The sequence below is a fragment of the Ascidiella aspersa genome, chromosome 7 (genome assembly GCF_963924565.1).
Source record: "Ascidiella aspersa chromosome 7, kaAscAspe10.2, whole genome shotgun sequence".
Taxonomy (NCBI): Eukaryota; Metazoa; Chordata; class Ascidiacea; order Phlebobranchia; family Ascidiidae; genus Ascidiella; species Ascidiella aspersa.
The window spans coordinates 29,970,982-30,547,697 of NC_139453.1; the positions used below are offsets into that span (position 1 = coordinate 29,970,982).

The window sequence follows — 576,716 nt, forward strand, 5'->3', positions numbered from 1 at the left end:
TTAAGTTTTTTAAGACCTGGCCCTTTAAAATAAGGACAAATCTTAAAAATAAGGACGGTATGGCAAACCCTGCTTATATATCTAATCATCACTGAACATGTTACATAGGGATTTGTCGGTGAGGAAAGTGTTTTGAATAAAGCTTACCTTTGTTCGAATTTTTATTAGTATTTCGCGATTAAGCAAAAAACAATTTTGAAAGTTAAACAAGTGATGATTAAAGCATAGATTACTTCTATTATGTTTAGTAATGGCAATTTTTACAATAAATTATGATGATTTTTCCGTGAATTCGTTAAGGAACGCGTTTAAATTTTGTTTTAACTTTCAAACCAATTACCAGGTATGCGAGATTTATGGTAAATGGCTATAAAAATAATAATTTAGCCGGATTGTATTTTATGATGCAAGCAATTTAACCTGGAGGTTATTTCCCGGAGAGAATCCCTTAGGGGAATTTTGAAGTGTCATGTGGGGAATTTATAAGAGAAACCTTGTTTTTGTGTTTTTTAGCGTCAGTGAACGTAGTGTTTCATTAATTTCTATTTTTTGTTTATTAAGACAAGCAACATCCTCACCGTTTCATGTACATAGAGTTTCGCTTGACCTATGAATTTTTGATATTGCGTACATATGTGGGCCAGTGAGGTTAACGCGCTTACAACCAATCAACTGATTTTTTGCCTAAATTATTAATTATATCGCAAAGTGTGATAATAATTTTTGCTCAATGCATCATGTAACCTCGTAAATTAAACCATAAATTTAACGATACCATCCGATGTAAGCTGAAAATATTTTTCAAGTGCCTTCGGAAGGTAGTGAAAAACAACAACAAGATTTAGGATATACATATTTGAGCAGGTTATAAGCAAAGCCCACTTCGAAATATAAACGGTACAGTAATTTTCCTTACAATTTTCTCGACGTGCTTATTATTAGGTCACAATGCGCAGCGTATGCTCTCTATTATATAATAGGCCTATTGTTTTCATTTAAATGTCGTTGAGCTAATTTGATGGACTCCAGCCATGAGACCAAAATAAAAGCGACATCAATGTCGTAATAAAACACAATTCGAAATAAGACAAAATAGGACTAATACCAACTCATCTAATAATATTAACCCTAACCCATTTCCTAATCCCACCAATTACCCACAAAAAAATCCAAAAGTTACCAAAAAATCCGGTGCAGACTAGGTGGCCCAAACGTCGATACTAAAACGGCCGATGCCAGACGCATGTCACCCGATTGCCACATACCCTCTCTTCGCAGTTTCAGGCGGTATTTTGTCCTTTTAGGCCCTAATTCGATGAATTTAGAACTTATTCTCACAGGTATAGGTCTTTATTCAGACGATTTGGATCTTATTCTGTCCTGGATATTACTGCGTGGCTTTATTAATATTTTGTCGTTGGGCTTATTACTTAGGTATAATAGATTTTTCTGCTTTAGGTTTTTATTGTTGCTTTTCAGGTCTTATTAGTGTGTTCCCAATTTAATTACGACTTTAGAGGTAAAAAAGCGACCTTAAAGCTTGCAACTTTTTACGTGGTTTCTGTGCAACCTTACAGATGTAAAGTCAATGACTAACGTTTCTTTCTAAAGTGAAAGATTTTCCTCGTTAAACCCAATGTCAGCCCATGCATTTTTTCGCGCTTCAGGTTATTTTTTTTAATGCAGTTGTTTATTTGCGCGTAAGTTGCCCAAAACAGCCAGTTTTTTCGAGAAACGCTTGTTTTATGACTTTGTAGTGTTCACCTTAAGGTCCCTGAGACTCCTTATTTCTGATTCCTGTCAGAGATTGCTAGCATCGACCAAAGAGATTATATTATTATAATCTCTTTGCATCGACCCAGCACTACCGGTTTATTAGCAAAAATAAAGCCGACAAGAGCCCCACCTTCGACTCTTCTGCGAGACAAAACGAAAAGTTCAAATTTTATGGCCCTCCCACAAATTTTCGGCTGGCTACGCAACTGAAGGCACAGAACGAAGAAAGAAGGAGGCACAACGGCAAACCACGAAAATCGAGGCGTTTATATTTAATTAAATTACGTCAATACAACGTCACGTTATGACGTTACAAATTAAACCACCTTTCTCTACCGTGCGAAGTTTGTGGAATTGTGTAAAACTCAAGTTCCTTTGGGAAACCTAAATACCACTGGGATATAAGTAAAAATCACGGAGTGAACTTAGTTTTGTATGCCAGGCTGACAAGCATCATACAAGCGTTCAATTTTTATTTTCACATACCCTCTTTTCTTCCCATGTTTTTAGGTGTTATTAGGCCAATAAGATATCATTTCGAAATAAAACGTAGGCAACGAGTCTGTAGGGCAGATCATATTTGTGAAGTTGCCGACTACTAAGTGCTGTTAGTTTATCTTGCTTATTACATTACAGAAGGTAGAGTAGAGGGAAAGCAAGAGAGACCAAAGAAAGTTAGCTGTGGTCTCCAAGAAGAGTCTGTCTCTGACGAAGAGAGTAGATACAGTGCATTTAAGACAGTGGTTCTCAACTTTTTGAGCGCGACCCAAATCGGAGTTTTATGAGCATTTCGCGATCCAAGCCTCAAACATTAAAAAATGTACTTTTTCTGATATGCATGAAATAGATAAGACATAGCCAACCAGATATAGTAGCCTACACAGTTCTATGAAACAATGATTGATGTATTTTAGTGTGATGGGTGAAACTGAATTTTTTTCCCTTATCATATCAGTGTGGCTTGTTTGGTGACTAAAAGCTTACACCAGTCTTAGCAGCTACTGTAGTTGGCTATGGCTAAACTGTAGTTGGCTGCCATCAAAACGTTCATAAAACCACTTATATTGCAATAATCCAGGTCACAGATTTGAAGCCACGTGAAAAGCTTATGATGCAATAACTCAGTTATGATTGATTAGAAAACATTTGAAAAATGAAATAAAAATTGTTAAGTTTGCCCAGGATTGAATCACCATAGAGCGACCCATATTTTGAGAACCACTGATTTAAGCAGACACAATAAGAAGGTGATTGATGCAACACAGCAGGTATGAGTCAGTCGTTATAAACAAACCTACAGAGCCGCTACAAGCCTATTACCTGGGCTCAAAACACACTTTTGCCGTGTGCTTTTCAAAAGGACTTACAAACTACTAAACCTGTGCTGAAACGGTTTGCAAGGAGCATTGCTTTATGCTAACTTCTTTGCCGATCTATAATTTAAATTTGGCGCCGTAATTGGAGCCAAAGCTACTGGATATGTTTTGATGAAGCTGGAGCCAGGGCCATTGAATATGTTTCAAATGACTCAGAAGCAGGAGCCGAACCCAACGCTGTATTACTATGGCTTCGCAGTCCTAAACACAACAGTGGAATTTTGCAGAATTTTATTAAAACGCCACACAAGCCAAAAATATATTACAATGCGATAAAAGAAATAGGTTAAAATTATGTTTTCCACACCAACAATAACAGAAGAAAACCCAAATTAGTCAAAAAATGGAAGCAAAGTATGTATAAAAAAGAAAATTCATGTAATTAAACAGAAGTATATAGGCGACAATGCTCAGCAATCATGACAGTTTCTAATCGTATTACTGCCTAAACAGTCTGTAGTAATATGTACTATTACAATGCATAGGAGGCTGATAAAAAAAGGTTCATTGCAATTAGTTTAAACACCTTTCAACAAGTAACAATTCCAGCATTTTAACCGGTTTTAAAAATCACTTCAATATATAAGGCATTACAACATAAGAGTGGGTAGGAAGAATAAGGAAAATGTTTTTAATTTACTTTAGTAGTCAAAATGTTGGAACATGTACACAGAATTGATTAAAATTTCAATATTACAATAAATGTCATTTTAATGGTGCTGATCATGTTATTTACCTGGCCATAAAAACAGCTGCAAACGTGTTAAATACTTGTACGAGGTTTTATTATTAGAGCTGTTAAGACCTGTGAAAAGCTCACTTAAATTCTTAATTTTGTCCAATAAGCTGTTTAAAAAAGATATTATTACTTGTAAGGGTCACTACAGTGGGCTGTTTAATGTGCAAAGTGTTGACACCACTGCAGCAAAACAAAGAGAAGTTGCATTTCACAAATGACAAATTCTGCTCTTTTTCCGTAACAGAACAAATTAAAAAAAAAACCTAACAAAATCTGTTTAAAAAATTAATAAAATTGTGCATTAACAAAAAAAAAATATTAAGTTAAACGAAGTCGTTTAAAAAATAATTACTGCAAACAAAACATTGCTTAAAGGCAGTTGCAATTAAAACCAATATAGAAACAAATTGAATCCACTTTTGAACATTTGAAAATTCTAGTTTGAGTTTCACCTAAAAAAATATATACATAAAAATAAAATTAACACTCCCCAATAAGGTAAGGCAGGTCATAGCTGCTTTAAAGAATAATCTGATAAAATCATAAAACTGCCTGTGTTATTATCACACTCCTGACTAAGCCTAAACTTTGTGGCTGCTTAATGTCTGTCAACCTTGCAAATGCAACCAGGTTGAATGTACCAGTTGGCTGTTTTATCAAAATGAACACGTATGCATGAACATAACTGTCCAGTTGATACGCTCAAGGCCATTGGTCAGTGTTCTTCGGCACATAGCAAAATTGTTCTAGTAAAGCATGATAGATGTATTCAGTTATTTGAGAAGATGCAAATAGACACAGTTTTTTTTGTTTTGCCCACAAACTTAACAATGAATATAAAAAAATGGCAGGAATATTTTGTTTGTCATTGACACATGTGAATTCGAGGCAACCCAATGCAAACGGCACTTGTACATTAAAACAACATTTAAAAAATAAAATCTAAATTTATTTAACTGATACACATCAGATAAAGACTTGTTTAGTAGAGAAGATTACGCTAAGGTAAATGCCTTATTATAACAGTACAACCTGTATACTTTTCTTAATTTCATGTACTTGAAAAACTCCTCTCGGAAATGTGATGAAACTTACCCTTACGTTGTAGTTCTGCAAGTAGACTTACTTTTTGAGACTACTGTGCATAAAGTCAGTATTTTTTGCATAAAAATTATGCACAACTAGCAAGACCTTAAAATATACTGGCCTTTTATTGCTAAATGCTAGTAAAGAAAACATTATATGCCTACACTGTCTTTTCCAATATTTTATACTCTTAGGCATAAGGGGAAACATGCATAGCATTCATTTTCTAACAAAAGTGTGAAATTACCTAATTGTTTTGCATAATTATACTGCATAGCTGGGAAAGGCCATAAAATATACCTGCCTTTTATTGCTAAATGCTAGGAAAAAAATTGCCTACACTGCCATTATGAATAAAAAGAAACCACACAGTAATAACTTCATTTTCTAACAACACGTAGTTGTATTAAATTACATAGATTTTTTTACATAATAATCAAAGGCTATAAAGTATACCAGCCTTGATTGCTATGCTAGTAAGGAGAAAATGTATTTTATAATTTTGGGCACAAAATAAAACATAAAGAGCACTTTATTCTTACAAGAGGTAGCTATGCCATTTCACAGAAAACTTTCTTGGCTAAAGTTACATAATCAGCTTTACTGCTATATGATTGAAATATGTACAGAGCCACAGCTTTGCATTTCACAATAAGTGTGCTGGTGACTGATGTTAACACAAGAATGTTAATTGTTAACTCACTCGTTTAATACAACGTTTGCTTTTCAAACTACTGGGCTTTGCGACTTTAACACTGTAGTAATACATACAATATAACTGGTACTAATAAATACAACCAACTGAATTACATTCTTCTGGAAAGAATCTTGCTATTTTATTGAAATTTATAGCAGCGTGGAAATTAAAAGCAAACTGAAGGTGCATAGAAAATAAAGAGGTTTTAATTAAATAAAAAAATAAAGAATATTCAAGTAGTGGCAGTGTGTTGATTTAGTAGTACGTTCAACTAGAAATTAACAAAAAAAGGTAAAACTCAACTTAGAACAATCCAAGCAGACGATTGCTTATACCAGTTAAACACAATAAACCGACAAACGTAAAAAAAGAACAGAACTCGACAAAAAATGAAGCAAAAAGCTCCACCAATGAAACCTGCAATGATCCACCACTTTGCACATTTTTTAAACAGCCCACTTTCACAGTTGGTATCGTGGTTTGTTTTTTATTGCAAGTAAGATTCATAGTTAAAGTGTGATGTTACAAAACATTTCAGCACAAACATCTCCTTTAAGGCCAAATTTTAATTGAAAAAGTTAATAATTTGATAATACATTGCAAAGCCAAAAAGGTCGAGTAGATCGACATCATCTTGATTAAGACGTTTCGATACGAGCTTGTATCATCTTCAGTTAATGCCTTAATCAAGATGATGTCGATCTACTCGACTCTTTTGGCTTTGCAATTTATTATCAAGCTACATTACAGGTCCGTGCATAGTGTACCAAAGTTGACATTGTTATATTGTTTTACTTGAAAACTACCAGACTTTTTATTACCTAATTTAGGAAATAAAAAACTTTGTATATTTATTATGGACTTTTTGTTAAATTCACAAGTTATTGCTTATATTTACTGTAATTCAGCTGTGCTAGGATTGTGATAAAGTAGGTAAAATAAGGTTTAATACATAGTGTCCAACAAATCAGATGGCAACACACTTGTTTTTGTGATTTTAGTTACCAAACCTGTTTTATAAACGGTATTTTATTTTTACTCTTAAACAATTTAATTCACTTTTCTTGGTCGGAAAATTAAGAACTTATTCCACCAACCTATCTAATGTATTTAAAAAATGCTTTTTCCGAGAACACTTCTATAAGAACCGCTCACTTTGTTTAGATTTCCTATAGTATGTTTTCCATGTTGTGTTTTAAGGCTGTGAACTATTGTCAGCGTGCAAAAAAAAACAAGCAAAGCATAACTAAATAAAATGTTCACCCCCAAAGATCATTCCAGCAGGGAAAGCCAAACCACGGAAATATTTCCGTTAGTTTTGTGTCATCCACATGTCTTTAAAACACCGTATTTACATTTGGCAACTGTGGAACCTACTTCTCTTTTCACGACATGTAAGTCCTGATGGCTTTGTCGATCTTTTTGCGGCACATCGGGCATTTCTTGACAGAGGTGGCGCAGTTATCGCAGCAGCAGAGATGTCCGCACGGAACGAACACGATGTCGGCCAAACGATCCAAGCAGATCTTGCACTTACGTTCTTCTTGTAGCTCGCGAATGCGATCTTGCATCGACTCCGTGTCTAAACAACATCAAGATGTAACAACCCATATAACTGAAGAAGTAAACTTTAGTGCCTGGAAATAACAAAAAAATAGGAAAAATATATAATTTGTTGACCAGTGTAATTACTAGGGCCATTTTTATTTTAACCTAATTTTTTTAACTTTATTTTTATCAAATTTTAACTTTATTTTAACCTAACGAAATTGCTTGTTTGTAGAGGCTACAGTTCTTCCTTGAATTGATGCCAGTTACCCAAACATAATATTTTGTCGATTTCAGACCATAATGTAATATTTTGTCGCAAAGTCCAGGTGTTTTCTGGATTTCAAAAGTGCGTCGTGTTTTCTGGCGTTAGATTTAGCTTGCTTAGGTATTTTTGTCTTGTCAGTAGACTATTCCTAAGATACAAACAGTTGCGATAAAAGTTACTGCTGATCAAAGTGGGCATTGTTACATATTTCCCGCTTTTATGGGTTGATATGGTTTAATTGTGTTGCAGTTCCTGATTTACAATGCTTCCACGACGATTTTTACAAAAACTACTCTCAAAAATTTTGTCAAAAGCGATAATTTGACAAATTTTTATTTTATTGAAAATTTTGACTTTATTGAAATTTTTAACTTTATTTTAACCTATAAACTTCTTACAAACAGTCCCCTGGGTGCTGAAAACAACTTTATTCTTTGATTTTTTCTAGTATTTGACAGTTATGAAAATTATTGTTGTGACACAGTAAAAAGTCCAATACGGGTTCGAAAATAGTTAAATTTCTCCAAAGTCCCCCGGTGTATAAATGACCCACCTCCACTTTGCTCTGCATCCATTGGTTCATTGGAAGTTGAAGGGCCTGCTGTAATATAAAAAAACATTACACTATATAGTAAATTTTTAGTATTTGAAGTGCAAATAAATATGTCCACGTTGCCATAAAAGCTCTATAACCGTTTCTATGTACCTGGTGAAGCTGGGTTGGAAGCCTCACTGTCCGAATCGTTAACCTCACTTTCAGCTGTCAGGTCACTCACAAGATCTTCAGTTGTCCGGTACATCTCTGTTCGGTGGATTCGCCTGGCAAGTTATTAAGTATTCTAAAGCTGTTTTTAACTTTACAATTAAACGTTTAGTTTATGTCGATTATTATCATATTTTCAGCTAAAAACCTAGTTTACTTCGAATATTAACATTAATTTTAGTTCGTTGACAGATATAGGTTTATGAGAAATAAAGAAAAATACGTAAACACTGCACAGTACACATACATCACAGGTGTACAACTGTGGTCAACGGTAACAGCTTACGTATAATAGTACCGTAACAAAAACGACTTCAAAAGTGCTGTATCATAATTGGTTGCTTATAAATTTTTCATTTATTCAGTTAAAAATAACTATAAAGGAGACTAAGTTTGTTAATGAAACGCTAAAATATATTTTAAGTCAAATACAATCAGCAAGCCAAACTATTAGCTAAAAATAATTTTAGTGGAATTTAAATAAATATAAAAAAGTAAGCAAACGTTCCAGTCATAAAAAAACTACGATTTTTGTAATTACAAAAATTCTATATTCACAAATCCAAATCATTTTTTTTGCTTATATAGATAAACACCTCTTGACAACTTTCCTGACGAGTCTATCTGCAAAGCCTAGTTCCAGTGCAGCTTTAACGATGTCAAGTTGCATGGCAGCGTTCACTCGTTCTTGCTCTCGACGTATTTCCTCCTGAACATAACACATCATAAGTAATAGCAAGAGCAACTGAAACTAAAGTTTAATTAGAAAAAAGTAAGAACGTTGAACAAAACTAAAATGTAATTCTAAGGTCTATTTGTTGTGCGCCCCACTCATTTCCCGGCAAAATATTTAATTAAAAAATAATAGTAGAATTCTAGTAAATTTCTTATTAAAGGATTTACAAACCGTGCATGTAATAAATCGGTCAAATATACGATGTATTTAGGCTACGGTTTCCCTGACCTGTCGGTCTCATTGGGCTGTTAACCTAGGCTTGGTCCTAATTTTGTTTCAAAATAAAACTGTTTCCAGTAGTTTTCCTACCTCCTTAAATACTTTTCAATATAGAGTTTTAAAAATTTAAAATACGATAAGTATCGTTTTGGGAATAGTTGACTTAAGTTGCACATGTAACTGAAAACGTTCATATACCCTTCTGAAGTCGTACTGGCAAACGATAACGCCACCCATATGTTACTTCGGTAAGCCTCTCTGTATCTTGTGTAATAGCGAGTGCATTACATTTATAGTCCGTAGATGATTTAATGTTAACTTTTGTAAAAAAAAACAACTTTATTTGCTTGTGAAATTGCTTGGAAAGTGAACCAAAACCTATAAGTTACTTGTGTGTTGTTTCAGCAAACACTGCTAGAATTTGAGCCTCAACAAAACGTTTTATGGTCAATGGCATATTATATGGATAAATGAAGTATATTCAAGTGTTTTTTTTTGGCTATTTTTATGCCAGCCATATGGCAATTGAATTTCAATCCTATAAAAATCAAGAAACACGGTTTGTTGTATGTTGTTGTACATTTGTGAAATTGCGAAAAGAAATGTACCTAAGCCTATAATTTAATTGATCTGTGTGCTCTTTCAATGAAGTTAGATTTTGAGTCTCAAAAGAGTTTTTTCTAAGTTTGTTAACATGTTTTATGGACAATATGTAGCAATGGATCTTTTTTGCAATATTTTGGGAAAGAGCTAGTCCATTGTTATGTCAGCCACATTGCAATTGAATTTCCATTCTTATTAAAACCTAAAAACAAGATTTTGTATGTTGTTTTGAACCTGTGGGTCGATGATTTGTGGGGGCGGTGTCGGGGCCCGGTTCGATTGGCTTCCAAACTGGATCCTGGTGCCCCCCTGGGTCGGGGGTACATCGAAGGGACCCCTGAGCAGTGGCCGGGGTAAGTTGGGGAACATGGAAACCATTCGGTGGACAAAGTCGGGGCCTTTGCGTTGGAGAAGGAATTCACAACTGGGAAAGGGGAGGTAATTAAAATTAATGAAATATCAAGAGAGCAGGTGGATTTCTGGTAGTAAAAAAACACAAAAAAGTACTAAAAAATACCAAGAAAATGTAAGAATTTCAAAAAAATTAAAAAATGCAGCTACTGTATTTTTAAAACGCTAACAAAGCAAAATATATAATAAAATTGCAAGAGGGAGTGTATTCAAAATCAGAGAAAATCTCACAAAAAATACAAAAAATTACAAGAGCCAGTGTATTTAGAAAAATGCAAAAAGTTAAATTTATAATATAGGAAAATCTGTAAATGAAAATCGCGACAAATTGATTGAGGAATAAATGATTGTTAAAGACAAGTTGAGTAGGATTGGAACTACAGACCATCTAACTTACGTTAGGAACCACTTTGCATGTTTAGTTTGAAATTTGACTTTCATGGCAAAGTTAACATTATTTTTACATGCCTAGACGAGGGGTTTAATGAGGGGTTTGGGTGAGATTCGAACCGGCGACCCTCTAACTTACGTTGGGAACCACTTTGCGTGTTCGGTCCAGGGTTCGTCTTGTGGATCCCAGTTCTGCAAACCTCCGTTGCAATACCAGCACTTCACTCGGTCGCGTTCACCTTCGAAATATAATAAAAAAATAATACAAGCAAAATATCAACGTAACACCTATTTACAGCTTATTAAAAGTTGGCAAAGGCACATCAAAAAAGGTACTGTAAAAATTAAAAAGAAATACTTTTAGGAATGGTAAATTTATTTTTATACCCAGTGAGGTACCGTAAGTTAGAGAAAAAAGTATGTTATAGGTTTAATACTATACTTTAATTACCAATTATTTTTATGTTATGTATATTTATTTTTCTATTTTTTTTTTAATATAGTTTGATGTTATATTTAAAATGTAGAAAAAAAAGAGGATAAGTTAAAAAAAAACAAAAAAAACACATGGTTACAATTTTTTTATTTTGCATATTTTTTAAATATAGTTTTGTATTTATTTTTTTTTTAATTCAAATGTACATGAAAATCAACAAAACTTTATTAAAAAACTTTCAAGCACAAATGACAATACCAAAACAAAACAGCATCGTAGGAAGTTTTTATATTCTAATGAAAAAAAAAATGTACATTGTACATTAGAGTTGTTCAAAAAAACACTTTTTTGTCAAATTTCAGTGGGGACCCCCTGGAATTGTTAAGCTGCCTCTAAAAACCCCACAAACCAAATGTGAGCACGTTTAGTTCAGTATTGACCGTGCTACGTCAATTTGAAAATTCAGATTTGGGCTAAAATTAAAAAAAAAAATTGTCCTTCCCCTAAAAAAATTTTTTTTATTTTTTTTTTTTGATTAGCCATAAATAAACCTGTTTTGCAGTAAAAAAGTGAGTAGTCATGGTACAAATGTCACATTTCAACAACATTTGTTAGGCTGTTATGTATGAAAAATGGCTTTTAAGCACAGAATTTTCAAATTGACGTAGCACAGTCAATACTGAACCAAACGTGCTCAGATTAGTATTGTGGGGTTTTTAGACGCAACCTAATAATTCCAGGGTTAAAATTTGACAAAAAAGTGTTTTTTTGAACAACCCTATAATGTACATATATGAAATAGGCCTGGTTTATGGGAGCCAAAAATTTATGGGAGCCAAAAAAGTACCGTCGTTAAAAGTTTAAGTACCCATAAAAGTAAAGCAGGTAGCCAACTATAAAGCCTATTTACCGAGATAGAAGAATCCAGCTTTTGATATTTGCTGTGGTGTGGCTTGCACGTTGTTGGCCGACCAACGCTCGTCAAATGTTTGAAACCTTGAGTCTTCGTTTCTCATGTGAGGACTCACCGGGTATTCGCATGGGAACATCGCGCGAAGATCTTGCTGGAAAAAATATATAAAAGTTTCGGATTATACAAATACTCTATTGATTTTGAAGCAAAAAAAAAACAAGTAAATAAAATTTCCAAACTTGAGATTAATAATTTAATTACAGTCTTGTTATTTCTCTTCTGTCTAACATACCATTAGTCCTTGAAAAATCAATCTTTTGTATGTTTACCACTTAAAAAATGAATTGTAGTTTTGACACTTCGTTTTTTTTTTACAAATTTAGTCTTTAAAAAAAAACAATTACTCCTAATATCCCTGTTATTCGAACTTTTCAGGTTGTTGAAAATTACTTTGTAGTCTTGATATTTTTGTTATGTCTTAAATGATGTAAAAGTGGGACGATACAATGTTTGGTATGTCTACCAGTTAGACCTTGTTGAAAAACTTTGTGATTTTCTTGTTATTTTTACCTTTTTGATCTTAAAAAAATAAATTTTCTGTTATTCTGCCTGCTAAGTTTGTAATTAATTTTTAACCTAGCTTTTTAGTATTTCACTTGTTTATCTTGTAATTAAATTTTAAGCTTGCTTTTAGGTTAAGTTATCTGCTAAGTTTGTAATTAATTTTTAACCTAGCTTTTTAGTATTTCACTTGTTTATCTTGTAATTAAATTTTAAGCTTGCTTTTAGGTTAAGTTATCTGCTAAGCTTGTAATTAATTATTAACCTAGCTTTTCCAGTTTTTCGCTTGGTTATCTTGTAATTGAATTTTACCTTTTCTGTCAGCTTACGGCGGAGCTGGTCAACTTGGCAAGCAAAGTGTAACATTATTTTTGATCTTTTTACCTGTTCAGCTTTGTAAAAAATAAACTTGCTTTTCTGTTATTTCGCCTGTTCACCTTGTTATTACATTTTACCCATTTTTTGCTGTTATTTTATTTTTTGTTTACCCGTTCAGCTTGTGGTGGATCTGGAGGTTCGGTGAAAATCGGCGTTTGCTGAGGAATAGCGGCCCTCTCATCCGATGTAAGCGGCACATTGCGAGGCTCGTTGTTTTGAACCAACCTACAAAAAATTATGTTTTAAACGACAAATAAATTATTGTTAAACTAATCACACAAATAAAGATGTTAAACATTAACAAAGCTAAAATACTTTAAATTGCCAAAACAAAATCATAAAAATAAGATAGTTTATTTGTTTTTTTATATATTAATTAATTTTTGGTAACCTTAATTGTGACGCTAAAATACATTTAGCCGCTAAGTAAATGAAATGTGCTTCTTACTTGTGAACTTAATAGCTGGAGGTTTAAGTTACACGCAGTATCAAAGCCCATGTAAAGTAGGTAAGTGGTTTATAGATATTTCGAATAAACCTTAAGATAATGGTTTGAAGTTGTAGTTAGACGTAGAATGAATATCAAAACCCATATAGAAGTAGATATCATTTTATAAACTTGTTGAATATTCTTTAGACAATGGCTTGAAAAAAGGTTAATTAAACGAACACAGAATGTCAAACGCCATACAGAAGTGGCTATCATTTTGTGAAAGTTTCGAATAATTGTTAAATAAATGGCCGGAGGTTGCAGGTAGTACCAATATCAAAGCCTTCACAGAAATGTGCCAAAAGGGATTTATTTTGTTTTTCCAGTCAGCCTAAATGTAAGAGCCAGAGCTAAAAAAATTAATTGTTTTGTGGCTCCCCAGTCCTGATAATAAATTCACCTATCATCGCATCCTGATAATGTAAGTACATGTTGTAACAACTCAATTTAACTCTAACGAAATGCAAATCCAGCTTACGACACATTTTAAACGAATATCTCTTTATAAATGTTATTCCAAACTTTCCAACTAATCGCTACTACCGTAAGGGCTTTTATATTTTTGTAGTACTCACTTGCAAGTGGGGAAGTGTCTCCTGTGTTCGGACTGTACGCTGTCGCCGTAATTCCAGTTCCTGAGCACTCCTCCGCACGAAAAGCACTGGACGCGATCCAAGTTTCCCAGGTAGAAGAATCCAGATCTGGCCAAGTCGTGTGTCGTCACTGTTGGAGCGTCAGTTGGGAAATGCTCAAATGTGCGACTAGTACAAAACAAAAAAGTTAGGTTTTAATCAAATTGAAGTGCACACAAAACAATTTTGAATACTACAATTTTTTACATTGTAGTAGCATTAACAGGGCTGCCACACACAAATGAAAATTACATTAAAATACAGCATCACTTGCTGTGTTTTGGTATAATTCATACAAAACATTATTACCACTAGTTTCAACAAAATAACAAAAAGTTAAAAAATTGTTTTACTGCAACACTCTCTAAACACATAACTTAGATGCATGTATAATAAATGGACTACGGATAAAGGTTTTTCAAAGACTGTTAATATGCCAAATGCCAAATAATTTAGAGGCAATAAAAGGCATTAGATTCTAAGACTTGTGGTAACCCTAAATTGACTGATAAATTGTAAATTCCTACTTAGTTTAAACTTTTCATCATTATTAGGTGTCTTGTTTTTTCTAAAGACCTACATGAACTAAAGCAGTGGTTCTCAACCGGGGGTCCACGGACCCCTGGGGGCCCGCAAAACATTTTCAGAGGGTCCGCGAAAACTTTTAAATATACCTTTATTAAATTAATTAACGCTTGAAAACATGCTTAATCACAATCGTGGTAAGTCATAAAATCACATTATACCATGTTGCAAATCGCATTTAGTATGACGTAACACTTCCATTGTGATGTAACACAGACATATTGTGAAATGGAAGGCAGCATTATTACAGCACACATGTACTGGATTTTAGTTTATGATATCTTTCGCAAAGATGACATGCGTCTAGCATTTTCAAAAACACAATCACGCGTTTCAAACTTTCAAGACTTACTTCGGAATAGCAGCAGCAGAAGTCACATTAAAATAAACGTGTCCTAAGTAATTTGGTGATGTCTGTTACTTTAGTCAACATAAGGTGCCCTACGCAGATATACTGAATTATTAAAACGAACTAAACCCAGTTATTACACCAGAAAATGTAAGGGGTCCGCGATTATTTAAAAGCATCAAAAAGGGACACGGTACAAAAAGGTTGAGAAGCACTGAACTAAAGGGTAGTTAAGGAAATGCTGGGTCAGGTTATACACAGCTACTGCAACTGGAAGTGTTCAATTAACCCACGCATATTTGGTGTTGTTCAACGAATCAGCACTCTCTTAGGTTAGTTGCTTTACAGAGGGGACACAATTTTCTGTTTTCAGTTTTTAAATATCTTTTTTATTGATAAATGGATAATATACAGTAATTTCCTATTGTCATTTCCATTAATCTGCTATTGCCTCAAATATTCTTTACAATGAAATGAGTATAAATTTTTCCTATTTAAATGTGAATTTACAATTTTTCTTGTATATATCGTGTAAATTTAAATTCTTAATAAATTACCGCAAAAAATCAAAAGGAAAATGTTTAACATAAGACTGAGTAACAGTGTCACATCAGGTTACACATTAAACGCAACCCCAATTGACAAGAATTTTTGAAATTTAAAAAAAATTCTGACATCAAAAATAAATTTACAGAAATTTCATATACTTCAGTTGCATGACATTTTAAAAAAATTTTTAAAGTGAGTACAACATAAACATAAAATCTTAATAAAATGAAATTAACTCACATTCTTTCAGATTCTTTTCTTAGATCGATACTTTTCAAGAAATGTTCATGATATGCAGATGCAATTGTTGCAAATTCAACAATCTAAAAATATAGAAAAAAGTGAAATATTGTTGTCAGGGGCATTCAATTAGAACCAAACAGGATTGAAAATACTAGAAGCCTAACCTTTACCTAAGCAAAATACATTACAAATATCAATACTAATATTATATTACTTATTTGTACAACATACAAAACATACCTAATTGCACAATTGTCTATCATTACACGGACATGTATATCACCATATAAATATTTTGCAGCAGAATATTTTGACAAACTAGCTATTCAGGTCAGATACTATTGGATGATCTTAAAAGATTATGCCAGCAAAGGTATCGTCAGTATATCTAACAAATTGCTAGAATTGCTAGCTTTTCTAGAGTGTTCTGCAGTTACAGATCAGGAATTAAGTCCATATAAATCTTGCAAGGGTCAAGGTGATTTCATTATAACATATTCAGTGCTACATAAATATTTACGATCAATAATTCAGAAACTAAGCCTCAAAAAAGAATTGGCTATTATTTTATTAAAAAATTACAATTTTTTTTTATATAAATCTTAATGTTATTTTAGTTACACAAATAGTGTTAACTTTCAATAATAATTAATTTATTACCATTTAACTTTAAACATAAATGTAAAAAGATGAAATACAATATAAAAAAGAACTGTAGTTTTTGTATTTTTTTAATTATTGTGTGTTTTTAAAATGACAGTTTGCTGAACCTGCTAGGCTATACACAGACAATTATTTTGTTGTAAAAAGGCTAAAAACAGGATCTGTCTGGAATTTTAAAGTATTTGCAAACAGGGAGGAGTAATATTTGTCTTTACAGTTCAATGGCATTGTCAAACAAAACGAAGCTAACAGAGCCAGGATTTTTTTTGTAATTTAATGGGCCATAACACACAGAAATATTCAGTCCAAAACTCTAGCTTGACGCCCCATAAAATTTAAAAACCTAAAACTCATATATGAAAGATGCATATATGAATTGATGTTAAATTGGAAAACCATCTCACGAAGAACATGCAATAAAATACATAAATGGCTTCCGAATTTGTTTTCAAATTTAAAAAGCAAAAATGCTTTTTGCAAAGAATTTTTTTTTTAAGTAATAAGTGCTTACATACCAAAACATTTGAGAACCGGCACAAGACTGTTAGAAAAGAGGGTGATAATAATTTTAATATCAAAAGCTTATGGAGTATTCTAATAGACAAAATACACTCAAATCTTACATCATACTTTTATCTCGGCAAAAAAAATGATTTAGAGTTTAGACATCCCAAACTAAAAATAGCAGTTCTATTTACCTGGTATATTGACGCTGATTGAGGAGGAGGTCTTGCAGTTTGGTGTCTTTGGTAGCTACCTAGAACCAATCAGTGTGAAAACCAGGTATTCTAACAGAACCAGTAAAATTCGGAGCCAAAAAGTAAACCACAAATCTAACACAGGAGATAATCGGAGCAGAAGTCGATAGCGTTTTGTGAACGTTTCAAATAATTCTTAGAATATTAGCTAAAAGTTGTAATTAAACGTAGTATGATTCAAAGCCCATACAAAAGTAGGCAGCATTTTTAACATTTCGAATAACTCTTAAGATAACGGTTGGAGGTTGTAGCCAGATGTAGAATGAATATCAAAGCACTTACAGAAGTAGGTAGCATTTTTGAAACGTTCAACTAAATCTTATTTATTTACAACAACCTGTGCTAGTGACAAATATTCTTATTCTTTTAACTACAGTCTCTAGCTGTTAAATTACCAAAAAAGACTATAATTGATGACAACCACAATGTTATTAAACTCTTCGCACTATCCAACAGCCTGCAAGTACAACTAACTAATGGTACGTGGCTTTGTATACCTAAATGAATTTAAACACAATAAAGCTGTCCTGAAATTTACAGTCTTCGAGTACAACTAGTTAAAATGTAACATAGCTTTGTAATCATGAAAGAATGTTAATACAATAATCTGTTCTAAAATTTATAGTAGTAAACTTCTGCTGATATTTAATAAACATAATTACTTTGTAGCAGAGGGTTTGATCTGGTGGTTGGTGTAGTCTGTGTTCTGCTTGGGTGACCGGCTGTTATTGGGGTGTTTGAGAAGCTAGGAGCAGTCTACAAAACAATGTACAATAGTAAGGTAAATGAAATGCAATTTTAGATAAGTCCATGAGGACACATCAAGCCATTTTGATTTATAAAAAGCAGTGTACATAGTTGATTTCGGTTAATAATTGGCTGCTTCATGACAGCATAGTAAGAACTCTGCTCATTTACATATTGCAAACCTATATTTAAATTATTCTGAAACCAATTCTAAACTAATTGTTAAATATTAAATTGTTTTCTTGTCATTAATTTCAAACAGTGTACATAGTGTCATTAATCATTAATTTCTAAATTTCATAAAAAAAAGCTTTTTTGCCAAATCAAGTATGCTCAAAAACATGAATACAGTAAAAATTATTTCGTTAAATTTATTTTCACAAATGAATAGTTGCAAATTTTAATAATAAAAAGTAAAACCATCCAGATTATGGGAATTGAATTTAGCAAAAGCATTATCAAAGGAACTGAATGCTCAATTACGGGTAAGTGTGTAATCATTTTAGTCATCAATACCATGGAAGGGAGATGCACTGTTTATAGACAAGAATAAAAAACTTTGCAGTTCAGGCCTTGTCATTAAAATTCTAACATAGGCTGTCGTTCTAATCGCAAAATCTTGTTGTAGATTAACCTATAAAATACCTTAAATATTATTTCAACAAATATTGTTTCAGTTAAGAAAAATGTCTAAGTTTAATAAATTCTTGCCAGATTCATTTTTAAAAATGTTTTTAGCACATTTTATTTGTTTTTTAGGCAGTTCAACATTTATATACTGTAGATTTCTTGTCATTTTTCAGACTCTGTAGCCTGCATTTTGATTCATTTTTGCGATTAGTAACAAAATATGATCTAATGAAATTTCTAAGTTTAATTTAATAAATAGTTAATGTTTCTTACCTGTGCTGTAGTTGGAATGAGAAACCTTGCAAGGCCACCACCACCTTAAAGCAATTGTAATTTTGTTTTTTAACACATAGTAGTAGTAGTAAATAAAAAAAAGTAAGTTTTATTTGCCAGCATAAGGATAAGCACAATATCTTTGATGTTTATATATTGTAAGAAATTTACCTTTCAAAATAGAAAACATTTTGTTGTAAAAAACATAGCTGTAATGCACAAATTAATTTGGTATCAGGCACTGATACCATCATGCAAGCTCCAATCTTACTTGGCATCAGGTATTGGATCCCATCCAATTTTATTAGACAATAGTACTGTACATATAAACTGTTTTTTACCAGTTAAAATAATAATTGAAAAATAGCTGCTTTGATAATCATGTATATTTTGTATTTAACCTTCCTGTATGGTAATGAGTTGCTGATTATTTTATCACAGTACCAAGAAAGTTGTGCAAAAGATGATTAACAACTCACCGATAGGAACATTGCCGCTGTCGCCTCCATGCGCATGCGCACAATCACTTCGGTGCCATCTCGGTGATTGGACGTCATCTCCCACAACCCAGTTCTCAACACACAAACCACAGCTGCAATAATATGGTGGGTTTTTAATAGAGATAGACCGATATATCGGTTTACCGATAATATCGGCCAATATTTGGCTTCTACCGATATATCGGTATCGGTAAACGTAGGCCGATACTTTGACCGATATTTTAGTACAAAAATATGATATATATTTTCCTGTAAAACAAACAACTTAAATAAAATTTTGGTTTTAGCATCACGCCAAGTTAATATACAAAATAATAGTTTAATAATTAATAAAGGTAAACAAACTAATACACTATTAGGAATTTATTTTAAATTACCGTAATTCAAGTTTTGAAAATTTCCCAGGTATATAAAAAAATCGGTATCGGTATCCGGTATCAGTTAAAAAATTGTAAAAAATCGGGTATCGGTCCAAAAAATGGATATCGGTCGATCTCTAGTTTTTAATAAAGGGATATTCAATACAAGGATGAAATGAGATATAGTGATATCTAGTTTAGTCTTTTCTTTGATAGAAGTTGAAACAAAATATGTTTTTACTTAAAAGTTAATTTGAACAAGCTCAAAAATTAAAATAGTTTTCTTTTGTATGTTTATTAGTAAAGTGACTATGCAGGCTTAGAGGTCAGCAAGTCGAGAAACGACGGAAATTGCCTGCTGCGTCCCGTTCGTAAAACTAGCCTGTGGTGAAGTTCAACGGTCACGTCGGGACCGTCGCTCTACCTACTAAACTACACAGGTTTAGAGGAAAAAAGTCAAGAAACAACCATAGCACCGTTGCCTGCTGTATTCTGTTCTTAAAAATAACCTGTGGTGAGGTTCAAACTCACGACCTCGGTCATACCGGGACATTCTCTATATATTAAGAGCTCATTGGGAGAAACTATAGCACAATCAGTTACCCTTGTGCGAAATTCTACTATTAACATACTGTTGTAACTTACCAAAAGCACTTTACTCTGTCTTTATAGCCAGTGTAAAAGAACCCGGAGTTTGCGAGATGTCTTGGATTCACTGGCACTTCAACTGGGAATTTAATGAATGTGCTTAGTCGGTATGACTCGTGGTATTGGTCGCCAGGTGCGATGTACACTGACCTTTGACCTGGGGGGTCACGCTCTCTGCAATACAAAAAAAAGGTTAACAATTCTACTATTCACATCATTTATTCTAACTAGCATAATCATTGTAGGTTTTATTAGACTTGGTAGAAGCTGTTAACTGTACTTTCCCTTAATTGTATTTTATGTGTCATTTACTTTTATTTCATGCTTGACTGATTCTTTTGCATGACTAATTTTATATGCATGAGTGATTTTGTACATGTGGCATTGTGCCAGCATGCTTGCCATTTATGTTAGTGCTGTCCTAATGTTATTTAGTTGGTGCTGTAGTTGTGTTATCAGGTGTTAGCCTTTGTTGTATGTTCCTACTTATATTTCTTTTAGCTCATCATTAACTATATGTATTCATTCGAATTAAGGATGCTTCATGTTAATAATAATAAGTTACCTAGTTGTTAAATTATAACTCTGTGCACTTGTGTGCAACAAGATTCTTCTCCCCATTGGTGGTTGCTTGAAGATAAGTTTACATGGTAGCAGAGGATGGTTAAAAAGCTGCCACCAAAATTTAACAATGACATTCCTTACTCCAATTGGAGAAACAAAATTGGCATGTGGCAGTTGGTCACACCTGTTCCTAAAAAGGAACAGGCAATTGTTGTTGTCTTGGAATCGTTGGAGGGGAATACTAAGGCAGAAATGGCTGCCTCAGAACTACAAACAGAGTTCTTGCACAATGATGATGGAATGGAGCGGTTGCTTGCTCATATGGATATTGCCTTCAAAACAGAAAAGGTAGATGAAGCATATGCTGCCTATACAAATTTTACAAAGTTTTCCAAGAAACAAGGTATGTCAATGACTGATTATATTTTGGAATTCGAACATTTTCACCACAAACTTACATTGCACGATATGAAACTACCCGATACTATATTAGCATTTAAATTACTTGATGGTGCTAATCTAGAACCAAGTGAAAGACAGTTGGCTCTCACAGTGGGTAGTGACTTGCAATTTGTAACAATGAAGTCTGCTTTAAAAAGAGTTTTTCATAATGCAGAATCTTTTCCATCTATTAAAGAAGAGTCCTATATTGGTGGCTCAAAGTTTTTTGTAAAGAAAAATACTTCAAGAAATAGCTGTAACAAAAATAAGCAAAATCCTCTTGATATATCTGGACGTCCAACCAGATGTAGAATTTGCGATTCTATTATGCATTGGGCACCGACATGTCCACATAAAGATAATGTTCAATGTACTGAGGAAATTGTTAAAAATTATACAGATGACGATAAATGTGAAGAGGTTGAGATAACACTGGCCACCAACTTGTCATCTAATGCTATATTTGTTGTTGAATCATCGCGGTCTGCCATATTGGACACCGCTTGTACTAAAACTGTGTGTGGAGAAATGTGGTTTAATTGTTACTGTAACTATTTGTCTGACGAACTCCGAAATAAAATTAAAATGTATAAACAGAGATGGATCTTAAAATTTGGAGATGGAAAAAAAGTCATTTCGTTAAAACAAGCTGTGATTCCTGCAGTTATTGCTGAAAAGAATATATTTATTAGGGTCTGCATTGTACCCTCAGAAATACCTCTTTTATTAAGTAAGGCATCATTAAAAAGGGCTTCGACTCAGCTTGATTTATCTAAAGATAAGGTTACTATGTTTGGTAAATCTGTTCAAGTTCACTTAACAAGTAGTGGTCACTATTGCATTGATATTTTACCTGATTTTAATACTACTTGTCAAAGCGATGATGTTTTATTGTTGGATAACTTACCTCCCGATAAAGTTCTAAAGTGTATGCGGAAATTACATGTGCAATTCGGACATGCATCGGAAGAAAACCTATCAAAGCTTCTTAGGAATGCAAAGGTTTGGAAAAGTGGTTTCACTAATGTAATTTCTGGCATGATTGATGATTGCGAAGTATGTGCTATTCACAAACGGCCGCTTGCGAGACCTGTTGTTGCACTTCCTTGGGCTAATGATGTAAATGAAACCGTGGCAATGGATTTACATGAAATTGAACCTAGTTTGTGGTATTATCACATGATAGATTTGTTCTCTCGGTTTAGTTGCGCTGTGATAATTAGAGGTAAGTCTGCTTCAGTAATTGTCAAGAATTTCCTAAAATACTGGGTAAGCATTTTTGGTGCACCAAAGAATGTTCTTAGTGATAATGGAAGAGAATTTGACAACCAGGAATTTAGAGATATGTGTTCCAAATTTGGAATAAAGGTGAAAACTACTCCGGCTTACTCCCCATGGAGTAATGGTGTCTGTGAGAGACACAATATGATACTTACAGACATCCTTAAAAAGTTAAAAAGTGACACATCGTGTGATTGGGACACATGTCTTGCTTGGGCGTTATCAGCTAAAAACTCACTTGTAAACAATAGTGGATTTAGTCCATGTCAAATAGTTTTTGGGAAAAACCCCAATTTACCGTCTATTTTAACCGATGGACTGTCGGCCTTAGAAGAAGGATATGGTACTGTTGGATCTCATTTGTCTGCATTGCATTCAGCAAGAAAATTATTTATAGTAGCACAGACTTCTGAAAAGATAAGACGGGCTTTGCGCAAACAGACACGTCAAACTGGACAGACTTATGATATTGGAGATCATGTATATTATAAACGAGATGAGCAGGCGAAATGGAGAGGTCCTGCTAAAGTTTTAGGACAAGATGGGGCAGTGGTTTTTCTTCGACATGGTGGGCAGTTTATTAAAGCTCATGTTTGCCGTGTACAGCCTTACCATAACACCCAAGACAAATCAATTGATCAATGGCCGTTGAACCACATTCACCTTCACCTACAGTTCCCAGTCCAACCACTACACATGATGACACTGAAGACTCAAGTGAGGATGAAGCTCCCTCAGATGACACTCCCACAACTCAAACACATCAGTCTGAATTATCTTTGAGCAAATCAGTATCAAAAAATAGAAACATTTTAATCCACAAAAATGTTAGAAAATAATACTTTATGATTTAAGCTTTGTTAAAAGATGAAATATAGTACTTTCATACATACTAAGGGATTGGTTTTCTCTTTTCTTATACTAGCAAATAAATTTGTTACCTAATGCCAAAAAAACCTAATTTATCATGTTTTAATTTTTGTGCTTATTTAGTACTTTTAAAGTTAATTTATAAAACTTAAATATAAAACAAGTTTTAACAAAAAATCAGAATAGGAATTATGTAAAAGGTATAACAAGCTTACCGATCGTAAACAGTTCCATCTACTACAGTTTCAAAATTTTTAACAAATTCAAATGGCTCAGATGTATTTATTTTCTTCAATGATATCGGAGAATATTCTTCTAATAATTCCTTTCTCCATTTTTGTAACAACTTTAATGACTTCTTGGAATTGGCAACTGATTAAAAAAAACAAAAAAAAACAACAAATTATAGGGTTATAATCCTCTAATAACCCATTTTTTAATTTTTAACAACTATAGTGACTCCCTTGAATTTGCAAAAAAAAAGTTAAAATTTAATAAAACTTTTTTGTACCGTTTGAAAGAAGAAATATTTTTTACAACCAAAATAATAGGAGTATCCCAATTAAATCCCTTAGATATAATTTATTTTAACTGCATTTTACCATAATCTAAGTTACTTCTTGGAATCAGTAAACTATCGAGTTAAAGTCAAAATAACAAAACTTTTTTAAAAAATATAACTTTAAAAAATATATGTTACTCCACACCTTTGCATCGTTCATTTAGGTACTCTTCAAATATTTCCAATTTTGTTTCATAGTAAGTAAAGTCTAGTGGGTCTTTCTTGAGCTTTTTAAGATGCCGCCAATTCCGTTGCTTCAGCATTATACAAAGATGCCCAAATACACGTCTGTATCTTTTCCAACTGATAACCTTTAGTTTTTCAAAATCACAAAGCGATAAATTATTTACAAGATGCAAAGAGGCAAAAAATGTTACACTACGATCGTCTAACAATAGCATTTCATGTGCAGTTTTAGTAATTGTCGCTAAAGTGTCAGTAAAAACTTCTAGAAAGTCAAACTTTATCATCTCCAAGCCCCATCCTTGCATTGAACACAACATGATATTTGTCGGCATTAAAACCAATGCTTTCAAAGATGCTTCAGTGAAAACTGGAGTCAAAAAGTTGATCGACTTCGCTGATTTCAATTCAACTTGTTTCTTCTGCAATTTGGTTTCTCTTTTCTTCCAAAATTTGTGATGGTCTTTAGCTAAATAAAAGCAATAACATCTTGCTTAATTTTGGCGTAACATCTATTGGTGCACAAATCTATAACACCAGACACATTTTTGTACTGTAATAACACTTTAGAATGATTTAAACATCTACAAACCAACTAACAAATAACAATACTTAAAAAACTTACACATCTTGATGATTACATTCGTTCTTGGGAAAATTAATGGGGGAATTTTAGTGTGCAAAAAAGCAATAGGGAAATTTTATTGTGGCAGGTAATGAAAATATTTTTTAACTTTGATCAGTCAATTAATTTAAAAATTTAAAAAGTTGAACATTTAAATAGAAATGCATCGCCTAAAACAGACCAAAAATGAATTATATTATTTGTTAAAATTTAGGTACATATACATTCAATATAAATACATGTATTTTTTAAATGTAAATATTGCAGACTGTAAAAATTATAACTGTACATACTTAATTACATCATAAGGAGTAGGTTTAAAAAGTGTCACGTTTTTCTCATTTCAAAAGTCCACTCACCTGTCTTCAAGTTAAACAATTTATCGTCATTGAAGTTAGTTTTAACATCCCAAAGATAGATGAATGGATGTGGCTTAAAATGGTAGTTTTCCAAATCATCAATAAAAATCACAGGTTTCTACAAGACAGCAGAAAAATTTGACTTTTAGTGATTAACTGTGATTTTAAAGTCTGTAGCACTTCAGTTTAATTGTTCTACACATATTTAACACCATTTTGCTTTTTACCCGAGAATAACATTAACTTATAATTACAATTGTGTTACAATTCCCTTTAAAGAGCAGACAAAAAAATTGCTAACCTTAATTTCACTGACTTCCAAATTTCCATTATTGCTGCTTGCAAAGACATTGTCCAACTTTTCAACTGTAAAAAGTACATTAAACTTTTCCATGTATTAAGCATTTTTTAGTAATATACACAGTGTATCATTCTTCTTAATGTAAATACTAGGTTAACATTAACAGAAATAAAAAAACAATAACCAAATAATTCAGACAAAATAACACATGACACCCAAAAAAGCCATATAATGCCTTTTTATATAAACTATGGGAAAAGAAAAACTAAACTATGTGCGTTAATAAGCGCTTGAAATCTTAAGGTCATGATGTATCCTTTCTCAGAGATTTGGCTAAAGTGTATAATGCTGACCACTGTATAACAGGTATATTTGTGTCTCTGCGTTAAGCAAATTCAGTCAAATGCGCTATAAATACTATGGCATATTAAGCTACATAGGTCATACCCGCTGCAAACAAGTTGATTGAATTAGACTATTAATGTCTTTATTTTGAGCAAAATGCAAATTTTTGTTATATGCCGAATCTGTTAATTCTTTTCAATTAATAATTTTTTGTGATGAACTTATATATGGAATAGCACCCAGGAGTGACATATTTTTTCAGGTTTTAACATGCAACTGCTTCTTACCTGTATCCAGTAGACTTGTCGGATAAAAATGCTTCCAGTCATCTAGTGATATAATTGGTTCTTCATAAACAATCAAAGTTCTTGGAATTTCTAGAATAAATAGTTTGAATTAAGATACTGATAATAATTGTAATTTGTGAAAACATATAAATTTTACATCCTAGCGGAACGTTAGACTTTTTTAACTAAACACCATTTGAATTATTAGAAGTTAAGGTTACAATTTATTGGCAGAGTGAAAGATTACTTTGTTCACTAAACAATAGTATAACAGTATGTAAAGTCCATTTAAGTACCTATTAAAGGATTTATTGACGCAAACTTGATTAAATATTGCTTTAATGACACTGGCTAATTTTATATTACTTCTTTGTAGATGAACACTTTATAAATTAATATCTTAAAATTATTTAATAAAATACAAACAGGAATGCCAAGTTCTTTAATATTTGTAAATTATGATTCAAGTGTGTAAATTCCAGGTTTCAATTTTGTTTAGTATGTTGTAATCAATAGTTTAATAAATTTTTTTGGTAAACCTTTTTGCCTACCTTAATCAAAAAAATAGAAAACAAAATGCCTGGTTTTAATAATCCTACAAGAAATTTGACAAGTGCATTATATTAATTTTTATTTAAAGTTTGCCGAATTGTATCTCCTGTTGAACTATTGTGAGGCCCACATTTAAATTTAGTAAATCGATCAGTTGTTCTCTTTCGTATCATGTTAGGGTATTCTTAAATATTGAAACCTTGTCCCGGTTGAATGATTTTAGCGGCAAAATTTATAATTTGAATTTTAAAAGTATGTGAGCCAATTTTTTTCCGTATATAAACACAAAGCTGTAGCGTGATTTGAAATTATTGCTTAGTTTAGTGTGACCTGTTTTATTGAACTTAAATCATGCAAAACCTTGCATAATTTTTAAAACACAATTTAAAAATGTCAAAATAAAATTAGCGCATCTGCCCTCTCATTGCAATCCTGAACTTCACAATGCATTTTGGCGCTTGATTGACGAATAATTTCCTGGGCACAAACTTTTGAAACTAGATCCTCCATTACTTCCTGTTTAAGCTACAAAGGATATAATTTGTGCTTTTGGTGTGAACAACGCACTGTTGCAAGAAACGGGAATTTTATTGATTCACAATTGCATTTTAACAGTACAAGGCTGAAATCGCACAGAAACAACAAAACATGACTAAATATGAAATAAGCTATTGCTGCCAGGCATAATATATAACGGAGTGTTGCTCTTCCAGCAGAATATATAATATATCGACATTTCGACGTGCTATACAGAACGTCTTCATCAGGATACTGACGTTACATGCAAAACAGATTCCTTATAAATCAAAAAGTAACAATTCGTGCGATTAAAAACTCGCACCAACGCTTATTGGTGTAAGAGCGCGCAATAGCTAATCGGCATTAGAACGTCAGTTTTTACGTTCGATCTATTATATATTCTGCTGGAAGAGCAACACTCCGTTGGGAACACACAAAAAGACCTAAAAAGCAAAAATACCGAAAGCAGAATAATCTATAAAACCATAGTATTAAGACCAACAACATAATACAGCCAAATACGCAGTAATATCCCGTACAGCATAAGATCAAAATCGTCTGAATAAGACCTAAATCTGTCAGAGTAAGGTCTAAATTCATCAGAATATGGCCTAAATTCATCGGAATAAAGCCTAAATTCGACGGAATTAGTCCTAAATTCATCGGAATAAGGCCTAAATTCATCGGAATAAAGCCTAAATTCGTCGGAATTAGTCCTAAATTCATCACAATAAGACCTAAATTCATCGGAATAAGTCCTAAATTCATCAGAAGACCTAAACGGCCATAATAACGCCAGAACCTGTGGGTAAAGGGTATGGGACGTTCGGGGGCCATCTGTCTGGCATCGGACGTTTTGGTGCCAAGATTTGGACGCCATAGTCTGACCGGCGCCGTCAGGGCGTCGCTGTTTTGGCAACGGATTTTCGGTCCTGTTTGGGGTTATTGGTGGGTAATGGGTGGGGTTAGAAAATGGGTTAGTGTTGAAATTATTAGGGGAGTTAGTGATGTACTTAGGGGTGGGGTTTGGGGTTAGTTAAAGTGTTGTTTAGGCCTGATTCTGACCATTTAGGTCTTATTCCGACGGATTTATGACTTATTCCGATTTAGACGGTAGCAATATCATTAGGTTTTAGTCCTATTTTGGCCTTATTCCGAATTGTGTTTTATTATGACGTTGGCATTGTTCTTATCTCGGTCTTATGGCTGGAGTCCACTCCGTTATATGACTAAATATATATGCAGTTATCAATTAAAAAAACTAATATTTGTCCAGCTCATTGGAGTTCTCAGGTTCAGCTTCCTAAACTTATTGGTCTGCCAGTATTTTTATTTTATTAAACTCTTGTAATTTATTAAAACATTTGACAGTAAAAAACAAACAAGACAATGGTCTAAAATACCACCACAGCGTTAAAATAATTATATTAAATCAACGCACAGTATTTGGGTTAGGGTGTTTGGGTGGGTCAAGTATTATTGTTTAATAATATTGCTTAACCTACCCAAACGCTAACCTGCACCCTAACCCAAATATTGTTTGTTGTGGTAGGATTCTAGACCAGCGCTTAAAGCATTTTCTTTTCTTAAAACAAGCCACTAAGGCAAGTCATTGGAAAGCTCTGTGATATAATCATGACCAGAAACCAAACTGAATAAAATTATTTCCCAAATAAAGAAGAATACCAAAAGTAATGTATACGGATTGGGTAAATCATGAATCTATGTAAAAAAGAAAACAGCCTGGCAAATTAAATGAAACAATTTTAAAATTTTTTAAGCCACATTCACACAACTTTTAGAATATAAAGCTCAAAACTGTGGATTGTTCTAAAACTCCTACAAAAAAGCTCAGATTTACCATTTACGTCTATATTTTTGTAATCGTTTTAAAAACAAAACATAACAATTCAATGTGTTTCCGAGTTGTTATTTTCGAAGACTGAATGGTTAAAAAAATGAATTATCCCCACCTTTCAAGTTACCTGTATCCTTTGGGCCGTTAAGTAATGTTAGAATCTCGAATTTATATTGATTAGAATTCTCGTCGAGCTCCATGATTCAAATTTAAACGTTTGATAAACCATGTGTGTCTTATTGGGAAAAACCCATTTGGCGCGAAATGTGATTAACTCATAGAATGCTTAAATAGTTTCACGTTTGTTAATTCCATGTGCAATCCACCCAATTGCTCATGCTGAAAATATTTATTTTTCTCGATGTAGCGTTTACAAGCATTAATACACCGCGTTGCTTAATTTAACGTCACTACACCCGTATCGCTGTCCACTGAGGTGTGACCAGCACCCGAACGAGTGTTTTTCGCGTTTCGCGTTTCGCGATATATTCTACTTTATACGGCTTATAAATGCTAGCGGCTTGAATCACCGTGGTACACTGTCGCGTGTACTGAAATTTTTAATAAAGACTCAACGAGCAATATCAACTGAGTAAAGTGACTCTGTATAGAGTTAAAGAAGTTATAAGGACAGGTTCTTTTTGCCGCCTGCTCCATGGAGTCAGGTGTGATAAGGAGCGTGTAAGACAGTTAGGCAACCGCCGGCTCTCGCCTTAAGAGACGTCTTACTTACCCGTAACTAAACATATTATCACTTATTTTCATAGGCCAAACTTTTTTTCCGATCTTTGTCAAGAAAAGGCCAGGTCTGTAAAGTGGCTTTGACATCACATCAAGTAAATATTTAGCAAGGCAATAGGTAAGTATAAATGGAATTCCTATTATGTGGGGCTGAGCCATAATTGGAGAAATACTTTCGATGTTGGGTAGCGATAACGGCCGTTTTGTTTAAGGAAACAATGCGTAACTGATATCACTAAACTAAAAGACTGCTTCGCAAGCGGGAGCAATTATGAACTATTAATACACCAAGTCCTATAAAGCAACAATATCTAAAGCAAGGGTGTCCAACTCAAACATGCAGGCGTGCCAATTTTATCATGTAACTTGTTCCATGGCCAAAGTTTCGTAATTAATTATTTTTAATCTTAAAAGCGCTTTTTTGCAAAAAAATAATGAATACGTTTATTTACACATGAAAAACAGTTGTTTATTTAATTAAGCAAACCATTTACAATAAAAAATGGTTTGCTTAATTAAATCTGTAATTGACTTCTTCACACCAAGCTAGGCCTATATTTGAATGCTAGTCTCCACTGCAGTAAGCCTATAATGTTATCAAAAGTAATTGTTAGTCGAATTTTTGTTTATTGACAGAATAACAAATTTAGCAATTTTGACTATTGGCTAGATAACAATTTTAGTATTTTGGGGGGCTTGCGTGAAATTTTTATGAAGTCGCGTGCCACATTTGGTGCTGTGTGTTGGACACCCCTGATCTAAAGTGTAATTAACCTTAACGCTAAATATATAACACCCAACATAACAGGGAGGTAGTATAGGCAAGCGCTACCTTTTTCTCAGCATTTCGGCACCGCTTAATTTTACCGGACTGTTGCTCTTATTGGTATTATGGGTGAGCTATGTTAGCCTATATGCGAGTTTGGTTCAGAACAATTTGGAGTTGGAAATTATTGGGGGAGTTAGTAATTGAGTGAGGGATTGAAGTTAGGTAGACGGTGCTTAAACCTTCATTCAGAACGTTTAGGTCCTATTCTGGCGGGTTTAGGTCTATTCCGAACATTAGTCCCATTTTAGTTTTATTTTGAACTGTGCTTTATTCCGACGGTGGTTCCATTTGGGGTCAAATTGCTAAGTTATTTGTAGCACCCATGTAATCTATTGCATATGGTTCAGCAAAAAGTGCAAATAATATTGTTGCCCCAAATGCTAACGATCTTGAATCAATCCGCCATACTTATTTACCGGGTAAAGCCGGATTTTGTTTGGGCGGCTCATTCGGGGTTGGAACAGATTGTTCAGCATTTCTTGCGAGTTCTTCAGTGGGAGGATCTGGGCTGGTGTCGTAACTCATTGGTAGCTGCTGCTTCGACTGTTTTCTCTACAAAAACAACAAAAGTGGAAGGTAAATTACCAGTGCTTCCCTTCCCCCCCCCTCCCCAATGTATTTTGTCGGATAATTATGTCATGTATTTTAATCGCTTAATTTAATTGTTTTTTGGGTGTTGTGCTGTCTGTAACGTTTATTTTCTTATCAATATAACATGTACAAACAGGCCTACAGACAAGCGTATGAGACTTAAATGCACACTAATCAACAAATATCTGATAATATTAACCTAATGCCTTTCCGCGTGGTTAGTGCTGTGTTTAGTTAATTGAATGATTTTATACCGCGACTTTTTCAATTCGTGTGCTACTAACCGAGAAAGTTGGAACCACTGCTTTAAACCTTATGGTTCTAGTTTTTTCTGTAAACAATCATATTAAGTTATATTATTCAATAAAAATCTTATACAATGTTGCGCTTATAAACTTACCTTTAATCGTAATCCACATTTTCCAACGTTTAGGCAACTTTTAATTCATTGCATTAGAAAATTAATAATTTAGCAAAGTAAGAGCAATCACCTCTAGCTTGGTCGCTAATTAGATTTAGCTTACAATCCTTATGTGTCGGTAAAATTCAATGCACATCTGCTCTTTTACCCTAATTGTTACTTTTTGTATTACTTAAAATGTTTTATAATGATAATTTCCGTTTAGTTGCGATTTTTCTTTGTTTTGTTGTTTACTTTTTTTTCGTTGTGCAATTCATAATCCTCTAGATTTCAGCTGACTATAGGCGGCCATATTTGGACGTTCGCTAGCTCCTACCATTTGATTTTGTATATTCTTGTTTGTGTATAAGATTGCTTTTTTAAACTCGAGGGAAATAAATAACATATTTGAACAACCATATTTTTATTGATTTTGTCTGTTGTGTGCATTTACATGAGTAGTGTAAGGAAAATATACGTCAAGCTACATTTTGCAAAGCTTAATTCATTCACACAAACAGCCACATTTTTACATTCACCGATAAGTGTCGCTAAAGAGCTACAACCGGCATGATACTCACAAGGTGGCTACAACCGAAACACCAAAAGCAAGCAGCAAATCAAACACATACACCGAGAGAATGTTTTGTGTCGATTACACATGTTAAGTGCCACTTTTGTTATTGACTTTGGCTAACGAAAACAGTTGATAATTTATGAAGGACATTATTCTACAGATATTTACGTCAGTTATTTTTTCGCTAAATAAATGCGAATAAATAATAAATTTATGTTACATCCTATTTTAGTATGACGCCTACTGTTTTAAATTTCGTTAGTAAATGTAGGCTAATCAAATAAAGCACCTCTTCCGTGGGCCTACCAACCTAAATGTTACATAGGGAGCTTTAGACTGTATTTCTTAGCAGCTAAAATTTAACATTTTTTATTTCATTTTTTCGTTAAGCAACTCCTAAACCTGTAGGCGTCAGCTTGACTAAGTGGCCACACTGAGGCCTTTCGCTGGCTCCGACCACCGGATTTATCATTTTGTATATTGTTATTTGTGCATAATTTGTCTTAATCTAAAAAAAAAAACAGTTGATAACTTGTTTAGGAAACCATGTCATTCTACAGAAATTTACGTCGGTTAGTCTTGCGTTAAATGTTTATTTATTAATTCCTAATGAATGTGAATAAAAATGTTATAGGCCTATTTATGTTGTTTCCTTTTAGGAGATCTTACTATAAGGTTCTAAAAATGCCAAAGTTTGTCAATATTGTGCATCTAATAAAGCAACTTTTCAGTGGGCCAATCATCCCAAATATTAACTATGGAGCTTCAAGCTGTTTTTAGCGGGATTAGTGAATACAAATTTAAAATCGTTTTAACGCAAATATTTTTTACTTTTTCTGTGCTGAATTGATTGTTCCAACTGCACAACGGGGAACAACTTATAAACAAGCATTGTCACGGTTCAAGCAAATGACTTTATGAAATGAGATTTTAGTTAAGCAATTTTTTGGAAGTGTCAGTAACAATGACCCATCCAGACTTTTATGGGATTGTCAGTTAAAATTACACGTTAGCAAAAGACCAAGTTGGCCATGCAACGGAATTAAACAATCTTTATGCAGCAAAGAATTTTGACGCAAACTAGAACATACCGGTTTGTGAGAGGAAGGCAATTGGGATACAGCACTGGTCCGGATTTTGAGCTGACGTAATGTGAGAAAAAGTTGTTGCAAGACGAAAATGACGATCGTCCGTAAAATGAGAAAGATAAACATCTATGCAATTAAATACCAATAACAACACTGGTTTGCAAATTTATGTTTAGGTAATAATAGATAGGATTTCTCTGCGGTAACATGTTTAACTTTTAGAGATACTGCCGAAGGTAGAACCGGTATTTTGTTATTTTTTTTGTATGCGAAAGTAACCTATGTAAAGTGAAGGTATAGATATGCCTATAACGTTGGTTTAGAATTACAGTCCTAATTTGAAAAATTAGCTATTTCAAAATAGCGCTCAACGAAATAGATTTTATAATTTTTATGTTTAGGGATAATTGAACTTTACATTTTTAAATCAAATTATTCTAAGCTATGTCTTAAATTTTAATTTCACTAATGGATATCATCTTTTATATTTAGCTTTTAATTTTGGCTAAAGGTTTTTTTTTCAAATTCCCAAAAATGTGTTTAAATGCGTGGTGACCGTTCAAATCTATAATAACGAAAATAGACGTCTTCAGGAATAATTTTTGGTCGATTAAGAAAAATACTATTTGGGTAGAAATAACTGCTATGTATTGATTTTGGTGAAACATCTAAAATAATTGGTATTGCGTCGGAAACTACCAATTATTGAAACTATACGGCATCGGCCCCGTTCAGGTATTGTATTTGGTAAAGGGGAAGTTAAGGTGAGAAATGGTGTTTAACTGTGGCCAACATGCATACTTGCAATCAAACAAACCATACGTAAGTTACCCAGCAAAAGCATACTGAAACAACCATTCAGTCACCATGAACAATGTATGGTACACCTCACTCGAGGACACATCAGACAGAAAGACTACAATGGAAACAATATCGAGCATCAGCGATTAACATTCACCAAACATCAAAACATCGTTGCTTTCCTGAGCTAATAATTCCACAAAAATGGGAATTGAAAAAAACCGGAGGGCTTGGTATTTGCAAAAATACATGTGAATGTGAAAGCAGATTAATGTTAATATACGTTGGACAAAAGAGAACAACAGAATCCCAAACCTGAGACCGAGTAGACCTACGCACAGAAAACATTTGAAAAAAAATATTGTTTTAAACCTCCAGCCCCTTTGTCCCATATTTTGTGATGAAACTACTGTAGCTTTCTCGTGTTACACCCGGGACGGTTTTTTAATGTTGTTTTCTATTTCTTGGCTTCTCATTTCGGTGCGACCTGTATCTTTATTAAAAGTAAATCAAAAACACGAAACAAGAAACGCGTAATTTTCGTACAAATTTATCAAGAAAGCATTCCTAAAAATGGATAAAGAACTATAACCTGGACATTTAGAATAACAGCATATTCTACAAAAAGGTCTAAACTTATTAAGAAAGCATTCCGATAAACGCAAAAAGATGTATAACCTGAACATTTAGAATGAATATCAGCAATATTGTAAAACAGCAGGTCTTAGCGGTATAGTTGGTAAACAAGATAAAATGGGTTAAAAACAGCAAACAAATTGGCATTAAATTGTCCGTGAACACTATCGTTAATTTATTGATTTTTTTTCTATTTTCGAAATTAAATCCCCTTGCATATTAGAATTTATCCTAAATCAAAACGTTACAAAACATCGGTTGTCTTGTTTTTTTCTCGCAACGATTCCAACCCTCCATCTGACAAAGAAAACACACAAGTTTTGTTACAATAGTTTTAAAATGCAAATAAAAAGTAAACGTAACTTGCGATCAAAGCTCAGCTTCATCGTCACTCTTTTGGGAAAAGTTGATCTGTAAATAAATTTCAACTTAAAATACAAAAGCACGAAATATTGATGATTAAATACTTCGTAGCGCATTTTGTACAACGCAGGCATTTAGCTTTTTTACCAGAGCTTTCAGAAAAAGCGACAATTCATTTAAAATAAAGGAAAGAATTTCTGTTAAGAAAATGAATTATTATTATTTTTTGGCAAAATGGTAATCTCAAACAATATTTTCATGAATGGCTATGTGTAAGTAAGTAATGTTTATTTTTCCGTTGGCGCTGAAATTAAAAATACACAAAGTAGGCTATGACAAGAAACAAATTGATGCGCGATACAACCGGAGCAGCGATGGGTCCGATGGACCTTCCAGTCAGCTGCACGGTAGAGGTAAAATTAAATTAACTTTGAAATAAGGCAAAACTTTTTAACAAATAAATATATTTGTTTTACTATACTACGTCGTTGGAAAATGTGAAATTAGTATGACATATAGACCTATTTAAAATGATTTAAAGTGTACATACACTTTACGTTGTGCTGTGAATGTTTTGGTCTTTTTCTTTTTGCGTTGTTTTGGAGTTTTGGAATGTTTCCAAACTGACTGATTTGCAAATTTCCAATTCACCCTAAAACAAAACTACACTGCAGTTTGAGTTGATTTGCGAGAATTACAAATTACAGTTTGACCTACATGCTTACGTAGCCAATGTTTGCTCTCCAAGCCTTCCACAGCACTGACTAGCTATGGCTGGATATGGAATGCAGAAAAGTCACACGTTAATAAAGTGCTTGGAACTGCTGAGATACGTTTTTTGACTAAACTGGTTGTAATGAGGTTGATGAAACACTTAAAATGTTTTTCTAACCATACAAAATTTGTTGAAATTTCTATTTCCATTTTTTCCCTAAATTTTCCAAAACTATATTACATTTTTTTGCTGATAAATTGAAATAGCGATTAAACTAGTTAAGATCGATTTTGATATATTTCTATCTTTTTATTTTAGCTTGTGGCGACGAACTAAATAAAATGCCTTAGAGATTAGCATTAGTTCATGTATATTTTGAATTTACGCAACAGCTAACGCAAATGGCAATTCAGACCAACCGAAAATAACTTTCATATATCATACGTTCATCCCTGTACATAACAATAGGCGATATTTTAGCAAAACCAATGTCAAAGTCTATGTATGACGCCATAACAATGAACAAAATACCAAAAATATGAACTGTGGCGACAGGCTTTAAATATAAACTGTAGCGCCCAAACCGTATACTTTATCAGCTGCGAAATTGTTCTTTGTTGGCGGATGGACAATTTGACAATGCCTGGCAGCAACAGCATATTTATTAAGGTTTATATTCGTTTTCTATTTGAATTTAGTTATTTGGATAAATTTGAGATTTATAATCCAGAGGCGGTTTGCAGTGCTATGTAGCCTATAGCTTTGTTTTATTATGTCTATGAACTTACAGAGTTTATTTTCTTTGCAAAGAGATTGCGAAGGCGTGGCGCCAAATCAACCAATCACAAACCGTTTAGATTGTGAACGCCATTTCTAAATTTAAACTCCATTTTATCTATGGGTGTGACAGCAATGACTCTAGGGGTATTTTTAAATGGAATAAAACCCCTGTTATATATACAGCCATGAGATGAAGCCAATTCTAACGATTGGTGTCTTTAGTTTAAACACCTAAAATGTGAAATTTAAATTTAACGAAGCCTGAGAATTTGATCAACTGTACATTTGGCGAGAAATTAATCCCATACAAAATTTGGCATTACTAAGTATTTAACGACAGAAAATCAGGTATTTGTCAACCATCGCACTTAAATCAAATTATTGGACTAAATAAGAAAAAGTTATCAATCGAAAATCGATTAAAAAAATTGTACAACTTCATTGCAACAACGTTGCATTTTTAAACAGTCTGACGAAATAAAACGCTGCTTTGTCATTCTAAAAATGCAAAACAGTAAGTGTCACAAAATTGCAATACGCCGAAGCATGACGATGCCTTAGTTGGCGAAATATATATATATCTTTTTAAGATCTGGTTAATGTGTCTGACCTGAATTGCTAGCTTTGCTAGATTATTTTGCTGTGACGCCGAAGCATTATGTTAATTTGTCGATTTTTAGTCTGACAATGACGTAATCCGGAATTAAATATCGTCACCATGTAATGATTTCACAATAAAAAACAGCTTTTCTGGCGTATATTGCAGAATTTGAGCGTAAATCTTTGGCGGCCATAAATTATGAAATACAGTCGGTTCCTGTTGTATGATGGATTTTCTCAATTTACCCTGGATAGCTCTAAAACGTCATGCCGGACAATAATTTTTTCAACGCGGGTCTGCAGACCCCTGGGGGTGTAAAAGGTTTGAGGGGGTTCACATAATATCCTTTACTTTGTAAGCTGTCAAACATATCACTCCCAAGATTCACTCAAGAGATTATTTTGCTTAATAATTTAAATGTTAATACATTTTTTGACAGCTTGTGTTTAGTAAGTATAGTTAGCACGTGTAATGAACTGAATTCTTTGTATATTGCCGTATTTGTCCTAATTCTAAATAGAGAAATCAGGTGGCACTGTATAAAGACAAATTGTATTTGATTCTCGACAAGCTTTCGCACAACCGTGCTTCATCAGGTCAAAGTATAAATGAAAACAATTAAAATGCACGTAAAAGCACAGGCGCAAGTAAAAGGCGATAAGAATGGTGACGTCTAACATATCCACAGGCACATGCTCGCAAAAGCGTGTTAGCGTGTTAATGAACTGAATGTTAGTGTAACTTATTGTACCTTAAAATGCCAATTTCCGCTGTTTTAAACATTGAGGAGTCCGCAAGGTAAGGAAAAACACTGGTTTAAATTTTGTTCACATTATAGGCTTGTTGTTACAGACGTAGGTCGTTGGGCTATTTGAGCATATAAGCGGTTTCACGTCACGAGCTGAACAAGCTGTAAAACAGTGTCCCTTTGGGGAATCCCCTGAATAAAAGCACCACAGCAATTTTGTATCTCGCCCACGCAAATGTGAAAAGCGTTGGAAGAAATGGAAATATATCCTAAAATGCTTTGCAAATGCTGCAAACGAAAAGTCTTTGGGCTTACGCATGGGTTAACACAATAGGCTACATGCTTGTTTAAACATCATTTAATTCAGTTAAAAAGCCGATGTTTAACTTTGCGTTAACTACTTCCCATTCAAATTTAACTGAAAAAGCAATAAAAAATAAATTTTTATTAATGTGGACAAAGTTGGCAAAGTTAGCAAATAGCCTAGCGCCAAATAAAAATAGATGTTGTGAAGAGCAAATTAAACAGCACAGTTTGGATTTGACTGTGCGGTAAAATGCACAAAGTTTAATATTGCAAATTCCGCGAAAAACTACTGCGTGTTTCCTACGTTTCTTCCTAGATGCTCTTTAATCCTATTAGCGATATATTGCTCCACAAACCGTTTATTGCATTTCGCACCGAAAATTGTCAAATTATTAAAATATTCTACAACATCGAAAACTTCGCCATTAAACTTAATCAACGCGCAGAAAAGTTTTCAGCGTAATTTTTTTGTCTTAAAATTATAACATGTAACGAAATAAAACGCTGCTTCGTCATTCTAAAATGCATAACAGTAAGTGTCACAAAATTGCAATACGCCGAAGCATTATGTTAATTTGTCGATTTTTAGTGACAATGACGTATTTTGGAATGAAATATCGCCACCATGTAATGATTTTCACAATAAAAAACATGTAAAAAATTACTAGAGTTTAGCAATAGTTAGCGCATAAACTATATGTGGATACAAGATATGTTACGTCCACCCGTTCCACCCCCGTCCGAAACCCCCAACATCGGACTTTGTCATAAATGAAGACAGTCGGTAAATAAAAAAAAAATGGGATCCTTTTTAGGATGAAAAAAGACAAAAGCAAGTTCGTTAATAAATAAAACCTTTGGGAATTTTTTTTTAAACATTTTTTGTTTATGGGATCTTTGGTGTTTCAAAATAGATTTTTCAAATTATTATTGTTAGTTGTGCTGTCGAAGTGTTATATCACGCATATCTTCAGCTTTTAAAGGCACATATGTGTGTCGATAAGCATAACAGGAACCCGGACTTCGTGTATATACGTATTTTGCGATGTTTCGGGTTTTGTAGCTAAACGTTACATGTTTAAAGTTTTACTTCAGTCTCGAACAAACTATGGGTAGCCAGCGAGCCAAAACAGGGGTCGGCAACTGCAATAGGTAACAATTAACATGTTGGTTTTAGTTGGCCGTGGGCATGATTGCTCCAACCTAGGATAAAATATAGAACACAATGAAAAAGACTGGCGAAATTCATTTAAAGTTTGGAGCATTATGGTTGGAGGTTGTAGTAAGACGTAATAAGAATATCAAAGCCCATACAGAAGTATAGGTAGGGTTTTGTGAACGTTTCGAATAACTCTTTATGCATTTTCAATAAATGAATTAAGAGTTATTCCAAACATTAACAAAACGATTACTACTTCTGTATGGGCTTATATTCTTATTACATAATTTAAAGTTCATTTTTTATGCTGTTGTCTTATTTGTGTTATTGTTTTCAGCTTAAATTAAAGTACGTAAAACAGACATTTGGGTCGCAGCCAAAACAGCTTTTGACATTGCGGCTTTTTGCAAAAAAGCTACTCAGTAAAAACCAATACACCACAGAGGTACCACGCCAAAATAACTTCACAATCAACCAATCAACATGTCACATACACCGACAGTCACAAACGTTCAACTTTCATTTACACAAAGTGTGTTCGATTGGTTCACAACAGTTCGCTTTTTCATTAACAGACGCACCAAATTTACATCAGCGTGCTCATCACGATACAGTCATATAAACAATGTCGCAGTCGTACAATTGTTTTTCGTGGAAAAAAAGTTGACGCAAGTAACATCGCAGTCATCCAAAGGCTACCGCTATAGGCAATCGTAAGTATGCATGTATAACCAGTGGGTACCACCAGGCTTACGAAAGCATGCCTACAATGAACGTGTCATTTTTTAGCAGGCTGGTTTTGTATGGGGGCATGGAATGCTGTAGAACTTGTGTGCAAATTGGGTTAAAGCCACGTGTAAAATCTTTATTTTTGCTTATACTTTTCATTTAAAACAAAGCTTGAATCTCTTGCCTTGAACGGGTTAAACCATTAGTTTGTTATATTTACACAGGTAAAGTGGACAAAAGTATAGTGCCCCCTGAACCGCCACTTTTTCTAGTTAGTAGCAACCTAATTAAATCACCTCGTTAAACAAACATCTATTTTAGGAAGTTTTTGCGACGCTGTAAAATGACAGCGGCTTAATCATTATAAAACAACAAAATAACCTATTTCTGTTTCTAGGCCTATCTACAAAACACAATAAAGCGATAAGATGATGTTACGTCAGCTTAACTTACCTTTGCAAGCAGATTGCAGATTTTTACTGGCAACAGCTTGGATGGGTTTGGGACGATTTCGAAGGCGACGAATAAAAAGCACTGATTATAAATTTATTAAAACCATGAAAAACAAAAACAAGGAAATTTGTGAGAGTGCTTACATGCATAAAAGATCTTTAATAAGGCAGGATTGGCAGCACGGCTTCATGGTATTGTAGGGCTATGATTATCTCGACTGCCTACATTTGTTGAGCGTGGTGCACATAAAGCCTCGTATACAAACGAACAGCGCTGTGGATGTAGCCAACCATATAGAAACGCAGCTCTTTTTCTCGCGCAAGAACTCACTGGCCTTCTTGTAGGCCAGGGGCTCTTACACTGGGGAACGCGAGAGCAATTCCAAGGCCACGCGGGCAAGTTCGTTTTACTGCGACTGTTACGAGTAATTAAAATACATTCTTACTGACGTTTATATGAAGAGCAAGGTAAAAGTTCAGACTTACGAAGTATATTGTTTAAGCTAAAACCACCAAGCTATACATGCTCATGCTTTAAAACATCCACAAATTAATGTTATTGAAATTCTAATAACCACCATGGCCAACCATTTTTTAGGGTTTAGACTATTTTCTCACCCTTAAAGGTCATCAATGTATGTTTTTAGGTTTTTCTTTGCTGTGTGCCAATACTGGTCGCAACTAGAGTTGTAGTGAATTTCATTTTATATATAGTAGCCCACTGATGTGACAAAAATGTTTTATTGCAGACGGACCAAAAAAAAAAAAATGTTTTATTGCAGATGGTTGTGGTTTTAAAGTTAAGTGTTTACTTTACAAACATTACCCGTTGTTGTAGGCCTAGTTTCCGATCAAATAGTTAACAGTTCAAGACCTTGTTGCCAATGACTTGACTTGCTAAATATTTCTAACGGCTTTACTAGAACTAAGTCATTAAAACTAACCTGATTACAACGTCATTTTGTAGGAACCGTATTTCAAGTGCATTATTTTTAAATCAGAAAGAAACGAATACAAAAGTTGCGTTGCGTCAAACATTTATAAACAGTTGGATTTTTCTTCCACATTTGCCTAGTTACTTGCGCAATTCTGCCTTATTACAACGCTTTTTGTGTCAGACCACCGCGTGTACGTGCAAAACTACGTAAATAAAGGTACGCCTAGTCATGCATGGTGACGTCATAAAAACACGACATCGTGATTCAACTTTGGTCTTATGAAGGGAAACATGTTTTTATTGTTCGGATGTAAAGGTGACTTGGCTTAACTATACTTTGTCTTGTTCTTCCATTGTCAGCGGAAATAAGAGTTAGATGAAACTTAAGGCCTACGATTTCTAAAGACCCATTGTGTATTATGAAATCTGATTGCAACCGAACAAAAGGATCTAACTGACGTGACAAAGGGCTCTGTTACGACAGACTGCTTGGAAAGCATATCGTTGGCGGCCATTTTCTTTTAAACATTAGAACGGATTTTTACATAACAAATAGTAGACTTTAATTGGATAAATACTGCAACAACTACTACTTAGCAGGCAGATCAATTTTGCCTGATTACTGGTTGCTATATGTTCGAAAAAACACATAAATTTTTTTTTTTTTTTTTTTTTATTGATTTAACGACAATCAGGTGGCAGTCTTACGACTGAAGAAAACCTTTTGTCGCGACACCAATTACAGCGAGTAACAAACAATTTTAAGGAACAACACGTAATAAATTAATACTGGACACTGGAAAGAATTTGCATCAAAATCTACGAGAAGCTAACAAAAAGACACGCACAGCGTTAAATAAAAGGAGAGATTCAGAGCAAATTAAATCAGCATGTCCGAACAGAATGTAATTCAACAAAGTAGCATGAAACAAAGAATACAACGCAGTCGGTGACATTACAGAATTATCGACTAACAGAGAACAAATTGCGCTCATTAAAACGGACCTTTCGGCGGTTAATAGTGGACAGTGTCCACTGGACACTCAAAAAACAAATGTATTGGAGTTTCAGAAGCCCCGCAAAAACAAGTACGAAACGTATATGTTATATTCAGTGGACTGTGGCCTAATCTCAACATGCAACGGACAGCAGTAATTTTAGGATTCTTTCCGTAAAGGTGGTGTGTATTGGTCGATTTATAGAAAAAAATGACGTTTAATATTTTTTTTAAATATTGAAACTGAAGATTCAGCCCGTAATTTCGCCGGGAGACTATTCCAGAGTCGAATTGACTTGCAAACAAACGAGTTATGCCTCATTTGGGTTTTCGAGCGGACTACGGGCATTGTTAATGGGTAGCGAAACTCGTAGCTAACAATATCTTTTATAAATTTAGGTATGTATGATTGTAAGTACGATGGTCCAATTCAAACTTTCTCAGCAATCGCCAAATCCAAACTAGAAAAAAACGCCTGGCTACTATTTACTTCTTATCTAATCGGCCAAGCTCGTTTTTCTTTTGCAAAAAATAGCTACGATTTAAAAGTTGCGCAATTTTGAATGCAGCAGCCTTTAGCTTTGCAGCATCAAGCCGAAAATCCCAGATGGGTATTCCCCTACTGGTACTAACGGATGGCGCAACCGGAGGCAAGCAACGCCCACAACACGCCAGTTCGACGTCACCAAGTTGTTTTTGCGCAGAGCTGTGTCGACAAAACAGCTATTTCAGGGCGTAATACCTTTGTGCGTCCTTTCTGCAAAATCCAATAGTGGTTTTTGTTTGTGATTGTTCTGCATTCGAATACTTAATGCTTATTCCAATTAATATTTATTAATACCTAAAAATAACACTTTTTTAAGTATTATTTTTCTTTTAGCAATCCCTTCAATTTCCAAATATTGCGCTGCGTTTTGTGTTTTGATTAGGTGGCAAGTGGCTTTGAAAGTAAAATAGAATCAATAAATTGGCACATTTAAAACGAAGTTATGATGTAGGGTTTTGCTATATTTGAATGTCAACTTGAGATTTTGTATCATAAGGCAAAGACGATTGTTTTTCTCCACCCATCTCAAGTTTAGGAATAGTAGTTATTTGTTTCCTATTATTTATAAAGTATAGTTTGGTTTTCGAGCTTATCAATACAAACAAATCAGAAATCATTCTATCTTTTGAACAACAAGATTGGCAATTTAGAACATTTTGCTTCAACACAGGCTTTAAGGCCATTTTAAGGCACAACAATCCTCAACGCCTCCAGTGGCAGAAATAAATCCACCAGTGAAAAGCAAAGACAAAATTGCAATGAAAGAAATTTATTCAGGATATGATGAGGCGTTTACCGTGTTCATGAAAAACATCGCTATTTCGTTGATCAACAAGCTCCAACCAAGCTTTCGAAATGCGTTGGTTCTAATATAAAAAAACAAAACATTAGATTTTTTTTATTTTAATTTTTACTCTGTTAAGTTTAGTCCGACTCGTTTTTTTTATTTAATTGAATTTAATGTTGCCTTTACGGGAAATCCAAATTTTTTTTCTGCGCACGATATATAGAGCAACGCCCCTGATAAGTTTCGAGGAACAACCCGTGCAAACGATATGGTTGAATTTAACGAAAAATTAAAAACAATTTTGGAAACTTGGAGTTGTCTAACATTGGTAAAATGTCAGGTGTTAGGCGAACTGTTTCAGCTTGCAAAACGATTTATAAATGTGGGTAAAATGTTACATTGTCAAACCTTTTTAGCAGATTAGTCCAGAAAAAATATAGCAACGTTAGACGTGGAATGGATACATATCAAAACTTATACGAAAGTTGGTAGATTTTATGAACGTTTGCTATAAGTTCTTATTCAAAAATGTTTTAAACGAACAACGATGTTGTTCGAAACGTCCACAAAATGCTACTAACTTGTTTGTAAGCTTTGATATTCATTCTACTTTAAACTTCAACCTCCAGCCATTATTTCCCAAAGCACCGTTTGTTTCTGTAAAGTTTTACAAAATAACAGACGGGTTATGTTACTTGTTTCTGAGTAAAACGGGGGCATCTGGAATCAACATAGCTAGGTATGATGATTAGAAATTAGGATTTTCAACGAAACCAAAAACCACTCCCACGCAAAACGAGTAGTTTGTCGTAGAATGTATTACGCAAGCCGGTCGCCCGGCGAGTAAAAAAGGCGTAACATACCGCCCTATAAAAACACGTGCTTATAGTTGTGTTAAGCTAGTTATTTGCAACTGATCGATAACTGTTGCGACTTAGAAGTTTGTCAGTGCTAATTTACACGCCAATTAAGTTTTGGTAACAAAAAGGTTTAATTAGGAATCGCTAGTTTTGTTTCTCGGCAAAATCGCCAGTTTAAATGTAGAGTAACCTTCTATGGCACGCTTTTAAACTTACGCTTAAACTAGCCAAAAAAAAATTAAGTATTTTTTGCGGATTTAAATATGTACAGATTGCCGTGTAATTTCACCGTGTGTTTCTGTTTGAAGAGATTCGGTCATTGTCTTAACCTCAATTTGCTTAAAGCCAAACAGGAAATCCACCTGCTCCAGAATGTGGAGATGTTTATGCAGGGTAAAATGTAAAAAAGATGATGCTAAAATTGTCGCGGTCGTTATACAGTTACTTCTATAACTTGAGCGGCTCCAAATAAATTACTACCGAAAACTATACGCGCTCCTAAAGTTTAGCGTGTTTAATTAATTTTTTAGCGGCCTAGACGCATTTTCACGAACAGCGCGGCTACGAGAGTTCAACCGCGGCCGAACTTTTCAAGCTGGTACCCGTCTAGATTAGATGTACCTACCAGAAATGACTTATTTACCGGGATCGCTCGGGTACATATACACCCATCATTGAAAATACATTGATTTGGGTTAGGGTTGGGGTTAGTGTATGGGTTTTAATGGTAGTACAATTTCATTAATCCTGCCACTACAAACACTATTTGGGTTCGCATTTGAGTTTGGCTAAGCAATATAAAAAGACGCACTCTCACCCAAACACTAACAGACACCTTAACCCAAATTGTAAGCGTTGCTTTAATAATTGTTTTAACGCTGTGGTAGGATTCTAGGCCAGCGTCAATTTTTTTCCCATTGGCCTATTTGCCTGGCTCACTGGGTGAGCATACAACACACTATTGAGTGGTTATTTATCGTTTTAAATTACATTGTTAGCAGAGTAAATAGCCAGAGGTTATACAAAATATTTGCAAATTAGTTATAGTAGCAATACAAGAAAATTTATAGAACTATGAATGAACTAAGGTATGTGTTTGGAATCGAAAATGTTATTGTTTTGGTACTGTACCTTTAGAAACAGATCATTTTTTGGCAAAGGCAATTAATTTCTGAACCAAATATTGCATCCTAACTCTCAGGGGAGTGCAAATTCACCCGTTAACATACTTATAAAATATTTTGCTTTATATAACATAAGGCTTTTGAATAGAATTAGGTATTTTTTAGTACTATGGACAAATATGTGTGTGAACAATATCAAAAAACAAGTTGAGAATTATCTTAATGAAGAATTCAGTAAAATGTTTGGCACTTTGTTGCCTGGGATGTGGAATAAAGAGTGGCCCATCGTTGCTGAGAAAGCACTGCAATTATTAAAAGATAATTTGCACCAAGACCCTTTGGACATTCCTGCCAACATTATCACCACTAAAGAGCAAATCCTTACTGCCTACAACTTAGCAAACACACTCACACTAGAAAACATCGATGCTGTCTACCATCAACTAATGAAATCAAGCAACCAAGATGTGGTAAAGTATCTGTCTTTCTTTCTGAATGAGTCCAATCGCGAGTACTTGGTTATTTGGAAGCAGACCCCCAAATCCAGTTACTCTAAGTTGCAAGTAGAGTTAAGCAATAGCCTGAAAAAAGGTGAGACAATTTGTGTAATAATAATTTTAGTTTTATTATTTATGATTGATTTAACATCAATAAAGTGATTTTTTTATTAAGTTGGTCCTAACTGTTAGAGCAGGGGCCACCAGACTTTTTTAAGGCCAGGAAACTGTAAGCATTGGTGATAGCAGGATATAACATGAAAGTTGCATACAACTGTGTACAACAACCTTGATGGGGCTTAACAACATTAAAAAAGCTTACACATATCATAGTACAAAGCCATAGCGGACTAACTGAATCTGTAAATCAATAATGCAAGCAAGACAGGCTAGAAAACTATTTAGCCTGCATGGAGGTTCGAACTCACAACATCCAGCCATAACGGGTCTGTCGCTCTATTAGCTGAGCTACACAGGCTCAGAGTGAAGCAAGTCGAGAAACAACCATAGCACCTTTCCTGCTGCATCCTATTCGTCAAACTATCCTGTAGTGAGGTTCAAACTCATGAACTCTGGTCATAACTTGACCGTCGCTCTACCAACTGACCTAAACAGTTTTTTTTTAAAGCTTTGTAATATCGAAAAGTACCAAATCGACATAAGGCAAATGCAATCACATCAACAGAACATAGGATGCAATTTTTGCATAATGAACAAGAGGTGTTGTTTTTAATAAAAAAATTGCGTTTGTTTCAAGAAACAAGAGATAAAGGTCAATTTGCAACACTATCTTAGTGTTTATAAATGTAGCCGATAAAATACTAATGCAACCCCAATTGGTTAATGCTGATAATTTTTTATTAAAATGTCAGTTGTCTTTTTCTTAACAGTTTTAGTTACATTTAGCAGCAAAATCATTTAATCTTTTTACGATAACATGTTTATATGCAGGCAAAATCACTGATCATGCCAGGAAGTGCTTGAGACTGCTTGGATATTGCTGTTTTTTCAACAGGGTGAGTAAAATATATAAAATGCAAAATAAATTAGATAGATATATATAGTTGTTTATTATTTTATGCTAAAATTTGTATAAGTAGGGGTGTGTAGAAATGTAAAATTTGTGATAAAAGTGGTTTCTCAAAGTGGGGTGCACCAATATGGCCTGGCAAAATTTTGCTAGGCATGTATGTTTTTGTAGTGACAGAGCAAAAACCCATTCCTGTAAAGTAGTTGTTGTGGGATAGGGAACAATTTGTGGTTTAAAATAATTTGAGTCAGTAAATCAGTTACAAGTTTTACTGAAAGTAAAATAATACCAAAAAAATAATATTTTCCGTAACGGAACACATAGTGTAGTACAGGGGTCGGCAACCTTTTGTACGCAGTGTGCCAGTTTATGAAAAATGTCAAAATATCAACAACTCGCGTGCCAAACATTTTTCTATGTTTGGTTTCGCACTGGCAATCAAGGCTGCAGAGTCAGTTAAAAACAATCCGAGTCCGACTCCGGCCAAACATGATTTTATCACGTCCCGAGTCCGCCTCAGCCTCTGTGTTTCACCAATTTATGTGTAACTAAATTAAGGTGGATATTCCGCTATTCACTCTAGGGTCATGGAAAATATGCCACGAGCATATGCTATTCCACCTTAACAATTTACAGTTTGCTGCCTTATTAGTTTCGAAATTTGGTTCTGCGTATGCGCACACGTCATACTCTGGTAGTTTTGCCTGGTCTTACTCGACTCCCGAGTCCGACTCAGCAGCCCTGCTGTGATCTGACGTCTAATTTACGTATCTTTTTTTAAATATACTTCGATGCTTTTAAACCGATACCTATATAGAAGTGTTAACTACCAGTTTCGCTTTTTGTTGGTTTCTCAGTCGCACAAAAACACACATGCTTACTTTTAATGTAGAACAGTGGTTCTCAACCTTAAAGTTTAGGATTCAAACGAGTTATAGCCTACTTTTAAATAGTTGGGCCGACACTTGCAGCATTGTGACGTAAGATGTCCAAAGTAGACCGTTAACTCTATGTTGCATCACAATGCTGCAAATTACGGAACTAGCTAAGTTCTAAATTTGATGGACAAGCCGCCTTCAACATCTTGCTTTTTGCAATTGAGATATAAATTTGTAATATATGTGGGAAAAGTTGATGCGGACCGGCAGTTGAGAACCACTGATTTATAATGCCCTGCTTTAATGTAGTAAACGTTACGCCAAATTTGGGGCATTGTGACGTAATACAAACTGTTGGTAAACAACAAGTACGCCACAAAAAAATATTAAATGCAACACATTACACAGTAAAGACACTTATTTGTGACACGAACTGGCAATGTGTGCAACCATTTCGTTAGCGCTAGTGTTAGTGATGTAATAGTAATGTTAATGATGTGATAGTGATGTAATGGTTGCACTTTCTTTAGGTGATATTACGTTACAAGCATTAAATCAATTGGCGTGCCATGCAAAATCATCTTGCGTGCCACAAGTGGCACGCGTGCCAGGGGTTACCGACCCCTGGTGTAGTACAAGGGCTACTTAAAACCAGTTGACCATTTATAAGTTTTTAATGCAAGCAAGACCAAGCTAAAAAATATACTAGCCAATTAAGTAAGTTTACCTTATCGCAAGCTACACTTTTTTAGCTTGGCCTTGCTTGCAATAAAAATGTCCAAAATGGTCAACTGGTTTTGGTTAGCCCTTGTACTACACTATGTGTTCCAGTACGGAAAATATTGTTTTTTATTAGTATTCTTTTAGCTGTAAGTAATTGTTTTATTTTTATGTGTAATCATGAGGAAAATACTATTGGGTAAACTTTCACTCTGCAGTTTTAAAGTAATTGTTATGTTCTGATTATTTTTTTTTCCTTTTAAACAGACCAGAGCCCCTGCACAGCAGGAAGAAGCCAACTTTTTCCCAAAGTATGTTAACATTTTTGAAAATAAACACTTTTACAGAGTTTCAACTTTAATAACTATTTATTGAAGCGTTTTGATCATTAAAAGGTTAAAATATGTTAAATTTGCAAAATAATTACCGAATGTCAAATATTTTTCAGAAAATGCTATATCCCAGAAGGAGACGTTAAAAACAGCAACCATCGCTTGTCGACATTTCTGAGCTGTTGTGAGATTTCTTCTCCACAATATTGGGCAAGATCCGGCTATTACTACACCGGCTACAGGAGAACTATAAAATGTGCTGGGTATGTGGGATATATGGGTATATAGTAGTATACAAATTTTGTTTATTTGTTTAATATTAACAAGTATTTTGATTTGGAATGTACCATATGGAGATTGATGACAAGATGCATATATATTTGCTCCAGAGTTTAAAGTTCGTTTTAAACTTTCATAATGAAAAAAAAAAACTAAATCTGCACGCATCTTATTTTACTTACCCTTACCAAAAGAAAAAAAAAATACTGGTCAACGAAAAACAGAAACCAAGAAAAAACAAAAGGATGATATTTATTATATTTTTATAGGTGTAAATTTAAAGACACTGATCCTCCTGTCACCGAGAGCAAAGCTGTTCATTTAGAAGACTGTGTTTACGGTAATCTTTAGCTTTTTATTTATTTTATACAGTTAAAAAATTTTAGGAAGTAGAAAACACTCGAGTTAAATAACTATGGCTAAATATTAGTGAATGGTTAAATTAAATACTGGCATTAATTTGAGTAAGGTTCACTTTTTTGTAGTATCTTTAAATGTATTCTGTGCTTATTTTACCGTTTTAGACATAACCCAAGCCTTTTGCATTTTAGGTGGGGAGAAAAATTGATGGAAGGACCACTACATGCATAAAATAAGTTTACAAGTGTATCATTTTGTGTTGCAAGTGTGTTATGTTTGTATATTAATAGTTTCACATTGAAATTAATAGCCTTGGGGTAACTTTTCATTTTTCACAGTATGTGAAACCCAATACTGCTGTATGTCATATTTGACAGATAATATTGCATTTACTAATATAGTGGGGTGTGAATCTTTAGTTTTGTTTATTTTGTAGTGACTGTATGTTATCAGATAATAAGATTGTTTATAGTTATTCTTCAATATGCTTTACATCTTTAGTAATCTTTATTCCTATTAAAGACAAATCAAGTAGTGTATATTCACACATAATGAGAAACAATAAATATATTTGAAATCAATTGTAAAGAGTTCTCTTTGCTTTAGACACTGACAACACACATAATGAAATGTGACCTAAAATAGAATGTCGGACAGCATTCCAAAACAGGACTTTCTTCCAACCTAACAGCCTAGTCGAGCAACTAGTTTGAATAAAATAATAAAAATGTTTTCTAACACAAATAATATAGTCTATTTACTTATAAATTTCATCTGTAGATATTTCTACACAGTCAAGTTAAATTAAATGGTGCAAGCTTAAAGTACAATAGTCTTTAATTAAATAAACAATCTACTAATTGCATGGCAAGTGGCTATTTGCTCGGATTGCTCTTTTAAGCTTGTACCCATCCATAATTATACATTGATTTGGATTAGGGTTGGGGTTTGGGTGGTGGTATTAAATTTAATTTCCCTAAGTTTGTAGAATTTCTATGATTTATCCGAAATAAATTTAATTACTTTGTTAGCGGTGTAAATAGCCTCAGGAAGTTCATATTGGGTATTTGCCCGGGTTGCCCATTTATGCTTGCACCCGTTAGTGATTATATGTCGATTTGAACTACTTTGGTTTCCGGGTGAATAGTTTCAAATGAAATATGTCCACAACAATATTTGGCTTTGACATTTACTTTGTTTGTCCAATGCAATTTTAACCTGTACCTACCTACAACATACTGAACATAGTGCTTTTAAACAAGAACATACTTTTCAGAGCTTGTTTCAAAACAGGTTTTATAAGCTTTCAAAGTTTTGTGCACAAAATTGTATAACGATTTAAAAAAATGTTTAGTTGCAAACCTATAAAAAATCCTTATAATCTTTGGGTTTATTAAGGAACTTGTAGCTTGCTTATACACTAAACCTACTGATCTAGCCTTGAATATCACTTAAAAAAGAGATAATCTTAAGCAAATCAATGTACAAAAAGACATATACTTACAGTTTGTATATTTAATATTCGGATGCAGTATTACCAGATCCACCATTGCATGATACTGTAACACAACATAACGCCTAAGGTGTAAGCGCAAAACGAATACTTTTACCACTTCTTATTTTCTTTAAGAACAGTTAAATTTTCTATCCTTTCTGATCGCGAAATACCTACAAATTGGTCTGCTCCGCAGTTTACCTAACTTTTGGAAATTGCCGCTCTTTCTATTATTTTGGATGAGTGTGGCATTTCAACTACGAAAATGGAACAACAAGCTGCATTAAAGTTGTCGTACACATTGCTTGCAGTTTAATTCAGTGGTTCTCAATATTCAATGTATTGTACTTTTGCAATAAATACATCATTATCGTTGCCTCCCCATTTGACGTTATAAAACAATTAATCTTTGAAGTACGTGCTGTTTCTAGCGAACTCGTGCGCAAATCGCACGCAGCCGAAAGCCAAATTAATGGCACCATAAAAAGATTTTCGTAATGCGTACAAAAAATAGTAGCAACGAAAGTTTCACGCGAACCGCAAAAAAAGTATTTAAATAGTAAAAGTTAAAAAAGAATGGTTTGGGAGGTATTGTCTGGTTCATTTTTTTAAACCATCTTTCTACTAATTGGGGTCATTTTAGCCAGGTATAATTGCAAATCATTTCCCAATGAAAAGTGTTTAATTACGGCCATCTGGAATGTGTTATAACAACAGTCTCCCCCAAACATGGTTCATATCCTCCCCTAGGTCCACTCTGAATCAAATTAAATGTGGTTACTTTAATAAGATAAACGAGTTTTGTGAATGTAACCAGCATTCTACGTTTTCGAGTCATTTTGACCAGGTATAATCGCAAATCACCCGGTTTCCAAATGGAAAGGAGATATTTTTGCTTAAATAACACAACGGCGTTACAGCTATAGGAAACCATCTGGGGCAACAATATTCTTTGCAGATTGCACACAGCAAACAGGGCGAATCCAGGTGTTTTGTGTGGCAATTTTTAAATATGAAGTCACAAAGTAATGTCATAGCGCAAGCTCATGAAGGCTCAATCGATCAAACTCTAAACATGAAGGACAGGTGGCACAATGACACAAAACAAACGAATAAATGTTCGCAGCTTGCTTGATGAAATGGCGTTTTAAAGATAATTTGACAGAAATAACATTTTGGAAAAAATCTAAGTCAATGAGCGGCCATAAATTAATTTCAATACACCCGTTATATTCTCGTTTTATGTTTGCTCATTTTTAAAAGACAGTAAACACATTAATTCAAAGCCTGGATAAGTTGATATGCATATATTTGCGCTAAATTCCTCCAAAACGGTTTCAAACACAACGGAAAGAGTTGCGCGAAACGCAAAAGAATCATATGCATAATTTAAGCACATTTGCTTTTTGTTATTTACTTAGAAAGCTATAAAAATGTTTAAAAAAACATAGCCTATACACAAAATTTGCCATCTTATAGTGTCTGCAAAGTGAATAATTTGCTTGCAAAGCTAGAGTCAAATAGAATCGATTTTTGAATTTTTCTTTTGTCTTACTAACCATAAGGCTTTGGGTGCCCCCTTTAACTGTCGTAAACTGTATAAAAATGGGGTTAAAGATTCATATCTATGAGGAGAATATATTGTGATTAGAATAGAATAATCTGTGTCACTTACAATAAAAATAGTACTTTTAAAATAGATATGCATGTTCTCAAAATTTAATACTAAATTTATATTAAAAATATTTTTTCTTCATGAGTCTATCATCATTGTAAAGCAGCATTTGTATTGAAAGTACCACTTATCCAACCTAAAACTTTAACGAAACTCTCGTTATTAGCGAAACAAGAAATTTTGGGAATCACTAACCGCAAACCACAGATAATGACGTCTCTTAAGTTTAAACCAGCCTGGTTTATAAAATGCACTATCCCCCCGTTGGCTCCCTAAGGTTTTCGCCCCCATTGGTTTTCTTTCACCGCAAAGGGGTCAATATCGCCCATTTAAAGAATCGTTGGCTTAATTGAATACAGATATCTATGATCACTGTATAAAGAGGTAAATCACGTCACGGATTTTAAAATTACGTTCAAAACATTAATGACGAATTCATGATCGCGATTTAAGTCGGTTTCCGAAACATTGGTTAACGATTACAATTACCAGAGGAGCTGCTTTGATTATTATTGTTAGGTATGGTAGCAACGTTTTATATATATTGAATTGGTTTGTATATTTAGCACAGTAGGCGTATCTACAGCAGGTTTAATACTTTTTTTGTAGATAAGTTGGATCCAGGTTAAAGGCTGACAATCTGGCTCTCTACTGACACCTTGGGATCGCTTAAGTATGTATCTCTTTTCGTTTCAGGCTTCATTAGTTTGAGCAGGGGTTTTAAACTGAAGTACGCAAGAAAAAATCAGGGGGAGGGGAGCAAATTTACAAAAAGCGTTGTGGTAAATAAATAAAGAGTTATTCGAAACGTTTAAAATGATATAATAAAATAAATAATATATAGGAATACGAGTTAGTTCATTTTACTGAACTTGTGACGATTTTCGGCAACAGTAATTTAAATAAATCGTTAACAACGTTGGGCAAAATGACTTGACTTGACTTAAGTCTGTTGAACAAATTACTTGACTTGGATTCAAGTCATTGGGTCAAATTACTTGGGTTTACATTGAGTGTTTTCAATGAAAATTTTGTTTTACAACATCGCGTTATTTATCTTAATTATTCACGTAAAACAACTTGCTGTTTCTTTCTCAGAATTGAATGATTTAACCAGTTTTAATAATTTAACGTTTAATTTTTATTGCAATAAATTGATTTGCGGTGAGCAAACTGATACCTTGGACTTGAGTTTTTTAACTATCAGTTGGTTTTGGACCATTTGGAATGAGTAAAGAGAAACAATCCATAGAGGAATCAGGGAATCAAACCTGGGAATTATGGAAACAAATATTTGGTGAGAATTGTACTCCTTGGGGGTACGTGAACTAGTTTTAGGGGTCAATGAAGATATAGTTGATATCTTGGCGTACCGTATACCTTTTAAATTGACAAGGGTTTTTTAAAGCAAATAATTTAATCATGGAAAAATCTTTTGTGCCTTTTTGTTTAGTTTTTTGTTAGACTTCTTTTAAACTCTAGTCAACATACACTTTTGGCCCTTGGACGTATTTGGACTACATTTCAGTTTTCAGTGTTGTAACGACCTGACCTAAATCATTGAATTGATTTACGTAAACTTAACTGGAACACTTTAGTTTATTCGAAAACACTTTACTTAGACGTAAATCATTTTACAATGACTTGTTTACAACACTGTCAGTTTTATATATGTTAAATGGAAAACAGGTTTCTTAAGTCCTCTTATTTAAGACGTGAACACTCAAACGTCATACCTACCCTGGTCAACGCAAAACAAAAGTATTTTAGGGGCGCGCTTTAAAGAAAGTTCAAAAACTTCAGGACTGTACAGTTTCTCAGTGGTTCAGTGCAGCTATCTACTTTCTCTCGGCCAAAGCTCGCGGTTTTATTGCACAAACCCTTTCATTGTTATTTCACAAATAGAGCTGTTATAAGCATGCCCTATAATTGTATATAGCGAACAACAAATTGTCACATTTTTAGAAAGGAACTTGCCTGTTAAACAAGCCCGTTGACTTTACATCAAAGTACTACTGGACATGCAATAATGAAAAATCCATGCTACGTTGGGTTGGTACACTTGGTCCGGTGTATGTTGCTCTCAAAATCCCGTCGGACTTCTACTATATCAAAAAAACCAACTGAGCTACACAGGCTCAGAGGGGCAAGTCAAGACACAACTATAGCACCGTTTCCTGCTGCATCCTGTTCGTACCTACAACCTCAATTAAATGGGATCAACAACCCGTTATCGGTAACTGAAACATACATATAAACAATGTGTATTCTGTGTTCAGGCCCTGAACGCTTTGACAAAGTTTACTTCTTCCTGGCTGTGTTCAGCACATTTAGCATTTACGTAATAACTTTACAGATGTATTCGAACCAAAAGATCCAGTGGATCGTCGGCATGCTGTGTTGGTTGTTCGATACGTAACCAATAAAACAACGTTGATTACTGGATCATCAAAAACAGGTGAGCATAAGCTTGTTGCGTCGAATCACATCCAAATGCTCAGATTAGAGTCAAAAATGGATATTTTATTACTCTTGATGATATGATGAATGGTAAAGCCAAAAAATTGAGTAGATCGACATCATCTTGATTTAAGCATCACTTATAAAAGGTGGGACGCAATGTGATCAGTCTGAGTTTCTATAGTTGGAGCATTATTTCAAGCTACATTACAGATCCTTGTACCCAAGTATATTGGATATTTCATAAATCTTCCTAATTGAGTAATTGCGCAAACTACAACCGAGTATTAACCAACTGTTGAACTAAGGCTGGGGATACAAACGCCAAACGGCTTTTTACTGTGATCTAGCCCTCATAAAGTCGTACAGAACAACGATTACGTTAAATTATATTATGATTGCCTCTCTGGACTAGACAAGGTGAGGTTTGAACTTAGAACCTTGGTCAAACCGCGAAATGTTGAAAATTACATTTTCCCATACGGATATGTGGAATCAAAATTTCATGTTTAAATCAAATTGCGGAAAAGTATTGTTTTATGGTTTGATTTGAATACAAACTTTTAATGTTTAAATAATCTGATAACAATACAATCGCAAACTTTTACTTTTCATTGCGAGACTATCATTTCGGTGAATATTTATCACAAAATTCATACTAACATCTAATAACGAAATTAACGCTAATATGAAACCTTGTCACAAAAGCTTTCTTATAATCATCTTCACAAGAAATATTTGTAAGTTCATTTATTCACGAAATTCTCATATGAACAGGTGTTTCCCGACGTGAACGGCCGCATCTTGAAATTACTTCGTGAGTCGGAATTGTACCGATCATTGCATAATGTATCTTAACAGCAACAAAAGAAATGGCCACTTACTTTTGGTGAAAAAATAGTCTATCAACAACTATACAGTTAACTAGACATATTTCCGCTAATACAAAATTTAGCATAAGCGTAGAACAAATTGCTTACAAACGTTCAAATTTCATTTATTTTTCTCACTTAATCATCATAATGACGTCATTTATCACAGTTGATCCTTTTTGTCCAAAATATCGGGTATCGCAATAAAATGTTAAGCATCGGACATCCCTAGGGTAGACCAACTGTTCATACAAGTTAATCTTTTTGCAGTTTATCCAAAGTCAAGTCGCTACATTTACCATTTTAAGACCGATACTGTATATAACAGGCCAACTATAGAGCATAATGGTTGGAGGTTGTTGTAAGACGTAATAAGAATATCAAAGCCCATACAGAAGTAGGTATCATTTTGGACGTTTCGAATTACTCTTCATTCCTTTTCAATATAAACTTATTCGAAACGTTCAAATTGCTACCTACTTCTGTATGGGCTTTGATATTCTTATTACGTCTTACTACAACCTCCAACCATTATGCTTCAAAGTTTATTGTCAGCCACTATGGAGAAAAGACGAGAAGAACTCTACGCAAGCTGGAGAGTACCATCCCCAAGCTTGCCAAGATGTTGAAAATGAATAAAGAGTTATTCGAAACGTCCAAAATGATACCTACTTCTGTAAGGCCAACTATAGTTATACTTGGTGTTGTAAACAAGTCAATTTGTAATGATTTAAATCCCAGTCAAGTCATTCGTAACATAACTTGAATCCAAATCATGTATTTTGAAAAAATACCATGTCAAGTACCAGTCCAAGTCATCAGTTGCCCAAGTTAAGTTAAAGTCATAATTACAACAAGTCAACTTTAAGTCAAGACATTGTCTTAAACTAAAACTTTAAGCTATTTTAACTCACTCAGTAAAGGTAAACTCAGTAAAAAAATATAAACGTAACATATAGCAAGCTAATTGTTTTATGTGCAAAATTTAGGAAAATAACCTACTTTTATTAACAAATTGCTTAATAAAAACATTCAATGTCAACCCAAGTCATTTGTTCAAAAAACTTAAGTCAAGTCAAGTTGAAACAGTGACTTAAGTGCAGTTAAGTCATATCTTTGACTTAAGTCATTACAAGACCGGTTATTCGTGTACTAAAAAGTTTGTTTATTTCAACACTGGGGGAACTGATTGGGGAGGCGGTGGCTACGCTCTGTTGAAAAGAGGAGTCAACCTTTATGAAATTGCTTCACGAGCGGCAATTGCCTTGATGGAACTATAAGAAATGGTTCACGGATGGTTTGGCTGAAATGTTTGGCTGGAATGTCAGATCAAATGAAACCTTTGCGTAAAATAAGCTGGAACTTATACGAACGTGAATAATCTCCCACAAATAATAAAATGGAAACTAAAGATTCTTGTTTTTGGAACAAATGCTATTTAGCCTGTTTACAAAAAAGTTTCTCAAAACTTTACATAATTAAAATTACCAGATTTTAAGAAAATATTTTATGGTTAATATCTGTTTTTATAACCAAGTGTAAATAATTAAATACCATCTGATTCGAAAGCATCTATTTTACATTCTGTCTACGGGAAATTGCTTACAAGTGTTTCAAACTGATGGTGCCTCTATGTTATGCGGCAAGTTAGTAATTTTAGCAAAAATTCAAGAATTTACGTTTTCTACCTGTTTTTGTAAACAGTCTAAAGTTATATTTGCTCTCTAAATGGCCGATGATGTCGGTTCGGTGGTGATACGCGATGGTGTTAAAGGCACTGGTTCAAAAAATCACAAAATATTAACTTTCATTAACACTAGCGACAGTTTAACAATTATTTAAATGTAAAATACTGAAAATAAGTGTTCTATTGTAGATTTTGCGAACAACGTGACAAAATGTGTTTCATTATACTAAAAATAAATAAAAATGATAAACAATTTATGTGTATTATACCTTTTTGAACAAATTTAACACGAGAGACACCTACTGGACAGTTTTCAATTTTTAAAAGTCACTTGGTGTCTCGTTGAAATTTTTTGCATTTAACGTTGAAATTTTTTGTATTTAACACATGACATGTTAATATAAAAATAGTCGCGTTTTGGTTCCTTTTGAAGTTTAATAAAAATGAATTTGTGGTCGGGTTGTTGCGGGCATGCAGCAGTACCGATCACGTTTAGCCATCTACGTAATACGATAGTTTGTACATAAAACAGTACATTAGTGTGTAGTAAATCAAAAAAACCTATAGTTCAAAGGTGTTAACCACGAATAATTCATCAAACAAAAATTAAGGGAAAATGCCACTGCCACTACTAGCGACCAGAAGACATAAAATAAAACAGAGTAACTTAAACGTAACTTGTTAAAAAAATATTTGATGCTTCAAACAGATAAATCACCAAGCGCCTTAGTCTGGAGGGTTCCTGTAAAAAGGTGGAAAAATTTAAGCATTTGAGGGAAATAATCACGGTGTTGAAAACAATTCATTTTGAAATGACCGGAGTCCAAGTCAAGTATTATCGAATAAATAACAAGTCAAGGACCAGTCCAAGCCATCGGATTCAAAGTCCCAGTAAAGTCATAATTAAGTCAACTTCAAGTCAAGTCTTTGTCATAACAATACAACGTTATTATCACAAAACGCAACTTATAGCAATGAATTGTGTTTACGTGCAAAAGTTATAAAATAACTTAATTTTATAAAAAAAATGCTTAATTAAAAACCTTCTTTTAACCCAAGTCATTCGTCCAAAAGAAGTCAAGAAAGTATTATATTGATTACTCGGATCAATGATTTCTATTTTTGCATCGGTTGACACATCTTGTTTTGGCGACGGCACCGCCAAGATTTGAAGCGCCCAGAAGTTCCACGTCCATAAAACCCGTACAAAAAACAGACGAAAAACGGCGTTTTGCGTTTGATTTTGCTTTCGCATTAGCGTAAGACGCGTCGCCCTAATTACATTAAAAACATTGCCGCGTCACACAATGAGGTAAGTCCTGACTAAACGATTAAAGAACGGTAATATCACTTAAGAAAGGGAGGGTTTGGGGGCTCGGACTGGATATGCCACTGGACGGAGCTGAATTGAAGGTATTTTGCCCTATCTTCTTATGATCGACATGTTTTACAATAGCGATCGCATAGACAGGACGCGAACATCAAATATCGACCGTTTCGCTCGGTTAGCAGTAGCTAAGCAAGTAAGTTGGTTAAGTTAAAAAAGTATGTTGCTTTTATAAATTAACAGGCAGTTATTAAACAATAAAAAGAGAAAGTAGCTATTCACCCAGCTCCCTCGAGCACACATACACCAATTAGACAGAATTCACACATTGTTTGGTTTTATGAATGCTGTCAGGAACACAGCGCCACCTGGCCTATGCGAGATTGCCATGTTTGTGTAAAAACATATTTTATTTGCTTTTATTTTGTTTTAGCCTGATTGTTGCGCTATGCATACTACTGCACGATGATTTTCAAAACAATATGCATTTCCTAAAACGATATTTTCGGATAAATAATTACGCGACGATTTAAAATGACTGGTTCAGGAACACAGTACCCCCAAGTTAGTGCTCCCCTTAAAAACATGCATTGTTACGTCACAGACATCCAGGTCCTCCCCAGCTGACAAATACGAAGACGAACTCATAAAAATTTAATTGGAACTTATTTATCCTAATGCCTTATGTTTAGACCATATGATGTAATTAAAGTTCAGTGAAGTGAATTGGGTTGCCAATTCTTCGCTGTTAAACTTTTGGTCGGTAAAATGTTAAGAAATACTGAAAATGATTCTATAGAAGCACGTCGTGCAATGAAACCATATGAAACATTATATCCCAGACTTTGTCATTTTAGTGTGAACTATATGTCACTACTTAAGACACTATATTATTTGTAACAAAAATGTCCCGCCTTATTTTACTATTTGGCCTTCTTTCAAGATTATGTTTGGCAGTGGTTTCTAAGTTTACTATTGTTACAAGACGTAAACACGAATGGCTATTTATTAAGGTAATTCAGAACTCCTGTTATGAACCATGCTATATGACAAAATAAAGTACATGTTGTGTTTTTGTTTGGTTCGATCCCAGGGTGAAACCAAAGTATCACCAACGCCGCTTGCTTATTGTGGATGCTTTTGACTTGTTATTGCGCTTTGGATCAAAACAAGCCGACCAGCAATATTATCCACAGTTGCTATGGGAATAACCCATATGTACTCTTGTGCCGGATACTTGTTGTCAAAACACCTTGATATCATGTTTACAAAGAAAACAGAAGTTCCATTAATCAGTTTGACAATATTTTGTCTTACGGCTGAATAAAACTTTTTGTCGTGACACAATATACAGCGAGTAGAACGAACTGTTTTGAGAAACAACACGTTAACAAATAACTCAATAGTGTAGTACAGTGGTGACAATCAATTCAAGGCCTTTCGAGCGTCTCTTTTCCTTCGTGACAATACTTAATGTCGAAATTTTTATTCAACCTGTCTGTGTTTAAAAGGAGCTTCATAAGCTCGCGGCAATACACTTTAGTTTGCTGTCTCGAACAGTTACATTTCAACTTAAGATTTATTGCAGGGAATTATCGGGTCGAAATGTTACTTGCATTAAACCAATTTTACTTCTAGGCCTTTGTAGGACAATGCTAGTTTAGTAGCAGTATATGAAACGCTAATGAGCTAACCGTTGTCTATTTTGCTTATTTAAGACGAAAAAACACCAAATTCGTTCGGTTTTGAAAAAAGTAATTTAACATTCAATGCAATTTTAACCTGTTTACAATTTGGTAGTTGTAACAAAGTCGCATATCTCAAATAAAATTTTTAAAAAGATAAACGAACTGTTTTTGTGTTTCACGCCAGGGAGTCGAACCGGAACCGAACAGAAACTTTATGAACCAGTTTTGAGTCAATTTTTTCCGAACCCGAACCGTTTTTTATAAGATTTTAAGGACCCGAACCGGAACTGAATCGAATATTTTGAAAAAACATGAACCTTAACCTAACCCGAACCTATAAACAAAAGCGGTTCACTTCAGCATGACATCACAAATTGTATTTCACAAAGTTAAGTTACGCCATGTTCGAAATTTTATGACAAAAATATGAATATTCATTAAATAAAACGACGATTTTTCTATTGTTCAGATATTTCAATAATGAGTTGCTGTATTTTCAATACGTCACGCAACTTAAATTAAAAGACAACATTATTTTCTATACATTTGTTGACCCACATTTTTAGATTTAACGCAACTTATATTGTATCCTAACCGGAACTGGATGAACCGGTTTTGAAATACCAATGGTCGAACCGGACTAAAACGGATTCCGAAAGAATCCTTAAACCCGAACCGAACCTGAACCGAAAAAGTCAAACACTTCGACTCCCTGAATAAAACCCACTTCATAGAATCTTTTGAAAGCCCAATACGAGTATTCTACCAATGGTTACACTGTAGTGATTACCTGGCTGACGAATAATCATAAAAAAACAAATTCTTATGAATTTCTCTGGCCTAGCGCGTTTTATCTGACTGGCCAGCAAAATCGGCATATAGGTTGTGTGTTGCTTCTTTTATAAGCTGCGCACTTTGTTTTTTGTGTTCAGTTTAAGTCAACGCTTTTATCTAAATTACAAAATAGTTACACAAAGTTTTATTTACATTTCATCAATATTGCGCGCATGTAAAAATAAATGAAAAAATTCGAAAGTAAGTTTAAGATAAATAACAATAAAATAGTAGGCCCATTACTAATTATAATGAAATCTATAAATTTGTAAAAAAATATGGAATAGCAGCCTACTTTAAGCAATTAATTTCTTTCTCCTCAAATAAATAGGTTCATATTTTAGACTATTTTATTAAAATGAAATGTCACTCATGTAAATGCGCCGAGTTTCAAATCGAATAATTGCAGCTCGATATTAAATTAAAACTGCACGGGCTAAGCTGATTTTTTCTTGGTGCATGAGAGAGAATAGACGACAATCAGCTGATCCGACCATCTAGTAAAGCTGTAGGAAATCTTATAATGTATAGCCGGCTACTCAGTGTACTGTTAGAATTTAATTTATTCTATAAGAGAATGCCGCAGAGTAGAAGAGAAAGCAAGGAGATCAGAGTGTGCGCGCATTTTTTGCACATTTTTGCAAAAAATTCTCGCATCCCCGTCTTCGCCAGGGCTGTTTTTCGCGAAGATAGTAAGTATAAATGATTTAAGCATACACAAGAAGACGCGCTTACAACATAACAAGAATATGATCGCTATAAACAGACCTACAGATTCACTACAAAGCCAACGGTAACGTTTTGTAGCATAATTAAACGTTCGTGGCTTTTAGCATACGAGCTGATTTTGACAAACATGTTGTAAAGACATTGACTCCACAGTTGTATGGCTACATGGAAAGCATTTAAATGTTTCGCCAGAAGAGCAAAACTTAACAGTTGCCCGGCGTTAACCAATTGTGATATATGAAGTTCGCGCCAAGCGCAAAAAAAAAATCTCGCAGTTTTATTGTTAAAGTTGGCAAAAACATTTTAGGGAAGGGTCGCATGGTACCCAACCCCTGTGCAGAACTTACATCTTAACCAACCATATCATACTGTTCTGACTAAACATATAGCCCAAATCGGCCATATTAAATAGCAAATTTCCGAAAAAATATTCAGTAGCGATTTAACATAATAAATAGCAAATTGTCCTAAAATCGAGAAATTATCAAAACAAAGTAGCCCCAAAGCTCGCAAATCGCAAAATCATGAACCATTTTTCTTCAATTATTCATCCACACATGTGTAAAAGTGATGTAGAGCATAGGACAGCATTAAAGCAGAATTATCAACAAACAAACGTTACATAAAACCAATGAAATCATTATAAAAAGTTAAATATTGGAGTAGAGCTCGCCCCCTCCCCCCTAGAAATTGGTTGGTGCCCCCTAGGGAGACGACCCCCGATGAAGAACCACATATAAACACACATAGTCACTACAAAGCCAACAGTTACTCTTTGTGCTATAATTAAACGTTTGTGGCTTTTAGCATTTGGCAGTATATTCATATTAGCAAACTAACGTAAAGGCGTGATCATGGCAAAAGTGAAATCCGACAGCGATACATTGGAGGCATGGAATTTATGGAAACGCCAATACGGTAGGTTTTACGCTTTACCAGGCAAAACATGAAGTAAAAAATACATTTTTATTTTTGCTATTTATTTCTAAGCGATTCTCCCAATTTTAACAATAATAGGCAAAAGGCTGAAAAGCATTAAATTCGGTTAAAGAGGCACAGCCTGTGAATTTAACACAACTTGTGCCTCTAAAATAAAAACAACTTTTCTCGTTTAGGAAAGAGTTACTCAACAGTAGAAGATGCAGAGAAGAAGCGAGTGTGGGAAGCAACTCTTGCTAAAGTGATAGCTCACAACCTAGAGTACGACCAGGGTCTGGTTTCCTATCAACTGGAGATGAACAAGTTTGCTGTAGAGGTGACTATTTCTTGAGCAATCATGTTTCAATGTTATTCTAACAAAATTTTAACTATTTAGAAATTTTGCACCAGTAGACTAACACTAAATAAGACACCAAGTTGTGCTTTAACTTTTAGGTGTGGCAATTGTTTAATTTTTTGTTTGTGTTACAGTTACACCTATCTTTCTACAATGGCAGAGTTTTTCTGAAAAACCAAAATCTACAACATTTATTTTAGGTCAAATTAATTAATATCATTTTACCAGGGCCCACCGTCTAACCCTTATCTTGATGAAGACGCTGAAGACCCCATCGAGGAAAAAAAAATAAAAAAGCAAAAAACAGCCCTGGTCACTAGCGGGCGAGCAAGAAGTCCGAAAAGACAAGGGTACAGTCCCAAAAAGTTGCCTGGGCCCCCCACCCCGAAAAAAAGCCGATTGCAGAGTCCAGAAAAAGATTCTAGTCCACGCAGGTCACCAAGGCTCATTGCATCAGCCCAGACAGCAATGCCTACCCCGGTGCCTTCTTATTAATGCTTTTAGTACTGTGAAATTAATAATTTTTATTACATTGTAGCGTTTTGGCTTTCTCGTGCACTAAAGTTTGCCTTCTACCCTGTTGCCTTCTTACTAACGTTTTTATCACTGTAAGTTCCTGATTGTATCGTAACTTTTTAAAGTAATTTTTCTACTGCGATATATATTGTATATTTTCGTCAACTGATTCTATTTTCTTCTTTAAATTCTTCAAGTACTTAAAAATACTTTATTTCTTGTGCTTGCTTGATGTTCTTTGTTTACAATATACGAACTGGGTTTTATAATGTACATACCGGTAACAATGTAATTTCTGTTGTTTTTTTGTTTCAGTTTTTTTAGGCAACGTTTTTTTTACAATTATACCAGAGAGTGGTTTTACTGAACGTGACATGGCTTACCCTACATCAAGCGATCAAGCATTGCCACCGTCAATGGACTATCGTGAGCAAGACATGGTTACATCTGTAAAGGACCAAGGAGATTGTAAAAGCTGCTACGCCATCGCTGCTGTAAGTTTAAGGCTTGGTAAATTGTGAAGATATCTCAAAAGTAGGGTGGCCTACAAGAAAGATCTTTAGTCAATTTGCAATTTGTAATAAGTTTTTTTGTTGCTCGAAGTTGTAACGTAAACAAATCAATGACTAGAAACAACAGTAAGGCGCAAAATGAATCGCTATTCGGTAACTAACAGTTTAGTAACCTGGGAAACAGGAACTAAGCTAGACAGTACAAGCGGGCAACTTTGCCTCGTGAGGTTAATTCTTCTGTAAGTACTGTATTTTTTAGTTTAATACCGGAAATGTGATTAGGTTTTAAGGGTAAATCATTAGGGAAGGCAGGATAACTCCAGTTAAGCTCAAGTGGTTATATTTACATAAACTTGTAACGCAACGAATTACATTACGTACCGTACTTAAGTAAATGCAGTTAATCAAAAATTTTACCAGTTTTGCACAGCTAAAAACATTGTCCTCGCATTCAAACTACATAGGTCTGACATATTTTCATGGCCTAAAAATAAATGACAATTTCGTCAAAAAAGCAGAAAAAAATTGCAATGCAAATGGAGTGTTACTTTACAATAACTTATTACCTCTTTTAATTATAAATTAAAGTCAGACTTCTCTGTGTGGCAGAGAAAAATCGCTTGACAACTATGTATAAACGGACTCCAGCCATAAGACCGAAACAAGAACAACACCAACGTCAGAATAACACACAGTTCGAAATAAGACATAAATAGGACTATTGCATAATAATCGTAGTACCATCTAAATCAGAACAAGTCCTAAATCCGTCGGAATATCAGGCCTATACAAGATTTTATCTAACCCTTACCCCAACCCCTAAATACATCACAAACTCCCTTAATTGCAGCCCTAACCCATTTTCTAACCCCGCCCTCTACCCACCACTAACCCCTAACAGGGTAAAAAATATGGTCCCAAAACAGTGGCGCCGTTTAAACTAGGGCGCCAAAACATCCCATGCCAGACCGACGGCCCCCGATCGTCCCATACCCTCTTCCTACAGTTTCAGGCGTTATTTTAGCTATTTGGGTCTTATTATAAAAAGTTAGGACGACAGGTTTATGTCTTATTTAGTGAAATAAGTTATTATTCTGTCGTGGTTATTACTGCGTATCTGGCTTTATAATGTCGTTGGTTTAATACTATGGCATAATAGATTTTTCTGCTTTAGGTATTGTTGCTTTTTAGGTCTTATTTTTGTGTTCTTTTATAAACACACAAGCAAAAAAGAGAAACAGTAGACACTCAAAACACGTATGACGTGTGTGCACGTTTTTCATGGCAACTTTAATACTTTGTGTCAATATTTACTAACTACGTAAAAAATATGACCACTCTTCACCTGATAGTGTTGTGTTTAGTTTCCCAACCATTTCCCTTCGTATCATTTCAGGTTGGTGTTCTTGAAGCACAAAACAAAAAGGTTAACAATAAGCTTGTGAGCCTGAGCGCCCAGCAACTTGTTGATTGTTCTGACAACAATGGATGTGTTGGTGGCCAGTTGAAAAAATGCTTTGAATATGCGAAAAAAAACGGTTTGGCCACAGATGAAGAATATCCTTACCAGGGAAAGGTAAACACAACAGTCTTATTGGCAATCATTATTTAGTTTTGACTTTCCGGTCTTAAAGTCGTTTATTCATAAGTTCTTAAAAGAAACATATTTCCACACCAAGTAGGGCGTCACTAGCCTTGTAATTTGAATAAATTACACGAAACAACAATAATTATTGTCGCAATGTAGGCCTGGGTTTAAATAGCGTGTTGTATCAGTATAAACATTACTTATTTCGGGCAAATAAATTCATTTACTCTCTCGGCCAAGTTCCAAGTAATGTTGGCGGTGTAGTGTAAAGCATGGCCGCGGAGTCGGTAAAAAATAAACCGAGTTTTCGAGTCTTGGCTCAGTCTGTATTTTACCGATTTACATAACTAAAACTGGGCACAACAGATGAAATAGTTTATGCTGCTACATGAGGCAACAATGGATAATGTTTAAATTTAAGCAAAACTTTATTGTTCAGTTTAAAGGCAAAAAAAAAACAATAAAAAATAAATTATTTCAGAAAGGAGAATGTCAAAAAAACAAACATATCGAGGCGACAGTAAGCTCCTATAGGAAGATTGAAAGTGAAGAAGAAATAATGAAGACGCTCGATAAGCACGGACCAGTGGCTGTTGGCCTCAAAGCACCTGAAGACCTACGCACTCATGGGAAAGACAGAGAAGGTATATTATTAGCATCGGGCATTAATTTAGTCCAGGGGTGGACAACCTACGGCCAGTGGGCCAGATCTGACCCGCTAACGCAAATCATCCGGCCCGCGGCCTATTTCACAAACTGTGCACGATGCCATTCATCATATTTTGTTTAAATATTTCCACTGGACTACAGCCATAAGACCGAGATATGAACAACATCAACGTCGGAATAAAACACAGTAAGGAATAAGACCAAATTACGACCAACACCTAATAGTCGTAATACACTTTAAATCGGAATAAGTAATACGGTTTAAATCGGAATAACACTTATCATAACACTAAACCCACCCCTAGGTACACTTCCCTAATTTCATCCCTAACCCATTTTCTAGCCCCACCCAAACAGGACCAAAAATCCGAGGCCAAACCAGCGGCGTCCGAAAGGCGCCGGTCAGACTAGGGCGTCCACGTAGTCATCAAAAGGCCGATGCCAGACCGATGGCCCCCGATCGTCCCATACCCTCTCCTTACAGGTTAGGGCGTTATTTTAGACATTAGGCCTTATTCCGATAAGTAGGACGTATTCCGGCAAATTTAGGTCTTATTCAGACGATTTTGATCTTATGCTGTACGGGATATTACTGCGTATCTGGCTTTATAATGTCGTTGGTCTTAATACTATGGTTTTATAGATTTTTCTGCTTTAGGTATTTTTGCTTTTTAGGTCTTATTGTGTTTGCTTAGTTAGACCCCTTTTCATATGCAAAATACCCTAGGTTTATCCCTGATTAACAGTCGTTGCTGTTACAGTAATAAGATGCGCAAGTCTACACAGTTAAAATAAGTTTGGATTTGTCCCGCGACTAAAAAAAGGTTGCCAACCCTGATTAAGTTTTATGCTTTCTGTGGCAGCTGACAGAACAACGCACACGCATCGCAGATTCGCTCAAATTTTAAATTTACATCTCATTTTAAAGTGTTTAAACACCTACATCTATCAAATTTTGACTGCAACTAATTGATGTATACGAATATAGTACCAGAGTAGGTGTTTTGATTAATGTTATGCCTAGTAACAACAGTTTATATACACGCAGATGTTTACGAATCACGAGCACCAGGGACAGACTGGCATGCTGTGCTGGTTGTTGGATACGGAACCAATGAAAACAAAGTTGATTACTGGATCATCAAAAACAGGTGACTCAATTTACGTTTAGTTAATAACGACGCTTGTACAAATAGCATTTTATTACACTCGTTTTTTTCAGGAATTTTTATGAATGGTTGGGTTAATTACAATACGAATATATTAACCCTTAATTATATTTGCTTATATTGTAAATTACTTTCAGTTTACTTAAATTTTGAGATCACTTTTAATTCACTTGCATTTTTAATTATATTATTCAATTTATTTATATTTTTAATTGTCGTTTAATTCACCTATATTTTTAATTATACTTTTAAATTTATTTATGCTTTAAATTATCAAAAAAACAAAAATTAATTCACTTATTTTTTGAATTATACCTTTCGACTTACTTATCTTTTAATTCAATTATATTTTGAGTTAATTAACTTTTAATTTACTAATATTTTAAATTATACGCTTTAATTCACTTTTACTTTGAATTAACTCTTTCATTTATTTTTATGTGTTTACAGTTGGGGAACTAATTGGATGGATGATGGTTACTTCAAGTTGAAGAGAGGAATCAACAATTGCGAAATTGAAAAATATGCGTATACTGCGTCAGTGAAAAGAAGCAAAAAAAAACAATAGGAGAGCGAAACGCAGAAAATAAATTAAAGTTACATGAGAACTGGCTTAGAAGCAATTGACCAATTTTTTTAATATTTTCGTTTTCTGAAATGTTTGACAAGTTACCGGCGTAGAAGCAAAAAACTCGAAAGCTAAAGCCAGTATATATCAAAATTACATGAGCTTAGAAGCAATTGACCGATTTTTTCAATATCGACGTTTTCCTGAAACGTTTGACAAATAAGGGATCGCGAAAAAAACGCCCGATGTAAAGTTTAAAATGTTTTTAGAATCACGTTTTCCCTCGATTTTGTTTGAAGAAATTACTTTGATAAACTTCCACCAAAACACCTGTAGTGCCGAAAATGAATAAACCACTGTGAATGTGAACCGAGGGCAAATTCATGCCGTACTTCAATACTTTTCCGAAGCGGTCCCAAAGTTTAAGAGACGAATAACAAGTATTGATAATTGCAGGCCGGTTATAACATTTTGCGTCGTGCTTGATTACTTTGATTGTCGTTAATAAATATGAACTACTATGCAACACAAACTGGTGTAAGCTTTAATAAATTGTCGCTTTGTTTGAATTTTTTCTTAAAGTTTAGTTTGGAATCGCAACCGACAACATTTCAAAAGTGCTTCAAATTCATTAAAACAACATGCCGCTGGATTGTCAGTAGAATTAAGTTGTCTCTAGGCAGGGGATGGGCAACAATTTATAGTCGCGGGCCAAAACTAAACTCAGCAGGTCTCTGCGGGTCGTTAAATTTTAACTTCGTAGACTCGTAGATTAACAACAGCAACGTCTTATAATCAGGGGTAAAACTAGAGTGTTTTGCCATTTACACTCAATGGAGGAACAAGATTTGCAAAAAGCGCAAAAAATATTTTACGTATAGTTAAAATAGTCACAAAAGTAGGAGGAATGGCCTCATTTCCAGTTCATAAAATGGATCGTGATTTACATTGGAGGCTGGATCTGGCCCACGGACCGTACACTTCCACCCCTGCTACTATTTGTCCTCAGTTCTTCGTTTATCGCTTTTGAAAAAACGCCATATTTGTGTAGTTTCGAAAAACAACCGACCGACAGAAGAGAGCCAGAAGCTTTCCGTTGCTTTGTAATGTAATACTGCCTGGCGTTATTTGAAAGAACGCAAGGCATTCCGGCTACTGTTTATGTATTGTTGGTTAAACCATCGGTGTTCATTGAATTGTTGTTCCTTGTTGCTACAATAATCACATAACTTCAACGTTTGTTGGTGATTTCTTATTAAACAGGGGTCCGGGGTCGCCAAACCACGGCCAGTGGGGTTAATTATTCCGGCAAGCGGCATGTTTTCTAAAAAGCGACTAATTAAATTATTTTTATTATTGAGATCAGGTTGCAGAGTCATCAGGTTGCAGAGTCTTACGACTGAAGAAAACCTTTTGTCGTGACACCAATAACAACAAGTAACAAACAGTTTTCAGGAACAACACGTCAACAATGAATCAATAGTGTACACTGAGAAGAATTTTACGTTAAAACCTACAAGGGCTTAGCAGAAAGTGGTGTCACAATGTTTCGGAGAAACTTAAATTATTCAGAGAAATTTGAATATAATAGTTTAGTCATGGAAATATTTGCCGGGTGCAAATCTAAACTAAATTTTCATGAAATTTTTAACTAGACCACAATATTATAAAGCTCAGTATAATGTTTTGCCCGATCACTAAACTATTGCTACCAGGCATAACTTAAGTAAACAAATAGTTCCTCCGGTGTAGAAAGATGATATCAAGCCTTTTCTAATGTGGGAATTTAATTACATGACGTATTTAGTATAGTATCTGAGTAGATTGGAATCACTACAGAGAAAATGCAGGTTTGGAAGTACATGAGAGGGAATGCAGGTTGATGTGACAAGTAATATAAAAGCACAGGACAGGATTCAACTAACAGAATCACTATTGGCAAATAAATGTTGGTGTGAAATTTAAAAATACAATTATCAAAGGCAGGACAGGTTATCTTGATTCTAAAAGTTAGTTGAGTTGTAAAAGTTTAGTTGTGGACAGTTACAGTTAGTAAATAGGAATATAACAGGGCTAGTAACTATACTTAAAACAACACACGCGTACAATAGTAGTTTAGGTGGTAGGGCATTTGCTGCCCAGTGAAAATAATAACTCTTAGTATGGTGACGTCATAGTTTAGTTGCGTAAAAATTTCGCGCCGGCGCTCCATCTATTCTAGAAATATTGTCAAGCGAAGCGTTCTAGTTTCAAAGCTTCTAAAACACCTGGTTGGGATAGCACCCCTACGACGGTTTTATAACAAGGGAGAATGCCACAAATATGTGCTGCCGACTTTCGGAGCAAAATTTTCGTGTTGGAAATTTATCAAATTCCTCTGAGCGCACTGCTTCCATTTGAAGAACATTCAAGCGAAACATTCCAGTTCTGCAAACGGTCTCTCGCCAAAAGACTGAAAATAGACGAGTTTGAAATTAAAGTTTGACTTATTCAAAGTTTAACCTTTAAAAGATGACAGTGTTTTGCGGCAGCATGTTGTGTTTTGTAAACCTATAGATCAAAATTTTGTCAATTTTTGTGTCTTATTTATACGTCACGCAGCCTTTAAACTGACTTATTGCTCTTTTGCTGCTGTAATTTCGGCCACTTTCAATAACGAAATTCCCAGTAAAGAACTTAATCACAACGGATGTATTGAAATACGCCTTAATGCAACCGTAAAGTAGAGTAAGTCAAGAAACATCGAGTGTCACATTTTGTTTGGTCTTGCGGAATAGCACTTAAGCCTATTACTAACTTTTCCATAATTTAAAGGTAATTATTCTTGGTCGGTTAAGATTTTGCATAATTTTGAAAAGATTCAAACTTTGTTGCTAAATAACGCAACAATAAATAAATATTCGCGGCAAAAATGTGATCATAGTGTGACAGAATAAGTATGCAGTGTTGTCCTATATTTACACAAAATAATTGCAGTTGTTTAAACACTATAACTTTTTGTGTCAGGGGACTTACAGGCTAAAATAGGAGAATTGCGACAATAATAATCCAAGACAAGACAAATTTGAACAAAAAGTAGAGTCTAACATACAACAACATTATGGATTGGGAATCCTGGAAACAAGAACACGGTAAGACTTGGTAATATAAAGTTATTTAAATTGCAAATGTTGAACATTTCGACTTTGTCGTTCTTATTCCAAATGCAATCAAAAGCCATATTGCTCAAAAACGTATTCCTTGTGTTTTATTAAAAGTTGCAATAAAATTAAAAGCCTTAGCAGGGTTAGCGAATGGCCTAATTTTAAGATGACGCCCCTTTAAGTTCATAACGACACTTGTATCAATAGCACACCGTTAATGTTCAGTATAAGCATGCGAAGTGCAGTAGGTAAACCAACATTTAAATCTCACAATAGACTAACATAATTAAGGTGATTTGCGCTTCAAGTTTTCTTTACAACTAAGTCTGTGTAACTCAGTTTGTAGAGTGGCTATCCCCTTGTGGCCGAGGTCCTGAGTTCGAACCTCATCACCGCATAGTTTTACGAAAGTTTTTTTCTCGACTCGCTCCTCTGTGAGCCTGTGTTACTCAGAGTGGCGGTTCCGGTATGACCGAGGTTGTGAGTTTCAAATTCTTTGTGTGCGAATGTTGTCTATCCTGGCTTTGCCGAGCATAAATCCTTATTTGATCGATTAATTTTGAAAGACTATACAAGCGCTCCCGGTGTAGTATTCTTCTAAAAGCATCTTCAATTCTTGAAATACCTATTTACCGGTGTAGACATAATAATATGAGATGTCAATTTTCAGTATTTTTCGTGATCAGGAAAGAGCTACTCGGAAGTAGAAGATGCAGAGAAGAAGCGAGTGTGGGAAGCAACTCATGCTAAAGTGACAGCTCACAACCTAAAGTACGACCAGGGTCTGGTTTCCTACCAACTGGCAATGAACAAGTTTGCTGTTGAGGTATTTGAATGCTATTGTTTTACTGTGAAATTTTCTTTATTACAGGTAAATCCACATATATACAAATTTACGAAGTAGTAGGAAACAACAGACTTATAAAAGTCTAATTTGTAAACATTTACAAGATCTGGCAATATTTTTTCATTTTGGATTATGTCATCTTAAAGACCAGAAAAATGGTAGGGATACAATTTTCTATTGAAAAAATACACGGTGCTGCACAGGTGAAATATAGTATTTATCGTTTAACTCGTGAAACACTGGTGTAGTTATAAAGGCGATGTAATCTATTACACCTGCAATAAGCACGATGATAATTCTACCTGTGTTTTTTCTCCTTAAATAAAATTAAACAATCTATTATGCTAAGGGATCTTCACCACTAGTGCACATTACTTTGTAACATGTTAAACTGCTCGCCTCGTGTTACTGCCCGTGATTATGCAAAAAAGAAAGTGGCAATCAACATATATCGAAAAGTAATGTTACGGATAGCGTAAGATCTTCGTCAGTAGCATAAATAATGCAATTTTGTTTTTAAATGGCTTAACATTTTACCCATGCCTAAACGTTTGCACTACGTGTCACGAAATATAAATTTCAAAACGTGTGATGTGTTTTTATGCTTCACGCGGTGATCGAAAGGCGTTAGGCCTACACAGTAAAAAGCAAAGGCGCCGTATTCCTATTCTGTTTGGCGCTAAGTGTGTCTGAAATCGGCTAACTTATGCTTCTCCACAATCAGAGTAACACCTTACAGCCTGTGTGGAAGCGGCATTAATGGAATGGCGTGTTTAATTATGTGACTTATCTGCGTGGCTCTAAATATTTTAATTCCTTTGTCTTAACTCCCATAAACTTTTGCATTTGTTTATAACAGTTTAAAATAAAAAATTAAAATATAAAAAATCAATTTTGTGTTTTGTGACCACACTGTATTGAAAACACTAATCATGAAAGTCTTAACTTCGCAAAATGTGATGAATTTAATTTGATTTTTGCGGTTACGCAAAAGTCTGTCAAAATTTTGCGTGGTTAAGCACACTGCAAGTGTTAATTGGACGTTACACACGTTTGTTAATAATAAATGTAATAACATGTGATGTGGTTTCTAGCGTTTAAGTGTAGCCTATTGTAAAACAGCAAAGGCGCTGGTCGTCCATGGTCTGTTTGCCGCTGATTGTGATATTTCATTTTACAGGAATAATGGCTTAGGGAGGAAATAAAAAGGATTGTAAATTTATTGTTCAGCCGCAAGTATCTCACTAATGCCCGGTTGATTAAATAATCTGTTTTGAAATATGTTCTGTTGTGTTTTGTTCTAAACCTATTTTAAAGTTTTCCTTTCATAAAAATTCTATTGGGCCACAGAATTTTTTTGCAAGGTAAATGGGCCACGAAAAAAAGGTTGAGAACCACTGACCTAAACAAATAACGAAAGAGAAAAACTATCCAGCGTTTACGGTCGACCAAACTAAAGACAAAAAGCGGCGTTTTGCGTTCGATTTTGGCTTCGCATTAGATTAAGACGCGTGACCCAATTACTTGAAAAGCACACCGCTTCGAACAGTTTGCTAAACCATGACAAAAACGAACCAAAAACGATAATATCACTTACAAAAAGGGGTAAGAACTCCCGCCCCCACTGGATACGCCACTGGGGGCAATGGATAGTGTATATTATTTTTAACCTTCATAAGTAATACATATTACAATTACAAATAATACTAATAATCACATTTTGAAATTCCAGAGAAAGGGGGGGGGGGGGGGGCAAAAATATATTTTCAAATGGCATAACGTTTGTAGTTTACGAAAACCGTTACATTTATCGACCAGGAATTATAACAAATGTTAAACCTTTAAGTTGTAACAGCAATTGTTTAGACTCGCGTAATACTTAAGCAAATGCGTAATACCGGCACCAAACTGTTTCATACGTAAGAAAAAAAAACTAAATAAAAAGTGCTTACCCGTGACCGGTTTACGACGGCGCTCGCTTAAGATGCGCGGTTCTCTCAAAGAAAGAGACTAATTTGTTTCTGTCTGGTAGCACATGACTTCGATTCCATTTTACCCTATCGCTTGCTGTCTGTCTCTATAAGACCACATGCCAGCGACTGGCCGGAGGACTTATGGCGTCGACACTAGACCAGCGATCGGCGGGTAAACCTTGCCATTTATTATAAGAGATAGAACAAAAGTTGAAAGGAAGGTGGTATTCTTAGTATAAATAAAAACTTGTAACACATATTGAAACATCTAAAACCTTTTTGTTTGATTAGATCTAGATTTACTGCCCTTTTTTTTCAGGGCCCGCCACTTATGAATAGCCCTACTCCTCGAGAAAAGCCAGCTGGCTCTAAATCGCGTCCAATGGCAAGATCTTCACAAAATATCTATCGCATGCCATCGTCAATCGACTACAGAGAAAAGGGTTGGGTTACTTCTGTGAAGGACCAGGGTCAGTGTGGAGGCTGCTACGCCTTCGCTGCTGTAAGTTTCCCTTACACTGATCTGAAAGCAGGAAAACTTTTTTGCGTGTGTTTTTTAATTTTGAACAATGTTGTCACACAATACATATTACACGTCTCCAGGAAATAACGTTGTTGCCTATTTTCATTATGTTTTGTTTATAGGGGCTGTATTTGCTATAATGGCCGGGTTCTACCATTGGTTTCCTTTACTTACGGGGTGGAACTTCAATCACTATCGGGGGTTGGCACATTTTTATGTAGTATTTCTAAGCGTGAATCTTACGTTTCTCCCTCAACATTACAGAAAAAAAAACTAAATCACTCCGTTCTCAACCCAGCTCACGAAGATTTTATGTGACCAACACACACAAAGTAAAAAGCTGCTGCGCTAACACTTAATCTAAGCTGACAGATCGTAACCGAACTTAGGTAAATGGACTACCAAAGTCCATGGCGCTAGGTTCATAATGATCCGGTTCGGGTTCGGTTGGAAAGAATTTATATTTTTAGAGGCTTATTGCGTAAAACTCTACTGTAGATTGGATGTAAAAGTACCGATTTATACGGATATTTTGGTCGCGTGTTTGTTTTACTCGCCAGTTTTGCGATAAGGCATGGAAGCCCTAGATCAGGGGTCGGCAACCTTTTTTACACTGCGGACCGGTTTAAAGCTAAAATTTTGTCGCGGACCGGCCTTAAAAAAACAACAACTACATAGTAAAGGAAATTTATTATAACTTTTTTCAATAAACGAATTAAAATGCATACGTTGTTTTTAAAAACTTTCTGCCTGAACATAAAAAAAATATTCAATTTTATTGTGGGACGTCGTTTGCATGATTTGATTCTATTGCACTTTAGGGTGAACGCGGTTAAGCATAAAAAATATATGATATTTTGGCCCTTTTTCGATATATTGTACATACGAGGAGTTAGATTTTACAAACAAAAATGCATTTTAGGATGTTGTGAAAGTGCTCGATATGGCCACAGCACACTGGTTTGTTTTGCACCTTCACAAGTGCTTAAAACTAATTGTGATTTTTCATATACCAATCAACCATGGAGTATATTTAAACGAAAGATAATGTGATTTGGATATAACAATACTTTCAATCGTTTTTGACTGTTCCTAGCCTTTTTCCGGCTTTTACGTACGGTTTGGGTTTAAATCAAAATTTTAATCTGGCAACCCTGCTACGGACCGGTAACGAACTCCTCGCGGACCGGCAGTTGCCGACCACTGCCCTAGATAAAACGCATATGCGCTCTCACGACCAGATGCCATGTGCTTGTAACACCAGTCGAAACTTCTCCTGTAGAAAATAGTGTTGTAATGACTGTTCCCACCGTTTTCAAATGACTTTACTGAAGTCTTTGACCAAAATGACTTGACTTGGCCATTTTGTCAAATATCTTAGGACTAAATTAAGTGTTTTTCATTAAAATTTATTAACTATTGCACCTTAAACAATTTTATTGCTGTATTTTGCGTTTGTGTTATATTTTAGTTAAATCGTTGCTCATAATAATCGGACGAGTTTGCCAATTTTTGAATAACAGTTTACTTTTATATCAATGACATGATTGGAATTGGCTTGGTCTAAACAATGACTTGACTAGGACTTGATTTGGGCAACCGATGACTTGGACAGGGACTTGACTTGTTATTTTTGCAAAAGACCAGACTTGGACTTAAGTTATTTTTCAAATGATTTGACTTGGACTTAAGTTACTTTTCTTGGAATTCAGTTGTTTTTTAAATGACTTGTTCACAACACTGGTATAATATACAAGGTGTGCACCACATTAATATGCAACTGAGCAAACTGACCTACTTCACTGTAAGCATGGGTCCACCAAAATTTTTCATGAAGGGCGGATAACTCTCAGGACTGACGATAGCGGTAACTGAAGGGAGTATTGATCAGCAACAATTTTGCATTCACCTAATTATTATAAAACGGAGAAACTGTTATTAATAGTTTATACCAAGATTTATAAAATTAAGTGAATGCCCCCGAACTCATAAAAAACACGTCAGCACATAAAAAAACATGCCAAAAAGGGCCAAACGGATTGCAAGTAAACATTAAGTGAAAGCAGGTAAATAAAACGTCTCTCCACAGTTTTTGCGCCGAGCATAAAATTTCATGTAAACAATCTAATGCAAACACAGATTTGTAACAAAATCTTAAATTTATTCGAGTTCTAAGCGTTGATGGTCGTAACGACAAAATTTAGTACAATTTGTTCAAAAAAATTGTATAACAATCGACGATTTTGACGTCACAGTGAAACAAGTATACAATTGGGGGAAAACACTTGGAACAGAACGTTTTTTGTCAATTGGAACAGAACGTTTTTTGTCAAAATTCTAGCTCAGTGTTGTATCCGACAAAGATTTCTGCTAAAAAAGTATCGCACGACCCCTGATCTAAGCCTCGTGGCGCACGAATTAGACATAATCAAGCATTTGCTTCATAATATTTCAGGTCGGTGTTATTGAGGCACAACACAAAAAGACCAACGATAAGCTTGTGAGTCTGAGCGTCCAGCAACTTCTTGATTGCTCTGACAACAAAGGATGTGTGGGTGGCAACGCCCAACTATGCTTCCAATGTGCTTCACACGGCCTGGCTGGTGAAATTGACTACCCTTTCGTGGGAGAGGTACTTTTGGCGTAAAAATCACATCCAATTTCGCAAACAAAGACGATACACGTAGCACTAATATCAAAACCCATAGAGAAGTAGGTATCATTTTGAACATTTCGAATAACCCTTTATTTATATTCAACAGGAGAGAAATTTAAAACGTTCAAAATGCTACCTACTTTTGTATGGGCTTTGATATTCTTACTACTTCTTACTAAAACCTCCAAAATTATTTTACGATTTATTCGAAACGTTAAGAACGCAACCCTACTTCTGTTTGGGGTATGATATTCATTCTACGTCTTACTACAACCTCGAACTATTATGCTCCAAAGACAATATAAGATAAACCTGGAAATCTGGTGGCACTGTTTAACGACAACTCTAATGACAACTTGCAAAACAAAATATCGCGCTCGCTCCGCTCGCCAGGTGCTCCCCGGACACAAAAAGTTTAATAAACACGGAACTAGTCTAACTAAAACGGTTATCGCGTAACTTTTATTACACTTTTTATATGTAGTATGGATGTCGACATGTGAACTAGAATTTTAAACTAACCAAACGCTATTTTTGCGCTTTGCATCAACAATGTACTGCCTTCTTAAATGTTTTGAAGTGCAAAAAAATATCCGAGGCACGCCTGAATAAAAGTTTTTCTAATATTTTAACAACACAATTCGGAGTTCGAATTTTGTGCGGCCCGCAGGGACCTTTCTTAGTTTTGTTTTGGCCCGCGACGAAAAAAATGTTGCCGACAATAACAAAGATTCCTACAATAAAAAACACTGACATTTCACACAATTAGGTTTCTTTGACCTAGGCAGCGAATGTCGCACTCCCGCACATGCTACGAAATTCTTTTAGTGCGTTATAATGTCCCTTTTAAGCGCTTTATATCTTGCTGCATAACGATTTTAGATTGCGAATTAGACCAGTGGTCTCAAACCGTGTCCAGAGATATTTGAGGATCTTTGGAAATCTGACGTTTACTTAATGGGTAGATTTCTAAAACCGCTCTTTGAATACTATTAGAGTATAACTAAGCAAGTTAAATTTCCTACATTATGTAGAGTTGATGTGTGTTGTTCAGGTGCCGTTTATTCTTACATCAAAGTAAATTACTGATACCGCAACCTATTCATTATTTCTGATGGCTGCCGCATTTAGGAACCACTCAATTAGACCAACACGGCTTTCCACAAAGATTTAAATAATGAAAAAGTCTTCGAAAAAACAATAACTCACGGTTTAAACCAGGGATGTCCAACCTGCCGCCCGCGGGCCACATTGCGGCCCGTCTGAAATTTTTGTGCGGCCCGCTAGTCATTTTCACTCCCAAGTAGTATTGTAAATGTTCAATATTAGCCTAATTAAAATGTGCCAGTCAGCCTTTAGGGGCGCACTAATAGTACAGTATGGGTAAAAAAATATGTATATAACTCTAAAGGCCCGTTATAACTCTAAAGAGCAATACTTAATCTTGAAACTTAATAGGTTCTGCGGCCCATTAAATTATTTCAAGTGTCAATGCGCCACTATAATAAAATGTTGGACATCCCTGATTTAAACTATTTAGAATGTAGCATTTAGACTAACTAAAATTTTTTTTAGCTAGGAGAATGCCAAAGCCAAATGATGGAAAAGGAGGTTAAAGTGAAATGTTGGTGGGACATAGAAAAGAGCGAAATCGCATTAAAGTACAGTCTTGTAAACTCTGGACCGGTAGCTGTGGGACTCCATATGCCAAAGGACTTTCTATTAATTAAGAACACCACAGGTGGGCTCTATTTCATTAAAATTTTTATTTTCCGAAATTTTATCAGTGTATAAACTGTTGCTACTAAGCATAATAATAATAACAAAAACAGGTACTTGGTAAGGTGTAATTCAATTCGAAAGAAGGCGACTTGAATAGGTTGTCAAAATGTTGGTTAAAAATTACAATAAACAGAGAAGTTGCCTTTTGATTACTATTTTCATCAGTGTGTTTCATCAGTGTGAAATATCCCACAATTTACATTCCAAAGCAACAAATTATTAATTAAGTTCATGTCGATCGACCCAAAACAAATAAAAAGCCTATTTTAATTACAAAAATACCTTTTCTTGAAACATAAAATTTTAATACTGATAATCTTTTAGATATTTACGACTCACAAGAACCACGTGAAGCCTGGCATGCTGTGCTGGTGGTTGGATACGGAACCAATTCGAAAGGTGTTGATTACTGGATCATCAAAAACAGGTGAGCAAACAAGATGCTCGTCAGATTTCTAAGCAGAAATTGTACACACATTTATTTTTAACCGGAACCCGCTAACGGGATGACGTTATTCTTGGACGGCTAACCTGACAACAACAATTTAAACTAGTCTGCAACAAACTAATAATTGAAAATCTATAACCAAGTAAAAACTGTTTTCATTATACATTTGGACCAAGTATTTGCACCAAAATTTTTGAAATTGAATTTTTTATTACTCTAAATGGGTATCATCCGTTAATTAACCTAAATTGCAATTATAAACGATAACAGCACATACATATATAACAGGATTTCACAAAATTGCTTTAATAAGGATTATTGCGCAAACAAGGCATGTTAAAAATAATCTATCCTCTGGTGAGGTTCGAACTTAAAACCTCGTCCATATCGGGACTGTCAATATACCGCCTAAGCTACGCAAACTCAGTGATAAAGCCAGTCACCAAACAACCATAGCAGCATTAACCTGCTTATAAAACTATTTCTATCTTTGAAAGTTCGAAATATATCCATAAAATAGCTGGAAGTATAAAATATAATTTTAGCAAGACCGTCTGTTTGTTTCAACAGTTGGGGAACTGGTTGGGGAAGCGGTGGCTACTGTCTGATGAAAAGAGGAGTCAATCTTTGTAATATTGCAGATGATTGCTGCCTTGCAAAAGTAGTTAAAGAAACATACTGTAATATATTGTGAAATACCAAGTTGCACATAAACCTGTATATATATTTTTATTGTCGTTGTTTTGTAACTTTTATTAATGTTACAATTCCAAAATATTGTAAATATCAAAATCTGCTTCATGGATATAACCTATATAGAGTTTTAGACTTTTCCTGAAAAACAATAAGCTTGTAAATTAATACAAATACTTGTGTTTTTTAACTCGAATCACAGCAATGTGACGATTTCACGCAACAACTGTATGAACAACTTAATAACAATTATAAGGATTTTAACCTGCATAATGATAAAATGGTTTCACGACATTACACAACAAATTTCTCTGAATTCGCTTCTTTCTTTTTAAGCTATTATTCTGTGAAATATTCCCAGTTGCGAAGTGATCGTTATAAGCCTGAAACAAGCTCTAACCCATTGAAACGTGCACTCGACCAAGTTTAACCTGCACAAGAGGGCAGGGTTTGACAGTAGCACGTAGTGTTGTTCATCCAGTCAATCGCAAGGCTAGTTAAGTGAGTCAAGAAGTCACCTTAAAACTGCGAAATAGTGTTTTATTAGGAGTTTGAATTATATCAGTATTTTAGGTTTATTATTTTGATGTTAAAGAGTGAATAGCTATTACTGTTTACATGCAGGGTCGGTTAAGAATGAACCAAGTCCAACTCCGTTAAAAATTAAAGGCGAGTCCGGCTCCGGCCCAATATGCGATTTCGTCGAGTCCCGAGTTCGACTCTACAGCCTGTATTCCGCAAAATTACGCAACTAAATACGGTGGATATTCAGCTATCCACTCATAGGGACCAAAGGGAAGTTGGCAGCTCGAAACTCTTTGCGTAATATCTCCGGAAGTAAACAAGATATCGATTAGAAATGTTTACACATTACTTAAAGCAACCTAAGCTAGCCAGCAATTAGACTTTTTTTTAAAAAAAACATAAAAATGTTAATATTCATATTTATGAATGTTAATATTCAGTAATATTTCGGCCCTTAAATTAAAATGTGCGCTAAGTGACTTTCATAGGGTGATAGCTACGAGTCTACTCTTCAAAATGAGATGGGGTCTCATATAATTTATTTACCCACAATACATGGTTGGAAAATATTCCACTATTTGCTATTCCGCCTTTACAATTTATGGTTGGCGGTCAAGTCCCTTTCAGCTACTGCGCATGCATAGTTTTACGTAGTACTACTTGACCCCCAAGTCCGCCTCTAGCAAAACAACCTGTCTCCGTCGAGTCCCGAACAAGGCCCCGACTCCACAACCCTGGTGCGAGCAGGGCCAGGGTAGGAAAATAACTGACCTGCGGTGAGGTTCGAACTCACGACCTCGGCCATACCGGGATTGTCGCCAAACATGGATCGTGTAGGGTCAAAAAATGGGCCGCTCTATGGTGATTCAATTCTGCGCAAACGAACTTTTTTCATTTCATTTTTCAAATATTTTCAATTCAATCATAGCTGAATTATTGGCTTTAAAAATCTGTAACCTGGATTATTGCATTATAAGTGGTTTGATAAACGTTTTGATGGCAGCCAGTTACAGTATAGCCATAGCCAACTACAGTAGCTGCTAAGACTAAGTGTAAGCTTTTAGTCACCAAACAAGCCACGCTGATATTATAAAGGAAAAAAGTCAGTTTCACCAATCACACTAAAATAAATCAATCATTTGTTTATAATTAATCATTGTTTCATAGAACTGTGTACTACATCCGGTTGTCTGTGTCTTTTTCTGTTTCATGCATGTCAGAAAAAGGAAATTTTTGTTATATTTGAGGCTTGGGTCGTGAGATGCTCATAAAACTCCGATTTGGGTGGCGCTCAAAAAGTTTAGAACCACTGCTCTACCAACCGAGTTACTTAGAGGGAAGCGATTCGAGAAACAACCATAGCACTGTTGCCTACTACGTATTGTAGTAAAACTAGCTTGCGGCGGGATTTAAACTCATGAATTCCAGCTAAATCGGGACTGCTCTATCAACTGAGTTACACTGACTTTCGAGCCCTGCTGCCTGCTGCACCATGTTTTTACTTACAGCCTTAATGCAGCGGAAGCAACAGCTCGTGTTTTCAGCAACTGAAACGTACATAAAAAAATGTGTATTCTAGCTATTACTGGGTAAGACATGTTTGTGTCTTTCCTCCATATGCAGTCCCAATTGGAGCACAAACACTCATACTTGTCACTGTAAAATAAAAAAGTGTTCCTGATTGTGTTTATTATCATTGCCTAAAGTATTCAAGCGCTCGCCAGCGCAATTCGTATTATCAGCTAAATGAAACGGTAACGACACAGCTTAAACAAGGGTTTCTAAAATGTTTCCGTTTGCCCACTGGAGGGCCCGGGTCTATTGTGGACCATGAGCATATATTGTAATTTTAATTTTGTGGTATTAATTGAGTAATCATACACATCTCTTGTGAAGTCACTTGGTCTTTTGTTTTCAATATAAAATTCCTATGATTTCTGTTGGCTGACATAATATTCCTTTATATATACTCCTCTATATTTTTTAATATTTAGTTCGTCTTTTAATCTCTTTATATTGGATGTGCTTCCATATAAACCTGGGGAAACCTATAAATTTCTCATGTCATACACTTTGCTGAAAACATAAATTTGTAAATATTTTTGCATTCAATAAATTCAGCCTTCAAAATCACATATCCTTTTTTTAAATTTGTAGTTATTTAACTTTTTTTATATATTTCTCAACTTTTACTTGTTTATTGAATGTTGGACATCTGACATAATAAAAGATTCACGAATAACTTCCTTTAGCAAGGCTACAAAACGTTACATTTGTTCACGAATTCGTCATATACTCCCGAAACGAGGGGTTATGTACTTGTATACCTAGTTAATGCATGAAACGAGGTTTCTTTCGAGTTTAAACGTCTAAAAAGTGTGATATTTTTATTCTTATATAATTAATCGGTGTGGCTACACAGCAATGTTCATAAATACGTGTTGCGGGGATCTTGTTATGTTCTAATAGGCTAAACGGAAAACCTAGTACAGCAGTCAATAAAATTCAGTCAAAATGGTTTCGATTCTTCGCTAGCGTGACGTCATAGTTTCGTTACGTCACAATGCCTCCGCACGCACGTCATCGACCACTTGAAAACATTTAAAGTGAAACGTTCTAGTTTCGAAGCATTTAAAACACCTGGTTGGGATAACCCCCCTACGAAGGTTTCATAATCAGGAGGATGCAACAAATATTTGCTGCAGAGTTTCGGGGCAAAATTTTCGTGCTAAAAACAGTTCACAAACATTACATCAACAAATTCCTCTAAAGACACTGGTTCTGGGCTAACAACGATTTATCAAAATGGGCAAAAACATTCTATGAACTTAATTAGGTTGGTGCAGAGCGTGAACAGTTTTTGGATTTATTAAGTTATAATAGGCAGGAAAAACTAAAGTCTTCCCCACACCCTCTTGGATCCGCCTGCTCTTTCCTGAATAAAAATGATACGTTTATTTCATAAACCCTATTAGTTCTAATGGTGTTAATTCGCATTGCTGTTCTACGACAAAAAAATAGTTAGGGATAGTTACAGCCTAATGGCATTTGGGAATATAAACAGGGCTACTAACTATACTTTGAACGACAAAGTCGTAGAATAACAGTTTAGGTGGTAAGGCATTTGCTGCCCAGTGAAAATGGTTTCAAACTCCGCTACTTTTTAAAGTCATAGTTTCGTTGTTTTAAAATTCCGCGGCGGCGCGCCATCTATTTTTAGAAACCTTGCCAAGCGAAGCCTTTTTGTTCGAAGCACTTAAAGCACCTGGTTGGGTTAGCCCCTCTTCTACGGTTGCATAATTCAGGAATACCAAAAATATGTGCTGCCGACTTTCGGAGGGGGGGAATTTTCGTCTACAAATAGCTCACAAACATTACATCAACAAATTCCTCTGAACACGCTACTTCTATTTGAACCACTAGTCAAGCGAAACATTCCAGTTTAGCAAACGGTCTCTCGCTATAAGACTGCAAGCAGGCAAGTTCGAAATTAGTCGAAAGTTTGTCGTGCAGCCTGCAAAGTTTAACCTGTAAAAAATGGCTGGGTTTTAAGACACAGTTTATAATATATAGTGTTCATCAATGCAGTTCCAGATAAGTAAAAAGCAACGCTTAGTGCAAAATCTTTGTTTTGTGTTACGGAGAAGGATTTAGGCTTATTAAAATCTAATCGTGGTTTGGGCAATAATGTTCTATATCAAAAGAGGGGTTCATATAATGCCTGGCATATCAAAAAAGGGTTTCATATAATGCCTGGTTGAAACGAGGGTTCATATAATGCCTGGCAAATATGTGCTGCCGAGTTTCGGGGCCAGATTTTCGTGTTGCAAAAAGTTCACAAACATTACAACAACAAATTCCTGCACAATGCTTCTATTTGAACCGCTAGTCAAGCGAAACATTCCAGTCCTGCAAACGGTCTCTCGCTAAAAAACTGAAAATAGAAAAACAAAGTTTGAAATTAAAGTTTAAAGCGCACTCAAAACATGGCTGGGTATTGCCGTAGCATGTTGTGTTTTGTAAACCTGTAGATCAAAATTTTGCCAATTTTTGTGTCTTATTTATACGTCACGCAGCCTTTAAACTAACTTATTGCCCTTTCGTTGCTGTAATTTCGGCCACTTTCATTAACAAAATCCCCAGTAAAGAACTTAAACCCAACGGATGTTTTTTATGGAACTTGCCTTTTACGATATTCGGGGACCAATTTTACGATCTCATATATCGTAAATAAAAATTTAGCGTGAGTTCTGATTATTTGTATCTTAGCGCTAATGTTCTGCCGCAGTAAGACTATCTGCCTGATTCTCAAAAATACCAAGAAACGTAAATACCATTATTAATTATTGACAACAAAAACGAGCTTAAGCATTACAGTAAATTACATACATTATGGACTAACAATCAACAACTATAATCAAAGACTTTTACATAACATTTTCCCTTATCATAGAATATATCTTCAAAACGGCAGCAATACATAGCGACAAATACGCTATACCAATTCCTATATCTGATTACTATCCTAATTACTATCCTAAATGATCCAACATTATCTACACAATAAAAAGTGATATCACATGCTATAGTCATACACAGATTCGCGAGGTAAATTGCGTGGTAACCGGCGCCTATGAAATGCACGAATGTTTAAAACCCACTGGGTTACTGAGTGTGTTAATTTAGTATTCCTTAAGTAATTACTAACGGCTAAAGATGTTGCAAGACCGCAACATTGCCTTAATGCAACCGTGAAGCAGAGCGATTCAAGAAGCATCGTTGAGTGTCACATTTTGTTTGGTCTTGCGGAATAGCATTTAAGCTTATTACTATATTTTCCATAATTTAAAGGTAATTATTCTTAGTCGGTTAAGATTTTGCGTAATTTTTGAAAGATTTAAACTTCTTTGCTGAATAACGCAACGTTAATAAAGATTTAAACTTCTTCGCTGAATAACGCAACGTTAATAAAAGATTTAAACTTCATCGCTAAATAACGCAACGTTAATAAATGATTTACGGCGAAAATGAGTTCAAGGTATAACAGAATAAGTTTGCAGTGTAATCCTATATTGGCATAAAATTAATGGAATTGTTCAACAAGTATAACCTTTTGTGTCAGGGGACTTACAAGGCTAAGATAGAAGAATTACGACAAATTTGAACAAATAGTGCCAGATATAATCCAACATACAACAACATTATGTATTGGGAATCATGGAAACAAGAACACGGTAAGACTTGGTAATGAAATGTTCGTTTACGAATAAACATTTTGCTTAGCAAAGTAGTTACCATATCTTTGACATTTCGGCTTTGGTATTCGTTCAAGTCCAAATAGCTAATATGCTCAAAAACGTATTCGTTCTATTTTATGAAACAGTTGCAATAAAATTAAAGGCCTTGACAGGCTTAGCGAATGACCTAATTTTAAGATGACGTCCCTTTAAGTTCATAACGACACTTGCATCAATAGTACACCGTGAAAGTTCAGTATAAGCATGCCAAGTGCAGTACTGTGAGACCAAAAGTCACGTAAAGGGTAGTTTATGCTTTACCACTAAGTCTGTGTAACTCAGTTAGAGCGGCGGTCCCGTTTTTACCGACTTTGTGAGTTCAAACCTTACCACCGACTAGTTTTATGAACTTGATGTAGCAGGCAACGGTCATATAGTTGATTTTTGACTTGCTCATCTCTGAGCTCAGTTGGTAGAGTGGCGGTCCCGTTCTGGCCGAGGTCCTCAGTTCCAATTTCTTTTTGTGCGTATTTTGTCTATCCTGGCTTTGCTGAACAAAATCTTTATTTGATCGATTAATTTCGAAAGACTATACAAGCGCTCCACAACTTCAATTCAATACCTATTTACCAGTGTAAACATAATAATATTTAAGATGTCAATTTTCGGTATTTTTCGTAATCAGGAAAGAGCTACTCGGAAGCAGAAGATGCAGAGAAGAAGCGAGTGTGGGAAGCAACTCTTGCTAAAGTGACAGCTCACAACCTAAAGTACGAACAAGGTCTGGTTTCCTATCAAATGGAGATGAACAAGTTTGCCGTAGAGGTGACTTGAAAACAAAATATATATATATTAGATCAGTGTTCTTGTATGACTTGATTTAAAAAAAGTAAATTTTGAACAAATAACTAGACTTGAAACTTGTCACTCGAACTTATATAATAGAAGATATGTAGTTACATACATGTTACCTAACTTACTGCGAAAGATACGCATACAGCAACTGGCCTAATCACCGGTAACGGCCTATGAATAATACACATATATATTAAAGGCTCCCGGCCACAATTCTTAGTAAAAGAAAATACTTGACTTGGTCTTAAGTCTTTATATAATGACCTGTTTACAGAACAACTAATTCAGTGGCTATTTAAGTTTTTAACGCGGCCCTTGAATATTGTTTGAGTAAACGAGGGTCGGCATGGAAATTTAAAAGATTGACGTCATAAAACAAGTAAACTAAAAAAACTTTGTTTTCGTGCAAAAAATATGTAACCGAAAAAAGGTCAAAACACATTCAAGGAGAAGTGGCTAAAGCGCTTTTTTTAATAATACCAAATTCCTCGAATTCGCCAAAACTGGTATGGTCTTTGATGCACATAACCATTACAAAGGGAATGCGAGACTCACTAATATTCTAGTTTTCTTATTGCACCATATATTTATTTATATCTTTTTTATGATAAACTCGTTAAATTTCCAAATATTACACTAATATTTTAATCAGAACTTCCTAAAACTAATTCACGTACACCAAGGATACATGAACCCCAGTTGAAGAGCGCGTAAAGCAATCAATCTGAGCCAGGTTAATTAGCATCATTTGGAAAAAAGTATTATTTTGGAATAAGAAACGAACTTTAAGCCAAGGCTGCGGAATCGGTGATTAACGAGTCCGAGTCCCGACGTTTGCGATCTTATCAGTTTCAAAAATTGGTAGTGCGCATGCGTACGTCGGACTCGGAATTCGGGTAGTTTTACGTGGTCTTACTGGAAAACAAAACAAACTGACTCCGTTCAGTCCTGAGTCCGACTCCGCAACCATTCTTCTTCTTCACATCTTCACTTTACTTCCTCCCCTTTCTACGCCTGTATTGCCCAGTTGGTAGAGTTCCGGTATGACCGAGGTCGTGAGTTCGAACCTCACCACAAGCTAGTTATACGAACAGGATGCAGCAAGCAACAGTGCTATGATTGTTTCTCGACTTGTTCCCCTCTGAGCCTGTGTAGCTCAGTTGGTAGAGTGACGGTCCCGGTATGACCGAGGTCGTGAGTTCGAACCTCACCACAAGCTAGTTATACGAACAGGATGCAGCAGACAACGTTGCTATGGTTGTTTGTCGACTTGTTCCTCTCTGAGCCTGTGTAGCTCAGTTGGTAGAGGGACAGTCTTGGTATGACGGAAGTCGTGAGTTCGAACCTCACCGCAGGCTAGTTATTTTTCTATTCCGCCTTTGCTTGCCTCATTGATGGACAGATTGGATGAAACGACTTTGTATGAACTACTGACGTGTTTATATTCCAGGGCCCGCCACTCATGGACAGCCCTGGCAAAATGTTGCCTGATCCCACAGCTCCTCCATTTGAAGAAGAATTCCCAGCAACTGATTTGACAAGTAAACCTTATATGAACTACAGAGAAAAGGGTTGGGTTACATCTGTGAAGGACCAAGGCAATTGTGGAAGCTGCTACGCCTTTGCAACTGTAAGTTTTGGCCTTTTTGCAAACGTTTATTTTTCGGGTATCAATCGCAAGATTTTTTAAGGATTAAAACCAGTTGCCTTTAATTTGAACTAAATTAGAAAGTTGGATGTTTTTGCGAAGCGCAAGTATTTACGAAAATAGCTTGAACAAACAGTCTGATTCGTCTTTAAACCTAATGTAAAGATGTTGCCTCAAAAAAGGCTTGCGAAATAAGTCGGCCTAATCAGGATTTTCATGCCAGTAAAGCCAGGTTTGAAAAAATAACTCGGGCAAGCCGTTCCAAAGGCATCATGTGTGCTATAATTGGTGCCGTTATCGTTGTTAAGTACGACTCTACAAAGTCTTGATCGCATATTACACACATTGTGTTCATATAGATTTCAGTAAACTAATGTATACGTAAAAATAGTTACACAATGTTGTTCCAGGCTGGTGTACTTGAGGCACAAAATAAATTTACCAACAGTAAGCTTGTGAGCCTGAGCGCCCAACAACTTGTTGATTGTTCTGGCAACGATGGTTGTGATGGAGGAGACATTATCAAATGCTTCAAGTTCGCCAAAAGCGGTTTGGTCTTTGATGCACACTACCGTTACAAAGGAAAGGTAGGACTTAATGCTATTCAAGTTTGCCCAATGCACCATTTTAGGAATCAGTGTTGTAAATAAGTCATTTTGAAATGACTCAAGTCCCAGCCAAGTCATTTGCAAAACAACTTAACTCTAAGTCAAGTCATTTACAAAACAACTTAAGTCTAAGTCAAGTCATTTGCAAAACAACTTAAGTCTAAGTCAAGTCATTTACAAAACAACTTAAGTCTAAGTCAAGTCATTTGCAAAACAACTTAAGTCTAAGTCAAGTCATTTACAAAACAACTTAAGTCTAAGTCAAGTCATTTGCAAAACAACTTAAGTCTAAGTCAAGTCATTTACAAAATAACTTAAGTCTAAGTCAAGTCATTATGAATAAATTACAAGTCAAGTCATAATTACAGCAAGTCAAGTGCAAGACAAGTCCTTGTCAAAACCATTGAACGTAAACTATTCAAATTGGTAAACAAGCACGATTATGAGCGATAACTCAACTAAAAAACTAAAAATAACACAAAACACGAACATATTCCAAACAAATTATTTTATGTGGAAAACTAAAGACAAATATCACAATTTATTAGTGAAACATGCTTAAAGAAAACACTTCATTTCAGCAAAAGTCATTTGTCTAAAAGACTTAAGCCAAGCCATTTTTCCAATAGACTTAAGTCAAGTTAAGTCATTTGTCCAATTTGAGGGTGAAACTTCTCTCCATTTACCGATATTACTCTATTATCGGACGAGTACCGATAACATCATTTGGCATCGGCTATCAGCTCTGATCCGATATTATCAGAAATCCTTAATTCCCATCAGTAAAAAAGACTAGGTACAAGCGTTTGTTTGTTGTCAAAAAATGGGAGCAAATTTCGTTAGGTCCAACCTTCAAAGGATTTGCAATGCTTACTTGTTTAAAGCTTTTAGTAATCAGTCAAATTAATTTCTACTGAAAAAGTGTAAGTGTTGTTTTCAGCAAGGACCGTGCATGAGGCCCCTGGGCTACGAAGTTGTAGTGAAGAAATATTGGTTACTCGTGAGAGAGGAGTCTTTAAAAACGGCATTGTCATTCGGGGGTCCGACAGCTGTAACAATCCATATTCCAAGCGCATTCCACCTCATAAAGAACGACACAGGTATTTTAATCAAGTTCCTAATACCACTTGTTAGAAAATACAAACAAAAATAAAAAGTTTACTCTTAACAATCTGTTTTTTAGCATTTATGAGCAGTACCACAATAGTCGATCACAGGCATGCCACACCTTTTATTGTCATGTACTGTTACGTCACAAATGCTGTAATGAATATTACCTTTGTTATACAATAATGTAGTTTTACTACTTTTAGACAGTTTTTGCTCTTTGAAAGGTTTTTGGGTATTGCGTTAACACTCCTTTAGTTGCTGCCCGAAATGGTTTGCTATCATTGTTATTTGTGTTCGTCACGGCAGTTAATAGAATGAGATAAGCTAAACAAAAAAAATCAAACTTTTTGGCCCCCTACCAAAATTGGCAGTTGGCTACGCCACTTTGATGCTTGGAAATTCAGATGAAAACCGTGTAAAAAATGTTTTAAAGTAAGTAGTCTCCTAATTTATTTAAAAAAAATCGAGTAAACACGAAAAAGAAAATCAAAACCGAAAAACAATGACAAAATAGGAAGATGGAATACTGAGTAGTAACAAGCAGAATGGCTCAGTCGGGTTTCAAACAATCCTAATCCGGCTAAAAACACATAAACCGACTCAGACATGTCCTGAGAATGGATACAATTCCATAGCCTTGTAACCCACCAACCTTTTAACCAAAAGTGTGGATATACAGCAAGGTGTCACATAACTCACCCACCTACAATACGTGGTTGGAAAACATGCCACCATACCTTTACAATTAATTGTTTGCGACATTATGAATATATTGTTTACAAAAATTTCGTCCACTTATTCAGGCAATCTTCTCAAGGCAATATTATAGCAACTATAGGCTAAACCTATATATATATATATATATATACCCGACAAACAGTAAAAATTTTGTTTTACCTTTGCTGTTTGTATGTTGTATATTTTCCCATCTATAGTTGCAAATATATTGTCCTGAAAAAGATTGCCGGAATAGGTGGTCGAAACGTTTGACACCTTTAAAATTTTGCTGGAAGTGCAATTTAACAATTGCAATCTTATGTTTCGAAATTGGTATTGCGCATGCGCACGTAGAACTCGGGAAACGATTGGCCTTAACCAATATTTATCACAATATCCAACGATTTAGACGCCAAGACACAGGTATCAACTTTAAATATATCACACAACACACTTTATCTGCAGATGTGTTTGACTCACAAGAGCCAGGGACAGGCTGGCATGCTGTGCTGGTTGTTGGGTGGGGAACCAATTCGAAAGGTGTTGATTACTGGATCATCAAAAATAGGTGTGCTTAATTTTTGGCCTAAGAGTGAAGAACAGAATCGTTTGGACATCACAACATCAAAAACAGACAAAAAAGAGAAAATATACATTGAAATTCTTAGACGCATAGTTACTACTCAAATATTTTCATTACAATAAGCTGTTCAATGATTTACTGCTATAAGAAAACATAAAACTCAGTGTTCCTTGGTGCGATATGTGAGCCTGTTTGGATAAGCACAGAAACTATATTCGGACTGTATTGTAACAGACACACGCAATTGCAATCCTCTACAACAAATTACCACGGAGCTTTCAAACTATTGTTAGTGGAAAATACTTTCATAAAACAAAAGCAACCCATTGTGTTAAACCAGTGGTTTTGACCAGTGTTTCATGGAACTCTTGTAAAATTAATAAATTCCTGAAGGAAAAAAAATTTATACGTCACATTTATCAAAAAAAGAGACAATCTCTTCTACGGAATCTAGTTGCTCGTTTGCATTTTTTACTCGTTTATTAAATTCTATTCCTTCATCGTTTTAATTTTGTTTCTTTTGAGATTATTTTTTAACACACTTTGGAGCACTAGTTCAGGATATTCGCAAAATAATATGGTATATACACTAATACCTGAATTGAAAATTACATGTTTTCTATTATTTCTTTAATTTTGTTTACTATTATCTTAAGATTTTTATACCAATGCAGTAAGTTTCATGCAAAAAGTAATCAGACTTTTTTCAACAGTTGGGGAACTGGTTGGGGAGGCGGTGGCTACTGTCTCATGAAAAGAGGGGTCAACTGTTGTAAGATTGGAGATTACTTCGGCTTTGCAAGAGTGGCTTTGAACGAAGAAATATCACAAGCAGAAAATATTGAAGTTGAAACGTCAAACGAAAATTGAAAACATGAATCTTTTGTTGCACCATTTACAATCTAGGTTAATCATTTCATACACTTTGGTGAAAACATGATGCAATTTTTTCACACAAGAAATTTACTCCTGTTAAAATTATTAGTTTTCAATGTAAAATTTGTTTGATTTGTTTTTGCTAACTTAATACTCCTACATGTTTGGCTTATATCTTGACCTCTTAATATTATATGTGCGTCTATATAAACCTGATGAAACGTATAGCTTTATCATGTCATACACTTTGCTGAAAACAGGTTTTGTAAATATTCTTAAAATTTCTCAACGATTAACTTTTATCGGTTTGTTGAACTTTGGACATCTCACATAATAGATTTTGATTTTGGTCAATCCGGCCTACGATTTTAAATTTGTTCACGAATTTGTTGGCTAGTCACTAGTTAGCGACTTAGCTTGTTTACCAAGATTGAGATAGTAATGCTTTATAAAGTCCTCCAAATATAGCCAGCTCTTTAACTTCAGCAACTGCCTAGATTTTATAATCTTTGATGAAACAGTTGCGGTCTCCAAGGATATAAAAATACCAAATGGTAAAAACCTAGTTTTAGCGCAGAGTCACCAAAGACATTTCGTGAATCCAGTGTCACAAAAACCTTTAAAATGGTTTGAAATCTATTGCATAGTGTCGTTGCATCACAATGCTTCTACCGCAATCTACTTTTAAGATTTTTTTAAGCAATTTCCCAGTTTTGAAAGCATTAAACACCTGGCTGTGATAGCACCCCTACGATGGTTTCATAATCCGGGAATATTACAAATATATACTGCCGACTTTTTGGGGGCCTTTTTAGGTGAAAGCAGGAAAATATCTGTTAGAGGAAAATACATTTAACTAACATTATATTTGTGAATATACAAAAAAGCACGGAACCTACTTTTATAACAACTTTTATATTTTGCTTCTGTTATACAGTTTTCGAACATACTACAACCTATACAAACGATACAAATGCAGAAAATATCTTGCAGAAGTAATCAGACTTTCTGGTATTAAGATGTCTATTTATTTTCACAGTTGGGGGACTACTTGGGGAGGCGGTGGCTACTGTCTGATGAAAAGAGGGGTCAACTGTTGTAAGATTGGAGATTACGGGGGCATTGCTTATTTAGCCCAGAAATGGCAGACATCACAAACCGGGGATAATGAAGCTGATAAGCCGGAAGAAAATTACTTATTTTGTTGTATTATTTGTAACATAGCTTTACCACGCTTTCCTTTTTGTCACTTACGAATCTTACACTATGCAAGTCGCACAATCGTTTGTGATTTGAACTTTGTATAACCTCTGTATCTCAACGTAAAATATTTGCTTAATCTGCTTTATTAAAAAAAAATTAGTATTTATCTAACCAAGACAAACATTCTGTCATGAAGTGTCAGGAAAACACAAACTAATTGTTTGCTGCATACATTTCCATATCATGTCTATCCTAAGGAACATCGTTGAAAGAGCTACGTTTATGTTAGCCATACCAACTAACACAGTATAAATACAGGGTTGGGCTTAAGCACTCGCCCGCTCGCCCATGCCAGTGCAAATCGCTCCGGGCGAGTGCTGATTGACACCCACTCGCCCGACTGGCGAGTGCCTTCAGCGGGAAATTTAATTAGTTGGTGTAGGACAACTAAGCACCACTACTAAGCGAAATATTACTTAGCGCCAGTTATTTCCTTAACACTAAGGTGCAAATATATGCAACACTACACAAATAATAAGGTTGATCGAAGTCACATTCGAAGCTCGTAATAAAGACTCTTTGTCCCGTTTAAAAAAGTCGTTTACCGGCAAACAACCAAAGACGTCATTGCTGCAGTGGTAAACAGTTATGAGGTTTATTGCTTAACTTGAACGTTGTTAAGGTTTAACCCGGTCATTGACGCCTTTGGAAAAGTTTATTGGACGTACCCAGCGATAAAAAATTTCTTTTTCTGTATTTATTAAAGAAAATTATAAGCAGTTGCTGCAGTTTTGGGTAACAATAAGTTCGAAGCAAATGTCTTACAATAATATTTGTAAGCATTGTTTTTAAAATGTTTTGTGGAACTGAAACGGACCACTGAACACTACGATATTTGAAATATCGCCTTTAATTGTGTAACTACAGCTGATAATTAGTAATTAGTCTATGTAAGTATGTTGTTGCGATCTTTTAAAGTTCATAGCGGTCAGTCAAGCCAAAGCTTAAAAAATAACTGTCTTTAAATATTTTATATCGTAATTAAGTTTAGATACGAATCGAAAGCATTACGGACGCCCTTGGAAAATAGAAACGACCCACTATAGGGTGTCGCGCCGCACAGAACCTCTAGTGCAGGGGTCGGCAACCTTTTTCTAGTCGCGGGCCAAAACGAAACTTAAAAAGGTCTCTGCGGGCCGCACAAATTGACAACTAAGAATGGTGTTATTAAAATGTTAGAATAAATGCGAATCACGCAGGCCTTTGCATTTAAAAACGTGTTTAATTACATTTACAGAGGCATTAAAGTTATAGCGCAAAGAGGTGCGAAGTGTAATAAAACTACTTTGAGGGAACGCGATAACATTTAAAGTTAATCTAGCTCAGTGTTTGCTGTTTTAAGTCAAGGCGCATCTGGCGAGCGAAGCGATCGCGATTTTTTTGGGGGTACCGATATATGAGTTTTTATTACATTGCCGAAAAAAGAAAAATGTTAATAAATATATATCCAATATTTTGTGCGACGCACTTGTCAGCCTTCCACAGCGCAACGGTAAAGAATCACTGATCTAGTTGAAAAGGCAGCATCAAACTTAAACAAACCGGACGTATAATGAACATTCGCGCGAAGCGCAAAAATTTTTCGCAATTACGTAGTTAAAATAGTCAAAAAGCATTTAAAATAGACTCGTGTCTAATTTGTCAAAGAGGCGGCGGGCCGGATGAATTACATTCGCAGGCCGTAGGTTGCCCACCCCTGCACTAGTGCATGTGGTTGTTAACTTTGCGAAAATTATTTTGTGATTTTTTGCTTTTGAACCAGTAACTATAGTGTTAGGCGAAATTTGGCGTTTTGTTCGTGGTGCGAAGCAACCTGCGATGAAACATCCTGCAAGCACATAAAAACAGAATACGAAAAAAATAGAGCGCGAGGAATTGTCAGTGTTATTTTTTTCTATAAAGTTTGTTAAAAAATTTCGGCTAAAAATCATTGTTTTAAGCGTAAACTGCTTTATGGGTCATTCATTTGTTCATACATGCATGAAACTAAACAACCAGACTTTTATAAAAACTAATGTTTACACCGGGTTGGAAAGTACCCGCTCGGCCACGCTGATAGTCGCGCATTTTATGTAAAATCAACGTAAAATGCGGTCAGTCGCGAAAAATCGCTCAAACGCGCAAAACTTTCGTCGCACTAACGGTTTTCAGTATAGTATTCCATTTTCAGTTAAGCAAATTTTACAGATAACTTTATTACAGCCAAGCTGCAAAATTGTCTCTCCCGCGCAAAATCTAAAGTTTCCAATCTCTGATGTTTACGTATAGAAAAGACAGGTTAACGATAACCCAAGAAATGACCGCGCTAGGACGGAAATTTGCCAATTTGGCAAGTGTTATTTCGTCCTGGCGAGTGCAAATTTTTGCTTAGGAACAACCCTGAAATACTATGTCAGTACCATAAAGTTCGTATATCAAAGCAAGCACGTTGAAGATTTTTAATATGACAAATCTATCAATCTTAATACAATTGCGACAAGAAAAACATTAAGTAATGTATTTATATTCCAAGAACAGTTATTCCGAAGACTCCGTTGTTGAAACATAAAAGTAGAAAAACAATCCCGACATATTCTAAATGGATCATTCGCACTCAATTGCTAAGCTTTAGTTGAGAAGCAGGAACGAATAACTAAAATTGGTTAAGCACCAGAATAATGCTTGTGAAGTTTTGCGGAACACGCATAGTAGGCTATAAACTTCCTTGCTGATATTAATTTAATGTTGTTAACCTTATACCTAGATTTTATGATTAATTTACGAGATTTTCTGGCAAAAATGGTAAAGAACACCGCACGAACCACGTAATGATTAGCGAATTAAAAAAGGTTTAGGGATCATTAAATTTCTCAAACAGTCACCTACATTTTTTTTTATTTATTTACCTGTTTACAATGATATTTTTACCAATCGCTTTGTGCAAAGCATTTTCCCGCCAAAATGCTCAGATGGTTTCGATAGATCGCTAGCGTGACGTCATAGTTTGGTTACGTCACAATGCTGATCCGATCGCCATCTTGGTTAAAAACTCTTGTCAAGCGAAAAGTTTAGTTTCGATAGCAAACGTTTTTGGACAAGCATCTAAATAATGGTTTCTTAACTGACATAATATGCATATTTTTCCTTGTACTTTTGCGTTCTAGAGACGAATCCAGTCATGGCCCCGAATAACTATTTTTTTTCCTGTTTCAAATAATATAATTTAATTGTTTTCGCGCTTCGTGCGATATCATTTATCTTTCTCGTATGTTTCACATATTTTCGCGCATCTTTGCAGACAAAAAGTGACACTCTGTACTTTGTCACTTTTTTAACCTTTTTAAGGTAATGTCATATTTCGTATTTCACCCGATTTATAGCGTTTTGCGATATGGTGATTGTATCACCATTAAAACTTTGGAAACTTAAAGATTAGTTACCTTGCAGCTGTTCGGTTAACGGCCACACAACTTGATAATGCCAATGTAGCGAGCAATGTGCATAAATTTTATCTGTGCTCAAAATAGGCACACTTGTGTATTACAAAACTCACCATATTCTAATATAAGTTGTTTGATGGCTTCGCAGTATGACGGAATTTTAAATGTATACAAGATTCTATTTTTAACCCGGCCTATCACAACATTCTATGTTTCTCATGCGGCCCGCGGTAAAAATTACTCTATATATATATATATATATATACTCCTCTTTATTTTTCAATATAAATTTTTAAATATTTTGGCATTCAACAAAATCTCCACAAAAGTCACATGCATGTTTTTAGATTGGAGTTATTTAACTTCTTTATATTTCTCAACGTTTAACTTTTACCTGTTTATTGAATTTTGGACATCTGACATAATAAAAAGACCCACCAGGCATAACTTACTTTAACAAGGCTACAAAAAGTTAAAATTTGTTCACGGATTCCTATATAAGCTTGTTTTAAGACGTTACGAGGATTGAGTGCAACGTAGTTGAGGTCTCTTATTTTTAGTAAACAACAAAAACAAAAAGGTTTAGTAAACAACAAAAACAAAATCTTAAAAAACCTGGTTTTAGCACAGATACAGGAAGAGGCGTTTCGGAAACCTAGTACAGCAGTCAATAAAATCCAGTCAAAATGGTTTCGATTCTTCGCTAGCGTGACGTTATAGTTTCGTTACGTCACAATGCCTCCGCACGCACGTCATCGACCACTTGAAAAATTGTAAAGCGAAGCGTTCTAGTTTCGAAGCATTTAAAGCACCTGGTTTGGTTAGCCCCACTACGAAGGTTTCATAATCAGGGGGGTGCCACAAATATTTGCTGCAGAGTTTCGGGGCAAAATTTTCGTGCTGCAAAAGTTCACAAACATTACATCAACAAATTCCTCTGAGAACACTGCTACTGGGTCAACAACGATTTATCAAAATGGGCAAAGACATTCTATGAACTTAATTAGGTTCGATCAGAGCGTGAACAGTTTTTGTAGTTATTAAGTTATAATAGGCAGGAAAAACTAGTCTTCCCCACACCCTCTTGGATCCGCCTGCTCTTTCCTGAATAAAAATGATACGTTTATTTCATAAACCCTATTAGTTCTAATGGTGTTAATTCGCATTGCTGTTCTACGACAAAAAAATAGTTAGGGATAGTTACAGCCTAATGGCATTGGGGAATATAACAGGGCTACTAACTATAGGCCTACTTTGAACGGAAAAGTCGCAGAATAACAGTGCAGGTGGTAAGGCATTTGCTGACCCAGTGAAAATGGTTTCAGACTCCGTTACTTTTTTGACGTCATAGTTTCGTTGTCCCGCGGCGGCGCGCCATCTATTTTCAGAAACCTTGCCAAGCGAAGCCATTTTGTTCGAAGCATTTAAAACACCTGGCAGGCGAACTTGGCGCGCTGGAATAGGTTTTGGGCAATATCTCCGAAAGTTGTGACGATACAGAGTTGAAATTTTTACACAGTCCTTGTATTGGTTACATCTTTCCAGCAATCACACTTTAGCAAAAAATATTGAAAAAAAATAATATTCAAAAATATGAATATTAATAGTGAGTATTAACCCGCAGGAGCAGGTTAGCCCCTCTACTACGGTTTCATAAACCATGAATACCACAAATATGTGCTGCCGACTTTCGGGGCCAAATTTTCGTGTTGCAAATAGCTCACAAACATTGCACTAACAAATTCCTCTGAGAACACTGCTTTCATTTGAACCACTGGTCAAGCGAAACATTCCAGTCTTGCAAACAGCCTCTCGCTATAAAAGCAGACAAGTTTGAAATAAGTCGAAAGTTTGACCTGTAGGAGAGGGTTGGGTTTTCAGATAGACTATATTTTACAAAAGCAGTTCCAGATAAGCAAAAAAGAAACGTTTTGCGCAAAAAATTACACCATTATTATGGATTACGGAGGGACATTAGGGATTATTACAATCTAATTATGAATTAAAGGTCAATATTTCTATATATCATGTTCTTTATTACAACAGGATTTTTTGCAACATTTGATTCTGAAGAAATTGTATTGAAAGTAAATTAAGATCGACTATTGACAAAATGGATTGGGAATCATGGAAACAAGAATATGGTAAACCTCTTAACACGTTAGAATTAAAAGGGTTTAAAACATAATCATTCTATAAGCATAGTGATTGTTTTACTTTAATAAAAAAAAATAATGTTTCATTAAAAACGTGTGGCAAAACATTTAATTGGTGCACTTTGCCAGAATGTTGTTTTGTCATTTAGGAGGCTTTTCAGCAGCAGAAGATGCAGAGAAGAAGCGAGTGTGGGAAGCAACTCTTGCTGAAGTGACAGCTCACAACCTAAAGTACGACCAGGGTCTGGTTTCCTATCGACTTGGAATGAACAAGTTTGCTGTACAGGTGGCTTCTTAACATCATAAGTGCAATAATTTAAAAAGATTTATTTGGGCAAATGACTTACGTTTTTCAAATGATTTTACTTAGAACTTAGTAATTGATTTAAAATCAAATGACCTGATTTAAAACTGCATTTTTGTATTGCACGTTTTTTCAAATCGGTATTTGTCGGAATTGTTGCACGTTAACAGTTTCAATCCCTATATTATATTGTTATTCATTGCTCAGACCAGACGAAAGTGAAAACAATTTGATTAGGGACCACCACTGATGGACAGCCCTGGTGAAATTCCAACTGACTCGACAGCGCCCCCTATTGAAGAAGAAACTTATACGACATCCAAACCATATTTGAACCTTAAAGACCAGGGCTATGTTACATCTGTGAAGGACCAGGGCCATTGTTCAAGCTGCTACGCCTTCGCAGCTGTAGGTTTTAGCCTAGAAAAATTCTAACCCTTCCTGAATGTTTGTTGGATTTTCTGAAAAGTTTCAAGTAGCTGATAGGCAGGACCACCTGTGTGGGCAATTTACGATTCTATAAAAATTTAATTAATGAAAAAGGCTATATGCTCTTTTGCATTAGGCCTTTAGGGTTTTTCGCTCAGCGACCGTGAAATTCCCTAAACATTCTTTAATTTTTTGTGTAAGGCAAGGGTAAGTATTATTAACCTAAATTATCCCAGATTACATTTTGTTTATGATTTATGTCCTTACCCATAAATGTGTGGCTTCTGTTTGACTTAAAAATAAGGCTCAAGGGTAAAAGTTTAACCTGACTATTGAAGCCATTAAAACTGACCGAAAAAAGCTGTTTGATATTTAAGACATAAAACGATTTGATTTCAACTTTTGATGATATAAGTGAGACGCATATTTCGCGAAACGTAGAATATTACAAGAAAGTAAGTTTAAATTTACCTGACATCGCCAACAAAATACCAGATATTAATATTCAAGAACGGATGTGTTCAATGGTTAACATAATGTTGTTTTAGGTCGGTGTATTGGAAGGACAAAACATAATACGGAATAAACGATTTATGAGCCTGAGCGCCCAGCAACTTGTTGATTGTTCTGACAACGGTGGATGCAAAGGAGGTTCTGTCTATAAATGCTTCGAATACGCCAAAAACGGTTTGGCTACAAATGAAAACTACCCTTATAAGGGAAAGGTAGACTGAAACTAACAAATATGTCTGAGTGCAAGTGCTAGTATTATTATTATCAACCAAAAAACTCCTGTCAATTATGGTCAGGTACTGGACTGTAGAGTTTAAGATGCCATAGAATGCATGAAAAATTTGTACTTTCGTTACAAAATTGGTTAAAACTATAGTTTGGGTGTAAAGCCTGGAGGCCCTGTGTTGCAAAATAAACCAAGACAACATAAAAAAACTCTTAGCCACACCAACTTTTCTTTACGGTACATGATGTACGGCTAACACGCGTGGCCCGCAACTCCATAATAAACTAAACAATTAAAAACTAGCTCGCAGTCCCCTAAAAATCCTTAAAATACCGACATTTAGGCCGCGGATCAGAGTTTGCCGACCACTACTATATTTATTAATACAAGCCATGTTTTCATCCGCTGTGATTTCTACCTTGAAACGTCAATTTATCAAGAGTGGTAAATTTACAACTAGGGGTAAGTGAAAAGAAAATTTAGTCCTAATGAACTGCAAAAATATCTTTGAACGTTTCAATGTCATTTATTGTGCTTGTTTTAGTAATGACGTCATTCGGTATCGGATCGGGATGCTCCAGAATATCGGGTCAGAACATCAAAACACAATAACTAGTACCGGACATCCCTGCTATGTCAGCACAATTATTTGTTTCTTAAATGATATAAAGAAATTAAATTGAATGTAGCTTGAAAAGGAATGTCAAAGTCGCAAAAGTTGAGTAAATTCACATTATCTTGATAAAAACTTTTCGATTGATACATGTATTAATATCAGTTAATGTGACAGAAATATGATCAAACCTCATTTCATAAGATAAAAAAATCTTTGCATTATAATGATGTCAATTTACTTGCCCTTTTGTCACTGTGACATTTATTTTCAAGCTACATTACATATCCGTGCATCTTGTACGCAAAATGTAATTTGTTTTCAGAAAGGGCCTTGCCAGTTAAACAAGGCTGTCGAGGTGAAAGTGGTGAAAACTTATGCGGTTACAAACGAAAACTTCCTGATCACGCAGCTTCTCGTAGTTGGTCCAATAGCGGTTAGCATTTGCATCCCAAGAACCTTTCATTTCATCACAAACGACACAGGTATTTCGATAAAGTTTTCTCACTCTTCTTATTAAATTATGAAAAACATACAGGGGCGGACTCAGGGGGCACCAGACCATCGTTCTGTCTCAGTGTTATAAACAAGTCAGTTTTGGAAATAACATAAATTCTAAGCAAGTCTTTCCAAAAATAACAATTCCCAGTCCAAGTCACCAACTACCCAAGTCAAGTCAATATTAGAGCAAGGCTATGTAGCAAATCTGATCGTTTTACATGTAACAATTGACATGAATAACTCAATTTTATAACAAACTGTAAAATAAAAACACTTCATTTCAACCAAAGTTATTTGACTTAATAACTTAAGTCAAGTCCTTGTCCATTTGAAAACAGTGATTTAAATGCACGTAAGTCAAGTCATTAACTTTAAGTCATTATAACACTCTTCTGTCTTCAATGAAAGACACCCACACTTATGTGTTAAATAACAACTGTGATCTAGCCCCTCGGAAGATGCTTCATGACCAACACTCTTCTGTCTTCAGTACAGTATTATTTCCGAAAATCTACTCAGCACAAAGGTGCCTTGCTTACTATAGCATGCTCTGCAGTGTGAACTCATAAAATCTACAACGTGCAGCTAATTACAAATAAGACAATAAATGGCAAAATTTTATGAAATGTGCAAAAAACTATCCTTTTAATTGAAGGTGTTACTCATTGAAACCTATTGAACGTTTTTTCGCGCTTGAGCGCGACTAGACTGGATTTCAGCTACAGATTTTCGCACGAGTTCGCTCGGGAACAGCAGATGTTTTTAGGATCAGTTGTTTTTATAATGTAGCGTTCTGACGTAGCTTTGTGACGTCTTAGTTTATTTATGCCCCCAACCCCTAACAAAAATCCTGGACCAACATAGTTATGAAATCCTGGACCCATACACTTATGACAGAAAAAGTATTTATTTCTAGATGTGTTTGACTCAACAGAGCCAGGTAAAAAATGGCATGCTGTGCTGGTTGTTGGATACGGGACCAATGATCAAAACGTTGATTACTGGATCATCAAAAACAGGTGAAGTCTAATTGTAAACCTCATTAAGAAACAAATTCACCACATAGATATGTTACAAAAAAAATGTGTACGTAGAATTTTGAGGTTGCGAATGAAGTATTTTACCCAGGTGGGGTATCAGTTCATTTGCATTAAAGAGAAAGAAAATGGCTTTTTCACAACAGCTATAAAATTAATGGAAAAGCTTTAGAAGTTTTAGTGAATAAACAAAAATCAGGGAACCTACTGGTATAAATTTTTTTTTGCTTCTGTTATACAGTTGGGGGACTGATTGGGGAGGTGATGGCTATGCACTGATAAAAAGAGGAGTCAATCTTATGCAGATTGCACATCACGGCTGCATTGCATATATAGCCCATAACAAGCAGATGTCACAAACCGGGGATTATGAAGCTGATAAGCCGGAAGAAAATTAAACTATTTTGTTGTATTATTTGTAGCATAGCTTTCTTATTCGAGACTTAAGAAATTCACCCTTCGCAAGTCGCATAATCGTTTTTGTTTTAAACGTTGTATAACCTCTGTATCTTAACGGAAAACATTTGCTTATCCTGTTTCATGAATTAAACAAACAAACTTTTACCCAATAAAGTCAAACATTTTGTCATGAAGTGTCAGCAAAGGTAAGAACATAAAATACTTTATTAGCTGCAAAAAATTTTCATATCATGCCTATCCTAAGGAACATCGTTGAAAGAGCTAGGTTTATTTAGCCACGCGAACCAACACAGTATAAATACAATGCCAGTACACCATAAAATTCGTACATCAAAGCAAGCACGTTAAAGCAGGGGTTCTTAAACTTTTTTTTACCGCGGACCCCTAATTTTTTTTTTGCTTTGCATGGACCCCCGTAGTTAGAAATGCTCCAAAATGACGTCATAAATTGACATCACAATACAAATTGACTTCATAACTCTGTTATTTCGGTCCAAAAAATGTGAAATTTAAATGTAGTCTACATATACATTCAGTGCAAAACCGTTTAGTATCTAATAAAGTGTTTTCTTTGAAAAATTAATTACTTATTAAGTATAGCCTTCACTAGTTCTTTAATTAGGCCTTCATGGACCCCCTAAAAGTAGTTCACGGACCCCCAAGGGGTCCAATGACCCAAGCCCATGTTTAAGTAGGTAGCTATTTGTAACGTATTTCAAGTAGGCTTTAAAAAACGGCCGGGATTCACAGCCAAAAAAGCGGCCGGAGCCTATTTTAGTGACATTTCCAGCCGTTGGCCAATTGACTTTTGTGCTGTAAAACAAGGCGGCAATTTTTATGCCCGATTTTTTACAAATTTCTTTACAAAAAAGTAGTTGGGCTTAACAATGGCATTAAGTTGGAGAAAAAAACAGGGCCGACCGGTAAAGTGGCCGTAGAAATTGACCAGTTTTCGAGCGGCCAAGAATACACACTCAAGGTAGGCGCTTGAGCAGAACTTTCGCCTCGCGTGAGTGTTTTTATCAGTTCGGAATGTCCGATAATATCGGAACGAAGCCGATACCCGATACCAAGTGATAGTATTGATACTCGTCCGATAGTAGGGTGGTATCGGTGCCGATCCGATACCAAATGATTTACGGTCAAACGCAGAGATTTAATTTCTGTAATTTGAATGCATCCAAAATAGTAGGTTACCTACTCGAGTTTACTGACTCAACGTTAAAGCAAAGGCCTAATAAATAATGTAGAAAGGGTTTTCTTCAAGCGTCCCAATCTCATCTCTGTGGCTTTCTGTTATACTCAACAGCTGGAATAAATCAAAAACTGGTCGTGAGTTCGAACCTCACCTCTGGGTGTGTTTCTATATTTTTCGAGCCTCATTGCACCCAGTGCAGTTTAAAAGGCCGAATTGCCAAACCCCTACTGGATTGCCGTTTCACGGCATTTTAAAGCATAGTTATGGCGTCATTTGGTGTAGCGGTTCTTTTTCTACAAGTTTTGGGTGTTTAGTACGGGAACAAAATGTTAAGTATTGGATCTCTAGTATCAGAAAACATCTCCGCTTTCTCAATTTTCTCAACCGTTTTTTTTAACCGGGACACTTTGTCCATTCGCATTGTGAAAAAAAAAATCGGGAAAATCTAATCCTCGTTTTCTGTATTCATTAAAGTAATGCACGGTTATTTAAGCAGGCAAAAAGTCACCAGAACAATCCAGTAAACATAAGAAAGAGTCAAATCTAATAAAATGTAAATTTAACTTAAAAAACATCGTTTTTTTCTTAACCGCAAGCGTAACTTACGTCAATATTAACGTTAAACAACGAATCAAGCTCGTTTTTACACTTGCTTCTGTTAAAGCTTCTGTTAAACAAATGTTTCTGCAAAACAGCAACTGGGTAAAGTCAAACAGGATGCTATTGGTTTACTTTGTAGATCTTTCTATTTAACTTACTACAAGGTTATTAAGAAGACAAAGTAACCTCAATACGTTAGAACCGACAGGTGAGAGTCTCTTACGCCCAGTCCCTCATAGGCTAGCGTTTAGTTCAAGCAAATGCTGAAAGTAAGGTGTACTTTCGTTGTTGCTAGCTTTTCACTTTTGATTAAACACAACTGCGTAAATAGGGCCGCTTTCGTTCAAACAAGGGCCTTGAGCAAATATAGTTATAACAGGCAAGAGACAACGTAATTCTGCCTGTAAGGTTCTTATTATTATACAGTATATGGTGTTCGTTGTTAAACTTTGTTCCTATGCTCTTGTTGTCCATAGGCTGAACGGAAAAATACAAATTCAACAGTTTTTGCCGAGAAATAGGGAAAATAATTCTGCTTACGAGTGTTTCTAAAGTTAGTCAAAACAGAAATTGGGGTAATGTTATTAGTCTAATCCTTTTTTGTAGATCTATTTATTTAACTTACTGCAAGCTAATAAGCAGACGAAGAACACCAGAAAGTAAACATTTGAAAGAGTCTGGTTCCTAAACTTTATCAGCAAGCTTCTGTTGACAAAATGTTCAAAAAAATATTTAGATGCTGTTGCTTAAACTAGATAGCAGCTCATTGAATCTTTATTTACTATGGGACATTAGGTCTTACCGAGCCTAGTTTTGGAATCAATGACTTGGAGAAACGATAGCCTAGCTAGAGACAATAGGCAGGTGTGCACCAAGACTTTTTCTTAAAGGGTTGCTATACTTTTGTTTAAAAACGACGATTAGCCTATTACATCTAACCCTCTGTATTGATCAACTTTTAGCAAGTTAATGCTGAACTAGATTATTTAGTGGCAGTAATGTCGGCAGAGCAGTTTGTTGAAACCACACAACAGTGGGAATCATGGAAACAAAAATTCGGTATGATCGGGGTATTGTTAGTTTGTTTAAGTTACCAACATGAATTTTACTAAGAGTGTTAAGCAATATTTTGAGACTGCCTAAAAAATAATAAAAAAAACATATGTGATTTAGTTCATAAAACAATCGTTGGCAAAACCAAGTATTGAAGACCGTTCATAAATGCAGTCAAGATACAATTACTAAGTTATGTTTTAGTTTTCACAGGTGTTTACCACAAGCATGAACAATTCTTTTTGCCAAATAAATTCAACCTCATAAGAAAGCATAAAATTTTCGCGCGACTTTAATTATTATTTCTACTGGTCAGGAAAGAGCTACTCGGAAGCAGAAGATGCAGAGAAGAAGCGAGTGTGGGAAGCAAGTCTTGCTAAAGTGACAGCTCACAACCTAAAGTACGACCAGGGTCTGGTTTCCTATCGGCTTGGAATGAACAAGTTTGCTGTAGAGGTAACCAGTCTACTTTAAGGTGTTTATAGGGACCTAAATAAGCTCTCTGAAAACACTTACTATTCCACTAAAAAGATATATCATTAAAAACATATACTAGTGTGGTAAACAAGTCATACAGGGTGAGTCAGAAAACCGTTACCACATTTCAAACTAGAAAAAAGAGACAAATTGTATAAGCAATCAAAACATTTATTGTCTCATCTCAAAGTAAAAAAAGTTACCATTTGATGTATTTATGTTTTAAAGATTACATCCTGCAGATGTCGCCCTCGAGATATAACACATTGTTGCAGGCGATTTCTACAGTTTTTGAATACTCGGTCATTTCTTGCGGTATTTCGATTTACTGTTTGACGAAGGGACGCTTTTACATTATAACATGGCGCGTCACTACCCAGATAAATCAATTTTAAAGGTATTTTTTTTTTGGGGGGGGGGGGAGTGAGGGGGACCTGGCGACAACATGAACCCTTCCATAGGAACAGGAAATAGAGATCGGTACAACAGCTTTGTACACAAAAGTGGATTATGGCTAAATGAATGTATATTTTAAAGGATCCGCCACTGCAGACCGGTTGCGGAAATGTTCAAGTGAAAGGACAACTCAAGAAAATTCGTAATAGCCGTATAACAAATATACCTTTGTCGCAGCCGAATATACCTTTGTCGCAGCGGTATTTCTATGAAGGACCTTCATATGCTGTAGTAAGTACATAAAAAATATTAATATAATTGACACGGAATTAATAAAAATTCCTTGCGTCACACAATTTTAAGTTTCTATGCGTTTTAAAGGAATCCATCAGAAGTTTTGCTGGTTATTCGATTAAACACCTGGATTCATCACATGACAATATTGCAGTGTGCCCGCACGTTGATCGAACATGTTCAAATTTTCAGCTATTTTAATATTTGTTGTTTACAGGCTGAAGGAGCACCGTGGCAAACTGAATACGACATCTCAATGGTAGGCAAATAAATTATTGTTAACACTATTGCTGATTTACGAAACAAGCTCTTAGAACTTTGCACATTGTGAATGTCAAGGCCAAATAGGTCGAGTAAATCAATAATCTTAAAAAAGACGTTTCGCTATGCACTTGTATTTAACTGATGATGATGCAAGTGCGAATCAAAACGTCTTTTTTAAGATGATGTCGATCAACCTTGTGGATTTGACATTTATTTTCAAATATATATCTGTAAATTAAAAAAATGGAAATATCCGCAAATTTCTAGATTGTATACCAACGCAGGTTTTTTAGAATTGTGCAACAAAACGATTTGGTTTAGGGTCAATCGGCCACGATGGCCATTCCTTTTCGATGTTAAACAGTTTTTGCTGAGAATATAATTGATTATCGCCAACATAGAATTTACGTGACATGCACCTCACGCACAAAACATATTCCGAAATTTTGTCCTAAACTGTTTGTAGCCGCAGCAGCCTTCACCAGGAATCGACTACCGCACTGAGGGCTTGGTTACATCTGTAAAGAACCAGAATCCTCACAAAACCTGCTACGCGTTTGCAGCCGTAAGTGGAAATAAAAATAGGTTACAATCCATTGACACTTTCACATTTTTCAAAACTAAAGTCGACCTAATAGAAAAAGATGAACATAAAATTTGGACAATCTACTTTGAATAAAAGCTTAATGTGGATGACCCTTAAAATCGTGAAGCTTTTCTTATTTGAAAAAAAAAAACATAAAATATGACACAACTCTTTTGCCTGTTAGCCCATAGCCCATCTTTCTATGGACTTTCGCTAGACAACTGAGAAATGTATCTGTCTTTCAAACATATTGATTGTTTTAAATATAATGGAAAGGTAACTGTTAGACACTCAAGAACTGAGGGGAAAATTGAACTCTGCTGGTATTGATTTGCAATAAAACAACCTTTAGACAGAACAATAGCTAAAATGGAGGTTTTGAAGAATTTAAAATGAGACTAACAGCAATCAATATTCAGATTAGATCAGTCGTTTACATTTATTTAAAAGATGTCTCTTAAGTTTCACAATAAATGATTTTGAACTACTATTCTTTCAGGCCGGTGCTCTTGAAGCTCAACACGCAAAAGTAAATGAGAAACTTGTGGATCTGAGCGTTCAGCAGCTTATTGATTGCTCTGATAATATTCCGGGGGAAGAAAATGTGAAAAATTGCTTCGAATATGCAAAGGAAGGGTTGGCTACTGAGCATAACTACCCGTACAATGGAGAAGTATGTATACCGGTTGCATGTCATATTGCAAAAGTATAAAACTTGCTGTACCATCAACATTTAAAGCGCCTACAGACAACGACAATAACAATGCTTATTTATCCAAAACGTAATGTTATTTGAGATTTGGAAATTCATACAGAAACATAGCTTACATAGATGTTTTGATCACATAATTTTTAAATGTTTAAGTTTCAGTTCAAAAACCGCTTTTTTTGAAACAACATTAAACATAAACCTAGGCTGTTTTTCAACTAATTCACAATTTAAAAACTCGTATAACCCTAAACATTTGTTCACTCTTGCAACCTAATAAATAAAAAAGGATCCTGAAAGCTAGAAAACCAATGAATTAATACATTTTAACACGACGTTCAAATCAAACGGTATAATGTTCAGAAAAAATCATGTCAAAAAGACAAACCCGTTGAGGTTAAAGTGGATGATCATTGGCAAATCTACAATGAAACTCAGTTGGGGACGATTGTTAAGGACTTTGGACCAGTTGCTGTGGGTATCAACATCCCCCAAGACTTTCAATTACTCGACAATGCTACAGGTAAGTACACATAACTTGGTATAATCTAGTCCAATTTTCGTGCCCGAAAAGCATGAAAATTTTCAGAGATAAAGTTACATCATCGCGAGACGTCTAAAACAGGTAACCCTAAGGAACATTAAGTGACGGACTTTGGTCCAGTTGCTGTGGGTATTAACATCCCTGAAGACTTTCACTGGCTGAAAAATCCTTCAGGTAGTCTCACATTAATTGGCAAAATCTAAATCATAATATTTTCAAGTTTTACAGCTTAGTGTGGTTCACAAAGGCATATTAAACGAAACCTTGAATGAGGCAACATCTAGTTGTAATGCAACATTATTTGTTACGAGCAGATGTGTACGACAATGCTTGCCCTAACACAAAAAACTGGCATTGTGTGCTGGTTGTTGGATACGGAACAACAGAAAGTGGCGTAAAATACTGGATCATCAAAAACAGGTGGGATATAAAACGATGCTAAACTAGTGTTTAGCCAAGCAACGAAATATTCTAAAACCTATTTTATCAGCAAAAACATGTTTACAGTAAACAACTAGTCTGTGGTGAGGTTCGAACTTACTACCTCCGGTAATACCAGTGTACCATGATACGTAAACTGTTATCGTTAAAGCAAAAGCGACTTCAAAAAGGGCTAGATCATAGTGTTTGTATACTTGTGTGTAGTTTAAAATTTTATATGTGGTTAAAAAAATAAACATAATAAACCATTAGGAAGTATACACTGATCATGTGTAGTTTAGTTGGTAGAGCGACGGTCCAGACATACCGGAGGTCGTGAGTTCGAACCTCACCACAGGCTTGTTGTTTTTCAGCCTGGCTTGCTTGTATCATTAATCGACTCCATAAATCTGCGATGGCTTGCGGTGTGATAAATAATAACACGATATTTTAGGGATTAATGCCAGTTGTACATATTTCCACAGTTGGGGAGTGGATTGGGGAGACGAAGGTTGCATAAAGATGAAAAGAGGAGTCAACCTTCGTGAAATTGGAAACCATGGGTTTTACGCAAGTGTAAATAGAAACAACTAACACTTGCAATTTCTGGGGGATATAAAGTTTTTCGAGGAAAAAGAGCAACCACCAACAATATCTCCCTTACTGACAAAGTAAATTTCCACTTTTTCTCTGATGACGCACACATAAACTCAAAATTTTTACTCATGCACGATCTTACTTGTATGTTATTAAAAAAGACATTCGAGCAGTTTGTTTGCCCAAAAAAAGTTAACATTCGAGAAGTTTGTTTGCCAAAAAAAGTCGACATAGTTTTAAAAAACAGAAAATTTAAGACATTCCCAAACTCAATAAATACCACAAAAAACAGTTTTCTATTTAACACTACTTGAACGTTTTAAGGTTCAAATGCATAAACAAATAAGTTTAAACGTCATAGTGATTATATAACTTTAAAATAGTTTTTAACGAACCATTTAATTCTATATAAACCCTGACTATTTAATTTGAATGAAGTGTTCCAGTTAGCAAATGTTAACGATCTAGCTGAACGCCTTTTAAACCTCAAATTAGCGAAAATAAAGCATTTTAAGAGTTTTTAACATCGACCAAAAGTTAAGTAATGATTAACCTTAGCAGAACTACTTGGTCATTGGGATGTCTAACCTTAATGTGTTTGCCAATATTTCGGTTCGGTTCGTCAATTCACAGATAGCAGTATTCGATTGAACAACAGCGAAGGTAACTGTGTCTGGGGTGTTGAGTATTTAGTTAAAAGTAGAGAAAACGAAAAGCGGAAGCAACGATTTTGTGTTGGTCGTTATAATCTGGAAATACGTTTTGACCAGGCGCCGCACACACCTTGAAACTACTAGCTTTACAAAGTTTAGTGACTTTATATAAGCTTTTGTTACCAGTCGTAATTTCAATCTAAAATAGCCAATTCATCCTGAAGGTCAATAGGTTGCCGAAACGTCGGGGAAAAATATAATTAAAAGAGGATCTGTTTTTTTTATTTAGTTACTATAGTTGACAATTACCATTTTTTCTGGTAACTCAATTTGTCTGATTTAAAATGCTACAGTTGATCACAGAACTTATGTCAAAACCACGGTAATTTTGTATCTGATCGGCAGCGATACCACCAAATATCGTACAACTACCGATACTATCACCTGGATCGGGCATCGCTTCGATAATATCGAACTTCTTAGTATTTAAGCAACACACTAGTCTGCAACTTACTTTTGGCTGCAAAGAGCGAAGATATCCTTCCACACTTGTTTTCTCAGCATTCAATCTTCACACACCGAAATAATCCGTTTGTTCAAAGAATCTGAAATTTTATCTGTGATTTAATAACTCCAGGTGCACTTTATCCATAATCTATTTACAACAATAAGCTTAAATATGTTTTTATTTAAACTAATAAACAAATATTATAGTGGTTAGGATTGGTTTTTAATGTTTTCGTTTTTAACACACGCAAAAGTCATACAAGCTTATTTCAAAAAATCAAATATAAAACATACATGGCATGCAAGCAAAAGTTGATTTTGGCTAAACTTACTAAAGATTGATTTTCACAGTTGTCTTTTAAGCATTGTTCAACATAACAAGCTGAAATCATCCGGGGTTTTAGACAAATTTGAGAATTAGTTATTAATTTAGTAAACCCAGGTGCATTCACAATATAAACTTTTTACGACAACTAAAAAGTGTTTATATTTGTAGACGCAAACAAATAATATAATGATTACGTGTCTTTGTACTGCTGCGTCTCTTTGGGATCCCAAAAAAGTTTTGAGCTAAATTTTAATTTTGTTGGGCTGATTTAACAACAAAGTATGTTTTTTAACTTTCTAGTAAAAGTATATTCGTTTTATTGTTATTTTCTTGAGCCTTAAGTTAATCTACAATTTAAATTTTTAGGATTAACTTTGGGTTAAGTATAAGGAAGAACTAAATCGAATTATCAACCGACTGCGCCTAACACCTGGCGGAAAACAATTTATATACAAATTTCCACGAAATGTCGCTATTGAGCAAAAAAGTTGCCAAATAATGCTTTACTTGTTCAATAAATCGAAAAGGTTAAAAAGTTATAAATAACAGGGATATGAACAAATATGCGGTAAATGCTGACACATAAAATGGTAATCATGTATATTGTGTTTAAAACACAACAACAGGTAACAAGTTTAAGTCTTACACAAAATAATCGCGTTATTCAAACACATGTGCTATGAGCAAATATATCCGATCTAGCAACTTACGGTGCAGTCTTGTAAATAATTAGGTTGTTCTTACACCTTCTTTTAAACTTGAAAACTTAACCAAAGAGCAAAAGAAAGGCTTTAAACATTAAACTGGCAGTTTAACTGTTGAGAAATTAAACTACCAACAGCAAGGTAAGAATGAACCAAGTTACTTTGACTGTGTGAATACAAGTAAGCTAAAACTAGTAATTTTAAAGAATGTAATCTCAATAATACTTCACTGAAACAACTTTTATACTAACAGCATATACCGGTTAGTTATGGATGATACCAATTGGTTTTAGTTAAGGCTATAGCAAGTCCACTTATCTTTACTTAAGTACAAAACTTGTGCTGTAGCTAGCATGTACACTTTTGTACAGTAATACAAGTAATTAAAAACCGAAATAACTTGCCACTTTGTAATCAGCAAAGCTAAGGATGCTTGGGGCATAATCAGGACAATTTGCACAACTTGCTTTCAAGCAATTACGGCTTGACAATTTAAGTTTACCTTTTTTTTCGAGTTGTTCAAGGCAGTTGCTTTGTCATCAATGTTTTGGTTCCGTTTTGTCCAACAACAAAATAAATTGACGCATGGTTGATTTAATTATTATTAGTCGTCCTTAAATCTATTGCCTCCATCGGCGGTTCTTGAGATTTGTAAACTTGTATTCGTAAAGGCATTATTTCTAGCGCCCTGAAAACACAGCAATTTACTGATCGGAACTGTAACTAAGATTGAACGTAATTCATTGAATTGATTAAGAGCATATTCAAATTTGGATCTTAATTAAAGTTACACACGTTATGTTTCCATAACGAAAGATCAAGAATAAGATTACCTAACTTTTTGACTTCCGCCAAATGATAACTATTTTTACTGGTTTGAGTGGTCAAGCAAAACCATATCATGGACACTAATTGTTGTACAAGCATACTTTCTGTCGCTGTGGTAAGAGGACATTTCTCACAGAGTTTTTCCGCATCAGGTTTCTGTGAACAAAGAAAGCAGCAAAACCCATCGATAACATAAAACGTAACACCGTCATTTCGTCATTACATCCATATCAACACCCACATTTCTTCTTTTAGAGCAACCGGGATTTTATTTAAATAAATGTACGGTAATGCTTTTAATGATTTTACTTTCTTAAATACCTATTAAGAGTTTATTTATACATGTTATTTTTATGAATATGCTACAAGCGACAAGCACCATTTGAACCAACTTACTTGAGAGCAGACGAACAAGCAAGTTACAGTTTATAAAAGTGGGAACGAGCCATATAGGTAAAATTTCTATTGAAAATCTTAACAAAGCTATAGTGTGTTTCTTCCAAATAAATTTGCGTTGTTTGAAGTTGTTCTGCAACAAAGCAGCACCTCTTATATACATAACACATATGTATAAAAAAAATTACACAATGAATTTAATTTAAATTGAAAAATATTCTAATAAGAAAGCGAATGCTAAGTTTTTGGGTAAAATTCGAATTAGATTAGAACTAGAATTGGTGCACATTCAATTCTCAAATTAGATTAGAATTAGAATTAGATGCCGTTCCAGTTTTCTGCGCCAAGTCGCCATCTTGTCCAGCTAATTACTGCAAACGTTCCAATACAAATACTCTACAACACAAAAGTGGACAAATGTGGCAAATAAAATTTGACATTAAAATCAACTTATGAACTTAGAGCGTAAATATTTCTGTGAAAGATTAAGCAATTAAATGTATTTTTTGCAATGCACGGTATGCCCGCTTGGTGACAGCAAAGAGACAACTTTATTTTCCCACAACTGACGTAATACTGTTGTTGTTCAGTATAAAGTAAAGGCATGGTTTGAGGCTAACTATAATAATCACGTCTTTGATATAAGACCATATGAATGTATAGTGGTTGGAGGTAGCAGTTAGATATGTACCATTGATATGCGTCATTGAAACTAAGTGGGAACAATTCAGACAGCTCCTTCTGAGATAACGCCTACGGTTTTAACAACAGTTGTAACACTTCCTGGCGCCAGCGTACAGCAGTGTTCCTGTTTTATGCAAGTTTTAAGCCAAGCAGTAATCATGGCAACACAGCAATCAAGCAGCATTACATGGGAGTCATGGAAACAGGAATATGGTATTTAGCTGACAAAACAAAAAATGAAGTATATTACGTTTACTTCATATTTTAAAAGGATTTGGAATGAAGTTAATAACAGCAGATTAAACGATGTTCTGCTCCCAAAAGTTGTATCGTCATGTTTGTAGTTCTTTCTTTGTTGTATACTCTAAATTCATAATTGAATGTATGTGCAGCGCTTATAAACCAATCTACTATGTGCCAAACTATGTAGTATAAAATCTACAATGTGCCAGGCTATGTAGTATAAAATCTACTATGTTCCAGGCGCTTTCAGGTGGTCAAAGTTTCGAGCAAAGTTATATCAAACCAGCAGAAATCATGACGTTTGTTTTGACAAAATACACGATCTGTTTAATCCTCTTTCACAACAGTTAAACTAAAGCAGCAGACTCGGTCTATATATGTTTTTTTAAAAGCCCTGCCTGTTTTGTTTACGTATGCAATTCTACCTTCAAGTGACACAAGATATTTTGCGCTATGTTGCTGGCATTGCGAATTCACAAGCTTTTACCTCGTCTTGAAAGAGGCGCACGTATTTTGCAATCTGTCCGTTGCATTGAACAAAAACCATAATTTACGCGCTGTGTGTGCTATTTATTCTTTTTGGGGGTAGAGGGCGGGTTAGACAAGAAACAGCCGATCAAAAAAACTCTTTAGCCCGCTACCCCACAGAATAGCCAATCTTGGCTCAAGTGACAGGCTATAATATTTACACAGCTTTTCGTAAAATAATTCATTCCTTTCGTCAGGAAAGAGCTACTCGAAAGAAGAAGATGCAGAGAAGAAGCGAGTGTGGGAAGCAACTCTTGCTAAAGTGACAGCTCACAACCTAAAGTACGACCAGGGTCTGGTTTCCTATCAACTTGGGATGAACAAGTTTGCTGTAGAGGTAAATGGAGCAATAAATCTGTGTTTTACGCTATAATTTCGACACATCGACTATCTATGTACTAAATTTAACAAATCAAGCCCTAAGTTAGGACCCAAACAAACTTGCTAAAGTTAGTTATGACTGAAGAGTCAAAGGCTGAAATATTGTATGGAATTCTTTAGGCAAAAATACAAGACATTTTATAAAAAAATAGTTAAAAAAGCAATTTTTCGTTTAAAGCAGAATGAACTTTGTTTATACAGCAGAATGAACATGTTTAAATTTGCATTATAACATGTTTTTATTTGTTGCAGTAATATATGTTCGTTTGGCATAAACCTAATTGTTGACGCATATGTACAGTGGCGTAGACAGCCGAAAAATGTTTTTTTAGGGGGGCAAAAAGTTTAAACTTTTTTGGTTTAGCTTTTGCATTGTATGAGCTGCATATCGAACACAAATAAATATGCTAGCAGACCGTTTCGAGCAGCAACTGATTGAGTTTTAACGCAATACTTAAAAACCATTCAAAGAGCAAAAACAAATATGTAAACAGTAGTAAAACTACATTAATAAGGATAGCAAACGTAGGTAATAATAACTACATCGTTTGTGACGTAACAGTGCATGACAATTCAGGTGTGGCATGCCTGTGATCGACTGTTGTGGTACTGCTCCTAAATGGTAGAAAACAAATTATTCAGAGTACAATATTTATAATTTTTTTTGAGGGGGCCTTGCCCCTGTGAAAAATATAGGTATATATTCTTTTGTTTCCGAAAACGGTAGTCTTCGTATGTAAGGAAAAAGATAAAAGTCCAAGATAAAGAATAAACCAAGGACAGAACTTAGTGAACCGAAAATAAGTTTGTTTGGATGTTATACCATAAATATATTTCGCTGCTAAAATCATCATCAGTATCTTAATTGGAATGAATCTGTACAAGATATGTACAATGCCGTTCATGTATCTGCTTATAGAAACATGAACTAGAACGGCAGCATGCTGTTGTGCACAAAAGTATCAAAATTATATTTAAACAAAAGTTTTTTATGTAAACTTTTATTAGGATCCGCCGCTGGAGACTCGTCCATCTCAAGAAAAACAATCTGCATTTAATCTAGGTCTAGGACGAACAACAAGTAAAGTTCTTCCACAAGCATTTCCAGCCCGAAGCATACCAATCAGAGTAAATTCATGAGCTGAAAATTTATTATTACGTCGGGGTCACCAATAATGCGTTGGCAAGCTTTATTCCAGGTGCGCCTATTCAAAAAGACCAAACTAGAACCGGCGAGAAAAGGCATACATAATGTTTCGATATATCCGGGTCGGTGTAGTGTCCTTACATTTTATCTAACTATTTTTGTCAAAGCGGGATTCAAAAAAACGATTGTAGCAATCACACCGTAAATATAGTAGAATTTTACTCTTTTTGAAGCGCAAAGTACTCTCAGGGCAAGCCCATTGTAGCACGCCAAACACCAGAAGACTTTGAGTGAACTGTTGGTTTAACTATTTTAAGCGAGATATTTTGGCGAGGTTGTGCGATGTGAAGTGATGCCGCTTTTCAAAAATGGCAAATCTCAATAAAAAAAATACCTTTAAAAGTAATCCTGCTCACTTTTTTGACACTTTTTTGTCTGTTTGGCTAAAAATAAATCTCTTTTTACTGTTAGGGTCATTCGTGCAACATGCTTAATTTCCCGTTTTCCACTATGTATCTTTTAACGAACAGAACGTCAGAGAGACCGATTTATCACAAATAGTTGTCGACATTGTCGTTTAAATAAACATTCTTATTAGACTCCCACCCACTTGGGCGAGAGAATAAAGTGTTTATAGTTTCCATTGACAAATGCTCTGTTCAGCGTGAAGCTCGTATTGACCTTCCTGGCGTGGTTGATTTGCGTCCACCACCACGAGTAATCGACTACCGCACTAAGGGCATGGTTACATCTGTAAAGAACCAGAATCCTCACAAAACCTGCTACGCGTTTGCAGCCGTAAGTGGAAATAAAACCTACAGGACTGCTTCGAAACAATAACATGAAGAATTAAGCATCGTATCAACATAAAATAGTTCAGGCCCATTGTAGCACGCCAAACACCAGAAGACTTTGAGTGAACTGTTGGTTTAACTATTTTAAGCAAGATGTTTTGGCGAGGTTGTGCGATGTGAAGTGATGCCGCTTTTCAAAAATGGCAAATCTCAATAAAAAAAATACCTTTTAAAAGTAATCCTGCTCGCTTTTTTGACACTTTTTTAGCTGTTTGGTTAAAAATAATTCTCTTTTTACTGTTAGGGTCATTCGTGCAACATGCTTAATTTTCCGTTTTCCACTATTTATCTTTTAACGAAAAGAGACCGATTTTGTCACAAATCGTTGTTGTAAAGAAATGGTGTCGACATTGTCGTTTAAATAAACATTCTTATTATACTCCCACCCACATGGGCGGGAGAATAACGAAGTGTATATAGTTTCCATTGACAACTGCTCTGTCCAGCCTGAAGCTCGTAATTGCCATGGTGCGCATGTTTTGCGTTCACCATCACCAGTAATCGACCACCGCACTAAAGGCATGGTTGGGGAAGTCTGGTAACCATATGCTTTACTAAACTCAACAACATAGTATATGTATTATTTTGTTTCCGTATGTAAGGAAAACTATAACAGCACAAAATAAAGAATAAGCCAAGAAAAGAACTTCGTCAACCGAAAATCAGTTTGTTTGAATGTTATACCATAAATATATTTCGCTGCTAAAATCATCATAAGTATCTTAATTGGAATGAATCTGTACAAGATATGTACAATGCCGTTCATGTATCTGCTTATAGAAACATGAACTAGAACGGCAGCATGCTGTTGTGCACAAAAGTATCAAAATTATATTTGAACAAAAGTTTTTTATGTAAACTTTTATTAGGATCCGCCGCTGGAGACTCGTCCACCTCAAGAAAAACAATCTGCATTTAATCTAGGTCTAGGACGAACAACAAGTAAAGTTCTTCCACAAGCATTTCCAGTCCGAAGCATACCAATCAGAGTAAGTTCATGAGCTGAAAATTTATAATCACGTCGGGGTCACCAATAATGCGTTGGCAAGCTTTATTCCAGGTGCGCCTATTCAAAAAGATCAAACTAGAACCGGCGAGAAAGGGCATACATAACGTTTCGATTTATCCGGGTCGGTGTAGTGTCGTTACATTTTATCTAACTATTTTTGTATAATTTTTACTCTATTTGGGAGGGCATGGGACTCTCAGGCAGACTTGGACAACTAGATAATTCTAGTTTTCTAATTCATTGAATTAGAGCAAAATACGGCTTATTCTAATCTAATCTAATTTATGAATTGCTTGTTTGCTCTAATTCTAGTTCTAATGTAGTTCGGATTTTTCCAAAACTGCTACTTTGTCAAACGGCATTTTTAGTCACTCAGTTGAAACACAGAATTTCAATTAAAACTCTTTGGTTGGAACGAGTTGTAGGTAATTTTTACATTCTAAAAAGCATAAAAAGGCTGAAAAATTATCACACACATATTTACCCTTCACATTTCTGAAAAATAAATTGCGATTAAATTAAATTGGTTGTAAATAATTAAATGTGATTCTAGATCAAATTCTAGTTGAAATTTGTTTTTTTAGGAATTCGGTAATTCAAATTTTAATCTAATTTAGAAAAACTAAAATGCTCTGTAATTCTAATCTAATTTTAAAAAGCTAAAATAAATCTAGTTGTCCAAGTCTGCTCTCAGGGCAAGCCCATTGCAGCACGCCAGACAACAGTAAGGCTTTGAGTGAACTGTTGTGTTAACTATTTTAAGCCGAGCTGTTTTGGCGAGGTTGTGCGATCAGAAGTGAAAAAGTGCTTTCTAAAACAAATCCTTCTCGTTTATGTCTTTTTTTTGCCTGTTTGGGTCAAAATATTTCTCTGTTGAACTTTTAACCATTGACCAAGTGCTTTACGCAGGCGAGGGCGTTTCCTGATGATTTGCGTCCACCACCACCAGGAATCGACTACCGCACTAAGGACATGGTTACATCTGTAAAGAACCAGAATCCTCACAAAACCTGCTACGCGTTTGCAGCCGTAAGTAAAAATGGAACAAATACGACTGTTTTGGACAATAACATGAAGAAGCAAGCATCGTTACAACATAAAATAGTTCTTCACGCAAGGCAACGATTAGCATGTGAAATCAATGTGATCCTAACAGAAGTTTTGAAAAACGACCGACGTACTTAAAGTCCCAACTAGTGACTGAAAATAACAGTCCCAGCAAATGCAATTCATATTCTTTCAGGCCGGTGTTCTTGAAGCTCAACACGCAAAAGTAAATGAGAAACTTGTGGATCTGAGCGTTCAGCAGCTTATTGATTGCTCTGATAATATTCCGGGGGAAGGGAATGTAGGAAATTGCTTCGAATATGCAAAGAGAGGATTAGCTACCCAGCACAACTATCCGTACAATGGAAAGGTATACGTTAATTGTGTGATACTTCACCGTTCGAGTAAACGTTCTACCAAAACGCTTAAAACACCAGTAAAACGAGATTTTATTGAACAAGCAAAAATAGGAAACAAAATGGTATTTTTTTTAGAAAGAATCGTGTCAAACAGACAAGCACGTTGAGGTTAAAGTGAAGGATCATTGGCAAATCTACAATGAAACTCAGATGGGGACGATCGTTGAGTACTTTTGTCCAGTTGCTGTTGGTGTTAACATACCCGAAGACTTTAAATTGCTGGACAATGCAACAAGTAAGTACACATAACTTGGTATAATCTAAAGCAGAGCTTCCCAACCATTTTCAGTCCGCGGCCCACTTTTCATGCAAGTTTTAATTGTACGACCCGCAATGAGATATGATTGTAACATAAAACGTACATCTTTACTACTGGCGTACTTACTTAAATAGGTCACAACACATCTAATTGTTACGTATTTGCGATATTGTTGCATATTTGTTGCACAAATATTGCTTAATGCAACATTTTCCCGATCTAATAAAAAACTGTAACATTCAGAAATGCTTGGCGACACACTGGTTGGGAAGCACCGATCTAAAAAATGATAACATTTTCAAGTTTTACAGCTTAGTGTGGTTCAGAGCTTATTTTAAACAATTCCTTGAATGAGGCAACATCTAGTTGTAATGCAAAATTATTTATTAGAGGCAGATGTGTACGACAATGCTTGTCCAAACACAGAAAACTGGCATTGTGTGCTGGTTGTTGGATACGGAACCACAGAAAGTGGGGTAAAATACTGGATCATCAAGAACAGGTGGAATAGAAATATTTTAAATCCTACCTTATAAGCAAAAAACATTTTACAGTAAAACAACTAACCTGCGGCGAGGTTCGAACTGACTACCTACGGTAATACCGGTCTACTAGAAAAGCAAAAAGCGACTTCAGAAAGGGCTAACGCTAAAGAACACAGAGTTTGTTTACCTATATGTGTATGTTTTCAATTATATACGCAGAAAACAAACAGCACACTTTCTTTGCAATTAATATTTGTTGTACAAATTTTCGGCGCCCCACAACGTGTAAACACACTTGTGTATATGGTCTATCTATTTATTTAATGAACATAATAAACAACAATGAAAGCTTCTCTGAGCCTGTGCAGCTCAGATGGTTGAGCGATGGTATGGCCGCTGGTAGTTAGTTCGAACCTCACCATAGGTTATAGTTTTACATACAGGATACAGCAGGCAACTGTGCTATGGTTGTTTCTCGACTTGCTTCCTTGTGAGCCTGTGTAAGTTCAGTTGGTAAAGCGACGTTACCGGCAGTATGACCGGGATCGTGAGTTCGAACCTCACCACAGGCTAGTTGTTGTTCTAGCCTGCTTTACTTGCATCATTGATCGGCATACTGTAAATCCACGATAGCTTACGGTGAAATAAATAATAATACGATATTTCAGGGAGTAATGCCAGTTGTATATCTTTCCACAGTTGGGGAGTGGATTGGGGAGACCAAGGTTACATAAAGATGAAAAGAGGAGTCAACCTTCGTGAAATTGGAAACCATGGCTGTTACGCAAGTGTGCAAAGAAACAACTAACAGTGTGCAATTTTTCAGGCAATGTTTAGATTTCCAAGAAAAAAAGAGCAACATACATTTATTATCGATTTCCCTAAATGTTACTAAATGTTTCCCCAAAATCTTTGTTACTAATCCAGAAATCTAATACCAACATACCAATACTATAATGCACATGTTTAAAGTACAATGCTATGTTTCTTAAAATACCAGTTATTAGCTGTAACATAGAAGGTATTGCTTGCACAGGCGCTCGTCCCCATTATTCAAAATTAGTAAATTGAGAACCGATAGATATGTTTTTCTTATTAACCCTATTTTGTCTTTTTAAATTTAATTAATAACTTTATACTTTTACTTTTTGGTTTGAACATCATGCTTACAGTTCCTAAAACAATTACATATTTATTTAGATCAGTTATTCCCCACCTTTTATGCTTTGTGGTCTCCTTTGAAAAGCTCTCGATGCTCGTGGCCCCCCTGCTTATAAAAATACCTATCATTGTCTTTTTCCTAAAATGTTACTAAATGTTACAGACTTTTCTTTCCACTAAAGCATTGTATACAACGTTTGGCGAATTTGTTTTTGTTATGAATGAATTTTAATTTTTCTCTGATGACGCAAAAAACACAAAAACTTTTTTTACAAACTTTTACTCTTGCACAATCTTACTGAACTATTTTGTCAATTCTATGTATTAGAAATTCGTGATTTCGCAATTTTAATCGTAGTTCACTTTCAGCTGTTTAGAGGTTTACTAATTGGCAACAATATGCGTGTGGAATATTCAACAGGTTGAATTTATTTTTAATTGTAATCTACATTTTTATTTTTTACGTGTCCCAACCGATTCACTGAATGTGGTGTATTACATTACTACACGGTTGCGGATTTTTTTTCTAAAACATTCGAAAAGGATGTTAAAGACTGTTTATAAAATCAGATATAACTTAAAATCATTTCCTAAAATGAAAGAAACTAATGAACTAATGATGGCTATTCATAAGGTGTAATATATATTTCTGTAAAATTTTAAGACATGATTTTATGTTTTATACCTGTTTTCATAAACAATCTTAACATTATTGATACGAAAGCAAGAATCTTTCTCTTACATTTTATTGTCTGCGGGAGATTGTTTACTTCCGAAAGTGTTTTAGCTTAAAATTCGAGAAGGTCGTTAGCACAAAGTCGACATGGTTTGAAAAACAGAAAATTCAAGACATTCGCAGAGTAAATAAATAACACAAAGGGCAACATTTTCCCGTTTAACATTAGTTGTATGTATTATTGTACAAAAGCATTAGGGTTTCCAAATACATTAACAAAATTAGTTTAAACGTCATAGTGATTATTTAACTTTAAAATTATAGTTTTTGACGAACCAGTCAACTCAACTCGATTTAAACCTCAAATCAGCGAAATGAAACATTTAAGAGTTTCTAACAGCGGTCAGCGACCAAACGTTAAGTAATGATTAACCTCAGCAGAACCACTTGGCCATTGGGTTAACTAGCTCACGGTTAATAAAAATATTAAAGCCAAAATATTCCATAAAATCACCTTTTCGCAGTTTACAGACCTTTCAGCAATACCTCATGTCATCATCAGTATGTCAATTCTAGTGAAGATAAAAGCGATAAAACTAAGCTCAATATTGCGGTTCAGTTCGTCAATTCACAGACAGCAGTATTCGCTTGAACAACAGCGAAGGTAACTGAGTCTGGAATGTTGAGTATTTAGTTAAAAGTAGAGAAAACAAAAGGTGGAAGCAAGGATTTTGTGTTGGCCGGTATAATTAGCTCTGGATCATGTATTGGTTCCGATAATCTAAAACTTTAGTTTTATTTTTAAGCAAAACAATATTGTACAACTTACTTTTGGCTAAAGACAGCGAAGATATCTTTCCACACTTGTTTTCTTCTTAGTCCATCTTCAAACATCGAAATAATCCATGTTCAGGGAATCTGAAATTTTATTAGTAATTTTGTAACTCCAGGTTCACTTTATTCATAATCTATTTACAACAAGAAACTTAAAATGTGTTTTTGTTCAAACCCATAAACAAATATCCTAGTGGTACGGACTCGTCTTTAATGCCGCATTTACATGGCATACCAGCAAAAGGCATACAAAGTTATTTTAAATAATCAAAGATAAACATGCACGGCATACCAGCAAAAGTTGATTTTGGCTAAATTTAGTGAAGATTTATTTTCACAGTTGTCTTTTTAAGCAGTGTTCAACACAAAAAGCTCAAATCATCCGGGGTTTCAAACGAATCCGGAATTTAATCAGTGATTTAGTAAATCCAGGTGCACTCACGGTATATACTTTTTACAAAGATACACTAAATAAATTTTAATACATTTAACCGGCAACAAATGATATAATGGCTAAGAATATTTTTTTGTGCTGCGTATATGTGTTCCCAGCAAAGTTTTGCGCTCAATTTTAATTTTGTCGATTTGGTTTTTACAATAAATGTTTTTACGACTTTCTAATAAAAAAAAGTTTATCTCAGTTGAATTTTTAGGAGTAACCTTGGGTTAAGTATTATGAAAAGTTAAATAGATTAATTACCGACTGCGCCTGACACCTGGCGACAAAAAATACACAAATTTCCACGTAATGTCGCTATTGAGCAACAAGTTGCCAAATAATGCTTTAATTGTTCAATAAATTTCGAAGGTTAAAAAGTTATAAATAGCAGGTATATGAACAAATATTCGGTAAATGCTAACACATAAAATGGTAATCATGTATTTAGTGTTTTAAAACACTAAGGCTTAAACAACATAGTCGCGTTGAAAGCCTTAAGAAAATACATCCGATCTGGCAACTTACGGTGCTTTCTTTTAACTGTTCATGTTGTTCTTACACATTCTTTCAAAATTAAAAACTTCACTGAAGTGCAAAAGAAAAGCTTTAAACGTTAACAGACAGTTCAACTGTTGAGAAGTGAAACTACCAAGTTCTTCAAGGTAACCATGAATCCCAGTTACACTAGATGTGTGAATACAAGCAATTTAAAACTGTGCGCCAAATTGACTTGCAACTTTGTAATCAGCAAAGCTAAGGATGCTTGGGGCATAATCAGGATAATTGGCACAACTTGCTTTTAAGCAATCACAGCTTGACAACTTAAAGTTGACTTTGGCGTCTTGTTGTTCAAGGCAGTTGTGCTTTGTCATCAATATTTTGATTCCGTTTTGCGCAACAACAAAATAAATTGTCGCATGGTTGATTTAATTATTGTTAGTAGTCCTTAAATGTATTGCGTCCATCGGCGGTTCTTGAGATTTTTCAAGTAAAAAATTAAACGTTTCTAAAGGCATTATTTCTAACGTACCGAAAACACAGCAATCTACTGAGCTGAACTGTATCTAAGATTAAACGTAATTCATTTAATTGATTAAGAGTGTAGTTTAACATAAGAGAATATTCAACTTTGGATCTTAATTAAAGTTACACACGTCAAGTTTCCATTACTAAAGATCAAGCATCATATTACATTACTTTTTGACGTCCTCAAGCTTATTAAGGAATATAGACTTCATGGGGGCTGATTTACAGCAAGGGCTTTTCCATTTTTGGTTTTTAGATATTTTCAGCTCTAGTGAAAGCTGAAAATATAAATTAGTGTTTACTTGAAGTGCGGCCCTCCTGTAAGCATTACATTTCCTAACTGGTCCTCGTATTAAAAAGGTTGCCCACCCCTCATTTACAGGTTAGCGGCATTCTTGGTATTTTTTTTATTGGCTAGGTTAAAGTATTACAAAAACTATTTGTTGTATAACGATTTCTACTTTCTGCCCAGTTTTTTCGTATCAGGTTTCTGTGAACAAAGAAATCAGCCGTAGATAACACAAAACGTGCCACCATCATTTTACGTCCATATCAACACCTTGAAGTCAAACCCTGCTATTCATTTACAGCGCAAAGGCAAGTCGGCTGCTATAGAGGTTATTATATGGGCCGAAAATTTATTTTCGGGACATATCTTGTTTTTGCCCGAAAATGTTTCAGACCGATTTTTGTCCGGAGCTTTATAGAAAAAGTATACATCGTAGAACTTTCAAATTTTCAGACATGGCGTAGAGTGGTATGAAGGTGCAATGTCGAGGTTTATGACGCTGCACCCCCAGGGGCCTTTGCTTGGGGGACAAAAACCTGAAATATTGCGTTTTAGCTCTCTTTAGCTAGCGACTGCCATCTAGCAGCAGAAAAACTTCCATACAGAATTCGTTCATATTCGCTTGCTTTGTCCAGCTCGTGAAGTGACGAAGCGACTTGACGCCTGCTGCGCTTTATTGTCCCGCGTAAGACTTTCATTGTGCCGCGTCCAAAACTGGGCGCGTGCGACTTTTTTTGCATTTTAAAAAGAGGCTTCTCTTTAGTAAATTTACTTAATGCTTTTAAAAAACAACATATTTTACCGCCGCGAATTTAAATGCGAAATCTGGTGGCAATATACACCTCTCTCTCTTTGCACCTGTTTCGCATGTTACCAATCCAACATATCAACACCAGGCCTACACAACTTAAAATTGTGTGTTGATATGTTGGAATGAAGCACATACGAAACAGGTGCAAATAGCAGATATTCTCCGAATACGTTTTTACATATTTTTAATACACAAAGAGGTAAGGCCGTGAATAAACTTTCACCCACCGTGCAATTAACGCAGGGAAGCATTGCGAGTAGGGATGTTCAAAGCAGAATATCGGCGACACATTTATAATGCTTGCTTCAAAAGCGGAGTCAGCGTTTTTTCGGACGACCATTTACTTCGCGATAAGCTTCGCCTGATAATCAAGTGGCAATAGGGTGTATTTACCTCCGCAAATTTAAATGCGAAATCTTGAGGCAGTGTACGCCTCTCTGTTAGCACCTGTTGTGCATGGTGCTCCAACCAACATACCAACATCAGGCCTAAACAACTAGCAAAACTTTCGATTTAATAGTTTGCGTATTAGGCATATAATAGTGTTTTTCATATTGTTTGAAACTACAGATTTTAAGCCTGTTTTAACACTGCAAATTTAAATGCGAATCCTGGAGGCAGTGTACACATCTCTGTTTGTAATTGTTGAACCATTCAAACATATCAACACCAGGCCTAAACAAATATAATTATACAAGGGCCGCAACAACAAAAACCTTAAGTTTAACGCATTCTTAACGACGACGTTACAAAGCTACGTCATAACATGGCGTCATAAATAAATAAATCTTGCGTTTATTGGATTTAAATTGACAAAACTTTCAATATAAAACGTGGCTTATTAGGCACATAAACGTGTTTGGATATTGCTCAAAACTACAGATTTAAACTCTGTTTCAACAGTGATTGCTCAGACCAAGGCATGGTAAAAATGTACCCAGTAAAAGTTGGAAAAAGTATAGCAAACCATAGACGTTAAATCATTTAGAGAGAATGAAAATATTGGCTTTTTAAACATGCTAGCTGACCAAAATGTAATAACATGGCCGTAAGCATTATCTACGTAAATTTTTATTGATCAAATATATGTTTCGATCATTTCCCAAAATCTACGCCATATTTGAACCCCTTTCGCTTCAAAGCCATAAGTTATTATATTATTATACACAACTTATAATTGTGTGTTGATATGTTGGATTGGAGTAACATACAGAACAGGTGCAAATAGCAAATATTCTCCAAATACGATTTTTCCAATATTCTCCAAATCGTATTTCATCGTATTGTCGCGGTAATACACAAAGAGGTAAGGCCGTGAATAAAGTTTCACCCACCGTACAATTAACGGAGGGAAGCATTGCGAGTAGAGATGTTCAAAGCAGAATATCGGCGACTCATTTATAATGCTTGCTTTCAATGCGGCGTTAGCTTTTTTTCGGGCGACCAATTACTTCGCGATAAGCTTCGCCTAATAATTAAGTGTCAATAGGGTGTATTTACCGCCGCAAGTTTAAATGCGAAATCTTGAGGCAGTCTACGCCTCTCTGTTAGCACCTGTCGTGCATCTTGCTCCAACTAGCATACCAACATCAGGCCTAAACATCTAGCAAAACTTTCGATTTAATAGTTTGCGTATTGAGAACATAATAGTGTTTTTCATATTGTTTGAAACTACAGATTTAAAGCCTGTTTGAACAGTGATTGCTCGGACCAAGCCATGGTAAAAAATTACCGAGTAAAAGTTTGCAAAAGTATAGCAAACCATAGGCGTTAAACCATTTTTAGTATTTAAGAGAATGATAATATTTGATTTTCAAACACGTAAGCTGGTCAAAAACTTATAAAATGGCCATACGCATTATCTGCGTAAATTCTATTTATCAAATATATGTTTCGATCATTCCCCAAATTCTACGCCACATTTGAACCCCTTTTGCATCAAAGGCATATTTTAAGTGGGGAAGTTTTCGGCCCATATCTGTTTTTGCTTGCAGAAACAAGTTAAGGAAAATGAAAAAAAAATAGATATAATATAAAGTACACAATACAAAATATTAAAAAAAATAAAAATAAAAAAAAATAAAAGTAAAACTAGACAGGGTGTGCGGTTTTTGTATATTTTGCTAGGGGGTTATAGCGCGGTTCTACTATATTATACCAGGGGGGGTATAGCGCAGTTCCACTATACTTTACCAGGGTGATTCCTTGGTTATTCTATATTCTTTCAACGGGTCTTATTTGTCAGTGTCCATATACTCCCAATGTTGTGCTTCCAGTTTCGGTGCTTTAGCAGGCAAAAGCGGATGTGGCCCGAAGTTGCGTGTTATAGGTTGGACATGGTGCACTTTTACAAGATTGATTGCCAGTGGTCTTAATATAAATTTGGCTGCGAAGCAAACCTATAACTTGTCTTCATAATTGAAAAATATTTGACAATTTTTTCTTGCACCCCTATACGCCTCTAATTGGGGACAAAAATCAATAGTGTGATGTGTTCGATTTAGTTCTTTACAGCTATCTACTCTAATCTAGCGGCATAAAACCTTCAATACAGAATTTGTTCATATCGCTTGCCTTATTCTGGCCGCGAAGCGGCTGGCTCCCTGCTGTGCTTTTTTTGTCCAGCGCGTACAACATCCATTGTGCAAAGTGTCTCGTCTTAGTAATTAACTTATTGCTCTTACAAAACAACATATTTTACCGCCGCAAATTTAAATAAAAAATCTGCCAGGCAGTGTACACCACTTTGTTTGCAATTTTTTTTCCATCAAAAAATCACTTTAATTTCTATATTTTTGGTTAATTATTTTCCCCCATGGGTTAATTATTTTGAGTTGAAGGTCACAATTTTGCTGTGAAGCAACCTATAATTTTTCTTTAGAATTGAAAACTATTTAACAATGTTTTCTTTAGTTTTTTAGACACCTCTAAACACAAAAATGGCCGAATTTTAATTTTGCCCCCCTAAAATACTCCCCTATTTTCAAGAGGTAAAATGTTTATTTTAACATCAGCTTTAAATGGTTCTCTAACATTTGTGAAATTTTCAGATTTTTATGTCATTTCCTTCTAGTGTAAATATATCATTGAAATTTCCTAAAGTGTTGTGCTGTTTGACCCCCCGGATAAACAGTTCATGGCTAATGTTTAAAATTTTGTTACTTAGCATTGTATATGTCATGTATCCATCATCCATAAATATATCAGATTTTTTTTACATTTTTTCATCTCTGAAAAGTGCTCAAAACCAAAATTAACAAAAAATGACAGTTTTACCCCCCTAAAAACCACCCCTTAGAACCTAGGCAATTTTTTTTTATATTAGAAACAACTTTGGGAGGGTATTTAACAGTTGTGAAAATTTCATGTTCCAACTATGTTTTTTTCCTTGTCAAAAGTGAGCCATAAAAATTGACTGAAAAAAAATTGTTTTTCATTAAAATTTATCTAATATTTTGCACATTAAACTATTTGATTGCTGTATGTGTTATTTTTTGGTTAATTATTGATTATAGAAACGGACGAGTTTACAGTTTACTTTCATGTCAATGACAAGACTTGAAATTGACTTGTTCTCATAATGAATTGACTGGGGCTTGACTTAAGCAACAGCTGACTTTGACTGGGACTTGACTTGTAATTTTTGCAACAGACTAGAGTTTGGAGTTATTTTTTATTTAATGGCTATATATTGCGTTTGTGTTATTTTGTTAATAAATTCTAGCTCATAAACGAACGAGTTTGCCAAGTTTTATAGTTTAACAGTTACTTTTATGTCAATGACATGACTTGAAATGTCTTGGAGTTAGTTATTTTTGTTGTATAAGCATTCCTACTTTCTGTCCGCTGGCGTGAGACAAACTTCATTCAGAGTTATTCACAGCGACGGCTTTGTGTGTTTTCGTATCAGGTTTCTGTGAACAAAGAAAGCAGCCATCGATAACATAAAACGTAGTGTTTCTGTTTTTAGTCAAGTTTCAAGCAAAGTAGTGATCATGGCAACACAGCAATCAAGCATCATTACATGGGAGTCGTGGAAACAGGAATATGGTATTTAGCTAACAAAACAAAAAATAAAGTATATTACGTTTTTCTACATATTTTAAAAAGATAAATTTGTTAATAGTAAGTTAAAATATGTTCCGCTCCCAAAAGTTGTATTGCCATTTTTGTAATTCTTTCTTTGTTGTATAGGCCTACTCTAAATTCATAATTGAATGTATGTGCCAAGCTATGTAGTATAAAATCTAGTATGTGCCAGGCTATGTAGTATAAAATCTAGTATGTGCCAGGCTATGTAGTATAAAATCTAGTATGTGCCAGGCTATGTAGTATAAAATCTACTATGTGTCAGGCTATGTAGTATAAAATCTACTATGTGCCAGACTATGAAGTACAAAATCTAGTATGTGCCAGGTTATGTAGTGTAAAATCTACTATGTGCCAGGCTATGTAGTATAAAATCTAGTATGTGCCAGGCTGTGTAGTATAAAATCTACAATGTGCCAGACTATGTAGTATAAAATCTACTATGTGCCAGACTATGTAGTATAAAATCTACTATGTGCCAGACTATGTAGTATAAAATCTACTATGTGCCAGGCTATGTAGTATAAAATCTACTATGTGCCAGGCTATGTAGTATAAAATCTAGTATGTGCCAGGCTATATAGTATAAAATCTACTATGTGCCAGGCTATGTAGCATAAAATCTAGTATGAGCCAGGCTATGTAGTATAAAATCTACTATGTGCCAGGCTATGTAGTATAAAATCTAGTATGTGCCAGGCTATATAGTATAAAATCTACTATGTGCCAGGCTATGTAGCATAAAATCTAGTATGTGCCAGGCTATGTAGTATAAAATCTACTATGTGTCAGGCTATGTAGTATAAAATCTACTATGTGCCAGGCTATGTAGTATAAAATCTAGTATGTGTCAGGCTATGTAGTATAAAATCTACTATGTGCCAGACTATGTAGTATAAAATCTAGTATGTGCCAGACTACTATGTGCCAGGCTATGTAGTATAAAATCTAGTATGTGCCAGGCTATGTAGTATAAAATCTACTATGTGTCAGGCTATGTAGTATAAAATCTACCATGTGCCAGACTATGTAGTATAAAATCTAGTATGTGCCAGACTATGTAGTATAAAATCTACTATGTGCCAGGCTATGTAGTATAAAATCTACTATGTGCCAGGCTATGTAGTATAAAATCTACTATGTGCCAGACTATGTAGTATAAAATCTACTATGTGTCAGGCTATGTAGTATAAAATCTACTATGTGCCAGGCTATGTAGTATAAAATCTACTATGTGCCAGGCTATGTAGTATAAAATCTACTATGTGCCAGACTATGTAGTATAAAATCTACTATGTGCCAGACTATGTAGTATAAATCTACTATGTGCCAGGCCATGTAGTATAAAATCTACTATGTGCCAGACTATGTAGTATAAAATCTACTATGTGCCAGACTATGTAGTATAAATCTACTATGTGCCAGCCATGTAGTATAAAATCTACTATGTGCCAGGCTATGTAGTATAAAATCTTGTATGTGCCAGGCTATGTAGTATAAAATCTACTATGTGTCAGGCTATGTAGTATAAAATCTACTATGTGCCAGACTATGTAGTATAAAATGTAGTATGTGCCAGGCTATGTAGTGTAAAATCTACTATGTGCCAGGCTATGTAGTATAAAATCTAGTATGTGCCAGGCTATGTAGTATAAAATCTACTATGTGCCAGACTATGTAGTATAAAATCTACTATGTGCCAGGCTATGTAGTATAAAATCTAGTATGTGCCATGCTATGTAGTATAAAATCTACTATGTTCCAGGCTATGTAGTATAAAATCTAGTATGTGCCAGGCTATGTAGTATAAAATCTACTATGTGTCAGGCTATGTAGTATAAAATCTACTATGTGACAGACTATGTAGTATAAAATCTAGTATGTGCCAGGCAATGTAGTATAAAATCTACCATGTGCCAGACTATGTAGTATAAAATCTACTATGTGCCAGGCTATGTAGTATAAAATCTGCTATGTGCCAGGCTATGTAGTATAAAATCTAGTATGTGCCAGGCTATGTAGTATAAAATCTACTATGTGCCAGACTATGTAGTATAAAATCTAGTATGTGCCAGGCTAAATCTACTATGTGCCAGGCCATGTAGTATAAAATGTACTATGTGCCAGGCTATGTAGTATAAAATCTACTATGTGCCAGACTATGTAGTATAAAATCTACTATGTGCCATGCTATGTAGTATAAAATCTACTATGTGCCAGGCTATGTAGTATAAAATCTACTATGTGCCAGACTATGTAGTATAAAATCTACTATGTGCCAGGCTATGTAGTATAAAATCTACTATGTGCCAGGCCATGTAGTATAAAATCTACTATGTGCCAGACTATGTAGTATAAAATCTACTATGTGCCAGGCTATGTAGTATAAAATCTACTATGTGCCAGACTATGTAGTATAAAATCTAGTATGTGCCAGACTATGTAGTATAAAATGTACTATGTGCCAGGCTATGTAGTATAAAATCTACTATGTGCCAGACTATGTAGTATAAAATCTACTATGTGCCAGGCTATGTAGTATAAAATCTAGTATGTGCCATGCTATGTAGTATAAAATCTACTATGTTCCAGGCTATGTAGTATAAAATCTACTATGTGCCAGGCTATGTAGTATAAAATCTAGTATGTGTCAGGCTATGTAGTATAAAATCTACTATGTGCCAGACTATGTAGTATAAAATCTAGTATGTGCCAGACTACTATGTGCCAGGCTATGTAGTATAAAATCTAGTATGTGCCAGGCTATGTAGTATAAAATCTACTATGTGTCAGGCTATGTAGTATAAAATCTACTATGTGCCAGACTATGTAGTATAAAATCTAGTATGTGCCAGACTATGTAGTATAAAATCTACTATGTGTCAGGCTATGTAGTATAAAATCTACTATGTGCCAGGCTATGTAGTATAAAATCTACTATGTGCCAGACTATGTAGTATAAAATCTACTATGTGTCAGGCTATGTAGTATAAAATCTACTATGTGCCAGGCTATGTAGTATAAAATCTACTATGTGCCAGGCTATGTAGTATAAAATCTACTATGTGCCAGACTATGTAGTATAAAATCTACTATGTGCCAGACTATGTAGTATAAATCTACTATGTGCCAGGCCATGTAGTATAAAATCTACTATGTGCCAGACTATGTAGTATAAAATCTACTATGTGCCAGACTATGTAGTATAAATCTACTATGTGCCAGCCATGTAGTATAAAATCTACTATGTGCCAGGCTATGTAGTATAAAATCTTGTATGTGCCAGGCTATGTAGTATAAAATCTACTATGTGTCAGGCTATGTAGTATAAAATCTACTATGTGCCAGACTATGTAGTATAAAATCTAGTATGTGCCAGGCTATGTAGTGTAAAATCTACTATGTGCCAGGCTATGTAGTATAAAATCTAGTATGTGCCAGGCTATGTAGTATAAAATCTACTATGTGCCAGACTATGTAGTATAAAATCTACTATGTGCCAGGCTATGTAGTATAAAATCTAGTATGTGCCATGCTATGTAGTATAAAATCTACTATGTTCCAGGCTATGTAGTATAAAATCTAGTATGTGCCAGGCTATGTAGTATAAAATCTACTATGTGTCAGGCTATGTAGTATAAAATCTACTATGTGACAGACTATGTAGTATAAAATCTAGTATGTGCCAGGCAATGTAGTATAAAATCTACCATGTGCCAGACTATGTAGTATAAAATCTACTATGTGCCAGGCTATGTAGTATAAAATCTGCTATGTGCCAGGCTATGTAGTATAAAATCTAGTATGTGCCAGGCTATGTAGTATAAAATCTAGTATGAGCCAGGCTATGTAGTATAAAATCTACTATGTGCCAGACTATGTAGTATAAAATCTAGTATGTGCCAGGCTAAATCTACTATGTGCCAGGCCATGTAGTATAAAATGTACTATGTGCCAGGCTATGTAGTATAAAATCTACTATGTGCCAGACTATGTAGTATAAAATCTACTATGTGCCATGCTATGTAGTATAAAATCTACTATGTGCCAGGCTATGTAGTATAAAATCTACTATGTGCCAGACTATGTAGTATAAAATCTACTATGTGCCAGGCTATGTAGTATAAAATCTACTATGTGCCAGGCTATGTAGTATAAAATCTACTATGTGCCAGACTATGTAGTATAAAATCTACTATGTGCCAGGCTATGTAGTATAAAATCTACTATGTGCCAGGCCATGTAGTATAAAATCTAGTATGTGCCAGACTATGTAGTATAAAATGTACTATGTGCCAGGCTATGTAGTATAAAATCTACTATGTGCCAGACTATGTAGTATAAAATCTACTATGTGCCAGGCTATGTAGTATAAAATCTAGTATGTGCCATGCTATGTAGTACAAAATCTACTATGTTCCAGGCTATGTAGTATAAAATCTAGTATGTGCCAGGCTATGTAGTATAAAATCTACTATGTGTCAGGCTATGTAGTATAAAATCTACTATGTGCCAGACTATGTAGTATAAAATCTAGTATGTGCCAGGCAATGTAGTATAAAATCTACTATGTGCCAGACTATGTAGTATAAAATCTACTATGTGCCAGGCTATGTAGTATAAAATCTGCTATGTGCCAGGCTATGTAGTATAAAATCTAGTATGTGCCAAGCTATGTAGTATAAAATCTAGTATGAGCCAGGCTATGTAGTATAAAATCTACTATGTACCAGACTATGTAGTATAAAATCTAGTATGTGCCAGGCCATGTAGTATAAAATCTAGTATGTGCCAGGCTATGTAGTATAAAATCTACTATGTGCCAGGCTATGTAGTATAAAATCTACTATGTGCCAGACTATGTAGTATAAAATCTACTATGTGCCAGGCTATGTAGTATAAAATCTACTATGTGCCAGACTATGTAGTATAAAATGTACTATGTGCCAGGCTATGTAGTATAAAATCTACTATGTGCCAGGTTATGTAGTATAAAATCTACTATGTGCCAGACTATGTAGTATAAAATGTACTATGTGCCAGGCTATGTAGTATAAAATCTACTATGTGCCAGGCTATGTAGTATAAAATCTACTATGTGCCAGACTATGTAGTATAAAATCTACTATGTGCCAGGCTATGTAGTATAAAATCTACTATGTGCCAGACTATGTAGTATAAAATGTACTATGTGCCAAGCCATGTAGTATAAAATCTACTATGTGCCAGGCTATGTAGTATAAAATCTACTATGTGCCAGGCCATGTAGTATAAAATCTACTATGTGCCAGGCTATGTAGTATAAAATCTACTATGTTCCAGGCTATGTAGTATAAAATGTACTATGTGCCAGGCTATGTAGTATAAAATCTAGTATGTGCCAGGCTGTGTAGTATAAAATCTACAATGTGCCAGGCTATGTAGTATAAAATCTACTATGTGCCAGGCTATGTAGTATAAAATCTACTATGTTCCAGGCTATGTAGTATAAAATCTAGTATGTGCCAGGCTATGTAGTATAAAATCTACTATGTGCCAGACTATGTAGTATAAAATCTAGTATGTGCCAGGCTATGTAGTATAAAATCTAGTATGTGCCAGGCTGTGTAGTATAAAATCTACAATGTGCCAGGCTATGTAGTATAAAATCTACTATGTGCCAGACTATGTAGTATAAAATCTACTATGTGCCAGACTATGTAGTATAAAATCTAGTATGTGCCAGGCTATGTAGTATAAAATCTACTATGTGCCAGACTATGTAGTATAAAATCTACTATGTGCCAGGCTATGTAGTATAAAATCTAGTATGTGCCAGGCTATATAGTATAAAATCTACTATGTGCCAGGCTATGTAGTATAAAATCTAGTATGTGCCAGGCTATGTAGTATAAAATCTACTATGTGTCAGGCTATGTAGTATAAAATCTAATATGTGCCAGACTATGTAGTATAAAATCTAGTATGTGCCAGACTATCTAGTATAAAATCTACTATGTGCCAGGCTATGTAGTATAAAATCAACTATGTGCCAGACTATGTAGTATAAAATGTACTATGTGCCAGGCTATGTAGTATAAAATCTACTATGTGCCAGGCTATGTAGTATAAAATCTACCATGTGCCAGGCTATGTAGTATAAAATCTACTATGTGCCAGACTATGTAGTATAAAATCTAGTATGTGCCAGGCTATGTAGTATAAAATTTACTATGTGCCAGGCTATGTAGTATAAAATCTAGTATGTGCCAGGCTATGTAGTATAAAATCTACTATGTGTCAGGCTATGTAGTATAAAATCTACTATGTGCCAGACTATGTAGTATAAAATCTAGTATGTGCCAGGCTATGTAGTATAAAATCTACTATGTGCCAGGCTATGTAGTATAAAATCTACTATGTGCCAGACTATGTAGTATAAAATCTACTATGTGCCAGGCTATGTAGTATAAAATCTAGTATGTGCCAGGCTATGTAGTATAAAATTTACTATGTGCCAGGCTATGTAGTGTAAAATCTAGTATGTGCCAGGCTATGTAGTATAAAATCTACTATGTGTCAGGCTATGTAGTATAAAATCTACTATGTGCCAGACTATGTAGTATAAAATCTAGTATGTGCCAGGCTATGTAGTATAAAATCTACTATGTGCCAGACTATGTAGTATAAAATCTACTATGTGTCAGGCTATGTAGTATAAAATCTACTATGTGCCAGGCTATGTAGTATAAAATCTACTATGTGCCAGGCTATGTAGTATAAAATCTACTATGTGCCAGGCTATGTAGTATAAAATCTACTATGTGCCAGACTATGTAGTATAAAATCTACTATGTGCCAGACTATGTAGTATAAAATCTACTATGTGCCAGACTATGTAGTATAAAATCTACTATGTGCCAGGCTATGTAGTATAAAATCTACTATGTGCCAGACTATGTAGTATAAAATCTATTATGTGCCAGGCTATGTAGTATAAAATCTACTATGTGCCAGACTATGTAGTATAAAATCTACTATGTGCCAGACTATGTAGTATAAAATCTACTATGTGCCAGGCTATGTAGTATAAAATCTACTATGTGTCAGGCTATGTAGTATAAAATCTACTATGTGCCAGGCTATGTAGTATAAAATCTACTATGTGCCAGACTATGTAGTATAAAATCTAGAATGTGCCAGGCTATGTAGTGTAAAATCTACTATGTGCCAGACTATGTAGTATAAAATCTACTATGTGCCAGACTATGTAGTATAAAATCTACAATGTGCCAGCCTATGTAGTACAAAATCTAGTATGTGCCAGGCTATGTAGTATAAAATCTACTATGTGCCAGACTATGTAGTATAAAATCTACTATGTGCCAGACTATGTAGTATAAAATCTACAATGTGCCAGCCTATGTAGTACAAAATCTAGTATGTGCCAGGCTATGTAGTATAAAATCTACTATGTGCCAGACTATGTAGTATAAAATCTACTATGTGACATTCTATGTAGTATAAAATCCAGTATGTGCCAGGCGCTTTCAGGTGGTCAAAGTTTCGAGCAAAGTAATATCAAACCAGCAGCTGGAAATCATTACGTTTGAATTAAAAAAAAACACGGAAAACAGAAGCAGCAGATTCGGTCTATTATGTTTTGTTGCTGGCATTGCGTATTCACAAGCTTTTACTTTGTCTTGAAAGAGGCGCACGTATTTTGCAATGTCCGTTGTCCGTTGCATTGAACAAAAACCAGAGACTTACGCGCTACTTGTTTTTTGGGGGTGGAGGGGTGAGCCAGACAAGAAAAAACACTTTATTAAAGAACACTTTAGCCCGCTACCCCATAATATAGGCAACTCTGGCTGAAGTGACATGCTATAATTTTACACAGCTTTTCTTTAATAAAATAATGCATTTCTTTCGTTAGGAAAGAGCTACTCGAAAGCAGAAGATGCAGAGAAGAAGCGAGTGTGGGAAGCAACTCTTGCTGAAGTGACAGCTCACAACCTAGAGTACGACCAGGGTCTGGTTTCCTATCGACTTGGGATGAACCAGTTTGCCGTAGAGGTAAATGTAATAAATCTGTGTTCTACGGTTATTTTCGACACATCGACTATCTATGTACTAAATTTACCCATTTAAGCCCGAAATTAGGACCCAAACAAACTTGGTAAAGTTAGCTATGACTTAAGAGTCAAACGCTGAAAATATTGTATTGAATTCTTTAGGCAAAAAACAGTCCGAGACAGTTTTATAAAAAAATAGTTAAAGCGGTAAATTTTGTTTAAAGCAGAATGAATTTGTTTAAACATCAAAAACTTGCATCATTATTTGTTGCAGTAATATAGGTTCATTTGGCATTAATTAAGTGAATGAACTTGAGGGCCATGTACCGACCCCTGCAAACAGGAACTAAATTTAAACAATTGATATTTGACCACACAGAAACTTCTTTACATTCGATTATACCGCATGATAGTGTATACCAGGGGTGGGCAAATGTATTGAATGGAAGAGCAATTTGAAGAAAATACAAGTGCCAGAGAGCCTGAAAATTAGCAAATGAAGTTGTGCTGACTTGCTTTTATTATTGCTCTTCGAAACCTATGTCTAGTGTTACGTCATAAACGAAATGCTGGCCTAAATAAAGAAAAGAAAAATAGAAAAACGTTCATAAACGGTACTCTTGGTAGCATTTACGATATTTTTCGAATTTTACGATTCGACTGAAAAAACATGCCGGCGAGCTGCAGTTTGCCCACCCCTGGTGTATACTATTCCCCATGCCGGCGAGCCGCAGTTTGCCCATCCCTGGTGTATACTATTCCCCATGCCGGCGAGCCGCAGTTTGCCCACCCCTGGTGTATACTATTCCCCATATTAGTTTTGCATTTTTCATACAATTGTTCTGGTAGCCATATGCCTTACTAAAACAAAATATAGGTGTATATATATAATTTGGTTGTTTTAAACGGTTGTATAAATAGTAAAAGATAAAGAAAAAAAAGCACAGAAGTTAGTAAACCGAAAATAAGTTTGTTTGTATGTTATACCATAAATATGTTTCGCTGCTAAAATCATTGTCAATATTTTAATTGGAATAAATCTGTACAAGATGTGCACGATGTCGTTGGTATATCTGCCTATAGAAACATGAACTAGAACGGCAACATGCTGTTGTACACAAATGTATCAAAATTATATTTAAACAAACGTATTTTATGTAAATTTTTATTAGGATCCGCCGCTGGAGACTCGTCCACCTCAAGGAAAACAATCTGCATTTCATCTAGGACGAACAACACATAAAGTACTGCCAGATGAATTTCAAGTCCCAAGAAAACCAGATCTTATCCACGGAGTAAGTTAATGAGCTGAAAATTTATGGTCACGTCGGGGTCATCAATAAGGCGTTGGCAAGCTTTATTCCAGGGGCGCCCAATCAAAAAGACCAAAGTAGAACCGGCGAGAAAAATTTTTGCCTGATTGGCTCAAAATCAGGCAAAAATTTTTTTTTTTGCCTGATTGGCTCAAAATATTTCTCTTTTGAACTCTTACCAATTGACCGCCTGCTTAACAGGGGGCGGTTTGTGGTGATTGGCGTCCACCACCACCAGGAATAGACTACCGTAAAGCGGGCATGGTAACATCTGTAAAGAACCAGAATCCTCACAAAACCTGCTACGCGTTTGCAGCGGTAAGTGAAAATAAAACAAACACGATTGCTTTGAAACAATAACATAAATTAGGGAAGTTTGAGTAATGTGTAATGTGAGTAATGTCCCTCAGGGTCTTAACAAGTGACTGAAAACAACAGCCCCAGCAAATGCAACTTATACTCTTTCAGGCCGGAGCTCTTGAAGCTCAACACGTAAAAGTAAATAAGAAACTTGTGGATCTGAGCGTTCAGCAGCTTATTGATTGCTCTGACAATATTCCGGGAGGAGGAAATATAGAAAATTGCTTCGAATATGCAAAGAGAGGATTGGCAACCCAGCACAACTACCCGTACAAAGGAGAGGTATTTGGATACTGTGTGTGTAATACTTCACCAGTCGAATTTTGAGTAAACGTTCTACCAAAACGTTTAAAACACCGGTAAAACTTTTGTGCCATTTACAAAAATAGGAAACAAAATGGTATTTTTTAGAAAGAATCGTGTCAAACAGACAAGCACGTTGAGGTTAAAGTGGAGGATAATTGGCCAATCTACGATGAAACTCAGTTGGAGACGATTATTAAGGACTTTGGTCCAGTTGCTGTGGGTATTAACATCCCCAAAGACTTTCAAAAGCTGAAAAATGCTAGAGGTATTGTCTCACAATATTTGGTAAAATCTAAATCATAAAAAAGTATTACAGCTTAGTGTGATTCGCAAAAAACAAATAGCCTATTAAACGATACCTTCAATGAGGCAACAACTAGTTGTAACGCAACATTATTTTTTAGTGGCAGATGTGTACAACAATTCTTGCCCAAACACAGAAAACTGGCATTGTGTGCTGGTTGTTGGATACGGAACCACAGAAAGTCGGGTAAAATACTGGATCATTAAAAACAGGTGGGCTATAAAGCGATGCTAAAAATGTGTTTAGACCAGCGGTAATGTGAATATCTTAAAACGTACTTTATCAGCAAAAACATGTTTACACTTAAACAACTAGTCTGCGGTGAGGTTCGAACTCACTACCTCCGGTAATACCAGTGTACCATGATACGTAAACTGTATCGTTAAGGCGAAAAGCGACTTCAGAAAGGGCTAGATCATAGTGTTTGTAATTATATATGTAGTTACCAAAAAAGCACTTCCTCAGTAATTATACATGTTTTACAACGTTTCGGCGTCCGATACAAGTCGCCTTCTTCAAGGTGAATGACACAAACTATATGTATAAAGTTGCTTTAGTTAACAAATATTTTGTGCAGCCCGCATAGGTTTTCATGTGCAGTTGCTTATCTAAACGAACTTAAGTTGGGTGGTCTTCCAGTTTATGGTCTATTTATTTAATAAACATGATAAACATAATGAAAAATACTGTGAGACTGTGTAAGCTCAGTGAAGAAAGCGACGTATCCGGTATGACCAACGTCACAAGTTCGAATCTTACTACAGGCTAGTTGTACGAACAGGATGCTGCAGTCAACGGTGCTATGGTTGTTTCTCGACTTGCTTTCCTTTGAGCCTGTGTAGCTCACCTGGTAGAGCGACGGTCCAGGTATGACCGAGGTCGTGAGTTCGAACCTCACTAAAGGCTAGTTGCTTTTTAGCCTGGCTTACTTGCATTATCGATCGACAGATTCCATATTTCTGCGATGGCTTGCGGTGGAATAAATAAAATTAATGCCAGGTGTGTATCTTTCCACAGTTGGGGAGTGGATTGGGGAGACCAAGGTTACATGAAGATGAAAAGAGGAGTCAACCTTCGTGAAATTGGAAACTATGGGTGTTACGCACGTGTGCAAAGAAACAACTAACACTTAGTTGTTTCGGGTGATGTTAAATTTTAAGGAAAAAGAGCAACAAACATTTATTCAATTCACCTTATCGACAAAGTCATGTTCAACGTGTTCAAATATTACTGACTTTTCTTTCCATAAAAGCATTATATAGCCACGCACATATTTATACGACAACTGACTGTTTGTGACGAATTTGTTTTTGTTGCGAATGAATTTATATTCTTCTCTGATGACGCAAAAAACACAAAAAACATTTTTTTTACAAACTTTTTACCCTTGCACGATCTTACTTGGCTCTGTTTAGTCATTTGTATGTATTACAATCTTCGCATTTTTTTATTCGCAGATCACTTACAGTTGTTTAGAGATTTTCGTAAAAAAAAAGTTTCGGATACCACTATATATTATATTCCTTCAGGATTGAGAATTTTCACTCACTCGCAATTTAGGTGTGCAGTGCGCTTAAGGCGAGTATTGATAGACAATTTGACATCCAAACTTTAACAAAATGGACTCAGTTTGTTGATCTGCGATAAATTATATTAAACGCCAAAAACGATACACCTTTTAAAAAAATAACTTTAAACAAGCGCATTGCATGCGGTAAAAAGTTGTACGCAAAGCAATTAGTTATGGACGGAAATTTGCATTTTTGGCGAAGTGTAATTTCGTCAAAACGAGTGCTGATTGATAGATGTTGCGCGAATTTTATATCAGCATTAATCATTGGAGCATAATGGTTAGAGGTTGTAGTAAGACGTAATAAGAATATCAAAGCCCATACAGAAGTAGGTAGCATTTTGAACGTTTCGAATAAAATGAATATAGATTTATTCGAAACGTTCAAAATGTTACCTACTTCTATATGGGCTTTGATACATTGTATTAATCATTGATTTGGATAAAACTTCCACAATTATCTTTTAATAACGGGAAAATACAAGTTCATAAAGTTTGCCGAGTAAAATTGTAATTTAATATAAATCCTGTCCTAATTATTTTATGTCACGTTATTTACTCCAGGGCAGTTAAAGCTACTTTATCAAAATCGCTAATCCGTCGCCTTGCATATGATTCAGCGTGGCATGCATACCAAGGTCACATATATGACGAAACAAATAACCTATTTCGGGTAAAGCATTTGGCTTGTGGTGTCAAGTATCTTCGCATTGAAGTCATTAGTTCTGGCTGAAATGTTGGTGAACAGTTAGCACTACTACAACAAGTACTTCCTCAATATCTAACTTGGAATTTCGCCGCACAGTGCACTCCTTCTCAGCAACACAAGCAGGGAGGCAATTGTGAAAATAGCCAGGCAATAAATCATGGCTTAGCAATACAAGACAAGATGCACGAGTTAATATTTTAATAAAAATATCCAATGCATACAATTCGATAAAATCTACAGAGTTTCAGTTTTACAAACACGTTTTTTCCAGGATTTTCCTTTTGCGAGTTACGAAGAGGAAGCTAAAAAGTGAAAGTGGGGGGAAATGTATTTTCTCGTGCAGAATCACAACATGGAGCATGGCTTGGGAAGGCAGACCTACCGTCTTGAGATGAACCAGAAACGGGATAGTTGAGATATTTTTAGGGTTGATTATATTCATTGGTAGCATTTTTTAATTTTACTTAACATAATTCAAACCTTTAACTGAAGATGAATGAAGATAATACAAGCTCATATTGAAACGTCTTAATAATCAAGATAATGTCAATCTAATTGACCTTTTTGGCTTATTTTTGGCAATTCATTATCAAGCTAAATCAAACCTGTCATGGTATTTGACCAAAATATTTCAAAACATAATAACTTTGTAAAAGAAAAATCTCAACATTTTGTTCTACTTTTATAGATATGTAAGCCTAAAACTACAACATAACTGAATAAAATTGATTAAATGTACTAAGGTTGGAGTGATAGAAGCACAGAACATAAAATTGCACTGACAGCTTGTTAGTTGAAGTGTACACTAAATTGTGGATTGCAGTGGGACTTGTGGAAATGAGGGAACAAAGTCTGGTTCTCCTAATGCTTCACTGGAATACGTATTTTTAAAAAGAAAGTGATTGCCCATATACAGGACAGGTACCAATTTTACAACTATGCTCGGGCATTTTGTTGCAGTGTATAGTTGAAATTATTGATGTAAATTACATTTTGTAAAAGTTATTAACTTGTTTCCAGATTTCTGGTGCACTGTATAGTTGTTTCTTTAAAAAAATGTTACTGTACTTCATTTGAAATTTGTGATCATGAAAAATAATTGTTATGAGTACTACACTTGTTAAGTTTCCTAGTTACAACCGAAATAATGTAATGTTCCAAATGGTTCATGTAACAGTGGGATTACCAAACCAGTAAAACTTACAAATTTTATAAGTTTTGAAGATGAAGGAGAATTACAAAGCACCATTGCATCAGAAGGACCAGTGGCTGTCGGAATTACTTTACCAGAACATGACACAAGATTTCGAGCATATTAAGATGGTACTTACTCAAGTTTTTCTCAAAAAAGTGTTGTTAAATAGTAATATGACATAGAAGTGTTGGTAAAGTTTTAAAGAAGTTTCACAGGTGTTTATAACTACAAGCCACAAACTTCAGAACCTATGGAATGGCATGCTGTTTTAGTTAGTATTGGAGGATAATAAAAAACAGGTATATATATATATATATATATATATATATACTATATATATGTTAGCTACTGTCAAGTTTATTATAAAATTCTGAATAAAACCCTATTATGTCATTTTGATTTTTATATATAAATAAATGAATAAATGATTTTACTGCTCATTACAATTACCTTCTAATTCTTCTTTTTCCAGTTGGGGAACAAACTGGGGAAAGAATGGATTTGGATTGATTGAACGCGGTTTGTGGGATTGGATATAGTTGTGCCTTTGCTTGGGTGAAGAAAAACTAAACAATTTTTCATGGCTATTAATATTTCAAACTATGAAAACATGACCAACCAAACTGTTTAAATATTACTATTAATCTTTTAATTAAACAAAAAATACTTAAAACAAATGTAAACCTTTTTGCTTGGTTTCATCAATTATGAATGATTTTTTTCATTAAAATCCCTAATAGTACACCAAGTAGTGGAGGTTCAGTTTGGGTTAACATTTTTTTTAACGTGGTTCAGCTATTATTGAAACCTCTTAACAACAAAATACAGTGTTTGTTTAGTGAACATTCAATGTTTTTTTAATCATTTTTATGCTGTTATAGATTATTTGACTTTTTTGTCGGTTACCAGAAATAGATTATATATACAACATCCCTAGTACACTTTTTTATGCACCTACAAAGAAAGTATTAGGACATTTGGTAAACAGCCCCAAAGTAGTACTTCTTTCACCTTAATTCGTTGAAGTTTCTTGAAGACTGACTCACTGAAGTGACAGATTCAGGTTCTTGTTTTTAGGTTTTTTGTTAAGTTTTTATTCTAACCTGAAAAAAAACGTCAAGGTTTTTGAAAAATAAATCTGTTCGATGCCAGATCCACTCCTTACGTAGAGTGACTTAAAATTGATAAATACGGAATAATGTTCATGCAAATTAAAATTAATATATAGTCTGAGCTGTCCTAGAAAAAACAAACTTTAAGTAGCATTAGTAAACCTAAGGAGTCAGGCCAATAGGTGGATTAAAATTTACTAGGCGAGGATGTATAAACTTTTTCTTGCCTTTTCTGCTTGCCAACACGATTTTAAACCTACGAAAACACGAAAATGTCAAATTAAAAGTTGCGCGTTTTTTTTCGATGCGGGCGACATAAATAATAGTCGCGCGACAAGTTTTTTTAATTTGAGTTTAAACAAATAAAACAAACTATTGTAAAAAATAATCTATTTACTTTATTCAGGTCAAAAAAGTAAAAGAATATAAAATTAAAGATAAATGTTCAGCTGGTCATTTCCGCAGTGGTCATTATTACTAAAACGGAACGAACCAAATAGGGAAAATTTATAGGGGATTTCCCTATTGGTGAATTTCACTTTCGCAAGAGTTGTGCAATGTTCTCTGAAGAAATATTAACGTGTTTTAGGTTGAAATATTTTCAAGCTACATTACAGGATCGTGCATGGCATACCTAAGTATGTTGTTATCCATTACCATAACGTTTTCAAGCTGCAATGAAGTTATTTCTAAAATTTAAATGAGAAAATCATAAGCGCCAATAAAGTTTTGCACCTTCGGTCACCTTCTTGGGATGAACACATTTCACTATGATTTTCCAAGAATATTCCACGCACATGCCAAACTTTTCAATCTATAGTTCATTAAATGCCTCACAAATGCCTTTATAAGCAATAAGTTTTAGGCAACCAACTATGAAAGTCACAGCAAAAGCTCCAAAACTAACAATTCCAAAAAATTTTTTTTTTGCGATACCATAAAACTAGCCAAATGCTTTAATTTAATTTGTTGAAATTCCAGAATAGTTAATACTATTTATGCAGAATTCCAGTAATCGAAAGAAAGTGTAGCTTTTATAATTGAAGTCGTTTCTTGTGTTTGTTTTTATGTACTCTATAAAATTAGCATTTAAAGTTGTAGGTATAACATTGCAAAGCTTTATATCAGCAGGGATTTGTCCTCCATGTTAGTTTAACTAAAATAATAATAAAAAAATTATTGTATATAACTGATTTTTTTACTAAGTCGTTTCCAGTAGACGTAGATTTATCTTTCATCTATATATCTTCACCATATACTTCACAATGACTGAGGTAAGTTAATAACAATAATTTATTTTTACAAACAACTGGTTTTTTTATTGGTAACAAGTTTATTGATTCAAATTCTAAATATTCAAAAATTGAAATAAATTTTATATAAACTGATTTGGAATAAAAGTTATTTTATTTTACTTGGTTAAACTACCATTAAATTATTAGTTTCATTCATCTCTTTTGTTTTAAAATTTTAGGAAAATGAAGAGGGTAGTTTCTTTCAAACAGCTACATTTGTGGAGGAAGGTAAAAAATACTTTTAATGTGTCAAATAATATATAAAAGTATTGTTGTTTTGTGTGAAACAACAATCTACTTGTTAATGTTTTACAGAGGAACACCTTTTACAACCCACAGGACTTTCAGTAAGTTTCTAATATTTAAAAAATCAATTGATAAAACATCTAATTTATTAAAAAATTGTTTAATTTTGTGCTTTGTAACACTATGTTAGGCAACCAGTTTAGCAGAATAATTGTCGTTATTGTCAATAATATACCTAGGTTTTAAAGCAATTATATTTTTATTGGTTATAATAATAGTTTGTTTATAAATAAAAGTGTATTAGCTTTAATTTTGAAAGGAAGTGTAGCTTATTTAAACACATTAGGCAAACAGTATAACAATTTACTACACTATAAAAGTTTACTATTACCACAACAAAGTAAATGATTGTAGGTGCAAAGGTCTCATGTTTAGCTATTGTATGGATAAAAGCATTTGTATTACTGCTATTTGGAATTAAAATATTGTTTGTATGTGTCCTGTTCGGTGTTGTTTAAAATAAAAGATTACCATACAAGGAGCTTAAGGCATCTCAATAAATGCTATAAGTCTTAATGTTGATAATAAATCCATTTAATTTACAGTATTTGCACAATGTTACGTCCCAACCTCCATCATCTGAAATTTCAACATCAATGTTTGATATGCGCGTGAGACGAAATACTTTCACAAGTGAGAGTATGTATGTAACTGCCCCATGTGCAGATGCAATGGCCGATAGTGGTCTTTATTTCATCGGAGTTAAGGACATAACTCAGTGCCACCGGTATGGGATTTTACCACTAATGCTATGTCACATGTATACGTTAAAAATTGTGTAAAAATATTATTTTAAAGGGTCATGATTGTTTTTTTTTCAAAAGATGCAGCTGCAAAAGTGTATTCAGCAATTCACTATTAAATTAGTAACGTAATCAGAAATGTTAAGTTATAAAATTGATCATTCAATCAAAATACTTACGGTATTGATTTCAGTTTTGGGTTTATCTGAATGATTTTATAATTTTAAATAGTAATGTAAAATATTTTAACCTAAAAGTTTTTTTGTTAAAGGTGTAACAAGGTGCAAAACAACTGGATTGATGGAAAAAACATTTGTGATCCATCGCATCATGAGTCATGGTGCATCTACAATGCTGAGTTTGAAAATATTAGAAACTGTAAGTGGCTATTGGTTTATCTATCTTTAACACTACTTAAAATTTTTTATCTATCTTTTAACACTGCCAAAAATATATAAAATGCTTTGCTTTGCAAAAGGTCCTATTGTTAGCTTTAAATTTAACATTTTTTCTGTGTTTTTTTAGACAAAGCTTTTGAAAGTGGATTTGGTCAGCAAACACAAAATCATGAACAAGATGGTAAGTATGACTTATTCAATTTATGTATTAAAAATATTATTAGCAAACTGTGTATTCCACCTCAACGAATAAACTTGAATTTCAATTAAATTAAAGTAAATTAAAAGTACATGTTAACCTTGTTTTCACATCCAAGCAGTTTGGTTGTTTATCAAATTAAAAAAAACTTAGATTATATCCTTTTTCTAAATTGCTTGTTTAGTGCCTCTATGTGGTGGACTTGGCCATATCAGCAATGGAATCCGTGCAGTTGGAGAATCATTTGTTTCAGTCATGGGTAGGTTTACTTTTTTACCATAAATTTTATAGATTTTTTGTTAAACAAATTTTTACATGACATATTTTTTTATGTTATTGGTAAATTATTTAAATTCATATGTACATTTCTTAATAAAACTATTGTTGTTAACAGCACAATAAATTCAATCGACCAAAGTAAGTAGTGAATGGTGTAAATTGTCATGTTATTGTGTTGTTTTAAAGACTGGCACAAATTCATTGCACTGAGATTTACATTCTTGATACACTTTTGTATTTAGCATGAAACATTTGCATTTTTTGCTCTTGAATATTTTTGTTAAATTGGTGGCTTCTAAAATGTGTGGAAATTATATTTAAAGGAATATACATTTCACACAAACAGAAAACGATTTTGTTGTTTTTGAAAAGAAAACTTACATTCCTTATTTTCTGTAAACGAAAGTTGGCATTAAATTTAAATTTAGAAATTAAATTATTTAAATGTATGTGTTTGTATGTTAATGTGTTTTTAAAAAATACCATAGGTATATTTTATTAAAACACATTTTTTTGTGGACAAAGTTTGCATTCAATTTTAAAGCTAAATATTTGTATGTGATTCTATGTTAGGTGTTTCGCCTGCTAATGGTGTAAAAATAAAAAATAAATTTAGGTATATTTTCACATTGGTTTTAAGTTTTATTTAGATCATCACTTTGTTTTATTTATGATAAGTGTCACAAATTTTGTACACATACGTTTCTCAATTTGAAATACCTAAAATGTTAAATCATGTGTTGTAAGATATTTGACTTCAAATTTGGATATGTATTGTAAAGCTATAACAATATGCTGAATAACATTGTGACTTTCACAATAAAAACTTAATTTAATGCCCCCATCCTCAGGTTTATTCATTCATTGGTTTCATTTAAATCATTACTTGCCTTTAATTACCAACCTAAACCTTACACCAACTTTTAGCCACTCTGTATGGTGGGATGATTCCAGCTCTCACTCCTGCACCCACTCCTGCTCATGGAGGAGCACCTAAAGAGCATAAGGAGGAGTTGGTAGCAGAGAGGAGGGAGAAAGTCGGAAAAGAGATGAGAAATCAAGAGGAGGAAGTTGTCGGCGACAAAGAGAAGCAGAAAGCTAGTGGAATCACACAAGCGAATCCACCCAATATAATGCCAGCCGATGTTAACTTTGCCAAGCGAAAAGCTTATTTTGGTAAAGTGTATATTCATTTGTCTTATGGACACTATGCATAGATCTGTAATGTAGCTTGATAATGAGTTGCAAAGCTAAAACAAAATCAAGTCGATTATTATCATCTTGATATTTCGATACAAACTTTTATCATCATCAGTTTATGTGAATGGAATCTATTGAAACCCAATTATAAAGAGTGGAATGCAATTGTGCTCCGAATACAGAAATTCAGAATGATAACAATTGTGTCCCACATTTTATAAGTGACACTTGAATTACTTCTCAGTCACATTAACTGAAGATGATACAAGTTCGAATCGAAGCGTCTTATTCACGAATGTTGATCTACACCAGGGATTACGAACCTATTTGCTGTCGCGGGCCACTTTGTCAGTTACCGCTGAGTAAGCGGGCCACACCGCTTTCAGGCTCATGGTGTTAACTTTAATTATTATTAGTATATTTTATTTCACAACAATGAATAAACAGTTGAATCCTGAATTGATGGTTACTGAGTGGATTTACACAACAGTTTCTACGATCCCTGCATGATATACGCCAGTGGTTCTTAACCTTTTTTTAGCCGCGCCCCCTTTGTAATTTATCTATGCCCCTACGAAAAGCAATTCGGCATATTTTAATGAATATCAGTGAGACAATATCACATCGCAAAGAGTAGAAGCGGGTCAAAGAAAGTTAAGACTGCCTTGTCCTCACCCGAATGCTTTGCGGGCCACACAAAATTCCTTTGCGGGCCACTTGTGGCCCGCGGGCCACGTGTTCGTCACCCCTGATCTACACGATCTTTGGGCTTTTCAATTTATTATCAAACTACATTTGTCTAATGTTTGTCAGAATTCATTAGACTCGCCGTTACAATCAAAATATTCTATTTACTTTGGTCATGCTGCAACATATTTTAATTTTAATCTTTTTTATTGTTTTCTTTAAATATCTTTTTTTTTATTAGGCACATTTACGAACATTGTAAAAAGCCATGTTTGCTATGTTGAACTGCCGATACCTTAAGACTGAGTTTTATATCCTAACAGGCTGTGGCAGACAATATTGCTGTAGTAGGTATTAAGCTCATGTGTTATAGCAGTCATCCCAGTTTGACCAAGATCGTGAGTTCAAACCTCATAACAGACTCTTTTATCCAGCCTTGTCATGCTTTTTAGGAAATTAATTTTGATTCTGGTAATCTATGTATAAGACACATAAAGTATAAAAAAATCTTGTTTCATTAGAAAAAAAACTACTTTTGTTGTTAACATTGTCATATAGGAAATCGTCAATATATAATTTAAAGCTATAAATTACAGGCCATATTGCAAAGTATTGCTATATTTTTTTCTGCTTATCTTACTCTTGTGGCCTAATGAATGTTTGTCCAAAATTGTTGATGTTTGATATTAAACATACATATTTAACATTGGCAAAGATCCAAAGTCCAGGTACACTTACCTTTATGTTTTTTCAAGTGGCTGTGGCCAACTTATTAATAGCAAAATGTTTTTTCTTTTCAGCACAAGCTTATTTGCATTCTGACACTGACTCTGACGAAGATATTTACAGCGCTCCTTTGGACGATGGTGAAACCAAGCCAAAGCAACTAAAGCAAAATTATTAATAAGTGTGCATTGCACTATGAATGTATAGTAGCAAACATTTTATGTATGTGTAAATAAAACCTATTCATATACTTGGTTGAATATATGAAAAAAGTAAACTTTAACATTTTAAGAAATAGTAAGTAGCTACTGACTTTATTGAATGTCAAAATAGTAGTTAATAACTAATTAACTAACTATATTTGTGTTACCTTCTTCAAAATAGTTAATTATATAGATCATTGTGATATATTTTCTAACTAATCTGCTGTATTTATTTGGCTTTGTATTCTGTAGAACTTTTTATATTTCTTATAAAAATTTAGTTTGTGAAGTATGATTGGTAGGCCAAATAATATAGTGTCCAACTGTCCATGTCAACTAAATTAACCCACGACCTAGTTCAAAACAAAAAAATTAGTGTCTTTGAGTTTCAATATTTATTTATCAAATGTTACTGCAACATTACAATCATTCTTTTAGTTGTAAATAATTTTCCCATATGTAAATATTTGTTATGCATTGGGAATGTTGCCTTGATTGACTTGACCCATAGTTTATTCACCAGTTTTTACTTTCCTCAAAGTATGTAGTATAAATCGTTTGGTACATACAATTTACCCCCTCACTATTTTGGCCCGTTTTATTGCAATTGAAAATTGAACCATGTTTTGAGACAAAATTATTAACAGCGAATCAGCAATTAATTGTTTAAAATTTTATATCAAAATTGAAGATAATATTGAGATTTTTTGTCATAAATACTTTTCTATTCTTACGTTGTTTGTCCTTTTTTGGTTCAATAACAGCTGTATGATAAACTTTGTTTTGAGGAGCTTTGAAAATAAATATTTTATTTAAATCTTGTGTTTTTCAATTAATCAGAATTTTGTTCGAATAACACAATCTGCCTGAATTCAAGTGGTGAAAACAAACGATTCTGGTTGCACATCAATCATAAAGATGAAACTAAGTACAGAACTTAGGAAACCGAAAATCAGTTTGTTTGGATGTTATATGATAAATGTATTTGCTACTAAAAGCATAATTAGTATCCAAAAACATAAAACAATATAAAACGATGTTCATTAAATGTTGAAAAAATAATTTGTGCAAAATAATATAGAAACAACTTTAGCCAAGCACTTAGGACTAAAAAGTACAATTAGGTACTTTCCCACTGGGTGTTTTTATGTTTTTGTAGAAAGTAGATCACCCTATTTCTTTGTTTGCAGCAGCAATGCTAAGTAAAAACGACATTAAATTAATTGCAAATACGTAATTAAATAACCATTCCACAAAAATTTGTTTGTGTCTAACATTTAAAACTATGCATAATTAATTTTTAGGGTTTGTTTTTTCCAGTAGGTTGTTGTAAATTGCTGGTTACTTCAAAAACAAGACCAAAATTTGTAGTTTAAAATTCAATAAATGTACAGTGCTTGATTGCGACTGACAATCCTAAGTAATATCCAAATGATGGTAAGAATGTAGATAATATGTTAGCCTTTAAATCAGCAGTTCTTAACCTTTCATAAGCTTATCTGGAAAGTATGGCAGATTTTAACGAGATCCTAAATGTGCACGGTCAAAAAATTGGGGTGACCGGGTGGAACTTGGGTCAAAATTGCAACCCTCTCTTATAACGTATAAGAAAATCGGATGCATATTCCTTTATTTGGGTGCAGGTCTAGTTTGTTGAAAAAAATCGCCGGTGCACTTGCCATACTTTCCAAACTGGTTCAATGCTACCGCATATTGCTGTTTTCACTTTATATAGGTGGTTCTTAACTTTTCATAAGTGGTGCTGTGGGGCACGAGTTTAGTTTGTTGAATTCCTGACTCCAATTTTAAGTTGCGCTCGTTAACTTGTTAGCCAACAAGACGTTCAGGTTATTAGAATTGTAATAGTTGATAAACGAACACCAGTTTCAAACTATAGTCAGTCGACAAGTTAGCATTTAGGAGATGCTACTTGCAAAAATCAAAGCTGTCGACGGCACAAATCGATAACAAAGAAGAGATCGTTTACAAGCGGAATGCGGTCTTAAGTACACAAATCCCTGTGCGCACAGAGAAAATGCAAGCCAGTAAGCACTTTACACTTTGGTGCGAGTAGACAATAAATCTGTGGCATAAGCCGATACAGCGTAAATTGCACCGTAAACACAAAAGCTCTTAGTCGGTAATTAATTGTGCGCTCTACAGTGCACCCTTCCATCAGCTCTAAACTCTTCATGTCCCCTCTCCACACCCTTAATTGTTCATGTTTTGGATGTCATGAAGCATCACAAGGGGGTTGTCTGAAGTCAAAACCTAAACCTCGAATTCTAGTTTAATGGGCTTATAATTAAATTACTGTATGCTAGTGGCCTCCTGAAGAATGCTGAGATTTAAAATGCTGTTTCATAAGTTTCAAAATGTAGGTTTCTCATTTTAAAAGTCCTGAAATACTAAATCATGTGTTGTATTATATTTGACTTTAATTTTGGATGTGTATTGTAAAGCTATAACATATGCTAAATAAAATAGTAATTTACACAAAATTTGAAACTATGACATACATGTATACTGAGGCTGTATAACACCAACAACAAAAACTAGATTACATACACCACAAAATATCCATATTTTTTGATGCTACATCAAATATTCTATGTAGCATAATAAAACACCTTTCTCTATGTAGTTGCAAAATGATGGCACCGGAACATTCTTTAGCACCATACTTTCCAACAATGGTTAGTCCACATTATTAAATGAGTTAAAGTTAGAACAACAATCAAAGACATACATTACAACAAAATTATTTTTAATAAAGTTTGTGTTTTGCCTAAATGCAAATAAAATAGTTAAATAAATACATAATTTGTTTGTTATCGTTTTCTGTATTATTTAGTGTCTACATTTGCTTGCAATTTGTAGGTGAACATCACATGGATAGATCTGATGACAGTTCAGCTGCTAATAATATTCAAAATAATACAACCTCATACTTCACTGTAAGTTTTAACTTCTACTATAAGTGAGTTATGCTATTCGGAATCTTAATACTGTAAAAAATCGACTGATGTTCGAACATACTTTATGTAAAATTTGTAATTTTTTTACATTATCTTATTTTATACATATAATGGCATCTGTTCAATTTTTGTAATTTAATTATTACTTATAAAATTAACTAATCTGCCTGAAAACAGATCTCTCTATATGCTCATTTAACAGGGAATTTATAACTCTTTGGTGGAATCAATGACACAAACAGGACACTTGTTGTCTGAGGTGAATTCAAAAGATGAAAACAGAATGGCTGATCAGCAAGCAAGACGATTAACTTTTAATCAGGAGACTTGGTTTGGTTCTTCTACTACTGCTGATGCAATGGCCTTTAGTGGACTGTACTACACCGGTGTCGCAGATATAACACAGTGTTTTTGGTATGTGTATATATTTTAAGTATAACTAAACAGCCAACTATCGTTAAAGTTGTGTCAATTAAGGATGAGCCTTACATGTTTTCTCATCCTAGAGCAGTGTATTTAAGACCAAAGTTGGTTATTCTTTTTGTTTATCAAACAAGTCGTGCACATTTATGCTCACCTTAATATACGACAGAACTTTTCTTATTTATTGTATATGTTGTAAATTAATTGATATTATATATGTCTGATCTCACTTTTGCCTTATAATGGCTTAAATTCCTTGGAAATGAAACCCAAACCAATCTTGCCGTAATACAAGTTGAATATCCTTTAGTTCCTTTTAATATAAACCTCCAGTTAAATTTCCCATACATATCTTGTGATTACCATTTACAGCTGCAAGAAAGCACAAAACAATTGGTCCCCAAATAAGAAGTTATACGACAGTTCAAACCATGAAGTTGACTGTGATTTTTTTGCGAATTTTAACAGGGAAACAAACGGTTAGAAAATGTTATATGTTTAAATATTTATCTTATCGTAAACTGCTGTTGCCAGATGTAATATTTATTAAACAACTAGTTCGACATCATTTACCCTAAAGAAGGCAACCTGAATCGGTTGCCAAAACGTTGGAGAGGAAATATAACTGCCAGAGGAGCTGTGTTTTGATTAATTTTCCTATTTGTTATACTGTGGATATGCAACTAATGTTTGCAGCAATCTACTAATACAATTTTTTTAAGGCGATGCACGCTTTGAGCTTCACATGGAGACAACCATTAATCCTGTTACCAATGAACATGTAAAAGGTAAAAATTTCATATAAAATCAAATATTTATTTGTATTATGATTAATCTGGATTTCTATTTCTTTAGGTGCTTTTATATCAGGCTTATCGGTGCTAGCGGTGCCAAAGATGTTAAAATCAGTGTTTGAAACCTGTTTTGGTAAGTTTGTTATATTTTATGTGTTCATCTAGTTCAGGGCTTCTAAACTATGTTGCCATGGACCATTAAGCTTCATAGTAAAGTATCAACAGGGTTCACATGATTCTCTTGTCAATAAATACTTCAATTACTGAGTTGTAAGTTGTTTACCAATTTTAAAAGGTGACTATTTAATACATTACCAGTCAAATATGCAAATTACGGTTTTGCTTTTCTTATTTTAGATGAAGGTCTGAAAATGTGCCTTTTACCCATATAAGCTATGGGCTTACATATTTGTTGCTACATTTTTTTTTGGACAAACCAGTTGATAAGCCCTGATCTAGTTAACATTCCCTGCTATATTTTCTAAACAAACATATATTTTTTGGCAACTAATATGCTGTGGTACTTTGCAATCAATGTTTGATATTTGTAACAGTCATACACACCTATAAAATAATAATTTGCAAAGATAAAGAATAAATTCAAAGTTTTAAAAAAAAACTTGTATTTTTAGGCAAAGGCAAGCCCATGCTGCCTTCCTCATCAAACCATGATGATGTTTTATGTCAAGTTCCTTTAAGACAGAGGGGCATTGTTCAAAATGAGCCACATGCAATAGGAGTGTTTGGGGAGGGAACAGAAGCTATAGAACGACAGGTTGGGGAGGATGGGCGGCATGTAGAAGAGCAAGCCAGGGTGGAGAGAGAAGACCGGGAACAGCTGAATGGGGAGGAGGAAGAGAACATGGAACAGCCGGATGAGGAAATAAGCAGCAATGGAGGTCAAGTCAGGGAGGGTTTGGAAGAAAGGGAAGAGCCGAACAGGCAGGAAAATGTTGTTGCAGAAGATCCAACTCATGACACTGACAACATTCAAGGCAATTTGTCCTATCAACCAAAGGCATTTCAGGATGGAACAATACGAGGTAAAATGCCCTGAAACAGACAAGTTTTTTTTTTGGATAAACTTTAATTTTGTATTAACAACCGTATCATATATTTATTTGGAGTCATTAGGAGTTAACATAAAATGAAAAGCTGTACAAAGCTGGGGTTCAAAACAGTTTTAAAACCATATAATTCTCTCTCAATACAGAGTATCAAGTGGGATTTTCTGATGATTCAGATGAAGACATCTACAGTGCTCCTGGGGAAAGTGGGCTTCTTTATGATGACACAATGCCAAAAAATGTAGGCCAGTAGAAAAGTATTTGCTGAATCCTGCCATATTGTATATACCTGGAGTCCGTTTCACTGTTTATTTTTTCGAATTACCTTATAGCCTGCATATATAGCAGTTTTACCTTTTCTAACCCAATTATATGTTGTTAACAAATATATTTGAACATATGTTTAGATTGTAAACAAGTCTTAAAACAGGCATTAATATAATCCTAAAAAACTAGTTGTCAATAGGTTGCATTTCATACTTTTTTTTACCTTTTTCTAAACTGTTTGTATATATACACAATGAAACATATGTACACACATATGAGTGTTAACAACTGAGATCTAGCCCTTCTGAAGCTGCTTTTTGACCAACGATTACGGCTTACATATCAATAGTACACTGAAAGCCATTGCAGATTCACCGAATCTGTCGATCATTGATTAGTGATGTACTACGATATGTAAGCCATAATCGTTGGTCAAAAAGCAGCTTCAGAAGGTATGTTTCATTGTATGAATAATATGGTACTGTGAATCCCCTTCAATATGAAGTTGCTTGTACTAACAGAGTGAGCAAGCATTGGCGTATGGTTGTTTCTCGACTTGTTCCTCTCTGAGCCTGTGTAGCTCAGTTGGTAGAGCGACGGTCCCGGCTTCACCGGAGGTCGTGAGTTCGAACCTCACTGCAGGCTAGTTGTTTTTCTAGTCTGCCCTGCTTGCATCAATGATCGACAGATTCGGTGAATCTGTGATGGCTTTCAGTGTACTGTTTGTATATATATATATATAACTTTTTCTTGTAGACCTCATTAAATTACCATCTATTGTGCTTCTTTCCTATTGTACAGTTTGTCTACTTTCTTAGTTTTTTATATGCCAGTGGCTCTCACACTTTGTAGCTTATGGTGGACTAAGGCAAACTTTCTAACACTACCCAACAATAAAATACAGCTATATATTGATAGCTACCTTTGCTATCTATTGAATATGCCAGTGTGCATACTTGCCTGCATACTATTTGTATTAAACAAAGTTTCCTGACCTGTCTCCTTCACAGTTTGAGAACCACTATTATATGCTTTTAAAATCTTTTGGCAATCACTTTTGTTTCATTTTGTGTTAATGAAATAAACATTCACTGCTCTTGTATATATACTGCCTTTGTAAGTAGTACCTCATGTTGCATCTAAATGTCCATTTATATGGTGTCTATTAAGAAAGCAGTATACATTCTTATGTACATATGTAAAAAGGGAACAAATCATGTTGGTTTAATTATTTTTTAGTACAAAGATATGCACATTTCAGTGCAGTGTGTTGAATGTGTTGTAAATAACTAATCATTTCCAAAAATAACCATATCATTTTTGACCTCACTGCTTTAAAGTATTGGGTTTGTATAGTTGTAGTACATTGTGTAGCAAAATATCTTATTGATTTGCCTTAAATGGTATATTGCAAGTTATAGTGTGCTCTAAACATTGTTTGTGTATTAAATATGCTGTAAGTAATTTGGCTGTAAGTTTTAATACAATTGTTTTGTAAATTAATGAAATAAATTATGTATAAATCAGAAATGTTTCCATAATGCTACACTTTATATATGCTAATAACAGGTTGGTAGTGTGGTTGTTAATCTAAAGACATTTAGGTAAAACTGCTAATTTAAAGACATTTAGGTAAAAAATATATACAGCCAGTCGCTTTTATAAATCAAGTGGCCAATAATTTTAGGCAAAACTGTTTTCTTTACGTTTAATAAAATGACTGATTTTTATTATAGCAGAACAGTTATATTACTTGCGTTCATTTAAGGTCATTGTCATCATTTTGCTAGAGCTTGTAAAACAAACAGCTGTCAAAATTAGGGATGACAAATATTCCTCAAAATATTGATGCCATTGTCACATTTTTTGCAAAAGTGTGGCGATGTTTATAATAATTACAAACTATATTAGCTATTGGGTAATTGCTTGCAAAAATAGGGATTGAAAATATTTGTTATCGATTTGCAAGGGACAGATATTTTTAGGTTGCAAGCGACAAACAGGAGTTGTATATTACCTATTGGGTAATTGCTTAATGTAAGTAAAAAAAACAACACGCAATATATCACAGTTTTATTTCACCCAACATACATAAGATACAGAACTGCACGGAAGCATTAAGTGCAACACGGACACACGGACACACATAAACCATATTCAGGGGGTTAATATGCATTGAGGAGGTTTTTTCCCCGGACCTCCCCTGGACCAGGCAGTCTCTGGGACCCGGTAGATTTCTTGCGAAGCTGCTCCGACATTCCCGGGAGTCGACTGAAGTAGATGCGAGCCAAGGTATGTTTGTTTCGGACTTTAAGGATGAATACCTGGCCATAAGCCTGGAAAGATTAAACATGTGTTGTTATAAAAAGTTATTTAAAATTGAGGTTGTTTCACCGAGACAGGTATATTGTTCGATTAGATGGCAAACTATAGAGTGCGTATTGAAGGAATAATCAATTTTTAAAGAGTTTTTAAAAATAAAACAGTTTTGTACTGAATGTAGACTCCATTACACTTTCACATTTTTTGAACCGAAATCAGCAGATTTCTGAAGTCTATTTGCAATATTACGGCAGGTTATGAATTCCTTGTGTTACTTTTAACATAATATAAAAAAACAGACTGAGGTATTTCAACCGATATTTTAAACAACTAAATCAAACAGTACTGTGCCATATTCTACTGCAGTCATTCCTAGAACACAGGTTCAAAAACAGAAAAATCTGTTGATTTTGTTGCTTTAAACCTTATTCATCTACAAACATCCTTACGTCGTTGAGATGCTCCAGTCTTGCGTGAGCTATCGCTTCATCTTTGGTGAGTAGGATGCAATTCCACGGCGACCATTCTTCGTCCCTGTCCCACCTGACCAGCACAAGGTCATAGAGGTCATCCCATGCGCTCAGGATGCTCTGGGCAGCCCAAATATTCTCGACGAGGTACTGCAAGTCTTTCTCCTGTAAACAAAATTATTTAAAACAATGTGTTCGTTTATCTGAATCTTTGCCTTGGACCACATTTCTAACAAGGGAGCTACGCCCCTGTTTTAACGCAAGTCGAGAAACAACCATAGCACCGTTGCCTGCTGCGCCCCGTTCGTAAAACTAGCCTGTAGTGAGATTCGAACTCACGACCTCCTGTCAAGCCGGGACCGTCGCTTTACCAACTGAGCTACACAGGCTCAGAGAGGAGCGAGTCGAGAAACAACCGTAACACAGTTGCCTGCTGCATTCTGTTCGCAAAACTAGCCTGTGGTGAGATTCGAACTCACTACTTCTGTACCTTCAGCTTTTGACCATTTTGTACCAAAATGCTTTTGTTCTTGATTATGCCTTTACAGTGTTGAAATAACTTAATTCAATTAAGCACTTAAGTCATTGTTTTTAAATGACTTCACTGGAATTAGGTCATTTGGACAAAATGACTTGAATTTATTTGCTATGGAAAAGACTTGGACGTAACTTGCGTGAGCGTAACTAATGACTTTTTTCAGCTTGTGATTAAAAATGACTTTACCTTGACTTAACTTATTTTGACGTGGACTGGCCATTATAAAACGAGATTACAGCACTGTTTTCTTATTCCCACTCACTTGGATAAGGTAGGCGATCTGGCTGTTGTCGTTGTACGATTCCTCAGTCTTACGAAGATTGCGCAACATGATGCGATAGTTCGAGAAATCGTGGCGAGTTCGAGCTTCGTTGTCGAGATCCTGGACCCTGAGCAGGAAATTAAAATTATGCTTGGACAACCATAAAAACTAGAATTTAATATGTTCTAATGAGTTGCCCAATTATGAAGTTGGTTATATAGCGGCACATGTATTAGCCTAACATACTAGTGAATGTTAAATAAAACTTTTAAAAACTTTTTTGGTAAAAAAAAAAACTTTTCAAAAGTTTTTGTAAAACTTTTTTTAATTTGTTTTTTCCATAACACAACCATCATTTAAGGGCTTAAAACTATTTGACAAATGTTTCTTAAATCCTTAGAAGTACCAATAAGCTTTTTATAACATAATGTACCCTTCGATTTTTAGGAGTTAATATGTTATGGCCTGAATTTTGTTTAATACATGTTAAATTTATTGTATACAAGATTTGTCTCCCCCCAAAAAAATCTTGAAAACAAATATATTTTTTGTTTCCTACTTCCTGCATTTTCCAACCGATCTTGAGTTTGCAGTGATTTTGAACTCAGTCGAAGGTAGGTATTGGTTGGCTGAAGGACAGAAGTAGATGTCCTTGCGTAAAGTGCTCGGGTCTTGGGGAACCTGAAGTTAATAACTTGATATTAACAACCCGCTGTAGCTGAAGATTTCTATGTGTGCGTATTATACAAACGACATACACTGTTTGAAGAATAATGGTTGGAGGTTGTAGAAAGACGTACTAAGAATATCAAAGACGTTTAAAAATGCTACCTACTGCTGCACGGGCTTTAATATTCTTATTATTATCACTGTTCAGTCGTTATATTTAGAGAAAAAAGTCTAATATATTTCATTGTGTATTTTTATCAACAATATTCATAGTAAAATTCTACAAAATATATACTATAAGACCTAACATTCATTTACTTGCAGTGGCGGGTATAAAGCTCTTATTGCTTGTAAACAGTGTTGGTATAAATTGACTGAAATATTATGTCACACCACATTCTATATAACTTTTTCCTCAATATTGGTAATTATGTTTAATTTTAAAATACAAAAACTAGAAATCAAATCATTTAAAAAATGTGATAAAACCTAAACAAAAATAGGCACTAGTTAAATAAAATAGCATTTACCTTAAGCAGCCTTGCGGCCTCAGGGTTGAAGAGTGGGTTTTTGCAATACTGTAGAAACAAGGTTGATATTCGCTTCCTCAAGCCTTCCAAGTTTGCCTCCGACACTCCACGCATGAGTAGGTCTGCTTCACGGTCGATTAACTCGGTAATCTCGCGAGTCAATTTGCAATCGTGTTCCTGTGACGAAGAATATGCATTTATAATTAAATAACGATCGGGCAACCATATACAATGACATGTATGACACAAAGAATTCTAATGAAATAGCAGGGTAAGTCGGCGTAAAAATTAGGGCGGATAAAACAACAAGTAACTGCTGTGTAGGGAGGTAGAGAGAAACAAGTAAGAGCTGTACAGGGGATAATAAAAGTGCGCTTGGATCACGTGAATTTTACATGGGTGTGCTCATAAGATGCGCACCCTGGACAGAATGTGTTGCGTTTACGAGTTACCGGTGTAATTATTCTTAAATTTTTTACTGAGCTAATACAGTTTTGACAGGGTCCGTGCTATTGCAGGGCATCTTAAAGTATATTGCCGGATATCATTGTACTGTTGGTTTGTTTAGTTTATTCAATCACACAAGGCCACATAGTGGAAGGAAAGCGAGGAGACAAGGGGTGGCTGTTATGACTTCATCGAGAGACTGAGTTATTCTTTGCCGAAAAGAGCAAGTAGAAAGTATATAGGCAGGCACAAGAAAAAGGGGGCATTTAATAGAAAATAACAGGAATATCGTTTGACAGAAATAGCTACGCTAGGTAGAAATGTAGAATCACTAATTGAGTAAAGTGTTCATAGCATTAATTGGGCAGGCTTAAACAAGCAAACTTAGAATTGCATAAACTAGTCAAGTTATAGTTTGTATTTGAATGCTTATAAATCTGAAATATTGTTTTCGAACTATTTTAGTATTTAAGATTTAAAAACGCTCAAACCTTAATTGTATGCTTGAGTGTGAGCAGAACGTCTAGTCTCTCGTCCTGTGTGAGATACTTCATGATGATGCTGTTGTAGATGTCCCGCATTTCCTTTGCTCTTATGGTGTACTGAGTGTCCATCTCTGTATAGCGACCATCGTAAGCCTTCCAACGCTTGGGCGCTGCAGCCTAAATGTTTGCAATAAGACACTATTTTAAGCGATATGGCGATAAAGGTAAACAATTTCTAGAATCCCAAGGGGTTATGATGTTCTCAAGTAATTTAACATTGGCGTAAGTCAGTGCTTTTCAACCTTTTTGCTGAAGTGGAACCCTTTGGAAACATTTCACTGGCTTGAGGAACCCCAGTGCAATAATTCCACTGACTCGAGAAACCCCAGTGGAATAAACACACCTCAATTAGCTAAACAATTTAGAAATTGCGGAACCCCTGGTCTGTACTAGCGGAACCCTTAGGTTCCGCGGAACCCTGGTTGAAAACCACTGGCGTAAGTAGTCAAATGCACCGTAATACCATTTTCTGAAAATAAGAAATAAAATAACAAAAACATTACAATAGGAAAAATAACAATATTCTTAACAACACTATGAAAAAAAATTAAGTATGTTTTTCAATTTTACTTAAACATGGTAAAAAATATAAAATGTTAAAATGCTGTCTTTGTGACTGATAAAACTTAATGGCCGATGGCACTTATCATTGATTTTTTTGTAAATACAGCTACAAAAGGGCACCTCTGAAATTTCGGACAATTTAATTTTACCATATTTTGGTAGTGGGTATTCCTAAATGTTTGGAAATAAAGACCTTACACTGGTAAACGCAGTTACAAAAATGTCGACTCTTTTCATTTCTAAAACATAGTAGCATAGTAATAAATGCTCTTTCGGTAATTTCTTATTTATGTTATATCCTAATTTTCTACTACCTATGCACGCCTTTATCACAAAATATATTGCACCATGCATGACACGTATTAGACCAGCTGTTTCAACTTGTTCCCACCTTATCGAGGAACTTTTGGATGCTCTTCTCCTTGTTTTCCTTCCCAGCTTCCATCTTGTGTCTTCCGATCGAGGCGATGAGTTGCGTCTCCTGCTCGAGAAGCGCACACAAGGCAGCTTTTCGATCCGGCCCGTCAAGCTCCTCATTGATCTGACCCAACTCCTCCATTCGCCATTCTGCAATGAAACGATCGATTTTAGATTTAGGGCTATATGTATAGCTTTAGGGTTATACAATTAGCGTAAACCTGCCATAAAACGAAGATTTTAGTTTGTTTTATGGCTTTATGGTTGTACAATTTGCTTAAACATTTTTCTTTCACGCTTCTTGGACCACTGAATCTGAGTAAACTCTTCAGAACCTAGTACAATTCGATTTTTTATAATGCTTATGGGTAGAGCTAGTTTTATTCAAAAAAAATTACTCAAACTGATTGTCAAGAACAGCGTGGAGCATATGTGCTTTTAAAGTCGCAGAAATACTTAAACATTTAAAAAAAACTTTTTGATGCTTAATTAGGAAACTTAGACTAAATCTCGAGAGCTCCTTATAACAAATCGAAACATTTTTTAGTGTTTCGCTTCATCCCATTATGGTTTAAAATCTTCAGATTCTAGTTATATTTATATTATATTAGTTCTATTTGATTTTCAGATTCTAGTTTTATTGGATTTTTTGTATTATGCTTATTGATGGAGCTATACTTGAAACAAACACTCACTTGAACTAAAAAAACACTCAAACTTAAAAAAACACTTTTACCAAAACACTTTAACTTAAAAAAACGCTTTAACTTAAAATCAATCAAACTTAAAAAACACTTGAAATTAAAAAAAACACTTACTCTCAAGAGCAGCGTAGAGCAGATCAAAGTCCTCTTTAGTTTTTGGTTTCATCCTTCTCTCAAACTCCTTCCTGATGCGCTCCTCTTTCTCCCTTCTCTTTCTAATCTCCTCCAGTCGCTCCCACTCCAACCTCCGCTCCTGGTCCAACTTCAACTCAGTGACGAGGTTGCGAGCTTGCCAGCGACGAAAGTACGACTGAAGAACGATCACCTGGCGGCAGCAAGGGGACAAAGTGTGTGTTTAATGTGATTATGGTAAAAGTCTATATTGTGGAGTAAATTGATGTTGCTATTTACGAACACTCGAACAGGATGCAGGAGGCAACGGCGCTATGGTTGTTTCTTGACTTGCTCCTCTCTGAGCTTGTTTGGAGAGCGAAGGTCCGGGACCTATGACCGGAGGTCGTGGGTTCGAACCCCACCACAGGCTAGTTGTTTTCTTGTCTTGCTGTTATTGATCGACTTAGTTGGTAAAGCAAAAATTCCGGTTTGGCTGAGGTCTTGAGTTCGAACCTCGCCGTAGGCTAGTTTATATTTTTTAGCCTGGCCTTGCTTGCATTATAATCCTGATCAAGCAGGTTTTTTTTTAAGGATTGGTTTGGGTGACCGCTAAGTAGTTTTAAGAGACCGCAAGTGTTTCATTTAAATACCAAAAAGTTGCAAGTCCAAAATTTGGGAAACCGCTGGAGAAATTTGGGGAACCGTTTCGGTCCCCCAAAACACCTTAAAAAAACACCGGTGCCTCTATTTTATTGTTTGGCCCAATAAGAAGGACTTGATCACAAAATACACATTGTGTACATGTGCGTTTCTATTGTGGTGGATAAATATGAAACCCTTTTGAAAATATTTATTTTTTTAACAAATTATAAAGCAAGAACTAATTGCGCGTTTCATTTTATATTTTGTTATGTTTTGAATATACTGATATGAGTGAATGTTGCACTGAATATGTGATTAAGGAAATCACCTTGACCCTTGCAAGATAAATGTCGACCTTAATTCCTGATCAGCAGCAGCAGCAGATCAGGTGAAATTTGTCTAGCAAAGCTCATGCTTCATGTCAGACCGTATTTATAGATGTTAAACGATATACTGGATATATATTTCGCAAAAGAGGGCATATTGGAATGAAATGGACAGCATTGTCTTCATTGGCGAAATATATATATTATATATATATATATATATATTTTAACATAAAAAGTGTCCAACCTGAATTACTAGCTGTGCCAATGCCATAGTGTTTTGCTCTCCTTCAAGGAAGGAGATTAATAAGACAATTATTTTATAAATAGCTAATAATACACGCTTCTCATTTACAGAATAAACAAGTGAATCGCAAAAAATCAAGTGAATCGTACTTGGAAAAGCCCCTCGCGTTTATTAGTCTGATGCACAATTGAGGCCGGCCGTACAAGGATGTATATTGTATATATATACCCACCGAAATAACAAGGCAGCTTAAATTATGCGGAAAACTATTTGGTAGGCTGGAAATTCGCAGATGGCTTGTCAGCATTTTTATCAGGTGAAATTTTGTCTGAGCGAGAGCTTATTGGTAGGTGCTCGCAGACTGGCGAGTGTAAATTTTAATTCAAGGCCAACCCTGATATGCAGATATACTAGTGTGTTTGTTTCAATGACGTGCCACCATAATTGTTCTATTTTCACCATTTGATTCAGAATTGACTTTTCACTTACAGCTTTGAGTCTCCTGTCGAAGTATTCCTGGAAGGTTTTGTACTTTCCAGCTGCCATCGTTTTGTCTTCCTTGGTGGAGACGTAACACCCGATCTTGGTCATCTGCGTCGAAGTTGTGTTTGTGGTCTGTGAAGTTCGGTTCCTCTCGAACACAGTCTGGAATGTTAAAATACTTAAAAATGCATTTATTTATTTTTCACATATAACCTAGCAATAAGACACAATTTGATGATTTTTGTTTTTATTGAGCGTGAATAAATCTGTTTAGCTGTTTAAAAAAGAAAAATTTATCTTTCCTTTTTTTAAACAATTTAAATAAATTAGTTGTTTTTTGGTGGATATGCTTTATTAACTAAAATGAAATCCTGCTTAAGTTGGATAAATTAGGACAAGAGTTTCAAAAAACAATTGTTTCCTTAAATAAATCCATATATACCAAAACAAATTGAAATGCGTTAAGAGTAAGTATAGTAATAGTTTATGTATAGTCATTAGTCAATGTGGCATACAGAACAGTGGTTGTCAAACTTATTCAGCTTGCGGTAAACTTTGTAGAAAATATCCCAATTTGACCATAGCCCTAAATAGGTAGATTCTTAATATTATCATTTTTCTGATAACTAGTGTGTATTCAAGCCTTGAATGCCGATTTCTTATGCAATAAAATTTTGTTATAAAATAACAAACTTTTTTTTTTTTAAATAACAAAACAGTTCAAACACTCACTGCTCTAGAATTATGTATTATTTATATAGTAAAAGCATGCTGCCGAAAACGCATGTGGTGCTTTTGTTTTCTAGAAAGTGTGCCGCAAGCTAGATAAATTCGACAACACTGATCTAAATTCTACTAGAGCGTGCTATTTTCACTCTGCATGAATTACCTGGCAATCCCTGTTAAACTTCTCCACTTCGCTGGGTGGAGGTCGCTTCTTGGTGGTTTGAGCGCTTGCGTTGTGGAACTCTATCCCGGTAAGCTTGTGACGAAATCCTCCAAGAAATGGTTTCTTCGCCGAGTTGCGCTGGATCTCCACAACTACATCCTCGTATTCGTTGTTCTCTGTATAGAATATTACACTGTTTGTTGTAAAAGCAGAGGTCGCTGGTCACATACCGTCCTGTGTGGTAAATTGTTTGCGTTACTCTACAACCTGCGGGGTTATGTGTACGGCTGGCGCGTTACTCTTGCCCTAATGAAGGTAAATTGTGATTGAAATGATGTGTCATGCAAATCTGAAATAAATTCTCATATTCTGATTAAATTTCAATCTAAGCGACAATAAAAATTACTTTCTTTCTCCTCACAATAATAAGTTAAAGAACTTTGACAGAATTTTTTTGGCAGGCCAACAAACACCAATCCTGACAGTTATCAAGCATTGTATATAAAACTTTGTGACTTCTGGTTTAAAAGAAAAAAATAGATCCAATCAAAAATTTTGAAGTCCAATTCAGTGTGCATTAATTCATAAGGTTTGGTGTAGCAGTTTTGGGAGTTAATAAAATTAATTCATTATGTTGTTTAACAGCGGCACGACTGCAACTATGAAGCTGGAAGCATAAGATTATTCATTTGTTTGTATCTAACTGGTGAGCTGCTTACAAGGTTCTACTTCAACTAAAATAATATGCAATATCAAGGCACCAACTTCTGAGTGCGTATTGACCAATAGCACGAGCAAATACTTACACAGTTAATGATTCATATATATAACATTGCAATTAAACTAAAATGCACAAATATGATGTTTTTATTTCTTCACAAATTTAGATAAGTTTAATTTTTATGGTTATCTTAAGCAGCTGACAAACAGTCCATAATTTTTGATAATTCCTAAATTTAGGAATTTTAATCTTTAACATAAAACCAACTCTTGGTTATTGTAAACATTTGGCACTTGTTTACAATAAAATTGTAGTTTTTAATTTTTATTTTAAACAATCAGTTTAAAAGTACAATTTGTCTGTCACAATGCCACCTGGGGGTACATGACATATAATAAAGTTTAAATAAAACTGTAAGGTATAATAAACAGGCACTGGTTTTATAAAATTGCAGTACATAGTGTAACATTGTTCACAATATCACATTCATAAAAAACATTTAAAACATGCATTTATTTAACTTTAAAACTTATTAGCTCGTAGTATGATATACCTTTGACTAATCGCACAGTAATGACATCAGAAGAAACAATTTCCTCCTTAGTTTTACTTGGTTTTAGCGGAAGGTTATCCGGGTCGGTTGAGACCACATCAAGCTGTACTGTCCCAGTTGGTAAAACACCAAGCTCCTTTAGTACTGTGGATGTGGGGAGAACTTTACCTAAAAAGAAAACAATGGTTTAGGAATTACTCTTGATTATACAATACTGTTTTCATTAGGACACCATAAATCAATATTTAGGGAAAAAGTATCGTATCTGATATGATTAATGTCATTACTATGGTGAAATAAGTAAAATTTTTTGAGAAACTGAGAAGACGATAGCAATGATTTTCAGACTATAAGGCCAATATTCGCTTTGGAAATTTTAATGTAATATTTTCTTGAAACTTTGCCTTTAAAGGTATAAAACTCTAGGTTGGGTTGAAAAACATGGCTGTTATGCACAAATTAATTTGTTATCGGATCAGCCCGATAGGTTCAGACGAGTACCAATACTACCACTAGGCATCCGCTCCAACACAATATTACAGACCATTTCTAATTATAGGTAAAGCCAACATGTTGATTTTTACAAACATAGTCCGAGTTTTTTTTCTTGATTTATGAACAAATTTTTTTTTTCTAATCTTGTTGCAGCAAAAAATTAGTGTTTTAAAACTCCTGCTTATAGAAAGCTAAGACCAAGCTAAGATGCCTAATATTTAGTAGAAATAGGCAAACAAATCTCTCCTAATAAACATTAATAACTCACCAGCATGTGAGACTTGCAGCACACCGACTGGAACTTTGAGATCCCTGGCAAGTTGTTCTTGAAGTTGCTTGATCGTTATTTTTAGCGAGGAAGCTGTCGTTACAAACTGCTTGCTTGGCAGGAGCTGGAACTTAACTACAAACAACAAGCAGTTAAAGTGTGGTCAACTTAATATTTTTTTCTAATATTTTTAATGGTTGGAGGTATGCCAACTTTTTTTACTCAAGACTGCAGTGAGTAACTAAGGCATTTATATTTAGGGTTGCAAATCTTACAAGGCAATGCTCATGTATCAGGTAAACCAAGTATATTTTTGAACTGGGTTTCTGCAGTGCAGTGGTTAGCAATGTCTAAAAATTTCGAATCAGAGCCAATACGAAGTGGTTGTATCCGTACATGTCCAATACTAGGATGGTTTTGGAGCTGATCTAATCATCTAATACTAAATTAACACAGGAATTTTAGCCATAAGTTAAAATACAATGCAGTGATTATAATGTGAAAGGCAACTTTTTTTTCAAAAAAAAGTAGGTTAGCAATGAAATAACTAAACTTCTTACTACCAAAGCAAACACAGTCCTAATAAAATGGAAAAATGACTTTTTAACGTCTTAATATTGCCTACGTTTGATTGAAGCAGATTAATGACGTCATTCAAAATGACCAAAATGAAATATCAAGGATAACACATCCCTAGCTGTGGTTCAAAACAGCAATACGATTTCTAAAGTTTGATAAATTTTCTATACTGGGAATTAGGGTATTAAGCTAAAACATTAGGAATCACTGCTATAGCAAAATAAAAAAGTTGATAGAATACTGGAAGCATATTTAAAAAATTAATAAATAATAATTCAACTAATCACATTTTGAAGCAAAAAAGCAAACATCAAATGTAATCACCAGTAGCGGTGTCTGATTCTTCTTCCAGCTCTGTAAGTGTTTCCTCTTTGGAAGCTTCAGTTGGAGCCACATCATCTTTTACAGCTTCCGGAAAATCTGTGACAAACACAACAAATATAGTTGATGTGAAAGTTGTATATGATGCATACAGGTTCCTTTAAAAAGCAAAAAAGTGTTGCCAAAGTTGCTTGCCAAGCAGACACATGTTACCTTCTGTTGTTCTGCCAGATAAATAGATTTTAACTTTTTAAAGCCTGAATAATGTTCTGTATAAGATATGCACTATCAGCATAAGATATGCACTACACAAAATGAAAACTCTTAACAATATTTTCGAATGAAAGTATGAATTGTACATCATCAATAGTTAATCTAATCTGATTTTTTTCCAGGGCCATACCATAGTTTAAGCCCCACCTGATCTTTCTGTAGTGGTGTCTTCAGTAACGCTCGGTTCCTGAAGTTTACTTTCATTTTCAACCGAAGCGACTTGTTCTTCTGTCGCTGGAGCCTCCTCTGTTGTTTCAACTGCACAAAAAGTTGTCTGCAGAACCTGTTGTTTATCATTAATCTATATTTTGGCGGCCCCAAGATATTTTTATAAATGGCTGGATGGCTTCAAGACCTGGCGATCGCGGGGCTTGATATCTTTGCAATAAAAACTGTGGTGAACCTTAAAATATCGTTGTATTATTTAAAATTCCATTGAAATCTAGTTTTTACATTTCAACTCTACTTCTTCAATAAGGATATTTGCCGCAGGCCGGATTAAATGACCCAGCTAGCCAGGCACTTTTGTACTTTACTGCAGATGAAATATTGTGTGGGGGAGATATATAAGCAGCTTAAAAATATTGCGACTGTTCCAAAGTTACTGCTAAAATTTCTGTTGCTTCTAAGTTTTAATGGCTTTAAATCAATTACCACCGAAAACACTCAAGCACGACTTTTTACAGTTGCTGACTCAAATTTGCATGGCTATATGAATTTCATCTAATTTTGCACAAAATGTGCAGCTGCCAGCGCAAGTCAGACTACAGGTTTGCAAACCAGCGCAAGATCTACCATAATTTACCAGGAATATTAACAACTGCAGCAGCAGCAGGAGTTTCTTCAGCAGAGGCCTCCCCAGTTTCTGGAGCTGTCTCCTCAGTCCCAACAGCAATCGCTTGTTCTAAAACAAAACTTGTCAGAAATATAATAAAATATAGGGCGCTAGTCTAAAATCACACCACATATTCGTCTGGAGGTTTTTATTGCTAATGTGATTTAGTTAGATGAGTTAGCATTTGGGTTTGGGTGAGTCAAGTATTATTATTATATTTATTTTCCCATTTTTCAGGTTAAGTATTAATATTATATTTATTTCCCATATTTATTTCTTCGTTGCAATAGTAATTTTGACAACTGGTTTTGTTACTTTAAAAAAAGTGGTAGGATTCTAAAACAGAAACAAATATAGTTTTCCAAAACGATGTGTATCTCATTAATCAATCTATGGAAAGTATTGTATTAAATATATAGCTAGTTACAGCACCAAACTATAATATTGTATAGTGGAGCAATTCGTGCAATTTAATGAAACAATTAAATATCTTTTAAAATGACCAGGGATGGTCTAGAATCCTACCACACTGAACTTTATTTGGGTTAGGGAGCGAGTTCGCGTTTAAGTTAGGTAGGTTAAGCAATATTATTAAATGATAATACTTGACCCACTGTCACACTAATCGACACCTTAACCCAAAAATATTGTCCATTTCTTTATTAATTGTTTTAACGCTGTTGCAGGATTCTAGAACAGCGCTGAAATCAGAAATGAAAGAAATAACATCGCTATAAAGATTAAAAAATACATATATTAAAGTTTAGAAAGAAAGGAATCAGTTCAAAATAAAGACAATACAAGGCTATTACAAAACAGAATCATTAAATAAGTAAATGTTTTCATAATTAACAACTTACCCTGGAGATTATCGCCAGGTTGAGTCTCGGCTGGTGTTTCTTCCGACATTTTTGCCCCAATGTCACTTTAAACGTCCATTTAAAGATTTAAGAAATACTTTCAAAAGTTTGTAAACTAGGAAAGCGAAAAATAAACACTTGGTGTTATGTTTTTGTTCTCCCTAAATCCGGAATTAAAGGGTTTTGATTGCAGATATTTTACAAGAGTGTAATTTAGTTTATATCAAACCACGAAAGCTCTTAATATTCAAAAGGAAATTATTTTCCCATTTATGAGATAAAACAAAATTATATTTCTACTTAAATTATTTCCTACCAAAGAATTATAGTAATATATACTGTACAGACCAGGATAGATTAACAGCGAGTTAGTATTAGTTGCTAGGATACGCTTATAGGGCGTTTCAAAAGTAAAAATCTTTTCATAGAATATTATATTAAAACAAATAAAGTAAAAAATAATAAACTTATATATAAAACTACATTTTTAGCTCTTATTAACAGCATAGAAAAAAAAGATAGCCTACTTTAGTTTCCTAAACGGTGACGAAAAAACAGCAAACACAAAAGCAAAAGCACAAATGTTGTATGATGCATATATATTTAGAAACAAAATCTGTTTATACGGTTTCGGAGCATATTGGCGAAAAATAAATTGCACAAAAATCACAGTAAGTCCCGAAAAAGTGTAACGTTACATTTTAAAGCACATTGTCAAGCGGGCTTACGAAGGCTTTAAAATAAAGCTGAACAAAAACAAGTTTACAGAATCAAATATTTTATTTTTAGCCAGTAATTATGGTTTGAATAGTTTTAGCACATTGGAATTTTTCATTATTTGATTATGAAGATATAATTTGCTCACGACACTCTTTGATTTCGCCTAACAGAAAAAGGCATAAATAAATCACTTGAAATAAACACATATTTATGAAGTGTTTACTGCAAATTTAACATTAGCGGAAAATCTCAAAATATTACAACGTTGTTGTGATAACACACTTTTGTATTATATAAATCTTGTACGAATCCTTCATAGATGTTTAAATAGGGTTATGAAAATCCATGTACGTCAGCGCCAGTATTGGAAGTAAGCCGAAACGGCGTTCGGGAAAAAAATTGCTGATCCGCCGTACAGGCAAAAAAAATTTTCTTGTTATCTTTATTTTTTACCAGGCCATCCCGCCATCTCCTTGATGTGCATTACATCGAGAGAAAAGCTCAGGTTTCCCAAGGTTACTTGTTTTAGACGTTGCCTTATGACGTAACTTTGTGACGTCATCTCTGACAATTTTGATGCACTTTTTTAAGTTTAAGCACAAAAAATTTTTTTTTTTTTAGAGACAGCAACGCATATCAACAACTAAAAAAACGCATAACAAATCTACGCAAGCCTAGGATGTTTAAGTATTATCTTGTTATTAGGTTATCTATTTCTATGGGCTCAAGTATCTTGTGATATTCATTATGTTATTAAACCATGCTATAGTATACAACCTTTTTAGTAACGAAAAACAAATTGTTGAAAGGTCAGAGCCAAATATATCGACTGTTTTTTTGATAATTTGCCTTTGAAATAAAGTTTTACGGAAAACGGCAATTCGTGGAACGTTGTTGCAGTTTCAGAGGCTTAAATGGCCACAAAAGTACGCTGTTGAAAAAACGCGCTATTCTCGCACCTTCAGCAATGTCATTATCAAGGTCAAACCAATTTCCCGCGCTTTTTCAACCCTCCAATAAATCCTCATCATCCTCGTCGTGATATGAAGCGACCTTAGCCTCTCTCCCAACCCCTGGTGCTCGGGATTGGCCGTTCTGCTTTGTTTTCTTTAGGAAGGGCAAAAGGTCATCACTGTCGCTATCCTCGAACGGGTTCGTCGAAGTTGGGGGGTTCCCCTTCTTCGTTTTGCTCGACTTGGATTTGTTTTTTCGATCTGAGGTCTTAATCCCGACCTCTGGGATATCGAAAATGTCGTCGTTTAATGGATCGCCAGCGCCACCCAGCGACGAAAAAGGAACTGTAGAAGCAATAATAAATCAATTTTTATTTAAATGAGTACAACTGTATGTTGCAGTCAGTATACAGGCCATATATGCTTATTTTATTGAAATAACGACGCAAAAGTCAATAAAAATAGATTTTACAACTGTTTTTTGCTGTAAATCTATTTAAATGAAAATAAACCAAAAATTAACGTTCCGTAGGACGACTAATTTAACTTTATATCACCTGACAGTTCAAACTCAACAAAATGCGCAAATTTTTGTACAAACCCTTGTTTAAACGCCGAATAATTTGACGTTTGATAACGATTAGGAAAATAAGTCACACATTAAGGATTACAGCTACACCTGAATCGCAATTAGCATCGATTTATGGTAATAAACTGTCCACTGACCTTCATTAGTTGCTCCATGTTGCCGCTTTGGAGTTCCCAGCAATGACGTTTCTTGGTGCATTTCAAGCGTGTCCATGTCGTCATCAAACAATGACGTACCTTCGTCGTCATCACCACTCTGAAACGCAAATACACGATTGTTGTCGATGTTATTTGACAAAACGAAAGGTTTGAAACTAATTTGGACGAATATTAAACGCAATATCATCTTTGCCTACATAACAATGGCAAGTTGTAAAAAACGTTTTTAAGAAAAAAATTCAAAAATATATGTTAAAAAACAAGTTTAAAGACTATTTCAAAAAAAACTAAAAAAAAATAGTTATTCAAAGTCATTTCAATACGCAAATCAATTCAAAAACATTTAAACATATAAAGATTTTATCGCAACCCTGTTTTTAGGTATAGTCATATAGGTTTATAACATTTAAACAAATTCAATTAAAAGCATAAAAAGTAGAAGAATACACAACAAACAAATTTCGAAACATTTTTCAAAAAACACCCGATCATTTCCAAACGCTTTACATACAATTAGATCGGCCCAGATACGACGATTAAAACCTCGCACCGATACATAGAAAATTTTATTACAACCTAGACACAAGCGTGATTTTCAGCAAAACGCGTGATCAAAACTCAAAGCTATTATAAAATACGCTTTTTAGGCACCTACCAGCTGGGTTTGTCTTAAAAAGAAATTTTAAGAGTTCAAAATAACAAGCTTACATTCCTGACCTAAAGGCCCGTTTACACTACAGCTGCACTCAGCTGCGGTGGGCGTAAACATCGCTCCAAACGTAACGTGTTTCTATAGCTGCACTGGGCTTGAGTTTAGCAAAGCGTGAAACGCTCGCCACAATAGAATTTAAAGGCAAATTACGCTTTGCTTAGCTCAGTGCAGCTGTAATGTAAACGGGCCTTTACAGTTGTCTGCTGTTTAGTTACACAGATTAGGGTTACCTTGGGAGACCCTCAAACACCATAAAAACACTGAATGGCACGATAAAACGTCGATACGATACTATCGGACAAGCACTCACCCTTATATATCGGTAGTTGGTGGCCCCTCCCCCAAAACCACACAATCGCTTCATAGAGTTCTTAAACGCGCTCCGACGCTCCCCCTTGTGGAAGATTAGCACGATGACACAAAGAACTGCGAGTGACGAAAAGACGGCTGCCACGATAGCTACAGATCGGTTGTGTTTGTCCGATACTTCGTGGATATCGCCCTGATCGACGTGACTTTGCGGTGAATTGCTGGCTGTTGGAAGGCTGGGTTGGGAAAAATGAAAAAATTAACTTTAGCATTTCATTTGTTTTTTGAAATATAATTTAACCAAGGACGGATTGCGCATTTTATATTTGAAGACCTTTGGTTCTCTGTGTGTCATTCAAACTATAAACAAAATAAACCACACAATATATTATCCATCGATAATGAAGTTGGGAGGCTGGGTTGAAAAAAAAATGATAAAAATTATTAGGTCGCCAAAGCTTTGCTGTTAAAATTTAAAAACAAAAAAGGATGAGAACACAGGTTTACTGTATATCAGAGTTTGGATCAATTGTAATTGTTATCGATGTATTTAGTTTTTAATGAAATTGTAATTGTAATGAAATCGACGCATTTTCATTCCGTGTATTTCTAATTGTAATTGTAATTTGCTAAAATTTTGGCTCAATACATTGATATTGAGAAAATTGAAGTTTCAATGCCGAAAATTGTATTTGATGTAATTAATTAGTTTTTAATGTATTGAAACATTTAAGGGAAAACTAATTGCAATTCTGCTGTATATACATGTTTCTATTCTTTAATACCTTTTTTAATCAAAACCTTTTCAACCTAAGCTTTATAGAGGGAAGGATTAATTCTTAGATAAGACAACTTGTGGCTTACCTTTGAACGTCCACGCACATCTTGTCGGTCCCCCATTCGAACACATAGCCACATTGGTTGGCCTCGTATATGAACACTGGTTTGCCCAAACCGCTGTGGAAAAATACAACGGTAACTCACTCAAGACGAAAATGTATGGAAAAAATTAACCAATTTTTAAATTACTAGGAAAAGTACAACTTTTTATAAACATAAATGGCTCAAAATCTTGGCCTTTTTGCTAAAACCGTGAATACAATTATACAAAATTCGACATTAAACATTTTGACACATATGTCCGTTTTGATGCTTTAATATCATTTGGACTGTTGGGTCAAAAAAACAAGTTGTAAGGAGATTTAAAGACATTTTTTAGAAAACAATGTTTTTTAAGCGTAAAGCTTCTTACCGCAAACAAGCTGAATTAGCTTCTATTTAATAACTTACTACTGGCTTGCAAACTAGCTTATATGTTAAAGAACTCAACGAGTATTTTGTATAGAGTTGGCACAGATATCAACCTAGTATCGGACGAATACCGATTCTACGAGTATCGAGTATCGGCTCCGATCTGATATTATCATGCACCCTTTTGACCAGAACATTTTACCGAAACTACACCAAACCATAGGGAAGTAGTTGTAAATTGCACATACTTGTATCTCGAGCAATAGAGGAAGACCAGGGAGTGACTGTTCTTGGTAGCGTCTCCACCACAAATATTGTTCGATTGAAAAGTAATTTCCAAAGATTCGTCTGGAACAAAACAATTAAAAATACGGAATAATGGTTTTATTATGCAAAAAATGAAATGGCAAACACAAAGTTCGGCGAGAATATGCGTGAAATCATACGAAAAGCTTACAAAGGGAGGCGTATTAAATATTTAGTGTAATGGTTCTCAAACGCCTGACACGTAAAACAAATAGCGACACGTTTTCAAGACAGCAAACTCAACCTCCCTTATTACATGACAAGGCACAGAACACTGCCATAGTTTTATTAGTTATGATTGATGTTGTGCAAATCAGTGTAAAAAATCGATAGATAAAAGCGTTCTAAATGATCCATAAAACAGCCTTATTTTTCTGTTATTTTTGTCCTTTTTTTGTTTTATTACTTTACACTAAAAATGGCAACGAGGTTTTGCCGAAACGTTTGTAAACAACGAAATGTCGTAGAAATATTAGAAGAAAACTTTAAAAAGCTATTTGAATAATAATTTTAATGATTGAGCCCTTTAGAAAAAAATACCTAATGTAAAATTCAGTGTGTCTGAAATAGAATTAATCATACCGTGTCGACTAGGCAATATTTTTATGACGTCACACACAAACCATTGTCACCTGTCATGACGTAGGAGGTGAGAGCGGTCACTTGACCGACTTTTCTAGAGTAGGTCGATTGTAGCTTCTTCTGGCACACTGTTGTCTCCCTACCGCAGCTATCATCCGACATTGTACCCCCCAGATTGAGCAGGTAGTGGTAGAAAGCTGGACCACTGGACTCTTGCCTCGTGTCACCAGTTGCATCCCAAGTCCTGAGGAAGCAAGTAGAGGTAGATAAAGCAGGGTTGCCATTTAATAGGTTGGACATGGGTCGCGACCCACTGGCTGGGAAGCACCGATTTAAACCAAGCAGTAGAATTTTACTGACTTAAGTCATTTGAAATGCCATTTTTAACAACACAACAATTGTAAATGCAAACTAGTTTATATCTTTGTTAAATTTCAAGGTATTGTTCGACCACTGGATTTTTATCTTGTATCACTATATTACATTTCAAGTCCTGGTCAAGCAAGTAGGGGTAGATAAAGCAGGATTACTGTTTCGTCCTTGTTTTTAAGTTTTGCTTATATTTTCAAGGCAACTTTACGTTGTTTTACACTGTTTTTATTTGCTTATACGGAAACACTGCACAGCCGGGAATCGAACCCGAGACCCCATCATTTCTGACCTGCTATGTTGCCCCATACCAGGTCTAATAGATCAGGGTGTCAAGTTTATCAGCGTGTTGCGCCATGAAGTTCCGATGTTAATCAAAAACGAAGTAAACAATAAAACTAACTTTTATAACCAAATATATTGGAAATAAGTTTAGATTAAGTTAAAAACACCCGAAAAATGACAGAATTGAAACCAGCGCTGATAAATTTTCTTATTTTTCTATTTTCTAAACATAAAGTTCCCAATGTTTATTAAAAACTGGTAATCAATAAAACAAACCGTACTAGCAAAAAAAAAAATAAATTAACAACACCCAAAAAAGTTCAGAATTGCAACCAGCGCAGATTAATTTGCTCACCTGTTCATCAATGCTGAAAGGTCGATGAAGGCCCCCGACTTGGGGTCGGTGAATCCCCCGTTTGACCCCAGGGTGACTGCCTGGGGCTGATTAGCGCAAGCGATGCGAGTCAACCATTCAACGTGGAACACACAGTCGGACTGCGATAATCTGAGGGTGAGATGATATTGGGGGTAAGCAAATTAAGTAAAGGGGTTCAGCATTAGGGTGTATCTTTATGGAATCCAAAGCCATCGGCGGCAGGTTTTAGCCAGTCGATCACTGTTCCGCTGACGCGTATATTAACAAGTAAAACTAATAGTTAAAAACATGAGCCATTGGGCAAAAAAAAATGATGGCATTTGGCGAAATATATTTTCCTTTTAAACAAAACGTCTGATCCTCTTTTTACTCATGTTTTTAACTATGAGTTTTACTTGTTACAATTTTCAAGGGGTTATTTCAATTGTGGTATAAGTTTAAGTCCATATTCTAATCTCAGAAGATGACAGACTTAAATCAAGCAAGCAAATTGCAAATTAAGAAGAAGGGAGAAGAATTATTACAAATATTCAAGGGGGGATTTCAATGAAAAGGTGAAAAAGTTTTTGCATCTAGGGTTTTCGGAAAATTAGGTTGAAAACTAATACCAATGGCTTTATATTTAATAAGGTTTTTTTCAAAGACCGTTGATGTCATTCGAAAAAAAATGGTATTTCTAAATAATACACCCCAAAAAAAGTAAAAATATTTATCTCAGATAAAATAACTGGACAAACTGTATAAATCAAACATACCACATTAATCTGCTAAATTGCCAACTACAACACTTGTTTTTTTAAATTCAGGCCAATATATCTAACTTAAGCATAACAAAGGCAATTTTCTACACTTTGGTTTTAAATCGACAAAATTCTAATAAATTATTTATTTACTCCATAAACTGTGCTAACTTAGGCAACTTATGTGTTTTTGCAAATGAATTGACTTGGACTAAGGTTTTTTTTTGCAAATGAATTGACTTGGACTGAGGTCACTGAGCAATATTAATATTAAAAATGTTGAATCGTCAACAAAACAGTAAAAATATCGAAATAATACCACAAAACCTCAGTGACACTAGTGAACTTTAAAAAACATCAAACAGAGGTAAAAAAATACTAGTATTAACGTGGGTTTAAAACCTAACAAAACAGCAAAAAAAATTCTGAATAAACTCATACAAATACTCACTTGATAAACTTGGGTTGTGTGTTCGCAGATTTTCCGCATTTCAGGGTGATCTCCACTGAAGCGTTAAGACTCTTGTCGTCACAGAAACCTGCGTCACCCTGTGTATAGCGGACCGTGACGACGTCTTGCGTGGCGTGAATCGTTTGCGTCTGAAGCATGGCTAGGGTTTCGAACTAAAGATTAAACAAATATTTAGATGCTTTAAATACAGAAAAAAAAAATTGTAAAAAAAAAACTAGGTTAAAAAGTGACTAATTACATGAACACAAATGCTAAGTAGGTTGAAATTACGAAATTATGAAAATAACAAGGAATCAATTCAAACTTAAAAGTCTCGTCAATAACTGTTTTTGTTATGAAGTAAAAACAAAACAAATTGTTTTACTAGACTAACATTGGACAATGGGAGCAATTTTTATATTCTCCAGAAGAGATAACAAAAGCTTAGGCCGATAAAATAATATATTTGTTGAGTGTTTTATCGTAACTTGCAAGATGTTCGCCTTACACTAAAGAAGTTTACTTATATTTGAATTAAATCTAACGACAACTATATAGGCAATCAGAATGAAGTCCTATCTCACTTTCTGTAGTTGCTTACATAATATTAAAGTAATGCTTTGCACAAAACAAATTTGAAAAACTTTCCAGCTTTCAAATAGTTTAGGGTGTTTCAAAAATATTTCGCATGTACATCTTCATTTAATGTTGAAAGATTATAGAAATACACAAACCTTGTTATCCGCTTTATGCGCTCTGCATATGGCAGCTCCGTCACTGCATTGCTTCTTGTGAACACTTCGGCATAAGTTCATGTAATATCTAAACACGCAAGGTTGTAGTTAAACGTAAGAGAAGTGTAGGTTGGAAAGAAAATATGCTTTTAGTCACTTTCTAATCCTATGCACGTTTACCATTGGTTGTCAAGTTTTTGTACAAACAAAGCATCGTTGTAGCTATTAAACAACTCAGTTGTTCGGAAAAAAGCGGGTAGATTCGAACACATAACCTTTGGATTACTAGACCACTGCTCAAATTAGCTTTCAAACAACATCGGTGGGATTCGAACTCACGCGTTTTGGAATACGCGACCGTTGTCCTACCAACTGAGTTATCAAGCAACTTAGGTGGGATTTGAACTACTAACCTTTGGAATAAGCAACAACACTTTTATTGACTAAGCTATCAAGCAAACTAGGAGTAGTTTATCTTACAACATTGGTAGTGTGATAAAGATTTTACAGTTCAGTTTCAACTTACACGTTGCCTTCGTCATCCTTGAATGACCACGAGTGCGTCACGGATGAGAGGAGAGAAAGGTCATAGGTCGAACCGCTGCTCGTGTCCGTTGCTAGGCAACTGCGCAAAACAAAAATAAAACTTTGCAACAAAACCAAGAAATAATATACATCTCTACTTTTTAGCAGGGTCCCCTACTTTGTTTAAATAAATATTGGAAAATAATTGTGACTAACAAACATTTGATTAAAAGTTTACTGCGATGCTAAGGGTTCAAACTGAAGCGTGTTGTAGCCATTACAACTAGCAAATATGTTGTAGTGCACATGTTACCTAACGGAACTTACTATACGATAAGTTTACAATACCAGGAATAAACAAAACTAGATATCTCGGTTCAATACTAAAAGGTTTAATAACCACATTACTAACAACAATGTCAAATGAGAACATTACCTTTTTTCTGGTGGAGCACATACGTATGGTGTCGGCCAGTAAACAATGTAATGACATCTATTTGAGTCGACAACCACAGTAGGTGGGCCAATGCTCGAACTTCGGTCGCATCTCAGCATTATCGAAGTCTTGCGCTTTTCTGAAGCTGTGGGAAGGTAATGTAGCAACATTTTTGTATAGTACATAGAATTTCTTAAGGTTAGCAATTATTACGTGTCCTTTATAGCCTACTTTTAAGACAATCATTTGGGTGGCCCTAGTAAATATGGTCATTTTCGTGGGAAGAACAACCATACCACTGTTGCCTGCTGCACCATGTTCATAAAACTAGCCTGTGGCGAGATTCGAACTCACGACCTCGGTCATACCGGGACCGTCGCTCTACCAACTGAGCTACACAGGCTAAGAGGGGAGTAATTCGAGAAACAACCACAGCACCGTTGCCTGCTGCGTCCTGTTCGTAATTTAAACTAAGGTATTGCACAAAGCTCAGAGAAATTTGTGATAAAACTCTGTATATTTAACTCACAATGCGGACACGTATCCCCTCCAGTGTATTGAACTTGGACTGGGATCTGCTTCGATGCGCTGCTCGAGATTTTACGCGTCGATGATTTTCCGAGCGACATTTTCACGCCATTGTTGTCAGTAAAGCAAGCCGAGCTGTCGCCGCATTTCACGCCGCCGGATTTCACGGCCGAGCACAGGGACAGCTGGTAGCTTCCACCGGCCGATGAAACCTGTCACAAGAAATAATGGAGATAAATAACAGGAACGGTTTTAAAACATTTTAAACCACCATAAGAAAAACAAAAACGTGAAAATGTTTGAAATGCATATTGCATAGCCAAAAATATGCCAGAGAGGTTGAACAAATCGCTGATTAAAAAACAGGCAAACTTTTATCCGGTAAGATTGTATGGCTATTTCGCCACGCACGGACTACAAAAAAGCTTCATATGAAAAGTTAATATGATATTTGTCAGTTTTAGTTATTTGATAACGATTTTACTGACGTACACAAAGCCATATACGCGTCAAAACCATTGTTTACCATTTGTTCTTTTCATAACACGTATGTTTAACAAATAAATTGCTTTAGTACATATTGTTGAGGCAAAGTGCATAACACCGAGTCTATAAATGGTCATCATTCTCCCAGCAATCCTATCTTTAAAAAAAGTTGGTAAACCTCTTCCTTAATATTGTAACCAGCAAAATCTTTTTTTCGCAAACTCACATTAACGTCCTGTATCATGCTGAGGTCGTACCCGATGTGGTTCATGATATCCTTGTACATACAAGCCTCTGTGGGTTGCGGTTTGGGGGAAAGCCCGTCCTCGCACACCAGGGACGTCCCCCAAGTGAATAGGTAAACGCAGTCGGAAGTGATTTCGACCAAGTGAGGTGATCCCTGTAAGGTAACAAAGTAGGAATTAAAAAAATTTAACAATATATGGAATGACAAAACTTTGTATCAGGGTAAAATAAACACAACAGTTTTTTTTTTATTATAGTTAAACATATAAATCATATCTAATTTATTTATTAGGCCACTAAACCCGAACAAGGCATTACCTTTCCTACAGCGTGTTCACATGTGAAGATAATCCTGGTTGAAACGTTCACGGTCCGGTTGGTCGCACACACTTCGTCACTGGGGTATTCGAGCGTGACGGAGTCGTTGTTGATACTGATGATGTGCTTGTTGGGGTCAATATAACCAAGAGACTGGAAAACATTGGGGGATTATGCGTCTTATCTAGAACTGGTGAATTTAAAAATGTAATTATATAAGTACGACCATTTAAAATACGTTTTTCTACAATAAAATTTGAGAGCTAATGCGTCTTGTCTAAATCCGATGGATTCAAAAACGTAATTATATAAGAACGACCATTTAAATTTTCTAAAATACGTTAAAATTGTTGAATCCATAATTGTTGTGAACTTAACAAAACCAACACCAAAAATGTAAGTTTTAAATTAAATAGGCTCCAGAAAATATTCCACAAATTTGCAAAAAGAAGGATAAAAGTCCAAAATCCTATAGTTTAAATGTTCGAAAAAAAAAAATTCAAATTATAGAATGAAACCATCTTGAAAAAACAAACCGTTTGGTTGGTACATTTTTTAACAATTTAGTGCCTAATTTTTTTAGATTAATTCCCAATACTGGGCCGTTTGTAGAAAAAAAAAACAGAAAGCAGATAAAGCAAAATTGGACCCCACAATCTTACACAAACACAAACTACTCAAAGCACAGATATTTGAGAAAAACAACCTACAAATCGATTTTTGACTTGAGTTCAAACAACACACTTAAAGAAAAGAAGAAAACTACCCACCTTGGGTGGTTTGCCCTTAATAACCTCGCATGCAGCGGATCCGGGCGGGCAGTTGATTCCATGCATCGGTTCGAGTGGACGACACACGTTTATGAAGAAGACCGAGGAATTGCTACCGGGAAGGTCGGACACAACTATGTAGTGACCACGGGGTGCTATCAGGTCAGACATGTCGAAGATGCGGGGAACTAGGATCGGGGAAAAAGGATTGAATAGTGGCAAAAGTTCAACATAATGATTTAAAAAAAAGTCGGGAGTAGTAAAAAGTCACAAAACAAGGGTTAAATAGTAGCAAACAGAAAATAGCGGGGAAATTGCTGCTATAAGTCAAGGGGTCGCCAAACATTTCTATAAAGGGCCGACCAACTCTAAGACCTGACCATCTCGGGCCGAAAAGTTTGTGGTAAACTTTAATAACTTGAATAATACTTATCGTTATACGCAGAAAGCGTAGACAAATAAACACAACACTTGCACGCCCCTAGACCACCCAACTTGACAACAGCGCCTCTTAACCACTGAAGCTTCAAAATTAACCATTAAAACTTGCCTTAAGTTGTTAAAGGGCTGTTAAAAAAGAGAATAAAAGTGTGGCTAAAAAACATGAACACAACACTTGCACATACCTAGGCCACTCATCTTGACAACAGCGAACGGTTGTCGTAAAATAACACCGTGTTAGGTAAAAAAGTAAACCAAAAAGTATCATAACATGAGGACACCTGACAAACAAAAGCATAGACAAATAAACACATATAGTTTTAACGCACCTAGACCACCCATCTTGACAGCAGCACATGGTTGTTTAAAATAACACTGTGTAGTAGGTGAATAACCAAAGTGTGACCAAATAACTTACTTAGACCACCCATCTTTACAACAGCACATGGCTGTTGTACCTCACATGCGAGGTGAGTATGCCAGGAGAAGTAGAAGCTACACGTATCCTCATCCTCACCCACAAGCACTGGGGCTTGGGAGGGGGCGTTGGGGCGCTGGAGGTGGGGCGCAGAAGTGCGGTGGCACACGAAGCTGATTGTGCTCGTTTGTCTGATAACAATAGGATTCGAATGAGGGTTGGAGTTATACGTCAAAGGGAAACAAGCAGCTTGAAAATGCACCAGGTAATAACTCCGGCAGTAAAAAAAAGATTTCGATCAAAATTTTTTACACGTCTCCTACAGCAACAACTCCGCCAGCAATCAGACATTTAAAAAAATAATGAATATATTATATTCACATTTATGAATGTTAATATTCAGTCAAATTAAGGCTTATGTGTGCAGAAAATTACTATGATTCGTTCAAAAATTTATAAAAGTATAAAATTTTAAATTAGTCTGAAAAGAAAATGCCTCCAACTGGAGCAATAACAAAGATTTTGTTATATAAATCAAGGTTTCGCGTTAAGTTACGATTCACAAAAGTGATATGTTTTTCAAAAAATAACATAGATGCTACATTACACTGCATAAATGCAAGAAAAACAAAAATTTACAGCAAGGAATAGAGTCTAGGGCATTTTTAGTTGTTGTACCAACCCAGATCAAAACACTCACTTGTATTTATTGTTGGCAGGACACACCGCCCCATCTGAATACTCCAGCGCAAGAGCGCCTCTAGTGTACATGAGCTTGTTTGATATTTTTCCAGCAGACGAGAACGGGCCGGTGCGATGCTGACCATAGCAGCTACCTGTTAAAAAATTAGGAAGAACTTTAATATAATGGTGAAAAATACTGTTTTCTTGTTTTGCTAACAGAGTTTTTACATGAGAAGTAAAACAAAACACTAAAATTAATAAACTGGTAACATTTTTTTTTCACTTTTACTTAAATGAGTTAGTTTCATTTATTTCTTGCAAAGTGGAACGAAAGAGCTTAACAAAACTTAACAAAAGGTTTATCCTTGTTTTTTTTCTTCTAAATCAGTAATTTCTCTTTTCTTGAATTGGCGAATTAAAAACTCTAGTTGGGATGCTTGTAAATACGGTTGGTAAGAATGTCCTATAATATCATCCCATCAAATACGATACTCGGACCGGTCCAACACAGCATTTCGTAAAACGTTTTTCTTGTAAAACAAGTTTGCTACATATTCAATTCTCCGTGTTTAAAGCAAATTATTACTCTGGAGGCAATCACTTAAAAACGAAGTCTCAAGTCTCAACCCTAGCTGGTTTACAAGCAAGACTAGATAACACGTTCTAATCAGTGGTTTGCTTTGAGAAATCTTCGAATAAAAATTTCATATACCTTAAAAAATGCACAGAATCTAGTAATAGACTTTAGGACACATTACATGGGGATTTGGTAGGAGTTTTAATAAAATAAAACCTAGAACATATATCGAAAATCTATTGTTGTTACTGAGCTTTTGTTTTATTTTTAAATTAAGGGTTAGTAGTAAACATATAATTTTATTTCTGCACTAGGCGTAAATCCCATACTCGTTTGCAAAAAAAAATCTTGCCAGATCTACAAAAACTCCTGTGCTTTGAGCAAAACTCTGCAGCCACCGCTATATTCACATCGCTTGGTACCTGTGCCATCAGGGCAGCTTGTGTCTATGTTCTTCTGGCACACGTTGATGTGAAAATAGCGACCGTCCTCTGCACTAACATCGTAGTAAGTTGCGCTCGTCATACTGGACAGGTTGAACATGTGACCTGCAAAATACATTGGGGAATAGGTAAGCTATAAAGGCATATTTGGATTAAGTTAAGAAAGCTCTAATTAAATAAATGTGCAGCAGATAAAAAATACTTGTATTTTGCCTCCAACGGAACGACTATACGTTTTACAGCTAACAAAAAATATTTCAAACAGCATAAAAAAATGACTGAATGACCAAAATAAAAGCACAGAAGAAAAAAACGAGTAAGGCATTTTAACGCAAAATGTCAAACTTTAAAGAGTGGAATACACCTATTTGTCATATTTTTTATTTCAGTGCTCCAAAATAAGCCGTTTTATCGCTGAGCGTGATATTATAACCGTGGCGCTGATTACAAACTTGTTCGCATTTATGGTATGTCTCTTGGTCAGTGGTTTATAACCTGTTATGAATCATGGCTCCCTATCGTTGGCTCTATAAACCCTGTTGCTCACGATTTAAAAAGTTTTACAAATAACGTCATAAGAGAAGCATTTAAAGTAAAACTGACAAATTTTGGGTTAACTGGGTAATAACACAAATAAGCTATGCTTGTGGCCCTAAAGAGGGGAAAACCTAATTTCTGAGGTAAACGCACTCGGCAAATCTTAGAGTACAATAATAGAAAAAGAAAAATTTTAACTGCAAATACGGCAACTTACCAGTAGAAGGACTGAGCACAGTGCAAGGTTCACCATCGCTCAAAGGAGTTGATTGAATTTTAATTTTAAAAATCCTTCTATTTAAAATTTTTACTAAGCAAACATAAAAATGGTTCAAAAAAATTGGAACGCCAAAATGTGAATTAGGTCGTGCGAAGCGCATAATAAATCGAGAAACGCGAGAAAAAAAACTTCCTAGCTAAATAATGCTCCAACTTTCAAAACTCAGACTGATATCAATTGCGTCCCATCTCTTATAAGTGATGCTTAATGTGCTTCTCAGTCACATCAACTGAAGATGATACAAGCTCATATCGAAACGTCTTTATCAATACGATGTCGATCTACTCGACCTTTTTGGCTTTGCAATTTATTAACAAGCTACATTACAGATCTGCACTTAGTGTACCCAAAAAAACTTTTTTTACCAACTTACCAGTAGAGGGACTAAGCACAGTGCAAGGTTTCTGGTCGCTCACAGGAACTGAAGGTTTCTGGCTTCCAAGTGTACAAGCTGCCTTGGTGACCCACAACATCTGGACGACACAAGTCTCCTCTGTACTGACCACTACTGGAGTTGTGTCCACTGCAGCGTCCTGCTTGCACTGGAAGGTCACTACTGTCGAGTAGTTCCTTGTGTGGTCAGTCGCGCACTGGTCACCTCCATCGTAGGTCAGTCGGAGTGTGTCACCGTTGAAATGAGGTCCATTGGTAACTGTGCCAAGACTAACGAACCTGGAAATTTAAGGATGGTAAAGTATTGGTGATTATTTATGTTTTTTTGGCACAATACACGTTTTTTTTAGTAATTTCAACAAAAATACTAAAGTCATTATAATCTATAAACAGAGAAATGACGATTTTATCCAATATAAAGGCTGTGGTATTTTTATTGAAATTTGTGTTTTTACTTTTATAGTTACCAGAATTAGGCTGTGCCAAGACTAACGAGCCTAGAAAGTTATGGATGGTTAAGTATTTGTGAATATTTACAAGTTAGCCTCACAAATCTACTTGCTGACTGCCATGTAATCGATATCCACTGATAAAAAGTGAAACGTCCTTCTTATCGCTGGAAATATCAATCTTATTTAAGATGGTCGATGGGTCTTGTTATACAAGCTAAGTTTCTTACTAATTTTTTTTAATCTCAGCAAATTGGTCGCGAAACATAAATTTAAGTGCTGAATTTAATCAATCCATTCAATGAAACATTCACACATATGTGTGTTAATATGTGAGATCTAGCCCTTCGAAGCTGCTTTTTGACCAACGACTACGTTTACGTATAATTAGTACACCGAAAGCCATCGCAGACTCACCAAATCTATTGATCTATGATGCAAGCAGAGCAGACTAGAAAAACAACTAGCCTGCAGTGAGGTTCGAACTCACGACCTCCGGTCAAGCCGGGACCGTCGCTCTACCAACTGAGCTATTTGCTTGACCGGAGGTCGTGAGTTCGAACCTCACTGCAGGCTAGTTGTTTTTCTAGTCTGCTCTGCTTGCATCATAGATCAATAGATTTGGTGAGTCTGCGATGGCTTTCGGTGTACTAATTATACGTAAGTCGTAGTCGTTGGTCAAAAAGAAGCTTCGAAGGGCTAGATCTCAGGTATTAACACACATATGTGCGAATGTTTCATTGAATAAATGATATGGTACTGTGAATCCCCTTCAATGAGGTTGTTGTACTAACAAATTGAGCAAGCATTGGCGTATGGTTGTTTCTCGACTCGTTCCCTTCTGAGCCTGCATAGCTCAGTTGGTAGAGCGACGGTCCCGGCTTGACCGGAGGTCGTGAGTTCGAACCTCACTGCAGGCTAGTTGTTTTTCTAGTCTGCTCTGCTTGCATCATAGATCAATAGATTCGATGAGTCTGCGATGGCTTTCGGTGTGTTTAATCAATCCACTTACTTTTTTCCCTTCTTCATGCAGGCTGCAGAGTTAGGTGGGCAAGTTACCCCCTGTTGGTGAAGCAGAGATCGACACACGTTGATGTAGTAAGATCGCCCTCCAGTGTCGCCACGTGTCGACGCCTCGTAGTTAGTGTGTGATAGTGACAGGGGTGAAAGGTCATACTGCTCGCCCAAGTTGTGTCTAGGGAAGAAAACAGTTTAAACAACATAATTTTTATTTATTAAAATTGTTTCTATTTGGTAAAAAATAAAGACTCTAGCTGCATGGTGAACTTGTTAAGTATATCGGCGTACAAATGTTTTTTATGCAAGAAAAAATGTTTAAAAACAGTCATGGAGAATGTTATGCATAAGGGGTGAAATGTTATAGAAAGGTCAGAATGATAATGGTCATAGTGCTCACCTTGTGTCTAGGGATTAACGCAGTTAAAACAACATTATTCTACAAGTAAAATGGTTTATTTTTAATGTAAAATGAAGCTCAATGGTTATATGGCGGCTTTGGAAATAATATGCAAAAATATGTTCAGGAAGATTTCGGTTAATTGTTGAAAATATTTTTAGTTACAATTTTTTAAATAATATTTCTCGCTAGTTTGCCTTTTTGGTAAATTTATTACCAAATGACCTAAATTAATCATGGCAAACTATTATTTATCAACGAATGAATTCACAATAAAGGTTGCATCGCTTTAATAGCTGAAAGAAAAACTTGAAAGTTACTAGTTTTAATTAGGATTGGCTAAAAATAAAAAAAGTTGCAGTTTTTCCAAACTATATAATTTAAGGAATGCTTAAATCAAAGAGCAAAAGGAAATATGCCTTATACAATAAAAGTCCAAATACTGCGATTAAATGCCAGTCTTACTGTGCTGTGCATCCGACGATTTTGATTGGTGGGCACGCCCGGGCTGTCGGCCAATCAAAGATGTACGTGCAGTCATCCGTTTCGTTGATGAAGGTCGGCTTTCCGTTAGAGGTCATCTGGTAATCCTCGTGGTCGCAAGTGAAGCGGAACGTTGTGGAACGTTCAAACTTACCGTGACATGTTTCACCTTTAAAATATTAATCAATAAAGTTGCCCATTTTAATACGTTTTCCAATAAATAGCTTCAGCATTCACCTAGTAAAAGTTTAAACTTAAATTGTATTTTAATCTCTCGATTTTTTTCATTTAAACTTTATTACACACAGATTTTATTACCGTGTGTTTAATATTTTTTTGTTTTCCTCTTTAAAATCCTGTAATAATTTAAAAAACCTTTTCACTTAAGTCATTTTAGCCGAAAAAGTTGCTTTATTGATATCTAAAATAAAAACTTACCGTTGCAAATTTCACATTCAAAGATGAACAAATAAAGTTGCCTAATTTCAATGTTATTTCCAAATAAATATAATTTTGCTGCCAGGCATTGTATAAATTGTAAAATTGATCTTTCGGCCACATTTTTTTATTAGATTTACGGAAGTTTCGATAACCCATAAAGAAAATCTTTATTATGGCCTAACTATTTTGCCGGCCGATAATTTTTACAATTGATATTTCTAAATAAATAGCCCCAGCATCAGCGCTTTTGAACCAAAAATTAAACCGAAAAAATGTAATCAAAATTGCTCCATATTCTAAAACAAGCTCCAACAATGATATAACACATTGGTAAATGTTGCGTTTTTACTCAACCTAAACAATTTATGGAAACAACAGGTTTCAACCAACAAAAAAAGTAATTGAAATTTCAAATTAAACTATGAAAAAAATTCGCCTAAAAGATATTGTTTGTTCAGCAAGTAGCCTCAACAATAAAATCGTTTAATAATGATGGAAGATATAGATATTGGTCTCTACGGGCTAGAACCAAATTAACATATTTACCATGCAGGTACTGTAGAGTGATGACACCGTCTTCGTAAGTTAAGTTAGAACTTGGACTCCCAGAATTGTGCATTAAACTGCCAGAAGTTGCAACCTGGGAGCAACATACAGACAGACTTGAAACAAACGTATTTAATGGATACGCGAACTACCAACGATTTTCCAAACGTCTTAATTTATCGATTATAAGTTGGTTAATTATATTTTCACAAACCAGGGTGTTATTGATTCTATGTCACGCCACTTGGACTTTATAATGTTACAAAATGTTGCTTTATTACCCACAAACGGTTAAAAAATATTTACCCATAAAAAAGTTTGAACTATAAAATAAAATAGAATAAAAAACAATTACAGCATTTTTTCGTATTCCTAATTTAATTGAATTAAATCGCCATACGACGCAATTATATATTTGACAAGTATGTTTTCTGGTGAACAAATGTATATATTTTCTATTTTCTAGTGCGTGAAGCAGTAGAGCGTTGTAAGCCACCTGACAAGATCCCGAATCCTCACAAGCGCCCGTGGCTTGCTTGAGAGGTGAGCAGATATTGACAGTAAAGTTCCACTCGTTATCTGAAACAAAACACTTGCGGTTGAGTGTTTGATGATAAAGTGAATGGGAATCGTACCTGTCTTAAGCGCTACTAAAGTATAACAAAACCTACTAAAAATTTTAAAGGATAACAAAACTCAGTTGGTTAACTTAATTTACGTCATTAAAGGCCCTTTTTATAGGTAAAAGAAGTGGATTAATTTCATTGTTAATTCAAGAATCGCGTATTTAATATTATTATCCAAATTAGCATAGCAATTAAAAAAATAAAGTGATTAACGACACGACTCAATAACTTAAATGGAAAATAGAAACATTACCAAAGCCCTTTAAGGCAATACTACGAAAAGTACAAAACATATGTATGTTTATAGCATGACAATCAGCAAATCTAAGTCATGATGATGATACAAGCTCGCATCGAATCGTCTTTGTCAAGATGATGTCGATTTACTCGACATTTTTGGCTCTGACATTCATTTTTAAGCTACATCACAGATCCGTGCGTAGTATACCAAACTATAAGTTGTTTTGACCAACACACAGCTTAAATTTCGTCCTTAAAATCGAACTCACTTGCTGGAATATTGTAATCCGTGCTCTGGGTCAGAGGTGAAAGGTCAAAGTTGATGTTGTAGAGTGGCTCGGTGACCTGACAATGACCTCCGGTGACCTTTGTGACAGGACAAGCGACAGGGGTGCTCCACACAAACAAATAATCACAGGGGTCAGATGTCGGTTGCAGGACCGGGGAAGTACCCTCGTCTTGAGAGCATTGGAACAAAATCCTGAGAAAATTAATGGAGTTAAAATCAGTTAAGTTAGAGACTTTTGTTGAGTTTATTTTGCGTTATGTAAACATAACAAATTGGTATGAGGTATAAGAATAATTATTTTCTCAATTTTTTCCTTGTATATACTTTTTCGTCTATAGTTGCAATTATATTGCCTTGAAAAAGATTGCCCGAATAGGTGGTCGAAACGTTGGTACTTTATTAAAACTTTGCCGGATGAACAATTTTACAATTGTAAGATAATATTGTTGCAATATTCTAAGTACAGGCACATATATTGATTAGGCTAAACCGTAGTATTGCGATTTACAGTTTTACGTGCAAAGCATTGTCTTAAAGAAAAACTGACTTTAAGCATTCAAAAATTTTAACGTCAAAACAAAGGCAAAAAGTTAATTTGGACAAGCATTTAATCAGGATTAATTTAAGATACAATTAGAAGCAAGGCCTTTGTACAGTAAGAACATACACAGAACGTTTAGTTGTGGCATTTCACTTTTATGCATTGTTATCTTATTTAACGCTGTGATTTTATAAAATGTTTTCTAAACTAAACAAAAGTTAATTATTTTTTTGTAAACTTAAGATTATCAAAAGGCTTGAAATCAAGTTTTTGGGTGTTAAGTTAACCGAGCACCCCACCTTGTTGAATATCTTCGTTTTGTGTCATTGACGCAAATATCACCTCCAGAATAAGTGATGCTAACTGCCGAGTCGAGCCCACTGTTGCTAACGGCAACGGGATTTGATTGGACGAGCCCGAGGTTATGACCTTTGCCCGATTGTTCAACCATACAAGCTCCCATGCCGGTGCCTGAATATAAGAGGTGTCTATAAGCCATTTTTGTATAAAACAGCCTAACAAATGTTGTTAAAATTAAACATTTATACAATGACTACTCACTTTTTACTGTAAAACAGGTTTATTCATAGATATTCAATTGCAAAGCAATGTAAAAAAGTTGAAACATTTTTTTTTCTAGGGGAGGTTAAATTATTTTTTTTCCAAAATTTTAGCCTAAATCTGAATTTTCAAATTGACGTAGCATAGTTAATACTGAATCGAAAGTGCTTAGATTTGGTTTGTGGGGTTTTCAGACGCAACCTAACAATTCCAGGGGATCCCCACTGAAATTTGACAAAAAAGTATTTTTTTTAACAACCCTAATGTGTATATAGCATGTGTCAATGGGTTTCAACTAAGATTTGATGAAATTAAGTGGCTATAAATCAGAGATTCGCTACAGGTGTCCATGGGGGTCCGTAAATGCGCTGGAAATAAGGAGGACTTTTTTCGTTGTGAAATGCAAACTAAAGCACTTTTTGTTTTATTATGACTACGATATCAAAGTTAGTTAGTATTTATTAATGTACTTTTTAAAAATTATCAATACTCTAAGTCTAAGCGTTAGCTTGATAATTTTTTTAAAAATTCGTGATCAAAAGAGGTTGTGAACCACTGCTGTATATAAAGATAAATAGAATCATATTTAATGAACCTTAAGGTATCTGTTGCAGATGCTGTAATTGTAGCGATGAGCCTGACAAGGATTAACAGGGTGGGACTTTTGAAGTGTTAATTTATACTAGGTTTATTCCACGAAAAAGAGTTTTAACCACTCCATTTTGCAAACAGTTCTACCCACCTCTTATTTAACGTAAATCGCTAGACTTATATCAAGTATTTAAGGTTATTGTATTTGATTGTAAAAAGTGTGTTTATTCACAAATCATAAATAAAATAGCTATATCATTTTGGTATCGCATCGGCTATTACTTGATATCCCATAAACGTACCCGAGCAATTATCGACGGGGGGTAGCGGTCGGCAAACACTGAGGTGGAAAGTTTGGTGTCTGACGTCATCAATAACTTGCCACGCTTGGGTGGCTCTTGAAAGGGGTGAAAGGTCATACTGGTTGCCTACGTCATCTGGAAAATTAAAAGTTTAGAGGTAAAACTTAATCTTGACATTGGAAAATAAACATTTTTTTAAAGCATTTAGATAATTTAGATCAACTAATGGAAACTTGTTAATAATTGATTAGTGTGAAGTTCATATTTTTGTTTATTGAGCATTCGCTTGATTAATTCGAATAAAGAAATAAGTTATGGTTAGTTTTAAAAACACTTTTAATCAAACCTGGAAAAATTACCTTGAAACGTTTCAATTTTATCGTATCCGCTTGTTTAAACGTAGTAATGACGTCATTTGCTATCCGATCAAATCAAAAATATTGTGTCAAAAATATTGGGAAGCGGTATCGAAATTAAACATCAAGTATCAGACGAATCCCAGTTTAACTTTCCATACACACATACAGCCTAACTGTACAGTGAACAACCCAAATATTATCGAGCTTACTGGTAACAAGGCTAGTTGTTGTTCAAGTAAACCGTTCGGAACCCACGGTATAATGCTATTTCACTAAGCTTACCGGTGACAAGGCAGTCCACAGGTTCAGGTGGGCAAGCAAGCGATGTTTGGAAATCGAACCTGACGATGTTTCCGTCGATTGCTGAGAAACTAGGAGTTCCTGCCACCACCTTGCGGTTGCAAACGAACGTGATTTGGTAAAAAACGAACTTGTCTTGCATTACCCTGGAAAACGAAGGGAAAAATTAATATCTAATGAATGTGAATACACATAACGCGATTGTATCGCTATTACGCGATTTTATCGCTATTATACTAAGAGTAATTTAAGTTTCACGAAAAGGCAAGTAAATTGGTTTTATACAAAAAATATTTATTAACCAAATGACTCTTTTTTAATTGTGTTGTATACACTGCCACTATTTAACACTCTTCCTAAAAATATACCTTGCAAAATATCAACGTTTGTTTTTTTTTTTAATAAATGTTTATTTTGGAGCATAATGGTTGGAGGTTGTAGCAAGACGTAATAAGAATAGCAAAGCCCATACACAAGTAGGTGGCATTTTGAACGTTTCGAATAACTCTTTATTCATTTTCAACATTGTTATGTATCATCTTTAGGTAATGTGATTTTATTTCACCTGTCAAAAGTCTGGTACTTGATTGCCAACACCCCATCGTCGGAATACGTGGGTGCAGAATGGCCCCCCACTTGTTGGGTGAACACCTGACCCCTCTTCCTACACCCTGCAACGTTGTTGTGACCCATTACGAAGCATGACGTCACTGCTCCGCAAACGTTCAGCTGATACAGAAGAATAAATAAAGTAAAACACGGCAACACAACTTCGGCACTTGAATGAATATTCAAACTAATTACATCACAAAAACTCTGACTACTAAACTACTTGTGATTATTATTACGAACGTTGGTTGATTTTTCATATTAAAACAATATTTAATGACACAAACTGCTGTATATGTGGTTGTGAAACGCGGAGACATTTTATTGTCAGACAGGCCTGCCTTAAACTAATAAAATTACTTTTTATTGTTTCCTGAACATAAATTCGTTAAAACGTAACAAGGTGGCCTTTACTTTTTTTTGTTTTGCAACATAAGGAATATATGACATATAAAAAACGACGTATGCTGTTACCACCCCTTTTCAAGAGTGCATCAGCTTTTCTGTTGATACAGATTGCATTGCATGACACTTGCAAAGGTGTATGAAAAAGTGGTAGAAACTTTACAGCTGACACAATTTATTTTAATAAAGATCTTAATATTTCTTGTAATAGCCGTATTTGTATAATTCTATATATGGTAATTAGGTTTCACTCTTTAAAAACAAATGGTTTTTCAATATTGATAAGCTTTTGCACAACCGTACTTCATCAGGTCAAAGTAGAAATGAAAGCAATTAAAATGCAAGAAGTAGAAGCACAAATATTGCTTTAATATTGCTTCGCAAGTTGGTTAACAGTGTTAAAAAAATACGAAATCACAAGGTCCACAAACCTCGTACAAATCGCCTAGATTTCCCTTTGCGACGTACGGTTGGTTTGCTGGTTTGATGAGGGGCTGCAAGTTAAAGGTGTAGCCAGAGTTGCGGCCTGTGACCTCACAATCGGTATTGTTGTGGACGCCCGAGCTTGACACGATTGCGCAAGCGGCCTCCGTGTTCCACATGAATGAAACTGTGCAAGCAGTCTTCGACAGAAACCTGAAAAACAGTGAATGGTAGTTTTATTGATAGGAGTATTCGTCGAATAATAAATCTAGAAGCCAGATGACATTATTAAACCACAAAATGTATTAAAATCATGACAAGATTTTGCAGAGCATTGCTTCATAAGAGAATATCCTGTTGCTGCCAAGCATCGTAAAATTGTTCTTTCGGCAAATTTTTTTTTTTGTTAAATGTACCGGCGTTTCGATAACCTATTCGGGCGATATTTATTAACATGTCAAAGTAAAAAAGAGACTTCTGCTATAGAGCCGAAACACAACAACATCAACGTCGAAATAAAACCAAAATAGCACTAATACCTCTAATAGTTGTAATAACGTATAAATCGGAATAAGCCCAAAGCTTCCTTGATACAAACAGAGCCAATATAAATTATTAAAATATATATAGGATATCATAACTTTAAACTCATGCAACTTATACCTTGGCGAGCTTGACAATGCTCCCTTGGTACAGACGAGGTGGATTTTGGTCGAAAAGTTCCCGGCGTGCCCGTCCTCGGTACAGGGACTTCCCCCGCTGTAGGTCAACGTAAGGTCACCTTTACCTGTGATCACTGGAGCGGAACCGGGTTGACCCAAGCTCGCGGCGCTGATTGTTTCCTAGAGGGGAAGTGAAGTGTACGATAAGATAATGTTAGGTCGTGGTACTAGCCCGATACTAGAGTGCTATTTATGCCAATTCGAAACACTTATGTAAAATACTTTTCACCAAGTAAATTACGAATAGCGATACATAACTGGGAATGTCCGATAATATCGGATCGGTACAGATACCCGATGAAAGTAGTTTTATCGGTACTCGTCCCATACCAAAAAAATCTGCTTTATACTCGTGGTTTACGAATGAACGCAGTGTTTTTTTACCCAGGTAATTTTATTGAAAAATGGTAATAAAATGAACGTTTAAAGTCAATTGAGCTTTTCCAAGCTTTTTAACATATTAGCATTACATCGGTTCGGTTTTATTTATTCTTCTAATTAAACAATAATCAGATGGAAATATGTCATACTTTCCAGCTACTGAATTGAAATAAAACAGAACAATAATAATAATTGGGTGGGTAAACTATACATTGGTCTGTAAAGTAGCTTGGATATGAACAACAAAGCTAAATATGTTAAATAAGTGCAATGACATTATCTATAGTAAGACGTTCCGACTACTATGCATTCAATGCTGACTCATAAAACGCGGAAGGCAATTCTTTAGAAATATTTGGCTTTATAATTCAAATTTAGGTAAAGTAATAAACACTTTGGTGCTATTTTCTCACCGTTCCATCTGCTGAGATCGAAGTTTCACAAGCACCAGCCAAAGCGTCGCAACCTCCTTGAGCGGGATTCGAACCCTCAACCTCGTTAACTGGACGGCATATGTTCAGGTAGTACTTGGTTTTCCCCTGAGAAGAAAGTTGTTAGTAGCAATGAAATGTGCACACCAGGGTGTTGAGGTATATATACTGTATAATAAGTTTTAAGCAACATGGAAGATAGGTGGGGCACAGTAAGATCTACAAAGGAACAATGTCTACAGCGGTGTTGCCTATAATACCATAGCATTAAGACCGACGGCATACTAAAACCAAATAGGAAGTAATTGTACATCGGATTGAAACCTAAACCCGTGGGATAATATAAAATTATGTGATATGGCATCGACGTTTGAGCGCCGCTTTTTGGCACACGACTGTTTGCTCTTAACCGGGATGTCTGAAACTTAGTATTTTATTCCTTAACCGAATCTTTTGGGCAAAAAATGACGCGATTCGACAAGATAGCAAAAAAATGACGAAGCCCATTTATTTTCGAATTTAATTTAATATTTTCTCAAAAATTTATATTCAACGTAATAAACAGGTTGAATCACAAAACAGGGGTGGAATGCTGTGAGTAATTTGTTGTCAGATCAGCACCGATGCCACCGTAGTATCGGAACATTTCACCACAAACACGAAGCTACAAATCATTAAATCGCGCAGCGCTTGGCTGGCCTTCAGCGCGTAATTACAAAGTGATTGAGCGGCCAACGTGTAATTCAGTCAGTTCGGGGGAGGTTAGGGATTAGTTGCTTTCAGCTTGTTTCAGCTTTCCAGTGGTCCGACTGGCTTCGTGGCTGGATTATTGGAGGGCGGACACCGACTACCGAGATATTGGACTGAAATGGCCGGAAAAGCCACTTGAGCAACGATTTTATGACGCAAATAATACTGTGAAAGACTTAAGTTTTCCAAAAATAAGCCCCACAGATAAACATTTATTCCAATTATTAGAATAATGTGTGGGCATACATTCACCTGGAAAGTCTTGTTTTGAGCGTGGTGTGGTACACTGTATTTGGTTTTATAAGAAAGCAAGCTATTGTACGCGCAAGCCGCTGTGCTACAAATAGAGCATAGTGTTGGCGTTCGCGACACACGGCCATACTGGATAATAAATAATAATCTAACTTCAGTGCGACACCCGGTCAGTGACAGGCCGTCAAGCAGTAAATAAGAATGGAGCAATACTTACATTAGTTCCATTTCGTTATAATTCAGTGAATTAGAAAACCACCGTAGTATCGGATAAGAACTGAAACTACCACATTGAGTATAAGCTGCTATACGATGTTTTAGAACGTCCCTACACCTAAGCCACGCAGAAAACATTCATTTTATTGGAATAAAATGTGAACTTACATTAGTTCCATCGCTCATCACCGACCAGTTGGCATCTTCATCGTCCTCAGATTTGGCCAGACTTGACAGGTCATACTGGTCACCTGTCGATTGGTCAGTAACCATGCACTGTACCGATGCAGCTGGGCAAACGTATGATGTGTACCTGGACAACATTAAGCATATTTTCTAAAGTACAAGTTGTTGTTGTTATAAAGTATATTTGTGGTTCAAATATTCAAACATGGTACTGGTAGTCAATATAATCAAACTGTTTTGTTTTCATATTTTTGGCACATTTTAAATACTGCCTTTTAAACCAGCTCTTTGATTTTATTGGCTACGATAACAGTAAGATAACTCCAGTGATTTTTATTTAATAACATTCCATTACCGCATCATCAGAACAACTATTTTAAAGCTAAGGACAACAACCTTTTACCAAAAGCTAGAACACCGACCCTTTTCATCGCCACTCACCAGCTAAACAAATACGTGTGGTTAGATTCACTAACGAACTGGGGGTTCCCCGCCCCAGCCTTGGTGTCGCACAGGAATGATATTTGTGTGGATCGGTTGAAAAGGTGGCTCCTGTAAGAATCGCCGTCCGTGTACAAAAGTTTGATGAAGCCGTTGTAGTAGGTAAGGGTTTCTGCAGGAAGGAAAAATAAATAGGAAGTGGCTATTTGACCGCATCTCTATTTTACGCTTATACCAATAGAAGATTATTTATTGATTTGGGTTAGGGCTGGGGTTTTTAGGTTTTATCGTGCTTTAAATCACTTCGTTAGCCGGGTAAATAGCCTCAGGAGGTGCATATAGGCTATTTGACCGGATCGTTCTTTAAAATCGCACTCGCTAGTGATTAGTTATTGACTTGGGTTATGTTTGGGGCTAGGGTTTAGGTGGTGGTAGTATTAAATTTAATTCCGGAGCTTTGCATAATTTCAATGCTTTTTACGGAAATGGATTTCAATTTCTTTCTTAGTCCGGTAAATAGACTCAGGAGGTTCATATATCCGTTAGTGATATGTCAATTTGAGCTAATTTTGTGTCCGGGTGAATAGCCACTTCTAAAAAATAAAAAAGTGTACAACATAAAAGTATTGGCTTAAATAATTTCAGATAAAACTGATACTTGTATGCCAACATAATTTTTTTTTATATAAAAGCATCTTTGAAAAGCAATCTTTTATGTAATAATGAAAAAAAAGTATAACTCTGCCTTTTTAAAAAAATTCTGTGTGAAGTCTTACCAATACAACTTGTTTTAAACAGCAAAAAATATTTTTTATGCCATATTTAGGTTTTTTGTCTGTTGTTTGTTTACACATCAAATCAGAAGCAAGCCATAATCAACTGAAAATACAAAGTCAAATAACTGGAATTAATTTAATATAAAATAAGTTGAAATAAATATATTTTTTTGTTACCGATCATATGTCCAATTATAAGCACTGAAAAAAATGAAAACTACGAATCTGAAATGTATAAACTTTAGAAAGCTGTTTAATTTACCTGACATTTGTCCAGTGATGAAGTGGTGTGACCCTGCCTTTTCTACCTGGCAAGTGGCAGGGTTGCCAGTGGCACCGTCACATGCCGTTCCGGTGTGTGACAACTTGCCACAAACGTTCAGGTAGTAGTCATACTGACCTGTGGTAACCTGAATAAAAATGAAAACTGGTTATGTTAAAAATAAAATGAACAGAATATTGTTTGAAAACAAAATTTTACAGTTTTACCATTTTTATTTTTGCAGATTTTTTATAAATCAAATTTACAATATATTCCTTAAATACATTTGACAGATTTAGTAAAAACTATATATTATCTAATATCTTACTAAAAGTGATGATTTTTTACAAAGTACTAACCACGAATAACACTGGCAAACTTTAGATAATAACATGATGAGAAAAGAGAAACATGAAATTTAACCAAACAAAATTTCCATACCTTGTACATGTTTTGAGTTGCTGTCCTAGTCAGCCTTCGAAGGTCAAAGGTCAGTCCAGAATCCTCGTCGGACACAACACACTTATCGCCAGTAACAGCTTTCAATGGGCAAGCGGCAGCAGTGTACCACGTCAGGTGTAGTTGGCACCCATCGGAAGAAAGGTACCTCATCACCGGACTGCCTTCCAAATCACCTGTACGGATGAAATGCAAACTGTATTGGAATGTGAAGGTTTGCTAAACAAAGATATTATTTTTATTTAATTAAGTGACTTGACTTGACTAATAAAATTAGTTGGATGATCTTCTCATACAAAATGTCTTGAATAAAATATATAAGCTTTAATTGAATTCAATAAACTCAATTATTAAAATTAATAAATAAAAACACGTTAATTGTCGTTTGTTTTGTTTTTTATATTGTCTCTGCAAAAATTGCTCAGAATGGAAGGCATTCAGCAATTTTATAATTATGTTACATTTATTTTTGATGCAACAAAATAGAATTGGCGTGATTATTATTAGGCCAAGTTATCTTAATATTTAAAAGTTAAAATATGTAATGTATCTCTTTAAGCAACATCATAGGGTTCAAAAAATAAAAATTGTAAAATTAAGTTTGTCTAAAAGTAGCGATAGATTTCTCAAAAATTTATAATATAAAAAGTAAGGCATTTATAGAACTCATAAATATAACATCTATAGTAAGTATAGATTCTATACGGTTTCAAAAATAACGTAACTGGAACAAGGAATATATGTTCTATGAGTCGCAATTTACACAATTGCAGAACAATAGCAGTGTAATACATCACCACCCTGTATATTGCATTGTATTGTTATTTGGGCATTGTATTATTATACCTGGTTTGCAGTAGAGCGTGATAACTGTACTTTTTGACGAAGTTCCACATTTATCGCCATCCGAGTAAAACAAAATCAACTTGTTGCTCTGAAATGGAAACCACCATATCACAACACATTATTATCATTGTTATGGTTTTCACATGAGAATTAATAACAAAAACTTTATTAAATGGTGTGACTTGTAGACAACAAATAATTAGGCAAATTCTTGCCCATGTTAAGTTGTTGAATAAATACAAAAGATTATTTTCATCAAGCAGCTTTTAATTCATTTTATTCTGCAACTTATTATAGTTTAATTAAACTTCTGTAACCTTTTGTTTTAACAGAGATAATTTTATTTTTTGCGTTCTACAGCCATTTCTTGTAATGTGCAACTTATTTAAGAATTGTGTTTTGTGTTAGTTGGGAAATTTGCACATCAAAGACAGAAAGCGTATATTGATTTCTCTTAAAATGTAACATTTTTAATAACTAAATGGTTGGGTAAAGTAATGTAGTTTGTAGTTAATTTATTTTGCCATCCATATTAATAAAAGCATATGTTTTTCCCTGTTAATTTCCATTTTAGCGTTGTTTTTAACATTTTCAACATCGTATAATCAGTTTTTTTCTGCTAAACCACAATTTACCCAATATTTAATTATGTTTTTTATATTACAAAAGTTGAAATAAGTTAAATATACTTGTTGGGCAACCCCTAGTTTTAATAGGCTTGATATATAACGTAAACGCACAAGTGGTTCGAGTAACTTAATACCTTACGCTACCTTTAAATGACAAAACATAATTAAAGAAAATATTGTGACTACAAAATAAACAGCAATAATATAATTGCACTGTAGTAGTTACCTGTCTTGTCAGATTGAAGTGTTTAAATGATCCGAAAGAAAAATGTCCGTCGGTCTCCAAACTGCACACTGCTGCCCCCGGTGGGCACGGTGAGGTCACTCTATCACGAAGCACCTCGCTAAAAAATATACGAAAATGCTTAAATATGTAAATTTTTGCGATTAATTATGCAGAGTGCATGAAGAGAACAGAGTTTAGTAGCAGGTTATCATCAAAAGGGAAAATTTTCACTTTGTTTCATGATAACTGAACTGTGTCATGCTAAATTCATATATGTTGTCTACCAAAAAATAATTTACGATAATCAGGAACGTATTTCAAGCAGAATACTGCAGTAAAATTAAATGCAGTGACATATTAATTGTCTTAAAGTGGCCTATTAGTTTTCTAATAAAAATAAAAAAATAAAAAAGTAAAACCAAATACAAACAACAATATAAAATTTTAATAAAATATATAAGAACGCTAACACCGGTAAAAGCTATTGAGTGGAAGAAATGAAGCACTAGTTTATCTTAACCATGTAAAGCATATGTGGTTGGCTTACCCACAGACGTTGATGAAATATCGGGTTTTATTGATTGAATGTTCACCGGCAGTCAATGCTTCCCAGTTTTCATAATCAGTTCCTGGAAATTCAAACAAACCATTTATTCCACAAGTTTATAAGACAAAGCCCATACAGAAGTAGGTATCATTTTGAACATTTACTATGTTGAAAATGAATAAAGATTTATACGAAACGTTCAAAAAATGCTGACTACTTCTGTATGGGCTTTGATATTCTTACTACGTTTAACTACAACTTCCAACATTATTCTTCAAACTTTATAAGATAAGATTACTGTTTATTAGTGTCCGTAAAACACAAGTAAAAAATTAACTGAAAAAAATGTATATTGGCTATATATTATAAGGAAGTTTAGGTTACAACAAAAACATGTAATTCTAACAATAACCAATTTGGACACAAATATAACTCCATCAAATGTCTCATTGAATGCGTAAACCATTTTTAAGCAGCTGGATTACCTGGTTATGTTTTAAATAATAAAAACTAATAAAACCTATGAAATGACTAAACTATGCCAAAGTTGAATAGATTTGACTTGTTACACAAATTCGCATAACTTTTGTTTAGGAAAAAAAAAAGAAAATTCAATTTAGTCAATTACCTAAAACTGAAAAACATAAAAAGGCTAACTATTACTATTCAAAAACATTATAGAGGCATAATGTAGATCTTGAGTATGAGACCAAAATTCACACCAACAGATTATTAGCAAAGAAATGTTAAGCAAACCCAAAATGTATTGCTAAGCAATATTAGTTGTCATTATGACAAAAACTTACAACATACCTTGCACTTTAGATAGGGATGAAAGGTCAAATATTTGACCTTTATCATCAGTGATGTGACAAACAGGTTGGTAGACACAAGCGTTGACGGTCTCCCAGTCAAAGTAGTAAGTGCAATGAAGTTCGTGGTTAAAAGTGGGTTTTCCCAAACCTACAGAAAAACAATAAAATACGGTTTAAATTTTGCAAAAAATCTAAAAAATACCTAAAAACAGTGTTTTCAACCTTGGGGAAGCAATTTTAAGAAAAACTGACCTAAAAAAAGGCTTTAAATATTTTTACCGCTGTTAAACTTATTTAAAAATAAAAAGTATATAGATGTGAAAAATAAATGTTGATTCAAAACGATTAAAAACACAGTAGTTTACCAGCAGTTCGATTGCAGTGAAACACGATAACAGTAGTTCTACGCAGGCCGTTGCTATGACACCTGTCTCCATTCTTGTAAGTTATTGAAAGCTGGTCGTCCAAATATTGAACTTGGTATCCAGTTGACAAACCACCCCTGTATCCCGTGGAGTATGACTCTGGATAATATAAAAGAAGAAATCTGTTATAAAATGTTTCACAATCTTAGACATATTAAAAAGAGCATTAAAAGCAACTAAACCAGTAACTAACATTTGTTTAGCAAAACATAAAATGCAATAAAGCAAAAAACTTGAGCAATTATCAAGCCCGTCTATCTGTGAAATAACAAAAAAAAAACTTTTTAACCTGGGCGATTTTTGTCATTTTAAATTTATAATTTATATTGTTGTTTGTTTTGTCTTTTTCCTTTATAAGTAACATATATTTCCTATTTTAACCGAGTCAGATGGACCAAGCTCCATCGTTTCATTTAATCCAAATTTCAGAAAATAGTTTTAACTTACTTGTGATCTGGCACATAGCTGTACTTTGACTTGAAGTTGTGCCACAAGTTGTGTGGATGTTTCCGCAAACATTAAGCAGATATTCTGTCCCATCGCTATCTCCTGTCTTTAAGTTATCTGCAAAAATATTAAGGTAATTTTATTGTGGTTAGAAAGCCATTAAAATCACATAAGGGCCAAAACCTATGACATAAATCTGGCTTTAAAATGTAAACAGCAAATTTTTGCCATAGTTATGGCTTTAAATAAATGAAACACTATTCAAAAAGGTTAAAAAGTGTGTTTTGTTATGTTGGATATATGTGATATTGGAAATCACCTTTACCCTTGCAAGATAAATGTCAACCTCGATCCCCGATCGGTAACAGCACAAACTACCTCATCACTGCTTGTCACAACAACAGAGCAGCCTAGGAAAGCTAGCAATTCAGGTCAGACAATATTTATATGCATATTAACACATATTCAGTGCAACACTGTAAAAATATTGTCTGATAGACTATTCTGCAGTTTGTGAACAAAAAGTGACAAGGTAGTTCTTGTGACAATGTTTTAAATGCTTATTTAAAATATTTTTCAGTCATTTTCTACATCTGATTTTGCCTACCATTGTATGGAAAACAGCTTAGTTCCTTAACTCTAAATTATTTATGAATTAACACATCGGTTGATTACCAAACACCATTTGCAAGACCCAATTTTATCTACTGAATTTTGCTTTATTAAAGAAATAGTTAGAATTAGATTAGAACAGACATGTTACTAAAAGATTAAATAAAATTTTTTTTTGTTTCTTCACCCTTATTATACTACATGACAAAGACAACTACTTATTAATGGATCCACACCAACCTAACACATCTCAAAAGTGTTACTTTCATATAGTATTAGGACAACACAATTTCCTTACCTGAAAAAAAAGTATGTGCACCACAGGCAAAGTCACAATTGCAGTATTTTTAGAAATCTTTTATATCTTTGACCGTTACATAATTTACACAATCAAAAATAAAATTTTTTGACACAAAATTGTTAAGCAAAATCCTTCAGAAACGCCCTGAAGAAGATTACCTGTATAGGTTATCGAAACGTCGGCGCTAAACACAATATTTGTCAGAAGAACCCCTTTATTATTATCTTAAGAAACATATTACAAAAAACACTTACATTTGGTTGCAGATTGAAGAGGACTTAAATCTATTTCGATTCCGTGTTGTTGATTGTCAAGGCCGCAAGTTTTACTCGTCACAAAACTTGCCGGACACGCCGCTTCCGTCCACCACTCGATGGTGTACTGGCAGTTCAATGCACTCGTTATGATCGGAGCCCTGTAAGGTAGAGATCAAAACCATCAGTATGGGGCAGTGTTTCTTAATCTATGAATCGCAACCCAAAATTGGGTCAAATTTAATTTGGCTGGGGTGATAACTGCAGTAGTTGACATTTGTAGATTAATTCTGTGCAAGACTTCTCTAAATTTAAGAAAACTGCAGAAATAATATGAAGGCGTGGCTCGTATTTATTACAAATTTATTGATGTATAATTTGTTCGCTTGCAAAAAGTTTAGTCAAGGCTCAAGAAAATTGGATTCTCAAAGCTTTGCTTTTATATTTAAGTTTAGGTTGAGAAACACTAGAATAGGGTAAGCAATTCTAACTATTTTCACTAGTATTCGTACATGAAAATCAGTTTATTTATTTGTTTGTTTAAGAAAATCATTGCAGTTTTTTTTGTAATATCAAACTTAAATGCAAATGTCAGCGGATTCTAATATATGCAAGTATTTCATTACCGCAATAGAGTATATATACAACAATTGAGAACCTTTGCCTTAATTTATAAACTTAAAGTGTTAATGTTTTTGTTATAATATCAGTCATGTAAAGTTCTCTACAAATAGAAATTGTTAAAAAATTACAATAACATAAATGATGATTAAGATTAATTGCCATAACTGCCCAACATTAAAAAAAATAAGTTGAAAAATAATCAAGTGCAATTTGACAAATGTTTAAGCTTTCAGGAGATTTTAAAGTTGTTAAGACACAAACTTTTGGTATGAAAAACACAACTTTTCTCAAACTTTAAGTCAACTTACTTGCTTCCACCCCTTGTGTTTCCAGGGCACACAAAAGTGATGATAACTTGTGGAGTGAACGACGAACATTCCGTTGGTTTTGTGTCGCCTGCTTTGGCCTCGTAATGAAGAACAAGTCTGGAAAATACACAGCAAGGAACTCTTAGTTTTACGAAACATATATGGCTTGTTTGCAAATCTTTGCTATGAAATACCCAGGGAGAAAATCCTAGAAATCATTTCAAAACTCCTGTATATACTGTGATGTAACCCTTCTGAAGTAGTACTGATAAAGATTAAGCCATATACCTATACATATTAATATATTACCTTCCTAAACGCACCCTGAAAACAGCTCACACAAATGAGATTTTTTTAGGTAAAAGAGTTTGTCTGTCTACTCTAAACTATATTTTAAAACCACACATTTAATAAACACTCTTAAACACAAAGAGGTTTGAGAATTACAAATTGGAAGTTAACTCTTTGACTCAAATGCAGGCAAAATATTTTCAGTTTAGTTATTTCAATTTAGAAAAAAAAATCAATTAATTCCCAGGTGTGTAAGAATGTTAGGGTTGCTTACTTTACCTTCTGCTGCTATGTTTTAAAGAAATACCTACTAAAAAATAACAATTCAGTATTTCAAAATAAAAGCTTTCAAAAGTGGCTTCAAAAAAAGGATAAATACAAAACTATTATTGTCCAAACTTTTACAACCACAAAGAATCAAATTATAAATCAGAATTTTTGCGTTCAACACCAAACAAATATCTCTCCTTAATGAATTTAGTCCAGTATGCTTTAGTTATAGATACTGTTAAATATTTATACATTTATTTATTAAGGAACCTTAAAATCAGGAATTTGTTGGGCAAAATTCAAACAACAGTTATATTTTGTTTTAAATAATTAACTTTAGAAAGCACCGTTGGCAGAAGTAAATAAGTCGAGGTGAGAATATATCTCTTCAGTCAAACTAGTGTGAACATAAGCACAACTAAAGGCTATAAATGGTTTAGCAGTTAGATGCTGAATGTTGGTGTGATTTATTACAAAGCTAACAAAGAACATAAGCAATTAAATCCTGGTATATTAGTGGCTGTGTTTTGCAACTAGCATATAATATTCAGGCACACATCAACACTATGTTAATGCCACAGAATTGGTTAATCAACACTGTCTACCAAGATATAAGCTTAAAACATTTAAAACACTAATATTGAAGACATTATAAAGCAAGCAAATCTGTGCATTGAGTTGCAAAACTATTTATAAAGTTTAAATTTTTAAATATCCTAATAGAATGACTTCCAAATAAACAAACACAAGCATTATATATATTTAACTAATTGTTTTATATTGATAATTTAATAAGTATTCATTATTTTTGAACAACAAAACTGTACCCTTAACCAAAGAATCAACAGTGTTTTCAAACTGATAACCATAAATAGATAATTGAGCAAATCAACCTAACCTGTTTCCACTTGTTAAGTTCACTGCGGTTGTTGGTTCTCCGAGCGAATACGAGTGATCTCCTACCACTAGGCATGCTGCTGCCCCCGGTGGACAATTGTGCAAGATGGAATTCATTGAATCTCCCGAAACTGTTTTAATATCACGACAAACGTTGATGTAAATCCCGTCGGTAGTTTGTGTCCAACTTGTTGTGGACGGATCAATGACATGGTATCCTCCAACCTAAATAATTAGTATGAAATACAACATAAACAAAGTTGCCAGACAATTGTATAAAAAAAAATTCAAAGACATTTAAAGATTTTCAAAAAAAATTATACGTTTTTCAAAGCCTAAAATTGAATGGCTTTATATTTCTTTGAATATCATTCACAAACATAACAGTATAAATGTCATGGTCAACCCAAAAATTTTATTTTAATTGATTTTAATTAAACTTTCTAAATGCATAGCTTAAGCTGGACATAAATTTAAAGACTTTTCAAAGACTTTTGGAATAACACAGCTTTCCAAACAACAATCTATTTAAAGACTTTTCAAGATTCAAAAAAATTGTGGCAACCATGATCAAGCTATAACGGATGCACTTTATAAAAACTTGTTGAAATAATTTTTTTAACAATTAAAATATTTGTTTCAAATTGCAGACCATCATACTGTTGTCAGCCATGCTGAATGAGTACTGATCAATTAATATGGCATATTCATAACAATGTTATGGAGCCTTACTAAAGACAATGACTAAAATCAGGAGACCTTATCAGGATTGTAGTACAAGCCAAGCTGAAAAATTTAGCCAGTAGAGGTTTTTTTAGCCTGGCCTTGCTCGAACCCAAATCCTAGTTAGGCCATCCTGGTATATATTTTAAACCAATTTTAAATACAATTTTTTAGCTAACCCGTTTCACAAGACTGCTGAGATCGCGCTTTTCGTGTTCGCTGTCGTAAGCGTAACATCGAACTTCCTTTGTCGCATCATACTCGGAAGGTCGACACGCCCGACTGGTTTCCCACAAAAAATCAACGCTGCAATTGTCTGAAGATATCACTTCAGGAGAACCCTAAAAAGAAAACGACAGTGTGAAGAGAAACCCTTAAATGGCAACTAAAACATTACGGAAAGAAAATGGGCGAATGGGCGTTACTAGTCTGTCATCCACTGGTATGTGCCACTGTTTATGCATTAACCGTTCTAAAATCAGCGTTTGGGGACTGCTGTTTTAGCACTGAACTGCCTGCCCTAGTTTGGGGTTAGGGTGGAAAATAGATGGTATTATAATTTGGGTAGGGCTTAAAAATATCACTGGGGAAGTTAATAGGAAAGTTAGGGGTGGGTTTGGGGTTAGGTTAAAGGTTGTAGATCTTGTTCCAACCTTTTAGGTCTTATTTTCTAAAATTTAGACCTGGTTATTTGCGACTGTAATAAGTACTATTTTGGTACAATTCTAAAAGAGTGTTATTCCAATTTCCGTCTTACTTCTGGTTTTAAAGGCTTTGAGAAAAAAGGCAGAAATAAACAATTTGTTCAACATATGTATATAATATAGAGAGAAACGATGTGTATATATTTTAAAATACCTTCATAAGTTAAATTGAATTATTTTTTCTTGGCTTACCAAAATATGGAGGATTAGATATAATATAAAAACAACAAATATATCTGTTTGTTAAACATCTTTAACTACTGGAATAAAATTGGAGAAAACAGGATTTTTACAGGGTTTAAGCCGGGGGTTCCCAACCTTCTCGTACCACTTGGACGGTCTGTAGTGTCACGCGTACCACTTCTTGCAGAAAAATAATTTAAAAGAACCATATTTTTATCTATTTTTAGCTTACAACTATCATTATTCAATGCTATTTGTAGCTTAAGCTATAAAACCGGAGATGCTATCTATCAAGGTCAATCATTTGACATAATTAACGCCCAACGTACCACAGCGTTGTAGGCCTACGCTTTACAAATCAACTGTGCTCCTTGTCAACAATTGACATGGCCTATATTTTGGAAAATGCATCGAAACATCAGAAATAGTTACGTAACAATAAGAATGGGCTTCGGGAAAAATTTTTTTTATTAAAATAAAACCAGAAAACAAAATATAATATAATATAAGTTTTGAATCCAGGGTTTTGTGAAAAAAAAACGGAAGCTACTTGCGTACCACCTGAAAAGCCTTCGTACCACAGGTTGGGAACCCCTGCTTTTAGAATATACTTTCATAGCACAAATAAAATGGAAAGTTGCAGGACAAACCAAAGTTTTTGCGCATTCAAAAGTGATGCTGCTTCTGTAGAAGAAAGTTCCCTGTTTGTTCTTGGCGCATTGACGTGTCGTGTTGTATTCAAGATAGAAACTCACAGAGTCTTCTGATGTCGACAATACATTCGGCGGGAGAGAAAAATTGCCATAAGAAACACCTGGGGCAAAAATAAAAAGAATTGTTTTATATATCACAATTTTATTCGCATTATAATATTTGTTATTTTTATGTCAGTATAAAAAATCAGCAATCTACTATTTGTTTCTGAAGAAAATAGCTTAGTTTCCTAAATTTGCTGTTAAGCAAAATTGCTTTTTTAATTTAAGTACAACCAAAAGTAGGACACATTATATAAAAGTATTTTATTTCATTTTGATATTTTTATTATATTTTAGGTGCAATGTTCCAATTTTGCCTAAAACTAGCCAAGTAGCAAAACTTTAAAAATGCATAATAAGAATATCAAAGCCCATACACAGAAGTAGGTATCATTTTGAACGTTTCGAATAACTATTTGTTCACTTTCAACATCTATAAAGAGTTATTCGAAACATTCAAAATGATATCTACTTCTGTATGGGCTTTGATATTCTTATTACGTCTTACTACAACCTCCAACCATTATGCTCCAAAGTTTAAAAATACAGTTATTCTAAAGGTGACCTGCTGCAGTTTGATCAACTGAACAAACAGAACTTCCATCGCATTTTGAACTTGTGAGAGGCGAACAAATACTGATCAAGTAGACTTCGTGGTTAGCTTGTGTGTTGTTGTAATCAACTTCCCATGAGCTAAAATACAAAGAATTACTAAAACCACATGAAGTGACGGTATAGAGTGTTCTTTTAATAGCTTAGATTAGTGGTTCCCAACCAGGGGTCCATTAAACCTTAGGGGCCACAGAAAATAATTTTAGGAGGTCAATCTGGTATTGTTGCAAAGTCATTTTAAAATGGCAAGTCCCATCTGAGTTCTTAGCATGTCAAGTCCCAGCCCAAATTATTATTTGAGCAACTTCAATCCAATACATTTACATAAAAATAACAGCAACTAATAAATTTGACAACTTTTTTGCAAAGGCATTTTAAGAAAAATGACGTTATATTGAACAATGTGCAAATATTTGCTGTGTGCCTAATACTTGACACCTCCTTAAAATCAAAAGTTTTGTAGATAAACTCAATTAAACAGACTTATTTTGTTAGGGAGTGCATAGCTTTCAGTCAAACATCAAATACTAAATAGGTTGAAAACCAATCACTCAGATCCTTTGAAATACAAAGACATACCCAGTAAGATATTTGTTTAACTCAGCAATCAAACTAGCAGAGCGTGTATGTGTGTCTGGCAATAACCAGTTGCAGACCTTTTGACTTTGCGACCAAATAACACAAAACATTTCCAACGAAGCACGACTTTGCGTAAAATGCATTTTAGTTCTCCTGCAAATACGCTACATAATAGGTGAAAACATTATTGCCATATCTTTAGAAAACTCAAATTTTGCAGTTTTAGCTTTGATTCAGTCTGAATTTCGTGGCATTTTTTGCCTTGGGTAAGCAGCGCCACGTCTGGAAAGCATGGCAGATTTCGACGAGATCTTGTGGGTGCACGGCCGAAAAAATATGGGTGAACGGGTGCAACAAAGGTCAAAAAGTGCATCTCGTGTGAACTAAAAAATTTTCGGCACTTTATGATTTCCGATGCACTTCGTATTGCATACAGCACTGTAAACAGATGCCGCACAAGTGTTTTACATATTTTGGGTGCAGTTTAATTTTTTTTCCCAATCTTGGTGAACATATGGGAAAATTGGAGGGGGAGCAGATTAAAAACAAACAAAAAATAAAGGTGCACTAGCCATATTTTTCACGCTAGTCTTTATTTAATTACAAATCCACACATACCCCGCCAGTTGGGTTAAATCTCTTCCATGAACGCTATTGCAATTCTCAAGTGTCACAGAAAGACAATTTGCAGTAAGTAGCAAAAACGTAATTAATCGAATTAATGCATATTCCATCCTTAAGACAATAATGTCTCCGACTGAATTACCTAAAAACGGTATATTAGTAATTCGTGAAATATAACCTGTAAAGCAATACTTATGATACACCTTATATATTACCACATGTGCCTTTAAGAAGGTAGTTAGTTAAATTCTATAAATAATGTAGACTTGATAAATTCGTCTTGTAATATTTGTTGATTCTGCATACCACGCATGAGTAATTTCACGTGATATCTATTGTTATATTCAAAACGTCACAATCACTTGACATCAACGTCATAAATTTAACAAATTTATCTGCGATATTTATGCTAAATCAACAATTTTTGTAGCTTATTTCAGTAATACATCCTAGAAATATACATTTTTTCTATAGTTTTGCATCGCATCTCTTTTTAAAGAAATTCCTAAGCGTTTAAAGAATCCCAAAGCATGTTAGCTTTCAATACCTATTCATCTGGTAAGGATAAAAATAATGAGAAATAGTAGGCCTATTGACAACAAACTTGGGGGTGGTTTAATTTACCTTAAATAAAATAACATTTAAACCTGTCCAAGCAACGTGTTTTTGATTTCTATGTCGCACAGTACGCAGAAATTTTTCGCGGATGAGTGAGCAAGGAAAGTGACGTATTAAATATTTATAAATTGTTTCAAGGGGAAGCTTTTGGATTTTAGGGAGTGTAAAAACGAAACTTGTTCTCAAAATAATATGGCCTAAGTTACCCTTAAATTCAAGGTCAAAATACTCTAGGTTTCGCAAAAAAAATGTGAAATATTTTGTCATTGTGGTGATTTAAATTATCTTTAATGTTTATTTTATGTTTATCTTGAGCTATTTATATCAAAGTGGAATTGAGAACATAAATATAAAGAGCTAAAAAACTTTCGTAAAAAAATTAGGGTCTGAAATGTGTTTTAAGTACTAACCAATCTAGCCTTGACTGTTAATGTTATTTAAAGAAAACAGTTATTAAACATACTGCAATGATTGTGTGTTTATTTAAATGTCTAAACATGTTCTGAAATACCTTTATGAATTATAGTAAACCAGTAATCATGACAGCTACAATTTATTTAAATATTGGGCGCTGATCTAGAATCCTACCACAATAAACATTATTTAAGTTAGGATGTGTGGGTTGCTGGTTTGGGTAGGTTAAGGATTATTATTAGTAAACGAAAATACTTGACTCACCCAACACCCAAACACTAACCTACACCTTATCCTAAATATTATGCAGTGAATATTAATTGTTTCAAGGCTTTTGTAGGAGACCAGCACCAAATATTGTAATAGTTTGTAAAACAAATCAAGTTAACAAACTGTACAAAACTGTATTTTGGTGAGACAGAATAAGCCATTCATTATCACAGTGTACTAGTTTGTAAAATGAACAGTCAGCACAAATAAGTATTAGCCCAAAATTTGAAACTTGATTTTATTTATTCAAGTTATTAAGAAATTTTGTAAAGTCATAGAATGTTTTAAACATATTTTAAAATGTTTTACAACATATTTTCGACTTTTTAACATGTCAGATTATCCCATATTTTTTACCAACTAGTGTCTTTATTCAATTACAGACTTTGTAAATAATTTTATTTGTTTTTGATGTAGTAATTTGTAATAGTTGACAATTTTTACAAAATACGGCCATATTAAATATACTAATTGCAATCCATCATAAAAAGTGAGGATACAGTATTTCAATACTCTATTTAGTGATAATAACAAGACAGTAAACAGCTTGTGTAAATATAACACTGTTGTGTTGTATCTCGGTTTTTATATTTGAAATTTCATATTATAAATAAAATTTGCCTTTTTTAAAGCAAATTTTGTTTAAAGCTCGTATAACTTTGTTTTCAAAAGAAAATCATCCGGCATTATGTTTAACTTTGACATTTATATTTTTAGCATTTTACATCCAATAATTTCATAGCTTGTTTCATTTTGAAAATATTTAAAGTGAATTTGCTTTCACCAAAATGGAAGGACAGGCTTTACCGCGGCTACAACCGCTATCAGTAAGTGCTTTAATGATAGATTTCTATGATTTGTGGCGTGCAACATTTCAGTTCTTGTGCGAAACTGTGTAAACATTGGATTTGGCAACATACGATCAATTCATGTTATCCATTTAATCTAGGTAAATACCAATGCCATGTTAGACACAAATTCTTCTGCGTTTGCTAATACTTATGTTTTGCCAAATACTGTATAATTTTTGTTACTTCAATGTAAGAGATTGAATGCTTGTATTATTTTATAGTTAAAATATTTCGATTTGTGTAAAGATTTTATAAATTGTAATATTACAAACACCAATCTTTTATAGTTTTTATCTGTTTATTTTCAGTTTTACTTTTAAAATCCATATTCAATTTTCAAAACACGAGTTTTATCTAATTGTTAGAGTGAAATTGTTTTTGTTTAAAAAATGATTTGTTAATATTTTAAATATAAGAATGCATTGGTAATAAAATATAAAATATGCATGACTTTATTCTAGTAACGTAGAAGCAATTTCTTCCTTTCCATTCAAACCTTATTTGTTTTAGATGCACCATTTAAATAAGGGGAGGAATCAAAACAGCAACATGGTTTCACCCCCATTGTCACCAACCTCGAACCCGCGCCCCCCTGCTGTTGCTACCCCCTCCACAAAACCACCCCCTAATTTACCCCAGAACCCCAAAGCAAACCCCAAACAACCGACAGAGTTGCAGAAGAGGGGCTGGACCTCGTTTGATGACAGCCCAGTTCATTTACAGTCTGGTAAATTTATTTATAGAAAACTATTTTTTTACTTATAACCTTAAATTGTTAAATTATTCAGAATATGATAAAAATGCAATATTTTGGTTTTTACTTGCTTTAAAATGTGTTTAATTAGGTTGCTTAAGAGTGTTTTAATTATATATATGACTTTAGTGAAATTATTTTGTTAAAAATTCTGAAAGGATCCTATTTTGGATTGATAAATATGTAACAAAATGATATATAATCTATTTTATTGTTCATATTATAAGTTTACTCTACCACTTTTATTATTGTGGTGCAACATAAAATAGTTCTAAACTTCTACCTTTGACAGCCCAGTTCATTTACAGTCTGGTAAATTTATTTATAGAAAACTATTTTTTTACTTATAACCTTAAATTGTTAAATTATTCAGAATATGATAAAAATGCAATATTTTGGTTTTTACTTGCTTTAAAATGTGTTTAATTAGGTTGCTTAAGAGTGTTTTAATTATATATATGACTTTAGTGAAATTATTTTGTTAAAAATTCTGAAAGGATCCTATTTTGGATTGATAAATATGTAACAAAATGGTATATAATCTATTTTATTGTTCATATTATAAGTTTACTCTACCACTTTTATTATTGTGGTGCAACATAAAATAGTTCTAAACTTCTACCTTTTAGTAAAAAACATCTTTGAATAGCTAAGTGAATCAACAAAGGCATGAACACATGATGGAGCTGTAATATTGAATTGAATCTTTATTTGCTTGTGCTTCCTATGTTTGTTGATATCATTTCCCAAAGGGGAAATACCTACCCTATTCGTCACTTGGTCACGCCCAAATGGTCGCCTATCCCGTCCAAATAACGGGGGTAAATTGACCCAGGGGAAGCGGGTTGCACAAGTCGTATCCCTAAACATTGGCTATTCATAGCTGCTCTAGGGGAACCATAAAAATGGGTCGTGCTTGTGAAAAGAGAGTGGCCTGGACTTGGAAACCAGATGAGATAAATGGAGTGTTGCAGTGAGCAGCTAAAAGTTCTAAGTCTACAAATAAGTAGCACAGTTTAATCTTTTTTATTTTTTTTGTAAAGTTTTGACATTGTAGTTTTGTAAGGTTTACTATTCAAGTGTTAGTAAACTTACCACTGTTCTCAGCATTATAAAGGGTTGCCACAAGGTGTAAAATGTAGTTGAATTAATTTGCATTTCAAAGAGTCTTTCTTTCAAAGAGGAAGGAAACGTCTGTTTTTTCTAAAGTTCTGAATTATTAAATGGTCAATTATGTGTTTAGGTGTAGTAAGAAAACAAATTTTTTTAAATATTTGTTATTGTCTTGACCTTGGCATTTTTTTGTTTTGCTTTGAATTATATTTAAAACATTGCAAATGATTCAATTTTATTTCTTTAAAAAATATAAATTTGCTCTAAAACGTATTTGATTTATTCTCTACAAATGATTGACAACCCTAGATATAAATACTTGCAATCAAAAGCAGTTCAATTTAGAACAGTGACTTTTTAGCCCAAGGTTATAGCTTCATGTTTCCAACAGTTTTCTAGTTGTATATTGGCCTGTCCTAAGTAATCTTATGATGACTGAATCAGTATTGGCAAACACTGATATGACGTTGCATGATTATTACTGTGTTGGAAAAGGCACTGCGTTGTTTAACTCTGTAAAAAGACCAGTGTTTAAATCAAACAGCTCTGAAGAGGTTGGATTTCGAATAGGAAAGTTTAATCCAGTTATCAACGACGGAAAACAACAAAATGCAAAACAGGTTTTCTCCAAAAGTACAGGATACTTTACACCACCTTTGAGACGTGCTAATGTATTGAACACCACAAGACACAGGAGGAATAAGACATCAACTTTTGACAGAAATGGTTGTAAAGTTGCATCAGGCTTTCATTCCAGCTTGAATATGAAGTGTGATAATACTGAGCCCAAAAACAACACCAGTTCAAATGGTTTAAGAAACAACGTACCTGATGCACTCAAGTACCATTATGCATCAAAACAAACTGCATCAGACTCTTCAAACTGCACGTTTGGAAACAGTTTTAACAGCGCCTCGCTAAACCATATTCTAAAGGATGTGAGCGTGTCAAAGGTAGGTGGTCTAAGGCTAGCTCCTTACTCTGTGTCAGACACAAGGATTGATTGTGTAGAGGCAAAACTGCTTGATAACATGGATAATTTAAAGTCTAGTAAATCAAAGTTAAAAGCGCAGTGGAGCGCGTCAAACCTGTTTGGAAGATCGGATAAAAAGAAACCAAAGACAATAAATTTAGCTGGAATTTTAACCGAAACGGACAAGTTTGAAAAGCAACAAGAAAGGATTCCAACCATAAAATATCCACCGCGGGAAGATTTTAAACTTTCGCCTCTTGAGCTTGATTACAAATTTGACGATTTGAACGATGATTCTTCGCCAGAGTGCAGCAAAGATGGTCTTAGTTTCTCGTGGCCGACAGCTATTTTCCGAACGAAGCCAGAAGACAATGCAGACAAAAAGAACAAAAGTTTGACGGTGGATTCAAGCGAAAGAGAAGTCTATAAAACATCACCACTGATTGGCAGATTAAAAAAAGTAATGCTATCTGCAATTCCAAACAAGAAAGACAAAAGTAGCTCAACTTTTCCTGATGATAGCATCCCTGGGCAACACAGTGAATCATTTGTACCAAAGGTTGCACTCGAACATGCAAGTAATGCCATAAATATCCCACTTCGTGTTGACAGAAGGGAAAGTTTGAGCAGAAGTTGGGATTCAAGTCGTACTTCGAGTTTCAGTTCGTACGCAGCACGGAGAGGAAGTAGTGTTGGTTTGATTCCAACAAGCTTTTCAAGTGGATGTAATGCAATATGTAGTTTCTCAAAACATGTTTTTATTTGTATAACAGCATAATCATGTTGTCGAAAAATATATAACACATACCTGGGTATAGGCTTCTAAAAATAGATTACCTGGATCTATTCTAAACCATTATAGTAAATTTACACAACCTTCCAATATTTATGGAAAAAGTCCAAAAACATAACTTCCTGTATAAATAGTAAAATGTTTGTTTTAAAAAGCTTCTTGTCATTATAATTTCCTTCACAACTGATTACGATTAAAATTTATCCAAATATTAAAAAAATAATTATGGATAAAGGCTGAACCTAAAACTGTTATTTTTTTCACAGCTGGCCAATCTCCATGGGCTGGTGGTCACCCAGAGAACAAGCAGTGGACCCCATTCAACGAGAAATCAGCAAAACCAGACGCCGAACCCCCCCATGCGATTGTGAAGCCCCAAGTCACCCAACCCCCCACACAACTTGTGAACCCACCGGCCAACGCAGCCCCTGCACAACATAACAGGGCCAGGGGTGCAGTCACTAGCACCCCTGTGAAACCCCCTCAGCCCCCAGTTACTTACCCAACCCCGGGGAAACAACCTCACCCTATGATACCAAAGCCGAACCTTAATGAATCTGGATTAGCGACGAACCAAGTGAACTCAGCCACATATCAAACACCAGAGGTCAGTGTTCGGCGAAGAGTTGCCTCTAAGGATAGCGACGGGATTATTCAATCTGAACCACAAGAGGGTGGCACAGATTTTCAGGACCCCTGGTGTATAACTGTGGAACAGCGGGAGTATTACACGAGGCAGTTTGCAACGATGCAGAGCGACCTGGAAGGGAGAATAAATGGCAAGTCAAGTTTTACACTATGAATTCATCGTTTCTATTTCAATTTATTCAACTTAATGTACAAGTAAAACTTATGACAATATAACAATTCCCATTCATGGGAATAAAAATACTCACAGTGAGTAAAATTGCAATCCTTTATATTTGGTATGTTTTTAAGGATGTAAAAGTTAATTTTGTGACAATGCCATAAAAACAATTTTTAAAGGTAAGTAAAATAACAATCTCTAAATATGTTTTGGATGTTCAAGTTTTTTTTTAATGATAATGTAAATTTGCTTCAATATATACAATAAAAACACTAATAGATAGGTAAAGTTTAATCTCCGATTGTGTTTTGGGTTCATGTTGTCACAGTCACATTTGTAAAAATAAAGTCAGATTTGTGAGGAAATTCTTTCTCATCATGAATCTGTGTGTGGCACACACCCCTAATTAACGTGGTCGGAGATTTGCACAAATTAGCGCCTAGTCCACTCTAAACACACCCCTTCAAGATCTGCTATGCACACCTTGTAATTCAATTTCAACTATTTTAAAGCGATAAGTGTGTGGTCAACAATTGTCTTCTTCACCTGATTTTGAACCAGTCCAATAAATATGTTTTTTTGGTATCTGTAAATACAATAAACATGTTTATCTTATATGTAGTTTAAGAAAATGCAAAATTAGCATTATTTTCTAAACAAATCAAGCTAGTTTTTGTAAATGATTAAATAGGTAACAATATTATTAAGTAACATATATTTGTGTTTGTGTTTTTCAGGTCATAGTGCTCGAAACTTTTTCACCAAGTCAAAACTTCCTATCCTGGAACTCTCTCACATTTGGTAAGATATTTTAACATGTGAAGAAAATCCTTGTTCAAGTAAGCACTTCAATCGATAAATCTTACTATTTTTTGATATATAAAAGCAAGTCCTAATTTTTTGGTTCATAAATCAAGTATGTTAAAACTTAAAATTATAGCAATACATGTATAAAATAAATTTGGCTAATTTTTTTATATAAATAAAAAATGTTAGATAGTATTTTTTGGGCATAAATTAAATATGTTAAAACTTAAAATTGTCACAAATAAATGTATAAAACAAACTTTCTTGTTTTGTCTTTGTATAAGAAAATCATTTTTGTCAATTCCAAATTTCCAGGGAGTTGTCGGACATGGACCAGGATGGACATCTTACGCTCGATGAATTCTGCACAGCATTCCACCTAGTGGTGGCTCGTAAGAATGGTTACGATCTTCCAACGCAGTTACCGCAAGCTCTCGTGCCAACACTTATTGACATTAGTGGAGACGCAGAGAAAAATTTACAGGGTTAGTTGATGAATGTTAAATTATATGATAAGTATTATTTCTTCCTAATTTGTAATGTAAATAAAACAATAAGCATTAAATCATACCTTGTGCCCAATTTCTGAAGTTAAAAACTTTTTGTTATCTTGCGGAAAACAATTGAATTCAATCCACAATTCTTTTATGAAAATTATATCAACATATGTGTTCAGAATTTGTCAATTTCACAAAAAATTGTTTTTGAAGTTTGTATTTAATTTTTTTTTTTCACCTTAATTAGTTCCTAATAATAAAAATCTAAATGGTTACAAATAAAGTATATAGAAACCATTTAAAATTTGTATACAGGTTGTAAAATGTACAATCCCAACTTATGTATACTCTGGAATATCCAGTTATTCCTGTTCATTCATTCCCACAGTATGTGTTGCACACAAAGAAATATTTATGTACATTCACCAGTCACCACACCACACACCATTTCTCTCATTAAGAGGAAAATCACTTGATTTAAGGAAATACTCTTGACCTGAATATGACTTTTCACTTATTTTATGTACATTCACCACACAGTCATAGAGCCAAATCAAAAACCCTAATATTCAAGTAACTACTTTTGAGTTTTGACCTAGTAAGAATATCAAAGCCGATGCAGAAGTAGATATCATTTTGTTATTCTAAAGTTCAAAGTGCTACCTACTTGTGTATGGCCTTTGATATTCCTACAGCGTCTTACTAAAACCTCCGACCATTATGCTTCATATTTTTAACCTATCAACTTTTTATCTTCAGATCCTTTTGCACCAGATGCACAAGTACAAGAAAATTCTGAAGCACCCCCAACACAAGGTAATAAAGAAAGAGTTATATCTGGACATTTGCAAGATTTATTTAAAGCAGCTTTATACATATATGTGTAAAATTTGGCATGAGTTTCTTTCTAGGGTTAACATTTTATTAAGGTTTAAAGGCAAATGAAATATACATCTTAGTTAGAAAAAATAATTGCTGTTAAAATCACCGTCAACATTTGGTATAAATTGACTGATGCTTTCGGAGCAATTTAACAACTCCTAATTTTTTATATAAAGCAACTGTTTGATATTTTTTGTATAATTATTGTGCAATGTAGACCTTTTGTGTTGATCCTGTCTAGCCAATGTTTGCCCAAACTCAGACATTGTTTGTTTTACCCTAAAATTTCAATGGTGAACATGACTACTTCCATCAGCATGGCTGAGTCTATACGATTACGCAACATGGAGTTATCCTAATCTTATTAATCCCTACATTATTTATGAAAGGAGCTGTTTTAATTTGTTGTGTGTCACTGGTTTTTATAGTTTTGACTGCTAGATACATTTCCTGAAATATTTTCTTCGGTACTCTGTTATGTCATTATATTAATTTCGGCAAATACCTTGAATATAGAGAATGTAGTACACCTATAGTGTGACAAACTAGTCAATGATGTGTCATATTTCCTAATATTTCACCTAACTGTTTTTCAAATTATATCATGGACTTAATTTTTCGACTTCAAAGTGCCGGATAACTTGTATATACATAGGGATATCCGATACTTGCATTCGATGCCCGATTTTTGAATGACAGTATCGCCATCCAATCAGTTAACAAATTGTGCCATTTATATGCTATAATAAGCAATAAAGATAAAACTTAAATTTATAGGTATTTAATTGCAGACCGTGTTTGCCAAAATTTCCTTAAGCTTTTGAGACGTTTAGTTGTTCAGGTATAATTTTTGATTAATTTACACTCAGAAAGGTAGAATCTCTGCGGTGGTTCAGAAATCATGGCTAAAATTTCCATATTCGTTTGATATCAGATCCGCACCGATTTCACCCTAGTTTTGAAAACTACAGATACAACCACTTAGCATCGGGCATTGTCTCTTATATTACAGAACATCTCTATTATACATGTAAATAAATGTTTAAAGCTTTATTACATAGTGCTTATTTTTCAGGCTCCGACCTGAAGAAGCAAGAACAATGGGAAACGTTTAGCGATCGAACTTCGAGTTCAACTACACTCGCAAACTTCGACCAAGGCCCAGACTCCACTACTGTGAGTTTTTTCATTAAATGCACACATATATTACTGTATTACAGTTTGCTGCATTACCATTATCTTAAAGATGGAATTTTATACAGTCTCTTTTTATTTGTTTTATCCAGGACCACCTGCACCACCCGGTCCCTGTCCGTGTGACCCCGTCACGTCACCATGACAACTGGAGCCAGCTTGAAAACCCGACCGACTCACCGAAGTCGAAGGACGAAACGCTGGACGAGGAGTCGACCACTTCGTCGCCGCAAACTCGCAGCAAAGTAGTCACGAACCCGTACGGATTCCTGCGAAACGAACCGGACAGTGGAGCTGATGATAGAGGTGGGTTTAAACTTGGTTTGTTGTGGTTGTTGGTTTTATGTAGAAGTGGATGTTGGATTCACTTTTATTTTCTGTGTATTACTTTTTTAAACTTGCGGTTTTAGAATGATTGTGAGTTAATTCAAGATCCCAATATTACAAAAAGTAATTTTGACAAAAGACTGGACTTTGTTAGTTGACCTTTTTATTAGTTCAGCATTTTTAATGCCAAAGACTTGGACTTAGGCTTAACTTGATGTTCGTTTAAAATGCACTTGAGTAATAATATGATCCATTTGCAAGTTCACTATTATGTACACTGTACTACAGTGTACAGGTATTCCAAATTGTGTGTTGCAACTAAAACATTTCTAGAACCAATGACCATTTTGATTTTCAAAATTGAACCAATGACCATTTTTGATTTCAAAAAAATGGCATGATTTGGAAGATATACATGTTTAATAAACCATGTTTATTTGAGATTTAAAAAGCACTAATGCTACGTTAGCAACAGTTTATAAAAGGATAAGATCTATTTGGGTATGTTTAGATCATCTTAACAGATAATCTGAAAGACCTGTGTGAAAATTGGAAGGAAACCACAAGATTTATTAGACCTTTTCCTTTTTTTTCTTGCAGAATGACTTTTTGTGACTCCTTTTAATACAATAAGGATATATTTTACCTTTTACATCGGTGAAAACTTTTAATCGGGTAGAATAAATGCATTATTATTTCTCAAGCCACCCAAATTGCAGTGTTTGAATAAGACTATAATGGACACTAACACGGTATTGAAATTTACCAATAAATTTTGTTTTGTGTCTTTAAACAACAAGATATTTTCTCCATCAATCAAAACCATCAATCAGGCAGCCATTGTAATTTCACTGCATTATGAAGGCATCCCAATAACGATGTCTGAATAAAAGTAGCACACTCTTAACAGAAGATTAAAAAAAAACAGCAATAAATCTTGTTTTGTTTAGAACTAAAAACGTCTTCATCGGATTCAACCGCACAAAATGCACAATCGGACGACAAACCATTCAGGAACCGGAGAATCAGGGGTGAGCATTGTTGGTCACAATTAGCATTGTTGTTTGGACAATGCAGAGGTTATGTATTCTTCCTTCCTAATATTGAACTGCAGGTCACCACATTTACGTACCTATCATTATTTAGGTTGAATCCAGGGTAAAGGATATGAGCAAGTGCAGTTTAGCCATTCATTGTTGCTATTATATTCTGAATAAGGAAGTACACTCACTCATCCAGGTTAACCAAAATATTTCAGGCAAGGGAAAAACCTATTCAAAATATTACGCAAGTAGTTTCTTTTTGGTGATTTTTTCTTTATGCCGGAACTGCCAAATTAAACTTCACTAAAACCTCTGCTTTACCTTTAAAAGTCAATGTTTACCACTTTTACTGGTGGATATTGTTGGTGAATGCAGGGCAGCAGTTTTATTACTTTGGTTGCCACCTTACAGAAACTATTAAAACCTATGGACCCTGCTCATTAAAGAAAATCTTGATATGATTAATAGTTTGATGTGAGTGAACAGCTAAACAAACTAAAAAAAAGAGAGTTTGAGATTTTTGATTTAGGCAGACTGTAGAAAACTTGCATTAAAAACCTTGAAATGTTTGCATTGAGGCTTTCAAAGTATTTAGATTTATTTGAACAGTTTGATGTCTTTAGAGCACAATGGCTGGAGGTTGTAGTAAGAATATCAAAGCCCATACAGAAGTAGAAAGCATTTTGTGAACGTTTCAAATAAATCTTAAGATAATAGTTGGAGGTTGTAGTTAGACGTAGAATGAATATCAAAGCCCATACAGAAGCGGGTAGCATTTTGGATCAAAAAATTTGTTTCAAATAAATCTTTATTCATTTTTAACATGGTATTTCATGTCTGTTAATTTATTTACCACTTTAGATAAATAAACAAAATCAAACTGGAAAAAATTGCGCTTGACACAGTCAACATAAAACTTAAATACAAAAAAACATAACCTTCTGCTCGGCACTAGATATTCCGACAATAAAAATTTTTATCATCTCAGCTCGGTCGCGCTCCAATTCCTCCGTCTCATCCACCACATCCTCGGTTGCCACGAGCGACCGAACATCCGATGAGGACAGTTTCAAACACAACCAGGAACGATCGGACGTCGAGCATAGCGACTGGTCGTCCAGGCCCCTCAGACCCAGGTGTCGAGATTTAACTTCGCTGTTTTTAATTCTAGCTTTTGCATAGAACTTGTTAGGTGCAACATCTAACTTGTTATAAGGTTATGGATAACTGCTGCCCTCGTAAAATATATGTTTTGTTTCAAAGAAGATTTTTGTGTTTCAACCTCTGTGCGAATACTTCTAAGTAATCTTGCATAAATCATACTACTACAGCAAGTTGTGCTGTACCATTGTACTTCTCATATAAAGTTTCCAACCAGTTCCTAATGTTCTTTTGTTAAATCATAACTAGACAGTAAATTGTGCAATAAAGCACAACTTTTCAAAAATCTATAAATTCGACTTTTATTAATTTGGTTTTTATGTTAAATTTTAAAACTTTTATTTTAATTTGTAGCATTTGTAAAAACATTAAACTTCATATTAAACCATTCATTTTCCACTGTTTAGCTATTACACAAATGTGTTTCGCATGATTAAAAAACTTTTTGTCGTTTAGATCTGGGTCGAGTTCATCTATGGAGAGTGGTTCGGTCCCCCCTGCGACTGCCCCCCCTAACCCCACCACAGCTGCCCCGACACCCCCTCCCCGACCCCAGGTGCACCCCCAACACACCGCCTCACCCATACCAAAACCAAGACCTACAGTAACAGCCTCCAAGTCTAATGAAATCAAGGATGCAAAGATCATTGTGAAAGGTTGGTTAAATAGCATAAAAACATAGGAATCTTTAACGACAAATTGTATTAAAATCTTAGTAAGCTCTCGCACAACCGTAATAGCTCAAAAGCTTGTCAACACTGTACAATTGGCCGTTTAGAGTGCCATCTGATTTCCAGATTTAGTATTAGCCAAACTGGTCTTCTAACAAAGATTAAAAAATATAAAAAGGCAGAACAATTTATCTTTTGTACTAGCGCAGCTTCACGCCAAAAAAACAAGCTATGTTTGTATATATTATGAAAGCTTTCTCTTGTGAAGTGAAGGTATAATGTAGACGAGTGGTTCCTTTTGGTTAACCCTTTGATTAAAAGAACCTCACAAGTTCTTTCAAATAGCCCTAAAACCCATAGTTTACAACCACTTATCATGTCCAAATAGTTTCCTGATACTATATATTTTTGATATATTAGTTTTGCAGTATTTTTAAGTTTTGTTGAGAATGTTTTTTCTAATTAAATTGGTTTATGCATAAACAACAGTCTTACTTAGTGAACATATTGCATGTTGCTTGTTGTATTCAAATTACAGCGCGCTAACATTCCAGTAATTACAGCGCCACTGATTGACGTTTGTTCTTAGATTCTGAGAGGAGGTTAGACGGGCCAACGCCCCCTCCACGCCCACATCCAACAACCAATGTAAGCACATCTTTATCATTCTTTGCATTTCACTTGTTTTTGTGCTAAATTTCACAAAATTGCAAGATTTAAAGTTTGCCAAAATGTTTGGATTAAAGTCTGCAGTTATTTAATCTTAAACCCATTGTTATGATGCACAATTTGTAACAGATTGACTGTTATTGTACCTTGTTATTTAGATTATTTTAACGCCGTTATATCCTCGAGCAAGTTAATTGACACTTTACCTACCATGACTTAATTACCTCGCCAATTAGCGCTAATATTAGCAACAAAGTAACTCGTATGCTATCCAAGTATGTAACACTAACAAATAGTAGAAAAAAGTTTGATTAAATTTGTTACTGCTATCTATATCTTCCTTTTTAAATTATTTTTTACTTAAAACAAGAAAAGGGTATCGCGACTTTATACAAACTGATACGTAACTTGCTAACTTAACATAATTTCTTAAAGCTAAAAACGCCAATATTGGCAGCATTTTCGGTAAAGCATTGTTGTGCAACCTTGTATTATGACGTCATACAGAGCAAGGGCGACAAGGACGCGAAACAGACGCAAGAGTCGTTCGCCGACTTCAGCAATTTCAACAAAGCACCGGAAGCTAAAGTCGCCCAGGTCGAAAAAACGAAGGAAGTCGAAGTGAAAGTTGAGAAAGTTAAGGCGAAAGCACCGAAGGAGCCACCAGAGAAACCTGTACCAGCACCAAGACCACAAAGTAAGGTTCTAGATCACTAAGCGATGATTTATAAGCTTTAATTAACAATTTTTAGTTTGAATTTTCATATGCATATCTTGTTTTGTAATTGAGATTGTAATAAAGTTCAATCAAATATGAGATCACAAAATCGCACCAAATTTTCCCAAATATTTCAATTACTTCAGAAAGCCCTTATCACTTTTCTTAAATGAACGCTATAATTTGCCCAAAAGTCAATAAACTTCCTTTTCACTCTATGTTAATACTCGATTTTTTCTACATTTGTAGAAGAAGCAGCAAAAGCGGCTGAAACACCAGAAAGCGATAGCAAAGACCTCGAAGCTGACAAAATGCACGGGAAGAAGGTATTTATGGTTGAAATCAAACTAAATAAGGCATAAGTGTAATATTGCTCAATGAAGATAATGCTGATTTCGCGGGATGTTTTAAATAAATCATAGCATAAATATTACATTTGTCGTAGTTGTGTTATACTGTTAATTGCTTTAAAAGATCTATTGTTATTTGGAGGAAATTAACTGCAAAATTCTTTTGTGTTAGATTTTTTTAAAGAGTCTTTAACAAGTTAACAATGGTTAATTCGGCAACCGAAAAACAAACGTGGAACCATAATTTCCGTATACCTAGAAAATTCATAAAGTGCTAGTTACTTTGTTTAACTCTTTCCCAACCTTTTTTACACCGTACCCCCTTTGGAAATTTTTAAGGAATTAATGGCCCCTATTTTTTTTTAAATTCGGAAAAAAAATTAAGAAACGTCATTCTAATTAAAAAACTGGTTTATACAGTACCCAATAGTTAGAAAAAAAACCTAGGGGGCCATGGCCCACAGGTTGGGCCCTGGTTTACCGAATTAAAATTGTTTTAATTGTAAATCCCCCTAAAATTAAAGAATTTTTTAATTCAAGCATTAAAATCGGTACTTATTTTATTTTTGCCGTGCCTTGATTTAAATATGTTACCCCAGGCGCCGGTTAAGCCACCCCGGTCGCGAGTTCTTAGCTCTGAGGTTTGCAAACCCGAACCGATGGTTAACACGTTGAGGATACGAGGGAGTGAAGAAACGACCATAGCACCAGCTCCTAAACAAGGGTGAGTTGTAGGGTTTGTGGTAAACTAGGCTGTTCATTAATATGTTCCGAAATTATGGGAGCGAAGTTACACGACTACAATGTATGTAAATATTCACCCCACTGTTTCACTTTTTTGCAGAGAAAAATGCTAGTTTTAAGATTAAATTAAGCTCTACATTCGAACTATTTTTAAAATGGACAAAATTAGTTGGCCAGTTTATGCAACGCCTTAAATTGGGAGTAATATGTAGTTTGTAGCCTAATAGTACGCAGTTGATTTTTTTTTAAACTCTAATTATATAGCTTAAGTTATTTAAATTAATTTAAATTATTAGGCTTGACTGGGATTTATTTTTTTATATTTTGTCAACGAAATATCTTGTCTTAACGACATTTTTCCGCGTTTTAAGACCCCCCTGGCAAAATTTGGCTAAAGTTTAAATGATTTAAGGTATTGTGATCGTCACCAATGCAACACTTTTAACGTACCATTACAAATACCTTGGTATGCACACACAGATCGAACCGAAACAAAAGCGAACTCCAATCCACGATTCGTGAGCTCAAGAACCGCAACACGCAACTCACGAGGTTAAACGGTGACCTTCAACAGCAGCTCAAGGACGTGATGCAGACCAGAATCACGGTCGAAATGACGATTCACCAGATGAGACCTTTCACGCAATGATAGCTCTTACGGCGTGATGGAAATCATCTATATCTAAGCACTCACGATCGCAACTTTTCATATGAAAACGGTCACGCGTCACGGCAACTCATGAAACACAAGAGTGATGCTCATTCATCACGATCACATGAAAAACAGTATTTTTTTTATAAAATCCAAAACTACCCGCAGCATAATGGCTGAAAAATTTATCATAAATGCTAAGAAAAAAATTAAAGTAAGGTTGCACAGGAGAATTTAACGTTTTAAATTAACTTTTTCCAACCATTATATTCACTTCTCACGAGCTTTTGTATTTATTCTATATTATTACCAGAAAAACTTATTTTTATTAAATCTTTTCTTTTAATAATAATCAGACCCTGCATCAAAATCCGTTGCACCTAATCGCAATATTTAACACGCACAGAACCTTTAATCCAACAGCACTTTAAACAATTTGCTTTATAAGCCAATAAATATAGTCTCTTACTTGTATTACTTTAATTGTACAGAAAGATTAAACCAACAGAAATCCCAATACTTAGACCACTGAAGAGGCTACCTCACACCACAGACCGCGTATAAAAATAAACTGCGATCTTATACACAAAATTTCCACTCATTCCTTTTCAAGCCGCTTTCTTTCGATTCGAAATTGAACGCAAAACGACTCTATGGTGCATTTTTGTAAAGTTATTTCATGTTGCAGAAATCGTAGTGTTCAATATAACGGTCCTCTTGTAATTTACTGGATCGAAAAAGTGGTTTAAACCGTTTTGCAAAAAGGTTTAATGCCAGCTGTTCTGAACGCATACCCGTTCGTTCTGTGCAAACCCCTTCCAACAAATCAAAACGGTCGATTTTTAGATGTAGTAAGAATATTATGGTCCGTATAGAATGAGGTAGCATTTTGAATATTTCATTTATGATGTTAGAATGTTGAATGAGTTATTCGAAACGCTCAAAATGCTTCCTACTTCTGTATGGGCTTTGATATTCTTACTACACCTCACTACAACCTCCAACCATTAGCTCCAAAATATGTTTCATGTTTCAACAGCAAATGCCAACCGTCTAGCACCAGTTTTATTAATTTCCTGTCTTGCCACAAATCAATCGCATGTCTTAAAAAGATCACTTCAGTTTAAAACGTCAAAAGTTCACTGATGCGCTAACTTGCCCTACATACTTGGTCCAACTTGGACGTAATCAAGCTAAACTGTTGCCCAAAGTCATTAAAATGTGCTTAAGTGTGGCGTTCTAGTGCGTTTCTATGTTGAAGTGCGAGAGAGATCTTTATTTGCGTTTTGTTGTATTTTTCCGAGAAATTCTATAGTTGTGTTTTCATCTTTTCAGCAGTGGCGTGAAGAAATGTCCGATATTTAAACCCTTTTTCCGATGCCCGATATTATGGAGAAAAAGTATCGCCGATACCAAATGACGTCATTACTACTGTGCTCAAACAATCAAAATAGATAAAATTGATTAAACGATCATTTGGCTAAAATTTTCTTTAGCATTAAGAAGTAAATACATTTTCAAATTTGAATCGCAATTTCTGGCTAAAATTCTTTATTGATTTGGTAATATATGTTGACACCGATATTTCCACTTGGCATCAAGTATCTGATACGACACAAAGATCATGCTGTTGCAGTTTTCAACCTTTTGAGTAAACGTATATTTTCACACACACATTTTCTTGCGACTTACTGCGCTCTAAAGGTCGCATAGGCCGTTACCACTTCACTCAACCTGTGTGTGATATTTATTATTGAAAGACCACAACGTCCATTAAAAAGCTGCTGATGATTTCCACCATTTATTAGACTTATTACGCAAATGTGACGCTAATTATGCATTTATCTTTCCCTAATAATTCGTCTTTAACATTTACCCTGTCTAACGTTCATATTTCGGAATAGAAAACGTTCAAAATACGTACAAACAAAAGTAGAATTATGTCCCACTTAATATCATGGTCAAATGGTGACAGCTGGTAATTCAACTAAAATGCGGCGAACACAATATGTGACGTTAAAAGCGCCTTAATATTTCGCAGCGACGAAATAATACACTTCGCAGCGACGAAATAATACATATTTCCGAAGGTTGTTTATGACTAATTGTTCGCATAATTCTGATGACAACCGATGTGTTAATTTGCCCGCATATCGTCGTCCTGTAGTCACGTAGTTTCCGTGTGTTTTGTGAATTGTGTTTTGCTGCCATGCGTTTGTACACAGCAACATTTTGTCGCCGCTACTGTTTCCATTTCTTGTTATTATTAACCTGTCGTCGTTCGGCTTTGCTTGGTGGAAAACGCGAATGCAGGCAAAATAAAAAAAATATTTTTATTACCAGCGCTTTTAATTCTTCTATTTAAAAAGATTCGGAACAATATTTTTTTAAGACCAATGGTCAAAATAGAATGAAAGCATTACAGAAGTAGGTTGAATTTTCAACGTTTCGAATAGGTTTTTATAAAATAATATTCACAAAATGCCACCTACTTCTGTGTGGGCTTTGGCAGTCATTTTCTACGTCCAACAATTATACCAAAATATTTATAATTATTTTCGCCTGTAAGTCTAGAACTATATGCAGGTAGCAATCCCAAGATATCGTTCTTGACGTTATACATGTATCTTCAGCAGTCTTTAAAAAGTACGAATTTTTACTTTAAAAAAAAAAAACAACGATCTTGCAAATCTGTGCATTATGCTAGTGACCTAAAAATAAATCAGCTTTTTTTGAAACACAAAACAACTTGCCCAGAATCATGTTAAATTTGGCGTATTTAGTGTGGTGATTTTTCTTGTTTTTTTCAATTGTCAAAATACAGGAAACCAGATTCGTCAGAAGCCATTTATTTGTAAAAAACACCACCAAGGAAACAGCGATTAAAACAAAACATTGACAACAATAGGGTTTCTTTTGCATAGGGAGATAACAACGCTAGGCATTTGGTTGCAGGCATCAGATAGGCAAAAATATTCAAAGCCCAATAAGGACAATAATGATGTCAATTTGAAATATTCAGCTTTAGTACTGCAGGATAAAATAGCCTAATCTCTTTTGGAGATGCCTTAAAAATGTTTTTACTAGATAATGCTATGGCGTATTATTCTGTTAGTTTTTCATGTTTATCAACCAGCAGTCTTAAATGATAAGATCAATAAGCCTAAAAATATTAATTTTCCATGCACATTAGAAGGACATATTAAGCATACGAAAAATTGATTTAAATAAATGACTGAAATTTTTAGGATTTTTTTAAAATGACTAAAAACACTGCAACATGGTAACTGAAATCATTATATAGCAATAACAGAGCTAGTATTTATTCAGTGAAATTAAACTCTGGTTGTAATTTAAAGGGTTGGGCATATTTTACCTTATAATATTGAACAAATATGGCATATATGTTTCAATGGATTGCTTCATATAGGTGGCAAAAATAAAGAAAATTTTAGATGCATAATTTTTCTCTACATTAACCATGAAGTAATGCAGCTTGTTGAATCCAATGAGGTTTAAAACTTTCAATCAAGTATGTTTATAAAAAGGTAAAAAGTAGCTACAATTAAACTCCCAAAAAATGAAAAGCCACCATATCGAACAGAACACATTTATACACAAAAAAACTTCCACAGATTGATGCAAATGTTAAAAGTTTAGACAACCACTGGTATAAACTGATGATGCATATTGCATTTTAAATTCCTATGTTTTCAAGACTTAATACTATTAGTCAAGGTCACCTTCATAATGCCTTTTTTTAATCCTTTAACTTTTATGCAGTGTCATTAATCCGTAAGCAGGCAGATTGGTAGATCATTGGAATATTGGAAGTAAAAATACAATAACTAGCCAGTAGAGCTGCTTCACCAATGCATTTTAAGGCGAGGGCCTAACCCTGTTTCCCATTAAACTTAACCACCATGGTGAGATGACACCAAAGCAAGCAAGTTCCACACCACCATACAAATGCCCCTTTTATCAAATGTTCAAAGTATAACTAAATTTCACCGAAATTGTGCATATTCGGTTGCATTTGTGGCCGAACATAGGTAAGATTGCACACGCTTTGAATAAGATGAACAAAATCTTCCGTTTTTGTCAAATTTGAAACATGTTGATTGAAATATAGACTAGAGGTATTTTTTTTATTCGTTTCATAAATCCCTTGCATCCGTAATATCCTCTGGTAGTCTCACTGTCATCCCATCCATTTCTTTGGTTATGTGAATTTGACAGCCAAGCCTAGACCTTTGATTTAAAGAGATGTTTAATTAGTAAAAGTATTCTTAAAAAAATAAATCATTTTTGAGTAATGCTTGAAGATCAGGGTATTCAATTAGACTGAGCAAATGTCCAGACACAGAATTTCAATCGAGCTAGTTACTGAGGTTACTTATTTTTAAACAAAGCCAATGATGCAATATTTCTTGTATACAGAATCAATTTTCAGTTCATATGAAATTGAATTTTCCATTTTCTTCGGGAAAGTCGTTGTTGGCCAACAAAATACCTTTGATATATTGAACAAACATTACGGTCCAAGGTACAAAAGATCAAAACACAGAACACTGAAAGCCATCGCAGAGTCGCTGAATCTGTCAAATGATCTAAGCAAGTTTTCTAGCCTGCAACTTGCTTGCATCATTATCGACAAATTCTGTGAGTCTGCGATGGCTTACGGTGTACTATGAAACGTAAGCCATAATCGTTGGTCAAAAAGCAGCTCCAGAAGAGCTAGATCACAGTTGAAGGCATATGGGTGTGTATCTTTCATTGAACGCAGAACACTTAGTCTCGGTATAGACCATATATAGGCAAACATGCAACAAATACTGCCAGTCCTTACTACAAATAAATTTGTTGAACATACGTTTCAGTCAATCCGCAGGCAAGGTCCAACATATCGACTTCATCCATCAGTGGTTCTTCAAGCTTATCATACATTTCTTCGTCGAAAATAATATGGCAGGTGGAACAAGCAACTGTTCCTTCACAAACACCTGTCACAAAATGCCAGTGTTGTAATGACTTGAGTCAATAACTTGACTTCACATATTTCCTTGCTAAAAGTTGTGTTTCAGGTTATTTTTTAGTGAAGTTATTGCTCATAATGAGGCGATTTACCTATTGTAATTTATTTAAACGCTTAATTTTGATACCAAGGACTTGACTTGGGAATTGACTTGCTCCAATTATGACTGGGACTCGACTTGTTATTTATTCATGCTTGACTTGGACTTCAGTCATTTCAAAAAGACTTGTTTACAACAAAGTTGCTAAATACTGCATTGGAGGTTTTTCTTGAGTTTGACTAACTTTGACGAAACATGCAAATTTTTTCTACAAATTGCTTCTACAACATACTTAACGCACATAGAGGCATGGTAATTGATTACAAGAGTGTTAAACATGACATCCATGGATAACGCAACAAATTAAATCAAAATTTGGGGTTTTGTTTATTTATAACAATTAAATAACGAAATTTGGGCCACGTATTTTGTTTTCCAGACATTTTAGGTTTTGTTTATTTACAACATTTTCTAGTTGTTCTATAGGAATACACAAGTTATCCTTTTATAATCTGTCTAAATACAAAAAATTTTGGTTACCACTACTTTTTATGGCATTGAAAGAAAAGTGCAAAAATATTTTAAGGACATTGATGCTTTACTTTATATGCATTGAAGTCAAAATAAAAACAAATTTCATGGCTTATTTTTTTTATTTTTTGACAACCCCATTTTTTATGTAACACATTTGTATGTAAGAAAAAAAATCGTTGTTACTTTTCTGACTAGCTTGTATTGTCTTGTACAGAAACCTGTTACAGCCTAAAAACTCTAGATTTCCTGCTAGCAACCATTCTAAAATAAACTAATTTCAGTTGTAATCAATGCATAACAACGTACCATATGATTCGAAGTCAAGCTGATTGTCGATAACCATGTCCAAAATTGAATCGTCAATTGAAGCTTTTACTGTGTGTGTCTTCCGATGCCTGTCCACAATGTTTATTGTCACTCTGCAAATAATGATCGTTTAATATTTTTTACCAAACTAGCTTATGAACATTTGTCAATTTAGGTAACGGCTTGGCAAATGATTCACTGTTTACAGAATTGCTGTAAATTGTGTTTAAGTTGGGTTTCAAAAATTTGCTTAGTTAGCTTATATCTCTGCATTCCATGACAATTTTTGACGATTCTTAATATGCAATAATAAGTGTTGAGGGATGCAACCACATGGTTATGTTAACATGTCATGAAAATTTAAACTTGTGTGCTATTACTAAATTACTCATATATACCTAAAGTTCCTTTAAAAACCATGTGTAGGTTATTTATTTTCCCATATTTATTTATTTATTGCAATTTCAATTTTTTTTATTAATTTTTTAGTTACTGTAAAAAAGTTGTAGGATTGTAGACCAACGTCCAGCTTTTATCACAATTTATGTGCGCAATATACAAATTCGGGTTTGCACACAAATGTATTTAAAAAAATTATTGCATGTGCAACTTCCACAAAAATGCAATTGTGCTAATTAAGTTTTGGCGCTGGTCTAGAATCCTTCCACATTTCTTTTAACATTTACAACGTGGTCAAAGTTGAAATTGTAAGGAAGGCATATAAATATGTAAGAATAAATATAATAATAATACTTGACCCACCCAAACCAAAAGGCTAACTTTCACTCTAACCCAAATATTGTTAGCAATATAAACCCCGGACGAAAATGTGGTAGGATTCTAGACCAGCGCCGAAGTTTATAAACATAGAATGCCTTTGCCACAACAATTCTACTTACTTGTCTACACATAGCACAGGTGCAGTATGTAACATTTTCAATGATAATTGCGACGTCAATGAAGTATTGCATTTGTACAGCAATGCTTTGCTTAAACTTGGATTAAAAGGATTCTTTTTCATCGCAAATGAGCTTGTGCCAATCCGTTTGGCATTTACCCACAGATGCTTCCAACGACACAACATTTTTGAATTGCAACTTTTACATTAGGTTAGAATTCAATAACATTAAATAATTACCTATATGTTCAAATTGTCCTAACTTTTAAAAAAAATTGGTTAAAATATAGCAAGATTTAACTTCACAACCGCAATTAGTTTAAAATTGCTCTTTTTTACAAAGGTTTTAGTAAGGTCGTTAACACTTATCACGTTGCAGCAAATCCTCATTAACTTATTGTTATGCGATCACATGCTTGCTAGTAAGCTATTAATAAACGATAATTAAGTCGAGAAACGGACTGAGCAACTAAGAATAAATCTCTTGACTGCCTAACATCACACTTGAGTCTTAGAAACCTTTATGACACTTAACTTTAAATTTGTAGAAAGAAAATCTACAAATCGCCAAATTACATAAATTTGTCCTTCAAAAGTTGCGTGTTAAACCAAACAATGTTTCATCATTATGGTTTCACATATTTCCAATATAAATTCATTAAATTATTAGCAAAAGAATTAAAAATAAAAATCATACTTAATTCAATATTAACGTTGGCCTTTATTTTATTTCTTTGCAAATTAACTTTTCTAAAAAACGCAATTTAAATAATAGAAACGTTAATTCCACGCCTGGGTGATTTCGTCTCCTAGGAGTCGGCGTCCCTCGCAGCTGAAAAACTTTCAACTTAAACGGATTAATTGTAATCATGGTTAATTAGGTCACGTTAATGAAGGATCTTGGATTAGATAATAGCAGGCGCTTTATCTTTTTATAGAATGCAGGTTCTTGTTTAATTTAATGTATATAATACACTATTTGCTCTTACAATGGCTTTATTAATAAAGTCAAGTGACAAGTTGTAATATGTTAACAATTTATTATTTGTTTGTTTTATCTGCTATTTTATCGGTAGATTAGAATTGCAGCTTGTATTTGAATTTTAAATCATTGTACTAGTGATACGATAAAATAAAAAGTACATATAGCAATCAGAAATTTAAATTTATTTTTAGCAAATATAAAGTAGGCTACCTATAATTATTTTTAATGGATTAAATTTTAGTAACTTTTTTGTAAAAGAAAATAAGTAGACATAAAGTTGTCGCATTTAATGCCTTAAATATATATTTAAAAAATGTGTGCTACCGATAAGTGGTGCTTATGCCATTTTTTTATTTGCCGATTCTCTGAATAATTTATGAAACAACACAATAGTTTATTGTTCATGATTACAAATGACTTGAAAGTAATAAATTGATGGAAGAACAAATGAAAAACCCAGATGCTGATTTTGTGCTCCAAGGAAGAAAAACACCTTTGAAGTACTGTTAACATTGTTTATGTGAAACAAATAATTGACAAAATAATGTTTTTATAGATGCACTTAAATTAATCTTAACATATAACTTTTGTTTAACATTTTTTATGACTTTAATGTTGCTTGATGATTATTATTTGGTAGATTTTAATAAACTAGACAATTATTAGATAGGCAACAATTGTGAAATAACTAATGTTTTATTCTCAATAATTAGGGAAAGAGATGAAGAATACCTGACCAATTCACAGAAAACTTTAACAAGCAAGAACTTAAGTGCAAGTTTAAACTTCTCTGGAGGTAAAATAACATATCTGCAGTATTATAAAGATTACACTAGGCATTGAAATACAAAAAATATTTACTATACTTTTATTAATTTCTAGGTATTCATGTTACATAAAATAATACTTTTATTATATTATATTACTACTTGTTATGTTTTTATTAGTTGTTTAACTTATTTGGTGCAAACTTAAAAAGTTGTTTTGCTGTTTAATTAATATGGTTTGTGATTAATTTTTAATTTTACTCTCGAAGGAAATTTTCAATCAGTTATGACAGAAAGTCGAAGTGTCCCAAACATTAGTGACCTCGAAAAATCCATAAATGAGTTAAAACTTGAACTGACTGACCTTAATCGAAGTCTTGCGTCAAATTTGGAACAAGGAGGTGTATTTGTAGATGATGACTTGCCTGTACAAAAGTTTTCTATTACAAGACACAGGTAACAAAACTAATATAACATCACCAAAAAAAAGTACTGTTTTTAATAAATAATACACTGGTATATTTCAGTTAGACAACCTGGTTACTGTAAATCTACCTAAATCACTCAATGTAATATTATTTGAAAATGACTGTTCCGGTTATTCTGTCAGTACAATTCTAGAAAATGCTAAATCTACGATATTATTAAATGTTTATTAGAAATGGTTTAGTTTAGTAGTTTTTAAAATGTCATAGGTTGTTGTAGTCCCACTCCCATGCCAAGCATTTGAGGTTAACTGTCTAATATGTGAAATAAGATTTGTCCCACAAGGGCTAATGACAATGGTTGAGAACAAAAAGCAAAACTTTGGAGAAGTCTTATCATAACTCATGTATTTATCCAAGAAAGTTAAGTCATATTTTTTGTGAAGTGAACAATAAATGTGGTCATGTTAGATATTAGGAAAACAGCTTTATTCTCTTGTATAAATTTTTCTGTAGTGGATTTTGCTAGGTTTTATTTTTTGTTGATAAACATACTAAATAGTAGCAGGAAGCTGTTTATAAATCTAAAGTGTTTTGTGATGATCTCGGCTGTGATAAATTCGCCCTTGTTTTATAACGTAGTTCCACTTTATTTGAAAGTCAATATCATAAGTGAATGACAAAATAAAAACACATATATTTATGATTTTGTTTTAGTGTCGCAAATGTTAGACAGATCAAAAGCATTTTCTGTATATTTCAGCGAAAATTATGAAGATCCTGAGTTAACCTATTTAACGCAACGTCATGATAACGAGGCAGTGAGTCACCTCCCTCCCGACGACTCACAATGGTTCCGCGACCCCAAACACAAGACCAGACCCCTAGGGGATTACCCCACAATGCAGGATCTGGGGGTGACGCGACGATCTGTTTCCCCAATCAACAGAAGCACTGGAAGGTTGGGATCGGAAATTGCAACCAAAGTAAGACATTGTTTTTTAATTTATAAATCTTTGGTAGTCACATTAACTGAAGATGATAGAAGCTCGTATAGAAAACACCCTAATATTCAAGATGATGTCAATCTACTCTACCTTTTTGGCTTTGACATTCTTTATCAAATCTTTGGTAATTATCCAATAAAAAAGATCAAAACAACTCTATTTATAAACAACAGACTACTTTAGTTACGCAAAATGCATCATCAGTTCTGCTTAAACACTTATATTTCTTTGGTAATGGTTGGAAGTTTTAGTAAGGCACCTCTAAGAAAGACCAAACCCTAAACAAACCGTGTAGCATTTTGTTAAACCTATTAACAAAATCTCTACCTTTTTTACCCAACTTAAACATCCATGAGCACAATGTGTATATTTTGTAGTCAAGCCGTTCTGGGCTTGTTTTTAGTCACAAAGATTTAGGTGAATCGTTTATCGTTTCTATAGTGTCACCTACGTATGCAATGGTTTTACACTCTTCTTTCTAACTGTGTTGTATTTGGAATTTGATGGCTTTTATTTAAAAAAACACTAACGAAAACGTATTTTTCTCTCATAAAAGTGTGTTACAATATTAATATTTTATGTAAATGAAAATACAGAAACAATAGTTCATACATATGGCAGTTTGTTGCCTATTACTCGTGAAAAAAGATTTCAAAACTTATACTTAATTTTGTTTTGTTGTTTCAATGAGGCTTATTTTGCTCTATACTGTTTTACCTTCCAGGACATAACCGGAAAACTAACGCCTCTCGACATTTCTCTGAGCGAATCCACTTTTCCTGTACGACTCACTGCCCCACATATTGTAGGGGTCAGGTCGCTTTTACCCCCTCAATACCCAGTGAGGGGGCAGGACAAGGAACGGGCAAAATCCCCTAAAGCAAGAACAAGGTATGCTGAATTAACCATTTGTGTCATTGAATCACCGATATTCGGTTAATTGATGCTACTTTTACAATTTGACTTGTTTCAACTAATGGGCTAAAAAGTTTAGGACGTTTTATCAAACATGATATTGGCAAATATAAGTTTTAGTCTTTTGGTTTGGCCTTGATACATCTTCAATGACATATTAATGCGTATAAGCGGTAGAATAACGTTTCCTTTGTTATAAAGCATTTATTGATTAGTAGTAATTGGTGATGCCACAAAGATTCCGTAGATTTTACAGAAACGTAATGTTTGAGCTTTGATATTATACTTAATGTTGCATCGTGGTATATCAAATCATTTTGGTTAGTTGACCTAGAAGAGGCTTATAATCGCGTAATTAAATATAAGATGGCTGCCTAAGTTTCCTAAATGTTCCTTGAGCTATATATATCTGGCCCAATGGGAGAAGGTTGCTAAAATAATTGTCCTTAGTCTACTTTTTAAAATCAAAATATTAACAACATTTTCTAGTCGCGGGCCAAAACCAAACTATAAAAGCTCTCCACCAGTTGTTGAATAAAATGGGTCTACCCGTTAAACTCTCGGTGTTACGTTCATATTGAAAAGGCACAATGAATCATGTGAAGCGCAATAAACTGCATTCAGATATAATAAGTTGGCGAAACTTGAATTGTCGATAATTTTAATCTAAAAAAAATGTCCACCTGATAACATTTCTAAAAACACACACAAAAAAAGACTGAATTTTGGGAACCGCTATTTCAGCGCGCCCAACCCACTCAAACCATCGTTTTCAGGTCTGTTGACATCGGACTCGCTAGAGGTCGCAGTTTGTCAGCCGGCCGGGTCAGAGGTCGTAGCAGGTCACGTGGTAGATCACGTGATCGATCGATGTCCCCCCACCCAGTGTGGATGCCTACCTCACGACACGCAAATGCATCAGCTAAAGCCCCGCCTCCGTTCGGCAAAAAGAAGAGGTGAGAAAAACAATGCGTTTCATTCCTATACGATAAGAATGAAGGAAGTGTAACTTTCTGCTCAAGTGTCCAAACGAGAAAGAACCTAATTTGGTATTCATGGAAATAAGCTATTTAACTTGATAATATATTACAAAGCCAAAAAGTCAGTAGATCGACATCATCGTGATAAAGACGTTTCGTTACAAACTTGTATCATCTTCAGTTAATGATTTACTCGACCTTCTGGGGTTTTCAATTTATTATAAAGCTGCATTGCAGATCCGTGCATAGTGTCACTTCAGGTCACACTAACTGGAGATGATACAAGTTTGTAATGAAACGTCTTTATCAAGATGATGTCGATCTACTGACTTTTTGGCTTTGTAATATATTATCAAGCTATGTTACAGATCCGTGCATAGTGTACCTGAGCTACTTAAAAATATATAGTATTTTGCGCGAGTCGTATCCGTCTCAAGCAAAATAATCAACTCCATAAAGTCCGAAGTCCAGTTTTACCTAAAATGAGAGGCATACATGCTGAGCCGCGCAATTAAAAATCATTTTGGCGGAATTTTAAACCACATAAAGGGCAGCTTTTAGCGATAAATAGTTTCTTGCGAATAAATGTAGTCCCTGTTTCTGTTCGTCCAGGTTAACAAAACGTTTTAAAAAAACATTCTTGATTTAGTATCAACAGAGGGAGATCCCCTGCTCGCAGACGGCCAGCAACTGCGAGTGGACACCGGGAAAATATGAGAAGCAACTTGTCCAAGTCTCTGCCTATAACCAGGCACTCGCTACCTTCAACAAAAACCTTGTCAACCTACAGGAGACCTCGGGTAAGTAGTTTCTGATGCACCTATTGATTTATATTGGTAAAGATTTCATGTTAAAATTTTCTTTTTGCTGATGTCTGTTGCCCTATGTTCCAGAATTTTAAACACGTTGGTGTTAAATCCAATTTATTTTAAAAGCTATTCAAGTAGGTAGTATATCAAAGCCCGTATAGAAGTATGTGACACTTGGAAAGTTTTAAACAAGTAACAAAATATGTTGAAAATCAACAAAGAGATATTTGAAACATTCACAAAATGCTACCTACTTCTGAACCGGCTTTGATATTCAATATTCCTACTACGTCTAATTACAACCTCCAGCCATTATGTCACAAACTATATTTAAATACGATTCAAACAAATAAGGTATTTACAAAAAAAAACTTCATTCTCAAACGTTACTTTAGGTCTTTTATGAAACCCACAACTCTTTAAATCCATTTTTACCCAAACCAGGTTCAACCCCAGCCAGGCCACATGGAAATGTCGTTCTTAGAAGAAGCAGACAGAATCGATACTAGGAGGGCTTTGGTGAACAACAGTCCATATCAACAGCAGTTGTCCAGGTGAGTGTGGTCAGTGGTAATTTAGAAATTGCAAGACTAACATGAGTAGATAAGGCCTCAGGTACCTTTGATATTGGCGGATGTTGTATTTTGCTGCCTTGTTGTTGAACATTTTTATAGACTCTGGTTCGACTGGAAGCTTAAGGTTCATTATTTGGTATTAAAATAGCTGGAGTATCGATTTTGATTTGTGTTTAGTTTTTACTAATTTGTAGATATTTAGGTTTTTCTAAATATAGGGATATCGAGGTAACAATTTAGTCTTTTCAAAACCAGAAAATAATGCCACATGTTTCAAAACAAAAGCAATATTGCTTAACTGCGCATGTCAAATTCCTCGTCTTTAACAAATAACAAAACGGTATTGGTAAAATATGCCGTCTAAGTTGTCTAGTTTATAGACTCGTTATTATATGCTAGTTTATTTAACTGTATTAACTATTTATACTTTCATCTCGGTTCTCAGGTTAAGGCTGGAGAGACTGAGGGTTGAAGAGGAATATCTTCTCCAACTCAAGAGGGAATCTGAACTGGAGAGAATAAGAGGCCCAAAGCCCAAGTGGTAAGTAAAGGCCGGTATATGTGCAATAAACTCGGTATACCAACCAAAACGCCGTCATATTTTACTGTTGTTGTTATGAAACATGTTGTATGTCTATACGTTTGTAAAATTTTGAAAACTTTTATTATTGCACAGAGTGGAATATTAAGATCATTCCATAGCAATCCACTTCACACATACGAAATTCTTTTTAAAATAAATAATCTTAAAAGTGGCTTAGTAAGGCCTTTGTACTTTTCCACGTGCTTCTACTTTCTGGAGAGTGTGATTTGAACTCACGTGGTCAATGAATAACATCGCATATTAACAATAATACTCATGCTGAAGCATTAGTTTAGGAAAGATTAACTTATGATCAACGCTAGGAATTGTTTAAAACCTTATTGCTTCACACAGGTATAAGATATTGAGATGAAAGGCCAAAACTTCTAAACGACAGTTTCACAAAGCGTATTACAGTTTTTGGTAATTTTGTAACGATTACAAAAAAAATTGTATTCATTTGACAAAATTTCGACTTTTTTGCCAAGTCAAAAAAAACAATCGCCCTACTTTTGATCAAGGTTGGGATCTGTATAGAACATTATTACTTGACACAGGTATGAGATGAAAGGCCCCAACTTCCATTACGAGTGCAACAAGAACACAACATTACACAGGAGCCGTGACCAGTGGGGCGGAACGATGCGCTACCGTGACGAGTTGCTGAGAGCCTCAAAAGAATTTACTGAAAACATGAACGGGCCGACGTTCGAGTGATGGAATATTCAACTGGAAATCAACACGTTTACCGTAATGACTAGGAATGTTTATTCTCGAGAAATTGTCGTTTAAAGAGGCCTTTAAATGCCAAATAGCATGATTAAACAGAAGTCTGTCGTTTTAAAAAGTACTATTAAACGAGACAAAGAGAAGCAAAATGTTAAAGCCTGGTGCTTTCGAATGGAGGATACAAATAGCCTATTTTGCAATTAACTTCAAGGCAGTTGACGCTTGAAATAATATCTAACCTAGTTGTAAGAATATCGGAGCCAATACAGAAGTAGGTATTATTTTGAACATTTCAAATATATTTTTATTCATTTTCAACATAGTGAGAAGGCACTGATTTTAAGTATTCTTTACTGCTCAAAATGTTACCTACTTCTGTATGGACTTTGATATTTTTACCACGTCTTATAATAACCTCCAACCTTCATGCTCTAACCGCGTTGTTTGTGTTGAAACTATTTTTCTGTTACTGGTGTGCGTAGTGTTATCCAACAAGGTTTATATTATCAAATCGTGATATATATATTGACTTTAGAAGCGCGTAGTTGTAAAGTATTGATTTATTAATTCCTCATTTTTCGATTTATCTTTATAAACTCTAGTTGCAATTTTCTATATACCTTAATGTGCCCTAGACCTTTTTCTGACAAAGTTACTTAAATTTAACCGAATCTCGTTGGTCTTTTGGCATAGAGCGACTTAAGTTTGCTATCGGATCGGCGCCGATACTACCCTCCCCAGGGGAAGTATCGACACTACCACTTGGTATCGAGTATCGGCTCTGATTTGACCAGACATCCTTAACCTGTATAATCTAAGTAATTTTATAGTTGTTCGCGACAATATTCCATGAGGCATACCTTTATCTATCACGGGGCTTCTTACACTGAGGAATTAAAGGATTGCGCGACAATTTACTGAGAAAAAAAAACTTTAATTTTATTTTGTCCAACACGAATATTTATTTTACGAAGTATTTTTTTGGGGGGGTATAACAATTGTTTAAGAACCTAATCTATCTCGAAGCTATGCGCAACTAATTTTACTGACCGTCGCAATGCAAGGGATAATTGCCGTTTTTTGGCTGATGTTAATAAATTACCAACAAAGCTGGATGTCATGAACTTCAAAAAAATTGGTACTGTCCCGGACCTATCACTTTGTTAGGATGATCCGCATGATTTTTATTCGTTTCAAAGAATTTGAAACTAAAACTAAACTAGCCAGTAAAATATGTGTTCATAAACACAAAACATATGCATGGCTGACTAGAGACCTGCTGGTAGTCCACCATTCCAATAATTCATTCCATCATATTTATTAAATGATTCGTAGTGCGGATTGAATGTCCGGGGAATACCAGGAGCCTTAACCAAACAGCAATTATTTCAAGATTGCTTGCGTTCAAATTCTACTGTGAACTGTTAGATCATGTTGCAAATCGCTGTTCCTTAAGTATAGGATATATTTCAAGTGTTCTGAGCGTTCGTTGTATGTTTAGCGTTTTTGTGTTGGTATTTCTATACGTTGATGTTGCTTTCAAATGATGTGATTTCACCATCGAGCAATAAAGAGAAAAATATTTGCGCGTTTAAGCAAAACAATATACGATTATTAATAGCGGGTCTATTCAAAGATACTAAATGTGGTTATCCGGAAAAATATATGGATTTTTGCTGAAAAAACTGGTCTTGGACCGAAAGCATTAATCTGGCAAAAAAACAAAAAATTCTTGTGTTTTGACAGTTTAAAGAGCATACCGTGGTTAGTTGTACCTCAAGACATAGGGTTCTGCAAAAACGTTGCTTAAAACAAATACTTTGTTGATACTTAATGGTGACACATTACTACTGTGAGCATTTTCGTATGTAAGTAGCCTGTGTACGTTTTGGTTTTATATAGGCTAATTGCACGTTAAATACTTTCACCTATTTTGTATTCACATCACATAATGGTACTATTAAGTTAAACCACTGCTCCAACCGGGTATACTGTATACCCGGGTATATACTGGATCAAAGCTAGGGTACATATTTCAGCCCCTTATGGTAAAGTGTGTTCAGCACAGCATCTTGGGAAGTTGATGGCACTCTAGCTCCAAATTAAAATCCCCTGAAAACTTACAACTTGCAGTGTTACCTGTTGCGTATCTTATAATGTTTCTTGTGTTTGGCTACGAGTTTCCCGAGTACATACCGGACCAAAGCTAGCAACTCATCTACGAAGGTTATACATTGGGTCAGTATCAATCCATGCCACAAATGTGACAGAATATAAGTTTACCTGACCAATGCTTCAGATTAAAACTTTCAGGAAGGCACAGTTCTAACTGACCCATGTAAGTCACCATGTTTAGTGGGCAGATACAATAACAACAAAAATAGCAAGTTTTAGCCAAGTCAATTTCAAGTAAAGTCATTGATATCACAATAAAACAATAAATTATCACATTAATAAACTTGTCCTAATACGAGCAATAATTCGACTAAATATAAATAAAAACCGACATAGAGCAAGCAAGTTGTTTTACGTGCAAATATTTCGATAAATAGCTCAATTCTACAAATAAAATCTTAAATGAAAACACTTAATTTCAACAAAAGCTATTTGACTCAATAACTTAAGTCAAGTCAAGTCATTTATAAACAATGACTTAGGTGAACTTAAGTTAAGTCATTACAACACGGCGTCTTAGCAAAGTTGAATTCAAGATCCTGCCTGCTTTTGTTCGTTGTTAGCTTGTGGAAAGGTAGCTCGTGTTAATTTGCCATAGTTGGTCTCTCTACCGCCGTATAACGGCAAAGCAGGTTCTAAAACTCGCCGCTTGGTTGTGCTGCAGAGCTATCTAACGTGCAAAGTAACTCAGCATAGCAAATAACACCGATTATGTGATTCAAGTGTTAAAATGAAGCAAATGTTAGTAGGTGCCAGTGGCACAACCGATTAATGAAATGTGTGGTTTATTACATTACGTCACACACATACGTACGCTACGTGTCACTACATTGGAACACAATTACATTTATGTACACATACATTCATATCAGTGAAAAAGCGTTAATATACCCAAGCAGAATGCCACTCAAACGATAAAGGTACGGTGTTAGCAAAACATAATAATACAGCATTGGATCAGCATTGGTTAACTTGTGGTTTTGTGGTTTTGGAAACTTGGAAATTTATGCAGTCCCAGAGCAAACGTTGAGCTACAAACGCTACAAAAGTCACTCTTTCATGCTCGCACCAACCTTAGGTAACAACTAGGCTGTTGTTGATTAGTTGCACAACAGGGATAAATTAAAAAAGCAATTGCTACAGAAGGAAAAGCGAAAATACAACAAAATCTGTGATTATACCTGCTATGAATTTCCAGGACCGCCGTAGTTTGTCCCATCTAACTAATGTTGTCATGGTTAAACGCATTACGCCGTTAAGATGTAAAAATAATACAGGCTTTATTGTTAACGACAACACCAAATATAAAATAAAATACTTTATACTTTCTCTCTGTGGTTATTTCTGCAAGAAATATGGGCTTAAGCAGACTTGATTCATTTGTTTTAGATATTTGGGCAAGATTGGGGCAAATTGGCAGTCTCAGTTTTCGGCAAGACATCATAAGCTATATAACGTAGATAAAAGTTAACGTGGGGTGAAATTGTTTGGATGAAATCGTGTGTATGTAGAATAGTGAGTGAAATTGGTATATGAGAAAGAAACAACACTTACAGATGATCAAAAATATAAGAACACTTTGTTTTAAGCACCAGAAAAGATACCATTGACAGCAAAGCACTTTATGTGTTTAAAAATCAAAGCAACTCTGGACTTTGCCCAAGAGACTGCTTGCTTTTTAAAGGCACTTGTACAGTGATGAACTTAAAATATTTATTTCATGGTATAACGCCAATACATGCAAAAAGTTTCACACTTCATAGGACTTTTGCATTAGTAAATTATAAAAATTGTTGAGCACAAATAAAAATAAGTTGTAACCAAAAGTTTTCAATGTAAAACGAGTAAATATATGATTCTGTGTAATTGATTTTCATTCATCAAATTGAAAAAAAAGTGCCTTAAAGTGCTTTGCGATTAAATCGTAAAAAATTGCTTCCCTCAAAACAATTTTATAAAGAGTAAAAATATTTCTTGATATATAAGAACAAAAACGTTCGCTTTTGAAACAACAATGAAACTTATGGAAATAAAATATAAACACAAAGAAACACATCTCATTAAAAAGGCACTTGTATGAAAAAACAGTAGGTAAAGCTACCGATAATAAAATAGAACCTAGGTTTACCATTCGCACACAGAATACTTTGGTAGTTTTAAGAAGGGCATTCATTGACAGGCTTGCGGTAAACAATTACAAATTGAATATGTTTTTCCAGGTAACAGTGGTTAAAATTCCATTACGTAGAAAATGAACATCGGAAACTATTGTGAAAGTAATTTAATTGAAATATTTACAATAATTGTATAATATTAACTGTTCCATAAAAAAGTAATTTAGGGTGATTAGCAATGAGAAGATTCTGCTTTAGTAACACACTGAAATAAACTACTGGAATGCTATAAAACGCAATACACCCTTCTTGGGCGATCACACGATAATAACCTTGCCTTTGAGTAACTGATTGAGGCTACTTACAGCACTGGGTGGTTAGCTCAATTCAAAATGCAGTTAGCGTTAAGATGTTGAATGTTGGAAGACTGGGGTTCGACGCATGCTCCTCATGGGTTAGTTTGTTGTTAGGGGATCACCAACCAACCACAACCAAAATGACCAGGCAGGCAACGGCAACTGTGGGGTTAGGGGGTTCGGGGGTTTTAGGGGAAGGAGAAAGGGGTGTTAGGGTAATATGTACTGTGTGTATGTGTGTAATAAGAGGGTAGTTTTGGCAAGAAGTAATTGTGATCAAATTGAGACATGATTTAGGACATTTTTACACGTGTTATAATGAAATTTCGCGCAAATGTATTTTTAAAGACTTGGTAATGATCGCGAAAATTGTTTCGCTGTGAAAATATAGGACTTTTACAACGTTACAAGGTGTAATTATAGATCTGAAATTGGGAATATATGCAATATAATGTTAAATTCATAACAAGGGCGATTATTTTACGTAGGTAAAAAGAAAAAAAGCTTGATCGGGCTAAAATCGAACAAATCTTGGCTATAAGATTATTAACAGGTAAAAAAACAAGCGAACAACTTAAAAAACGCACAAAAGTGGTTAAAATGTGACAATCGAAACACTGTAAACATCTCTTTCTTCAAGACACAAGCGGTGGAGTTAGTAATCTGTCGACAAAAAGTCGTCTCTGGTCGACAACCAATCTTTCGATCGCAATCAAACTCGCAAAATGACGGTTTTCGATCAATTGCTACATGATGTGGACAAGCGAACAGGCAAAGTCCGGTTTGGTTAGCTTACAGCGTCTCTACGTCATGCATGCCGACGACAAATGTTGTGTTTTTTACAAAAAAACACCGTGCCACACTTTTGTTGGTTAGTTGGCTGAAGTTTTTTTGTTGTTGTACAAAAAGTGATTTTTGGTTGACGAAGTGAAGTTTGTGAAAGTTGTTTGGTGTTTGGCAGAGAAAAGGTAAAAAGAGTGAGAGAAAAATAAACAAGACAAAAAATGAATTGATTAGTAATCACATCAATTTAAGCAACTAGTTATTAACCAAGCATTTAGGTTTTGTTATATAATTATAACAACCAAATTAAAGTGTGTTTTGTTTGGAAGCACAAGCTAGACATCCGGTATAGCATGCCCTTTTTAAATGCTAAAATTATTACAACAGCTTATTATAAATAAAGTGTAAAACATATAATAGTTTAAGCATTTGACAGTTGTGGCAATTAAGTTTAAAAGCATCATGCAAACTACATTAAGCCGTTATATGGAATTTAAAGTAAAACATACAACATTTTTTTTGTAAGTTTACAATCGCTCAATTTATAAAAGCATTGTTGTAAACAGGATACTGCAAACTGTGTCAAGTTTACATAGAGAGCTACATCGGAAAGCTCAAATCGTTACATCGCCGATGGGCATGTTATGAACCAAACAAAAAGTGCTTTCTCACAGTATCATGGTTTGCCATGTTATAGATAAACTGATTAAATTTGACCACGGGCAACAAACAATAGGGCATTTTTGCATGAGCTTACTGCCGTAAAGCATTAAGAACCACAACTGTAAAGGCAAAATGGAAGTTACACATTGGGTTATTAACTATTTTATCACCAATATTTTATGAAAAATTAGGATTTAAATACAATCTTTAGTAAGCTAAAAAGAAATAAGAACGAAGTGTTTGGTTAAATGTTTCCTTTCCAGAATTCCTTTGTAGGTTGAAGACAATTAAACGAAGCCAACACCAAAAGAAATAAAATGCATTTGGTAAAAACTTGTGTTTGGGTTGGATTTGAAAGTACAAAAGAAAAGTATACAAATTGCAACTACTGCCGTTATTAGTAAACAGGTACAATTCTGAACATGCACATTTACATTAGGGCTTACATTTGAACAAATGCATAGCACGGTTGATAAAAGTGGTAAAGGGGTTGGTTACATAGAGAAAAAAGTTTGGGTCACAACAATAAAAACATGTTACATTCCAAAAGCAGTTAAATGTACCCATTACACATGCAATTACGATTTTATTAAAGTGTGCCGAATTAGGTGAAATATATGTGAGTTAGTAGTTACAGCATTACACCATTAAATGTGTGCCTTTATTTGAATAAAAGTTTCTACCTTTGAAAAGGCACAAGATTTTGTTTTTTGCACAATGATTTTTATTTACATAGAAAGGTGAACAGTACAAAGTGAAACTCTATTTCTGAGGAAACTCGAAGGCACTTTTTTGCGGCTGCATCGAATAAAATTGAAAAGTGGAACATTTAAAAGGTATCAGATGGATACGAAATAAAAACAGCGAAACTGACAAATATGAGCAGCATATTTTCAAGGTTGGTAGTTTCAAGTTCCACACTTCTATAGTTGGGAGAAAATGGCGAAAATATATGGACGGAAAAGTAGCAGATAAATTGCAAAACACTACAATGCATAATAACAATAACACAAGCACACAAAAACAACTGATCAAAACCTGGACGCTTTTTAAAAAATAAATATTTGTGATTTGTCAAATGAGGCGAAGTTACTGATTAGTGTGCTAAAGAGGTCTGCTATTTAACAAGTAGTGTGGTGTTAAAACAAAATAAGAAAGTGACTACTGCATGTTTGATTGGTTGTACGGAGGAGTACAAAATTATAAAAAAAAACATAAAAAAGTGTTAGGTTTGAATAGTAGTATTTTGTTAACGACTAAGGATTTACTAAACCTAATAAATGGCTAAATCCATAAAAAAAAATTGTTTGTGTTAATAAAAATATTTCAAATTGCTACCTAAAAATTACCATCCCGTCTAAGTTAACTAAACAATTAGGTTCCTTGTAAAATAAAGTGTGATCGACTTTATGTTTCATGCACACTAGATGTGTTAGTGTGTAAATATCTTTTTATAAACAAAAAAAGGTAAAATATGCCAAACACAAAGATATAATGATTAACTATCAACAACCGACCATCAAAGTTAGTTCCCTAGACAAAAAACTTCAAACAAAATGATTTTAATAATATTTTGAAGTTTTTTGTCCAGAAACCGTTTTGCTAGCTTGGTCATGACAATTTCACGAGTTATTCTTTGTTGTCTGGCATATTTAAGGTTACTTTGCAATGTAATACTTGACAGCCATTTACAGAGTGCAATTAAAACGCAGTAAATTGCATGGCCAGACATAGGCAGTACAACAAGCTAGGCCTCTAATAGAATAATATGGCGAAAAATAATATCTGTACAGGGTGATATATAGAAAACCGATAGAACATATATGAAACTACAAACGTAGAAAAATGGTCATCGCACAATAGTATTTTCATAGCGAATGCAACAAAACACAATAAAGCGGAGCCTGATTGGGCCAGGTACCATCAGAAAGGACCTAGCAAACACCTTGAAAGAGAGAGTTTGTTTAGTAATATAAAGCGCCTAGGGATTACCTGCTGGCCTTTGGTACGGGTGCACCCGGTTAGCGGCCTGAGGTCTTATAACCTTTGCACCTCCAGGTGAGCCTGTAGGGTTAGAGGAAATTCGAGTTACTGCATAATTACATGCACAAATAACACACTACATTGCATTGCCCAATTGCGTACCGACGCTAGATGAGTGACTACCATGCTTGGTTTAAAATAGTACAACAAAGCATAGGGAGTTATTATTTAGCACACCAAATTAATTCTACATTTGAGAATAAATCGAAAAATACAAGACATCTGATATAGAATACAATGATTGCTTTGTATATCACTGTCTTGCAATTAACTGATCATAGTTAACTTTTTTGTAATTTTGATGTACCGCCTTTTAAAAAAAGAAATTTGCAAGCAGTGTAAAAAAGCTGCCGCTTTTCAAAATTTTTTCTGAAAAAACAACATGATAATTTAACTTTTTTTCCACTTGAAACACGAGTAATTTGATTTGTCTGACAGCTTTTGCCACCAAGCCTTACATCTTTGTCACCCAGATGTGATTAGGCAATGCAAAAAAAATCAAGCACACTTTTTAACAAAATGCAGGTTTTGTGCAATGAACAATTAATTAGGAAAGATGCATCCTCAAAAAGAAAACTAATGTACAGAGCTTTGGCAAGGCGATTTTTGAGGTATGCAACATTTAGGAAAGTGTTTGGTTTAGGTATTATTAACATAATATCTTTACACAAAGGCATCTGTACTTTTGGTTAGGTGGATTTAGGATTTGTTTAATTTGTGTGATTGTTATGAGCGCCAACTAAAAATGAGGTAGCTTCATAATTGAAAAGGTAATGCATAAAAACATCACAATTTTGCTAAAAGTATCACAAACAAAGGTCACTTTACTGCTTCAGCGTTTTTCACATGTGTAGATGTGCTTTACCTGAAAAACAAAAAAAATCACTGAGAAAAGCTGAAAAGGCATTTTTAATGGCAAAAAATTAAAAATTTTAAGACAACTATCCATATTCAGTAGCACGCAGAGTGTTTATAGACATTGTTTAAAATAGATTAACCTTTGATTAAACGTTCAAAAAATGCGACCCACTTCTGTATGGAATTTGTCATTTATTCTACGTCTAAGTATTTAGTTTTTAATAGAAATTTCGTTCAAGGGATTTTCTACAGTGTTGTGTTCTACAAAGAACTGCAGTAAATCGGACCGGCTACATTTTTAAACAAAATAAATTTTCCTATCTGTTGTTTTAGGTGAAAACTGGCAATCGAGCTTGCTTGAGTCATTAAAGTTTCATGCTGCCAGGCAGTGTTCTGAGATTAGCCTTACTACAAGCAGATTATCTCGGCAGTTTTGTAAAAAGAACAACAAACAGCAGCCCGTCAACGCCCACGGTTTATAAACAGATCTGAAGCTGAGCACTTGAAAAATGTGGCTGCAGGCAATTACAAGAAGCACAGAGCCATGCTAAGAAGTAAGTGTGCATGACCTATTTCAGCGGAGCAATTTTCTACTGGCACTAAGTTGCCAAGTGCTTAAGCAATCAATTTTCTTGGGGTTCAGCCGAGCCGACATTCCCCTCGCTAAACTTTAAGCCTAATTGTAGTTTGGCGTGCAGGTATGCAAGGCCTCGTTGTGAGTACAAAAACAAGTCCAGGAAAACAAATCCCTACAGTAATCTTAAGGAGAAAGTAAGGCCAGTAGTTCAAACAGTGTAAAGCAATGCGGCCCAAAACAACACTATGACATGACTCGACACTGTTTAGGAACAAAGAATGATTTACGGTATTACCTTTTTTTTTGAGCATATTGTTGGATATTTTAGTGAAATGTGGTAGAAATACCAAGCCCATATAGAAGTAGGTAACAACAAAGAGTTATTCGCAACATAGAAAAACAAACATCCTCTAATGGGCTTTTATACTCTATTACTGCAATTTTTTTGCAGATATAAAAATATCACTTGATTTTTTTTACTAAAATGATATCTTCATCTGCGACAAAAATTTTGGAATTTCTGTCAATCTTACCTATTAAGCTGCTTGGATCTACAAAACTGTAGTCGAAGGGTAGGCCAGTGTGTGGGTATTCAATGGGGGTGTAGTACAAAAGGGAGCCGTCTGATGGAGCCAGCACCTGGGGGGTGGTTTGGGCAGAAAGACCATTCGTCATGATCGTCTGAAAAACAGTCAACAATCACAATTAATGTTTGCTAACTTTATGAGTTCATGAACTGAAAAAAACATGCAAATGTTGTTTCTATTCTTATAATGACTTAATTTGTTGATTTTTTCCTGTTTTTTTTACTTTATGGTAGCAGGATTAACCTTGCTATTATTATAAAATGCTTTTGGTAAACCCATTTTTACTTTATTTCATCAGACATTTTTATATTTATACCAACTTCCAAAAGACAAAATGATAAGTGCTGTTAAGATTAATCAAGGTTTTTAATAGTGAGCGTAAACATTTTGCAATAATAATATTAAATAGAAATTAACTAGAATTGTTTTTTAAACGTTTTCAGAAACATTATTTTATTAGAAATCAATACCAATGTAATTTCATAGTCTAAAATTTGAAATTTAATAAACTAAAAATAAAACATTCAGTGCAGAACAAATTTTACTGCAACATTAGGCTATTAACTAGAACTTCAAACTGCAAATATGCAGTGAAAAACATTTTTTTACCTGTCCATTTGGTAACCTTAGGAAGGGGCTGTTGAAGCTCATGAGGGGAGGTTGTCCGGGGGTCGGGGCCCTAATGGCCGGCCCCTGCAACATGTGGGGGCTCGTGATCAACTTTGGCTGGCCTGGAGGCAAAAAATAGGGATAGGATTTTATAATTTTGTACATTATTTTCGAAAAATAGACAATGAATAAAATGAACAGTGTTTTTAGTCAAAAACATTGACTTTGTTGCAAAGGCATACCAATATAATATTTAATATCTGACATAGTTTTTACTAAAGTGTTATTTTCTTGTCTACATTTTGGGTTATTTATTCCAACCAAAAATAGTCAAAATTGTAAAAAAAAAAACGTTTAAAAAATCATAAAAGATCACAGAACCCCAAAAAGCTCTGTAGTATCCAGCCCCTAATTAAGTTGCCATAGCAACCAGTTGTCTAGGAACCATAGCAACAGACCGCATAACTTCTATAGTTGTACCCTCAAATGCTAAAAATGTAACCAAAACTGCTAAAGTTTATTGTATAGGTGGCTGATATTGATATCAACAATTAGATGAATACAGTATGCACAAAATGAACACACAGCCACAGTCTTTTTTTAATTAATCTTTATAGTGAGTTCAATTGCCAGAAAAAAAACGATAAAACGTGTTATTACCTGGAACTGAAGAGTAATCTCTGTAGGTTCCATTAATGATGGCCAACTCCATAAGTTGCTTCTTCTTTAGTTCATCTTCCCCTTCCTATAGATCAATATGAAAGCATTTATTGAGAAATCACTTTTGTATCAAGCCGATGTTTTTACAGCACCCTTGGCCACAAAATTAATCCCAGGGTGTTAAAAAAATAAGCCGATGAGTTTACTGCATCCACAGCTTGCATAGAATGCATTACTAATTAATGACATCAATTTTTTATGTTTCTTAGCACTTGCACTGGACCCTGGCTCAGATTTTTCCTGAAGATAAAAGGCGACGTATTGAGACATTTACTAAATAACCTACATTATTTAGGTACACAAAAAATGATTATATGCTGCGCACTCATGTAGTCAACGTGAAAGCTTGAAATGTAAGCAAAGTACTTGCACATTTTGAATTGTAATTATTGTTTGGAAAATATATCTTCACAGGGGTTTAGGTAATGTTAATTGCAAAAAGCGTTAGGTATATTTAGTTATTTGCTACACATGGTTGGAATTTACACTCCATTTCACAGCAAAAACAAAAAACATTTCACAACCTAATTTTTTTTTCAAATATATTGAAAACTTGTTCAGTATCTTTATACCTGTAACATGCCAGAATTTTTAAACAACCAATTGATTTTTAGAAGAAATCCTTTAGGCAATGTTACACCCATTTATCACAATGCAGGAATTCATAAATTGTGAGGTTTTTTTCTACAAAATTATTTTATATTTTTACCAAAAAATTAGCTTTGCAGGAATATTAAAAAACTTGATACCTCCACTTCTATCTGACCACCAACATTTTATTAAACCAGTTGTTTTAAATTCAAACACGACTCACAGTGGGGATGAGCAGTTTGTTGATCTCCTCGATTGCTCGCTGCATCTTTACTCTTGCTCTGTTCTCTGTGTCCTCCACAGTGATGAGGACATGGAGTTCATCGCTCAGATGTTCCCAGTTCGGCTTCCCTCTGTTCATGTCCTCCTGGAATAAAATATGATGTTTAGAAAATGTTTAGTTAAACATGTGAGGCGTTTATTAGAGAAGATTGTTAGAAAATGTTTATTGTGTAGTTTAGGCAGGTTTATATTATTTCTGAAACAAAACAAAAGTTGAAAAAAGTGTATTTCTAAATATATATATTTTTCATTCTGAAACAAACAGTTAAGGACATTTGTTAGAAAAGTGTTTTACAAAAACATGTTTCCTAGAATAATTAGCCTGGTTGTTTTGCTACAAAATAGTATTTTACTTTTTGCAGTGCTACTGATTGCAACTCTAAAATGCTAATTTAAGTTTGGCATGTGTGCTTTTATTGTTTCTACAATTGTTTGTGCTGTATTTAAAGTTGTTTATTGCAACATACTTTATTGATAAAATGTCTTCTTTAAATCATTGTTTTAATTTCGTTTATTAGCAGGCAAATATTGAGTCTTAATTTTTAATTTTTCCCTGGGTAATTTTCAGCACATCCACACGGCAACTAGTACAATTTAATAGCCTGCTAATATTTCACCACCTACATACAATCTCCCATTTCAACAAGTTCAGGACAGCAAGGAATTTATGAGGGAGTGGGCCAACGTGAATATGTTGTAATAAAACTTATGTCAGCGCCTAAATATTTGGAGTTACGGCGTAAATTCCAGGCGGCATTAGCCTAGGGCCATGTCAGCATTACCTCGGGCATCCAGTGTTTGGACAAAAGGCGCATAATCAGGTTTGCTACGGTCAGCCGCGTTGACAAATTGACCGAAATTGACTTCTTTTTAACGCTGACCGTTTCGGAATATCGCTCGCTGCTGAACAAGCAAGAGACAACGAACATTTTTTTATTTTTTGCGTTAAATTCGCGCAAAACTAGATTTTACACCTTTTTGCATTTATGATTTTTGTTTTAGTTTTACAACTGTGTGCCATAGAAAAGCGGTGGGAAGCTATTTTTACTTTCTTGGTATTTCTGTATTGGAAAAAAATGAACAACAAGTTTTGGTTTTTCGACTTTTTTACTGGCCTTCTGCCTCATTAGTTTATTTGTATAGTTGCAAGACGCTAATCTAGGAAAAAGTGTTATTTTTTGTCAAATGCCCAAATGGTTTATGGAGCAAAGATTCAAATTTTTTTGATTTGAGAGATATTATGAAGGAATGAACCGACTTAATACGTCGCGGCCTGAGAGAATATTTAAAAAAACGCGGCGGCATCGCGGTGTCCATTGTTAAAAGACGCGAAACACAAACGGAAATCAACAACATGACATAAACCCAGCTTTACTTCCCTTCAACAGAGCAGCGGCGAAATGTGCTCGCCATCAGCAAAAACAAGAGACTCGACACTCGAGCACAGCGCCACGAACAAAGGGCCACTGTGAGCAAACAATGGACGCCGAAGCTTGCTTCTTTAGGCCAGCTCAAAGCTTAATTAAAAGGGATTGTCTTTCAGCGGAGCAGGCGCCATACTTGAGCGTCACTGAGGCGTAAAAAAACCACCCAAATTCTTTGTAACTCGCCGACGAGCGAGAAACGGAAAAAAGCGTTTCGACTGTGACGTCATAAAACCAGTGCCGCTTCTAGAACGCGGTTGGCGTCGGTTCGAGGCCCATTGAAGGGAATCGCTTAATTGTTTCGAGTGTCACCGAATCCGTGGAGCGGTTTGAAGTCGAAACAGCTGGAAAATCGCTTGAAAGTAGCTGGGTGAAGAACATGGTGAAACAGCAGTAATGTACGTAAATGTACAACGTGCACTCCCAATGCTGCAAGCTTCATGGATTCATTTTGATTCCGTTATTAAATCGACGAACTGCACACGATGGGAAAATTTCCAAAACAACATGTCCGATTGTTTTTGGAACAAATGGGCTTGGAGCTATAGTTAAGGAAACTTAAACTAGGGTCCGTGGACTTCTTGGGGGTACGTGGGTTAGTTTTTTGGAGTCCATGAAGTCCTTATGAAATCTTGATGTAGATAGCGTGTTAACTAACGCTTCGGCAAATTCTCCTTCAACGTATTTGGACTCGATTTCATGTTCATATTTGCGCTGAAGTTAGACAGAAAACCGCAGGATGTTTTATGACGTCATCAATTTCATACCGGCCCTAAAGCACACGAAGCAAAAACGTTCAAGGAGGTCCTTGGTGGAAAAAACTTAAGGCCTGGTGTAGTTGATATTTCCGATAATATCGGATCGGTGTCCGATACTAGGGTGGCCGATAAATTTCAATTTCATCTATTTCGCTTGTTCGAGACTAGTAATGACGTCACTTGGTATCGGATTGCGATACCCTTTGTTAAAATTATCGGGTATCGGAATAAAATGGATATCAACTACAAACATTCCGGAGAAATGTTGCAAAAAATCCACTTTGTAGTATCTTTAAGTTCGAGTTTGTTGCAGAATTGTATCAAGTGCTGCCACATCCTCTTTATCTTGCAAGCGTGGTCGTGACTTCGACGTAGAGCCGACAAAAATGCGCACATTGGTGCGTAGGTGGGAAACGCGATACGGGCCTTCTTAAAAACAATGGGTCGCTTTTTACGACATAATCGACAATTTCGATGCAATACACATTTGTTGCCAACGTTTCGTTAAATATTCATGATGCGTTGGGCTACGGAGACCCAATGCACAGATAGCAGGTAATTTGGAAACTTGCGGGCTTTCAAAGATGACAAAGATCCGATAATGCGGGAGATTATTTCGCAGATGTTAATTACTTTTCACAAATCTTAAACATCATTGTGACCGAGAAAAAACAACAGAAATGCAAAAGAAATATTACTAAGGGCCAACTAAGACTTTATTGATGAAGTAGCTGGTTTAAATGAGAGGTGGAAGCAAAATGTTTTTTTTGAATGCAACGCCTGGAAAAAGGGACATAACCAGATAAAAAATTGCGTTTTTCAACTACGTTTTGGAACGTTCCGGCATACTCTTATCACTGGATTGAATAAAACCTAAACAAAAAATACCACATATATCGCTAACGATTGCTAGAATCAAATATTTGTTGAAATGTTGATTATTGTATCAATCATGTCCAAAAAACATGTATAAATAGTCCATCTACGACTTTCAATATATGAAGCCCCGTTGATTTCCTTAACTTTAGAACCATAAAACTTGCCCCGCTCGAATAACGCCATTAGCGGGTATTAATAAATAATGAAGTTACTGTCCCCGGGGTTCGATCACTCAACCTCGGGAACTTAAGGGTTGCTTCATAAATTATGTCAAGGCACTGAATCGCTGACTGATGTATAATTTGGTGACTGTTCTGATCCGAAGCTATTGGATCATGATAATCTATTACTATTAATTTTGCAAACAAAACAACTGCGTACAGGTTGTACCGCGCTTTTTTGCACACTATACACACACTTTCCGCTTTCTATTAAAGTCATATTTTAGGTTATCGTACAAATCAAGTATTACTCGTTGTACTGTATAAACGTCGAAATAAGAACTTTGTAATTCAATATAACAGTGGTTCTCAAGCATTTTAAGCTTGCAGCACCAACAAGAAAAAAGTTCCTATAGTTATGAACACAGAAATATTAATCGTAATTCAATAGGATAGATTGTAGCAGCATTCACATCTCGCGTACCTGCTTGTAACACGAATTGGTTGGTTTTCCAAATTTAAAAAAGTTTCGCGGTACATTTAAGACCTACACGAAGAATGTAACTAATCTATAAAATAACCTGCCAATGAAGAACTGTCACGGTCTATTAAACTTAGATTTGTTTAACCTAGATGAACAGCGTCATGATTTACTGTGAAGTAAGACGTCACCTAGCGCATGCGCAGTGAGGTCCTTCTGTTGCCAAGGACATCTCGAAGGTAATCCAATTGCTCGTGTCCAAACAAAATACACCCCCTCCCTCCCCTGGGCCACGTAATCCTGATTATGACGTTTCATGCGTGGCGCGACGCCCTAATCGCTGCAACCGCATCGTTTGTGACGTTGACAATCGACAACAAGGCGGATTTGGAATGCGCGTGCAATAGACATAAGGATTTGGGTGCATCGAAATGCGATCGACGGAATTCAATGTTGTAAGAATATCAAAGCCCATACAGACGTAGTAGGCAATTTGTGAACGTTTCGAATAGATCTTAATATAATATTTGGATTTTAGTTAGACGTAGAATGAATTTAAAAAGCCATACAAAAGTAGGTAATAATTCTTAATTCATTTTCAACATGTGATACCTAAATGCTACCTACTTCTGTATGGGCTTTGATATTGCAACCTCCATATTTCAACCTATTTCAACCTCCAGCCATTACCTTAAGATTTATTCAAAACGTTCACAAAATGCTACCAAGTTCTGTATGGGCTTTGATATTCTTATTACGTTTAACTACAACCTCCAGTCCAGCCATTATGCTTCAGGATTTGTTGTAATTTCGGCCGCCTATTGATCGGACGGTTTGACAGCTTTTATTTGGATTTCGCGCGGATCTTTCTGGACAGGTTCAGCGCCCTACGAATCGTGACAACTAATGGAGGCGGATTATTATTATTGGACATTTCCTGTAATCGGTTTATGCGCTCGTCTATTGGTTTGAGGGAGAACAAATTAGGTTTAACGATTTTGAAAGGCTGTAAGTCGATAAACATCATCATTGAAAATCGCAATTTGCTGAATAATATGTAAAGTAAAATAAAACTTATGATAAAAAACCTAATATCCATATGTGTATTTCTTGAAAAAGTTTGTTTATTTAAAATATTTTTTATATAATTTACATACACAAAACGAATCAAAATCTTTGTTAAGATTTGCGTGAGGTGAATTAGAGGTAGACCTGACATTTGTAAGCCCTATATTCCAGTTCCATGAAGGATTCGCTGTTATTGATTCAATAGTCTATCGAATGTAAATTACAAATACATCCCGTCTCTGCATTTTAATAATGATCACCATCAATCCGAATCAATGCAGATATTGTTGGACCTGGCTTTTTAATCCTGACCCTAAGGTGATTTAGTCGGGGAAAAAGATTACATTTCAGATAACGCTTGATCTAATCGTTCAAGAAGGCCGGTCCAAAGGCTGCCTACATTTTCAGTCTTCGTAAGATCAATTTTGCCGCAAATATATCTTCACAAATCAAGAGGGATCGAATGTCGAAAAATAGAGGTCAAATAGCGAGAAACCAACGTTTTTGCAAATTGTTGGTTTGTTTAACAAGGTTTTACGAAAAAATTCAATCACAGACACTAAGAATTTGTTTTTTAATTTTTAATGTTTTTTTTTTTTTATCATTTTTTACTTTTTTGATGGTAATAGATGTGGCAGGGTTATAGAAATACAAGTTCGAGTTATGAAAAAACATGGTTTTATCTTGCTATAACACAAATTGCATTTAGGTTGCATTAGGGCTAGGTGTCCCCACGTTCTGACTACGATTCAAGTCCTTGAATGATCAATTTTCGGCGTAAACACATGCTTTTAAATCAAGGAAGAACAGATCTCAACAAAAACATTTCAACTAAAACAATTTTGTTACAAAAAAATGGTACTACAAATTAGCTTAACAAAAAAGTTTGTGAAAAACGCCAGAAAAGCCGTTTTACTTTTCGCTTTGAATCAGAAATTACTAGCTGGTTTGTTGACTGAATGCATTAGGGTTTGGAGTTTCCCGCTTTCGTGGCATTTCAAGATCGCCAACCTTTCGAAATTGACTTCAGCGGTTGACGATTCACATCTGGGTCGCTTTGAAACCTAATTTTAGCCGAAGTTCACAAGATTCAAGTTCGATATTTGTCAGCAACCATGGCGTTTCTCAGGTAATTGTGCCAAGAAACAGCACTTTTAGCATTTCAATCCTAAACCTCACACATTTGGAGGCGTGTAGCCGTCACATTACAACCATCGTTTCTTGTTATGTACGACCACACTTTCCCGAACAATTTTGCAAGCTTATTTTTGGTGCTATGCCTTGCGGGCAAATTGGACAAGGAGCTTGGTTTGCAATAAAGTCATTTCTTGGCGCTGCTCATAAATATTGATGCAACGTTTCCGCCCAATGTCATAACAAACACGTCACTTTAAAACCTGAATCATCTTTTCGTGCATATTAAAGCTTTTTGTAAGGTTTTTCTAGACCAGCGGTTCTCAACCAGTGGGCCATGGCTCAGTGTTGGGCCATAAGAACATTTGAGGTGGGCAACAGACCAAATTAAAAAAGCTAGATTTAGTTTCATTTGTGTCACTATATTTGATTTTACAGGAATAATGGTTTGGGGACGAAATAAAAAGGAATGTAAATTTATTGTTCAATTGCAAGTATCTCATTGATGCACGGTTGAATAAATATTCTATTTTGAAATACGTTCTGCTGTGTTTTGTTCTAAACCTATTTTACTGTTTTTTCTTTTGTAAAAATTTAGTGGGCCATATAATTTTTTTGCAACGTTAATGGGCCACGAACGAAAAAGGTTGAGAACCACTGTGATAAAGCCAAGGCCACCACATGTTGCGGAATATCGCTTACACTTACACTTGGAAACTAATCCTTATGGGTAACTTTGTTCACTATAAGGGCGTATATTTGACAAGGATAGAAAATGCTACATATGTTTAACCAATCTTAATGATTCTACTTATGTCTAAACAACCATTTAATATTTGTACTGTTTTAAAAAACAATTTATTGTATTTAAAAAAAATTACTAAAAAGCGTTTATAGGTATATCTCTGAGAAAGTAAAAATAACATTAAAGTAATGAAATAGTTCACGAACAAATAATCCACATCGAAACTGGATAATTTGTCGCCGAGTGTTAGATTTCGCAGAGTTCTTTCAGATCTTGGGACTAAAACTATAAGAGTCATTTTTTATGACAAACCGCGCAAATACATGCTTTAAAGTAGAAGGTAAATTCAACCATCCCTTATCAAACTTTTTTTCGCACTTCTATTAATAGCAGTTTGGTGGAATTTCGATATTAAAGTGACAACTTTTCAACGTTGCGTGCTCAATTATGTCAATGCTCAGACAGCTAACATTTCCAATCGAGCGTTACACAAAGAGAGGAATTGACCTGTGCAGATAGAACACAATAAAGTGACTGGTGTTAATCCTGGTGTGGCTCCATAACGAAGCGACGGGGCAACTTGTAGAGATAAATATTCCATCAGTGGTTCTTAAACGCCGTTCCACTATATTTTCCCGGCTCGCCAAAAAGTTTTCGTTAATTGTTCAATTGGAAATTATGTATTTTTACCGACTTTTTACTTCTCAAAACCGACAAATGCCACCAGGCTATTAATTGTCCGTTGCAAGACCATCTTAAATAGGCAAGACGATTCCCGACACGAGTTTCAACAAACATAACACGGGTCGATTTGTCGAAATATTGGGATTATATAGTTGGTTCGTTTTCAAAAGTACATTTTCCGCCATTCTGATAAACGTAAAAATCCGAATCTGCAAAATTTGGGTGAATGTTGCACTGAATATGTTATAAAATCGAAATCTGTTGACCCTTGCAAGATAAATGTCGACCTTAATTCCGGATTAGTAATAGCACAATAGTCTAGCAAAACGGGTATTTAGGATAAGACACTTTTTATAGACAAAGGATAACCGTATATAAAACAAGTAGAACACTCTGGCATGTTTTGCGCACCAGCTCGACTATGCAGAGCAGCGAAAACAAGCTGCAATATGTTGCTCACGTTTACTTAGCGGGACGCCTTGTAATTACGTTTTGCCGACAAGGCGTAAAATCGCCTGTCAATCTGCGTCGCGCGGTGTGCAGCAAACACATGCCTGTGTCGCCTGTAGCGTGTCGCGCTTAGGGAGGCTGTTTGCACCCAAGAGACAAACACGAGCCAAATAGTCGCGACAGAAGACATTTCTTGTTAAGCAAGTTTGCAAGCCAGCCACCTTGAAAGCAATCTGCTCACCTTATTAACTGCGCTTTAGCCTATTTCACCCATTGGACAAGTGGTTTTTAAACTGGGGTTCATGAACCCCTTGGGGCTGCGTAGGCTAGTTTTAGGGAAGGCCTAATTGAAGATAAGAGCTTAGGTAAAAAAGCGTTTTAGCACTGAATGTATTTTAACTCTATTTTAGTTCACATTGGTTAGACTGATTTTGTTCATGACGTCAATTTATGACGTCAGCCCGAAAGATTTCATGCCGACCGTTGTCCGTGCAAACTCCCAAACAAATGCATTTTATTCCACCACACGTTGCTTTTAAAAGTTTTTTTAAGCCACCATGAAGCATCGGCAAATACAGAAATACTTTTGATTATTGTCGTTCGTCCCTTCGACTAATTTTAACGCGAAATTGGTGCCAGGCTCATTTTAAAACTTGCCTAAAAACAATTCATGTACGTGTACAACGACTCTGGTTTAACCCTTCAGAATTCGTTGCTAAGTAATTACCTCGAACAGTTTGCAATAACATGTAAAGAGATCAGATCCCTATGACCATCTCTGTTTGTCATAGAGATCAAAAGCGGGAACAACTCTCTAACAACGTCCGCAAACCAGTCAAGGGAGTAAAAAACAAGTGCTTTTATTATTCTGTTTTTTGCGATTTCCGCTGATGCGTGTTATATTTAAATAGGACTTTTAAAATCGGTCTTAAAACACCGGTCAAATTGGTGAAAAGAATACTTAAAACACCGGCATAAACAATTGCGGTCATTTTGAAGCGGCTCTATTTAAAATAGCTCTTATGTCGCGGCTATTAAGCTTCAACAGCATAAAATGTGTTAAAAAAAGAAAAGCCGAGCGCAATTTCGAGATGCCCACGCAAAAACGGTCTTCTCATTTCGTCTTGCGCTCCTACCAGCACATTCCATCGCACGGAGAGGTGCTAATTTACTCCGCCTCGTATTTGTCCAAGGCCCGAGCCCTAAATCGCGACCCACTTCTAATGGCCTTTCTGACGTAACAAGCAGTGACAACAGGATAGCGCGAGCGCGGGACAATCTTCGCTCGCTTTAAACCAAAGTGCCTTAAAATCACAGAGCGACAGCGATTTTCGGGCCAGCAATTGTACGAAGCTATTTGGCGAATAGAAACGACGCCGTTTTCGCTTTACAACCCCGTTATTTTCCAGTCATAACCGTCAATGCGTTTCCTAACCACCACTGGCGCGGTTATTCGATAACAAGCTGGTTCTTATGGGAGGTTTACATATTTTGTTGAACCAGGTTAACTTCACTCCCATTCCTGCAACACTTCACAGCATTGCTTTTCTATACTTTCAACTTCATACACACTTCTTAAAAAACAAAAGTAACCAGTGTAGAACAGGAGTTAACGGAATATTCAAATTTTACATGACAATTCATTTAAGTTAAGGAACCTTTGCTGTCGTTTAGCCCATATATACGTTAAAAAAAACAAATGTATTCTGTTGTTTTCCAGAATAATGTTTCAAGTTCTGTTTTCAGCGAACATGTGCTAATAGCCTTGGAATCCAGAAGGCTACACCACAGTGTAGGTGGAATGTATGTTTAAAATGTTTCCACAGGTTTATGGTTAAAATCCACTTATACATAAAGACATAGACATAACATTTTTTATGATATATACAATCCAATGAACTGTATTGTATAATCTGGAGGTCCTAAGTAGTTGTATAGGTATCACATTCAATGTAACTTGGTACCGCGAAGAATGTCCACATTGCTTAAAAAGTGTTGATGCTAGGTGAAATTTAAATTATCTACATGTGACACCAGTTCGTTCAAACAAATTCTTTCACATTCTCACTCCCAACTTGTCATGGTTACCACAAAACATGACTTGAAGTCTAGTTCTGTGTGCTGAAACATGTGTGCCAGTGTCTCGCAAGCATTTGCATTCATGTGACAAGGTAGTGATAGGTGGTGTTAGATTCTGAGGACAAAAACATCTGGCCAACTTCAATCTTATCTTCTGGTCAATCTCACTTTCCCCGGCTAATGCAATTAGGTCGACACAATCTCCGTTTTGTGACAAGAGAGGGTTAATGTATTTAGCACAACAGAACAGACTTGCTCTAATTCCAATAGAGCCTTCACGATTTTAAATTTACAACGTTTTAAAATTTGCACTTTTTATACATTTTTTATGGTGCTAAGTAATATTTGTTTGGTACCTTTAGAGTTTTGCAAGCATATTAATTTGATTCAGAAACCAAAATGTTTGCTATCAAAGGACTTTACACCTTTCTATCTTTTTACAGAAGCATATTTTTACATAACTGTTAATAATTCAAAATTTTAACCTAGCTGTGTCCATATATTTTCAACATATTTTAATGAGTTATTATAACTAAAGTAGTACTGCTTTTATAGCCATTTCAACCTGAAATCAGCTTTGGTAGTAATATGTTTAACTTGCTATTAAGTATTGATGTGGTAGAATGGCCAGCAGCCCAAAATTTAAAGAGGTTTGTTTCTCTTTCCGGAGGACAGGAAATATGCTTGAACCCACGTAACTGAGTGGTACTTGTGCTGGCAATACTTGGCAAATACAGCACATTAAAATGCCACTGCTCAGTTTGGTCTTTATACATTGCTGTACTTTTAATTGAAAAACACAGTTTGTAGATGAACACAAAAATAGGCCCAATATGAAGTTTAAACGCAAAATTATTATTACACATTTGGAAAAACGCCTTATTAGTTATTTCCTTAAGCATTTTGTTTCTTTTGACTTGAAAAACATTTAGAATCCTATGTAGGACTTTTTTATGTAAGAAAAAGTTTTTTTTGTTTTCTTTTTTAAACTTGAATTTAAAACTTTTAAATTTGTTGCCAAATCACCTTCTTTTTGTCTCTCATCGATCCTTTTCCTCGAACCATGATTTTGCATTTTGTTTCTTGTTCGAGCTGTTTTGCTGTAAGGCCTCTTGGTCCAAGCAAACGTCCCACAAAGTTGTACTAAAAAGTGAAATATGAAGCATTTGACTTTTTACAGACAAATAGCAGCATTTAAAAGATAAAATAGCAGTAAAGTATGATCATTGGTATTTATAGATTCTCATCAATTTAGCTTTTACAAAATGTTTTTTCTTCAAACAACTTTTTTTTTATAAGGCAATATTTGTTGTGATTTGCATAGTAAACAATGTATTGCAGATGATGCAAAACTTACCTTTTTCCAATAAATTTTAACAACAAAATTACTGAAAACATTGGGTGAATTATACATTTGGGTGGACATGGTAAAATATGACAAGACACAATGTCAGATGTTTAATTAATGGAGTAAAACTGTCAATGCTATCTCATTTATGTCACAAAATACACCACAAGTTATTTTTACTTGCCGATAGGGAAAAGTGCCAAATTTAGACCTAAGTAAAACATCCTTTTGCCATTTTTTGATTCGTGTTGAAAAGGAAGCGTTAAATAAAGGGAACAGGAAAGTTATAGAGAGTGAATGAGCAATTCAGTGTCTGATCACTGCCTGCATTTCCTGGGAGATGCCATTTACATTATTCACAACTGTCAGTAGTCGCATTGCTCGCATGCTAAGTTGTTGGTGGGGAGCAAGGACAGAAGTTACCGGCAAAAACACAAGTCCAAACATGAATAATTGATTTTGGTCACAGTTATGTTTTACCTTGTTTGTGGCAAAGCGTGTGGTTCGGCTAGCAATGAAAAAAGTAGGCCATTGGCTAACAAATTAAAAGTCTAAAAGTTTGTGAATTTTCCTAACATTTTAAATTATTGTTTTTTTATAGTTTATTGATTTGAACTAAATCTTTAGAACAGATTCCACTTGAATAACTTTTTAAGCAAAACTGATGATGCATTTTGCGTAACGATAGAATTCTGCTCTTTTTGAATAAAGTTGTTTTAGATCTTTTTTATAACCTTTGTGGTTCTGTTTGGATCAGCATTTTAGTTGCTGAAAACTTGAGTAAGAACCAAGAAAATTTTCCAACTATTTAAAAGAATTTCTTTTTTGTTTTATTTTAATGCATTTCGGTAAAACAACTGCAGACAAAATTTAGAGCTTTTGTGAATGCATTGACATTATATAGTGTGTTCAGCTAACAATGGGTGTCAAAAAATTAAGGCTGTTATCTCAAAGTACTGATCAAATATCATTTTTTTTTACCTCTGGGTGATCCTTAACAGGGACGTAGACTTTCTCGGTGAGGGTGAGGGTGGGACCAGTTGGTGGGGGGAGTTCGAGCGGTTGTTTGTCTCCGTTTTGGAAGAGAACTGATCGAACTTTCACAATTTCTAAAAAAAATTAACAATTTGCTAATTTCACACATGGCAATATTTTTGGGTAATTTTTACACAACATAAAACATATCAAAGTTCATTGCAATTAAAAACTAAACAATAATATATTCCAACTTTAAAACAACTAAAATTTGAAACTATTACTTAAAAATTTAAACGCTTTCCATCATTTTTCCACTACACAAATTTAATTTTGTAAACCACATAGTTATTTTTTAAGTTAACCACAAAGTTATGAAAGTATTTATACATTTTAAAAGAAAAAAAAACAAACAAATAAATAGTAAAATAAATGAACAATTATTGTAAGCAAGGTCCTTTTCCTCATACTTTTTTGTGTGTATCACCAAATATGGTTTGAAGCATTGTATGTGTCACACACTGGGTGATATGTTTGAGGTCAAATTTTTTTATGATTTATTTGAGTATAAGCCAGACAAAGTGTAGTGGGCGTGTGGGTTGGCACACTCATAAAACCAACTCAGTCAATGAATCAAGTATATATTTGGTTTAGGTAAATATTCAATCACAGTGAACAAACAAAGTGTAAAAAAACGATGTTTTTACACCACCTAAAATACATTTATGCCTATAAACTAAATTACATTTTGAAATATGAAAATAATTTTTTAAACTTTTATTCGTGTGGGAATATCCTATAATTCTTTTAAAATGTTTGGTTTTAAATATTGTCTCATATATGTTTGCAGGTAACTTTATATAGGTTTACATTGTTGCAATGATATCAAGGGGTGCAAAGTCTATTTCTAATAACTCTTGCGGAGTGCTTGATCTGATAAGTGACATTTATTACTTGAAACACATCATAGATGCATTTAATTGCAATTTGATTAGGTTAAGCAATTTACCAAGGGGAATTAAAGACTCTTTAAATGTGCATATGGCCAATGTTAATTTCCTTCAAAGACACTTTGGCTTTCCTTAAAAGCAAAATAAATAGTAGGGTCTGCGAGAATTTAATAGAAAAATTGCAAAAGCTTAAATAGCAGATTATTTAAAAAAAAAAATTTATCTTTTGATATAAAGGCTTTAGTTTTTTCACATTAATTGAGATCACATGTTATAACTTGGCGTCTGATGGCCATATTGCTGGATTGATTTATTTGTGTGATATCAGATGAGCCGGATATGGCATTAAGGAAATGAGTGGGCAGTTCTAACTCTACTAATAACTTGAGTATTCATTGTGTAATGGTGTGCAGATAAAGTTACACTTCAGTTGCATACAATCGTCGTAACACTGCACAACATATGGTTGTTGAAACTGAACAGTGCAATATTTTTTTGAATGCTTATAATTATCATTTTAAATCTTCTAAATTTAGAACATCTTTTCACAAATAATTTACATTGAAATTATTGAAGCAATTTAAATTGTTATTTGTATACCAATGTTTTAAAAATCCATAAATATATATATACTGCTGTGTTCAGAAAACAATAATATCAAAATTGTATATGCAAATGAAATCAAGTCAAACCAAATTTGCAGCCCTGTAAATTCACTTTTAACTTTGACATTAATAATTGATGGCATAGTGTGAAATTCTCTGCTGACAAAACTGAGTTATAATCGATCAAATTGCTTGCACATTGCCAACAGTAATAACATCAAAACAAATTAATATATTTTTCCAATGCGTTTTGCTGAAATTTGTTTAAATAGTTAGGCCAAAAAAATTTGTAAATGTAGCCAATTTGCTTTAGTTAATATATGGCTTATAAAAATGAATAAAAAAAAAACTTTTTATGATGGTGTTCAATTTCTAAGTTCTCTTACCTTCATCTAATAACCTCTCAACATGTACAAAAATGCTCGGGTAAAGTTGACATTGTTTTTTGTCCTTGAGTAATTGCTGCAGGTAATTAACCCGTTCTTTTGTCTTCTTGTCCAAATGTGAACTTTGGGGTAAACTTTGCAGCATGGCTGCTGTCGTTGACGCAATTAAATTCGACGCAGAGTTACTACTACTGTTCATGGACCCCATGGGTGATTGGACCCCATTGCTCAACTGGGGCAAACTGTTGGGAACCGATACAGTTGGCAAGGGGGGAGGGGGAAGTCCTGCTACGGACATGCTCGGTAAAGGGTTTACGATCGAATGGCTCGTGAATCTTTGCTGCGCGTTGTCGATCTTGAAAGCCAAGTCGGGAAACTGTTGCATGTTACTGAAATTCATGTTTTATTTATTTATTGCACGTCGGCGTCTCTAGCATCGTTTGCAGTTTGGTTAGTGGAAGATCGGTTAGCTGAAATTGGTTAATGGCACCTACAGTTAGTATCTGGAAATAAGGAACATCTTGTTTTAATCTTGTCTCAACGAAGCCGAAATGGCCCTTTATAGCACAAGAACACAGCTGCCAATTTTTTTTTTCACTGTAAAACCCATTAAGTAATTCCCAGGAAATTCACACTTTGGGGTTATTTGGGTTAAACAACCCAATTTAAAGTCACTAGACTGTAACTTCTTGCTGGTATTCAGAGCGTAAAGACACGCATATTAATCGCTACAATAACAACACCTTAACACGCCCTTAAATCCACGCGCCAAGTTGCGATAAATTTAAAACTCTAACGATTGCAATAAGCGCTGGTTACCGCAAGGGCAAGTAACATGCCCTCCTATTTGAGAGAGCGAACTTTCACACGAGGTCCGGTACAAATTGCAGACTGGCTGGCAATTCGACCTTCTAACGTGTTTGTAAACAAAGGGTACGTCTGTTGGCGACGAAAAAGCAATCTTGCACTTTAAATTAGTCGCCAGTTTGCCGTTTCCTAATACAGAGTATACGTCACCTTAATACGAGGAATTATTGCAACCTATAACAGTTTCACAGCTGATAAAAAGCGGTTAATCACCGAATTAAACGCATTTAAACAGATTACTATCAAAATTATACTGTTATTTCATACCAACATATAAGAAATAGTGTCAACAACTATATCAAACGAACAATATTACGACATATGCTTACTACTAAACTAAGATAACAAGCAACGATGTTTCAAACTACACTAAGTAGTAGTGTATGCCAAAAATTATTTAGAAGAATTTAACTTGTTTCGTGGCTGATTTAAACTGTTTTATCGCAATTATACAACTAACTGATCGTATATAAATGATGGAATTTATCGAAATCTGGCGTCAGCTATTTAGAAATAAAAGGCAGATTGCCTTCGTAGCTAGAACTAACAAAAGCAAATGCTTACAAAAAACTAGGAAAATAACTTAAACTGCGCTACTCGTAAAAACCCAACATACTAAAGCAAAACTGAACCGCACACGGTACGAACGGCCAACGCAGAGCTATTCTGTTTGCCAACAACTTCATTATTAGCCGGCGTTTCCTGCGAGCAATTGCTGGCGACAACGTCAGTCGACAATTGAAGGCAGAGCGGCCCTTCTCTTAGCACTACTCTACAAGTGAAGTGCTTGGCTGCGATGCGTTTTTCTTAATCGCGCGTCTCTCTACCTAGCTGTGAAATGGAGCCAACTATGCGCTGTCGTTTCTAGTTGCTTATTCATTGGGAACCGCTTTGCTAAGCCATTATACAGGCCGGGCCTCTTTTTAAACCTGTTTTGGAACCATTTTTGTAACTTACCGGCCCCTAAACAATGGTTAAATTAGTAACCTTGCTGTATTTTTCGTTAAAACTTGTCTTAAAAAGCTTTAAATCTTGGTTTAAAAAGACATCCTTTCGCCCTTTAAGTTGGCCAATAAAAGTGGCCAATGTTGTCTGGTGATTCAGGTTGCAACACGAGTGCTTAATGGGATTTTAAACTGACTACTTTGCGGAAATAAATGACGTACTACGTTCAGTAGACCAGGTGTGTGCAACTATGCACAACATTGTTTCAGTTTGATGTTGATTGATAAAAGGTTGAGCTTACATTGAAACTTGTGCAACACATAAAAGCTAAAGCGGCCTAACGTAAATAAAAAACTTGCCGTAAAAAAAGATTATTATGATGTTTTAAGACCACAAGTCCACAAGGTTATTCAGACACTGAGTTTATGCGAAATAGTCTTTATAGTCAGCCTAAAAAACAAAATCTTTAAATTAAAACGAAGCTTTTGGGTAAGCGATTTTAAACTAGTTTTTTAACCTTTTTACAATAAATTTTACCAAAGGAACTCAAATAAAGAAGGACAGATTACAAAAATCTATTTGGACGTTTTATTGCGCATTTGGGAATTTTTAATTTGGATTTGTGCTTACCGAGATTCGGTAATTATAGAAACGTTGATACATGTGACAGATTTGTAATTCATCAATAATTTATAAAGTAACCTGTCATTTTCTTCGATGCAACGGCTAAGAAACACTGTGTTCTAGGGAAATACTTAGAAACGTCCAGCCAAACCTTTGTAACGTGGGTTAATACAGAGGGCCACTAATTTGGCCTAGCTATGCACTAGGGAAAGACTACTGTACTATATATGCTTAGGTTAAATTTTAAAAATATATATTCAAAATAGGAAGCCCGTGGTTTGCTTTTTATTCCAAAATGGTCTTAGAACTTCTTTTAAACATGGCTGTAATTTTAAGAAATACAAACACGGGCCAGTGGTAATGTGCAGGTGTGTGTTTTATACTGAAGTTCTTTCGTAAATAAAACTGATTTAACATTACTTTTTAAGCACTACCCTTTAACACATTTTTTTTTTTAAAACTGATTTTAACATTACGATTTAAGCACTACCCTTTAACACATTTTTTTGCATAGCTTCTTAACGGTTTTGTGCGATTCCAATGTTTATACACATTTCTTGGTTTATTTGTGAGCTGTGATTGATAGGTGTTTCTGTAAGTTGGCGAACGTCAAATTCAACTGTTGAAAATAAACAAAAAATCTATTCGAAACGTTCACAAGGTACTATCAATTTCTGTATGGGCTGTGGTATTCATTCTACGCCTAACTACAACCTCCAGCAATTTCTTAAGATTGATTCGAAACATTCAAAATGCTTCCTTATTCTGTATGGGCTGTGGTATTCATTCTACGTCTAACTACAACTTTCAGCCATAAAGCCTAAAAAACACTGGAGTATTGCAAGCATGCGGATTGCGCAAGTGTGGTTCGAACCAAACCGAAGCGTCGTAGTTAAACTATGCAGAAACGCATCAGCCGTCCTGTCTCGGCTGCGGAATTACCGTGGCAGGAATTTCAATCTCAAGCTCACCTCTTATCTCATAAACAGCGCCAAGGAGCCGAGGCGCTTTTAATTACAGCGGAAACCTGTGATTTGAGGCCGGAGTCGCTGCTTGTGAGGGCTACTTGTGTCTGCGTCCACATGTGATGATTATAATGCGATTAATTTGGACCGTAGACGCCAACGCCATGTGTATCGCCGCAACGGAATGCCCCACGCAACCGCGTTGGAAGCCAAAGACTTAACCTGGGTTTGGAGCCTTTTGTACACAACACCGTTTAAACCGAATTTGTATACTTTTTACATTGTTTTGTTTGCTTTGTTTTAATATAACGTGGTTTCTTCAAAAAACACACAAGGGTTGCAAATTGCATGATAAGGGGTTTACAATGGAAGGCCGGTTTATTTTCAAGCAGGTTCACGGCTTTTTTAAACATAGGCGGTCTTAACCGACATTTTTTTTTTTCAAAAATCTAAGGCGAAAAATTCTCACAAAATTATTGAGAAGTGTTACTCATTTATCATATTTTACGACCATTTTAAAAACAATTGCATTCATTTTTTCCCCATTCTGCCCTTTTTAAAATATTCCTCATATTTGGGCTCCAAGTGCATTTAATTTGCCAAGATAGCGAGAAAATGGCGTTTAAAGGTGTAATTCGTCTCGACACCGGTCTTAACAGCAGTTGTGTGTTTTTCAAGATCTGGCGTGCTAAGCTTGTAATTGTTTGCAATTTGAATTGCGAAGCGTTGTTTGCACGAGAGATTAACTACGGTTTCGTTACACTTATTTACTGCGCTGTTCACAGCATGTACACTGTACAGGGTAACACCGACTAACCACTGCGCTGTAAATCTGTAATTACGGTTAGAACTTGGAGTAAGAATCAATGCCACAAAATTTCGCTTTCAAAATTCAAAGTATATCTAAGTGTTGTAATGACTTTAGTCAATAACTTCACTTAAGTGCACCTTATTCGCTCAATTTAAATGACTTAACTTGCTTTAGTCATTGATGCAAAATTACTTGACTTCTCTTATTGTGTTAAATAACTTGAAATTAAGTGTTTTTATATTTTTTAATAAAATTGGTTTATTTATTCCACTTTTTGACATACAATTTAATTGCTATACTTGTTGCGTTTTGGTTCTTTCTTCGTTGAAATGTTGCTCATTAACAAACAGGTTTGCTAATTTTAAAAGCATAACGTTTTATTTGTATGTCAATGACTTGACTTAGAATTGACTCCATCAAACACTGACTTGACTTGCTTTTTTTGCAAATGACCTGACTTGAACTTAATTTATTTTCCAATAACTTAACTGGGCTTAGACATTTCAAAATGACTTGTTTGCGACACTGGTATATAAACTATGAAGAATGCACTACTTTTGAACAAAATTTTGACCGGCAAAATGCCCTTTATTTTAATCGCAGGCCAGAAAGAATGAGGAAATCAAGGAAACGTGCCTAAAGCCTTGCTATGTACGCATTCCTTCATAAAGTTTCGACACCTAATTAATGAAGTGTAACCGGAACGAAACTAGCTGAAGTTGTTTGGTTGTTTCGGGAAATGCGCAAATTTTTAATGTGCAGCACCCTTAGTGCACTGAGTCACATTTCCTTAAGCGATAGACTTTGTTATACACAATGCACCTAATCGATAAAGTGTTAAAAACAGATGTTTATTAGGGACAGAAATAGTATCCTAAATTTATTTTAATCGTCTTTTAAAATATAGCTGTAACCACATACATGGTTATTGTTGCATAGATAGATTAAATCCTTGCGGTATTTTTAAATTTGCGAACGATTACGAAAAATAAATCTAAAAAACGTTGACAAAGTGCTTCTCAACGAAAAACCCATTACATATTTCGGATAACCCATAACATTCCCTATAGTTAAGGTAATTTACCCGAAAAATAATCTTTCGCAAACTAAAATTTTAATTAACATTTCCAAACACAGCTTCCTAAACTGGGGGCCACAACAACGGGTTTGGGGGATGTGGGTAAAACATCTTATCTTAAGTTATACTGTTTGCAACTTTTAATACGAAAATGTAAACACAAATCGAGCACAGTCCCCAACTGAACTGCACATTGCCCCAACAAATGTGTGCGGAAACAGCATTCAATACTTCCAAAATGCGAAGGGTTGCGAAAAGTTTTAAGAAATTAAAGAGACGAAAGACGGAAAAGAAAAAAATGGTAGAATTTGGAAATTCCTTCTTAACAATAAAACACTAGTCTTTATAACCTTTTTACCATGGTAATTCCCAACTCCCCAACGCCCCAATTTTCACAAACCCGGCCCATTTACGAGACGAGCCTTCAGCAATTTGCACGCGCCACCCCGGTTTGTGACGTCAACAATGCCGCACCCCACAAGAAGATGACGTCACGAGCATAAATCACCGTCGACTTTCACCGACAGCGAAAAACTACAAATCGCATGTAGTCGAGATCTGTTAATCTACAAGCTCAGAGTGGTTTGATCTGCTGGAATGGCGCACTTGGACCACCCTGGATGCTACGACTACGCTCGGTCGATCTTCAAGTAAATAACTTCGCTTTTCTTGTCGAGGATTTGGATGATTTACGGCCGCCATTAGGCGCGCAATAAATTACAAGGCTGTGCTGGCATTGTGCTTTGGGATGTCGTCGACAATTTACCACTTTCGCAAGTTAGTATCTGAACAATAGTACATTACAAAGTACTGGTTAAGATGCTTTATGCTGTGGCCAATGCGAAAATACCAAGGAAAGAACGGCATTTCCTTACTTTGAAGCAACATCCTTACGCCCTTACTTTGAAGCAACATCCTTACGCCAATTTGACTGTTTAATATCATTTTTGATAAAAGAGTAAAATAGAGCCTATACGGTTTCTATAATTGTCTAAGGTTTCTATAGTAAGCTCCATTTTAATCTTTTTTTTTAGTTTTTAGATCTTTCCTTTCATGTTATAAAACTTTATCTCAAACATTTCATAGTGATATCTTAATTTCAAGCTGTGTTCCTTTAATGTATGGCCGACTGTAATGTTAGTCTGGGATAACATTGTGCAAAAGACGATTTTTGTGTATGAATCTTGTGTCAAATTTGTGAATGTACTTTTAGGAGGCTTTCATCGGAGTGTTTATTCGAACACGATTTCCATAAACCCTAAACCAGTGCTTCTTAAACTATTTTTAGTTTTGTTTACCCCTAGCATCTATCTCCAGATTTCTATTAACCTCTTATGGTTGGTTCACCCCTGCAAAAATTTTGTTTACCCTGGGGTGAACCATTCACCCGTTTAAGAAACACTGCCCTATCACAGCCAAGGACATCAGAAAATAGCTCAACCTAAAAAACGTTTGCCCTGGAATAAGTTCAAGCGACCGAACAAGGAAACGGGTGTTTTTTTCTGTCTTGTTTTTGCCTCGAATCAGTGTGTTGATTCTCAACTTTCATATTCCACCCAACGGAACATAAATGTCCTACGAATTCACTTTAATATTAAAGTATGTAGCTCAATAGCGCCACTGTATTTTGGTGGTTGTATGTCAATGCTGCGAAGGCTCTTTTGTGTATACAATGTATACTCGCGATATATATGAGTGTAAAGCACACAAGCTTGAAGTTTGTTTTTATGAACCTTTTTTGGTTACGTTGCAACATTTTAAAAGGATGCAATAAAAAGTTGCCTGCATGTGTAATAGTTTCTTCTTCCGCCAAAAGTGAAAAAGTTTCATAATTTTCGTGAATTTTCATGTAGAAGTTAAGAAAATGTTTTGCTAGTTTTGTTGTCGGTTAATTGTCAAAAAAAGCAGAATTTGGTCAAATTTGGCTAAAAATACATAAAAACATCATTTGTTGTTTTTGTCGTGAGATTTTTTGGAAAATTACAATACTTTGATTTCTCTTTCTCCCAAAAAAAATTTTGCTATTTTTTGCGTTTCCGGTGACAGAAACATTAAAAAACCTAAAATCACAGCATGTTAAACAACTAACCTTCGTCTAAGATGCGGTCGACGTGCATGAAGCACCCGCTCAAGCCCTGGATCTGCTTCTTATCCTGGAGAAGCTGCTTTAAGTAGAGACACTTGTCCCGCATCTTCCGATCATCCTCACTAAGAGCAACTCCTCCTCCGTTGCCATGGTGATTTGCTCCACAGGAGGCGCTCATTCCACTCCCGGAAGAAGGCGAGGTGCTGCTGCTTGGGGGACTGATCAGGGGGGTCTGCTGGTAGCCCAGGGGGGCCTTGGGTAGTGCAGGGGGTGGGGACTGTAGCATGCTGGGCGGGGGGAGGCTGCTGGCCACTGGGACGCCGCCCTGACCCGCCTGGGCCAGCAGCTGGAGTTGAACCGGATGCATAAACTGTTCGTCGTGTATCGCTGTGGGGGAAACACCGACAGGTTGAAACTGCAAGGGGCAGGGGAGCTGCTGAATCGCCTCAATCTTGACGTTTTATTTTTGCCGCTGCTGATTCGTTAGTTCAAGCTGTTGCTGGTTGCTGCTTCTCTCGAGGTTTGGCGCCCTGCTATTGGTGCGCACGCTGATCACGTGACGGATTAGTGGCCAATGGGAAGGGGCGACAGGTTTGGGGATTGAGTTAGTAGTGATTAATACAGATCGTTAATGATGGCTAAAGCTCTGCAAAAACAAATTAACATGTATGAAGCGTATAACAATGGTTATCATTGGAGCATAATAGTTGGAGGTTGTAGTTAGACGTAGTAAGAATATCAAAGCCTTTACAGAAGTAGTCAGCATTTGGAACGTTTCGAATAACTCTTTATTCACGTCCAACATAGCGGGAAGGAACCCAATGTTTAACATGTGGTAGAATCGGTATGTCGTTATGACAGAATTGGAGGTTATAAAAAATATTTGTTTTAAACTGTCAAAAATGCCACAATTTTTTGTTGCATTCTGTGCAGCTTCTGAAAAAATCTTCAGAGGAATTCTGTCCGCTAGGGGCGCTCAAGTTCTACATCTTTCCACAACCGCTCTGTTTTGTTTTGAGATTTTGAATCAAGTGCTACTCAACTTTTGCCAGAGCAATTATTCTGAATACGTACGTATTTTTTTACAAAAAAATGATCAGGCGTCTTTAAGATAAAGCAATGCCAGTTTGAAATCTGTATAAATTTCTTTGCTCTGGTAAAGGAAGTTAGAAATCTCCTACACACAAATTGAAAATTTTTAAATGAAAAAACAAAATTTTATAAATGAAAAACAGTTGAAGTCAACAATGTACGAACTCCAATGATCTACAAGTGCGATTCTTTTTTGTGAGATTTCAGGAAAAACACTTGCACAGCCAGAAACTCGTAAACCAGAAGTTTATTTACGATGAAAATTTTTATTTTGATACGGGCCAAGTTTGTAATTCCACAGGATTTGCCTGAAAGCTGATTAAATAAACAGTTAAAGAAACAAAGAACTATTTTTTGCCGCACATTTTTTCACGATTTTTGAACAGAAAGCCACAACAAAATAAACTAACCTTAAAAACATTGTGAAAAAATGTTTCGGAAAAGGATTTCTTTTTAGAGAAATACTTGATATCTCTTTTTTTTACATTCTTATGTTCAATTAGCCGCCGTACATTTTCTCCACGAACAATTTCTCCAACGCCTTGAACAATTTTGTCCAAAATACGACGATTTTTTGCACGATTTTCGGATTTTACGCGCATTTCTCCGGCCAAGGCGCGCTAGATTGCAGCTTTGGCGCTTTGCACGCAACAAATTCGCGTCTATTCTTATCAAACAATCGCGATCGCGATCGGGTAAACAAAGCACCACTATGCTCTCACAATCGCGCTCTCTTTCACACAAAGAACTTATTTTTCTCGTGCACCACTTTTTATTTTATGTACCCGTGACCGATGTGGTTCATCAGATTAATTTGAAGTTTGAATATGTTCTGTGCATTAGGCCAGGAGAAAATACGAATGAGCATTCGGACGATTCTTTATTTTTTTTTTTTTAACAAACGACTTTAATAATCTGGATTTAGTTAAACAGCCGATGGAAATTCGTAATTTGGAAATTTTCAAACAGATAAATAGAAATTAAAGTAGTCGAAAAAAACACTCAGGTTATTGAAAATTTCAATTCTTCAAAAAGAACGTATATACATAAATACAGCTAAAGAATTTGCACAGATTCAACGGCTAAATAGACGTAAATAGCCTACCTATATACATTTATAGCGTACTGGTCGTTTATATTGACATTTATCGAAATTCTACAAAAAAAATATTCAGATTGTACCCTTCGCAGTTCTACAAAATGAGTTCTTTCTTAAATAGCCATATAAATTGAAACGCTATCAAAACGCCACCAAGTTTAGAGCTTAATGGCTTGATGTGTTGTTCAACTTGGAATAAATACACGAAGCTCAAACAGAATGCATTTTGAACGTTAGATAATTAATGGCTGGAGGTTGTAGTTAGACGTAAAATAAAGCTCCAAAGTTGAAAATGAATAAAGAGTTATTCGAAACGTTCAAAATATGCGACCTACTCCAGTATGGACTTTGATATTCGTTCTAATCCACTTAGTCTTGCGAGCTTATGTGGTATGTCTTGTATAATGTTGCGGTATGCATCGGATTTTCCCACTCGCACCGATGTGTGCAGATAGTAGGATCACAACTTGGCTTTATTGCTTGTTTGAAAACTCACATAAACCATGACCCAGGGTTGTAATGACTTACAACAAGTAACGGTGCACTTAAGTAACTGTTTTGAAATTACTCATGACAACTAATTGACCAATACATGAATATACACTTTTTGTTAGTTTTTCGTACAAATTTGTATTTGAAACAATTTTTTCGATAAATGTTACGTTTTTTTGCGAATGAAAATGTCACTCAAGATCAGACGAGTTTCTCAGTTTTAATAATTTAACATTATATTTTGATGCAAATGACTTGAGTTATATGACCTTGAGCGAATTTACTTGCTTAATCTAAGTTCTTTTGCAAATGACTTTTTTAACATTTTATTTTAATGCAATAACCTTGATTTATATAACCGTGACTTACATTGGGGCTTTACTTACTTTTTGCAAATGACGTGAAATAAACTAAGGTTATTTTGCAAATGACATATTTACAACATTTTAAACTAGTAATAAAAAGGCGATAACAAAAACAAGTGATACTTAACAAACTTGCTTGACAACTTAGATCTGTTCACCTATCAGTTATTTGTCCGTTCTAGTTCTAGGTCAAGGCCTTGTAAGCCTAAATCGGTTCATGGGTTGGAACCACGCTTGGCTTGTTCTTGCTTTGCATTCCGCGCAAGTTTGAAAACAAACAAAAAGCTCGTGTTCAGTTTGTTTTTACCAGCAACAATTTTCTGCGTGGTTACGCCTGCTAAAATAACTTAGTTGAAACTGCATTTTTCACGCTTAAAATTGTCTTAAGTACGGACATGTTCATTGTTTTTGTTTTTTTAGTCGATTTCCTTATCAAATTAAACGTTGCGCCTAATATTTCCAAAGTAGTATTGACGAAACTTGAAAAAAATCTAATAATCATGTTTGTCTTTATTTTATACTTGCTTGATAATGAATTGCAAAGCCAAAAAGGTTTACTACTCATTCACATTAACTGAATACAATACAAGTTCGTATTAAAAGGTCTTTATCAAGATGCTGTCGATCTACTAGACCTATATGGCTTTGACATTTATTATCAAGCTATAATGAAAATGTTGTAAAATTTGACTAAAAAAATCTTTTCAAACTTAAACCACAAGTTTACCAGAAGTCAGGGCAAAAAGTGAGTAAAAATGCGAAATGTTATTTCTAACAAGCTTCCTTAAAATTCGAACGCATCGATGAACGACATAAAAATAATAAATGTTCAAAACGAATAAATGAAAAAATAGCGTAAACGACTAACGATGTAAAACGGAGAATTTTCATCGCCATAAAGTTTCAAGATCGCCTGATAAAGCGCGAAACTTTAAATCTCCAATCGACGTAAATCTTGTATAAGAGTCTTAAAAATTGAACCTGATATGGGCTCCGTGTTTGCTGCATGAATCATAACACGAAAGATTTCGTCCGATCTTGGTGAGTTTGGTCGAATGCGATATGGCCATAAGCCCCTTTACTGCGATGCTTAGCCTTAATAAAATTTTCACGGGCGCATTTATGGCCAACGCCGATTTATGCGCCATTCAAGGACCCTAGAATGTCGCACTTTCCCGCCATAAAATGCATAATTTAACGCATTTAATACGTCACTGCATGAAGGTGCACGCGAATGACTGGAATGACGGGAATATTTAGAAAGAATAAAATTATGCTGTTTATAAGTTTAAACGAGATGGAATTCAGCGTAAATTCACTTAAGGCGCACACGATAAAAAAATATTTACAATGTTTAAACTCATATAGTTTACCAGAATTATTTTTCAATCAATTCTATGAATTAGAAAAATAGGACGGATGTCTTCTTTTTTAAAGATATATTAACACATTAAAACAAACTTTTTTCCTTACAAATTAAACTTTACAAAAATACACTTTGAAATTAAATTTTTTATATAAAATAACCTTTTTTTGAATACCTTAAACGTGAAAGGGCATTTTTGAAGTGCCTTTTTTGGCAACAGATTGTTGTTGTCTCAGTTTTAAGAGTTATACAATTTAAATTGTCGTACTTTTTTCAGCTTAATTTACAAACGCCCAAAAATTATACAAACTGAGCTTATAAAACCTGACGTCATTAACAACCTCTTTTCCGCTAAGTTCTGCTAAACAGTGGGCTTTGGCAGTTTAATCATTTCGACAACTCGTCGTACCCCGAAGACATTATCCATCAAACCAGTTATATCAACACTTCCACCGGGAGCCAAACATTTCCTGCGTAATGTTTGGCACAAAGTCAAGCACAACGCTTCGGTTCTGAACTAATCGTGATTATTGTTTTTCTTCGTATTGCGGTACTTACAATATTACAAGGAAACTATACCTACCTGTTGTAGTAGGAATAACAAAGGCAAAGTCAATGCAAATGTAGGATTTTGAACGTTTCGAATACCTCTTTAAATAAGAAAATATTTGAAACGTTTAAAATGCTACCAACATCTGTAGGGGGGACTTTTCGTACTATACGTCTAACTACAACATCAAATCATTGTAAAATCGTTTTTCCGGCAATTTTTTAATTATTATTACTTTTTTTTAAATAATTGCCTGATGAACAATTATTTTAAAAATGATAAAATGCCTGGCAGCCACAATATAATTAATACTTGAACGCCTTTCAAATATAAAAAGACGCAACTATACATTGAATCAAACCTTTTTACAACATTAAGTTGTCTGCTCTATTCTCGGCTTGATAACGCCAGCTATTAACCTCTGCACACCGGTTGTTACACAACTTCATTTACACCAAAAATCTATTCATATCCACGCATTAATAACACTGCCAAGAATGCTCAGGAGTTGTGCTTTATTGTACAAACGCTCATTGATGTCTCGAAGTCTCTTTCACTTTAATTCTTCTTTAAAATTACTACGATTCTTCGGTAAACTACGCACGGATCTGTAATGAGCTTAAAAATGAACGTCAGAGCCAAAAAGGTCGAGTAGATCGACATCAAAAATTAGTGTTATGTATTTCTTGTCCTTTGTACACCTGAAAGCACATCCGTTATTATACATAACCTTTAGCGCACAAAAGTCTAAATTCAAGGTCCCTTTTGTTTGTGCCGCGAGATACATTTCTCGTGGGCGAGGAGTTCGATCGCAAACCGGTTGCAATTAGGTCTAAAGTTTCGCCGCTTTTTCGTTTTTATCTCGTCATTCAACCCCGCTTAACTGCGCTCGGCTCATATGTCGAGCTCAATTTGCTGGCAAGGTCCTCTATTCTTCGGATTTTCGGTTCTATATTGGTTAGGCGAGAAATGGCGCTGATGATGTCTAAGTACACGGCTGTGTGTGAATTATGTTTCGGAAATCTAAGCTATTAGGGCAAACATGAAAATACATATGCCGGTTTACCTATAAGGAAAAAAGGGGCTAATTAGGCAACTAACCTTATAGTTTAAAACGCATTTTAAACAAGAATTTTTTTAGTTTACTTATTTTGTATTGCTTGGTATATTGGTTATAAAAAAAACATTTCTTAAAGGTTAAAATGAAAAGGCAGAATACATTGGTTAACAATTTATCCAATAAACACGATTTTTTATCTAATTTTAATTAGCAAAATTGTTCGCTTCAACATGTAACAGATATTTGAATTTTAAAACGCGTGTGAAACTATCTACTTTAATTGAATTTTTTCTATGCTGTTTATTTTGTAATGAACTAACTTACAACAAAACGATCGAAATGTTAGTCAGATTGGTAGTTTATCAACAACAAAAAACTTTGTTTTAGCCAAAATCAGTTAAAAAGGTCGTTTTACCTGCGCACTGCGCAGTGCGACACTAATTTGTTGTCGGAAAATTTTGCGGGTTATTTTACGCTTGGAGTGAGCCAAGTCGGCGAATTTCCAAGCCACTGGCTCAGACCCTGAAAAGCTCTTAAACGTCGATGCGGGCCCAGGGCGAATATTATCAGATACAATGTCAGTAACTTTTCTCAACACCCCTTGCCTAATGTATTTTTGCTGTCGCTTGAATTTAAGTTGATCTGTACGAAATTCCATCAGTGAAATATTTCGAAAACGTTTTTTTGGTAAAGTTAAAGTACAACACAATCGCTAACAATTTAATTTTTAAACTATCAAGAAAGTTATTTATTATGTCAATTTCTATTGGACTATGGGCAATACAGCTGCACATAAATATGCTGGTGCTACCACGTTGGTTGAATAAGTATATGCCAGAGGAACCTATTTTAAATACAGCTGCACATAGGCGCTAAGAAAATAAACAAATCTAGTTGCAGAAAGATAAATTCGGTTGACTTACAAACATATACAATACCACCACTTTAACTTAAAATAGTTCAATAGTAATTTCAAATTCCTTATTCAATAGACCGTTTTGCTGATTTTCAAACTTTAAAAGGCCGAAAAAGATGTATTATTTCAATTCCAATAGCATATCTATATAAAGTTTTATCAAAAACCTCCTATGGGAGTTTTATATTTAATCGCTGCCTACTTTGAATTATCGAACTCAGTTTGGTTTGGCATCTGGAAACGTGTAATTACAGACCAAGCTATTCAAGGAGTGCAAATTTCAACCGCCTAACATATTTGTGGATCATATATAGCTTCACGTTGTGTACTATAACACACTTGCGGGTTATTTTATTCTGTGAAAGCATTAAGGATACATTTATAATTTGAAAGCAAGTTTGTTCACAAATCCCTGAAATTTAATGGCTCTAGTATTCAAGGCAATGATTTTTTCGCAAATTGGAATTAAAGCTTTTAAAACAACATCAATTTTACAACAACAATTTAGGCCCATCCCTTTAGCGGCTTACATATTCGCGCAGAGTGTTTTTGCAAGATGCAAAACAAATACATATTCAAACAACTGCAGAAATGTTTGACGTTCTCGGAAAGTTAACAATGAATCTTTATATTTTTAGGCGATGTTAAACAACGCGATGTCACCAACTAAAACTTTTAGTCCAAGTAAAGGTTTTAATTTTTTGCTTTTATATTCATATTGGTGTAGCTTGCAAAATAGCTTAAAAAAACATACATATAGATATAATGTTGCATATGGTCATCCTACTAGAAAACACAGCAAGAAAAGTTATTTTACATCCTGTAAAACTGCCAGATATTACTTTGCCTCCATTCAGCTGCAAAAGACCGTAACAGTCTCTTTCATCGCACTTTTTATAGTATTCACATGTTCGTAGGGGGGGGGGGCAAAATGTCTCCAACCTGAACTCAATTTCACTGTGAATAGCGGGTTTAAATATTGCAAAGTAAGGTGGGCGATTTCTATACAGCAGAATGTGCCGTGCTGAAATTCAAAACCGCACTAGCACTTGAATGCTAGTGTCGTTTTATACCGATTTGCAGACACAAATGTTAATTGTTGCAACTTAAATTTTGAGCAACGTTGTGGTTAGGTATTTTTTTTAAGTAAAACAATATTATTATAATTTTGTTTAAAAAATTAGGATTTCAGTTCTAACACGATCTTTTTTCGAATTCATAGGATTTAAAATAAAGCACAAAATATTTAAAAGAGTATTTCTAAAACAACAAATATATTTGAAATATTCTAAAACCAACAAAAATCCGAATAACTGCAGTTACGCAAAGCTTTACAATTTCAGACAGAACGTTAGAAGTGTTAACTGAATTGTAAATGCTTTGAAATATAGAAACGTTTCCCGAAGCCAAGTCGTATTATAGAAACCCTTATTATCAGGTGTATTGCATTTTTTAAAACACTGCTTGTAACATCGTTGCACAACTTAAACATTTGCTACACATGCTTGAGACCAACATCTTGACAATGTCAAAGTATATCTCCAAGCCTGTCAGAAACGATTTCCCTTTGCAAGCTTTAAGCTAACCCACACGTTCAGTTACAAATCCACCACACGTCTTAACGGCGATAAAGTTTCCAATATTTGTAATATTTGTGTAATATGTACCAGTTCAAGTTAAGTTTATTTCACAGGATTTATTAGACAACAAAAGACCAAGTTTTGCCATCTGTGCTGATTTAGAATTGTTAGAAACACCCAATACACTAATTATTCTGTAACTCATGTATTTTTCAGTGGATTTGCGGCCATAAAGTCGATCTAACCACGACATGAAAAATAAATGTTTTTAACACTTGCCTGTCAGTGCAGTAGCAGCATAATTTCAATTCACCGCAAGATAAATAATGTTGCAACCGACTTGAGTCAACTTTAAAACAACAACTACCTTTGGCTCATTACAATCTTTCGAACACAACCAACAATTGTCTCAGCCAAAATTAAAACTGATAGCTTAGCTGTTAAGTCAATAACACTTGGCTACTCTTAAACTAACCTAGACCAAAGAACAACATTGCATTATGACGTAAATATTGCATATTGTTATATTGGAACACTATCACAATGCTACCTACTTCTCTATGATATTTGGCATTTTATTCAACTTTTTACTAAAATGCTTACCCAATATGACGTCACAATGCACATTGTTTAATTTGAACGTTCACACAATGCCTATTTACATTTGTACGGGCCTTAAAAGTTGGTATAATTTTATATTTTAAACTATTTTTGAATAAACCCAAAAAAATTATTTGAGCCCCCGCTAACCACGAAATTGTAGTTGCGAGTACTGCGGTAGCACCTAATTATGACGTCAACAATGCGTATTGTTGTATTGGAACTTCAACACAATGCCCGCATCTGCATCGGCTTTAACTAAACGCTTCAACTAAATCGCTGCGGTAAAACTTTGCGCGAAAAACTTGCCCCGCAAAAAACGTTGCTGGGGAAGAATGGGGCGCGTGATGCGGAGCGTCTTTCGGCGGATTCTAATCGAGCCGCGCTTTGTTTGTGTTGAAATAAACGATGAGACGCGTTGGTGAGAGGCTGGCGTAAACATCACCAAACATATCTGTTGCTGCTGCTGAGAGCCGCGTAGCCTGGGGTGCTGGCCATGCCTATACAGCGAGGTTATGTGCTAGCAAGGTAAACTGCATTCCTGCCAAAGGTTATCTGCTCCTGTGGTATTGTGTTGCAAATTGTCGAGGCCATCACTTGCGGATCATGTACGACCCTGGCTCTTTACACCATTTCGAGCAAAATTACCAGCGCTCTCGCGTTATTTCTAGCGCAGTAAGAAGTGACAAAATGCCTCCTTAAGATACAGCTTTGCTGGACTTGTGACACGAAGGTACAGTAGCAAATAACGAAATAAAGCCAAATATAGTTGTTTTTTATGTTACTTTTTTTAAAAGGGCGTCTACGTACTTAAATAACAACAAAAATAGCCCCCCAAAAGTTGTGGATTTCCATTTGCTGCTGTACCCTTTGTCAAGCAAAAAATTTGTCCTCCAAAGCAAAAGGCCTATGTTATTCTTTTAAAACCAAAAATTTAAGCAAACATAGCCAAAAATTCTGTTGTGCGAGTGTTACGAAAATCAGTTCCGCAGCGAACGAAATTCCTCAACGATTTTTAACTCTCTGCAAACCTTCTCAAATAATTCCGCAAACCGAACGGCGTAATAATGCCAGAAGAGCGTAATAATGCCACAACAATCGTTCTTGTGCTCTCACAATCGCGTGATTCATCATCCCACAAACCGACGATTGTTTCACTTCTCGAACGGCTGACATTTCTTCTGTCATCTAAACAAACTGAACAGAACAGTTTACGCGAGACCTTAAGCGCGTTTTCTGGCCGGGTTTCTCCGCCAGTTTGCCGGACCGAAAAAAAAATACCCCTTAAAATCACTGGTAAATTTATTTTAAATCGAAAGGCGTATTTTTCTACTAGTTGAACCCTTTTCCTGAGAATAATAAAATCATTTTTTGCACGAATTCCGCATCTCATAAACAAAAACGTCACATCACGTTAAAAAAGCGCCGGCTAATTCCGAAAAGGCGCCTACACCAGGCTGAGTGCTGTCACTTAAACAAACGCAGCGAAACAGAGCGATTTTCGCCGCGAAGCTGCATCAGAATGAGCGGCTATTAGTGTCCAGATTACTCCTTATCTGTTTGCTTCTAGGCTCTCCGCGTAGCTTAAATAGCTGGCTCACTACTTGGTAAGATAGCGTGAAGCGGATCACTTCATGGCGCATAGGAATCCACTGGGGCGTGATGCTGCTGGGGCTGGCACTTGGGGCTGGGGCTATAGTATTTGCTACTGGGGTTAGCACTTGGGGCTGGGGCTAGAAGACAGTATTACTGGGCAAATGTTTCTTTTTGTGGACATCATCAATTTTTAGGGCTGAGTTTTTTCTCAGTGCTTTACTTTTATGTTATTTAAAATGTGAAACATTGCACGACAAAATTTTAGTTGTTAAATTTTGTTAGGAGCTGATCTAGCACTTGGGGCTGAGGATAGGAGCCAGTATTACCTCTGCTAGGATTTCATACTGGGCAAATGTTTCGTTTTGTGGGCATCATCCACACTAAGGGTAGGGCCCTGAGAATCACAACACACAATTCGCTTGTTCAGTACATTACTTTTCGTATTTTGATGTGACAAAATGCTGCACAAAATTTTTTGTTTTTAATTTTTGTTCGGGCGTGGTAGACTTGTTTTACTCTGGTAAGGCACGTTGTATTATGATTGGAAAGCACACATTTTGTCTTGGGTTTTTAGTTTGACTGTGCTGAGCTATATTTTGTATTACAGAATGCATTTGGCTTTCAAGATTTTTGCCAGTGTTTTTTAAGTGCAATGACTTTTAAAACAGTTTTCATCGGTTGCTTTGTCATTGTACTATTAAATTATTTCACCAAGGATCACGGGGATTTAACACGTCTGAAAGAAAATTTTAGTTCATGGTAAATAAGCACAAATTAGGAACATATTATACGTAATACGTTGCTCAAACTTTTCGGTTTAACTTCGTCATAATTAGGGTGCAGCCGTCTGTTTAGAAACAAACCACAACAATGTTATCATTTTTTCATGCCTTCAAATTTGCACTAAATATATATAAGGTTGCAAGCAATGGTTGGTCCTGCAATAACTTCTATTTTTTTAGGTTATTATTTTAAATAATTTTTGATAAAGTTAATAGGCACACTATACAATCATGCTGCATGTTAAATATAATATCGTAAACCACATTTCCCGGTGCATATTTTACAAAAATGTTTACTTTGAAAGGTATAATAACTTAGTTAATTTAAATCGGATAATAAAATTTCAGTTCTAATCATGAAATGCCTAAATTGTGATTCCAGTCGTGAAATGCCTGCGCCTTTTTCGCTAAAATCGGAAGTTTTTTTCTGTCTGAGAACATTCATTGAGGCAGTCACACAAACCGCTTCGCAACAAACTTATTGGCGCCTGCAAAACACACACATGAGAATGTATTGCTTGCAAACTTGTGGACACACAAACTACCAGTAGAGAAAGGTTGTCAAGCAGGTGTGCTTGTCTTCTTGTGGAAGCTTAAAACACGAGCTTATAGACAGGTCGAAAAGTCGGTTTGTAATTTTAGCGCCCTGTGTTGAAATTCTCCACACACGCAGCGCTCAGGTTTTAGAGCTATGCGGGGTTTGTTGAAAATCTAAACTCGCCCCAAAACATCGCCAGATCAGATTAGGGACGCCTTATTAAGACGAACAACAGGCGATTATATGGCACCGGTTATTCTTCCACGCCCTTGTATAATGCAAGGGATGAGAGATTTTTAACATGCCTTTTCATGACTCTCTGTTGTTCTCGGAAAATTTACAACTGTGTATTAAATTTAGTGATAAACACGAATGACAAAAACCCTTTGATCCCACATTTCATTCAGCTAATGTTGTGAAATGAGTACAAAAGCATTTTATGGTAGTCCATTACTTATATAATTTTTTAATTGTTTTTTAACACCTTTTATTTTTCATTTTTTCAATAGTTGTAGTTTAGTTAAAAATATCCTCTCTGTTTTTCACTTTTTTATAACAAATCTGCTTTACAAGAAGTTACAGTAACGTTTATTATATTTAGGTGCGTTCAATCCCCATTTTACAAGCTAATCTATAGTCATGGTTGTCTTTACCTTGATAGATCTTGAAACCCGGTTGCAGAAATGATCTGGTCAAATATTTACAAAACAAGTCGTGTGAAATAAACACATCTTCTCCGTCTAATTACATTTGCTTAACGCGTTTAAGTAATCTTCCTTATCCTTAACAATTTACGTCACACTTAACATCGCGAGAAGAATTGCGAAATAAAGGACACGGATTTAGCGAGCAGCTCGGTAAATTACGTCACACAAGCGAGTTAATGCAAATAATCCGACAAGCGTCGTTTCGCAATGTCACTCCTCACTTCTTACAAACAAGATCGGCGTTTTCGAAGCTTGTTTACGGCGGAATCGAAAGTAAAAGAGCAGCTTTTTACCCACTAAAGCAGGGGTGGGCAATCATTTTTAAATGAGGGCCAATCGAGAAACGAAAAAAGTCTTGGCGGGGAATATCAAAAAGGGGGTCTGAAATACACTTAGCCTTTGTAGAGAAAGCTTTAAATATATTAGTTTTAACAAGCTGGTGGTAGTAGTAGGAATAATAGAGAAGGCTTTTCAAGTGTAATTGATTCACTAAAATATTCTAAAATTAGTAAAAAAGCGTTTTTACTTGAAATTGTTTTATTGAAAGCAATCCGTGCTCCGGAATGATCTGCTTCGCGGGTCGTAGTTTGCCCAGGTCTGCACTCGAGTGACTTCGCTTGCTGCTGCTTCAAAAACAGTCGTTTTTCGCAGGGTCGGTCGCGTTTTGCATAAGTGAGGCGCAAGTCAGCGTGGCGACATGTCAGCGCACTGACTTCAAGCTTTTGCTGGATTTAATTACAAGTGCTTCACCGCCTTGTGGGAATCGCCCAGCCGTCCCTCCGTTGTACAAACACGAGCGCGGCTCCTGTTACGCGCCGTTTTTTCCCTTGCCTGCCGCGCTTTGCCTACTTTAACTCATCGCTCAAAATTGCTGAAATTCGAGCAGAGTGCTTCGCTTGTGGTAAGCGGTGTTTTCGCTTTCGTGTGGTAAGCGGCCAAGTGACACGTAAAAAAGCAGTAAGGAAGGTTGCTTTGTACGCGCGAACTTTTCGTCACTTGAAGCTGGTTTACAAACACGAGAATTAAGGGTTTTGGACGGAGGCCGAGTGGCGAGTGAATGTTGTTTGGTGAAAAGTAAAACTAAGGCGGTATTTTGGGCTGAAACCGTAAACAAATAAACAACATTTTCCACGGGTCAATTAATGGCATCTTCTGCAGCACATGCTCACACAAAACGCAGAATAATCACACTTTTATGTCAGAGGCCACTCTTTTCCCAAACGCGTGCAGAAATAATTAAAATTTAAACTTGGAAATGTACCTTTTTTCGCCCTATATAATAGCTACAAGAACCTATCACTTGTCCGGAAATATTTCGTATGACACATAACCGAGCCTATAGTTTAGGTGCTAATCATTTGTGTTGGGTTTAATATCGCAAAGATCTTCATTAAAATCCTAATAGTTTTGGCGCCATGGTTATCATATTCAATCGTTTTCCACTGAACCCCGCCCTAAATAACGCCTTTAAGATGACGTTTTACATTAATTTTGCTTTGTGTAGTAAATCCATTTGGCGACCATTCAGCCAAGCGAGGATTTATCCAACATCAACAAAACGTCTAAATATGGGCCGAAATCACTTCGCAGCCATGTAGGGATAATCTTGTTGGTTTGGTCGACGATTGGTTACTGGGGTACAGAAAAAAGGGAAAAGTTAGGTGTTGTAAATATAAAGTTATGGCAATTGACGTGGAAATATTTTCTAAATACACTTGTTTTAATTGTGAATCTGTCTATTTTTACAAAACTCCGTTTCTGCCAATTACGATGGTCATCCCGCGTTTATTAGGCCTACTTAGTGCTCGGGGGTGGATCCAGGGGGCACAGGGCCATGTTCCCCTCAGACCCTGATAGCCTTTTTGTTCAGGAAGGTGTGAACTGAAAAGGAGGACGTCAACTTTAAATTCTCAATTAACTATTTGTGGTGATGTATTTCTACAATCACTCCGCTTATTTCAACCATCATGTATTTGATCTTCGCTGGATTTACCATTTTCACGAGAAACTTAGCCTGTTAATCCGCCACAACCAACAACCAATACGAAAAAAATGAATTAGGAGTTATTCGAAACGTTCACAAAATGCCACCTACTTTTGTATGGGCCTTGATATTCTTACTATGTCTTAGAATTTTAGATGATAAAAATGAATAAAGAGTTATTCTTAACGTTTAAAGAGCTACTTATAATCCTGTATGGGCTTTGACATTCTTGTTACGTCTTACTGCAATCTTCAACCAATACGCTCCAAGGTATTGGAGTAATATGTATCGGACATCCAAATTAAAAATTGCAGGCAAAGCAATGGTATGCATTGTGGTTGGGGTTGCGACTAGGGTTGGGGCTTGGGGTTGAGGTAAGGTTGGGGCGGGGCTGGGGGTCTTTCTCTGGATGTTTGCAGTTCATCCCTGTTGATCGTTATCTTCTTTCTGTAGTTAGGGATCAGGTATATAGGGGGCTTGGGGTGGGCCAAGGTGCGGGGTTCGGGGTAATGTTTAGGGGTGAGGGGATTAGGATCGGGTATCCCATAATTGCAGGTTGACTTGCGTCTCTAACTGTTGAACCAATATTACGCGCAGCTTGCTTGTTGTGAAGCGAATACGAAGTGACTTCAACGCTTAAAATAGCATCGTGGTAATATTAAGCTTGAAAAATGTTTCTAGTCCTTTACTACGATACAAGCTTTAACAAGAATGCCACTGTTACTACAAAAAACACACTTTTACTTGGCAGAGTTACAATTGTTTTTTCGACACTTCAATAGAGCAGAACAGTGTTTCTCAACCTTTTTTTCGCGGCGACCTAATTACTAAGCGTAAGTTTAGCAGCAAAGTTTTAGCGACCCAATTCAACTATAACCTTAAAAATTACCATAAATAAGTTCAAGTTTAGTTAATATGATCTATCTCCTAGTTTTCGCCACTTGTCAAATTTCGGAGATATTTTTTAGAAACCATCGCAATGAATCTAAAAAAAAACGGCAACCCAACCAAATCTAACGGCGACGCAATGTTGGGTCGGGGCCCATGGGCTGAGAAGCACTGAATCTAATCTATTGATTACAGTCTTACCTTAAAACTATACTTTAACGTTTGCAAGTGAAACTACTTTAAAAACAACTGCTCGGTAGGTTCCCTTTATAAGTTGGGGTGGATAAGGAATATGCGTCTGTTTCTGTGTGTGTGTGGGGGGGGGGGGGGCAGGGGGTGCACCGAGCAAGTGGGTAACAAGTGAGCAGCGGCGGAAACCACAGGGAGTGCACGCAGCGAAGCGTGACCACAGTAAACATTGTTGGAACGAAGAAACGAGTTCTGTGGTCGCTCAAAACATGTTCAAAGCATTTTGAGCAATTTTCAACTGCTGCGGTATGCACAGCTCCTAAAAGCACTTGCGTCTAACTGAGCCAAAAATAAGAAGAGATAAAAAATAGCCAGACTTTTAAAATGTTGCAGCACCTGAAAAGTAACAAGTCCAGAATAACTCACAACTTTTTAATTTTTGCAGCTCCTGAACCATTAGTGAAATATTCACATATGTTTACTTGGTATGTTGTCCTCTAAACTCGTTTTTTTCAAAACATTTGTTACTGGTGCCACCTGAATTGAACTTCTTTGAAAGCATTAAAACCACCCAATTATTAGGTGAACCATATTTTATACTGATGTGTCGGATGTCCGTAAAAATATCGAATCAGAGCCGATACCCGATGCCAAGTGATACTATAGGTTCTCTTTAAAAATGCAAAAAATTCATAAGTTTACCAGATAATTGTGGAACAACTTTAGGCACAAAACTTGCTGAAAAGAATACAAAATTTCCCCAAAACTTGTAAAATACGCAGGGTAAGATTGCAACCCTGATAAGGTCCCGTGCACGGTTGTCAAGGCAACGTTTGTTTGATCACCAAGGAGCTTTCCTCTCCAGTGACCCCGCAACTTTGGCGCGCAAACCTCGCATTCCTGTCGTTCCATTGTTCAAGCTCGCTCGACTGCGACGTAACAGTGTGACCCCTTACCCCGTTCCTCGTGACCCCGCGCCGTTTGTTTGGTCACGGGAAAGACAATGCCCCATTGTTAGCGGCGCGTTGAAGAAATTTGGCAAAAACTCGCAAAAAACGCGAAAACTTCAAGGAGTGCTGGAAAAAATTGCGCAAAGCCGATTCGAAAGAAGGTTAATTGCAGAAAATTAGCGCACAACGCTTTTTTTAAAAGTTAGAAACTTTTTTGGAAAAAGAGGCGAATTGCCGAAATTACACAGAATAGGTTATTTGGTATTTTTTCATATTTATTTTAGGAATAATCACCACATGAACAACACTTTAAAATTAAAAAACATGAACTAGATTAAAAAATTCGTTCAAGCTCTATAAAAAACTTTGTAATTCGTTGAAATTATATAGCATCCAAAACCAGGGGCAATCGTGATTTTTTTCTGGGGGAGTATGAAAATATATTTTGAAATGACGTCACAAAGTTACGTCACAGTGTGACGTCATAACACAAGTAGCACTAAGATACTTGATGTATCCTGTCAAACTCGTGCGCAAATGTGAAAATGAAAACGGATTCAAAATCCATTTAAAGATGCAGAGGCGGTAAATATTTGCGATAGGTTTAATTTGCCAAACTTTGCAAATAAAGGAGAAGTGGCCTATTAAGCTATTAATTGAAAAAATTGATCTTCCGACAAGATAATAAAATTGTTTCTTTGGCGGACGAATGTTTTGCAATTGATACAACGCCTGGCAACATTATATTCTTATATGTAGCCTAGTATGATTGAGATAGCCGTCATGTCTTCTTATGCGCATTACACAACCGTCAGACATGCTTAACTCGGATATTGTTCCTTTATAAACTAAGTTCTTTCCATCTATTTTAATTAGAAAAATAATTCCCACCAAATCTTTAAATTATTTGAAACCAACGATGCTTTTTCCCACCAATCTAAAAGTACTTGGACCCCATCTTAGGTTTAGATTGCAAAACAAACCCAACCATTGTGTCCTGAGTGTAAGGTTACCAGTGGGACGCAAACTGCTTTCCACATGATATCGATAATTAAAATCGCCCTCTGGTAACTTTTGAAATGGAGCTAATTATTTGGTAGCTGCGGGTAGGTGCTAATAATCGAACTAGTAGCTAGGGCATTTTTACAATTTTCAATACATTTTTTCTAATAAAAAAACGGCTTTTCTGGTAATTGTATTGTTTTCCAACGTTTCAGGAACTTTTGCAATTGTCACGAGCGTTTGATATGAGCAAATAAAATTCGGGTCAATATCATTAAATTACCCTTTTTTAAATGTTTATATTTTTATAATTTTGCTTTTTCTGTTTGTATAATTTGTGACCTACTTCCACCAAGGCTACTCTCTTAAAGTAGTGTTAAGCTTATTATTGCGTTTCCACCGGCTTGTGTTGAAAGTATATGTCAAAGAAACGGTGTAATATATTTTTCGCCCGGGGTGAATTTGCGGAGAAATGTTCCGCTGATCATCGCACAAGTATGCCAAACATGAGGCTTATAAAGAACTTATTCTAATCTGATGTAATGCTTTAACATAGTTTTGAAACTTAAATTTCTTGAACACCTAACTTTTCCTTCAAATTATACTTTTTTTTCGTGCACTATCAAGTCCAGAAATGTGTATACGGTAAATGATCTGTTAAAAATTAACAAGCAATTTTTGAAACGTTTAAAATATGCAACCTACTTCTCTGGGTCTAGATATTTATCTATGTATAAATAGTTCTTTCTTAAATGTTTAGGGGTGTACACAATAAGCGAAGTAAACAAATTGGAGTTTGGGCGAGAATCTTGTAAATAATTTGTAAAGGTTTAATCAACTTGCCGAACAAAATATCCACTCCTGTAAGCGTACCACAGTCTTACGAATAATTCCTATAGTTTTATTACAATAAAGTACGCTTTTGACGTATTTACTACTCAGTATAGGGATGTCTAATATTGTCGGTTTGGAGCCGATACCCGATACCAAGTGGTAGTATCGGCACCGATATCAAATTAATATGTGAGTGTCAGCCATGAATTGCGGACTAACGTAGAGATTATCACCTTTAGCTAGGTATGTTTTGTAGATAGTGGATAAACAACTGGACGTAACTCAACTTCTTAACATTAAAACAACTTTTGTGGTCTAATAACCTGACAAAAGGGCTTTAAAGTGAACAATTTTATCTTTTTTGCTTATTTTGGGCGTATTAAATCATTCTACTAAACTTTTCTCATTGTACATTTTCAAGCAAATATTGTAGCTGTTTTAAATGCCATTTACTTGAAATGTAGCGAAGGTGCGTTGCGGCAATATACATTTGCAGAAGCTTTAACAGTTTGTTTTCTTCACGGCAAATACGATTTTCGTCAACACGAGATGTTTTGTGTCATTGGCACGCACACCATATTTACTTATACTTGGGTGCGGCAAAATATGAACTTTTATGTAAGATGGAGGAAATATAAAAATACTAAAAATAGGGTAGAGCGTTTGTTTAAAAGAACATAAATCTTTGAATATTTTGATACTTTTATATTGCAATATTTTTTAATGCGTTTTTAAACTTCGACTACTTTATAATAGGTTACCTGTCAGTGGAACAGTAATAGACTGGCAGAAACATGACTTTTTCATGGTTTCGGGTTGTATATAGATATCTTATCGCCCTTTACTCGCGCTTGTGCTATTACTTCGTGTATATTATTACTAGGGCGATTATTTTTTGACCTAAAAAATATGAAATTTTGACCTGAAAAATTAAAATTTAGACAAATTTTGACCTAAAAATAATTTATTTTCACAAAATTTTTACCGGTTAGAAATACATTGATTTAAATACCCTAGGCGTCGTTAATCACACGTTTTTTATAACGTATATTGCTCTTAAGACGATATAATACGGTTAAAATGACTTTAAACATATATCAAAACTAAATTTTTTTGATAAAATGAAAGATAAATTTCAAAATAATTGAACGACCAATTTCAAAAAGCTGACTTTAGTTTTTTTTCTATTTTTTAAGCGATTTGTGTGCATTTTTATTCGATTTTGACTTGAAAAATTTTTGACAAACTTTGACCTAAGGTGTAAATTTTGACTGTTTTTGACAAGTCAAAAAATAATCGCCCTAATTATTACTTATTTACTTTGATCTTGATGAAGCACGATATAACGAAAGCTTTTCAAAATTTTAATACACTTTGCCGTCAAAAAGTGCAACCTGAAGATTTTATAAAAGATATGACAACACTTGTCCAAAATATATAATCCTTTAAAACAAAAGTATGATGTTGTGTTTCACACGGGTTTTTGCATTTTGAGCTTTACTTATTTAACAACGCGCCAGCGGAACAGTGGTCTAAACTAAGGGCAGATTTTCCCTTTTGTTACATAATGGAAACCATGATTCGCTCACGTTTTTATAATTCCAGTAGGCCTACTTTAAACTGTTGAAATCAATCGTGTTAGTCACACAAAGTAAGCCACCCACAAGTCTTTTCAAACATTTTCGGTGATTCAGCTACCGGTTACGCCTCGGTGGTTGTGAGCAATCTAGCGTGACTGGATTCCAGACGAATGACAACCGCGCATTCCTGAGGTCCGATTCACCGTTCATCAACAAACACCTCACGCAAGAAATCTCTCAAACGCTTGTCGGAAAACAAACTGCGCTGTGAGTTTTACGAGGCGATGTGAGCAATTGCGCGACTGGGATTATCTTTTCCGTACTTGCAGTTTGTACTTAATAAATGGATTAACCTTTTTACCGGAGAATCAAATTAAACAAACCAAAGTGTCTGGATCCGGTTAAACACAGATTCCGCTGAAGCCTTTTAGAGCAAATATTTCGCAAATTTGTTGTTTATAACTTCAATAAAACATACTGGCATTTTGTGCCAAGTATGCCGCTTTGGTGGCTGTTTATCAAAAACGCAGAACTAAAATAGAGACACGATATGATCACACTGGTTTTATGCAAAGGGACATCTGACATCTTATTTCGATAAACTATATTTAAGACATAAGGTATCGCGACATGATGCGATACCAAATGACGTCATTACTGTGCTTAAACAAGCAAAATAGATGAAAGTAAAACGTTTATTTTTTCCCTAAGTTTAGGTTTTTTGATCAATCGATCTTCCAAACAAAGTATTCCTTATAAATTTTTACGTTAATTTAGTATCGGCTCAGCACCGATACGACCCTAGTATCGGACGAGTGACGATACTACCACTTGGCAGCGGGTATCGGCTCCGATCCGATATTATCGTACATCCTGAGTTTTATGAAAAAGCACACAAGCGCTCGTTCATGCCATCTAGCGGTTGGAAATTATCGATAATTTCTTGTATTTTTACACATCATTAGGATTTAGTGCAAGACGACCAAAACACGAACCACATCCGCAAAATCTCAGAGAAAAGCGGAAAAAAACAAAACTCGCGAGAAACAATTAGAGGCTTTCATGACGAGCATAGAACATAAAGGTGGAATACTTGATAAATGGCCACTGATTACCGCGAAACATACTAAACAATCAAGGAGGTACAATTGGAAGGTCGAAATAAACTATCCTTGACAGCAGGGCTCGAAATAACGAACCACTGCAGTGTGTAAACGCGTAACATTTCCAGCACTGCGCTTGGAACTAAGCATATGTTTTGGAAAGCAGGAATAGAGGCAGCGCTTTTTTTAAACGTATATTTTTCAGGTTACGATTGATTCGAAAAAGTGTTTTTTTAATATCTTTGTTTTTATTTTTCAGGTTCACCCCCTTATAAGCACAAGACAATAGCCATGCGCAAAAAGTAAAGTTGTTTTGTGTTAATTCGAAATTATAAAAAAGTCTAGTAAATCGTTACGTTGTATGTATTGTTAACTACACGGTCTCGGTATAAATCAGCGGTAAAAGTTATGCAATAGAAGAAAAATCGTTCCCTAACAATAAAATTATGCAAAAATGCAACAAAAAAATAGGAAAAAACAAATGAAAACGCCACAAATAGGTTGTTTGTCATCGAATAATTAAAGCATTTGTACAGCACGAAAGGCGTTCAAATTCAGCGAAAAGAATAAAATAAACTTTTAAGTAAAACGACCTTCAATAATAAAAACACATTCAGCCAAGTCACACTTGAAACAAACGAAATAAAACTACAAAATATGTTGTATTTAAAACTATGCTTCTCCATTAATTTTGATAAAAAAACACTAACTGCAATATCGTCAACCATGTCAATTCTCAAGTCGCGACATAATATGACGTCATCATACTTCCAGTGACGTAATAATGGCGGCATTGTTTGCAACAATGGAACTGTGTTTGCACCTATATAGTTGTCCAAGGCACGCTGTTTTGTGTACTAACTATAACGAACATAAAATCAAAGTTGTCACACGAGTGTGTCGAATTGCCGCCATTTTTGATCCATTTGATGAATTGTGGCTGACAAAGAAATGAATAAAAATTATTTTCTGCACAAAATATATTCTTTATCTCGTAATTTTCTTTTTAGCATAAGGTAGTTTTAAATTGCGTGTTTTACAAAGGAGTGCAAAGTTCATCGAATTGCGGGTTCATTGCACAATTTGCCTTCTATATGACCCTTGACCTTGGACGGATGTACAACTTGTGTTATGGAACAATCGCTTATATGACGTCACGCGTATGTAACAATGGAATGCGTTAGACACTCGAAATAGGGTTCTAACACGGTTTGGAAGGTGATTTCCCTAAATATATGCAGATTTGAAAGAAATGCTGCAGTTTTGAGCTTTTGTTGTTTGTTTTTGATGCATAGAAATATCTGTGCGGGAACCTCAGGGTTTTTTTCTGGATAAATTCGTTAATTCTCAGTCAACAACATCGTGAAGCGAGCAGGTTTCGGAAACTAAACTACAAAAACTAATAAGGTTAGTAATCTGCAGGAAACGAAAAGAAAATAAGCACTGAGCCTTTGTACAAGTCGAAATTTCATCACACAGAGCTGATTTTCGACGATTTCGTGAATTTCGCGTCGCCTGCTGACGTCACAATGGCGCCATTCTTCGCCGGCTTGCCGTCGAGCAGCAAAGTCCTCGAGTCTGACGACATAATGGTGATTGTCGACGCGTCAGGGTCTTCTGCAGCGGGCGGCGGTCCGAGGTGCTCAATGACGACACCTGGCTGCGAGTGGTCGCTCAGCTCGAGTGCCGCATGGTGGCGCCCGTTAGGCACGGAGTTGTTCGTGTTGTAGCTGACGCTTGCTGTGTGCGATGCTGGTTCCATTGGAAGGTCGTGGTGGGTTATCGTGATCGACGGCTCGTCAAGGTCCGCGTCGACTGGCCCTGTGACGTTACAGTGTAAGTGATTGTGACGTGCGTTTTGAATAGGAACAACTGGAATGGTTGGTGACAAAAAAGAAGAAATCTCTCTTCAAAAATTGTAAGACATAATAAGAATATCAAATCCCATACAGGAGTAGATAGCATTTTGAACTTTTCCAATAAGTGTTAATTCATTTTCAACATCTGTTCAAAATGCCACCTACTTCTGTATGGGCTTTGATATTCTTATTATGTCTTACTCCCACCTCCAACCATTATGTTCCAAAAAAATATTTTTAATCTAACGAACTTGGAAACACCTGCTTAAGCATCAACAGAGTCCCTATATATCAGAGTTTGCGATTTTTTTTCGCGGTGACCAAAATATTTTAATTACACTTTTTGTGAGCGTTACGTAAACCAAACGTACGACATAAGTTCGAATTGATTGAACATGAGCAATTGCATCGCAAGGGACCTTTCCAACTAACCGATATGATGTACGACTGATCTATTGTTGAGAAAACAAACCTTAAGCCGTCAGTCTTATATCTGCAAATTTAATTAATATAAGCCATGTATTTGTATTTCACTAAAGTTTTCTAAAATTTTGGGGAAATCTTCCTCAGGGCCAACTTCAATAAATCTAAGCAAACTTTTTAAAACCTTGTTTAGTTGTTTGATTGAAAAAACTTTTATGAATGAAAATGTGTTCCCTTGCAATGGGTTTATAGTTATTTATACCAAAAAGCAGAGGCTAATATTTATGTTTTTTTAATTTTTTTTAACATATGAGCAGCTTAAATAAGATTTTAAGGAAAAACGTGAAACGTCTTAAAGCTTTGTACGAAATTGCAAAACCAGTAAGGACAAAGTTATACTTTGTAACCCACAAGTTAAACAGCCGCCCATGAGTTACAAAACACCAACTAAATGTCAAGAATAGACTAAACAAATTTAATTTTTTTAAACTTTCAAAAAAGCATATAATTCAGAAGTGATTGAAGGTTAGTAGCTATAGTAAGATCTTGCTAGCGTAAAAAAAATTATCCCATGTTTGAGTTTATCTACAAAGTCAAGTCCAGCTCATGCAGTCAGAATTTAACGTTGTTGCGCAGTGTTGAAGGTAATTACACCTTTGGTCAATCAACAAGCTAATCGCACTTCAGTTTCACAAACTGTCTATTTGAGGCGACAGCAAAATTGCTGCTTTCAATCGGACTTGCTTGTAATTTTACAAGAGATTCAAACATACATCGTTAACCAAGTATTTAAAACCTAGTTGGGGCTTGTTTATGCAATATTAGACATAATATTCTAACAGAAGTAAAATAACTTTGACATAACATCTGATACAAACTGATTTTCGGGTTACGGTAATCAAATCTTAATGGTGAAAATAACAAATGACATTTGCCGAAACGTTTGAACAATAAAGCATGTCGCTGTCTATTTGGGCCGTTATTTTCACCATTAAACTTATGAGCAGATCCGTATATAGTGTTCCAAGGGTAACCAAATTATTCTCCATTAACCCTGATTTGAGATGGTTTTGTAAACTTGTTTGTGGGCTATTCGATATAATGTTCTTACAGGATTGGAATATAGTCACCTTACTAAAGCAAGTGGCGCTCTTGACAAATTGTCTTAATATAATTTGTCCCTCCCTGCCTTTCACAATCAGATTCTTTACTCGCATTGATGCTTTTGTGATAAGCAATCCGTAAAAAAGTGATTGACAGCGTAAGGTGGCTAATATTTTAACGCAAAAATTGAGATTTTCGTAACCATGTCCATGCTTTATGCTTTTTTTTCTTGCATTTCTACAAAACAATCTCAAGGACGTAGTAAGAATATCAAAGCCCATTATGGAGTAGGTAGCATTTTTTGAATATCACTTTAGTCATTTTCAACTTATAACAAAACGCTTCCTACTCCTGTATGGGTTTTGACATTTTAACTGCGTCTAACTACAACCTCCAGCCATTATGCTCAAAAATATTTACAGGACCAGCACTCAACAGTAGGACGGACAATGACTGGGGTTGAAAAGTCGCCATCTGTAGGTGGACAGGTGCTTTTGCGTTAGTCATTGGTAAACAATGAAGTACGTCTCTTAATTTATGCTGCTTTACATTATAGCTGAGTGTTGGCAGAGCTGCGGATCTTAACTCCAGCCAAAAAAGTGAACCAGAATCTGGCTCTGGAGTCCCAAATCCGGCCAAACATTTTGTTGAGACCCCAGAGCGCAAAAGCACCTGCGAAATGGAAAACTATCACAGCAATGACGTCATTTGCTATCAGATCGATCGTAAATTTACACAAAATATCGAGTTTCAAGTATGAGGATAAAATACAAATGTTATTATCCTTTGTAACAACCGAACTTTGGTGTATTTCAGTTATTCCCGTGTTATAACCACTTTCACTTTTTCAGCGCGCTCAACTGAAAGACGGTTTCAGTTATACAAACACTGCAATGAATAATAACGCCCCTCGCTGCTTCAAAATAAACTGTCATCGATTATTATGAAAACACATCATTACAATTATTTGCACAATTATGTTGTTCTGTTGCAAAGGTGTTACAAAGCAACGAAACAGTCTCAAAAAATAGAATAAACAAAAAATCCAATTTTTTTTGCGAAAAGTGTAACTACAACTGAATTAGAACTTAAAATAAAATAGCCACCGCCTCCTAAACCCCCTAGTAATTAAGAATTGACCTAAAACCTGATTTATTGTACAGCTTGGACTACGATTTTACCTGCTGAGGGTTGTGTGGTGACGTTGTAGTCTAATATTTGCACAACAATGTTGTTTAGAAGGACAGAAACGGTCTCTCAAAAAAAAAAAAAAATAAATAACCGACTGTGCAACTAAAAATAATTAATTAGTATTTAAATAAAAGTAGTTTAAATTTTCTACCTTTTGTAAGGCCAGTTGACACTACGAGTTTACCTGCTGAAGGTTGAGTAGCGAGGTTGTAGTTTGGTTGCCTGGGGTACTGGGGTTGTCTGGGGTACTGAGCCCCACTTGTATCGTAGTTTTCTGTGTCGGTGACCAACTGCCGTGAAGTACCCGGCTGCCCTGAGCGATCCTGACAAAAATATGACCAATAATAGTTGGTGACAAAGAAAAACAAGTCTGTTACGGCTTTTTAGTTATCTAATTTAGCCCATACAAACCGCCATTCAAACCAAATTATATATTATATAAGTGTGTTAATACATAAGTAACAAAGACATTCACACAAATATATTTAGATGGAAAGTTTTTTTTTTCATTATACTGATTATTTGATTTGGAGAATTACTGATCCCTTTCTCACTGAGTTAGTACAATTTTAAGGACAGAAAACCCACATGATTACTATATTTTTGTGTTAAGTTTTGTTCGCATCAAAGGTTCTATAAATGTGAACAAGATAGTTAGATTTATAGTTTGGATAAACAATAAGCCGTCCATAAACGGGTGCCGGTGTGCAATTTCTAAAGTTGAACGGTATTTGAGAAATTTTAAGAATCTGATTTTTGCTCGATTGGTAAGATTCTTAATACAACTATTTGTGTACGATTAGAGACCATTATATCAAATGACATTTTCCTACATGTTCTAAGTTGATTGTGTTGTTCAATTTGATTTATAGTAAGTGACAAAAAATACTCCACAAAAATTCCAGTTGGGTGCCGAAAATCTATCCATCATTTTTGAGGGATACCGTAAGCCATGAAAGGTTAAAAATTACTACACTAAGCCAATAATAGGAGTAAAACGCATTATCTGAACGTCCCAAGAACACAACTGAAATTATCGACGTTATAAAGGTTAGAGATTGTAGCGAGAGTATTTATTTTACAGCATAAATTATACTTTGAAGGCACAAATGGAGTTTTAATGAAGGAGAGTTTTGCCTTATATTTGACCCCAAAGAGGCTGTTGCGGCAACTCCAAATAAATATTCAACAAACGCATCGGCTGTATTTTGTTGTTTGGATTTGCAATCTAAACCTTAATGAGTTGAGAAAATCAAAAAATCAACTCAGTTTTGCATTTTTTACAGTTTTTTATACTACAAATTATGGTTTTATGTAAGCATGAAAGCTGAAAAAAAAAAATGTTTTTTTATTATTTTCAGGTCTAATTTTAATCGTACGCTAAATGACGTAAATTTTACAAAGCAGAAAATGTTGTCTCGATCTTGTGTGAAATGTAAAACACATGTAACCTCACACCAACCTGTGATGCAGCCCCGTAAGCGCCGTTTCTTTGCTGCAGTTGAGTGTTTGAATCCACCGCCACGTAATCCTCAGAAACGAAACCTCTTCGATCGAGCAAGGATGGAGGGAGGGGAGCGCACAGGATGTAACAGCAGTTACTCACCGGACCTCCCTGGTCGAACGGGTTCTTGATCTCAGGACCTCGTTTCTTGGACCAAGTTCCTTTAATCTGAGAATAGGACAAGACATTTAGACGTAGAAGGAATATGAAGCCCATAAAGAAGTAGGTAACAAATTGTATGCTTAGGCTAATTCTTTTTTTTTCATTTGAAAACAGTGTTTTTAGGGGTTAACTAAAACTTCCAACCATTAAGCTCCGAAACTTCAAAGGACCCCTCTTTTCGTAATTTATATTATCGTTTTTTGTTTATTTTTGTCAGGGTTTACCTCACTGTCCGAAGCGGCAATGTTTTTGATGTAATTGGGTCACGCTTCTTGAACAAAAATCAAACGCAAAACGCCGTTTTGCGCTTCTTGTTTGATCGACCGTAAACGCAGGATAATTTTTCGCCTTTCGTTATTCGTTCAGGTCAGCTAATTACCAAGTATGTGTTCAACAATTGACAACGCTAAGTTAAGCCTTCTTCCTTTCTCGCTAAAAATATCGAGTTAGGCGCAGCTAATGTTCCTAGCTGTTTGCTGTCCGCGTTAGTATCTAACGTTGTGTATCAACGGCATTTTTTAACTGAAGCAGATTCTCTTAAAACGTGATCTAACTGTGACTGTCAGTCGAGTTTCAAAGTCGCAATTTTGTAATGATAGTTACCGCAAAATTATTCTCTATAAGCATATCCTAAGACCACGTGTTTAGAATGCGATTGACGCAACTTATTGTCCCTTGAAAACAGTTTGTATTTTAGCGGACTTTGCACTTTGCTCGGCGCAGATGTAGCGCTAATCGAACAACACCCGGGAAAACGATCTTCGTTTAGTATTGCAGGTGGCGAAAGACGTGCTTGTAATTTAGGGTGGTCCCGTACATGGATGGATCTGCCAAAATCAATCACACATATTTCACGGTCTTGGTTTAGTTTCTCGCCTAAAGTTAACGATTGCACACTAAGCGGTTTCGCAGCTGGCGTCGGGCAGAATTGTCGACCACGCACCTGTTCGCGATGCGTCTCAAGGTTCGCATTCGCTGGACGTTAATTGGCTGTTTCTAATTAGTTTTTCCCTATTTGTGAGGTAATTACGATCACTATTTGATTACGTCATTACAATAACTCCATTATGACGTCATACCGTCACGGACGTCAGACTGATTTGAAAATTCGGGACCCCCTTTTGGATTTCTTGATACGCCCCTGCTAATAAGTATAAAAACAAGTTGAACGAGCAGTTTTCAAAATTTAATTTATCGTATCTGATGTCAAGTGGTAATATCGGAATTGGTTTATACTTAATTCTATAACATCAAAATATGGGTCCTATTAGGATTTCTAATTAAATGTGTATTAGTTTTTATTCTAAAACTGGGTGCAAACTACTATCGTACATTTTTTTTAAATAAAAAACGACGAAAAAAGCCACTTAGCCACTTACAAAATAACGTTATTTACCCTTTTTTTAATATTTACACTTAACGCTATGTGTATTCCAGATCCTGTTCATAACATTCAAAACCTATTCGATGATAAAAGTCACTTACATCTTCGTTTGTTGTTAAGCTTTGCACGACGAGGTAGGAATGGAAGCCTGACAACCCGATGACCGACCACACACTGAAGAAGCAGATCAGAAGCTCCAACACAGTGAGTAAAACGCTAAGGAAGCATAACAGGGAATAATCACAGGAAAAATTCGAAGGTTTTTTCGCATTGTCCGGTAATCGTTTTTTTTTCTCGTCTCGTGGTTTAGAACGTGGTTCATTGTATTTTTCTTTTATTGTTTGTTTGGTGTATATGTATGTTCGCCTATAGTTGTAATAATATCGCCCTGAAAAAGATTGCCTGAAAAGCTGACCGACACACACGTTGGTACTTTGGAAGAACAATTTTACAATTGAAACAATGCCTGGCAGCAACAGTATATTCATTAAGGTATTTTGTTTTTTTTGGTATAAACTCCCGCAAACGTTAAAGTGTTGTTTTTTCCTTCAAATAAACTTAATCTACCAAAACTATTTCATATGAAAGGTTTATCAACCAGTTTTAAAATTATATTGTGTCTGTAGTGGTTTTCCACAAAAAAATTTTGGGCGATCTCTTAATAAAATGAACATTTCATCTTTAATATCTCCCGCAGATGTTAAAGAGGAAATATTTTTTTACTTTAAGTGACATAACTATTTTAACTTTTTTATAAAATGTTTGATCAAGCATTCGGAAAATTGTATTGTCTCTGTAGTGATCAATAAACATTAGAAGTACAAGAATGAGAAAAAAAATATTTATTGCAAAGTAACGCATGAAAATAACTGTTCGAGGATCGGATTAAAAGTGTTGTCTCACAGTGGATTGTAAAACATCGTTTCTTGGCCTAATACTTGCGATTTAATGAGTATTTATGTTGGTTTAGGATTTTATTGGATCAGTGCACTGTTACGTTATTTGCCACAAACTCTTAAAAATAGCAGGAAACGTGGAGCCGACAGCAGCACTGAAGCCTATTCACAACTAACTGCGTTGTTAGACATGATTTTGAATACACAATTCACTGACAGGAATAATAATTTTAAAACTAACCTATGTCCACAATTTTCATAACATGAAACTAACATAAAATTACAGACGCTGTTCTTAATAATATTAAAATTGAAAAATATGTTTGTTCTCAATTAAATATTTATCATAATTTTAAAAACAAAAGCTTTAATTAAAATTAGCTGATTATTAATTTTAAAAGGATATCTTCCTGGGCTGATCTTTAATGCATTCAGGAATCCATCTTCTTTCGCGGATACTGAACAAAAATCACAATAGAGAATATATAAGAGGAACTTCCGGTTCAACATTGTTACTGAATTCGCAGTAACTATACAATTCTGGCAAGCATCCGATCGCACATGATAGTTAAATAGAAAAAACGACTAAGCATGTAGTTGTACATTTTAGGTAGATGGATTATGCATGAATCTTAGCTTAATAATGAATTTCAAACCAAAAAAGTTTAGTAAATCGACACCATCTTAATAAAAAAAGTTTTAACTTGTACCATCTTTAGTTTGTCATCAGAGATTAGGTTATACAAATGTGCTAAATCATTTTGGTACACTATGTACCAATCAGTAATGTAGCTTTCTGAAAGGTTAGAAAACTTAGAAAGATCCTTATTAAGGATTGCAATCCAACTCTATAAGTGAGCTTTGAATATGTTTCAGTCACAATAACTGAAAATTATACAAGTTCGTATAGAAACGTCTTAGTTAAGATGATGTCGATTTACTTAACTTTTTTGGCCTTGACATTTATTATCATACTACATTACAGATCCGTGTTTAATGTACCCAGAGTATATTGGTATTCACTACTGTAAAACATTCACATTGTCATTAAATGATAATTATACAAGCTTGTATTGAAACGTCTTAATAAAGATGATGTTGATTTATCGAGCTATACTTTTTAAGTTATATAAATTTTATACATTTGTAATACAAAAAGCAAATCTTATACACATAACACAACCCATATTTACAATTTATATAAAATTAGATAACAATCTTATTTCCTTACAGTATTACAAAACCCATTATAAACGGTTAAAAATTTTGCTTATCTATTGGTAGTTATTTTTTCAAACTTTTACAAAACTATATAAAAAGTTTGATAAAAAAATGCAAAGTCAAAAAGGCCTAGTAGATTAAAATCATCTTTATTAAGGCGTTTATATACAAACTTGTATAGACTTCAGTTAATGTGCTTTGCAATTTATTAACAAGCTACATTACCGTGCAAAGTGTCAATATAAAAAGTTGTTTACTTACACAAAACAATGTGAACAATTGAGAATGAGAATATGAACAGACAGAGCACGGATAGAGTGCTTACGAACAAGTAGAAGTATCTGTAGTTGCGTCTCCCCACACAATTCCCAACCCACGGACAGTGGTGGTCAAAGTGGTCTGAAATCAAAACAAAAGAAAATTGCTTTTCAAGGAAACAAGCGAAAATGTTTTCATAATATTTATGAAGGTTTATTGACAGATTTTCTGTTTTTTTCGGCAGATTTTTGTTTCAAGTAATTTTCCAGCGGGGAAAAATACTTTATACTGCAATCAGTAACAGAAAGGAACAAAACTAAACTAAACTCAAATATTATGAAAACATTGATAAATTTTGATACAACGCCTGGCAGCAATAGTTTCAAAATATGGGCATTTTTATATATTAATTTAAACCAGTGGCAATAATTTTGCCAGAATATCTCAAATATATCATACCGATATCAAATCAAAATTTTTACAATGTTTTTAGGTGTTTGCTTTGTTATATGTTCGCAATGCATTTTAAAAATGGCAACAATAAAATAAAAATGGTTCTGAATTCACTTAAAACTTAGTTTAAGCACAAAACTAATTGGTACCCAAGTGTTTCTTAAAACTTTTACATTACTGGGTATAAATAGTGTCACAACAAACGGAAGACTTCCACCTGATTGTCGTTAAATCAATATAAGTAAAGAAAATAATGTAATAATTGAGGGTAACACTTTTAAAACAAAGATGCCCAAAACACCCCAAGTTCAGTAGACAATGTTAACCCTACAACTTGTTCTGGCAACTTACCGACACAGTTATCGCACAAACTACAGTGTGATGCGCGCGGGGGTCGGAATATCTTGCACGTGAAGCAGTACTTAAGCTTGTAAGGAACCCCGTTGATGAGAATATCAAGGGTTCGGGGAGGGGGCCTGTACCCACTGTTGGAAGCTGCCGGGTCCTCCTTTAATTGCTGCTCAGCTGCGATCAACAGTAGGGATGATGTTAATTAGAATTTGCACTCGCTAGTCGGGTGAGTGGTTGTTTAATATCCTTTTTTTCACAAGCGAACAAAATAATTTGACTTCAGTCAACCATGTAGTACTAAACATAAAGTATAGTGTAATAAACTTAACTTACATTGGCAATACGTTATTCTTGAAAGAAAGGTTTGTACAGCGAAAAAAAATTTCTTATTCTAAACAACTGGTTTAAAGGTTTACGTGACATTTACGCCTTAGGTAAATTTTCCAGCTTTGTTAACAATATATTCCCTGAAACCAAGAAACTCCATTCTATTTTGGGAAACATTTGGTTGTTTACACAGAAAAGTATATTGATGTATTGTTTTCTGACCAATTGATTTTTGACGATTCATTCTCTTTTACAATATGTTGGCATAGTATTGTGTATTAAAAGAACTCAAAAAATCATTCTATTGACAAGACAGAAATAAAGGAATTCGATTTGAGCATTAAATATCTGCTTTCGTGATTTTAGAGTAGATGCTCACATTACGATGAAAATGTTGATTTTAGTTGCAATTCAACATTTTTTTTCTAATTGCTAAGAAAAAAACATTCTTTTAAATGCTGTGTTGTGATTTTGTGGGCTTGGTAAAAAAATTAAAGATTCCTGAAGTACTGTTTTCAAAATGCAGAAACCATTTTAGGGGCGGGATAAAGAATAATGGCATACAACACAAAAAAAGTATATTCATCAACAATAGTAAGTTAACAACTGAAAGTAACTAAACTTTTTAATGCTAAAACAAGTTTTAGCATCAAGTAGTAATGAAGTCATTTGGTATCGGAACGGATCAGGATACTTCTGTTTAAAATATTGAGTATTTTTATTTCTGAAGGCACCAGGTGTGCTATATAATGGCTTCTGTTACCATTTGGCGACTCCATAAGGGCTTGATCGTAGAACATACATTGTGTATATGAATGTTTTATTATTGTTATTTTAAAGCACAATGGCTGGAGGTTGTAGTTAGAATATCAAAGCCCATACAAAAGTAGGAAGCATTTTGAACGTTTGCGATAAATCTTAAGATAATAGCTGGAGGTTAAAGTAAGACTTAATTTTTCTTGAAAATTAATAAAGAGATATTTTAAAGTTCACAAAACGCTACCTACTTCTGCATGTGCTTTGTTATTCTTACTAAGTATTGTTATTAAACAAAAATTCCAAGTACCAACCATTCCCTAAATCCTAACCTTGAAGTTTTATGACATAAGTTTGTATGAGTACAGAATTCTTAGTTATACTCTAGAAGGGCTTGATCACAGAATACACATTGTGTATATGTATGTTTCAGCATTGTAACTGAAATAAAACTACTGAACATCCCTAATCCTAACCTTGCAGTTGCTTTTCGAGGTACGCTGCTTCTTCGGCCGATGCTCGGGGAATCACCCCGGGGTCACTCCAGGCCGTTCGTAGTAGGCAAGCCATCGCGAAGATGAAAAGCAACCCACAAGCGATCGGGATCATCCAACCAAGGTACAAGTCCGGCACCAGGGTCAGTCGACATCTGGTGAACAAATAAATATGCTGTTGGCACCTGGCATAGTCTACACTGAAAAGAGGTTCTTCCACTACTTTGTTTAATTATTTTATCAGACGTTTTGTTTACCTATTCAGAAAGAAAAAAAGAAACTAAAGTTGTTTATATTTGAGGTGGGGCAGTTTTTGACCTAATTCAATAGGGATGACCGATATCGGATTGAACCCAATAGTGGTAGAATCAGTACTCGTCCGTTACTAGGGTGGTATCGGTGCCGATACGACACTAAGTTAAATCGAGCATTACAACCATGTTTTGCAATCCAATGTAGTTTTTTTTTAAAGACAAGTTTCTGATTTAAAATAGAACATAAATAGTCTTTCAGTACTTTGACTTGTAAAAAACTATGTAGCAAAAGCACAACCCATGGTTAGAAGAGTTTGAGTACAAAGAATCAGACACATATACACATTTTTCACACAAACATTAAAACATAGATGTAACATGTGTTGTACTTTTCGTGGTTTGAGTCACAATTTTTTTTTTTAAAAACATTAATGCTTCTAAAGCCAAAAATTAATGTTTCTAATAATGACAAACTTTGAATAAAGTCCCTTTATTTATAGTACAGAATTACACAATACAGAGTGGGCCAAAAGTTGGCTTACAGTTACAGTTGTGGGCTTACAGTTTTGGGCCAAAAGTGGGCTTACAGTTAAAGTGGGCTTACAGTTTTTGGCCCATCCTGTATGTATGTTTTTGTACACAGAATATATGTTACAAAAAGTCTATACTGCATCAAATAATCAAAATAAATTCCATCTAAAAATTAGGCACAAATTATCAGTGTCCCTACATAGTTTTTAAACTATATTCATTCAAATGAATTTTTACACATAGAAAACCCCTAAAGTTGCACTTCCGTTGCTTTACCTTTCTCCCTTTAAACAATTGATCATAATGCTTCCAGTTTAAGCATAATTCTAAACCAACTTCCTTATAGAGTTTAACTGAAATAAGCTTTAGATCATGATTCACAAGTGATAGTTATGGATAATGGCAACTTCTTGTCACCATAATATACTGGTCAAATTGTTTTGTGGACAGACAATTTTGATCATTTTATTACCACACAATTGAAATTAAAAAGGGTTTGGATTTCCTAAAATTAATTAAAAAATTGTTCATTCGGCAAAATTAATTGACTTTCTCTTTAAATCCGCACACATCTTTCAAATCAAGCTGACAATAATTCTGTATCGAAACCTCTTTGTAAACTAAAAAAGAAAACCCTTCGTTGGACAGTTTACGTTTACTACAACGATTTTAAATATATTTAAATATAGTGTTTAATATAGTGCGATGACCTAATCATGTAATCTTCATCAGGGAAATGAACGCTTGCACATTTAGTTTTTTATCGGACGAACAATCTTACAATTGATACAATTGCCCAACAGTGTTCAATACCCATCATAGTTGGAACTTGGAAATATGATTACAATGCATTAGAAGTAGATAGTTCAACAAAATGGTATATATATATGTTTTTTTTGTTTTTTTTCAAAATGGTATATATGTTTTTAAGATGTGTTTTAGAAAAGACTAAATTGATCCAGAAATATAGAACCAAAGAACATAGTTACCATCCACTTTTATGAAAACAAATTAAAGACATTGAAAGACCTTAGAAAGAAAATGTATATGTTTAAAAGATAGAAAATTAGACCGCTTTACTAATTTTGAATATAATGCAAAAACCAAGCAGCATTATTGCTACAGTCAACATAATTACAAATAGTTAAAAATTTATTTCAGATAAACACTTTTAAAAAAAATTCAAGATGGACATAAATAAATTTAAAGACTTGGCAAAAAAATATGATTTCTCAAAAACTTTGCAAAACTCAAATTAATTTAAAGATTTTTAAAAGCTTAGCAGCCCTGGACAACAATGACAAGTGTATATTAAAAAACAACAAAACAAAGTCAGCTTCAAAATAGATATTAATTTCCCTCAAAATACCCAACTAAGGTTCAAATGTAGGGTGATGTTCACACTTCAATTCATCTTGAGCATAAGGAATGCACACACTCACACATGAATAATTCAATGCCCAAGACAAGCACAATGCATACTACCTTGCATAGTAGAGATGCTAGAACCAAAACAACATGCATTATGAAGCAAGCCCTTGCACCAATGGAACCTTGTTAATTCAAGTGCAAAGCAAACCATTAAAAAACAAGAAAATGTGTAATGCTGATCATCAAAAATAAACAAAAATTAATTAGAGAACAGCTCTAACATATATGAGCCACAAATTGGCTGCTATTTCCTACTTAAATATTGCCCCATGCAATGCAGCATCTGTTTTTATGTGTAGAGAACTCACCTTTATATTTAACCTGACACATCACACCAATAAGTTTATTAAACAATTTCTTGTTGTTAATAACAAAGATAATAGCATGAAAGGGTGCGCTTTACAACACTCAACAAAATACAAATCAGTTTTTTCCCATACCAAACTGTATAAATGACAGTAAATTGTGTAAAGTTAATTACATATTGAAAATGAATAAAGAGTTATTCGAAACGTTCAAAATGATACCTACTTCTGTATAGGCTTTGATATTCTTATTACCTTACTACAACCTCCAGTCATTATGCTACATAATTACATATTGATATTACAAACCAGCAGAAGTAAGTTGCCAAAACAGTCAATGAGCTCACATTACAACCACAACTAGTTTATCATATCCATGCAACATAAAAAAAACGTATGTCTAACAATAAAAAAAAAATAAGTAAAAGTATCATTGCGGCTAAAACTCACTCAAATCCAAAGAATAGCCCCACAGTGACGATTATAAGTATGATGGTGAAGTAAAGGATGCCGGTTTGACGAGCCATCATTAACCTTCCATCGCACAAAAACTTGTTTCGACCAGGAAATACCTGAAATTAAAGTTAAAACAAGGTTTACAATGTCAGCTATGACAGATGATACGTTAAGGTGAACATTAATTATCCAGTAGTGGATATTATAGAATAATAAATTCATCAGCTTGCAAAGAAAAAAATAAAAAGCTTTATTTTAAAACACATTTTTCAACATAAAATATATAACTTGACAAACAAGTGAAAATATTTGTTCATTTATAGATGTTATTGAAGTGTTAGTACATTGCATTAATTTATGCAAGTAACATAAAAAAGCAACTTTTTTTTAAACCACACAATCCTTCATTTTAGCAACTAAATACATTTTTAGGGAATGTGCATTGTATGAGATAAACAAACATGTGTGTACTTCGTTTTTCAATTTTAAAATTTTCTCCAACAAAATCCCAAGTTTATTATAAAGGGCTTTTTAACTGGAAAGTTAAACTGTATTGTAATTTTGTATCTTAAAACAAATTTTCAGTGTTATTTAGGAGTGGTATGCTCACAATTCATTACATAAACAAATTCCCACAAGGGCCATAGGATGGCATTCATTAGATTCACTGCTGTTACTAATTACAAGTGCATTAGAGCAGCCTTTAAAAGGGTAACGTTGTGATATACCACATGGCTCTAGCTCTTAACAAGTCATAGCTCTTAACAAGTTTGGTAGAAGTGTAATCATGACATGCAGAATACTTTAATATTTTTTGGATTTAAAAAAAGGAATTGTGGATATTTCTGTTTATCTGGTATTTTGGCCAAAATTTGTCACCAAATGCAGCAATTGCTCCTTAAAAAGTGTATTCATCAAAAAGTAGAAGGTGAACAACTCATAATTAAATTCTTGAAACTACAGAAAATTTTGACCCAATAACTTGAGGACAATTATCTTTTGAGAAAGGTATGATGTCATTGGTATCGGATTGAATTGCAATACGTTTTCAAAAAATATCAGGTATCGGTACGGGATTAAATGTCAAGTATCGGCCATCCCTAGTTGTCATCTACATAAAAACTCCATTCTAATTGCAATGTGTGTATACACCAAATTATAACAAGCTTACTGTTGAACTACATTCATAATCTACAAAATGATTATCAGGCCTGCTAGATTGGATTCAAGAAACCAAACAAATGCTATATTTCTACCATAGACACATTTTCACAAACACAATTTACAGCAAATAAAATGGTTTTAGGACAGACCAGTTGTGTATAGTCAACATCTGTGTGCAAAAGACGTTTTCTCCAACTTCCTATTTTGCTATTAATTATGTTTGGTCAGTTGCAGTTAATCAACTCTCACAATGTAGGCTAACAACATCATTTTGTTGACACTAGTATTGTCACGCCTTGTAGTCAATGAATAGTGGACAAACGCCTTTCAGTCAAACACTTGTACAAAATTAGTTTCATTAAACAAGAAATTTTTAATTTGATTTTGTTTTTAGTTCTGTTATGAACAAATTCAATTCGACTTGATTTCTTATGATGAAAATGTTATAAATATAAGTTTTAGAAGAGCTATCTTGTTACAATTATGGCAGCAAAGCTTGTGATTCAATATGTGTGGGTCAGTTTGAAATAAGGAAGGAATTTAGGCAACCCACAGATTTAAATGCAAGCATAGATAATGCAATATTTAAATAAGAAACTTGTTAAAAGTACCATAATGTTTGCTACGATTTCCGAACAATTGATTAGAGTTTATCCACATGACCCCACATACAACTAGGTAACATTTTTGTATATACAACATGATGTTGAAAATGAATTATGAGATATTCAAAACGTTAAAAATGCTGCCTACTTCTGTATGGGTTTTGATATTTGTACTATGTCAAACTAACACCTCCAACCATTATACTATAAACTTCAAAAATAAACAACGGACCAGTTTCTTTTTCAAAAGCATTGAATTACATATTTCCAGGTTGCAGTTGAACTTAAAAGTAATGATTTTACAAACTAATTTAAAAACATTTATTCTAAACACATTGTAATCTCACATTTCAAAATATAAGAATAAGATGGATAACAATGTAATATGTTAATGAGAATGTTGTGACAAAAACATACTGTTTACTATGATGTCCAAGTAAAAAAGCGCCAAAAAAGACTATCATAAATGGAGTTGTTAAAAATTGAAGGATAAACAATGTCCTACATTACAAACTCAGCAAAGTTTCTAAGTTGTCCGAAAGTAAAACATTTTTACAAACTGGCTCCCAAAGAGCTTGTCTACCTCCCATTTACGAAGCCTTCTGATTGGCTGTTGGTGAATCGGGGAAGTAGAAGATGTTGAAATACGAGCAGCAGATTCAACATCTGGAAGTGAAATAATTTATGTTATAACTTGAATTTAAATAAATGTTTAAAAGGAGTTAAGTTGCAGTGGCAAGCTAAGACTTGATGAGGCATAATTAGCAAGTTTGACATTAATTATTTATACGTTAATCCATTAAAAATGTACGTAGCAGCAAAGCAATAAAACTTTACACCATTATGAACCATAAACTGCCAGTTGAAAACACATTAGCAGCTATAATTTGGGCATAAGGAAGAGTCCCAATTAAGCTTTGCAAATGCTAATTGCAACTTGAAGTAATAAAAGTTGAGCCACAAACAAAATCTAAAGATGTACTAGCACCACTTTCTTCAATTAAAATTTGAATAATGTATAAAACTAAAATAAGTGTTTTCATTACTTTTAGTGAAGGGTGATATATACAGGGTTTATTTTGGAACCATTCATTGCCAAATCTAAACAGTAAAATAGCAAAAAAAAATTGGCTGCCAGAAAAGGTGATTGGTTTAAAACAGCGTGGTCCAGCTTTTTTGGCCGCGAACTGATAGTCAGCTTTGCTTCAATCTAGCAATATCACTTCAATTTTTGTTTTTTTAATTTTTTGGTGTTGAAATTATTTCATAACTACCGTAACTGAACAAAGAAGGTATACATTCCATAAAGTTAGTATATACGCCATAGACTATGTATAATTTGCCAGCAATAAGCCTAAAAATCGCAATTTCAAAACATTGGCCCGCAAGATAAAAGAAACCTTGTTTTTGGCCCGCGATGAAAAGAAGTTTGACCACCCTGGTTTAAAACAAGAAAACTGCTACTTTAAACTATTTAGGTTTGCCCAGGATTTACTTAAACATCTATTGACTTGGCAGACATAATATCAATAACTTGGTTAATATTTTTGTTTATTTGAGAATCTTACTTTTGGAAATGTATCACACTATGGTCACTTCTGGAGAAAAATTTGGTATTAAGTAAAAAGCTAATTACAGAAAGTAAACTTTAAAGTGTCAATTGGAGCATTAAATTAAGTTATATATAAATAGAAAGATTGAGCCTCTAATGTTTATATTGTAGTGGGCCCCAGATTACCTTGTTTAGCTGCTGCAGCTGCCGCTTCGTTTCGTTCTGATGCAGAGGCAGGTGATGCTGTCATCTTGCTGTTACCGTGGTTACCAGATGATGAAGAATCTAAGTGTAATTATATTGAGGAAAAAATATTGCATTTTTGTTTTTTGGTCCCAAGTAAAAAAATATTGCATTTTGTTACGTCCCCAAGTTAAAATTATTGGAATTTTTTTTTTTTTTTTTTGTATTTTTTTGATTATTGTAGAATAAACCTACAATACTGAATAAGTACACTGCAACTAATATTGCAACAGGCAAAAGTTTCAAACATGCTATAATACAGTGCTTCTTGAACTTTTTTAGTTTTATTCACCCCTAGCATCTATCTCCAAATTTCATTCACCCTTGACTCACGATATGATAGACTATCTCGTCCATATATAACAGCTTAAAATGACTTAGGTTGTTCCGATGTTTGTTATGATCAACTCAAGCTAAGTTTTACCATTGCAAATCTACAATATCTCAAGTCCAGAACAATAAAGCTACAAAAGCACAAAACGCAGTCACCAATTTTTGTACTTAAACACTCAGTGCAAACAACTTCACTATTACAATAAGCAAAAAAACACAAGTCGATTTACTGAAGAAACACATAGTCGATTTACTGCAGAGCTATCATCCATTTCTTTTGGTTCACCCTTATTCACCCCTTTTGGTTGGTTCACCACTGCAAAAATTTTCTTCTCCCTGGGGTGAATCATTCACCACTTTAAGAAACACTGTTCTAGCATGTGTTTATTTAGTGACCTTGTATCGCTGGGTTTTCGTAAACTATCACACAGGCCAAATTTCTAGTTTTGGGTCATAAAAACACTGGTCACCCTACGGTCACACAACCTGGGAAATACTATTTGGCTTAAATTAGCTTATTTGTGTTAAAACTAACAAAATGAATTAGAACTTGGATTTAACATTGCAAATAGGCAGAATATAACTTATGCTGTTCATTCCTTAATTGTTTGCAGGCAAAGTTTTTTAACTTGCATTAATAAAGTTGTTATAGTATGCCAAACTTTAACCGTCAGGGACACAGAAAAAAATTGAGATGGCCCAGTGCAGCAAGAGTAAAACTTACACTCCACTTGTGTAAGAAATGAAATATCTATTTTTGACTTTTTGAGGTTTTGGTCTGTTGAAATAATTGCAATGTACACATGCCTTTCTTTCCACAGTAAGACAATTTTTTTTAACATATTTAATTTTTGTTACATGTAATAAATTTGCATTTATTTGTAATGGGTAAAACATGACAACTTTTGCGAAAACTTTCATCAATCACATTTTAAAAGTCAATTATGTTTGATAAAGACTTTTTCGAAAAAGTATTTGCATTTCACAAACAACAAAAATATACTTTTTAAAGTAACACAAGAATCATGCATTTCTTTGTGAAGGATAACTGCTAGCATGCTACACGAGAAATTGCCACAGAACAAGTGAAAAGGCACCTATTTGTTGGGCACATGTGGTTCGGTTGATGTCGTGAATTAGTTTCGAGCAATCGTCTACATCAAAATCCACTCTTTCGGCCCTGCATGCAAAGTTACGCTCCTTTTCAACTTCAAATTGTAAATCGAGTGTTTTATTTCAACACATTAAACTGTTGACAATTTAAGGTTGTAGGAAAATTCAGAAATAGTAGCAGAGTATAATTGTTTAAACATTTTGAAACAAATCTTGATCAATTTTTAACAAAGATGCAATTGTTTAGATTTTTAGTGAAAATCTAATTTATGTCTTAAATAGAGATTAAGGTTGCGACACAAATATTTAAACAAATTTAAAGACATTCATAGACCTTATAGCTTCTCAAAGACATGTTTTTTGAAAATATTCAAAAACAAAAACAAAACAGTATAATGCCTCAGTAAACATACTTAAAAATAGTTAATTAATTGATTTTTATTGGCACTTTTTAAACACATGACTTAAGCTAAAAATAAAATATATTCAAAGACATTGGGAAAAACAGAGTTTTATAAAAGTTTTTAAAACGTAACTCAATTCGAAGACATTTAAAGAATATTAAAGATTTGAAGACTGGATGGCAACCCTGCAGAACTTTGAATTTTGTGTTTTAAAATCACCACATAGAAATCACCTCGTTTGTACAGAAAACTACATGCTTTTTAAGTGAAGTTTGCAATTTAAGAGTTCAAAAATACAAATCAATATAATTGTGGAATATATTTCAATTAAAAAATTAGTGGTATATTACTGCAGAAACCATAAATTGTCATTGAAAAACATTTACCCTGGTGTGGGTCTTTTTATAGCTGGTATTAATGCTTTCGATGAGGAATGATCTTTCATGGAGGAATCTAAATATCCCCTGCAACTATTCTTGCTCAGTGTGCACACAATATCCCATTCAAAGTGATATTTTAAAGCAAATCTAGAATCTGTAAACAAAAGTTGAAAACAGCAACCATCATTAGTTTAAATTTCGGTGCACAACGTTGAAACAATTATTCAATAAAAGCACAATATTCGGGTTGGGGTGAGGGTTTTCAGGTATTATTATTTAATAATATTGCTTGACCTACCCAAACCCAAACGCTAACCCGCAACCTTAAACTCAAATAATGTGTGTTGTGGTAGGGTTCTAGACCAGCGTCAACCTTTTTACTTGTGTAAATGACGAAACAACTTAATACTTTGTCCAAAATGGACTAAATGTGCAAAAGGGAATTCTAAGATGTTAATTAGCAAATTCACATAACTTTCCTGTTTTTTTTTTTTGCATTAATTTATTTTCTGCTGTCTAATCATTAAAAGAAAAAAGAAACTCTTCGTTAGTTAATCCGGACCTTCAAGGTATGCAGCAATTCAGTAAACAAATTTATGAAATATGTTCAAGAAGAATCATCTGTGTCTGGGTATTAACTTACAACGCATTTATGCTCTCTTTGCTCTTATATGGATACAATTTTTAAGTGTACCGTTTAAAAGGGAAATAAACACAATATTATTATCTCTCAGTGCTCTCTTTGGATATTCGCGCTGTATTATAAAATGCAAATAAAAAATCACAATTTGCCTCCAAGTTAAAACGCCCATATCGTCTTACCTGGACTTGCACAAGTATAACTATGTAATTATTCACGACTACGCAAGATACAATCTATAATCAAACAAGCTAATCTTGGTAAATACATTTATTTGTCATCGTTTTAACAACAAGTTCGTTGGGGCGTGATAATGTCATGACAACTTCCACGCTCTGACAATCACAAGAGTCTGAAAAGAAAGGATTTGCTGGTTAAAGTCATTTACAAGCTTAAAGTAGGTTAATAGCGCCGTTTCCGCGTTGTAATCTTTTGAATTTTGAGGTAAAGTATGTTTGCAAACAAAAGTTCAACGCGTTACATACTACGTTGTTGACTCAGTGATAAAACTTATAACTGATGCGGACTCGTAATTATAGTGCTTGCTGTTGCTGTAATGTGTAAATATTGAGTTTTCAATTTTTTTGACTAAAATAACGTAGTGCAACCTACATTCTTTGGGTTTTCTGTATCAAAAACAATTAATATGGCAAGATGTTTTGTACAACACGCCCGGTGTAGTGTAGGCCTATATCAATGCACAAATAGGCTACAGTAGCCAGCAAAACCCGTAAGAAAATCGTGAAATAGAGCTTTTCCTACTGAACGAACCCAGATTTTTGCAGAATGCGTCTATGCGTTTCATTTTTGTGACTTAATACGTTCCTTTTTGTCGCTGAACATTTTTTCTAGCTTCGCCATTTCGAGTCTTACTTCACATTCACTAATTTTATTAAAAAGAGTAGCCTACAATGCATTAGTGTAAGGTTAAGGTGAATAAATTACCATGAATGTTGGATTAACAACTTTGCGCTAGTGAAATATCCCAGCTAAAAAGCTGATTTTCTTAACAATGGTGCCGCTGAATAAAACTTTTTGTCTTTAGTTACAAGATAAAGCCACAAAATGAAAGTGAAAAACGAAAATCCTAGCAAAGATGAACCTGACAGTCAACTGACCGAAGTGACTGTATTCTACGGTTCAAGTTCCGAAGACATCGAGCACGCCAAAAGTTTCTGGAAATCACTAACGCTTCAACCTCCACTTGAATCACGGCTGGTTTCGGCTGATATTAGACAGAGGCTGCGGGTTGCTAAACCTCGGGCAAAAAAGCAAGCGAAAAAGTTGGAGGGCAAGGAACTAGCAATCGCCGAAAACGAGCTCTTTCTGCGTCGAGCCAACGAAAAAGAAAAGATGGATGAACGCGCGCGATACCGATTGTTAGCGCAACAAAGGGAAGCTGTGCTTGACTTGTTGCATAAACAAAGGTGCCAGCGAATACAGAAAGAACAAATATCACGAAGCTGCCGTTAATTTGGCGCTGTTTATTTTTTATCTTTTGTGTATTTAAGTTTCTTGTTTTATTTTGCAATACTGTTATAAGCTACTTCTGTGTTGAATTAATAAAATGAAATTATCACGTTTCTATGTGGAAAGATAGGATCATGAGGGTAGTGAATTTTATCTGAGAAAACATTTTAAGACACAAATAAGACATTTATCGGCAGGTGTGAAATACCGGACTACTCATGAAAGTATTTTGAAGAGATATATTTAGCTTTGCAACAATTCAGGCAAATCTGCTAATTTTATGCACCTAAAAAAAACGAATCATTAAAATAACATAGGCTCCCAGTGATTTCATGGTTCATGACCCCTTACGAAGCCACTCGAAACTTTGGTTGCCCTGTTTATCAAAACATTTAACGTAGTTACGCCTTCCTATTTTGTTCGCTAAGTCATAAGACATACATAACTAAACCAAACAAATTAAAATAGGTTTATTTAGGACATTCTTGACCAAATCTAATAGAAACCTGTTATAAACTGAAATATGTGTTTTAAGATAAGTTGGATACATGGCGTTACATTTATCATCCGCAACGTCCCGAGTTTTCAACAAAAATATGATCTTTACCAACTGAAACGAGCGCACCAAGCGGCTGTTTCTAATACGTATTTTATCCGTCAGTGGGAGCTAAAGAATCAAACTTTAAACCCACTCATTACCATGGCTGTAAATGAAGCTGAAGTGCAATTGTCGAATAATACGTGAGAAGTTGTTATTGTCATTGCTGTCTGTAATGTTTTTTGAAACGGTTCAACTGAATAAACTTGGCTTGTTTAAGCGTTGTTACGAAAAAAAAATAGTTTTAGAAACTACAGTAGATAGTTGTAAAGGATTTTTAAAATGCTAATGGATTCTAGATCAGCGCCGAAATCTTAATCACAGCATTTTTAGGTTGATTAACTTTAATTAAGATGTTTACGGTTGATTAAATATAATATTCGTAACAAATGTTTTGCTTATTGCTATTTGTAATTTTATATGCCCCATTACCATTATTTAATTGTTTGTCAAGTACATTTAATGGTGTTTAGTTTACTTTATTAACTATAATGGCGCTCTGAAGTTGAAAAGTGTAAAAGTTAAATCGAGATTCTCTTAAACTGTTAGGGGTTTGGTTCGATTGTATTTGTTGTTAAGGCTCATTAAAAAGTAAATAATAAATTGTTTTATTAGTTTCTTTTTTATAATGTTTAATAAATTACTTAAAGCAAAGTAGTGTGTTAGTTTTTGCATGTCACACAACCTAAAGTTATGTATTTGTAATTAATATAGAGAAAAGGTTATACATACTACACTAATAAAGCATTTTTGTTCTGTTTATGCAGTGAAATATAATAACTAAAAGTGTTGTCAAGACATGGTTTAATAATTTGTGCAGTTTATTTTTTTCCACCAGCAATATGGGAAATGGATGCACATCTCATAAAGCTGGTACATTATTTATTTAAAAATTATTGATATTTGTTCCTACCTAGAATTGTTTGACTGAAAAACTCAATGAAAACAGAAAGATCTGCATTCTGTGTATATTTTAATTTTATTTAAAAGGCGAATTGTTTTCTATGTTGAGGGGCATATAAATTTTTAAACTACAGATGTTCTTGTTGTAAAAATTATAATGAGCAAACTAACAAAATAAGCAAAAATAAAAGTTAGAAAAAACTAATAAAATACAACATCAGTGTTTATTAAAAAGTATATCTTTTATCTAAGAAGCATAATTAGTTTTAATAACGATTTCACTGTTACAGGACTAATAGTGCCACTTAAGGTAAAAAAAAAGACTTTTAGTTTTACTTGTTTAATTAAAGGTAAATATATAAAACTATTTAAAAAATAATTTTAACTTGTTTTCCAGTTCAAATTACAGAGGCACGATCACTTCCCCCATTAAAGATTGTGTTTGTTGGTGACATTGCCACTGGTAAAACAAGTATCATTGAGCGATACAATGCAAGTCGCTTTAAAAACGATGATTATACACCTACAAGCATTGTTAACATTGTCAGGTAAAAAATAAAATATAATTGGTCACTCAGTGAAAAAAGGATCAATTGAAATATTTTTTGGATATCAAAGAAATACCAACAGGATTATTTTTGGCTTAGTTTTAATCAGTTTAGTGCAATTCTATGATTGCTGTTCTAAAAAACATAAGAGGAGCTTATGTTGGTTAACATTTTGCGTGTAACACAATCCTAACATTTCCTTTGTTGTGTTTATTGTCCAACATCATTGTCCAACCATTGTTTGAATGTGAACAAATGCCCAATAGAAACCTTTTGTTCTGTAAATGTCAAAGTTTAAATGACCTTGCGACCAATTTCTGAAGACTTAATACGAAAGCACAATATAATTTCATTCTAATTAACATAATGATGTTTAATATCTACGCAACTTATTTTACCCTCAATGTTTCTCATTGATAAATACTTATTTCCATGTTTAGTGTTGTCCGAAAGGTGAATGTCCCAGATCAAGGAATAGCGACGTTAGCATTATGGGACACTCCCGGACACGAAGATGTTGACATGCGAAAAACTTATTACCTTAATGCCGACGCCATCGTTGGTGAGCCTGATTGCTATATATACTTAATTTGCATAGTAAAGATTTCCTTTAGAATATCAACTCCCGAAAAAAACTGTGGCCGTATTTAATAGGTTTTTCTGGTTATTGTTATGTAATATTTTTTTTTTTTTATTACCTTGTTTGACTTATGTGTATGTTTACCTTCAAATTGTAAATTTTAAAAAGTAGGGAAGTTGGATTTATAATTTTTTATTAAAAAAATGCAAAAAAACAAAAAGTTTCCTAGGTGAAGAAACACAAAAAGCAGATCAATTTTCCATTTTTTTGTACTGTGTGATATAAGCTGCAACTCATTTAATAAACAGTGCATATGCTATCAAGAAACCCTCCTACTTAGAACTGTTGCCGTACCCGCATTGTAATTTGTCTAATAAATAAATGCGTGTTATGTGCGTGTTATGCAAAGGAGAATCAAGATTGTTAAATTATTTCAGTTGTTGTTGATATATCTGATCCTGATTCGTTTGACACCGCTTTAACTTGGAAGAAAGATATTTCTGACAACGTGAAGCATACAGTGACGAAAGACATCAAGCCTGACCCAACAGAAAGTAATCCTGCTCAGAGGTAACTGATTTAATTGTTGTTCGTAGTGAGTTTAAGGCAGTGATTCTCAATCTTTTATGGCTTATGGCAGCCCTCAAAAATAACCCAAAATGGATTTTTTTAGTATTTTACTGAAATGTCACTATAAATAACTGGAACAACACAATCAACTTGAAACATGTTGGAAAAATGTCATTTGATATAATGGTCTCTAATTGTACACAAATGGTTGTTTCAAGAAGCTCACCAATTAAGCAATAATCAGATTCTTAACAATTCTCCAATCCACATCGGCACCCTTGAGCATTAGAAATGGCACATCGGTTGAGAACCACTGGTTTTTGGCCATTAATAAAACTTTTTTTTCATTTGATAAATAGAAACTGCTTAAAGACACAGATAAATAGTCAAATTAACACAATGCGAGAAAAAATATATGTCTCAACAGGGAATCTAATCGTAAAGCCAAAATGTCTGTTGAATTGGTTATTACCTTGGACAGAAAATTAATGGCAATTCATCCCCACAAATTAAATAGTGAAGGCAATATGGCAAATTCTTAAATAGAACTTAACTTATTTACATTTTGCTCCATACGAGTGCAAATTTTGTTGTGTTGCACTATATAAATAATTTGGTATTAATAATTTCAAACACCATAATAAATAAAAAAATACTTTTTTATTGTGAGAATATTATTATCACTGACTAATTATTATTAAAACCCATTTATTTTGGATTGTTGCAAGCTTGTGTGGATGATACAAAACGTGATTGGCTTCAGAATAAAGAAAATATTTTATTAATTATGCTGTACAAATTTTACATCACGGTTCACCTGTTGTATAGCAAATAACATAGATTACGACATGACAGTATTACAGGGTGTTGCATAAATTACACCAAGTTGTGCGTCACGCCACCACAATGCCATAAACCTACCAATTTACCAGCCACAGTTGCGTAAGGAAATCATCAAACTTTAAAATGACGTACACTTGTGTTTGCTTGATTCCCAAAACACACAGACACTCGACGGAGTCAAACAAACGGTTAAACCCACTTGTCGGCTTTCCTTATTGTCCCTTGGCTTTTCCGACCTGCCGGAATTGGATATGAAATTTGCACTTCAATGGTGTGTGATAAAGATGCCATTGAACACTTGGCAAATAGAAGAAGTTCAATGCAATATCACGCTTTGTTCTGAATTACGAGCGTTGAAAGCCAAGGACTGTTATTGTGTGTTTATTTACATCCTTTTACTTTTAAACTTAATTTAAAAGGCAGATCGAAAATTCTGCGCAACAGCAATTTTTAAGCACAATGAATTTCTTGTCTCTCTTAGAGTGTTTAACTATGTATATTTGTGCATTAAACGTAAATCTATTTGAACACCCAGTTTCTTAAAGGTTATCAGTATTACCTTTAAATTAAAGTAGTGATGTATTTTTGTTTGATTAAAACACTACTTGCCAATGCTGCCATCATTTATTGTGTTTTTATACCATGCCAATTGATACTGTGACATTTTAAAGTGTACGTATTTTCAAAACATATATACTTGCTGTCAGTATAATAACAATAAGTTCAGTATATATAAACTGTTGCTACCAACAGGCGGCTTGTATAGGTTGCCGAAACGTTGGTTAACAATTACGATTACCAGGAAGCTGTTTTTGATTTATATAAATTCAGTATATGTGACCATTTCATAAGCTAAAACACGTAAGGAATCTCCGGCTGACAGTCAATTGGAAAATAAGGATTTCGTGTTAGATATAAAAAAAAGAATAAAACATAAAACCATTGCCTAAAAGTTTACAGAAATATATATTTTGCCTTATGAAATAGAATCATTAGTTTCTTATTCAAATAGAATCATAAGGTGGAAACATATATTCTACCATAAAGTTCCAATTTTTTTAATTTTTATTTTATCCGCTTTTTTGGTAAAATTCTAGGGTGGAACATTTCAAGCCAAAAGCTGGAGCGGTCCCAGTCCTGTTGCTTGGAAACAAGTTCGATCTTGTAAGTTTTAAATAAACATTAAATTCACTACCAAAAAAATTGCATTTTAACGGTTTAGGCAAGCGAAAAAAAAAAGCCCCAAAAAATATTTTACCTTTGTATTTTTAATTGACATGCAATAATCAATGGTTTTTAATACTTATTAGTAGCTAATAATATATAGAATAAAATGTTTAATAGTTTAAATACCTATCCCCATATTTAAACAAATCTTGCTTATGGATATTATTACATGTTTTTTTTTATTAAAAAGATGGAAAAGTTTTTATACAAGATGGGCCGCTTGCAAGATGGTTACCTGTATTTATTTGCTTAAAACAACCTTATTTAAACAGGCGAAAGAGAATTATCTCCGTGAACAATATTCATCCTACGACGTCCTTTCCTCAAAAGTGACCTTCGACCCCAATGTAAAAAGAAACTCGTTTGTCGAGTACGACAACATTGATTCTCCACGAGTCGAAGAAAATCTTGCGACCAAAGTGAGTCCGGATGCAGAAGTTGACCAAGGGATCGTTGCCGATAACAACGAGTCGGATGAAGTTCCTCAACATCCGGAGGAAGTGAGGAAGAAAAGTGTGGAGGAAGATCAGGGAATCGTTGCTGATAAAGATGACGTTACGAATGATCCGATCGTGGAAAATCAGCGTAACTCTTCTCAAGAGAAAGAAAAGTCTTCTAAACATAAAGAAGAACAACCAACATCTAGTAAAGCTGGCAACGAGCCCGAAAAATCCCAATCTGCGTCAAATGAAAACAACATTGACACTTCACATCCAATTGACAATGGAACTAAAGACAATAATGCTTTGCTGTCAGATGAAGTGATAAACAATGAAGAGTCAACGTCGAGCGATAAAACTAAAGAGAGTGAAAATTCTTCTTCATCTGAAAACCAGGCGGAAAAAAAGTCGGTGGACAGCGGAGTTGAAAACAGCTCGCCATCTCAGAGTTCAAATGAATCTTCTCAATCACAAGGTACAAAATTTCAAAAGTAGTATTATAAAAAGAAATAAATCAGAAAAAAACATAGTTTTAATAGGGTTATAAATATATAACAAATGACACAGCTGTAAAACTGCCGACTAATAAGAAGTCAAACTAATTTTAAATGATATTAATAATTTTTTAACAAGTAGATTAGATTCAAAACACCTGATATAAGGATTGGTCTTACAAAGCACATAAATGTAAGATAATCTAAGACTTTACCAATATTATAAAGCTTTACCAATATTATAAGAGGATGCTTAGGATTTACAGTTTTGTCACTAAAAAATTGGCACACAAATGGAAAAAAATTCTATGACAACCTTTTCAATTTTATTTATAATTGTCAAACATCAAACAAGTTTTGTGACCCTTTCAAATAGAAAATTAACTTGACATATCTATTCATATTTATGTTTTATATTTGGTTTTAAAACTGTTCAAAATTTGTTACCATTTGTGGTCATACACAAACATGTTTTACGACCCGGTAATATAGCTGAGTCAGAGATTTAAATTGTAAAACTTGATTGTTAAATGAATCGCTTGTGCTAAAGCGAAAGATGTTTTTTTCCTAAAGTTCTTTATCAACCTATGTATATATTATAAGGAATAAAATACCACTGTTTAACCCAATATAAATCAATTGTGGAATTCTATAGTTTCTACGGCTTTTTGACGTATGATTTTTATGAATTCAAAGTCATTAAATTGTAATTTTTTGTTGCCAGATTTGGAACAGGAACACAAGCCTAAGAAGTTAAAGAAAATATTCCCGAAAGATTTAATCGAACAAAACAACGTCAAGGAATCAACAGAAAAACAAATTGATCCTTCCACCGAAATGCAACAAGAAAATATGGTGAGTTTTAAAACCATTGCGGATTTTGACCTGTGCAATCAATAAAATTTATTCCGAGTATTAAGATTCAGCAAGGGTGGAGCAAAGTTAAGATGTTGTTTGTGCAAAGCAAACAAACCCAAAGAAAGTGTTGTCTGGCCAGACAGACCTGCGCCGAGATACCACCACTGGACAATGGCACCCAGAGACCTATTTTGATAGATGACAAACCTTAAACCTTTGTGATAAAATACGTCAAATGTTGACTGTTCCCAATTTCCCTTTTCTCAAATTGCATGGATAATTTAAGGATTGTTTGTTATAACACATAAGTCTACCATATTTATTAGATTTAACATGATAGAAAGACCATAATGTCTGGTCTAACCAACATTAGATCTCATCAAGATTGATAAGGTAGTTAATATTATTGGCTCAAAGTTATTTCTGAGGTTAAGTACAATGCTCTTAACTACTTGCATCTAAATAAAAAAAATCACTCATTATTTTACCATTATTACCGCCGAGTCACAGCTGTGATAGTAGAACTATAAACTTATTTTATTGATTGGATCGAATTGGAAGAGCAAAAACAATTTATTACAAAGAATATGTGATAAATAACCAAATTTGTTTTCTCAACTAAAATGTTTTGGTTACTGAAATAAAACTCTGATTTTTAACAAATGAATAAATAAATTCAATTAAATATTAATATTAACTGTCACTTACTTCTTTATGAGGTTTGAATTTTATTCTAATTCAAACCATCCTACAACTCTTAAACTTCTTTAGAAGTAAGTTCTGGTTATTGCCCTATTAAAGGGATTTTTCAATAGTTGTTTTCTCTTTAGGCTACAAATTCCGGCACTGAAATTGACTCTACCCATCCACAAGCTAACGAGGGTTCAATAATAACAATGACCACATTGTCAACACTGCCACCTTGTGTAGATGTGTTGGAAACTTTTGCCGATGAACATGGATTCATTGCAGGGTAAATATTATTTGTCAAGTTCATATAGTTAAAAGTATTTTTGACTTCTTAATAGTAAGATTTTTTTGGACTTCTTGTCTTGTTTAGACAAACTATAAATCTGGGTCACATTTGAAAACATTGCACTCTTTAACATAATTGTTTATTAGTATATTAGATTTTATTCTAAACCTGTTGTTTTTATGTTTATATAAATATTAAATTGCCTAATAACCCTTGCACTGTTTGGTCAAGTATTCTCTTTGTTATGTGGCATGGTAAATCACAGAACGCATATTATATATTTAACATATTTGGATAAATCAGTTGTTTTTATAGTTGGGTATCGGGTCGTAGTTTTAGACCATCAAAATAAAAGTTACAGGTTCTAAAAGTGACCCCCGCCCCCCCAAATCACATACTTATATATTTGTTGGTAATTTTTTTATTTTCTAATTTTATTTCCACAAACTTTAAACTCTATCATACAATAATTTTAAAGATCAATAATCCACTGACCCAGATTTATACTTTTTTATATACATAAACCTAAAATTTTCTTTTGTATACAGCATCCCAGTTTCTGCCAAAGATGCGAAAGGTGGAGTTCACGAGGCCTTGCAGTCTCTGGTACGCCACCTGGTGACCAAAATGAAGCAGAACAGTCCGAACCAACACCGGAGGATTGATGAAATATCTATGAGGTCGCAACTAAGTGCAACGAGACGTCACCGAAGACAACCAAGAAATATGTCTTCTATGGACTTTGAACCTTTGCAGGTAAAACAAACCTAAAATGACTTGTTTTTTTAATTTATTTTTGTAGAAAATTTGATTATATTAAAATCACAAACAAGAAATGTATGAAAATATATTGTCATACTGTATAATTTTATATTATTGCTATCTATTTTTATTTTTATTCTTTTAAATTTTCAATCTATTGGAAAATTAGGATGTTTTGCAAAACGAGTGCTTTAAAGTTACTTGTTGCATGTTACACATTCTAATTAAAACATGTTTTCTTGTTTCTTTTAAAATGTAAAGTTAGTAGATTAAACATGACATTTTTTTTTTTAAGTAATCAAACATTCTGACCTAAACAATGTAGTAAATTTATATATACCAATGTTTTGAGTCTTTTCTAGCTTGTTAAATTGACGGTGGTTTAAAGTTTCTAAACAAAGCTTGTTTGTATATTACAATTAGGCAACCCATACTGCCCTACCTATTCAAAACATACTGTTCTGCCCAACATTTTTTAATCTGATTGTGGGACTATTTCTAAGCATTTATTAATTAATTTTCATCCCTAATAATGTTTTTTTGTCTAAAGTTTTACATTCAATCCTTATCGCATTTTTTACCCACTGATCATTATTCTATACAACAGGAAGTCGGGATAGTTGAGATTGACGAGATGTTACGTAAATGCAATCCTTCTTTACAACATGCCGAGGAACTAACATCAGGTTATAGGGAGTCACTTCATGACTTCAAAAGGGTAAGGAAAATTATATTTTTACATTCGACTGTGTTTGCAAAGCTTATTGCAGCTAGACTAGTCTTGATACAAATCCAGTTGATATTTCCATTTATTGTTGTTGTTAATATTGCCAATTATTGTATTTCAACATCAGAATTACTAAGTAAAGCTCTAAAATCAGTTGTTATGCGTTGCCTGTTTAACTTATTATTTGTGCCATTTGTATTTGTTATTATTATCTGTAAATAAAAAAAATTATAACAATCATAAATTTGATTTAGAGCTTGGAGCACAATAGGCTAAATATGTTTAAATCCCTAAAAGTTTCCAAACCTAACTATTTTGAAATCAAGTCTGTCTTCACCTTTTTGGCACAGACTCCATAACCATTAATACCAAAGTTTAAAAAAAAAATATGGTAAAAAAGTGTCTGTGGAAGCCCACCCAATCTTAGGTTAATTTGCAGAGACCAAAATACTGAGCTTACATATAACAGCATAGCTTTGTCACAATTCCTTTCACCGAGCTTTTTAAGCTTAAAATTAACAAAACAAAACAAGTTTGAATTGAATTAATACTTTGTTTTGCTTCGGCAATTTTTTCAAAATAGTGGAGCAATCCAGAACGAATCCTAATAAATCTAACCTACTGTAGTCGGAGACTCAACCTAATCAAAGGTGATTAAATTTTGAGTTGCGGAGGGACCAATAAAACTGTTGTATCTGTTTTAGGCATGTTACAAACGCCACCTGGTGGCAGGAAGTCGTATCAGCATCGAGGAGTGTATCTCCGCGATGAAGGAAGCCATACAAGCCCCTCCAAATACAAGTAACGAGAAAAGTGACATCAGAGCAACTTTGCTAATGCAGGAATACAGACCAAGTGAGTAACAGAGAGAGCTAAGCATTGTGTTGTCCAGTGTTATTCAAACTGTTAGATAGATAGACCTTTTCATTTGGCTACAAGAACAATACGGCATCCTTATATTATCCAATTTAATGATATTTTTCATTCAGTTTTAAGCTTTTAGTCAACTGTACAGATTGGGTTTTCATAACACTTTGCTATAATACCAAGTATGTAACAGCAACATGTTATTCTGTGTTTTTTAAACTGTGAGCTAAGTACACCTTTTCAGTGAGTTGCAAGAACTAAGAGGCATCCATATATTCAGAAATGAATGAAGCTCATAAAAATGTTTATTTTTGTTAAGTTTTACACTTTTTGTCAACTGTGCATATTAGGTTTCATAACACTTTGCTACAATAATAATAATATTTTTTTGATGCATTATACAAGCATCTTTCAATATCACGTTACAGAATGTACAATAGCAAGGTAATTTTATAATTATTTTTACATACCTGGGCAGATCAAGAAAATGAGAACATTTTAAGCTTTAACTTTAAGCAAGATATTTTCATGGGTTACTGGTTCAAATTTAGAAGTTTTTTATTACAATAATATTTATTTTAAAAACTGAAGCATCTATCTATAAACTAATGTATAAGAAACAATGTTTGTCAAATCAACATTTTTTTAATAGTACATTCTTAAAGTATTTTCGCTATTACAGACAATCTTTGTAAATGGCCGTATTTGTTTAAATCTAAATAGGATAATCAGGTGGCACTATATAAAGACAAATTATATTGATTCTTGACAAGCTTTCGCACTACCGTGCTTCATCAGCTGAAAGTAGAAACTTTTTTACCTGATAAGCACGGTTGTGCAAAAGTTTGTCGATAATACAATACAATTTGTCTTTATATTGTGCCACCTGATTACTTTATTACAGACGACAGTGTTCTCAGATAACATTTATTTATACTTTTAAAGGTTTTTTCCTCTCTGCAATCGACGAGGACAACTTCATTAACCTCCAGGTTGTCGACGGCAACAGTGATGTCATCGACACTGATGTGGACCGTGAGAAACTTTTCATCACAAAAGATGCACTTGCTGTACTCGATATTTACCAAGACAAGGTGAAATTGTACACAATATTCGTATTTGATTATGTCTGTCAATCTCAAATATTCTATTACAACATGCTAGTATTCTGATACTGAAATTAGTTTTGCATTTTTATGCCAGTTTTGAATTCATTTTGGTTATTTAAATTAATATTTGAAAGTTTAATGAAGATGTACATATAACTGTATGATTATACAGTTATGACACTTTTCAAAAAGTTAAAAAAACACATAAATACTAAAACCATCCAAATAGGAAAGTAGTTTGCTTTATCTGTGTAAACTAGCTGTTTGTTGATTTTGCCAATTTATGTGCAATGTTCCAATTAAATAGATTTAAGGTTTACATTCTGTCTGCTGCCAAACACTTACCTGAACATACAACCGGGCGTTTAAATGTCAACATTAAAACATGTGATACCAAAGGTCATACGTTAATTTATGTGCTCGTTTTACAGCATAGCCCTTGTTTCAATTTGCTGACACATCCAAATCAGCAATTCTCAACCTTTTTTGACTGTCTTTCACTGTCGGTGCATATCACCTGGTTTAAAAAGAAATAATTTTGCAATATTTAAGTTTACTAAAAACAATAAAAAAAGCTTTAAAAATTAAAAAACGTGCTTCCAGAGCCAGAAGTCGATTTGGAGAGAAAATACAACTTACATAAGTCACAGTAAAATCTAACTTGTGTTCATTCTCAAAAGTAGGTGAAAAACTTGAACCGCCTTTAAGCCCTTCGTGTACCACTATTGGTGGTTGGTAAATAGTACCAATAATAATTTTTGGATATTAGTAGTTTTAAGGTCAACTACAAACTAGAAAGCAATACATATTCTTACATATATTCAAAAAGGTAAAACTTATCGGTTGCAACTGGTATAACACTTTAGTGTTTACTGTTTTGTAACATCTCTCCAACATTGTTGTTATGTATAATGTGTTGCTTGCAGGTTTTCAAATCTTGCTCGCATGTCGTTGAAAGTGGATTTGAGCTCGAGCAAGTTTTGTCTCAATATTGCGACCAGCTTTCATCCCAAGAAGAAAAGGTAATACTTATAAACAAATTATTTCTAACATTTTGTTAAAAAGTGGTGTACACCAAAGCCTGTGCGACCGCAAACAAACTCTGTCCCACTCTTAATGGAGGCTGTTCTTAAGGATAGCTTTCATACATTTATCATTCACCATTACAATCAGTTTACAATCTTATCAGTTTCGAATTTGCTATTTCGCAAGCACACGTCTGATTCAGGCTCAAATATTCTTACTTAAGTTCCAAGTTGCACTTCCAAAAAAACGACTCTGTTGAGAGTCTGGTTCTGACGCTGCAGCCCTGTTTCCAGTACAAATAAAGCTAACCAGCGTATCTGAAGTAAAAGTTGTGACTTTAAATTTCTAAGTCCTTTGAAGTATATTGTTTTGAACAATGGCAGTAAATTACAATTCTAAATGTAAATGGGCCAGAACTAATCCTTGGCCTTTTGATATGACAGCTGTTTATCAATCCAGATTGATTAAAGGCTTCATCAACTGTTTTTGGCACTTTATTATAGCCTGTGCCACTTTATTGCAAAATAGGTTTGAAGCAGGCTTCTTACATGCTTATTGGTGTAAACTCCCTCGTTAAGAAAGTAAAGGCAAACTAAGTTTTTTTTTTTCAGGCCATAATATTCACAAGTGCTACTTATTGTGTATCTAGAACACACAGTGCTTGAATAAAAAACATAAAAAATATTGTCCAATTTAAGGCCTTAGACATAGGTTCTTGTTTTAATATATATTCTGTAGCCTACTTTGTATGAGCCTGATCTCAGCACTAAATAGAAGCAAAATAAAATGTTTTATTTGTTAAATTCCTTGAAAATGGCTGTGGACTGTGATACACTATACAAATAAGTGTTTTTGTTTTGGCTTTTTTGGTCATATTATTTTTAACCAGTTGTCAACTCCAAGAGTTTGGTCAGAACACATATATCTACATGTTTATAAATGGATTTAATTATTAATTTTTTTTGTCAAGGCTTGGGACATGGCGGTAGCTGCCGGCCACTCTCAGTCCACTGTGCGCCGGATCCTTTCCGGCCTCGCTCAGGACAAAGCCCGGCTCCGCGGGACTCTGGAACAAATCAAGGAAACGCGGAGATCTGTGAATGCAGTTCGCGCCAGGATCCGAGCTGCTCTGTTGTTTTAAAGATTTTTTTTAAAGAAGATATTGAAAATCTCAGTGTTGTAAACAAGTTAAAATCATCCCTGTCAGATCATTTGAAAAATGACTTATGTCAAAGTCATTAGTTGCGTAAGTCAATTCATTATGAGAGCAAGTCAACTTCAAGGCCAATCATTGACACAAGGTAAACCAGTGCTTCTGAACCTTTAAACGAACTGTTCGCATTTTTTCATTTCGGAAAATTCTCATCTGTACGAAACAAGAATAGTAAGTTTGCAACCTTTAGTTGAATAGCTTAAACTACAACGAACCACTGAGAGACTATATTACTGTACTTGTAACCAGTGTTTTTTTAAGGTGTTTTGGGGGACCGAAACGGTCACTCAAATTTCTTCAGCGGTTAACCAAATTTTGGACATTTTTGGCAACTTTTTGGTATTTAAATGAAACACTTGCGGTCTATTAGAACTACTTAGCGGTCACCCAAACCAAACCTTAAAAAAAACCTGCCTGTAACGAATAAGGGGGCGGCGCACCAGCCTATTAGTATTACACATAATAAAAAATAAAAATGTCAACCATTTTCATCCACACGACGTTTGTCATTCGCATTACAATTTGTTTCATTCGCACAAGTGCGTACCATCCCACGGGTTGAAAAGCACTGCTTTCAACTATTAAATTTTTAAACACGTTCTTCATCCGACTATGAGGAATAACTCTATAACAAAAAATCAATAAATAACTATTAAATTGTTAAATAACCCAGTTTTTTAAGTAACACAAAGACTACATTTTTATATAACTCACCTTTCTTATATTAAATAGTATTTGGCGATAAATTAGTTTAATGTAGAATACTTAGTTTATAGTTTTTATGCGTCAGGCAATTTTAAAAAATTGTTTGTTTTTTTATTAAAACAAAATTGTGACAGTTTGTTTCAAAAAAATAATCTAACGTCTTCCACTCCAGTTTCGTACTGTGACTTATCATTAAACGAAAACTGTTCTAAATAATGGTGATATTGTTGACACAATTACACATTTCTGATTAATTTCAGCATTTTATCGAGTTTTGTTTCCAATAATTATTTTCATGCTATGATTAGCCTTACAGGTGTATCTGTTTTACGAGTTCAAGGCCTTATTTACAATGTCTTCCTATTGTACTAATACATCAGTGTTTTACCTTACAAAAATACTAAGACCTATTTCCACAGATGTACAGTAGTAGGCTGTTTACAATATTTTTTTAATTTTTTGTTTTTTTTTAAGTAATTTTTTAAGTAGTTTTTTTTTTAAGTAATGGGAACATTATGTGATAAATATATTCTATTTTTTACATTTTACTTATTTTGTTTGTTGGTTTGTAAAGTTCATGCTGACAATGAGAAACAGCTGCCTTACACAAGGTGTATTTCCTTATTACTTTGCACTTTGCGTATAATTGTGAAATTCAATCCAAACTGAATCTGGTCAAAGATTTCAGTCTCTGTAATATATACAGCTGAACCATGTAGGACAGTGCTTCTCAACTCTAATTTGTTGCCATCTGCATTACTTCACATTGGTTCATTGAGATTGGTTCTGAAAAAGATGCATACAAAATTTGAGAAACTTGCAAAAGCAAAGACATGGCTCATATAAATTAAATTTAAATTTGACATGCTGTTGTTTTTATGTTAAGCTTGCAAAAAGTTTATTGAAGAAACTTGTAGCTAAAGTTTCGCTGCTCAATTTATGTTCAGGATTTGGAACCACAAAACCAGGTGATAAACACTGATCTAAGTTCGCAAAACATAAAGGACATGTTCTTAAAAGTGTTGAAATGTCCAAATTAAACTGTGCTTTTCACCTTCTTGAACATTTTTCATTGTAACCTTTGTATCCTTGGTCTTTTTTGACTAACCTGTTTAATTTATAGTGTTGTTTTTTACCATAAATATGGTGCCTCTATTTCTGACATTCCACTTTGTAGAGTGCTTTACCAGTGGTGCAATTGAATAATATTTAATGTGCCTTTTGTCATTGAGTTATTGTTGTATATATTATTTAGAGTTTATTGTTGACCAGCATCCTTCACTGTTTTTTCTGATTAGTTGTGCTTATTATTCCTTATTTAATGCTATAATTTATCAACATCCAGGCAGTATTTTAAATAAATCACAGTTAAAATTTGAGAGTTAATGTATTTTATGGCCGTGCAGTATATATTTTGCAGCTATCTAATTTCAAATATGATTATCTTGTTTCTACTTTATGTTTATAAAACACTTTTCTTCTTGTAAATAATGCTTGTTTTACATCTTGTCATCATCTGTATTTACACACACTGTAGGCACACTTAGCACATGATTTGTTTATTTTTATAAAAAGCACAAATAAAATGTACACACGTCACTGTGAGTGTGCTTAGCGAGGTACAAGTCCCATGGATTGTAGGGCAGCAGTAGCGGCGTGTGCTTTTGCTAGTTTCTTGTTCATAGCTGCGATTGAAGGTTGGTATTCAGTGTTGTTTACAATCACCTAAACATTTCAAAATGTAAACAATGTATTGCTTTTAGTTGGAAAACGAAAGTATAGCAAGCAAATAGTTTTGCTTGCAAAAGTTGAGATTAATAACCCAATTTTATGAAAACATTTAAATTAAGTCAATTCATTTGAAAACCGTGACTTTAGTGCACTTTTTAGTCAAGTCATTACAACATTGTAAGGGCATTTTAATGAAAAAGCTTCTGTGGAGAAAAGTTTTGCCCCAAGCTCAATGTTTTTTTTCCATAGCACAGACCAAGGGTTGCAGCAACTACTTTTACCTAACTGACCTATCTTTGACAATATACAACAGTTGGAAACTTTTCCAACCTACAAACCATAATTATTCATGTCCCATCACAAAATATAGTGTAAAAATAGGTAATATGCATGGTTCTTCCTAATTTTGTATCAATCCCTCCTTGGCCTAAGTATCTGGAAACTTTATCTTCCTTACGATTTGCAGCCAAGTTTATCAGTATTTGCCATCACTGTACCTAAAGTTTAATGGAACTCAAAAAACTTACACTAAAAAGCCAGCAACCAACCTTAAAGAGGAAGCATAAATTTCCTTGAGATGTTTCTTATGACCATCACCGAATATAGGGTAAAAAATAGGTCATTTCATTATTGGCCTAATTATCTCACAATAAATCATCTTCCTTACTATTTGCAATCTCTGGACCTTAAGTTTAATAAATCTCAACAACTTCTAAAAATCCGGCAACCAACTTACTTTAAAGAGGAAGTTCCTGCTGTGGTCCGGCCCTGCATCGACCACAAGTCGGAACTCCGGTGCCGGCCACTTGCGTTTTGTGCAGATTTCCATAAGAGCACTGACCGGGTGTTTCCCGCTAAGGTCCCTGACCACCGGTCGGTTCCGGGACACGTTAGCAGCTGGAGCCGGCATCTCCATAATGCTGCTCAGGCCTGGAAAGTTGTAGAAATTAAATTAACGGAGATGTCATATTATATATCTGTTTATTCAGTGATTGTGTGTTTAAAGGTCTAGCTTTTTTAAACACAGCTAAAAATAATCATATATTAATATTTTTTTTGTTTTTGTTAAACAGTAAGGTAATAAAAGTGATGATTTTTTTATATTTTTAAATATTTTATGCTTTGATTTTAATCTGCTGTCTTCCATTCTAAAACATTGTCCAATCGGATCAGCTATACAAAGATTGTGCTAAAAGTTGTTTCCCAAAATCGTATTTAAGAGCAAATGGGTGTATAATTGTATATATATGGCTTTATTCTCGCTGTTTATAATACTGGTCAACTATGATTTAGCATGCCAAAAATATAATTATTTTTTTAATAATTTTTCACTTGTTGCAGCACACAAAATACAGGAATATGTTACTTTTAATTGCTGAAGCTTTCTGAAAAATGTAAAGTAAAGGAGCCTACCATTATTTTTAATATGAAAGTGCATAACAACTAAGATTAAATAAACTTTACATTTAAACAAAACAACGTTTTGAACGATGTGGCAGTGTTCACCTAAAAAAATTGTGTGGAATCATCAGTCCCTTGTCAACACTATAATACAATTTGTCAATCAACAAAGACTACTATTGTTTATTTACCTTTCCTGTCTGTCTTTACGCTGACTTTAAGTGGTTCCAACAATCCAACGTTTGTTTTTCCAAGGCTTTCTCCATCTCTCCAACCCATCTTCTCAAGAAGGCATTTACCAATCCCCTCGACCTTGCTGTTTGAGTTGAATGTGTGCTGGAAACACCACAACATAGTTAGACTACTAAAAAAATGGCACCAAAAAGTTTGGACAGGATTAACATGAAAAGCTGCTTTTTACAACCATATTCAGTGTAAAAATGGTTCAAATTTTTCCAGAAAAATAGGAAGATATGCTTAAAAATGACGAAGGGATGTTATATATAAAAAAAAAAAAAAAATTAGGTAATTTACTGTTTATATACAATAATCCTATTAACAGATTACTCATAAAAGAAAGAAATTAATTTGAACAAGTAAATTCCAAGGAAAACAGTCTAGGCATTTTTTTAAGTCCCTTCCATATCTTTACAACAAAAAAAAACAATATGCGCATATTAGAAAATTGCTATGTTATTAACATTAAAGAAAAGCACAGCTGTGTATCTTTACTAGTTAAAAGTAGTTCTTTTCAGTGATAATTTCTTATCACAAAATTACCAACTTGCCTGTAGCATTAGCCTGAATGCCAATACAAACTGTTGCTACCAGGCATGATATTAATCAAAAACAGCTCCTCTGGTAATTGTAATTATTAAAACCACCAAAACAGTTGGTTAACAGTTACCAGAGGAGCTGTTTTTGATGAATGCCAATACATTATGCATATATTATGTAGCACAGGAAGATGAAATTACAACAGCTAGTGCTGCAAGGTATGAAGTGATACACATCTAAAATGTCGCTCTTACAAACACCCAGAGCACCTTACCGTTGAAAGTACGTAGAGAGGGTTTTTGCCGTCGATGGCATTTTTTTAAAGCTACTAAGTTTATCACAATGAAACAATCCTACAATGCAGCAGCCTGTTGGATAAAACAGTTTTGTCACATTTGTTTTTTCAACAAAACATTAGTCTGAGCTTCAAAAGTGCCGGCATATTTCGGCATATGCAACTGGTATCTTGTGTGTTATTGGGGGCAACAAGCCAACATTAGCTGGATATACCAAAAGGCCTTGAATACAAACTTCTCATAAAACTGTATATTTTAAACCAGCTAATATATATTTGTTAAGAACTCAAAATAAAGTAGAAAATCAGCGCCCAATAACACTCAAGGTACTACTGTTGCAGCCAATATGAAAATGATTCAATTTAATACAATTTTCAAACAGATAGCTTAGGAACGTAATAAACCATAATTCTTTTAAAATTTTAAACAATATTTTTCAACCCTTTACATTTTTTTCTATGACTTGCAGTGCTGGGAATTACGAGGTATTTTGCTGACTTTGCTTGGTTTAAAAAACACATTTCCATATTTTCCACAACAGTTAGGCAGCTAAGAAGCTCAGACTAATGTAAATCTTCAACAAGAATTGGGCGTAGACTTCCGGAACATTTGACGTTATGCTGATTGCTGTAAACAAATTTCCTTGTTAACCATGTGCTCATAGACTAAGACTTGGTACAAGATCGAGTAATTTAATCAATATTTAATAACAAAAATGTTGAATGTTTTTAAGTATTTAAACTAATTCACATCACAGTTTTTTTTTTTTTTTTGAACTCCAAGTCTTAGTCTTACAATACTCACAGCAAGAAAAAAATCAGACATCAGTAAATTGCAAATGACACTTGAACCAAATAACTTGGTTAATATTGGGACGAAAACCCACATCAAAATTACAAGTGTAATTTTTAAAGTTTATAAAGCAAAAGTTCCGTAAATTAAAATGATTTTAAGAGGACCCCTTGTAAAAAATACACAACATGTAATAAAACACAATTTTTTATTAAAATTACGCAGGATTTTCAGGGATAGGTGAACCTACAGTGTTGGCCCAAGCCGAATGACCCCTTTCGAGTTCACTTCGCGATAATGGCTGCAATTTTGTGGAACCGGTGAAACGACCGGGTAATTTCTGTAATTTCATCCAGTTGTCCAACTAAAAAATAATACGAGTTATTTTTATGTATATAAAATTGGTTTGTTGACTGTAAGTGTATTCAAATAATACTTAGTTATAAAGAATTTTTATATGTTTAAAATCTTGCTTTAAATAATAAAATAACAGCAAGTTCTTTAACACCTAGCTTTTTCAATATAAATACTCAAGTCATAATGTTTAATAAAATTAACATGTTTAGATGTTTACAAACGTTTTGGAAATAGCTCATGCCATCATCAGTTTTAAAAAATACCAATTTTTTTGCCCTTGTAACAACAGAGGCTGTAAAAGAGAGAAGAACTTAAAAAAGAGAGTCAACATTGCCACTTGTTTTTATTTTTTCATTTTGTTTTCTGTTTTTGAACTAGCACAGCTATCAACCAAGATTGATATAGTACTTTTAAGTTGACTACAATTTAGTTTTTGTACCTTATTTTGGCTTAGTTGCATTGACTTTTGTGCTTCATGGGAGCCAGGATCAGTTTGTAGTTGTCGGACTGCGTTGATTCGTTGCGCGATTACGTTTTGGATGAGCACAGCGTTGCTCTCAACTACTGGCGTCTCCTCAAATACCTAATGAAGAATAATATAATCAATTATTCTTATAAGGTTTCCACACGAAATGGAGCATGGTATAACAAGCTTGCCATACACTTCTATGCAAAAATCAAAGACATTCAAATTTATCTGTTTCCAAAAAGACCTAGAAATCGATCACTCGATATTTAAAAAATTGGTTTTACAGTTACACCTTTCAAGCAGATAATTTGATTGACATGAAAAAAATTCAAAGACGATTTGAAAAACAGTTGTTTTTTTTAATTTTTTTCAATTCAAAAAACAAAATTTAAGTTTAAAAAAGAAAGTTTAGTACATTTAAAAAAAATAAAGTTTGGAAAAAATTGAAATGTTCCCACCTTGTCCTGGTCGCTGGCTTCGAGTTTTTCCTTCTTAGCAACAGGTTCCCACTTGCCGTAAACCTCCTCAAGCACTTCTTCCTTCTTCTGATGCTGGGATCCACACGACACCGGAAACTCCTTCGTCAGTTGGGTAATCGGTTTGCTGCTCAGCGCCACCGTGTGGCTCTGTGATGTTGAAAAACAACGAGTTTAAATTTTGCAGACTTTGGTGTTTGTGTGAGAATACTTTAGATAAGCGATAAAATCTTACTGAAAAGTTAAAAAAATATGCTTCTCTTGAACTATAATTTCTATACTGTACAATGTGAAAAGTGTGAAATATTTCCACATAGGTCTCTTCATTCAACTTATGTAACGTTGGGCCTTAACCTACATAAATTGTTTTTTACATCTTTTCATCTTAAAAATATATGTCAAAGTCAAAGAGTTAAATCAACATCATCCTAATAGGCGAATTGAAACATCTTGTTGATTTACTTAACATATTAGGCTTTTAAATTCATTTTCAAGCTCATTACAGATCAGTGTATATTTTAATGCTTGACAGTGCTAATAATTAGCCTACCTTGGAGCATGTAAAAGTAACCTTATAACCAAACACCATTTAAATCCATTACAACAGACCAAAGAAAAGTTTTATCGCATCTTGATGTTCAAAGATATTCACTGGAGTAAAATTGTACTAAACACCTATTTAAATCCATTACAACCGGCCACAAAAAAGTTGTAGCGCACCTTGATGTTGAAAGAAATGGCTGGGGTTTCTTTAACTTGGAAGGGGTGGTAAGCCTTGTGCTGTGGAACTTCTGGTGTCGCCAGGACCTCACGTTTTCCATCCACAATTTCCCGACAAATCCCGGTCAGCTGAGCAACCGTGACTCCACCCGATCGTATTACCGCCTGTGATACAAATGCAGATTTTTCTATAAAATTATAAGGACTTCTTTAGAATGCAAAAAAAACTTTATTGATAATTAGATAAGCAACAGTAGTTGAAAAACAGAATTGTCTTCAAATGTTTAACAAATTACACCTAAATTATGAGTATTTTTTAAGCAATAATTGAGTGTTAACATTTCACATAATTTTAGTAATTAAAGGAGACTGTAGTAAAAAACTACACACAAATAATGATTAATTTAAGTATAGATTGATTCAAATTAAGAAAGTGACGATGCCTATTCATAAGGCGACATATATATTTCTGTAAAATAAATTTAGGAAATGAAATATTTTTAGAGCTGTTTTCATGAACAGTCTTAACATCATCATTGGTTTAAGTTAAGCAATTTATTTATAAAAAAATCTGCTTACAAGTGAATTCTTAATTTGTCGAAAACTTACAGTGCTTTCATTGGAGAGACTGGTAATTGTACTGTCTGCTTTGTGTTGTGCCATTACGTTGGCTTTAGCGATCGCAAGAAGCTTCACTTTGTCCTGTCGTGATATCACCGGCGAACGAGATCTGAAAACAAAATAATAACTGTCCAATGTTCTGTAATACGATGCATTGTTTGTTTGGTAAAAAAATTGCAATGGATAAAAGAAAATTGTTTTACATCCAATCTACAGCTAAAGTTATACTTGCGTTTGTAAGATATTTGCGTTTGTCAGGTTAAACCACTTTAAATGCAGCATAATTAATTAGTTTGAATTAGAACTATTGTGCAATTAAAGATGTTCAACAAAAATACATCAATTTAACCACAACATTTCTTGGCTTACTTTGAACGCCGGCGTCTGTGATGTCTTCTGTGAGGTCTCTCCCTTGACCTGAATATAAAAAACATAATATATGACAACTTTATTCTATAGTTTATAAATAGGGGTGGTTAAACTTGTTTTAATATGGCACCAAAAAATGTTTGTTTTAGTGGACCAGGATTAGCCAAAGATGTTTAAAGAGTTTATGTCATAAAACTTGATTTAACCTGTTTTTTTGGATGTAAACTAACAATTGCGGAATTGACAACTTACATTACCACAAAACATACCTGGATCTATGTCTTTTATGGTGATGATGTTTATGGTGTGACCTAGATCTAAAAATAATATCAATCAAATAATGGTTCAAAAACATTGACGTATTTGGGTTAAAATTTAACTTTATTTTTAGCCTAAAAACAATTTTAGACGTTTTAAATGCATACTATGAGTGGTATAAAATAAAGGAAATAGATAAAACAAAGCTTATGAGCATAATAAAAAGTATACCTGCTTCTTGATTTCCTGCTACGCTTTCTTGAGTGGGATCTAAAAATATATATTTTTAAAATCTTTGCACCACAAAACAACAATTTATTGAAATTCTAAAACCTGGATCTTTTCCGTGATGAATGCTTTCTTCTATGTCGTGAATCTTTCTCAGAACTTTTGTTGCTTTTCGTAGACGATGATTCTGATTTTCCTGATTTATCAACCTTCTTTTCGTCCGAGACAGCCGCCGCTGTTTCTGCTGACATTGATTTTAGCTCTTTTAAAGCCGACAAGATTTCTACTTCTGTTTTCACAGTGTCAGCAATTTTATTCGGAACTTTTTCAGGCACACCAGGTTTGACTTTATCTGCATTATTTTCTGGTGTTTCAGTTTTAACTAAAACAGATTCAGTTTTTGGTGGAGTTTCTTGACTTTCTTTTTGAATAATTGTCTCTTGTTTCGTTTGATTGCTTTCACTTTTTATGCTGTCGCTGTTCGTATTGTTAATATTTGCATAAGTTTCACTTATTTCTACATCTTCAGGTTTTACCTTCAATGAAAGTTGCTCAATTTCTTTTATTTTTGAAACAGTTTCATGATAGCAGTTTAAAGTTTTATTTTTTATAACCACCTCTTCATCGTCAACCTTTAAAGTTTTTATGTTAACCGTCGTAGATGATTGCGTTTCTTCATTGTTTTTTGGCTTTTCGTGATTTTCTTTTGGTTCGTCTTTTTCATTTTTATCTTCGCAATTATTTTCTTTCTCTTTGTGTTTTTTCTTTTCCTTTTTGTGTTTCTTCTTTTTGTCTTTTTTGTGTTTGTGCTTTTTTTCTTTTACAACTGTTTCTTCTGCGTTTGGTTCTTTTTGAATGAGGTTTTTTACTGGGTCACTTGGAGCTACATAAAAAAACACATAACATTTATGTTGTGGTAAATTAGTAAACAAAAATACATTCTAATACTATTGATATGCATTCTAATAATATCGATTCCATTTCAAAAATACAAAGTAGTACAGCATTTCCTTCATTCCCGTTTCGGCGCTGGTCTAGAATCCTACCACATTTTCCTCTGGGAGTTTATATTGCTAACAATATTTGGGTTAGGGTGAGAGTTTGCGTTCGGGTGGGTCAAATATTATTATTATTATATTTATTCCTTATTTATGCCTTTCTTGCAGTTTCGACTTTGACAACTTGTTTCGTTACTGTTAAAATAAATGTGGTAGGATTCTAGACCAGCGCCCCCATTTCAATACAAATAAAGGCAGCATTACCTAAAGCTGATTTCTTTAAAGATGCAGCTAAAGTGGTTTCTGCTTTGTCAACTCTGCAAAATAAAATCAGTAGTCGATTCATCAAATAATATTACTTGGAACAGCACATGTCATTATATATACTCAAATTTAACCTGATTTAAAACAATTCTGCAACTCAAAAAATGCAAACCGTATGAAAAAAAATTTTGCAAATATTAACATTGAAACAAATTTGACAAAACTGTCGAATACCTTTGCTAATAAACTTACCCATTTAGTCCCAATTGCTTTAATTTGTTGCTCACGAAAAACTTGAAAATATCATCGACATTGTCCATGCTTTTAATATGATGGACATTCAATCAATCAATCTTTCAATCAATGGACAGAAACAATTTCCCTGCGGAAAAAAATTATCTTATTTATCCTTTTGTCACGCTCCACTTGTTGCCGTTTCACGTCACTGAATAATAAGGATCTAAGTTTTTTAGATACTCGATTTGATTGTCCGATAATATCGGATCGTAGCCAAGTCTATACCCGATACAATCTTATAGTATCTGACCAGTTAGCTACTAGGATGGCATCCGTGCTTATATAATACCTGATTTATGTGTTTAGTTTCACTTACAGGGTTTCTTCCTTAAAAGGAAATTTGTCAGAAATAAGAGAAAAAAGTTACTCAACTTGACAACCTGAAAACATTAAATTTGTACGTTTTGTTTTCATCAATTTGGTTATTTTGTCGTAGTGATAAGACTAATGAACAGGGACAAATCGAGAATATTTGTGTTTGGGGGGGTTTTTCGGCCTTGTTGTCCCTGAGTTACGTCATACGTGACGTCATGACACAAATACCCGAAAAAACTTAAAAAGTAATTTTTTACCAATTCTACACAAAGTAGCTCAGTTGGTAGAGCAACGGTCCCGGTATGGCCGAGGTCGTGAGTTCGAATCTCACCACAGACCACTTTATATGAACAGGATCCAGCAGGCAATGGTGCTATGGTTATTTCTCGACTTGCTCCCCTTTGAGCCTATGTAGCTCAGTTGGTGGAGCGACGGTCACGGCATGACCAGTATTGTTGGTTCGAACCTCACCGCATGATAGTTATAGTGTGCGCCAGCATTTACAAACTTATGTTCGAAAGTACCAAATTCTAAGCGATTTACACGAGGTGTAGTTATCAGTATTGTAAACAAATCATTTTGAAATGACTTATGTTCTAGTCCAGTTATTTGTAAAATATAGAAAGATCAAGTTAGATCTCAGTCAAGTAATTTTTATAAAAAATATAATATTAAAATTGGTAAACTTGACCAATTATGAAAAATAACTCCAATAAGAAATACCGGTAACAAAAACTTAACATATAGCAAGCTAATTATTTTACATGTAAAAATGGTAAGTTAAGCTATAAGTGAAGTTAAGCTATTCACCAAAACGACTTAGTTATACTTAAGTCACCCGAAAACAGCGACATAGTCGTTACAACACTGGTAAGAACAATTATTTAATTTTAGAACTACGAAAAGTTAATATAATTTGTTTTTATTTTAACCGCTTGTTGGTGCAAAAGAGCTCAAAACAACAAAAATTGTGGCTGGAAACCTTATTTTTCGACCAACCAACCTTAAAAACGTCTCTAACAAAGAAAAACGCTGCACAAAGCCTTGTTAGGGGTGATTACTTTGTACGGTACATTTTGATACAAACATTCCAGTGCATCAAGCGGCACAGGTAATCTCGACAAAATGACGCAATTTGCAATCAAAATTAATCATCGGGAAAGTTCTCCCAAACAGAAGTGTGCGTCTGAACTGGTAAACAAGCACTTGATTTAAGGTTTAAGAGGTTGATGAAATATATTCAGAGTTGTATGGCGTTATTTGCAAAGCTCGTCGTAACAATTGTAATGGGGATGCAAAGTAAACATCACCCCAATAAATTTTAATCACTTTTTGATTACTTCGGGGTTGGCAAGTACCTAAACTGTGACGTGTGATATTGACTTTGTTGTGTCATCGGTAAAAAGCAAATTGCAGTAAATATATTCCGTTTGAACTTTGAACTGCGTACCCGGTGTAAGGTTTTATGGACACAGGCCTACTTTGTATGAATTACAGTTTGTGTGAATTATGAACTTTTTTAATTGCGCACAATTGTTTTTGTGTTGAATAAAGAAAGTACACTTATAGAACTTCTAAATTTGATGTTTAGCTACATAACAACTAGGCAGCCTTTTCTAACCCCAATCGCAATTTACGATTTAAAACATTACAACTTTTTGTTTGTCAGATTTTCGAATAAAATTGCATGGTATTTTTCGTAATTTGATATGCCAATTAGATAGATCAGGGATGGTCAAACCTTTCCTAGTCGCGGTTCAAAACCAACCTCAGAAAGGTCGGGCTGTAACAATTTTTAACTGATTATCAATGTGTTCGAAAACTTCCATTGTTGATAGTTTCAATCCATGGTAGACATTACGCCTTTAGGCTAAAGATTTTTTGCACTAATTGAAAATAGCCAAATATTACGAGGATTACTCCCCACCCATTTCGTAAAGGTGGTGACCATTCATTAGCGGGACGGATCGACTTGCGGGTCGTAGGTTTCCCACCACTGTTGTACAAAATGTCCATGTTGGCACCACGTCAAATTGCCAAGTAAGTGCGCTTTAATTTGTCCAGTAAGGTAAACAAACTACTTACAATCCACGAAGCGGGTCTTTCCAATTGTAAAGCTTGAACGAAAAGGAAACTAATGATGTTAATATTCAAGCATTCGAAATGTATATATTTACGAGTTATATGTAGCAGCGTACACGTGTTGCTCTCATACTCTACAAATTACGTCATAGCAGGTTGAAATTCTGTTAAACTCCATGCCTACTAAACACCTAGCACACACCACAAGAAGTTACGCAATCAAACACCTTTCGTTTTGTGTTTTGTATGCGTCAATGTATTTATACATGTGTATTCGATAACATGCGCGCAATGTAAAATAACCTACAGCCTAAATATAGCAATGCCTAATGTTGGTTATGGGCCGTACACCACAATGTACAAATTGTTGTTTGATGGTTACCTTGGAACAAATAAAGTAACATGATAAAACAAATATCGTGTTCCAAGAGCTGGAATTGGATGCAAGTAGTCTATTTTGATAATGCATATTAGGACAATAGTTTCAAGTGCCACATAGGTTTTATGTGTTGCTTTCTGACGTTTTTTTAATAAGCTTATATCTCTATAGAAACTAAATATTTAAAACGGTATGTTTTCTTAATTGTGTCCAAACTATAAATAGATTGGCTTCTCTATACCGCTATGTACAAAAAAATATTTACATTTTAAACGAAGTTTTATCGGTTCCTTTACAACCTGGCGGTAATTTCTGTGGGGATTCCCCCTACGGTACCCCTAAGTAAAAAGCTGAACATTTAACGACCAAGTATAACTTACCACAACAAAACGTGTGGCGCAACTTTAACAATGTTTATAGGGGATTGCACCACGCGCGAAATACTATCCTGTTTCCAATAAGAAGCAAAAAAAATATTGTGTGGTGCCTGTTTGTACTATATTTGCACAATTCTTTTTTGTATTGTTGGGTTTGTAATTATATTTGCGCAACTTTTAAAGTATTGTAACACCGTACGTATTGTTGGGTTTATCACATCGCTAACAGTTTTGTAAAAGCAAAGGGGAAAGTAAGGCGGAACGGTCCAGAAAGGCGTTTCGGTAAGTATGTTTGGCAGGTACGCTAGTAAACAAAACTGACCAGGCCGTGTCCATTTTTCACCGGGCAATCTTCTTGAATGTAGTTAAACTAGGATTCCAGTTGCTTTTTGTGTCCTCATCTCTAAAAATTTACGCAAAAATTTTGGGGAATGAGTTGATCAATCAGTTCATAGCAAACTAACAATAAACTAAAATGGTTAGATGTCTCAAAATTTGCCAAACATGCATCATTAGTAACACAACAAAAGCCTTGGTGCAGGTGTCCAATTTATCCACATTACTGTGTTGCCAGTCTCCCCAAAACAGTCTTGAAATACGTTGATTCAAACTTTTAAATTTCGCATGAATACGGAGAACTGTTGATTATTAATGAATTCCCGAAAAGTTATTGGCCGAGGCACATCCAACCAACCCGCAGTACTTCCATATAATTCACCCTTGGCAAACAATATTTCCAATTAAATACGCGGTTATTTATTATTCTGACTTTGATGTGGTTAAATACTATTTAAGCAGTTTCATTTTTTAGTAGTTACACCCTTAACTCAGTAACTTAACCTTGCGACCCCATTTTTCTGTGAGATGTAAAAAACAAATGACGTAATTAAACATACGTGACATTTCGCGAACCAAACAATCTTTGAAGCTCGATTTGCTTCGTTTAAAAGTATGACGCAAGAGGTTAACCATTGACTTTTACAGTTTTGCGTTTTAAACCGGTCAGTTGTTGCCGACAAACTCAACAGACGAACGGAATGATTATGTCGTTTTCAGAATCTTTGAAAATGTACTCAAAGCAAAAAATTAGGCACACTATGCACCGGTCTGTAATGTAGCTTGATATGAATTTCAAAGCCGAAAAGGTCGATTAAATCGACATCATCTTTATAAGGACGTTTTAATACGCACTTCTATCACTCATCAGTTAATGTGAATGTAATACCGTTACGAATGCAAATATACTTAGGTACACTATGCAAGTGTCGTATCTGTAATGTATCTTGATAATAATAATGAATGTCATCTTGATAAAATGTTTCGATACGCGCTTGTGTTTAACTGTCGATTGATACTTGATCATTTTGACTTTGACATTCAAACAGGAAATTATTATCACAAAATTAGTGTTAGTTTTTCTGTGAAAGTATCCTGTTAAATCTAAAACAAGTTAAATTTGTACAAAAAAAATAGGTTCCATGTTCTTGTTGTAGGAAAGATTTCAAGGTACGTGCTCATATTCGTTCTGCTATCGTGGTATGCTGTCACATTACGTGGAACTTGATTATGCCTTTCATACGCATACGTGTTCTTATACAAGTAGGTTAGGATTTCACAAATCTTTTATAAACACCCGTCCTTTGCTGTTTGAACGTTTACAGTTACACCTACCCTAGTTTTCCTCGTATTACAATTTCGTAATCTCTGAACCAGCGGCCTTCAGTTATTGAACTGAGTGTGGAAATAAGGTTATAAAAACTACTCAAACTTAATATTTGTTTCGAATACGCAAAAATTCGGGTTTAAGAAATCAAACCTAAAGTTTATAGAAACACGCTCAGTATGTTCTATCTATATCGCCGTCTCGACTGTTTGATAGTTGGGTCTATGCTTCTTTTAGATTAGGTGTATAGAGCCAACTTATGTTCGATTGCGATCGACCGAAATCTTTTTTTAGAGACTCTCGATCGACTGGTTTAGTAAAAAGTCACAAGAACATAAATATTTTAAGCGTTAATTGCATTGCAAGCCAGCGATGAAGGTTAATTTGTTACGTCAAAGAACGCTTTATTAGGCTTGTCCACACAACAATTGGTCTTTTTAATGTTCGGCTTGTGTGCGACAGCTACTGGAATGACGTAACACTGCATATAAAAATAACACAGTAGTTCCAAATGAAAACATGCAACCTACTGTTTACGCCCTACGTATCGTAAAAAGGCATTCAAGTGTGATTATGACACTTTTTCCAGTCTTTGCCACGCATCCTTTTGTTATCTCACAGGCGCACCTACCTGAAACGCTCCAGTGCATCCTTTATGACGCAATGTTTCGTGGACAAGGGCGATTATGCGCAATGAAGCCAAAACTTGCCAGCCATACAGGTGCATTAGACGCCATAGACAAACAGTAACACAACAAAAGGTTGACTGCAGGTGCTAATTTGTTTCAGATATTGTTTTATTGTTGTGTGTTTGGCGATAAAAGCGCTATATTGTTGTGGGTTTCGGGGTATAGCGATATCTGTGGCGAGAAAAAAGCGTGACGCATTTCTCTTTTTTCTCCTGTCCGGCTCGTGCGTCATTAAGGAGTCAACGCAAGCAAGCCCTTCACTTGTAAATTGTGCGCCTGGCAAACTGTTGGTTGCGCTAGAGGAAGCTAAAAGTGTACTTCAAACTGTTTATGTCAGTATCTAATGACTGGTAAAACAGTCGCATTGGTCTTTGTTTCGTAACACTGTCTTCAGTATGACGCAATAGTTTCCTATTGTTCGTCATAGATGTTGTCGTTTTAATGGTTAAGCCTTGCCTTGCTTTAAACTAGTTTTCTCTGTTTAAAAGGGGTATTCTGCTTAGTTTATAATTACGCCGATGTCTTGTTGACTAAATCAACCTACTTTAATTATTTGTGTGTAAGTCCTGTTTGTACCACAACCTGTCAAAATGCCGTCCAACGCCCTTCTCAACAAATCCGCCAAGACCGACTACATGAGTTTGGAGACTTATGGAAAAGTCCAGGCTATGTACATTTGGATTGACGGTTCCGGAGAAAATCTGAGATGTAAAACAAAAACCCTGGACTCTGAACCCCAATCACCGGATGGTATGTAACTTAACTAGGTCATAATGACATTTGTGTACACACATCGTTTTTGTGCCTCAGCTGTAAGTTTTAAATTGCTGGCCTGTAAATGTTTGTTGTTTGATAAACTTTGTCAATATACTGTATTGGTTGTTCAGAATTCGTTTTGTTAAAATTATTATTTTTTTTTTGTATGAACCACAGCACGATAAACTTATTGTGTATATGAATTTAATGTTGAAATTTAAAAAAATGTTATTTTATTCAGATTTGCCTTTGTGGAATTTCGATGGCTCCAGCACTGGCCAGTCGGAAGGCTCCAACAGCGATTGTTACATCCGCGCTGTTTCGATGTTCCGCGATCCATTCCGTGGAAATCCTCACAAACTTGTAATGTGTGAAGTTTTGAACTACAAGCAAGAACCTGTTGGTAAATTAAAAAGTTCATTATTTGCAATGCTTAATCGTGCGTTTTTTGTTAAACAATAAAAGAAAAATTAAAATTAAAAAAATGCTATAAAATATGCACTAAATTGGTAAGTTTTTTAGTTATAACTTCCTTGCAGTTTTAATTTTGACAACTCGTTTCGTTACTGTAAAAACGTGGTTGGATTCTAGACCAATGGCATTTTTTAGCTATAATGTATGGTAAACTTATCATTGTTTATGTTTTTTAGCCACAAACAACCGAAGAAGATGTAAGGAAATCATGGAACAAGTGAAAGAAGACCGCCCCTGGTTCGGAATGGAGCAGGAGTACACTTTGCTCGACGTTGACGGTCACCCCTTCGGTTGGCCCAAGGGAGGTTTTCCAGGACCCCAAGGTAAGCTCAAACATATTTGGCAGACATAAAGCAGTGTGGTCTTTTGAGTCTTTAACAGTCTATTGATTTGCAAATTGAACAATCTTTGAAAAAAACATATTTGTCCAAAAGTCCTTTAATTTATTTAAATTGGTTTATGTCCATCTAAGTTATGTGTTAAAAAAGTGTTGTTGTAAAACAATTTTTTTAACTCTTTATTATTGTGTTAAACATGCTATTTACACTGTTTTGTTTTTTAATTATATTAAAAATAAATAGAAAAAACAGTTTTAGGTGTTTGAAAACATGTAAATTTTCTTGCAAATGTCTTTGAATATGTTCTTTTTGTTGACCTCTACAACAAATTTTTTGCGTTTATGTCTACTTTTCAAGACAAAAATGTTGTTTTTGTATTTTGGTTCATTTGATTTAAATCTATAAATACCCTCTGTCATTCTTTATCGATAGCAGTGCTTGAAAATAAGTGGCACTGTTGTATAAAAGAATAACAATAATTTTGCAATGTCCTGAAACTTTATGTTGCCTTCTTTTTGCTTCTAGACTGAATTAATCAATCACAAAACTGACATTTATTGTATTAGGTATTTTTTTGTATTTCAATATCTCAATTGTAATCGTTGTGTTCCGTTCCAGGCCCATATTACTGTGCCGTTGGAACCGGCAATGTTTATGGACGTGACGTGGTCGAAGCTCACTACAAAGCTTGTATGTTCGCTGGCGTCAAGATTGCCGGCACAAACGCAGAAGTCATGCCTGCTCAGGTAAAACAAATATTTTAAGTTTTATAACATAAAAAAATTGCAAATCTAATCTATATTTTTGCCACTTTGTTTTTTTGGTACTCATTTTTTCAAGAAGTTTGTGTTTAAACAAATAAATTTACTTTTTTAAAATAAAATTTCCTTAATTTTCTTTAGGATTTTCTTCATTGTAACAACATTTTATTTTTTGTTTTTATTTATTAAAACTGTATTTATAAAACAAATTGGTATTATAAGTTGAAGAAATGTTTTTTCTGTTACAGTGGGAATACCAGGTTGGACCTTGCGAGGGAATCGAAATGGGCGACCACCTTTGGATTTCAAGGTTCTTGCTCCATCGAGTGTGTGAAGATTTCGGCATTGTTGCATCGTTTGACCCAAAACCGATGAAGGGTGACTGGAATGGAGCTGGTTGCCATACCAACTACAGCACGGAAAGCATGAGGGTCGCAGGAGGAATTGAGTAAGTTACAAGTTTTTACCGAGTTTTAATTTTTTCTGATTTTAACTTACTTATTTTTTTATGCAGATTTAGTGTTAATTTCCACATTTGTAAACCTATAGCTTTTACATGTTAATATTCCCCCTTTTAATGATGTAAAACTCTGGTTTTTAGCCTTGTTGATATAAATCACGAAAAATATGTAGCGTTTTGTTTTCGATTTTTATTTCCAAGTTAGTTTTGCTATTTCTTTGCTTTAGTTACAAAAGTAGGCTAAACGTAGAGAAACAGTTAGAAAAGTCCCTTAAAACACCTTGAAAAAAATAAACACAATGGGGAAAAAACATGTTTTCAAGCCTATTTTTTTGTCATTCAGGGCGATTCACAAAGCGGTTGAGAAGTTGAGCAAACGTCACTTCTGGCACATCAAGGCTTATGACCCCCAGGGAGGAAAGGACAACCTCAGAAGACTTACCGGACTTCATGAAACCGCTTCCATCTACGATTTCTCGTCCGGAATCGCCAACAGAAAGGCCTCCATCAGGATACCAAGACACGTAAGTGTGAAAGTTTTGTAGAGTCAAGTTTTACAGGTTTTGCACAGTGCTGTGAATTTTCGGCTGTAAATAAAGGTGGCTTAGCAGGTATGTTTTACAAAACTCAAAAAGTGAAAAAGATATGAAAAAATATCTAAATCCCCACAGAATTAAGTGTACAGTGTTACCTACCTCTGTTCTGCTTCTGTTTTGGTACCTTGCCTAACAATACTTTTTGTCACACCAAACAGCCATTACGCTGCGAAATCCAACACAAAATCCAATTTATAATAGCTTTTTTATTTCTTCAAAAGCAAAACTTCTAAACTTGTATCATATTATTAAGAAGTTTGTCGATCAAATGCTACAGAAAACACAAAACACAAGTATGTAGAGGACAACATTTTTTTTGTTGTGTTTCGTAAACTCCGATTTTAGATAAAGCAAAACAAGAAACCAATCTATAAAAGATACATCAAAATAAACTGCAGTGTGAAATCCAGCCCCAAAAAGCAAAATACTCGACAAAAGGAGCTAAATAAACATTTGGTGATGGAGCGTGAGATTAATGTCCGACATCCTGGTTCATATCCTTCTCTATAAGTGCTCTCACCATTGTCGTAAACAACTCAACCCACCTGTATTCTACCTGCTACAATGTGTATTGTAGGCATTTAAAGGCATATGTAAAATATTGTTTAGTTAATTAACAATAATTTATTTCAAATAATTATATAGATTGTTATTTAACAAGATTTTTAGAATGTAGCTTCTGAATCTTTTAAGCAAAACAAGAAATAAAAATAGCCCTGCGTTGAGAATGTAAAGCAAGGTCTTAAAAAAGAAACTTACTTATAAAATTGTCCAATTGTTGTTCTCTAAAACAGTTACATGAGATTTAGCAAGCCCGCCCCATTGACAAATGTTTGCACAGGCATTGACGTACATTTCGTGCTCCTGCGATACATTCTTATGATAATAATTTAAGGGCGCCGTATAACATTTCTACCTCTAAATTGTTGCCTTAAATTGAATTATAAATTTAAATATATTATAACTTTAATGCCTTTTGCTATTAATAAATGATATACACTGTCCTAAAACTAAATTCAAGCTTTGTTACCTAGTTTTTGGTGGTTAGGTTTTATAATTATCTAACCAAAGCACAAGAGTACTTTGCTGTCTGAGTTGATGACAGTTGGATGTTAATCACCCCACACATTACGCACACAATTAACAAAATGACAGACATGTCAGCGTCATTATAAAATCATTAATTCTCCAGCAGCTTAAGTACTTTGTTTATTGGCATTGTACAACTATAAAGGGTAAAAAAAGTTTTAAAAATCTTAACGTTTTAACAGCTAATTAAACTAAATTTTATATTTATTTATTCTTTCATTAAAACTGGGGTTGTTGACCCCTGGGGGGGGGGGGGGGGGGGGGGGGGTACTGGAACCAGTTTTAGGGGGTCCATGAAGGCCTAATTGAACTAGAAGTGTATATTCAAGCAATCTATTTTTCAAAGAAAAGAGTAGACTATAGTTTAAAATAAAACGTGTTTGCACTGAATATTCTTAGACTTTATTTCATTTCACTTTTTTTGGACCGGAAACAGCAAATTTCTGAAGTCTGTTTGTATTATGACGTCATCACTAAAAATTTCTTGCCTTCGCTGGTCCGTGCGAAGCAAAAAAGTTTTTTAAGGGTCAGCGGTAACAAAAGTTTAAGAACCCCTGCATTAAAAGCTTTTAGAAATAAGCACAACTTTTATTACTTTTATTAGGAAGTTTAGACAAATGGTAACATAAAATGTAAATATTCCATAACATTTTAATGATTTTTACGCTAACAACAAAAAAAGGGCTGTGTAAAAATTTGGGGTTTTGTTCAAAATACTGGAAGTAAACATTTCTATAAGCTATTATAATGTAAAGCTATTAAACAATTTTTTACAATTGTACAAAAACTTTATTTCAATTTTTTGTTATTTGAATTTGTAGGTTGGTGAACAGAAGTGTGGTTACTTGGAGGACAGAAGACCTTCATCGAACTGCGATCCTTACGTTGTATCAGAGGCCCTAGTCCGTACCACGGTTCTTAACGAGGAAGGGGACGTTGAATTCGAGTTTTAAACTGGAGGTGCTGAATTCCTGGCCACACCCAAAGCAGCATTACAAACCCACACTTGACATTTTGTAGCTCGTATCTGTGCTTTTAAACTACTGTTTTACTTACTCTTAGTCTGTGTTAAGTTTTCGCCTAGATGCTGCTTTCTGTTTTTTTGGAAGTATGTTCCGCACATTTCAGCGCGCATCTTAACCATTGGGGACAGCATTAGTTTTAACTTAAGTTGCCAGTTTTAACTGCTTTTAGTTTGTATGCTGAACCGGCTCATATTTAGCAAACGTAACAACGAATAACTCGCATTTTACCGTCGCTGGATTCACTGAAACCCGACATCCGACGATTGTTTTTACCTTACGCCACAACAAAGCCTTTCGATTGATTGTTTGGTCGAAATGGGCGACTTTCAATGTGTGCTACCAAATAGAAATAAAATCTTGGTTTCTGTGAAACATACACCTGAATGAGTTTTGATAAATTACTTGTTATTAGAGCGACATAGGAAGCAGTGTTGGTGTAAAAAGTCCCAGTAAAGTCATTTAGTCCAAGTCATTACCATAACAACTCCATTCTACTTGGTCGTTGTCATTAAAAATAAATGTTGAACTAATAAAACTAGTAAGTTCATTGCGTTCTAAGCAGTATTCTAGCATACCAAAAGTGAAACCACAAACTAGTAAAGTTTTACGACTTAAAATAAGTGCATATTATGTAATGCTTTCAATTAAACACTTTTAAATCAGTGTCAGTGAAGTCTTTAAAACAGTGACTTATGTTATTACATTACAAACCATGTAAAAGTTTTACTTTTATTAATACGGTTGAGTTATAAAATTTGATTTAAACTTACATAAAGGGCCTTCAAAGGTTTTTAAATGTAAAAAAAATGTTTTAATTTGCTCACTACAGTAATGTAAAAACAAAGAAATTAAAAAAAAATTTACGGTAAATTAATTGCTCTTAACAATAATTATTTTGGTGAAGGCAATCGAAATAATACACATGTCGGGCTTCAGTTCAACTACCATTGCGTTAAAATTTAGGATTTATAGCAGACTTGCAGCAAAGCTGAAATGTAAACAAAGCGAAAGTGTTAGAACCGAAATTGGCTCGAATCCGACCCAGTTTTTATCCTGCACGCGCTCATCACGCGGCGGGAGCGTGCACGCATACGTGGATGGAAAAAAACACTAACATACACGTGGTTGCTTGAAAGAACAGATACAACCCGATAAATGGCCATTTACAGGCCCTAGGCTTTCCTGTTCAACTCCTTAAATGATTAAATGGCACCTTCCATGTTTAAACTGCTGAGTGCTTAGTCTGCTGTTGGATTTCGTGGGCCCTAGGCTATTCCAACTATAGCGGATATCAAGCATTGCTTTTACCTAGTATCCGTGATCAACCGTGACATAATTATGTTCGAAACAGTTGTTTTGGTGAAAATACTGAACTTACGGCTTATTACATTGACTCTTTGGGCATCGTTTCGCTTTTGCTGAATTACCACTGACTCAGCCACAATTTTTTATAATGATCTAATACAAGCTAGGTTGTAAAATAGTTTTATAGCCTGGTATTTGTCCCATTTTTTAAGTAAAGTTTCCTCTGACTTTTTTGCATAACTTTTTTTCTTTATGAAAAATTACACTTTAGACTATTTATGTAGTCAAGAAAAATAAGTTAAATTTAGTATTTTCTTGATGCAAGGCGTATACCTAAACAAAGAGCTTAAATTCGAAGTTCTTATGCAATATTTTAATTCGCAAGTCTTTTGCATTAAGTGCACCCAGGCTTTTAGCTTGATAAATTCCCAATGCTGCTGTTTCTTAAATATGCGACCGACGCTAACCTTGTTTTGTTTTAGTAATCAAAAATTTGTGCAAATTATAATTACTTCTCAATGAAACAGGGTGGATGTTGAACCCTAAATGGTGATTTGCCCTGTAAACTTACGTAATACATGTTGTCATAAACTGCGTCAGCTTATTTACAGCTTGTGTGGCTTAACAATTGCTAACGAGACTTTTACAGTCGCTTGTAAAAAGCAATTTCCTATTTTGGCGTCCGAAGTCGACTTTATAAACTATTTAAACAAGGGCTGTCCTATGCTGTAAAACATGTAATTGCTGTGTTAGTCAATTGTTTTATCGGTCGTTGTTTTTTAGTCCATTAGTTTTATGGCTACGTCAACAGCACTTTAAAAATATTTTAAAGCAGGCGCGACGTTTAGTGTTATTTCAAGGAAAGTCACGTAGAGTTGACTTTTACAAAAACTTTGCCCCTAGGGTTGAATCCCCAGCGACCCTGTAAGTTCATGCAAGCATGACAAAGTTGAACAATTGTTACGCAACAGTTGAACCTCTTGAACTGTACCAAGTAGATCAAAAGGTGCTTTTTAATATTTGCCCGCAAGCAGTTTAACTGCGTGCATTCGCACTTTTTATTAAGCATACTAGACAATTGTTATCAAAGATTATGTGCTTGGATTGCAGTTATTATCCGCCTTGTTTGTGCTATTTTATTCAGGGAGTAAAACAAAACCGGTTTAGGTCAACTCTAAGTCGTCAACTGGTGATAATGGCATATATGGATTTCTGATACTTGACATTTTATTATAACCGATATTATGCAATCGCAATACCAAATGACGTCATTACTTCACTTGAACAAGCAAAATAGATTAAATTAAAACGTTCAAGATAACTCTGTTCCGGTTATTGCTGACCAACTATTTTTTGGTAAATTTACCTTTTGAGGTGACATTTGGCAATCACTTCATTTCATCGAAGTTCACTAAAATTCCTTTATAAATTTGGTATCGTATCGGCACCGATACTACCCTAGTATCGGACGATAACCGATTCTACCACTTGGCATATCAGACATCCCTAATGGCACCTTTTGCAGCTTGTTTATACTTTGCATGTTTGTTGTGTCCATGGGGAAGCGTACGATGCTTTTGTAATTGCTTGTGTGCTACTTATAAGTTGTATAATTATATGGCATTGTCAATAAATTGGTTTCTTATAAGCCCGCTTTAACATTTAGTTTTTAAGTTGGCCCGCCATTGAAAACTTTTGGACGATACATATCTTAACCGTTGTTTACGTGTGGTTGAATCATAACTGAGCCGAATATGTTAAGGCTAAGGCCACGGAAGTATTATCCCTACTCATAACTTGTAAATTATATGGCATTGTCAAAAATCTTGTTTCTTTTCAGACCAATGTAGCCCTCGCTTACTTATAGTTTTTAATTTAGCCCGTCGTTGTAAACCGTTGAATACGACACAGATCTAAATAGTCCTTCACAAGTGGTCGAATCAGAACCAAGCCGAATATGTCAAGGTCACGACTCAAGAAAATATTATATAGCGTTTCGCTCGTTACACATTTTGGTTTACCAGCAAAGATTGGTCACTTGGTAGATCTTTTATACATTTTAGCATTACCTATGCTTTTAGCATAAAAATCAACTACAAGTCTTTCTAACCGAAGTACTAGTTCAAATTCTTTTTTTTTGTCTGAGAGACTAAAAAAGCCGTTGGACAAGGTACCTTATTAGATAAAATCCGATTTAGGTTAAAATTAGAAATACAGTAGATAGGGCTACGTCACTTGTATTAAGCTTGCAATCAAACTTGAAATCCAATTTCAGTTAGATCGATGGCGATATATTACAGGGAAATTGATGAGAGAAATTTAACCCGATGTTTTGATTTGAATTATAACCCATAGGGACGTAACAATGGACTGCTTTGTTGACGATGATCAATATTCGTCATACGGTTATATCGGTTTGAGTAATTTCTGTACGTACAGTGGGGAAGTCTTTTCACAATAAACTCTATATTCTAATGAATGCAAAACGGCGGTGTTTAGATATTTCCTAGTCAAAAATTTTTTTAAGTTTGTTTTGTAAATGTTGAAGATATTTGAACGATCATTATTTTAAGATACAAAATATGTAAGTATACTAGTAAGAACAAGGCAGGTGTAAAAGTAGAATAATTTTCTTACCAAAACGCAAATTTTTTTTCGAATGACGTCATTACGGGACGTCTAAAGCAAATGACCTTGGAAAAGCTATAAAGTTATCTTTCGATAAATAATATGCAGATGAAAATCGTTAAATACAATAAAGGAGATGCTTGCCTTGCTTGGTCAAAAAAGTGTTTTTTTGACATTTGAACATTTTTTCACCTGTAAAACTTTTTTTTTATCAGAACGCCATTCCAGACCGTTCCATTGCTTCAGGGGTGGGCAACGTGCGGCCCTTCACCTTCTTCCAGCTATTTTTCCCTCACTAAGGCTACGAGCGTGCACTATGTTGGGCTTTTGCTCTATCAGTTTCCTGTTTGAAGTGCGATGTAACCCATAGGCATAACCGCTGCACTAATGCAGTTGAACTAGAATGGGGAGCATCTATTACAAAACAATCTTCGTTCATAAAGTTTTACTTGTGTCACGTTGTTGTGATAAAGAATTGTTTTGCAACAATTACACTCGTCTAGTACGGTCAAGGTGTAACAGACTTTTGCCACGTATATTGACTGAGAAGTTATGTAACAGCTGGTTTTGAATTAAGGCTGTTAATTAAATTGTACTGAGCCGATCCGTACGAGAAAGGCGTCATTGGAATTGTAGGAAAAGTTATTTGCGAATCCACAAGTAGACAGCACTGACAAAACTGCCCTAGTTGCAGCCTAGTAGCTCATTTGATATTCTAGTAAAAGCTGAAAATATGAATTAGTGTTTATTTAATGTGCGCCCTCCTGTGAGCATTACATTTCCTAACTGGCCCTTGTGTTGAAAAGGTTGCCCAACCCTGCATTACTTTCATCACTGCAACAAGGTCAAAGCGGTGTCGGTTGTAGGCTACTAACGAAAAAAAAAGTCTGACACTTTACTGCTTCAAGCGGGAGATTAAAATTGTTTTTAACATCACTAAAAGCAGTAAAGAGCTAAAATATATGAATTGCATGTCATCCGAATACAGTCTGAACATTACAAGGCAAGCTTTTCACCTAAGCTTTAAGTTGGTTAAACAACGCTTGACTGAACAAAACGACCCCTGTACTCAAGTTTACTATATTATAGTATAATTTTAAAGAAATCCTTGCACCCTTTGTTTGTCATTGCTTAGTATCATTGCTTTAACGGTTTAACCCATTATCAAAATGTTTGGTGCATAGGAACAATACGTTATAATTCTTGTACCACAAATTGCGTCTTAAAATTACCTGAGGATTGTTTTTTCTTTAAAGTATGAAAGGAAAGGCACCGGAAAACCGAAAAAAGAGCTTAGTTTTAAGGCAGGCCTAAATAAGACATTTCAATCGCAACCGACTGACGCATCATATAAATTAACATTCCTGAACGATACATGTAGGTTTTTCAGTTTATAGTTAATTGTAACCAGTAAATTTAAAGATTAAATTAAGTCAAAAATTATACGTATAAAACAATGTAAGTGGCCAACAACAAAATTTTATGTTAAGTAGAAATTATACGCTGCTGTCCCAGTTGCCGGAAATTTCTCCAAGAACCGGTAGAGGAAGAACTTGCAAGTTGCACGTGGTCAGTAATTAAAAGTAACATTTGAAGGGTGGAAAGAATAAACTATGAGTAAAAAACAAGGTTAGGCGAGGTATAGTAACATTTTCGGTTAAAAAAATGCTTTAGGAATAAATTAGAATCAAAACATTGTAAAAACTAAAATACAACGATAAATTGAACCATGCAATCCCTTGGCACATTATACTGCTTGAGCAGCGATTTCCCTTCAAGGAATTGTAAAGTGTTCTCCGGAACGTTTTTGATTTGGAAAAATAACTTATTCGTATTACAAGTAGGCACGTTAGCAGATGTGTGAGATTTGAATGTTTACTATCCTTAAATAACTGATAATGATAAAAAAACATTTACCTACAACCTTCGAGTATGCATAGTGGATGATTCTTATAGTTGTATATGGTTTTGTAAAAAATGTGCTACAGTTAAAGAATCACTATTTCATAATTTAATTTTTTTCGAAATTGTTTTGTAGGAAGGAGGATTTCTATACATGACAAATCCGGCGGTAACAAAAAGTTACGAAACACACTCAAAACTTAAGCCAATACGTATTAGTCTAAAGTGGATTTGTCAAAAAGCGTACATTCTACTTACAAGTAACAACAACTAAACCATCTTTAACCTATAGCAATCACATTGCGTAATTCCCCAAACCAGCAGCCGAAACAGAAACATCCGTTCCGTAGCTCAACTAGATCGGGGAATTCCCGTACTTGTGATCCGGCTCAAGGTCACGTGCATTGTGACGTAACAGCAGACGCCCACGCATCGCGAGCAGTCAACAAAGTCAAGCGCAAAGACCAATCCAAGGTTTCGGCTGGATCCTGTTTATGGTAGCTTATAGGAAGTTCGTCAACAACTAGTTGCCAAAGGCCTGTTGTTGCAGTGGTTTAAGGGAAGTGAAACGTTTGTTTACGGAAAGGGTCACCATACTACGACCCACGGGTCAGATCCGGCCCACAGAGTTAATTTATTTTAGCCCGCGCTCTAATTTCTTTTTGAAGATAAAGCATGTTTTAAGCCTTGTCGGGTGCACTACACTTTAATGAAATAATAAAATTAACGACAACTTATTAAGGCTTACTACAGTTTTTATTGCATAGTTATTATTTTTTATTCGCTTCACGATAATCAAGGTAATTAAGTTCAACAAAAAAATTTATATCACGCCCGCAAACGTAAAGCGGCTCTGATAGAAATTCTTACGAACTAAAAATATCGGTTTCGTCATGGCGTTTTCTTGGATTTTAAGACAAACACTTCGCTTTTTTGACATTAATGAGAAAAACACTTATTTCATGGTCTTGCTTGAATATAAAACAAAATTAGTGTTTATACCACAGGATAAAGGTTTTACACTTTTGACTCGATTTAAAAAGCTATTGTTTCGGTTCAATGGAAACGAAGCCGTTGTTATGAAAACTGCGAGTTTGTGGCCTTCAGAACACTTTAGTCGTTCATTCAGTGCTGTAGGAAAAAACACCTATTTTTACAGTTGAATATAAAAATAAATTGTTGTTTTCAACGGTTCTGATCCTTTTTTGGGGAAAAATGGATCCACATATAATTGTGGTTTCGCTAATGGCGTTGCCATTGCTTTTAGGACAGAAAATTTCCCTTTTTGCAGTCGTGTTAAAAATTCCCGTATGACAGGCTCGGCTGGTTATGAAAACAACTTGGGTCTAATGCTGTTTAAACCGGATGATGCTTCTGTATAAGTTTTTATAGTGAAAAATAACTGTGATTTCGTGAATTATTTTCAAGGAAAGAAAGTTGCCTTTTTCTTTATTTTTTAATCAATTTCCGTATTTCCTCTTTTGTCCATAATATTATTAATAACTGACACAATTTTTTTGTGATGCAAGATAATGTCTTTTTAGGCAAAAATGTATAGAAGCCAAGTATATGCCTCCAGTTTCGTAAATGGTGTCACAAAAAAAATATTTTTTTCCGAAATTATTTTTGGCCGTTCTAACATTTATTAAACCCTGGCGTAAAAACTGTTTACACAAATAAAGCAAGTTTTTTTAAGGCTTTTGTTCAAAGACGATCAAAATCATTTGTGAAATGTTTTACCAAATCAGCATTTGAATAAAAAATAATTTAATAAAAAAGAAATAAATTTTACTCCAAGAAACGATTTTGGTTCTTCAATAAAGGAATCAATATCTTTTAAAAAAGGATTTCAAAAAACACTTCAGAAACATTTTTTGTAACGAAACAGCGCCACTGCAAAAACGAAATTGTGACGTATCAATGACAAACAATAGGAAAATCCAATCGCTGGGGAATTACCAGTTTCGATAACTTTAGGTGCTTAAATTAAATGTATTGAATATGTTACGGCATATTGCAGTTAAGCAGGCCGACTTTAAAGAGACTTAGAGTATGTTTTACTTTAAACGCTTTGAATTTAGTTTGGCTAAACAAGAACGCGAGTTTTGCTCAACTAAGTTAAATTTTGTGACGAAAAGTCGTGTAAGCTGTAAAGTTTATTTCGCAGGATTCTTCACAGTTAACTGTTTTTTGGCAGAAAAAGTCCAACAATCGCAGAGCGTATTTCGGGTTTCTTAACTTTGTACGTACATTAAAGCACGTACACAGTGGATACGCATAAATAAGGCATTTACAACAAGCACATATTTTAGGAATGAATCAAGCGAAGACTTCTATTGTCGACGTAGTTTCACGAAATAGGAAATATGGACACTCTTCTATATTAATATTAAATTCCACATTGTTGAAATGTTCCGATATGATACATGCTTATTGACGCCACAATAAATCCCATGCAAAGTGTAGAAATATCATGTTACGGTTGATATAGGAATCCCACGATGTACAACAATGGTTATAACGTTGTATCGTTCTGATTGCGAATAACAAGTTTTGTCCACTCAGCAAAAAATCACTTTCTCCCGCAAACGCACTGGAGAAGCTATGTGACCTTTGTAACAGCTGATCAGTAAATTACATCACTTGAACAACAGGTGCGCAAAGCACAGGCCGGGTGGGTCTCTTTATAGACCAATAATATGGGCTATAACGGTTATTTTAGGCCATCTTTGTCACAATGTGTCAATTTTACAAAAAGATAATCTATACGGACTTAGTGCTGTGAGTATTTTATTTTTATTTATGGTGGGTCGCAAATTAAAGCTAAACGAAGACGTACTACTTTAATTTTTACTTCTATACAAAACTATTTTTCCACTATTTTTAAAGCAATTTTTTATAAGACAGCGCAAATAAAGATTGAAAATACGAATCTGACATCTTTACCGTCGGCCGCAAGTATTTTATTTTTGTTTATAGTGGGCCGCAAATTGAAGGTTATCGAAGGCTTACCACCGAATTTTACTTTCATGCAAAAACTTTTTTCCCACTAATTTTCAAAGCAAATTTTTTAAGAAAATTAAGGGTAAAAAAAACAGTCTTCGCAGTAGGTCGCAATTGCTGGCCAATCGAGGCATGTCCAGTTCCCATGGATAGACAATGCACCGGGGCCGGGTGGGCTTAGGCTCATTCAGGGGCTTTATAAGGCCGCATTTCCGCACAATTCGAGTGAATCCATTCGTGAACACCCGCCCCCGCATAACCAAGCAGCATGTTGTACAGCTGCGGCTTACAAGGCTTTTTTGACTTTCATCTCTGAAGCGTCCCCAGCCTTTATCAAAGCTTTTGCCGGTTTCGATGTGCTCGAGATGAAATCCGGCTGAAATTCACTCGAAAACCTCTGCGGCAGAATAAAATCCTGTGCCTGTGCGAATGTTTGGCCTCGGTTGTGGTAACAGGTCCTGTAATAAAATCGCGTGTTTTTTATCACCTGCTGGTTGTTACAGCAATACTATTTGTAGCAGGGTAATCTACGTTGCTTTATGGTGCAAGAAACGTACTTTGAAAACACTATTTTTTAACCAATCGGTCCTAAAAAGCACTATTTGCCCGATGTTTATTGTTTTTAGGCAGTAAACCACCACTTTATTGAATTTCAATTGTTTACCACTTCTTCTAATATCAGCCAAAAGCGGTTTACGGTCAACTTAACGATTTTAACAAACAACACACACGGTGCCAACTTGTTTATCGCCATAAACTGATACGTGATGTAGTTTTGCATCATTCAAACTAGTCGGGGCATTGTGACGAGTGAATACGTCACAACTGGAGGGCGTGTGTATTGTTTTTATTGAAATCGACGCGTCACAATATCAGCAGGCTGTGAGCTCATGTGAAAAGAATGCTGGTGAAATCAACACTTTACTCTTTCTGATTAGATTACTTAAAAATCGCCTACGTTTCGTTCGATTTTAGCCGATTTAACAAAGATAAAAGTGAGAAGATGAGTTAAAGACAAAATATACAAAATTTTGTTTTTTCACGTATTCAGATTTCTGCGATCGCCCATTAAAACGAAAACCTAGCACAAAAAGTTAAAATTGGTCATGTTTACCAGAGGACTGAGCCTAGTTCTCAGGTGAATCACAAATTGTCAACAAACTGCTGGTTCCTGTAAAAGGTGATTGGCGTCCTTTTGCTTTTCACCCAAGCGAAACCCTGAATGACACCATTGTTTCTGGCAAACAACTCAAAAACAAGACTATAAAGGATAATATTTGTTTGGTGAACACTGCGCAATAAACCGTTTAATAATGTGGCCCACTGTACAAACATTATAGCATGTTTATTGAAATTTATTTAATTGGGGACAAAATGTTGGCTTACTGATAAAGATAAAGGTGTTCATATGCCGTTAAAATTCATTTGCGACAATATTCTTTGTAAAAGTGCGGATAGTGCGCAATACAAACATTGCGTAATCTACCGGCGCCGCGCAGAAAGGGAGTTTAGCGAAGTTTGCTTGGAGCAGAAATAGCTTCGACTTATTTGGTGCTTTGCGGTCACAAACTAGCTGAAACTCGCATCGAGCGAGTGAATTTGTCAAGACCCTTACTTCAAGAGCTGCGCTGGGTCGGCGTTCCAAAGGACCCTCGACTGGAAAAAAGCGTTGGATAATGGTTCTCACAGCATTCCAGGGCAGCTTACTTGGGGAGAATCGATATTTCTTCCGGCTTTTTCTGTTACGTCAATAGCAATGCGACCAATCCGGAATGCAGGGGTCTGCTGGTCAGCGCATGCGAGAGAAGTTACTTTGCGCAAAATTGTTTGTAAAATTCAATCAATGTTTCATTAAATGTAGTTTGTACGTTATTTGTCACTATTTAATTACAGAAATGTGAAAAATTTGGTTTAGTTTGTTGTATTTCGGCCCGAATTTTAACTTTTTTCTAATGCAGCATTTTTTCCCCTTAACGCTATGATTTGGGATAAGTGGTGTTCGCATTCGCGAAAAGTTGCGAAGATTTCCGAGCGCTCACTCAGGGTAAAGCAGGGTCGTGTGTGTCTGAGCTTGTTTTCGTAGGAACGCCAAACTAAGTTGGACATGCTGAGGTCCGAAAATTCGGCAGGATTACAATGTAATGGAGACGTTTGACTGTACACAATGGAAGTACCGCGCAGAAGGGAACAAGCACATTGTAGTGAGCAACGAAAAAGGCCAGGTTTTGCGCCTTCAGAAAAGCCAGGCCACCTCGCAATACAATGGCGAACAACCGGCGCCGAAACCCGGCAAAGATAATGTTCGCGAAGTTTTGCGCTTTCAGGAATTCGTTGCCTTGCCGTTAATGAAATACTCCGATGCTTGCCACATTTCGAAAGAAGTTCAGGTTTCGTCGGAATTCGCCAACGCCCTGAATTCCAACATTCAACACCAGCGTCCAGAAAGCAGAAGGCATAAGGACCTCAAGGAAACCAGGAATGGTTTGTTAATGTTTGATCATTGTTTTATTCCGATAAATGTTGCGAACAACCAGTTACAGCTGCCACTGGAACTTGCCTTACAAAAGGATACCATCAGCATCGAGATTAAGCCAAAACGTGGATTTATATTACACGCAGATTCGAATGGACTTCCTCAAAACGTTTGCCAGTTTTGTTTAACTCAACTGTACCGTGTTAAATGCGAGAAAAGATTCTCAGAATGTTCACACTACTGCCCTGTAGACCTATTTTCAGGTGACAAAGTCAGAATAAAGAAAGCCATATCTGCACTGTTATCTACACCTCAAAACAATTTCCGTCTATTTAAGAATGGACACTTGTCGTATTCACAAGAGACGATAAAGCCCAACAAAAGCAGTTCAACGACAAATGGTATCAACACTCCAGTGTCACTTCTAACAACGCTACTTGAATCGTTTATATGTAGCTCGTTATCTTTAGATTTGTCGTTTCCGGAGCTGTGTTCAACATTCATTGATTTGATATGTGAAGCTCTTTTGTTACCGGTCCTAGAAAAACACCACGAAGGCGCCATCACAACACCTCAGTATTGTTGTGGACATTCCATCAAAGGGAGGCCTTCGAAGCTTTTAAATGGCCACTCAAAACCTCTGGAAATTCTTGAAGAAACATCTCTTCCTAGTAACTGTATTCTAGGATTAATCCTTGCCGCTCAGAAATTAAATGTGTTATCAATCAGTGATGTAATGAAGTTGTACGATTCCGAACGAAGTCGGGACAACGTGACGATGTCTGAAGTGGAATCCAACCTGGACGGCCCATATACTGCACCAGTTTGGAAAGATGCAATCAAGCCAAGTGGATCTCCCAATCATACTAAAGGAAAGGCAAAGTCTTCAAAAACGTATGTTTGTTTTTGTTCTACATATCATAAATTCTAGTTGAAATCATTTTCTAATAAATTTTGTATCATAGGAGTTTTCTATAATTTTGTATCGTAGAAGTTTTTGCTAATTTTGTATCATAGAATTTAACAAAAAATATAGAAATATATTTGAACTGTTTTAAAAAATTTTTTAAAATTTTTTTAGAGACGTTGCTACAAAAGTTAGGCGCTTTCTTGTTTCAAAATCTTTTTGCGACTGTTCAATCATGATTTCTTTGAGAAAAATCCACCCCACCAAATCAGACGTCTCCCACCTAGTCAAGACAAAAAAGCCGACGGCTTTGTGTAACGTGATTCGCGACAGACTCGGAAACTTTTACCTTGTTTCCATCGCCGTTGTCGACATGGACCCAAAATCATCTTCAAGAATCCCATTTTATTTTGAACAAAATAAAAAACTGGCTGATTGGTGGAAATTGACATTTACCTAAATATTTTTTTTTTGAGCTTTTGAATTTTTTTTGCAATATCTACCTGTTATAATTAGACTTTAAATGCCGCATTAAAATGTAAAACACTTGCAATGGTCACAATGTTAACTTGCTGCAATATTAAATTGTAATTATACCTTTTTTTTGGTTGTGATTCTTTCATGTGCAATTTGAAGAGGTTTTCAAAGGCTGCTAAGTTATTCCCACGCCATGAATAGTGTTCAATTACTAGGAAACACTTAGTTAACAACAATTTGTCAATTGGGCAGATATCAGTTTACAATTTGTTGCTTGATGTTGTTTACTTTCTTCTTCACTATGCACTAATGGGTGGGGATTCTTCGAAAACTTTTCTATTGTGGTTATTTTAACCTAAAAACTTTATTTTTTTTGCAATGTGCTATTTTCTGTCCACTGCTTTACCATCGCTTTTCTTGCCTAATTAAATCATTCTGTTTTGTTGCCAGAGATTTTATTTGTGGTAATAGGAATATTATATTTCGGCAGCTTTGTCTTGTAGAATTTCCTATTTTTTGGTTGTTTTAGGAAATTTTTTTGCTTTTTTTTATATGCAGAGTCAGTATTTGATGTACCTGTTTCTTATTCCAGCATTCTAAAACCTTAAACACGGATAATTCTCTGATTAAATAATAATGTTGCTGACTTGAAGCTGTAATTCTGAAGCATGTCACCAGAAGATAGCTACGACACAATACTGGATGGCTGCAGAAGCGGACGTATACTAGTTGTGGCAGCCTGTCTCATTGAAGCCGGACATAAAAGAAAAGACTTTATCAAGCAGAAATACACTTCATGTGATGGTAAGAACTTCAAATTCCAGACATTAAACACCTTTCCTGATATTTTTATGTAAAACTCTAAAAACTCTAAAAAATCTAAACTTTATAAAAATGGGTGCCATATTGTAATCTTTTTGCTGAATTTGATTTAATCTTAATAACATATACTTATTTTTACTTAATTTTCTTAGAATGTTAAGGTAATTTTATTGTTTAATATTAAAAAACTGCAGATTAATTTTTCTCCTTAAATAAACTGGAAACAACTCTTTTTAGGTGAAATTTATTCTCCATTTCTGATCGCGGTACGCAACGGTCACGCCCGATTGGTCAGCCTTTTGTTGGAAAAGTTTGAAGTGAATCCGTGCGAACACTCTGGAACTCTCAGCTTTGATGGATACCTAATCGACAGTAAGTTTCGTGTTAAAACAGAAAATATGTCAAGCACCAAAATAATACACTTAACCAATTTGATTCTTGATATTCCATTGAAGTGTTGTTTTATTTTAAATCTCATGTCATAATATCTTAAAAGAATTGTTATTATTTGTGTACCTACATTATTTTCACCATTAAACTTATGAACAGATCTGTATATGGTGTGCCAAAATCTTTAAAATGTATTGAAAAATACTCAAAGTTTTTTTGTTAAAATTTTTTTTTCATAAATAAATGTACTTAGCTTGAATCCAATATATACTAAACTACCCATGATTCTAACTGTATCGTTTATAGGAGTATTTACTAAAGACTTGTTTCTTAAGTCAGAAGAAGAAGATTTATATAATAAGGAAATAAAATTATACATGCTACTTACAAGACTATGATCAATTGTCCTTTTAAAACATAAAAAATTGTCTTATTTAATAGAATTTGTTTTACAGCCAGTTCAGCCTGCCAAAAGAACACATACATGTTAACTGTTACTTTAAATTACTATAAAAGGGTGTATTTTAATGGAATCCAAAACCATTGGCAGCAGGTTTCTGCTTGTCGATCACTGTTCCGCTGACGCGTATATTAACAATAAAACTTATAAATAAAACACAGGATCAGGCGTTTTTTCTATGTTCAAAAAATTGTTTTTTGAAAAAACGTCTGATCCTGTGCTTCTCTCAGGTTTTTATACTTTGAGTTATTTTGTTACATGACTGTTACTGATTGTTACTTTACTTCAGTCATAAAACTTTGATTAAGGCCACAAAATAAATCTTAACAAAGCAAGTTACTTTTCAGAGGTGACCCCTCTATGGTGCGCAGCGGCATGTGGGTACTTGGGGGTAGTAAAGGAACTATTGGAATATGGGGCGCAAGTCAACCAAACAACCTCGTCCAATTCAACGCCCCTCAGGGCAGCTTGCTTCCATGGGAAACTCTCAGTTGTGATGTAAGTACAACTGAAAATTTGCTTGTTCTTAAATTAAGAAGGAAAATTGTGTTTTTATTGGGTAATGCCTGCTGTTTTTGTGTTATACCTGTAAAAGAAATGTTAAGAGTCCAAAACTTGTATATAAAGTAGCACAACAAAATGTGGAAGTGTTTATGTGCTAACACAAAATGCCTCTTTAATTTGTAAAGCATAGAAAAATTATTTATAAGGGATAAAAAGAACATTTCTAACAAAATGGAGCATTTTAAACAAAACTACTAAGCTTTTAAACCTTATTTTTATCTTGGGAGTCCAAAATTTTAATTTAAAACCTTCAGTATTGGATGCTTATGAAAAGCTATATCGTTTACATAGGACTTTTCCTTTTACTCTCTTTTCAAAGCTTTGTTGATTGTTTGCTTTACACATACAATGGCATAAGTGTTTTCTTTTAAGACAAGAGCGTAAAACGGCATTATTTAACACTAGAAATATATGTGTTTAAATCCTGTTTTAAAAGCTTTTACACATAGTTTATGTAAAACAGGGCTGACCACGTTTCCAGCCTATTTAGTTTCATTGATTTGTTTGCCTAAAAAGGTTTTCTTTGTGTAAGGAAAGTTGTCCAGACGTGTCTACCTAATGACAGTTCAAGTAAAATAACAGCTTTGTGGGATTAAAGCAAAAAACCCAAAACCTGTTGGACTTTGTGATGTTTTTGTCTCCTATGCTTTTGCCTGGGGCTACTAAATCTGATGATTCATAGATTTTGAGCTCAAATTTAGCTAAGTTAGGTAACTGAAATGGTTACCTAGAATTTAAGACGATATTTTTACTTGAGAAATGCATCTTCTTTTTAAACATTGTAGAAAAAAAGATTAATGAGGATATTTTTGTTATTATTTGTACCTAATAAGTTAAATGATTGTTTTCACTTTGTTTTAGGCAGAAATTTAAATCAATGTTTTTTGCTTTTTTAACCTGAAATAAAAAATAATGTTTTTGATTAAAAAAAACTCTCAAATGATGTTTTATTTAAAAAGCAAAAACAAAAATTCATTTAGTCAGTCAAACCAAAAGCACACACCAATAAGGTCATCGTTTATTTATTTAATTCTTGATCAATAAATCCTTACAGAATCAAATCTAAGAGCAGCAAATTTAATTTTTAGATTAGCACCGTGGTACTTTCTGGGCCAAATAGAAACTTACGTTTTAGATTTTACTGATTCCAGGGACCTCGCCGGGCATATTTTTTTACTCTTATTGTTTGTACTTAATAAATCAACTAATTGTTTTTACTTTTTTTTTAGCAAAAAATATGTTGTTTTTAAGTGAAAAAAAAAATTACACTGATGTTTTATTTTTAGGCCAGTGAAAAACAAGAACTTAATCAGTAAAATATAGAAAGTTATTTTTTGTTTCCAGGCACCTCGTTGAGCATGGAGCAGACCTGAACATCCCCAACAAGTACGACAACACTTGCCTCATGGTGTCGAGTTACCGTGGCAACATCGAAGTGGTGGAATACCTCCTCAAGCAGAACATCAACGTTAACCAGATCGCTCAGTGTGGCGGGACTGCGCTGCATTTTGCGTGTGAAAGTGGACAAACAGCCGTCGTCAAAGCACTCGTAGAAGGAGGTAATTGCTGATCTTTCGTATTAATATTTTTAGATAAATTCTGTTTTAAACAATCCATTTTTTCCTGAAAATACTAAGAAAAACTAGGTTTTGTTTTCCAAAGTTTATTGGTATCCACCACAGAAACAAAGTTAAGCTAAAGCTAAGTTGTTTGTTTTATTGAGTATTGTGGCTTTGTTTTTTAATTCTATTGGGTTTCACAAATTTTATTGTTTTGCCTGTCGTAGAGGATCTTACCACAAGTTGCTTTAACCAGCCTTTCATTTGAATTAAGGTGTTCATTCTCAGCATTAAGAGAAACTGTTTGGAAGTTTATACTTTAGTACATTTCTAGTGTTTGCTGTTTTGCTGTTGGAAACAGGTCATAAATATTTATCTTTCTGAAACACCAGTTTCATTTATGTCTAGTTAAACGTGACTCGGCTCACGAACACACGAAAGAATTTAGGCATAATAACTCGCAAGCTGTGCACTACTGCCCCTGAATGTACTAAAATACCATGTGTTTAGCTTGCCTGGGCAACATATTAACAACACACAATTGGTGGAATTGTAATTTAATAATTGCTGCCAGTACATGTAAGAATATTGTGCTACTTTTAAAAGTCTAACCTTGTCTAAATTAATTGTGTTTTTGTCGTCTGTGGTTTGTAAGGTTGAAACATATATAAACTAGTAAATTATTATTTTTAAATTTCAATATTAAAGTGAGGTGTTGATTTGTGATCAAGTTGTGTTTTACTATATATGGTTGTGGTAAAAATTCACTTTTGATTTAATATATATCCAGTATTGACAAACAAACAAAAGCGAAAACAAAATCCTTGTTTATACAGTCAAATAGAAAGCACACATCAATAAGGTCAACATTTATTTATTTAATTCTGGATCAATAAATCAGCACAACATCAAATCAATAGCAGGAAATAATCATTTCAGTGGTATTGTGGTTTTGTTGGTGCTTAATAGGACTTGCATGTGATCATGCGTCAGCCTATTTTGTACCAGTAAGTACTGCTTTGAAAGATTAATGAAGTGTAAATGGCTTTTGCAAGTCTTTGTAATCTTGAGGTGACTCAGTTGACGCATGCAGGTTTCGTGTCATGCATATCATGCTTTGTCAGTTGATTAAAACACCGCATTGGTGTCTGGGGGATTTTTTTATGTTTCCTTGTTCAGTGCAATACATGTATGGCTGGACATTTTCACTAAATAGCTTCTAGAACTTATTTTGAAAATATTTTACCTTTGTTTTATTAAATGACCCAAAAATATTTATTACTCTATGTCACTTAAATTTTTGCCTCAATAAACAACCCAAGATACTATTTTATTTAATGTAAAAAAATTATTTTATTTAATGTAAAAACTTGAAATATTTCTGGAAAAAAACATTTTTATTACTGTAAGTCAAATATGCTTTATCAATAAAAGACCTTTATAAAATTTCCCTCCCAAAATCCTAAATGCATGTTTCAATCAAACTTTTCAATCGTAATTTTCCACACAGGATGTGACATAGAAATCAAGAACAACGCGCACATGACGGCCGCTATGGTAGCCGCCGACGCCTGTAGGACTGACGTCATTGAATATTTCACGACCCTCGACGCAGTAGACAGTGAAACACAGGTACAAGCATTTCCTCATTGCAACCGCTTTATTGGGCGCTGTTAAAATGCCGTGTTTATTTACATGTTCATGTATTTTCACCGAAAATCTGCCTCTACGGTTGTTTTAACATGATGTATGTAGTGGCCAAGTGACCTGTTGAACCGGCTACTATAATGACTAGGCACAAAATTACTACATCTTGGACATTTGCTAAACATGGGAATTACAACTGATTTAACATTTCGGCGTTTTAAATATAGTTTAACTGCCGGGTAACTCAGTCAGTTCATTTGTACAATCGAGTTTCAGCAGCTCTATAATTAGATATTTCAGGAATCCTTTCGGTTTATTTAAAATTACCTTCCAAACGTTCCTACTAGGCCAAATGCATTTGTGTTTTCCGAGTTCTACTTTTCTGAATAACATTGTATGGGAAATTTGCCTGGGTAAACACTTCAACTTCAAATGGAAAGTACATACAGACTCTACTGAACCTACCCTGGCTTTGGTTAATGAATAATTAATTGTTTTGCCCGTCAAAGATGTGTGCAACGACTAAATTGAAAAATAGGCATTCTAGGTTTATTTTGTGCAGTCAATTTCCTTTTAACCATTTTTCATATAATTCTTTTCAATTTATAAAGTTTACTGTTTTATAATATGGCATTACTGTTACAAAAAATTAAGTAACTTTTGAATAGTTTCATTAATTAAGAAAAAAAATAATTTTAATTATTTGGTTTCAACTTTTATTGGTGTCTTGTCCATCTGTGACATACTGATTTTGTTCAGATTTTTATTGCATTCTTAAGGTGTTGTACAACGCTAAAATGTTTTTATTTCTAGATAATGTTGCTGGAGTTGCTTGGATCATCATACGCAAACGATAAGGACAAATACAACCTGAACAAGACGTACCACTATCTTTTCCTGGCCCTGCTTCTGCGTAAGAAAGGTATGCTTTCAATCCAAGTTATAAGCAGATGTTAGTTACCACGGAAACTTAAGTTTGAAAGTGGATTATGATTGAGAAAAAAAATTAACATCTATCTTTAATTAAAATTTCCTAAATATTGAGCCAGTTTCTAGAGAAAAATAAATTAGTTTAGCATTTTGACCTTAATTAATATTAAGCCTAAAAGTAATTTTTAGCAATATTTTTTCATACAGTTGATTATACACTTGGTATGTTGATATTTGTATTTGAGATTTTCAACTCATTTGAAGTGATTTTGATCACATGAGATCATATTTTGTTCAGTGGGCATAGACACCACTTCACTTTGAACTATGTACCCCCAAACAAATCCACATTGCAACACTTAAACCGGGGCTGCATACTTCAAAGTAGTTTGAAACCTCTCAAAATCTGTTGAAACGGTCTGTGCTCGCATACCAACCAAACAAATCCACCCACGCATACCTCCAGCCAATTGTACCCAGTCTGGCGTAGTCAATATCTAATAACATCTCCTGTGCGCAGAAAATATTCCAAAGAAAGTGCTGCCGCCGGTCGCCGCATACGACAATAGAAAGGAATGTGAGACCATGTCCCAGCTTCAAGCAATTCAATCCGACCAGGTTGGTATTCTGTCTGTATGTATTTTGTGGCCATAATTTCATAATTCCATTGTGGCTAGGTGTTGGGTTACAGCAGCGGGCATGTCTGTCCATTGTATATCCATACTAAGGGTTATTTAAAAACACAGCGTTGGCATTTAAAGCAGCTTGCTGTGAATTTGGAGCTTTTTAAATGTGCTGTTGCACTATTGGTTTGAAAATATAGCTATTTGCTATAGATGGCATCAAACATATGTTATTTTTAGCTGTGTATGATGACACATTGATGTGTAATACTTTATGACAACAGTTTAAACAAACTAGTTAGTTATTACTATTTATGTTTGTCAAATATTACTTTAGCAAACTACATACATCTTTTTTCAGGTAATTTGTTTGCTAAGTTGCTGCTATAATGTAAAGTACTGTTCTTTTTAAGTAAATAGTTTAACAAATTCGAGTTTTGACTATAAAAGCAATAAAAGCAACTAATTAAACACAGTTTTTATTGCATTTTGCAATTTTAATTAAGCAATGTTGGGTGGCTATGTTGGGTGGTTGCCAAAATACACAGTTGCTATCACAATCCTTTCACTCCATGAATAACAACTGAAGCATGAGAAAGGCAACTTCTAGTTCCATAAATAAATCAGTTTTAATTAAAAGATATTTCGCCAACTTCTGCATAGACTTAGAAAACTATACTATGACAACAACCTACAACCATTGTTACGTTTAATAATGATCATTATCATATTGGAATCTTCAAACAATGCTGCCTAGAAACAGCATGTCGACATTTCTTAGTATTAGAATAAATGTTAATGCTAGGAAAGAGAGACTAAGGTTATCGCAAATACACTTATCTACCATATTCTTAGAGTTGTTGTTAATGCCTGTAGTGCTTAATTGACCAAGACATTTGTTTAAAATATCAACCAATTCTTGCTGTGTCATAGAATTCTCAATGAACTCTTAAAAAATAGAATTAGTATGATATACTCCACTTTGTTAACATTGAATATTTGAGGTGCTTTAATTAAAAAAGAACTAATGACCTTATTTTAAAAAGGTGTTTTTTTTATTCAGCTAGCCCTAAAGTGTCTCCTACATGCTGTATGTGGATTTTGAAATATACTTTACCAACTTTTACTGCTTTGAGATTGAGAATATAACTCTCAGTTGTGTTGTTAGGATGCTATTCAAATGGAAGCCTTGATGGTGCGTGAGCGGATACTAGGGGTAACTTGCCCGGAGCTGCTGCACCCAATCGTGTACAGGGGTGCAGTGTACGCCGATGGGCTCGTATTCACCCGATGCATCCAGTTGTGGAAACGTTCCCTGCATCTACGACAGATCAACGGAAGACCGGCGCACAACGACCTCCTCAGATTCGCAGAGGTTTGTCTTCCAGGGGTTGTTTTTGTTTGCCCCAAAATATATGTATGGGACATTTTTTTAAGTGCATTTGTGCCTAGGGATGTCCGATAATATTGGGCGGATATCCGATGCCAAGTGGTATCAGTTCTCGTCAGATACTAGGGTTGTATTGGTGCCGAAATAATACCAAATTTAAAATGAATTTTATCCATAAATTGCTATCTAATGCAGTGATTAAAAGTGAAAAGTTAACAATTTGAGGTAATTTGGCCTGAAAAACATGGAAAAAAATATTTTGAACAAGTCAATTTCATTAATTTTGCTTGTGTAAGCATGACAATAACGTTATTTAGTATCATCCCCACTTGTGAGGTTTTTGGTGCATTCACTGAATACTATTTGTGTGCTTCATTTAATTCTAGTGATACACTCAGGTCGGTTTATTAGGCACTCTGTGCAGCTTTTTTTTTTGATACCATAAATAATTGTAAAAAATTCAATGAATCAAATTGTCACAAGCATAACTCCGCTTATTATTTCAAAGAAAGTCCATTAGTTGGCTTTTTCAGAATAGTTTACTGTCCACAAATTCCTTTCCTATTTTACTTAATGCAGAAAAACAACTACAAGCTTTTTACAAAAAAACAGTCATTTCAATTACAAAAAAAGGCACAACAAATGCTCAGCTCTTAAAAGTTCCTGGTTGATATCCCAATAATAGCCGGTTGTACTTTTCCAAAGTGCTTACCTCTTTCCTGTAGTTCCTTATAGCTACTTCAAAGTTGCTTAGATACCCCGGGGATTTATGGTGAGCATAGCACAGGGACATCCATTAGATATCAAAGTTCATATCTTACCTGGCTGTTTAAATATATCCATGTTCTCATTCATTGGTTTCCCACTTAAGAGTAGTTATATCTTGTGACGCTTTGTAGAGAATTCCGGTTAAGTTTTTTACTTTTTTTTGAGAAAGATGAAGAAAAGAATTTGTATTTTTTAAGTGTTTTTTTTAAAGTACTTATCAACCAGTTGTCAAAAAGAACAATATATCACTGATAGCTTTCTCCGTCATTTTGTTTATCAAGACAGATTTTAAATGATAAATATATCTACAGTTAAGTGTTTGAGTATCGAACTTTCATCATAAAAAGATAATGTTTGAGCATGCGGTTCATAAAATACACAATTTAGATTGTAACGAACACAATGTTGTATACATGGAATGTCTTGCAAAATACCAAGATCCATTTTCTTAAATGATGAAGGAAGTAAAATGCCAGAACAAAGATATACACCTGTATTCATAAAAGTTATATAACAGGAAATAAACACATATATATAGTTTATTTGGTTCAGATTACTGATTGGTGTTTTTTTTTCAGGTTTTCTCTCAAATGTTATTGTTGGGAGAGAAAATTGACCTCGATGACCTTTATACAATCCTGGAAAGCACAATTCAGGAATTAAACCATTCCCACAACGACATTGTGCTCAGAAAGGTGTGTAATTAACATCATTCCACTTTTTTCATGATTTAGAAAGGAATGAAGCTAACTGATGAAACATGGTTGTGCCTTATATAAACTGTTGCTACAAGGCATAACATAATCAAAAGCAGCTCCTGGTAATAGTTGTTAACCAACGTTTCGGCAACCTATTCAATCGCCTTCTTCAGGGTGACTCTGGGCCTTCATTCTACTTTTTTATAATATAGAAAGTAATAAAACTAATGATTTAACATAGTTGGCGTGTAGCCGCATTTTAAGTAACCCCATTTGCGCGTTTCATGGCTGTCATTGTGTAAGCCCAAATACCGATTTTATGAACCCCTTTCCTTCGTTATAATCCTGTATACTAATCATAAGCCCCCTAACCCCACATAGCCCTGTTTCCCCAAGAAGAAACCCAAGCATGCATGTAATTGAGGCTTGAGGTCAAGCATGAAACTTTTTTTACCTGGATTGATCTTCTTGCCAGCAAAATAAAACCTTTTATTTTGTTGTTTGTAGGAAGTTGCTTCGGCCATGAATTCACCTAGGAGCAGTCCTATTGGCTCCTCGTCGACATGCCTGAGCGATCACTCGCTTGACAAGTGCCAACATTGCAAGTTGAACAGGGATGTTCAATCAGTACAGGTAGGTTGAAACATACTTTATGGTTTCATAGTAAGGTTACTAAGATGACCATTGACCATACTGAAATAGTTAAAACAGGTGAAATACAAACTTTTAATTTAAAGTTCCAAAAGTTTATACAAAAGATAATGTTGTGTAAATGCAATTATGTATGACCTGAATTTGGCTCTTTGAAGACATCTAGTGGCCAGTTTGGTAATGTTTGTGGTATGTTTTCTACAGTTTCAAACAGATTTTTTTATTCACACAAACTTTCCCTGCAAATAAAAAAAACATACATATATTTAAAAAAAACATATATGTTTAAAAAAGACATTTTTTTCATTTCGGCAAGTTCTTTTTTTTTCACTTTTCAAAACAATTTTAAACAGAATTAACTTTTATTTTTTAATTAACACAATCTATTACTTTTGATGTTGAGTTCCAAGAATTATTCAACAATATTTAGTTAAAAAATTTGTAAGGTTCAATTTTTTTTTTTAATCACACAGTTTTATATTGTTTATGTTCAGCAGAGCATGTCGTGTGCGTGGAACCGACTGAAGGTGAACCTCAACACCCTCCTTTACCTTCTCGCAATCATCTGCAAGATTGCAACCGATCCTGACGAAATGCACATGTTCGGTAAACTCGTCTACAGGTAAAATAATTACGTATTTTTTTTTAGTTTTATATTGAATTTGCAAACCTAGTAACTTTTAAGGGAAATGTTATATTTGGTTTGTTTTGGGCATTTAAAAAAAAACTTACAGTTTCTCTTAATTTTTTTTTAGTTTTAATGTTGATTTTGCCAACCTCACACCTAACTTGTGATATTTTTAGGCATTTTTTTATGAAAAAAATGAATTTAAATACATTTGTTTAAAGTAGTTTATGCTTTGTTTTAACAGCAGTTTTATTTTGTTTAATATTTTAAAAACCTGACAATTAAAAGCAGGAATAAAATAGTTAAATTCAGTTTTGTGTACTGTGGCGAAAATTGCTAGTCTTTATCTGTTACTTATCATTGTTTCATTTTCAGATTCATTTTCATTAAAGTTTTTATTTTAAGAAAAAAATGCTTAATGGTGTTACATGGTCACCGTCGGAAACCTGTTTTTTTTGCAGTTTAATTAGAAGTTGTTCTTTTGCCTCAGGTTTTTGAAGGAAGACATTCGAGATGCCAATGAGAACACCTTGCTCCATCTAGTGGTGAGCTCGCAGACACACGTCGATGATTTCCACGTGAAGTGAGTTGAACATAATATGGAAAACTTAAACATGCTAAATTAGAGTAATGAAAAACTGGTTCGGTAGTAATTTGAAGGCTTTCTGAAGAACATGGTCTGACTAAACTGACAGTTCAAACCGAGTCGACTTAGTAGTGGTCATGATTGGCCTGTGAACAAAATTAATACATTTAACTTTATGCTTTTTTTAATTTTTAAATCCTTTCTGTGCCCAAATCTTTTGAAAAACGTATTTTACAAAAACCATAAACCCAACAAACATATTTACATTTTTATTTTCATAATTTGTTTATTTAACATTTTTTTATATAATTAACCCTAAGTTTGTATTTACGAAACAGAGTTAAAAAAACATAACAAAAAGCATAATACTAATAACTTTGTTTTTGATTCCAGGGATGTTTGTGCTTTCCCAAACGCTGACGTCACAAAGTTCCTTCTCTCTTGTGGGGCAGACCCCAATGCGCGAAACAACAAGGGAAATACCCCGATGCATATTATCGTGCAGGTGAGACGCCAGTTTGCAAGTTTTTTGTCGGTCGAAGGAATTTATCGTTCGGACAAAGTCCAAAATATTCGTGTTTTCACATATTTTTTCATTGCATTGACAGACTGACCGGTTTGGGCAGTTCATCTACAATTGCTCATAAAAATAACCATTTCTTGGTCTTTTTAATGTTACAAAATTGCTGTCAGCGTCGGTGTTTTCTTTGTGTTATAAACCCTCAGCTACCTTTGCTCTACTATCAAAATGACTTTTTAACCTAGATATTTTCACAATTAAATTACTATTGTCAACGTAGTAAGAATATCAAAGCTACACATAAGTAGGTAGCATTTGGTCACCGAGTTGGGAATGAATGAAGATTTATTCAAAAAGTTCACAAAATGCCATTCTAGGTCTAAGTAAACCTTCAGCCATTATCTTAAGATTAAGTTAAAACGTTCAATATGCTTCCTACTTAGTGCTTATGTATGGCCTTTGATATTCATACGTCTAACGTCTTGCTACAACCTCCAGCCATGATGCTCCAAATTATTTCCAACGTTCGTTATGTACATTCGTTCGTCACAAAAAAGTTAGTTCGTCACAAAATGGCTGTCAACCACGGCATTTTAAACTTTTTAATTTTCGTTTAATTATTATAAACCTTCAAGTTACCTTTGCTCTATTATCTGATATTGACCTCCAGCCATTATGCTCTAAATTATTCCAACATATTCATAATTTTCAGTACGATAAGATCATCAGTGACTTCATCACGCTTCACCGAATCATCACGCTGCTGTTGGATCACGGGGGCCATCACGACGTGAGCAACCACTTACGAAAGACCCCTGCTTCGGTTTGCACCACGGGGGTGGCCGAAATCATCCTCAAGACCCAGACCAGGGTGACGCTAAAGTGTCTGGCGGCCAGGACCATACGCGACTTTAATATCGCTTATAAGGGGAAAGTCCCTCGTTTGTTAAACGAATTTGTTGAGATGCACTGACGCACAACGATTCATGCGCTTTTTGTTTTATTAATTTTTTGGGTTCAGTGGAAAGGCAATAACAAAACAGTTGCAAATTTAAACAATTTACGTTTTTTTTTTTCAATTTTTTTAACAGAGTAACTTTTTTTAGACTTGTAAGTTCATTGTCAGGCTCATTAAAGTAATATGTATTAGAATGCTGTTTGAAAGTCGTACATTTCTGTAACAAAAGCATCTGCACCAAAACGCCTTTTTAAAGGCCAACGTAATCTTACCTACTTCTGTATGGTCTTTCATTTTCGTCCTGCACTTTATTTTTTTGGAATTTAAATTTTGTTTGAATTTAAATCGCACCCGCACTTTTTGCTTTTGTCTTTCCGCTGAAACGAACACTTAGTTTATATTTTCCAATTCCTCGTTAAGCCAAACGCCTGCATTTTAACTTAATGCACGTTTTCTTTTTTACTTCGTTTCTTTTCAGTCGCGATTTCGTTCGAAAACGCACAAAGATACCATTGTTACGCAACGCCGTGACGCTGTTGCTTTTATGACGTCATTATTTGCTGTATGCTCCCTTCAATAAGGGGCCTTATGTTCGTTGTGGCATAGTTCTGCTTGGGCGCAGCAAAGAAACTGGGTGCATTTTTGCAAACCTTTTTGTTGAAAAAAAGTACTTTAATAACAGTTTTCGGTAGAAATTAAGACAAACATTAATTCAGTAAAAAAATTGTTTTTCGTATTTTTTTACCAGATTAACGTTTCGTTGTATGCTTCGACCCCAATAGGTGTAAAGCGTGATTGAAATGCAACTGAAAATGCAACTTGTCGTCGATTTGTTGTCTAGCTGACCAACAGCGCCAACTAGTGTTGTGCAAAGTGCCTCATATTCGTGGTTGCGATTGGCGCTAGGTGGCACCCGTGAGTCGTCACTTGCGGTAAATGACAAAAGAAGTTTGAAATAAATAAAAAGTTTCAATAAATGAAAATGGTCGCAGACTAAACAGTATGGGAAGCCCTGTACTTTAACCTGATATTATGTAGGGACTATTTAAAAGTTACAACAGCTAAATGGAAAAACGAAAATACAAATGATGCGCACAAATCACTAATTTATGCCGTTTAGCTTGGTCTTCGGCCAAGTTAGACTTTAACACAAAATAAAATCTTACGACCCCTGTGCATCGGATTAATACAAAATTAAATTAACTAAAGTCTTCCGCAAGATTTTAAACAAATAGAAAAAGTGCAAACACGTATTTAGGTCAAAACCGGTCAAAACGGTAAAGTGAATACGTTTAACTTTGTTAATTTATCATAGAATTATTTAACAAAAGTGCTTATTGAAATTAATTTAAAACAAAACAAGTTGATGAAATTTAATAAGAAACATTAGCTTGTGGTAATTTGTGGAAGACAGCATTGCGGCAAAACTTGCAGCAAATTTATTTTTAAAGTAATTTTGTAAACTTGTTTCTGAAGTTGGTTGATTTTAGGTTTGAGTTTTAATTCTTTAATTTTTGTGAAGGTTCAGAATGATTAACATAAAAACAAATTAAATAGAAAGTTATAATTTAGGGTTTTCTCTGACAAGACAATTACTAACCAGAAAGAAACAGCTTCAAAGTTGAAATCTAAAAGTCTCATTTGTTTGAGCAAGTTAGTCAGCAATGGGCGAAGTTTATCCAGAGCTTACCAGAGCAGGCTTAACTCAAAACTATCTGCACACAAACTCGTAAGTACTAGCTTAAAGCTATTTTCAAATTTAATAGTAATAAAAACTCATTTTATTTAAAATTCATGAGCCAGTTAACAAATCAGCTGACTAGAAGAAACGGTATTTTACATGTCCATTATAACCAATGGTTTACCAATTCCTAACATGAGAAGTTAATGCATGTTTTAGTATTCCTCCTACAACATTTTAGAAGGCCTGTTATAGTCAGTTTGGAAAGTATGATAGATTGACAAGATTTCATGGGCCATTGTGAAGAGTATGGCAAGCGAATTTTTTAAACCTTCTAAAAGTGCACCCTGCATCATGTATGTAATAACAGTGCATCAGAAAATCCGGAAAATTTGAAAGTGCATCCGAGGGGCACTTTTTTACTTTTTTTTTTACCTTTGTTGCACCCGGTCACCCGGATTTTTTAGACTGTGCACCCGCGAGATCTCGTCGGGTAACACTAATTTACGGAATGATGAATGGTCGGAATGCTCAAAAGTATTATTATTAAATATAATAACACTTGACCCACCTTCACCCAAACGCTAACCCCCACCCTAACTCAAATATTGTGCGTTGGTTTAATAATTGTTTTAACGGGGTAACACTTAAATTAGTAAGCGTTCCGACCATTCCGACCATTCATCATTCCGTAAATTAGTATTACCCGATCTCGTCGAGATCTGCCATACTTTCCAGACTGGCTCGTAGGTGCATGACAAAACCAGATATATATGGGTTAATAGTGAGCCCTGCTTAATTAGGGTAACATGGGAGAATCATGTTAATGTTTTTGAAGTTCAGGTTTAATCTGCTTAAAAACTTGCCATACTTTCCAAAGTGGCTGACTCTGACTGGTTAATGCCAGCAATTTTTGTTTTTGTATTTTTTATAATCACTAAATCATGTTATTTTATAAGTACAAAATTTAAACGAATTAAGAGCGGACTGCCTTTTAAGAAGTTACAAAAATTGCGCTTAAGGAATCTAAAAAAAGCGCTCTTACGCCAATGTTAAAGAGAGTTTAAAATATGGAAAAACATGCATTTTTAATTTTTTGTTACATTATGGTCTGCGAAAAAAAACACATGTGATTACACTTAGCTGCAGCTTTTTTGTGTCTTAAATAAAATGCACACAAATATTCTGAACAAAAGTTAATTCTTTAACTAAATGAAAGATAAATATAATTGAAAAACGTATATACTAATAAGTCGGTTATAAACTGGAGGATTAGCAGTTTAATGCTTTTTATAAATTTCTGGTAAAATCACACACGGTTATGTCAATTTGAGTATTTGAGTAATGTCGTTTGGCAGTATTTTTTTTTGCGTTTGTGTTTTATTTGCTGTGTACGCCATCCACATATGATATATTTGAGGCACGGTAGTTAACTGGTTTTATAAGTAAAATACGATTGAAAATAAGCTGAATGTGATTGATGTCTGACATAATGTACTTATTTTGCTAAAGCAGGCCACAAGTATATTTAAAACCGACCAATGACCATTGCTTCTAAACTTCATAACTCAAAAAACAAAAATCAATTAAATATAGGTTTAAAAGCACAGTAATCTGATTTATCTCTTAGGCCTAGAAATATCAAGCCAAAACAGCAAGTAACAAAATTAACTTAAATATTTGCGGATTTCGCCCACTCATATTACTCAGCGTGACACGCCAAAATTAAATTCAATATTCACAAAAAAATTAAACAATAGAAAATACCTAGATTTGTTTGATTCCATATTTTCGCGTTTTGTTCACCAAAATAAATGGTTATCAAACAACTGGGAAAACATATACATTTAAGTTGTTTTTAATTACTTTAATTAAGAGTTGATTAAGAAACCATTCAAGCAGAGTGTTATGCAAGCAATACAATGCTGATGAAAATTGCATACAACCTTACATTACACTTAAACTGTTGACTCTCTATCAAAATGATATTACCATGTGTACCTCTGAGCGGAACTAACCGAAAAATGAAACTTTGTATAAATTCAGAACTTACTCTTGGGTCTCAGTGAAGCCTACCCCTTAAAAGGCCCTTTATTTTAGAGTTTATTTAAAAACCTTAATTTGAACTCAATTTCATTCCTCAGAACCACTCATGAGTTTTTGTTCGGAGCATTAGCTGAGTTGCTTGATAATGCTCGAGACGCAGCCGCCACAAAGATTGACGTCTCATCCGTTGAGTGCCCCAATGTACGTGGAGGCTTCGTTCTGAGTTTTCTCGATGATGGCGAAGGTAATTTCTTATTTGCCTAATTTTTTATAAAAAGACTTTTTAAATTAGCAGTTAAATTTACAAAACAGCCTTTACTTGCTCAAGTTTGGGAAACCCTAGATTTTTGGTGCATTTTATCGCTAGCTAAGTCTTTTTTTAATAATTTCCCAATATTTTTATTTACCAGTAAGATTTGCATAAAAACACAAACTCGGTATTAATACTTTGGAATACAATTATATACACTTTCTGATTTTCACATCACAAGACTGTTTATGACAAAACTCGTGCTTCCTAAATTTATTACTTGGCTGTTTGCAACTAATTTAATGTTTAATAATTGTTTAGGAATGGACCATGCGGACGTTGCAAATATTGTTCAATTTGGAAAATCATTTAAGCGCAATGCCAGTGATCACATGATTGGACAGTATGGAAATGGACTAAAATCGTAAGGATTGCTTGCCAATAATTGCTTGTTTATTGCAATTAGGAAATACTGTACCAAGAGTTTCCCTTTTAATAAAAAAAAGCCAGTTTTGTTTCATAATTTTTTATTTAAAAATATGTTTTTTTAATTTTCCTCACATTTCAATACTTTTTGTTATACCAAATATATATCTATTGAAAAATCAGTCGTTATGATAATGATTAAACAGGTTTTACTTAAGTGAGTTAATTGTCTCAAAAAAACATTCCTTCTGGGCAATTAAAGCAGTCAATTTTTACTATTATTATCACTTATTTGCTGTATAATAAATCAAGGGAACATTGTGGTAGAGAGCTACATGCATTATAAACCTTAAGCTTACTAAGAGGCATACAATAGCAAAATTACCAGGATGTCAAGCTTTATCCCCACTATGTTGGCATTCAAAATGACAGTGTCTTGTTACAATGGTCACCACAATGTCAATTGTTTGTTCACAGAGGCTTAATGCACAGACAAGAGCATGCCATGAGAACTATATAAATTATAACTAGGGCGATTATTTCTTGTCAAAAAAAGTCAAAATTTTGTCAAAATATACATGCTAGGTAAAAATTTGTTAAAATTATTTCAAGTCAAAATTGATTAAAAATGCACATAAATCGTTTACAAAATTAGAAAAATATTACATCAATATTTTTCCCACGCTGTGTTAACATTAAATGTCACAATGGTCACAACAATGTCAATTGTTTATTCACAGAGGCTCGATGCGAATAGGAAACGACTTCATCCTTTTTACGAAGAAGGGCCACGAACTTTGCTGCTTGATGTTGTCTCGAACGTTCCACGACCAGGAAAGTATCGACAGTATTATTGTCCCGATGCCGATCTGGGACACTGATACACGACGACCAGTCTATCAAGCTGGAGGAAAAGAAAGGGTATGTACTTGTGGGGCATTTTCTACAAAGTTTTGCACTCATATGTGGGATTTTAAAAATTGTGGGATTATTTTTGTAAGCTTTTGAATATTTTATTAAAAAAAAGTTTCTTTAAACAAAGACATTCTAGTTATGTGCTAGTACATAGTTTTTATAAAACATTAAATGCAGATATTTGTGACATAGTCAGAAATAGTGGTATTATTTTAGGAAACTATATAATGATCAAAAAAAGTTACTTATAAATACGCTTGAAAAGAAAATACATTAAAAAAAACTTACTGTAAATACACTATTTCTTGTAATTTTAAATATGTATTATAATATATTTGATACTATACATTGCCTTGACTATTCTTTCCATGATGCATAATAAAGGTTTAAAAAAATGTTAATTTTTTTTCACCTTTAGTTTGACACTGAGATGAAGCTTATTTTAAAATACTCGCCATTTAAATCAGAGTGGGACATAATGCGACAATTTGACAAGATAAAGGACAGAACAGGTATGACAGTTTAAATAAATGTTCAATATTTAACTGTTGAAAATAAATCCTATTTTAATTGAAAAAGCAAAATGTCTATTTAAATTTTTATTATTTGAAAAAAACATTTTTTAAATGTTTCTATATCAAAGCCCATACAGAAGTAGGTATCATTTTGGACGTTTCGAATAACTCTTTATTCATTTTCAACATCATTTTCAACATGATGTTGAAAATGAATAAAGAGTTATTCGAAACGTCCAAAATGATACCTACTTCTGTATGGGCTTTGATATTCTTATTACGTCTTACTACAACCTCCAACCATTATGCTTAAATGTTTCTATTGTGAAAAAACAGCTTACGTTTTAGGACTGGTTTTTATGTAAACTTTTTCTTCAAATATGATGTGATTGTTTTGTTCCTTGTCATTTTTCAAGGGGCTGTCACTCTATCAATTCTAGCAACATTACCTTGTAAAAAGAAAACAATGGAATTTAACTTTTTATTTCCAGGCACCTTAATCATCATCTACAACCTTAAGCTTCTTGACTCGGGTGAACCGGAACTTGACATCAAAACCGACCCCACGGACATTATGATGTCAGAAATGGACCCGGATGACGACAGGTTTGTCTTAACTTGTGCTTTTAACCACTCTTGAGCAAGATTACATTTCAGTCCCTTTTTGCCAAAGATCTATGCAATCACTCAATGAATGTTTTTTCCAAATAAATTTATTTATGTTTGCTCTATGTAAATTAGTTTTTGTTGTTTTAACAAAAAAAAAAAGAGTTTTGTTTTAATTTGTGCTCAGAAATCATTTTGAAATAAATGTTTTACAAAGGAACCTATTGTAAAAGTTTCTCTTCAAGCTTAAATTAAAAAAAGTATGATGCTCAAGTCTATTTCAGTATTTTAGGTAATATTTAAGATCTGGGTAAAAAGTGGCTTCACATCATTCTGACCCCATTACTTAATATTGTTTCAAATGTAAATCAGTGTGTTGAAAATTGTAGACATTTGCATATCATTAGAATATCTTGTATTAGAATTATATTTGATTAATTTGGGCAATATTTGTAGAATTTATATACAATGCTTTGCACAAAATGCGCAATATTAACTTAACTTTTGTGTTTATTGCAGCAATTGGCCTGAGCGTGTTTCGTTCAAAGCTTACGCGTCGATTTTGTACTTGGACCCTCGTATGAAGGTTTATGTTCAGGGGAGAAAAATTAGAACCAAGAGACTTTCTTGCACACTTCATAAAACAAGGTTAGTTCACTCATGTTTTATTACAGGGGGTGAAATTCGATGTAGGGTTTAATTCCAACTTTTGTGTATTTCAAGTTTATCAAATTAGTTAACTAATCACACGTATGCCTTATTTTAGAGAACCAAATGGTAAATAACTGCTTTTGAGCAATTTTGAAAATTAAGCGAAGTTATTTACATTCAGTTCAAAATTAACAGAAAATGTTCATATTTAATTCTTTGCCTATATTTTCTTTGCAATGTGGTTTCTGATTTGTTCAGCCCACACTTACTATACTATACAAATTAGTATTTAAACAGAGATCTAGGGTTTATATAGATTTCTATATAGATTAGTATAGTTTTTGAATGTTTGCATTGTTTTGTATATCTTGTCATGTATATTTACCATGTTTATTTTATTGTTCGTTGCAGAATGTACAAATTCTCATCTTCGAGGTTTAAGAAACGCTCTGAAGAAGAAGTAGCAAAAGCTGACCAAGAATACAGGATAGGTGGGTTGTTAAAACAATTATACTGACAATTATTGCCTAAAGATTGGTTCCTAAGTTTTATTTAGATAAGGGCACCAAACTTTTCAGTCTGCGACCCCTTTTACTTTTATTAAATTTTTCGAGAAGTTTAATAGTTTAAAACAGGGATGCCCAACCTTTTAGCAGAGTGGGCCGTATTGCCACTTTAAAAATTTCAATGGGCCGCCAAACCTCTCAAATTAAAGGGGTGACGTCATAAGTTATGTCATATCGTGACATCATAAAACAACTTAACTTATAAACATGCAACTTAACTATCATAATGCTCTTGGAGAGTGAACTTTTATGCGCGAATATGCAAGTAATCTCGACCTTATTTATTAGTTTTATTATGGCGAAGGGCGAAAATTTGAGTTTTTTCATTTTTGGGCTGATACATTTCCTTAAAACGGTCCTGATAAAAACACACATTTAGAAAAACACCCATCTTGCTTAGCAATGATGGGTGCACAAAGTTTTTGATGGATGTTGAAATGCAACATTAGACTCGATTATAGTCTCAAAAAAATATAAGATTATGCTTTTATCAAATACTGCGCGTTTTACACGTTTTGATGATAGTCGAAACAATTGTTTTTAATAAAGGCTACTGAAAGTGACAATAAGTGGTGGGCCGCACGTAAGTATCAGGCGGGCCGCAGGCATCCCTGGTTTAAAACATAACATTTCTTGTTTTCTGCTTTTGGTGTTTGTTATGTGTTTTCTATATATTTTGTTTTGTATTCAATTGTATAGATTTAACACTTTGTATAAAAAATTAATACAGACCCACTCGCAACCCCCAGTTTGGGTTGGGAAGCCCATAAATATTCATAATAAATGTCATACTTTCTATTGTTTGCCAACGAGACATATTATCGTAGTACATGCAGTTAAACTTACTCTGCTGCATTTTAAGTAAGGTATTAATATGGCATTATAAAAATAAGTTAGTGTGGTTTCTCAAAAAAATAATAAAACTTTAATGTTGTTAAAAACTTTAAAATTCTGATTTTTTATATTTATATTAATCTTGTAAAATAACTTACACTTAAGATATCCAACAGGTTGTTGAAAATGCATAAAGAATGATTCAAAGCTTGATATTCAAATTTGATAATTTATATTAACATGAAAAACATCAATATTCCGATTTACCCAGTTTAAATACTGTTGTAAAGCAACATTAAAATCTTGACCAATCAACATTTATATTAATATATAGACTGCTGCTACCAGGCATAAAATTAATCAAAAACAGCTTCTCTGGTAATTGTAATTGTTAAAACGTTTCGGCAACCTATTCAAGTCGCCTTCCTTTCTATGAAAGTTTCATTTTTGCCCCTCTTTTTTTTCATTCATTGTACTACGAGCGTTTAATGTCATTCACTCTTAAGAAGGCGACTTGAATGGGTTACGGAAATGTTGGTTAACAATTACAATTACCAGAACAACTGTTTTTGATTAGTTACATAAACGCTATAAAAAGCATCAATGTTCTAATTTATCCAGGTTAAATAGTGATTCAGCTTTAGATTAACAAATCAACTTTATATTGGAGCATTCTAATTGGAGGTTGTAATTATACATAGGTAGCATTTTGTGAACATTTCAAATAAATTGTTATATGGCTGGAGGTTGTAGTAAGATTTAGTAAGTTTATCAAAGCTCATACAAAATAGGTGGCATTTTGAAAATAAATAAAGATTTATTTAAAATGTTCAAAATGCTACTTACTTCTGTATGGCCTTTCATATCCTTCGTTTATATTGATGTTGGTGAAAGCTCTGAAACTTGCGATTTACTTCATTCAGCGGAGAACAAAGCTCGTGAAACTGAGAGCGTGAGTCGCGACCTCGAGCGAAAGTTGAGCATGAAAGCGAAACCACGAAAGGAAGAACTTGTTCAGCTTCGTGTCGCTCAAGATAAAGCTGTCGGGATGAGAAAAATGTGCGAAGCAAAGATTGACGCAGCTAACTTTAAGAGGAAGTAAGTGGAAATTTGATATGCAATTGTTTTCACGAATAATAAATTAACTAAATTTTAACTTTCGGTATGTCTGAGGTTGTATTAAGTAATATAATCCAAGAACATGATTAATCACCACATTGTAAATTGCTGTTAAATGTAATAACCCTACTTACCAGCAGTTTGTTTTTTTGATTAAGCAAAGTTATCCATGGTTGCCTGCCCTTACGAAAGTACTTAATTGTTTTTGCATTTTTAGGATTAACTTTATGCTATGAATAATGGAAGCCTAGGCCTATTCATGTCAAGCCAGTGTATATTTGCTTGTGCGTTCTCCAAAAGTAAGCAAGCTAACTGTCTTTTTTAACGTTTACAAAAGAGCGCTTAAAGACAAGAAGTCGTTGGACTTTGTGTTTGGGTTCAACGTTGAGAATCGCAAGTACTACGGGATGTTCATCTACAATTGCAGTCGTCTGATCCGAATGTACGAGCGTGTGGGACCTCAACTCCATGGTGGAATGTAAGTGCATAAAAAAACTTATGATATAAATTCATGGCCATAAGTCTACTAGAAGAAGCGGTTTACAAACACCTTTTAACAAATTGCTTGTGCATATATGATGTATCCAATAAAACAGAGGTGAAAGAATATAGCTTCAAAACAGCTAAATCTTATGTAATTAAAGGCATTATTAAGAAATTGTTTCCATTGAAACTGATGACAGCTGTTTATATAGTAAAATAAAATAAAATAAAAAAATTTAAAGGCAATATTGTTACAGCAGTAATTTTAATTTTACTTCACCACCAGGAACTGCCGAGGCATTGTTGGTGTGGTGAACGTCCCTTACCTTGTGCTTGAACCAACGCACAACAAGCAACACTTTGCAGACAACAAGGAATACAGGCATCTCCTCAAAGCTATGGGTGAGGAACTGCCCACTAAATAGTAAAATACAAGCATACTAGATAAATTAAACGCCTTGTAATAAATTTAAAACCTGAAAAGTATATTGCTGCAAATACGTAGTTTCGAGTAAATTCTTAGGTGTTCTAAAAAAAAGTTTTACAAAAACTTATCGAAAAGAGTTAAGTTAATTGTTGATAGAAAAAGTTAAATGGCAGCAGTAATATTAAGTAAGAGTAACGCTTAGACTTTTGCTTTTTGTTGCAAAGTACTGTTTTTTGTTTTTCTGGTCATTCTATATTCTCAAATGTTAAAAAAATTAAAATATCTATTTATGAACATAACCTTTTTACATTTTATACGACTATTTATTCATAATTTAAAGTCACTCTTTTTGTACATTTTTCCAGGCGACCACTTGCAGTGTTTCTGGCGTGACTCGAAAGTAGCCGCTCACCCCAAGGGTGTTATTGGGTTCTGGGAGGGGTTTGGGTACTTAAGCGATGCTTGGGGCGACCCCCCTTCCGAGGAATACAAGTACGTAAGGCAACGAGCAATGAAGGTTCCCAAGGTCGTTCAATGTGGTGAGTGGCAGGGCTGGTAAAATAAAAATAAAATAAATTAAAAATTATAACTTTTTACATGGCTTATTTTGAAAATAATTGTAAATTGATTAAAGATAATTTTAGTTCAAATTTATTTTTATTTTTACTTTTTGCAATTTCACTAATTCTAATTCTGGTCCAATTTGAAAGAGCTGAAAAAAATGTTATTGTTCAATTAAAACAAAAACAAAAACAGCAGTCTCTGATTTTCGAACCTAATTTCCATTCTAAACAAGTTTTCAAGCTCAGTAAAAACGTGTTTTTTTTAATGGCTGATTTAAAACAACAACATATTGCTCAAAAATTTTAACCAACAAAGGGGGTTTTCGGACACCCCTAAGATGAAAGTATAAACCTTATATTTTCAGTAAAAATGCATGCAAAAGTATGTTTTATACTATTTTTGGGGATTAAATTGCATTTGGGTGAGGTTTAAACACCTTGAATTGCATTTCATTTTTAAAGCGAAAAATTGTCGACATTCGTAACAGTTTTTCTTGCCTATATCAAAAATATTTTTCTCTTTTTGATTTAGCTTTATTTCTATACAAAAATTGAAATAAACACAACATTAATTGGTTTCTTGGGTTATTTGCATAAAAAATCCATTACTCACTGTGTTTTTTCAGATGCTTGCCTCAAATGGAGGACGATCCCGTTCCAGTCGGACATGGTTGGCAAGGAGATCCCCGGGAACTGGATCTGCTCGATGAACCCGGATCGATCGCGAGCGCGATGTTTGTGTCCGGAGGCATTCCCGCAGATCCAGAGCGGAGAGTTCCAGAAAGAAGTGAAAAGCTCTGAGCAAAAGAAGAACGAGCTCGAAGATAAAATGGAGAAAATGCAGAAGGAACTCGAGAAAGTATCGGTGAGAAAAAAAATGGGAATTTTAAAGATAAAATTTAAAAATATATATATATATATACAACATATTATGTTGTATTGTATCATCTTCAGTTAATGTTTTTAAGTTAGTAGCGTTATAAGAATCATTAACTGAAGACGATACAAGCTCGTATCGAAACGTCTTAATTGTTGATTTACGCGACCTTTTTGACTTTACAATTCTTTCTTCTTATTGTTGTAATGTACAGACCAGGCAGTTACAAACATGTTACAGCAAATACATTTAGCTCATGAACTATATTTTGCCATTCTTTTGTAAAGAGTTTTAAGTAGTGACGAGCTGCCGAAAATATATAATAACACATTGAAAGCAAAGTTATTTGTTTAGTATCCCTAAAACAACTTTTGCCCGATGAAACATGTGAAAGTTGGAATGCATTACATAAGCACAACTCTCAAACTCTATAAGAGGGTTTATTTCTATGAAATCCGAAACCATTGGCAGCAGGTTTCTGCTTGTCGATCACTCTTCCGCTGACGCGTATTATTAACAGTAAAACTCAAAGTTTAAAAACCGAATAAAACCAGGATCAGACATTTTTTAATCATCTGACAGCCTGTATTGTTTTTTTAAACGTTTTGCCTAATCTTTAAACGTTTTGCCTAATCTTTAAACGTTTTGCCTAATCTTTACTGCTCTCACATGTTTTTTTTTACTTTTTTAGTATTTTATTATTACGTTGTCACGTATATGTATTTTACTTTACTTTTTTTCAGAGAGTTTGAACTGTGACGAGCAGCCGTGATGCGAACCGCAATTTATAATAACACAATAAGAGCAAAGTTAGCATTTATTTAATACCTCTAAAAACAACCTTTACCCAACAAAACATGTAAAAGTCGAACTTTTAATTTATTGTTTCAGAGAGTTCAAACAGTGTCGAGCAGTCGTGATGCGATCCGCAAGCTCTCCACTCCCACCTCCTCCTCAGGAGCAAGGAGGAGGCGCGTCTTCTCCGGCTCCTCCAGCAACGAGGACTTCTCGGACCCAGAGATGCCAACGTCTTCATCTTCCAAACCACAGCAAGTCACTCAGGACTCCCGGATGAGCTCGACCAGCGTCGGATTCAAGGTTATATATTTTCTTTTAATTAGGTACATTGTGTACGGATCTGTAATGTATAGATTGAAAATAAATGTCAAAAGCCAAGAAGGCCGAGAAAATCGACCTCATCTTGATAGAGACTTTTTAAACGCACTTCTTTTATCATCAGTTAATGGGAATATTATACGGTAATGGATATCAATATACTTAGGTACACTATGCAAAGATTTGGAATTCAGCGTAATAATGAATTTTAAAGCCAAAAAGGTTGAGTAAATCGACGTCATTTTGAATAAGGCGTTTCGATACGAACTTGTATCATCATCAGCTAATGTTTTTTATTAATTAAATTTTGATTTGTTTCATCGCGTTTTGCTAATGAGGCGTGTTTGCTTGATAGCTCATTTAAAAAAGCGATACTCGCATTTTCCCGAGCCGTAAGTTCGAATATCACCAAAGAAGAAATGTATATGTCTTGCTGTCGTATTTGTCGTGTCAAGCCTTTCTTGTTTTTAATTTGCAGAAACGCTTTAAATATCATTATTGTTATTTTTTGATTTGTATATGTTTGTATGTTTAACTGCAATTAACCCAAAGACACGCTATGTTCAGGGAAAGGAGGCATATTAAAAAATCCTTAGCTGTCCAGTTTTATGTTTTTTTAGACTCCTTCATGTATTTTACATCCTGTATTCGTGCCTATTTCCATGTTTGAATCATTTTTTTGTTTTACCAGCGGAGGGCGGTAGACGGCACGCAACGGGTTGTCGCCAAAAAAACTGCGTCATTTTCACCGATCAACAACAACTCACATTCCCACAAGAAAAAGATCAAGGTTGGTCTGTTACAAGTGTTCGTCTGTCTTGACGTTTTGTGGTGAATTAGCTACCACTGCTTCCAAGTTAAAATGTACACTGTCATAACAAAATGCAGAACTCCATAAAATATTGTGCCTTGCCAATCGGACAGATTATCTGGAAGAAAAATAAAATTTACAAACTAAAGTTCTAAAGCTTTATTGGGGTAAAATAAATTGCTCTATTGGCATCTGACACATAAATGCGATCTAAACGGACTGTAAACTTATCTTCAAGCAACCACCAATGGGGAGAAGAATCTTGTTGCACACAAGTGCACAGAGTTATATAATTTAACAACAAGTAACTTATTATTATTAACATGAAGCATCCTTAATTCGAATGAATACATATAGTTAATGATGAGCTAAAAGAAATATAAGTAGGAACATACAACAAAGGCTAACACCTGATAACACAACTACAGCACCAACTAAATAACATTAGGACAGCACTAACACAAATGGCAAGCATGCTGGCACAATGCCACATGTACAAAATCACTCATGCATATAAAATTAGTCATGCATAAGAATCAGTCAAGCATGAAATAAAAGTAAATGACACATAAAATACAATTAAGGGAAATTACAGTTAACACGGACTATCTGTTTTAGCCTTGCCCTGCTTGCATGAAAATCCTTAATTAATTTTTAGGGTTAGTCAATTGAAGGCTCCTGGTGTATATGCAAACTAACGACATCATTCGGCCAATATTTTACGTGTAGTCGGTTTTGCTTAAAATATAATTTTTTTATTAAGACGACTTCGGTTGACCTTTCCAGTGACGAAGATGACCTTGAAAGTCCTTCAAAAAGTAAGTTTAGCATTTTAAATCGAACAAGCAATGATTGATTTTATTACGACCCATTTTAAATTATCATGTTTAAATAAATTCCCCCCTTTTCTATTATGTGCAGCTGTTCTTAACTCAGGACTTACAAACAGCCGTTTATTATTTTCCACGTGTAGTTCAGTATTTGTTAATATAAATTGCGGTCTTTCTCCATACGCAGTTGAGTCTTTCTCCATACGCAGTCGTGTATTTTTCCGTATACAGCCTAGTTTTTTTTCTCGTGCAGTCCAGTATTTTTCTACATACATTCTAGTCTAGGAATTCCTTATATAGTCGTGTCTTTTCGCGCAGGTGTCAAAAGTGAGATTGGATCAGCTGTCGAAGTTGGTCTCGGTGATAAATGGAGGCCGGGTACCATCGTTTCCACCAAGGTCGTTAAAGGTCAACCGACAAAGTACAAGGTCAAGTTCGACCAGCACCCTCAGGTTTCTAATTGTTTCAAACTAAGTTAAAAAAAAACACAAATATGGTTCCTTATTTTAAATTGGGTTAATAAAGGACGTTAAAAGTTATTTTACAAATTAAATAAGTAACTATTGTGCAACCCCTAATTTGTTAAAAAAGTTTAAAATAACCCCCCAGTTTAACTTAACCTTAGATTAAGCTTAACTTTAGGTTTATTTAAATTTAACCGGTACTTATTGAATTGTCCTAAGATTTTGAAGCATTAAACCTGTTTTCTCGTTACAGAATATCGATCGATAATCTTTAATTTTAAATTGTCACAGCTCACAGGACTTATATTAAATGTGCCCTCCATAACCTTGTATATGTGTTAAATATCGACCTTGTATATTTGTTAAATACCGTGTATATTTGTTGAATATTTGTAGGACCGCTTCGACAAGTGGGTTGACGAGGGTTCGAGTGAGATCCGATTCATTCCAAACCCTGACCTCGTTTCTAACGGAACGCCGAGTAAACCAAAGAGGGCGATGTCGGCTGGTGAGTAGTTCGAACAAGTAGATGTGGACTCGAAACGAGTACCACACATTGCTTTATTTGATTTTAGCAAAATTTCGACTGAGAATTAAGTGACTGAATTAAAAAAAATGTTTTTTAAATCTTTATGTAAATTGACGACTCTTTATTTTACTTTTTACGACTCTTTTATTTTATCCGTTTATTTTTTCAACTAGAAAAATAAATTATTGCAACGCTTTGTTATACATATACATCAGATGGGCTGCGCTTATACATCAGATGGGCTGCGCACCTAAATACAATTCTTCTTTACTTTTTTACACAATTTGGGAATATGTAAAAATATTTTTTGAAAAATTCCTGTTTTGTTTTAATTTTTTATGGAATTTTTTGTATTTTAATCTGTTGTAAAATACAACGCTTTTGTATTTTCAGACCAACCTTTGAGCAAAGAAAGCCAAAAGCAATTAGAACTCCACGAAAACGCACTTGGAAAACTAAGGTACAACTGGAATATATAACTGCGCCAAAACATTTGGGCATTTGCTGTCGCACCTTTCAAACCACGTGATTTAATGTCTGACATTGTTTGCTTTTGTTGAAGGCCAAGACATTAAAATGCTGTCTCCTGTAGTCCTAATACTTATGTATTTGTTTGTTTATTTGAAAGTGCGGAAAAGGTAGCGTTTTACAAAGAATTGCTAACCTTTATTTCAGCCAAATCATCGAAACCTCTGTTAATCTGGTTCAAAGTCTTGTGTATATTTTTACACACCCTTTATATAAAATATGTCCTTATCTTCTGTATGTGTTTCTGAGCCATGTTAGAAATAGTTGCAAATTTATTGTGTTACCATGCATTGCTGGGGTTTGTGATACAGATTCAAACAAGGTATAAAAAAATTCTTTCTACTTCTGTATGGGCTTTGATATACTTAACTACAACCTCAAACCATTATGCTCCAAAGACTAAATACTCCTCTTAACAACATACCTGTTTTTTGCCAGACCTTTTTTTTGCTTGTTTTATTTCAGGACGTGTTTACGATACTTTCTTCCCCCGCAATGGAAAATGCCTAAAGAAGAAATCAACAACTTGACTTTACAAGAACTCGTCGACTTCCCGATGGTAATATTGTGCTTTTTTTTAGGAAATGTGTATCTTACTTCATACTTTAGTAAATTATCGCTTTTTATTTATTTTTTTGGAGGCTGCCAGTATTTTTTTTTTCTAAAATCATGTGATGTTTTTTCAATGAAAATTTTGTCTGTTTGTTTGCCGAATATACATATGTGTATATTCTAATCGGGGTATGTCTCTTAAAATTAGACCTTTCTCAATGAAAACGGCACTACCAAAGAGCACATCAAAGTTGTGGACAAACCTAAACCATTCGGCTACCTAGAACTAAAACGCCTATTGATTCAAATTGCCTTTCAAAAGTCTAGGTTACCATATCGTCTAGAAATGTATCTTGTTTCTTTCGGACTTTCAATCTATATTCTGGCTTACAATTGTTGTCTTTCTGTAGCAACGTTTTGCGTATAAATTATTTTCGGCAGTCATTTTAGTCAAAGCAAAACAGCAACGCTGGTATCTAAAAACACGTAAATTTAGTTGTTACCGAGAAAAGATCGCACAACTCTATTATCCAGGATTTTTTTATTAATAAATAAAATGGAGATAAAAGCACAACAATACGAATTACAATAGGAAAGCTTTTAGGCAGCTAACGACCATTTAATTTTGTGTATCGCCATACTTCCTCTTTAAAAAGCCGAATATTGCTAGGAAGATAGCATCGCGAAAAAGCGCAACATAGTCGGCACACTTTCGGCATATTTAACATTATTAAATGACGTACTTTGCACATAAAAGGACACAATTCACAAATGTTTTACACGGTTCATTATCCAGGACGATTTCTTCGACCACTACGAGAAGGGATTGCGCCGCCTAGTGAGCAACTTCCGCACGCAAGCTGACCAGCAGAGGGCAGCAGCGGACAGTGCGAGGTCTGAGCTTGTTGACACACAACAACTGCTCTTTGAAGTTTTATCAAAGTTCGACAAAGTAAGTACAAAAACAAATTTCACAACATCTTCATATAAAAGCATATATATATGTGTCTAACTTGTGTTTGACAAATAAAAAGATAAAACGCCAGATCACATTTGAGATGCACGGGTAATGCCGAAAAGTTTATCAATTTTATCGAACTTTAGGTTTTTAGTTTATTAAAATGCTACAAACCCGTGTATTGTGTTCTAAGTGTTGACAAATTAATTTATTATATCAGGGAAATATATTTTACATTTGACTTGACAAGTTTGACACTTGCTTTATACAATATCTAAAGTTTTTGTTCCAATAATTTTTCATAGTTTTATCCTTGTCACTTTTCTGCGTTATTAATTTATAAAAAAAATATTTTTATTTTCCATCTACTTTAACGCTTTCTTAAGCTTGAATATGTTTTTGCATCTTTCAAACTCCTTGTATTGTTACGTCACAGGACACCCCTGCCATGTCACACGAAGAGGTCGTTCTCTACACGCGCCGCTACATGGAAAACACTACGTGATGCACCCAAGCTTCATCAATAGGCAATATGACGTCACAATCATAACGCAATGTAAAGGGAAAGACCCGAATCGAAAAGCAAAGTTCGCTTGCAATTAGAATCGTTCAACTTCGAGCAAAATTAGACAAAAAATGCTGAAGCTTTTCCATCTGTAAGAAAACCAACAGTTACCTTCCGAAGCTTTGTGTATTATCAAGCTGTAAGACTCGCTACTGGCTGGAAACTTTGAATAAATACGTTGAGGGCAGTTTGAACGACACCAAACAACTTTGCTCGCCGAAAAATTAGTCGAATGACCACTGTAAAGTGGGACTTTTGACCACTATGAAACACCAGGGTAATACTGTTCAGATAATTTAGATATTGTCACTGTTCTATAAATTAAATTTGAAAAATCTCTTAAATATACATTTTACAAAATACCCGATGTTAGCATTTTTCACCACTGCACAAAAACAACTAGCAAAATTCAATCAAAAAAATTTAGCATCACAATAAGAAATCACTTAAGCTTTATAAGTTTTTGTAATCAAGCTCAGTTTTTTGCCTTTCTTGAACTTCAGTAAGGTCGTATATTTGGGTTATTACTTCATAGTTGTCATTGTCTTATTAGACTTTACCAGGTACACATATAAGTAACAAAAAATATAATACAAAGAAAGACTATAATATGGTTCTTGCGCTTCTAATTAAATTAAAAAATGCTTTACAAGTTTCTGTATTTCCAAGGACAATCTCGTATAAACGATTAGCAACTCTTTAAATATTATGTTTGTTGTATCATCATGTTCTTTTCTGTTGCAACTATGACGTCATCCATTACGTCACTGGTGTGACGTTTCTTACGCCAACTCAGTTATTTTTGACTTAGACGTAATTTTACCGGGATCGCTCTCTTGCGCCACGTACTGGCTGATGCCGGCGTGTTTTTTATTCTGTGAATAAAACTCAATTCGTTGGGCACATTTCTGCTATCTTTGGAAGTTATTTTCAATTAACTTATTCGTGAACCTCCGGGCAGGGTTCGAAATGTCGTTATTCACGTAACGCCGACTTTTAGGGTCCATAATTTCGAACACTGCTCACCTCGTTGATAAATTTAGTCAGTTGTTGTAGACTGTAGAGTGATTTATATATATGTTCATAGATAAAATGGATTTAAAACAAGCAAAGAGCCGCATGTTTGACTAATTTCCTTGTCGATAGATCACTTCTTATAAAGGGTGCCTACTTATTCCAGTCTAAAAATCATAAGAAAGTCTAAAAGAAGGAACCTTGAAAAAGTTATTTTTTCGATGTTAATTTTTGGTCCAAATGCAGTAAGGAGATGGCCTTGTGAAATAGAACATTTATTAAACCAGTACGACATAACTGCAAAAAAAATACCGGAACGCCGTTCTGGCCTTTTTTACCACTGAGTACTAGTAGCCTACATTAAAATTAAAAAGAAAACTAAGAGAATGTATTTAGATGGAGGAAAAGTTACCTGTTTTTCTAAACAAACGGCGCAAACTTTCCTGTACGCTGAATTTGCAGACGAACAAATATATACAAGTTTTATTTACACAGAAATGCTTTTCTTAATAGCTCTTCACTGACATACATTTACATGTTTTTTATGTCTCTGACGTACAACAAAATATGCTTTTAGATAAACATAATGCTCTTAGCGAACCATTGGATATCCGTGGATCGTATGACAACGGCTTGTTCTGTAACAAGGCAAAACACAGTGTTGGGTAAAATACATTTATAGGAATGGTAATCGGTGCGTGTTACACTACTTTTTAAAAAATGTGTATTGAATCTGCTCGGTGTTGGAAATCTTATGCATTAACGTTTTAATTGTGGTGTCATTTTTTTAATTTATCGGTTAGCGTAGTTTGAAAACTTACAAAAATATGTTCATAAACAGTATTATTCAGGTTGGCATTAAAAATGAGGACAATGAAAAGTGTTCAATTTGCGTATACAAGAACAATTTTATATTAGGTACTTAAAAAACTTTGTACAGATCAACTTTATATAAGAAGGTCACAAAAGTTTTATTTTCTCCACGAATTTAAGCAGCAGCCTCTTGAAGCACAGGATGGCCAGGACTCGGGTTTATTCCATTAATTTCGGCTTTCATCGGACTTCCTTCAATTTCTTGTTTCATCTTAAAAAAAGTTGATTACCTCCTAAACCATTGCTTTTCATGAAATAAGCTATTGTTGCCAGGCATAATATATAACAGAGTGTTGCTCTTCCAGCAGAATATATAATATAATAGTCGATCTATTATATATTCTGCTGGAAGAGCAACACTCTATACATTGCTTTTCATATTTAGCACGTGCCTTATACTTTACGAAAGCGCTTTTCTTGTTGCTTGGAATTAAGCCACGATTGTCTATTGAAAATTAGCGACGCAAGCTGTATTTGCTTAAGATGAAGCTCTTCTGAGTTTTAAAAATCTACATAAATGCCAATACCTACCCATTACAATGCCGATGCAGTTTGTTTGATTTGATGTCAGGAATTTAGGTAGTATACGTAGGCCAAAGTTTTTGTTAAAATACACACACTGATATTACTAACGACGGTCTTAGTAAAGGCACCTACAAAGCCCTGAAATATTTTTATGACTAATCGTAATGAGTTGACATATTTCGCTTAAAGGCCTGAGTTGTTTAATTTTACCTCCACATCTTCAACTCTTTCCTCGGCTTCTTCAAGAAGAATCTGCTTTTTATCTGGGGTAGGCATCCGAGCCACCGGGGTACCAAGGTTACCCACCAATAGGGACTTTCCCAAAGGGGTGCTCTGCACGCTTGCCCCAGGTATTCTTCCAGCAACTGCAGTTGGCGTACCTGAAAAAAAAAATTCAATTCATTTCAATTCATTTCAATTCATTTCAATTCATTTCAATTCATTTCAATTCATTTCAATTCATTTCAATTCATTTCAATTCATTTCAATTCATTTCAATTCATTTCAATTCATTTCAATTCATTTCAATTCATTTCAATTCATTTCAATTCATTTCAATTCATTTCAATTCATTTCAATTCATTTCAATTCATTTCAATTCATTTCAATTCATTTCAATTCATTTCAATTCATTTCAATTCATTTCAATTCATTTCAATTGGCCCAAAACCGGTTCATATAGTTCCGTTTGGGTTTTGTTAAAAACTTACTAATTTCAATTCGATCAGATTAGTAACTTTCTAAGAAACTATTGTTTATGCTTAAGCGTAACTACCACTTCCTGTTCTGCAATAGAATGCAGTTCGTTCTTATTGTTTTTATGCACGCTAACGCCTTCAGCAGAGTGGCGCAGCGGAAGCGTGCTGGGCCCATAACCCAGAGGTCGATGGATCGAAACCATCCTCTGCTACATACGCTGTAATCGTATAGTGGTTAGTACTTCACGTTGTGGCCGTGACAACCCAGGTTCGAATCCTGGTTACAGCAGTTCTTTTTTATATTTTTCTGAATTAAAGAAATTTCAATTAAACCCGCGAGTTTATGGTCCCTAAAAAGGGCGGAGAAAAAATATTCCATGAAAACTTATGAATTTGCCGCAAAACGCTTTACTAATGAGTAGATCATTCTCATTCTTTTAGCTAATGTAAAAAGGGGTGATTTAAATTCTCTTTGAAATTAATGTCCAGTTATACAGATCAACTACTTGAGCATAAAAATGTATTGGAAAAGTTCAATTAACTTCAATCCAAGTCATTCATACAGCTTTTCAATCAGCTACAAAGTCTTAACAACTCACCAGACGAGTTTCCATTCCACGCTTGCTTCACTTGATGCTGCCCGTTGTTGGTTCCTGGTCTCATGCTTGTGTTTCGCGTCCACAAATCATTGCTCATCTTATCTGGCTGGACGTAACTGAGCAGAGATAAACCTTGTTTAAAGTCGACTCATTCTATAACACTCCAGAAACTGTCGATTTTAAACCAATTAGAAAATAATATGAATACGGGCCACTGCAGATCACTTGATAAGACAGCCATTTATGCACTGTATTAAAATAGTTTGGCTAACTTGGTAATCCTTTAATTATTTACTGAATTTATTCACTGCTTTTGTGATAGGTTTTATTTTATAGACTAGTTTGTTTTTTTGACAGCCACCCATACCAATTAAAAGATAAAAAAATATAAAACGTATATTTACAATCCAGGAAAAAAAGGTTATTTTTTGGTTAAGTTAATCAGTTGGGGTAAATGCCATGTAATGACTAAAATAATTTAATTTTTTAAGTATTTTTTAATAAGAGAAATGTCGTAAAACGACTATATAGCATTAGGAAATAAACTTTTTATTTTAAACGGAAATCACCAGTAAAAAAATCACTGTTAAATTATATGCATTTTAAAAAATGTGGGTTCTAAGATATTTTCCACTGAGCTGTAAGTCTTTATATAAAATGGCTTTTAAATAATATTCGTTAAATTGTATAGTAGGCCTGCTTGCTTTATAAAATAAAACATATGTAACAAAATTAAAACCGAAAAACTTAAATCAATTATTTTAAAAATTAACTTAGCAGTCAGAGGAATGGCGTGAAATATTTAAATATTCGTTAAATTTTAAAATTTCTACCAGCCGCCTACAAAACACTACTCCCAAAGAGTCAAACGTAAATAATTCAAAAAAATCAAGTTTTAGTGTAAAGTTTTTACTAACACAATGCCTACTTACACCCAAAAAGAGTCGAACACTAAAACTAAAAAAAGCTACATTTTTGGTGTAAAGTCAACTTACCCGCTTCACCAGCAAGAAAAACACTTTTAAATGCTAAAACATATATTTAAATTGTTGGTTCTTAGACGTTTCGACTTACCCGCTTCCGGTTTGCACAAGGCACTCATCGAAGTAGTTGTCAGTGAAGCGTAACATCTGCTGGAGGGCGCTAAGTGCGAGAATGTCGACCCAGGGATCGAGTTCGATCTCGTGCGTGTAGTTTTTCACCGGGAGCACGTGACTAACAGGAATGCCGATCTTCGTGCTTGCCTGTGTAACGTAACAAGGAACGATTGTTGTCGCGGTAAAAGTGTACAATCGATGTATGAAGGATGTCCGCAACTTGGTATTTATCGCAGTTCAATAAATTCTATGCTCAGTTCTGTTTTCTGTTTAATTATTTTGTTTAAAACAACAAAAGCGCACCGACACCTGAAATTGATGTTATCAATCGAAATTTCCGACATTTTTTAGCCAATTAGATTTAATTGACCAAGTTTATATAAAATACCCATACCCGGTATTTTTGACAAAAAAATATCGCTATACGACAAAATGACGTCATTACCGTATGAGCTTGATATTCTTATTACGTCTTACTACAACCTTTAACTATTGTGCTACAACATTTTTGAGTTTACTTATGTGAAATAAGCCAAAAAACATGTTTGAGTTTACTAAATTAAATAGGCAAAGAAATACAGTTTGGGTTGCTGAGCCACGTGCCCCTCGGATCCGCCCCGGTATTTAAGGGATTTTTCATGTTATAAACTTGAAGCTTTAAGCGTCACTCACAAGTGCGATGAGATGTTGGATCTGGTTGCTTCGGTAAACCAACGATACGTCATTTGCTGATTGGCTGCATGCTTTGTCTATCTTTGTGACGAGAACAATCAGAGGGATTCCTGCGTCATATTAACAAAAGGTCAACTAAGGTCACAAAATCAAATAAAACACTACATTGTATCACCACCTCTTTTATTAACTAGATGAAAAACTTACATGACTTATGTGCACTTACGTCACTTTTTAAATGACTTGACATGACTAAGGTATTTTATTAAATGACCTAACTTGGACTTAAGTCAGTTGTTTCATTTAATACAATTTTTGTTAAAATTGGTTAAATTTTTACCCCAATTAGTGGTTAAAAAATGTTGCTCGCTTAATGTTACATTTAGTATATTGCAGCAATCGGGCGATTTTACCAATTTTAATAATTTAACTTTCATTTTTTTTAAATATCTTGACTTAAACCTAAGTTATTTTGCAAATAACTTAATTGCAGGGCTGCGGAGTCGGAGTCAGGACTCGAGACGCTGACGTGCGCATGCGCAGTAGTACCACATTGACTGTTTTTTTAGTCACCGGAATATTTGTTAAGGTCTGCATTTAACACACCAAAGGCCGAGTGTGGCTTGAATTCGCCAACTGAATGACTTTATTGTATATTGTGACAATATATGAGTGATATTTAAAACCAGCAGTTCAGAAAGCCGCCGTCTAGTTCCGCGTCATGCACACCTGTCGCCCACAGAGCACCTCTGAACCGAAAACAAACAAATAGAGCCAAACATTGAAGTGTACAAACTGTTCGCTGGTGAATGTAAATCACTCCTAGTTCCTCATTCCATCCACTGAGCGATGTTTAGTTGTCAAATGTTATTGTGCTCGCACACACTGTTGCAGACAGGTCTTTGTTCAATTTATCGGTAGCATTTATTTTTGAAGATATCAGCGACATGGCGTCAAAAATTTTGCTGACTATTCTAATCCTAATGTCGATTTTTGTGGCCACCGGAGCGAGTGAAGGTATAAGATGCCATAAAGGCTATCGTTTCAAAGCAAATTTTCTTCCTTCCTTAAAACATTGGAAAGAAACTCAATGTGATGTTGGCATGCAATGTGTTCGCTTGAAAGGCGAGGTAAAAGTTTCTTCAAAGTTAGGCAAGAAAACGGTGGATGTTGAGGTTGCTGGTTGTCTTGAGGTTTCCGAATGCGAACTAAGCTGTGTCGAACTTTCTAGAAAGCTCATCGACGAGTATCAAGATAAATTGGACAAAAATAAAATCAAAGTGCTTCGCATAGAGTAAGTTTAAAATACAAATTTCCCTATAACACGGCCTAAGGTGGTTCGTTGAAAGTAAATGCTCAAAACAACGCTTTTGTAAGGGGTTAGTACAGCGATTCTTAACCCTTTTGTCCCACGGACTAATTTTGTTTTTTATAAGAGTCTCAAATAATAGGAATGACATGATGGTTGGTTCGAAACTATTTTAGTAATATTAAACAACTAATTTATGGACAACGTTGCAATTTCGTTTTAGCTTTAAATGAATCAATCCTTGCTTTGTAACATGCACTTTCCTAGTTTCAACGGATGGCAATTGAACAAAAATTCGCAAATATGAAAACAATGCATAAACTCCAAAGTTAATGTTTTCACCGACCGACCTAGAGTTAGAACCTTTTAAAGGACTGAAATGAGTTCGCGGACTCGGGGTTGAGAATCTATGGTTTGGTACTTTAGTGTTACAGTAGAAAAAAATTAGATATATAAACTATTTTTTAAGCCATGTTCTAAACCTTTGGCACATTCGCAATGTTTGTAACTTTAAAAAATGGTGCACCACGGCTTAATGTAGGCTTCAAGTCCCAGTAACCTCTATCGTTAATTTGTGTGATTTTCTAGTAAGAAGAAATGTCAAGCTGGATGCTGCAACAAACCACTTTGCAACTCCGTAATTCCGAGGCAGTCCAACAACAGCTTCAAGCATAACACATCTGCATTTCAATATGGAGTGTTGTTTGTGGCATACACAATGTTTATACATAATTTTATGTGATTCACGAGATTTTAATGCAAATACAGATATGTTATATATCATGTAGCCTATATATAAATTGAATTTTACGCCAATTTTAAAGACAATTGTATTTAGGGTTTTAACCAAAAATGTGTTTTTTTCGTCTCAAAGAACTTTTCATTAGCAACTTAGAAGTTGCCACAACAATTCATTGGTTTTTGATTTGTTTTTTCTATTTCTTGAAACGTTTGATTGTAAATAAATTGCAAAAAGGAAAAATATTTCGTTTAAACCCACGTCATTTGTTCAAAATTTAAGTCATATCTTTAAAATACTTAAGTTAGGTCAAGTACATTTGTTTAAACGAATTATGTCAAGTTAAGTAATTTTTACCCAAAAGACGTAAGTCAAGTCAAGTCAAGTCAGGCCATTTGTGTAAAATACTGAAGACAAAAAAATAAATGCTCAACCCTGGCGTAGAGTTTAGTTACGTAAGAGGAAGTAGACTTTTTGCTTAAAATTCGGTAAAGTTTGAGATACAGAAACTCAAAACAGGAACTTGCCACGTCGGCAGAAACCCACCGTTGCGTGACGATTCTGCCCTTGACTCTTTTCACCAACGAACTCGACTGACCGGAATTTATCCAGGAAAGCGAACCCACAGAACAAATTAAAAGAATTCGAAATATACCTTTTTTAAATCGCAAGTTTTGTCGAAATTTTGTGCGATAAAAATATGCATCAAACTGTCGTTTCAAGGAAAATAATTAAATTGATGCTGAAGTTAAACAAAAACATATTTTTATAGAAGAACTGCTAATTCTGACTAATTTTAAGGCGGCACGCGACACCAAAATACCCGTTGGGATAATGCGTCGGTTAAGGAGTCGGCCAGACTATTTTATGAACATTGAAATAAGCCTGTACTGTGTTTCGTGTAGCAGAGCTTCTTATACTGTGCGTCGTTGCAATTTTCCAAGGGTGTCGCTGAGTCACTGCCAGAAAGTCCACTTTTTGCAAAATCTTTTACGTTAAAGTCGGAATTTGTGTCTTTGCTGGGATTGCCAACTTTGATGACGTCATCAGTGACATCATCGGCCACATCGTATATATTTTCGTCTTCGGGGGTATTTTTATCACCACTAGAGGCAGTATAGTCCACTGCGAAGTCATAAAAATCCTCAGGAGCAGAACCAGGTGGAATGATGACCTCTTGGCCAGAACCAGGCGTTTGTTTTGGGACCCAAACAATGTGTAATGTATAAAAGTAACGGGTTTCATATACAAGCCTTAAATGTTTTAGCACAGGTGGTCTTGGACAGCACGCCAAGCGAGAGACGCAGACAATGTGGTAAGGGATGGTTCGACGTGCAAGCAGCACGTATACAACAGTTTTTTCAAACGTTTTTTTCTTGCGACGCCTTTAGTTGGACTTTTTATAAATATTTTTGTAAACGTCTCTTGTAAACGTCTCTGTGCTCAAATTAATTTCTCCAAAAAGACGCCGATGGTTAACCGTATTGTTTAGGATTAAGAATCAACGTTCTGGCTAGCAACGTTGCTTACTCTTTAGCTTTTCTTCGGCCATTTTGTACGATCGGCCTAATTAGTTTATTACAGCGGTTCTCAACCAGTGGGCCATGACTCACTGGTGGGCCATAAGAACATTTGAGGTGGGCCACAGACCAATTTAAAACGCACTATAGTGTACATATGTAACTTGATGGCGTAATGGCTAAGGAGAACGGATCGGTATCATTTGCAACGTGCTACCTTCTAAGCCGGTTCATTTTGTAAAGCATTTGACAGCCAAGTGATTTTGCCGCCAACTATAGGTCAGCTGTTTGTTTTGCTCGTTGTGGTGTAAAGTACATTATTCAGTCATATTGGTCAGGATTTCAAATGCATATTGTCAGATCATTTGAAGTATTTTACATTACAAAAATCAACATAACTGCGCTTTCAATGAACATAGTTCATGCAAGTCTCACAAGTATAGCGTGGTTGAATGTTTCAATGACATTTGATTAATTTAATATAGCGGAAAAGGAAATACGTTGGAGAATAACTGGTCATCTGCCGACTGGATTTGCCAGACCGGCATATCAGCAAGGATGATATATCTGGTCATTTGAGTATCTTTTTTGTCACAGTGGTATTGGGGTGCAGCTCAAGTGGTGCGCTTGGCAAGAAAACATTGTTTAAAATAGCTTGAATTCCCAACTAAACGTTTACCCATCTATATTATGGCTTGTCTCATCTTCTGCTGCCGCTCCGGTATCCATAGCAATGTCATCTCTGACGTCTTTCAACGCACGCAGCGATAGAAATGTTACTACTTCTTATTAATTTGTTTGTAACAAGTAATCAAAACTAAAGTCTCTAGTCTTTTAATAACATTAAGCTGGAACATCAGGTGGTAGCATCAATGTTATCTGTAAGCACTTTATTACCGCAATTGAGTTTAGATACGAAACGGGTTGATTATTCGACGCTGTTGGAAAATTGAAACGATGCACAGGAACGTGTCGCACAATCTATTCCTTACAATGAAAGTAAGGCAAATTCATCATTTGTTTAAAAGTTGAGAGATTATTTATTTTAATACGCAATCCGACACAAGCTATTTTATAATGTGCATTCGATATCTTTTATACACATGTTTGGTTTTATTTTAATGTTATACTTTCTGCCCCCCATACAAAGTGGTAGCATCTGTACTCGTCCTATACTAGGGTGGTTTTATAATTTGCAATCCAACGAACAGATTTCTAACTTTTTTTAGAAATTACAAAAAAAGGAAGATTAACAACAAGCAAATTTTATCTTGATAATATTAGTCTGAAAAAAATTCCCTTCAAGCGTTTCATCTTTATTTATATTGCTTATATCAGCTTAGTAATGACGTCATTTCCTATCAAATCAGACGCGATACTTCTTGTCCGGCACACAGGCCCCGGGGGGTGCAGGCCAGGCGGGCCAGGACGCCGGAGCCACATCGGCCACCAACACCCTACTTGACCACACGGCGGCAGTCATAAGCTCAATGGAAAACGAACAGGTAATTTTTCAAGAAATCTGAAATCATTACACTGGTCAACAGACAGTTTTTAATGGAGATTTTTTTTAATGTGTTTGGCTGAATCTTAAAGATTTTCGGGGCTGATTTTGAAACTACCCTTATTTTTTACCAGAACATAATGATATTTGCTTTATTATTAATCATGGTTTTATTAATTATTGTTGAAAACACTGACAAATTAGTTTCCATTAAAGTTAGAGCCCGTACATACTTGGTATTATTTTGTACGTTTCAGATATTATTTTACATGAATAACGTAGTAAGAATAGTAATTTTAAAACAGTGACTTCAGTGCATCTAAGTTGAGTTATTGCCTTAAGTCATTACAACACTTGTGAATATAGCAACTTGTCACCTCTGCTTGTGATCTTCGCCCTCATGTCTGACAGTTTACTGAGAAGTCCATCTCCCATCGAAGTAATGTTGTTCGCGTCCAGCACAAAAACACAGCAGTGCACCTTGTCCTGTAGCTTCGGCAGCTTAATAAAGCCTGGCATTTCACCTGATATGTTGCCCGCTGGATCGAACTGAAACACAATTATCAGTTATTTATGAACGATTGTAATTGGTCGAAAAAGAATAGTTATTCCTATTATTGAGAGAATTTTTTAGATCTAAAAGTTGCGCTTTTTAAAATTATACTCTTTTGCTTGTTACCAGTTCGGCATTTTTTAATAAAATAAACTTACCTACATATTTGCGTTAAAACGTTCCGCCAGTTTTTTTTAAGTTACTGCAGTTTTTGTAAAACCTATTTGGTGCTATAGTCAGTTGGCAAAAAAACAGAAACATAAAACAATTTTCCCATCCTACTTGTGATCAAAAAGTAAAAGAGTATAACAGCCCTTATCGATTTGTAACAATTACAAAATAAAAATGACAAAAACTATCCATTTTATGTGGTTGTGCAACTGGCTGGCCTTTCGTGAACTTTATCAAACTCAACCGAAATAACCTTTCTTCTATTTTTACCCGTAATCTTAAAGGTTGCGAGTCTTGTATTTGTTAAATAAGCCGTAAATTGTTAGTTCGCAAATGTGTTTTACATGACGCTAATTTGACGCTCTTCATACATTTTTAATCGAAATCTTTGCAGCCAAGACAGCAATATAAACATTGCTGCGTTGCGTACATTTTTGCGAATAGAATTTTAATGCATTCCTTCAAGAAGCGAAGAAAAGAGAAACAACATAAATAATGAAAGCAGTCAAAATACCAAGGATAAATGATTTATGCTGTAATAACTTTTTGGCTCTATAAGGTTGTTTTGATTGTAACTTTTAGACTTTTTGTTTTACGCAATATTCACGTTAAGCAGTAAGTAGTTTAACTTCAATTGTTCTAACTTGCATAGAAAACTGGACTAATATAGTAGCAGGGATATTAAACATGCTTGTCGTTTATAAGTTCTATTGCACCTTTTTACAATATTATCTGTGAAAAGCTTTTTTATGATAATAGAACATCATAAAGTAGCCTACGATAGGAGACTGGAGTTGATTAACTCCTAACTTGGTGATTATATGAAACGTGTGTTTAAACTATACCTTTTCATCTGTGCATGTCAATGTAGCTGGTGTCCAGAAAAGTTATCGTAATTGTATTGCCTCGCACTAGGATTATGCCAAATTATTATTATTATTTGTCCAAAACTGTCAGAATTTTGTACTAAAATGTCCAGACTCGAAAGTTATTCATTCCCTATAGTTACACACAAATGGATATGAGACCAAATCGGTAGTTTAGTTTTATTGCGAGGGATCACATATTCGTTGTGGAGCAACTATCGCTGCAACCTATTCATGTATATTCCGGCACAAAAGTTAGCACCATCCACTATCAAGGCAGACATTTAATTGTTTAATCACAGGAGTTTATCATTTACTTACGAATAAAATACGGTAGGACAATGGAGTTAACTAATTGCTAACCTGGTGATTGTCTGGTCTTATTATTAAGCGTAAAAGGGTCCCAACAATTGAATGAAAATTTTTAGAAAAGATTAGAAAAGTGAGATTAGAAAGTGCTGCTAATTTGCTAACCTGGTGATTGTCTGGAACGTGTCCATCCAACATATATGAGAGCTCAGATGGTTCGAAACCTTTCCTCTTTTCTTCCTCGATTCCCATCGTATCAACCACCTTAAAGTTGAGCACTTTACCCTCGCGCCCGTTGCGCACCTGGTAAGCTCGCATCTAGAAATAAAAACTTTATTATGATAGTTGTTTTTTAAAGTTACAGGTCGCGAATTCCAAAGTGTGTTGGTTCGAATCTCACCAAACCGCAAACCGTTTTCGTTTGATTTCCCTGACGCAGTGTAATGAAGTTTTACGTTCTTTGGCTTATCGCATGTAATTTGGCACTTAAAGCGTCCGGGATAAAAAAAATAGTTACGTTTTTTCCCTGATAAAGTATAAATATTTTTGCCATATTTTTTTGCTCAAACATTAGGAAATTGGGAATTAGAGGATTAGGTTTTTAAAGCAGGGGTCAATTTAAGCCCACATAAAACAGTCTGATGCATTTTCCTATTTTACTGAGCATTTACCTACCCCTCCCTACAATTTGAATAAGTTTTTATTTTGTCTATTTGTTAAGGTGGCCTGAAACTTATTTTGGTCTCATAACTAAAATATATCAATCAGTCACGAGTTTTGCACAAAATTCGGCTTTCGCGATGTATTTTCCGATAGCAAAACAAATTAGCGCTCTTGTCATTGCGGTAAGCCAGCTTTGCCGCACCTAAATTAAACTTCGTTGCCAGTTGAGTAACCTTGGAATAAGGGCTGGCCAAAAACTAAACGAACCAGCCACATGACGACAATACAGAAAAGCAAAATGTAACGTTAACAAAACTATAAAAATTGGTTAAAATTTGTCGCATAAACGCTTTGAAATATGTATATTGTGGGTAGTTGTTTTTTTACTGCAACATATGTATTGATACACAAAATAATAATTAATCAGCATAAATTTACTCGAAAACTTACCATCCTAATGCCTAATTGATAAAATTTTTTTAATAAAATGATTAAAAATTGCCTTAAGTATAAACCCTTTTAAACATAAATTGTGTTATTTAATCACAGCATATATTTGTTCCCAACAGGATGGTAATATAGTGTTGTTTATTGACTTGGCATTTTTGTACAATACGGTACTTATTATCTCTATTAGGGCGTCAATTTTTAATTTCCTGTGGGCGAGCGAGGTTATACGGTGTAATTAAAAATCCGTTTCGTGCAATGACGTGTCTATGATAAGCGAATCTCATTCATAATTTATCGCCGCTTAAAATTACTTCACTCTTTTTTCTTCGAAGTTAAAACACGCTTCGCTCAAATGCGAAATATAAAATTTGTATTTTATTTAATTAACACTTTATTATAGCAATATATAAAAGTACTACAAAACTCCGTTTGGGATTTTTTATATAAATGCTTGGCTTCGATTCCAATTTCAATTGTCATTTGTGTTATTTTTAGTGTGGACTGTTAGCATTTTTAACCTATATTGCGAATACTAGCATTATATATTTTTTTATATTACTTTAGAATTTAAAAAGTTATAACGTTTAAAGACAATGTTTGTCAGGCGATGGTATTCAAGCGTTTGGCAATATCGTAAATATAAAATAATGAACTTCGAAATTCGCCTGTTTCCTCGCTTTCTAGTAAATTTAGGCGTGTGTCTTGGAGTTTGCTAATATACTTAGTGAAGAGAATTGCGTCGCCAAAACTTTGCTGTTAAACTTTTGCTTAGCTTTTGGGTCGCCACAAAAAAGGTTGAGAATCAATGACGTAAAATAAAAGCAAAATACTTCGGAATTAAGGTCCAAACACGATAATAACACTTGTCAAAAATTGCTTCAGCGTTTAAAGGGTTATTCAGCTGGTAAGATATACTCCTTAGGTTTAACAAAAAAAAGCATTACGTAGGATCGTAAACTATGGCTGAAGTGCAAATATAAAGTATCCAATCGGTACTGATATAACCCTAGTATCGGACGAGTACCGATACTTACACCTAATGCATCGGGTATTGGCTCCGAGCAGATATTACCGGAAAACTCGTTAGTTAGCAATTTGTTTGCAACAAAATCTCCCACCTTGTTGGTCACGGATCGTTGATCTCGGGGACTCCCCACCGGTGCTTGTGCGGTCACGTGATTCCTGAATATTGAGTTGATTGTGTTAAAGAAGGAAGACTTTCCAACATTGACGTGTCCAAGCAGCAGGATCTTAGCGTACTGGACCCCGACCTGACTCAGCGGCTTGTATTCCTTGATCGTTTCTATCAGCTGGTAGCGCGTCCTGATTGGTTTAAACAAGTCACGTGGTAAGAAATTTGGTTGTTAGTTAAAACAAGTCAAATGTTAGCGTTTTAGAAGTTTAGTATTTGTAAGCTTTTGGTTCATGAAAACATAGTTATTTTGTTGCCGTTTGTTCGTATGTTTAGTTTCCGGACCTCCTGAAGCCCAGTTTGTCATTGAATTATGATGAACTATTTAATCATTTTTATTAATTTCATAAACCACAGTCCATGGATTTTTTGTCGCTGGTCTACAATTCTGCCACATTTTCGCCCAGGGGTTTACATTGCTAACATTGTTTGGGTTAGGGTTGGTCAATTATTATTATTATATTTATTCTTACATATTTATGCCTTCCTTGCAATTTCAATTTTGACAACTCGTTTCGTTACTGTTAAAAAAAATGGTAGGCTTCTCAACCAGTACCGATTTTTTCAATATATAATCTTTTCTTACCAGGGAGTTGAACCGTTTGACTTTTCCGGTTCAGGTTCGGTTCGGGTTCTAGGATTTTTTCGAAATTCGGTTCAGTTCCGGTTTCGGTTCGGAGTAATTTAAAAGTTCCGGTTCAGCTCCGGTTCGAACATCGTTATTTCAAAACCGGTTCATAAAGTTCCGGTTCGGATACAATATAAGTTTCGTTAAATTTTAAAACGTGGGTGGATAAATGTAAAGAATGATCTTTGAATTGTAAGTCATTTAATCAAAGTTACATGACGTATTTAAAAAACAGCAACTCAGAATTGAAATATCTTAAAAGTATAAAATCAACGTTATTTTTAATTAATATTCATATTTTCTCATAAAATTTCGAACAAGGCGTAACTTGACTCTGTAAAATAGAAGTTGTGACGTCATGCTGGAGCGAACCGCTTTTATTTACAGGTTCGGGTTCGGTTAAGGTTCACATTCTTTTAAAATATTCGGTTCAGGCAAAATTGACCCAAAACCGGTTCATAAAGTTCCGGTTCGGTTCCGGTTCGACTCCCTGTTTCTTACAGAAGGTATTGACAACAAAAATCGTTTCTTTACATTATTTTTAAGTCAAGCTTTGCTCTAAAAAGTGCTTGAAGTTTTGTTTGTTCTAAAAGGCTTCTCGGTGGAATAACTCAAGTACCACTTTTTGTATTTACACTTTTAGTATTTACACCTTGTACAAGATATAAACTTGTTTTTTCACTCACTGTTCATCCCACGACAGCGACCTCCAGTGGTTCTTCATGAGACCCGAACCAGTGATCCCTGGAACATGCGAATCCATTAATTGCGAAATAATATCACGATCAACATGAACATAGGCAACACTGTATGTCTACGTTGCTCATCAAAAAGTAACTGACTCTAAATCGATTAAATGCGATTTTTTTTACGTTGCGCGATAAAACAGATTATGGTCTATGGTTAAACTTTATCTTTTGTATATTTTGATCATATTAGTCTATGCCAAACTCATATCCAATTGAACTTTTTCCTAGTGGCAACTGGCAGTGTCTTGCCATTCTTTGGATTCTTTCCAACTATCGTACAATTAACAACTTTTTGACGTCAAAATGTTATTGTTTTCAGATAAACTTCGTAATTTGTTTTCAACACTTACATCAGCATCCATTAGTTATAACGCCAATGTTAATGTACGCCTATGTTATTTTATCAGAACGTATACACAGTTTCGATTACCTTTATGTTTACGCATTTTCTTCGATGACCTTTTGTTTTATTGTTGCGACAAGTTCATTTTTATTAACTGAGTGCGTGTGCCAAGCATGTTTTGCAAATTTCGCACTTGATTATAAACTAGTTTATAAAATTATGTTTGTACACAACAGAAACTGTTCGTGATTTTGACAACATTTAGGCAATGGCGGACTCAACAGACGAAACCATGCGTAAATGTTAAAGAATTCATTACAAATTAGGAAAAACCGTTGAAATTTACCTTCAACCAACTGATTTATTACTTGGTTATTATGGGGTCATTCATTTGGGTTTATTGCGTCACATTTTAATGACCCCTTAGCGTTAATAGACCGTACGTCCGCCATTGCTTTGTCTTTAGTTACATTTTACTCACGTTGAATTTTTCTCGAACCACTAGCTGCCGCACCTGAGTATTTTACGAATTTTAAGCATATTTTGTTTAAAATTTACGTAAAAATCATAACATTAACCTGAATATAAAACGGCAAAGAAATCTATGCATTGCGTTTGCCAAAAAAGACAAACAGACAGAAGAAAACATTGATCATGAAAAACGTATTTGATGAAAAATTTACGAAAACTTAAGTTATTTTGAAATTGCTCTGAAAACCTATATATTGATAATGAATTGCAAAGCCAAAAAAATGCAGTAAAAAAAAAAAATTTATAATTCGTGATGTTGATGTCGATCTTCTCGACATTTTGGCTTGACAATAACATTAAGCTACATTAGAGATCCGTTCATAGAGTACTCAGGATGCAAAATAGCCAACCCGTCTATTGTTTCAATATATTGCTTTAACAAACACATAAAAATTCTTACCCTTTGCAGCACCGTTTCCCATTCTTCAATTTGTCATGCACGAAATCAGAGAAATTCGGCTGGACTTACAGGACTCAATTTTCCTGATAACCTAAATATCTAGCGCTGCAAAATAACCGGGTAAAAATCGATTTTCTAATCATGAAAATCAGGGCTGTCGGATAAAAATAACCCGAGTCCGACTCCGGCCAAAAAAAATAAACCCGACTCCTGAGTCCGACTCCGGACAAATGTGCGATTTCGTCGGGTCCCGAGTCCGGCCCGGACTTTACAACTTGTATTTCAACCATTTACGCAATCATGTCGTAGAATTCATTCACTCACAAAACATGGAAAACATTCCATCATGTGTTATTCCACCTTTACAATTTTAGATTGGCGGCCATAATAGTTTTAAAAGTTGGTACTGCGCATGCGCATGTCGGACTCCGGACTCGGGTAGTTTTACGTGGTCTTACTCGAGTCCCGAGTCCCGAGTCCGGCTCTGCAGCCCTGGTAAAAATCACTGCATGAACACTTGAAAAATTAGCCTAAGTTTTTTTTTATGATTTTCAATATTAACTCCCATTTTCAAGAACTACAACTCTAGACGAAATGCCTTACAATTTGGTAATTTTCATATTTAACGCTAAATAGCTGCATGTTTTAAAAACACTTTCAGTTGATTTTTAGCTACCTGTATACCAGTAGATAGTAACCTCGCCGTCCCTTGTAAATTGTGAGTAGCCGCAAAATTCTCGCAACACCTTCGCTCGAACATTTCATCAAGTATTACCCGCTGCATTATTCATCCCACCCGGGTATAAAATATTAATGTAGAACAGGGTCGCGTGTATCCAATGCACTAAAGCGCTTACCAAAACTTGTAAACAGGCCTGCATAATTCAGCACTTCATTTAGATGATCGCCTAACATTAACTTTACGGCTTTCTTCTTTCCTGTAAACCCATCTTCTTTAAACGCCTTTATTTCTACTAATAGTTTTCCGCAGTTTGGCTATTAAGCAACCCCTTGGCGTCATAGTAGGCTATATCCAAACATGCTGCTTATATTTCATTTTTTCATATAAAATCTTCATGCAAACATTCAATCCTTTATAAATCATATAACATATCAAACAGTCCTATTTGATTATATTTTCTAAACAAACGAAAAAAAACAATAATTTATCGATGAATTCATTCAATCAATGAATCATTAGCAACATATCAACAAAGAGAAAACATTTTGTCATGAAGTGCTTGTTGCGCGTATAACATCTTGTTCTCCCGAAAGACACCTGAAGGGGGTACTTCAAAGTTGGAAAGAACAAATGTGTGTAACAAGTTTAAATGCCGCAACAAAACTATTGTTAAGTCAATAAATCAACTAAACTTTCACAAATCTGTACAATTCGTTGTGAATATTACACTTTTTCAAGCATATTTCGTTGTTATTTTCATATCAATTATTTAAACACTTTTTTATTCTATCATAATATCAACACCCGACTTATTTAAATAATTTGGCAGGTAATTTTCTCCCGCCTTTTAAATCGATAAAAACAATTTTATTGCTCCATTACTTTGTACGTTCTACTTGACTGATTCGTCACTGCGCATGCGCACAAACGTACTGAGGCGTTTCCCTTCCAAGTAAATTGATGAATGACGATTTAAAAAGTTAAGAAAACCTAATTTTATAATCAGGACATTAACAATTTTACAAAAAATCTAACATTAAGGACCCGATGTTCAGGCGATATGACGGTGATGTCTTTTCTCGCTTAAGGTTAAACCATCTTTTTACGGTGTTTTAGAGGTTTTAGGAGTTTGAACCTAACTGAACTATAATTGAAATTACGTGACAATTTGCCAATTAATCTTCATCGTCGGAATTTGAACTTAACGTGTCCTTATTTGACTCAGGTTATCGCTTGTCAAGTGTTACAACCTGTCGGTAGATTGCAAAAATAGAGTACTTTAAAATTGTATTCCCAGAGGAGTTTCGGCGCTCGTCCAGAATCCTACCACAACGAACATTATTTGGGTTAGGGTGCCGGTTAGCGTTTGGGTTTGGGTGAGTCCAGTAATAGTGTTAAACAATATTACTTGACCTACCCACACCCAAACACTAACCGACACCCTAACCCACATATTATGCATTGCTTAATAATCATTTCAACGTTGTGGTAGGATTCTAGACCAGCGCCGGAGTTTCTGTTGCGGGTTTTTAAATTTGTTTTAAGATTGTTTAGTTTTAGGTTAGAGTTGTGTTTTCCAGAGAAGATATGACAAAAGTATAACTTCATTAAGGTATTTCACTTTGTTTATAATGCAGTTTACCCCAAGGTTCTTTAGAATTTTTTTAAATAAATAAGCTAAAGGTGCTATTCTAGCCTTAGTAATAATTTCAGAAAATTAGTTTGCTAAATCGTTCTCTAGTATTGCTTTGCTGATTATTATTTTTTTTAAAAAGCAAGTTTGTGTAAAAGACACCAAACAAGGCGCTGGAATTTTCTGCAAATTTTGCCTGCTAACGAATATAAAGTAAGGGAAATCCATAATTATGCTCTTTGAAAGATTACCAAAGTCATGGATACACCTGTCAGTTTTATATTTATATTCATGGGGATTGTTTTATTAGGGTTGATGGAGTTCTAAGGCTTCTAGATTCTTGAAAGTCTTTAGATTCTTTAAAAAGTTGTTAAAAAACCTTATGTTTCCCATGTCCAACATAAGTTTTGTTTGTAGAAAATGTCATTGCAAAACCACTTTTTCAACTAGTTCATGTCATTTAGACTCTTGTTTTCGAATTATATTAAAAAAATATTGTATTGTCTTTTCTTAGGTCTTTAAAAACCTATAAATTTTCTTTAAATTGTTTTCGTAATTAAGTGTGGCAGCCTTGTTTAAGTTAAATTTTTCGCAATATAGAGTTATTTCAATAGCACAAGTTACTATAAACCGCAGTGTGTAAATTTAATTTTAAAAAGTGCTAAATACCAGTTATAAAACACTTAAATTTTTTGTTACTTTAGTATTATTAATAGATGATCGGTAAGTTTTGCAATTAATATTTCCTGAAGCTTGTTCAATTGCCCTGAATGATTTCCTGAATTGCCCATAAAAGAAGACGCTTAAATTCTGTGGATTCATAGGCTTGTCACAAAATCTTTAATATTTAAAGTTCTATTAACTAATTTGTTTTAAAATAGTTTTGAAAAACCCTATGTTATCTAAACGTTTTTAAACAGTTTTTCAATTTGATTATTGTTTGGATTAAGTTTGGTGTGTAGAAAGTGTTGCTGGAAAAACAATTTTTAAACTATTTGTTAGTGTGTTGACCTTGGCATTTTTACTATTTTATTTTTGCATCATATTTAAAACCTATTTAGGTATTTAAAAACCTTTAAGTTTTGCTTGGAAAGTCTTTGAATTATTGTCAAGTGCACAGCATCTCTGATAAAAATGTTAATTTTTTTTTTGTTTCTGGTGTGTTATGTACCTCTACTATGTTGAACATTTTGCTATGCTTAGAAAGTTTTTTTATGAATATAAAAACTAAAGGTATTAACCATTAAAATTAGTGGATACTTTCAATAGCTCGTATTTATTGACTTATAAGCATATGTTTTTGTTTAACATGTTTAGAAGGATAAAGTCACAAGTTGTTAGGTTTGTTAGAAGGCTAATTGGCGGTCTACAAGGTTGGTTAAGTAAACACATCGTAAATGTTTGACAGAGGCTTGTTGTTCAATCATAAACATTAAACACTTGGTCATTTGCACTACGGTGCTAAGTTCCTTGGACAAACAATTACTTTTTGATTGATTATATTAGTAGCTTGGTAATAAGAACATCAAATGTTTACTCCTTTTATAATTACCCTTAAAATGATGTTCAGCATTTAATATGCAATTCATTTAAGGTTTTTCGTTTTTGTAACAAAAATTTCCACACCTTTTAACTATTTCAGATTACAATGTTTTTTCTTTAATTGATATAGATAAAAAAGAAATAAAAACCCATATGTTGTATTGTAAACTATCATGAAATTTGTTGAAAGCCATTTTTAAGTTGTGTTTTTTATATTTTTTAATTGCTAAATAAGAGTTTTCACTTGGAAGTGAATGTTATCATTGTGGATGCGTTTTTCTTGTAAATAGAAGACAAAGAAAGATCCACTTGGTGAGTGAGAATCCCTTAAAGCAATACTTTTTAACCATGAACTGCCCATAAGCATGGCTGACATGACAACTTCTAACCGTTGTGCTTTAACAAATTTCATGATACTTCATGTCATTTAATTTTGCATGGTGTAAAAACTAAAACGCCTTCGCTACATGCTTTCTAACTTGTCAAAAAAGCAGTTTTTGTTGTTTTGTTAAGGAACTTAAGCAAATTAGATGACAAGGAAGATTTAGAAAATTGAAAGGCTTATCGTCTGCTTGATATCTTGTTGGCTAGACAGTTTAGTGATTTCGCGGTGAAGTTATGTTGAGATTATTTACCCCTCAGGGCATTATTAGGATAAGTGTGTGTCACTGGTAATTTATTTGCAAAACAATGTTAGCTGCAAAGTCCTCCACCAAAACAATGACACATGAACAAGATTTTTTGTAGATACTGACAACTGTTTTATTAAATATATTTAAAAAAAATCTTAAGTTTGACGATGGTAGTGTTCTAATCACAAGGTCTCTTGTATTTTACAGCTCCCCGGTAATAAAATGAAACTTTTCTCTTGTTGTGCACTTTAAATCATTTGACACGACCGACCGAAGGATAAAACTTGTAAAACTTTGCTACCTGTTGTAATTTAACAACCATAAACAGCAACCACCAAAGGCTATGGCTGCTTCAGTAGAATCCCGGAACCTAATACATAGGGAAGGTAGTTTATCAGAAAGCAGTGACGATATGGCAACAGAGGACTCCCATGCTTCGATCCTCGCATCTGTCCGTGAACAGGAACATCAGTTCGCTCAACTCACTAAAGAAATAGAGAAAGAACGTCAAACTGTGGCACAGCAGCTGCAACGAGACCAGTACGGCAACGACATGGTATGCATAGTTTGGCTTGACCCTCATACTTGACTGTCAACAGTAGCAATATTATGTGTGATTTGTGCTTTTACAGAATATTATGATTAATTGACTCTAGTTTTTTTTTTGTTGTACTGTGTAGTTTTCCCTAATCTGTCAAACTCAATTTTTATTTTTCTCAACATTTTTTCTTTTACACGCCCTTTGTTAGAAAAATTATAATTAATTTTAGTCAGGTAGAATCTATTTTAAAGTTAAAGGTTAACGACGAGTCTTCTATTTCTATTCTTGAATGTAAATTAGCTATTAGTTACAAACTATGTTTGTTTAGGAGTTAAGTTATATTAACCGTCTCTTTGCAGACGTATGTAATCTAAGTCGAGCACGCACATGTGCGCTTAAAATAGTTAAGCATCAGTTAGAAGGGGTTTTATTTCCTCTCCATTGTATCAGTCTCTGCCCTAAGGTCATGCATGAACAACCACGGTAACAAACCCTTTGAGGCTTAGGGCAAGGAAGCTGATCTGTTTTTACCCAAAACATCCCTTACGCCTTTGCTAATCTTATTTGACGTCAGATCTAAGTCTGGTTTTTCCCTTACTCTTTTACCGATTGTTCAACTTTGCTTTAAAGTTAGGAAATAACTGGCTCTACTGTCAACATTAATCAAGGAAACAGGGTCTTGATTTCCAAGCTTGGTTTGGTTTTAATTTAAAAACAAAAATATTGCCGATATGGGTATAAGTACGCCAGGCAGGCAGTCAGTTAAGCATTTGCGAAAGTTTAACGCCAAGAGAAGTTACAATGAAGTTTCAAAAGCAAGAAAACATCAGTTGCATTACCTCGCAAAGGGTGCCTTTAGACTTCAGTTATGCCAATATGTACCCTACCGATAACACCAGCCTTTCGCCACCACTGAAGCACAAAGCAATAGCTCCAAAGCTGAACTTATTAGAAAGCAGGTTATTTCCGAAAAGTTGGGACAGTCGTTCGTGTGATTCTGGATTGCGCAGCTTCAATTCGCTCACATCTTTAGAAGGAAGTGTTAACGCTGGTTTTACTACAGATGAGGAGGTGTGACAATGTGCTTACATTAACAAACAAAACTAATACGCCATTGCTTGCTTTCTGACTAACAATTGCCAGAAACAGACTAACAATCTATAACAATTGAAAAAATATTTTTATTTTTTTATTATTAAATATTAGTTCTAAATGTAAAGCCACGAAACATTTTTATGGATTAAAAATGACTGTTGAACAACTGATAATGTCTTGATTACAATCTATAACATTCGGAAAAAGTGGAAAAAAAATATTTTAATTTAAATTTTTTTTATTACGAACCATTAGTTCTATTAGTAAAGTAATAAAACACTTTATGGATTAAATATGACACTAACATAAATCACTTAAATTGTAAGTTAATTTAAGTAGCTTATCATTTATTTTATCTCAACTAAAGAAATATTTGTGTCTTATTTTGTTGTAAGTCACCAACCATAAGTGCTATTAGAACATATGAATAAAAATGGCACTAACGTAAATCATTCAGATTTTTATATCATTGAAGTAGTAATTAAGTTAATAAGGGTTTTGATATTAACAGTGTATATATTACCAACAAAAATGAACCAAACAGTGCATTTTTCTAGTAAACTAACTTGAAATTCCTAAAAATGTCAAGAATTTCACTATGATATTGATGTTGAATGAAATGATAATGTTGTGCTTTTTGTTGTGTTGAGTTGTACTCCATAAACAGAGTCTGGTATGAAATGAATGAAGTTGTGGTTTTCTCCTATGGCCTTGTTGTTATTACATTCAGTCACCGGCTGCCCACGCTTGTTTGACATGTGCTTAAACACAATATAACCACCACCTTATTAGGTGTTGGATTTGGATTGAATGGTTACTCTGTCTGGCATCATGTACACTGTGAGTAAACCATAACCAAGACATGGATCTGTTGTTTAAAAGTTTAATTTTGAATGGTGACCACTATTTATTGTAAAGCCTTGCTATGTGCAATACACATCTCACATCCCTTTCCAATTTCCATAGACACCATTCCATACATGGTTTAAATTTAAATCATCCTGTTGTTAAATAATAAATGAGTGACATTTTTTAATTGTCTTATGGCATTTAAAAAGCCATGACATTGGTTGTTTTTTTGGATGAGTTAGACTGGTTGACAAAATCAATTGTATATTTAAGTAAAATTAAACTATAGAAAGCCTTCTTATTTTATAATGATAAAATATGATGAAATAATGTAATGTATGCTCTGGTTTAGTGTAAATGAGGACAGCTGTATGACGTTCACATGCTATCATGAAGCATTGTTGCTCATGGCGTGGTTGAAAAACTTCATTGTTTGTTTCATGCCTTTTGGATATGAATGACTTGGTCTGGGTAATGGATCCTGTCTTTATGACATTTTGTTTTTTTTTGCTATTGTTTGTTACAATTGTAGCAAATATACAGCAAACTTACCTAATTTGTTTATCTAGCTGAACTGCTGGTGGAATATATTAATATATGTGGCCCAAAAAATTAACTTTCTGCCACTTTTTGTTTTATTATGTGGTACCAATGCTGTATATTAGTATTAAAATAAAATGAGGCTGCTAAAAAGTCTTTCACACACTACTATGGTTTTAAAACATGAAACGGTTTCCAGAAATTTAAAATCCCAATTTTACATGTTGACAAACATATTTTACTTGTTAACTTGTGAATTAAGGCTTTTTTAAATTTCTATAAAAAAGTGTTTACAGTGATTTTTTATTGTCTGTATTGTCAGATTATTTTTTATCTTATTTGCAAGTGTTAAATTTTTTTGCAGGATTACACAGAAAGTATGCATTCTGATTCATACTACGACGCTCCACGCGAGGAATACATCTCCCGTGTCGAGGATTATGGGCCAGCTGAGGAAGAAACGGAAGTTTTAATCGATGATAACGGAGTGGCCAAGACTATTACGGTAAGAAATCGTAACCTTAACTAGGATTTGTTATTCTATTTTAAACATCTCAAGTTATGTCAACTTTTTGTTTAACAATCCTTATGATTTCTTATTATTTTCTTTTTAAATTTCCACCAAAGGTTGTCCAAAACATGTTAAAAATGTAGTAGTAGAAACAAAATTATTGTCAAAAAATATGTTGATAAAATGTTTCATTAGTTTTGTTCTACTTTTAGTTTTTTAAAGTTACAAATGTCACTTCTTTGCTCTAAATTTATATATGCATAAAATATGCTGAAAAAAATGTTGTAAGTATATAAAGGTGCCTTTCCTGCTAGCTTAATTCATCTATTTCTTCACTAAAAAAACGTTGCATGTAATTTTTCCAGAAACGCACGGTCACAAAGACAGTCACGGAACAACGAGTTCGTAGAGTCGAGGAACATGGAAGTTTACCAAGGAATGGTGCAAAGTAAGTTAAATTATATATTGAGTTACTCGTGTATAAATAAAGGTTTGTTAAATTGCTGTGACCAAACTAATAAAGTTTAAAATTTAATTGCTAAATCATAGAAATCATAAAAAACTGAATATAGTAAAAATGTTTTGAAATATTTAAACATATGAATATTTGCTTTATAAAATCTTAAGTTTTCGCTAAGGTATAAACTTTTGTTCACATTACTCTCATTTTTGTCGTAGTAAAGGGCAATGATTGTCATGATTATAGCGATTAGTGGATTTGTGGACATTGTGTGATAAAATTCCTTGCCCATCCAATCATATCCACTTCACTTGGGTTAAGGAATTCGTGGCTATTTATAAACGACTGACCACCATTAAATACACCTTTAGTATTAGCAATATATCCAATTTTTCACCACTTCTAAGTGTTTTTACATTGTTTTTAAAGGACTACCCTATAATGTTTGTTATGGTTGTTATTATTTTTTTTATCTTTTAATATACTTTTTACAAAAAAAAAAATAATAAATCTTAAAAGATATATATAAGTTGCTATTCATGGCAACTAATAATAGCCAATAGACACAATGATTGATTTTGCAACTGTCGCCAATAAATATGGCCTGTCAGCTTCCACTTGACTAAACTTTCGCGCTTGAGTGACCCGCTTGATTGTCCATGTACAGCGGACCACATCGAGGTTCAGACAGAGACAACTACGGCTCGACCAAGCGTAACCAGCAGATCAATTCACCATACAACGACACACAAGCTCTGCTGGAAACAAGGTGATATTTACTCAACAAGCTTCACAAATCAATTTCCATTTTAGAAGTGTTTTTACCATTGGAAAGTGTTTTGCGAATGTTGTATCAAAATTGATTTAATTTTGCTTTGTTTAAATTTAAACCTATTTTCGTGAAAATTATAAAAAAAACTACTAAAATGTGAACTTGAACTGACCTAATGTGTTATTTTTTACATTTGTTTGTCAAACTTCTGTTTATTTGTCAATATCCAAAATTTACCAATTAATTACCAAAAAATAAAAATAACTATTTTTAAACTGTTTTAACATCGTGTGGAGCTTACGGAGGTTGTTTCTTGAATAATTTTTTAACATACAAATATTAAAGGAAATAAAAGAAAATCTTTCAAAGTGCAACACAAGCTGACAAAAATTTTTTTTCAATGATTTTTGTTTATCTATCAATCTCTAACTTAATAAAAAATAATTAGTTTAATTCATAGTGTCCCTGAAAAAAGCTGGTTATCCCTTAAAGTCAAGAACATGTTTCTAAACTACCTTATTCTCTCAGATCATCAGCGAGCAGTAGTTCAGTAAGTGACAGTGGTCGACGTCCAGTTGCCAACCATGGTCGACCCACCCACGACCAGTACGGTTACGCTGAAGTTCGTAAACAAGCACCGGAGAAGTTTCAACCAGAAGACTATGGCCTCGAAGACGATAGGTGACTATAGATTTTTTGTTCATAAAAGTAAAAAAAAAGTTTCTTCTCCTTGACATTATTTTCATGAAAAATGTGCTTATTGTATTTTTATATTATAAAGTTTCCTTATTGTTCATTTTATATAAGATCTTATACTTTAATGTTTTACTTTCTATGTTTTAGGTCGGTATAGTGACCAGTGTGAACTCTTGTTTCTAAATTTATTTATATAATTACCAACCAAGACCTTGTTGATATCATTTTGTCAACGTTTTGTACTATTTGGCATTGACATCATAGTTATTTGGACGAAAATCGTACAACAATAGACTTACTCTATGTTAAGGTCTCTTTGGGTTTTCAAAGAGTACTCGGTCAAGTCCTTTATTTTATTGAAGTCGTCTCAGTGGTAGAACTTCTGTTTTATATTTATTCATTTGGTTAGCTACAACCTTCAAACACTTTTCCTAAAAATTGCAACTACCTATGAACTTTTTAAAGTGAATTCAGTCAATCCTAGGGTTCTAAAAAAGATTCAATTGTTTCACAAATTGGTAAATATTGAGCAAAAAATGTTTTTGTATCTGGAGTATGAGAATAAGGAAAAAAAAAACCTGTATGTTTAGTTGATTGTTCTATATACTTGGGTTGGTCAACCTTCATGATTTTGTTTTTCAGGCGAAGTGAGTATGACGAGGAGAATGATTACGGGTTGGATCCACGTAGTTACCGTGCCGACAGCAGGCAAAGAAGGGGAAGTGTTTCAACTGACGCTAGCAGCGAGAACAGGTACAAAGCTGATGCTAATCTTTTTTACCTTTGCATACAAATATGTTGAAATAAGCTATTGCTGCCAGGCATAATAAATAACGGAGTGTTGCTCTTCCAGCAGTATATATAATAGATCGACGTTTCAACGTGCTATACAGAACGTCCATCAGGATACTGACTTATCGTGCAAAACAGATTCCTTATAAATCGACAATGATAATTTGTGCGTACAAATATGTTGTTTAAACCCTGTTTAAAAATATATTCACTTTGAAACCGATGCTAGGAGAGAGAACAGGTTGAAAGCTGATGCCTAATCTAAAAAAAATCTTGTTCAAACCCTGTTTAAAGATAGATTTCACTTCAAAAAGCTTTATTTTTTTAATATTAAGTTTTTATGTACTTTTCTAAGGAATATGATTATAATAGTAATTTTTTTTAGTTATTACTCCTAGTGTAAGTAAAGATAAGTCGTTAACATTCCTGATTAATACTGTTTTTATTTGTTTGTTTTTTTGTCATAAAATATTTAACCTTGGATGTAATAAAAAAATGTTTAATCAATCTAACTGGTCGAAACTTTTTTAAACTTCACTAATTTTCTTGACTTATTTTTCAAGGTACGCTGAGGTAATGGACGGAGATATGCCTGTTGCTGCCCCTAGGGGAACCCCCAAATTTGGGGTGAGAGCCCCACTAGCGGAACAAGAAGCCGGGAGTCGTGGAAGCCTAGACAGGTGATTATATTTTCTCCCACTTGATTAAATGGTAGAGGTTAAGGTTTGGGATTTCTAGTCTAGACAGGTAATGACCCATGTGGGATATTGTTTCATGGCAGCTCTCAAGTTTTTTTCCTTAATTAAAATAAATTGAAAAATAAATTTAAGCTTTTAAAACATATAAAGTAAAAACAAACAATTTTTATTTCTTTTTTATATAAAGTTTAACTATCAAGCAAACTTTTTAAGTCACTAGTGGATCTAAAAATGTTTCCATTTCATCAGTTTTTTTACTGTTCAATCTTATGTAAACTCTAAAACTAAACCTTAAATTATTTTTACCCAACGATTTACAATAGCTACTGCTTCAATAAATACCTATTATTGATTTTTTAAGTGTTAATTGCATGCAATTATAACGCCGGAAATGTGCAACAATTATTGATGCAAGGCAATTCAAAAATCAATTGCCAATTGGCTTTGCCTTTTCCCCAGAGTATTCAGAGAGAAATCAATTAATAATTATGACTATTTGCAAAATTGGTAATTACATAAAACTGCAGTACAAAAGCTAATTGCTTTAAACTTAAAGATTTATTTAACAAATAAAAAACAAGTGACACCACATGTTTGCAGAATTTTACAAAAAATATAAAAAGTTTCAAAGCAACCAATGTTAGATGTGTGTTGAAATATTGCAAAGAATTAAAGTTTTTATACATTTTTTTGCCAAAAAATATCACACTAACATTTTATGTGATATCGTGAATTTACCTACAATTAACAATTTCAGTTAGATTTTTATAATAATAACCAAAAAAACATTAAATTTTGAACTAATTTTCCCAAATAAGCAATTACAAGTCTAACAGCTGCCGCGCGAATATTATCAGCACTTCAAACCACTATTCATACAAATACCTTGATTGTGATGTAACACTGTACATTGTTGTGTCAACAGACTGGGCCAAGGTTGGGTGGCTCCTACGCTGCCTGAGGTTATCAAAATGCTGTCGTACAACATGCCAGTCGTGCAGCAAAATGCTGCCGGCTACATTCAGCACCTCTGCTTCAATAACGATAAACTCAAGGATGATGTTCGAACACTGGGTAAGATAATATATCACTCAACTGTTTGGTAGCAATGATGCCTGTTTTTTCATATCTTGGCAAGAATATATGATGTTGTTTAGTAATTTGTACTTTATTCTTTATCACAAGCTCATAGTAAAATTATACATCAGCAAATATTACAAAGATTGAATTATATCCACTTCACTTAGTTTGAGGGTATCAAATTATTAATTTATACAGGTTGATATTTAATTTTTTTTTCAGTTAGACCTGTCTTTTTAAGGGGTTGTTTAAAACCTCCTAAAGTTTTTATTTTTAATTTCAATATAAAACAAACAAATGCCGATTTTAGCCATTAAATCATTTTTTCCTGCCAAAAATTGCCTATAAAAAAATTGCATATCAAAATACCCTATAAAATTGATTTAAACTTAAATGGAATACCCAACAGTTCATGTCAGTGTTTAGATTTAAAGTTGTTGCACTCTCAAAGTGAAGCCCTCTTGATCCCCAATAAGGCAGTGTGTATGTGCCTGTGCGTTGATTGTGTTTGTGTGTGTGCGTAGGTGTTGCCTCACGCTGGTGGGTCTGTTTTTGCCAATGTGTAACCAGACTCGGCCATTGGCTGCTTCAAAGGCTGCTCACTATGGAGAATGGGCGTTTTATTTGGCGTATCATTAAACTTGTTTTTACCATATTCGCTTACAGCGTCTTAACCAGTCAGGCGTAATGCTATAACTGTGATATCTGGGAATATTGCTTATATCAGAGGAAAGCATTTATATGCATTATAACCGAATCAATAAAAAATAGAACCACTTCTTGTGTTCAAAACATGTTTAATAAACCAGAAACAGCCTTATGTACCTGTATTATGTCCATGACTAACAGTAATCACCCTACATGCTTTGAATACTGCAATAATGCCTTGTATGTCATCGAGTTATTTTAATGCTTAAAATTGGCTAAAAAGTCTATTTCAATTTATTTCACTGAAATTGTGATAACCGATCATGATAATGGCGTTGTTTTAATATTAATAAGATATCGGCAACCAGTGAAATGCTGTCATATGTGTGCTTTTGCAAAGGTTAACCTTATGTGTAGGACACACCTTAACCAAATTTACACAGCCATGGAATAGTGGGTGGTTCCAACTGTATGATTGTGTATTCTAATGTTGGTTTTTAAGTTTTGGATTACATAATTCTGGTTAAAGAGCCGTTTTTAATTAGTTATTTTTTGTTTATTTGTTACAAAATTTTTGTTTTTTATTTAATTTTGTTTCTCATATATATTTTTTTCTGTTTGAAAACATCTTTATAAATTTTTTTAGACAATTAATGTTTTTTTTTTTGTTTTTTTCTAAGTTGCTCTGGTAAACAAAAATATAGTTTTAGGTTATTTTTTAGTTGCTAAATTTTTGTGGAAAAATAAAATTGAAAAAATGCAATCAAACTAAATTTGTGTGTAAAACTATAAAACAATTCTTGTTTTTAGGTGGAATCCCTCCACTGATAAAACTGCTTGACAATCCGAGTGAAAAAGTTGAGCTTAACGCATGCGGAGCTCTCCGGAACCTCTGCTACGGATCAAGAAACGACAAGAACAAGATAGAAATAAAAAATCACGAGGGTGTTCCGGCCGTTGTTCGATTAATCCGAGCGACAAAAGACCCAGATATTAGAGAGCAGGCAACTGGTAAGAGCACCTTTTAAGAAAATGTATCTGGTAACACAATGTTGTTTAATCAAATGGTGTTGTTTTTGTTTTAAGAATAAATTATAAAAAAGTGCCAGACAAATACCTGATTTTTTTGCGAATCTCAATGCATTTTTTTACTCTACCTGTAACTTTTTATTTGGCCTGAAAAGAATAAACATTTTTTGTTATTTTTTGTCGAAGTTATTTAATTTTTTTTATTTATAAGTAAGTTGTGGATTAAAATTACAGCATTTTGTTCATATTATAAAAAAGAGTTCTTTACCCAAACCCAAAACTAGTTAACAATTTGGCAAATGCTTTCTTATTGTCACATTGAACTAATTCGGCCTATGTTTTTTGCAGGAACCCTTTGGAACCTTTCGGCGCACCCGGAACTCAAGGGCCAGGTTTTGGAGCTAGGTTTGGAACCGCTCAACAACCTGGTGATTGTTCCGTACGCAGAGTCAGTTTCAAAACAAGACGGAAAACCAAAAGAAATAGCGATGGTTGACGTCTTCACTAATGCTGTCGGAGTAGTAAGGCAAGTCATTTTGGTCTGATTCTTAATCTATAAGGTTGCACAGTTAAACGACTAATTGTTTTAAAATCTTGACAAGCCTTTTAGTGGTTCATCAGGTCAAAGAACAATCTGTAAAAAGTATAATGTGCTTCAGTTGTTAAACAGCTCCACCTGAAAAAGCTGATGTGTTACTTAGCTTTCAAAAAGTGCTGGATTTCTTACAGCTGATAAAATTATTCTTTGTATATATTTAACAATTTTTTTTCCTGAATTTAATTGAAAAAAACAAAATTCCACAAAACTTTACATTTTTAAATAAATTTACAAAAATAGAAAAAAAGCTCTTGTTTGATGTACTATTTTATAAAGCTTTTGTTGTTCAGCTCAAAGTGACTTTTGGATTAAAATAAGGTTGATTAAAATATCCAAACAGTAATTTTCATTACCTCAGGAATTTCATGACAATTTTTTTTGTTTCTAGGAACCTCAGCTCAACGGACAGCAGTGAGAGTCGCCGTCGCTTGCGAGAATGTCCACAACTGGTTTATTCACTTATAAATGTGCTACAAGCGAGCGTCGATAATGGAATGGTCGAAAATAAAGTAAATAAGAATAATATGCATTTAAATATAGCTGAATAGTGGGCAATTTTGCCTTGAATAAAACCTCACATAGCTAAATATTTACATATGCATTAATATTCAGCAATTTCTAAAACTCTATCTGAAAAGGTCTTAAATTTAGTTTCTCCTTAAATCGATTAGTTCATGACTCTGTCCATTGCAATAACCTTTTTGAAAAATGCTACTTTAGGGTTTTCTAACAAGTTTATTTTAACACCACAATAAAATATTTCTAGTGTTTGTATTAACTTTCCTTAAGTTAAATTTTAAAGTCATAATCAAACTTATTTCACTCAAATATTAAATTCCAAATCAATAGTTCACAATGTTTTGTTTTATAGATTTGTTGTTTTTAGACTTTTTTTTGGAAAATTTTCAGTTGATTGTTATTATGTATTCCACAGTCTATAATGAAACTTTGTCAACAAAAACTTTTTATTTGTACTTTATAGAGCTATTAAACAATCCTTAGTGGCCAGTGGTTTTTATAACTTTTTTAAACAAGAAAATTTTACAAATCTCTTTTTATAAACATAATGGTTTTTGTGTTTACTTGAAATTTCCAATTTTGTAACATACAAGTAGGTTTCTAAATATATTTCAGATATCTAAAAAATAAAACATTTTTCCTTGTACACTGTACTTTTGTCATTGTGTTGTTTGTTATACACTTATAATTGGACTTACACACAGCCTAACCCTTTGGTGGCTTTGATATGTCTCTTCTTTAAGCAAGATTTTTTATAAATAAGTAATTTTTTATGAAAACTAATTTTATAAATATGACTTATTTCACTCAAATATTAAATTCCAAATCCATAGTTCACAATGTTTTGTTTTAGAGATTTGTTATTTAATTTCTTAATACAATGCTAAAACAATCTAATTTTGTCAACTTATTTCCTCAGTCGAGTGAGAATTGCATGTGTGTCCTGCGCAACTTGACCTTTCACCTACAAGAGGAAACTCCTGACAAGGATCGTTACACGCTGGATCGAGGTTCGGCCCCACCTAGTGACCAAACTGACACTTCATGCTTCGGGAAGGGAAAGCAAAAAGGTTCGGTCAAAACCAACAATTTTTGTGCTGGAGGATATAAAACCCTTTTTTATGTGCTGCTATAAGTGATTTTTATTAATAATATTATCATATTCAACAGTCAACATAACATGTAAATTATTTAATGTCAACGAACTACAACATCTAACATCTTAAACCAACGTATATTTCTTTGGCATCATTAGCATTTAAAAAACAAACATTTAAATCATTTTATTTTTAAATAAATTGATCAATTTTCTGAAATTTAAAGTAAAAAAAAAACACTCAATAAAAAAACAATCTTTTTAGCTGTGTTTTTGTCTTTTTTTATTCTTTTTAAAATTCTATTCCTACAAAAAAGCATGTTAAATTTTTTTTAAACTTTTTTGTTTTGTATTATTCCTACAGAAAAGCCACAGGAAAGTATTGAGGTTCCGGCCAACGACCCGGACGCTCAGGGAGCCGAGTTGCTATGGCAACCGGACATCTCGCGTCTCTACATCGGGGTGCTCCAGGAATGCAGGAAGGGAGACGACATATCAGAAGCTGCCCTTGGAGCCATCCAAAACCTCTCGAACGGAGAATGGAAGGTGAGGTGTTAATGTTTGCGTGTGACATATCGTAAAACTGTGCTACAATACTTGGTCTGCCTTGGATGTTTGCTGTTGTTTTCTGCCTTCAACCAACATAAATAAGCAGTTGCTGCCAGGAAATTTCAAATATGTTTTATTCGATTCATTACTTAATATTGCTTGTAAAACCGTTTTCACATCTCAATAAACCTAAGCATGCGACTAACTGAAGTAGGGAACACTGGCTTTAGGAGATAGTTCCTGTTGCTGTGTGTTAACAAGCGAATTATTGTCAATATAGTAGAATAAAACTAAGCTCTTGCAGTATCCCTTTATCAGGGAATGCAACAACACCAAAGCAAAATGACGCAAAAAAGCTAGATAAAAATGCCATAACCAACGAACAAAACAAACATATTGATATAAAATCCTCTTTTTAAATGAACCTGCGAAAAGCGTTTTTAAAACTGTTAAATTTATAAGTTTTTTGAAAGTTAGTTGTGGTAACACTAAGGCCTTTTCTTGTGCTTCGGTTTTTGTTGACTGGCATTGTTACCTGAACTTTTTTGGGAAAATTTTAAGTTTATTGGTATTATGTATTCCACAGTCTATAATGAAACTTTTTTAGCAAAAACTTTTTATTTGTACTTTATAGAGCTATTAAACAATCCTTAGTGGCCAGTGGTTTTTATAACTTTATTAAACAAGATAATTTTACAATATCTCTTTTTATAAACATAATGGTTTTATTGTTTACTTGGAATTTCCAATTTTATAACATATAAGTAGGTTTCTAAATATAACTCCCATTCCAGATATCTAAAAAATAAAACATTTTTCCTTGTACACTGTACTTTTGTCATTGTGTTGTTTGTTCTACACTTATAATTGAACACCCAGTCTAACCCTTTGTTGGTTTTGATACGTCTCTTCTTTAAGCAAGATTTGTTTATAAATAAGTAATTTTTTATGCAAACTAATTTTTATAAATATGACTTATTCAATATATTGTTTTGCCTTTAACTTTTTAACTTTGTGACATACAAACTAGTATTGCAAAAGCATAACATATTTTCTCCCAGTGGTAATGTTAAAAGCTGACTTAAAGTTAAACATTTTCTTGCCCGGGTTAAAGTAAGTTATCCAAACTAAGGTTTCCTAATATATTTTCCCCATTGATACACACAGTTGGTATAATCAAAACTTTTATCGCAGTGGTCGGTGTACAGCCGCATTGTGGTTCGTAAGGAGAAAGGCCTTCCTGTAATCATCGATCGACTTCGAACCGACAACGACCAGATTGTCCGAGCTGGAACCATCGCCCTCACCAACCTCGCTGAAGATGGCAAGAACAAGGAACTGATCGGTGCGTAACTTGTCTCTGGTATTCGATGAAAGACTCGCGCACATATTTGCTCGACAACTGTGATCTAGCGCTTCTGACGCTGCTTTTTAACCAACAATTGCGGCTTCCTTATCTTTAATACACCAAAAGCCATAACAGACTCACCGAATCTGTCGATCAATGATGCAAGCAAGGCAGGCTAGCACAACAACTAGTTTACAGTGAGGTCCGAACTCGCAACCTACGGTCATATCGGGACCTGACATCTCCATTATCTTAGCAAGCTAGTTTTCATTATTTACAAGTTTGTTTTTTGCCTATTAAAAGTATAGGAGGTGTACTGCTTTTCACTTAAAAAAAACTTCTGTTAAAAACTATCATGCATTGAAGTACAATTTCGGTAAAAAAGCTTTTTTATTTTTATTTGCCAGATGTTACATCAAACTTCCAAATCATTAAAAATGTTTTTTTATATTTATAATTATTAAAATAAAAAAATAATTATCATAGAAAGTTAAAATTAGCCTTAAATATCGTGTAAAATTTATTTTTTCTAATTATTTTCTATCGTTATTTTTTAAAATTCCAGTTTAATTTTTTTAAGTTGATTTTTTTTAATTTAAACATTATATCAACAATTGCCGAAAATCCATTGTAATTTTTATAGGCAAGTTTGCGAAGAAGGAATTAGTATGCAAATTCACTTATTTAACATATTTTTATTTTAAAGGTACTTTACACCTGTTGTTATTTTTGCAGGCAAGTTTGCGATGAAGGATTTGGTTTACAAGCTTCCAGGAGGATCAGATCCCAGCATTCGTTTGTCGAACATCACCACCGTCGCGCTCCTCAACACAATCCGTGTCCTCGTCGAGCAGAACACACAGAACACGCGCAACCTCCAAGATGCTGGAGGAATTGAGAGGATCACAATCATCAACAACCCGAGGTAAAATATCAAGTCCTGAAGCAACTGGTTGTGTGAAGTAAAGGGTTCAATAAAAATAGCATTTAGGGTCTTTAATAGAAGCCTTTTCAACAACCCAAGATAAAATATCCCCAAGCATCTGGTTGTGTTAAAAAAAAGTAAAAGAATATTATTTTGAAACCCAATTTTTTAAGCTAGCTTAATTAAACCCAAGGTAACAAAAGTTTCTTATTGCGTGTAAAGTTAAAAGTTAAATAAAACAAGTGCGTATTAAAACGTTTTAATCAAGATGATGTTGATTTACTGGGCCATTTTGGCCAGTGATTCTCAAACTTGTTTAGCTTACGGCACACTAAAAAAATCTGAAATATTTCGCAGCACGCTTTTATCAGAACAACAATGGACTCCCTTAACACACGACAAACTATATGATAAATGTCTCAATATTACTAATTTGTAAAGGATAGTGCGTGTTTAAGTCTGAAATGCTTGCGGGTACGCACTTTGGGAATCACTGTTTTTGGCTTTGAACCTAATTATCAAGCTGCATTACAGATCCATGCATAGTGTAATAAAAATACATTTAAATAATATAATTCTCACCACTGAAATATGTTGACTCCTCACAGGGACAGCAGTCGGTTCCACCAGCGAGTAGTGAAGGCCGCTGGTCAGCTTCTCAAGGTTATCTGGGCCAACAAAGACAACCGCTCTGCCCTCAAGAAGGACGGATGGAAGAAGGAACACTTTGTGCCGACTGTAACCGCCGAAACTCTACCAAGGGGGTGAGTTGAAAGATAGTTCCAAAAAATCAGATCAGGGAGCAATTACAGGCAATCTTTTTAATAATATTTACGTCGAAACTTTGTTGAAAATGCATAAAGAGTTATTCGAAACGTTCACAAAATGTTACTTACTCATATGAGCTTTGATATTCATTATACGTCTATTTAAAACCTCCAGCCATTATGCTACAAAACGTATAAATTTGTTATTGTTTTTCAGAATTTTTTTTGATAAAAATTTGTATCGTGTTTTTTTGTGAGAGTTGCGTCTTAATAGAAGCGGTTATAATTGCAGGAAACTTCTTGTAATTTCGTGCCACGCTTGGTTTGTTTGCACTTCATTGTTTTAAGGTGATATAACTAAAAAAACTTAAAATTATCTCTGGTTGAACTAAAATTCCAGAATCAGTTTTTCGTGCACTCAAAAGTTTTATAGAACTGTTAAAGTGGAGAAAGTAAGAGAGGTTTTCTAACGATTCCGTTTAACGTTCGTATTAAATGCTGGTTTTCCAAGTATCCTAAGAGCTCTTGCCTTATACAACAGCATAACATTGCCACTGGCAATTAATATAAACAATGCTTTAAAATCGTACAACTACCCATGAGGGTCTTTAAATCAAGTAGGAAAGATCAATGCTGTTTCTTAGATTGTAAAGGATTGTTTTAATGCAGATCTGGCAACAAGCCTTACGAAGAGCCACGGAGCACCCCCAACACTGGCTCATCTGGTGGTAGAAGGGCTCAGCGGACAAGTCAGTCTGAAGAGGTAAAGTTAGACCTGCTTTAACATATATTATACTGGATTTAACATATACTGTTATTCCGGTGCTGTCAAAGCATCCTATGAAGTCGCTCTCCTAATAGCTCAAAACCAAAAAGCGCATACCATAGTAGAGTCCCACGTAATGCCAGCGAAAAACATGTACTTGGGGAAGAAGCGGCTGCAAAGCAGAATCGAATAGAGGAAATGTCAGTGGATAATGCTGGCCGAGTGATTCAGGAGTGAAGGATTTAAAGTATGGTTTCTCTATTCAATTGGACGATTCGACGGACGTAACAAATAACGTTCTTGTGTATGTTTGTTATACGTAAGAGATTACTGTAAAAACTGAATTACTAATGAGCAAGGAACTTTCCGGTACAGCAAAAAAAACGGATATTTTCGAAGCTTTGGACATATTTTTCAAACTAGATAAACTGGACTAGGGAAATTTGATTCACTGTACAACAGATGGAACTCCATCAATGCTCTGGTACAAATCAGGATTTAAAGCTCATGTAACAGCTGTGGCACCAAACGTGACTTTTGTTCATTGTTTCATTCATAGATTCGCTCTTAGCGTGAAAGTGCTTCCACAAAATATGTTATCATGCTTGAACCAAGTGATCAAACTAGTAAACTTTGTCGAAACATCTGCCCTTAATACTAGGTTGTAATGACCTGGAGAGCAAAGATTTTCTTACTAGAGTGGAATATCTATCGGACATTTTTGATGTTCTGAAACAACAGCCCGTCGTTTCAAGGACCCAATAAAACTGTAACAGAGTTAGTTCCAAAGCTTGGAGCACTCATTCTTAAGTTGGACCTGTGGGCAGAGAATGTTTGTAATTAAAGCTACGAAATCTTCAAATGCCCGTTGAGAACAATCCTGATGGTGGCGTTTCTAAAGAAATTATTGGTCATCTTTCGCAACTAAAGACAGAGCTTTTGAATTACTTTCCTGATGTCCATCAACCCTTTCTGTTGATCCGGTTCGACCAGGAATGCTTCTGGTTGAGCATCGTATCATCGTATCCGAACCTAGCACGTCACGGTTTTCCAAGGCTATTGGGAGTACGAACAGGGAAAGCCGAAATCGTCTTGGAACGCCAGAACAACATGACTTTCGATGAGCTGTCAACGGAGCCATTCCTCGAATTGACCAGTTGGTGGACAAAAAACAACTACATGAATCACATTAAAACTATTTGCTGTGTTTTGTTTAATTTATGGCTTTTATGCTTCTTGGAATGACGTTTGTTAAACTTTAATACAGCTACATGCTTATTTTCTTATCTGTATGCTAAAATGGTTATAGTTTGAGATATTCTAGTCACATGTAACTTAGGTGGTACATGACCACTGTAGAAAAGCTGAAAAGTGGTGGGCAAGAAAAAAATAGGAAATCACTGGGCTAAAGGCCAGCCCACTTAACTTTATGAGCTGCGAGGTTTTCAGAATTTGAAGCACAGAACACAAACGATTATTTTTTTCACCAGGTTCCACTCAAGACAACAGCGCCCACTAACGGCGGGGACACTACGGACGCCGGAAGGTCGAAAGGCCCGGCTGATTCCTGGGTCTGAGCTCCAGGTCAAACTCCCCCTTAACACCTAACGTGCCTCCTGTCACGCACCAATGAGCACGGCTCTTTGCACTCATTATGAGCTGTTCTCTAGCGCACCTAGCGGCGAGCTGCGGCCATCGTGAATCGTGTTTTTATACAGAAGTTTTTCCACACTTGCGCTTTTAAGTGGTTTTGCCGTAATGTTTTGTGGTGCTGTGTGCCCGCCTATTGTCCCTTTCTGTGTCGCATAATCATGAGTTTTTACTGACCGACAAATCGAGTTTGAGTTCTTTGTAATTTCGTTCATGATTTTAACTTATATACCCTTAGATAGAAATGCGTGCATTGTTAGTATTTCAATTGTAACACTTTTGCCGAGTCGTTTTTATCACCGCTGTAAGATAAACATTTTTACTACTTAAAACTAAAAAGTTAACACAACTTTAAACAACATAAACCTTTTAGGTAATACAGTTGTCATCAAAGATAAGGATAAATTTCAATTAAATTCGGTCGTTTTTTCAAGTCGATGATGCCGCGTTACTGTTTATTTCGGTGCTTTTTGATAAAAAACATTTTATCTTAACATTGTAATTATTTCTATTTGGCGCAATCATAACAAACTGACCGCGTGTTAAGGAACGTGTGGAAAGAGTGCTCCCTTTGTGTCAATTTTACCCCTTTAACTATGTTTGTACTACTAAGAGTTTTTAATCTGTTGTAACCTTTAGTTTTACTTCTATGTAAAGTACAACACTAACAGCGCCCGGAATAAAAGAGAAAAAGGCATTTCACTGATGGAAAAACCAAAAGAGTCATTTGACTTCTAAAAATATTAAATAAAAGTTGTTTTCTGCAGATTGCGGAATGTTCACAACGGTTTTGTCATTCGTTTTACCTTCTCATTCTGGGCGCTGTTGGCCTTATTAGTTCGCATGTCAATATACAACAGTTGTTAAGCATAATAACCTTCTTTCAACGTTTAACATCCAAGACCGGACCAAAAGTTGTGTATTTTTTATCACTGCCAAAAATCAAGGCGTGTCAAATAAGTTTGATCTTAAACATTCTTTATAAATAGAGCTTTTTAAAGTGCTTTTGTACCAAAATGTGTCGCTTATGGGCCAATATTATTAGCCAGCGTATTTTTCAGTAGCAATTGCATTGTGATTAAAATTACAAATGTGATATTTTTGTTTCGAACTTGCGTTTCCACCGCTTTTAATCAAAGATTGCGTCGTTTTGTAAATATAGCGTTTAATTTCTTGGCTTCCGTTTGTATATTTTGCAGCTTTTGTCATCTTTTTCTAAACTTGATTTTATTGCAAACCTTAGCGTAGCTTGTGCGTTTTCTGTTTTGATGGCCCTCGCTTTTTGCGACCGTATAACATTTCTAGCACGCTGTCAAAACAAAAACAAACATAATTTCCGCCTTGCCTTCTTTTTGTGGCTACTTTGAGCAATTTATTTAGGTACTTTTGAAATTCAGGAACCTGTGACAATAGTTCAGTTTATGTCAGCTTAGAAAAATACAGTTAAAGGCAATCTCAGTATTAAATACCACAATTTGTTTAACTTTTAACGCCAGTCGAAAATTTATAGTCGGCTGTTGAAAATATATAAACTATTTACTAATAAAAACGTAATGTTACGAGGCGAAAAAATCACCTTAAAATACATTCTCCAATCGGGAAAAAAAGTTTGTAATTTCTTTAAAACAAGCGAGTTTTTAATTGTAATATTTCGACTGATTGGTAGAAAGAGGTACAAGGAAAATTCAACTGATTCGAGGCGAAAAATTCTCTTACATTTTTTCTACCGGAGATTTCTTTCATACAAAAGTATTTTCGTTATTAACCATTTGAGAACCACTGCTGTTTTGCAGATTAATTCTTTTATGATCTCTGAAAACCAGGGAGTCGAACCGTTTGACCTTTCTGGTTCAGGTTCGGTTCGGGTTCAAGGATTTTTTCAGGATCCGGTTCAGTTCCGGTTTCGGTTCGGAGGAATTAAAAAGTTGCGGTTCAGATCCGGTTCGACCATCGCTATTTCAAAACCGGTTCATAAAGTTCCGGTTCAGATACAATATAATTTGCGTTAAATCTCAAAATGTGGGTCGATAAATGTAGAAAATAATCTTTGAATTGTAAGTCATTTACTCTGAGTTACGTGAAGTATTAAAAACACAGTAACTCATTATTGAAATATCTAAAAAAAAAAAAAAATTTCGAGCATGGCGTAAGTTGACTCTGTAAAATAGAAGTTGTGGCGTCATGCAGGATCGAACCGCTTTTATTTACAGGTTTGGGTTCGGTTAAGGTTCAGGTACTTTCTAATTATTCGGTTCAGTTCCGGTTCGGCTCTTTAAAATCTTATAAAAACCGGTTCAGGTTCGGTTACGGTTCGGAAAAAATTGACCCAAAACCGGTTCATAAAGTTCCGGTTCGGTTCCGGTTCGACTCCCTGCTGAAAACCTTAAAAAAATCCTGGACCCGCACCTGGCTTATATCATTTAGTGATGAAAAGCCACTGCGAGCAAATGATAAAACACCCAACTTACTCATCAAATACAGTAAATAATAAAGATTTAAAAAATAACCTCAGCTGTTTGTTTTTTAAACACCTGATGAAAGTTTAGATTACTATATAGGCCTACTTTAATTATAATTAAATATAATTGTTCAGTAGCCTGCTTTTATAGATCCAAAGTTTTAGGCTAACGCAAGTTACTTTTATTGAATGCAAACCGGAACATTGAAAACGCTTTTGCAACAACTTTGGTTAATTCGGAGCTAAAGCAGGGCGCTAAAACTGCTTGGAATTGAAATCAGAACTGAATCAGATTCTAAAAACGTGTGAACCTGAACCGGAAAAAGTAAAGGATTCGACTCTGCTAAAAACGATGTCGCCTGTTTTCAACTCAATAGCGTCCACAAACGGCAATAGCTAAACAGAGGCTGAAGGCGGAAGCTTTTCGTCACAGAGGGATTTGGACAACCTAGAATTTTTCGATTTGTCAAATTAGATTTTTTTAGAATTGCCAAACTTGCTAAGTGTGGTCTGGAATTACCTTAATCCATTTCTATTTAATTCGGTATTTTAGAAATAACTTGTTAGAAAGTGACCGGCAAGTCTTGTATTGCTAATTCCGACTCAGAAATTGTAAAACGACATTCAAAAATTCCATGTTTTTGGTAAAATTTAAAATTAGATTAGAACTAAACTACAACTACACACAAGCAATTCAAACATTAAAAAAAAGTCAGAATCTCGCCCTTGTTTGTCGAATTAGACAAAAAAGACAATGTTAAAGTTAGGACATGATTTTACCAATCACCATTTGATAATGGCACTGTTTAATAAGGGCACACACAAAGACCAATGAAGCAACAATATCTAAAGCGGTATTTTATATCAAGCCATATTATTAGGACCTCAGGCGTGATATACCCAAATACGCTGAATTATCCGGCATGAATTTTAAACTTTTTGAAATAAGGCCTAAGCTGTCGGATTCCCAAATATATCAATCCAACTTCTAAATGCCCTAAATAGCATCTGTGTTGGACGAATAGGTGCCGCCTTAGTGTTAAAGATACGATTAAGACTGGGGTAAGGTACATAGTAGTCTCAGAGGTATTATTCTGTCTATTTAGGTTATATTTTAATTTAGACGTTGTTTCGACTACGAGGTATTAAGCCCTATTTTGGTCTTATGAGAAAATTTTTACTCAGGCCGTAACGTTTTTTTAAGTTTGGTCTTTTTATCTCCGTTAATAAATTGCACAGCAAAAAGTTACCGTCAGAAGTCGCTAAACGAGTGTTTGAGTGGATATTAAAACAAAAGAGTTTCTAAGAAATAACCTGTGCTGTATCTTGTATTGCTTTTTTGGCTTGATAACAAACTCTTTTTATTTATTTTCGTCAAATTTGATGCGTTGGGCGCGGGTTTGGTATTTATCAGGACGCAAAGTTTTAAAGTCGATTACAGTGCTAGACTAGTTTGTAAACATAATAACATGACATAAATCGATTCATTGTGTTGTTATATTGCACAAAATTAATTGAAATGTGACAAAAAGTAAAAACTTAACTTGAAGCATTGTTTTTTTTGGTTCTCTTATTTACTATTTTACTTTATTTTTGCGACATTAACCTCATAACTGGAGATGCGGTTGGCTGAGTTTGAAACAGCCACCCTTCAATTGCGACGTTCTTCCACAAACCAAGAACATTTTTAATTCATTGAATTTGGAAAACTTATTTCACGATTTTTTGATAAAGGAATACGGTTTTGTTTTAGTATAAGTAATGCTAAAATTACCAATTTTGCTTGGTGATTAAAGACAACAAACTGTGAACTGACATCTTATTTAATATTTCACTTTATCCCAGTTCTTTATCTTAATAGACTCAATATAAACAAAATTAACGTTAAGGTTTTGCGTTTTTATCATTCGTCTTTTCTTTGGTTACAGTTTGGCGCTGATATAAAAAATCCTACTACTTTTTTCCGTAACGTAAGGAGTTTTTAAAATTTAAAACTAAAGGAAAAGCTGATTATAAGAGAGTAAATATACCAATGACACTTTACCCACCCAAGAACACAAACGCTAACTTGCAACCAAAACCCAAATAATGTTATAAAATAATAATGCACTGGTATAGGATCCTACCACAGGTATTAAATCAACGTACAATATTTGGGTTAGGGTGAAATTTAGGTGTGGGTGGGTAAAGTATTATTATAAGTTATAACCGTTATTTAATAATAATACCGCACCCCAATCCAAATAATTTGCGTTGTGGTAAGATTCTAGACCAGTGCCAAAAAATATAGCAAATTTAAAGGTTTCAGTTTCTTGAAATAAACCATTGTTTTAATAAAATGATTTCTTTGTATATTAAAATTGAAGAAAAATTCTACTTTCTAAAAAACTACTTTTGTGTCTTTTTTGACAATATAAATAAGAAGTTCGCCTTGCATTTGAATCTTTTTTAACTTTTAATTTCACAAACAAACTAATGTCACCTAATTGATATATGTTCAATGATTTAACGTGTTTTTGCAAAGTGACAACAGCGATGGCAAAGAGTAGGTAACACAGAAACAGATTAGAGACTGGTGATGTAGAAATTAGGAAATTTTGATTTGGTGCTGGCCAGCGAAGCTAATAAAGTAAGAAAACATAAGTTGTTGTACAAAACAAGAAGAAATGGCGCAACACTTGATGTCTCAAAGTTCATCATACGGAGGTTTCGGCAGTGGTTACATGGCAACAGGTAACTCATTTCAATTGATTTTTCGTTTATGATAGTTTTTGTTTAATATATTTTTTGGCTTACGTTTATACAAATTAAAAATCAATCCACAACCATATTTACATGAATACACAAACACAGCTATTGCCTACATTAAATTTATGGGCGCTCTTTCACTATTGTACGTAAAAATTATAAAAAAAAATCTTTCTTCAAATGCCGCATACCACAACGCATATTGTTTGGGTTAGGGTGCGGGTTAGCGTTTGGTTGAGGGTGGGTCAAGTTATTATTAATAATTAACACAATATTACTTGACCCACCCTCACCTAAACGCTAACCCAAACAATATGCGTTATGGTATGCGGTATTATTATTTTGTTTTGTTTTTTGCATAACTTTTCATGTACATAAGTGAAAGAGCGCCAATTTATTTATTCCTTTTAAAAGTGCTTTAGTATGAAGTTTCGTAAACCCTGTATTGCCTTAATGTTACAATTATGCAGAGTTGTATGATATAATATGCAAGGTTACATTTTATACTTTTTGTCACACTGGCTTTAAAATATTAGTTTGTTGGAATACGACATAAAGGCACTGCTGTTTTGTGAAACAAATTTGTGTAAGTCCACATTCCGATGTTTCTGGACCCTTGATTTTTCGGGATGTTCCAAATAACCGCTTGGGGTGGTCCCGTTCGTGGGCTTCCAGCATGCCAACGTGCGTAAACATTTCCGCCAGTGGAACTACGTAGCTCATCATTCTGTGGAATATTGTAGGCTGTTGATGCATATTACAGTAATGGAATATTGCCTATAGTAATTTGTTCTGTAATATTAGAACAATTGGGGTATTTGGGCTAAGAAAAGCCTTTTTAATTTGGATAAATCGCATCACAATTTTATTTTATGTTGTGTAAGTCCACAATTTTGTATGTTTGTGCGTTTATTGATTAGTCTTTTGTCATTATTAACCTTTCTAACGAAGGTTTGAGAAATATAATGTTTTGATTTAGTCTTTGCCAAGGATCTTATACAACACAAAAATTAGACATACATTACTAAAAAGTTGTGGCCTAATGCTGAACTTAATGTTAAAAAAGAATAATTAAAATTAAAAACAAATTTAAAAATGTTAAATCTTTATAGTTTAGATCATACCACATAAGTTAATGCAGTCCAGATTTCAATAGTGTTGTAGGATGGTTCATCCAAATACAGGTTCCACGTATGTTGTATGTAGGTTTGTAGTTTATCGAACATTTCTTCACTCTCAATATTGACAAGCGTTCCATTGTAAAACGCACAAAGTGCTTCTGCTGCCGCTTTTCCCTTGTCTTTTCCTGTTCTTTTTGTTGCAACTGACACTGGAAGCCAGTAGCAGGAGCCATTGAAAATAACGCCAGGGCAGCTGGACAATTCTAAACAACAAGAAATTCTAATTGTATAGTAAATTGCATACACAAAAAATCGTTTTCTTGTAATTTCTCTGTTAAACATTTTTTTCACCTTTTTCAAAACAAAGTAAAACATATTATTCACTTAATTTTCATTTCTATTCTCTGTTGAAGACAAATCTTTACCTTTTTTCAAATTTAATCTTTTTAAAAAAAAGTTGATTCTTTTTTCGATAAGTTTCCACTCGATTATTGCCTGTGGTCCAGCGGGGCCAATTGGCCCTGGACTTCCGGGGAAACCCCTTGGGCCTCTCCGACCCGGTGGCCCAGTACTTTCCCTCATGGGTGTTGAGTTCCCTCTAGTGGTTAAATGTTGCATCTCGAACAAACTGCCGATTGGTTTGCACACCAAGAAGTCATTGGATTGAAGTTGAGCCAATGAATTGCAAACTTGCAGCAAAACTAAAATTGTGGCACAAACTCGAAACATACTTCAGCTGTTCAATTCTCAAGATGCAAATTGGCATTTTTGTGCAGGGTTTTTATACATTTTTGCAAAGCTGTTTTTCTTTAGTGTCTGGCCAAGTGATCGCCATATTTGGTGAAATGTCCATACTTGGTGCTGCAGCTGTTTTTTTACTGGAGCAACTATAATTTGCACTTGGAATGTGAACTTTCCTTATATAGAAGTGTTTGTTATAACAATGTGCTGTTATTGCAGTTGAAGTGATTTTTGCAGAAGAACAAAAAAATAAGAAATATTGCCTTTGTCAGTTGATTAGCAATTTACAACTGAGAGTTCTAATGTTACCTGAACTTTTAAGACAATTTGTCTGCTTAAATAAAAAACAAAACACTAGCTAAAGGAAAACCGAAGTATATGCATAACATAAATAAATAATTGAGTGTTGGTAATTTAGTGACATAATTTGTATACAGCAAAATTTAAATGGTTTGTTCACCATATATATAGAATATTGTGACAAAAATATCATTTTCTAATTGCTTTGATCTTCCAACCAAACAATGAAACCGACAGTTTTAACCTTTGATAAGAACGGAAATGATTTTGCATTGAAGTTGGACTAATTACATGATTACTAAAAGCTTGTTGAATAATGCAAGTGTATATCTTAAAGTGAGTTTAATAGTAGCTTAGTAAAACTTAATGGTAGCACAAACCACTACCCTTAACATATGGCATATAATAAAGCTTGTTCATGTTTGATACTTAAAACGATTTTTATTTTTCAAAGTTTGATACTTTTGTGTTTGCTATTAATTAATTTTGCAAAAGCAATTAATTATCTTAATATAATAAGCTTATTTTACACCAGTTACACAGCTTAGTAGTGATTTAATGTAATCCACCAAATTGCAATTTCCTGGTGTACCATCAGGCAGTGGCAATGTTAGTTGTGATGGATGGTGGATTTCATGTCAGCTAGTTCACGCTAGTTTGGAATTATTCCCCCTAGTTTTAAGTTTAATTTTTTAAATAGGGAATTAATAATTGCTCTGTGTAACAATTTTCAGCATTTTTAAAGATTATATAATTAATAAAAATACGGTATCTCAATTATTTTTTCTTAGTTCTTTAAATGTTGCTAAAACATTAGGTGTTTATATGCACTTTGGCAAGTGCTATGCCAATTTATTCTCTTAAACTAAGTTGGGTTTGTTAAAAATGACAAATAAATTGTTTTGTTCTGTTTGGCCGGCTAAACGAGAAGCGGCTGACCTAAAATATGTTTTAAATATGATTTTAGCAAAAGCATTCTACTCGATACTAAGGCCTAAAGTAATGGTAATAAATAGAAACCCCCTCAACCACAGCCATGGCCTTCATTTCAACACACCTGCTCAATAATTCATACTTTACCTATTAATATTATGTCTGGCAGCTACAGTTTTTAAAAAAACTTTGATTTTCAAAACATTGATGTTAACTGGCCCAAACAAGCAAGAAAAATGAAATTTTAAAATCGGTTCAGATTACCATTGCACATATATTACAAAATCATTACCCTTTTGGAGAGCATAAATCTTTGAGGTTTTTTAGTAGGACTTAAGAATATCAAGCTCATATAAATGTAGGTAGCATATTTGTATGTTTCGAATATCTTTTTATTTATTTCCAACCAACCTTTTTAATTTATCCTGTTCACAATGCCCTATTTTGTTGCGTTTTATAACATACCTTGTTATATTTTTGTTGACAGGTACCCCTGCTGCCACCATGTGGACGATAGCGCCCGAAGAATGGAACAACTACTCACAGCAGTTCAACAAGCTCATGCCGTCCGCTGGCTTTCTCCGGGGCGATCAAGCGCGAAACTTCTTCCTCGAATCAAGACTGCCACCGCAACTACTCGGACAAATTTGGTAAATAAAAACTTCAAATTAAAATATTAATTTGAGAGCTACCGGAAAATAAACACTATTTACTTACTTTAAATGCACTTATCTTGCCTCCCTCGATCACCATGTTTAACTTTATTTTTTGACTTTAATCTCAGGTTTTTTTTAGGATTTTTAAAAGTATGTTGATAATTAGTTTAAGTTAAAAAAGGTACGGGTTAAATTGTAAAACATAAATAAAGTTAAATAAAAATAGTTAACGCATAGCTGTTTAAAACCCATCCTTTAATCTAATGCTAGCCAAAATGGGAGTTATTTAACAACTCCAAAATAAGTGGTAGACTGAAAAAAATTAAATGCACTATATATTCTTAGCATGTACTTTCTATCTTTCATATTGAAAGAAGTTTAAGTCTCTCACCAACTTTTTTCGTGTAATTTGAGCAATTATGTCTTGAATTTATTTGTAAAGAAACTATTGTGATCAGACACTTTGTTATTTTCCAGGGAACTTGCTGATTTTACTGGTGACGGTAAAATGGACAAACTTGAGTTTGCGATAGCGATGAAGCTGATCAAATTACAACTCCAGGGGGTAATGTTACCCCAGACCCTCCCAGCAAGTATGAAGCAGCAGCCCCCTCTTTTTGGGGGTGCAGGGTCCGGGTTCGGGGCTACTGGAGGGGGATTTTCTGTGCCAATGCAAGGTATGACCATTGTTTAGTTTAATTAGGGATGTAGGATTATATGGGTTTGGAGCTGGTAACTCATGTTAAACTGGTAGTACGCAACTGAATCTAGATTCATATAGGAATTTCATTTATGATTTCTGTTCAAATGCAGCGATTTTTTCTTGACATTTCAATTTATTAAAATTAGTGCTGTTAACTAAACACTTGTGCTAATTTAGGCCTAATGTACAAAACCTTGCCTTTAAATAGTTCAATTCTTATCTATATTGACTTTCAAGCTTAATTATGATGTTATTTGTTATCGGGTCAGGTGGAAATACTTTGTGTACATTATATCAGGGCAATATCGCAATAAAATGTCAGGTGTCCGACATACCTACATTTAATTCACTATAGGATTAAGATTTATCTGATTTTGGCTGGATTGTATTTCTAATCCACTTACTATGCATGTTTGCATTACCATAACAAGAAAAAAAATTGCATAAAATTGACCGGTAAACAGTGGTATTTTGCTAAGCATCTGATTTGTTTATTAGTATTAAAAATTACTAAAATAGGATGTAACCTTACTGACGAAAATGTTTTTGTAGTGGTTTTATGGTCGGGTTAGTATACACTCACCAGACTAAAGTTCAAATTTTAAATGAGCTGACAAAGTCTACATTCACGCTAAGTCATCCCCACCTGATTTAATTATGCCCATTATTTTTTGTATTCTATTCACACTGGTATAAATACTTGTTTCGGTTTTCCATCATTTCCTGTCACACCCTTCATTCAATTTTATCTCATTAACATTGCTGGCATTTTATTGCTCAACCGATGAATTCATTTCCTTTTGCGGCTGCCAGGAATGAATATTTGAATAAAATTGCGTTGAACATTTATTGTAACAAATGTTTGTGCCTTCTAATATCATTTGATAAGTACTTGTCTATTACCAAATACCTAAAAAAAACATTTATTTACACCAAAACTGGAATCAAATATTCAACAAATTATGAATTTGTGTTTTATTGTGAAATGAAAGCAAATGCATTTAAAGTTTTTTTTGTAAAACATAAAGAAGCAGGGACGCTAAAAAAAATGTTTATTTTGTTAAGCAGCCAGATTTTTATAAGGTTGATAATTTTTAAATGTTTTAATTGCAACATATTAAAAAATAAAGAACAATTGAATAAAACTACCTTAGCTGCACTAGAACGATAGCATGATGCAGTAACACTATAACTCTGTATTTTCAACCTGGCCAAATCTACCTGTTGAATAAATAAATTTAGATGAGGGGTGGGGATGTCTGGTACTTGGCATTTTATTCCGATACCCAATATGTTGTTGGGCGGAAAAGTAGCACGCTTTAAACTGATGCCAATAGGCCTTATCATTATGCTTAAGACAAAGTTTCCTTAACACCAGTTATTAATCATGGATTTATTCACCCATACAAGGAATGAATAGTAGTTTGTTTTACTCTTTAAACACAGCAACACTTTCATTGCTCAGCAAAAATACTTCTTTTTATGCCAAATTAAGTGAAAAGTATTTGGGCATCCAATCCTTTAACATTGCGACACTTCTTGTCATCTTTAAGTTTCTCGGCAAAATCCATGGATACAATTTATTGTAAATTCTAAATCTAATTTTAACTCAAAACTAATGAATCTACAACAAAAAGAATTAAAGAATAACTAACAGTCACTATTATTTGACATAGTAAGTAAGTAGTGGGGGATTGCGGCAGACTGATGACACATTATCATGTAGAACCAGAAACTGCCTACGGGCCGCTCAAAATCCCAGCCCTGGCCCGTGGGCCGTATGTTGCCCACCCCTGGTCTAATATGTTTTGATATTTCACCTTTTTAAATTGTGCGTTTAAATCACAAATCATTGCCGAAATTCCGATTTAAAATTGGTGTTGCATTGGAAATGATAAGTGTCCATACCACTTTGCATCAGATATCGGTATCAGCCAAATTATATCGGACATCCCTCATCAGGGGATATTATTTTAGCAAATTTTAATTTAGCAAAACAACATAGTTTTTGTGTTTAATCTGTAGGGGGAATGGTGTCGAACCCTGTCACCCCTAGCCCAGCCCCAATGCCAGGAATCTACAACTCAATGCCATCCATGACAAACGGAAGCAACACAATGCCACTCAGTGAGTAGAATTTAAATAAAACTAGAACTGGCTATTACTTGTCTTTATAATTTGCGTGCCCATGATGACCCAATGTTTGCTTAAGTACCTGTTATAAACACATGTTTTTCTGTAGACTGTAATATAGGCTTTTTAAATTTCTACATGCCTATCCTATAAATGTTTATTAAAAGTAGTAAATCAGTTTAGTAAATAAATCTTAATGTTTTGGATTTTTATTTTGCCTTTAAAGATATTTTTGTTTATTTAACTATTATGTGTTGTTAAGCTACATTTTTATTTCTGTGTTTGAAATTGCGTTTTTTTGTGAGTAGTTTAAAATTTACTTTTTTTACAATAAATTCTAACTATGTCGTTTCAACAGGTTTAATTTGTTTTGCTTTTTACATTAGTTTTGCTTGTTTGAAAAAGCAATTTTTTTAAAAGTATTTTTTATTTTTATTTAAAGCTTCAAGTTCCAGTTTACCTCAAGTTGCTCCTGTGACATCACAAAGCCTTTCAAGACATGGATCAATTAATGAACCAATCAGGTAGCTGCTTTGTTTGCATTCAAACTGATTTAAATTCATTGGATTTTAGGCAAAGAGCGCTTGTTACATTTTACATGCTAATTTTGTTGTTAACAGGAATATTGACTACAACCTTACAAAAGTAGTAATTATACATTTTTATACGATTTAAATTATACATTTTTTATACAACATACCACAGTTTTTATTATTCTTTCTATTTAAAAAAAGCTTTTTAATTTTAGAATAATTCAGGCGTTCTCTATTGTTTATAAGTGTCTTTCTACCCATGTATTCTGTGTGTTAATTTATATTGGGTGGCTTTGTTTTGATAATGCTCTTAAGCACCGAGTGTAATGTGTCCCTAAAACCACATTTACCATGTGACCTACAATGTAGGTCCTACATGGTTCTAGCTGCACTGTGTATAACATGTGATGTAGCCATAGTTCATGTATAATGCTAACCACAAAATTGCCTGTAGTGAAAGGGTTGTATTTTGTGTAGACATTTTTGCCAAGCTGATAATCTGGTTTCAACAACTTCCTATGTCCATAAGTTTCTACTATTGTTGTTTGGTACTTCCTAGGAGACCAAGGGTTTTGATTTGCAAAGATTCTTTATCATCCAAATATGGCTTCCAGTTTATCTATTGTATTCTCTATAACTCGATTTTAACTATTGCTTCTAGAATTTACAGCATATTTTTTAAATATGTTTGGAGATAATTCCATCCCATTAAGATGACTATTTTATGTAAAATTGGAAAAAGCTGGCTATATTACTTAAAATTAAATAAAACACAAATATTCAATTGGGGTAAAAAAAACAATAACAGGTTTTATGAGATATTTTTTGATAAAATTGAAAATCCTTTATGTGATTGGAAAGATAGATTTTTCAACTTATATTAGAAAATAAACGACCGTTATGTTACACCAAAATTTTGCAGACAAGTTAGTTAAAATCATTTTTATCCAATTTAAAATGTAGCTACAAAATTGTTTCTGAAAACGTTTTTTTTTACTTACACACCCACTTTTAAATATTTAAAATTAAAAAAACTTAACTGTTTCATTGCAACAGCAATAAAGTGGCTTCAGGATTTATTGTCAATTACAATTTGTGCTTTTTTTCCAGACCTGGCAGCAATCAAGACTGGGACGTTCCAAAGCAATCCAGACTAAAGTACAAGCAGATGTTTAACACACACGATAAATCAAAAAGTGGATTCCTAACAGGTTTTTAACTTTTATGTTGTTCTTTTAAGATGTAAAATTTATACTGTAGGTGTAGTAAACTCTATTTTGACAAAGGTCTTTAGTAAACTATGTTTTTTCTTTGTCTTATTTTGCTGCTTAAAAAACAAAAATGAGAACCCATAAAATTGATTTATTCTGCCTTAGGTTTAAGTTTTCACATCATTTTAGAAAATAGAGAAAATAGAGAAAGTATTGTTTGTTTGTGGATCAAATTTATTTTTTTAAATCCCCAAAAATTAACGAAAGGCTTGCATATTTTGCCTGACTTTACCATTACCAAGTTCATAAATTGGCTTGCAAACTGCCACTTCTCCTTTTATACCTAATTATACTTCACTACGTTATTTATGGCCACTGCTTTCACAATTAATTGTTTCCCATAAATTTTGGAAGGTAATTTCTGAGAGAAGGTTTGACCATTTCACACTTCTGTGCTGTATTACCAACCCTAAGGCACTTTATTTCTTGTTATAATAACTGGCAAACCTTCCACTTTAAGTAGTTTTATAAGCAGCACCCTTTCAGAAGAAATGCCTATGTTTTAGCAAATGTATTTTTTTTTCATTTTTATGACCTCTGTCATTTGAGACCACTGGCTTACAAACTAAACATCTAAAACTTGTTACCAGCTACTAATTTACTGAGGCGTTCTGGTATCTTGAAAACTGACACAAATTGGTAGCTCCATAAGTAGAGATTTATTATTCGGACTGATACCCAATGTTTTACATTTTTGCCGACTGATACTTTGAAAGAAAAATGCAAATAACATCTCAGTTTATCTGCCTTATATATAAAACTCTTACTCGCATGTTCTGAAACAAAATAAATGAAAAAAGAAATGTTTGTTTTTCAGGAACAACTAAATCAAATCTAGGAGTAAAATACCGGCCATGTCAAATTTACAGACAGAAGCTATTTATCGGTCTATCTCTATCTATAAGTAATCCCTATGTTGTATCCCTAGCGATGCAAGCACGTCATATTCTTAGCTTGACTGGCCTCGCCCAGATGACACTGGCCACAATATGGCAGCTTAGTGACGTTGATAAAGATGGAAAACTATCGCAGGAAGAGTTTGTGCTTGCCATGCATTTGTCGGACCTGGCAAAGCAAGGTAAGCTAGTGGACAATTAAGTAATTTAAATTGTTTTTGGTTTTGCAGTAAAATCAAGGAAAGTTGTATCTTTTTGTAGTTTGTGAGGTTTATGCTCCTAATTATGTTTTGATTCCCATATTTTTAATAAAATAGTTGTGTTTTTGCTTTGTAATTAGACCTAATTGCCAAGTTTAATATTTTTTAGTCTATATATTAATGAGCCAACACAGCTGTGACTTTAAAAAATATCTTAACTGGTCTCTTTATATGTTTTTAATTGAGCAGACAATTGCTACTTCAACAACAAATATACTTTATACTAAACTTTTCTTTATGATCCAAACTAAATGTTATTAAAATAACTTGCATTGCTTTTTGAAAAAAATCAGTAATGTCTGTGAATGGCATTGAAAGAAATTTGTTTCGCATAATCTTCATTAAGCCTAATCCATTAAGTTTGAGTGTCTTGGAGTATGTTCCATCCAAAATAACTTCTCTTTTTTCAAATCCCAATTTATTTTTTCGCAGGGGGTCAGCTCCCATCCGTCCTGCCCCCCCAACTCATCCCCCCCTCACAACGACCCTCTGTTGCGGCCCCAAGTCCCGGCCAACTGGGGCTCCTCGTCCCCCTTACCCAGATGGAACCCAAGGTCTGTACCACCCCTTAGTTTGAGAACTAGTTTTATGAAGGCTTATTTAAAGCCGTATGGGCTTAGTGTACAATTTAAAATCGAATGATTTTATTTTTGTTATATAAATTAAAAAAAAATCTTTGCCCTTTTGAGTATATTTGAACTCGATTTCAGTTTTATGTTTGCACGAGTTTGACCGAACACAACAGGTTTGTAAAGGCTACTTGTTTCACAACATCATGGTTCTGAGTAATTTCATGCCAACCCTGGTATGTACAAACCCCCCAAAAAAAATCTGTGTTGGAACAGTTTTAGGAATCTCTTCCCTAATGGCTTTATGTAACATAAACCAAAGTTTTATGTGATATATGCTTATTTTATGGTAAGTTTCTTTATTAGCCTCAGGAAGATGTTGGAAGCGTGTTTGCGTCCCTCGAGGATAAAAGAAGAGCAAACTTCGCAAAAGGAAACTTAGAGCTCGAGAAAAGAAGACAAGCATTACTGTGAGTGCCTGTCAATTACATTTCTTTATATTTACATCGTGAACCATGCCTAAATAGCATTATATGAATATGTATATAATATATATATATATTTCATGCAAATATGACATAAAATAAAAGAATTAACCTAACATATATTGCCACTGTTTAACTTCAAGTTAATTTAGACAAATCTATTGTATGCTAGTTCAAATGCATCTTTTATGGTTTTTTCTCTATTGAAGTATGCTGTCTTTTTAACCGTCAAGACATTGTTAGAACTATAATTTATTTAAACATAAGTTTATCTTGCAAATTAATTGCAATACATATGGAAGTTTAACATAACGTAAATGGCAAAAGTGCATAGATAGCTTGAATGCACAATAATAAACTAAATAGTTAGTTGTGCAAAACCTATTTTATTCTACTGCTTCAGGTTTTTATTTTTAGTTTTTTTTTTAATTTCTTTTTTTTAGTATTTTTTTAAGTGCTTTTTAGTATTTTCTTCTTTAAGTATGCTCTTTAAACTTCCAAGACAAGTAGTTACTTTTACGTGTTACGACATCGATTGATGTTTGTCGACTTTGATTGACAGGGAAAGTCAGCAGAAGGAAAAAGAGAGGCTGGAACAAAAAGAAAGGGAAGAAAGAGAAAAAAGAGAGAAGGAAAGGTACGGGATAAATTGCTTAATGATTAACCACCTTGCTACAGATTCGCCGAACCTTTGAAGTGTTTACTTAGTGCTTAAAACACCGGTACAAATATGATCATGGTCGTAATCATTAACATCAAGCATACACTGTTTTTTTGCTACCAAATTAAGATGTTTAAATCCTGACCTTGGCTGTTGTTCTTCAACTTACTTGTCTAAACTATGTACATTAAAGGATGATAAAAAAAATAGCCCAAAATATGATTAAACATAAACCATACTATTTTTACTTGATAAAAAACTCATTATTTTAGTGTTTTTCTTTTGGTTTTAAATAATTACAGCTCGCAAAAAAAAAATTTAACCATTGCAAAAATAAAAACAAAATACATATAGATCCTTGACAGTTGAAAATAGTCCCATTTACAAAACAATCATAGATTTTAAAAAATCAAATCATTTTTTTTCCAAACAAGCCTAAAAAAAATTTACTTATCAAAATGCCACCAACTAAAATATGTTTTAAAAGAGATGGTTCACCATTTTATTATTTTCAGACTCTAATTATGTGCCGAAAAACAATTTTTCCTGCAGAATGGAACAGGAACGCAAAAGATTGGAGGAAATGGAACGACAAATGGAGCGTCAGCGTGCGTTGGAGCGCGAACGCGAGGAACAAAGGAGGAAAGCGATCGAGCAGAAAGAAGCGGCTCAACGTGAGATGGAACGTCAACGACAACTTGAGTGGGAGAGGTAAAGTTCACAATTTAGGAAAAAATACACTTTTTTATGTAGAATTGTTTGTTTTAAAGTATTTTTTGTGTGAATGTAGAAAAGGCAAATATTTGTATTTTCTATTTTTTAAATTGATGCTGTATGATATTGCGTTTCAATTTTATGTTTGTCAATTAGAGAGGCCGGGATCAATTACTTTTGTTTTAAAAAAGTTTTTTTCCAACTATAGGTGTTTGTAGCAAAACTTTAAATTATATATATATTATGATGAATGTTTTTAATCTGTTTGACCAATATACATCCTATGAGTTTAAACATGCTTCAATAACATTTGGGTCAGTTGTTGCTTGCATTGAACACTTTCGTTAACTTGTTTAGATTAAGACGAAAAGAACTTCTTCAACACAAACTTCGTGAGCAAGAAAATGTGACGAGTTTACGAGCTAAAACCCAAACCCTGGACGTGGAACTCAACTCTTTGGTATGTACCTTAGTTTTTTTTTTAGCATTTTCCCCCTAGTTGTATGCATTTGTTTCTTTAATTGCCACTCAAGGAAAACAAATGCTCAATTTTAGATTTTTTAGAGATTTTATAGACCTACTTCAATTAAGTAATTTGAATTTAGCATTCCAATTTTATCGTTTTTTCGAACTGAATCTAAACCAGGAGACAGCTGACTCGATGAACCTTACGGCCTTTCGCTGTCTCCTGGGAACGTCAAATATTTCAAAACATTGTGATTTCGGCGATTCTCGTTTTTTTTGTTTTTGTTTTTTGACGTTCCAAATAAAATATTATCCTATCCTATCCTACTTATTGTTACCAGCAAAGCATTAAAAGCACTTATTTGATATACCATTGCCTTGATGAGGGCTCTTATTTGAAATTACCTAGATTTAATATTAATTCACCTGAACAATGCTGTCATATAATCAATATATGTGGAACCCTTTAGTGTGCTTTAATTGATTCTGAATCGCTCTGATGTAAAGTAAACCTCAATGGCAGAAGTAAAAAATAAATTACTAACAAGGCAAACCAACAAAAACAACAACAAAAAAACACACAACGTTAACCAATTTTGTAAATCTTAGTTTTAATTTATTTATTTTGCACAAACAAACATTTTTTTACTGCCTAAAATTTTGTTCTTATTTAGATGTTAATGTGGCTTATATTAGAAATATGAAAACTAAAGCTTGGGCATTATGAAATAAAAATTATTGATTAAAATAAAAATATTATTTCGTCCTTCATATCTTGGCCAAAATAAAATAAAAGAGGTTAACTAAAATAAAAAATAAAATATTAATTTGTCCTTTCTCTGTTTGCTTATAGAAAATAAGCCAGGTTAACCAAAATGGGTAAATTATGTTATCTAGGCTGTTGATTTTGTGTAAGAAACTGATTATTCAATATAGTTTTTGCAATATTCCATTATAGCAAGAGAAGCGGAGTCAGTTGGCGCTAAGAACAAGTGACGTTGCCGGTCGTTTGAAGGAACATAACGGCCAGTTGCACATGATGAACCGACAACGCGAACTCAAACATTCGCTCGTCCAAAAGCAGCAGGAACAAATCAATCTTTTCAATCACCAACTGAACAGCATTCTGCCCGAGAAGCAACTTCTTTCAGAAAAGATTCAGTTTAAAGGCAGTTCTTCACAAGGTAAGTTAGGATGGCGAATTGTATTTTTTTAGTTCGGTTGGCAAATTATATTTTTTGTGAGTTACTGGCGACATTATTATGTCATCCCTAAACTTAGGTAACCAACTGTATTAAATTTAAAATATTGGAATAGAACACAAGAAGGTTTACCAATTATTTAGCAAAATTCAACACTGTTTTTAAAGACTTTTATAACAACCTACTGTGAGTACCCAATATCAACAACTATATTACTTCAATACAACAAATATGTATTTTTCCAAATAATCACCTATTTTTTTTTTTTTAAATAATTCAGGTTCATTAAACATAATTTTTATTTTGTGGGCTTTAAGTGATTGTAAAGAATTCACAAATATTTTCAATTGTTTGAAAGCATTATGCTAATTACGTATTTTTCCAGATGGCAATCTTCAGTCATTGCCCAAATGTTTCTATATTTTGATTTTTTTCCTAATTTACTTGCATTCATTAAAAAATTAAAGTATTCAGTTTCATTAACATCTTTAGTTTTAAAGATATTTTTATACATTTGCTAATCGTTTAATACAGGGGTTCTTAAACTGGGGTCCATGGACCCCTTGGGGGCCCGTGAACTGATATTAGGGAAATAACAAAGTCATGAAGTCATTTGTATTGTGACGGCAATTTATGACGTCATTGTGGAGCATTTCTTGTCTACCGGGGCCCATGCAAAGCAAAAAAAAAATTAAAAAGTTTAAGAACCCCTGGTCTAATAGCTGCTTTATTATTTTGTTTTGCAGACGGAAACCTCCAGTCGTTGCAACGCGATTACCAATCAAAAGTCTTCACGCTCCAGCGAATGCGCACACAGCTCGAAGAAAGCGAGAAGAATCGCCAGAAAAATGCTTCGGAGCTCGAGAAACTGAATCACCAACTCAATGTGAATATATGCAACTGTTTTTATAGCTATCTATGCCATCGGTGTTTTGAATTCGACATTTTTACCAACTTGGTTTTTGCGAAAAATTTTTTTTTTCTATTTTATCTGTTAACGTAGTTGGATGTTTGCAACCATTTAAAAAATCATTTTTAAATTAACGTTTAGTTCGGTTTTGTTTATTTTTATAAAATACACTTTTTATTTTTTTGTATTGTTGAGGTATTTATTAATTAAAATGCCATACTGCTTACATTCCTTTTCTTGACGTTTTAAAAAAAGAGGTTACAGTGCTGACAAAAACCTGTTTGATTCAGAACTTCCGCGAGGAGTTGAGTCGATATCGTTTGTCGGTGGAGAGGATTACTAGGATACAGCAAGATAAGATCAAAGATCTCCAGGAAGCAAGAAGACAGAAGAGCCTCAGCCTCACTCGCAAGGAGTCCATGGAGAAAAAGTAGGCACACTTGCGGGCTCTTGTATTTAAGCAGTAAAACATTAGTGGGTAGCAGTTATTTTACCAGCTTTAATGTTCCAAAGTGGAGAAATTGGCTTTCGTAACGATACATCTTACCTGCTGAAATCATACTAGTTCTTTAAATTGTCGTTTTTTGATCCCCTTTGAGTCTGTGTAGCTCAGTTGTAGAGCGACGGTTATGGTATGTTGAGTAGTCAGCGCTTGTATTTTAACAGCATTAGTGTTCCAAAGTGGGAGCACTGGCTTTTCTTGGCTGCACATCTTCCTTGCTAAAATGAAACTAGCTTTTTAAACTTTAAAGAGTGATGTTTTGAGGTTGCAGTATATTTCTAACACATACAATGGCCTATAACCTATCCAAGTATCTAACGCTGAGTTGTAAAACGTTCACATAACAAATTGTGCCTTGGATGTATTTTCTTACAAGTTGTCCATTGATTTTTTAAATTTACACAGTTTTTACCTAGAACAATATTCCACTATTTGTCCTACTGCCTTATTTCAATTTGGCCAATGAAAACAATATTTTTAAATTAAACTGCAGCGACGGTAGGCGAAAAAGAACCCAGACATAATGTATCGATTGGTAGCTTTCTTGAATTTAGAAAAAAAACCAAAGTTACACATTACCAATAAGTGATTTCACAAAAAACAATTATTTAGCAGTTGTAAAAGTATGATTTTATTTTTGTTGAAAACATTCCTAAAATTTGTGTCATCGCAGACAAATTGAAAACCTGGAGTTTGCTCGTCGGAGGCAAGAAGCGGAGTCGCGGTCAAAACAGGAAGAAGAATCGCGGAGAAAAAGAGAGGAACAAGATAAGGTCCGCAAAATAATTCCATGTCTGGGCTTGATTATTATAAATCAACAGCATAGTTTTTTTTTGTTTTTTTTTTTAAGAGCAACATCAGTTTTGTGAAAAAGAATGTTTATTGTTTAATTTTAATAATTTGTTTATTGATTTTGTTGATACAGATTCTTAAGATTTCACTTTAAAATTGAATTAAAATTATAGTTTTTGGCAATTATTAACGTCAATTTTTTGTTTTTATAAATCATTGTTTCTCAACTTTTTTTGCGGCGACCCAATTTTCTTCCGGTACTTTTGAATTGCTGGCATATTTTCACTACATATATGCTTCATAGTTGCATATCTTGAGAGTACTGTGGATTCAATGAGCTAAGACCAATGGAAAAGTAAAAAAATATAGGTTTTATATTACTCGCGCCTTGCAACCTTCCATGGCGCACTAGTGCCCCGGTGCACCGGTTCAGAAGCGTTGTTACAACCTACACATGTACACAAATAACAAAAAATAATTTACCACACAGAAAGCTGCAGAAGAGCGTCGCCGAGTTTCGGAGGAAAGTGAGAGAATAAAGAAACAAAAGGAGGAGGAGACAAAGAGGAGAGGTGAGAGGGGTGGGAGTGGGTAGGAGAAATTTCCTCTATGGGCGCCAATCTTGAAAGGATTTCAAAACATTGAGAAAGCATTTCAAACATTGTTAAAACAGTTTTACATATTTTAATCAGATTGTTTTTTTAATATTTTTTTAAGGGGAAGGTGAGAGTTGAAATATTTTCTGCCGTTTATTTTGTTAAATCCATGTAAAAAGTTGAGTTTCTAAACATGCCTGTATCTACACAAGTTAGATTGGAAAATTCTTCTCTTTCCCTGTTCTCTGCAACATTTTAGCTGTTTGACATGCTTTTTGTTACAACTTATGATAAATGATAAGTTTTGCCTGATTAATAATAAATCGTTCCAGACAATCGCTTGATCCATATTCTTGTTTCCCTTTTTTTAGTGTCTTTTTTTATATAACACTATGAGGAGTAATATGCTGGAATACATATGACTGGGCCGATTATTTTTTGACCTAAAAATGATAAATTTTGCCCCTTAAAATAATCATTCTGACAAATTTTGAGCTATTAGTAACAGATAGAATAGATCTAAAAACAGCGTATTGTTGTATGAAGTACCGTATTAGTGTTTAGCGTCGTTAGTCGCTTGTTTTTTTTATGTTTTTCTGACGACTGGGTTGAACAACTTGACAAAATTTAGGTAAAAAAATAATTGCCTAAATACGAGGTAAATATTTTGCAGAAGATGAATCAAAGAAAGCGGAAATGAAACGAAAAATCGCCGAAATGCAGCAGGAGCGTTTAAAGCAGAAGCAACTGGCCGATTCCAAAACAACATCTGCGACCAAAGCTTCAGCTGCGCCCACTGGTGGCAGAGGATTCACTCTTAAACTGTCCACAGGTGGGCGCTCTTGCAACCTTAAAAAGAAAACTATTAAAACCTAAATATTTAATAAGTTATCTACAAGATTTTTTTTTTGGTATTGAATAATGTATATACTGCTTTGCAAGGAATTTTATCAAATTCTTGATTTTGCTGAAAGTTGAGTTTAATTAAATGAATAAAGAGTTATCAAAAATGAATAAAGAGTTATTCGAAACGTTCAAAATGATACCTACTTCTGTATGAGCTTTGATATTCTTATTACGTCTTACTACAACCTCCAACCATTATGCTCCAGAGTTTAATTAGCTTAACTATTTTTTTGTTTTGGTGGAAAATTTAGCCAATTATAATGGTAAAACAATGATTTTATAATAAAGTATAATTAATTCGCACTGAGAAAGCATACAAAACCAGAAAAAAAAACTATAGCTTTCTGGTTTTGTATGCTGACCATGGAGAAAAAAATATCAGTTTCCATTAATCTTTGCAAGAAGGGTTCAGTTTATCAATCAGCAACTCTCTACTTTTTCATGCAGACCCTTCGCACATGTTCACCTACAAGGCGTTATACACCTTCACCGCAAGAAACCCAGATGAACTTTCGATTAATGCAGGAGATATCATCACTGTGAGTATAACATAAGCTGGAATTAACAGAAAACTGCTTGATATGGCCTATAACATTTTGCTACCATTAATTATTTCTGTTTTTCGAACTCCTGCCAAAACTAGGGTTGAAACTATTAAAGGCTGGTTAATTGTGTGTGAAACTAAACAGGAAAACGCTTATTTGGGTTGCAAATCTAAACTTTTTAAACTAATTTGGTAGCGGCTAGCGGGTCATCACGGATACCCGATGTCAGTCTGTAGCATCGGACATGTTCCCTTTTTCGAACTTCCGCCAAAAAATTACAGCAGTAAGTACAAACATCAGAGGCAACAGAATAAACTGAATAGTTGTTTTAAGTTTGTATTTCATTCCAATTTTGAATCTAATCTTGGCTGGGTAGTTGAGATTTAGATTATTTAAATGCAGAACAAGAGCATACATCATATTTACCTTTTATTTTGGATATTGCAACTAACATAAACTTTACAGACAGTACAATAAAGAAGCATTATTAAGAGAAATGTTTGACGTTTGATTTTCAAGTTAGAAGTTGTTTGCGAACCAATAATATGAAATTTCATGTACACAAAAAAATGCATAATTATATCCTTTTTATAGCTTTGTATATTAACCTTAAGAATCACAACTTGGTTTGTTTTGTTGGCCCTAAAAGTGTTGCTAAGGTCAAAAATATGTTTTTTCCAAGGTCGACGAATCGCAAGTGGTTGAACCTGATTGGTTGGCGGGAACGAAAGGTGGAAAGTCTGGATGGTTTCCAGCGAACTACGTCGAGAAAGTTAAGAAGACTAAAGGTATTGTTACATTTGCAATGCTATTTCTGCTTATTTTTATGTACAATAAATGTAAAGCTGGCTTGATATTGGTAATATGAAATATAGTGTTTTAAAATTACAATAGCTTTTTCTGTGACTGAGTAGTGATTAGTTTAAAACCAAAACATGAAAAATGTTTAACTTTCTGCAGCATTATCATAATTGCAGCACACATGTCCTCACAGTGTTTAGTGCATGGTTTTAAATATTTTTATTTTTTGTCCTGTGGCTCACTTTAAAAAAACAATTATGTTACATTAGCAATCACCCTAACACGGCATGTTAATATAAGCGAACTTCTATAATATTATCAGTTATAACGGATGGTTTTTACATTCATCCTGAATTATTGGCTTTGAAAACTATGAAAAAGTTCCACACATATTGAAATCTCTCTAGGCATGTTATTTTGCATACAGTTTGAGAATCACTGCTTTAACATAATACGTTTTTTAAGTATACCATGGTTTGTGTGTTTTTAGCCCCTCCTATGGTGAAGGCTCCTCCCCAATTTGCGAAGCCAACATTAGCCAAGTAAGATCTGCCTGTTGTTTGTTTTTAGCAAGTCACAACACATTTGAGCTTAATAATCTAAAAATTCAGTTGTAGAAAGTGTGTGTCTGTTTCTGTGCTTTGTTCGTATGACTGTCTACTTTAAAGTAAGCTGAGCATCTTTGTTCTTGTTAATTGTTGTGGAAAGCCTTTTTGTAGTAATTTAGTAAATAGGTCAAGATGTTATTTCACCTAAAAATGTCTGAATTTGTTAAAATCTTATTCTGTGACACACATATTGTAGTAACGGATCTCCATTGGTGACGAGCCAAGTAAGCTATAATTAGAAGTGAGCTTCAACCATTCATTAAAAAAACAAAAGTGTTCTACTAGGCACTGGGGTAAATGACTACTAATTGAGCAAGTTGATGTATTTAAGTAATTTTAAAACTGGATTGCTGAGCCACTTCAAGGTAGGTTTAGTTGAAAAAGTTAGCAAATTGCATTTCATCTGAATAACATTTTGAAGTGTGTTTTGCCGGTGCAATAGAATCTTTCTCAGTTAAGTTGTTATTGTTTGGGTGGTTATTAATGATATCCGATAACATTGGATCGGCTAATTATTATATTCCCGATCAGGCTGAACGCTTTGCTAAGCCTTTCTGAAGGCATCTTATGTACTACATATAATGTGTGTGTTGTTGTTGGCCAGTCAGCTCCAGAAGGGCTTGATCACACAATAACACATTGTGTGTGTTTCAGTTGTAGAAGATTGGATAGAATCCTGTGTTTGTATTTAGCCATGATGAACAAACTCTAGCAATTTTTTTTCAGCTTGGCGTATATTTTGTCTAAAAAAAGATTTCTTTGCTTAACAAAACTTAGTTTGTTACTGCAAATGGAGATTGTGACTAAATAGCATGTTAACTGGGCTGTTGTGTAACTTAATTTTACAAGTTTTTTATTGCGGTGGTTGTGTGACTTTTGTCCAAAATATCAGGTGTCGATATCTTAATGAAATAGGACTAATCTAAAATCAGTTGCTTTAATTAGGGCAGCCGTTCTCAACCAGTGGGCCATGGCTCACTAGTTGGCTATGGAAACATTTTGAATGGGCCACAGACCAATTTTATAAAGCTAGATTTAATAAAGAATTAAGTTTTATTTGTGTCACTACACTTAATTTTACAGAAATAATGGCTTGGGGTGAAATTTAGAAGGAATGTAAATTTATTGTTCAGCAGCTAGTATCTCACTAATGCACGGTTAAAGAAATAATCTGTTATAAAACATGTTCTGCTGTTTTTTGTTCTAAACCTATTTCATAGTTTTTTTTTTCATAAACATATATTGGGCCACAGAATTTTTGTGCAACGAAAATGGGCCACGAGAGAAAAAGGTTGATAACCACTAAATTAGGGCTTGCAATATTCTGCTTATGCACATGTATGAGTAAAATGGCATGAAAAACTATTAAATAAACTACACAATAACAGAAGTTAGCAATTAAATATCAATGTTAAAAAAAGTTGAAGATAATTTCAAACTAAAAATTCGATATAATTATGAGATACCATACCCCATTTAAGCTTTCATATGCGGGAAAAGTATATTGCGACAATTTTAACTTTTAAATAATCTTGTCCCAAATATGACTAATATTTCCTGATATACTGAAAAGTACTAACAAAACCTAAGAAGTGGCTAAACAAATATACAATTTCAAAAAGATCCTAAACCGAAATATTAAAACAATTGTGTCTAAAAACACTCTATAAACTTTTATTTCTAAAAAAATAATCTTTACAGAAAACCACCAGAAAATAAAAGAAGTGGCAAGAATAAATAACAAATTAACGTACACCAATATAAACTATTTCAGTGCGAGGAAAAATCATTTATATTAATAAAGTAAGTGCTTTTATTGGTAATTTTTATTTGTTGAAAACAGACTGATATAAATTAAAACATGACAATTTTTTGTAAATTAAACAAAAAAATGTGATTCAGTTTCATAACAATTCTAATATATTTCTTACCCTTAGTCTAAAAGTAATTATTACACGTGAAATAAACACAATTGCAACAGACAAAACTATCTGTCCATATAATGCATAATAAAATACATTTAGGGTTATATGCCCTGCCCAACTTAAAACAAAGTAGCTTGAATTTAGTAAAATTAAGTGAATCACTGCAGTTGTAATGGAATTAAAAAAAACCCATAGACTGTTCAGCTCTAGTTTTGCAAATATCCTTGCAAAACTGTAAATCAGCAATGTTGTGGCATATAAGTAGTGCTGGTTTGGCAAGTTGTAGAAAGTTGGGATTATAACTGTGATGAAAATGTTGATAACGACCCCAGTCTGGTGTACTTGTAGCTTGTTGTGGTCAGATGCTGGAAAACACGTATACACAAGTTAGCACAGCATTATTCTTTTGAAACAAGGGTTACAAACCAGCTTGATTTTTTTAACTGTGGCGTCATTATAGTGAAATTTTTATCTTGTTTTATTTGCAAATAATTTTTTGAAATAAATTTGAGTAAAGTACAATTTCCAACTTCGTTTAAAAGTTGTCTGTCAAACTGAAAGAACTCTTTTATAGCTATTAATATCCATTTAAATTTACATGCACAGTCTGGTTGTTTTTATGGATGTAATCCCCAAGCTGAGCACCATTGGTTTAACAAATGCTAATACTAAACAAAAAAATATGGGAATCTTTCGAGAAAATAGTATAAAACTTCAATTTCTTACCAGATCGTAGCCAGCTTATATTAAGTAGTAAGAATCCACACGAGACACAAGTTGAGAGAAAGAATAATAAAATACATATTTGACGAGAATCTTCTGTTAAAATTGTCAGCAGTACCTGAATGTAAAATTAGATTTGACCACTGAAGACTGGAGGTTAAATCAATCTTGTGAAATAATTCTTTGAATTTGCCTAAATATTTTACCAGCATTAATGTTGTTGTTAGATTTAAATGGAAGCCAAATGTTGTGATTGATTGCTGAATATTTTTGGGAGTTCGCATTCCAAACTCAAACAATAGCAACCCACAGAGTATGGAAAATCCTATCTGTAAATAAAAAAATGATTAATGAATTCATATAGGATTTAAATAAGGTTTTTATCAGACGTAGGTTTCATAACTATAAATTTGTACTCGCTTGTTGCTAATATTAGTAAGGCTGTCATACACATTTAAATTTTTTTCAAAAGTAATTATTTTATGTTTAAATTGTTCACTTTGAGCGTCTCACCGACTCAAAATAACGCATTTCACTTTCAATTCCTGGGTCAACAAAAAACATTGGATTGATGAGAATAGTTTTTGTCCACCAAATACCAGCTAGTTGAATTGCCTGAACGAAGGCAAAAAAAGATTAATTATGAAATATATAATATGTAAGTTGTTGATCAAACAAATAATTCAGAAGGGCTAGATCACAGTTGATGTACACATATGTGAATTTGTGTACACAACTCTTATATTGCATCTTTTCATGAAACATATAGCATTTTTAACACAGGACAAAATATAACTGATAAAGATAACTTTTAAATTTATTTCGGTTTAAAATATATGGCATATTTTTATATAAACTAACAATATTAGTAAATGATCAAACCATTGTGCGTGTGCTATCACATATATGAACAATTATAACATAACCATTAATAATACAGTGTAAAATGTAGAAGAAGTAAAGATCCCATAAATTTGTTGTAAATAATGTGTAAGCTTATTCAAATGGAAGCTTTATATAGATTTACGTAAAACTCACTAAATGTTACCTACTACTACCGTAGACTATTGGCCTGCAAACATTTTTTGTCGCAACCCAAAATACTCTTTCAAGAGCTATTGAAGCCTACTATGTAAAACCAGTACGACAACAGGGGAGAATTCAGCTTTTTGTTAGGGCCGGGGGGACTCCGGCCATAAGACCGAGATAAGAACAACATCAACGTCGGAATAAAACACAGTTGGAATAAGACCAAAATAGGACTACAACCTAATGGTAGTAGTACTGTTTAAATCAGAATAAGATGATTTCAATCTTATTCTGTACTGCATGTTACTGCGTATTTGGCTGTATTATGTCATTGGTCTTAATACTATGGTTTTATAGATTTTTCTGCTTTAGGTAGTTGCCTTTTAGGCCTTATTGTGTGTTCCCACTGAAGTAATGCAAATTTTTAAAATTACGTCACAAATTTATGCCACACACACTAACTTTTAAAATTTGTTACAAAAAATGTACGGCCGTCAGTCACGCGGTTCACAACCACATAATAAAACTAAACTATTAAAAATAGCTTGCGGCCCACAGTTTGTCGACCACTGGTATAGACATTGGTGATTTTTTTCATAAAAACTTCTTTACCACAAATAATTCTTATTAATAACACATGTCAAGACAAATACCTCACCCGCAATGCAAGTTCCATTATCTTATTACTTCGCGGTGCTAGGAACGTTAACCCAACAGCAACAAAACCAACTAATGGATGTTGTAATAGTTTATATGGCAATGGTATGCTGTAAAACGGGACAATATTACTTTTTTATATTAATAAACTTTCATTTTTTGTTTATAAATAGATATTTTGGTTCTACAGAAAACTTTTATTAACACAGATATATTCCAACATTTTTCTTAAATGCAAAATAATTTGCGAGAAAAACATGTTTCTTGTGATACGTTTTCTAAAAAAGAAATGTCATAATAGTTTTCGGTAATTAACTTAATTTTTGCCATACTTATGCTTCATTTTTTATATTTGTTATTTAAACTCACATAGAAATAAGGTCATCTTGGGGTTTAAAGGCTTGATGGAAATAGTAAAGCATAACTGCCACCGCTGATGTTTTTAAGACTGCAAACCGATGGGCTTTGTTGAAGGCTTCCATTTTTAGAAAACAACTCCAACTCTATGTAAGAAAGTCTGTCTGAACAAATATGATTAAGATAAGCAAAAACTGAAAATCTCACTTCACAATTATAGAGTAAAAAAATCTTAAATTCCAGAAAATATTGAATTTATCAAACTAAAACTACTGTAGAACATAATTTTACACTTTAAACACCTAAAAATTCACAATTTAAAGCTTTAAATCTGTTTAAACTTCATATGTAAAACATTACCCAGCTACTGTATCCTGGTGAAATAATACATTTAGGAAACCTGCTTTGACTCCGGTTACACAATGATCGCCTATATGGTCACATACCTGGCTTTAAACATTTCAACTACTTTACATTGAATTCTCTTACTTTCTGTTCCCTATTCCTTCCTCTTTATGTTACTTTTGTGTAAACATTGAATAAGTTTCACCACAGAAGGTAATTCTTCTTTTAAAAGATGGAAGATGAGTTTCCATTAAACATTCAACACTTTTAACTAGATTTTTTGGTCGTTGCTATGGAGTCTGCTTGTTTATAGATTTGCATTTTATCCGTCATGAATCTTTCTTAGTCGAGTTTTTATGTTGAAACATGAGATATGTTGGTCATGAATAGTTATTTTTTATAATGTATGGTCTGAGCTGGTACCATATCTATGTTTGCATGTCAGTGTAATTTTTTTAAATCGACTTTTTGCACATATCTGAAATATTAAATTTAATTTTGTAAAGTCAACAAACTGGAAATACCTAGGAACTTATAATTTTACACTTCGTACCCAAAAAATTCACATTTTAAAGCTTTCAATTTGTTTGGACACTTGCAAGTCATCCCACTTGTAATACCTAAAAAAATGCTGTATCCTGGTAAAGTAACATATACATATTACTTCTGAGTTAACAGTAGAAACGGTTACCATGTAAGTTATTCTTTAAAACAGTTGTAATTTATTTTTGAGTCTTTGATTTTTTTGAAAGTGGTGCTGTTAAACAAAAAATATTTTGACAGCTTATTCTTTAATATATTTAATGTTATAACTAGATTTCCATTAAAGTGTAGTCCTAAGAGTAAAACATTATGAATGAATTCCTTCTGAATGTATTTATTTGTAGAGCCACAATATTTCACAACATTAACAAACACTTTAACAGATGGTAGTGTTTACAAAAATTAAAGACAACAACACAATAAGCACTGGTATAAGAATTAAAATTTTTGCTACAATTTTAAAGAAAATTTGGTCAATTTTCATTAATGAGGCTAGTTAATGACAAATGAATGTTAAGTTTACTCCTGTGTGATGTTTCTTCTCTTAACAGAAGGTAATAAATTGCGAACTTTTAAAACCCACCTAATCTGTGGTTGTTCGATAAATTCAGGTGGGTCGGGAACCTTTTTCATGTTTGTAAATGAGACTATTATATGTGTAATAAGTGTGGCTAGGATGAATGCACATATCACTGCATTGGCACCATAATACAACACATGCAGGATAATAAAGTATGCTCTATCAATTATAAAAAATAATGCTTTAATAAAAGGTGGCCCAAACTCATTAAGAACATAAAACACAATTTGAATTGTTAAGAAATAGGATGCCAATTCAATTGTGCAAAACAAAAAACCGTATACAACTCCAAAAGAAAACTTTGCGAAAACCCTAGCAAAAGCATAAATCAGCAACGTTATGGCATATAAGTAGTGCTGGTTTGGCAAGTTGTAGAAAGTTGGGATTATAACTGAGATGAAAATGTTGATAATGACCCACGTCTGGTGGACTTGTAGCTTTTTGTAATTGGAAGCTGTAAAATATGTGAAAGTCAGTGTTAACACAGGTATTTGTTAATTCAGGTGTACTTATATTTTCATTATAGGGTTGTTTTAGAACAATGCCATTCATTGAGTTTGGTTTGTCCAGTTTATATTTTTGATGGATACACTTTTGATTTAATATTTATTTGATACAATGCCTGGCAGTTTATTCAAAAAATAAACCATAACTGAATTAATCAAAATAAAAAATAAACTTCTCACCGATCTGGGTGCTACACAGTCCTGGTATAAATATCCAAGTAAAGACACCAATGGAAAGGAATGATATTATACGTAACACATGGATATCCTCTGTTAGTAACGTCAACAGCATCTTAATATAGGTAAAATCATTAGGTTACAAAACAGACGTTTTTTCATTTAAACAAAATTTAAAAAATTTGCATTGGCTGATAATGTCGACACAAACATAAAAAATACACGTGTAACCAAAAGTCAGTAGCTATATTATTTAATATTTTGTCTTGTAACAAGAGTTTGTATGGTTTGGCATTAAGCCGGGGACACCAAACTACCGCTCGTGAGCCAGATCCTGGCTGGCAAGTCATTTAATCTGGCCAGCGGCATATTTTTATTAAGAACACTTAAAATGTTGTTAAATGCATTTCAAAACTAAATCTTGGTAGAATTTTAAGCCGATGACAATCTATTAAGGTTCACTACAGTTTTCATTGTATTGTTATTTATATTTCCTATAATCAGGTTAATAAAATTTTATATTTTGCCCACGATGGCCTGGCCTTATAATTACTCGGTCTTTTTGAAAACAAACTTTTGTGAACCCTGATTTATTGCATGACCTTGACACAAGTGATCTTACCAGTTCTAATATTGTTATGAGGCTTAATTGCTTTCCGAACTCCAAAGGTGTGTACTTGACATCAGAAGGAGTTCGCATTCCAAACTCAAACAATGTCAAACCACAAAGTATAGAAAATCCTATCTGTAAGTAAAAGGGTTTGCAACTTAGAATTACACACAAGATGTTGTCTTTAATATGAAAAAGTGACCCATAAATAATACATATTTAGTTTTTTTCCTAATTTGTCTATAGGTGTTTATACAAATTTTAGTTTAGCAAAATCCTTCAGTAAAATAAATTAAAAGGTATAATTTAAAAGACAATTTTTGATGGCGCTGTTGACGATTCTTAAGTAAAGGCTTTGCTTATCTTCATCACTCTTGATCTCACTCTTATCTGATAATAAAACACAGTTGTACAAAAGTTTGTCAACACTGAATTTTCTTGACTCGCTCCTCTCTGAGCCTGTATACCTTGATTCATAGAGCGACGGTCCCGGTATGGCTGAGGTCGTGGGTTTGAACCTCACTGCAGGCTAGTTGCTTAAGTCTGCGATGTCTTTTTGTGTATTAATGATAGGTAAGCCGTAATTGGTCAAAGAAGCAGCTTTAAAGGTGAATAACAGATGTCCAACACATATGTGTGTGCATGTCTACAAGATTGATAATTTTGAACAATTTTTAGAATGACTTACCGCTGCCGGTTCCACTTTATGGCTGCCCACCGATGGGTCGCTAGATATGGGGTGATACAGGGGCTGTTCTAGAAGAGTTTTAACCCACCACAGACCAGCCGTCTGAGTGACCTGAACACATAATTTGAAAATGACCTTAATTTTGAACTACACTCAACAAAAAATAGATGAATGGAAACACAAAACTCATGATACTGACATAAAAAAAATTACAGGCAATACATTTAAGGATTTTATGTTTGTTCTGGATGTAAGGTGGTACTGTTTAATAACAACAAATTATAATCTTGATAATATTTCGCACAACCGTGCTTCATCCGGTCAAAGTATGAAACAGATGAGGCCCATTTGTGTAAAATCTTTTCAACAATACCGTACAATTAATGGTCAAACAGCGCAACTTGATTTACAGATTTAGAATTAGTCAAAAGTGTTATTAACAAACATTTGAATTTTTTTTTTTAGTAAAATTATTTGCTTTTGTTGTACTTGTAATTTTGTAAATGAACCTCATTTATTTATATATGGTACAAAACCGATGTATTTTGCATGCGTTTCAAACTATGCTCACCCGTAGTGTTAGTTCTACTTCTTTTTCTTTTCTATCTATGAGAAACGTCAATCCAAGGGCTATAATGCCCACTATAGGTAGTTGTGGTGGAGAAGATGGCCACGGTATTCTGAAAAACGATCATTATAGCCCTCGTTAGATTCATTTAGTAGTATGAAAAATTCATCCACATTACATTTCAAGCAATCCATTGCTTGGTATTTAATATTAAGGAAGATTTGTTTATTGTTGTAAAATCTTTGACTGACAAACACATTAAGGTTTTGGAGTTCCAAGTATTAAAATTCCCATTTTTATGGGCTATATCACTATAACTTCAAGTATTTTTTGTTCTATTTTTCAAGGATTTTTTTATAGGTTTAAAAGCTAATCTTGTCAAAACTTATTATGACATTGCATACATTCAGTGGTCTGTTCTAATGTAGATTAAGTATTGCATGCATTGTGTAAAAAATTACCAGTTGGTTTATTTTTTTGATTGAAACCTTTACAATATTCACATAACTCAAGTGTTTACCTGTTCAATAAGTATTTCAAAATATTCAGTCTATATGAGTTTTAAGTTTAATTATCTGATTAGGCTTACTTGTAAGGAATGTCATCGTATGGTTTAAAAGCTTGATGGAAATAATAAACCATAGTTCCCACTGCAACTGTCTTTGTGGTTCCAAATGACATTTTCTTACCAACTTGTCAATCAACCACTAACATTTGTAACAATATTTAAACCTGCCACAGAATTACATTTTGTTTCACAAGAGGAATCAGTGTTTCTAAAAGTCCTGTATTGGCTAGTGCAGTCCTGAATGACATGATTTATGCTTATGCAATATTTAACATCAAATGATAACGCTTTAATTTTTACTCTTACAATGTTTAATTGACCAGTGTTAAGTCTAACTAGTTCAAAAATAAGCAAAAGTTTAGTTTTTTACATCTTTAAATCCATATAAATCAGCTAACTACTTTTCCCAAGGTTATTAATACATGTATTCACCATCATATAATATGACGACTTTATGCTGCTAGTCTGACAACTTCTCACTAATGCCACAGGTTTATTGAACACGCCGTCAGCAAAAACGCACGCGCTAAGTAATTCGCACAGCGCCGCTCAAACAAAAGTGCTTTTCTACAGCGGAGATATAACAGCGGTAGGGAATTCCCCTTTCAAAAATTTTGGGGAAGTACCAAAGATAAGCGACGAAACTATTTCTAAGGATTAATGTGTTTGCGTGGGTTTTTAAAGGTTTTTCATTTGATGACACGCATTTTAGGTTAAATCATTTTATTGTTTTGCTTAACAAAATGGAATAAGATAAATTTTAACAGCAATTTTGTCATTTTTTTTCTTTTTTCTTTTTACATTCATCATATTGCAGTGGGTTTATAGTATGGTGTTCCTACAAGCAAAGATTAAACAGCTTTATATAGCATTGTATCACATAAACATCATGGTATCAATTTAAATAATCTAAATTAACTAAAAACAAATCAATCACCCAAAAAAACTTTTTTAATGACCATTCTATTAGGCTTGACTTGTTAAGGAACAATACTGATTTTAGATGTGTTTGTGAGGTTAAATTATTACTGGTAAATTTTCGCCAGATCAATCGATTTATGAGTTAATATTTCAATGCTGATTTAAGGTAATCAAACCATCACTTTCTGAGACCCCCCAAAAAGATACACATTCAATATTAAACACAGGTAAAAGAAGTAAACAACAATTACAGTCAACTTTGGTAGATTTTATCAACATTCGTATATCAACTATAATTATGAAGAAAAATTGTATTTGCAAGGAAATTCAATAAAGGCGTCTTAAATACACACAGAACTTGTTAGTGTGAGTATTTTCCTATTCCATATGTTAGTAGAGGGACAACATAAAAAAACCACTGCTCTTGTGCATTTAATTTGCCAATTATTGGTAGAACAACTATTATAAACATCTTGATGGTGATTAGTAGATGCGTCAGCTGAAGTTTGTGGTTGTCCGATTGCACTACAAACAAAGTAATGTCAAGCATTGCAAATAACTTATTTTACATGTGCTATGGTAGGACTTTATATGAATAACTGAAATTGCATCTATTGTTTATGTGTTTTAACATACGTTTTTGACTGTATGTTTACGTAACACTTTTTATGTTGGAGCATAATGGTTGGAGGTCATAGTAAGGATATCAAAAGCCCATACAAAATATATCTTTATTCATTTTCAGCATATGAATGAGATATTTGAAACATTCAGAATGCTACCTACTTCTGTACGGGCTTTGATATCCTTACTACATTTTTGTATTTAATTTGGACAAACGACAACTTACAAAATGTGCACAAATATCCCACAAATTGTCGACCGATTGCGGCAAAAATAAAAAACAAAATGAGTTCTTGCCAGCTGAAACCATCCATTAATATGGGAAACACTAGCTGGAATAAAACACAAACATTTAATATACATTTCCAGAAGTGATTCAATATTACAATAGTGGGTTTTATGACTAAGTAGCGTTTAATGCCTGGATTTAAAGCCATGCGATTATTTGAGAAAAAATGTAAATATGTAACATACCTCAGATAAAATGTTCAACTGATAAACATACTCAGAATGGCCATTGTTTTTGGGCAATCTTACACCAAACTCGAATAGTATTAATCCACAAAGTACCGTCAACTGCAATATTAAAACTGTTCTAACTGCTTTTTAAGGTTTTTGTTTTTGTTTTGTTAGTTTAGAATTCTTTTAAATTAACAGAAAACTAAAAAAATTTACCTGGAATTGTGCTGTTAAATTGTTTTCATATAAAATTGGACATTGTTGTTGTTGGTATTGTATAATTTGTAAATAGGGAACTATCCATCTTAGAGCAACCATTTGCAGTATCTGTAACAAAACAAAAATGTGATTAATAGTTTGCATTACAACAGAAGACCTTAATTTCATTTAAATTTTCATCATTTTTAGACAGTAATACTTTTAGGTAAACTTTTTAAGTTATTGGTATTTTCCTTTAAATAAACCTATAACAAAAATATTGGCCTAATATGCTTTGAACAATAATGATTATTAGATTTTTTAAAAACCTTCTTAACTTTGGAGCATAATGGTTGGAGGTTGTAGTAAGACGTAATAAGAATATCAAAGCCCATACAGAAGTAGGTATCATTTTGGACGTTTCGAATAACTCTTCATTCATTGTCAACATCATGATGTTGATGTTGAAAATGAATAAAGAGTTATTCGAAACGTCCAAAATGATACCTACTGCTGTATGGGCTTTGATATTCTTATTACGTCTTCTTAACTTTGTTTCTTGGTATTTTAAATGATTTATGGTTTTACCCTGAAAGTTATTTCCACTGTTTTTCCACTTCTTGGGGCAATAAAAGTGGTGGCAAGCAAAACGATTGACAACATTACTAATCTTTTGTCCTCTCTGCGAAATACAGAAGCTGTCAATTCACTACTAAGCATAGTTTTAACTCTGGAGGAAATAAGGATTGTTTAATGTTTCTGGCTTTAGCTGTGTCTTCTATTTCAAAAGTAGACAAAACTGTGAAAACTTTTGAAAACTAACCTTGAAAAGCCATAATCTAACTGTTTCTACAGAGTATGAATATCAAAGCCCATGCAGACATTTGTGAATTTTGCCAAAAAAAAATTATAATAGTAATTTTTTCCCCATAAAGATCTTATCCAAACACTGCTTGAATATAATCTATGTATATATGTGTGTATATTTTTTATCGTTTTGAAAGTCAATTGAAAAAGGTACTTACTTTGTTGCTATACTTGATTTTAACTCAATGTAAAATCCAGTAAAAATCCATAAGACCAATAAAGCTTTTATTATTCCAAACCATGTTGCTCTCCCAAAATCCATTTTCATTGTTGCAGCACCCAATGAAGCATAGAGCAATGTTAAACAATTTTCAGAACTCTACAAATAGTTCCTCTAAGTAAAGTAAAGTGTTGAACATATTAAACGTTCTCGAAGGTTTTCACAAATCTCCCGTCGTTGTTCAGATTACTTTGTGTTTTATTGACCAAATACACACAAACTTTGCAAGGTTCTATTGTATTACACTAACCTAAACTTTGACACATTGATACATTAATTTATGTTGAAGCCTATTCATAGGTAGGTATCATTTTGTTTGATAATTTCTTACTACAACCTCCAACCATTATGCTCCAAAGATAATAAATTAATTTTCAGACCTAACCGTTTTGGGGCATAATGGCCAGAAGTAGTAGCTAGACATAGAAATAAAATAAAATCTTTTACAAAATGTAAGTGGCATATATAGCATAAATATATATTTTATTTGGATGTTTATTATAGGCCTTAAAAAAACATTGATGCGTTGTGAACTGTAGAATTAGAAATTATATGGAAGGTTTGCTAAACAAGCATTGTAATGTTACCCTTTTCTGGAATCAGAATCAATATAATAGAATTAAAGCAATGTTTTTTATTTCCCTTTTTTATTGTGTAGTCCTGGTACAAAAGATATTGACAAAGCATTTCTTCATTGTATTCTAACATTTAAACTTTTTGTTAGAAAGCAGGACTCTTGACTTGATGAATTCAAACTTAGGTTTTTTCTTTTTTATTCATTGTTAAAGTTTTCACTACTTAGTTTATGTTTAATCTCCAGGAAAAAATATTTTCTTATTTTTTGGGCAATGTTTGTGTAATTGAATAAATTTAGCTTTACAATGGCATTGGAAACAACTTTTAATCAAATATAATGTGCTGGTATTAGCACAAGCATGTACATATCCTTTCAAATCGGTGTATGTTATCTAACACTTTTGTAAAAAAAATTAGATATGCATATTTTTGGCCTCTTCACATTGTTTTAACTTCTTGTTAATTATGCTTACTATTTATTGACTGGCTAAGTAAAACTGTTTTGTGAAGTGATATGAAAACTTACACTTGTTTGAAACAAGTTTATGCCTTTTCTTGCTTGCCAGTTTATAAACTTAACTGCTTAAAACAATTCCTTCTCTGCTTGTCTTAGGAAATAAACCAGTTTGGCTTTCATTGCAGTTCCATGTTAACTTCATTATCTTTCATGTGCTAAATAAAATCTGATGCTATCTCTGGGTTATAATCTAGTGGTGTCATATGGCACAATGCAATTGTGAAACAGCAATTTCAGTTCTGCTTTTTGACATGGTTATAACAGACAAAGCAGAGGCTTCCCTTTTTCAACTTGTGTTCCTAAAGTTCCCTCTATTATGATTTAAGGACACATACTTTCATTGTAAACAAGTTAACAAACCTTTGTAAATGGTCTTATTTGTTTAATTCTAAATAGTGTGATCAGGTGGCACTATATCAAGACAAATTGTATAATATGTATTGAACAACCGTGCTTCATCATGTCAAAGTTGTTTAGTCAATTTAGTCAAACATTTTGACCTGATGAAGCCTGGTTGTACAATAGCTTGTCTAACATTTAATACAATAATTTGTTTTTTTATAGTGCCACCTGAATACAAAATTAACAAATGAAACAGAATTATTCCAAATGGAAATTTGTTTATTTTCAACTGCGAACACACAATACAAAAGTAAATTTACAACAAAGCAGTAAGGTACATCGAGTGAACTACAGCCAAACATATTGGTCACAAAGTACAATCAAGGATGGCACAAAAATAAAAAAAGGAAATAACACAACACAAGATCAATGATATATTAACGCTTCTGTTTTCAGTTGTAAATGATGCAAAGTATACAAAGCAAGAAATATTGTTTTTTATGTAGTTATCAATGATTTTATATAATTATTATACCTGCACAGTTTTTATTTTTATAAAATTATCGAGTAACACTTAGTCTAACGGTGCAATTTACTGACAAAACATAAATGTTTGTCAAGTTTTTGTACAAAGCAAAAGGCAGACTGAGAAAAATGCACATAAAACTACTTTCTTTTTACAACGAATTGTGTCATTTGATTTGTGTAGGATGTAAACATTGTAATAGAAAAAAAAAAATGATTATAGAAATACAGTTCTGCTAAAACATCAAATAAAACTTGTTTTTAATTTTTTTTATATAAAAACAGGACTGTTGAAATTAAATTATAGATTTTATACTCTGAAACAAAATGTGACATAACAATATGCGCTGTTACTGCGTGGACGTTTGTCACTTTTCTACCCACAAATTGATTATATAAAAAAGAGACACTTAAAGTAAATGAAATAAAAGCAAAATCAAGAAATGAAAGCTTTTGAAGCAAATGTGTACAAAAAATAAAAAGTCCAGCTCTTAGCTTTATTCGTTTAAACTTGTGTGACCTCTGACTCCTCGTACTCGCGCTTCATACACGTTGGCGTCAGCCACTCAAGGAGATAAATCGCTGAACCGGTTGCGACGAGCGATACTTGCAGCAGGAGTTGGTCGTTGTGTGTTGTTGGGATGAGAATGAGAAGCAGAAAGCACAGGCCGGCAAAACAAATCATGGGGTTGTGATGTCTGTCATCATTTTCTGCAATTAAATTCAAACAATTGATTTTGAAAGGTTTTATTTGTTAGGCCAATTTTTCTTTGATATGTTGTCGTTTTTTATTTATCAAACATGAATGGATTTTAAACGATCGTTTACAATGTTGTTTGGCAAAAAGGCAGGTTATAACATGTTCCACAAGTGTCAATTGTGATATGTTAGTTTGCCTAGTGAATTAATTTTTCCAGATGTAATGTTAAAAACTATAATACGACCCGTTACAGCTTAAGGGTAACACTCAGATGCACATCTTGCTTAATTACCTGCAAATGAGCAAAGTGTGATGAAAATTGCGACGGCTGCTGGTATGAGTATGAGGAATATGACCACCAATCCAGTGTTTGACCATTTCCAGTACTCACTGAATGAAAACTCTGTCACCTAAACAAATTACTTACTGTGTTACAAGGTATTAGAAATATGTTTAAAGTTACACGACTTAGAACTATAGTTTCAAACTCCTACATTGCACCCTTTTTCTATAAGCAAACAGCAGTAAATAAAAGTTTAAAATTAATTTTAAGTATTTAAATTTTTAATAGTGAATCAATTTTTAGAGAATTTTTTCTTGTGTTTGGAGCATAATGGTTGGCGGTTGTAGTAAGACATAGTAAGAATGCAAAAACCCATACAGAAGTAGGTAGCCATGTTTAAAATGGATAAAGAGATATCAAATGTTCAAAGTGCTACTTCTGTATGGGCTTTGATATTCTTACTCTATTTGTTAATGTGTGTTTTTCAACTTTGTTTATTTTCAGCAGTGTTTTTAGTTTTGTGAAATTATTCTTAAGGTCGGGTAAAGGTTTTCCTTTGTATCCTGATAATGTTGTTATTTAATTAGTTGTTTTTAGAGATATTTAGCCAGTGTGTTCCTATTGAGAGCAGACTGAAAGATTTTCCGTCTAATTTTTGTACTTACCAATGCTATCACGGTGACCAAAAACATGAAAAAAGTGTAGGCACACTGTGCTTTGGGCGTTGCCTTTGGAATAGACGAGATTTGAGCCATTGTAATTCCACACAAGATCACGTATCCAAACTAAAAACAAACCAGTCAAGTGATTCCTTGTCATGTTTACTCATTTCAGTCGGAGAATGTACACAACCTAAAACCACGTTATTTACATTTGCAAGTTAGTATACTCTATTATTAACTAAAGCAGGCATACATTTTATATTTAAACTGGATTGTTGTTTGATTAAAAGGCTTGTAAAAATATTTATATTGTATATACCAGTGGTTCTCAACCTGTTATGGCTTGCGGCACCCCTACAAGATTTTACCGTAGGTAATTCACTAAATGTCACAATAAGCAGAACTGGAACAACATACACCAACTCTGCACAACGTAGGAAGTTTTAATTAGATTTATTCCACTCTAATCTTACACAAAAATTTGTAAGAGTTAAGCAAAAATCAGATTGCATTAGAAATGGCACCCCGGTTGAGAACCACTGGTATATACTGTTGATGCCAGGCACCGTTTCAATTGTAAAATGGTTTTGACAAATTCAATTTCTTGTTGGCCCTTGTGACTCAATATTCTTTGAATTCTTATCTCTATAATAAAATATGTGACTTACATTTCCGGTGCAATATGTCTCTCCGGCGAGGTCGTTGTACTGCTCCACCAAAAACTTGAGCCATATTAAGCCACTCAACTGGAAAAACTGCAGAAAACCAAATACTTTGTCACAGTTTGGTGTTTTACTAAAAAAAATTGCACTGTGAATAAAAAGTCTGTTTTGCTGGTAATTGAAGCAACTTATCTTATATTTATAGAGAAAAGTTTTTTTTGTTTGTGAACAATTTGTTGTTTCTCAAAATAACCTTGTTGTAGTAGATTTGCATTAGCTGTTTTTTATGTTGTACATTCAGGCATTTACTGGCTTTTAGCTTGTGCATTGTGATTCAAATTTTGGGTGCTTGGATTGAAATACATAAACACTAAACAGGATGATTTAAAAGTATCAAATAGAACAAGATACTTTTTTTGTAACTTTTCCACTTACACTGAGCATGGTTTGTGCCAAAACAGAGCTGCAATGTGGAAGTGTTCCCAGCACCACAAGGGTGGAAAATATGCCGAGGGGAAGGAAGTTATGTTCACATTTCAGCTCTGTGTTGCCGTCTTGCTTGTTGGGATCGATGTTGGGGTACACACAGCTGTTAAAAATTAGCTTCAAATAAATCCCTTTGAAGTTTTTCACTTTAAAAAGTTGAGCAGAAAACTCATTTGAATGACCTCAAAACATATTTGAGGTTAAATGTTTGACTGGGTATTTCTACATATAAACTTTGCTTTAAAAATAGCTTTTCAAAAAAGTGCATAAATTTACATTAAATAACTTTACATCAGCATGAGCTATACATTGCTAAAGTATTGTTATTTTTTACATGTTGATTTAAAGTAGTAACATTTGCAACTGCTGGAATTTTTATTAATTATTTGGTTAGGCTTTACTTGTTTTTTTAAATATACCAGAAGTTTGCATTGCAATAAATCATTTAGTTATAAACTGAGTTAACAGAGAGAAAGGTAGAATTCACCCCAAAATTTATTTTTAGTGCAAACTTTTTAGGTATACCAACAAGTGCAATATAACAACTATTACAAATTAGCCTTTTTGTCGATAGTTTGTCAATAGCAAAATGTCTGGCAGGTGTAGCTTAAAATAATGTGACAATCAGCAATGCTACTCACTTAAATTGTGAAGTTTGTTTTGTAACTTCAGCCAGCACAAGGCACAGTGACGACAAAAGAAGCCAGACTGTCTTGATACTCAGCAGAACACTACAATCTTTCCTCGGTTGGTTGACCTCCGGCCTAATTGTAGCCAATGTTTGTTCTTGCTTAATTGCATCATCGCTCACTTTAATCTTCATGATGCTACTTTGCTGTAACTTTCAGGGAAATGATGCTCCAGTGGAAAAACACTGGGTTTTGCTTACAATTTCTGCTCAAGCAGCAGTGTGGTGAAACAAGGGGATTCCCCAAAGGTACTAACACTGGCTTTCCACAACTGGGCTTTCCCAGAAGAATGTTTGTACTTTTCCCCTGAGTCTGTGTATTGGTTCCCTTTTTTGCAAAAGGCTGCAATATGTTGGCTTTGGAGTAATGGCTTAGAATTATTTTGTTATATTTTCTCTTGCATTCTGAGATTCGTACACAACTGGTCATACCACACAAGTTTATTAAATATTTGAAAGCATCACCACGCAATCTGTTACAACACACTAATCAATAAGACACTACAAAATGCTAATACTTAAATTAATTCTACTTTTTAAACTTAATATTAATTCTACTTTTTAAAAACATTTTTAAATTAGTTTACAAAAGTTTATTTATGTTTTATTTTTTGTTGTATTTCATCGATAACACACAATGCAATGTATGTCAGCAATCCAGTTGCTATGAGCAACGACCTTAACTCATCAACTGGCCTTGTGAAGGTCGTTAGTATGTAAGTGAGTGGAATTAGGTAGAAGTACCGAGTTCGTTGTTGGCTGACATCCAGTAAGTCTGAATAATTTGTTAAAAGTTGTTAGAAGAAAAGTATGAAATATATTGTTTTGTATACTTTTTAATGTTAAAAATACTTCTTCAAATTTGTTTTTTTGTTTCCATATATTTATGGATCAAGTATATTTTTACATGCTTAAATATTGTGTTTATCCAAGTTGCAATATATTACGGTAGCACTTCAATCATTGTAAACCATATTTAGTCTAGCTGAGAAATTATTTTAGGTTTTGGCAAATTATTGTAAATTTAACTATTGAGCTCTACTATATTAGTAAAAAGCTTTTCATTACTTTTAAAATTTCCTTTGTTGGTAGCTGCGCTAATAGCACTTAACACAGCTAGACCGAACCCAACCCATAGGATGATCAATACAAGGTTCGAAAACAAATCTTTTAGTTGTGCGTCTTTGTAGTTATAGCACATCTCCACAATCTGGTAACACAACAATATATTTTTTTATTAGGCATTTCTGAATATCAAATCCCATAGAAATGTAGGTAACATTTTGAACGTTTTGACTAACTCTTCAATAACTTTCAATATCATTATTAGTGAATAAAAACATATTCTAAAATTATGAGTTTGAGGTTTGTATTCACAGAATTATTTACTAAAATTGATTTTTCATGAGCCAAACCAAACAATTTAGACAAAAACTTGATTTGTTTTCGCCACACACTTTTGTACTTTAAGGATGATTATTTACCAGACATAAAGCTGTCCCCAGCCGAACACTGCATTCATATCCACTTCCCTTCAATTTCTCAGCTGAGATATGTGTTCCAATAATGAAGATTGCAATCCCAAACTCCACCATGTAAACATACTAAAAAACAACCATCATTTTCCTCTCTATTTTACAATTTTATAATCATTTTAATTTCTTGTTAAACAATAGTATATTAAAACTATACTAAATCACACTCTTACCTGTGGCAATATAGCATTCTCAATTTCAGCTCCAAAATCTTTTTTCAAAACTTTTAGCCATAAAATCAAAATTGTCAAGACAATCTAGTAAAATTTATAATGGTATTGTTAATCCTGTAATTTAAATTATTGTAACTGACAATTGGGATAATATTAGTCGACAATTTAAACCTATTTAAACACTTATTTTATGCAAAGTGTAAAATATTACCTTAGCTACGGCCAAAATCAATCGATTTGTTGCAAATGTCAATCCTGTCACCAAAACACATATTATTGTACTTATAAAATAAATGCAAACTTCTTCCATGTTCATATTTTTGCTTATACAACTTAAAGAAGAATCACAACCAAAATTTAAACCATGAAATAAAAGGGTAGTTGTAAGAAAATTATGTGCAAAAGCTACCTCATATTTTTGAATAACAAAATAATAAAAAAAATACTGACATATTGGTTGTTTTACTTGGTTAAAGTTGAAAGCTGTTCTAAACAATGGTTCTGGTTTAAATGTTTAACTTTTTTTTGTTTTTTTTTTCTTATAACTTCTATATGAAAGTGTTTTTGTTGGCTAAAACAGCTTTTAGTTTACTGTTTTAAACATACAAGCGGAACTTTTTGGGCAACAAAAAGCCAGACTGCGAAGTAAATTTAAAAACTACCTGCTTTTCTGTCTTCTGACTGATGGTTCAGAATTTAGAATCCAACTAAACAATCTATGTTATATTTAAATTGTTAGTTTAGAAGAACTGCAAACATTCCTGTATATTTACTATTTGAGTTATGAACAGCATTTGGTAATCAGCACACTATAGCTATGAGGACTTTATAAACTGACACTTGCTAGTGCTTTGCAAAGCAACAACCCCTTTTTCTTTTTAATAAAATGAAACCAGTTGTTAGCCGAAGCAGAGAATAAATATGATTTGTTATTTTTAAACATGGCCTCTCAGAACAAAGTTTGTTTCATTCTAAAAGCTTTGGGATGTTTACTTTGACAAATTCCGCAAAGGTGTTTTCTTTTTTTTAACATACAGGAAGCTATTCAAGAGTGAAAGTTAATGAGTGTTTCAGTAGCAACAGTTGTCAAAGAAACCATGTTATCGGACACCTTAGGTCAAATTTCTTGCTTTGTAATTCAGCGTTGATTGTTGGTCCCTGATTCAATGCATTCCTAACCACTTTGTTTTGTGACTTAGTGTATTGTGGCCCATAAATATGTTGTAAGAAAACAGTTTTCTGCGTTTTTGGATTTAAAGCAATGTGTCCAGCATGCAGCACTCATACCAAGTTCCTTCTTGTGATTTCCACCATATGTATGAAATGAAGAAACAATACTTTGACATTTTTAAGTTCAGCATGTTTTAGGTGTTGTGAAAATTTTTACTAGGTGTTGATAGGGAGCAACCAGTGGACGTTTTAGCACCAATCATACAAAACTGTTCGGCATTAAGTAATAAAACTGCAACTTAATTGTTTATAATAAATGTGTCTTAACACAGTTATTTGGCACACATCAACCTAAGTTTTGAATTCAACAGATTGCATTAATCGTTTTTATTAGATTTACTACAGAAAACAAATATATTAGCGATAAAAAGAAATTGCAAACAAAAGATTCACAAAAATATGGCACAAAATAATTTTTACCCAGGAGCATAATGGTTAAGGTTGTCCCAAGACATAGTAAGAATATCAAAGCTCATTTGAAAGTAGGTAGCATTTTGTGAACGCTTCGAATAATTATTTTTTTATTTTTTTTCTATCGAAACATTTTAATCAAGGTTATGTCGATCTACTTGACCTTTTTGGCTGTGCAATTTATTATCAAACTCTTTTTTATTTAGCAAAAAAAATGTCTTGAAAATGTAAAGAGCTTTTCGAAACATTTAAACTGATACCTACTTGTGTATGGGCTTTGATATTTTTACTTCAATGCTGTGGGAAAAAATCAGCAGGTCAACTTTTGTGTAAAAAACTTTTTCAGGAACTTTTTCAAGCATTATTAGGAGCCACAAACTTATGTAAAATAAGTGCGTTTGTACAAAGTATAAAAATACACAAACATTAGAAATGGGTTTGCTTAACAACTGATTTCCTGTATCTGTGAAAACTAGGAATTTCCAAGGACGTTTTAATCATATTGATCAAGCTCGTTAAATGTACATTGGTGACTTTTATTGCTCACCAAGATAATTGACCTTGGGCAAACAGTAATATTTATCTGAGGTTTGAATTCGCCCAAAGCAGATTGGTTTTGCGAAAAGAAATCTTAACACAAATGCTTTATTTTAGAAACAAAATTACTATTGTTATTAAAAAATACTTTTTAAGAACAATAGAACTCAAAGTGAGTTTTATTGTTTATGAATGCGTCAGCGGAACAGTGATCGACAAGCAGAAACCTGCTGCCAATGGTTTTGGATTTCATGAAAGTATCCCCTTTTATATTATCTTCAGAAATGTTGGCGAAATAACATTTTTTTGTGTGTTTTGTCAAAAAAATAAATTTTCAAAAGAAATTTCAAAGCAGTGATTTCTCACAACATTTCATCCTGCCGTGGATCTCGTGCCCGAAGCCGCACAAGTTGCGCACTTTTTATCGTTGAATGTGACCTTGTGAGTGTTGTAGAGGTCGTTGAAGGTTTAGTGAAACACCAGGCCGTCCACACCGACATGTACGTTAATATGCCACAAAGCAATATCACGAGTTCCACTCCCGTGATTGATACTTTCGTCACGCTGATGAGAACGTAGGTGAGGGGTCCGGCAACCATTATGTGAGAAATGTACCGGGGATCCAGCTTGTGTTTTAAAACTAAAAAAGAAATATTCAAGAATTCAATAAAAATAGTAAAAAAATATTAAAGAAGCTAAACGAGCTGAAAAAGAATTATTTGAAAGTTATATAAAAATCCTACAAAAGTTAAACAAAGTTAAAACTTATGTTTGAATACTGAAAACGAATTGTTCAAACTAAACTTGAACAAAAAAGTAAAAAAAAATTAAAAAATCCGAAAACGTGGTTTTAACATGACAAAAATTCTAAATTTGAAATGAAAGTTCTAAAATGTTAAAAAAAATAAATAAAATGGAAATCCAACACTTCAGCATTTTTACTGTCTTGTTGTATTTTTACTGTACACCCACTGCCATTTTTTTTTCTACTTTTGAAAGATCCTTTAAATTTGCATAAAATACTTCCTTGATTTCACTTAAGATTTTGCCTACCTTTACTATATGGTTTATTTTTAGAACTTAAAACACCATGAAATGCTGAATTAAAAATGTGTGGCTCAAATTTATGCAATCACACCTGTATTGAAACAGTTCATTAGCACACAGTTGTATGCAAACAGCAGAAGTCCAACCGGTCCAAACACAACGACAAGCTCTATAAGCAACATGGCAGTCTGATACTTGTTCAAAAGGATCTCTGTCAGCTAAAAAATAAAAATAATACCACTAAAAAGTCCGCTGTTTTTTTCCAAACAAAAGCAAACTCTGAAATACAACATAATTGGTAAAAAGCCACTTTAAAAAATTTTAATTATTTTCTTGGCCAATTTACCACTCTGATTAACTTTATACATTTCCATTTACAAAAAAATGAATATTTGCAATTTATAGTCTATCTGTCTCGTATTTCTATTAGGGTCATACTCCCAATATTCCTAAAAATTGCATATTCTAAAATGCTTAAAAGCGGGGCCTAATATTCTCTTACCATAAGTGCGAATGCGATAATTGTTATAGTTGATATTGTAACCTTTCTCTGTATTGGACTGCTTCCATGGTTATCAAGAATTGCATCAGAAAGAACAAGACCACATAACATTGCAAAACCAAACTAAAATAAATTTACAACATTATTGAATATGTAATCTTTACTAGGTTATAAGGCAATCAATTTAAACATTGACTACTGTATATTTAAAAATGTGTAATTAAAGTTTATTACTAAATTTTATTCCAACTTTAATATTTGGAGCATAATGCCTGGCGGTTGCAGTAAGACTTAGTAAGAATTTCAAAGCCCATACAGAAGTAGGAAGCATTTTGTGAACGTTTCAAATATATATTTTTTTTCATTTTCAACATAGTGAGAAGGCACTTATTCTGAGTAGTGAATATTTTCTAATTATGTTGAAAATAACAGAGATATCCATAACAATCAAAATGCTACCTACTTCAGTATGGGTTTTGAAATTCTTACCGCAACTTTATTATTGATTTTAAATTTATTTTAACTTCACAGTAATATTATAAATTTAGTACTTAAAACAAACTTTTATGCAAAAAAAGCTTGTTATGTGTTTAAATAAGTGGGTTAAACTGTAAAAATGCAAGTTTTGTGGCGGCCCACTTACATAAGCTGGAGACGGGTTTTCTGAAGTAAGGTTGTAATAAATCTGCTTTTGTATTGTGTACTTAATAAACAATATACAGGCAATCTGAAGCACCTGCAATAAAACACAATGTTGACGGTGAAATATATCCTGTGACTAGCACCTCACTAAAACAAAAAGAATTCCTCAGTTCAAACACCATTTTTTAATGTTTTTTGATTCTTTTATGAACATTGTTCAATTTAAGAGGTATTTTATTAGTTATTAGTTGTGTTAAAATTAACAAAAAAAGGCTCCAAAAAAGTGAAACTCATTTGATATTTTGACATAAATAGTGAAACATTTACTAAAGTTTAAATATTATGAGTTGCCTATTCAATCATAAGAAATAGAATATAACTTTTTTGTTAATTGGAAAAAAAATATAATACCGTTTTCAACAGACCATTTAACAATATAAGGCATTTTAAGAGCACTTTAGTTTCACATGCTTGAGTTATATTTCTATGTCGCTTTGTCCGTTTTCTCAGACTGCCAGTAGTATGTCAATGTCTCCGATATAATATATCAGCGATATCATGTAAATGCTCCATTACAAAACATCAAAGAGCTTACCCTGCAAATTGCTGACAGAACGAATGTTAGCTTCGGAATAGAAGCCACAAACTGTAATATGAGGATTGCTATAGTGAGGCCCACAGGCAGGAAGTTTTGCACACAAACTGTTTGTAGCGTTGAAGCTGCATTTGTGTTTTTCTCAAAGACGACATGTTGGCAGCTGTAATAAAATATTTGCTTGAATGTTGTTTTTGACCATTGCTTCATCTAATTTCACCATTTTAATAATTATTTTTTTTTTAAGATTTTAAATGTGGTTTATGAAATATTGTATGCATAACATGTATAAACTGTTGCTACCAGGCATGGTAATATAAATCAAAAACAGCTCCTTTGGTAATTGTAATTGTTAACCAACGTTTCAGCAACCTATACAAGCCGCCTTCGTCAGTGTGATTGACACGGTCACCCTGTGTCAATCACCCTGACGAAGTCGGCTTGTATAGGTTGCTGAAACGTTGGTTAACAATTACAATTACCAGAGGAGCAGTTTTTGATTAAAAGTATGCATAACATATTGAAATGAGTACACTTTAATACACAATATACTTCTGATTATAAATAAAATGACAATTGATTGCACAAAAATATTTGTCCTAAAGCTTGTAAATTTATCACTCTTAAATCTGTAAGTGTTTACACAGTAATGCCATTTTGTATATATTTAAAGAGTTATTAACACATTGCCAACTTTATGACAAAAAGTATCAAGTTTCGAGTAGCCCACCATGCATATTGACTCAATGGGAAAAACTTATATCAGAATGTATAAACAATTGTTTAAGTTAGTTTTACCCGGTTCCAATTTTAGTTCATTGTGGATAGTTATTTAAACTTAAAACCATAGACACATTTTTAATTTTTTCAGCCAACCTGTATGTAGAACTTTCCAGTGTTTGGTCGACAATGAAAATAACAGAAATACTGATCAGTAAAGCAGACTTCCACAAGAGAAAGGGCTTTACAAGGATCATGCATTTAGTTGGCTGACTACTTCCAAATCCACTCCATGTGTTATTACTACGAGTTGTGTCGGCAGATTTTGTGCTTTTCAATCTCTGGTCTTCCATGCTTGACCAAACATGTGCTAGCCCGGGATTTAGGCACTTAACTTTCACGTTTTTAAAGCCATCAGCATTTTTGTTGCTCTAAATTGTTCCTGAAAGCAAACATGAGCATTTAAAACTTTTCTATTATTCATGAATGCATTTTACAGCACTGGTAAACATGAATACTTTACTTCTGTCATATGTTACATGATAAGCTAGTTTTGAATTTCTATGTTTTGAACAACTTGCATACAAAAGGATTTATCATTTACACAGTTTTAGTCGTTTAAAGTTTGCAGTATTCATTTAATTTTGGAATGGAATGAGCAAACTAAAAGTAAATTGTAATATTTCAAAAATGCGGTTGCTCATAAAATATGCAAAGCTAGCCAATGATGTCTGCTTAACTGCATACAAACCAAACAAACAACTGAACACTTCACCTTGAAACAAATTTAACATAAAATCAATAAATAATTATATTGGCACAATATTAAAGTAAAAATATTATAAAAATTATTTTATAGACGGTTACAAAATCTGTATTTGAAAGTGTTACTTTGCTTGCATCACCTGCTAAATAACAAAAGTACGAACAAAAAATAAATGAAACTAACCTCTGTAATAATTTTCTGGTTGGTTTATCTCAATCTATACAAGGCCTTAGCTACCCTACCATTAGCCCCATACACTCTCACAGGCAAGTGACTAAATAGGTCCCTGGTAATGTATATGAGACAAGTGATGTCAGGAGCCCATTCACAGCCTCTCAAGCATGCAGGGACTTCCCCTCATTGAATTGTCCGAAGCAATCTGCCCCTGAGCGTTGCATTGAAATGCAGTCTTGCATGCCGTGCCCTAAAACTCCCACTGGCAACCTACGACCAACAATTGACTCTTTTCGTTGCCGTTGCCAGGGTTGTTCACTCTGTTCACGTGAGGTCCTTAAAACAACATGCGGCTTTTGTTGGTTTTATTATTTTTAGGATGAGCCGGTTTTTATAAGACCACAGTTGTCTGTTCTTATATGGCAAATTATTTAGTGATTTTAATGGATTTTATTTGTGACGAGATTTTAATTTATAGTTATAGTTGAGCCCCTCACTTGTTCACTTGTACAATTATATTTTTATTTATTAGTTTTCACAAGTTTTAACTAAATCAAAAAATATTTTTTTCATTCTACCAAAATCTTTTAGTATTTCCACCTGTTTCAACCTAAACTAAGCTTGGTTAAATATAACTTGGACCGGAAAGCCTTATTTATAACATTATTACTTTATTCCTTCCCAACTTGGTCAAACAACTTGTTGGGTAAAGTTACATTTAGTCTTTGTCTCAAATCTTGTAATTCTCCCAACATTTTGTGTGTTTCCACAGTGTTGCATGATTAACAGCTTAATAAGGACCAATACACTGACCACTTTACAATGAGAAATAAGTTTCCCAGGTTGTACAACAACAACCCACCTGTCTGCCAAAGTGACCTTATGCCACCAAACTGCTCTTTCACCTTTCAGCTGATACAAACCGACAGAGGTTTAAATCCTCCTTGTAACCTTATACTAGGGCCAGTGACACATGTCTCCCTCATTGTATCTAGCCTTTGTATGGAACCAGTGGTATGCCATATGTCCCTTTGGCGGCCTGAGAGCTGTAAAAAACTCACACAGATATTTATTTCACACTTGCGTCTGCGTTAAGCCAAAGTGCATACGCTTTTCTTTTGTATTTGGTAGAAATTTAAATACTATAAATTTGCGGTATGTTGTATGAATGTGTTTTGATGTGGCTTCGATATGGTTGTTTTAGTTTTAGTATACACTTAACAGCTATTTATTTTGTGTTATGTAAGCTACCAAACAATATTTTACGACAACAAAGCTCTACTTAGGCATATTAAACGAATGTTTACAATACTTGCCCTAAAATTTTGTAGCATTGCCGTATATTCACCCCCTGTGCAAAGATTTTACACATCATGGTGGCCTATTGAAAATTTTCTGTCCTGAAACATGCCTTAAGTAAAATAACCGTGAAACAAGCAGCTCAAGCTTACTGTGCTTTATGTCGTTAGCCACACGTTCGTCATTTAACTGCCATAGCAAGCCTACAGCCGTCCATAACAACAAATGCTCCATTATTCATGGACGGATGAAGGTGTTAGGATTACCCAAACACCTGGCAATCCTGTTTAGAACGCTTAAAACTAAACTGCGACACAATGTGGTCAACAATTTGATTTTAACAATTTTAGATCCTTAGCATTAATACCGCACCGAATAAGGATGTAAAAATCTTAGTTTTGAAACATTGTATGTGGTACGTTTTTTGGCAGTTTTATTTCACTTGTTGCAATAGTTTGAGTTTGGGCTAAACTATACGAGGTTACATTAACAATAGGGTGTATCTTTATAGAATCGAAAACCATCGGCGGCAGGTTTTTTTCATTCGAATTAAGGAACTGATGATGCCACTTGGCGAAATATATTTTCCTTTAAACAAAACGTCTGATCCTGTTTTTACTCATGTTTTTAACTATGAGTTTTACTTGAGGTTACATTAAATTACGTGTGATGATTTTTTGGCGCAGTGCCAACAAACCAACTCAGGAAATCTCAGTTGAATAAGAAATCTGTCCTGCAAACCCACACACCTAAATTAAATCTGTCTTAAGGATTTCTGTTCAAACGCACACGCGGCCTTGTTATTACCAGTAAAAAGAGAAAAATGCCTTTTCTGTTTTACGTGGTTCAAGGTAGCACGATCGTATTACGATCGATTTTTCTCAGTCGTGATAAGTGATCGAGGTTGAATAGTTTTTCCCAACTCGCACAAACTTCAATCCAGCCAAATACAATGAACGAAATGCAGATCATATATTTCTGTTTATCCCAACATACGCGCATTCGACTACGAAATAATAATAAAAAAAAACGTCAACTACAGTTATATTCCTTAAAAAAGTCTCATTCTGTGTTTGACTTGAGTTTTTAAACTTTAACTTCAGCTGTCTGTTATTAAGCAATAAAACTTAACGTTTGAAAAAACGAGTGAAACCACGATCAGTCATTTTTTAAATTAACATATATTTCGCCTATACTGACATCGTTCCTGTGATAAAAGTACAATTCATTCATAGCAAATATTCTGTTAATATGTTTGTTTTTGTCACAGGTCGGCTCCCACTATTCCCGTTACCACTTCAGGCGCTCTGCAATCGAGCAAAGCATCTGCGTTTCTATCCACAGGAAAACCAACTTCGCTGTCGCCTCCTGTCAGCACAGCCTCCACTATTAAGGTGAATACTAGGATATAAGTAGCTTTGAATAGCTATACGAGTTTACGTTACTATCCGTTACTATTCGTCACTATACAGGGCTATCTCAAAAATGCCAAGTTCATTTCTTGTGGGCCTCTTAAGTACATTTAAGCTATTTAATCCTGAATAGTGATTATAGACTATGAACACAATCTGGACTGACTATTGTGGCTAAACTGGACTTTTTGCTGTGGTTTTTAACCTCTTAGTCCTGAAGTTTTAGCTTTTTACCTTAACGTCACTTTTTCTAAACCTCTGTACTTAATTACGTTTCACTATTAAGATAGACCGCTATACGACTAAGGCTAATTTCGAGCAAAAATTTTATTTGAAACACAATTTGGTGTTTATTAGTCCGTAGCTTGTTTGTTTTTTTGTCAGGGTCTCTTAAACAAGCTTCCATTCATATTTAACCTATATAGATTTTTTTAAACTTTTGGCAGTTTTAGAAATGTCCCCTTATTTTACCTGTTTTCATGACGTTTCTTAAACTTAGCGGTTTGAAAATTGGCTCAAAAAGATGTCTAATAAAATGGTTGCAATACTTGAGTTTCGGTCTCATAAACCCTTCCTTGTTGTTCTAAGGTTCCCATTAATCTGTGTTGTACAACCCTAGACTAGCTTTCTGTGTACACAAACCTACTTGCTAATGGCGCAACAACCCTTGTGTGAAAGACCTTCAGTGTTGCGATTTTAGTATTTAAACAGGTTTACAACTCTTACCACTTGTCAATGATTTATTTTCGCCCGACAAACTTTAACGATACTTTTTCTTTGTTAGTAATAACATAATAAAAAATTAAGAGGTATTCATTAACGTTCAAAATGCAAATTACTTGTGTATGGGCTTTGGTATTCTTATTACGTTTAACTACAACCTCCAGCCATTATGCTCCAGTCAGACGTCACTTTTCTTTATTACGGTTCTATGTTTATACTTGCTACAATTTGGTCACATTTAATACACGCTAGTACGCCCTTTTTGTGTTGTTTTATGATAAATTAATTGCAATTCTTACAGGACAACAACCCTTTGAATCCATTTCCATGTTCTGTCATTTCACATTAAAAAAATACTAAAGAATCAATCCTGACAATCAAAACATATTACTACAGTCTTGTACATAGTAAAACATATTAAAACGGCAACAAATCACGCCTATCACTATAACTTCAGTTACTCTGACCAGGTAAATCCCCTAGGACCCCTGTTAACCCCTATTTAACCCCCTGTACCCTTCCCAGGCGCCTGAAATTGGCCAAAGGTTCCGCGCAATTTACCCCTGGACAGCCAAGAAGGAGAACCACCTGACCTTCGACAAAGATGACATCATCGCTGTGTCGGAGAAGCAAGACATGTGGTGGTTCGGCTACTGCAAGGGAAAGGTGACCTTGACTCACTTTATGTGACCTTGACTCATTTTATATGACCTTGGCTCACTTTATATGACCTTGGCTCACTTTATATGACCTTGACTGACTTAATGTGACCTTGACTGATTTAACGTGACCTTAACTGACTTAAAACGGATTTAATGTGACCTTGACTAAATGAATGTGACCTTGACTGATATGATGTAACTTTGTCCGACATTAAATGGCCTTGTCTGAATTCAATTGACCTTGAATGAATTAAAATGACCTTAAACGACTTAAATTACGTTGAGTAACTCTTATTTGTCTTTTCTGACTGCAAATCAACTTTGGTGAATTTGAGTTATCCGTGACTTATCCTCATTGACCATTATAACATTGGTTTTCCTTTTGCCTGACCTTAACTCGCTTAAAAATAACCTTGATTGACCTAATAGAAAATTGGCTGGTTCTAACAAACCTCGTATTGTCTTGGCTGGCATACTGTAAACTGATTTGATTACCCTTGCCAGTTACCGGTCAAAAACTATAACATGTAAAACGATCTAAAAATACTAAAAAACGAATTATTTTAAGTAGTAAACCGAAACGTGAAGATATATTTTTACCCTTTTTCCCCAACAGTCTGGTTGGTTCCCGAAGTCTTACGTGAAGGAGACAAGTTCGACGACCCCAGTCAACTCAACCCGCCCCATCTCACCCAAGAGTTCACCCTTACTTAAGCGCAAAGCACCAGCGCCCCCTAGCGGAGCTGACAACAAGAAAAGTACGCGCTATTCGAAATTAGTTTGTCCTACTAATTTTGCCGTTTTTCGATAAACCAAACAGTTCTCTGTTTGACAATATACATCCTGGTGTAGAGAAATTTACATTTTAAACACGCTAAACAAACACCGAAGGCAAATCGAATTGGGGCAAGGCTTTAAGACCAACGCCTCTTTGAAATTTGTTTGGCTTTTTATAGGACTGATTTTTAAACTAAACATTTCTTTCGTTTTTTGTTTTTTTAAAACCCTGATGTATAGAAACTTACTTTTTAAGCATGATAAAATTAAAGCCGAAATCAAACCGATTTTGTCGAAACTTAAATCACTAAATTTCAAGTTATATTTATTTGGAATAAAGAAAGTCGAGAGCGATTAAAACCAACGACTTAAGGGATTATCTTAGTCATAAATCTAGGACATATCCACAAATATAATTCCCAAATCTGCATTTAAGTGAATCCAAAAAGTATTTCTTAAATTACGAACAATTGTTTTAATAAGCTCATCAATAGAGCAAAAATTAGAATCTTAAAGAATCTAAAATATCTTCTGACACCCTTGTTGTGGGAAGGCCTGGCCATCGTGGACCAGATTTAAAATTTTGTGCCAAACTGTATTATTATGTGATTATCGATAGGAAATTTTGACATGCATTGACTAAAAATAAAATACATTTTGATTGGTTGTGTAAAAGAATAGGATGGAATTGCGTTTGACAGCATTTCAGCTTACTTTATTTTCATAAGTAAATATGTCTGGGTTTAACAGGATCCGCAAATAGGGGATTAGGATTAGTACCTTAAGCATTAGAAACTCCGTTTGAACCAATTCTTTCAACACTTGCTTGCCAGATTACGTCGCCACTTACTCCTTCGTCGGCTCCGAGAGCGGCGACCTCTCGTTTGATGTTGGTGACGTCATAATGGTGACAAACATGGACGGGGAGTGGTGGACCGGAACGCTGAGGGGAAACACCGGCATATTTCCCGCAAACTACGTTGCCATGCAACAAGTGGTAAGGAAGGAGATTATAGTTGGGTTTGTAAATTTCGTGTTTAGGGAATACAGTAGGATGAGAGTTAAATAGGGATGCAATGTTTAAATTAACTATCAATTTAAAAAAGTTTTAATTCTTTTTTTTTAATTTTTACTTTGAGTAAATTTTTTTGGGGGGATAAGGGGAAGTGTAAAAGAAGAAGTCTTTTTGCGTTTTTTTTAAGTTTTATTTTGTGAAGCTTTCACGCAAAAGTGGGCCACTGGATCTTTACTTAACCAACTTGATGTTAGCTAAGCTAGAAGTACCCCCACTGAACATTATAATAAGCTTGTGTTGTAAATTATCACTAGCTTTGTAGTTTCATGTGCAGAGTTTTATAACAGCTCATACCACACCCTTATATTGCAGACTGTCCCTACCCCAGCCACAAGTGCTGTATCTAAGGCGGAGGTAGCTACAGTGATCGCCAGTTATAAAGCCACTGGTACAGAGCAACTCTCACTTCAGGTTGGACAACTTGTGTCTGTGAGGAAGAAGAACGATAGCGGGTGGTGGGAAGGCGAACTGCAGGTGAATATTAGCGATACTTGATGTTGTATACTTGTTGATACTTTGTTGCCGGTATATTGGCCGAAAAGTTTTATTCGATACTAAATTACGCTCAAACAAGCGAAATACATTAAATTGAAATGTTTGAAGGTAATTTTAGGTTATTAGGCCAAAATTTGTTTTAGCGCTAAGTAGTTAAGTTATTTTCAGTTGCCAACCCACTATTTACAAATTTACCTTAAAAATCGCTGCTTTGGATCATAATTAAAGGTTGAAATTCCGATATTAATTTGGTATTGCAATATATAACATGGCCAATGGCCATGCAAGGTTAAATTGGACCTTCAAAGAAATAGATGTCCGTTTTTATTCAAAAAACAATAAAAAATTTGCCTATTTTATGTTTTTATTTGTACAACAGCAGACACCACATTACACAGGGGTGTATTGCAAGATTTTTTTGCAACAAAAGCAAATAAACGCTGTTTATATTGTTACTCTTTATTTTCCGGCGCACAAATAATGACTGCACCGACCCGGATAAATTGCCTTTTTCTTCCCGCTCTCTTCATGTGCACGTCATCCATGTTTGAAGTTCAAGCGCATCGCTTTAGTCACAATATTTTAATTAGGCTCGTGGCAAGAAGAAACAAATCGGGTGGTTCCCCGCCAACTACGTCAAAGTGATGACGTCAGCAGGCTCAAGTGACAAAGCTGCTTCGAGCGAACCCGCTAAAGTCAAGGTTAGTAAATATGCTGTTGCTGCTGAAAAGTTACAGGGCATTGTTTCGTTTGTAAAATTGTTCTTCCCGTACATTTCTTATTTTATTTTGTATTATATTACGTTTTTTCCCTTTGTTCTTTTTCTGGTATTTATATATTTATTCCATTTCGTCTATAGTTGCAATTGCATTGCCCTGAAGAAGATTGCCCGAATAGATGGTCAAAACGTTGGCACTTTATTAAAACTTTGCCGGATGAACAATTTTACAATTATTATGGTCAGAAGTGAAGTATTGTTCATGCACATTACCAGATTATTGCCACTTGTATGTAAAGCCAAATAATGAGTTTTGTTTTAATCATTCAAAATAGAAGTGGAAAAGAAAGTGTAAGATTCTTCATAGTACAAGGTTGGCCTTCAAAGTTTTGTGCTATTTTCTGAAGAAAATACTGAGCTTTAAATTTATTGCGTGGACTAAAAACTAAATTTTTGTAGGAATAATATTACTATGTGTAATTATCTGATTTAGCTTATTTAGTTGTTGTTTCAGTTTAAAACGGAATGACAATGAATCACTAAACGATTTAAATCACCAATAAATATTGCGTAAAAAAAACGGAAAAGTTTTAAATGTGTGTCAGAAATAATCTTTATTTATTTCATAAATGCGTTTCAACAAATAGTGTTATGGCGTTCTTCCAAAAAGCAGATCCCTACCGTAGTTACAAGAAAACTTGTATCAAGAATATTTCAAAGCAGCGAGCCAGGCCGCTCGAATTATGTGTGCAGCTCATTTTTGTCGAATAGAAGGACTTTCAAAGACATAATATTAACAGCCTGGCTTGAAAAAGTGTGCTTTTAACTGTTTTATTTTTCCATTATAAGTTCTGCACTCACAGCCAATGTAGAAGTGTTACCTGTTTATTTGGTCTCGGTGAGTCAAACTTACATTAAACCCCATCAAATTTGAGCAAATCGCTAATAATTTTCATTTAGGTAAAATTGTAAGAAATATATTTCGGCCATGGCTCAAATTTCACCCATTTACCCCTTATACCCCCGTAGGCCCCCACCCCCAAGCCTGTTGCCCCTCCATCCGTGAAGGTGATGGCGATGTACGACTACAGCGCCCAGAACTCTGACGAGATGTCCTTCAAGCGTGGTGACGTCATAATGGTCGATGACAAGTCGGATCCTGATTGGTGGAAAGGAACGCTGGAGCATGGGTCGGGCTCGGGACTCTTCCCTTCAAACTACGTCCAAGAAACCAGTAAATGTAAGTGGTTCCGGTTCTATGAATGTACTTTTGAGGAAAGCGTAACTCGTTGATGCATTTTAGTTTTATAAAATTGGGTTATTTTAATAATTTAACGTTAAGTTTTCATGACAAGGGCTTGACTTGCTTTATAATGTCTTGACATGGACGTTTTTTTTACAATTGACTTGACTGGGACTAAAGTCATTTTGGAATGACTTGTTTACAACACTGCTACGCGGATAATAACTTGTGATTAATTTGTTAAGCCAACCGGATTGCAAAAAAGTGCCAGTTTTTTACTTGTAATTTGAAATTGCGAAAGATTGAAAATTTCGGATGAAAATCTAGTTTTATTTGTTGATTAACGAATAAATGAGAGTGTTTTAAATTCCTAATTGAGTGCAGGTAAGATAATTGCTGAAAATCACTTTTCTTTTTTAAATGGGAGTCAAAATAGAAGTAATGGGAAACATTTAAATGTTTTGCATTCTTCTAATAAAATAAATCGACCTATAGTAATTTAGTTTTGTGTTTTGAATTCTTTAATGAAAAAGCTACGGCTAGTTGGGATGTTAATTTCTACTAAAAATCCATGTTTTGCGTTTTGATAAAGCACAAATGTAAGTTTTATGAATCCCCTTTGTTGTCAAATATTTCTTAGAGCGGCAATTTCTACTGGAATTAATTTTTCTAAGGGAAAAGTGTTTTGAATAAAAGAATTACAAATTGTCAGAAGTGGATAATATTCCGGAAATTTAGTCTTTTTACCAAAGCAATTTGCGATAATATTATGCATAAAAAACGATTACAGTTATAGTATTGATACTCGTATCCATTTTTAGTAGTTTGGTAGCGATCCGAGACTAAAGGGACATAAGCATTTCAGCCATGATTTACTAACTTAAGAAATATAAGCTTAACAACTGTAATGCAGAGTTGGCCTTGGAACATGAAACACATTGCCTTTTGCTGGTTTTAATTTTTACGAATTTTCTCTTCAAATCGGGTGTGCTTTAGGTAGTCCTTTATCAGTTATTGGAATAAAATCTAAAGTATCGGTCATATAAAGTTTTAATTTCTGTTTGAGTGACAACAATTTTTTATGGAAGTTGATAGGGATGCGAAATTAACCAGACATTTCACTCGCTATTAACCAGGACCGCGAAAATACCCCAAAGATCATACTTTTATGGATAGTGTCAGTTAACACCTATTTTGTACAATAGAGTCGATTTGTTAGCCACGTGTTGCTAACTTTCCCACAAAACTAAAAACGTTAGATCTCTAAAAAACATTTCTTGCTAAAATTTATTTTTATTTTGCCAACGCAGAATGTTTCAAGACCTCAAGCTAATTCCGCTGCTTCTGCAAGAAAAACTCTTTGAAACTGTTGCAAATTTGAACGAAAACAGCTGCTTGTCACGTCACAGGCGCACATTGTTACGTCATATTTGCGGCATTGTTATTTTGCAACCCACTTCTGTTCTAATCGTTGTGTAGACGTGAAGATTTAGCCTGGTGTACCTATTGTTGCCTTTTTCTACTTTATGTGTGACGTCATAATGCCCACATTGTCAGCTTAGGCCATTTTGTCTTGAGACAGATTAAAATTTTTGTTTTAAGGCCTTTTTGTTCCTGTGAGCTTAAATGTAAAGTAATTGGCTCACATTTTGTTTTGTTTTGACAAAATCCCAAGTCAATGCTAGATTTCGATTACGTTTGCCTTACGACCGTTCAAGGTGATTAAAACCAAAAGCTAACAAACTAAAAACTCAAAGACTGCATGCTTTTTGTTACTAAATGTCCACACATTTACAACTAATTTACTGCCTGAAAAAATAATTAGCTGATATCTTTAATACGCTTTTCAATTATAAAAAAACACAAGGACATACTGGACAAATAGCCTGTGTTACGCATTTCATCAGAGATTTTGAGCATTTTTATTCCAAAAAATGCGTCTAACTTAACGTAAAAACCATTTTTTTTTCACCATCATTAGTTGAGCATGCATTAGCAGTAGTTGTACAGTGGTGTGCTATAACAGAAGTGGGTTGCCTAAAATAACTATGCTAGTTTATTCAAGTTTCAATCGGCTATTTCTTGTTGAGACGGCGAATTACTTGGTGAATTGAACAACTCGAGTAGAATTTTTTTTGAAATCTATCGCGAATTTCCCAATATTTGCATGTTTCGAAATTTCCTTCTTTTTAGCACACTACTGCTACAACACGGAATTAAAACACTAAGCAGTTCGGTGATCTACACTTTTCTAATTAATCATCTTTTTTATCTAAAAGTCCACTATAAAGAAACAAGATTTTGCAGGAGGATTAAGTTTGTGCGCTTGTCTAGTTTTAATTTTTACCAAAACCGTATTTTTAAATCGAAAAATCTGTTAAAATTTAGTACTTGCGCCTGGATTAACGCAACTTTGCGTATTATCGGTTTTATTTGCAAAACTTAAAGGAAAAAACGACAAAAATGTCGGCCTACTTTTTTTCTTGCCATATTGAATGTCATTGCTTTGTTTATGCAAGTATTTTTTTCTGCCAAATCTAAAAAAAAAAGTTTACACATTAATTGGCTGGCAAGTCTTTATTTTGCCCGAAGCAATTTTTTGCAATATTTGAACATATTTAGCGACAGAAAAAATCCATCTTTTCGCAATTTCGCAAAAACATAAATATTCAATTTTGTTTAATTGCCATTAAATTTTAATTCGACCTTAATAGGCTTAAGCTGACATTTAAAAAATCTCCCCTTCTACCTGTTATTTCAGTAATTAGCCAAATCGTTGGAGAAAGTATTATGTCGGTTGTATTTATTTTAAATGCTTGATTTCAGTTTAAAAGCGGTGCAAAGATTTGCGGATTAAGTTGTAGCGGTCAAACATGGTGTAAAACAAAACTATTTCTAAGTTGTGTTAAACGATACTTTCAAGTATTTGATTCGGGTGTCGGAAGCCAGTTGATATGTTGCTATCTATATTGTTTGAAGTTTCTGTATGCACGACAATTACTATACTTTGTATATATCACCACTAACCCTGCCTTGTTACTTGAATCAAGACTTTTGAGTGTGTTAACAGAGATCTTGGGACAATTAGGGGATTCCCCTGTAGACATGGGTGATTTCTGGGCCATTGAATTATCCCCAAAGCAACTGGCAACATTCTTAGGTGTAATTTATCGTATGTTGGTGAATGGATTTCGACTTTGTTGATCTCCCATTACCAAGACGTAACGGATAATTCACCCTAAAGTGTGCGACATAACCATATATTGCTTGTTTTTGCATCTATTACAAACATTGGCATGTTACATTGCTTCAAGGGCTGCGTATATAATATCGAACAAAGGGGAAAAACATGGTTTAAATATAGAAATACAACCGTGTGATTAAGAGCCCGAACAAATTAGATTACATGATCTGATATCAACTTCCTAAATTGGAATAAATTACCAATTTATTTTTTAACAAGAATCTTATCTAGCACCCGGGGAGCTATTACACTGCCCTACGTCACTACCATATTTTATCTCTTAAAATGCCCCATTTACATCAGAACCATGTTTGCCCCCAATGACGTCAGACCCGTGTTTCCCCCTAATGACGTCACACCCTTGTTTCCCCCAAAATGACGTTACACCTATGTTTGACCCCCTAATGACATCACACCCTTGTTTCCCCCCAAATGATGTTACTCCCTTGTTTGACCCCTAATGACGTCACTACCATGTTTGCCCCCCCACACGCTTATACTTGTTAGATGGAAGTTGCATGCGAGTGAGCGTATACCTTGCAATAAACAACCAGACTTGAACAAAACTGTTGTTACTTTGCTCTGTAAGTTGTTGATTGTGCTAAAAACAAAAAAGAAGTCAAACTATAATAACAAGTTTACATTTCCATTTTGTCCGCTGCTTTAAAGCCAAATTTAATAATCCTGTTGGAAAGTTTTGTGAAGACATATTTTTGACGATTTGTGGAGAAATAATGTTGGTTAACCAGACCCAAGATCTAATGATTGCACTCTGTGGGTTTTAGTCGTATGAGACCAATGTCTGCGCGAGCTTATGTCAAGATTTATATCTAAAATATTTTTGTTGTGCCCACCTACATGTGTATGTCAGTAGAAACCAACGGAGTTTTTGTCGTTTTTAAGAAACATATTTTTTGTTATCTTTGGGGCTATACTTTATCGTTATATACCAGGGGTGGCCAACAAATCAGATACCAAGAGTCGCATTTTTTTTTTTACTTGGTTAACCACTAAGAGCCACACTTTACACACGTGGTACGAAATGGATAGCCTAGCACTCCATTTCATTCACCCCCACAAAGCGATCGCACGAAAATAGTATATATATAATGGCCTTGGGAAAACAGTCTGACAATAATCCATGACTTAACCAAATTAAATCAAAACGTTCTAAAAAATCATAAGTGCAACATGAACGTAAGAGCCGCATATAACTGGGTGAAGAGCGGAGTGCGGCTCGCGAGACGCGTTTTGGCCGCCCCTGTTATTATACCCAACTTATTTAACTCAAGTCTTACGAATTAATTTAGTTTAAAACAAAAACATTAACTTATGATGAGACAAGTTCGTATCAAAACGTCTTAATCAACATGGTTTTACTCGACCTTTTTATATTTGCAATTCATCATCAAGTTTAGTTTAAGAAATATTAGAAATCCTTATAAGTTCGAAATGAGCGTAACCCGTCAGTTTTCTTTGTTTAACCCTGATATTCGGACACAGTGGAACTTCCAGTAATCCAGAATCGAATCCCTTCACCGAAGGAAACCGAATATCAACAGAGAGTAATGGAGTTGATCAACTCAGAAGAAACATACTTAAAGGTATTAGAATTAAAATACGAAATTCGAAATAGACATTTTTATTTAAACCAGATAAAAAAGCGAAACCCTGGGTAAATTAAGAGTATAACCTTAAGTAAAAACACGAATTTATTTACATGAGTTTGAGTGTTTTTTGTTTAAAAGATGAAGGGTAAATGCTTTAAATAATAAATTACTTTTTTTTAAGGCAACTTCAGAAAGCCTCGTTGGAAGATTATAAATTTTTATGAGTTTCTGGTCAAACGTTCGTATACGCGGGTTTAGATGTTCTGCTGTGGCCACATAGAACACCTTGTCAGTTTGGCACCGTTTCTATAAGATATGATATGAAACGAAATACCATCAGCTGGTCCAATTGCAAGACAAGGACCCTTGGCAACAATTTGCAAAGAGAACCATATATGAGACTTCAGAACAAGTACATGGCGCAATTAATCCAAAAGTACATTTTTCACGAAAAAAAACAATATAAAGCATTCAAATAAAAAATAAGTAGCGACTATATGTAAGACCACTGCATTAAGTATCGGCTCCGATCCATTATATTTTGTACACTTTATATGAGACGACTTTTTGATCTCCAGGATCTTCAACTTGCAGACGAAGCATTCCAGCAACCTCTGAAGAAAGCGAACATCCTCACTGAGCAAGAAGTCAACAGTTTGTTCGTAAACCTCAACGAACTTATCATGACCAGCGCAAAACTTGTAAAGTAAGTAATACTAAGTTGTTTTCATTGAGACAAACCTCTATTTGCCTGGAAATTTAAAATTGATTAAATTTGTCAAAACAGCGGCGCCCAAACGGCCATGTCTAGCCCATGCTCTATCCCTACGTAATACACATCTTTGTATATGGCCATATTTTTCTAATTGGAATCAGGTGGCACTATATAAAGACAACTATATGAAGACAAACCAATACAATTTGCCTTTATATAGTGCCACCTGATTCATTTATAAATATAAATCGTGTGTGCATTTTTTTATTTCTCTCAAATTTAGCAAGTAGATGTTTGCTTGATGTTCTCAAACACATAAAAATGTGCAATTTTTTGTTGTGAAAAACTGCTATTTTATGTTGGAAAAAAGTACAATTTTATGTTTATGCTCAACTGCCAACGTTATTCCCCAGAGCATTACGTGTTCGTTACAAGATGTGCGGTGACAACGACCCGACTATATTGATTGGTGACATCTTGTGCGAGCAAATCCCGCACTTCCACCCTTACATAAGGTTCTGCAGCTGCCAACTCAACGCTTCGACGCTTCTGCAGGAAAAACTGGATTCCAACCCCGACTTTAAAGCTCTTGTCAAGGTAATTCTGCACGGAGTTTGCTGTTTTTTATCTCGTAATCTTGTTATTTGTAGGAATATACAGGAACGTTAACAGTTTGGTGTGCAGTGGATTTCATGGACTTGTTGATTTCTTATTTCTAATTTTTATTATTTAGTTCAAGTACGCCCTCGTTGTGTTAAAGAAATATAAATGTTGCCAAATAATGAATATTTTATTCAAATATTTAAAATGGCGTCATAAGCATAAATTTCAAGTGATTTTTGTAAACTGGTCAGGAGCTTAATGTTTCCCGAAATTATGATCCAACACTTTATCTACTTCTTACTGATGTTTGTTTAGAAATGCGAGAGCGGCGATCTATGGAAAGGGCTTCCAGTAAGCAGTTACCTTGTAAAACCGATGCAGCGGGTCACAAAGTACCCTCTCCTTATTAAGAAGGTGAGTTATGTGGATAACTGCTGTGTTTTAATCGCCTTGGCTCTACTGTCACATGAATAGTTATCAAATAGAAAGAAATGTATTTTTAACCTCTATATTGGATTAAGAAGGGGAGCTTTGTGGCTACTGTTACTGTTGTGTCGTTTTATTTTTTATCTATGCTCATGCTTGGTCGTGTGTCATCAAGGGCCCCAGCTACTATTGCTTACATACTTCCATTTGTATATTTGTGTCCTTTAGTAGTCGTGTCCACTCTTCAATGCCCTTCATACCAAAGCACAACTGCAATCGAGTCGATCTAAGAACAAATGAAATCGCATTATTACATTCAAGTCACTTAGCAGTCGTGTGAAGCCAGACCGCGAGGAATCATATTTTTTATATTTAAGTCCACTGGCATTCATGTCCACTATTTAATGTACTTCATATTGAATTCTAATTCCGATTGTATGTAATTTTTTTTTTAATTCCAAGTCCATTAGCAGTCGTGTCAATCTAACAACGTGTGTATTCCTATTTTTTTATATTCAAGTCCATTGGCGGTCGTGTCAATCCAAGAGCGTATGAAATCGCATTTTTAGCAGTCCTGTCCAAAATCTATCGCGCTCGTATTTTGATCCTTATGTTTCTATATTTTACTCATTTTCTTATTCGAGTCCATTAGCAGTCGTATCTTTGTTTTGAAGTGAACCACCGCGACCACCACAACCTCACTTCTGAATATAATCACATTCTTTTCATATCTAAGTCCATTAGCAGTCGTGTCTTTAACGTCCTTTTTGTGTCAGATCCTGGAGTCGACTAGTCCCGAGCACCGCGACCACCACAACCTCACTTCTGCGCTCGAGGAGGCGGAGGAGATTTGCTCGCAGGTGAACGAGGGAGTGAGGGAAAAGGAGAACTCAGATCGACTCGAGTGGCTTCAGACACATGTACAACTGGATGGACTCAACGATGTAAGTCCGTTCGTGGTCTTTTGTTGTGTCTAGCTGTATATTCTTGCTAGGTATATAGGTAAACCTTTTCACCTTAGTTTACTCTACTTACTTTCTTTCGAAGAATTTGCTAAAAATATCATTTAACTATTAAAAGATCTTAATTAATTCCATAGGTCGTCCCATTTTTTTCAACTAAGCTATTTTTAAGAAAAAAACACCTAAATTGGCCGAACCCATCTTTTTGCATATTTGTTTTAAATAGGGTTCTATTTTGGATAATATTCAGCAAAATAGGTGGGACAATCTGATTTCGTTCTTTTGCTGAAACTGGTGTATATTTCTGATAACTTAATTACTGAAACCAAAATCCAAAACCAAATTACTCTAACCATGCTTTTTTTTGCAGAATTTGTTTTGAAGAAAAAACTATTTTAGGATACCCAAAATAGGTCTGACACTCTTAAGTTTATTAAACTTCGCTCTTTTTCAGAAACTTGTGTTCAACTCGAAGACGAACTGCCTGGACCAGCGCAAGTACCTCTACTGTGGAACCCTCTACAAGCACAAGTCCAACAAGGAGTTGGTCGGATTCCTCTTCAACGACTTCCTCCTCCTCACAATCCCAACCAAACCGATCCCTCCCCCAGTCAACGACCTCCTCTTCTCCTCAAAGAGCAATCCGATGTTCAGAATGTACAAACAGGTGAATAAGTAGATGGTGGTGACACTGGTGTCATGTACAAGTGTTGTAAACAAGTCATTTTGAAATGACTCAAGTCCCAGACAAGTCATTTTGAAATGACCCAAGTCCCAGACAAGTCATTTTGAAATGACCCAAGTCACAGACAAGTCATTTTGAAATGACCCAAGTCCCAGACAAGTCATTTTGAAATGACCCAAGTCACAGACAAGTCATTTTGAAATGACCCAAGTCCCAGACAAGTCATTTTGAAAGAATTTAAGTACAAGTTAAGTCTTTTTGAACAAAGTCATGTCCCAGTTAAGTTTTAAATTGATCAAGTTAAGTCCTTGTCATAAAAATTAAACGTTTAACTATTAAAATTGGCAAATTAGTCGGATAATGAGCAATAACTGAACTTAAAAATAAGAAAAACGAATTATGTAGCAAGCAAATTGTTTTATTTGCAAAATTTGGATAAATATCTCAATTTTATAAAAAAAATACTTGAGCCTGCATAGCTCAGTTTGTAGAGCAAAGGTCCCGATATGACCGGACATCGTGAGTTCGAACCTCACTACTGGCTGGTTATTTTTTCAGCCTGCCCCACTTGCATTATTGATCGACAGATTCGGTGAGTCTGCGATGGCTTTCAGTGTAATAACCCAACCCATATATAATCTCGTAATAACCCAAAACATCTTCACAACCTTCACCTTCATCCTAATCTGATCTTCCTGATAACTCAACATAATATTCACTTTAATCCAAAGCTAATCTTCCTAACAACACTTCTTCTTAAACATAACATCTTCTCCTCAGCCGATCTTCCTCAACGAGGTGATCTCCCGTCTTCCCCACGATCCCCAAGGTGAGGATCCGATCTTCCACCTCTCGCACATCGAGCACGTGTACACGCTCCGAGCGGAGACAGGGAATGAGAGGACCGCCTGGATGAACAAGATCAGGGATGCTGCCGAGAGGTACATTGATACCGAGAAGAAAAAGAGGGAGAAAGCATACAAAGGTGATCATTTCATAAGTTTAAAGGTCTTGGGTTCGAATCCCAGCACTACGGGAAAGTTTTAAAATATGTAGATTTTTGTTTGTTTGAAGGTCGTGGGTTTGAATCCCACTACCGAAAAGTTTTATAAACAGCATTTTTTGCTTTTTTGTTAGTGCAAGATTGCAGGTTCAATCCTACCGAAATCTAGTTTTATGAACAGGTTTTTATCTAGATATGTTTACTTTAAAACTGAAAAGTGTTCAGCTTTCCAATTTCATCTAAAGCTAAATTTCACACCATAAGACCTATAAAGCAACAATATCTACAGCGAACATAGTATTAATGCCTACGGCATTAAAAAAACAGATACGTAGTAATATCCAAGAACGGAATATTATCTAAATTGTAGAAATAAATCATAAAATAATCTGAATAGGAATCTGCATATTATTATAACAAAATACCCTTTGCAACTTGCAATCCACCCACTTTACCTCTATTAACTCCGTTTCTTCCCACAGCCCAATGTAGATCAGTTGGTTAAGCGACGGTCCCGGTATGACCGAGGTCGTGAGTTCGAACCTCACTACAGTTAGTTTCACAAACATAATGCAGCAGGCAACGGTGTTATTGTTGTTTCTCGACTAGCTCCCCTCTGAACCTGTGTAGCTCAGTTGGTAGAACGACGGTCCCGGCTTGACCGGAGGTCGTGACTTCTTTACCATAGGCTAACTGTTCTTGCTGTCAATATCTTGCTGGAAATTAAACTCCTATGGACAAACTGATTAAACTTGTTACAACATGCAATCCACCCACTATCTAACATCTCATTTTTATACCAACAGCTCGGTCACAGCGCAGCGCAGGCATTGGTCGCCTAATGGTCACCATAGTTGAGGGGTGCAACCTCGTGAAGACAAGCAACGGACGCCACGACCCATACTGTGAGGTAACGATGGGGGAACAATGCCACACCACTAAAACCGTACAGGTGAGGGGATTTTATTGTGTTCACGATTGTTTTTGTTTTTTTGTGCAAAGAATAAAATGGAAAGAAGTTATGAAAGTTGTTATGGCAATAGAATAAAGAAGGTCTTGCCGTAAAACTACCCATATTCACTCTAATTTCGGTTATACAAGTGATTTTAATCTTTATAAAACGATTGACGTTTGTTGTTGTATTAATATGAAATGATTAATAGCTAAAGGTTCTGTTTTTCTACAAAACCTATACATTTGCTGTTTGACTTATTCCGGAAAACAGTTTAATGATTTAATTCGACTAAAAAAAGACTTGGAACTAAAAAATATGTCCTTTCATATATATTGGCAACAATTAACACATAGACTTACGAGCAACAACTCATCATGGCTTTAAAATAGTTGACCACTTTCTAGTTAACATGGCTACCTTCAAATCAATGTTCAACATTTTTTCTTTGGTTGATTCCCGTTTACCAGTTCACTGTTGTTCGATATAACTTGCTGATTATAACACCGGTTCATTGTTGTTGCAGGACACACTGAACCCAAGATGGGGAAGCAACATGCAGTTTTTCGTCAAAGATCTTCAACTTGATGTTCTGTGCATTTCTGTTTTCCAGCGCTACATGTTTTCACCCGACGGTAAAAACACTAATATTTATAAAAAAACTACAAAAAGATAAAAAATATATCAGAACTATACCTTTAGGTAACTCTGTATATGTGTAACCATAAATGTATACAGAATATTTGTCTATGTTAGTCTTGGATGTATTTTATTTAATTATTTTACATTTTTAATATTTTAAATATTTTTTACTATTAATTTGTGTAGATAAACTAAAAATGCCGTCCATTTATATGGCGAAATGTATATTTATATTAAATTTTACACCTTGCTAACTGATTGTTGTCCGAAGCGCTGCGCTTCTCAAGCTAATGTATACAAAATAGTATTTTAATTTTATTGAAAGCAATAAAAAAGCACATAAACTTACAGTTCGATCTTTTTAAAAATCGTTCACCATTTACTGAAATCACTAAAAAAGTCAATTTTAATTTTTAAACCACAACATTCCCGCCAAAACGTTATTTTAACCTCGACGCAGACTTCCTCGGTCGCACAGAGGTCAAAGTTGCCGACATTCAGAGTGACGTCACAAGCACGAAAGGACCAATCACGAAGCGTCTTTTGCTCCACGAGGTCGATGCAGGGGAAGTTGTTGTCAAACTTGATCTGATCAGATTCGATGCTTCCTAGCAACTTTACAGCTCATTTTCGTGAATTGTTGCAGGATATTGTTGTTTGGGAGACTTTTGGATTTGATTCTAAACAAATCCTTGTGTTTTAAGGTTATTTGGAAGACTGCAGCTAAATTAAGGGATAAACAATATCGTTTTGAAGTGTGTTTGTAGCAGATTGCTGTTTGGGAGATCGGATTGTGAGGAAATCTTTGTGATTTTAACTCTTTTTGAAAGAGTTGTTCAAAGTATTTCTAGACTGGTCTTGCTTGCATCTTTTATCGACTGATTCGGTTTCTCTATTAAGGCTATTGAAACTTTTTGGAAAAAATCGAAGATATTTTCGAAAAATGGCAGCTGTTCCCAAGAAAATACCTGTCATGTAAAATTGTGTTAAAGAAATTGGTGTTACAGCGACTGGCGTCTGATTCTAAGCAAATACGTGATGTTTGAAAACTCTTTGCCATAGAAATTACGAAAACGGAGAGGTTATTGCCAAATTAAGGAAACGAAGCTATTTCTACAAAGTCTGTTTTAACGAAATGGCTCTTTAGACGACTTTTAAATCTACTTACAGGGAAATGCTTGTGTTCCAAAATTCTAAGCGAACAATTTGCTGAATTGCATAGGTTATTGGCAAAATGTGTTTTAACTTTGTTGCTTTACAAATAATGCAGCTGATCAAACGGAAATTTTCGCCGTACAGCACTGTATGAGCAAACACTATGGCATACTGTGTTGTTATGGTTCGATTGATGCTGATAAAAATGGACTTTAGGGGAAATTGTATTTTGCCTTATGAGTGGTCCTTCACGAAATATTGACTGGTATCTTAAAAAATTGAATCACGAAACCAAAAGCCCTTCTCAATATGTATTTTTTTACAGCATCGATATCACCAAACAGTGTGAAGTTACAGATTCGTCGATTAATTTTTTTTAAACTCTTATAAAAACATTTCTCACAAACTGTTTAACTTTTGCTGCCCGTAAAACCTATATTCTTTAATGTCCTATATCATATTTTGCTTGGTATGATCGAAATATTTACTCTGTGACGCAATAATACCGCCGTTGTGACGTATGTCGTGGTGTTTTTATAGTTGCAATTTTTGCGTGACGTAACACGCGAATCGTTATGAACGATGATATTTTAGCTTTTTTTTTACTTATTTTTGTATGAAAATGATATTATTTCGTCACAAGAGCATTACTTCAAACAAAAACAAACCTAATTACGACAAAATATTGGTACCAATATTTTTTTTGAACTTTTATAAAACTTCTTCCAATAATATCGTCAATTAAATTGCAGTATCTAAAGAAATTATTTTTAAGGTCGTAGGTTTTCGATATTTTTTTTATCTTGGTTGGTCGATGTTTGATATTTTGTCTCGCTTTAAGCAAGAGTAACTAACCTTGGCACATTTGTGTAAGCCAGGGGTTCTTTAACTTTTGTAACTTTAAACGAATAATGGTTCGCGTCGGACAGGGATGCATTTTTAGATTAAAGCAAAATTGCAACGAAAGCAACAATATATAGTACTTTGACGTATGAGTACAATAACCGCATGGTACAAAAACGGCTCGGCTGTTCCGTTGAAAAGTCACATTTGGTGTAGTTTTATGCAACTCATGTTCAAACGTTCACAAAATGCTACCTACTTCTGTATGGGCTTTGGTGTTAATTCTACGTCTAACTACAACCTCCAGCCATTATACTCGAATACTTGTAGTGTTTTGTGCGTTCCAGTATGCCTTATTAATACGCAAGTCATATGAAGAAATGTAAAACTCAGCCACTTTTAATTTCACCCACGCATACTTATCACGTACCCTAATGAACTCCTGCGCAAATTAAAATTTTACAACCTGCCTAGTTTATTGATCAATTTCCTGGTAAATATTAAGTTATTTTTAACAAAACCTAATATTACATTGTCTAATTCTGGCATTGCTCAACAAAAATCAAACTTTTGGGTTATAACACTTTATAAGTGATTTTACAAAACAAAACCCATATACCGCGCAACCCTAAAGGACATTATGAGAAACTTTTTTTTTCGTTAAGGAATTGCGACATATTATCTCGCACATATTGTTAACACCCAACAACTTACTAACATCTACCAGCATTGTACATGAAGTCTAGTAATTACCGATACTTTTATTTTGATCCCCGATGTTTGAGACAAAATCTACCGCGATAAGATCCGAACCAAAATGACGTCATAACTAAGCTCAAACCAGCAAAATATGTGAAATTAGAACGTTCAAATGTAATTTTGTGATAGCCCAAATAACCCAAAAAGCTTTTTAACCTTAAGAGATTACTTCCAGTTTTTAACTAATAGGCGCCGATACCACCCTAGTATCGGGCGAGTACCGATACTGCCACTTAGTATCGGGTATCGGCTTCGACCTGATACTATCGGGCGTCACTACTTCTGTCCAATAAAGAAATACAAGCTATAACGCATTCATCCAATTTACAAACCTTGTCGATTATTTTTAGTAATCTTTTAAGCGTGCACTGAGTATCGATATAACATCGTTTATGTTCTTTTGTGAGAGCCTTGTCAATGTATAATGAAGTATGTGCTTTTAAATGTGTTGGAACTATGACATTTGTTCGCAGCCTGTTCGCCAGATTGTAGCACTCTATACGCGCGTCGTTATAATGTGTTCCGGGTATGTAGTCCCTTATAACTTGCCAACACTCCATAAACCTATTATCACCAGTCAACAACTTTATATGAATACATATTGCTATCTTGTACCGCGTTTGTAATTCCCATTTTGTTTGGCTTACTCAGTGTTTCCCAACCCATGGATCGCCCTTTGATTTTGGTTGTAGTTTTATATGGCTAGATTTATTAAAATTTGTTCTGAAAATTTATCTAAAATTTGAGAAAATGGTGGAAAACACGAAAACAGGGCTCAAAAAATTCGAATTTAGTAAAGCTGTTGTCGTTTTTGTGAGTTGCTCACTTTAAGCTTAAAAATAACTGAAGTAAAGATTATAATTAGCAGTTTTCCTGTTAAACTTATGTCTAGTATTTGGGTCGCGTCGAAAAAAGGTTGGGAAACACTGAATTCGTTAAACTTTTGTAAATACGCTAATTAGCATTTTAATTCTTTGACGAATAACAATTATTACATCCGAGGTATTCCATAATTTGTGCTGCATCGAGATACTTTGGCGTTGTTGTGACGTCATGAGTTAGTTACGTCATGTCGATGACGTGTAAACTGTGATTTTGCGATTCGCTTGATTTTTCGCCGCCTTCCTATCAGCCGCATGGAGGAGCTAAAGAATTGGGAGAATAAAATCGAAGCCACGTGACCTGTGTGTTCAACGAAGCGTGATCAGTTATTTTACGTGTAAAATAAAATTATGACGTCACCAAGCATTAATGTGATAAAGTGTCAAGCAAAATTTAGAGAAAAACCTTTAAACTCATTGTTTCAGTTATGTTTATACTTTTGACAATTTGACAACGTCACAAAATAACAGTTATCAAGCTTTGGTTTTTACAAAATAGTTCTCTGTACTATTTACAATTTTTCTGTATAATTACGTTTTCAGGTTTAACGAGAATTTCTCTGTAATTCGGTGGTGACTACATTCACTTAAACTTACGCTTTGAAAACAAAACAGTTGCATTTTTTGTTTATCTTTTTATTTACGTCCAAAACGAAAACAAACAAAAGTTCAAGAAACCATGCAACAATTGTTGACGAAACAAAAGAATTTGCGCAACACACGATTCCTGATACATACGTCACAATGAGCATTGTGATGATTGCATAAGAACAATTGCTTCTGCAGCAAAACTTTTGGACGGTTAGCGAACAACAAAAATTACAATTATTTATGCTTGAAGCATTTAACTTCAATTGCAACCATTTTGTGTTTTTGATTTAAAAGTTGTTCTCATATGGTAAAAAGACCATTAGGTCGTAAACCATTAAAGTTCCTAGATTTTTAACCAGCTTTCTCAAGAAAACACCATTTCGCTCTCTCCACAACCATTTCGCAACCATTTTCGCGATCCTAACGCACCAGCAAACCATTTAGCGGTGGTGTACTACCACTTTCTGGTTCGCGAACCACTTAAAACACCACCATCGCCGCTCACACCATCTCTCTATCGTCTGTACATTTCTCGCCATCAAAAACACCATTCCAACCATCGTCGGACCATTTCACTCTGGTCCTTTAAACCAGAACAAGCGCAAATTGGCACCAGAGTAAATATACAACCAGTTTCATAATTTCACTTTTTATGGTAATACCCACAATATGACAACCCAGTGATATTATTCGTCAGTCGTTTTTTGCATTTTTAGATTTTTCTCGACATTCTTTGCATAACACATTACAATATAGTGTTTTAAATCGCACAAATTGTTGATTACGTAACACCGTGTCGTTTATCGAAAGTATGACGTCACGAATTTAGGCGCCTTAACATCACGTCACAAGGTAACAGAGGGTACACTTTTTTTAACGCTTCGTCGGATCAAAATAAACGCGTTTTCGAAAGCTTCCAAAATCGCGAGGCTCAAAACGACCAAATAGGATGCGCCAGTCTGCTAAATCCTGTTTGTGACATCACAACGACGAGCGCGGCGCCCGGCTGATGATACTTGAAGCGCTGATTAATCGCGACCCTCACAAACCTCTTAAATGTTCACGCCTCCATCGGGAACCCCCCGATTAACCGGACACAAGCGCTGACATCCGGGAATGAATCTCAAAATCTTATCAGATTTGTGTTTTTAAGCTTAATGGGTTGATGGAGGCTAATTTTTTAAATAGCATTAGGAATATTCAACCACTAATTACGCTGCGTTTTTAGACGTTTGTATAACAAAATATTAACAAAAAATTAAAACCTGTTTGCAATTTTTTATCTTTTGTTGAGATTGTGTTTTTTAGGGCTTCGCAAATGTTTTCAACGGCGTATTATATTTAAGAGAGCATTTTAGGCTAGTTACGCTGTTTTTAGGCGCGAACATTTGTTTCAATTGCCTAGTAGCTTTGGTCACTTTTTAGTTTTTTCGAGGGGTATTTTTACTAACGTTTCAAAAGTGACAAGGTTATGGTTGTTGTTCACCTGTGCGGTATGTCGTTTTGCTTTGGCTGTTTATTTCGTCAGCGCCATAACATTATCAGCCATCACTGTTAAGTTTTGTGAAATTTTCTCGAACTAGATATGACTCTGTCGTCAGATTTCTTAATTTGGGTAGTTTTACATTGCTGGAAAGGTCAGCAAATTACTCTTACCGCCGCAGCAGTATCACTATAAATTTTGTTTCTTTTTGTTGTTTCTCGAGTCATGGCTTATAGTGGAAAATTAACTGCAAAACGCAGTGACCTTTGGCCTGCAGTTCAGTTGCTGTGCTAATTTAACCGGATTGTTTTGCTCGATATCCTGTTTCTCCTACAACGCACAGGTTATAACGCGGACATTCAGAATTCTTATAAAAATGTGCCTTTTACGATTCGCAAAATTTTCTTTGAAATGCTCATTTAAAAGAGGACACGCAAAAATGCCATCAGCGCAATGCGGATATAAGGCCAAACATGTCCGGCTTATTTGTCCGGCAGCACCTTAGCTCTGTTTACCAACAGCGTCGTTGTTATTTTGAATGATCCGGCTCCATTGGACGTTCTTTGTGGGCGAATTAAGGACGAAAAACAAGTTTTTTTATGCCACTCTTGGCTTTGCGAACGCTTTAGCCCTTTAGCTTTTTTACGTGATTTCTATAAAGTTTTCGGTATTGTAGTGACATGGTTTGACTTTTAGAAATATGCGTGACAGTTCACTTTATGATTAAATTCCCTTCTATAACATTTTAAGCTAATAAAATGCCGGTTAACCGAAGAGTTTTTTAAATGCTCTCAGCGTGATAAAGATATTTTACGAACAGAAGATTGTTAACTGGGCTGTCATATTTGTTGGGTATATTCGGTATTAAAGTGCCAATGTGATTCGACATGTTGCCGCCATTTTTTACTAATGCAAAATAAAGAAAAGAAAGATAAAAAAGCTAGACTAGACAGCAAGAAAATAAAGAAAGGAAAAAAATCGTACTGCGCAGGATATATTTTGAACGAAGTCAACCCCTCCGCATCGGATTTAGAAAAACTAAAACGCTATAATTTCTAACAGCTAGTTGTTTTACGTAAGAAATCATCGAAAGATTAAAGCAACAGGGGAATAGAAGAAGAAGTTACATAAATTTAATTCGCTTATATGTCAGCTCTGATCTTCAAACACTTTTAAGAAACTTTCGAACACGATGACATGAGCAAGCCTATGTGCTTATCTCTTACACTAATTCCGGCTTTGTTTTCAGTTTTTAAGTAAATATTAGCGCATGCGGAATAAAGGCAGGTTTTAAACTAAAAAATGGAGATTAAGGTTGTTATTTAAGCTATGTGCATTTAACTGCAATTATTCCAGTTCAGTTATTTTAAAATCTCCCATTTTCACGGATATTTTTAAATGGAAAAACTTGATGCGATTTTAACACTATTTTTTTTAAGAAAGCAAGAATGCCCCCCCGCCCCCGACAAATATTCAGAATGTGCTCGAAATAAGAAAAACAAAAGGAAGGAATCAATGGATCGCCGTAGTGGCGTCTAAATGCTAGCAAATGCTTCTGTGTAGCGAGAAAGAAACTTTACAAGTTCAATTGCACGAATATTTATAACAAAACAAGGAACCCAACTCTCATCTACGAGCTTCAAAGAAAATGTGCCGCTAGATGTCGCCCTCGCAGTGTGACGTCATGAGGATCTTGGTGAAGATTTTGTTCCGGAGGTCGGAGTAGAGGATTTGCCCTCCGGTCGGGCATCTGTATCTGCAAGGGGGTGTTTTAAGTCAGGGGTCCTTAAACTGGGGTCCGTTGGCCCCTTGGGGGTCCGTGAATTAGTTTTAGGGGGTCCATGAAGGCCTACTTAAAATATTAGTGTATATTTAAGAAGTAATCTTTTTTAAAGAAAACCGTTTGATTAAAAATAAATCGGTTTTGCACTAAATCCTATTTAGACTCCATTTCACTTCCGCTTTTTTGGACCGAAATATGACCAGATTTATGAAGTCTATTTGTACTGTGACGTCAATTTATGATGTCATTTTGAATTGGTTTTGCCGACCGTGGTCCACGCTAGGTTAAAAAAAAATCTTAGGGTCCGCGGTAAAAAAAGTTTAAAAACCCCTGCCTTAGATGTAGCAGGAATATCACATAGGCAACATTTTGAACGTTTCGAATAAATCTTTATTTAATTTTGACGTTCAAAATGCTACCTACTTCTGTATGGGCTTTGATATTCTTACTTCGTGTCCCTACAACCTCCAACCATTATGCTCCATAGTTACGTTAGTAGCCCTTTTATATATTTGTCTTGCAACAAGCAACTTTCTTACTTGAAACCTTCGAGTGACATGAGACAAATCCCTTTCCCGTTCATCACAAACATCTTATAATCAACTTCGAAGTTGTGGCGGTAAGACAAAATCCGGAGCCACACAGTCACGTGTTCGCGATTCCACCGCATCGGATCTAAAAGCGCCAAAATTAACGAAAATACGTTTCTATTACAAACAAGTCAATAAAAAATATTTGAAGTCTCATTTAAGTCGTCTGCGAAAAATACAAGTCAAGTCTTTGCACAAAATTATTTTATTATAAGAGCAAGTCAGCTCAAGGTCATTGACATATAAAACAACCTTAAACCATTAAAATTAAAAAACTCGTTCGATGTAGAAAAGTATCTCAACTAAAAATAACAAAACTTAAAAATAACAAAAACGCAACAAGGTTTCGCTTTTTGTTTGTTAATTTGTAATCCCTTTTGTTAACAATCACATCGATTTTTAATGTTTTTTAATGAAACCTTTAAAATTTGAAGGGCGTGTCTGACAAGGTGTAAAGCTAGATCTATAGATACTGGAACAAAACAACATTTACTCTCATCCCAAAAGGTTAAATAAGGACATTTTGAGGCATGGGTTTGACCAGTTAGGAGTCCTTGGTTATATAGGTTTAATAAATTGTCGTGAAATCAAGCTAACATTATGTTTCGCTGTATTGGCACTTCGAGTCGGTCTTTTTGCGTGAATGTAATTTCACTCTGGTGAAGTGTTCTACTCTACGCGACCTGAAAACAAATTTTAGGCTTTGTGGTTCATACACGTGCTTATTTCGCGGTGGGACCGTTGCTTATACTTTTTAAGGAGTGGTATTGCTCATATTGTAGGGGGACATTATTATTTCAAGGGATATGTTACTATATTCGTCGCTTGACACCTAATAATAAAAGAAACTCTAAGTCTGACTGACAAGCTAAAAAAACAATTCTTCGCTCGTTGATTTAAAATACGTGCTTGAATCATTATTACAACACTTAAAGAGAAGTGGTGTTGTTCCATCTGGAGAGAGGTCGTAAAGGAGCATTCGTTTCAAGGTTAATAGTTTATTATCGCAGCGCAAAATGAAATCCGTGACTGATTGACAAGTTGGATACTTTTGTATTTGTTTGTAAGCAAACAAAAAGGTAAATTGTGCAACATAAAATAATTACATTGAGACTAATAACATAATGGGGTGGTATTTTAAATTACCAACATTTAATGAATTTATCAATAATACCAATCTGAAAGGGGCTAATAAGGCCTGGAAATGTTCTCAACTAAAATTGTAAATCAACCAGAAACGTAATTGCACTTTGGGCGGATCTCATTGTGATGTAATTATAAGACAACAATGGACGCAAATTACATCATGTTTGCAGTCACGTACGCAAACTAATCGACTGTTACGTCATAGAAGAAGAAGGATGCTGTCCCGGATGCTGGGCGGGCTCATCCGGTTCGGGGAGGTACGGAAAGGCAGATGCAGCAGGCACGGATATGCGGACCCGAGTTGAACCGGATTAAGGACTTTGAGTTGTTTATTTTGTCGCCCTCTCCCCCTCAAAGCGCGCGAGCACTCTTACTAGGCTCGTCATCGTCCCAATTATGCTGTCACAATCCGAACTATAGCGTCAGAATCACAATAGCTGATCAATGGTTATTGTCAAACCTTAGTGTTGTTTACATTTGAATCCCGAATATTGGCTGGCGCTCTGTTTTGATTGGACGACGAAGAAGCCCATTGTGACGACGACAAAGTGTGACAAGACATATCGGGCGTTCCAGGGCGTTTGACAACCAGCGTCCGGCTTGGGAATAAGCCAGCGCTAAATTGCGGCGCATTTCTCGTTTTGTGTTGTCAGAAAATGACAAGATATTGGACGTTGAATGGGATTCCGACTTTTCCCTATTTTCTTGTAGATTTAAGTGTTTTGTCATTCGTGGGTGAATTAAATCGGTTCGTAAATGTAATTTATATTCCGTTGGTTTAAAATATCGGTCGGTTTGCAAATGAAGCCAAACACAAAAACACGAGACTTTGTTCAGAATTGGATTTCAATTTCGGAAACCAATATTCTAAAGGTCGTTGCATCACGAAACAACTAAATCCGGGTTGCGAGCTTCTCGCGAGCGCATTGTACGTCATAGAGGCGCATTATCGCGTAACGATATGATCCGGGTTGCTTGTAGGTTGAAGTAATGAATAGCCGGGCCCTTGAGAACAGCTGGTTTGCGCGGCGTCGCTGATTCACAGTTATCAGGATGTACAACAGCAGAATCCGGGTGCTGGGACCAACACTGCACTGAATGCGCCCTTGTGACTTTTGCCTCGCTTGTTTTTCAAATCTCGGAGATAAAATCGCGTTTTAAAGTGTTTTTAACTAAGTTTCCCGCCCCCCCCATAAAAAAATTGAAAATTAAACTAAGAGTGTTAAAAATGAGTAAAAAGTTTTTCAAAACGTTCACAAAATGCTACCTACTTCTGTATGGACTTTGGTATTCAATTTACGTTTAATTACAACCTCCAGCTATTATCTTAAGATTTATTAGAAACGTTTACAAAATGCTTTCTATGCTTTCTACATGTGGGCTTTAAAATTTAATCTATGTAAACAAGTGCCTTCGGTTGGCTATTACTGAAAATGTTAAATTCAATCAAGTTTTCTTCGCATTCAATTTAGTTGATGAAATGAATATAGTAAAGTAAAAATCTCGTACAAGGTGAAATTCACTCGGCGGTGGTTTCTTTGTTTGGAGGCATTTCAAGCATATGAATTATTTAAAGTTTTTTACTTGCTCATATTTTTGTGTGACGCAGTCCTTATCCGGTTTAAGGCGCTTCTAAATATAACCTGGACAAATTTGCCGGGTTCCCTGTTCAAAGTGCAAGTTCACTTGAAACGCCTTAAACATCAACACAATGCCTCGTGAAAGTTTAACGAGGGAAAAGTCAAAGACCTTGATATTTGTTCTCAGGGCATCTGCCCGATGGCACATACCACGTTCCACATGACTGTTGATATTGCACAGGACTAGTCAAATAAAGCCCGTTTTACTTCACTGTTTTCCCAGGGCGTTCCCAGCTTTCCACTATTCATTGTTACCATTTGCTTTAAATTCTATCTCCAGGATCTGGTTAAGGTTGGTGGAATGGAGAAACTATAGCTGGGCAAATATTTGACCTGATCGTATCACATTGCCAAGACCTGCTTAGCACACTTAAAATAGTCTGCGGCTGCATAGTAAGACTTCCAGTCATCAATCATATTCGGCGAAAACCTTACGCAACAATAAAACTGGTGTTATCCAGAGTTGTAAACAAGTCATTTCAAAATGACTTAAGTCCAAGTCAAGTCGTTACAAACCAAATCAAGTCCAAGTCAAGTCAATTGTGAAAGGACTTAAAAGTTAGTTTTTTAGCGAATAGCAAGTCAAGTCACATTCCAAGTCATTAGTGACGCAAGTCAATTTTAACAACATTGGCATCAAAATTAATATTAAACTTCTAAAAATGGTGAACCCATTGGGACTTGGAACCAATTTTTCGCCAAGCAAATACAAAAACGAAACAAATGGCAAGTTAACATTAATTACATTTTATAATTGTCTTAAATAACCCAATTCTACTAAAAAGAAATTCATTAAAATACCTTAATATTAGTCGAGTCATTTGTGAAAATAACTTAAGTCAAGTCAAGTTGTTTTACCTAAACCAATTAAGTCAAGTCATTTGAAAACAACGATTCCAGTCACATATTACTTATTCTTTAATAAAAACAATAAAAATCGCTGTAAAGTTTTCTATCTAAAATTATCAAGCATAATAGGGTTTTACAAACCTTAAGGTGTAACACAAACGTGTTAATTTCACTATGGTATGCCGAACAAAGAACTATAAGCTTGAAAACCGTTTGTCTACCACAATTTGAGTTGAATTTCGCCAGAATAAAGTCATATTAACTGTGGCATGCTTTCAATATGACGGAGCCATTTTCAGTCGGCGAAACAACATGTTCACAGGGAATAAATTTACCAGGAAAGCCATAAAGCCGTGCTTGTACTTTGAAGAATGTTCATGCTTTCGCGCAAACTATAGGCTTGTCTTTTTACGAGCAAATTTCGACTTTATTGCTCGGTCATATTTTTGGCAGTAAAACGCGAAAATTCGTCTTGGAAGCGAAACCGCTGCTTTCTGTGGTTTTGCTGGCCCAATAAAACCAAGCAAACTCCACATGGGGCTTTGAAGTAACTTTTATGTGAATCGAGCCCTCACCTAATGGCAGGATGAAACGGTTCCGCTCCCGCAAAGCTTGCTGTGCTCGGATCGGCGAAACTTTGCGAACTTGCGCGAACTTGCGCGAACGAGTCACGTGGTTGCCTCGCCTCCTGGCGATGTTCTTGTTGCCGTGGCGACGGTTCTCGTCATTGTTTTTGCTGCCACTTAGTGGTTTCTTCTTGTTGCTAGAGGGTTGTCCGTTCTGTGCCTGAGCGAAGTAAAGTACTTGTTACGATCGGATCGGGGCAAGTAATAGTATCGGTACTCGTCCGATACTAGGGTGGTATCGGTACTCGTCCGATACTTGGGTGGTATCGGTACTCGTCCGATACTAGGGTGGTATCGGTACTCGTCCGATACTAGGGTGGTATCGGTACTCGTCCGATACTAGGGTGGTATCGGTACTCGTCCGATACTAGGGTGGTATCGGTACTCGTCCGATACTAGGGTGGTATCGGTACTCGTCCGATACTAGGGTGGTATCGGTACTCGTCCGATACTTGGGTGGTATCGGTACTCGTCCGATACTAGGGTGGTATCGGTACTCGTCCGATACTAGGGTGGTATCGGTACTCGTCCGATACTAGGGTGGTATCGGTACTCGTCCGATACTAGGGTGGTATCGGTACTCGTCCGATACTAGGGTGGTATCGGTACTCGTCCGATACTTGGGTGGTATCGGTACTCGTCCGATACTTGGGTGGTATCGGTACTCGTCCGATACTAGGGTGGTATCGGTACTCGTCCGATACTTGGGTGGTATCGGTACTCGTCCGATACTAGGGTGGTAACGGTTCTCATCCGATACTAGGGTGGTATCGGTACTCGTCCGATACTAGGGTGGTATCGGTACTCGTCCGATACTAGGGTGGTATCGGTACTCGTCCGATACTAGGGTGGTATCGGTACTCGTCCGATACTAGGGTGGTATCGGTACTCGTCCGATACTAGGGTGGTATCGGTACTCGTCCGATACTAGGGTGGTATCGGTACTCGTCCGATACTAGGGTGGTATCGCTACTCGTCCGATACTAGGGTGGTATCGCTACTCGTCCGATACTAGGGTGGTATCGCTACTCGTCCGATACTAGGGTGGTATCGGTACTCGTCCGATACTAGGGTGGTATCGGTACTCGTCCGATACTAGGGTGGTATCGGTACTCGTCCGATACTAGGGTGGTATCGGTACTCGTCCGATACTAGGGTGGTATCGGTACTCGTCCGATACTAGGGTGGTATCGGTACTCGTCCGATACTAGGGTGGTATCGGTACTCGTCCGATACTAGGGTGGTATCGGTACTCGTCCGATACTAGGGTGGTATCGGTACTCGTCCGATACTAGGGTGGTATCGGTACTCGTCCGATACTAGGGTGGTATCGGTACTCGTCCGATACTAGGGTGCTATCAGTACTCGTCCGATAGTAGGGTGGTATCGGTACTCGTCCGATACTAGGGTGGTATCGGTACTCGTCCGATAGTAGGGTGGTATCGGTACTCGTCCGATACTAGGGTGGTATCGGTACTCGTCCGATACTTGGGTGGTATCGGTACTCGTCCGATACTTGGGTGGTATCGGTACTCGTCCGATACTTGGGTGGTACCGGTACTTGTTCGATACTAGGGTGGTATCGGTACTCGTCCGATACTTGGGTGGTACCGGTACTTGTTCGATACTAGGGTGGTACCGGTACTCGTCCGATACTTGGGTGGTATCGGTACTCGTCCGATACTTGTGTGGTACCGGTACTTGTTCGATACTAGGGTGGTACCGGTACTCGTCCGATACTTGGGTGGTATCGGTACTCGTCCGATACTTGGGTGGTACCGGTACTTGTTCGATACTAGGGTGGTACCGGTACTCGTCCGATACTTGGGTGGTATCGGTACTCGTCCGATACTAGGGTGGTATCGGTACTCGTCCGATACTTGGGTGGTATCGGTACTCGTCCGATACTAGGGTGGTAACGGTACTCGTCCGATACTAGGGTGGTATCGGTACTCGTCCGATACTAGGGTGGTATCTGTACTCGTCCGATACTAGGGTGGTATCGGTACTCGTCCGATACTAGGGTGGTATCGGTACTCGTCCGATAATTAACGGAGAAATATTAACTGGCATTTAATGGAGGATTTTAACCACTATTTATGACCCAGTCTAGAATTTTGAAAAGTTTAATTTTCTTGAAAAGATATAAATAAGCTTCACAACGTCATAACTTAGAAAACGCCTTTGAATGTTTAAATATTTTTTGCTTGCTTGAGCATAGTATGACGTAATTTGGGCCTACTCCTATACGTTTGGACCTACCCCACACGCCTAAAAACAACTAAAGCATAATTTGGGAGGAAAAAATTGTCGTTGTCTATACTTTCCGTATGAATAAAATAACCCTTAACTTGCAATTTTTGTTGCCATTCGTGTTTTTCATTTGCACACAAAACGTAATATAACACAATTTTTGTAGATTTAAATATTTGTTTGAAATTATCGTAGCTCTATAAACTTAAACAAATCACTATAATGTCACAATAAACTACATTAACTCTATACTATACGGGAAAATATAACTCGATATACTGTAACCTAATCGTACACAAAAAGTTGTAAGAGGTTTATTAATTTTACAGACAGACACTTTAGACGCGAAGTAAAGCACTTAGGAGCCAAAAAAGTGTCAATTTTCCAGGACTGTGTCAATTTTACTGAGAATATTTCCGCAGAAGTACCACATCGTATTTTCATTTGACAACTTTTACCATAATAGCTAGACAAAATTATGCCACTAATTTTTTTCAAAATATACTACATAGATGTTGCAACATGCCAAGCCATTTGAAAATCATTAAGTAAATTTGTTTTCCAGATTACTTGCAAACATGTTTTCTGCTTTTCGTGTGCCAAGAAGATAGACAACAATTGTCCAAGGTGATACAGAAAATATCAATTTCATTGCTAAAATCTCTATATTAATTTAGTATCGAATCGGCATTAAAACTTGGAGACCCTCATTAAGAGAATTCCTGCATTAAATTAATCATTATATTGGTCCAGAGGAATATCAACGTGTCAAAAAAAACGCCAAAATATTTATAAGCCAAAAAATGTTTAAAATCACCAACCGTCATTTCCTTGGGTCTGTCCGGTGTTTCCCAGTCGTTAGCTCGTCAACCATGCTATGGTCGTCCTTCTCTTGTTTGGCCGGTTTTCTGCGATCAACAACGACAAATGCAATCTCTACCACAGATCTCTGCCGAAACTTGCGCGCTACACCCTTCTAAATGTACTGTGATGTCACAGAGTTGTTTAAACGCTATTTATAGCAGCTAATTTCACGCCTCACTGCGCTTGCTTGGTGAAGCGAGGCGGTGGCGATTTCGCGAGATCTGATTGGTTAAACTTAGGTCGTTGTTATTGTGTCATAATAACTTTGAAAACTAATCAAAAATTTAAAAATGTTTGCGCAAATGAGACTTATTTTTTGAAAGTTTTTAAACAATTGCTAATTGTCATGACGGACATTTAACTAGAACTCCATTCGGTTTTATTTACATTCGAACTTATTATATTGTTTTAAAACAAGGAATAGCTGGATTAGTTTCTTCTTGGACGCAAAATACAGTAAATTATTCGGATAAATAGTTCGCAAAATGACGAACAACATTATAAAGAATTTTGTTCGCTAATTAGTTTGTTTTTTGTCGAAAGAGTCTGGGCGTATTTAAGTGTATAATTGAAACAACTTAACTAAATTTTTCTTTAGTCTTTAGTTAAACCTGTGCTACATATCGCTTTCAAATATATCAAAACTGTAAAATAATTTCAAACAACTAAGTTTAAACATAATGTACATATTGTAGTCAGCAACGGCAATATGTTAGAATGAAAGCCTTCACAAGAGTAAGATTTTCTAAAGTTTAAAAATGCCGAAAACCCATAATCAATACAATTCCACCAACCAGAGTTTGTGGGCTAATAATAATAACAAGAATCAACAGAGCAGCAATCTCTTTTGTTGTTGCGCAAACGGAATCAAAACATTGATGACAAAGCAACTGCCTTGAACAACAAGACGCCAAAGTCAACCTTAAATTGTCAGGCCGTGATTGCTTGAAAGCAAGTTGTGCAAATTGTCCTGATTATGCCCCAAGCATTCTTAGCATTGCTGATTACAAAGTTGCAAGTCAATTTGGCGCACAGTTTTAAATTGCTTGTATTTACACATTTGGTGTAACTGGGATTCATGGTTACCTTGAAGAACTTGGTAGTTTAACTTCTCACCAGTTGAACTGTCTGTTACGCGTTTAAAACTTTTATTTTACACTTTTTTACACAAGTTTAAATGAAGGTGTAAGAACAACATTAGAACAACAATATTTACAAGAAAGTAGGGTAAGTTGCTAGATCGGATATTACCTTATGGCTTTTAACGCGAGTATGTTGTTTAAGCCTTAAAGTTTTTACCTGTTGTTGTGTTTTAAAACACTAAATACATGATTACTATTTTATGTGTTGACTTTTACCGAATATTTGTTCATTAACCTCTTATTTATAACATTTTGACCTTTGAGATTTATGTAACAAGTTAAGCATTATTTGGCAACTTGTTGCTTAATAGCGACGTTACGTGGAAATTTGTATATTAATTATTTTCCGCCAGGTGTCAGACGCAGACGATTAATAATTCTATTTAATTCTTGCTATACTTAACCCAAAGTTACTCCTAAAATTTTAAATTGTAGATTAACTTAAGGCTCCAAAAAAATAACAATAAAACGACATTATTTTTATAAGAAAGTTGAAAAAACATACTTTGTTGTAAAATCATCTCAACAAAATTAAAATTGAGCGCAAAACTTTGTTGGGATCCCAAAGAGACGCAGCAATAAAACAATACTCTTAAGTCTTAACCATTATGTTGATTGTTTGCGGTTACAAAAAAAAACATTTTTTTAGTCGTTGTTGTAAAAAGGTTTTACCGCGAGGGCGCCTTGATTATGAATAATGAATAAAGTGAACCTGGAGTTATTAAATCACAGATAAAATTTCAGATTCCTTACACAAACGGATTATTTCGGTGTATGAAGATGGAATGCTGAGAAATCAAGTGTGGAAAGATATCTTCGCTCTTTGCAGACAAAAGTAAGTTGCAGACTAGTGTGTTGCTTAAATACTAAGAAGTTCGATATTATCGGAACTGATGCCCGATCCAGGTGGTAGTATCGGTAGTTGTACGATATTTGGTGGATCGCTGCCGATCTGATACAAAATTAACGTGGTTTTGACACAAGTTCTGTGATCAACTGTAGCAGGGGTGGCCAACCAGTCAGACAACAAGAGCCGCATTCCTTACTTGGTTAACCGCAAAGAGCCAAATCCACACATGGAAAGAATATCACTCTACTTATTGCTCACTTTCACAAAGCGCCAACGTGAAAAAGATTACCTATATTCGGTTAAATAGACAAATATTTAATTTAGAATGAGACTCGGGGCATTCGTTGAAAATTGAAAAAAAAAAAAAAAAAAAAAAAAAAACTTGGTCAAGAGCCGCATGCCGTTTTAGCCACCCTTGAACTGCAGTATTTTCAATCAGACAAATTAAGTTACCAGAATAAATGGTAGTTTTCAACTATAGTAACTAAATAAAAAATAAAACAGATCCTCTATTAATTATATTTTATCTCGAACGTTTCAGCAAACTTTTCAAGTGGTCTTATTCAGGATGAATTGGCTGTTTTTAGATTAAATTACGACTGGTAACACAAGCTTATATAAAGTCACTAAACTTTGTAAAGTTAGTAGTTTCAAGGTGTGTGCTGCGCCTGGTCAAAACATATTTCCAGATTATAACGACCAACACAAAATCGTTCTTTCCACTTTTCGTTTTCTCTACTTTCAACAAAAACAAAACCATAGGCGTATCCAGGATTTTTATTCATTTGTTACACTAATGTAGTTTTATTACTTTTAGACAGATTGTTCTCTTTTAATGGTTTTTGAGTTTTGCGTTAAAACTCAGTCAGTTGCTGCTCGAATCGGTTTTCTGGCATATTTATTTGTGTTCTTATTTTTCTAAAAATACTTCTATTTGTGATTTGGCGAATTGAACCGCAATATTGGTAAGAGGTTAGGTCACCAAATAACAAAGTATTTCTACTGAGGTTAATCATTACATAACGTTTGGTCGCTGTTAGAAACTCTTAAATGTTTCATTTCGCTGATTTAAGGTTTAAAACGCTAGTTTAAATCGAGTGACTGGTTCGTCAAAAACTATAATTTTGAAGTTAAATAATCACCATGACGTTTAAACTTATTTTGTTAATGTATTTGGAAACCATGATGCTTTTGTACAATAATACATACAACTAATGTTAAACACGAAAATGTTTCCCTTTGTGTTGTTCATTTAATCTGAAAATGTCTTGAATTTTCTGTTTTTCAAACCATGTTGACTTTGGGCAAACAACCTTCTCAAATTTTAAGCTAAATCACTTTTGAATGTAAGGAATTTCCCGCAGATAATAAAATGTAAAAGAAAGATTATTGCGTTCGTATCAGATGGTTATAAGACTGCTTATAGAAACAGGTATAAAACATAAAATCATTTCTTAAAATGTTTACAGACAGATATATTACGCCTTATGAATAGCCATCATTAGTTTCTATAATTGTAGGAAATGATTTTAAATTATATCTGCTTTTATAAATCATCTTTAAAATCCTTCTCGAATGTTTTAGAAAAAAATCCGCAACCGTGTAATAATGTAATACACCACATTCAGTGAATGGGTTGGGACACGTAAAAAATAAAAATGTAGATTACAATCAAAAATATATTCAACCTGTTAAATATTCCACACGCATATTGTTGCCAATTAGTAGACCTATAGTTGTAAGTGATCTACGATTGAAATTGGAAAACCATGAATTTTTAATACATACAAATGACTAAACAGCCAAGTAAGATCGTGCAAGGGTAAAAGTTTGTGAATAAGTTGTTTTTTGCGTTTTTTAAGTCTTCGGAGAAGAATGCAAATTCATTCATAACAAAAACAAATTCGCCAAATAGTGGCAATTTGAAAAACAAACAGTCAGTTGAAGTATAAATATGTGCATGGATATATACATAATGTTTAAACACGAGGAAACTGACTTTGCAGTAAGTGAAATCGATGATAAATGTTTGTTGCTCTTTTTCCTTAAAATTTAACATCGCCCGAAACAACTAAGTGTTAGTTGTTTCTTGCACACTTGCGTAACAGCCATGGTTTCCAATTTCACGAAGGTTGACTCCTCTTTTCATCTTCATGTAACCTTCGTCTCCCCAATCCACTCCCCAACTGTGGAAATATGTACAACTGGCATTAATCCCTAAAATATCATGTTATTATTTATCACACCGTAAGCCATCGCAGATTTATGGAATCGATTAATGATGCAAGCCAGGCTGAAAAACAACAAGCCTGTGGTGAGGTTCGAACTCACGACCTCCCGTATACCTGGACCGTCGCTCTACCAACTAAACTACACAGGATCAGTTTATATTTCCTAATGGTTTATTATGTTTATTTTTTAACCACATGAAACAACTAATGATAATATTCAGCTTGGTTTGGAAAAGTGAGTTGCCTGAAAATTTTATTGCTCAAACAATTATTTTCTTCAGGAGCGCCGTGTTGATTTTTTGTTAGGTACTTCGCGGTCCGAGAAACCCCAGTTTGAGAACCACTGATCTAGCCCTTTATGAAGTCGCTTTTCGCTTTGACGATAACAGTTTACGTATCATGTAACACTGGTATTACCGGAGGTAGTAAGTTCGAACCTCACCACAGACTAGTTGTTTTACTGTAAACATGTTTTTGCTGATAAAATAGGTTTTATAATATTTCATTGCTTGGCTAATAACTAGTTTAGCATCGTTTTCTAGTCCACCTGTTTTTGATGATCCAGTATTTTACCCCACTTTCTGTGGTTCCGTATCCAACAACCAGCACATAATGCCAGTTTTTTGTGTTAGGGCAATCATTGTTGTACACATCTGCCTCTGAAAAATAATGTTATATTACAACTAGAAGTTGCCTAATTCAAGGTATCGTTTAATAGGCTTTTGTGAACCACACTAAGCTGTAAAACTTTAAAATATTATGTTTTAGATACCAATTAATGTGAGACTACCTCTAGCATTTTTCAGCAATTGAAAGTCTTCGGGGATATTGATACCCACAGCAACTGGACCAAAGTATTTAACGATCGTCCTCAACTGAGGTTCATCGTCAATTTTCCAATGATCCTTCACTGTAACCTCAATAGGCTTGTCTTTTTGACACGATTCTTTCTAAAAAATACCATTTTGTTTCCTATTTTTGTAAATTCTGCAAAATCTCGTTTTACCGGTATTTTAAACGTTTTGGTAGAACGTTTACTCAAAATTCGACTGATAAAGTATCAGACAGTTTCCGTATACCTCTCCTTTGTACGGGTAGTTGTGCTGGGTAGCCAATCCTCTCTTTGCATATTCGAAGCAATTTTTCACATATCCGTCCCCCGGAATATTGTCAGAGCAATCAATAAGCTGCTGAACGCTCAGATCCACAAGTTTCTTATTTACTTTTGCGTGTTGAGCTTCAAGAACACCGACCTAAAAGAATATGAATTGCATTTGCTGGGACTGTTGTTTTCAGTCACTAGTTAAGACTTAAGGCACATCACTCACTGGTCTTTCCTCAAGTCGTCAAATAAGATCACATTAATTTCGCGTTTACACACTAGGTACAATTGCTGATTGTTGCGCTATAAAGAACTTCCACTACTTTATGTTGTTACAGCTCGTTAAAACTTTCATGTTATTGTTTCAAAGCAGGTGTATTTGTTCCAAATGTGAAAGTTTCAATTGACTGTAACATTGTTTTATTTCCACTTACCGCTGCAAACGCGTAGCAGGTTTTGTGAGGATTCTGGTTCTTTACAGATGTAACCATGCCCTTAGTGCGGTAGTCGATTACTGGTGGTGGTGGTGGACGCAAATCATCCACGCCAGGAAATTCAATACAAGCCCTGTCCTGAACAGAGCAGTTGTCAATGGAAACTATAAACACTTTATTCTCTCGCCCAAGTGGGTGGGAGTCTAATAAGAATGTTTATTTAAACGACAATGTCGACACCATTTCTTTACCACTGAGAGTCCTATGCCCCCCAAAAGAGTAAAATACTGCTATATTTACGGTGGAGTACTGCAATCGGTTTTGGAATACCACTTTAACAAAAATCATTAGTTTTTAACTCACTTGGGAGGAAGGAGACTGAAATATCTGAAAATAAAAAATACTTTTGTCTAAATATAATTTTAATACATTTGTGCACAGCAGCATGCTGCCGTCCTAGTTCATGTTTCAAAAGGCAGATACATGAACGGCATCGTGCATATCTTGTACAGATTCATTCCAATTAAAATACTGACAATGATTTTAGCAGCGAAATATATTTATGGTATAACATTCAAACAAACTGATTTTCGGTTTACTAACTTCTGTACTTGGTTTATTCTTTATTTTGTACTTTTATATTTCAGCCGTTTACGTAAACAAAATAATTTATACCTATGTTGTTGAGTTTTAGTAAAGCATATGGTTACCTAAACGGGAACTGCAATCTTAAAACTCACATTGGGTTGCCTTATCGCACTTGTATACAAAAATACGGAACTAAAATGGGAAACAGTATGACAGTATACACTATCATGGGAAATAAAATAATGTAAAGAAGTTGCTGTTTGGTCGTTCAGATTTAGTTCCTGTTTGTAAGGGTCATGCCCCTCTCCAAATTTATAAATATTGTACTCTTAATTATTTGTTATTTTCGCATTTATGAGCAGTACCACAACAGTCACAGGCATGCTACACCTTTAATTGTAATGCACTGTTACGCCACAAACGATGTAGCTAATATTACGTTTGCTATCAATTAATGTATAGTTTTACTACTTTTAGACAGGTTTTGCTCTTTCAATATTTTTTGAGTATTGCGTTAACTCTCAGTCGGTTGCTGCTCGAAACGGTTTGCTAACATTGTTATTTGTGTTTTTCAATTAAATGTCCGCGAGACAACTTGAAAATAGTAAAGTGTATTGTTGGCTGCGCAAAGCGCGAAAAAAAAATTGAGTTTAATTGGTTGAATTGGCACTAAACTGTAAATTCAGGAGGCTATCGCATTGGGCACACAACAAATTGCTCGTGCTCGACACTTTGGTTTTTAATATCGATCTTATCTTAACAAATATGTTGTGAAAAGATGTGACGACACATAATACAACGGCAGTGTTGCAAAAACATTATAGATTTGCGCAAAAAGGTCGAGTCCCCCTGTTGCAAGCCTGGAGTCATATTTAATGTGACCATGCCCTCAGTGCGGTAGTCCATTCCTGGTGGTGGTAAAAAAAATCAACACCAACCTCCCTAATCTGCATAAAGCAGTCGGTCAATGGGAAACTATAAATACTTAGTTATTTTGTCATCCAATTGCCTGGGAGTCTAATAATAATGTTTATTTAAACGACAGGTCGACATCATTTATTTACAACAACAATTTGTGACAAATTATGAAGGTAGTATGTTTAAGTGATTGGTTTGTCGTCCTGTTCGTAAAAAATAAAAAGTGGGAGGTAGCAAACGAAGCGAGTTGCACGAATGACCCTTAGAAGTTAAAAAAGAATTATTTTTAGCCAGACAGGCCAAAAAAGTGGACATGAAAAAAGCGAGCAGGATTACTTTTAAAATTTTTTTTTTCAAGATTTGCCTGTTTTGAAAAGCGGCATCACTTCATATCGCACAAACTCGCCAAAACATCTTTACAGATGTAACCATGCCCTTAGTACGGTAGTCGATTCCTGGTGGTGGTGGATGCAAAACATCCACACCAGAAGTTCAATACGAGCTCCACGCTGGTGCTTGAAACTACGAGCTTCAACCTGGCAACTATGAGCTTTACGCTGAACAGAGCAGTTGTCAATGGAAACTATGAACACTTCGCTATTCTCTCGCCCAAGTGGGTGGGAGTCTAATAAGAATGTTTATTTAAACGACAATGTCGACACCATTTCTTTACCACTGAGAGTCCTATGCCCCACAAAAGAGTAAAATACTGCTATTTTTACGGTGGAGTACTGCAATCGGTTTTGGAATACCACTTTAACAAAAATCATTAGTTTTTAACTCACACGAGAAGCCCGACGGTGTATCTGAAAATAAAAAATACTTTTTGTGCACAACAGCATGTTGCCGTCCTAGTTCATGTTTCAAAAGGCAGATACATGAACGGCATCGTGCATATCTTGTACAGATTCATTCCAATTAAAATACTGACAATGATTTTAGCAGCGAAATATATTTATGGTATAACATTCAAACAAACTGATTTTCGGTTTACTAACTTCTGTACTTGGTTTATTCTTTATTTTGTACTTTTATATTTCAGCCGTTTACGTAAACAAAATAATTTATACCTATGTTGTTGAGTTTTAGTAAAGCATATGGTTACCTAAACGGGAATTTCAATCTTAAAACTCATATAGGGTTGCCTTATCGCACTTGTATTCAAAAATACGGAACTAAAATGGGAAACAGTATGACAGTAAACACTATCATGGGAAATAAAATAATGTAAAGAAGTTGCTATTTGGTCGTTCAGATTTAGTTCCTGTTTGTAAGGGTCATGCCCCTCTCCAAATTTATAAATATTGTAATTATTTGTTATTTTCGCATTTATGAGCAGTACCACAGCAGTCACAGGCATGCTACACCTTTAATTGTAATGCACTGTTACGTCACAAACGATGTAGCTAAGATCACGTTTGCTATACATTAGTGTAGTTCTACTACTTAAAAGTCAGTTTTTGCTTTTTGAGTATTGCGTTAACTCTCAGTCGGTTGCTGCTCGAAACGGTTTGCTAACATTGTTATTTGTGTTTTTCAATTAAATGTCCGCGGGACAACTTGAAAATAGTAAAGTGTATTGTTGGCTGCGCAAAGCGCGAAAAAAAATTGAGTTTAATTGGTTGAATTGGCACTAAACTGTAAATTCAGGAGGCTATCGCATTGGGCACACAACAAATTGCTCGTGCTCGACACTTTGGTTTTTAATATCGATCTAATCTTAACAAATATGTTGTGAAAAGATGTGACGACACATAATACAACGGCAGTATTGCAAAAACATTATAGATTTGCGCAAAAAGGTCGAGTCCCCCTGTTGCAAGCCTGGTGTCATATTTAATGTGACCATGCCCTCAGTGCGGTAGTCCATTCTTGGTGGTGGTGAAAAAAAATCAACACCAACCGCCCTAATCTGCATAAAGCAGTCGGTCAATGGGAAACTATAAATACTTAGTTATTCCATCCAATTGCCTGGGAGTCTAATAATAATGTTTATTTAAACGACAGGTCGACATCATTTCTTTACAACAACAATTTGTGACAAATTATGAAGGTAGTATGTTTAAGTGATTGGTTTGTCGTCCTGTTCGTAAAAAATAAAAAGTGGGAGGTAGCAAACGAAGCGAGTTGCACGAATGACCCTTAGAGGTTAAAAAAGAATTATTTTTAGCCAGACAGGCCAAAAAAGTGGACTTGAAAAACGCGAAAGATTTTGCTTGTCAAGATTTGCCTGTTTTGAAAAGCGGCATCACTTCATATCGCACAAACTCGCCAAAACATCTCGCTTAAAATAGTTAAACCAACAGTTCACTCAAAGCCCCAGTGGACTTGCCCTGAGAGTACGTTGCGCTTCAAAAAGAGTAAAATTCTGCTATATTTACGGTGTGATTGCTGCAATCGTTTTTTGGCATCCCGCTTTAACAAAAATAGTTAGATAAAATGTAAGGACACTACACCGACCCGGATAAATCGAAACGTTATGTATGTCGTTTCTCGCCGGTTCTAGTTTGGTCTTTTTGATTGGCGCACCTGGAATAAAGCCTGCAAACGCCTTATTGATGAACCCGACGTGATTATAAATTTTCAGCACATGAACTTACGTAGTGATTTGGTATGTTTGGGACTTTTGCCATTCGTCCGAGATTAAATGGAGGTGAACGAGTCTCCAGCGGCGGATCCTAAAAAAAGTTCACATAAAAAACTTTTATTCAAATATAATTTTCATACATTTGTGCACAAACAGCAAGTTTCCGTCCTAGTTCATGTTGCCATAAGCAGATACATGAACGACATCGTGCACATCTCTTACAGATTCATTCCAATTAAAATACTGATGATTTTTTTAGCAGCGAAATATATTTATAACATTCAAAAAACTTATTTTCGGTTTGCTAACTTCAGTACTTGGTTTATTCTTTATTTTGCACTTTTATTTTTATCTATACATACGACTACACTCGTTTACGGAAACAAAATAATATATACCTATATTTTTGAGTTTTAGTAAAGCATGTTGCCACCAGAACAATTTCAAAACTGACAATAGATTACCAATACATAAAAAATGGGGAACTTTTGTTTAAGTATATTTTAAGTTAAGGGCCATTTGTAAGATAAAGCTAACTTGTTACGTCACAGGTGGGGACCTTCGACAATGGCGAACATCTTTGACATTTTGATCGACTCAAGCCTTACAGTAAACAACAACATGTACATTTCGTGGGGCTACATCGCATACCAGGTAGGTGGTATTAACTACTCTAATAATATAACAAGAACTCAAAGTGTTGGTTGTTAGCGTTTTAGTTTCGCACTTAGCACCTGCACCACGTTGAACAGTGGCCACAATGTGGCATTGCGTATTTCTACATTAACTGATTCGCTCATGTTATTAAACTTTTTAATTCAACTGGCTGTGTACCGCTAGAGTTTAATAAACATATTTGCCTACATTGTGTACATTGTGTAACGTTAATAGGTGTTGTTTCGAATCAGCTTTTGTTAAATTAGAGTAAGTCGCAGTATGCCGCAAACTATTTACCCTCGTAAGGGTAATATTATGGCGCCGTCCTCTCTTTGCAACATTTGAGGAAGAGTATACACTGACATGGGGAATAACCGAATACAAAAAAGTTCCTGTGTGGTCGGAAAGTATGAGTTCCTACGATTAAATAAAATCATTTGTTTATATTTAGTTCCTGTTTGAAGGGGCCGGTACATGGCCCTCAAGTTCATTCGCTCAATTAATGCCAAATGAATCGATATTACTGCATCAAATAACTACATGTTATAACGCAAGTTTTATATGTCTAAACAAATTTATTCCGCTTTAAACAAAAAATTGCCTTTTCAACTATTTTTTAAAGATCTGTCTCGGACTGTTTTTTGCTTAAAGAATTCTATACAACATTTTCAGCCTTTCACCCTTCAGTCATAGCTAGCTTTTGCAAGTTTGTCTGGGTCCTAATTTCGGGCTTAAATGGGTAAATTTAGTATATTGATAGTCATGTCGAAATTGTAAGCGTAGATCACAGATTTATTACATTTACCTCTACAGCAAACTTGTTCATCCCAAGTCGATAGGAAACCAGACCCTGGTCGTACTTTAGGTTGTGAGCTGTCACTTTAGCAAGAGTTGCTTCCCACACTCGCTTCTTTTCTGCATCTTCTTCTTTCGAGTAGCTCTTTCCTTAAGAACAAAAATGCATTTAAAGAAAAACTGTGTAAAAATTACGGCCTGTCACTTTAGCCAAGGTTGCCTATATTGCAGGGTGGCGGGCTAAAGTGTTCTTTGTTTGGCTGTTTTTGTCTGGCCTTTCCGCGCAGGGCCGCCAAAAAAACACACAGCGCGCAAGTCTCTGGTTTCTGTTCAATGCAACGGACGGATTGCAAAATACGTGCGCTTCTTTCAAGACGAGGTAAAAGCTTGTGAATTCGCAATGCCAGCAACATAGCGCAAAATATCTTGGGTCACGTGAAGGTGGAATTGCATACGTAAACAAAACAGGCAGGGGTTTTAAAAACATATATAGACCGAGTCTGCTGCTTTAGTTTAACTGTTGTGATAGAGGATTAAACAGATCGTGTGTTTTGTCAAATCCAAACGTCATGATTTCCAGCTGCTGGTTTGATATTCCTTTGCTTGAAACTTTGACCACCTGAAAGCGCCTGGCACATAGTAGATTTTATACTACATAGCCTGGCCAGGGGCGCCCGCAGAAAATTTTCCAGGGGGTGGCAATCAGGGGCGTAACCAGAAAATCAAAAAAGGGGTCCTGAATTTTTAACTTAGGGAATTCCCCAATTTTTCGCCTGACGTTAATGAATAATGACGTCATTAAAACAGTGACAGTATGACGTCATAGAATTGTGATTGCAAGACGTGATAGAAAAAACCCAGAAACAGCCAAATACGTTCAGCAAAAGCGAGCACGTGCGTCATTAACAATCCTGTCAGGCGCCAGCTGCGAAATCACGGTGTGCAATCGTTAACTTTAGGCAAAAAAACAAACCAAGACCGTGAAATATGTGTGATTAATTGTGGTAGAATCACACATAATTCGACTATCAGCAGCGCAGTTTTCAAGTTCCATGAACGGAACTAGCGCTAAATTACAAGCACGCCTTTCACCACGTGCAATACTAATCGAAGATCGTTTTTACCGGGTGTTATTAGGCCACGATTGGCGCAACATCTGCGCCGAGCTGTGTGCCAAGTCAGCTAAATTACAAGCTGTGGTTGAGGGGAAATAAGTTGTGTCCATTGCACACTTAGTACGTGGTCTTAGAGTATGCTTAAAGAGCATAATTTTGGTACTAACTATCATTACTTAAAAATTTATACTTTGAAACGCGCACGACAGTCACCATTATACCTCCTTTTAAGAATCTGCTTCATTTAAACAAATGTCGATGTTACCCCAACATCGGATATTAGCGCAGAGACCGAACAGCGAGGAACATACTGCGTATAACTTGACGTTTGTTAGCGAGAAAAAAAGAAATAAGACTTAGCGTTGTCAATTATCGAATGCACACTTCCTAGTCAGTCAACCTAAACCAGCGCTTCTCAACCAGTGGGGGCCATAAGAACATTTGAGGTGGGACACAGACCAATTTAAAAAGCTAGATGTAGTTTCATTTGTGTCATTATATTTAATTTTAAAGGAATAATGGTTTGGGGAGGAATTAAAAAAAAGGAATGTAAATTTATTGTTCAGCCGCAAGTATCTCGAGCTCTAATGCACGGTTCAATAAATATTCTGTTTTGAAATATGTTCTGCTGCGTTTTGTTCTAAACCTATTTTAAAATTTTTTCTTTCATAAAAATTCTATTGGGCCACATAATTTTTTTGCAACGTAAATGGGCCACGAAAGAAAAAAGGTTGAGAACCACTGACCTAAACAAATAACGAAAGAGAAAAACTATCCAGCGTTTACGGTCGATCAAACTAAAGACGAAAAATGGCGTTTTGCGCTCGATTTTGGTATCGCATTAGATTAAGACGCGTGATTCAATTACTTAAAAAGCACGCCGCTTCGAACAGTTTGTTAAACCATGACAAAAACGAACCAAAAACGATAAAATCACTTAAATAAAAAGGAGGTAAGAACTCCCGTCCCCCTGGATGCGCCACTGGGGGCAATGGATGTGTATATTATTCTTAACCTTCATAAGTAATAACATATTACACTTACAAATAATACTAATAATCACATTTTGAAATTTCAGGGGGGGGGGGGCAAGTGCCCCCCCCCCCTTGCCCCCCCCGTGTGGGCGCCCATGAGCCTGGCACATAGTAGTACAAACGCTGCACAAACATTTATGAATTTAGAGTATACAACAAAGAAAGAATTACGAAAAATGGTGGTACAACTTTTGGGAGCGAAACATATTTTAACTTACTATTAATAACTATATTTAAAATCCTATTAAAATATGTAGAAAACATACTATGCTCGATTTATATGTTTTGCCAGCTAAATACCATATTCCTGTTTCCATGACTCCCATGTAATGCTGCTCGATTGCTGTGTTGCCATGATCACTACTTTGCTTGAAACTGGACTCAAAACAGGAACACTGCTGTACGCTGGAAGCAAAAAGGGTTACAACTGTTATTCAAACGGCAGGCTTTAGAAATTGAGCCCACTCCGTGTTAATATGGAGGTAAAAGGACGGTGGTACGTTATGTTGTTGGTTGGTCTGCTGCTTTCTTTGTTCACAGAAACCTGATACGAAAACACACAAAGCCGTCACTGTGAATAACTCTGAATGAAGTTTGTCTCACGCCAGCGACAGAAAGTAGAAATGCTTATACAACAAAAATAACTCCAACTCTAGTCTGTTGCAAAAATAACAAGTCAAGTCCCAGTCCAAGTCAGCTGTTGCTTAAGTCAAACCCCAGTAAATTCATTATGAGAACAAGTCAATTTCAAGTCTTGTCATTGACATGAAAGTAAACTGTAAACTCGTCCGTTTCTATAATCAACAATTAACCAAAAAATAACACATACAGCAATCAAATTGTTTAATGTGCAAAACATTAGATAAATTTTAATGAAAAACAATTCATTTAATCCCAAGATGATGGACAAAATGACTTGGTCCAAAGTTACAACACTGGTTACAACTGTTGTTGCCAACTATGAGTTTTATTTCAGCTTGAGTTGTCTGAATTGTTCCTACTTCGCTTCAATGGTGCATATCCACAAGAAAGCACTGACAGAACCGCAGCGGAATAACCTCTATAGCAGCCGACTTGCATTTGCGCTGTAAATGAATGGCAAGGTTTGAATTCTGGGTAATGATATGGATGAAAAATGATGGTGGTACGTTTTATGTTATCTACGGCTAATTCTTTGTTCACAGAAACCTGATACGAAAAAACTGGACAGAAAGTAGAAATTCATATACAACAAATAGTGTTTGTAATACTTTAACCCAGGCCAATAAAAAACTAACAAGAATGCCGCTAACCTGTAAATCAGGGGCGGGCAACCTTTTTAATACGAGGACCAGTTAGGAAATGTAATGCTTACGGGAGGGCCGCACATCAAATAAACACTAATTTGTGTTTTCAACTTTTACTAGAGCTGAAAATATTTAAATAGAAAAAATGGAAAAGCCCCTGCTGTAAATCAGCCCCCATGAAGTCTATATTCCTTAATAAGCTTGCGGACGTCAAAAAGTAATGTAATATGATGCTTGATCTTTAGTAATGGAAACTTGACGTGTGTAGCTTTATATAAGATCCAAAGTTTAATATGCTCTTGTGTTAAACTACACTCTTAATCAATTAAATTAATTACGTTCAATCTTAGATCCAGTTCAGCTCAGTAAATTGCTGTCTTTTCGGTACTTTAGACATAATGCCATTAGAAACGTTTATTCAATTTGGCGCACAGTTTTTTAAATACTTGTGCTAGATGCTAGCAGCAGCACAACTTTTGTACCTTGCTAAAGATAAGGGCTATAGCCGGTATATATCTGAGTTGTTTTATTTTATTAAAGTTGTTTCAGTGAAGTATTATTGAAATTACATCCTTTAAAATTACTAGTTTTGGCTTACTTGTATTCACACAGCCAACGATTACCATTTTATGTGTTAGCATATACCGAATATTTGTTCATAGACCTGCTATTTATAACTTTTTAACCTTTTCGATTTGTTGAACAAGTAAAGCATTATTTGGCAACTTGTTGCTCAATAGCGACGTTACGTGGAAATTTGGATAGTAATTATTTTCCGCCAGGTGTCAGACGCAGTCGATTAATAATTCTATTTAATTCTTGCTATACTTAACCCAAAGTTACTCCTAAATTTTAAAATGTAGATTAACTTAAGGCTCCGAAAAAATAACAATAAAACGACATTATTTTTATTAGAAAGTTGAAAAAACATACTTTGGTGTAAAATCAGCCCAACAAAATTAAAATTGAGCGCAAAACTTTGTTGGGATCCCAAAGAGACGCAGCGATAAAACAATACTCTTAAGTCTTAACCATTAGGTTGATTGTTTGCGGTTACAAAAAAACATTTTTTTAGTCGTTGTTGTAAAAAGGTTTTACCGCGAGGGCGTCTTGATTTTCCACATCACTGATTAAATTTCAGATTCGTTTGAAACACCGAATGATTTCAGCTTGTTATGTTGAACACTGCTTAAAAAGACAACTGTGAAAATCAATCTTTAGTAAGTTTAGCCAAAATCAAATTTTGTTTGCATGCCACCATGTATTTTTTATCTTTGATTTTTTGAAATAAGCTTGTATGACTTTTGCGTGTGTTAAAAACGAAAACATTAAAAACCAATCCTAACCACTATAATATTTGTTTATTAGTTTAAATAAAAACATATTTGAGTTTACTGTTGTAAATAGATTATGAGTAAAGTTCACCTGGAGTTACTAAATCACAGATAAAATTTCAGATTTCTTACACAAACGGATTATTTCGGTGTGTGAAGATGGAATGCTGAGAAAACAAGTGTGGAAAGATATCTTCGCTCTTTGCAGCCAAAAGTAAGTTGCAGAATATTGTGTTGCTTAAATACTAAGAAGTTCGATATTATCGAAGCGATGCCCGATCCAGGTGGTAGTATCGGTAGTTGTACGATATTTGGTGGTATCGCTGCCGATCTGATACAAAATTACCGTGGTTTTGACACAAGTTCTGTGATCAACTGTAGCAGGGGTGGCCAACCAGTCAGACAACAAGAGCCGTATTCCTTACTTGGTTAACCGCAAAGAGCCAAATCCACACATGGAAAGAATATCACTCTACTTATTGCTCACTTTCACAAAGCCCAACGTGAAAAAGATTGCTTATATTCGGTTAAATAGACAAATATTTAATTTAGAATGAGACTCGAGGCATTAGTTGAAAATTGAAAAAAAACCGCACATTTATCAATATAATTTAAACGAATAACCTGAGAATCATTGACTCGCAGCTTTATGGCTGTTTGGCGAAGTGCAAAAATCATGCTTTTTGCGTTTATCATGTTTTAAAAGTGTTACTAACAAAACATGGATTTAAGGAAAACAGCCTGAACCGGCAAATAAAAATAACTTTGCCCAACAAAATTGACACATTCCAAGATATCGTAAGTGCAACAAGAGCCGCAAAAAACTTTGTCAAGAGCCGCATGCCGTTTTGGCCACCCTTGAACTGTAGCATTTTCAATCAGACAAATTAAGTTACCAGAATAAATGGTAGTTTTCAACTATAGTAACTAAATAAAAAATAAAACAGATCCTCTGTTAATGATATTTTATCTCGAACGTTTCGGCAAACTTTTCAAGTGGTCTTATTCAGGATGATTTGGCTGTTTTTAGATTAAATTACGACTGGTAACAAAAGCTTATATAAAGTCACTAAACTTTGTAAAGCTAGCAGTTTCAAGGTGTGTGCTGCGCCTGGTCAAAACTTATTTCCAGATCATAACGACCAACACAAAATCGTTGCTTCCGCTTTTCGTTTTTTGTACTTTCAACAAAAACAAAACCATAGGCGTAGCCAGGATTTTTAGTCATTTGTTACACTAATGTAGTTTTATTACTTTTAGACAGATTGTTCTCTTTTAATGGTTTTTGAGTTTTGCGTTAAAACTCAGTCAGTTGCTGCTCGAATCGGTTTTCTGGCATATTTATTTGTGTTCTTATTTTTCTAAAAATACTTCTATTTGTGATTTGGCGAATTGAACCGCAATATTGGTAAAAGGTTAGGTCACCAAATAACAAAGTATTTCTACTGAGGTTAATCATTACTTAACGTTTGGTCGCTGTTAGAAACTCTTAAATGTTTCATTTCGCTGATTTAAGGTTTAAAACGCTAGTTTAAATCGAGTGACTGGTTCGTCAAAAACTATAATTTTGAAGTTAAATAATCACCATGACGTTTAAACTTATTTTGTTAATGTATTTGGAAACCATGATGCTTTTGTACAATAATACATACAACTAATGTTAAACACGAAAATGTTTCCCTTTGTGTTGTTCATTTAATCTGAAAATGTCTTGAATTTTCTGTTTTTCAAACCATGTTGACTTTGGGCAAACAACCTTCTCAAATTTTAAGCTAAATCACTTTTGAATGTAAGGAATTTCCCGCAGATAATAAAATGTAAAAGAAAGATTATTGCGTTCGTATCAGATGGTTATAAGACTGCTTATAGAAACAGGTATAAAACATAAAATCATTTCTTAAAATGTTTACAGACAGATATATTACGCCTTATGAATAGCCATCATTAGTTTCTATAATTGTAGGAAATGATTTTAAATTATATCTGCTTTTATAAATCATCTTTAAAATCCTTCTCGAATGTTTTAGAAAAAAATGCGCAACCGTGTAGTAATGTAATACACCACATTCAGTGAATCGGTTGAGACACTTCAAAAATAAAAATGTGGATTACAATTAAAAACAAATTCAACCTGATAAAATCTGTTGAATATTCCGCACGTATTGTTGCCAATTAGTAGACCTATAGTTGTAAGTGATCTACGATTGAAATTCGAAAACCATGAATTTTGAAAGCATACAAATGACTAAACAGCCAAGTAAGATCGTGCAAGGGTAAAAGTTTGTGAATAAGTTGTTTTTTGTGTTTTTTAAGTCTTCGGAGAAGAATGCAAATTCATTCATAACAAAAACAAATTCGCCAAATAGTGGCAATTTGAAAAACAAACAGTCAGTTGAAGTATAAATATGTGCATGGATATATACATAATGTTTAAACACGAGGAAACTGACTTTGCAGTAAGTGAAATCGATGATAAATGTTTGTTGCTCTTTTTCCTTAAAACTTAACATCGCCCGAAACAACTAAGTGTTAGTTGATTCTTTGCACACTTGCGTAACAGCCATGGTTTCCAATTTCACGAAGGTTGACTCCTCTTTTCATCTTTATGTAACCTTCGTCTCCCCAATCCACTCCCCAACTGTGGAAAGATACACAACTGGCATTAATCCCTAAAATATCATGTTATTATTTATCACACCGTAAGCCATCGCAGATTTATGGAATCGATTAATGATGCAAGCCAGGCTGAAAAACAACAAGCCTGTCGTGAGGTTCGAACTCACGACCTCCGGTATACCTGAACCGTCGCTCTACCAACTAAACTACACAGGATCAGTTTATACTTCCTAATGGTTTATTATGTTTATTTTTTAACCACATAATTTAAGACCTTAGACACATAAATATACAAACACTATGATCTTGCCCAGTGGTTCTCAAACTTTTTGTAAAAAATGACGCAACGGTCCCCCAGCATTTTTTTAATTGCTCACGGTCCCTTAAAAATATTCACAAATAAACACAAAATAACACGTTGTTTTTAATGGTATCAATGAGACGGGTGCACTTGTTTCTTTGCTATCAGCTTGGCTATGTTAACCTCTAACAAATCACTTATTTGAGTTAAGCAATCACGAACAGTCTTAAAACCGTGACCGTACACTCTACCGCCTACAGTGTCAGCGCAGCAAGCTGTAGAAACGTAATTCTGACTAGCACGCATCACTATGACGTCATAATGGACAATTCAACTCGAAGCGTGCAATAAAGTGAATGAACAACTAATGATAATATTCAGCTTGGTTTGGAAAAGTGAGTTGCCTGAAAATTTTATTGCTCAAACAATTATTTTCTTCAGGAGCGCCGTGTTGATTTTTTGTTAGGTGCTTCGCGGTCCCAGAAAATTGTCTTGCGGCCCCAAAAGGACCGCGGACCCCAGTTTGAGAACCACTGATCTAGCCCTTTCTTAAGTCGCTTTTCGCTTTAACGATAACAGTTTATGTATCATGGTACACTGGTATTACCGGAGGTAGTAAGTTCGAACCTCACCACAGACTAGTTAATTTACTGTAAACATGTTTTTGCTGATAAAATAGGTTTTATAATATTTCGTTGCTTGGCTAATAACTAGTTTAGCATCGTTTTCTAGTCCACCTGTTTTTGATGATCCAGTATTTTACCCCACTTTCTGTGGTTCCGTATCCAACAACCAGCACATAATGCCAGTTTTTTGTGTTAGGGCAATCATTGTTGTACACATCTGCCTCTGAAAAATAATGTTGTATTACAACTAGATGTTGCCTAATTCAAGGTATCGTTTAATAGGCTTTTGTGAACCACACTAAGCTGTAAAACTTTAAAATACTATGTTTTAGATACCAATTAATGTGAGACTACCTGTAGCATTTTTCAGCAATTTAAAGTCTTCGGGGATGTTGACACCAACAGCAACTGGTCCAAAGTCCTTAACGATCGTCCTCAACTGAGGTTCATCGTCAATTTTCCAATGATCCTTCACTGTAACCTCAATAGGCTTGTCTTTTTGACACGATTCTTTCTAAAAAATACCATTTTGTTTCCTATTTTTGTAAATTCTGCAAAATCTCGTTTTACCGGTATTTTAAACGTTTTGGTAGAACCTTTACTCAAAATTCGAATGGCAAAGTATCAGACAGTTTCCGTATACCTCTCCATTGTACGGGTAGTTGTGCTGGGTAGCCAATCCTCTCTTTGCATATTCGAAGCAATTTTTCACATATCCGTCCCCCGGAATATTGTCAGAGCAATCAATAAGCTGCTGAACGCTCAGGTCCACAAGTTTCTTATTTACTTTTGCGTGTTGAGCTTCAAGAACACCGGCCTGAAAGAATATGAATTGCATTTGCTGGGACTGTTATTTTCAGTCACTAGTTAAGACTTAAGGCACATCACTCACTGGTCATTCCTCAAGTCGTCAAATAAGATCACATTAATTTCGCATTTACACACTATGTACAATTGCTGATTGTTGCGTTATAAAGAACTTCCACTACTTTATGTTGTTACAAGTTATCAACTCGTTAAAACTTTCATGTTATTGTTTCAAAGCAGTTGTATTTGCTCCAAATGTGAAAGTTTCAATTGACTGTAACATTGTTTTATTTCCACTTACGGCTGCAAACGCGTAGCAGGTTTTGTGAGGATTCTGGTTCTTTACAGATGTAACCATGCCCTTAGTACGGTAGTCGATTCCTGGTGGTGGTGGACGCAAAACATCCACACCAGGACGTTCAATACGAGCTCCAAGGTGGGCTAAAAGAGCTTAACGCTGAACAGAGCAGTTGTCAATGGAAACTATAAACACTTCGCTATTCTCCCGCCCAAGTGGGTGGTAGTTCTAATAAGAATGTTTATTTAAACGACAATGTCGACACCATTTCTTTACCACTGAGAGTCCTATGCCCCCCAAAAGAGTAAAATACTGCTATATTTACGGTGGAGTACTGCAATCGGTTTTGGAATACCACTTTAACAAAAATCATTAGTTTTTAACTCACTTAGATACCAGGAACCTGGTGTATCTGAAAATAAAAAATACTTTTTGTGCACAACAGCATGTTGCCGTCCTAGTTCATGTTTCAAAAGACAGATACATGAACGGCATCGTGCATATCTTGTACAGATTCATTCCAATTAAAATACTGACAATGATTTTAGCAGCGAAATATATTTATGGTATAACATTCAAACAAACTGATTTTCGGTTTACTAACTTCTGTACTTGGTTTATTCTTTATTTTGTACTTTTATATTTCAGCCGTTTACGTAAACAAAATAATTTATACCTATGTTGTTGAGTTTTAGTAAAGCATATGGTTACCTAAACGGGAACTGCAATCTTAAAACTCACATTGGGTTGCCTTATCGCACTTGTATACAAAAATACGGAACTACAATGGGAAACAGTATGACAGTATACACTATCAGGGGAAATAATCGAATGTAAAGAAGTTCCTGTTTGGTCATTCAGATTTAGTTCCTGTTTGTAAGGGTCATGCCCCTCTCCAAATTTATAAATATTGTAATTATTTGTTATTTTAGCATTTATGAGCAGTACCACAGCAGTCACAGGCATGCTACACCTTTAATTGTAATGCACTGTTACGTCACAAACGATGTAGCTAATATTACGTTTGCTATACATTAGTGTAGTTCTACTACTTAAAAGTCAGTTTTTGCTTTTTGAGTATTGCGTTAACTCTCAGTCGGTTGCTGCTCGAAACGGTTTGCTAACATTGTTATTTGTGTTTTTCAATTAAATATCCGCGGGATAACTTGAAAATAGTAAAGTGTATTGTTGGCTGCGCAAAGCGCGAAAAAAAATTGAATTTAATTGGATTGAATTGGCACTAAACTGTAAATTCAGGAGGCTATCGCATTGGGCACACAACAAATTGCTCGTGCTCGACACTTTGGTTTTTTATATCGAGCTAATCTTAACAAATATGTCGTGAAAAGATGTGACGACACATAATACAACGGCAGTATTGCAAAAACATTATAGATTTGCGTAAAAAGGTCGAGTCCCCCTGTTGCAAGCCTGGAGTCATATTTAATGTGACCATGCCCTCAATGCGGTAGTCCATTCCTGGTGGTGGTGAAAAAAAATCAACACCAACCGCCCTAATCTGCATAAAGCAGTCGGTCAATGGGAAACTATAAATACTTAGTTATTCCATCCAATTGCCTGAGAGTATAATAATAATGTTTATTTAAACGACAGGTCGACATGATTTCTTTACAACAACAATTTGTGACAAATTATGAAGGTAGTATGTTTAAGTGATTGGTTTGTCGTCCTGTTCGTAAAAAATAAAAAGTGGGAGGTAGCAAACGAAGCGAGTTGCACGAATGACCCTTAGAGGTTAAAAAAGAATTATTTTTAGCCAGACAGGCAAAAAAAGTGGACATGAAAAACGCGAGCAGGATTACTTTTAAATTTTTTTTTTTCAAGATTTGCCTGTTTTGAAAAGCGGCATCACTTCATATCGCACAAACTCGCCAAAACACTCGCTTAAAATAGTTAACACAACAGTTCACTCAAAGCCTCAAGGGTGTCTGGCGCGCTACAATGGGCTTGCCCTGAGAGTATGTTGCGCTTCAAAAAGAGTAAAGTTCTGCTATATTTACAGTGCGATTGCTGCAATCGTTTTTTGGAATCCCGCGTTAACAAAAATGAAAACCTTTATGATAAAATGTAACGACACTACACCGACCCGGATATATCGAAACATTATGTATGCCTTTTCTCGCCGGTTCTAGTTTGGTCTTTTTGAATAGGCGCACCTGGAATAAAGCCTGCAAACGCCTTATTGATGAACCCGACGTGATTATAAATTTTCAGCACATGAACTTACCCTGTTTCGTATGCTTGGGACTTGTTTTTCTTGAGGTGGACGAGTCTCCAGCGGCGGATCCTAATAAAAGTTCACATAAAATACTTTTGTTTAAATATAATTTTGATACATTTGTGCACGACAGCAAGTTGCCGTCCATAGTTCATGTTTCAAAAGGCAGATACACACAGGCATTGTGCACATCTCTTACAGATTCATTCCAATTAAAATACTGATGATTTTTTTAGCAGCGAAATATATTTATAACATTCAAAAAACTTATTTTCGGTTTGCTAACTTCTGTACTTGGTTTATTCTTTATTTTGCACTTTTATTTTTATCTATACATACGACGACACTCGTTTACGGAAACAAAATAATATATACCTATATTTTTGAGTTTTAGTAAAGCATGTTGCCACCAGAACAATTTCAAAACTGACAATAGATTACCAATACATAAAAAATGGGGAACTTTTGTTTAAGTATATTTTAAGTTAAGGGCCATTTGTAAGATAAAGCTAACTTGTTACGTCACAGGTGGGGACCTTCGACAATGGCGAACATCTTTGACATTTTGATTGACCCAAGCCTTACAGTAAACAACAACATGTACATTTCGTGGGGCTACATCGCATACCAGGTAGGTGGTATTAACTACTCTAATAATATAACAAGAACTCAAAGTGTTGGTTGTTAGCGTTTTAGTTCCGCACTTAGCACCTGCACCACGTTGAACAGTGGCCACAATGTGGCATTGCGTATTCGCATTAACTAATTCTCTCATGTTAGTAAACTAACTGGCTATGAACCGCTAGAGTTTAATAAACATATTTGCCTACACTGTGTACATTGTGTAACGTTAATACGTGTTGTTTCGAATCAGCTTTTGTTAAATTAGAGTAAGTCGCAGTATGCCGCAAACTATTTACCCTAAGGGTAATATTATGGCGCCGTCCTCTCTTTGCAACATTTGAGGAAGAGTATACACTGACATGGGGAATAACCGAATACAAAAAAGTTCCTGTGTGGTCGGAAAGTATGAGTTCCTACGATTAAATAAAATCGTTTGTTTATATTAAGTTCCTGTTTGCAGGGGCCGGTACATGGCCCTCAAGTTCATCACTCAATTAATGCCAAATGAACCTATATTACTGCATTAAATAATTACATGTTATAACGCAAGTTTTATATGTCTAAACAAATTTATTCTGCTTTAAACAAAAATTTGCCTTTTCAACTATTTTTTAAAGATCTGTCTCGGACTGTTTTTTACTTGAAGAATTCTATACAACATTTTCAGCCTTTGACTCTTCAGACATAGCTAAGTTTGCAAGTTTGTTTGAGTCCTAATTTTGGGCTTAAATGGTTAAACTTAGTACATAGATAGTCGATGTGTCGAAATTATCAGCGTAGAACACAGATTTATTACATTTACCTCTACAGCAAACTTGTTCATTCCAAGTCGATAGGAAACCAGACCCTGGTCGTACTTTAGGTTGTGAGCTGTCACTTTAGCAAGAGTTGCTTCCCACACTCGCTTCTTCTCTGCATCTTCTGCTTCCGAGTAGCTTTTTCCTGATCAGCAGAAATAATAACTAACGTCGTCCTAAAGTCATACTTTTCACATTAGTAATTATGATGAACTCTTACAGTAAATATAACGACGAGAATTTGGAGTTTTAGTTTAATTAGCAATACGGATTGCACATGCTCTTGGTAATTACTTATGGGGTAAAAATCAAAAACGCCCTCGAAAACGAAAACATAATTTATCAATTGTAACTTCACCGCATTTATGAACGGTGTTTATTACGTACCTTTTGTTTTTGTGAACTAGCAATACACCAATCCTACCGTATTTTTGTTTCCATGATTCCCACTGTTGTGTGGTTTCATTAGAGTGTTCTGCCGACATTACTGCCACCAATAATCTAGTTTATTAGCATTAACTTGCTAAAAGTTGATCAATACAGCGGGTATTAGGTTTTCCACTTACGTAAGTAATTTTGCCATTAAAAGTGTAGAAACCCTTTAAGAAAAAGTCTCACTGTAAACCTGTCTATTGCCTCTGACGCTAGGCTATCGTTTTTCAAGGTCAGAGATTTCCAAACTAGGCTCGGTAGCACTTAATGTTGCATATAAAATAAATCTTCTATAAGCTGCACCGACAAGCACTAAATATTTTGTTAGAGTGGCTTGATGATAAAGTCCAAGACCAGACTCTTTCAAATGTTCACTTGATTGTTCTGGCGCGTTAAGATTTCTTTGTATTCTTAATAACCTTGCAGTAACTTTAATAAATAGATCTACAAAAGAAATTAGACCACTAACATAAGCCAAATCCCTCTTTTGACTAAGTTGAGAAACATTACCAGCAGAATCATTTTCCCTATTTCTCAGCAACAACTGTTTGAATTTGTCCGTTCAGCCTTAGGACAACAGAGCATAGGAATAAAGTTTAACAACAAACGCCATATACTGTATAATAATAAGAACCTCACAGGCATAATTGCGTTATCCCTTGCCTGTTATATTTGCTCAAGGCAAACAAAAAAGCGGCCCTATTTACGCAGTCTTGTTTGATCTTGAGTGAGAAGCTAGTAACAACGAAAGTACACCTTACTTTCAGCATTTGCTTGAACTAAACGCTAGCCTATGAGGGGCTGGGCATAAGAGACTCTCTCCTGGCTGTTCTAACGTATTGATGTTACTTTGTCTGTTAAATCACCTTGTAGTAAGTTAGATAAATAGACCTACAAAGAAAAAGGATTGAACCAATATGATCCCGGGTACTTTACAAGCAATAATTTCGTCAACTTTTGGGCCAGAAAACTTTTGAGCCGGAAAATTCCTAAGGCTATCGACCTTTAAGGTTGTATGCTGTACAGGGATCATTTCGTCCAAGTTTTTTTTTTAATTTGGTAGATTTTATTTAATTTTTATACAAGAAGCTCAATCAATCAACATTTCGGTAGAGCTAAACAACTGTGATTCGGCTCGCCTAATTCTGTTTTAAGACCGTCATTTGTACTTCCTGTGAGTCTAAGTATTTTCTGGTCTTTAAACTTTCCTTGATTTAAAAAAAGGAACTTTACGAGCAATCGAAGATTTATTTCGTGATGGAAATGCCACAATATATATACAGCAAGACTGCGAGTGAAATGTGATAATCTGTAGATTTTTTGTTGGTTGACAAAGTTAGTTACAAAAACATTTTGTTAAGAAACTTAAAATTAAAATTTCCTTCGTTGATACAAATGTATTTTATTAAAGTCCAAAATAGAAGTAGGTATGGTAGCACTTTGTGTTTTTTAGAAAAACTCCTTAGGATAATAACTGGAGGTTTCAGTTAGATGTAGAATGAATACCAAGGTACCATGGGCAGGGCTGCAAAGTCGGACTCGGGACTCGGGACTCGAGGAATCGGTTTGTTTTTGCTGGAGTCGGACTCGGGACTTGATTAAGACCTTGTACAAATACCCGAGACCTGGGTCTGACATGCGCATGCGCAGTACCAAATTTTAAAACTGATATGGCCGCCAAATAGAAAAATGTAAAAAAATATTATATGGCGGAATATTTTCCAACCATGTATTGTGAGTGAATGAATTATACGACACCCCTATAAGTGGATTTCTGAATTTCCACGTTAGTTTAGTTGCATAAATTGGCAAAATTCAGTCCGGGCCGGACTCGGACTCGACAAATTGCACATTTGACCGGAGTCGGACTTGTGACTTGAGAGTCGGACTCGGATTTATTTTTTTGGCCGGAGTCGGACTCGGGTTATTTTTAACCAACTCCGCAGCCCTGACCATGGGTTCAAAAGGTTGCGTAGTTTGTTAAAAATGGAAGTCCTACGATAAGCTTTGAGAAAAAATTGTCACACAAGCTATGTATACACAACAAAACTAACAATGAAAATGGATTATATGCAGACAGGAGTTTTGTGTTAATCTAGTTTAGTTTTTTCTATAGCTATGTGCCATGTATCGAACTTCGTGCAGAATTTCACTACTGTTAAAAAGAACTGTTGGAAACATCTTAAATTTGCACTGTTCATATTAGATTGCAGCCATTTTGATTATTGTTAAGAACATAAGCCTCCCATATCACTTCACCAATCCTACAACAGTTGACTCCTCTTTTCACAAGAGCGTAGCCCCCGCCTCCCCAACCAGTTCCCCAACTGTTGAAATAAACAAACTTGTTAATGCACGGATTACTGTATACTTTTGGCTTTATTTGCAGTATCACAACTTAAAGGGAATGTTTAATATCCGCAGATTTTAAGTTTACATTTTATCTTCATTCAACGAACGAAAAACCTTTTGTCGTAACATCAAATACAACGTGAGAAAAAACAGTTTTCACAAACATATGTGTTTAATAACATCTGTGATCTAGCCCCTCGGAAGTTGCTTTATGACCAACGATTACGGCTTCCGTATCAATAGTACACCGAAAAGCCATCGCAGACTCGCCGAATCTGTCGATCTATGATGCAAGCAGAGCAAGCCAGAAAAACAACTGGTCTGCAGTGAGGTTCGAACTCACGACCTCCGGTCAAGCCGGGACCGTCGCTCTACCAACTGAGCTATGCAGGCTCAGAGAGGAGCGAGTCGATAAACAACCATACGCCAATACTTGCACATTTTGTTAGTACAAGCAACAAGAACAACACGTTAACAATAACTCGACAGTGTACACTAAAAAAAATTAACAACACAACCCACTAAATAAATTAAAAAGTGATGCACAGCGTCAAAACGATTAGATTCTCAGAGTAACGCTAATCGGGATGAAAAGATTTGTTCTGTTTTTCTTTTCTTTTTCACCACTGCTTTTTTCAACCTTTTCAGACTTTACCGTTAGCAATCGAATAAATCATTTATAGTTTGGTAACACAAAACGCACATATTTTTTCACAACTTGTGACCGTTCCTAATGCTAAGATTTTAGGTCGTTAAATAAGGTATCATCGAACGAGCATTGCAGCAAGAAAAAATTATTGAGTGCGATTAACACCCAAGAAAAGTCTAACTAGAAAACCAATAAGTTATTGGGAAACCTTAAAAACGGTTTAAGGTTTAAATATTTATCAAATTTACGGTGATACCGGCATTATATTAATATCATTTTCAAGGGTAATATCATTTCAATTGTCTATTGACAGTTTTTTTTCAGTGATGTTTTTTATTAGTCAATATTTTTTGTTCACACATTTCGAACCTGTTTTTGATGATCCAGTAATCAACACCGTTTTTAGTTCCGTATCCAACAGCCAGCACAGCATGCCAGCCTTCCCCTGGTTCTTGTGAGTCGTAAACATCTGCAAGATTTGAAGTTTTGTGAAACTATTAGGGTTTACCACTCGTTGCGGGCAATACATCATAAAACTATTTATTGATTGCAGCAAACAAAAAGAAAACATTTCCTTATTAGTGTGAAGCGGCTGTTGGCGGACAAATGGCGACAATTTGTCAACAACAATTGTTTATCAGTTGTTTAACTGCATACAATGGTTCTAAGTTTGCTTGAATTACTTCACACTAAATCATGTTTGTTTTCTCGACTCGCTCCTCTCTGACCCTGCATAGCTCAGTTGGTAGAGCGACAGTCCCGGTATGGTCGAGGTCGTGAGTTCGAATCTCACCGAAGTCTAGTTTCACGAACTGAGAAAAATTTTGTTTAGTAGTAAACCATAAACGTTACCTGTATGCTGCTATGCCGAAACTAAGTCGCTACCAACATATATTCCGTTATAAGGACTAATGTTTACCTGTGTCGTTTTTGAGAAGATGAAAGTCTTTTGGGATATTCATTAAAACAGCTATTGGACCATAGAAAGCAAGCAATCTCAACATATGAAATTCCCCTTCGTAAGCATAGTAGTTAGTCGTTTTTACTTCACCGTTCTTTGCTTGGCATGTTCCTTGCTAGAAACAATAGTTTGTTGAAGATTTTAAGTTGGTTTTATAAAATGTAGTTGGTTGTTTTTTAAAGCCAAAAATAGGCGAAGTTTTTATAACTGCTTTATGTTCTGTAATGACATGGATAATAATTTCAACAAATTCACCCGAAATCATTTTTAAAAGTAAGCCGGAACGGTTTAGAAGCGCGTCCCGGTAAAGTGATGGTAGGCCTACTCATTAGTGATTTTTGCAGGTAGGCCTACTCATTAGTGATTTTTGCAGGTAGGCCTACTCATTAGTGATTTTTGCAGGTAGGCCTACTCATTAGTGATTTTTGCAGGTAGGCCTACTCATTAGTGATTTTTGCAGGTAGGCCTACTCATTAGCGATTTTTGCAGGTAGGCCTACTCATTAGTGAATTTTGCAGGTAGGCCTACTCATTGGTGATTTTTGCAGGTAGGCCTACTTATTAGTGATTTTTGCAGGTAGGCCTACTCATTAGTGATTTTTGCAGGTAGGCCTACTGATTGGTGATTTTTGCAGGTAGGCCTACTCATTAGTGATTTTTGCAGGTAGGCCTACTCATTAGTGATTTTTGCAGGTAGGCCTACTCATTAGTGATTTTTGCAGGTAGGCCTACTCATTAGTGATTTTTGCAGGTAGGCCTACTGATTGGTGATTTTTGCAGGTAGGCCTACTCATTAGTGATTTTTGCAGGTAGGCCTACTCATTAGTGATTTTTGCAGGTAGGCCTACTCATTAGTGATTTTTGCAGGTAGGCCTACTCATTAGTGATTTTTGCAGGTAGGCCTACTCATTAGTGATTTTTGCAGGTAGGCCTACTCATTAGCGATTTTTGCAGGTAGGCCTACTCATTAGTGAATTTTGCAGGTAGGCCTACTCATTAGTGATTTTTACAGGTAGGCCTACTCATTAGCGATTTTTGCAGGTAGGCCTACTCATTGGTGATTTTTGCAGGTAGGCCTACTTATTAGTGATTTTTGCAGGTAGGCCTACTCATTAGTGATTTTTGCAGGTAGGCCTACTCATTAGTGAATTTTGCAGGTAGGCCTACTCATTAGTGATTTTTACAGGTAGGCCTACTCATTAGCGATTTTTGCAGGTAGGCCTACTCATTGGTGATTTTTGCAGGTAGGCCTACTCATTAGTGATTTTTGCAGGTAGGCCTACTCATTGGTGATTTTTGCAGGTAGGCCTACTCATTAGTGATTTTCGCAGGTAGGCCTACTCATTAGTGATTTTTGCAGGTAGGCCTACTCATTGGTGATTTTTGCAGGTAGGCCTACTCATTAGTGATTTTTGCAGGTAGGCCTACTCATTAGTGATTTTTGCAGGTAGGCCTACTGATTAGTGATTTAAATGTGTTCAACTTAAGATTCCAGCTGCATATTTGCGCACTGCATCGAATGATTTTCATGTTTTCTTAGGTTACTTGTTTCAGACATCCTGTTATGACGTAACTTTGTGGGTCATCTCTGAAAATTGTTTTTCGTTGTGGAAAAAATATTTCAACTTTCACTCCTGATTAACATTTTGGCGAGAAATACAATGCTTTCAGGAAAAGATTTTCCTTAAAATTAGAACGTTTTAATACTTTTGTAAAATAGAAGATTATGAGCGGTCAAGCTTTCATGAATTATTTACCTTTTTCAAACTGCAACTAAAAGATACATTATACACAATCGTCAGTCTTATCAGGATTGTATTGCAAGCAAGGCCAGGCTTGAAAAACAACTAGCCTTCGGTGAGGTTCGAACTCACAACCTCCGGTCATAACTGGACCAATCGTGTTATGGTTGTTTCTCGGTAGAGCGACGGTCCCTGTATGACCGGAGGTTGTGAGTTCGAACCTCACCAAGACTAGTTGTTTTTCAAGCCTGACCTTGCTTGCACTACAATCCTGATAAGGCTGACTAATATAAGCATGTATTCTCCAAAAGCATCTCGAGTGCTTCCTCAAGTATACTTAATTTTTACCTTTCCCTGGTAAGGGTAGTCTTCGTCAGTAGCTAAACCGTGCCCATAAGCGTATACGAAGCATCTTCCCACGTCGCCACCATTGCATCCATTGTTTACAGAGCAATCAACAAGTTGCTGGGCGCTCAGGCTCACAAGCTTATTGTTAACCTTTTTGTTTTGTGCCTCCATAACACCGACCTGAAATTAAAGAATGCAGCTTTAAGTCCACCAAACAAGCTCAATATACCAAACAAATTAGTAGGAACAAAACGTATTTTGTTCGAGAAAGCTGACAGAAATTTCAAAAAAATGTGCCTAAAAGAATCAAGCACGTCATAATGACGTCATCCATGTTTGTTATGAGCTTTACGTATCAAACACTCTTACTATTGTAATTCAAAAATACTTTTTTTAGTATTTCTTTTCTTTTAAAAAATATTTTAAGGTGTGAACTTAAATTCTACAATTGCAATTCCTGTCAGTTGGATCTTCTTATTATTCCATTCGATTTTTTATTTAGTTGAACTAAAATTTAAGGTTTTTAGTTCAACTACAGAAATTTTAATGCGTTCTATGACGATTTTTTTGAAGGTTAAAAAATCACAAACTGAAATTTGTGGTTATTTTAACTTCAAAGATCTCCCTTGTCACTTTAACCGACTTATTATCAAAACTTGGGCAAGGGGGCATAAATTGTTAAGAGCCAACGAAAGAGTCCTCAGATGAAAGTTTGAGAACCACTGCTCTAAACAATAAAATTGAACCGGATTTATTGCTATTGTACTCATATTTTCAAACTATTAATTGAGATCTATTTCAAGGTGTTTTATTGAAGAGAGTTTTCCCATTAAAAGTTTTAAATACATAGTAAAGAATATGGTCCACGCAGTTTTTTTCGGTTAAGAGCTCGTGTTATTACGTTTCCTCTGTCCATATGACCATCTTTGTGTGCTGGATTTTGTTAAGTTTTACTTTGATGACTACTAAGAATTTTACATGAAAACAGCTATTTTATCTGAGTATTAAACGAAAGTGTTGTAATGACTTAAATGACTCAATGACTTCTATTAAGTGTACTTAAGTCACTGTTCTCAAATGACTTGGCTTGACTTGTCGTTTTAGTAATGACCTAATTTGACTTCAGTCTTTTGGACAAATGACTCCACTTGGACGAGTCATAAGTCAAATGACTTGAGTTGAAATGTAGTGTTATCATTTAGGTTTTTACCATATAATTGATTCTCTACTGTAGTTACAAAAGAAGCTATTTTTGTGAACCTTAATTTGTTTCGATTCCTAGAACATCTTGCATGTGCTACGTGCGTATATTTTTGTCTAAACTGGTAAACGTGTGCATTACATAGAGTTTGGGCTCGATAAGACCAAGCATGAACAAAGCAGGTGCGAATAATGTGGAGTCGGTTCTAAATGACCCCCTTCACAACAAGCCCAGGGCTCACAGTGCACCCTAAAAAACTGTTTTTTTCCGTATTAGGGTACCCGTCCAAAACTTTAGACTGGGTGACTCGCAGAACACTAAACAACGAGGTACAACAAAGCTTCCTAACTCCAAGGCAATAACCTAAAACGCTAACTGAAAACAAATCTCTACTGTAGTTACACAAGAAGTTGTTGTTTGTGACCTTTGAAAAATTTGTTTCGGTTTCTAGAACACCTTGCATGTGCTACGTGTGAACGTTTATCAGGACTGATAAACGTGCATATTTTCTGGAGTTTGCGCTCGATAAGACCAAGCATAAACAAAGCAGATGCAAATAAGGTGGAGTCCGTTATTTATGACCATCTTCTTTAGTTTAAAAATGTGACAACAAGCCCAGGGGCGGTTCACGGTGTACCCTAAAAACTGGATTTTTACCTATATAAACTACGTTAATTGAAACTATATTCTGTTTCTAGCGTATTCCAGCTTGTTTAGTTGAAATCTGCTTAGCCCTAAGCTGACGTGTGTCTCATCGCTCCCTGGAAAATATAAATTTCGGCAACTTAAACTAAGTAATTTTTAACACGCTGCTCGCCTGAGTTTTGCGTCTTTTTAATTTAAAACCGGTAACGCTTATGACGTAACTTGGGACGTCTTGTTTTGACGTAATTTTGTGACGTAATACCAGAAATTTTTTCAACCCTCCCAAAACAAAAATAGTATATCCGCCCCTTAGTTATAAGCCATACACTCTGGTGTTTTACAAAAGCACGTCTAGCTTCATATCCATTCTTCACGCAATGATTTGTGAAAGTTTTTAAAGACAATTTAAACCAAACTATAATTTGCTGATCTCTGGGAGTTTTAGAAACACTAAAGAAGCCTCAAACGTTTGTGTTACAAGCTTATAACTTACAGCAGCGAAGGCGTAGCAGCTTCCACAATCTCCTTGATCCTTCACAGAAGTAACCCAACCTTTTGTTCTGTAGTCAATTGAGGATGGTATGCGATATGGATTTGGTGGAGCTTCTTCTAGTGCAGATGTAGAGGACTCTGGCTTTTCAGGAGGTGTACTCATGAGTGGCGGGCCCTTTGATTAAGCAGCAAATATTCTTTTTTATTTACCTTATGCAATGTTTTCTGTTTTGTGGGTTGTCACTTTTTTCTATTCGACGCGAAATTCAACCTTTTTAAGCTTTTAACTATTAAATTTGAAGGCAACCTGGATCTGTTAACATAAGATGTCCGATAATATTGGATCGTAGGCGATTCCCAATGTATAGTGGTAATATAGGTTCTCGTCCGATACTAGGGTTATATCGGTGCCTATCCAGTACCAAATTAATGCAGGAATTTCAGCCATGATCTGCAATTCCATTTCTACCGTGAAAGATGAAAGTTTGCAACTTAAGGTATTTAAACTTCTTGTCGCTGAAGCAAATTTTGGCCTAATGACCTGGAAAAAGATTCCCAAAAACATCAGTTATCGGGCATCCCTAGTATTAACTATAGGAGGTAAATCTCTACTTTAAAGTTTTTTTATTTGGCCTTCAGGTTTAGGATTCATGGTTTGTTAGAGATTTAAGCACTAGTGATGAATTTAGGACGACAAATTGGTGTTGAGATACCTCTACAGCAAACTTGTTCATCCCAAGCCGATAGGAAACCAGACCCTGGTCGTGCTTTAGGTTGTGAGCTGTCACTTTAGCAAGAGTTGCTTCCCACACTCGCTTCTTCTCTGCATTTTCTGCTTCCGAGTAGCTCTTTCCTTATAATAAAAAATAAATCATGCCTGAAAAATAGTTTTTACACCGGTGAAAATGTGTATTATAACTTGAACATGCGTTTAGGATAGAACACTTATTGTGAAGTTTAAGCTAATAAATACAGTGATGTCGCTCAACCGACTGAACTATACGTAGGCTTATAATGTACAGTATAATCCACGGTGTATTAGTACGCGTGCAGTTTCTAAAAGATAAATCCTTTCTAATAAACCTTTTTTGACCAAGTCTTACCGTGTTCTAGTTTCCATGATTCCCAATCCATTATCTTGCCCTATATGCTTCAGTTTATCTAACAAGTTTTGTTTTAATTCGTATTGTCTGGCAATATTAATGTCGTAATTCTCCTATGTTAGTCTGATGTTTTTTAAAATGCCCACAGAATGCAGGTTTTTCAACAATGCAGTTATTTTTATGTAAAAAAATACATACTAATACGGCCACTTTGCCCACTTACATTTGCCATGGCATAATTGTCACATCTTGATAACATTTAATGTTTTAATAATGTTGCACCATTTGACGATAAAGTTTGAACGTTTTTAAAAAAAGGCGTCCAAATCTTAACTGACAAAGATTCTTTCACTTAAATATATAGAAATAGAGTAACAACCTAAAATTCTACTCTGTATTAAAAAAACACAGCCTTATTTTACAGATTAAACTTTGCTGGCTGCACGGCAAACTTTGACTAATTCGCACTTGTCTGCTGACAGCCTTATAGAGATCGTTTGCAAAACTGGAATGTTTCGCTTGACTAGTGGTTCAAATAGAAGCAGTGTGCTCAGAGGAATTTGTTGTTGTAATGTTTGTGAACTAACTGGAGCACGAAATTTTTCCACGAAAGTCGGCAGCACATATTTGTGGCACCACATATCATTCCCGGATTATTAAATCATTGCAGCTGCTACCCCAACAAAGTGTTTAAGATGCTTTAAACCAGCGGTTCCCAAACTTTTCTAAAAATTTTGCCTGGCGGACCCGTTGCGATTATTTTGATATTTCGCGGCCCTATAAAATTTCAAGTGTCAGTTGACCCATATTTCTTGTAATACACTAGTGCAGTCACGATTCTTTCTAATGTAACAACCTTCTAACTCAGGACTGTAAAGTGGTGTGCGCGAAGCGCGAAAAATTTGCGTATTTGACAAAAATTTTAATTAGAAGACTGCATTTTATAAGCGTAGAATGTTCGCGTAAAAGAGATGTTGCATACTCCCCAATCGCTAAATTACAAATACGTTATTATTTCGCGCAAAAAGGTTTAATTAACCAGATCAATTTGGCTGAAATTGCAACTGGGTTTGGACCACCCTGTTCTAACTAATTCCAACGATTCGCTGATAGCGAGTAGTACAGTATAATAGATGCTTTATGATGTCACAATAGACATCATAAAACACGCTATGATCGAATATAATGTTTAAAACATAGACTAATGTTTGAAAACTTAAAAGACTAATTCTCCTTGAGGACTCTCTGAAACTGCTGTACGGGCCCCATTTGGTCCGCGGACCCCAGTTTGGGAACCGCTGCTTTAAGCTGTAACATTCCGCTTGATTAGTGGTTCACATATAAGCAGTATGCTCAGAGGATAGACTATTTATGAACTAATGTTTGTGAACTATTTGCAGTAGGAAAATGTGTTGATGACAGAGGGCCAATTAAATTTGGCTTGATTGGTGCGGTTTTTTGGAAGGTAATTGTGGCATAGATTTACATTAAAACGTCACGTCACAATACAATCACGAGTTTCTTCGTCGCGTATCTTTAACGTGATTTTAGTTTCCATGGAGTTTACTATGTTTTTAAAACCAAACTACCAAAAGTGTTTATTCGTGTTTGCTAGGTGTTTATATTGAGAGAAACCAAGATAACACAAACTTGTAAGTTAATTTTTATACAGATTAGATATGTCAAGTTGGACCAGGGGTTGTTAACTTTTTAACGTAAAACCCTTTAAAATAGTTTTCTTTCCCTGAACCAGGGTAGATGTTACGCCCCCGCCGCGACCTGCGCACTGGGGCCTGGCCCCTTACCCCATACAGTTGTCCGGCGGGACGCAACCGCGCGAGTTCTTGTTGTTTGCAAAGGTTTCTGGTCAGATATGCTACCTGTCATAACCACAACTAAAATTCCAATCAAAAGTATATTGTTACAACGAATTAAAACGTTATTAAATAGCATTAGTGAACGTTATTTTCAAGTTAATGTGAGACAGACAGCCACCGCCTATTGCAGCGACTGTCGGCTAAAACTTCGCAAAAGACTTCTCGAGAGAAAAGCTCAAAGCCGCTAAGAAACGACATGTATATAGCCAATACGTAGGAAGAAAAAGAACACGAAAGTTACGTCATATTTGGCCAATAAGACTGGCCGGCACTCTAAAACATGGCTAGGCATTACAGCGGCCATTCTAAGGCCAAATTGCAGCGGGAGTAAGAGGCCAGCAAAACAAGTGGCTTGTTTTGCAGAACGTGAGAACATCGCCCACAAGACTGACAGTTATAGATTATGAGATTAAAGGTTACATGTCAAGTTTGAAACGAGGCGAACTGAAGCAGGAAAACTCAGGAATTTTACACACAACAATACGGAAAACTTTGCATCATCAAATATGATATTATGTAACTGAAGAACATATTTGGCAAACGAAAGCTGAAACGCGTAATCTAAAGCCCTATTTAAAAATTCGTAAGATAACTTAATGAACTCTAAGATTTGGCTTATGGTAATTAATTAATTTGGGTGTTTAAGTGTTGACAAACACGTAACAGTAGGCGTAAAATTTTTACAGATAAAGTCTTAATTGACCTCATTAAACAAGTAGACTGTTTTATGGTGAAAACTGAAATAGAGTCTTAAGTACATTTGATAAGAAAGCGACAAATTGTTTTTGTTGTACTTCATTTTTCAAGTTTACCGTAATATTTTGTTGAGAAGTTCAGCTACTCCCTAAAACTAGTTGACGAACCCCAGCTTAAGAAACACTAAGTTGGAAATAAAAAGATGAAAATTAGGCAAATGGTTTGATTGACGAAGGTCTGTAAAATTCTGAATTATTTTTCAATTTGTGAAATAGATGCTCATCTTACAGAAGTTTTTCTGCTTACACTTGTAATTATACTGAAAGAATGTTAAAAAACAGTTACAAAAATCAACTAAAAAAATCCCCGAAACGCAAAGAGGGTATTGCAATTTAAACAACAAAAGTGCAAGAAAAAATATTTCACATATTATACTGTCGAAACTTCGTACATTTGGCAAGATAAAGGAACCGTTTTATAGATGCTTGTCCAACAACGTTTGCTATCGAAACTAAGTTTTTCGCTTGTCAAGAATTCTTAACCAAGATGGCGATCGGGTGGAGGCATTGTGACGTAGCCAATTATGACGTCACGCTATCGATCTGTCGAAACCATCTGAGAATATTGGCGGAAAAATGCTTTGCTCAAAGCGATTGGTAGAAAAAATCATTATAAACACATAAATAAAAGTAAAAAATGTAGTACATTCTGGTGTTTAGCCCATTTAAGTGAATCGTTCCTGAATCTCAACTGACTTAAGCTTAGCAATTGAGTTCGAATGATCTATATAGTAATTATACTGTGTTAGTTGGCGTGGCTAAAATAAACCTAGCTCTTTCAACGATGTTCCTAAGGATAGACATCATGTGAATATTCGTGCAGATAATAATTAGTTTATGTTCTCACCTTTCCTCACACTTAATGACAGAATGTTTGGCTTGATTAGGTAAATATTTATTATTTTAATTATTAAAGCAGGTTTAGTAAATATTTTACGTTAAGATACAGAGGTTATGCAACGTTCAAAACAAAAACGGTTATGCGACTTGCGGAGGGTGAATTTTTTGTCTCCAAAGGAAAGCGTGGTAAAGCTATGTTACAAATAATACAGCAAAATAGTTAATTTTCTTCCGACTTATCAACTTCATTATCCCCGGTTTGCGATATCTGCTCGTTCTGGGCTATAAAGGCAAAGCAGCCGTGATTTCCAATCTGCATAAGGTTAACTCCTCTCTTCAGCAGAGCGTAGCCATCACCTCCCCAACCAGTTCCCCAACTGTATAACAGAAGAAAAATATAAAAGTTGTTATAAAAGTAGGTTCCGTGCTTTTTGTTTATTCACTAAAGCTTTTGCATGGCCGTAGTAAAATATCGATTTTCTGTCTCTTTAATGCAAATGAACTGATGGCCCACCTGGTTGAAATACTTCATTCGCAACCTCAAAATTCTACTTACACATTCTCTTTTTTTTGTAACATAGGTCTATTTATGACGTGGATTTGTTCCCTCAAGAGGATTACAAATCGACTTTACCTGTTTTTGATGATCCAGTAATCAACGTTTTGATCATTGGTTCCGTATCCTACAACTAGCACAACATGCCATCCTGTACCTGGTTCTGTTGAATCGTACACGTCTGCAAAGGAAATCATTTTCTGGGTAAGTGTCATCAATATACGGGGAGGAATCTAGGGTTTTTGTTTGTCAATTTTAGTAGTATATTTTAGATCACTCATTTGAATTGGAGATGACTTGCTCTAATAATGAGTTGACTTGGGTAGTTGATGACTTGAACTGGGACTTCACTTGTTATTTTTGGATAGATTTGACTTAGATTTAAGTTCTTTCACAAATGAGTAATGACTAGATTGAGACTTAAGTCATTTCAAACTGAGTGATTTACAACACTGAGACAGAAAGATGGTCTGGTGCACATCTGGATCCGCCCCTGTATGTTTTTCATAGTTTAATAAAAAGAGTAAGAAAACTTTATCGAAATACCTATATCGTTTGTGATGAAATGAAAGGTTCTTGGGATGTGGATGGCGACCGCTGTTGGACCACTTAACAAAACCACTGATACCAACTCGGGTTCGGTATTGGCTGTCATAGTTCGTACCACTTTCACCTCGGCAGCCTTGTTTAACTGACAAGGCCCTTTCTGAAAACAATATTTCCTTTTTGCGTGCAATACAATATGTACGGATGTGTAATGTAGCATGAAAATGAATGTCAAGGTCACAAAGGGCAAGTAAATTGACATCATCGTAATGCCAAAGTTAGATAAAAATTTAAATGAGATTTGCAAATATTTCTGTTACATACAAGTACGTATCGAAAAGTTTTTATCAAGATAATGTCAATTTACTCGACTTTTGTGACTTTGACATTAATTTTCAAGCTACATTCAACTTACTTTCTTTATATCATTTCAGAAAATTTAATTGTGGTGACATATTAGGGATATTTGATACTAGATATTGTGTTCTGATAACCGATATTCTGTAGAGAAATTATCGCGATTCGATAATGAATGCTATATTCTAAAACAAGCTCAACAAATGGCATTTAAACGTTCAAAGTTATTTTTTGGCAGGTTATTACGCCTAAATTTGCCTTAATTTCACTTACCTCCATTCAGTTACCTGTAGTTTTAAATTTACCACTCTTGAGTAGAAATCACAGCGGATGAAAACATGGCTTGTATTAATAAATATAGTAGGGGTCGGCAAACTCTGATCCGCGCCCTAAATGTGGGTCTTTTAGCGATTTTTAAAATGGATGTTGGCTTTCAAAAATAATGCTGTTTGGTGGGTTTCGTGTTGTTGTTGTTGCTGGGTACTGATTCTCCCGTTCTAGGATTGTCAAGATTTTTTTGTGGACCTGTTCATCGCAAGCTACTTTTTAATGGTTTAGGTTTATTGTTGAGTTTATAACAACAATAAATTAAGAGGGAGAATATGGGTTACGTAATACGCTGATTTGGGTCCAAAAATGTGAAAGTGAAATGGAGTCTTAATACATTCAGTGCAAAACCGTTTTGATTGAACAAAACTGTTTTCTTTGATAAATTAATTATTTCTTAAATACACACTAACATTTCAATACGGCGTTTGGAACAGCACATGCTGTTATGTTTACTGAAGAACTTGTACACCCCAGACAACGCAATACACTTAACTTATATAAGCAAACACCGTGTGGTGCTGGTAAATGAGCTATAAACGGTTAACTAATTAGTACCTCACAGTAAAGATTATCGAGAGAAATATTTGTTATGTTGCCAAGAGTAGAAAATAGTATCTTACAGGCTATGCACGATTAAATAAATGTTGTGCCGTGTATTGTACACTCGAGTCAGTCCTGTTTATTTATTATGATACCTGATCATAATTGACATGATTTTTTTGGTTGATAATAATAATACTAGAACTTGCACTCAGACATATTTGTTAGTTTCAGTCTACCTTTCCCTTATAAGGGTAGTTTTCATTTGTAGCCAAACCGTTTTTGGCGTATTCGAAGCATTTGTAAGGGGTGCCTCCATTGCATCCATAATTGTCGGAACAATCAACAAGTTGCTGGGCGCTCAGGCTCATAAATCGTTTATTCCATCTTATGTTTTGTCCTTCCAATACACCGACCTAAAACAATACTATGTTAACCATTGAACACATTCGTTCTTGAATATTAATATCTGATGATTTGTTGGCGATGGCTGGCAAATTTAAACTTACTTTCTTGTAATATTTCCCGTTGCGCGAAATATGTACCTTACTTATATTCGCAAATACTGCAATCAAATTATTTTATACCTTATATATCAAGGAAAATCTCTTCGGTTAGTTTTAATGGCTTCAAAAGTTGGGTTAAAATTTTACCCTGGGGCCTTTAAGCCAAGCAGACGTCACACATTTATGGAAAGTACATAAATCTAACAAAAATGCAATCTGGGATTATTTAGTTAAATAAACCCGGGCCTAACACAAAAATTAAATAATGTGTTGACAATTTAATGGTCACTAAGCGAAAAACCATAATTCAAATGAGCGTATAGCTTTTTTCAATATAATTAAAGTTTAATAGAATCGCAAATTGGCCACACAAGTGACCCTGCTTCTCAAGTACTTCAAACATTTCAGAAAAACCTAAAACTTTCAGGAAGGGCTAGAATTTTTTAGGTTAAAACTTACGGCTGCGAAGGCGTAGCAGCTTCCACACTGGCCCTGGTCCTTCACAGATGTGACATAGCCATCGTCTTTATAGTTCACAGATGTACTTGTATCAGTTGCTTCTTCCATAGGGGGCGCTGTCGAGTCTGTTATAATTTCACCAGGGCTGTCCATCAATGGTGGTCCCTAAATAAGGTGTTCGTAACAAAATTTATTCTATCATTTTGGTCGGGTCTGAGCAATGAATAACAATATAATATAGGGATTGAAACTGTTAACGTGCAACAATTCCGACAAATACCGATTTAAAAAAACGTTCAATATAAAAATGTAATTTTAAATCAAGTCATTTGATTTTAAACCAATTACTAAATTCTAAGTAAAATCATTTTGAAAAAGTCATTTACCCAAATAAGTCTAAGTTATTGCGCTTAGGATGTTAAGAAGTCACCTGTACAGCAAACTTGTTCATTCCAAGTCGATAGGAAACCAGACCCTGGTCGTGCTTTAGGTTGTGAGCTGTAACTTCAGCAAGAGTTGCTTCCCACACTCGCTTCTTCTCCGCATCTTCTGCTGCTGAGAAGCCTCCTAAATGACAAAACAACATTCTGGCAAGTTTGTTGTTAAGGCTTTTGCACCAAGTAAATGTTTTGCCACGCGTTTTGAAACATGAATTTGTTTTTTATTAAAGTGAAACAATCACTATGCTTATAGAATGATTTTGTTTTAAACCCTTTTAATTCTAACGTGTTACGAGGTTTACCATATTCTTGTTTCCATGATTCCCAATCCATTCTGTCAATAGTCGATCTTAATTTACTTTCAATACAATTTCTTTAGACTCAAATCTTGCAAAAAATCATGTTGTAATGAAGAAGATAAATAATATATTATATAGAATATTGACCTTTCATTCATACTTAGATTGTAATAATCCCTAATGCCCCTCCGTAATACATAATAAAGGTGTTATTTTTAGCGCAAAACATTGCTTTTTCGCTTATCTGGAACTGCATTGATGAAGTTGAAGGTCTATGTGAAAACCCAACCCTCTCCTGCAAGCCAAACTTTCGACTAATTTCAAACTTGTCTGCTTGCAGTTTTATAGCGAGAGACCGTTTGCAAGACTGGAGTGTTTCGCTTGACTAGCGGTTCAAATAGAAGCAGTGTGCTCAGAGGAATTTGTTGATATAATATTTGTGAACTTTTTGCACACGAAAATTTTGCCCACCGGCGTAGGGGGCTAACCTGCCTGGTGTTTTAGATGCTACGAACAAAAAGGCTTCGCTTGGCAAGGTTTCTAAAAATAGATGGCGCGCCGCCGCGGAATTTTTAAACAACGAAACTATGACGTCAAAAAGTAGTGAGGGTTTGAAACCATTTTCACTGGGCAGCAAATGCCTTACTACCTGAACTGTTATTCTGCGACTTTGCCGTTCAAAGTAGGCCTATAGTTAGTAGCCCTGTTATATTCCTAAATGCCATTAGGCTGTAACTGTCCCCAACTAGTTTTTGTCGTAAAACAGCAATGCGAATTAATACCATTAGAACTAACAGGGTTTATTAAATAAACGAATCATTTTTATTCAGGAAAGAGCAGGCGGATCCAAGAGGGTGTGGGGAAGACTTTATTTTTTGCCTATTATAACTTAATAAATACAAAAACTGTTCATTTTCTGCTCAAACCTAATTAAGTTTATAGAATGTATTTGCCCATTTTGATAAATCGTTGTTGACCCAGAACCAGTGTTTTTAGAGGAATTTGTTGATGTAATGTTTGTGAACTGTTTTTAGCACGAAAATTTTGCCCCGAAACTCGACAGCACATATTTGTGGCATCCCCCTGATTATGAAACCTTCGTAGGGGGGCTACCCTGCCAAGTGTTTAAGATGCTTTCGAAACTAGAACGCTTCGCTTTAAAATTTTCAAGTGGTCGATGACGTGCGTGCGGAGGCATTGTGACGTAACGAAACTATGACGTCACGCTAGCCAAGAATCGAAACCATTTTGACTGGATTTTATTGACTGCTGTACTAGGTTTCCGAAACGTCTCTTCCTGTATCTGTGCTAAAACCAGTTTTTTTGTTGTTTTAATTTATTGTTTACTAAAGCATAATAAGAGACCTCAACTATGTTGCACTCAATCCTCGTAACATCTTAAAACAAGCTTATATAGGAATCCGTGAACAAATTTTAACTTTTTGTAGCCTTGTTAAAGTAAGTTATGTCAGGTGGGTCTTTTTATTATGTCAGATGTCAAAAATTCAATAAACAGGTAAAAGTTAAACGTTGAGAAATATAAAGAAGTTAAATAACTCCAGTCTAAAAACATGCATGTGACTTTTGTGGAGATTTTGTTGAGTGCCAAAATATTTAAAAATTTATATTGAAAAATAAAGAGGAGTATATATATATAGAGAGTAATTTTTACCGCAGGCCGCATGAGAAACATAGAATGTTGTGATAGGCCGGGTTAAAAAATAGAATCTTGTATACATTTAAAATTCCGTCATACTGCGAAGCCATCAAACAACTTATATTAGAATATGGTGAGTTTTGTAATACAAAAGTGTGCCTATTTTGTTTGAAAATCCAATTTTAATTCAGATTTAGAGGGGGCGTGACGCATTGAGCACAGATAAAATATATGCACATTGCTCGTTACAATGGCGCTATCAAGTTGTGTGGCCGTTAACCGATTAACCGAACAGCTGCAAGGTAACTAATCTTTAAGTTTCCAATGCTTTAAGTTTCCAATGTCTGATTATAAAAATCCACACAGTTTTTGTTGGCTGGTATGGGGAAGCCGGCCAGGCCGGCAAGCAACTAAACCTTTCTGTATTTAACTGGCGACCAACAGGTTATATCGAAACGCCAACACATAAACATATTTACACTTCGCATGACGGAAACACGTTACGTGTCATAGCACGAAAAACCTTTTTTAGGGCAGCGGAAATATGTGTCATCACATAACGGCGCGTTTTGCTGGGAATGTTTTGGTTTAGCAAGTTCTTACGAGCGGCAAAATATATCGCACGAAGCGCGAAAACAATTAAATTATATTATTTGAAACAGGAAACAGAAAGAGCTATTCGGGGCCATGACTGGATTCGACTTTAAAATGCCGAAACTTCGTCCATTTTGGTGAATTTTTCAGTTAAGAACCATTATTTAGCTGCCTGTTCATTGATGTTTGCTATCGAAACTAATACTTTTCACTTGACAAGAATTCTTAATCAAGATGGCGATCGTTTGGAGGCATTGTGACGTAACCAAACTATGACGTCACGCTAGCGATCTATCGAAACCATCTGAGCATTTTGGCGGGAAAATGCTTTGCACAAAGCGATTGGCAAAAAAAATCATTATAAACACATAAATAAAAGTAAAAAAATTTAGGTAGCTGTTTGAGGAAAATGATTGGCAAGTGCGTACTCTGCTATTCTATCAAATTTCAGAATTTTTTATTTATGTAAGTTTAACAACATTAAATTAATATCAGCAAGGAAGTTTATAGCCTACTATGCGTGTTCCGCAAAACTTCACAGGCAATATTCTGGTCCTTAACCCATTTTAGTTATTCGTTCCTGCTTCTCAACTAAAGCTTAGCAATCGAGTGCGAATGATCCATTTAGAATATGTCGGGATTGTTTTTCTACTTTTATGTTTCAACAACGGAGTCTTCGGAATAACTGTTCTTGGAATATAAATACATTACTTAATGTTTTTCTTGCCGCAATTGTATTAAGATTGGTAGATTTGTCATATTAAAAATCTTCAACGTGCTTGCTTTGATATACGAACTTTATGGTACTGACATAGTATTTGTAATGTGTTATTTGACATGGCTAACATAAACGTAGCTCTTTCAACGATGTTCCAAGGGATAGGCATGATATGAAAATTATTGAAGCTAATAATTACTTTATGTTCCTACCTTTCCTCACACTTCATGACAGAACGTTTGACTCGGTTAGATAAATACTATTTTTTTTAATTTAAAGCAGATTAAGCAAATATGTTACGTTGAGATGCAGAGGTTATACAACGTTCAAAATAAAAACGATTATGCGACTTACGGAGGGTGAATTTCTTAAGTCTCAAAAAGGGAAGTGTGGTAAAGCTCCGTTACAAATAATACAACAAAATAGTTTAATTTTCTTCCGACTTTTCAGCTTCATTATCCCCGGTTTGTGATGTCTGCCATTTCTGGGCTAAATAAGCAATGCCGCCGTAATCTCCAATCCTACAACACTTCACTCCTCTTTTCATCAGACAGTAGCCACCGCCTCCCCAAGTAGTCCCCCAACTGTGAAAATAAATAGGCATCTTAATACCAGAAAGTCTGAATACTTCTGCAAGATATTTTCTGCATTTGTATCGTTTGTATAGGTTGTAGTATGTTCGACAACTGTGTAACAGAAGCAAAATATAAAAGTTGTTATAAAAGTAGGTTCCGTGCTTTTTGTATATTCACCAAAGCTTTTGCATTAATTTCATGGCTCTAGTGTATGCCAGTGCTTTCCAATCGGTTGTATTATACGCCCATGGGTGTACCAGACTTTTAAAGGGTCTACCATTTTGATGGCTTTATTGGGATGTTAGAAGATTCTGCGATTCAATAAATCTACGTTCGTGAATGAGTCTGATAGCAGAGTGCAACATAAATAATTGCTTTTTGCGAGGGGCACTCAAAAGGACGTACACAACCTTTTAATTCTACGTACACATTCTCTTTTTTGTTACTTAACTGTATTTAAGTGTTGAATTTTACACGTTGTTCTTTCTGTGGTTAACAATTAGACTTCACCTGTTTTTGATGATCCAGTAATCAACGTTTTGATCATTGGTTCCGTATCCAATAACCAGCACAGCATGCCATTTTTCACCTGGCTCTGTTGAGTCGTAAACGTCTGTAAAGGAAATCATTTTTGTCATGAGTGTCATAAATATGCGGGGAAGAATCCAGGATTTTTGTTAGGGATTTGGGCATAAATAAACTAAGACGCCACAAAGTTACGTCAAAACGCTAAATTATAAAACAACTAATCTTAAAAACGTAATAAGAATATCGAAGCCCATACACAAGTAGGTATCATTTTGAACGTTTCGAATAATTCATTATTCATTTTTAACATAGGGAGAACTCACTGATGGTAAGTGTATATATAGTGCTAAGACAGACATCAGAAAGAAGGAAACGTGGATAGATACATAATCTAAACCGGGTGTGCGGCGATTAGAAGGTAGGTCGCCGATAGCAGTTAAGGCCATCCACGTGATCAGATGTTGAAAAGATAGAGTGGTATAGAAGCTTAGTCTGCGTTAATAATCTTAAAAACATCTGCTATTCTCGAGCGAACTCGAGCGAAAATATGCAACTGAAATCCAGTCTAGTCCTCCTTCCAATTAGAAAAACATTCAATTTAAAGAATACGTATTCGCACATTGCTCAAAATTTGGCCATTTATAGTCTAAAGTTCAGTACTTAGTTTAGTCTTTATCATTGATATGCAACCAAAGTCTTTGTTTTTATCATTCGAATTCAGGCAGATTCTAAAATTCTGACTATAGTCTACTATATAATCAGTTCCACTTAGTAGTTTATGAGTTCACACTGCAGACAATGCTTTAGTACGCAAGACACCTTTGGGCTGAAAGGATTTCCTTAAAGGGGAAACAATACTGAAGACAGAACTGTGTTGTAATGATTTAAATCAACGATTTGTTGTGTGGTAAAATGACTTGACTTAAGTCTATTGGACACAGACTTGACTTTGGACTTAAGTCACGACTTGGGTTAAAATTAAGTGTTTTTATTTTACATTTAGTTATAAAATTGAGGTATTTATTTAATGTTGCACGTAAAACAATTAGATTGCTACTTAGCGTATTTTCCTAGCTTTTAGTTGGCTTATTGACTTGTCCTAATAATGACTTGACTTTGGTATCCGATGACTTGGACTGGGACTTGACTTGTTATTTTTTTGGAAAGATTTGACTTGGATTTAAGTTATTTCACAAATGACTATACTGAGATTTAAGTCATTTTAAACTGACTTGTTTACAACACTGAGAAAGAAAGACGGCCTGGTGCACCCTTGTATGTTTTTCACTATTTAATAAAATAAAAAATGTACCGAAAAATTTTATCGAAATACCTGTGCCGTTTTTAAGGAGATGAAATGATCTTGGGATGAAGATTCCAACCGCTGTCGAACATTGGAAGGTAAGGTTGAAACCCAACGAGTTCTCGTTTCTGATCGCAATAATTTTTGCCACTTTTACCTCGGCAGCCTTTTTTAACTGGCACGGCCCTTTCTGTAAATATTCAAGGATCTGTAATGTAGCTTGAAAATGAATGTCAAAGCCGAAAAAGTCGAGAAAGAATTAATGCGATCTAAACGATTAGAAACTCCGAATGATAGAAATTGCGTTTCACTTAAAACTACTGCAGTCGACAACCAAATCAAATTAAACGGCGACGCATTTTTGCTTGGCAACCCATAAGTTAAGAAAAATGGCCTTACTATGCAATAAACGCCATATTAAGCTGCGTCCAACGTCAGACAAACCCGTAGCCCATTTGAAATATAAATTGCTTAGGCCTACTGTTTAAACTGTGACAACAAAGGCAATCTTTTGCAAACTCTGCCTAAATTTTGCGAGTTTTTAACAGTTTTTACTTCAAGAAGTTATAAATAGTAGCAATAAATTTCATAACATGTGGTGTGTTTTGGCGTTTACGTGTTGCCTTCGGGTCATCCCTTGACTGTTTGCCGCTGATTGTGTATGAAACAGGTTAACTTATTGCTTTCCCACAATTAGGACTGTCACTTTATACGGATTGAATCAACTGGCGTCGTATAAATTGTTATCGCTCTAATCTACGTGGCTGTAAAAAATCGAATTAAATTTTTCGTCTTGTGTGTTAAATTACTCTTTTTACACAGTTTTTTTGTACAATGCAACAAAGTATGAAACCAAACACAATGTTGTGTGCATCCAAACTGCATCCAACGTAAAAATAATCCCATTTAAAAAAAGGCTTTATTATAACTGACGCAATAAACGCAGTATATACCAGTTTAATTCTACAAAAGGACTATTGGCGTTTTTTGTCGATATAAACCTAACAAATTAAAATGACAATAACCGCAATAGCTTGTGAAATCTATCTAAATTTTGCGCGGTTAGGCCTATACTAAATATTGTGACAATTTGACATGGAACCAAAGTGCAGCGTTGTGTGTTGTTTCTGTAATGGAACGACAACAAAACCCGTCTGCTGCACATAACACTTGTCTAGGCGTGTCATACAACTTTTAAATGACGAAAACCTGTGACATTTATCGGTCCAGAATTACTAACAAACGTAAAACTTTAAGTTGTAACAGCAATTGTTTAAACTTGCTTGATATTCAAGGAAATAATTAAACTGTCTTAAAGGTAAGAAAAAAAGGAACACTAAACACGGATCTGTTCATATTCTTCAGTAGAAAGAGAGTGGCCCAAATAATAGATAAAAGATTCATTCTTTTATTAGCAAACGTTTCGGCAATTTCTTTTGCCATCATCAGTGCGGTAAGTGAGGCTAAGATAAAAACGAGTCACTATATAGACGCTCGGACGTTTTAGAACGTTATATAAACAGAAAAGGAAGTCGCGAAGTAACGGTGATAAGAACTGCAACGGAAAAGTATACACGTATGGCGAAAGTAGGGCAAAGATAAGACAATGAGGTTAATGGGAAGCAACAGATACACGTAAGAGGGAATTCAATGTTGACACGGTCTCAGTCCCCCTGTATTTGTTTAATACTTAAATGGTATATTCGCGCAATTCCATCGTCGTGTTCATATTTTATTTTTAATTTATTACTAATTCCCTCTTACGTGTATCTGTTGCTTCCCATTGACCTCATTGTCTTAT

At 34.7% G+C, this 576,716-nt stretch overlaps 41 protein-coding genes, 1 long non-coding RNA gene and 5 other non-coding genes across 54 annotated transcripts in view; 24 read left to right on the forward strand and 23 right to left on the reverse strand.

Moving 5' to 3' along the window:
* Positions 1 to 6,077: 6,077 nt before the first annotated feature.
* Positions 6,078 to 25,605, reverse strand: LOC146138885 (E3 ubiquitin-protein ligase XIAP-like). Its single transcript, XM_083394722.1, has 19 exons — positions 25,513 to 25,605; positions 25,212 to 25,329; positions 24,190 to 24,696; positions 23,698 to 23,854; positions 20,324 to 20,500; positions 19,299 to 19,411; positions 18,820 to 18,863; positions 17,832 to 17,925; positions 17,110 to 17,168; positions 15,746 to 15,828; positions 13,966 to 14,151; positions 13,011 to 13,125; positions 11,959 to 12,112; positions 10,752 to 10,851; positions 10,046 to 10,235; positions 8,850 to 8,962; positions 8,197 to 8,309; positions 8,044 to 8,091; positions 6,078 to 7,256 (listed from the first exon to the last, which is right to left on the reverse strand). The coding sequence occupies exons 1-19, from the start codon at positions 25,603 to 25,605 to the stop codon at positions 7,060 to 7,062; spliced, it is 2,661 nt and encodes an 886-aa protein (XP_083250848.1). The 3' UTR covers positions 6,078 to 7,059.
* A 510-nt stretch (positions 25,606 to 26,115) lies between these two features.
* Positions 26,116 to 40,608, reverse strand: LOC146138886 (uncharacterized). Its single transcript, XM_083394723.1, has 4 exons — positions 40,591 to 40,608; positions 33,303 to 33,425; positions 31,060 to 31,195; positions 26,116 to 26,234 (listed from the first exon to the last, which is right to left on the reverse strand). The coding sequence occupies exons 2-4, from the start codon at positions 33,423 to 33,425 to the stop codon at positions 26,116 to 26,118; spliced, it is 378 nt and encodes a 125-aa protein (XP_083250849.1). The 5' UTR covers positions 40,591 to 40,608.
* Positions 34,819 to 36,506, reverse strand: LOC146138887 (uncharacterized). Its single transcript, XR_014501410.1, has 4 exons — positions 35,817 to 36,506; positions 35,650 to 35,751; positions 35,100 to 35,147; positions 34,819 to 35,033 (listed from the first exon to the last, which is right to left on the reverse strand). It is a non-coding gene; the product is annotated as an uncharacterized LOC146138887 (long non-coding RNA).
* Positions 40,609 to 45,720: 5,112 nt separating the features above from the next.
* On the forward strand, positions 45,721 to 50,513 carry LOC146138888 (uncharacterized). Of its 2 annotated transcripts, none has more exons than XM_083393684.1 (6): positions 45,721 to 46,432; positions 47,290 to 47,354; positions 49,234 to 49,277; positions 49,415 to 49,578; positions 49,847 to 49,917; positions 50,129 to 50,513. In XM_083393684.1, the coding sequence occupies exons 1-5, from the start codon at positions 46,021 to 46,023 to the stop codon at positions 49,900 to 49,902; spliced, it is 741 nt and encodes a 246-aa protein (XP_083249810.1). In that variant the 5' UTR covers positions 45,721 to 46,020; the 3' UTR covers positions 49,903 to 49,917; positions 50,129 to 50,513. The 2 variants fall into 2 exon arrangements, with proteins under 2 accessions (XP_083249810.1, XP_083249809.1); XM_083393683.1 differs by having other exon boundaries at positions 45,732 to 46,432; positions 49,415 to 49,561.
* Positions 50,514 to 63,341: 12,828 nt separating this feature from the next.
* Positions 63,342 to 93,541, forward strand: LOC146138889 (cathepsin S-like). Its single transcript, XM_083394724.1, has 7 exons — positions 63,342 to 63,622; positions 87,515 to 87,654; positions 89,135 to 89,314; positions 89,743 to 89,919; positions 90,881 to 91,040; positions 92,233 to 92,335; positions 93,064 to 93,541. The coding sequence occupies exons 1-7, from the start codon at positions 63,559 to 63,561 to the stop codon at positions 93,218 to 93,220; spliced, it is 981 nt and encodes a 326-aa protein (XP_083250850.1). The 5' UTR covers positions 63,342 to 63,558; the 3' UTR covers positions 93,221 to 93,541.
* Positions 64,871 to 69,002, forward strand: LOC146138890 (cathepsin L-like). The gene is made up of 5 exons (XM_083393728.1): positions 64,871 to 64,990; positions 66,405 to 66,584; positions 67,078 to 67,240; positions 68,314 to 68,416; positions 68,885 to 69,002. The coding sequence occupies exons 1-5, from the start codon at positions 64,871 to 64,873 to the stop codon at positions 69,000 to 69,002; spliced, it is 684 nt and encodes a 227-aa protein (XP_083249854.1).
* Positions 88,830 to 88,903, forward strand: Trnat-ggu (transfer RNA threonine (anticodon GGU)). Its single transcript has one exon. It is a non-coding gene; the product is annotated as a tRNA-Thr (tRNA).
* A 6,412-nt stretch (positions 93,542 to 99,953) lies between the features above and the next one.
* LOC146138892 (cathepsin L-like proteinase) lies at positions 99,954 to 104,246 on the forward strand. Its single transcript, XM_083394278.1, has 7 exons — positions 99,954 to 100,052; positions 100,214 to 100,350; positions 100,606 to 100,776; positions 101,346 to 101,522; positions 102,475 to 102,634; positions 103,567 to 103,669; positions 103,929 to 104,246. The coding sequence occupies exons 1-7, from the start codon at positions 100,022 to 100,024 to the stop codon at positions 104,083 to 104,085; spliced, it is 936 nt and encodes a 311-aa protein (XP_083250404.1). The 5' UTR covers positions 99,954 to 100,021; the 3' UTR covers positions 104,086 to 104,246.
* Positions 104,247 to 106,903: 2,657 nt separating this feature from the next.
* LOC146138893 (cathepsin L-like proteinase) lies at positions 106,904 to 111,242 on the forward strand. Its single transcript, XM_083394725.1, has 9 exons — positions 106,904 to 106,964; positions 107,275 to 107,414; positions 108,069 to 108,122; positions 108,343 to 108,384; positions 108,856 to 108,954; positions 109,475 to 109,648; positions 110,048 to 110,207; positions 110,543 to 110,648; positions 111,134 to 111,242. Exons 1-9 carry the CDS (start codon positions 106,904 to 106,906, stop codon positions 111,240 to 111,242), a joined length of 945 nt encoding a protein of 314 aa, XP_083250851.1.
* Positions 111,243 to 115,503: 4,261 nt separating this feature from the next.
* LOC146138894 (cathepsin L-like proteinase) lies at positions 115,504 to 122,525 on the forward strand. The gene is made up of 10 exons (XM_083394726.1): positions 115,504 to 115,558; positions 116,314 to 116,453; positions 117,506 to 117,625; positions 118,308 to 118,442; positions 119,368 to 119,487; positions 120,417 to 120,536; positions 120,751 to 120,924; positions 121,049 to 121,208; positions 121,623 to 121,734; positions 122,417 to 122,525. Exons 1-10 carry the CDS (start codon positions 115,504 to 115,506, stop codon positions 122,523 to 122,525), a joined length of 1,245 nt encoding a protein of 414 aa, XP_083250852.1.
* Positions 122,526 to 130,948: 8,423 nt separating this feature from the next.
* On the forward strand, positions 130,949 to 142,865 carry LOC146138895 (cathepsin L-like proteinase). Its single transcript, XM_083394727.1, has 8 exons — positions 130,949 to 131,003; positions 138,958 to 139,097; positions 140,269 to 140,391; positions 140,611 to 140,727; positions 140,878 to 141,051; positions 141,181 to 141,340; positions 141,480 to 141,591; positions 142,397 to 142,865. Exons 1-8 carry the CDS (start codon positions 130,949 to 130,951, stop codon positions 142,503 to 142,505), a joined length of 990 nt encoding a protein of 329 aa, XP_083250853.1. The 3' UTR covers positions 142,506 to 142,865.
* A 4,365-nt stretch (positions 142,866 to 147,230) lies between these two features.
* LOC146138896 (uncharacterized) lies at positions 147,231 to 152,783 on the forward strand. The gene is made up of 7 exons (XM_083394729.1): positions 147,231 to 147,239; positions 148,112 to 148,293; positions 148,581 to 148,687; positions 148,835 to 148,888; positions 149,091 to 149,165; positions 150,113 to 150,361; positions 151,873 to 152,783. Exons 1-7 carry the CDS (start codon positions 147,231 to 147,233, stop codon positions 151,974 to 151,976), a joined length of 780 nt encoding a protein of 259 aa, XP_083250855.1. The 3' UTR covers positions 151,977 to 152,783.
* Positions 152,784 to 153,209: 426 nt separating this feature from the next.
* Positions 153,210 to 157,858, forward strand: LOC146138897 (uncharacterized). The gene is made up of 9 exons (XM_083394208.1): positions 153,210 to 153,438; positions 154,646 to 154,697; positions 154,882 to 154,958; positions 155,182 to 155,393; positions 155,775 to 155,881; positions 156,125 to 156,190; positions 156,258 to 156,329; positions 156,829 to 157,239; positions 157,410 to 157,858. The coding sequence occupies exons 1-9, from the start codon at positions 153,433 to 153,435 to the stop codon at positions 157,514 to 157,516; spliced, it is 1,110 nt and encodes a 369-aa protein (XP_083250334.1). The 5' UTR covers positions 153,210 to 153,432; the 3' UTR covers positions 157,517 to 157,858.
* Positions 157,859 to 158,100: 242 nt separating this feature from the next.
* Positions 158,101 to 158,175, forward strand: Trnap-cgg (transfer RNA proline (anticodon CGG)). The gene has a single exon. It is a non-coding gene; the product is annotated as a tRNA-Pro (tRNA).
* Positions 158,176 to 159,600: 1,425 nt separating this feature from the next.
* LOC146138899 (IQ motif and ubiquitin-like domain-containing protein) lies at positions 159,601 to 172,720 on the reverse strand. Its single transcript, XM_083393637.1, has 16 exons — positions 172,605 to 172,720; positions 171,715 to 171,813; positions 171,057 to 171,167; positions 170,640 to 170,735; positions 169,737 to 169,871; positions 168,974 to 169,141; positions 167,700 to 167,875; positions 166,817 to 166,972; positions 165,113 to 165,323; positions 164,269 to 164,444; positions 163,260 to 163,430; positions 162,322 to 162,498; positions 161,682 to 161,803; positions 161,123 to 161,249; positions 160,302 to 160,487; positions 159,601 to 159,866 (listed from the first exon to the last, which is right to left on the reverse strand). The coding sequence occupies exons 1-16, from the start codon at positions 172,651 to 172,653 to the stop codon at positions 159,696 to 159,698; spliced, it is 2,331 nt and encodes a 776-aa protein (XP_083249763.1). The 5' UTR covers positions 172,654 to 172,720; the 3' UTR covers positions 159,601 to 159,695.
* A 481-nt stretch (positions 172,721 to 173,201) lies between these two features.
* On the reverse strand, positions 173,202 to 213,489 carry LOC146138900 (cation-independent mannose-6-phosphate receptor-like). Its single transcript, XM_083393206.1, has 48 exons — positions 213,346 to 213,489; positions 212,102 to 212,229; positions 211,432 to 211,595; positions 210,074 to 210,235; positions 209,173 to 209,396; positions 207,714 to 207,830; positions 206,782 to 206,942; positions 205,615 to 205,731; positions 205,108 to 205,266; positions 204,741 to 204,890; positions 203,928 to 204,009; positions 203,381 to 203,498; positions 202,526 to 202,613; positions 201,662 to 201,855; positions 201,221 to 201,368; positions 200,183 to 200,354; positions 199,724 to 199,868; positions 198,320 to 198,445; positions 197,467 to 197,645; positions 196,812 to 197,016; positions 195,932 to 196,095; positions 195,349 to 195,512; positions 194,708 to 194,842; positions 193,553 to 193,724; positions 192,693 to 192,904; positions 192,054 to 192,136; positions 191,558 to 191,651; positions 190,553 to 190,739; positions 189,683 to 189,865; positions 188,202 to 188,500; positions 186,991 to 187,116; positions 186,008 to 186,143; positions 185,308 to 185,498; positions 184,449 to 184,636; positions 183,679 to 183,831; positions 183,341 to 183,514; positions 182,630 to 182,840; positions 182,101 to 182,245; positions 181,666 to 181,764; positions 181,140 to 181,227; positions 180,406 to 180,578; positions 179,194 to 179,343; positions 178,235 to 178,428; positions 177,545 to 177,644; positions 176,910 to 177,002; positions 176,047 to 176,281; positions 175,004 to 175,121; positions 173,202 to 174,622 (listed from the first exon to the last, which is right to left on the reverse strand). Exons 1-48 carry the CDS (start codon positions 213,459 to 213,461, stop codon positions 174,330 to 174,332), a joined length of 7,515 nt encoding a protein of 2,504 aa, XP_083249332.1. The 5' UTR covers positions 213,462 to 213,489; the 3' UTR covers positions 173,202 to 174,329.
* On the reverse strand, positions 182,430 to 182,503 carry Trnat-ggu (transfer RNA threonine (anticodon GGU)). Its single transcript has one exon. It is a non-coding gene; the product is annotated as a tRNA-Thr (tRNA).
* Positions 189,516 to 189,590, forward strand: Trnaa-ggc (transfer RNA alanine (anticodon GGC)). Its single transcript has one exon. It is a non-coding gene; the product is annotated as a tRNA-Ala (tRNA).
* Positions 213,490 to 215,321: 1,832 nt separating the features above from the next.
* LOC146138903 (uncharacterized) lies at positions 215,322 to 230,121 on the forward strand. Its single transcript, XM_083394730.1, has 16 exons — positions 215,322 to 215,480; positions 216,015 to 216,231; positions 219,404 to 219,916; positions 220,683 to 220,746; positions 221,068 to 221,237; positions 222,009 to 222,065; positions 223,207 to 223,307; positions 223,418 to 223,631; positions 224,603 to 224,683; positions 225,684 to 225,831; positions 226,313 to 226,512; positions 227,117 to 227,175; positions 227,704 to 227,893; positions 228,164 to 228,240; positions 228,864 to 228,988; positions 229,489 to 230,121. The coding sequence occupies exons 1-16, from the start codon at positions 215,442 to 215,444 to the stop codon at positions 229,655 to 229,657; spliced, it is 2,424 nt and encodes an 807-aa protein (XP_083250856.1). The 5' UTR covers positions 215,322 to 215,441; the 3' UTR covers positions 229,658 to 230,121.
* Positions 230,122 to 233,434: 3,313 nt separating this feature from the next.
* LOC146138904 (adrenodoxin-like) lies at positions 233,435 to 236,726 on the reverse strand. The gene is made up of 4 exons (XM_083393967.1): positions 236,475 to 236,726; positions 235,576 to 235,688; positions 234,534 to 234,663; positions 233,435 to 233,911 (listed from the first exon to the last, which is right to left on the reverse strand). Exons 1-4 carry the CDS (start codon positions 236,657 to 236,659, stop codon positions 233,818 to 233,820), a joined length of 522 nt encoding a protein of 173 aa, XP_083250093.1. The 5' UTR covers positions 236,660 to 236,726; the 3' UTR covers positions 233,435 to 233,817.
* Positions 236,727 to 237,739: 1,013 nt separating this feature from the next.
* Positions 237,740 to 245,868, forward strand: LOC146138905 (uncharacterized). 2 transcript variants are annotated; one of them, XM_083393829.1, is made up of 10 exons: positions 237,740 to 237,958; positions 238,172 to 238,254; positions 238,495 to 238,681; positions 239,414 to 239,636; positions 240,382 to 240,548; positions 241,349 to 241,528; positions 242,211 to 242,352; positions 242,806 to 242,915; positions 243,382 to 243,477; positions 244,077 to 245,868. In XM_083393829.1, exons 1-10 carry the CDS (start codon positions 237,894 to 237,896, stop codon positions 244,234 to 244,236), a joined length of 1,413 nt encoding a protein of 470 aa, XP_083249955.1. In that variant the 5' UTR covers positions 237,740 to 237,893; the 3' UTR covers positions 244,237 to 245,868. The 2 variants fall into 2 exon arrangements, with proteins under 2 accessions (XP_083249955.1, XP_083249956.1); XM_083393830.1 differs by lacking the exons at positions 237,740 to 237,958; positions 238,172 to 238,254 and having other exon boundaries at positions 238,506 to 238,681; positions 242,202 to 242,352; positions 244,077 to 245,866.
* A 3,911-nt stretch (positions 245,869 to 249,779) lies between these two features.
* Positions 249,780 to 278,751, reverse strand: LOC146138906 (KH domain-containing RNA-binding protein qki.L-like). Its single transcript, XM_083394731.1, has 9 exons — positions 278,113 to 278,751; positions 270,734 to 271,135; positions 268,799 to 268,926; positions 267,496 to 267,612; positions 256,548 to 256,691; positions 255,674 to 255,758; positions 255,014 to 255,135; positions 254,351 to 254,498; positions 249,780 to 252,403 (listed from the first exon to the last, which is right to left on the reverse strand). The coding sequence occupies exons 1-9, from the start codon at positions 278,474 to 278,476 to the stop codon at positions 252,321 to 252,323; spliced, it is 1,593 nt and encodes a 530-aa protein (XP_083250857.1). The 5' UTR covers positions 278,477 to 278,751; the 3' UTR covers positions 249,780 to 252,320.
* A 20,439-nt stretch (positions 278,752 to 299,190) lies between these two features.
* On the reverse strand, positions 299,191 to 320,686 carry LOC146138907 (palmitoyltransferase ZDHHC18-B-like). The gene is made up of 13 exons (XM_083394876.1): positions 320,543 to 320,686; positions 319,737 to 319,819; positions 318,250 to 318,348; positions 317,095 to 317,177; positions 314,737 to 314,858; positions 311,748 to 311,920; positions 310,189 to 310,362; positions 309,388 to 309,525; positions 308,312 to 308,363; positions 307,111 to 307,213; positions 305,422 to 305,631; positions 304,144 to 304,282; positions 299,191 to 301,203 (listed from the first exon to the last, which is right to left on the reverse strand). Exons 1-13 carry the CDS (start codon positions 320,599 to 320,601, stop codon positions 300,854 to 300,856), a joined length of 1,785 nt encoding a protein of 594 aa, XP_083251002.1. The 5' UTR covers positions 320,602 to 320,686; the 3' UTR covers positions 299,191 to 300,853.
* An 843-nt stretch (positions 320,687 to 321,529) lies between these two features.
* Positions 321,530 to 322,757, forward strand: LOC146138908 (cilia- and flagella-associated protein HOATZ-like). Of its 2 annotated transcripts, none has more exons than XM_083394148.1 (2): positions 321,530 to 321,573; positions 322,222 to 322,757. In XM_083394148.1, the coding sequence occupies exon 2, from the start codon at positions 322,242 to 322,244 to the stop codon at positions 322,647 to 322,649; it is 408 nt and encodes a 135-aa protein (XP_083250274.1). In that variant the 5' UTR covers positions 321,530 to 321,573; positions 322,222 to 322,241; the 3' UTR covers positions 322,650 to 322,757. The 2 variants fall into 2 exon arrangements, with proteins under 2 accessions (XP_083250274.1, XP_083250275.1); XM_083394149.1 differs by having other exon boundaries at positions 321,568 to 321,620.
* A 1,259-nt stretch (positions 322,758 to 324,016) lies between these two features.
* On the forward strand, positions 324,017 to 336,996 carry LOC146138909 (uncharacterized). The gene is made up of 14 exons (XM_083393902.1): positions 324,017 to 324,117; positions 324,545 to 324,695; positions 325,136 to 325,257; positions 325,713 to 325,845; positions 327,786 to 327,852; positions 328,188 to 328,830; positions 329,574 to 329,704; positions 330,538 to 330,680; positions 331,232 to 331,439; positions 332,053 to 332,163; positions 332,877 to 333,027; positions 333,985 to 334,133; positions 335,075 to 335,170; positions 336,145 to 336,996. Exons 1-14 carry the CDS (start codon positions 324,087 to 324,089, stop codon positions 336,313 to 336,315), a joined length of 2,307 nt encoding a protein of 768 aa, XP_083250028.1. The 5' UTR covers positions 324,017 to 324,086; the 3' UTR covers positions 336,316 to 336,996.
* A 1,645-nt stretch (positions 336,997 to 338,641) lies between these two features.
* Positions 338,642 to 347,227, reverse strand: LOC146138910 (protein Son-like). The gene is made up of 14 exons (XM_083393338.1): positions 347,102 to 347,227; positions 346,850 to 346,902; positions 345,693 to 346,470; positions 345,591 to 345,629; positions 345,371 to 345,418; positions 345,102 to 345,149; positions 344,721 to 344,841; positions 344,112 to 344,276; positions 343,374 to 343,541; positions 342,886 to 343,029; positions 342,340 to 342,453; positions 340,416 to 340,560; positions 339,560 to 339,753; positions 338,642 to 338,817 (listed from the first exon to the last, which is right to left on the reverse strand). The coding sequence occupies exons 1-14, from the start codon at positions 347,167 to 347,169 to the stop codon at positions 338,704 to 338,706; spliced, it is 2,199 nt and encodes a 732-aa protein (XP_083249464.1). The 5' UTR covers positions 347,170 to 347,227; the 3' UTR covers positions 338,642 to 338,703.
* A 5,890-nt stretch (positions 347,228 to 353,117) lies between these two features.
* On the forward strand, positions 353,118 to 358,604 carry LOC146138911 (glutamine synthetase-like). Its single transcript, XM_083393296.1, has 7 exons — positions 353,118 to 353,401; positions 353,649 to 353,810; positions 354,058 to 354,204; positions 354,838 to 354,965; positions 355,229 to 355,428; positions 355,784 to 355,964; positions 357,947 to 358,604. The coding sequence occupies exons 1-7, from the start codon at positions 353,242 to 353,244 to the stop codon at positions 358,076 to 358,078; spliced, it is 1,110 nt and encodes a 369-aa protein (XP_083249422.1). The 5' UTR covers positions 353,118 to 353,241; the 3' UTR covers positions 358,079 to 358,604.
* Positions 358,605 to 368,466: 9,862 nt separating this feature from the next.
* LOC146138912 (inositol-pentakisphosphate 2-kinase-like) lies at positions 368,467 to 371,437 on the forward strand. Its single transcript, XM_083394098.1, has 2 exons — positions 368,467 to 370,355; positions 370,543 to 371,437. The coding sequence occupies exons 1-2, from the start codon at positions 369,130 to 369,132 to the stop codon at positions 370,826 to 370,828; spliced, it is 1,512 nt and encodes a 503-aa protein (XP_083250224.1). The 5' UTR covers positions 368,467 to 369,129; the 3' UTR covers positions 370,829 to 371,437.
* A 47-nt stretch (positions 371,438 to 371,484) lies between these two features.
* LOC146138913 (protein fem-1 homolog B-like) lies at positions 371,485 to 384,966 on the forward strand. 2 transcript variants are annotated; one of them, XM_083394096.1, is made up of 14 exons: positions 371,485 to 371,649; positions 371,905 to 372,039; positions 372,865 to 373,015; positions 374,426 to 374,640; positions 376,151 to 376,272; positions 377,101 to 377,209; positions 377,738 to 377,835; positions 379,009 to 379,215; positions 380,577 to 380,693; positions 381,204 to 381,329; positions 381,842 to 381,969; positions 382,466 to 382,558; positions 382,955 to 383,066; positions 383,794 to 384,966. In XM_083394096.1, exons 1-14 carry the CDS (start codon positions 371,514 to 371,516, stop codon positions 384,052 to 384,054), a joined length of 2,010 nt encoding a protein of 669 aa, XP_083250222.1. In that variant the 5' UTR covers positions 371,485 to 371,513; the 3' UTR covers positions 384,055 to 384,966. The 2 variants fall into 2 exon arrangements, with proteins under 2 accessions (XP_083250222.1, XP_083250223.1); XM_083394097.1 differs by having other exon boundaries at positions 381,845 to 381,969.
* On the forward strand, positions 383,741 to 403,245 carry LOC146138914 (ATPase MORC2-like). The gene is made up of 23 exons (XM_083394095.1): positions 383,741 to 383,750; positions 385,702 to 385,768; positions 387,865 to 388,010; positions 388,338 to 388,440; positions 389,183 to 389,363; positions 389,776 to 389,869; positions 390,364 to 390,478; positions 390,998 to 391,126; positions 391,541 to 391,620; positions 393,453 to 393,627; positions 393,986 to 394,126; positions 394,418 to 394,533; positions 394,924 to 395,097; positions 395,748 to 395,986; positions 396,890 to 397,096; positions 397,806 to 397,904; positions 398,689 to 398,743; positions 399,074 to 399,207; positions 399,616 to 399,727; positions 400,142 to 400,208; positions 400,742 to 400,835; positions 401,625 to 401,780; positions 402,223 to 403,245. Exons 2-23 carry the CDS (start codon positions 385,704 to 385,706, stop codon positions 402,289 to 402,291), a joined length of 2,751 nt encoding a protein of 916 aa, XP_083250221.1. The 5' UTR covers positions 383,741 to 383,750; positions 385,702 to 385,703; the 3' UTR covers positions 402,292 to 403,245.
* A 588-nt stretch (positions 403,246 to 403,833) lies between these two features.
* Positions 403,834 to 419,851, reverse strand: LOC146138915 (interferon-induced protein 44-like). The gene is made up of 11 exons (XM_083393945.1): positions 419,757 to 419,851; positions 419,307 to 419,339; positions 418,420 to 418,477; positions 417,032 to 417,236; positions 414,966 to 415,118; positions 413,279 to 413,450; positions 407,830 to 407,939; positions 407,135 to 407,304; positions 406,061 to 406,176; positions 404,974 to 405,143; positions 403,834 to 404,449 (listed from the first exon to the last, which is right to left on the reverse strand). Exons 1-11 carry the CDS (start codon positions 419,776 to 419,778, stop codon positions 404,354 to 404,356), a joined length of 1,305 nt encoding a protein of 434 aa, XP_083250071.1. The 5' UTR covers positions 419,779 to 419,851; the 3' UTR covers positions 403,834 to 404,353.
* On the forward strand, positions 405,679 to 405,750 carry Trnah-gug (transfer RNA histidin (anticodon GUG)). Its single transcript has one exon. It is a non-coding gene; the product is annotated as a tRNA-His (tRNA).
* Positions 408,680 to 410,122, forward strand: LOC146138917 (uncharacterized). Its single transcript, XM_083393947.1, has 2 exons — positions 408,680 to 409,123; positions 409,727 to 410,122. Exons 1-2 carry the CDS (start codon positions 408,777 to 408,779, stop codon positions 409,878 to 409,880), a joined length of 501 nt encoding a protein of 166 aa, XP_083250073.1. The 5' UTR covers positions 408,680 to 408,776; the 3' UTR covers positions 409,881 to 410,122.
* Positions 419,852 to 423,348: 3,497 nt separating the features above from the next.
* Positions 423,349 to 443,520, forward strand: LOC146138918 (splicing regulator ARVCF-like). Of its 3 annotated transcripts, none has more exons than XM_083393336.1 (18): positions 423,349 to 423,925; positions 427,635 to 427,775; positions 428,147 to 428,229; positions 428,909 to 429,010; positions 429,542 to 429,694; positions 430,352 to 430,462; positions 431,065 to 431,181; positions 432,125 to 432,273; positions 433,738 to 433,938; positions 434,305 to 434,482; positions 434,943 to 435,063; positions 435,993 to 436,143; positions 436,534 to 436,715; positions 437,913 to 438,063; positions 438,802 to 438,991; positions 439,600 to 439,755; positions 440,428 to 440,521; positions 442,015 to 443,520. In XM_083393336.1, the coding sequence occupies exons 2-18, from the start codon at positions 427,650 to 427,652 to the stop codon at positions 442,099 to 442,101; spliced, it is 2,352 nt and encodes a 783-aa protein (XP_083249462.1). In that variant the 5' UTR covers positions 423,349 to 423,925; positions 427,635 to 427,649; the 3' UTR covers positions 442,102 to 443,520. The 3 variants fall into 3 exon arrangements, with proteins under 3 accessions (XP_083249462.1, XP_083249461.1, XP_083249460.1); XM_083393335.1 differs by lacking the exon at positions 423,349 to 423,925 and adding an exon at positions 424,398 to 424,801; XM_083393334.1 differs by lacking the exon at positions 423,349 to 423,925 and adding an exon at positions 424,911 to 425,857.
* A 3,589-nt stretch (positions 443,521 to 447,109) lies between these two features.
* Positions 447,110 to 513,247, forward strand: LOC146138919 (intersectin-1-like). Its single transcript, XM_083394732.1, is given in 38 exon segments — positions 447,110 to 447,365; positions 450,963 to 451,125; positions 451,609 to 451,824; positions 453,891 to 453,961; positions 454,410 to 454,491; positions 455,620 to 455,711; positions 456,700 to 456,849; positions 457,360 to 457,481; positions 457,863 to 457,966; positions 458,544 to 458,618; positions 459,195 to 459,353; positions 459,714 to 459,816; positions 460,780 to 461,005; positions 461,770 to 461,909; positions 462,224 to 462,385; positions 463,128 to 463,208; positions 463,718 to 463,799; positions 464,482 to 464,655; positions 465,177 to 465,268; positions 465,957 to 466,062; positions 466,566 to 466,617; positions 495,591 to 495,714; positions 496,981 to 497,121; positions 497,734 to 497,875; positions 498,728 to 498,927; positions 499,282 to 499,443; positions 500,055 to 500,165; positions 501,212 to 501,422; positions 506,173 to 506,273; positions 506,858 to 506,985; positions 507,408 to 507,591; positions 507,913 to 508,011; positions 508,800 to 508,967; positions 509,440 to 509,652; positions 510,451 to 510,655; positions 511,480 to 511,625; positions 512,152 to 512,260; positions 512,728 to 513,247. Coding segments are annotated over 38 exon segments (5,115 nt in total). The 5' UTR covers positions 447,110 to 447,298; the 3' UTR covers positions 512,880 to 513,247.
* LOC146138920 (uncharacterized) lies at positions 447,674 to 449,233 on the reverse strand. Its single transcript, XM_083393272.1, has 3 exons — positions 448,927 to 449,233; positions 448,505 to 448,764; positions 447,674 to 448,107 (listed from the first exon to the last, which is right to left on the reverse strand). Exons 1-3 carry the CDS (start codon positions 449,228 to 449,230, stop codon positions 447,913 to 447,915), a joined length of 759 nt encoding a protein of 252 aa, XP_083249398.1. The 5' UTR covers positions 449,231 to 449,233; the 3' UTR covers positions 447,674 to 447,912.
* Positions 469,573 to 471,794, reverse strand: LOC146138921 (uncharacterized). 2 transcript variants are annotated; one of them, XM_083393276.1, is made up of 4 exons: positions 471,735 to 471,794; positions 471,387 to 471,538; positions 471,019 to 471,127; positions 469,573 to 469,946 (listed from the first exon to the last, which is right to left on the reverse strand). In XM_083393276.1, the coding sequence occupies exons 2-4, from the start codon at positions 471,497 to 471,499 to the stop codon at positions 469,827 to 469,829; spliced, it is 342 nt and encodes a 113-aa protein (XP_083249402.1). In that variant the 5' UTR covers positions 471,500 to 471,538; positions 471,735 to 471,794; the 3' UTR covers positions 469,573 to 469,826. The 2 variants fall into 2 exon arrangements, with proteins under 2 accessions (XP_083249402.1, XP_083249401.1); XM_083393275.1 differs by having other exon boundaries at positions 471,387 to 471,756.
* On the reverse strand, positions 472,559 to 476,231 carry LOC146138922 (uncharacterized). Its single transcript, XM_083393269.1, has 6 exons — positions 475,981 to 476,231; positions 475,395 to 475,503; positions 474,824 to 474,934; positions 474,148 to 474,270; positions 473,529 to 473,640; positions 472,559 to 473,296 (listed from the first exon to the last, which is right to left on the reverse strand). The coding sequence occupies exons 1-6, from the start codon at positions 476,070 to 476,072 to the stop codon at positions 472,782 to 472,784; spliced, it is 1,062 nt and encodes a 353-aa protein (XP_083249395.1). The 5' UTR covers positions 476,073 to 476,231; the 3' UTR covers positions 472,559 to 472,781.
* On the reverse strand, positions 476,358 to 478,837 carry LOC146138923 (uncharacterized). Its single transcript, XM_083393274.1, has 5 exons — positions 478,750 to 478,837; positions 478,180 to 478,290; positions 477,979 to 478,080; positions 477,731 to 477,836; positions 476,358 to 477,405 (listed from the first exon to the last, which is right to left on the reverse strand). Exons 1-5 carry the CDS (start codon positions 478,822 to 478,824, stop codon positions 477,242 to 477,244), a joined length of 558 nt encoding a protein of 185 aa, XP_083249400.1. The 5' UTR covers positions 478,825 to 478,837; the 3' UTR covers positions 476,358 to 477,241.
* On the reverse strand, positions 480,948 to 484,864 carry LOC146138924 (uncharacterized). Its single transcript, XM_083393271.1, has 6 exons — positions 484,643 to 484,864; positions 483,951 to 484,104; positions 483,522 to 483,608; positions 482,857 to 482,976; positions 482,201 to 482,318; positions 480,948 to 481,919 (listed from the first exon to the last, which is right to left on the reverse strand). Exons 1-6 carry the CDS (start codon positions 484,822 to 484,824, stop codon positions 481,714 to 481,716), a joined length of 867 nt encoding a protein of 288 aa, XP_083249397.1. The 5' UTR covers positions 484,825 to 484,864; the 3' UTR covers positions 480,948 to 481,713.
* LOC146138925 (uncharacterized) lies at positions 485,116 to 486,755 on the reverse strand. The gene is made up of 5 exons (XM_083393273.1): positions 486,609 to 486,755; positions 486,398 to 486,481; positions 486,174 to 486,293; positions 485,758 to 485,899; positions 485,116 to 485,464 (listed from the first exon to the last, which is right to left on the reverse strand). The coding sequence occupies exons 1-5, from the start codon at positions 486,711 to 486,713 to the stop codon at positions 485,283 to 485,285; spliced, it is 633 nt and encodes a 210-aa protein (XP_083249399.1). The 5' UTR covers positions 486,714 to 486,755; the 3' UTR covers positions 485,116 to 485,282.
* Positions 487,735 to 493,097, reverse strand: LOC146138926 (uncharacterized). The gene is made up of 7 exons (XM_083393270.1): positions 493,031 to 493,097; positions 492,238 to 492,523; positions 491,362 to 491,524; positions 490,768 to 490,860; positions 490,125 to 490,247; positions 489,714 to 489,840; positions 487,735 to 489,215 (listed from the first exon to the last, which is right to left on the reverse strand). The coding sequence occupies exons 2-7, from the start codon at positions 492,432 to 492,434 to the stop codon at positions 488,938 to 488,940; spliced, it is 981 nt and encodes a 326-aa protein (XP_083249396.1). The 5' UTR covers positions 492,435 to 492,523; positions 493,031 to 493,097; the 3' UTR covers positions 487,735 to 488,937.
* A 3,296-nt stretch (positions 513,248 to 516,543) lies between the features above and the next one.
* LOC146138927 (ets DNA-binding protein pokkuri-like) lies at positions 516,544 to 527,743 on the reverse strand. The gene is made up of 4 exons (XM_083394005.1): positions 527,688 to 527,743; positions 524,563 to 524,773; positions 520,302 to 520,437; positions 516,544 to 519,735 (listed from the first exon to the last, which is right to left on the reverse strand). Exons 1-4 carry the CDS (start codon positions 527,691 to 527,693, stop codon positions 519,636 to 519,638), a joined length of 453 nt encoding a protein of 150 aa, XP_083250131.1. The 5' UTR covers positions 527,694 to 527,743; the 3' UTR covers positions 516,544 to 519,635.
* A 3,230-nt stretch (positions 527,744 to 530,973) lies between these two features.
* LOC146138928 (cathepsin L-like) lies at positions 530,974 to 533,576 on the reverse strand. The gene is made up of 5 exons (XM_083394247.1): positions 533,490 to 533,576; positions 533,033 to 533,206; positions 532,744 to 532,903; positions 532,501 to 532,612; positions 530,974 to 531,908 (listed from the first exon to the last, which is right to left on the reverse strand). Exons 1-5 carry the CDS (start codon positions 533,544 to 533,546, stop codon positions 531,794 to 531,796), a joined length of 618 nt encoding a protein of 205 aa, XP_083250373.1. The 5' UTR covers positions 533,547 to 533,576; the 3' UTR covers positions 530,974 to 531,793.
* A 5,447-nt stretch (positions 533,577 to 539,023) lies between these two features.
* Positions 539,024 to 562,227, reverse strand: LOC146138929 (uncharacterized). Its single transcript, XM_083394733.1, has 15 exons — positions 562,036 to 562,227; positions 561,646 to 561,785; positions 560,934 to 561,107; positions 558,595 to 558,774; positions 556,464 to 556,620; positions 555,914 to 556,013; positions 554,803 to 554,870; positions 552,117 to 552,256; positions 550,700 to 550,759; positions 549,193 to 549,232; positions 548,455 to 548,594; positions 547,990 to 548,163; positions 547,701 to 547,860; positions 541,484 to 541,588; positions 539,024 to 539,184 (listed from the first exon to the last, which is right to left on the reverse strand). The coding sequence occupies exons 1-15, from the start codon at positions 562,064 to 562,066 to the stop codon at positions 539,024 to 539,026; spliced, it is 1,830 nt and encodes a 609-aa protein (XP_083250859.1). The 5' UTR covers positions 562,067 to 562,227.
* A 3,497-nt stretch (positions 562,228 to 565,724) lies between these two features.
* On the reverse strand, positions 565,725 to 569,574 carry LOC146138930 (cathepsin L-like proteinase). The gene is made up of 7 exons (XM_083394734.1): positions 569,544 to 569,574; positions 569,232 to 569,368; positions 568,802 to 568,966; positions 568,076 to 568,252; positions 566,610 to 566,769; positions 566,142 to 566,244; positions 565,725 to 565,884 (listed from the first exon to the last, which is right to left on the reverse strand). Exons 1-7 carry the CDS (start codon positions 569,572 to 569,574, stop codon positions 565,728 to 565,730), a joined length of 930 nt encoding a protein of 309 aa, XP_083250860.1. The 3' UTR covers positions 565,725 to 565,727.
* Positions 569,575 to 572,936: 3,362 nt separating this feature from the next.
* LOC146138931 (cathepsin S-like) overlaps positions 572,937 to 576,716 on the reverse strand; it is a 7,062-nt gene continuing 3,282 nt past the window's right edge. Inside the window, exons 5-7 of the mRNA XM_083394735.1 lie at positions 574,946 to 575,105; positions 573,595 to 573,697; positions 572,937 to 573,093 (exon numbers count right to left, since the gene is read on the reverse strand). Of these exons, the coding sequence (XP_083250861.1) occupies positions 572,937 to 573,093; positions 573,595 to 573,697; positions 574,946 to 575,105 (420 nt within the window). The remainder of the gene's footprint in view (positions 573,094 to 573,594; positions 573,698 to 574,945; positions 575,106 to 576,716) is intronic.

Bases quoted from the DNA above. Each gene is read 5' to 3' on its own strand.
- LOC146138885 (XM_083394722.1), bottom strand. From the start codon at position 25,605: ATGGAAAAGTTTAATGTACTTTTTACAGTTGAAAAGTTGGACAATGTC. The intron at 20,501-23,697 runs GTAAGCTTGTTA...TTTGTATTGCAG, and splicing joins GATGGAACTGTTTACGATCG to AGAGCGTGACCCCCCAGGTC. The intron at 13,126-13,965 runs GTGAGTACTACA...AATTTTTTGTAG, and splicing joins AGACACTTCCCCACTTGCAA to GTTGGTTCAAAACAACGAGC.
- LOC146138886 (XM_083394723.1), bottom strand. From the start codon at position 33,425: ATGTTTATCTTTCTCATTTTACGGACGATCGTCATTTTCGTCTTGCAA. The intron at 31,196-33,302 runs GTATGTTCTAGT...TTGTTTTTGTAG, and splicing joins TGCCTTCCTCTCACAAACCG to AGAAAACAGTCGAAGCAGCA. The intron at 26,235-31,059 runs GTAAATAAGTAT...TATTTATTCTAG, and splicing joins ACAAAATCCGGCTTTACCCG to AAATTCCAAGAACTTTGATT.
- LOC146138888 (XM_083393683.1), top strand. From the start codon at position 46,021: ATGTGTGTGAACAATATCAAAAAACAAGTTGAGAATTATCTTAATGAA. The intron at 47,355-49,233 runs GTGAGTAAAATA...CCTTTTAAACAG, and splicing joins ATTGCTGTTTTTTCAACAGG to ACCAGAGCCCCTGCACAGCA. The intron at 49,562-49,846 runs GTATGTGGGATA...ATATTTTTATAG, and splicing joins AGAACTATAAAATGTGCTGG to GTGTAAATTTAAAGACACTG.
- LOC146138889 (XM_083394724.1), top strand. From the start codon at position 63,559: ATGGCAAAAGTGAAATCCGACAGCGATACATTGGAGGCATGGAATTTA. The intron at 89,920-90,880 runs GTAGGACTTAAT...TGTTGTTTTCAG, and splicing joins ACTACCGTTACAAAGGAAAG to CAAGGACCGTGCATGAGGCC. The intron at 91,041-92,232 runs GTATTTTAATCA...CTTTATCTGCAG, and splicing joins CCTCATAAAGAACGACACAG to ATGTGTTTGACTCACAAGAG.
- LOC146138890 (XM_083393728.1), top strand. From the start codon at position 64,871: ATGGCTTACCCTACATCAAGCGATCAAGCATTGCCACCGTCAATGGAC. The intron at 66,585-67,077 runs GTAAACACAACA...AAATTATTTCAG, and splicing joins AATATCCTTACCAGGGAAAG to AAAGGAGAATGTCAAAAAAA. The intron at 67,241-68,313 runs GTATATTATTAG...ATATACACGCAG, and splicing joins TCATGGGAAAGACAGAGAAG to ATGTTTACGAATCACGAGCA.
- LOC146138892 (XM_083394278.1), top strand. From the start codon at position 100,022: ATGGATTGGGAATCATGGAAACAAGAATATG. The intron at 100,053-100,213 runs GTAAACCTCTTA...TTTGTCATTTAG, and splicing joins ATCATGGAAACAAGAATATG to GAGGCTTTTCAGCAGCAGAA. The intron at 102,635-103,566 runs GTATTTCGATAA...ATTTATTTCTAG, and splicing joins TTTCATCACAAACGACACAG to ATGTGTTTGACTCAACAGAG.
- LOC146138893 (XM_083394725.1), top strand. From the start codon at position 106,904: ATGTCGGCAGAGCAGTTTGTTGAAACCACACAACAGTGGGAATCATGG. The intron at 107,415-108,068 runs GTAACCAGTCTA...CCTTTGTCGCAG, and splicing joins TGAACAAGTTTGCTGTAGAG to CCGAATATACCTTTGTCGCA. The intron at 108,385-108,855 runs GTAGGCAAATAA...AACTGTTTGTAG, and splicing joins CTGAATACGACATCTCAATG to CCGCAGCAGCCTTCACCAGG.
- LOC146138894 (XM_083394726.1), top strand. From the start codon at position 115,504: ATGGCAACACAGCAATCAAGCAGCATTACATGGGAGTCATGGAAACAG. The intron at 120,925-121,048 runs GTATACGTTAAT...TATTTTTTTTAG, and splicing joins ACTATCCGTACAATGGAAAG to AAAGAATCGTGTCAAACAGA. The intron at 121,209-121,622 runs GTAAGTACACAT...ATTATTTATTAG, and splicing joins ATTGCTGGACAATGCAACAA to AGGCAGATGTGTACGACAAT.
- LOC146138895 (XM_083394727.1), top strand. From the start codon at position 130,949: ATGGCAACACAGCAATCAAGCATCATTACATGGGAGTCGTGGAAACAG. The intron at 131,004-138,957 runs GTATTTAGCTAA...TTCTTTCGTTAG, and splicing joins GTCGTGGAAACAGGAATATG to GAAAGAGCTACTCGAAAGCA. The intron at 140,728-140,877 runs GTAAGTGAAAAT...ATACTCTTTCAG, and splicing joins CCTGCTACGCGTTTGCAGCG to GCCGGAGCTCTTGAAGCTCA.
- LOC146138896 (XM_083394729.1), top strand. The intron at 148,294-148,580 runs GTATGGGATTTT...TTTTTGTTAAAG, and splicing joins GACATAACTCAGTGCCACCG to GTGTAACAAGGTGCAAAACA. The intron at 149,166-150,112 runs GTAGGTTTACTT...ACCAACTTTTAG, and splicing joins ATCATTTGTTTCAGTCATGG to CCACTCTGTATGGTGGGATG.
- LOC146138897 (XM_083394208.1), top strand. The intron at 156,191-156,257 runs GTAAAAATTTCA...CTATTTCTTTAG, and splicing joins TACCAATGAACATGTAAAAG to GTGCTTTTATATCAGGCTTA. The intron at 157,240-157,409 runs GTAAAATGCCCT...CTCTCAATACAG, and splicing joins TCAGGATGGAACAATACGAG to AGTATCAAGTGGGATTTTCT.
- LOC146138899 (XM_083393637.1), bottom strand. From the start codon at position 172,653: ATGTCGGAAGAAACACCAGCCGAGACTCAACCTGGCGATAATCTCCAG. The intron at 170,736-171,056 runs GTGGGGCTTAAA...TGTTTGTCACAG, and splicing joins CACCACTACAGAAAGATCAG to ATTTTCCGGAAGCTGTAAAA. The intron at 161,250-161,681 runs GTAGGAAACAAA...TTTCCTGCTCAG, and splicing joins TCGGTTGGAAAATGCAGGAA to GGTCCAGGATCTCGACAACG.
- LOC146138900 (XM_083393206.1), bottom strand. From the start codon at position 213,461: ATGGAATATGCATTAATTCGATTAATTACGTTTTTGCTACTTACTGCA. The intron at 204,010-204,740 runs GTATGTTGTAAG...TTGAATTTCCAG, and splicing joins ATCCCTATCTAAAGTGCAAG to GAACTGATTATGAAAACTGG. The intron at 177,645-178,234 runs GTGACAATGGTT...GTTTTGTTCCAG, and splicing joins CACCTCCTACGTCATGACAG to ACGAATCTTTGGAAATTACT.
- LOC146138903 (XM_083394730.1), top strand. From the start codon at position 215,442: ATGGAAGGACAGGCTTTACCGCGGCTACAACCGCTATCA. The intron at 227,176-227,703 runs GTAAGCACATCT...GACGTCATACAG, and splicing joins GCCCACATCCAACAACCAAT to AGCAAGGGCGACAAGGACGC. The intron at 227,894-228,163 runs GTAAGGTTCTAG...CTACATTTGTAG, and splicing joins ACCAGCACCAAGACCACAAA to AAGAAGCAGCAAAAGCGGCT.
- LOC146138904 (XM_083393967.1), bottom strand. From the start codon at position 236,659: ATGTTGTGTCGTTGGAAGCATCTGTGGGTAAATGCCAAACGGATTGGC. The intron at 235,689-236,474 runs GTAAGTAGAATT...CATTATTTGCAG, and splicing joins CCTGTGCTATGTGTAGACAA to AGTGACAATAAACATTGTGG. The intron at 233,912-234,533 runs GTATGTTCAACA...TTTAAATCAAAG, and splicing joins GCCTGCGGATTGACTGAAAC to GTCTAGGCTTGGCTGTCAAA.
- LOC146138905 (XM_083393829.1), top strand. From the start codon at position 237,894: ATGGAAGAACAAATGAAAAACCCAGATGCTGATTTTGTGCTCCAAGGA. The intron at 237,959-238,171 runs GTACTGTTAACA...CTCAATAATTAG, and splicing joins GGAAGAAAAACACCTTTGAA to GGAAAGAGATGAAGAATACC. The intron at 240,549-241,348 runs GTATGCTGAATT...CATCGTTTTCAG, and splicing joins TCCCCTAAAGCAAGAACAAG to GTCTGTTGACATCGGACTCG.
- LOC146138906 (XM_083394731.1), bottom strand. From the start codon at position 278,476: ATGCATCCGGTTCAACTCCAGCTGCTGGCCCAGGCGGGTCAGGGCGGC. The intron at 267,613-268,798 runs GTAAAAAAAAAT...TTCACTTTTTAG, and splicing joins CTGTTAAGGATCACCCAGAG to TACAACTTTGTGGGACGTTT. The intron at 254,499-255,013 runs GTAAAAAAATGT...ACTGTTTTTCAG, and splicing joins TAAGGTTACCAAATGGACAG to ACGATCATGACGAATGGTCT.
- LOC146138907 (XM_083394876.1), bottom strand. From the start codon at position 320,601: ATGAAAGATCATTCCTCATCGAAAGCATTAATACCAGCTATAAAAAGA. The intron at 314,859-317,094 runs GTAGACAAGCTC...CTTTAATTTCAG, and splicing joins GAAGGCTTCGTAAATGGGAG to GTATTTCCTGGTCGAAACAA. The intron at 308,364-309,387 runs GTAAGTAAACAA...ATTTTTGTTCAG, and splicing joins AATTGTTCACATTGTTTTGT to TATCCGCGAAAGAAGATGGA.
- LOC146138908 (XM_083394148.1), top strand. From the start codon at position 322,242: ATGAAAGTGAAAAACGAAAATCCTAGCAAAGATGAACCTGACAGTCAA.
- LOC146138909 (XM_083393902.1), top strand. From the start codon at position 324,087: ATGGGAAATGGATGCACATCTCATAAAGCTG. The intron at 328,831-329,573 runs GTACAAAATTTC...TTTTGTTGCCAG, and splicing joins TGAATCTTCTCAATCACAAG to ATTTGGAACAGGAACACAAG. The intron at 334,134-335,074 runs GTGAAATTGTAC...TGTTGCTTGCAG, and splicing joins TCGATATTTACCAAGACAAG to GTTTTCAAATCTTGCTCGCA.
- LOC146138910 (XM_083393338.1), bottom strand. From the start codon at position 347,169: ATGGACAATGTCGATGATATTTTCAAGTTTTTCGTGAGCAACAAATTA. The intron at 345,419-345,590 runs GTATACTTTTTA...TATTATTTTTAG, and splicing joins AGCAGGAAATCAAGAAGCAG to ATCTAGGTCACACCATAAAC. The intron at 345,150-345,370 runs GTATGTTTTGTG...TTTTATATTCAG, and splicing joins CATAAAAGACATAGATCCAG to GTCAAGGGAGAGACCTCACA.
- LOC146138911 (XM_083393296.1), top strand. From the start codon at position 353,242: ATGCCGTCCAACGCCCTTCTCAACAAATCCGCCAAGACCGACTACATG. The intron at 353,402-353,648 runs GTATGTAACTTA...TATTTTATTCAG, and splicing joins TGAACCCCAATCACCGGATG to ATTTGCCTTTGTGGAATTTC. The intron at 354,966-355,228 runs GTAAAACAAATA...TTTCTGTTACAG, and splicing joins CAGAAGTCATGCCTGCTCAG to TGGGAATACCAGGTTGGACC.
- LOC146138912 (XM_083394098.1), top strand. From the start codon at position 369,130: ATGGAGACGTTTGACTGTACACAATGGAAGTACCGCGCAGAAGGGAAC. The intron at 370,356-370,542 runs GTATGTTTGTTT...AAATTTTTTTAG, and splicing joins AAGGCAAAGTCTTCAAAAAC to AGACGTTGCTACAAAAGTTA.
- LOC146138913 (XM_083394096.1), top strand. From the start codon at position 371,514: ATGTCACCAGAAGATAGCTACGACACAATACTGGATGGCTGCAGAAGC. The intron at 371,650-371,904 runs GTAAGAACTTCA...AACTCTTTTTAG, and splicing joins GAAATACACTTCATGTGATG to GTGAAATTTATTCTCCATTT. The intron at 372,040-372,864 runs GTAAGTTTCGTG...GTTACTTTTCAG, and splicing joins TGATGGATACCTAATCGACA to AGGTGACCCCTCTATGGTGC.
- LOC146138914 (XM_083394095.1), top strand. From the start codon at position 385,704: ATGGGCGAAGTTTATCCAGAGCTTACCAGAGCAGGCTTAACTCAAAAC. The intron at 394,127-394,417 runs GTAAGTGCATAA...CTTCACCACCAG, and splicing joins CCTCAACTCCATGGTGGAAT to GAACTGCCGAGGCATTGTTG. The intron at 399,208-399,615 runs GTTTCTAATTGT...GAATATTTGTAG, and splicing joins AGTTCGACCAGCACCCTCAG to GACCGCTTCGACAAGTGGGT.
- LOC146138917 (XM_083393947.1), top strand. From the start codon at position 408,777: ATGGCGTCAAAAATTTTGCTGACTATTCTAATCCTAATGTCGATTTTT. The intron at 409,124-409,726 runs GTAAGTTTAAAA...GTGATTTTCTAG, and splicing joins ATCAAAGTGCTTCGCATAGA to TAAGAAGAAATGTCAAGCTG.
- LOC146138915 (XM_083393945.1), bottom strand. From the start codon at position 419,778: ATGGGAAACGGTGCTGCAAAGG. The intron at 407,940-413,278 runs GTGACAAGTTGC...AATATGACGCAG, and splicing joins GGCGAAGATCACAAGCAGAG to GAATCCCTCTGATTGTTCTC. The intron at 406,177-407,134 runs GTAAGTCGAAAC...ATCTCTGCTCAG, and splicing joins CTTGTGCAAACCGGAAGCGG to TTACGTCCAGCCAGATAAGA.
- LOC146138918 (XM_083393334.1), top strand. From the start codon at position 425,588: ATGAAGTTTCAAAAGCAAGAAAACATCAGTTGCATTACCTCGCAAAGG. The intron at 438,064-438,801 runs GTGCGTAACTTG...TTATTTTTGCAG, and splicing joins CAAGAACAAGGAACTGATCG to GCAAGTTTGCGATGAAGGAT. The intron at 438,992-439,599 runs GTAAAATATCAA...GACTCCTCACAG, and splicing joins ACAATCATCAACAACCCGAG to GGACAGCAGTCGGTTCCACC.
- LOC146138920 (XM_083393272.1), bottom strand. From the start codon at position 449,230: ATGTTTCGAGTTTGTGCCACAATTTTAGTTTTGCTGCAAGTTTGCAAT. The intron at 448,765-448,926 runs GTAAAGATTTGT...CTTGTTGTTTAG, and splicing joins AAGATTAAATTTGAAAAAAG to AATTGTCCAGCTGCCCTGGC. The intron at 448,108-448,504 runs GTATGATCTAAA...AATATTCCACAG, and splicing joins GGACTGCATTAACTTATGTG to AATGATGAGCTACGTAGTTC.
- LOC146138921 (XM_083393276.1), bottom strand. From the start codon at position 471,499: ATGGAAGCCTTCAACAAAGCCCATCGGTTTGCAGTCTTAAAAACATCA. The intron at 471,128-471,386 runs GTGAGTTTAAAT...CCCGTTTTACAG, and splicing joins CAAGATGACCTTATTTCTAT to CATACCATTGCCATATAAAC. The intron at 469,947-471,018 runs GTGAGGTATTTG...GCCTTCGTTCAG, and splicing joins TAATGGAACTTGCATTGCGG to GCAATTCAACTAGCTGGTAT.
- LOC146138922 (XM_083393269.1), bottom strand. From the start codon at position 476,072: ATGTCATTTGGAACCACAAAGACAGTTGCAGTGGGAACTATGGTTTAT. The intron at 474,935-475,394 runs GTGAGCATAGTT...TTATGTGTTCAG, and splicing joins AAGTAGAACTAACACTACGG to GTCACTCAGACGGCTGGTCT. The intron at 473,641-474,147 runs GTAAGATCACTT...ACCTATATTAAG, and splicing joins TCATAACAATATTAGAACTG to ATGCTGTTGACGTTACTAAC.
- LOC146138923 (XM_083393274.1), bottom strand. From the start codon at position 478,824: ATGTTGTCAATCGTTTTGCTTGCCACCACTTTTATTGCCCCAAGAAGT. The intron at 478,081-478,179 runs GTAAATTTTTTT...TTAATATTGCAG, and splicing joins ATTTAACAGCACAATTCCAG to TTGACGGTACTTTGTGGATT. The intron at 477,837-477,978 runs GTATGTTACATA...GTTTTATTCCAG, and splicing joins AGTTGAACATTTTATCTGAG to CTAGTGTTTCCCATATTAAT.
- LOC146138924 (XM_083393271.1), bottom strand. From the start codon at position 484,824: ATGAAGATTAAAGTGAGCGATGATGCAATTAAGCAAGAACAAACATTG. The intron at 483,609-483,950 runs GTAAGTGGAAAA...GGTTTTCTGCAG, and splicing joins TGGCACAAACCATGCTCAGT to TTTTTCCAGTTGAGTGGCTT. The intron at 482,977-483,521 runs GTAAGTCACATA...GTTTGTTTTTAG, and splicing joins AGACATATTGCACCGGAAAT to TTTGGATACGTGATCTTGTG.
- LOC146138925 (XM_083393273.1), bottom strand. From the start codon at position 486,713: ATGAACATGGAAGAAGTTTGCATTTATTTTATAAGTACAATAATATGT. The intron at 486,482-486,608 runs GTAATATTTTAC...AAATTTTACTAG, and splicing joins TGATTTTGGCCGTAGCTAAG to ATTGTCTTGACAATTTTGAT. The intron at 485,900-486,173 runs GTAAATAATCAT...TTGTGTTACCAG, and splicing joins TGGGGACAGCTTTATGTCTG to ATTGTGGAGATGTGCTATAA.
- LOC146138926 (XM_083393270.1), bottom strand. From the start codon at position 492,434: ATGGAAGACCAGAGATTGAAAAGCACAAAATCTGCCGACACAACTCGT. The intron at 489,841-490,124 runs GTAAGAGAATAT...TTTATTTTTTAG, and splicing joins TTATCGCATTCGCACTTATG to CTGACAGAGATCCTTTTGAA. The intron at 489,216-489,713 runs GTGTGATTGCAT...TTTCTTTTTTAG, and splicing joins AATGAACTGTTTCAATACAG to TTTTAAAACACAAGCTGGAT.
- LOC146138927 (XM_083394005.1), bottom strand. The intron at 520,438-524,562 runs GTGAGGGCTCGA...TGGCGCTTTTAG, and splicing joins CCGTTTCATCCTGCCATTAG to ATCCGATGCGGTGGAATCGC. The intron at 519,736-520,301 runs GTAAGAAAGTTG...ACCCCCTTGCAG, and splicing joins ATGTCACTCGAAGGTTTCAA to ATACAGATGCCCGACCGGAG.
- LOC146138928 (XM_083394247.1), bottom strand. From the start codon at position 533,546: ATGGTTACATCTGTAAAGAACCAGAATCCTCACAAAACCTGCTACGCG. The intron at 532,904-533,032 runs GTATACGGAAAC...GGTATTTTTTAG, and splicing joins ACTACCCGTACAAAGGAGAG to AAAGAATCGTGTCAAAAAGA. The intron at 532,613-532,743 runs GTAGTCTCACAT...ATTATTTTTCAG, and splicing joins ATTGCTGAAAAATGCTAGAG to AGGCAGATGTGTACAACAAT.
- LOC146138929 (XM_083394733.1), bottom strand. From the start codon at position 562,066: ATGGATTGGGAATCATGGAAACTAGAACACG. The intron at 554,871-555,913 runs GTTCGAAATGTG...TTATTTCAACAG, and splicing joins TACTGGATCATCAAAAACAG to TTGGGGAACTGGTTGGGGAG. The intron at 548,595-549,192 runs GTGAGTTTTAAG...AAGCTCTTTTAG, and splicing joins GTGCGATAAGGCAACCCAAT to CCCACCTTGGAGCTCGTATT.
- LOC146138930 (XM_083394734.1), bottom strand. From the start codon at position 569,574: ATGGATTGGGAATCATGGAAACAAGAATATG. The intron at 568,967-569,231 runs GTGACTTCTTAA...CACCTTATTTAG, and splicing joins TGAACAAGTTTGCTGTACAG to GGACCACCATTGATGGACAG. The intron at 566,770-568,075 runs GTAGACTGAAAC...TATTGTTTTCAG, and splicing joins ACTACCCTTATAAGGGAAAG to AAAGGGCCTTGTCAGTTAAA.